Source organism: Homo sapiens, chromosome 19 (assembly GCF_000001405.40).
Source record: "Homo sapiens chromosome 19, GRCh38.p14 Primary Assembly".
Taxonomy (NCBI): domain Eukaryota; kingdom Metazoa; phylum Chordata; class Mammalia; order Primates; family Hominidae; genus Homo; species Homo sapiens.
This window is the reverse complement of record NC_000019.10, coordinates 12,128,003-12,573,663: the sequence shown is the minus strand read 5'-3', so window position 1 is coordinate 12,573,663 and position 445,661 is coordinate 12,128,003. Positions and strand designations below refer to the sequence as shown.

General features: G+C 43.9%; 10 protein-coding genes, 2 long non-coding RNA genes and 11 pseudogenes across 45 annotated transcripts, besides 38 other annotated features; 11 read left to right on the top strand and 12 right to left on the bottom strand.

The window, feature by feature from the left end:
* PGK1P2 (phosphoglycerate kinase 1, pseudogene 2) lies at positions 12,386 to 14,179 on the bottom strand (annotated as a pseudogene).
* LINC02926 (long intergenic non-protein coding RNA 2926) lies at positions 20,020 to 21,938 on the bottom strand. Its single transcript, NR_187485.1, has 2 exons — positions 20,795 to 21,938; positions 20,020 to 20,289 (listed from the first exon to the last, which is right to left on the bottom strand). It is a non-coding gene; the product is annotated as a long intergenic non-protein coding RNA 2926 (long non-coding RNA).
* Positions 20,130 to 20,629: an enhancer, noted in NCBI's record as "H3K4me1 hESC enhancer chr19:12663849-12664348 (GRCh37/hg19 assembly coordinates)". NCBI's record gives its function as "activates a minimal SCP1, AML or CMV promoter by ChIP-STARR-seq in primed H9 embryonic stem cells {active_cell/tissue: H9 hESC(primed)}" and the evidence as "EXISTENCE:reporter gene assay evidence [ECO:0000049][PMID:30033119]".
* Positions 20,630 to 21,131: an enhancer, noted in NCBI's record as "H3K4me1 hESC enhancer chr19:12663347-12663848 (GRCh37/hg19 assembly coordinates)". NCBI's record gives its function as "activates a minimal SCP1, AML or CMV promoter by ChIP-STARR-seq in primed H9 embryonic stem cells {active_cell/tissue: H9 hESC(primed)}" and the evidence as "EXISTENCE:reporter gene assay evidence [ECO:0000049][PMID:30033119]".
* Positions 21,915 to 22,209: an enhancer, noted in NCBI's record as "tiled region #88; HepG2 Activating non-DNase unmatched - State 1:Tss, and K562 Activating DNase unmatched - State 1:Tss". NCBI's record gives its function as "activates a minimal TATA promoter and a strong SV40 promoter by Sharpr-MPRA in HepG2 and K562 cells {active_cell/tissue: HepG2 | K562}" and the evidence as "EXISTENCE:reporter gene assay evidence [ECO:0000049][PMID:27701403]".
* Positions 22,182 to 48,291, top strand: ZNF564 (zinc finger protein 564). Its single transcript, NM_144976.4, has 4 exons — positions 22,182 to 22,334; positions 44,968 to 45,094; positions 45,300 to 45,360; positions 45,748 to 48,291. The coding sequence occupies exons 1-4, from the start codon at positions 22,332 to 22,334 to the stop codon at positions 47,216 to 47,218; spliced, it is 1,662 nt and encodes a 553-aa protein (NP_659413.1). The 5' UTR covers positions 22,182 to 22,331; the 3' UTR covers positions 47,219 to 48,291.
* Positions 22,275 to 22,384: an enhancer, noted in NCBI's record as "active region_14057". NCBI's record gives its function as "activates an Ori minimal core promoter by ATAC-STARR-seq in GM12878 lymphoblastoid cells {active_cell/tissue: GM12878}" and the evidence as "EXISTENCE:reporter gene assay evidence [ECO:0000049][PMID:35858748]".
* Positions 22,615 to 22,694: a silencer, noted in NCBI's record as "silent region_10152". NCBI's record gives its function as "represses an Ori minimal core promoter by ATAC-STARR-seq in GM12878 lymphoblastoid cells {active_cell/tissue: GM12878}" and the evidence as "EXISTENCE:reporter gene assay evidence [ECO:0000049][PMID:35858748]".
* Positions 23,043 to 23,545: an enhancer, noted in NCBI's record as "H3K4me1 hESC enhancer chr19:12660933-12661435 (GRCh37/hg19 assembly coordinates)". NCBI's record gives its function as "activates a minimal SCP1, AML or CMV promoter by ChIP-STARR-seq in naive H9 embryonic stem cells {active_cell/tissue: H9 hESC(naive)}" and the evidence as "EXISTENCE:reporter gene assay evidence [ECO:0000049][PMID:30033119]".
* Positions 51,335 to 51,629: a silencer, noted in NCBI's record as "tiled region #13330; HepG2 Repressive non-DNase unmatched - State 18:Pol2". NCBI's record gives its function as "represses a minimal TATA promoter and a strong SV40 promoter by Sharpr-MPRA in HepG2 cells {active_cell/tissue: HepG2}" and the evidence as "EXISTENCE:reporter gene assay evidence [ECO:0000049][PMID:27701403]".
* On the bottom strand, positions 65,401 to 65,535 carry PPIAP20 (peptidylprolyl isomerase A pseudogene 20; annotated as a pseudogene).
* On the bottom strand, positions 65,634 to 67,415 carry MTATP6P27 (MT-ATP6 pseudogene 27; annotated as a pseudogene).
* On the bottom strand, positions 67,688 to 68,759 carry MTCO2P27 (MT-CO2 pseudogene 27; annotated as a pseudogene).
* Positions 68,774 to 68,999, bottom strand: MTCO1P27 (MT-CO1 pseudogene 27; annotated as a pseudogene).
* On the bottom strand, positions 69,558 to 70,989 carry MTND2P40 (MT-ND2 pseudogene 40; annotated as a pseudogene).
* Positions 77,382 to 78,261: an enhancer, noted in NCBI's record as "H3K27ac hESC enhancer chr19:12606217-12607096 (GRCh37/hg19 assembly coordinates)". NCBI's record gives its function as "activates a minimal SCP1, AML or CMV promoter by ChIP-STARR-seq in naive H9 embryonic stem cells {active_cell/tissue: H9 hESC(naive)}" and the evidence as "EXISTENCE:reporter gene assay evidence [ECO:0000049][PMID:30033119]".
* Positions 78,041 to 78,120: an enhancer, noted in NCBI's record as "active region_14056". NCBI's record gives its function as "activates an Ori minimal core promoter by ATAC-STARR-seq in GM12878 lymphoblastoid cells {active_cell/tissue: GM12878}" and the evidence as "EXISTENCE:reporter gene assay evidence [ECO:0000049][PMID:35858748]".
* Positions 78,262 to 79,142: an enhancer, noted in NCBI's record as "H3K27ac hESC enhancer chr19:12605336-12606216 (GRCh37/hg19 assembly coordinates)". NCBI's record gives its function as "activates a minimal SCP1, AML or CMV promoter by ChIP-STARR-seq in naive H9 embryonic stem cells {active_cell/tissue: H9 hESC(naive)}" and the evidence as "EXISTENCE:reporter gene assay evidence [ECO:0000049][PMID:30033119]".
* Positions 78,311 to 78,360: a silencer, noted in NCBI's record as "silent region_10151". NCBI's record gives its function as "represses an Ori minimal core promoter by ATAC-STARR-seq in GM12878 lymphoblastoid cells {active_cell/tissue: GM12878}" and the evidence as "EXISTENCE:reporter gene assay evidence [ECO:0000049][PMID:35858748]".
* Positions 88,848 to 112,480, top strand: ZNF709 (zinc finger protein 709). The gene is made up of 4 exons (NM_152601.4): positions 88,848 to 89,009; positions 106,814 to 106,940; positions 107,145 to 107,202; positions 107,931 to 112,480. Exons 1-4 carry the CDS (start codon positions 89,007 to 89,009, stop codon positions 109,666 to 109,668), a joined length of 1,926 nt encoding a protein of 641 aa, NP_689814.1. The 5' UTR covers positions 88,848 to 89,006; the 3' UTR covers positions 109,669 to 112,480.
* Positions 132,195 to 132,464: an enhancer, noted in NCBI's record as "active region_14055". NCBI's record gives its function as "activates an Ori minimal core promoter by ATAC-STARR-seq in GM12878 lymphoblastoid cells {active_cell/tissue: GM12878}" and the evidence as "EXISTENCE:reporter gene assay evidence [ECO:0000049][PMID:35858748]".
* ZNF443 (zinc finger protein 443) lies at positions 132,643 to 143,958 on the top strand. Its single transcript, NM_005815.5, has 4 exons — positions 132,643 to 132,752; positions 140,467 to 140,593; positions 141,227 to 141,287; positions 141,684 to 143,958. The coding sequence occupies exons 1-4, from the start codon at positions 132,750 to 132,752 to the stop codon at positions 143,506 to 143,508; spliced, it is 2,016 nt and encodes a 671-aa protein (NP_005806.3). The 5' UTR covers positions 132,643 to 132,749; the 3' UTR covers positions 143,509 to 143,958.
* Positions 132,875 to 132,964: a silencer, noted in NCBI's record as "silent region_10150". NCBI's record gives its function as "represses an Ori minimal core promoter by ATAC-STARR-seq in GM12878 lymphoblastoid cells {active_cell/tissue: GM12878}" and the evidence as "EXISTENCE:reporter gene assay evidence [ECO:0000049][PMID:35858748]".
* A 14,621-nt stretch (positions 143,959 to 158,579) lies between the features above and the next one.
* Positions 158,580 to 183,648, top strand: ZNF799 (zinc finger protein 799). Of its 5 annotated transcripts, NM_001322498.2 has the most exons (5): positions 172,393 to 172,596; positions 175,413 to 175,530; positions 180,241 to 180,367; positions 181,001 to 181,061; positions 181,458 to 183,648. In NM_001322498.2, exons 3-5 carry the CDS (start codon positions 180,334 to 180,336, stop codon positions 183,196 to 183,198), a joined length of 1,836 nt encoding a protein of 611 aa, NP_001309427.1. In that variant the 5' UTR covers positions 172,393 to 172,596; positions 175,413 to 175,530; positions 180,241 to 180,333; the 3' UTR covers positions 183,199 to 183,648. The 5 variants fall into 5 exon arrangements, with proteins under 5 accessions (XP_047295605.1, NP_001309427.1, NP_001074290.1 ...); XM_047439649.1 differs by lacking the exons at positions 172,393 to 172,596; positions 175,413 to 175,530 and adding an exon at positions 158,580 to 159,705; NM_001080821.3 differs by lacking the exon at positions 175,413 to 175,530.
* Positions 172,239 to 172,288: an enhancer, noted in NCBI's record as "active region_14054". NCBI's record gives its function as "activates an Ori minimal core promoter by ATAC-STARR-seq in GM12878 lymphoblastoid cells {active_cell/tissue: GM12878}" and the evidence as "EXISTENCE:reporter gene assay evidence [ECO:0000049][PMID:35858748]".
* Positions 172,619 to 172,778: a silencer, noted in NCBI's record as "silent region_10149". NCBI's record gives its function as "represses an Ori minimal core promoter by ATAC-STARR-seq in GM12878 lymphoblastoid cells {active_cell/tissue: GM12878}" and the evidence as "EXISTENCE:reporter gene assay evidence [ECO:0000049][PMID:35858748]".
* Positions 173,009 to 173,098: an enhancer, noted in NCBI's record as "active region_14053". NCBI's record gives its function as "activates an Ori minimal core promoter by ATAC-STARR-seq in GM12878 lymphoblastoid cells {active_cell/tissue: GM12878}" and the evidence as "EXISTENCE:reporter gene assay evidence [ECO:0000049][PMID:35858748]".
* Positions 182,800 to 183,301: an enhancer, noted in NCBI's record as "NANOG hESC enhancer chr19:12501177-12501678 (GRCh37/hg19 assembly coordinates)". NCBI's record gives its function as "activates a minimal SCP1, AML or CMV promoter by ChIP-STARR-seq in primed H9 embryonic stem cells {active_cell/tissue: H9 hESC(primed)}" and the evidence as "EXISTENCE:reporter gene assay evidence [ECO:0000049][PMID:30033119]".
* On the top strand, positions 199,885 to 227,720 carry ZNF442 (zinc finger protein 442). 6 transcript variants are annotated; one of them, NM_030824.3, is made up of 6 exons: positions 207,981 to 208,131; positions 208,421 to 208,862; positions 209,993 to 210,110; positions 220,550 to 220,676; positions 221,594 to 221,654; positions 222,346 to 227,720. In NM_030824.3, the coding sequence occupies exons 3-6, from the start codon at positions 210,033 to 210,035 to the stop codon at positions 223,961 to 223,963; spliced, it is 1,884 nt and encodes a 627-aa protein (NP_110451.1). In that variant the 5' UTR covers positions 207,981 to 208,131; positions 208,421 to 208,862; positions 209,993 to 210,032; the 3' UTR covers positions 223,964 to 227,720. The 6 variants fall into 6 exon arrangements, 5 of the variants coding, with proteins under 5 accessions (XP_016882806.1, XP_006722971.1, XP_016882805.2 ...); XM_017027317.2 differs by lacking the exons at positions 207,981 to 208,131; positions 208,421 to 208,862; positions 209,993 to 210,110 and adding exons at positions 199,885 to 200,094; positions 200,978 to 201,046; XM_006722908.4 differs by lacking the exons at positions 208,421 to 208,862; positions 209,993 to 210,110 and adding an exon at positions 207,768 to 207,861 and having other exon boundaries at positions 208,025 to 208,131.
* RPS29P23 (ribosomal protein S29 pseudogene 23) lies at positions 199,933 to 200,083 on the bottom strand (annotated as a pseudogene).
* Positions 208,068 to 208,167: an enhancer, noted in NCBI's record as "active region_14052". NCBI's record gives its function as "activates an Ori minimal core promoter by ATAC-STARR-seq in GM12878 lymphoblastoid cells {active_cell/tissue: GM12878}" and the evidence as "EXISTENCE:reporter gene assay evidence [ECO:0000049][PMID:35858748]".
* Positions 208,268 to 208,447: a silencer, noted in NCBI's record as "silent region_10148". NCBI's record gives its function as "represses an Ori minimal core promoter by ATAC-STARR-seq in GM12878 lymphoblastoid cells {active_cell/tissue: GM12878}" and the evidence as "EXISTENCE:reporter gene assay evidence [ECO:0000049][PMID:35858748]".
* On the top strand, positions 226,274 to 256,187 carry ZNF563 (zinc finger protein 563). 7 transcript variants are annotated; one of them, NM_001363608.1, is made up of 5 exons: positions 240,031 to 240,184; positions 250,953 to 251,079; positions 252,332 to 252,392; positions 253,831 to 254,234; positions 254,353 to 256,187. In NM_001363608.1, exons 1-5 carry the CDS (start codon positions 240,182 to 240,184, stop codon positions 254,445 to 254,447), a joined length of 690 nt encoding a protein of 229 aa, NP_001350537.1. In that variant the 5' UTR covers positions 240,031 to 240,181; the 3' UTR covers positions 254,448 to 256,187. The 7 variants fall into 7 exon arrangements, with proteins under 7 accessions (XP_011526002.1, NP_001350537.1, XP_005259807.1 ...); XM_005259750.5 differs by lacking the exon at positions 253,831 to 254,234; NM_145276.3 differs by having other exon boundaries at positions 253,831 to 256,187.
* Positions 239,110 to 239,975: an enhancer, noted in NCBI's record as "H3K27ac-H3K4me1 hESC enhancer chr19:12444503-12445368 (GRCh37/hg19 assembly coordinates)". NCBI's record gives its function as "activates a minimal SCP1, AML or CMV promoter by ChIP-STARR-seq in primed H9 embryonic stem cells {active_cell/tissue: H9 hESC(primed)}" and the evidence as "EXISTENCE:reporter gene assay evidence [ECO:0000049][PMID:30033119]".
* Positions 239,798 to 239,937: a silencer, noted in NCBI's record as "silent region_10147". NCBI's record gives its function as "represses an Ori minimal core promoter by ATAC-STARR-seq in GM12878 lymphoblastoid cells {active_cell/tissue: GM12878}" and the evidence as "EXISTENCE:reporter gene assay evidence [ECO:0000049][PMID:35858748]".
* Positions 240,078 to 240,337: an enhancer, noted in NCBI's record as "active region_14051". NCBI's record gives its function as "activates an Ori minimal core promoter by ATAC-STARR-seq in GM12878 lymphoblastoid cells {active_cell/tissue: GM12878}" and the evidence as "EXISTENCE:reporter gene assay evidence [ECO:0000049][PMID:35858748]".
* Positions 240,568 to 240,677: an enhancer, noted in NCBI's record as "active region_14050". NCBI's record gives its function as "activates an Ori minimal core promoter by ATAC-STARR-seq in GM12878 lymphoblastoid cells {active_cell/tissue: GM12878}" and the evidence as "EXISTENCE:reporter gene assay evidence [ECO:0000049][PMID:35858748]".
* Positions 241,855 to 241,934: an enhancer, noted in NCBI's record as "active region_14049". NCBI's record gives its function as "activates an Ori minimal core promoter by ATAC-STARR-seq in GM12878 lymphoblastoid cells {active_cell/tissue: GM12878}" and the evidence as "EXISTENCE:reporter gene assay evidence [ECO:0000049][PMID:35858748]".
* Positions 278,397 to 278,446: an enhancer, noted in NCBI's record as "active region_14048". NCBI's record gives its function as "activates an Ori minimal core promoter by ATAC-STARR-seq in GM12878 lymphoblastoid cells {active_cell/tissue: GM12878}" and the evidence as "EXISTENCE:reporter gene assay evidence [ECO:0000049][PMID:35858748]".
* ZNF44 (zinc finger protein 44) lies at positions 278,781 to 348,978 on the top strand. Of its 13 annotated transcripts, XR_007066867.1 has the most exons (8): positions 304,355 to 307,389; positions 323,296 to 323,422; positions 323,626 to 323,686; positions 324,986 to 330,957; positions 335,660 to 336,212; positions 338,756 to 338,997; positions 343,149 to 343,204; positions 348,385 to 348,978. XR_007066867.1 is itself a non-coding variant. In XM_047438922.1 (6 exons), coding segments are annotated over exons 1-6 (1,914 nt in total). In that variant the 5' UTR covers positions 278,781 to 278,969; the 3' UTR covers positions 323,298 to 323,423. The 13 variants fall into 13 exon arrangements, 12 of the variants coding, with proteins under 12 accessions (XP_047294878.1, NP_001340478.1, XP_047294880.1 ...); XM_047438922.1 differs by lacking the exons at positions 304,355 to 307,389; positions 323,626 to 323,686; positions 324,986 to 330,957; ... (2 more) ...; positions 343,149 to 343,204; positions 348,385 to 348,978 and adding exons at positions 278,781 to 278,972; positions 280,289 to 280,432; positions 297,582 to 297,708; positions 298,631 to 298,691; positions 299,601 to 301,177 and having other exon boundaries at positions 323,296 to 323,423; NM_001353549.2 differs by lacking the exons at positions 304,355 to 307,389; positions 323,296 to 323,422; positions 323,626 to 323,686; ... (3 more) ...; positions 343,149 to 343,204; positions 348,385 to 348,978 and adding exons at positions 278,781 to 278,972; positions 280,289 to 280,432; positions 282,414 to 282,444; ... (1 more) ...; positions 298,631 to 298,691; positions 299,601 to 301,856.
* Positions 278,997 to 279,226: a silencer, noted in NCBI's record as "silent region_10146". NCBI's record gives its function as "represses an Ori minimal core promoter by ATAC-STARR-seq in GM12878 lymphoblastoid cells {active_cell/tissue: GM12878}" and the evidence as "EXISTENCE:reporter gene assay evidence [ECO:0000049][PMID:35858748]".
* Positions 284,123 to 284,323: a silencer, noted in NCBI's record as "peak3363 fragment used in MPRA reporter construct". NCBI's record gives its function as "represses an SCP1 promoter by STARR-seq MPRAs in K562 erythroleukemia cells {active_cell/tissue: K562}" and the evidence as "EXISTENCE:reporter gene assay evidence [ECO:0000049][PMID:32103011]".
* Positions 284,123 to 284,391: a biological region, named in NCBI's record as "MPRA-validated peak3363 silencer".
* Positions 284,302 to 284,391: an enhancer, noted in NCBI's record as "active region_14047". NCBI's record gives its function as "activates an Ori minimal core promoter by ATAC-STARR-seq in GM12878 lymphoblastoid cells {active_cell/tissue: GM12878}" and the evidence as "EXISTENCE:reporter gene assay evidence [ECO:0000049][PMID:35858748]".
* Positions 288,442 to 289,350, bottom strand: RPS2P53 (ribosomal protein S2 pseudogene 53; annotated as a pseudogene).
* Positions 313,174 to 313,572, bottom strand: RPL28P5 (ribosomal protein L28 pseudogene 5; annotated as a pseudogene).
* Positions 335,017 to 378,649, bottom strand: LOC100289333 (uncharacterized; annotated as a pseudogene). 2 transcript variants are annotated; one of them, NR_171708.1, is made up of 3 exons: positions 378,521 to 378,649; positions 338,840 to 338,951; positions 335,017 to 336,574 (listed from the first exon to the last, which is right to left on the bottom strand). The product of NR_171708.1 is annotated as an uncharacterized LOC100289333, transcript variant 2 (transcript). The 2 variants fall into 2 exon arrangements; NR_104179.1 differs by lacking the exons at positions 335,017 to 336,574; positions 338,840 to 338,951 and adding an exon at positions 366,090 to 366,332.
* Positions 340,870 to 341,699: an enhancer, noted in NCBI's record as "NANOG hESC enhancer chr19:12342780-12343609 (GRCh37/hg19 assembly coordinates)". NCBI's record gives its function as "activates a minimal SCP1, AML or CMV promoter by ChIP-STARR-seq in naive H9 embryonic stem cells {active_cell/tissue: H9 hESC(naive)}" and the evidence as "EXISTENCE:reporter gene assay evidence [ECO:0000049][PMID:30033119]".
* Positions 368,995 to 369,163: a silencer, noted in NCBI's record as "fragment chr19:12315316-12315484 (GRCh37/hg19 assembly coordinates)". NCBI's record gives its function as "represses an EF-1alpha promoter that drives an FKBP-Casp9 reporter gene in an ReSE screen in HepG2 liver carcinoma cells {active_cell/tissue: HepG2}" and the evidence as "EXISTENCE:reporter gene assay evidence [ECO:0000049][PMID:32094911]".
* ZNF136 (zinc finger protein 136) lies at positions 383,793 to 410,568 on the bottom strand. Of its 3 annotated transcripts, NM_001348014.2 has the most exons (5): positions 410,458 to 410,568; positions 404,273 to 404,382; positions 387,753 to 387,879; positions 387,490 to 387,550; positions 383,793 to 387,094 (listed from the first exon to the last, which is right to left on the bottom strand). In NM_001348014.2, the coding sequence occupies exons 3-5, from the start codon at positions 387,784 to 387,786 to the stop codon at positions 385,663 to 385,665; spliced, it is 1,527 nt and encodes a 508-aa protein (NP_001334943.1). In that variant the 5' UTR covers positions 387,787 to 387,879; positions 404,273 to 404,382; positions 410,458 to 410,568; the 3' UTR covers positions 383,793 to 385,662. The 3 variants fall into 3 exon arrangements, with proteins under 3 accessions (NP_001334943.1, NP_003428.1, NP_001334942.1); NM_003437.5 differs by lacking the exon at positions 404,273 to 404,382; NM_001348013.2 differs by lacking the exons at positions 387,753 to 387,879; positions 404,273 to 404,382.
* Positions 410,468 to 410,627: an enhancer, noted in NCBI's record as "active region_14046". NCBI's record gives its function as "activates an Ori minimal core promoter by ATAC-STARR-seq in GM12878 lymphoblastoid cells {active_cell/tissue: GM12878}" and the evidence as "EXISTENCE:reporter gene assay evidence [ECO:0000049][PMID:35858748]".
* Positions 410,638 to 410,727: an enhancer, noted in NCBI's record as "active region_14045". NCBI's record gives its function as "activates an Ori minimal core promoter by ATAC-STARR-seq in GM12878 lymphoblastoid cells {active_cell/tissue: GM12878}" and the evidence as "EXISTENCE:reporter gene assay evidence [ECO:0000049][PMID:35858748]".
* Positions 416,576 to 417,267: an enhancer, noted in NCBI's record as "H3K27ac hESC enhancer chr19:12267212-12267903 (GRCh37/hg19 assembly coordinates)". NCBI's record gives its function as "activates a minimal SCP1, AML or CMV promoter by ChIP-STARR-seq in naive H9 embryonic stem cells {active_cell/tissue: H9 hESC(naive)}" and the evidence as "EXISTENCE:reporter gene assay evidence [ECO:0000049][PMID:30033119]".
* Positions 416,904 to 417,013: an enhancer, noted in NCBI's record as "active region_14044". NCBI's record gives its function as "activates an Ori minimal core promoter by ATAC-STARR-seq in GM12878 lymphoblastoid cells {active_cell/tissue: GM12878}" and the evidence as "EXISTENCE:reporter gene assay evidence [ECO:0000049][PMID:35858748]".
* Positions 416,930 to 428,774, top strand: ZNF625 (zinc finger protein 625). Of its 2 annotated transcripts, none has more exons than NR_037801.2 (4): positions 416,930 to 417,108; positions 425,862 to 425,984; positions 426,209 to 426,269; positions 427,440 to 428,774. NR_037801.2 is itself a non-coding variant. In NM_145233.4 (4 exons), exons 1-4 carry the CDS (start codon positions 417,106 to 417,108, stop codon positions 428,365 to 428,367), a joined length of 1,119 nt encoding a protein of 372 aa, NP_660276.2. In that variant the 5' UTR covers positions 416,930 to 417,105; the 3' UTR covers positions 428,368 to 428,774. The 2 variants fall into 2 exon arrangements, 1 of the variants encoding a protein (NP_660276.2); NM_145233.4 differs by having other exon boundaries at positions 425,862 to 425,988.
* Positions 416,933 to 442,314, top strand: ZNF625-ZNF20 (ZNF625-ZNF20 readthrough (NMD candidate)). The gene is made up of 8 exons (NR_037802.1): positions 416,933 to 417,108; positions 425,862 to 425,988; positions 426,209 to 426,269; positions 430,949 to 431,023; positions 433,339 to 433,484; positions 437,760 to 437,895; positions 438,104 to 438,164; positions 439,679 to 442,314. It is a non-coding gene; the product is annotated as a ZNF625-ZNF20 readthrough (NMD candidate) (long non-coding RNA).
* Positions 417,244 to 417,413: a silencer, noted in NCBI's record as "silent region_10145". NCBI's record gives its function as "represses an Ori minimal core promoter by ATAC-STARR-seq in GM12878 lymphoblastoid cells {active_cell/tissue: GM12878}" and the evidence as "EXISTENCE:reporter gene assay evidence [ECO:0000049][PMID:35858748]".
* On the top strand, positions 430,789 to 431,283 carry RPL17P47 (ribosomal protein L17 pseudogene 47; annotated as a pseudogene).
* Positions 433,314 to 442,314, top strand: ZNF20 (zinc finger protein 20). 2 transcript variants are annotated; one of them, NM_001203250.2, is made up of 4 exons: positions 433,314 to 433,484; positions 437,769 to 437,895; positions 438,104 to 438,164; positions 439,679 to 442,314. In NM_001203250.2, exons 1-4 carry the CDS (start codon positions 433,482 to 433,484, stop codon positions 441,075 to 441,077), a joined length of 1,590 nt encoding a protein of 529 aa, NP_001190179.1. In that variant the 5' UTR covers positions 433,314 to 433,481; the 3' UTR covers positions 441,078 to 442,314. The 2 variants fall into 2 exon arrangements, with proteins under 2 accessions (NP_001190179.1, NP_066966.2); NM_021143.4 differs by having other exon boundaries at positions 437,760 to 437,895.
* Positions 433,528 to 433,737: a silencer, noted in NCBI's record as "silent region_10144". NCBI's record gives its function as "represses an Ori minimal core promoter by ATAC-STARR-seq in GM12878 lymphoblastoid cells {active_cell/tissue: GM12878}" and the evidence as "EXISTENCE:reporter gene assay evidence [ECO:0000049][PMID:35858748]".
* Positions 435,443 to 435,545: a silencer, noted in NCBI's record as "fragment chr19:12248934-12249036 (GRCh37/hg19 assembly coordinates)". NCBI's record gives its function as "represses an EF-1alpha promoter that drives an FKBP-Casp9 reporter gene in an ReSE screen in phorbol 12-myristate 13-acetate-treated (for megakaryocytic differentiation) K562 erythroleukemia cells {active_cell/tissue: K562(+PMA)}" and the evidence as "EXISTENCE:reporter gene assay evidence [ECO:0000049][PMID:32094911]".
* Positions 442,315 to 445,661: the final 3,347 nt, after the last annotated feature.

Here is a 445,661-nt window from a genome sequence, read left to right as displayed (position 1 = left end):
AGGAGTGCTGAGACAGACTCTCACTCTGTCGCCCAGGCTGGAGTGCAGTGGCGCGATCTCAGCTCACTGCAACCTCCACCTCCGGAGTTCAAGCTATTCTCCTGCCTCAGCCTCCCGAGTAACTGGGACTACAGGCACGTGCCACCACACCTGGCTAATTTTTTGTATTTTTAGTAGAGATGGGGTTCCACCATGTTGGTCAGGCTGGTCTCGATCTCCTGACCTTGTGATCCACCAGCCTCGGCCTCCCAAAGTGCTGGGATTACAGGAGTGAGCCACCTCACCTGGCCTGACTTGAGCTCCCAATAGCTTGCAGGTAAGAGTTTTTGGGTTTTTTGTTTTGTTTTGTTTTGTTTTTCTGAGACGGAATCTTGCTCTGTCACCCAGGCTGGAGTGCAATGGTGCAATCTCGGCTCACTGCAACCTCTGCCTCCTGGGTTTAAGCAATTCTCCTGCCTCAGTCTCCCCCGTCCCCGCCCCCGAGTAGCTGGGATTACAGGCACCTGCCACCACGCCCAGCTAATTTTTTGTATTTTTAGTAGAGATGGGGTTTCACCATGTTGGCCAGGCTGGTCTTGGACTCCTGACCTCGGGTGATCTGCCCACATTGGCCTCCCAAAGTGCTGGGATTATAGGGGTAAGCCACCGCACCTGGCCGCAGGTAAGAGTTTTTAAAGGCAGGAGTATTGTAAAGACAGCAGGGGAAACACACACACAGACACACACGGAAAAGGCAGGGGTAAATTTCAGGAAAGCAGAGGCTACAGGCAAGAATCATAAATCAGTACATGGAGGTTACACAGTGGTATAAGCTTAAAAGAATGGAATATCTTGAAGTGGGGCTCATAAGTCACAGGTAGATTCAAAGATCACATTTGCAATTGGTTAAGGAAGAAAGAAGTAAGCTGGGCGCGGTGGCTCACGCCTGTAATCCCAGCACTTTGGGAGGCCGAGGCCGGCGGATCACCTGAGGTCAGGAGTTCGAGACCAACCTGATCAACATGACGAAAACTGGTCTCTACTAAAAATACAAAAATTAGCCGGGCGTGGTGGTGGGTGCCTGTAATCCCAGCTTCTCGGGAGGCTGAAACATGAGAATAGCTTGAACCCGGGAGGCGGAGGTTGCAGTGAGCCAAGATTGCGCCATTGCACTCTAGCCTGGGCAACAGAGCGAGACTCCATCTCAAAAACAAACAAAAAAAAAAGGAAGAGAGAAGTTTTGTTTAAAAATTTAAGCTAGGCTGGGCAAATGGCTCACACCTGTAATCCCAGCTACTTGGGAGACTGAGGCAGGCGAATCGCTTGAACTCGGGAGGTAGAGGTTGCAGTGAGTTGAGATCACGCCATTGCACTCCAGCCTGGGCAACAAGAGTGAATCTCCGTTTCAAAAAAAAAAAAAAAACTTTAAGTTAGGTGCGGTGGCTCATGCCTGTAATGCCAGCACTTTGCGAGGCCTAGGCAAGAGGATCATTTGAGGCCAGGATTTCAAGACCAGCCTAGGCAACATAACAAGACTTCATCTCTGAGAAAAATGAGGTCATAAGATTAAAAAAAAGAAAAATCGGGTTGTCACGCGTGTCCGTGTGAAGAGACCACCAAACAGGCTTTGTGTGAGCAGTAAAGCTGTTTATTTCACCTGGGTGCAGGCAGGCTGAGTCCAGAAAGAGTCAGTGAAGGGAGATAGGGGTGGGGCTGTTTTATAGGATTTGGGTAGGTAGTGGAAAATTACAGTCAAAGGGGGTTGTTTTCTCGCGGGCAGGAGTGGGGGTCATAAGGTGCTCAGTGGAGGAGCTTCTGAGCCAAGAAAAGGAATTTCACAAGGTAATGTCAGTTAAGGCAGGAACCAGCTATTTTCACTTCTTTTGTGATTCTTCACTTGCTTCAGGCCATCTGGATGTATTCGTGCAGGCTTGGGCTCAGAGGCCTGACAGGGGTCAGTAGAAAAATAACTGGTTACAGGGAGTGACTTTCTCTAATCCCCCAAGGAAGAAACAGAACAAAGGTCAAGTTTAGTCTTCACTTCTTCCTTATCTAGGAGTCTGTGCCAGTGAATGGATCTGTTCAGCGGGGGTCCTCAGTGGGGTTCCAAGCCTCTGAAAGACAACTCCGGGATGTATGTTAAGATGTTATCCTGCCGGGCGTGGTGGCTCACGCCTGTAATCCCAGCACTTTGGGAGGCTGAGGCGGGCAGATCACGAGGTCAGGAGATCGAGACCATCCTGGCGAACACGGTGAAACCCCGTCTCTACTAAAAATACAAAAAATTAGCCAGGCGCGGTGGCGGGCGCCTGTAGTCCCAGCTACTCAGGAGGCTGAGGCAGGAGAATGGCGTGAACCCAGGAGGCAGAGCTTGCAGTGAGCCGAGATAGCGCCACTGCACTCTGGCCTGGGTGAAAGAGCAAGACTCCCTTTCAAAAAAAAAAAAGATCTTACCCTTAGTTTATATGGGGAAAGCAAACATATCTGGGCCTCTAACTTCCTGAGCTATTGTTTTAGATCTATTACCTTCTTGTTTAACAAGTTACTTATTTGCTTCTCATGGCTTCACTAGGTGCCTAGAATTTCCTTTAAACTCAGGATTTTTCTTTATTTCCATGCTTGGGGTCCACAGGCCGCTAATAAAAGGTGTCCCTACTGTCTTCATACCATAGCAATCTTCTTCCCGTTTCTTGTCATATAACCCCTAAAATTTTTTGAGTCTTAAAAGTGATAAGTGACATTTTGTATGCTAATGAGTTGACTGATGGCTTGGGCCTGCTGGATAGCCTCAGGATGGGGGGGCAGGTAGCAAAGGAAATAACCATGTGATTATAGGATTGGAACTTTCAGCTCCATTCCTTTGGACCTCCAGAGTGGGGAGATGGACTGAAGGTTAAGTTGATAAACAATGGGCAATAATGTAATCAGTCATGACTACATAATGATGACTCCATTCAACTTGAAAGGCCTGGGTCCGGGAGCTTCTGGGGAGCTGAACGTGTGGAGGTTCCTGAAAGGTGTCACACCTAGAGTCATACATCTCTTCCATCTGGCTGTTCACCTGTATCTTTTGTAATATTCTTTGTAATAAGTGGGTAAACAAAATTGGGCACAGTGGCATGAGCCTGTAGTCCCAGCTACTTGAGAGGCTGAGGTGGGAGGATCGCTTGAGCCCAGGAGTTCAAGACCAGTCTGGGCAACAAGGCAAGACCCCGTCTCAGAAAAAAAAAAGGGGGGTAAATTAAACTAATATGTTTCTCTGAGTTTTCTGAGCTGTTCTAGCAAATCGTACTAGTCAGGGTTCTCTAGAGGGAAAGACTAGTAGGATATCTGTATATATGAAAGGGAGTTTATTAGAATTGACTCACAGAATCACAAGGTAAAGTCCCACGATAGTCTGTAAGTTGAGGAGCAAGGAAGCCAGTGGTGGATCAGTCTAAATCCCAAAACCTCAAAAGTTAGGGAAGCCGACAGTGTAGCCTTCGGTCTGTGGCCAAAGGCCCGAGAGACCCTGGCAAATCACTGGTGTACGTCCAAGAATCCCAAAGCTGAAGAATTTGAAGTCTGATGTTTGAGGGCAGGAAGCATCCAGCACAGGAGAAAGATGAAGACGGGAAGACTCAACAAGTCAGCTCCTTGCATTTTCTTCTGCCTGCTTTATTCTAGCCACGCTGGCAGCTGATTAGATGGTGCCCACCCAAACTGAGGGTGGGTCTGCCTCCCCCAGTCCACTGACTCAAATGTTAATCTCCTTTGGCAACACCCTCACAGACACACCCAGGGACAGTATTTTGCATCCTTCAATCACGTTGACACTCAATATTAAATATCACACTAATTAAACTCAAGGAAGGGGTTTTCGGAACCCCAGTGTTTAAGTTGGTCCAGAAGTTCTAGAGGCCCTGGCTTGTGACTGGCATCTAAGATGAGGGACAGTCTTGTGGAACATTGTCCTTGATCTTTGGGATGTGATGCTATCTCCAGATAGATAGTATTGGAATTGAATAGAATTTGAGGATATCTAGCTGGTGAATCCTCTGCAGAATTGCTTGCTGGGTGTGTATGGAAAAGCCTAACACTCAGAGAAATTGTGTTGATTTGTTTTTCTCTATATTCTCACAACATCCCCAGTTCATAGATTAGACTACTTAATATTGTGAAATTATCCAATTGTAAATCACTACTCAAACTGATGCACAGATTCAATGCAATTCATAACAAATTCAATGGCATTTTTTTGCAAAAATAGAAAAAAGAATCTGAAAATGTATATGAAACTTCCAAGAATCTGAAATATCCAAAACAATCTTGAAAAACAAGAACAAAGCTAGAGGCCTCACAATTCCTATGTTCAAAACATAGTACCAGCCGGTCACAGTGTCTCACGCCTGTAATCCTAGCCCCTCGGGAGGCCGTGGTGGGTGGATCACTTGAAGCCAGGATTTAGAGACCAGCCTGGCCAAGATAGAGAACCCCCATCTCTACCAAAAATACAAAAATTAGCCGGGCATGGTGCTGTACGCCTGTAATCCCAGGTACCTGGGAAGCTGAGGCAGTACAATCGCTTGAACCTGGGAGGCAGAGGTTGCAGTGAGCCGAGATCGGGCCACTGCACTCCAGCCTGGGTGACAGAGTGAGACTGTCTCAAAAAAACCAAGCCAAAACAAAAAACATAGTACTAAGTGTGACCTTCTGGAAGGTCAAAGAATAAAAACCTCTGCTTATTATGAGTGTTTTGAGAAAGTCAGCCAAAGCTTTGGCAGAAAAATATCCAGGAAAGTTCCACCAGAGAGTCCTTCACCACCATGACAGTGCTCCTGCACATTCCTTTTGTTGAACAAGAACAATTTTGTGAGAGTTTTATTGTAAAATCATTAGGCATCCACTGTACCATCCTGATGTGGCTCCTCCTCCCCGCTCCAATTTTTTTTTTTTGAGACGGTGTCTTGCTTGGTCGCCCAGGCTGGAGTGCAGTGGCGTGATCTCGGCTCACTGCAAGCTCCGCCTCCCGGGTTCACGCCATTCTCCTGCCTCAGCCTCCTGAGTAGCTGGGACTACAGGAGCCCGCCACCACCCTCGGCTAATTTTTTTTGTATTTTTAGAAGAGATGTGGTTTCACCATGTTAGCCAGGATGGTCTCGATCTTCTGACCTCATGATCCACCCGCCTGGGCCTCCCAAAGTGCTGGGATTACAGGCGTGAGCCACCGCACCCAGCCTCCCCGCTCCAACTTTTTTTGGGAGGCAGGATCTCACTTTGTTGCCCAGGCTGGAGTGCAGTGGTAGGATCAGGGCTCACTGCAGCCTCAACCTCCCCAGGCTCAGGTGATCCTCCCACCTCAGCCTCCCCAGTAGCTGAGATTACAGGTATGTGCCACCTCACCTCGATAATTTTTTGTATTTTTTTGTGAAGACAGGATTTCAGCATGTTGGCTGGGCTAGTTTCAAATTCCTGGATTTAAGCAATCAGCCTCCCAAAGTGCTGGGATTACATGCTTGAGCCACCAAGCCCAGCTATTTCCTAATCTTAAAAAAATCTTTAAAAGGAACTCATTTTTGTTTGGTTAATAATGTAAAAAAGACTATTGACATGATTAAATTTCCATGACTCAGTTCTTTAAGGATAGACTAAATGGCTGGTCTCATCACTTGGAAAAGTGTCTTGATATTGGCCGGCACAGTAGCTCATGCCTATAATCCCAGCATTTTGGGATCGACGCAGGAGGGTCTCTTGAGTCCAGGAGTTCGAGGCTGCAGTCAGCTGTGATTGCACTACTGCACTCCAGGGTGAGAGAGTGAGACCCTGTCTTTAAAAAATGCAAAAAAAAAAAAAAAAAAAAAAAGCCTCCATAGGAATAGACGTTCAACATTACAAGTCATAAGAGAAATGAAGATCAAAAGCACAAAGAGATAATTCTTCACGTTCGTCAAAATCACAGAAAATAACAAGTGCTGGTGAGGATCCATAGAATTTGGAATGCTTTTCATTGTTAGTGGGAATGTAAAATGGTGTAGCTATTATGGATAACAGGATTTAGGTTCTCTTAAACACCCACATACCCCTAGATAACGCAATTAATATTTGAATATATTTGTGTGTGTTTTTTTTTTCTTTTTTTGAGATGGAGTTTCACTCTTGTTGCCCAGGCTGGAGTGCAATGGCATGATCTCGGTTCACCGCAACCTCTGCCTCCCAGGTTCAAGGGATTCTCCTGCTTCAGCCTCCTGAGTAGCTGGGATTACGGGCATGCGCCACTACACCCAGCTAATTTTATATTTTTAGTAGAGAGAGGTTTTCTCCATGGTGGTCAGGCTGGTCTCGAACTCCCGACCTCAGGTGATCCGCCCTCCTCGGCCTCCCAAAGTGCTGGGATTACAGGCGTGAGCCACCGTGCCCAGCTTGTTTTAATCTCTTTGTAGATATCGCTTCATCCATCTCGATTTTTACGCATGTTAATATAAATTACACAAGGCTGTACACTTCCCTCCTAATTCTCCATTGCTCACATCATCAACAACAGTTCAATACTTTTTTTTTTTTTTTGAGACGGAGTCTCGCTCTGTCGTCCAGGCTGGAGTGCAGTGGTGCAATCTCGGCTCACTGCCAGCTCTGCCTCCCGGGTTCACGCCATTCTCCTGCCTCAGCCTCCTGAGTAGCTGGGACTTTAGGCGCCCACGACCACGCCCGGCTAATTTTTTGTATTTTTTTTTTTAATGGTACATAGTTCTTTTCTATTTTTATTTATTTATTTATTTTATTTTATTTTATTATTATTATGCTTTAAGTTTTAGGGTACATGTGCACAATGTGCAGGGTAGTTACATATGTATACATGTGCCATGCTGGTGTGCTGCACCCATTAACTCGTCATTTAGCATTAAGTATATCTCCTAATGCTATCCCTCCCCCCTCCCCCTACTCCACAACAGTCCCCAGAGTGTGATGTTCCCCTTCCTGTGTCCATGTGTTCTCGTTATTCAATTCCCACTTATGAGTGAGAATATGCAGTGTTTGGTTTTTTGTTCTTGCGATAGTTTACTGAGAATGATGATTTCCAATTTCATCCATGTCCGTACAAAGGACATGAACTCATCATTTTTTATGGCTGCATAGTATTCCATGGTGTATATGTGCCACATTTTCTTAATCTAGTCTATCATTGTTGGACATTTGGGTTGGTTCCAAGTCTTTGCTATTGTGAATAGTGCCGCAATAAACATACGTGTGCATGTGTCTTTATAGCAGCATGATTTATAGTCAATTTTTTGTATTTTTAGTAGAGACAGGGTTTCACTGTGTTAGCCAGGATGGTCTCGATCTCCTGACCTCGTGATCCGCCAGCCTCTATCTCCCAAAGTGGTGGGATTACAGGCGTGAGCCACCGCACCCGGCTTTTTTTTTTTTTTTTTTTTTTTTTAGACAGAATCTCACTCTGTTGCCTAGGCTGGAGTGCCCTGGCAGAATCTCAGCTCACTGCAACCTCCACCTCCCAAGTTCAGGTGATTCTCCTGCCCCAGCCTCCTGGGCAGCCATGATTACAGGCGCCCGCCACCACGCCTGGTTAATTTTTGTATTTTTAATAGAGACAGGGTTTCACCATGTTGCCCAAGCTGCTCTTGAACTCCTGAGCTCAGGCAATCTGCCTACCTCAGCCTCCCAAGGTGCCAGGATTACAGGCATGAGCCACCGCGCCCGGCCTTTTTTTTTTTTTTTTTTTTTGAGAGGGAGTCTTGCTCTATCACCCAGGCTGGAGTGCATTGACATGATCTCAGCTCACTGCAACCTCCACCTTCTGGGTTCAAGTGACTCTCCTGCCTCAGCCTCTCAAATAGTTGGGATTACAGGCATGCACCACAACGCCCGGCTAATTTTCGTGTTTTTAGTAGAGATGGGGTTTCACCACATTGGCCAGGCTGGTCTTGAACTCCTGACTTCAAGTGATCCACACGCTTCGGCCTCCCAGAGTGCTGGGATTATAGGCGGGAGACACTGCGCCTCACCAGGACTGGTATTTTTTTTTTTTTAAAGACAGAGTTTCGCTGGGCACGGTGGCTCACGCCTGTAATCCCAGCACTTTGGGAGTCTGAGGCAGGTGGATCACAAGGTCAAGAGATCGAGACCATCCTGGCCAACATGGTGAAACCCCATCTCTACTAAGAATACAAAAAAGTAGCTAGGCGTGGTGGCACACACCTGTAGTCCCAGCTACTCAGGAGGCTGAGGCAGGAGAATCGCTTGAACCCAGGAGGCGGAGGTTGCAGAGAGCTGAGATCACGCCACTGCACTCCAGCCTGGCAACAGAGCGAGGTTCCTTTAAAAAAAAAAAAAAAAAAGACAGAGTTTTGCTTTGTTGCCCAGGCTGGAGTGTAATGGCTTGATCTCGGCTCACCGCAACCTCTGCCTCCCAGGCTCAAGCGATTCTCCTGCCTCACCCTCCCAAGTAACTGAGATTACAGGCACCGGCCACCACACCTGGCTAACTTTTTTGTATTTTTAGTAGAGATGGGGTTTCATCATGTTGGCCAGGCTGGTCTTGAACTCCTGACCTCAGTTGATCCACCCGCCTTGGCCTCCCAAAGTACTGGGATTACAGGCGTGAGCCACCACGTCCGGCCAAGACTGGTAATTTTAAATGGAAAAGTATATCACAATTTGGTTGAGTGTAGAAGTAGTGTCAGAATGTTTGAGAGAACATACATTACCACTTATTTGTATATTTATATTTTAGATTTGTAACAACTGGTAAGGACTTCTGAAGAGTTTTATTGATGGAGAGATTTTAAAGGATTAAAGAATAAAATATCGCATTTGTAAATGCCATGTAAAATGTTTAAGTTATTTCAGCACTCCCACTGGGTTAAGTGGGAGCCACAAATGGTTCTGAGCAGGCTGGGCGCGATGGCTCATGCCTGTAATCCCGGCACTTTGGGAGGCCGAGGCGGGTGGATCACTTGAGGTCAGGAGTTCGAGACCAGCCCGACCAACGTGGTGAAACCCCGTCTCTATTAAAAATACAAAAACTAGCTGGGCGTGGTGGCTCACATCTGTAATCCCAGCTATTCGGGAGGCTGAGGCAGGAGAGTTACATGAACCTGGGAGGTGGAGGTTGTAGTAAGCCGAGATTGCACCATTGCACTCCAGTCTGGGCGACAGAGCAAGACTCCGTCCCTCAAAAAAAAAAAATGTTCTGAGCAAAGGAAAGACTGATCTGATTTAGGTTTTGCGTAAATATCCTCCAGCTATGGGCTGCGGGGCGTGTGTCGCTGGGTGGGTGGGTTAGGTGGACAAAACTGGATCCTAGTGCCTATGCGCCCCTTTAAAACGAATAAAAAGACGTAGTTCTCAACCAGGGACGTCCTTGGTGATGCTCTGCTGGTCCTGCAGCCTGAGGGCTTTTTCCAGACGCTTTGACCTGTGCACTTCTGCCCCCACGCGGCCAATGCCTGAACTGCAGCAACGTCCTGCAGACCCAGTTTCCTTTTTTGGTACCAGGCATATGCAGGGCGTGGACAGATCCTACAATGGAACCAGCCAGAGACTGCCCTAGAGAAACTCATATGCCGGGATTTGGATGTTTGTAGGATAACATCATGAGCAGCAGCTTTGCAGGACCACACATGTTCCAGGGAGATTCTCAGAGGAGGGATCTTTGGGCAGTGTCTCCAAAGACCAGTAAGAATATTTCAGGAAGACACAACAAGAAAAAATATTCTAGGCAAAGTGAAAACTGACATTGATACCCCGACCCCAACCCCTCTTAACTGCTACTTCCGACCTGGGTCGTGGAGCTACCATTCAAGCCCTATACCCAATACTCATCTTGAACTACTTAACTACTTATTTATGTATTTATTTATTTATTATTATTATTATTATTTTGAGACGGAGTCTCACTCTGTCACCCAGGCTGGAGTGCAGTAGCGCGATCTCGGCTCACTGCAACCTTCACCTCCCGGGTTCATGTGATTCTCCTGCCTCAGCCTCCCTGGCAGCTGTGATTACAGGTACCTGCCACCATGCCTGGATAATTTTTTTTTTCTTTTTCTGAGACAGAGTTTCACTCTTGTTGCCCAGGCTGGAGTGCAGTAGCATGATCTCGGCTCACTGCAACCTCCACTTCCCGGGTTGAAACAATTCTCCTGCCTCAGCCTCCCGAGTAGCTGGGATTACAGACACGCACCACCACGCCTGGCTAATTTTTGTATTTTTAGTAGAGACAAGAGTTTCACCATGTCGGTCAGCCCAGTCTTGAACTCCTGACCTTGTGATCTGCCCGCCTCGGCCTCCCAAAGTGCTGGGATTACAGGCGTGAGCCACTGCACCTGGCCCCACCTGGGTAATTTTTGTATTTTTAGTAGAGACAGGGTTTCACCATGTTGGCCAGGCTGGTCTTGAATTCCTGACCGCAGGTTATCCACCCACCTTGGCCTCCCAAAGTGCTGGGATTACAGGCATGAGCCACCAAGCCTGACCTACTTATTTCTTCTCACTCCCATCATCCCAATTGCCACCACCCAGGTCTAGACACTCACCTGGGTACCTGTCAAAGTGTCCTCCTTGGTCTCCCAAACTTCAATTCCTAGTCATTCACCTCGGCACCAAAGGGACATTTTTCTCTCTCTTCCCTGCTCACACACCTCCCATGGCTCCCTAGTGCTCTCAAGTGCAAGTCCAAGCTCCTCAGCCTGGCACCTGAAGTCTTGAAGACCCAGTTCTGCCTGTCCCACTATATCATTAGCATGACCAACTAGAAAGACATTAATAAAAAGAATAGCACTACCTCTATTTATTGAGTGCCTACCTGGTGCTAAGACATGTGTCTTGCAGTTTCAAGGTGCACTCACAACAACTTTATTATCTTCGTTTTACAGAAGGGGCTATTGAGGTTTAGAGAACTCAAGGGACTTGTTCAAGGTCCCCGCCTAAGTATGAACTCAATTCTTTCCAACTCCAAAGCTCAGGCCTAAACCCAACGCTCTGTCCCCTCCATGACAAACCTCTAGTGGGATGGGTTTAACTTTCTTGCCATTTCTGTCTTTTACTCTACTTGAGCCACTATAACAAAATACAATACGATTACAAAATAACAAAATACAATAACAAAATACGATTCTTGACACCATGAAGTCCAAGGTCAAAATGACAGTAGATTCTGTTCTTGGTGAGGGCTTTCTTCCTGGCTCAAAGATGGCTACTTTCTGGTTGTGTCCTCAAGTTGGGAAGAGGGCATAGGGGTGACAGAGAGAAAGACAGAGAGAAAGAGAGGTCTCTGGTGTTTTTTCATTATTATTATTATTTATTAGTAGTAGTATTATTTGAGACAGAGTCTCACTCTGTCGTCCAGGATGAAGTGCAGTGGTGCGATCTTGGCTCACTGCAACCTCTGCCTCCTGAGGTCAAGTGATTCTCCTGTCTCAGCCTCCGAAGTAGCTGGGATTACAGGTGCCCACCACCATGCCCGGCTAATTTTTGTATCTTTAGTAGAGATGGGGTTTCACCATTTTGGCCAGACTGTCTCGAACTCCTGTTCTCAGGTGATCCGCCCACCTAGGCCTCCCAAAATGCTGGGATTACAGGTGTGAACCACTACACTCAGCCTATTATTATTATTATTGAGACAGGGTCTCGCTTTGTCACGCAGGCTGGAGTGCTGTGGCACAATCATAGCTCACTGCAACCTCAAACTCTTGGGCTCAAAGGATCCTCCTGCCTCAGCTTCCCAAAGTGCTGGGATTACAGGTGTGAGCCACCACGCCCAGCCTGGTGTCTCTTCTTTTTTTTTTTTTGAGACAGAGTCTTACTCTGTGGCCCAGGCTGGAGTGCAGTGGCGCGATCTCGGCTTACTGCAAGCTCCGCCTCCTGGGTTCACGCCACTCTCCTGCCTCAGCCTCCCAAGTAGCTGGGACTACAGGTGCCCGCCACCATGCCCGGCTAATTTTTTGTAGTTTTAGTAGAGATGGGGTTTCACAGTGTTAGCCACAATGGTCTCGATCTCCTGACCTCATGATCCACCCACCTCGGCCTCCCAAAGTGCTGGGATTACAGGCGGGAGCCACCGCGCCCGGCCCTGGTGTCTCTTCTTATAAGGTAACTCATTCCATCATGCGTGCCCCACCCTCAAGACCTCACCAATTATCTCCCAGAGGCCCCATCTGCAAATACCAGCACACTGGAGAGTAGGGATTTATTATATTAATTTATTGGAGGTGGGAGACAGAAACGTTTAGTCCCTTTAAATGGAGTTTAATTCTCTTCCCTTTGAATGTGGAGTGCCAGTTTGTTGTTGTTGTTGTTGTTGTTTCGAGACAGGGTGTCACTCCCAGGTAGTGCAGTGGCAAGATTATGGCTCATTGCAGCCTCAACCTCCCAGGATCAAGCGATCCTCTCACCTCACTTTTTGAATTTTTGCAGTAGAGATGAGCTGAGATTCTGTGTAACCATTTAAGGGTTCCCGGCACTGCATCTCTTGGCCACTAGCTGAATCTTGACATGGAAAGTTTTAGCTAATGCCAAGTGGAGATGCAGAAAATGCTAAGTTGACTTAGGGGCTGTGCACAGGAACTAAAAGGCAGGAAAGTACTAAATATTGCCAAGAGTATCAACCCCAGGATGGACTTTACCTTCTAGGAGCTCTAAACCGGCACCACCCCCAGTGCTCACCTGGCTGACTTTATCCTCCATGTTCCATTCTACACAGCAAGTGGCAGTGTCTCCACCACCTCATCCATGAGGGCTTTGGTTCCCCGGGCAAAAGCTTCCCATTCAAAAACCCCTACAGAAGGCCGGGCGCGGTGGCTCATGCCTGTAATCCCAGCACTTTGGGAGGCCGAGGTGGGCAGATCATGAGGTCAGTAGTTCGAGACCAGCCTGGTCAACATGGTGAAACACCGGTCTCTACTAAAAATACAAAAATTAGCCGGGCGTGGTGGCACGCACCAGTAGTCCCAGCTACTGGGGAGGCTGAGGCAGGAGAATCACTTGAATCAGGGAGGTGGAGGTTGCAGTGAGCCAAGACCGCGCCATTGCACTCCAGCCTGGGTGACAGAGTGAGACTCCATCTCAAAAAACAAACAAACAAAAAACCCCAAAAAACCCCACAGGACCATTCCACACAATCTGCTTAGCCTGAGTGACAGCCCCAGCATACTTCTTGCTGCTTTCAGGGCCACAGTCCAAGCCCAGCCAGCCAGCAGGTATGCCAGAAGCCACAGTGGCTTGGCCAGTCTTGGTATTCTCATCAAACTTGCCAGCAGTGACAAAGTCAACAGGCAAGATAATCTTCACACCATTCTTCTCAGCTTTGGACATTAGGTCTTTGACAGTCTTGGCTCCCTCTTCATCAAACAGAGAAGTGCCAATCTCCATGTTGCTGAGCACCTTAAGGAAGGTACAAGCCATTCCACTACCAATAATCATCTCATTGACTTTGCCCAGCATGTTCTTGATCAGCTGGATCTTGTCTGCAACTTTAGTTCTGCCCAGGATGGCCAGGAAGGGTCGCTCTGGGCTCTCCAAGGCCTCGGCAAAGTAGTTCAGCTCCTTCTTCATCAAAAAACCACCAGCCTTCTGTGGCAGATTGACTTCTGCCATGGAGCTGTGGGCTCTGTGAGCAGTGCCAAAAGCATCATTGACATAGACTTCCCCTAGCTTGGGAAGTGAAGCTTGGAAAGCTTCTAATTTGGCTGGATCAGCATTAGCCTTGTTCCCAGAAGCATCTTTTCCCTTCCCTCTTCCTCCACATGAAAGCGGAGGTTCTCCCGCAGGATGACAGACCCAGCAGCTGGGTTGGTACAGGCTTTCTCCACTTCTGGGCCTACACAGTCCTTCAAGAACAGAACATCCTTGCCCAGCAGAGATTTGAGTTCTACAGCAACTGGCTCTGAGGAGTACTTGTCAGGCATAGGGACACCATCAGGCCAACCTAGGTGGCTTATAAGGACTACTGACTTGGATCCATTGTCCAAGCAGAATTTGATGCTTGGGACAGCAGCCTTAATCCTCCAGTTGTTTGTTACCTGGTTGTTCTTCATAGGAAAATTGAAGTCGACTCTCATAACGACCGGCTTCCCTTTCACGTCCAGCTTGTCCAGCATCAGCTTGTTAGAAAGCGACATTTTGGAAATACAGCTGGGGAGACAGCTTGGTAATTCAGACAGCCAGGGAGCCGGCTACCGACGTGTGCTCGGGAGGTTTGCAGAATCCAGTGGTATACTTTTTTTTTTTGGAGATGGAGTCTCGCTCTCTTGCCCAGGCTGGAGTGCAGTGGTGCGATCTCCGCTCACTGCAAGCTCTGCCTCCTGGGTTCACGCCAGTCTCCTGCCTCAGCCTCCCGAGTAGCTGGAACTACAGGCTCCCGCCACCACACCCGGCAAATTTTTTGTATTTTTAGTAGAGACGGGGTTTCACCATGTTAGCCAGGATGGTCTCCATCTCCTGACCTCCTGATCCACCCACCTCGGCCTCCCAAAGTGCTGGGATTACAGGCGTGAGCCACCGCACCTGGCCAGTGGTGTACTTTTTAACAAAAATTTATTTTGAGGTCATTGCATATTCACATGTAGGAAATTATACAGCCATTTTCTCTCAATGGTAACATGTTGCATAGCTGTAGTACAATGTCCTAATCAGGAAATTTCATCTCACCCACCTCCGTCAACCCAATGAACAAGTACAGAGAGTACACTGTTCACAGAGGTGGTTCAACAATTCTACTTCCAAAGAGTATTTCCCACCAGTTTTTTTTCTTTTTTTATTTTTTGAGACAGAGTCTCACTCTGTCACCTAGGTTGGAGTGCAGTGGCACGATCTCAGCTCACTGCAGTCTCTGCCTCCTGGGTTCAAGCGGTTCTCGTGCCTCAGCCTCCTGAGTAGCTGAGGGATTACAGGCACTCACCACCAAGCCTAGCTACTTTTTGTGTTTTCAGTAGAGACAGGGTTTCGCCATGTTGGCCAGGCTGTTCTGGAACTCCTGACCTCAAATGATTCACCAGCCTCAGCCACCCAAAGTGTTGGGATTACAGGCGTGAGCCACTGTGCCCCATCAGTTGTTTTTTTTTTTTTGTTTTTTTTTTTGAGACACAGTCTCGCTCTGTCACCCAGGCTGGAGTGCAGTGGCGCAGTCTCAGCTCACTGCAAGCTCCGTCTCCCAGGTTCACGCCATTCTCCTGCCTCAGCCTCCCAAGTAGCTGGGACTACAGGCACCCACCACCACGCCTGGCTAATTTTTTGTATTTTTAGTAGAGACAGGGTTTCACCATGTTAGCCAGGATGGTCTCGATCTCCTGACCTCGTGATCCACCTGCCTTGGACTCCCAAAGTGCTGGGATTACAGGCGTGAGCCACCGTGCCTGGCCCCAGCCCCATCAGTTTTTAAAAGTTATTTACAAAAAGTATTATTTGCCGGGCGCAGTGGCTCATGCCTGTAATCCAAGCACTTTGGGAGGCCTAGGTGGGTGGATCATCTGAGGTCAGGAGTTCAAGACCAGCCTAGCCAACATGGTGAAACCCTGTCTCTACTAAAAACACAAAAGGTAGCTGGGCATGGTGGTGCACCCCTGTAATCCCAGCTACTCAGGAGGCTGAGGCAGGAGAATTGCTTGAGCCCAGGAGGCGGAGGTTGCAATGAGCCGATATCGTGCCACTGCACTCCAGCCTGGGTGACAGAGTGAGACTCCGTCTCAACAAAAACAAAAACAAAAAACAGTGTTATGCTACTACTACTTTTAAATACATGAAGCACTTCCAAATATCTAGAAATACTAGATATTTCATCTAACTTGTCCACCATGTACACGCACTGTTAAATAAAATTCCACACATGTAACCGTGGTTATAATCTGAGGTATCTCCTAAATATGACCATTTTGGCCTTGAACCATTCCCTCCTCACTTCCTTCTCTCTGCTTTCAATCCAGTGGACAAGTACACGCATGTGTAATGCTTAGAGATGGTTGAACAAACTCCTATCCAAAAGTCATCCACAGAAGACAAGTTTCCTATGAATTTCAACACAAAGTATACAAAATATGCTAAATTTACTAAGTACTTTATCACACACTGGCAACCTCTTTAACATCCAGCAATTAGATGTTGCAAAATCAGGATGCATTTGCCCATTGTATATGCTATATACAGAGCAAAACAAAATGCACAAAACATACAGAAAAATAGTGTCTGAAAATGTCCAATTATGAACACACTGGCCTATTACCTTTTGCAATTTCTTCCCTCCCACCTCCTCTAAACTATCGAACAACTATACACAGTACTACACTGCTCACAAAGGTGGTTAAACAATTCAATTTCCAAAAGGCAGTGTTTCCTATAAATTTTAACAAAAAGATATTTACAGTGATATTTCACTACCTCTATATTTAATATACGTGGGACACTTCCAAACATCTAGGTAGACTAGACATTTGAAGTAAGGAGTTAATTTTTCCACTATGTAACAGCAGTCTTGAATAAACTGCAAACATGTGACAACAGTTATAATTTGAAAGTCTTCCAAATATGAACATTCTGGCCTAGAACCCTTTCTGTCTCCATCAACCCAGTGGGCAAAAATGCTCAAATTTTCAGAAGACAATATTTCATAGGAATTTTATTTTTTATTTTTATTTATTTATTTATTTATTTTTGAGACGGAGTTTCGTTCTTGTTGCCCAGGCTGGAGTGCAATGACAAATGTAGAGTTCGTAAATGAATATATTTTGCATATTTTGTTTTAAAATTCCTAGGAAAGGCCAGGCGCCTTGGCTTGCACCTGTAATCCCAGCAGTTTGGGAGGCTGAGGCCAGCAGATCACCTGAGGTCAGGAGTTTGAGACCAGCCTGGCAAATGTGGTGAAACCCAATTTCTACAAAAATACAAAAAAATTAGTGGGGCGTGGTGGTGGGTGCCTGTAATCCCAGCTGCCTGGGAGGCTGAGGCAGAAGAATCACTTGAACCCGCGACGTGGAGGTTGCAGTGAGCTGACATCCTGCCATTGCACTCCAGCCTGAGCGACAGAGTGAGACTCTGTCTCAAAACAAACAAACAAACAAAACAAACAAACCCGGGAGCGGTTGCTCACGCCTGTAATCCCAGCACTTTGGGAGGCTGAGGCGGGCGGATCACGAGGTCAGGGGGTCGAGAGTAGCCTGACCAACATAGTGAAACCCCGTCTACTAAAAATATAAAAATTAGCCGGGCGTGGTGGTGTGGCCTGTAGTACCAGCTACTTGGGAGGCTGAGGCAGGAGAATCACTTGAACCCGGGAGGCGGAGGTTGCAGTGAGCTAAGATTGCGCTACTGCACTCCAGCCTGGGCAACAGAGAAAGACTCTGTCTCAAACAAATAAAATTAAATAAATAAAAAAAATTTTAGGTTGAGGGAGAAGTTGAGCAGCTTTTTCCTATTATAGACACAGGCCTTCTTCTTCTTTTTTTTTTGAGCTGGAGTTTCACTCTTGTTGCCCAGGCTAGAGTGCAATGGTGCGAGCTCGGCTCACTGCAAGTGATTCTCCTGCCTCAGCCTCCCGAGAAGCTGGGATTACAGGCGTCCGCCACCACGCCCGACTAATTTTTGTATTTTTAGTAGAGACCGGGTTTCACCATGTTGGTCAGGCTGGTCTTGAACTCCCGACCTCAGGTGATCCATCCGCCTTGGCCTCCCAAAGTGCTGTGATTACAGGCGTGAGCCACCACCGTGCCTGGCCTACACAGGCCTTCTATAGACGGTCAGTAAATCTTCCCAAAGGGTGCTGGGGATTTCCCAGGACCACATGTGCCAGGCCATTTTACCATTTCTCTCTTCCACATGAAGGTCTGGTAGAACGAAGGCGAACAGCCGCATGGCCGCTAATCGTTCCACTCGTAGTCAGGGGACTCGTTCACCTTCCAGGCCGGTTAAGGCTATTCTCCGCTATCGTCAGGGCTAGGTAGGTCTCGCCCCACTGGGACAGAGAGGTCCCCCAGGTCCCGGATCTGCGCGGCTTCCTGGTCTAAAGCAAGGCGGCCGAGCCTGTGTCCCTAGACCGCCTCCAGGGCCCTCTGCACCCTGACGCCCCATCGCGACCGCCCCGCTTCCCGCCCGCCGCTCCCGCAGCCACCTGGAGGCGCTGCGTCTCGGCTGGGGCTTCGTCTGTGCCCGGCACAGCGAGGGCCCCGGTGTCTGCGGGGCAGGGGCCGCGGCCTGTCCCGGGACATCCCCGCCCTCCAGCTCACCTGCCTGCTTGGGACTCGGCAAGCCGGCCGCACTCTGCGTCTCACCGCGCTCTCTGTACCATTTTACATTTCCACCACCAAAGTAGGAGTAGGAGTAGGAGTAGAATCCAGTTTCTCTTATGTCCTCCCCAGCACTGGTATAATCCTTCCTTCCTTCCTTCCTTCCTTTCTTTCTTTCTTCCTTCCTTCTTCTTTCTCTTTCTCTCTCTTTCCTTCCCTCCCTTCTTTCTTTCTCTCTCTCTTTTTTTTTTTTTTTTTGAGATGGAGTCTCACTCTGTCACCCAGGCTGGAGTGCAGTGGCACGATCTTGACTCACTGCAACCTCCACCTCCCAGGTTCAAGTGATTCTCGTGCCTCAGCCTCCCGAGTAGCTGGGAGTACAGGCGCCCGCCACCACGCCCAGCTAATTTTTTGTATTTTTAGTAGAGACGGGATTTCGCCATGTTGGCCAGGCTGGTCTCGAACTCCCGAGCTCAGGCAATCCACCCACCCCGGCCTCCCAAAGTGCTGGGATTACAGGCGTGAGCCACCGCACTGCACCCGGCCCTCCCTCTTTCTCTCTTTCTTTTCTCTCCTCTCCTCTCTCTTTCTTTCTTTTTCTTTCTCTCTCTCTCCCCCTCCCTCCCTCCCTCTCTTTCTTTCTTTCTTTCGACAGGGTCTTGCTCTGTCACCCAGGCTGAAGTGCAGTGGCAAGATCTCGGCTCACTGCAACCTCTGCCTGGTGGGTTCAATGATTCTCCTGCCTCAGCCTCCTGAGTAGCTGGGATTACAGGCATGTACCACCACACCATGTGCTGCCACGCCATGTGACGCCACACCTAAAACAGTTTTAAAGAAAGGAGACAAAAAATTATTAGGCTGGGCACAGTGGCTCTTGCCTGTAATCCCATCACTTTGGGAGGCGGAGGCGGGTGGATCTCTTGATGTCAGGAGCTCAGGACCAGTCTGGCCAATATGGTGAAACCCCATCTCTACTAAAAATACAAAAATTAGCCAGGCTTAGTGGCACACACTTGTAATCCCAGCTACTCAGGAGGCTGGGGCAGGAGAATCGCTTGAACCCTAGGAGTCGGAAGTTGCAGTGAGCAACTTGAGATCTCGCCACTGCACTCCAGCCTGGCGACAGAGCAAGACTCCGTCTCAAAATAATAATAATAATACATAAAAAGAAAAATATTTTTTTCTGAGACGGAGTCTCACTCTGTCGGCCAGGCTGCAGTGCAGTAGTGATCTCGGCTCACTGCAACCTCTGCCTCCTGGGTTCAAGTGATTCTCCTGGCTCAGCCTCCCAAGTAGCTGGGACTACAAGTAGCTGGGACTACAGGCACGCGCCACCACGCCCAGCTAATTTTTGTATTTTTAGTAGAGACGGGGGTTTCACCATGTTGGCCAGGAGGGTCTCGATCTCTTGACCTCATGATCCGCCCACCTCAGCCTCCTGAAGTGCTGGGATTATAGGCATGAGCCACCGCGTCCGGCCTTTTTATTTATTTTTCATAGAGATGGGGTCTCGACATCTTTCCCAGGCTGGTCTTGAATTCCTGGGCTCGAGCAATCCTCCCTCCGCAGCCTCCCAAAGTGCTGGGATTACAGGCGTGAACCACTGCATCCAACCCCTGTCCAGATAATTTTTGGCTTCTGTGTAGCATTCCTTTCCCCAGCGTACAGGACAGGACACTCTTTGGAGTGAGAGTCTTATGACCCACGATCACATTAGAGTTCTGCAGTGGACAGGTGAATGGGGGGCAGGAGAAGGTCAGAGAGAGAGAGTTTCTGTTTACTGTAACAAGGACTATGGGAGTTATGAGTCAGGAAGCATGGATGGAAACCAATGTATAAATCATAATAGCATAGCTGATATCTTTGTTTTCTCAAAGGAATCATTACTTGCCAGTTTTAAAATCCATATAAAGTATTTTAGAATTTTTTGTCTTCCAGCTTATACATAACCACAGAAGGAAAGCAGGAACTCTGCTAGTTTCTTAAAAACAAACAAACAGCAAAGGGGATTGAAGGTCTTTTTTCTTACCTAAGTGGATCAGTGTTGGTGAGAAGCAAGTGAATAAACTGCAGTGGGCAGGAGAGCCTGAGACCAGTCTGGAGCCTGCAAAGAGAGGGAAAGGGTGCTTCTTGGGCAGCCTGCCCGCCCTTGCAGGTGGCCTCCAGCTGCTCAGGAGTGCAGATTCTTTTTTTAATTTTAATTTTATTTTTTACTTTTATTATTTTTTTGAGGCAGAGTCTCACTGTTTTGGCACCCAGGCTGGAGTGCAGTGGCGCAGTCTGGGCTTACTGCAACCTCTGCCTCCCGGGTTCAAGCGGTTCTCCTGCCTCAGCCTCCCGAGTGGCTGGGATTACAGGCACGCGCCACCACGCCCGGCTAATTTTTGTATTTTTACTATAGACGAGGTTTCACCATTTGGCCAGGCTGGTCTCGAACTCCTGACCTCAGGTGATCCGCCCGCCTGGGCCTCTCAAAGTGCTGGCGTGAGCCACCGCGCCTGGCCAGGAATGTGGATTCTGAGAAGCTGCAGAGCTGTGAAAAGCAGGAGACCCATGTGCAGATGTGGTTGGGTTGGGGGTGGAGGGTTCTGTCTTTTCTGAGGTTGTACCTTTGGCGCCTGGGGCCATTTCCTGGACAGTGTTTTGGTTTTAGCATTCATGGGGTCGCTGAGTCAGGCTGTAATTTGTATACATGAAGAAAATCTGTGAGGGTCAGACTCAGTGAAAAACTTGTTTGCATTGTCCCCTGGAGAAAAGGTTTGGGAACATGACAATTTATTTAGGTCACGACTTTACATTGACTCCGGGTGAGAGTTTCCTGCTGGTACAAATGAAGGTTTTGAAGGAAAGAGTGTTTCCACACTGTGAGGAGAGGACTGGAGGGCACCTTGAGCTCCCAAAGTTGAATTCTTAAGTGTCCCTGTCTCATCACCAGGTTCTGATCCACACTGGGGTTCCATTTCAGCAGTTAGAGTCTGGGTCCCAAGCTTGGGATTATTTTATTTTATATTTCATTTCTTCATTTCATTATTTCATTTCATTTCATATTTCATTTTTTAGTCTCGCTCTGTCGCCCAGGCTGGAGTGCAATGGCGCTATCTCGGCTCACTGCAACTTCCCCCTCCCAGGTTCAAGCGATTCTCGTACCTCAGCTTCCCGAGTTGCTGGGATTACAGGCACCTGCCACCACGCCTGGCTAATTTTTGTATTTTTAGTAGAGATGGGGTTTCACCATGTTGGTTAGGCTGGTCTTGAACTCCTGACCTTAAGCAATTTTCTCACCTTGGCCTTCCAAAGTTCTGGGATTACAGGCGTGAGCCACCGCGCCCGGCGCTTGGGAATATTTTTAACGTTATGATTGTGGGTTTTCCTTGTGAACTGCGGGTGAAGCAGGCTGCTTGTCTGAGCTAGTTCAAATGTTTGCTTACTTCTCTTGGTTTCTTTATAGATGATCGCTGTCATAAAAACTCCAGTTTTTCCTATACATTTAATACTTTTATTTCTTTGTCCGTTTTAATTTTCTTGCCTGAAAGAAGCAAGCCCTCCTCCCTCCTGTTACACTGTGGTCTGGCCTGGCCTGGGCGCGCCTCCTACTCCGAGGCCAGGGGATGGCTCCACTGGACGCCGAGTCTGTCATTCCCTGTGCACACTTGTGACTCTGTGTCCGGGAGGAAAAGGCAGGAAGGGCACCCTGAGTGCAGAAACACGCCAGTGTCACCTCTGCAGAGCCTGAAACACTTTCTGCTTAAATGCAAATATCCTCCCCGGCACAGAAGGTTACAGAAGGAGGAAGCCCGGCCCGCGAAGGGCAGTGGCCAAGACCCTGTCAATCTGTCTTTACTCAGCCACATACCGCATTGCTTCTCCTGTCACTCAGTACCAAGGGGGCAGGACTTGAATCATCACCCAATCAGGGGCACTGGGGCGGGAACCTGCAAACCATCCAATCAGGAACTCTGCAAGGGGGACAGGGGCAATGTTCAACAACTCCGCGGGGTCTTCCTGTTTCGTGTCCGCTGCGTTTGGGTTCCGGTCTCCGCTTCTCCAGTGGCCCCGGTGGCTCCACCGCAGCGTCTGGCGCGCTGGGACCTGCACAGGCCGGAGAGAGCCGTAGGCAGGACCCCGGGACACCCTGGAAGCCAGGAAATGGTGCGTGTGCGGGGCCGGGCGCCTGGAGACTGGGGGAGGGGCTTGTGGGAACCGGCCGGAACCGGCTGTGGAAGCACCCTGGCCTCCCTGCAGCGACTCCAGGGTCTGGGACCCGAGTTCCCTGGCGCAGCTCGGCCCTCTGTCCCCTCGGCCGCAGGGTGGGTTGGGCCGTAGCCAGTACCCCAGGCGTCCTGTCCCGTCCCTGCGCGGCGACTGCGGCCTCGGCCTCGGAGCCCTGTCTGGGCAGCTCCGCGCCCGCAGCCCCGCCTCTCTCCAGATTGTTTGTACTGGGACACGGGAGGGTCATAAGGCGGAATCCCGTCTCGGGTGTGCGGTTCGTGCATGGGAAGAGCTGTGGGCTGTGGCCTTCCCAGTACATCGTCTTTTTTTCCGGGGGACTGGTCTTCCTCCGAGTCTTCCAAACGTACTGGAAAAAGAATCTCAAACCTACGACTCCCGTTTTTTTTAGCCTAGCTTTTTCTGGGGCTGGAAATAAATGCCTAAATTTCCGGTTCCTTCCCCGCATTCCCAAAGGTGACCTCCCCTCGCCAAATCAACATTATCAGCTGTTTTTTGTTTGACATTTAAGACACAGTATTTTAGTTGTTTATAGTTTCTTTCACCATACTCTTTTGAAAGGATTTGTTTTCTGTTTGTTGTTTTTTTTTTCTTTTCAGACAGAGTTTCGCTCTGTCGCCCAGGCTGGAGTGCAGTGGGAAGATCTCAGCTCACTGCAACCTTCGCCTTCCGGGTTCAAGCAATTCTCCTGCCTCAGCCTCCTGAGTAACTGGGATTACAGGCATGCGCCGCCACGACCGGCTACTTTTTGTATTTTTGGTAGAAACTGGGTTTCTCCATGTTGGCCAGGTTGGTCTCAAACTCCAGACCTCAGGTGATCCGCTCACCTCCGCCTCCCAAAATGCTGGTATTACAGACGTGAGCCACCGCGCCCGGCCTCTTGTTTGTGTACTTGTAACCTGAGAGGGAAACGGAGAATAAGAACCTGACACTCTACGGTAAAATTTTTTTTTTTTTTTGAGACAGAGTTTCGCTCTTATTGCCCAGGCTGGAGTGCAATGGCGCGATCTCAGCTCACTGCAACCTCCACCTCCTGGGTTCAAGCGATTCTCCTGCCTCAGCCTCCCGTGTAACTGGGATTACAGGCATGCGCCACCATGCCCGGCTAATTTTGTATTTTTAGTAGAGACAGGGTTTCTCCATGTTGGCCAGGCTGGTCTCGAACTCCCGACCTCAGGTGATCCGCCTGCCTCGGCCTCCCAAAGTGCTGGGATTACAGGCGTGAGCCACCGCGCCCGGCCGTGGTAAAAAAATTTTTGTGCTTCCCCTCCTTTTATCTTTCCTAAGCCCCGACGCCTAATCAGAATGTCTTTGGGTGGAGTTTCCCCTTTGGAAACTTTACAAGGTGATGTGGCCCTCTATCTTTTCCTGGTCCTGATTTTCAGAACTGCCTGGGCCTGACCCAGGATACCCACAGCTGCCACTTCTCTTGGAGGATCTAGTGATTATCAACCCCTGGGTCACTCCTCCCAGAGGACAGCTTAAGGTGTAGGGGTGGGGCCTCTCACGGGAGCAGCTGTATGCCCTGAGGTGGGAGGAGTCTCCCGGTATCCCCTTCCTCTGAAAAGTTTACCCTTTGGGACGCTCAGCTTTTCTTCCTCAACCCCAGTTTCCGTTCCTTAGGGACACATTGATGGTTACCCAATCTTAGGCTGTTACTGAGAGGAAAAGACACAAATGATTCCTGACCTCTGGATTGTTTTTAGTCTAGTGAAGGGAGGAAAACTATCTCAAAGGAGAAGGAAAACCTGCCCCATTGAAATGGTGCGAGAACCTGAAAGTTAAAATGCGCTTGGGGCAGAGTGAGCAGGGCACAATTCACTGTCTTCAGGGAGGTTGGTCACTGAGCACTCAGTGAGCCAGGGTGGGGCTGGGAGATGTCCTAGGGGATAGGGTGACCTCACCTGACATTGGAATCAGATAAATGTCTGTATTCCAGGTCAGCATTGCCTCTCCCTGGGTTTGTAAACCCTTGAAAAGGTTTATTTGCTTATTTGATCCTGTTTTTCATTAAATGTAGAATGTATTTTATCAGTAGTGCTTGAAAGACAAGATAAAGTGTTTGCAAAGGGAGGGTCACAAAGGGGAGAAAGAGGCAGAAAGTAGATTTGAGGGAAAACAATTATCTAGTCTTACATTCAATTTGTTAAAAAATCTTATTTGTGTAGTTTCCTCTCCGCAACATGTATGGTAGGTTTCTCAGGTCTATTTTCTTCTTTTGGGTGATTTCAGATCAATCCCAGAACTTAGCCTTGAGAATGCTACTGCGGATAAGAATCTCAGATAAGTAGGGAAATTCAGTCTTCCATTATGGCTACAGAGAAACGAATACATTTCCACATTAATTGGTGAAATACAGAGATTCTCTAAAATATCTTCTCCTTTGCAGGGTAGAGATTTTGTCGTAATGGATAACTGTTCTGTATCCTTTCATCTGGACTTTGGTGATTAATGCTAAATCCTATCAGATGGGACTTTGAAATATTAAATATTAGTGAATTAAATATTAGTAAAGAAGTTGTCATGGAAGTAACAATAATGTGAGGTCTCTATTGTCTGAAAGGGATAGATAAATGTGCTTTTCATGTTTAAGCTATAGAATACAAATGTCTTGCCAGCCGCGATGGCTGACGCCTGTTATCCCAGCACCAAGGCAGGTGGATCACGAGGTCAGGAGATCGCGACCATCCTGGCTAACATGGTGAAACCCCGTCTCTACTAAAAAATACAAAAAATTGGCCGGGCACGGTGGCTCACGCCTTTAATCCCAGCACTTTGGGAGGCCAAGGTGTGCGGATCACAAGGTCAGGAGATGGAAACCATCCTGGCTAACACAGTGAAACCCGGTCTCTACTAAAAATACAAAAATTAGCCGGGTGTGGCGGTGTGTGCCTGTAGTCCCAGCTGCTGGGTGGCTGAGGCAGGAGAATGACGTGAACCCGGGAGGCGGAGGTTGCAGTGAGCCGGGATCGTGCCACTGGACTCCAGCCTGGGCGACAGAGCTAGACTCCGTCTCAAAAAAAAAAAAAAAAAGAATACAAATGTCTTACAGTTTCCTTTCCTCCTATATACATAAATGGTAAGTTTGAGTGATTTTGCTGGATTCTTCAAACACAGGATATTTTCTTACTTAAAAATAAGTGAAACTGGGCGTGGTGGCTCATGCCTGTAATCCCAGCCCTTTGGGAGGCTGAGGTGGGTGGATCACCTGAGGTGAGTTTGAGACCAGCCTGACCAACATGGAGAAACCCTGTTTCTACTAAAAATACAAAATTAGCCGGGCATGGTGGCGCATGCCTGTAATCCCAGCTACTCGGGAGGCTGAGGCAGGAGAATTGCTTGAACCCAGCAGGCGGAAGTTGCGGTGAGCCGAGATCGTGCCACTGCACTCCAGCCTGAGCAACAAGAGTGAAACTCAGTCTCAAAAAAAAAAAAAAAAAGTAAGTGAATATAGTCTTGTCTAAGGAAGCAGAGGTCTGAGGCCAAGTGTGCCTCAGAGTGACTCCCAACTAAGAGCCTGCAAAGGGAGGTCATTGAAGTCCCAGTTGGTTCTTCCTGGGTAGAACTTGGCAGGCATCCCAGCCTTATCACTCCAACCAGGGGAGGGGTCCTTTATACTGAGAGAAGCTACAGACCACTGGGAAGCTGGGGATGCACACATAGGCATAGTTGGGAGGGTGATACCCTGTCTGAGGTTGTAATAGTTAATTGTTCAGATAATAACAGTAAACCATGGGCTCCCATGATTTGAGAGAGTTGTTTCTAGACATCCTCAAATACAAGAAATCCGGAGTTAGGTAAGAAGTGACTTTATGTGAAAGGAGTATAACGAAAAGGTGAAAGCAGTAGATACAAGATCTGCAAGCATCCCAGAGGTTAGGCAGAAAAAGGCTTTTCTGGTGGAAGTGGCGGCTTACATCTATAATCCCAGCACTTTGGGAGGCCGAAACAGGAGGATTGCTTGAGGTCAGGAGTTTGAGACTAACCTGTACACATAGTAAGACCATCTCTCTACAAAATTAAAAAAAATTGTGGTGGTGCACACCTATAGTCCCAGCCGAGGCTGAGGTGGGAGGATCCCTTGAGCCCAGAAGATCAAGGCTCCAGTGAGCAATGATTCTGGCATTGTACTCTAGCCTGGACAACAGAGCAAGACCCTGTCTCCCCTCCTCTTCCCCTAAAAAAGTTTTTCATTCATGGGGAGGAACAAATAAGATTAGGAATAGGTGGGAGGAGAGGGCAGAGTGGAAAGTGCAAAATCGGATCCTAGGTCAGAGAATATTTTTCCTGAGGTTAGTCTGTTTTTAGGATGGTTTATAAAGGAGGGATTGGGTGGGTGCTTCCTTAGGCTGTGGAGGATGGGTCAAAGTTCAGGGCTGAAAGGAGGAGAGAAACTTAACCATTAAGGTTGGATTTAGAGATATTTTGTTTTGACTGATCAGTGAAGACAAAACTGTCCAGCCAATTGTTTATGAAGTAAACAATGGGAATTTGGAGAGTCTGTTTTGTTTTTTCTTTTTTGAGACAGAGTCTTGCTCTGTCACCCAGGCTGGAGTGCAGTGGCGCGATCTTGGCTCACTGCAAGCTCCACCTCCTGGGTTCACGCCATTCTCCTGCCTCAGCCTCCCGAGTAGCCTGGACTACAGGTGCCCACCACCATTCCTGGCTAATTTTTTTTTTGTATTTTTAGTAGAGACGGGGTTTCACCGTGTTAGCCAGGATGATCTTGATTCTTGACCTCGTGATCCGTCCACCTCGGCCTCCCAGAGTGCTGGGATTACAGGCGTGAGCCACTGCACCCAGCCGCCTGTCTGGCTTTCTTATAGGTAAAATAAAGGACGTCTAAATTAGTAATAGGGTTTTTTCCCCCGCAGTATGCTGCTTCTCTGGAACACCAAGGGTGGTGGTGGTGGTGGAGAGTGTTTTAATCATAGCTATTCTGTAGGATTATAGAGCTTGGGTAAAATTCAACATTGTCAGCAATTTGGTTTTGTATCCACAGAGTTGGTTTAGTCAGAGTGTAATTTCTGCAAATGTCTGTGAGGGTCAGACTTAGAGAAAGACACCTTTGGCTTCTTTCTGCTGGAGAAAAGGTTTATGAATTTACGAGTGTATTTGCTTCTGTGGTGTAATAAATATATTTGGTGTTTGTCTGCAGTTCCTGGGACAGGGATCCTAAAACCCTTGGAATTCCCTAAGTGATAGGTGGAGTGTGTTTTGTTATTCACAACAATCCCCTTTCAGACCATACTTGAGTTTTAAGCTAATGAGGTGATTCTGTGGAACCCCTGGATACTTTCAGAGTGGAGACTGGTGACCAGAAAGACCAAACCCATGACTAGAGGGTTGTTGCTTTAAGCTCCATTCCCTACCCCAGGAAAGAGTGGAGGCTGGAGATTGAGTTGTGTAAAAATTTTTGAGCAAAGACATTCAGAGAGTACTTCCAGGTTGATGAGGACATTGATGTGCTGGGAGGGTGGTGCACCCCAAGATGAGGAGCGTTGCCTATATCCACCCCCCTTTCCCTGCCATTTTTCAGCTCTTATTTGCCTGTTCCTGAGTTATACTTAAGTAACATGTTTTGCTAAGTTCTTTGAATAGTTTTAGCAAATTATTGAACCCGAGGAGGAGATTATGGGAGCTCACGATTTGTACACAGTTGTTCAGAAGTGTGGGTGGCCCTGCGGCTTGTGACTGGCATGTGAACTGGCATGTTGTGAGACTGAGCCCTGAACTTGTAGGTCTGTCCTAATTCTGAGTGGTGTCAGAACTGAACTGTTAGACACCTGCTGTTAGAACTGGTCGGTGTTTACACTTCGGGTGTCACAGAAAGGACACCAGAGGTCAGAACCTTAAACTGACTCCAGGTAAACATCTGGTCACTGGTGAGAATCGAGACCGTGAATCACATCATGAGGAGAGGAGAGTAGGGTGCGTGGAGCTCCCAGGATGTTTCCCTCACTCATTTCTTTTTTTTTTTTTTTTTTTTGAGACGGAATTTTGCTCTTGTTGCCCAGGCTGGAGTGCAATGGTGCGATCTTGGCTCACCACAACCTCCGCCTCCTGGGTTCAAGTGATTCTCCTACCTCAGCCTCCTGAGTAGCTGGGATTATAGGCATGCGCCACCACGCCCAGCTAATTTTTTGTATTTTTAGTAGAGACGGGGGGTTTCTCCGTGTTGGCCAGGCTGGTCTCAAACTCCTGACCTCAGGTGATCCACCCGCCTTGGCCTCCCAAAGTGCTGGGATTACAAGCATGAGCCACCACACCCGGCTCCCTCACTCATCTCTTAGGAGTGGGCCACATCTTCACATGAATGGTCCTCAGGCTTGTTTAACCTTCTGAATGTGGGTTTCCTTGTGACTGTGGGTGAAACAGGCTGCTAGGTAATAGATCCCAGAGAGAAAGGATAGTTCTCCTTGTAGGCCAACAGGAAGAGGGTGGCTGTTTCAGACCTGATATACACACCTAACCAGGGAGCAAGACAGAGGAATCTGGGCAGATGCCTTTATTGGAGACTCTGTGGGAGTTCTAGTTGGTGAGTTTAGAGCAACCAGATGGGAATTTCGTGGAGTCACATGGTGACTGAGAGGTGGTCCCTGCAGCCTCTCTGTGCATTCCTTGTGTAGGGTCAGTTGGATGATTTCCAGCAGTTTGTATCTAGCCGTCTCATGCGGAGGTGGTCACAGGGAGGCGGCTGTGTAAGGCAGATAACTGGATTGACCACATGGAGGAAATGGGAGGAGGCGTAGAACTGGAAACTGTATTAAGGGTGACTAAGCCCTGCTTCTGGTATGAGAAAGTTAAAGCCATATTCAAAGTGGCTTCTGAGGTAGCATACAATTTTAAGAATTCACTGCAATAGACAGCTCTACACTGAATTCACAACATTATGTGGAGATGATGGCAGAAGATGGGTTATCACTGCTGCTGGGGTTTAACTGTCCGTCGTTTCTGTCCCTGACTGACCATACCTGCTCTGTCATAGGTTCACATACCCTACATAGATGCCCTGGTTTCAGAATTTCCCATATTTCTTTGGTTTATCTTTCTGCTACTGCCATAGTGTCCTAATTATTTCATAACCCTGATGTATGGTTGAGAAAGTGCTGTACTGTCTTAGTCACCTGGGGATGCTGTAATACATTGCCATAGGCTGGGTGGCTTGAACAGCACACATGTAGTTTTCACAGTTCTGGAGGCTGGGAAGTCCAAGTTCAAGTGCTGGCAGATGTAGTGTCTGGTAAGGGCCTGCTTTGTGGTTTTCAGATCATCATCTCTCATTATATCCTCACAAGGCAGAGGAGAGAGGAAGCAAGCTGTCTCCTGTCATTTCTTCTAAAGGTGCTAATCCCATTTATGAGGGCACCACCCTCATGGTCTCTAACCCCGATTACCTCCCAAAGATGCCACCTCCTAATGCAACGACATTAGGAGTTAGAATTTCAGTATATGAATTTTGGGAGGGACACACAGATTCAGGCTGTAACATTTTCTAACAGTGTACTGTACGAAGTCTTTGCTGTTTTTAGATATTTGAGTCCTATTTCAGTTGTTTTTTTTTTTTTTTTTTTTTTTGAGACGAAGTCTCGCTTTGTTGCCCCGTCTGGAGTGCAGTGACGTGATCTTGGCTCACCACAACCTCCACCTCCCGGGTTCAAGTGATTCTCCTGCCTCAGCCTCCCGAGTAGCTGGGACTACAGGTGTGCCACCATGCCTGGCTAATTTTTTGTATTTTTAGTAGAGACAGGGTTTCACTATGTTGACCAGGCTGGTCTCGAGCTCCTGACCTCAGGATCCACCCACCTTGGCCTCCCAAAGTGCTGGGATTACAGGCATGAGCCACTGCACCCGGCTATTTCAGTTTTTAGAAGTGGTCCCTTCCCTTTCCCCTTCCCCTTCCCCTTCCCCTTCCCCTCCCCTCCCCTTCTCTCTTTTTTTTTTTTTTCTGAGACGAAGTTTCACTCAGTCACCTAGGCTGGAGTGCAGTGGTGTGATATCAGCTCACTGCAACCTCCACCTCCTGGGTTCAAGCCATTCTCCTGCCTCAGCCTCCTGAGTAGCTGGGATTACAGGTGCACCCCACCACGCCTGACTAATTTTTTTGTATTTTTACAAAGACAAGGTTTCACTGTTTTGGCCAGGCTGGTCTTGAACTCCTGACCTTGGGTGATCTGCCCGCCTTGGCCTCCCAAAATGCTGGGATTACAGGCGTGAGCCACCGCGCCCGGCCCCTTCTTTTCTTTTTTGTGGTGGAGTTTCTCTCTTATTGCCCAGGCCAGAGTGCAACGGCATGATCTTGGCTCACTGCAAACTCTGCCTCCGGGATTCAATTGATTCTCCTGCCTCAGCCTCCCAAGTAGCTGGGACTACAGGATGTGCCACCATGCCCTGCTAATTTTGTATTTTTAGTAGTGACAGAGTTTCACTATGTTGGTCAGGCTGGTGTAGAACTCCTGACCTCAGGTGATCCACCCACCTCGGCCTCCCAAAGTGCTGGGATTACAGGCATGAGCTATGGTGCCCGGCCCTTTTTTCTTTTCCTTCCTTTCTTTCCTTTTTTTCCTTTCCTTCCTTCCTTTCCTTTTTTCTTTTCTTTCTTCCTTTCCCTTTCTTTCCTTCCTTTCTTCCTTGAGATGGTCCCCCTATGTCACCAGGCATGATCTGCACTGGCGTGATCATAGCTCACTGCAGCCTACAACTCTTGGGTTCAAGCGATCCTCCTGCCTCAACCTCCTGAGTAGCTGGGACTACAGACACGTGCTATCATGCCCAGCTAATTTTTAATTTTGGTTGAGGTTTCATTATGTTGCCTAGGCTGATCTTGAACTCCTGGCTTCAAGTGATCCTCCTACCTTGGCCTCCCAGAATGCTGGGATTCCATGTGTGTGCCTGGCCTAGAAGTAGTGTTTCTTAAACCTTTTTTTTTTTTTTTTTTTTTTTGAGACAGAGTCTCACTCTGTTACCCAGGCTGGAGTGTAGTGCCGTGATCTTTACTCACTGCAACCTCTGCCTACCCGGTTCAAGCAATTCTTGTGCCTCAGCCTCCCGAGTAGCTGGGACTACAGGCGCCCACCACCATACCCGGCTAATTTTTGTATTTTTAGTAGAGTCGGGGTTTCACTGTGTTGGCCAGGCTGGTCTTGAACACCTTAGCCTCCCAAAGTGCTGGGATTACAGGCGTGAGCCACCATGCCCTGCCAAGAAATAGCATTTCTTTTTTTTTTTTTTTTTTTTGGACAGAGTCTCGCTCTGTCACCCAGGCTGGAGTGCAGTGGCACAATCTTGGCTCACTGCAACCTCTTCTCTCCCGGGTTCAAGCGATTCCTCGGCCTCAGCCTCCTGAGTATCTGGGATTACAGGTGCCTGCCACTACGCCCAGCTAATTTTTTGTATTTTTAGTAGAGACGGGGTTTCACCGTATTAGCCAGGACGGTCTTGATCTCCTGACCATGTGATCCGCCTGCCTCGGCCTCCCAAAGTGCTGGGATTACAGGCGTGAGCCACCATGCCTGGCAGAAATAGCATTTCTTAAGTTTAATAACATACCAAGCAAATCTGGTTGTGAATTTTATGGAATTAAATAAAGCACTGTATTTGGGACAGCTTAAGCATATATCATGGTAATATTCAGCCTCTTTTCTAAGGATCTATGCCATTTCTCCATGTAGTGCTTCCTAATTTGATTTTTTTTTTCTTTTTTTTTTGAGACAGAGTCTCCATCCCCAGGCTGGAGTCTAGTGGCGCGATTTTGGCTCACTGTAACTTCCGCCTCTTGGGTTCAAGCAATTCTCCTGCCTCAGCCTCCCAAGTAGTTGGGATTACAGGTGCGTTCTACCACGCCGAGCTAATTTTTTTGTATTTTTAGTGGAGATGGGCATTTGCCTTGTTGGCCAGGCTGGTCTCGAACTCCTGACCTCAGGTGATCCGCCCATCTCAGCCTCCCAAAGTGATGGGATTACAGGCGTGAGCCACCCTGCCTAGCTATTTTTGTTTTTTGAGGCAGGGTCTTAACCCCATCACCCAGGGTGGAGTGCAGTAGTGCAGTCAATGGCTCACTGCAGCCTAGACTTCCTGGGCTCAGGTGATCCTCCTCCCTCGAGCCTCTTGAGTAGCTGGAACTGCAGGTGCGTGCCACCACACCCAGCTAATTTTTGTGTTTCTTTTTTTTTTTTTTTTTTTTTTGTAGAGACAGGGTTTTGCCACATTCCTGAGGCTGGGGCTATGCTGTCTTTTTTTTTTTTTGAGACAGAGTCTCTGTTGCCCAGGCTGGAGTGCAGTGGTATGATCTCAGCTCACCGCAACCTCCACTCTTGGGTTCAAGCAATTCTCCTACCTCAGCCTCTCGAGTAGCTGGGACTACAGGTGCCTGCCACCAGACCTGGCTGATTTTTTTTTGAGACGGAGTCTTGCTGTGTCACCCAGGCTGGAGTGCAGTGGTGCCATCTCGGCTCACTGCAAGCTCTGCCTCCCGAGTTCACACCATTCTTCTGCCTCAGCCTCCCGAGTAGCTGGGACTACAGGCGCCCGCCACCACGCCCGGCTAATTTTTTGTGTTTTTAGTAGAGACGGGGTTTCATCATGTTAGCCAGGATGGTGGCGATCTCCTGACTTTGTGATCTGCCCGCCTTGGCCTCCCAAAGTGCTGGGATTACAGGCATGAGCTACCACACCCAGCCGGTTTTTGTATTTTTAATAGAGATGGAGTTTCACCATGTTGGCCAGACTGGTCTCGAACTCCTGACCTCAACTGATCTGTCCGCCTCAGCCTCCCAAAGTGTTGGGATCACAGATGTGAGCCACCACACTGGCCCTATGCTCTCTTTTAAATGTTGACTTCAATGGCTTGATGCTCAAAATTCGGAGTACACTGAGACTTATTTGTGTATTGAGTTTTCATTGTGGAAACTTACTAAACATATTGCATATGAGGAAACTACATAAAACAGTTGCACAGTCAACTGAAACATTGTAAAGGGAATGTCAGTCTCATGACAGCCAGGCCACGACTTTGAAGACTTCTCACCACATGCCCCACTTGAAATGATTCCTAGAAGCCAAATCATCCATTCTCTTTCCAGATGGGGCCAGTGTTATAGATTATAAGATAATTTCCTTGCTTTTCTTAACCTGTGTACTCAACCCTATGTCAATATATTTTATTTTAAGCCAGTCAGTTACATATTTCATTTTTGAATGAATCTTACGCAAGTGGCATTATACTGTGTGTACTATGGAATGTCAGGTTTCTTTTTTCTTTTTTTTTTTTTTGAGACGGAGTCTCGTTCTGTTACCCAGGCTGGAGTGCAGTGGCGCGATCTCGGCTCACTGCAAGCTCCGCCTCCCAGATTCACGCCAATCTCCTGCCTCAGCCTCCCGAGTAGCTGGGACTACAGGCGCCCACCACCACACCTGGCTAATTTTTCTTTTTTGTAGTTTTAGTAGAGATGGGGTTTCACCGAGTTAGCCAGGATGGTCTTTATCTCCTGACCTTGTGATCCGCCCACCTCAGCCTCCCAAAGTGCTTGGATTACAGGCGTGAGCCACTGCGCCTGGCCTTTTTCTTTTTCTTTTTTGTCTTTTTGAGAGGAATTGTCGCTCTGTCGCCCAGGCTGGAGTGCAGTGGCACGATCTCGGCTCACTGCTACCTCTGCCTCCTGGGTTCAAGCGATTCTCCTGCCTCAGCCTCCCAAGTAACTGGGACTACAGGTACGTGCCACCTTGCCCTACTCTTTTTTTTTTTTTTTTGTATTTTTATTAGAGATGGGGTTTCACCATGTTAGCCAGGATGGTCTCGAACTCCTGACCTTGTGATCCACCCGCCTCGGCCTCCCAAAGTGCTGGAATTACAGGCGTGAGCCACTGTGCCCAGCCAGCTTTCTTTTTTTACACTAGAATTTTCCATGAAAGGTTAGTTTATTTGCTTTTTTAATTCATAGTTTACAGAAAAATTTGGGAGCTATTACAGAGCCCCTTTTCCCTACCTCCCCTATTTTTTTTTTTTTTTTTTTGAGATGGAGTCTCGTTCTGTCACCGAGGCTGGAGTGTGGTGACAGGAGGCACGATCTCAGCTTACTGCAATGTCTGCCTCCTAGATTCAAGCGATTCTTCTGCCTCAGCCTCCGGAGTAGCTGGGATTACAGGCGCCCACCACCATGTCCAGCTAATTTTTTTTTGAATTTTTTTAGTAGAGACTGGATTGCGCCACATTAGCCAGGCTGGTCTTGAACTCCTGACCTCAGGTGATCCACCTGCCTCGACCTCCCAAAGTGCTAGGATTACAGACGTGAGCCACCACGCCTGGCCTACCTCCCCTATTTTTAACATACTGCGTTAGTGTAGTGTATTAGTTATGATTATAAACCAACATATTACATCTGATAATGATGAAAATTGGCAAACCAATAACATTATTATTAACTAAAGTTGATACTTTTTTTTTTGAGACAGGGTCTTGCTCTGTCGCCCAGACTGGAGTGTAGTGGCGCAATCATAGCTCACTGTAGCATTGACCTCTTGTACTCAAGTATCCTTCTGTGTCAGCCTCCCAAGTAGCTGGGATTACAGGCTTGTGCCACCACACTCGACTAGTTAAAATTTTTTTATTTTTTATTTATTTATTTTTTTTAGACAGAGTCTTGCTGTGTTGCCCAGGCTGGAATGCAATGGCGCAATCTTGGCTCACTGCAACCTCCGCCTCCTGGGTTCAAGCAATTCTCTGCCTCAGCCTCCCAAGTAGCTGGGATTACAGGTGCCCACCACCATGCCTGGCTAATTTTTTTGTATTTTTAGTAGAGATGGGGTTCCATCATCTTGTCCAGGCTAGTGTTTAACTCCTGACCTCGTGATCCACCCACCTTGGCCTCCCAAAGTGCTGGGATTACAGGCGTGAGCCACTGCGCCTGGCCAAATTTTTTTTTTTTTAATAGAGACAGGATTTCACTATGTTGTCCAGGCTGGTCTTAAACTCCTTGGCATTAAGCAGTCCTCCTGTCTTTGCCTCCTAAAGTGTTAGGATTACAGGTGTGAGCCACTGCACCGAGCTAATATTATTTTATATTTTACTTTATTTTGTATTTATATATTAACAGTGTAAATGTATATTCGTATGTTGAATGTGTGTTATACAATCATTTTATATTTTAACTTACTATTATTTTTTATTCTATTTAAAAAAATCTATTGAGACTTAGTTAACTTTTACCACTACTATTCGCCATAGTACCGGATGTTCTAGTCAGAGTAATTAGACAAGAAAAAGAAAAGATATCAGAATTGGACAGGAAGAAGGAAATTTTTTCCTGTTCACAAATTATGTGATTTTACATGTAGAACTTCCAAGAACTTCCCCCACCCCACACACGCACTTAGAAGTAATAAATGAATTAAGCAAATTGGTAGCATACAAATGGAACCTGCAAAAATCTGTTATTTTTATACATTGTCACTGAACAACCCAAAATGGAAATTAAGAAAACATTTTCTTTTCTTTTTTTTCTTTTTTTTTTTTTTTGAGACGGAGTTTCACTCTTGTTGCCCAGGCGGGAGTGCAATGGCGAAATCTCGGCTCACCGCAACCTCCGCCTCCCGGGTTCAAGTGATTCTCCTGCCTCAGCCTCCCCAGTAACTGGGATTACAGGCATGCGCCACCACACCTGGCTAATTTTGTATTTTTAGTAGAGACAGGGTTTCTCCTTTTTGGTCAGGCTGGTCTCGAACTCCCGACCTCAGGTGATCCGCCCCCCTCGACCTCCCAAAGTGCTGGAATTACAGGCGTGAGCCACCACGCCCGGCTTAGAAAACATTGTCTTCCATATACTTTAAATCATCTTTAGCTCACTTATAATACCTGATACAACATAAATTTTAGGTAAAATAGTTGTTATATTGTGTTGTTTAGGGAATAATAAAAAGAAGAAAAAGTCTGTACATGTTCAGTATATACCTAACCATCATAGACCTAATCACATAGTACATGATCAGAGGGTGGTCGAATCTGAGGATACAGAAACTCCAAGTATGGAGGGCTGACTGTAATACATCATTGGATGATAGATAAAGAAAATGTGTAATATCCATCCAGTGGAATATAATTCTACCATAAATACAAAGTGGGGATGCGTGCTACAACATGGATGTGACTTGAGAAACCTATAATGAAGCCAGTCACATACCACATGGCATGATTCTGATTATATGGAAGTCCATAATAGGAAAATCTATAGAGACCGAAAGATTGCTGCTTATCAAGGGCTGGGGACTGGCAGAAGAAGATGGGAGGATAGGAGATTGACAGGTAAAAAGTACATGGGCTTATTTTTGAGGTGATGAAAATTGTGATTATGATTGCACATATATACTAAAAACCATCTGTTAAAAGTATTAGGAGTTTTCAGGTTCATTCCAAATCTATATAATCTGTTACTGTTTTTCTTGTATTTACCAATGAGAATAAGACTTCAGGGCTGGATGTGATGGCTCACTCTATCGGCTTCCCAAAGTGTTGGGATTACAGATGTGAGCCACCTTGCCTGGCCAATACATATCTTATACGAAGTCCACAATACCATGGATACTCATCCATGTCCGAATTCTAGACAGTACTGATGGTAACCAAGGCCCTAATTTAACTTCTCAGAATATACAGTGCTGGGCTCCTAACTTCTCGGAATATACAGTGCAGGGCTCCTAAACAAGGCATTGGCTGAAGACCTCATTCATGACCATAATGGCTTACTAAAATAAGTTCAAATCAGTTGCATGAAATATGATATGGGCCAGGCGTGGTGGCTTACGCCTGCCATGTCAGCACTTTGGGAGGCCAAGGTAGGCAGATTGCTTGAGCCCAAGAGTTTGAGACCAGCCTGGGCAACATGACAAAACCCCGTCTCTACAAAAAATACAAAAATTTCCTGAGCATGGTGACATGTACCTGTAGTCCCAGATCCTTGGGAGGCTGAGGTGGAAGGATCACTTTAGCCTTGGAGGTTGAGGCTGCAGTGAGCTGTGATCATACCACTGCACTCCAATCTGGGTGACAAAATGAGACCCTGTCTCAAAAAAAGAAAAAACATGGTTCAGTGATTAGTTACTTTTCAGTCATGAGTCTCTTCATTTTAACTTTTTGTAACAGATTTTTTTCAGAACAGTTTTAAGTTTACAGAAAAATTGATCATTAAGTACAGAGTTATTTAATGATCACTCTTCTTTACGGTTTGCCCTATTTTTTTTTTTTTTTTTGAGACGGAGTCACGCTCTGTCGCCACTCTGGAATGCAGTCGCACAGTCTCAGCTCAGTGCAACCTGCACCTCCCGGGTTCAAGCAATTCTCCTGCCTCAGCCTCCCAAGTAGCTGGGACTACAGGCACGCACCACTCCGCCCAGCTAATTTTTGTATTTTTAGTAGAGATGGATTTCACCATGTTGGCCAGGATGGTCTCGATCTCTTGACCTCGTGATCTGCCTGTCTGAGCCTCCCAAAGTGCTGGGATTACAGGCGTGAGCCACCGCACCCGGCCAGTTTGCCCTATTTTTTATATATTGTATTACTGTGGTACATTTACTACAGTTGAACCAATATGGATGCATTAATGTTTACATTTTACATTAGAGTTGACTATTGTATATTCACTGGACTTTGACAATGTTTAATGACATGTGTTATTTCTGTTAGGGTAGTTTCACTGCCCTAAAAATCACCTATAGTTTACACATTCATTCATCTGCCCTTTGCATCCTGAAATCCCTTAAAACCAAAGACTTTTTCATGTCCCATAGTTTTGTCTTTTGCAGAATATCTTATAGTTGGTAATACATTGTATATGGCCTTTTTAGATTGGATTCTATCACTTAGTAACATACTTTTCTTTTTTTCTTTTTGAGACGGAGTCTCACTCTGTCACCCAGGCTGGAGTGCAGTGATGTGATCTTGGCTCACTGCAACCTCCGCCCCCTTGGTTCAAGCGATTCTCCTGCCTCAGCCTCCTGAGTAGCTGGGATTACAGGTGTCCGCCACCATGCCCGGCTGATTTTTTTATTTTTAGTAGAGATGAGGTTTCACCGTTTGGTCAGGCTGGTCTCAAACTCCTGACCTCAGGTGATCCTCCCGCCTCTGCCTCCCAAAGTGCTGGGATTACAGGTGTGAGCCACCACACCTGGCCCAGTGACGTACTTTTAAATTTCCTCTATGTCTTATCATGGCTTGATATCTTCTTTTCATCCATATGATTATATTTAATCATATGGATGTACTGCAGATTGTTCATTTGTTTATCAAGAATCTCTTGGTTAACTCTAAATTCTAGAAATTATGAATAAAACTCCCATAAACATCCATGTACAGGTTTTTGTGTGAACATGTTTTCAGCTTATTTTGATAAATACCAAGGAGCATGATTGTTAGGTTATATGTTGAGTATGTTTTGTTTAGTTTTGTTTTGAGACAGAGTTTTGCTCTGTCGTCCAGGCTGGAGTGCAGTGTCAAGATCTCGGCTTACTGCAGCCTCCACCTCCTGGGCTCAGACAATTCTCCTGCTTCAGCCTCTCGAGTAGCTGGGATTACATGCATGTGCCACCATGCCCAGCTAATTTTTGTATTTTTAGTAGAGACAAGGTTTCACCATGTTGGCCAGGCGGGTCTTGAACTCCTGACCTCAGGTGATCCACCCTCCTTGGCCTCCCAAAGTTGTGGGATTACAGGCATGAGCCACTGTGCCTGGCCGAGTATGTTTAGTTTTATAAGAAACTGACCATCTTCCAAAATAGGTGCACTGTTTTCCATTCCCACAAGTAACAAATGAGGGTTCCTATTGCTTCACATCTTTGCCATCATTTGGTGTTCTCAGTGTTTTAAATTTTAGCCATTCTAATAAAGGTTGTGTTAGTCTTTAATTTTTAAATTTGTAATTCCCCAGTGACAAAATATGCATGTTTTCATATGTTTATATGCCATCTATATATTTTATATAATCATGTCTTATGCAGCAAAGACAATTTTATTTCTTCCTTCTAAATCGATATACTTTTTATTTCCTCTGTCTTGTTGCTTATCTAGGACTTTAAGGATGTTGTTGAATAGTAGTGGTGAGAGAAGACATTCTTACCCTGTTTCTGGTCTTGTGTAGAAAGCATCTAGTTTCTCACTGTTAAGTATGATGTTAGCTGCAGGTTCCTCATTGATGTTCTTTCTGAGGAGGAAGTTCTCTATTCCCAGTTTGCCACCGTGAGTGGATGGTAGATTTTGTCAAATGTTCTTTAGTTTTTACTTTTGCCTCCTTTCATTTCTGATCTTAGTAATTTCTTTTTTCTTACCATGACTAGAGGTTTATCAGTTTTATTGGTGTTCTCCAATAACCGACTTCTGTTTTTTTTTTTTAATCTCTATTGATTTCCTGCCATTTCATTGACTTCTCCAATTATTCTGTCTGTCTGTCTGCTTACTTGGGTTTAATTTGCTCTCTTGTTTTTCTGTTTTCCTGAAGTAGACTCTTTTCTTTTTTCTGTTTTTTTTTTTTTTTTTTTTTTTGGAGACAGCAGCCTGCTGTGTCGCCCAGGCTGGAGTGCAGTGGCATGATCTTGGCTCACTGTAACCTCCATCTCCCAGGTTCAAGTGATTCTTGTATCTCAGCCTACTGAGTAGCTGGGATTACAGGCATGCGCCACCACACCCAGCTAATTTTTGTATTTTTAGTAGAGACGAGGTTTTACCATGTTGTCCAGGCTGGTCTCCAATTCCTGGCCTCAAGTAATCTGCCCGCCTTGGCCTCCCAAATTGCTGGGATTATAGGCGTGAGCCACTGCACCCAGCCCGAAGTAGACTCTTAGATGATTCATTATAAACCCTTGTTCTTTCCTGGTGTAGGTGTTCAATGCTGTAAATATTCCTCTATGCACTGCTTTTGCTGCATACCCTAATTTTTGATAAATTTTGTTTTCATTTTCATTTTAGGTCAAAAATTATTTTTGATTTCTCAGACTTCTTTGATCCATGTGCTTATTTAGAATTGTGTTGTTTAATCTCTAAAGATTTGGGGGAGTTGGTAACTATCTCTGTTATTGATTTCTAGATGAATGACTTGTGGTCTGAGCATACTTTGTATGATTTTTTAAAATTTTTCATATTAAGGTGTGTTTTATGCCCCAGTATTTGGTTTATTTTTGTGAATATTCCTGTGAACTTGAGAAGAATTTGTGTTTTGCTATTGTTAGATGAAGTATTCCATGCATTTCAATTAAATCCAGTTGTTTGATGATGCTATTTACTTTACTATGTCCTTTCAGATTTTCTGCCTGTTGGATCTCTTAATTACTGCTGGAGGGGTGCTGCAGTCTCCAACTATACAAGTAGATTAGTGTATTTTTTCTTTGCAGTTCTATCAGTTGTATTTTGCCACATGTATTTTGCAACGCTTGTTATGCAAACACACACTAAGGGTTGTCAGGTTTTCTTGGCATGTTGAGTCCTTTATCATTATGTGATGCTCACTTATATCTCTTTATTTATTTTAAAAATTTAATTTATTTTTTTTAGAGACAGAGTCTCACTGTGTCTCCCAGGCTGGAATGCAGTGGTGTGATCATATAGCTCTTTGCAGCCTTGAACTCCCAGGCTGCAGCAATCTACCTGCCTCAGCTTCTCAAGTAGCTGACTGCAAGTTTGTGATACCCCAACTGGTTAATTAAAAAAAAAATTTTTTTTTTTTTTTTTTTTTTTTTTTTGAGACGGAGTCTCGCTCTGTCGCCCAGGCTGGAGTGCAGTGGCGCGATCTCGGCTCACTGCAAGCTCCGCCTTCCGGGTTCACGCCATTCTCCTGCCTCAGCCTCCCGAGTAGCTGGGACTACAGGCGCCTGCTACCACGCCCGGCTAATTTTTTGTATTTTTAGTAGAGACGGGGTTTCACCGTGTTAGCCAGGATGGTCTCAATCTCCTGACCTCGTGATCCGCCCGCCTTGGCCTCCCAAAGTGCTGGGATTACAGGTGTGAGCCACCGCGCCCGGCCAAAAAAATTTTTTTTTTTAAATTTTTTTTATAGAGATGAAGGTCTCGCTGTTCCCCAGGCTGGAGTGCAGGGTCTATTCACAATAAATTATAGCGCATTATATCCTTGAACTCCTGGTCTCAGGTGATCCTCCATCTCAGCCTCCTAAGTAGCTGGGACCATAGGCATGTGCCACTGCACCTGGCTTATCTCTGTGTTTTTTCCTTTCTCTGAAGTGTACTTTGTGATATTAAGATAGCCATGCCATGTTTCTTTTAATTAATGTTAGCATTTTATATATTTCCCTATCCCTTTACTTTTAATATGTGTGTCTTTGTATTTAAAGTGGTTTCCTTTTAGCCAACATACTATGTTTTTAAAATCCACTATAACAGCATCTGTCTTCTAATTATATTTGGACTATTGACATTCAAAGTGATTATTGATACAGTTGTATTAATATCTACCATATTTTTTACTTTTTTCTATTAGTTGCCCTTGCTTTTGTTTCTTTTTTTGTCTCTGACCTTCCTTCTTGGGCTTTAATTGAGCATTTTACCTGAGGTGTGACATATTTTGTAATCATATGATTTGTTAGTGAGCCTTTGTTCCTGGCCTGGGTTGTGGCCTTCTGTGGTATTGTAAGAAAGATATGTGGTCTTTTTTCCTCAGTGCCTACCATGGTTCTCCTATTTTTTTTTTTATTTTTTTTGGAGACAGAGTCTTGCCACCCAGGCTGGAGTGCAGTGGCACAATCTCGGCTCACTGCACTTTCCACCTCCCAGGTTCAAGTGATTCTCCTGCCTCGGCCTCCCAGGTAGCTGGGGTAACAGGTGCGCGTCAACATGCTTGGCTAATTTTTGTATTTTTAGTAGAGACGAGGTTTCGCCGTGTTTCCCAGGTCAGACTCAAACTCCTAACTCAAATGATCCTGACTCAAGTGAACTCAAGTGATCTGCCTGCCTCAGGCTCCCAAAGTGCTGGGATTACAGACATGAGCCACCATACCTGGCCAGCATTCAGAATTCTTGTTAAAGGTTAGGGAAGCTATCATGTTGTTCTTCAGAAGACTTTGACCATTGTTAGATATTCATTATTCCTGCTACATTTGGAGAAGAACTTTTTGTTGACTCTTCAACAGTTTTTAGGGGATTTATAGAATTTAAAAAATATTTTGTAAGAGGCTATCTTGAGGACATTTCATTCTTTCTCAGAACCCATCTTTCCAGCCAGGTGTGGTGGTTTACACCTGTAATCCCAGCACTTTGGGAGGCTGAGGCAGGAATTTGAGATCAGCTTGAGCAACAAAGTAAGACCCCATCTCTACAAAAAATTTAAAAATTAGCTAGACATGGTGTCTTGCGACTATAGTTCTAGCTACTTGAGAGACTCAGGAGGGAGGATCACATGAGCCCAGGAGATCAAGGCTTCAGTGAGCTGTGATCATGCCACTGCACTCCAGTGTGGATGACGGAGCAAGTTCCCATTTCTAAGAAAACCAAAAGAACCCATCTTTCCCCTTATTTTATTTTGCCTTGACATTACACAATGTAGTATCACATAGTGACTGGTCAGGAATCATTTCCTCTTGAAATTTGAGAAAGAGGATTTTATGTTCTTTTGGAGAAAAGCACTGCTGATCCCTTCGTGTATTTTATAATCATGGTCAAATTCACCATCAAACCATCTGGACTTGAATGAAATCCCTCAGAAATTGCAACTCTTAACCTGTTCCTCAAGGTTAGCAAGTCATAGGGTACCTTGTTATGTATCTGCCAGAAAAAACTCTTCTGGCATTTTGTCTTCTTAGTATGTTTGTGTATGTAAGGTAAAAATAGGTGGGAAACTGCCCTTGACGTTCATGACTGGGGATTTTGCTGGGTGAGGGGGCGCTGCCTAAGTTGCCATACCTTCTTCTTCATGCCTGAGTTCTGTCTTCCCAGTAGCTTCCTAGCCTAGTGAAATGGGACAGAGTCAAAGGAATCAGTGAGTCTATAACAAATGTTATACATGCAGGTTAAAATGACTTCTTTTGCAGAGGAATATTTTCTTTCAACCAACTTGATCTGTCTACGTCTGATGGCCTGGAATCCTTCAGGAAAGTGTGGTCAGCTGGATTTTGTCAGAACGTGGATTTCTACGGGCCTTCTGGCCTCTCATGTTTGATGAAGGGAACAGAAGAAAATGGTTTCACTTCTTCAGTGTATATTTATTTATTCATGGATACCTTTTTCAGTTTTTATCCTGTGTTTCTTTTTTTCTTTCTTTCTTTCTTTTTTTTTTTTTTTTTGAGACAGAGTTTTGCTCTTGTCACCCAGGCTGGAGTGCAGTGGCACAATCTCTACTCACTGCAACGTCCGCCTCCTGGTCTCAAGCGATTCTCCTTCCTCAGCCTCCCAAGTAGCTGGTATTACAGGTGCCCACCACCACGCCCAGTGAATTTTTTGTATTTTTAGTAGAGACAGGGTTTTGCCATGTTGGGCTGGCTGGTCTCAAACTCCTGATCTCAGGTGATCCGCCTGCCTCTGCCTCCCAAAGTGTTGGGATTACAGGCATGAGCCAGTGCGCCTGGCCTACCCTGTGTTTCATGGAATGCTGATTGGTGTGAGATATGAAAGGAAATGGAAGTTTTTCCTGGTAGGAATGATGATCTTAAATTTTTTTTTTTTGAGACTTAGTCTCTCTCTGTCCTCCAGGCTGGAGTGCAATGGCATGATCTCAGCTCACTGCAACCTCCGCTTCCTGGGTTCAAGCTATTCTCCTGCTTCAGCCCCCCGAGTAGCTGGGATTACAGGTGCATGCCACCATGCCCGGCTAATTTTTTTGTATTTTTGGTAGAGACGGGGTTTCACTGTGTTGGTCAGGCTGGTCTCAAACTCCTGACCTTGTGATCCTCTTGCCTCAGCCTCCCAAAGTGCTGGGATTACAGGTGTGAGCCACCAGGCCTGGCCAAAATTTGTTTTCTTTGTATAGCATTTTATTTGTTTCTCCAAGGTGAACTGGATCCTGCCATTAGAGACCAATAAAACTTGTAGTGACTACAGTAAAAATGTAGAGATCAGTTGCATGTTTTCATGGGGTAATTAAATTTATGAGAAAGTGAATGTAGACGGAATTCTGACAACCATATTTATTTATCATAAAATAAATGTTTGGAGACTGCCACATCGTTTTGTCGACTTTTTTGTTTTGTTTTTTGTTTGTTTGTTTGAGATGGGGTCTCTCTCTGTCAGCCAGGCTGAAGTGCAGTGGCGTGATCTTGGTTCACCGTAACCTCTGCCTCCCTTGTTTAAGCGATTCCCCTGCCTCAGCCTCCTGAGTAGCCGGGATTAACAGGCATACGCCACCACGCCCAGCTAATTCATATATCTGTAGTAGAGATGGGGTTTCACCATGTTGACCGGGCTGGCCTCAAGTTCCTGACCTCAGGTGATCTGTATGCCTTGGCCTCCCAAAGTGCTGGGATTACAGGCATGAGCCACCACACCTAGCCATTTGTGAACTTTTATGAATTGGGTTTACATCCCTGTACTGTCATCTCATTCTTCCTCCTGCATTGCATATTTGGGATGTTTTAGGACTCAGTGGCCTCTGAGGATGTGGCTGTGAACTTCACACTTGAGGAGTGGGCTTTGCTGGATCCTTCCCAGAAGAAACTCTACAGAGATGTGATGCGGGAAACCTTTAGAAACCTGGCCTGTGTAGGTAAGGATGACATCATTCCTTCTTTTAGTCAGTTAGAGAAGAAGTATTTCTTGCTTTTTAATGCTTTTTCATGATGTCTAATGTGGAAAAGGGAATACTTGGGTGAATAAATCAGGGTTGTTTGCACCTTATCATGAACTTAGAATCTAGTCATTTTTCTGTAATGTCTATCAGTTCATAAGGATTTTTTCTGACTATATTTTAGGAAAAAAATGGGAAGACCAGAGCATTGAAGATTGGTACAAAAATCAGGGGAGAATTTTAAGGTAATTTGCACTGACAAGATAAAGCAATGTCTCCTTCTTAGTATGTCATGAAATTTTAAAAATAAGTAAACAAACCAGTAAGCCCAGCTTCAGATTTATTTATTCCTACAACTTTTTCACCAGAAAAAGAAAAAGTGGCATAGATGTTCAGTGTTGCAAAATCATTCACTTGGAAATAGTATTAAGAAACTGTATATATGGATATCACTTTTTTGGTGATAGCTACTGTCAAGCTCTCTTGCAGAGCATTCCATCCATTCACTTTCAAACAATTCATACAGGCCTGAAAACTTACCCTTTCCGCGATTATGGTAAAAATGTAAGTCGAATACCTATTAATAAATATAAAGTCACAAACCACTAAATCTTGCTTTCTATTTTTTCCAGAAATCATATGGAAGAGGGACTCAGTGAAAGTAAAGAATATGATCAATGTGGAGAAGCCTTCAGTCAGATTCTCAATCTTAATCTGAACAAGAAAATTCCTACTATAGTAAGACCATGTGAATGTAGTTTGTGTGGGAAAGTCTTCATGCATCATTCATCCCTTAGTAGGCACATCAGATCTCACCTTGGACACAAACCATATGACTATCAGGAATATGGAGAGAAACCATATAAATGTAAGCAGTGTGGGAAAGCCTTCAGTTCTTGTCAATCCTTTCGAAGACATGAAAGAACTCACACTGGTGAGAAACCCTATGCATGTCCGGAATGTGGGAAAGCCTTCATTTCTCTCCCAAGTGTTCGAAGACACATGATTAAGCACACTGGAGATGGACCATATAAATGTCAGGAATGTGGGAAAGCCTTTGATCGCCCAAGTTTATTTCAGATACATGAAAGAACTCACACTGGAGAGAAACCCTATGAATGTCAGGAATGTGCAAAAGCTTTCATTTCTCTTCCAAGTTTTCAAAGACACATGATTAGGCACACTGGAGATGGACCTTATAAATGTCAGGAATGTGGAAAAGCCTTTGACCGCCCCAGTTTATTTCGAATACATGAAAGAACTCATACTGGAGAGAAACCCCATGAATGTAAACAGTGTGGGAAGGCCTTCATTTCTTTCACAAATTTTCAAAGTCATATGATTAGGCACACTGGGGATGGACCTTATAAATGTAAAGTATGTGGGAGAGCCTTTATTTTTCCCAGTTATGTTCGAAAGCATGAAAGAACTCATACTGGGGAGAAACCCTATGAATGTAATAAATGTGGTAAAACCTTCAGTTCTTCCAGTAATGTTCGAACACATGAAAGGACTCACACTGGAGAGAAGCCCTATGAATGTAAGGAATGCGGGAAAGCCTTCATTTCTCTCCCAAGTGTCCGAAGACACATGATAAAGCACACTGGAGATGGACCTTATAAATGTCAGGTATGTGGTAGAGCCTTTGACTGTCCCAGTTCATTTCAAATACACGAAAGAACTCACACTGGAGAGAAACCCTATGAATGTCAGGTATGTGGGAAAGCCTTCATTTCTCTTAAAAGGATTAGAAAACATATGATACTGCACACTGGAGATGGACCTTATAAATGTCAGGTATGTGGTAAAGCCTTTGACTGTCCTAGTTCTGTCCGAACACATGAAAGAACTCATACTGGAGAAAAACCCTATGAATGTAAAGAATGTGGGAAAGCATTCAATTATGCCAGTTCCATTAGAATACATGAAAGAACTCATACCGGAGAAAAACCCTATGAATGTAAGCAATGTGGAAAAACGTTCAGTTATTCCAGTTCCTTTCAAAGACATGAAAGAGCTCATAATGGAGATAAACCTTACGTAAAGAATGTGGGAAAGCTTTCATTTATCACACAACCTTCGAATACCTGTGAAAATGAATAGTGGAGGACAGGTCTACAAGTATCTACATATCTAAAGAATATGGAAAGTCTTCAGTTTGCTTTCTGGGTTTCAGACTTGTTTGGGAGCTCACCCCTTTCTCCTGTTTCTCACTTTTGGAATAGGAATCTCTATCCTGTGCCTGTCTCATATTTTGGAAATACATGACTAGTTTGGTTTTCACCGGTTCGGAGCTGAAGAAGAATTTTGCCTCAGCATGAATTGAGTCTCATCCATATCTGAGTGATGTGATATTGAGATGACACTTTGGAGTTTGAGTTTAAACATTAGGCTTCATGCTGGAATTAACTGAGACTTTTGAGGCCTTTGGGATGAGATGAATATATTTTACATGTGATGACATGGATTTTGGGGGCCAGAGGTGTAATGTTTTGGCTGAGTGTATGCCACCTCAGATTCATATGTTGAAACCTTACCCCCGTGCCCCCCCTCTCCCCCACAATGTGATGGTATTTGGAGGCCCTGTCTCTGGTGGTTTTTAGGATTGGAGGACATCATGAAGATGGAGGCCTTGTAATTGGGATTAGTTTCCTGATAGGAATCCCTAGAGAGCTAGCTTTGCCCTTCACCATGAGAGGGTGCAGTGAGAAGATAGCTATCTTTGAACCGGGAAGCAGGCCCTTACCAGACATGGACTATGCCAGTGCCTTGATATTGGACTTCCCAGCCTCCCAAACCATGAGAAATAAATGTTTGTTGATTAATTAAGCTTTCCAATTTATGGTATTTTGTTTTAGCAACCCAAGCTAAGACACAATCCAATTTTAAAATGGAGGAAAGGACTTGAATAGACATTTCTCCAAAGAAGATACCCAGATGGCCAATAAGCACGTAACAATGCTCGACATCTTTAGTCATTAGGGAAATACAAATCAAACTCAAGACATACATAGCATCTCATTAGGATTAGTAGTATCAAAGATGGAAAACAAGAAATACTGTCAAGGATGTGGAATGTTGGAGAACATTGTGCACTATCACTGGGAATGTACAGTGGTATAAGCCTGCTGAAAACAGTATGGCAGATCCCCAGATTAAAATATAGAAATAACATATGATCAGCATTTCCATTTCTGGGAAAATAAAAAGATTGAAAGCAGGGCCGGGCGTGGTGGATCACGCTTGTAATCCCAGCACTTTGGGAGGCCGAAGCAGGCGGATCACAAGGTCAGGAGATTGAGACCATCCTGGCTAACATGATGAAACCCCGTCTCTACTAAAAAAAAATTAGCCGGGCGTGGTGGCAGGCGCCTGTAGTCCCAACTGCTCGGGAGGCTGAGGCAGGAGAATGGCATGAACCCGGGAGGCAGAGCTTGCAGTGAGCTGAGGTCGCGCCACTGCACTCCAGCCTGGGTGAGAGAGCAAGACTCCGTCTCAAAAAACAAAACAAAACAAAAAAGATTGAAAGCAAAGTCTCAAATAGGTTTTGTACACCTGTGTACATAGCATCATTCACAATAGGTAAACTCTGGAAACTACTCAGGTTTTCATCAACAGATGAATAAACAAAAGGAAGTTTATACATACAAGAGAATATTACTGAGTCTTACAAAGTAAGGAAATTTACAAATATGCTGCAAGATGAACCTTGACGTGCTAAGTGAAATGGGCCATTCATGTAAAGACAATACGGTATGATTCTACTTATATCAGGTATCTAGAGTAGTCATATTGATAGAAAAAGTACAATACCATTTGCCAAAGGTTAGGGAAATTGGGTAATGGATAGTTATTTCATGGGCATAGAGTTTCAATTTTGCAAGATAAAAAGGGTTCCAGAGGTGGATGGTGGTGATGGTTGCACACTAGTATGAATGTTCTTAATGGCACTGAACTGTACACTTAAAATTGATTATGATGGTGAATTTTATGTATGTTTTACACACAAAAAAGGGAGAAAAGACCACAGTACTGCATAGACCTTGTGGGACCTTCAGCATACCAAGACACTCTAGGTCTCTCTTTTTTTTTTTTGAGATAGGGTCTTGCTCTGTCGCCCAAGCTGGAGTGCAGTGGTGAGATCTTGGCTCACTGCACCCTCTGCCTCCCAGATTCAAAGGCTTCTCATGCTTCAGCCTCTTGAGTAGCTGGGATTACAGGTGCGCACCACCACACCCAGCTAATTTTTGTATTTTTAGTAGAAACGGGATTTCGCCATGTTGGCCAGGCTGGTCTTGAACTCCTGATCTCAAGTGATCTGTCCGCCTCGGCCTCCGATAGTGCTGGGGTTACAGGCGTGAGCCACTGCGCCTAGTCTCTAGGTCTCTTTCCTACTTGTTCTCAGCACTGTTTTTTTCGTTTTTCTATCCATGAGGGACCTGTTCCTACACAGTCCATTTGGATTTTAGTAGGCATTTAGATTTGATCCCCAGGATTGACTTCCCTGTCTCCTCCCCCCTTCACTGTAGACCTGGACCTCACTCCCAGACCCAGGGCCTATGATAACCACTTCCCTTTATTGAAGAGGGATACTTTTAATTTCCTCTGCACACTATTCACAGACATGTATATCAAATATATATCTGATAATTTAAGCAAATAGAAATTCTTTGCTCGGAAATCTTTAAGAATATGAGAAGAAATAGCAGCATATAGTGTCCAGAAAAGGTGGGAGAGAACTTCTTAGGTATGGAAAGTTTATGTAATAGGTAATGTGTAACTATTTACCACTAATTCTGTACCTGGGGTAAAGGTGGTGTTCAAGAAATGGAGAGCCAGGCCTGGTGTGGTGGCTTATGTCTGTAATCCCAGCACTTTGGGAGTCCGAGGCAGGCAGATCACTTAAGGCCAGGAGTTCGAGACCAGCCTCGCCAACACAGCGAAACCCTATTTCCACTAAAAACAGAAAAATTAGCTGGGTGTGGTGGTGCACACCTGTAATCCCAGCTACTTGGGAGGCTGAGGCAAGATAATTGCTTGAACCTGGGAGGCAGAGGTTACAGTGAGCTGAGATCACGCCACTGCACTCCAGCCTAGGTGACAGAGCCAGACTCCATCTCAAAAAAAAAAAAAAAAAAAAGCAGTGGATAAATAAGTCACTGCTTGCACAATAAAGAAATAAATGGGCCAGGCACAGTGGCTCATGTCTGTAATCCAGCACTTTGGGAGGGTAAGGCGGATGGATCACGAGGTCAGGAGTTTGAGACCAGCCTGGCCATCATGGTGAAACCCCAACTCTACTAAAAATACGAAAAATTAGCCATGCATGGTGGCTGACGCCTGTAATCCCAGCTACTCAGGAGGCTGAGGCAGGAGAATTGCTTGAACCCAGCAGGCGGAGGTTGCAGTGAGCCAAGATTGCACCACTGCACTCTAGCCTGGGCGACAGAGTGGGACCCCATCGCAAAAAAAAAAAAAAAAACAAAAAACAACTCTGCAAGGAAATGAAGCAAGTGATCCCTCTTGGAGTGGATTTCATGAAGTACCTTTAAATGGCAGAACATCAGGTTTCCATTTCCAAAATTATTTTTCTTCATGCTCTGACTGAAATAGTGACTGGTGTTGGAGAAACGGGTGGAAGATAGCGTAATAAACCAAATTGTTCTTTCTAGTGGGGAAAGCATGAATCACCCAAAACTAATAATCACGGAATTTACTTACATGGTATGGAAGAATAAGCAACCATAGAAGAAATCAGAATAGTTGTCACAGAACTAATTTACAAGCATTAGTGCTGTTTCCCAGGCCAGGTTCTATCTTGTTCTCAAGGAATAGTTACATCTTCAGTGTAAATTATGGGTACCATTGAGAGAAGTTTTACTTTCTACTTTATGAAAATGATGATGATGACAATAATACCGCAACATGAGTACTGCTAATGGAAACACTTTATGCCCAGGCACAGTGGCTCACGCCTGTAATCCCAGTACTTTGGGAGGCCGAGGTGTGCAGATAGCTTGAGGTCAGGAGTTCAAGACCAGCCTGGCCTACGTGGTGAAACCCCGTCTCTTATTAAAAATATAAAAATCAGCCGGGTGTGGTGGTACACGCCTGTAATTCCAGCTACTCGGGAGGCTGAGACAGGAGAATCGCCTGAACCTGGGAAGCGGAGATTGCAGTGAGCTGAGATCATGCCACCGCACTTCAATCTGTGTGACAGAGTGAGACCCTGTCTCAAACAAAACAAAGCAAAACAAAACGCTTCAGACAGAATTACTGTCAAGCACGTCACGATGCACCTTCTGTGGGTTATCTTACTACATTTTACCTGTCTACTGATGCCCCAGCGTGGCCACAGCCTGAACTGCAGCACCTTCCTGCAGATACCCCTTTTTTAGTGAACAAGTAAATGCTGCTTCTAGTCCCCTTGGTACTAGGTCTGTGCAGAGCACAGAGAAAGATGAATCCAGCCAGAGACTGCCCCAGAGTAACTCCCAGAGGTGGAATGAGTGAGATAATGCTGGGATTGAGATGTTTGATGTAATCTCATGTCTGTTTTTGCTTTTGCTGCCCGTGTGTTTGAGTTCTTATCCACAAAGTCCTTGCACAGACAAGGTCATGTAGAATTTTACTGTTTTCCTTTAGTAGTTTTACAGTTTCAAGTCTTACATGTAAGTCCGTAATCCATTTTGAGTGGATTTTTGTATATGGTGAAAGATAGGGGTCCAGTTTCAATGTTCTGCATGTTGATAATCCAGTTTTCCCATCACCATTCATTGAAGAGACTGTCCTTTCTCCAGTCTGTGTTTTTGGCACCTTTGTCAAAAATCGTTGGTAAGTGTGTGAATTTATTTCTGGTTTCTCTATTCTGTTCCACTGGTCTGTCTATGTTTATGCCAGTACGGTGCTTTTTTGGTTACTTTAGATTTGTAGTCTATTGTGAAGTCATACTCAAGATTGCTTTGGCTATTTTTGTGGTTCCATATGAATTTTAGGATAATTTTTTCGATTTCTGTGAAGTATGGCTCTTGTATTTTGATAGGGATCACACTTGAATCTGCAAATTGCTTTGGGTGGTATGGACATTTGAAGAATATTCTAAGCTGGGCATGGTGGCTCACATCTGTATTCCCAGCACTTTGGCAGGCAGAGGCAGAAGGATCACTTGAGCCCAGTAGTTTGAGACTAGCCCAGGAAACAGTGAGACCTCGTCTCTACAACAAATTTTTAAAAAATTAGCTGGGCGTGGTGGTGTGTGCCTGTAGTCCCAGCTGAGGCAGGAAGGTTACTTGAGCCCGGAACATCAAGGCTGCAGTAAGCTGTGATCACAGCACTGCACTCCAACCTGGGGTGACAGAGTGAGACTCTGTCTCAAAACAAAAAAAAAAAAAAGAAAAGAAAAATATTAATTCTTTCAGTCCATGAACACAGAATATCCTCCTATTTATTTGTGTCCTCTTCAATTTATTTCACCGGCATTTTATAGTTTTTATTGTAGAGCTCTTTCACCTCTTTGGTTATATTTATTCCTAAATATTTTATTTTTGTAGCTATCATCTATGGAATTGGTTTCTTGATGCCTTTTTCTAATAGTTTGCTGTTGGCATATAGAAACACTACTGAATTTTTTTTTTTTTTTTTTTTTTTGAGACAGAGTCTCGCTCTCTTGCCCAGGCTAGAGTGCAGTGGCACGATCTCGGCTCACTGCAACCTCTGCCTCCCAAGTTCAAGCGATTCTCCTGCCTCAGCCTCCCGAGTAGCTGGGACTACAGGCATCTGCCACCATGCCTGGCTAATTTTTTTTTTTTTTATATATTTTTAGTAGAGATGGGGTTTCACCATATTGGCCAGGCTGGGGCCACTACTGATTTTTATATGTTGATTTTCATATCCTTCAACTTTGCTGCATTTGTTTTAGTTCTAACAATTTTTTGGTGGTGTCTTTAGGGTTTTCTTTTTTCTTTTTCTTTTTTTTTTTTGAGACAGAGTCTCGCTCTGTTGCCAGGCTGGAGTGCAGTGGCACGATCTTGGCTCACTGCAGCCTCCGCCTGTCAGGTTCAAGCAATTCTCCCGCCTCAGCCTCCTGAGTAGCTGGGATTACAGGCGTCTGCCACCACGCCCAGCTAATTTTTGTATTTTTAGTAGAGACGGGGGTTTCACCATGTTGGTCAGGCTGGTCTTGAACCCCTGACCTTGTGATTCACCCGCCTCAGCCTCCCAAACTGCTGGGATTACAGGCGTGAGCCACCGTGCCCGGCAAGGTTTTCTATATATACAATCTTGTCCGCAAAAATGTAATTTTACTTCTTCTTTTCCAATTTGGTTGGCTTTTCTCCTTCCTTCCCTCCCTTCCTTTGTTGTTCTTTTTTGTCTAATAATTCTGATGAGGGCTTCCAATACAACATTGACTAGAAGTGGTGGGAGTGCTTATCTTATTCCAGATCTTAGAGAAAAAGCATTCCATTTTTTTCCTGTTCAGTATGATGTTTGCCGTAGGTTTGTCATATAAAGCTTTCATTGTGTTGAGATATGTTCCTTCTATACCTAATTTGTTGTGAGTTTTTTTTGTTTTGTTTTGCTTTGTTTTGTTTGAGACGGAGTCTCACTCTGTCGCCAGGCTGGAGTGCAGTGGCACGATCTCAATTCACTGCATCCTCTGCTTCCTGGGTTCAAGTGATCCTCCTGCCTCAGCCTCCCGAGTTGCTGGGACTACAGGCATGTGCCACCACGCCCAGCTAATTTTTTGTATTTTTAGTAGAGATGGGGTTTCACCATGCTGGCCAGGATGGTCTCGATCTCTTGACCTCATGATCCCGCCTCGGCTTCCCACAGTGCTGGGTTTACAGGCATAAGCCACTGCGCCCGGCCCTGTTGTGAGTTTTTATCATGAATATATGGAATGTTATCAAGTCATTTTCTGCATATATTGAAATGATATTTTTTTCTTGTTGATTCTGTTACTGTGATGTATCACGTTTATTGGTTTCCATATGTTGAACTATCCCTACACCCATGGGATACATCCTACTTGGTCAGGGTGAATGGTCTGTTCAATGTGCTGTTGAATTCAGTTTGCATGTATTTTGTTGAGGATTTTTACATCTATGTTAATCAGGGATGTTGGCCTGTACTTTTTAGTTGTGTTTGTTTGGTAGAATTCAGCAGTGAAGCCATCAGGTCCTGGGCTTTTCTTTGATGGGACACTTTTTATTACTGATTTAACCTCATTACTTCTTATTAGTCTGTTCAGATTTTCTATTTCTTCACGACGCAATTTTGATAGGTTGTACGTGCCCAGGAATTTATCTATTTCTTCTAGGTTTTCCAATTCATTGGTGTGTAGTTGTTCATAATAGTCTGTTTTATAATTCTTTCTATTTCTTTAGTATAAGTTGGAATGACCCTGTTTTTTTTGTTGTTTTGTTGTTGTTTTGAGACAGTCTTGTTCTGTCGTCCAGGCTGGAGTGCAGTGGTGCGATCTCCGCTCACTGCAACCTCCCCGTCCCGTGTTCAAGTGATTCTCCTGTCTCAGCTTCCTGAGTAGCTGGGATTACAGGCATGCGCCACCATGCCCAGCTAATTTTTTGTATTTTTAGTAGAGACGGGGTTTTACCATGTTGGCCAGGCTTGTCTTGAACTCCTGACCTCAAGTGATCCTCCTTCCTCAGCCTTCCAAAGTGCTGGGATCATAGGCGTGAGCCACCACACCCAGCCAACTCCTTTTTTTTCTTTTTCTTTTCTTTTCTTTTTTTTTTTTTTGAGATGAAGTCTCGCTCTTGTCTCCCAGGCTGGAGTGCAATGGCACGATCTCAGCTCACTGTCACCTCTGCCTCCCCAGTTGAAGCGATTCTCCTGCCTCAGACTCCCGAGTAGCTGGGATTACAGGTGCCCGCCACCAAGCCCAGCTAATTTTTGTATTTTTAGTAGAGACGGGGTTCACCATGTTGGCCAGGCTGGTCTCGAACTCCTGACCTCAGGTGATCCACCCGCCTGGCCTCCCAAAGTGCTGGGATTATAGGTGTGAGCCACCATGCCCGGCCAACTCCTTTTTTTTCACATCTGAATTTCTTTATTTGAATCTGCTATTTTTATCTAGTGAGTCAGGCTAGAGCTTTGCTGATTTTACCTTTTTAAAAAAACTCTTCATTTTGTTGATCTTTCTTTCTTTTTTTTTTTTTTTTTTGAGACAGAGTCTTGCTTTGTCACCCAGGCGGGAGTGCAGTGGCGCGATCTCGGCTCACTGTAACCTCTGCCTCCCAGGTTGAAGTGACTCTCCTGCCTCAGCCTCCGGAGTAGCTGGGACTACAGGCACCTGCCACTATGCCTGGCTAATTTTTTTTTTATGTATTTTTAGTACAGACGGGATTTCAACGTGTTAGTCAAGATGGTCTCGATCTCCTGACCTCATGATCCGCCTGCCTTGGCCTCCCAAAGTGCTGGGATTACAGGCGTGAGCCACCACGCCTGGCCTTGTGTTGTTTTTTCATCTCTATTTCATTTATTACAGCAAATACTACTACCTCACCAGTGTGGTTGCCCAGATGATTTATGATGTTAATAAGCTATAGCAACTCAAAGATAACTTGTGCTAATCATGAGAATCACTCTGTATCCTGCCAACTATACCAATTGTAATAATTTAGGATCTTTAAAATGGAGAGCACCCTTTCAATGATTACGAGAGACATAAGATGGAAATAAGGATTTTATTACTTACAGGTCCTGGAGGATACACAGTATACACGGAGGCCACACACACAGAGGGACCACATGGAGAGAAAGGGAGAAATGGATGAACCCATGGGTCAGTACCTTTATTAGAGTCCAGGGTGTTACCGAAAGTTTCCCCTAGGGATACAGCCGGGCGAGGTGCCTCACGTATGTAATCCCAGCACTTTGGGAGGCGAAGGCCGGTGGATCACGAGGTCAGGAGATCAAGACCATCCTGGCTAACACGGTGAAACCCCAACTCTGTTAAAAATAGAAAAAATTGGCCGGGCGTGGTGGTACGTGCTTATAGTCCCAGAGACTTGGGAGGCTGAGGCAGGAGAATTGCTTGAAGCTGGGAGGTGGAGGTTGCAGTGAGCCGAGAGCATGCCACTGCACTCCAGTCTGGGCGACAGAGCGAGACGCCGACTCAAAAACAAACAAACCAAAAAAGACACAAAAGTTTCCCCTAGGGAATTTTAATTGATGGGTTTAAAGCAAGCAGGCACAAGTTCAAGGAGATCACAGTGTGACTGAGAGGTGGTTACTGTAGCACACCTACACAGTTCATATGAAGCGTGGGGGTCAGTGAGGCCAGTATGAACGTTATATCTGGCTGTCCTATAACGAGGTGGTCACTGGGTATCAGTTGTCTAAGGCAGATATATGGATTCACTACATTAAGGAACTGGGAGGAGGTGGAGAACTGGAAACAGTGTTAACAGTGAATAAACCCTGCTTCTCCTATGAGAAAGTTAAACTTGTATTTAAAATGGATGTCAAGGCAACATAAAATTATAAGAATTCACTACAAGTTTTGAGAATCAGTGAAATCCAACCATGGTTCACAGGGTTAATCGCTTTCTTAACAACCTATGAAAGTTAAATCAGCCAGGCACAGTGGCTCACGCCTGTAATCCCAGCACTTAGGGAGGCTGAATCAGAAGAACTGCTTGATTTCAGGAGTTTGAGACCAGCCTGGGCAATATAGTGGGACCTCATCTCTACCAAAAATTTAAATATTAGCCAAACATGTTGGTGCACACCTGTAGTCCCAGCTACTCAAGGGGTTGGGGTGGGAGGATTGCTTGAGCCCAGGAGGTGGAGGTTGCAGTGAGCCAAGATTAAGCCACCGCACCCCAGCATGGGTGACAGACTAAGACCCTGTCTCAAAAACAAACAGAAATGGTAAATCATGTAAATAAAAGCAAACAACATGTTATTTTTATATCTATTAATTGCATATAGTCCTCCAGAAAACCGATTTGAGTCATTTTCCAGAAAGGGAGTCAGTGGAGCTCCTTGTAGTGAGGGCACGTTAATATCTGTATACTCTCCCTGGGGTGTGGATGTTTTAGGGTTGTGCTGAGATCTCCAATGTTTACAGCAGGTTGATGGTCAGCTTAAAATATTCTGTGTTGGCTGGGCGCGGTGGTTCATGCCTGTAATCCCAGCACATTGGGAGGCTGAGGCGGGTGGATCATTTGAGGTCAGGAGTTCGAGACCAGCCTGGCCAACATGGTGAAACCCTGTCTCTACTAAAAATGCAAAAAAATTAGCAAGGTTTGGTGAGGCATGCCTGTAATCTCAGCTACTCTGGAGGCTGACCAGGAGAATCGCTTGACGTGGGAGGTGGAGGTTGCAGTGAGCTGAGATCATGCCACTGCACTCCAGCCTGGGTGACTCCATCTCAAAAAAAAAAGTGAGACTCCATCTCAAAAAAATAAATAAAATAAATTTTCTGTGTCCTCAATGATCAGGTGGTGACACAGGTTTGGGGGAACAGAAGCAAATACAATGAATGAGGTTCCTACTCAAGATATCACAGTCTATCCTGGAAGACAAATGCAAATGATTATATCAGAGGATCTGAGAGAATCACAGGTGTATTCAACCTGAGTCCTCTTTGAAAGGGACAGTTATTTATACAATGCTTAATGTTTAGCTACAGAAATAATTGGGTGGGTCAATGGTGGTGGGGTGGGGTTGAGAGAGATTCAGATGGATAAACTGGACATGAACATCCCCAGCCACAGAGCACCTGGTGACAACCATGTACTGTGAAGGTCAGGTGGCCACTGAAACAGAGAAAAAAGGGAAGAGCTCACATTTGATTAGTTCTTTTCATAAGTGTTAATGTGAAAATAATAGTTCGCTAGCATCTTTGTTTTCTAAAAGGAATGCTTATTTGCCAATTTTAAAATATATTTATTTAAATCTTTTTAGAGACAGAGTCTAACTCTGTTGCCCAGGCTGGAGTGCAGTGGCACAATCTTGGCTCGCTGCAGTGCTGACCTCTTAGGCTCAAGTGATCCTCCTGCCTCAGCCTCCTGAGTAGCTGGGACCATGGATGCGCATCACCATGCACTGCTAAGTTTTTAAATTTTTTTCTAGAGGTGAAAATCTATGCTGCCCAAGCTGGTCTTGAATTCCTGGGCTCAAGCGATCCTCCCACTGCAGCCTCCCAAAGTGCTGGGATTACAGGCACAAGCCATTACTTACGCCCACTCCAGTGTTTTAATCCATATAAAATATTTTAAGATTTTCTTCCTCTGATTTGTATGTAAACACAGGAGGAAACGTAGGACTTTGCTGGTTTCTTTCTCATACAGTACGATAGAGAGTCTTTGTCTCATGTAGCTGATCAGTGCTGGTGAGAAGCAGGTGAAGAACCTGCAGTGGGCAGCAGCGCCTGCAGCCAGTGACTCCAACCTGAGGCCAGTCTGGAGCCTGCAAAGGGAGGGAAATGGAGCTCCTCATGTGGCTTTCTGGGCAGCCTGTTGTCTCCGTAGGTGGCCTCTGGTTGCTCAGAACAGCTACAGGAGTGCAGATTCTGAGAAGCAGAGCCCTGGAAAGCAAAAGATTCATGTGAAGACATGCTTGGGGTGTTCTGTCCTTTCTCAGGCTAACTATTTTCTGGGCAATGTGTTTGTTTTGGCATACATAGGGTCATTGTGGTCCAACTGTAATTTGTATATGTGAAGTAAATCTGGCATGGTCAGGCTCAGATAAAGACTCATTTTGGAGAAAGGATTTATGTAGCTGATAGTTTATGTAGGTTAGAATGTTAAACTGACTCCAGGTAAGAGTCTCCTGCAGGTGTAAATGAAGGTCTTGAAGGAGGCAGCTTTTCCACACTGTGTGGAGGGTACATAAGGGCATGTTGAGCTCCCAGAGTTAAATCCTTAGGTTTCCCTACCTCATCAGGAGGGTCTGATCGACCTGGGCATCCATTTCAGTAGTCAAGAGTCTGACTCCCAAGATTAAGAATATGTTAAACCTGAATGCAGGTGTTCCTTGTGAACTGTGGGTGAAGCCTGCTTGCCTGAGCTAGTTCAAATGTTTGCTTTCCTTTTGATTCCTTTATGGAATAATGCTGCCATATAACTATGCATTTAATAATTTTTCCATGCCTTTATTAATTTTATTCCCACGTTGGCATGGTTTTTGTTGTTGTTGTTTTTTTTTCTGGGCTGAAAATGAGTAGACTAAGAGATAAGGTGAGAAAATGGCTTGGCCATGGCACCAACTGCCCCATCCCAAATTCCTGATCTCTGGAGGACATCAGGCCCTCCCTGCTGTTCCAGTGTGGCCTGGTTTGGACTCGGCTTCCTTTTGCTTTGAGGGAAGGAGATGTCTCCATTGGACACTGAGTCTGGAATTCCTTCTGCTCATCTGTGACCTGGAAGAGGGAGAAAGGGCCCACCGAGTACAGGAAGAGGCCAGTAGTAGTAGCTCTGGAAAGCCTGTGGACAATTGTGTTGATGCCTCCAGCGGAGCCTGATTTGGTTGCCTGGAGGAAGCTGGGCCTGCTATTGGCTGCGGTTACAGCCTATCCCTGCAGCCACCTATTAGATGACTTCTGTGACGCAGGGGGTGGAGCCCGAATCTACCCAATCGGGGGCGCTGGGGCGAGCTCTGAACAGTCCAATGGGGTGTGCCGCCAGGATGCCTGGGCAACGGTCAACAGGTCAGCGGGGCAGGTCCTTTCTGCAGAGGACGCCACAGGTGGCGCCGCTGCAGTCCCTGTCTGCTGTGACCAGCTCTGACCAAAGGAGGCGTAGTAAGGAAGCCAGGACACCTGGAACCCGGGATACGGTGCGTGTGCGGGGCTTGGAGTCCCTAGACTTGGAGGAGGGGCTGGTTGGAATCCAGCAGGATCCAGCTGTGGAGGGACCCGGGCCTCCCCGCGGCGACTTCGGGATCTGGGACTTGAGTCCTCCTGGCGCAGCTCGTCCCTCGGTCCCCTCTGCCGCGGGGTGGGTCTGGGCCGGCAGCCGGGACCCCGGGCGTCCTATCGCGTCCGTCCGTGGCGACCGCAGCCCCGCGTTTCTCCAGATTGTGCGGGGTCACGGGAGGGTCATGGGGGGAATCCCGCCTCGGTTGTGGGGTTAGTGTGGGAGGAGCTGTGGTCTGTGGGATCCTCAGTCCCTCATCTTTCCCGGGGATACTGGTTTCTCTACAGGTCTTCTAAATGTATGGGAAGCAGGGTCCCAAAGACACGACCTCGGCCCTCATACAGGGGCTGGGAATAAATTCCTCCCTGCATTTCCAAAGGCCAGCTTTCCTCCAGTTCACAACTTTATCAGGTTTTTGTCCGTCATTCTACATTTCCAACAAACACAGTATTAGAATTGCTTGTTGGTTACAAAGCAATGGATGTGGATGGCTTTTTTTTTTTTTTTTTGAGACGGAGTCTCGCTCTGTCACCAGGCTGGAGTGCAGTGGTGCAATCTCAGCTCACTGCAACCTCCGCCTCCTGGGTTCAAGCGATTCTCCTGCCTCAGCTTCCCAAGAAGCTGGAATTACAGGCGCGCACCACCACGCCCAGCTAATTTTTTGTATTTTTAGTAGAGACTCGGTTTCATCATGTTGGCCGGGTTGGTGTCCATCTCTTCACCTCATGATCTGCCCACCTCGGCCTCACAAAGTGCTGGGATTACAGGCGTGAGCCACCACACCCAGCCAACTTTATCAGCTTTTTGTCCTTCATTCTACATTTCCAACAAACATAGTATTAGAATTGTTTATTCATTTTTCCCTACAAAGCAATGGATGGCTTTTTTTAAGAGATTTGTTTTCTCTTTGTGGACTTTTCCTCTGAGAGGAAAGCAGAGAGTAAGCACCTGGCGCTCTACCGTAAAAATACTTTGTGCCTCTCCTTTCATCTTCCCTAGGCACAGACACCTTATCAGAATGTCTTTGGGTTGAGGTTCCTTTTTGGAAACTTTACGCCGTGATGTGTCCTTAGCCCACCCTCTATCCTTCCCTGGTCTTAGATTTCAGAACTGCCTGGGGCAGACCCAAGATGCCCTCAGCTGCCAAGTCTCTTGCAGGATCTAGTGAATTATGAGCTCCTCGGTTATCTTCTCAGAGATAGGTTTGGGGCCTCTCAGGGGAGCAGCTGGATACCCTCGGCTGGAAAGAGTCTCCTGGTATCCCCCTCAAATAAATAGCCAACCCCTGGGGCACTCAGCTTTTCTTCGCCAACCCCAGTTTCCATTCCTTTGGGGATACTGGGGGTCACCCAATCAGATGCTGGTATTGAGGGGTATTGATTCTTGCCTTCTGGATTCTCTCAGACTACAGAAGGGAGAAAAACTATACCGAAGGACAAGAAAAAACCCACGCAGTCATGGCAGTGCAAGAAAACTGAAAAGCGAAATGCCATTTTGGGTACACGGGGGTGTACAATGCATTGTCTTATCTTGGGATGGTGATCATTGAGCACTTCATTGAGGGTGAGGGGGTGTCCCATGTGACAGGATGACCTGACCTGACACTTGAGTCAGACATTTCTGTGTTCTAAGTCAGCACTACCTCTCCCTGGGTTCGTCACCTTGAAGAGGTTTGTTCAGCCAGCCGCGGTGGCTCACGCCTGTAATCCCAGCACTTTGGGAGGCCGAGGCGGGAGGATCACCTGAAGTCGGGAGTTTGAGACCAGCCTGACCAACATGGAGAAACCCCCATCTCTACTAAAAATAAAAAATTAGCCAGGTGTCCGGTGGCGCATGCCTGTAATCCCAGCTACTTGGGAGGCTGAGGCAGGAGAATCGCTTGAACCCAGGCAGTGGAGGTTGCAGTGAGCCAAGAACGCGCCATTGCATTCCAGCCTGGGCAACAAGAGTGAAACTCCATCTCAAAAAAAAAAAAAAAGAAAGAAAGAATTAATCATTAGCTCACAGTCCCAGAGCTAATAAGTGGCAAATCCAGGATTTGATACCAGAATTTTTTGACTCTGGTAGAGATGGAGTTTCCTTCATGTTGGTCAGGCTGGTCTGGAACTCCCCATCCGCCTCGGCCTCTCAAAGTGCTGGGATTACAGGCGTGAGCCACTGCACCTGGCTGGGAGCTTATTAGTCTTTGTTCCCCAATACTTAGACTGGTACCTGGCACATAGTAGATACCCCAATAAAAGCTTGTCGAATAGAGAAAAAAAATGAGTACCCTTCAGTGGAGAGCAGAGGCCTTAGGCCAGTGACTCCAAGCTAAGGCCAATCTTGAGCCTGTAAGGGGAGGTCACCGAAGGCCCATTTAGTTCTTCCTGGCGAGACTATGCTGCAGGTTTCCTAGGGGATCCATAGGCAGATGCGGTTGGGGGTGGGATCTGTTGCCCCTTCTGTGGTTGTAGTTGTTATTGCCCTGGGGCTGTTTCTAGACACCCTCAAGTAAAATCCAGATTTAGGTAAGTAGTGACCTTATTTGAATGAAGTATTGTAGTGATAGGAGGAAAGCACCAAGTATAATATTTGAAAGCATCTCAAAGGTTAGGTAAAGTTTTCTTTCATAGGGAGGAGCAAGCTAGATTAGTAATAAAGTGAGAGAGAGAGAGGGCAGGATGGAGGGGAGCAAAATCAGATGCTAGATTAGAGAATATTTGATCCTAAGGTCAGCCTGTTCTTAGGAGGGGTCATAAAGGTGGGGTTGGGTGCTTGCTCAGGCTACTGAAGGTGGGTGGAAGTTCAGGGGCCTGGAAGAAAGAAAGAAACTTAACCAAAGTGTGGGTTCACTGGTATTTTGTTTCAACTGATCAGTGAAGATAAAACTGTTCAGCTAATTGTTCATGAGGCAAAGAATGGGAATTTGGAGAGTGTGTGTCTGGCCTTATACATAGGTAGACAGGGACATCATCTAAGTTGTAATGGGAAGGGTGTTATTTTGTAGTAGCCTGCTTCTCTAGATCACAGAAGATGGTGGTAGTGGTGGGGTTTCCGTTACCTACAGAACTAAGGTAAAATTCAACATGGTCAGCAGTTTGGTTTTCCATCCGCAGAGTTGATTTAGTCAGAGTGTAATTTGTGCAAAATGAGAACATCTGTAAGAGTCAGACACCTTTGGGTTCTGTCTGCTAAAGAAAAGGTTTATGAATTTAAGAGTTTATTTGCGGCCGGGCGTGGTGGCTCATGCGTGTAATCCCAGCACTTTGGGAGGCCGAGGCAGGTGGATCACCTGAGGTCAGGAGTTTGAGACTAACCTGGCCAACATGATGAAACCCCATCTCTACTAAAAATACAAAAAATTAGCAGGACATGGTGGCAGGCACCTGTAGTCCCAGCTACTGGGGAGGCTGAGGCAGGAGAATCGCTTGAACCTGGGAGGCGGATGGAGGTTGCTGTGAGCCAAGATTGCACCATTGCAATCCAGCCTGGGCAACAATAGCAAAACTCTGTCTAAAAAAAAAAAAAAAAAAAAAAAGGCCGGGCGTGGTGGCTCACGCCTGTAATCCCAGCACTTTGGGAGGCTGAGGCGGGTGGATCATGAGGTCAGAGGTCAGGAGATCGAGACCATCCTGGCTAACACGGTGAAACCCCGTCTCTACTAAAAATACAAAAAATTAGCCAGGTGTGGTGGCGGGCGCCTGTGGTCGCAGCTACTAGGGAGGCTGAGGTAGGAGAATGGTGTGAACCTGGGAGGTGGAGCTTGCAGTGAGCCGAGATCGTGCCACTGCACTCCAGCCTGGGCAACAGAGCGAGACTCCGTCTCAAAAAAAAAAAAAAAAGAAAAAAGGTGGAAGCTGTAAGGAATGTGCACACTCCTTGTAGGGAGTAAGCAAGAGATTGATCTTTGAGCTAAAGTCTTTTTGGGGGCCTTGCCCCAATCAGGTATATCTCTTGGAGTTCTGAGCCACTCGGGCAGAGCAGCTTCACACTCATTTTCTTTACAGAATATTGCTGCCATATAATTATAGTTTGCTGAAGCATTCAAGAATTTTATTCCATGATTTGAGTGTAAGAGTTTTATTGTCTTGGTTGACAATCTGGTTGGATTGAGTCATAAGGTCTGAAGAAGCAAAGAGAATTCTGGAAATAAAATACTTATGCTTAGTTTAAATAATAATATAGGCCAGGTGCAGTGGCTCACGCCTGTAATCCCAGCACTTTGGGAGGCTGAGGCTGGTGGATCACGAGGTCAGGAGTTTGAGACCAGCCTGGCCAACATAGAGAAACCCCGTCTTTACTAAAAATACAGAAAATTAGCTGGGCGTGGTGGTGGGCGCCTGTAATCCCAGCTACTCGGGAGTCTGAGACATGAGAATCGCTTGAACCTGGGAGGCAGAGGTTGCAGTGAGCCGAGATCGCACCACTGCACTCCAGCCTGGGTGACAGAGCGAGACTCCGTCTCAAAAAAAAAAAAAAAGAAATTATAACATAAACACCCACGGACTCACCACCCAGCTAAATAGGCTGTTGGCAGCACTGGTATGTCACCCTGATCTCACCTCCCTTCTGCACCCAGAGGTGACCATGATGGTGATTTGTTGTTGTTGTTATTCTTTATAGATTTACCATCTATTTACCATAAAGTAGAGTTTTGGCTATTTTGAGTTTTCAGCAAGTTAGTATTACTATTACAATTAATGTTATGCTGAAAGTTTTTTTTTGTGGTTTTTTTGCCTCAGTCTGTTGCACATACATTACTGTCTGAGGCTTCATTCTATTGCTTGTGGACTAATGTTGTTTCAAGTTTATTTTTTGATCCTGGTGACAATGTCATTCTTATTTATGTCTCCAAGTGCTAAATTATAAATTTTTTACATATTGGGAAAAAATTACTGAGTTGTATATTATGGATAAATTCATATTTAGTAGGAAATACTGATGGAGTATATCAATTAACCATTTGACCACTCATGCATGTGTGTTTATTCCTTGCAATTTGCCAATGCTTGGAATTATCTAACTTATTTATTTGTGCTCCTTGAGTGTTAAACACAGTCTCTGTGTAATTATATGTTGCTTTTTACTGGTTACCATTGCTGTTGAACATTTTTCCTATGTGGTCTTTTATCTTCCATGAAATGGTTTTCAGGCATTTTTTATGTTTAATTTGTTTCCATGTTTATCGTATTCTTTCTTTACCTTTTTTTGTTATTTAGTTTTTATTTCATAATCATAAATTTAACTCTGCAATCCAGCTAGGCATGGAAGGGAATAAGGAAAACATGGAACCTAAAGGGAACTGTAGCAAGAGCACAAAGATTCTAGGATACTGCAAGCAAATGGAGTGGAGGGGTTCTTTCCTGAGCTACAGAAGGAATGGTCTGGTGGGTGGTTAAGATAAAACACAAGCCAAACTTATTAGAGTTGTCCACAGTGAGCAATGGTGATCTTTTTGCTGGTCTTGCCATTCTTGGACCCAAAACACTCCACGGCCTCCACAATATTCATGCCTTCTTTCACCTTGCCAAAGACCACATGCTTGCCATCCAACCACTAAGTCTGGGTAGTGGATGTTATTAGTGCTAAGAGAGCCCCTGTTAATGGCCAAGGGCTAGGATTTACTAGATGGTACGCATGGGTTTGCTGGGTCATTAAGTATTGTCTTGTAGATAGAGGCTCACTAGTAGTGTAAAAACATATGCTTGGATTAAAGCTATGACGAATTCAAAAATGGTTAATATAATCAAGATGTAAATCTGACTGAGGCTGTGGGTAGGTTGATTGATGTTAATACTGTGTGGCGCCTCCAATTAAATGAACAAGCAGAGGGCCAGCTGTAATACTGGCTGTTAGTCACACAGCTAAGGCTATTGGTTGAATGAAGAGGCTGGTGGTTTCTATAATTAGTAGTACGGCAATAAGTAAAATAGGTGTTTTCTGTGGTAGAAAATGGGCTAGGGATGCTTTTGTTTTGTGGTGCAAGCCAGTAATTACTGCTCCTGCTCATAGTGGAATAGCCATACCTAAGTTTATTGACAGTTGAGTAGTTGGTGTGAATGAGTGAGGTAAGAGCCCTAGTAAATTTGTTGAAACAAGAAGATCAGTGAAATTAGTATAAGGGAGCAGGTTCGGCTGGGCATGGTGGCTCACACCTGTAATCCCAGCACTCTGGGAGGCTGAGGTGGGCAGATGCCTTGAGGTTGAGGCTGCAGTGAGCCATGGTGATGCAACTGCACTCCAGCCTGGGTGACAGAGCAAGACTCTGTCTCAAAAAAAAAAACAAAAACCGGGGGTGGGGGCCGGGCGCAGTGGCTCACACCTGTAATCCCAGCACTTTGGGAGGCTGAGGCGGGCGGATCACAAGGTCAGGAGTTTGAGACCAGCCTGACCAACATGGTGAAACCCTGTCTTTACTAAAAATATAAAAATTAGCCAGGTGTGGTGGTGCAAACCTGTAATCCCAGGTACTCAGGAGGCTGAAGCAGGAGAACCTCTTGAACCCTGGAGGCAGAGGTTGCGATGAGCCGAGATCATGCCACTGCACTCCAGCCTGAGCGACAGAGCAAGACTCCATCTCAAAAAAACAAAAACAAAAACAACAACAAAAAAACAAGGGGATCAGATTTGTCCTTTGATATTATGTATTATCATAATTTATTTTAGTATAAGTTGAATTATTAATAGTCACTATTGTATAGAAATTAGCCAGTTTTTTTTTTTTTCTTTTTTTTCTTTTTTTTTTTTTTTTGAGATGGAGTCTCGCTCTGTCACCCAGGCTGGAGTGCAGTGGCGCGATCTCGGCTCATTGCAACCTCCACCCCCCAGGTTCAAGCGATTCTCCTGCCTCAGCCTCCCGAGTAGCTGGGATTACAGGCACGCTGTAATTTTTGTATTTTTAGTAGAGATGGGGTTTCACCATCTTGGCCAGGCTGGTCTTGAACTCCTGACCTCATGATCCACCTGCCTCGGCCTCCCAAAGTGCTGGGATTACAGGCGTGAGCCAACGCGTCTGGGCAGAAATTAGCCAGTTGTTAATCAGATGGCTAGGTGATGGAAATATTTGGAAACAGGATAATTAGAATAACTACAGGAAGTCTGGGCGTGGTGACTCATGCCTGTAATCCCAGCACTTTGGGAGGCCAAGGCAGGTGGATCACCTGAAGTCAGGAGTTCTAGTCCAGCCTGGCCAACATGGTGAAATCCCGTCTTTACTAAAAGATACAAAAAATTAGCCGAGTGTAGTGGTGGGTGCCTGTAATCCCAGTTACTCGGGAGGCTGAGGCACCCGAAGGGCAGAGGTTGCAGTAAGTTGAGATCACGACATTGCACTCCAGCCTGGGCAACAAGAGCAAGACTCAGCCTCAAAAAAAAAGAAAAAAAGAATAACTACAGGCAGTTCTACTATTGTTGGGGTAATGAAAGAGATGTTCATTTTATTTCTTAAGGGGTTTCATGTTTCTATATTTCAAAAGCTTTTAGTGTTGAGTTTGTTGGGTAGATGAATTTTGAAATTTTTAATTGAAATGGTGATAGGATTATGGATATGATAGTAATAAATCGTGTGGATGTGTCTAGTTGGGGCACTTCGTTGTGGAAAGATCATAACTCAGTCTTTAACTTAAAAGGTTAGTACTGATTAGCTCTACAGTGATATTATAATATAGATGCTGACCAGTTTCGAAGTGTTTTAGGGGTACTAAACAAGTTCAAGAACAATGGGTATGAAGCTATGATTAGATCCACAGATTTCCGAGCACTGACTGTAGAAAGGCCTGATTGTGTAAATGTCAGGATTGCTTGGTTTAAACATCCTGGCATTGCATCTGTTTAGGCCTAATGATGGTAAGGTTCATGAACGTAGGATGTCTTTCGACGAACTTAATATTTGAATTGATGTTTCTACGGGGAAGGCTACTTGATTGTCAAATTCAAGTAGCTGCAGCTCTCCTGGTTTTAAGTCTGTTGTAGGAAATCTGTAGGAGTCAAAATTTAGGTCTTCATACTTTGTATATTCATAGCTTCAGTATCATCTATATATATACATATATTTTTTCAAGACAGAGTCTCACTCTGTTGCCAAGGCTGGAATGCAGTGGCACGATCTCGGCTCACTGCAAGCTCCGCCTCCCAGGTTCACGCCATTCTCCTGCCTCAGCCTCCCGAGTAGCTGGGACTACAGGCACCCACCACCACGCCTCGCTAATTTTTTGTATATTTAGTAGAGACGGGGTTTCACTGTGTTAGCCAGGATGGTCTCGATCTCCTGATCTCATGATCCACCCGCCTCGGCCTCCCAAAGTGCTGGGATTACAGGCGTGAGCCACCACGCCCGGCCTTTTTGTTGTTGTTGTTGTTGTTGGGACAGACTCTTACTCTGTCGCCCAGGCTAGAGTGCAATGGAACAATCTCGGCTCACTGCAACTTCCGCCTCCTGGGTTCAAGCGATTCTCCTGCCTCAGCCTCCCAAGTAGCTAGAATTACAGGCCCTGCCACTACGCCCGGCTAATTTTTTGTATTTTTAATAGAGATGGGGTTTCACCACGTTGGCCAGGCTGGTCTCGAACTCCCGACCTCAGGTGATCCGCACACCTCGGCCTCCCAAAGTGCTGGGATTACAGGCATGAGCCACCGCGCCTGGCCAGTATCATCTATAGTTTCTATGGTTAGGGAGGGGTTATTAATTTCATGTTGTATACAGAATATATAACGATGGAAGAGCAATTAAAATAAAGATAATAGGTAGAATAGTTCATACTGCCTCTACTTCTTGGGCATCTATAGCAGTAGATCCTACTGACAGGACATAATGGAAATGTATTACAACATAATATGTATCATGTGGAATGATATCTAGCGATAGTATGATTCCAGTTAAACCTCCCACTGTGAATTGGAAAATGAAGCCTAGTGCTCAGAGTATGGCAGCGGATCATTTAATATTGCCTCCAGGTACTGTTGTTAGTCAACTAAAGACCTTACTATCTGCAGGGATGGCAATAATTATGGTGGTAGATGTAGATCTGATCCTCCCGCCTCAGCCTCCTGAGTAGCTGGGACTGTAGGTGTGTGCCACCATGCCTGGCTAATTTTTGTATTTTTTGTAGAGATGGGGTTTTGTCATGTTGGCCAGGCTGGTCACGAACTCCTGACCTCAAGTGATCTGCCCGCCTTGGCCTCCCAAAGTGTTGGGATTACAGGCGTGAGCCACTGTGCCCAGCCTAATTTAACCTAAATTTCTAGTTTATTGTTGAAAGTATTGGTGAGGGCCAGGCATAGTGGCTCATGCCTATAATCTCAGCACTTTGGGAGGCTGAGGCGGGCAGATCACTTGAGGTCGGGAGTTCGAGCTTAGCCCTGCCAACATGGTGAAACCCCATCTCTACTAAAAATACAAAAATTAGCCAGGCATGGTGGCACATGCCTGCAATCCCAGCTACTCGAGAGGCTGAGGAGGGAAGATCACTTGAATCTGGGAGGCAGAGGTTACAGTGAACCGAGGTCACACCCCTGCACTCCAGCCTGGGTAACTGAGCAAGACTTCATCTCAAAAAAGAAAAAAAACAAAAAAGAGAAAGTATTGGTGAGAGTAAGAGTGGTAGGAATAGGGTCCATACAGTAATGAGTGGTGATAAAAAGAGGGCTTGCTTTATAGTTTCTTCTTCTTTTTTTTTTTTTTTTTTTTTTTTTTGTGACAGGGTCTCGCTCTGTTTCCCAGGCTGGAGTGCAGTGGTGTGGCTTCCTGAGTAGCTGGGACTACAGGACCATTCCACCACACTTGGCTAATTTTTTAATTTTTTGTAGAGATGGGGTCTCTGTTGCCCAGACTGGTCTCAAACTCCCGGGCTCAAGCAGTCCTCCTGCTTCAGCGTCCTAAAGTGTTGGGATTAGAGGTGTGAGCCACCACACCTGGCCTTATATTTTCAAATTGTCATTTTATTTTTATGTTATTAGTTGTTGGGAATATCACTAGTGATGTGGAGTAAATTAGGCGTATGTAGAAACATTGATTAAATAGCGCTGTGACAGCTCTATGTGTGGGTATAATAAGGCTATTTTGTTGTTAATTCTTGAATGATAACTCCTTTGGGTATAAATCCTGTAAGGGGGGTTAGTCCCAGTAGGGAAAATTGATAAGAATTGTGGAAGTAGTAGTGGTAACTTATTTCATATATAATGTAGTGATAATGTTATAGTACTTGTACTTAGATTAAATAATATAAATACTGTAATTGTTAGGGTTATGTAAATCCATAGATTTAGGATTGTGATAGAAGGGTTGTAGGCTAAAATTGTGATTATTCAGCCTATAGGAGCAACTGATGAGTAGGCCAAGATATTTCGGAGTTGTGTTTGGTTAAGTCGGCCTCAGCCCTCTTCGGGACAGATAGTGCTGCAATTGCCAGTAGCATATTTAGGTCTATTAAGGGTAGACTTGAAATATGATGGAGACTGGTGCTAGTTTTTGTTATGTAAGGAGGATTATTTATACCTGATGTTAATGAGATCCCTTGTGTTACTTCTGGGATTCAGAAATAGAACGGGGCACAGGGCGCAGTGGTTCACGCCTGTATTCCCAGCACTTTGGGATGCTGAGGCTGGCAGATCACTTGAGGTTAGGAGTTCCAGACCAGCCTGGCCAACATGGTGAAACCCTGTCTCTACTAAAAATACAAAAATTAGCTGGACGTGGTGTCAGGCTCCTGTAATCCCAGCTACTTGGGAGGCAGAGACAGGAGAATCGCTTGAACCCGGAGGCAGAGGTTGCAGTGAGCCAAGATCGCTCCATGCCACTGCACTCCAGCCTGGGCAACAGAGGAAGATTCCATGTCAAAAAGAAAAAAAACGAAGTAGAAGGGGCTATTCCTAATTTTATCACAAGAGCTATGGTAACTGTTAGGAATGCTGCTTGGGTTAGTATTTTTGTGGTTTTCATTGTCCAGAGTACATTATATTGATAATAACAGCTATGATTAGAATTGTAGATGTGGTTGCTTGTGAAAGGAAGTATTGGTTCAATCTAAATACACAGATAGGTCCTGGCCAAGACATGCACTCAGGAGAGCTTTCAGGAGGGATTCAATCCCAAACTCCTGCTCCCAAATGCCAAGGAACTATCCAAACTGCCAACTCAAGTCAGCGGAATGTAGAACCCAGGCCCGGCAGGGCTCACCATGCAACACAGAGCAGCACACTCAGAGCACCAGCTCCTCCAGCCAGCAGCGCTCACCCCACATGCCAGCCACCACCTGGCAGAGCGAGTTAGTAATTCCAACAAGAGAACACAGACTGATAAGGTGATAAAAGTCTAGGCATCCTGTGCACGGCACCAGTTGCCATGGTCACCCCAGAGGTGCAGTTCCAATGTTGACAGCGATGCCAGTGTGGTTATGGTGCACACATGCTGAGAGGGTATGAAAAGGTTTAATTACTAAGATGATTGAGGTCTCTGAGAAAAGCAGGCCAGGCCCCTCAAGCAGGCAAAATGGCTTGAGAGAGTAAGGAAAGGAGCCTGGACTGGGTGTTTACTGTGATTGGGGGTGGGGCAGTAGGAGAGTTCATTTCCCCTCGAGGGGAAAAGCTTCTTAGGTGGGACTCTCCAGCAAGGCCCAAGGAGGGAACGCCTCAGCTTTCTCAGCTTGTCCAGGTATTGTAAACAAAAAATAAAATCCAAAGCACCCTCCTGACTGAACAGACCCCTTCTTGGCCAAGGGAACCCCATAACAACCCTAAACACTGAATTCCCAGGCCAGGCGCAGTGGCTCACACCTGTAATCCCAGCATTTTGGGACTGAGGATGGCTTGAGGCCAGGAGTTTGAGAACAGCCTGGGCAACACAGTGAGACCCCATCTCCACAAAGAAAGTAAAAATTAACTGGGCATGGTGGCATGCACCTGTAGTCCCAGCTACTCAGGAGGCTGAGGTAGGAGGATAGCTTGAGCCCAGGAGTTCAAGGCTGCAATAAGCTATAATATGACTGTGCCACTGCACTCCAGCCTGGTTAACAGAGTGAGACCCTGTCTTGAAAGAACAAAAACAATAAAAACTGAATTCCCAGCCATGGGAAGGGAGGTCGGACACACCCTGTTATAACCCCTCCCTTTTGGAGTTTAGGCACAACTGACCAGCATTAATGTTAAAATAGAGACCATAAAACTAACAAAACTCTTTATGACAATAAGATACCAAATTATAAATAAGACCTAAGGCCATGCTCTCCAAGGGTTAAGTCACAAACTCTAGGTCATTCCGACCCAGTGTATTGGTTAACAGATTTTCTTATCTTTTTTTTTTTTTTTTTGAGACAGGGTCTCTTGCTTTGTCACCCAGGCTGGAGTACAGTGACATAATCACTGCTCACCACAGCTTGGACCTCCCAGGCTCAAGTGATCCATGTAGTGGGGAATATAGGCATATGCTGCCACACCCAGCTAATCGTTTTTACTTTTTTTTTTTTTTTTTTTTTTTGAGATGGAGTCTCACTCTGTCGCCCAGGCTAGAGTGCAGTGGTGCAGTCTTGGCTCACTGCAAGCTCCACCTCCCAGGTTTACGCCATTCTCCTGCCTCAGCCTCCTGCGTAGCTGGGACTACAGGCGCCCGCCACCACGTCCAGCTAATTTTTTGTATTTTTAGTAGAGACGGGGTTTCACCGTGTTAGCCAGGATGGTCTCGATCTCCTGACCTCATGATCCGCCCTCCTCGGCCTCCCAACGTGCTGGGATTACAGGCGTGAGCTGCTGCGCCCGACCTCATTTTTACTTTTTTTTTTAGATGGAGTCTCGTTCTGTCACCCAGGCTGGAGTGCAGTGGCGCAATCTCAGCTTACTGCAACCTCCACCTCCCGGGCTCAAGGGATTCTTCTGCCTCAGCCTCCCAAATAGTTGGGACCACAGGCACACACACCACACCTAGCTAATTTTTGTATTTTTAGTAGAGACAGGGTTTCACCATGTTGGCCAGGATGGTCTTGAACTCCTGGCCTCAAGTAATCCACCTGCCTTGGGCTCCCAGAGTGTTGGGATTACAGGCATAAGCCACTGTCCCCAGCCTAATGCAATCTGTGTGCCACAGCCTCCCAAAGTGCTGGGATTATAGGCTCCTGAGCCCAGCTGTCTTCCTTAAACATTCCTTTTTTTTTTTTGAGACAAAGTTTCGCTCTTATTGCCCAGGCTGGAGTGCGATGGCATGATCTCACCACAACCTCCGCCTCCCAGGTTCAAGTGATTCTCCTGCCTCAGCTTCCCGAGTAGCTGGGATTACAGGCGCCACCACCACGCTTGGCTAATTTTATATTTTTAGTAGAGACAGGGTTTCTCCATGTTGGCCAGGCTGGTCTCGAACTCCTGACCTCAGGTGATCCACCCGCCTCGGCCTCCCATAGTGCTGCGATTACAGGCATAAGCCACCGCGCCCGGCCCAAACATTCATTCTTATCTAATGACTCCAAATGTTTACTCCTTTAGCCAACTGTAAATCAAAGAACCTCTGAGTCTACCTATAACCTGTAAGCCCCCGCTTCAAGATATTCTACCTTTTCAGGCCAAATCAATGCCTACCTTCCATGTACTGATTTATGTCTGCCTGCAACTCCTGTCTTTCTAAAATGCATAAAACCAAACTGTAGCTGGGTGCTGTGGCTCGTGCCTGTAATCCCAGCACTTTGGAAGGCTGAGGCCAGCAGATCACTTGAGGCCAGGAGTTCAAGACCAGCCTGGCCAACAGGGCAAAACCCCATCTCTACTAAAAATACAAAAAATTTAGCCAGGCATGGTGACGCAGGCCTGTAATCCCAGCTACTTAGGAGGCTGAGGCACAACAATTGCTTGAACCTGGGAGGCTGAGGTTGCAGTGAGCTGAGATTGTGCCACTGCACTCCAGCCTGGGCGACAGAGTGAGACCCTGTCTCAAAAATACCAAATAACTGTAACCTGGCTGCCACTGGTGCACTTTCTCAGGACTTCTTGAGACTGCGTTTTCTGGGCCGTGGTCACTCATACTGACTCAGAATAAAGCCTTAAAATATTTGAGAGTTTGGTGATTCCATTGACAGTGGGCAGCTGTTAGAAAGAAGAGGGGGGTTGACACTGAATCTGCCAACAGTCAAATACCAGAAAGGGTGGAGTCCAACTACTCATTACAAGAGCAAACATGGATAAGAAAAACATGCATTTGCAATTGCTTGTTTTTGTTGTTGTTGTTGTGTGAGACGGAGTTTCACTCTTGTTGCCCAGGCTGGAGTGCAATAGCGTAATCTCAGCTTACCACAACCTCAGTCTCCTGGGTTCTAGTGATTCTCCTGCCTCAGCCTCCCGAGTAGCTGGGACTACAGGCGCCCGCCTCCTGAGTAGCTGGGACTACAGGCACCCGCCACCACGCTCAGCTAATTTTGTATTTTTAGTAGAGACAAGGGTTCTCCATGTTGGTCAGGCTGGTCTCGAACTCCAGACCTCAGGTAATCCGCCTGCCTCGGCCTCCCAAAGTGCTGGGAATACAGGTGTGAGCCACCGCGCCTGGCCTGCAATTGCTTGTTTTAATAAAGAAACACTAATAGGATGCACAAGGAATTACCAAAAGTTTTTACGAAGGGCGGGGTGGCTGGAGCAAGAATCCTGGAATGAACCAGGATATGCTTGACAGTGAGTCTTATGTTAGATTTTCCTGTCTCATAGATTTTTTTTTTTAACCTTCACATGTATTATCTCTCTAAAATGAATGGAGGCCTGGTGCAGTGGCTCACACTTGTAATCCCAGCACTTTGGGAGGCCGAGCTAGGAGGATCACTTGAACTCAAGAGTTCAAGACCAGCCCGGGCAACCCTGCCGGTTGGTGAAACCCTGCCTCTACAAAAAATACAAAAATTAGCCAGGCATGGTGGTATGTGCCTGTAGTTCCAGCTACTCAGGAGGCTGAGTTGGGAGGATCACTTGAGCAGGGGAGGCTGAGGCTGCAGTGAGCTATGATCGATCGTGCCACTGTACTCCATCCTGGGTGACAGAGCAAGACCCTGTCTAAAAATATACATTAAAAAGGCCGGGCACGGTGGCTCACGCCTGTAATCCCAGCACTTTGGGAGGCCGAGGCAGGCAGATCACCTGAGGTCAGGAGTTCGAGACCAGCCTGACCAACATGGAGAAACCCCATCTCTACTAAAAATACAAAAAGATTAGCTGGGCATGGTGGCACATGCCTGTAATCCCAGCTACTCGGGAGGCTGAGGCAGGAGAATCACTTGAACCTGGGAGGTGGAGGTTGCTGTGAGCCAAGATTGTGCCATTGCACTCCAGCCTGGGCAACAAGAGTAAAACTCCGTCTCAAAAAAAATAAAAAATAAAAAAATAAAATGAACGAAGATATTTATCTGCACTATATTTTACTATTAAAGTCTTTAAATAATGTAGTTTTTTTTAAATTTTAAGTTGTCTTCATTAAGATTTAATCCTTTATACACTTTTAAAAGTGTAAACTATACGAAATGTAAAATTTCAAATCTTAAGAGAATCTGCATCATAGCATGTCTGTCCACTGTATCTCACACTGAGGGGTATTTTCAGGAAAGAGTAGCATATTATAGATTGGGCGCGGTGGCTCACGCCTGTAATCCCAGCACTTTGGGAGGCCGAGGCGGGCGGATCGCGAGGTCAGGAGATCGAGACCATCCTGGCTAACATGGTGAAACCCCAGCTCTACTAAAAATACAAAAAAATTAGCCAGGCGTGGTGATGGGCACCTGTAGTCCCAGCTACTCGGGAGGCTGAGGCAGGAGAATGGCGTGAACCCGGGAGGTGGAGCTTGCAGTGAGCCGAGATGGCGCCACTGCACTCCAGCCTGGGCAACAGAGCAAGACTCAGTCTCAAAAAAAGAGTAGCATATTATAATACATTAGGGTTTGGATATAACCATTAAATGTAGTAGAATTTTTCAAAGATTACACAAGCTTTGAGGAGTAGTTTTCCTCGTATCAATTAAAACAGGAATCCATTTGCCCTGGGAATAGTAGAGCCTTTGAAGTTTGAAAGTTTTCTAGGGATATGCACACACACAAACTAATGTAAAAATAAAAATGCACCTGAGAAGTTAAACATATCCATCTCACACCATGAGCTTCTTTTGCCTGAAAGGAATAAAAATTCTATTTGGTTCCAGGATTTGCTTCTCTTACATCATATTTCTCAATCAACTTAAATTTTCAAAGACCAACAAACTAAAAATCCTACAGACTCATACAGGGAATAAAATTACAAAATGTTAAAGGAAACTGGAGTTAAAGTGCTGCAATATTCAATAGAAAAAGGAATCCAAAGGAAAGAAACACAAACATTGAATCAGCTCAGATAAGCAGCCTGCTTCTCCGCAATTCAGAAGAAAAACCAACATCCAGAAGGTTAAACACATACCAAAGCTTGGAGTCCACACTCTCTCCCTGTTAGGGTATAGTCCCTAGAGTGGAATAGTCCCTGGTGACAGCAGGGACACCTGAGCAGCCACAGGAATGAACTCCGGGAGCAGAGAATGCCCCTTCCCACTGGTTCTCGTAAGTGACGAAACTGTCAGCTGGATTCAGATGAAGGTTCTGACACAAATGAACTCCCAAAGTCATTAACACCATGTCCAGGAGACAGAACTTGTAACTTTCACAGACTTTTTCAATATGGAAAAATTACACCACGAGTGTACCCTAATGTGAAAGCAAAACTCAAACCTAATGTCTAAAAGTAGACCCAAGGAAACTACAATTACAACCTAGACAATTAAAACCCTCCCGGTTCTCCTAAAACCGCGTGCGGTTCCCAGCATTCCAGTGCTCTGTAGCTTCTCTCTGTATAAAGAGCTCTTTCCTTGGTGGGTGAGAGCAAGTAGGACACTTTTGGGGAAGGCTCCCCAGGAAGACCCATCTGGGCTTTCAATGACCTCCCTTTGCAGGCTCAAGAGTGGTCTTAGCTTGAAGTCACTAGTCTCTGGCTGCTGCTCCCCAGTCATGGGGCTTTCAACCGCTATTGATGTTTATTTTTTTGAGACAGGGTCTCCCTCTGTCACCCAGGCTGTAGCGCAGTGGCGAGATCATAGCTCACCGCAGCCTCGACCTCCAGGGCTTGGGCTTAAGTGAGCCTCCCACCTCAGCCCCCTGAGTAGCTGGGACTACAAGCACAGGCCATCATGCAGCTAATTTTTGTATTTTTAGTAGAGACGAGGGTTTCACCATGTTCGCCAGGCTGGTCTCGAACTCCTGACCTCAAATGATCCACCCACCTCGGCCTCCCAAAGTGCTGGGATTACAGGCGTGAGCCATCACGCCCAGTTGAAAGACGGGAACTTTCAAAGTTGCTTTTCTGGTAAAAGTTAAAGCAGAGGGGACTTTCTTTATCATGTTGGCTAAAACTGGCCTGTTGGGGATTTGACCAGCATCTCTTTCTCTCCTGATAATTTGTAAGGTCAGATAAACAACTTAGTTTCAGCTTGGTAGCGAGGAACGTCCCCGTGGGTAACTCATTTTGGTTTGGTCTGTTGGGTCTAGTGCAGGAGCTCAGTCTAAACCAATGGCTTCCTACAAATTGTATTTAACAGGGCAAATAATAATATTATGAATTGGAGAGGGAAAGCTTCATTTGGAATGAAAGAAGGAATTGGCAAATTTAGGGATTTCCTGTCAGTCCTAGGAAGAGCTAGGCTGGAAAACGGGGTCGTGGATTTGAGATCCTGTTTTCACACGTTTGTAAAATTAAGGGGCAAACCGGTCCCCCTGGGGAAAAAGAAGAGACTGGGGACCCCACGGACCACCGCTCCTCCCACGCACGAACGCCACACTCGAGCCGGGATTCCTTCTCTCCTATGACCCTCCCGTGATCCCCACACAATCTTGGAAGACGCGGGGCTACGGGCATGGAGCTGCCCACACAGGGCTCCGGGACCCGGGCCTCAGTAGCCGCGCGGGGACAGGACAGGACTCCCGGGATCCTGGCTGCCGGCCCAGCTTCACTCTGCGGCGGGAGGAGGCCGAGGGCCGAGCTACGCCAGGGGGACTCGGGTTCACAGACCCAGGAGTGGCCGCGGGCAGGCCCGGTTCCCGCGACAGCCGGTTCCGGCCAGCAGCTCTTCAGGTCTCGGGATTCCAGGCCCCGCACAGTCACCATTTCCGGGCTTCCGCGGTGTCCCCACCCCCTAACTACGACTCCCTCTGCCAGTGCGGGTCCCAGAGCGACAGAGGCTGCGGCAGAGCCACCTAGCGACGTTCGAGGCAGGAGAGACACAAACTGGAAATCGCGCCACCGTATCCACGCGCCTTTGTACAGGGCGGCCCCACCCACCGCTCCGGCGGCGTCTCCAATTGGACAGTTTGTGAGGTTCCACCCCCTGTTGCCTGAGTCACATCTCAGACGGAGGTCAGGTAGCTGAGCGATCCAGCTTCCACTTTTGTCCCTGAAACTGTCCTGCCAGAGACATTTGCATTATACCAGAACTTTATATGCTAGATATAAAGGCCCTCAGACCGGACACTGGCGTTTACCGAAGAAGCTTCTGAACGGGGACATAGGTGTGCGCGCAGGGAATGCCAGACAAGAGTTTCCAGATAAAGCGAACCCCTTGATGACTGACTCTTTGAGGAGTAAATCCACAGCAAAAGGGCCCTGGAGGCAAGGCCATACTGGATCAGGAGAGTCAGATATTCTCCAGAGGACAGTGGCTTGGCATCATGCTGCCAGGACACTCAGAACTGTGACCCCGTAGGTTCACAGAGACCAGGCAATGTTTACATTTTTAATTTTAAGTTTTGTTGTGGGTACATAGTAGGTGTATATATTTATGAGTTACATGAGATATTTTGATGTAAGCATGCAATGCCTAATAATCACATCATGGTAAATGGGGAATCCATCAACTCAAGCATTTATCCTTTGTGTTACAAACAAGCCGATTATACTCTTTTAGTTATTTAAAAATGTGCAACCAAATTATTTTTTACTATAATCACCCTGTTATGCTAGCAAATACTAGGTCTCATTCATTCTATTTTTTGTGGCCATTAACCATCTTCACTTCCCCTTCCCCCAACCCCCGCACTACCCTTTCCAGCCTCTGGTAACCATCCTTCTACTCTCTATCTCCATGAGGTCAATTGTTTTAATTTTTTGCTCCCAAAAATAAGTGAGAACATGTGAAGTTTGTCTTTCTGTGCCTGGCTTATTTCGCTTAACATAATGACCTCTAATTCCATCCAAATTGTTGCAAATGACAGGATCTCATTCTTTTTTATGGCTGAATAGTACTCCATTGTGTATTTGGAACATTTTTTTTTTAATCCATTCATCTGTTGAGGGACAGTTAGGTTGCTTCTAAATCTTGGGGATTGTGAATAATGCTGCAATAAACATAGGAGTGCAGATATCTCTCTTCAATACATGGATTTCCTTTCTTTGGGGTATTTACCTAAAAGTGGGGTTGCTGGATCAAATGGCAGCTCTATTTTTATTTTTTTTGTGTGTGTGGAACCTCCAAACTGTTCTCTATAGTGGTTGTACTAATTTACATTCCCACCAACAGTGTACAAAGGTTCCCTTTTCTCCACATCCTCTCCAGCATTTGTTACTGCCTGACTTTTGGATAAAAGCCATTTTAACAGGGGTGAGATGATATCTCATTGTATAATAGTTTTGATTTGCATTTCTCTGATGATCAGTGATGTTGGCCTTTTCATATAACGGTTTGCCATTTGCATGCCTTCTTTTGAGAAATGTCTTTTCAGATTTTTTGCCTATTTTTAATCCGATTATTAGATTTTTTTTTTTTTTTTTTTTTTTTTTTTTTTTTTTGAGACGGAGTCTCGCTCTGTCGCCCAGGCTGGAGTGCAGTGGTGTGATCTTGGCTCACTGCAAGCTCTGCCTCCTGGGTTCACGCCATTCTCCTGCCTCAGCCTCCTGAGTAGCTGGGACTACAGGCACCCGCCACCACGCCCAGCTAATTTTTTTTTTTTTTGTATTTTTAGAAGAGACGGGGTTTCACCGTGTTAGCCAGGATGGTCTCGATCCCCTGACCTCGTGATCCGCCTGTCTTGGCCTCCCAAAGTGCTTGGGATTACAGGCGTGAGCCACTGCGCCCGGCCTATTAGATTTTTTCTATAGATTTTTTTGGAGCTCCTTATATATTCTGGGGTTTTTTTTTATTTTGTTTTTGTTTCTGTTTTTTTGAGATGGAGTTTTGCTCTTGTTGCCCAGGCTGTAGTGCAATGGTGCGATCTCAGCTCACCGCAACCTCCGCCTCGCGGGTTCAAGCAATTCTCCTGCTTCAGCCTCCCCAGTAGCTGGAATTGCAGGCATGTGCCATCATGCCCCGCTAATTTTGTATTTTTAGTAGAGATGGGGTTTCTCCATGTTGGTCAGGCTGGTCTCAAACTCCTGACCACGTGATCCGCCCGCCTCGGCCTATCAAAGTGCTGGGATTACAGGCGTGAGCCACTGCGCCCGGTCTATATTCTGGTTATTAATTCCTTGTCAGATGGGTAGTCTGCAAATATTTTCTCCCATTCTGTAGCTTGTCTTTTCACTTTGTTGTACAGAAGCTCTTTACTTAATGTGACCCCTTTATCTATTTTTGCTTTGGTTGCCTGTGCTTGTAGGGTATTACTCAAGAAATCTTTGCCCACTCCAATGTTCTGGAGAATTTCCCTATATTTTCTTTTAGTAGTTTCATAGTTTAAGGTCTTAGATTTGAGTCTTTAACTGATTTTGATTTGATTTTTGTATATGGTGAGAGAGAGAGGTCTGTTTCATTATTTTGCATATGGTTATCCAGTTTTCCCAGTCTCTTTATCGAAGAGACTGTCCTTTTCCCAATGTATGTTCTTGGCACCTTTGTCAAAAATGAGTTCACCATAGATGTATGGATTTATCTCTGGCGTCTCTATTCAGTTCCACTGATCTTTGTGTCTGTTTTTATTCCACTACCATGCCATTATGGTTACTGTAGCTCTAAAGTTAGATAATATGATTTATAGTCATATTTAAATAATTTAAAGTCAGGTAATATGATTCCTCCAGTTTTGTACTTTTTGCTTAGGATAGCTTTGGCTATTCTGGGTCTTCTTTGGTTCCATATACATCTTAGGATGTTTTTTTCTATTTGTGTGAAGAGTGTCATTGGTATCTTGATTGGGATTGCATTAAATCTCTAGATTTCTTTGGTTAGTATGGACATTTTAACAATAGTGATTCTAGGCCGGGCGCGGTGACTCGCCTATAATCCCAGCACTTTGGGAGGCCGAAGCGGGCGGATCACGAGGTCAGGAGATCGAGACCATCCTGGCTAACACGGTGAAACCCCGTCTCTACTAAAAATACAAAAAATTAGCCGGGCGAGGTGGCGGGCGCCTGTGGTCCCAGCTACTTGGGAGGCTGAGGCAGGAGAATGGCGTGAACCCCGGGGGGCAGAGCCTGCAGTGAGCCGAGATCGCGCCACTGCACTCCAGCCTGGGCGACAGAGCAAGACTCCGTCTCAAAAAAAAAAAAAAAAAAAAAATAGTGATTCTTCCAATGCATGAACATGAGTATCTTTTCATTTTTTTGTCCTCTTCAATTTCTTGCATCAATGTCTTATAGTTTTCATTGTAGGTATTGTTCACTTCTTTGGGTAAGTTAATTCCTAGGTATTTAATTGTAGCTATTATAAATGGGATTACTTTATTGACTTCTTTTTTAGATTGTTTGCTGTTGGCATATAGAAATGCTACTGATTTTTGTATGTTGATTTTGTATCCTGGAACTTTACTGAATTGGGTTATCATTTCTAATAGTTTTTCGGTGGAGTCTTTTTTTTTTTTTTTTTTTTTGAGACAGAGTCTCACTCTGTCGCCCAGGCTGAAGTGCAGTGGTACGATCTCAGCTCACTGCAACCTCACCTCCTGGGTTCAAGCGATTCTTCTGCCTCAGCCTCCTGAGTAGCTGGGAGTACAGGTGCATGCCACCATGACCAGCTAATTTTTGTATTTTTGGTAGAGACAGGGTTTCACCATATTGGCCAGGCTGGTCTCAAACTCCTGACCTCGTGATCCACCTGCCTCGGCCTCCCAAAGTGCTGGTTGGTGGAGTCTTTAGTTTTTTCCAGATATAGGATTATAATATTTGCAAATTCAACAACACATTAAAAATGTAATGCATCGTGACCAAGTGGGATTTATCCCAGGGGTGCAGGGTTGGTTCAACATATTGATAGTGTTCTATGAAGCACAAAAGCTATTACTTTTATGAGGCCCAAATTATGTGTGTGTGTGTATATATATGTGTGTGTGTGTATTCTATTGCACACACACATCAATTTTTGCTTTTGCTGTCATATGTAAGAATTCTTTTTTCCTTTTGTTTTTTGAATAGAGACGAGGGTCTCACTATGTGGCCCAGGCTGGTCTCAAACTCCTGACCTCAAGTGATCTTCCCACTTTGGCCTCCCAAAGTACTGGGATTACACGCATGAGCCACCACACTTGGCTGCATATGTAAGGATTCTTTTTTATTTTTTGAGATGGAGTCTCACTCTGTCATCCGGGCTAGAGTGAAGTGGCATGATCTCAGTTCACTGCAACCTCCACCCCCCCGGGTTCAAGTGTTTCTCCTGCCTCAGCCTCCTGAGTAGCTGGGATTACAGGCATGCACCACTATGCCAGGCTAATTTTTTGTATTTTTAGTACAGATGGGGTTTCACCACGTTGGCCAGACTGGTCTCAAACTCCTGACCACAGGCTGTCCGGCCCCCTCGGCCTCCCAGAGTGCTGGGAAAACAAGCATGAGACACTGCACCCGGCCTGCATATGTAAGAATTCTTTGCCAGATCCAAGATTATCAATATTTCCCACCTTTTTTTCCTAGGATTATTATAATTTCACCTCTTATGTTTTGGTCTGTGATCTATTTCAGTGAATTACCATATATTGGGTGATGTAGGGGTCCAACTTCATTCTTTTGCATGTGGCTATCCAGTTGTCTCAGCACCAATTTATGAAAACAATAGTCTTTGCATATTCTTGGCAGCATTTTGAAAGTCATTTGAGTATATATATATATATATATACATATATATATATATGTATGTATATATATATATGTATGTATATATATATATGAGTTTATTTCTGGGATTTCAATTCTATTCCATTGATCTCATCTATTTGACATTATAATTTTGCATTTACTGGAGACTGAATGACACAAATTGTAATCAGAAAACCATGGAGTTCTTCCCAGTTTGGAGAAAGGTAACAGTCATCTGCATAGTGCAAACCATCTCAGGTTTTTCCGATGAACAGGGTGATATCTAGCCAAATCCACAGTGATTTCCCAGTTGACAAATCCAAAAGAACTATGGATGTTTAGAGGGCAATTATCCAAGTTAGAATTGCAGCAAGCTACAGACAGAGGGTATTATTTTGATTTTCATCCCAATTTAGTTAAAAATAAGGTATATGTCTGGCGGCGGTGGCTCACGCCTGTAATCCTAGCACTTTGGGAGGCTGAGGCTGGTGATTGCCTGGGCTGAGGAGTTTGAGACCAGCCTGGGCAACATGGTGAAACCCCGTCTCTACTAAAATACAAAAGAAATTAGCTGGATGTGGCGGTGTGCACCTGTAGTCCCAGCTGCTTGGGAGGCTGAGGCAGGAGAATTGCTTGAACCCAGGAGACGGAGGTTGCAGTGAGCCGAGTTTGCCACTGCACTCCAGCCTAGGCGACAGAGCGAGACTCTGTCTCTACCAAAAAAAAAAAAAGTATATTTGACATTTTCAATCTTTAATGCTTTTTTAAACAAGAGAAGTAGCTGGGTAATTTTTGTTTCAATGATCCACAAAGACCCAAAAGCCCATGAAACTGTCCGCAGGTATCATTTCCATATGGTAGACCTCCAGCACACGTTAGGGAAGATGGAAAAAAAAAAAGTTAACAGCTTTGTGTTTTACTAGAGAGCAATTAAAACCTAATTTTTGTCCAACATTTCAATGACATATATGCATCTCACTATATGTCATTGGAAATTAATGTGATATAATCATTAGTATTTCATTTGACTAGCCCCATCCAACCATACGTCCTATCTTATGAATGAAAAATTTGAAGTATAGGGAGCACAAGGTCTTGCCTACATTCCTATAGCCCACAGTGCTAATGGAATCTCTCCGTCTTTTTTTTTTTTAGATGGAATCTCACTCTGTCACCCAGGCTGGAGTGCAGTGGCGTGATCTCGGCTCACTGCAACCTCCGCTTCCCAGGTTCAAGCGGTTCTCCTGCCTCAGCCTCCCGAGTAGCTGAGACTACAGGTGCACACAACTGTGCCCAGTTAATTTTTTTGTATTTTTGGTAGAGACAGGGTTTCACCATGTTGGCCAGGCTGGTCTTAAACTCCTGAATAGAGACGCCAGAGATAAATCCATACATCTATGGTGAACTCATTTTTGACAAAGGTGCCAAGAACATACATTGGGAAAAGGACAGTCTCTTCAATAAAGAGACTGGGAAAACTGGATAACCATATGCAAAATAATGAAACAGACCTCTCTCTCACCATATACAAAAATCAAATCAAAATCAGTTAAAGACTCAAATCTAAGACCTTAAACTATGAAACTACTAAAAGAAAATATAGGGAAATTCTCCAGAACATTGGAGTGGGCAAAGATTTCTTGAGTAATACCCTACAAGCACAGGCAACCAAAGCAAAAATAGATAAAGGGGTCACATTAAGTAAAGAGCTTCTGTACAACAAAGTGAAAAGACAAGCTACAGAATGGGAGAAAATATTTGCAGACTACCCATCTGACAAGGAATTAATAACCAGAATATAGACCGGGCGCAGTGGCTCACGCCTGTAATCCCAGCATTTTGGTAGGCCGAGGCGGGCGGATCACGTGGTCAGGAGTTTGAGACCAGCCTGACCAACATGGAGAAACCCCATCTCTACTAAAAATACAAAATTGCACATGCCTGCAATTCCAGCTACTGGGGAGGCTGAAGCAAAGTGCTGGGATTACAGGCATGAGCCATCGTGCCCAGCCCCGTAATCTCTCAGTTTTGAAGTTCGAATGTGTGCCACCACCTGTACTGGGCACTGTCAAAAATAGAAAACTTGGCAGGGCACTGTGGTTCACACCCGTAATCCTAGCACTTTGAGAGGCTGAAGCGGGCGGATCACCTGAGGTCGGGAGTTTGAGACCAGGTTCACCAACATGGAGAAACCCCGTTTCTACTAAAAATACAAAATTAGCCGGGTGTGATGGTGCATGCTTGTAATCCCAGCTACTCGGGAGGCTGAAGCCGGAGAATTGCTTGAACCCAGGAGGCGGAGGTTGTGGTGAGCTGAGATGGCGCCACTGCACTCCAGCTGGGGCAACAAGAGTGAAATTCTGTCTCAAAAAAAAAAAAAAACAAAAAAACTCAGAACACTGCAGGTACTGTATCAATGTTTACAAATAAGTCGTCAAATTTGAAAACAGGACTAATAAGACTACTTTGTGTTCCATTTATATGACATTCTGAAAAAGGCAAAGGTATAAAATTGTAAAAGAGAATAGTGGTTAAGAGTGGAGGAGTGGGCCGGGCGTGGTGGCTCACGCCTGTAATCCCAGCACTTTGGGAGGCCAAGGGGGGGCGGATCACAAGGTCAGGAGATCGAGACCATCCTGGCTAACACAGTGAAACCCCAGCTCTGCTAAAAATACAAAAAAAATTAGCCGGGTGTGGTGACAGGCGCCTGTAGTCCCAGCTACTCGGGAGGCTGAGGCAGGAGAATGGCGTGAACCTATGATCAGGAGTTCGAGACCAGCCTGGCCAACATGGTGAAACCCGGTCTCTACTAAAAATACAAAAATTAGCTGGAGTGGTGACGGACACCTGTAGTCCCCAGCTACTCAGGAGGCTGAGGCAGGAGAATCGCTTGAACTCAGGAGGTGGAGTTTGCAGTGAGCTGAGATTTCGCCACTGCAGTCCAGCCTGGGTGACAGGGTGAGAGTCTGTTTCAAAAAAGAAGTGAAAATCAATTGGGAAGAGATCTAGGAATTTAATCAAGATATAGTGTAGACTGTAGGCCTACTGTTTTTCAGGAGATAACTGGAGAATAAGATTTTTCGGGCCAGGCGTGGTGGCCCAGGCCTGTAATCCCAGCACTTTGGGAGGCCGAGGTGGGCGGATCACCTGAGGTCAGGAGTTCAAGTCCAGCCTGGCCAACATGGTGAAACCCTGTCTCTATAAAGAATACAAAAAAATTAGCTGGGCATGGTGGCAGGTGCCTGTAATCCCAGCTACTCGGGAAGCTGAGCCAGGAGAATCACTTGTACCTGGGAGGCAGAGGTTGCAGTGAGCCGAGACTGTGCCACTGCACTCCAGCCTAGGCAACAAGAGTGAAACTCCGTCTCAAAAAAAAAAAAAAAAAAAAAAAGATTTTTTGGGGGAGGGAGGGGGATCTGCAGGTGTCATATCAAAATAGAAATTATTTCTTTAAGCTGGGCATGCTAGTGCACACCTGTAGTCCCACTTACTTGGGAGGCTGAAGCAGTCCAGCCTGGGTAACATAACAAGATTACATCTTAAAAAAACAAAAACAGAAAACAGAAAAATGAACAGAGCCTGAGAAATATGCAGGACACTATTTAGTTGACCAATATGTGTGTAATAGAATTTCCCAAAGGAGAGGAGAAGAGTCTGGCAGCTCTTCAAAGATTAAAGATAGAATTACCATGTAACCCATCGATTCCATTCCTAAGTGTATTCCCAAGACAAATGAAATCCTATGTCTACAGAAAAACTTGTACATGGATGTTTATAGCAACCTTATTAATAACAACTAAAAGGTGGATACAAACCAAATGCCTATTAATGGATGAATGGATAAACAAAATGGGCTATATTGGTACAATGAAATATTGTTTTACTGTAAACAACAAATGAAGTATTGATACAAACTTCAATGTAAATGTCCCTTGAAACAGTTATGCTAAGTGAATGAAGTTAATCTCACAAAGAACACATAGTATATGATTCCATTCCAAGTCTACAATGGGAAAGCTATATAGCAACTGAAAGTAAATTAATGGTTGCTTAGGACAGAGGCTTGGAGGAGGAAGATGGGAAGATAGGACAGTGACAGCCAAAGGCTACAGGGGTTTCCTTTTTTTTTCCTTCCTTCCTTCCTTCTTTCCTTCCTTCCCTCCTTCCCTCCTTCCCTCCTTCCCTCCTTCCCTCCTTCCCTCCTTCCTTCCTTCCCTCCCTCCCTTCCTTCCTTCCTTCCTTCTGACAGGGTCTCACTCTGTCACCCAGGCTGGAATGCAGGATCACAGTTGACTGTAGCCTTGACCTCCTGGGTTCAAACAATCCTCGGGCCTCAGCCTCCCCAGTAGCTGGGACTACAGGTGTGCACCACCATGCCCTGCTAATTTTTAAAAAATTTTCTTAGAGATGGGGGAGGGGGGGGCCTCACTATGTTGCCCAGGCTGATCTCAAACTCCTGGGCTCAAGCAGCCCTCCCACCTAAGTTTCCTAAAGTGCTGGAACTACAGGTGTGAGCCATCATGCCCTGCCCATTAGTAGGTTTGATCCAATATCTTAAGTATATTGAGTTTCCTAGTACATGCCAAATTTACATAATCTTTTGTGGTTTTTTAAATAATCTCAGTGAAAATGGAATTAATTGCCTTATCGATATCATAGCCATTTACATTTCAAAATTCTCTAGGGGCTGGGTGCAGTGGCTCATGCCTGTAATCCTAACACTTTGGGAGGCTGAGGCCAGCAGATCACTTGAGCCCAGGAGTTCAAGATCAGCCTGGGTGAGATAGTGAGATGCTGTTTCTACAAAATAAAAATAAAAAGAAAGAAAGAAATTAGTCAAGCATGGTGGCACGTGCCTGAGGTTCCAGCTACTCAGGTGGCTGAGGTGGGAGGATTGCTTGAGCCCAGAAGGTCGAGGCTGCAGGGGGCTCTGATTGCACCACTGCATTCCAGCCTGAGGGACAAAGAAGGGCCCTGTCTCAAAAACAAAAACCACAAACCAAACAAACATAAAGGATCCACAAAAGTTCTCTAGGGACATAGTCAAAAACTGGTCCGAAATAAATATCCTTCCAGTGTTCAGTTTTACTGAACACATCTCATGGCTTTGGGTTTAACTGAATAATTCCTCACTGGGCACGGTGGTTCATGCCTGTAATCCCAACACTTTGGGAAGCCAAGGAGCATCACCTGAGCCCAGGAGTTCGAGACTAGCCTGTGCAACATAGTGAGACCACCCCACCACCGCCATCTCTACCGAAAAAAAAAAAAAAAGGAACTCCTTCTCTCAGACTAGGGCTGTGGGGTCCAAACTTCCCACTAGAGCAAAGTGTGGGGGGAGGGAAGGGATGGGTGACGGCCTAAACCCTGTCAGTTGTCAAAGATTAAAACGTAGTCACTCTTTGTTAGGTATGATGAGGTCACTCTGTCACTCTAAGTGTCTGTATTTGTAAACAAGAGTCAGAAATCCATGAATGGCCTCGCAGCCTTATGCTAAGTCTGGGAGCGTCTGACCCTTCCGTTCTAGTCTGGCATGGCCCGGGCGTCCTTTTTCGCTGTGGACAAAGAGCCTTTTTCTGGAAACTGAGCCTGGAATTTCCTGCGCTGTGCACGCTTGTGTCTCCGCGCTCAGAAGGAGCTGCAGGAAGACACCAGTGCCCGACCCCGGGTACGTTAACAAATTCTGCTTAGACGCAAATATCCGTGGCAGGGGAACAGATTCCTGACCCCGGACGAATGCAGGTTGCTTAGAGACGCGACTTCCCTACTAGCTGTCACTCAGGCAACGAAGGCGGGTCCAAGAGTGCAATGTCCAATCAGGGGCGCCGCCGGGAAGGCGGGCGGAGGGGCGCTGCGCAAACGGCGAGGGCGTGGCTACCAGCCGCTGCGCTCCGCTCTGGGGTCTCCTCACCCCAGAAGGCCCTCAGGTGGAGGAAGGGCCTCAGGTGGAGGTAGGACCTGTGCTGGCCGCGGGAGAGGTAAACAGAACACCAGGACATCCCAGAGTCTGGGAAATGGTAAGTGTGCGGGGCTGGGGGTCTTGAGATGGGAGAGAGGGGCGGGTTGAAACCGGCCGGATCTGGCTGTGGTGGGACCCAGGCCTCCCCGCCGTTGTCTCCCGGGTCTGTGGACCCGAGTCCTCCTGGCGCAGCTCGGCCCTCGGTCTCTTTGGCCGCAGGATGGGGCTGGGCCGGCAGCCGGGACCCCGGACGTCTTGTCAAGTCCCTGCGCGGCGACTGCGGCCCCAGTCCCGGAGCCCTCTCTGGGCAGCTCCGAGCCCGCAGCCTCGCGTCTCCCCAGATTGTGCTGGGGCACGGGAGGGTCATGGAGGGAATCCCGTCTCGGTCGTGGGGTTCGTGCGTGGGAGGAGCAGTGTTGTGTGGGGTCCTCAGTCCCTCTTTTCTTCCCAAGGGAGGACTCGTTTCTCAAGGTTTCCAAGTGTATGGGAAGCCAGATCTCAAACCCACGACCGTGTCCTCCAGCCTGGCTCTTCCCAGAGCTGGGATTAAATCCCTAAATTTCTAGATCTCTTTCAAATGCCAATGTCTTCTCTCCAGTTCACAACGTCGTTATTTCAACCAGACGCAGTATTTTAATTATCCTTTTTGTACAGAGGAATGGATGGTTCTTTTAAAAAGATTTAACGTATGCTTTGGGGTATTTATATGAGAGGAAAACAGAGGAGAAGGACTTGAAGCTACCTCGTGTAAAATGCTTGTGCCTCTCTTGCCAGTATCTCTCCTGGGACCTGACATCCTATGGGAACTCCTTTGGGTTGAGTCTCCTTTTTGGAAACTTTTCTGGGAGATCTGTCCTTTCCAGCGCAGCACTTCCCCTCCCTGGGCTTATCACCTTGAAAAGATTTACTCACTTAATTGATTCTCAAAAAATGTAAAATATACGTAATTAGGAGACCTACAGCCCAGCCAACATGGCGAAACCCCGTCTCTACTAAAAATATAAAAAATTAGCCGGGCGTGGTGGTGCACATCTGTAATCACGGCTACTCAGGAGGCTGAGGCAGGAGAATCACTTGAACCCGGGAGGCAGAGGTTGCAGTTGAGATGAGATTGCGCCACTGCACTACAGCCTCGGCGACAGAGTGAGACTCTGTCTCAAAAAAATAAAAAAATAAAATAAAATAAACCTTTAGAGTGGATGTAAAATATTTCCAAAGAGGCAAGAAAGAGATGGGTTTCAGAAAATAATAAAATATCAAGCTAGGAGCGTTGGCTCACGCCTGTAATCTCAGCACTTTGGGAGGCTGAGTCAGGAGGATCGCTTGAGCTCAGGAGTTCAAGACCAGCCTAGGTGACATAGAGAGACCTCATCTCTACTAGAAAAAAAAAAAAAAAAAAAAAAAATTAGCTGGGCGTAATGGCCTGCACTTGTAGTCCCAGCTACTTGGGAGGCCGAGGCGGGAGGATTGCTTGAGCCTGGGAAGTTGAGGCTGCTTTGAGCCTTGATCATGCCACTGCACTCCAGGCTGAGCAAGGTCTCACACCTTGTCTCAAAAACAGAAAATAATAATAATGAAATATCCCAGTATGATATTGCATTTATTAAAAATTTTTGTTTCTCTTTTTTTCTTCTGAGAATGTATAGCAAGTTCCTCAGGTCTGTTCTTTCCTTTTCGGTGATTTCAAATGGAATTCCATTCTGGGCTCAGGTTATCCACCTGCCTCAGCCTCCCCTTTGATTTCTTCAAACACAGGGTTTGTCTCATGTAAATATCAGTAGTGGTCCAGGTCACTTGACTGGAGAGCAAAGAGGACTCAGGTCAGTGACTCCAAGCTCTAAGACCAACCCTTGGGTCTCCCAAGGGATGTAATCGAAGGCCCAGTTGTTTCTTCCTAGGGAGCCTCCCCTGCAGGTGTCCTACCTGCTCATACCTACTGTGGAAGGAGCCCTTTGTACTGAGAGAAGCTGCTGAGCACTGGAAAGCTGGGGATCTGAATGCACGTTGGGGGATTGGCTGAATCCAGTGATGCCCTTCCTGAGGGCATAATTGTGGTTTCCTTGGGCCTATTTTTAGACATTAGGTTTGAGTTTTGCATCTGTTGTGTAGGTGCACTCAGTGTAATTTTTCTATAGTGAGAAAGTCTGTAAAGGCCAGGAGATCTGTCTCCTGGACACAGGATGAATGAACTGGGGAGTTCATTTGGGTCAGAACCTTAATCTCAGTCCAGTTGAGAGTTTCCTCACTTACAACAATTGAAGGGGCGATTTCCCTGTCACCAGGGGTGAGGGAATGTGTGGAGCTCGCTGAGTTCATTCCTTTGGCTCCTCAGGTGCCCCTGCCCTCTGTCACCAGGGACTGTCTCACTCTAAAGGTTGTTGCCCAACAGCAAGAATGTGGGCCCCAAGCTTGTGTATGTGTTTAGCTTTCTGAGTGTGGGTTTTCCTTCTGAATTGTGGAGAAGCAGTCTGCTAGTCTGAGCTGACTTGAGAGGGAGAGGGAGAGAGAGAGGGAGAGGGAGAGGGAGCGTGTGTGTGTGTGTGTGTGTGTGTGTGTTTGTGTGTGTGTGTGTGTATTTTAGAGGTGGGTTCTCACTTTGTTGGCCAGGCTGGTCTCAAACTGCTGGCCTCAAACAGTCCTCCCACCTTGGCCTCTCAAAGTGCTGGGATTACAGATGTGGCTTGGCTTTCCTTTCCCTTTCCTTTCCTTCTTCCTTTCCTTTCCTTCTTCCTTTCCTTTCCTTCTTCCTTTCCTTCCTCCTTTCTTTCTTTCCCCTTCCTTCCTTCCCTTTTTTTTTTTTTTAAGTCAGTGTCTCACTCTGTCACCCAGACTAGAGTGCAGTGGTGTGATCATAGCTAACTGTAACCTCGAACACCTTTCTTGGCTCAAATGATCCTCCCACCTCAGCTTCCCAAGTACCTAGGACTACAGGTGTGCACTGTCACACCTGAATTTGTAAATTTTTTGTAGATCCTCACTGTGTCCAGGCTGGTGTTTTTTTTTCCCTTTGGATTCCTTTATTTGCTGACTATTACAGCAGCTGAATTCTAGTTTCTGTTAACACTTTTTAATGTTATTCCATATGTGAGTGTGTTAAATTTTGTTTCTTGGGTTTGAAAATGTAAGTCGATTGAAAGGTATGATGCAACTAAGGCAAGAAAATTCTGAAACCAGGCCGGGTGTGGTGGCTCACGCCTGTAATTTCAGCGCTTTGGGAGGCTGAGGCAGAAGGATCACTTGAGGTCAGAAGTTCGAGACCAGCCTGGCCAACTTGGTGAAACCCTGTCGCTACTAAAAATATAAAAATTAACCAGACATGTAATTTTTGGTGGGTGGCTGTAATCCCAGCTACTCGGGAGGCTGAGGCAGGAGAATTGCTTGAACCCCGGGTTGCAGGGGAGGTTGCAGTGAACCGAGATTGTGCACTGCAATCCAGCCTGGGCAACAGAGCAGGACTCCATCTCAAAACAAAAAAAAAGAAAACTCTGGAACCAAACAGAATATTTGTTTCTTTTAGGCAAGAGAACCTCAAGATAAGAGATGAATGTATTTACATTCTCAGGTACATTTTTCATTTTTAGATCGGTTTTTGTATGTGCATGTCATAGAGTACTTGGAAATTTAAAAGAGGCCAGGCATCGTGGCTCATGCCTGTAATCCCAGCACTTTGGGAGGCTGAGGCAGGTGGATTGCTTGAGCCCAGGAGTTTGAGACTAGCGTGGGCAACATGGCGAAACCCTGTCTCTACAAAAAAAAAAAAAAATTAGCCAAGTGTGGTAATTTTAGCTGGGTGTAGTCCCAGCTACTCAGGAGGCTGAGATGGGAGGATCCCTTGAGCCTGGGAGGCAGAGGTGGCAGTGAGCCAAAATTGAGTCAGTGTGCTTCATTCAGCCTGGGCGACAGATTAAAACCCTGTCTCAAGAAACAAAAACAAAAACGAAAAAACCTCAAAGTCCATATGATTCCTATTGCAAATGAATTTCCACTGGAACTGAAAGGAAAATGCAATTGAACTTTTTTTTTTTTTTTTGAGACGGAGTCTTGCTCTGTCGCCCAGGCTAGAGTGCAGTGGCGCGATCTCGGCTCACCGCAAGCTCTGCCTCCCAGGTTCACGCCATTCTCCTGCCTCAGCCTCCTGAGGAGCTGGGACTACAGGCGCTCGCCACCACGCCCGGATAATTTTTTGTATTTTTAGTAGAGACGGGGTTTCACCGTGTTAGCGAGGATGGTCTTGATCTCCTGACCTCATGATCCACCCGCCTCGGCCTCCCAAAGTGCTGGGATTACAGGCGTGAGCCACTGCACCTGGCCTGAACTTCTTTATTTGGTAGAATAACTACTCAAAGCTTATATATATATTTGAAAATCCTAACATACTTAAGATAAAATGCTAATGCATTATAATATGCTACTCCTTCCCAATAGCACCTCCCAGTGTGAGATGGTAGGACACATAATAATGCACCTTGTCATTATAGTTAGAAAGAGATTTGAAAGTTTTTCACTTTTGTAATTGTCAGTGCTTAAAGTATTAAGTTTTTGTTTGTTTTTTTTTTAAAAAACAGGGTCTCGCTCTGTTGTCCTAGTTAGAGTACAGTGGCACAATCATAACTCACTACAGCCCTGAACTCCTTTCACCTCTGCCTCCCAAGTAACTAGAATTACAGACATGAGCCACCATGCCCACCTAATTATATATATATATTCTTTTTTGTAGAGACAGGGTCTCACTCTCTTGACCAGATTGGTCTTGAACTCCTGGCTTCAAGCAATCCTCTCAACTTGGCTTACCAAAATTCCCTAGTATGAGCCACCACACCCAGCTGGATTCAGTCTTTTTTTTTGAGACAGAGTCTCACTCTGTCACCAGGCTGGGGTGCAGTGGCACAATCTCAGCTCACTGCAGTCTCCTACTCCCAGGTTCAAGCAATTCCCCTGCCTCAGCCTCGCGAGTAGCTGGGACTACATGCGTGCACCACCACGCCCGGCTAATTTTTTTGTATTTTAGTAGAGACGAGGTTTCACCATGTTGGCCAGGATGGTCTCGATTTCCTGATCTCGCGATCCACCTGCCTTGGTCTCCCAAAGTGCTAGGATTACAGGCGTGAGCCATCGCACCCGGCCTGGATTAAGTCTTAGGATTGTTTCATACGTAGAAAATTTTAATCAAAATTTAAAAAGCAAAAGTAAGTTGATTAAAAATGAAGATTATTAAGTAGTAAAATATGGCTTATTTAAATTTAGCTGTTTATTTTAAAGAAATCATGCATGTGGAAGTTAGAAAAAAATCCACAATAGTTGAGTCTAACTTGAAAAGACTCACTGCCAGCATATTCTGGTCCAGTCCAGCCAGGGCACTTGCTCTAGCCACCCCCCAAATACTCACTTTTGATAATTTTTTATTTTTTTTGAGATGGGGTCTTGTTCTGTTGCCCAGGCTGGAGTACAATGACATGATGATAGCTCATTGCAGCCTCAACCTCCTGGGCTCAAGTGATCTTCCCACCTCAGCCTCTTCAGTAGCTGGGACTACAGGTGTGTGCTGCCACTCCCAGCTAATTTTTAAATTTTTTGTAGTGATGGAGTCTTACTATGTTGCTCAGGCTAGTCTTGAACTCCTGGGCTCAGGCAATCCTCCTGCCTCAGCCTGTCAAAGCACTGGTGTTATAGGTATAAACCACTGTGCCTGGCCTTTTAATAATTTCTTAAGCATACTGTCAGTGTTTCTTTTTATAAAAATAAGCAATTGCAAATGCATGTTTTTCATACTCATGTTGGTTCTGTAATGAGTAGTTGGACTCTGCATGTTTTGATTTTGGCTGTGCACATCATAAGCGTCACCCTTCTCTCTTCTCCTCGTGCTGCACACCTGGGCAAGCTGAAAAAGTCTGGGAGCAGGAAATTCAAACCACAGAAGCTCCTGCCCTTGAGCAGGTACTCTCTTGTAGCCCCACCCCCAAACTACAATAAAAACCCAGGCCAGGAGGCTTTCTTTGCTCTCTGAAGCTATGTCACACCTGCTTGGGCAGCCTGCCCTGCTTTCCCCAAGACCTCAATGATCACAGTAGTGAGTCTTTTCATACCCTTTGGTGTCTGTTCTCCACGCTGTTATTAGTGTCAACATTGGAACGACACAGGAATTGTTACCATGAGCATGGTGTTCAGACATTGACTGTCACCCCATGGGTCTGTCTTCTCTTGCACTGAATTGCTACCTGCTCTGTTGCCTGATGGCCAGCATGCACTTTCAGCTGCTGCTTTCTGGGAAGCTACTACTTTGAGTTGTGCTACTCTGTGCTGCATGTTGAGCCCTGCCAAGTCTGGGTTCTATGTTTAGCCAACTGGAGTTGGCCGTTTTGATAATTCCTTGGCTTTTTTGAAGAGGAATATGAGATTTGATACTCCTTAAAGTGGTCCTGGGTAGTGTTTCTTGGCCTGGACTTATCTGTGTGTTTTAGAGTGAAGCTGTGACTGCTGCTGACCTGGCATACAAGGTGCTCATGGGAAAGACTACCTGCCAGAGCAGTCATTTTTGAAAAAGAGACAAAAGAGAGGGGGAAAGGCAGCTGTTAGATGGTGGGCCGAGTCCACACTCCTAATAGCACAGGGCTCCCAAGGACCCTTAAGTGTTGCTGCTGTTGCTCTATTGCAGCAAGGATGCTGACCCTCAGGATTATAGGGCACACTCATGTTTCCTCTGCAGCATTGCAAAGGGTTCATTCAAAGCCAGCTTAAGGCCCAGGTGCTTAAACTTTATAAAGCAACCATGAGGGACAGGCCCCTAAGCCTGATAATAGTGATTTGTGGCTCTCTGGAGGGAAAAGAACACCCCTCCCCTGTAGAGAGGATTTTGCTGTCAAAATATATCCAGGGACAAAAACAAAAACAAAACAAACATGTTAGGAAGGAAAGGAACAAAAGAAAAAAATGCTGAAAAAGAGGTCCACAATTTGACCCAATTGGAAATTCCAAATAGACTAAAGGAATTTAGACGGCAAAAAAGATAAAAGAGCCTCTATATCATAGGTTCTGTATTAATTTTAACATCTTATGTAATGTATTAATTAACACACTATAGGATTAGCCAATACAAGGGCTCAAATTATGGTTATACCTGGGAGACCCACTAAAATTTAAGCAAGGTATCCCCTGATAATCTTAAGGGAGTTACTGAATATAAAATAGAAGACAAATAAGTATGTCTCATCTTAGCCATCATAACTGTGCCTAAATTCCCCATGTTCATGGCACCCAGTGTCCTAAAATACGCCAGAATGAACAGGTAAACTCTAAACCAGTGAGTCATAAGTGAAATTTAAATTAAATCTTTGGCACTTACAAACTGGCTTGACAGAATGAGACCCTGTGGAACTTACTCCCCAGTTAAATTAGTTATGATGGCTCAATATAAATTGAACAGGGCCTTGAAGGGTTGAAAAGTATTATGTAAAACTTGTTTAGTGAGGAAGTGATTATTCCCCGTGCTTCTCGTTTTAAAAGTACAGTTTGGCCTTTCTTAAACTTGGAGAGAATGAATGGCAACCCACAATGGATTACCATAACCTTAATGCTGTGGTCCCACCCATTAAGCCCCTATACCAATATCCAACATGGAAATTACTGACACCATCCAGCTGATCTCACAGATTTCACCATCTCACAGGCTAATTATATAACTTTACCTAGTTTCCCAAGGGAACCTCAACAGCCTTGCTGTTGCACAGTCTTTGCAGGCAAAATCTGAACTGCATCCACCTTTCTCTAGAACACAGGTATGATATTACATTAATGACAGCCTTGTCTGAGGACATTGTTTTGGCATTCATTCAGGACACATAAATACTGAAAAAAAAAATAGAGCTTACAAAAAGTCCATTGCCCCATATATAAAATAAGAGACCTTTATGTTTTGGTTAAGTTCCTAAAAACCATTTGGTAAAAGGAGGGCCGCTCCATCCCTGACACTACTATGAAATAGCTATTGTCCCTCTGACTACCCACAGCATCTTCTAGGTTCTTTTGATGTTCTGGAGGCAACATATTCCTTGTTTATAAATTTTACTTAACCACTTTATGCTGTTAATTGCAAATTGGCCCACCTTAAGTGGGTCCCCCTACCGCAAAAGGCTCTAGAGTCTTTTTCATTCTCTTAACACAGAGCTTTCATAGAGAAGGAGCTTTTGCATTTTAATGAAGTCAAACTTACTGATTTATTTTGTATGGATTTTGCTTATATCTAAACATTTGTCACCAAACCCAGGGTCACCTAGATTTTCTTCATTAACTTTTAGTATCCTATAACTTTACTTTTTTTTTTTTTTTTGAGGCAAGTTCTCCCTCTTGCCCAGGCCAGAGTGCAGTAGTGCAATCTTGGCTCACTGCAGCCTCAACCTCCTGGGCTCAAGCACTCCTCCCACTTCAGCCTCCTGAGTAGGTGGGACTACAAGCGTGCACCACCACACCTGGCTAATTTTTGTATTTTTTGTAGAGATGGGGTCCTACTTAGTTGCCCAGGCTGGTCTCAAACTCCTGACTTCAAGCTATCCTCCTGCCATGGCCTCCCAGAGTGCTGGGATTACAGGCATGAGCCACTGCTCCTGGCCTAGATTTTACATTTAGTTCTGTGATCCATTTTGAGCCAGTTTTTGTTTAAGGTGTAACGTCTGTTTCTAGATTTGTGTTTTTTTCATTGTGTTTTGCATGTGGATGTTCAGTTTTTCCAACACTGTTTGTTGAAAAAGGCTATCTTTTTTCATTGAATTGCTGTTGGTCATTTGTTGAAAATCAGATGACTCAGTGAGTCTATACTATACTAATGTGAGTCTGTAAGAAGGCAATTGACTTTTGTATATTAAGATTATATCCTCAACCTCTAGTTTGAGGAGTTTGTTGTGGATTCTTTGAGATTTTCTACTTAGACAATCATGTCACATGCGACAAAGACAGTGATATTTCTTTGTTCCCAATCTATATCTCTTCTCTCCTCTCCTCCCCTCTCCTCTCATTAGTTACACTTTGAGTACAATCTGTTGAGTAGGAGTGGTAAGAGGGGACATCTTTGCCCATTTCCTCATCTTACCAGGAAAGCATCTATTTTCTCACTATTAAATATGATATTAGCTGCAGGTTTCCTATAAATACTGCTTCTCAAAAAGAGGAAAGTCTATCTCCAGTTTCTTATCATAAATGCATGTTGGATTTTGCCCATAGCTTTTTCATTTTTATTTTTCCCACTTACATTTGTGATATTAGTAATTTCTGTTCTCTGTTTTTCAGTTAGCTTAACCATACATTTATCAAATATATTGATCTTTTCAAAGAAACACCTTTGGTTTTGTTTAATTTCTCTTTTTACTATTTCTTCTGTTGTGTGCTTACTTTGGGTTTAATTTGCTCATATTTTCTTGCTTTCCTCATGTAGATGCTTAGATTTTTTTTTTTTTTTTTTTTTTTTTAAGACGGAATCTCACTCTGTTGCCCAGGCTGGAGTACAGTGGTGCGATCTTGGCTCACTGCAACCTCCGCATCCTGGGTTCAAGCGATTCTTCTGCCTCAGCCTCCCAAGTAGCTGGGACTACAGGTGCCCACCACCATGCCCGGCTAATTTTTGTATTTTTAGTAGAAACAGGGTTTTGTCACTTTGGACAGGCTGGTGTCCAACTCCCGACCTCAGGTGATCTGCCTGCCTCAGCCTCCCAAAGTGCTGGGATTACAGGTGTTAGCCACTGTGCCTGGCCAGGATTTACATCTTTTTAATATTCAGTGTCCATTTTACAAGTTATGGTAGCTATAGTCACTTTAAATACTTTCATCTTTTAGCTTTTATACTAGAGTTGAAAGTGATGTTTGTACCACCATTATGTATAAGAATATTCTGGATTTGACTATACTTTTGCCTTTACCCATGAGTTTTATACTTTCATATCTTTTTGTGTTGCTAATTAGCTTAACACTTTGAATGTATTGTCCCACTCTCTTGACATCCAAGGTTTCTGCTAAGACATATATTTATAGTCTTACAGGTGTTGGTGAGGATTTAGAGAAAAGGGAACCTTGGTATACTGTTGGTAGAAGTTTAAATTTAAATTGATACAGGCATTATGGATAATAGCATAGATGTTTATCAGAAAATTAGAAAAGGAATTGCTACATGATCCAGCACTCTGCTTCTCCATATTTATCTAAAGGAATTGAAATCAACATCTTGAAGAGATATGTGCACTCCCATGTTCATTGCATCATTGTTCACAACAGCCAAGATATGTAAACAACCTAAATGTGTGTCAACAGATGAATGTGTGATGTTTACATAAAATAAAATATGATTTAGCCTTTAAAAAAAGGAAATCCTGCCATTGACAACACCATTGATGGACGTAGGGGACATTATGCTCAGTGAAATAAGCCAAACAGAAAGGCACATTCTTTGTAGTCTCACTTATATATGTAATCTAAAATAATCAAACTCATAGAAGCATAGAGTAGAATGGTAATTTGCAGGGGAAGGGGGAAATGGGGAGATGAAGCTGAAGAATACAAAGCTTCAGTTATGCAGATAAATGAGCTTTGAAGATCTACTATATGGCATAGTACCTATAGCTAACAACACAATGATTTTATAGTTAAACATTCCTTTTAAAAATGTTTAAAAATTTGTATTCATTTTTAAGATGGGATCGTGCCCCATTATCCAGGCTGGAGTGCAATGGCACAATCGTGGCTCACTGCAGCCTCAAACTCCTGGGCTCAAGCAATCCTCCTGTCCCAGCCTCTTAAGTACCTGGGACTACAGGCAAATGCCACCACACCCACCTAAGATTTTTACATTTTTTTCTAGAGATGTGATCTCACTATGTTGCCTAGGCTGGTCATGAATTCCTGGCATCAAGTGATCCTCCCACCTTGGCCTCCCAAAGTGCTGGGGTTATAGGTGTGAGCCACTGTGCCTAGTCTTAAAATTTCTAAAATAGATATTATGTTGTATTCTTAACACATAGAGAGACACACAAATAGTAATAATAATGAAGGGGGAAAGAAACTTTTGTGATGAATATGTCTATGTCCTTATGATACTGAGGGCTTCATAGGTGTATACTTATCCCCAAACTCATTGAGTTGTATACATTAAATATGTACAACTTTTTCATGTCAATCATTGCCTCAATAAGTGATTTAAAAATATAAATTTATAGGTGAGCTTTGGTCAGTCATTAATTAGTCTATTGATGTTCTCCTCTGGCTTATCTCCATCCTGCTTCATAGATGGCCACAGTCTTGATTATTTGATTATTCTTTATACCTTTATCTTCCATTTCACTATGTGATGTTCTTTTAGTTGAGCCTTATTTGAACTTTAAATACATGAGTATTAGTGGAATTAACAATGAAAAGGTTTTTGAGTGGTTTTGCCTCTGTGTTTCACATGATAGTGACAGGCTGGGGGAATCCAATTTTATCATCCAATCCATTGATGGTGGTGTTTGGGCTTTTTCCAGTTCATTTTTTGCTCTTGTGAAAAATACTGATCCTATTGTTTTGGTATCTGTGTCTAAGTACAAATACACAATAACTTCTCTGGATGTTGGAGAAAAATCACTGTGCTATAGATTATGGTCAAGTTCAAATATACAGGAAATAGCAATGGAGTGTATCAGTTGATCTTTCTTCCATTCATGCATAACTATTTGTCTATTGGCAGTGGTCATCAATACTTGGGAGTAGCTAATTGACTGATTTTTGTCCTTCTAATATGTAAGAAATTGGATCTATTTGGTATTTCATTTGGCTGTATCAAGGAAGGAGCGAGATGTACCTTTTCCTTTTTTTTTTTGAGACAGAGTCTCACTCTGTCACCCAGGCTGGAGTGCAGTGGCGCGATCGTGGCTCACTGCAACCTCCACCTCCCATGCTCAAGCAATCCTCGTGTCTTGGCTACCTGAGTAGCCAGGATTACAGGCCCGTGCCACCACACCTGGCTAATTTTTGTATTTTTTGTAGAGACAGAGTTTCGCCATGTTGGCCAGGCTGGTCTCAAACTTCTAACCTCAAGTGATCTGCTCGCCTCGACCTTCCAAAGTTCTGGGATTACAGGCGTGAGCCACCGTGCCCAGCCAGACCTTTTTTCATATATATGGTGTGTCATCCTCTCTTAAATATGTTTTCATTATTTTTCCTTTTTTTTTTTTTTTTTTGAGATGGAGTCTCGCTCTGTCGCCGAGGCTGGAGTGCAGTGGCACGATCTGGGCTCGCTGCAACCTCCACCTCCCGGGTTCAAGCAGTTCTCCTGCCTCAGCCTCCCAAGTAGCTGGGATTACAGGTGCCCACCACCATGCCTGGCTAATTTTTGTATTTTTAGTAGAGATGGGGTTTCACCATGTTGGCCAGACTGGTCTTGAACTCCTGACCTTAGGTGATCCACCCGCCTTGGCCTCCCAGAGTGTTGGGATTACAGATGTGAGCCACCGTGCCTGGCCTGTGTTTCCGTTTTTAAATCATGTGTTCACTTTTTATTTATTTGGCTATTTTATTACTTATTTATTGACAGAGTCTTGCCCTGTTACCCAGGCTGGTGTGATAGCTTACTGCAGCCTCTAACTCCTGGGTTCATATGATCCTCCTGCCTCAGCTTCCTGAGTAGCTAGGACTACAAGTGTGAGCCATCATGCCTGACTGTTCATTTATTTTTACTCTGCATACTAGTTCATTTATATTGCATGTATGTCACATATTTTTTTCCTGCTTTGTGATTTGTCTTTTAACTTTCTTGATTTTAGTATGTTTGAACTTTTCAGTCTCATCCTTTATGGCTTACTCTTACATGAGAAAATTCTCCCTACTCTTGCATTTAAAAAAGTTTGCCTGTGACTTTTGAAACAGTTTTAATTATATTATTCACATTTAAATCTACATTAAATTGATTATTGTCTATGGAAAAGAGCTGATGCAATGCTTTTTCCAGTTAGACAACAGTGTGTCCCTTCTGCATATATTGAAGTGTTAGTGATCTCTTCCACTACCCTACAATGGTTGCTCTATCATTAATCAATTTTCCTTATAAATGCCAGTCCATTGAAGACACTTTTCCCCTCCCTTGTTCTATTTAGCTCTCTGTGTGTCATGCTGTTTGGAGTGTTAATAGTTTGAAAATCCTTGATACATACTAGGCAAGTATTTATGTTGCTCTTCAAAAGACTTTACCCATTGTTTGACATTTATTGTTCCTCTTAGGTTTGGAAAAGTAGTTTTTCTTGACTATTTTAGGGATTTGTAGAATTTTATAAGTCTATTTTAAGAATTTTATAAGTCTATTTTAGGGATTTGTAGAATTTTATAAAGATATCATTTGGGAGCAGTGGCATCTTGTTGACACTGAGTTTGTTCTGAGAACATGTACCAACTTCCACCTTAATTTAATTCTGCTTTGACATTACCCAATAACATTTTTAAAATTAGGATTATTAAATATCCTTTATTAGCCTTATTTAGTCATAGTTGGTGTGGAGGAAAGCAGATGCAACCAAGCCTTTAAATGTTCTTTCCTGATGTAATCACATGGAATGGGCTCAATTCCCCAAGCAACAAGTTGTGATATGATATATTGTCTGCTAGGGAAGCTCATTAGAGACCCAGTGCTCACAGTGCTTTTGGGGGGCGGATCAAGTAGGCATCCTCTGCCTGGCATGTGAAAAAGTCCAGACTCTAAGAAGGAAAAAAGGAGTTCAATATATACTCTATTGATTCCATAAACCATTTAGGCACGCTAAGCCACTCTTTTTTTTTTTTTTTTGAGGTGGAGTCTCGCTCTGTTGCCCAGGCTGGAGTGCAGTGGCATGATCTTGGCTCACTGCAAGCTCTGCCTCCCGGGTTCACGCCATTCTCCTGCCTCAGCCTCCCGAGTAGCTGGGACTACAGGCTCCCGACATCACACTCAGCTAATTTTTTGTATCTTCAGTACAGACGGGGTTTCACTGTGTTAGCCAGGATGGTCTCGATCTCCTGACCTTGTGATCCGCCCACCTCAGCCTCCCAAAGTGCTGGGATTACAGCGTGAGCCACTGCACCCAGCCACACACTAAGCCACTCTTTATCACTTAGGTTGGCGGGGTCCCTCCCAAATTCTCACTTCCCAGATATCAGTGAAGGACAACAAATGTTTGGAGACCACAGAATCATATGTGAACTTTTTATGAATTGAATATATACCCTCAGGCATTTAAAGATAAGTAGTCTTAGGTTAACATTTTACTAATGTTAACAGTCTTCTGCACACTAGGTAGTAGGAATTTCTTTGAACAAGTGCCATAGAACCACTGTACAAGGAACAATTAGAACTTACGTGATCAGCTCATTTTACTCCTTTGACCCAACAACAAGAAAGGTGTGGATATTTCTGTTACTTTACCAAATAGGTAAATTCTAGTATCAGGATTGCTGTTTGGGAGCATTTTTTCTGTCCTTTGCATATGGACATCAGTAGGTTAATGATCTTTTTCAAAGGCCAAGATTTAGGGGAATTATGCCACTGAGGGATTCCTATGCTTTGGTGTCGGGATCTCATGCCACCACGTACCTCACGGGAGCCTAAAATGAGAGACGTTGGGAGGATGGCCAGCCTCTAGAGTAGCTGTTTGCGGATCACTTCTTTCTGAAATTGGAGAAAGGGAATTTCATATCCTTTTGGAGGACAGCACTGCTGAACCCTTTGAATTTTGTAATCATGGGCAAATTCAGTATGAAACCATTGTGGACTTGGGTGAACTCCCTTGCAAATTGAAACTGTTAACCTGTTACTCAAATTCGTTAAGTCTCAGGGTACACTGTTAGGTTTCTGAGGGAAAGAGCTGTTCTGGCATCTTATCATCTCCATCCTATGTGTGCTAACAGTGGTCGCAGTCCTGAGGCTCATGAGTGTGGGGATTTTTTGAAGACTTAATTTTATTTTTTTGAGACAGAGTCTTGCTCTGTCACCCAGGCTGGAGTGCAGTGGTGCGATCTCGGCTCACTGCAAGCTCTGCCTCCCAGGTTCACGCCATTCTCCTGCCTCAGCCTCCTGAGTAGCTGGGTCTACAGGCGCCCACCACCACACCCAGCTAATTTTTTTGTATTTTTAGTAGAGACAGGGTTTCACCATGTTAGCCAGGATGGTCTCTATCTCCTGACCTCGTGATCCACCCTTCTCAGCCTCCCAAAGTGCTGGGATTATAGGCGTGAGCAACCGCGCCTGGTGAAGATTTAATTTTTATGATCTAAGTTGCCATGCCTTTTTCCTCCTGCCTGTGCTCTAACATCCCAGTAACCTCCTGCCTCCATCAAATGGGACAGGGAGAAAAAAGAAACACTGGGTCTGTGATAAATATTATACAAACAAGTTAAAATTAATATTTCACTAAAAGAATATTTTCACTCCACCAGTTGGATCTGACTAATTCTAATGGTCTGCAGTACTTCGGTACAACATGGCCAGCAGGATGTTGTTGCAAGTTGCACGGGCCCTCTGGCTTTTCAGTGTAATCATGGGAATAGAAGAAAAAATGTACAGTTCTTCAGTATATACTTATTCATTAAAATCTCGTGGCTGGGTGCGGTGGCTCACACCTGTAATCCCAAGCACTTTGGGAGGCCGAGGTGGGCGGATCACGAGGTCAGGAGATCGAGACCATCCTGGCTAACATAGTGAAACCCCGTCTCTACTAAATATACAAAAAATTAGCCGGGCATAGTGGCGGGCGCCAGTAGTCCTAGCTACTCAGGAGGCTGAGGCAGGAGAATGGCGTGAACCCGGGAGGCAGAGCTTGCAGTGAGCTGAGATCGCGCCACTGCACTCTAGCCTGGGCGTCAGAGCAAGACTCTGTCTCAAAAAAAAAAAATCTCGTACAGATTTGACCCTGTGTTTCATGGGATGCTGAGTGATATAGTACATGATAAAGCAGGAGATAAAAAGTATTTTTCTTACAAGGAATTGTTGGTCTTAAACTGGAAATATTTGCTTCAATCGTATAGCATTTCTTTTTTTTTTTTTTTTTATTGATCATTCTTGGGTGTTTCTCGCAGAGGGGGATTTGGCAGGGTCATAGGACAATAGTGGAGGGAAGGTCAGCAGATAAACAAGTGAACAAAGGTCTCTGGTTTTCCTAGGCAGAGGACCCTGCGGCCTTCCGCAGTGTTTGTGTCCCTGGGTACTTGAGATTAGGGAGTGGTGATGACTCTTAACGAGCATGCTGCCTTCAAGCATCTGTTTACCAAAGCACATCTTGCACCGCCCTTAATCCATTTAACCCTGAGTGGACACAGCACATGTTTCAGAGAGCACAGGGTTGGGGGTAAGGTCATAGATCAACAGGATCCCAAGGCAGAAGAATTTTTCTTAGTACTGAACAAAATGAAAAGTCTCCCATGTCTACTTCTTTCTACACAGACACAGCAACCATCCGATTTCTCAATCTTTTCCCCACCTTTCCCCCTTTTCTATTCCACAAAACCGCCATTGTCATTATGGCCCGTTCTCAATGAGCTATTGGGTACACCTCCCAGACGGGGTGGTGGCCGGGCAGAGGGGCTCCTCACTTCCCAGAAGGGGCGGCCAGGCAGAGGCGCCCCCCACCTCCTGGACTGGGCGGCTGGCCGGGCGGGGGCTGACCCCCCACCTCCCTCCCGGACGGGACGGCTGGCCGGGCGGGGGCTGACCCCCCACCTCCCTCCCGGACGGGGCGGCTGGCCGTGCGGGGGCTGACCCCCACCTCCCTCCCGGACGGGGCGGCTGGCCGTGCGGGGGCTGACCCCCACCTCCCTCCCGGATGGGGTGGCTGCCGGGCGGAGATGCTCCTCACTTCCCAGACAGGGTGGCTGCCAGGAGGAGGGTCTCCTCACTTCTCAGACGGGGTTGCGGCCGGGCAGAGGCACTCCTCACCTCCCAGACGGGGTCGCGGCCGGGCAGAGGCACTCCTCACATCCCAGACGGGGCGGCGGGGCAGAGGCGCTCCCCACCTCTCAGACGATGGGCCGCCGGGCAGAGACGCTCCTCACTTCCTAGATGTGATGGCGGCCGGGAAGAGGCGCTCCTCACTTCCCAGACTGGGCAGCCAGGCAGAGGGGCTCCTCACATCCCAGACGATGGGCGGCCAGGCAGAGACGCTCCTCACTTCCCAGACGGGGTGGCAGCCGGGCAGAGGCTGCAGTCTCGGCACTTTGGGAGGCCAAGGCAGGCAGCTGGGAGGTGGAGGTTGTAGCGAGCCGAGATCACGCCACTGCACTCCAGCCTGGGCACCATTGAGCACTGAGTGAACGAGACTCCGTCTGCAATCACGGCACCTCGGGAGGCCGAGGCTGGCAGATCACTCATGGTTAGGAGCTGGAGACCAGCCTGGCCAACACAGCGAAACCCCGTCTCCACCAAAAAAAATACGAAAACCAGTCAGGCGTGGCGGCGCGCGCGCCTGCAATCGCAGGCACTCGGCAGGCTGAGGCAGGAGAATCAGGCAGGGAGGTTGCAGTGTGCCGAGATGGCAGCAGTACAGTCCAGCTTCGGCTCTGCATCAGAGGGAGACCGTGGAAAGAGAGGGAGAGGGAGACCGTGGGGAGAGGGAGAGGGAGAGTATCGTATAGCATTTCTCTAAGATGCTGTGTATCCTGTCATTGGAGAGCATAAGACTTGAAGTGATCATACTAAAAATGTAGAAATAATTTCCAAGTATTCATGGTGGTGTTAAATTTATGAAGAAGTAAGTGTGGACGAAGATTTGAGTTCTGATGACAAAGTTACAGGATAAATGGAGAAAATTATATATGAACTTTTAATGAACTGAGTTTATATCCCCAGTGCTGTCAGTCTCACCCATCCTCCCCTATACATGTGGGATGTTTCAGGACTCAGTGGTCTTTGAGGATGTGGCTGTGAACTTCACCCAGGAGGAGTGGGCTTTGCTGGGTCCCTCTCAGAAGAAACTCTACAGAGATGTGATGCAAGAAACCTTTGTTAACTTGGCCTCTATAGGTAAGAATGAAATTATTCCCTCACTTAGTCAATTAGAGAACAAGTGTTTCTTGCTCATCAGCAAGGTTCCAAGGTTTAGAATGTTGAAAGGGAATACTTTGGTAAATAAATCAGACAGGATAACAGCTCATCCTAGATTTAGAATCTAATAATTTTTCTGTAATTTCGAATAGGTTTAATGATTTTTCTGGGCCTGCATTTTAGGGGAAAACTGGGAGGAGAAGAACATTGAAGATCACAAAAATCAGGGGAGAAAGCTAAGGTGAGTTGTACTTACAAAAGAAAATACTGTCTTATGAGAGAATCTTAGCATGCCATTAGGTTTAAAAAATGAATAATTGAAACAAATAAGCCCCATTTCATATTTATTTATTTTTTGAAAATTTTTGCCAAGAACGTTTTCTTAAAAATGGTACAGATGTTCAGTATTTGAAAAATATTTCACCTGGAAACAATATTAAGAAACTCTATATTATGAATTTTGGCCAGGCATGGTGGCTCATGCCTGTAATCCTAGCACTTTGGGAGGCCAAGGTGGGCAGATCACCTGAGGTGTGGAGGTTGAGGCCAGCCTGGCCAACATGGCAAAACCCTGCCTCTACTAAAAATGCAAAAATTAGCCAGGTGTGGTGGTGGGTACCTGTAATCCCAGCTACTCATGAAGCTGAGGCAGGAGAACTGCTTGAACCCAGGAGACGGAGGTTGCAGTGAGCCAAGATTGTGCCACTGCACTGCAGCCTGGGCAACAGAGTAAGACTCTGTCTCAAAAAAAAAAAAAAAAAGAAATAAACTCTATGTGATGAATTTTATTGTTTTGATAATAGCTCTGGTCAAGTACTCTTCCTGAGCATTCATGACATACACTTTCCCTGAAAATGGCAAAAGTGTAATTCTACTACCTACTAATGATTGTGAAATAATCAATAATTATAAAATTATTAATTTTAAAAAGCCACTAATTGTGCGTTTTGTTTTGTTTTTTTCTCACAGAAGTCATATGGTAGAGAGGCTCTGTGAAAGGAAAGAAGGTAGTCAGTTTGGAGAAACCATCAGTCAGACTCCAAATCCTAAACCAAACAAGAAAACTTTTACTAGAGTAAAACCATATGAATGTAGTGTGTGTGGAAAGGACTATATGTGTCATTCATCTCTTAATAGGCACATGAGATCTCATACTGAACATAGATCATATGAATATCACAAATATGGAGAGAAATCATATGAATGTAAGGAATGTGGGAAAAGATTCAGCTTTCGAAGTTCATTTCGAATACATGAAAGAACTCACACTGGAGAGAAACCCTATAAATGTAAACAGTGTGGTAAGGCTTTCAGTTGGCCCAGTTCCTTTCAAATACATGAAAGAACTCATACTGGAGAGAAACCTTATGAATGTAAGGAATGTGGGAAGGCCTTCATTTATCACACAACCTTTCGAGGACACATGAGAATGCACACAGGGGAGAAACCCTATAAATGTAAAGAATGCGGGAAAACGTTCAGTCATCCCAGTTCTTTTCGAAATCATGAAAGAACTCACTCTGGAGAGAAACCCTATGAATGTAAACAATGTGGAAAAGCTTTCAGATATTACCAAACTTTTCAAATACATGAAAGGACTCACACTGGGGAAAAACCCTATCAGTGTAAGCAATGTGGTAAAGCTCTTAGTTGTCCCACATCCTTTCGAAGTCATGAAAGGATTCACACTGGAGAAAAACCCTATAAATGTAAAAAATGTGGGAAAGCCTTCAGTTTTCCTAGTTCCTTTAGAAAACATGAAAGAATTCATACAGGAGAGAAACCCTATGATTGTAAGGAATGTGGGAAAGCATTCATTTCTCTTCCAAGCTATCGAAGACATATGATAATGCACACTGGAAATGGACCTTATAAATGCAAGGAATGTGGGAAAGCCTTTGATTGTCCTAGTTCTTTTCAAATCCATGAACGAACTCACACTGGAGAGAAACCCTATGAATGTAAACAGTGTGGTAAAGCCTTCAGTTGTTCCAGTTCCTTTCGAATGCATGAAAGAACTCACACTGGAGAGAAACCCCATGAATGTAAACAATGTGGTAAAGCCTTCAGTTGTTCCAGTTCTGTTCGAATACATGAAAGGACTCACACTGGAGAGAAACCCTATGAATGTAAACAGTGTGGTAAAGCCTTCAGTTGTTCCAGTTCCTTTCGAATGCATGAAAGAATTCACACTGGAGAGAAACCCTATGAATGTAAACAGTGTGGTAAAGCCTTTAGTTTTTCTAGTTCCTTTCGGATGCATGAAAGGACTCACACTGGAGAGAAACCCTATGAATGTAAACAATGTGGTAAAGCCTTCAGTTGTTCCAGTTCCTTTCGAATGCATGAAAGGACTCACACTGGGGAGAAACCCTATGAATGTAAACAGTGTGGTAAGGCGTTTAGTTGTTCCAGTTCCATTCGAATACATGAAAGGACTCACACTGGAGAGAAACCTTATGAGTGTAAACAATGTGGTAAGGCCTTCAGTTGTTCTAGTTCTGTTCGAATGCATGAAAGGACTCACACTGGAGTGAAACCCTATGAATGTAAACAATGTGACAAAGCCTTCAGTTGCTCACGTTCCTTTCGAATCCATGAACGAACTCACACTGGAGAGAAACCCTATGCATGTCAACAATGTGGTAAAGCCTTCAAGTGTTCCCGTTCCTTTCGAATACATGAAAGAGTTCATAGTGGAGAGTAACCCTATGTATATAAGCAATATGGCAAAGTTTTCAGTTGTCCTATTTCCTTTTTTTTTTTTTTTTTTTTTGAGTTGAATTCTCACTCTGTTGCCCTGGCTGGAGTGCAGTAGAGTGATCTCAGCTCACTGCAACCTCTGTCTCCTGGGTTCAAGCGATTCTCCTGCCTCAGCTTCCTGAGTAGCTGGGACAACAGGTGTGAACGACCATGCCCACTTAATTTTTGTATTTTTAGTAGAGATGGGGTTTCGCCATGTTGGCCAGGCTGGTCTCGAACTCCTGACCTCAGACGATCCACCTGCCTTGGCCTCCCAAAGTGTTGGATTACAGGTGTGAGCCACCACACCCGGCCCCCATTTCCTTTTGAAGACATGAAATTATTCATATTTCAGAGAAACCCTATAAGACATGGGAATACCTTCAGTTATTTACATGTGAATATGAGGAAGCATTCATACTGGACAGGAAACCCTGCGAATGTAGGCAGTGTGGGAAAACCTTCAATGGTCATATGACCTTTTAAGGACCATGAGAAGGCATATGAAGTGTAAAGAATTTTCATATGCCCTATAAATGTAAAGAATTTATAACCTTAAAAATGTAAAGAATGTGGAAAACCCTATAAATGTAAAAAATGTAGAAAAACCTTTATTTGTCTTAGTTTACTTGGAAACCATGAACAAACTCACACTGGAAAGCGACTTCTTAAATATAGACATTGTGAGAAAGCCTTCAGTTGGCCCACATACTAATATGTGAGAATGCAGACTGGATAGAAATCCTATAAAAGTGAGATATAGCAATGTTTTCCATTTTAACAAATGCTCATGTGATACTCCCTTATGTGTGAAACTTCAATCTCATGTTGAAACTCCCACTAGGGAGGTACTGTATAAATGTAGATAATATGGGAAAGCCTGATGCAAATTAATTCATGTATATTGTTCTAGAAAATTCACAACATGTCAGAAATGTGATAAAACATATTATCAGTTACTGATTCTTAAAATGGATCTCTGAATTATGGATTTCTATTACTTTCACAAAAGAACACTGAGATGAGATAATTCTGTAAGCTCTTATACAGTTGTACACAAGTTGAATTGATAGTATTTTTTCATTAAATCAGTTTCTGAAATTTTGTCTTTCCATATTGAAGTCTGTTAGATTCATGAGTGAATTGAAGTGTATTTATAATAAGCTAGCAGTTTTGATTTTTATGTATTTTTTAGTTGTGCTGTAATGGGCCATCAAAAAATGACAATTTGGTAATTTTTAGGATTTCCTACTGGCCTTATGTGGCAGGTACTAGATATCATTATATGTATTTCATCTTTCTGACCAAAAGAGGCTTTTTTAGAGGAAGACAGAGTACCCTTTTTTCTATTTTTTATGCTAAAAAATAATCATAATAAATTTTTGAGTCTGCAAAGTTTATCATACAGTATACTCTCTCATTGGAATTATTATTTTCATCTTCTGTTTGCTGTTTGTAATTCCTTCTGGCTGTGATTTGAATAATAGACTTTGTATTAATAAGAGAGATCTGAGATAGAACCATATAACCTATAGCTGGAAATGGCTGTCCTGGATTGTGTTAACATGGGTTATGTTGTGACCTATGTTTTCTATAATCTAACCTTTTATGGCTCCACGGTATAATTCACCAATAGCCTACTTGCAGGAGATATGGAAGGCAGAAGTGAAGAAAGCATTAGTCAGGTTTTATAGCCACCATATGTGGAGACAGATGGATGCATAGGAGCTTCAGGGACACCTGCTTCCACCACATTGTCCTGATCCTTTGCTCTGCCAATTGAGAGTATTCTTAGAACCACCACTAACTGCTTGACTGCCATATTTTCCTTCCTTCCTTCCTTCTTTCTTTCCCTTTCCCTTTCTTTTCTTTCTTTACTTTCTTTTTCCGAGATGGAGTCTTGCTCTGTCGCCCAGGCTGGAGTGCAGTGGTACGATCTTGGCTCACTGCAACCTCTGCCTTCTGGGTTCAAGCAATTGTCCTGCCCCAGCCTCCCAAGTAGCTGGGATTATAGGTGCCCACCACCAAGCCCAGCTAAATTTTTTTTGTATTTTTAGTAGAGACAGGGTTTCATCATTGTTGGCCAGGCTGGTCTCAAACTCCTGACCTCATGATCTGCCCACCTTGGCCTTCCAAAGTGCTGAGATTACAGGCGTGAGCCACTGTGCATGGCCCCAGCTGCCATATTTTCAAAGATGTAGTTTTCCACAAATTGTCTTCAAAAGTTCTACTCAAAGATGCACTGCAGTTTGGATTTTCCTAGAAACTCTAATGTGTCCACCAGGCAACCATTTAGACTCTTAAGGTTGGGAATATTCTCTGATGCTCTGACTCACCTCATCTCTAGGTTGAATTTATCCAAGGTATTATTTATGTAATAAACACCATGTTTTGTTAACAGTACCAGTGACTATGTGTTTCTGATTCCACCGTGACAACTACAGTGGTGCAGTCAAAAAGAACTACATGGGTGTCTGCTTCTCCACTGCACTGTGCAGGGAATGCACTTACCCAGTCCTACAGTGTAAGAATAAGCACCTTCCTAATATCAAGCAGATTGTCGGTGTTTCCTATTACAGTTGAATGTCATCTCTCAGTACATTTTCAATTTTGTTTCATTATATGTGATTAAAAACCATGTGTATGTTTTTGTTGAACAAAAGCTTCTGTAGATGTTTCTTAGAAATATTTTATTAACTTTTCAAATAACTTGTATGCTATCACTTGTCTATTTAATTTTCTGCAAGGATATATTAAAATATTCCATTGCAATTATAGATTTTCAGATTAAGTTTTTTTATTATTATACTTTAATTTCTAGGGTACATGTGCACAACGTGCAGGTTTATTACATAGGTATACACGTGCCATGTTGGTGTGCTGGACCCATTAACTCGTCTTTTACATTAGGTATATCTCCTAATGCTATCCCTCCCCCCTCCCCCCACCCCATAACAGGCCCGTGTGTGATGTTCCCCTTCCTGTGTCCAAGTGTTCTCATTGTTCAATTCCCACCTGTGAGTGAGAACATGTGGTGTTTGGTTTTTTGTCCTTGTGATACTTTGCTGAGAATGGTGGTTTCCAGCTTCATCCATGTCCCTACAAAGGACATGAACTCATCCTTTTTTATGGCCGCATAGTATTCCATGGTGTATATGTGCCACATTTTCTTAATCCAGTGATTTTCAGATTAAGTTTTTAAGTTTATTGAGTTAATCCTCATATATTCTGAGTCAATATTATGTGCATACAAGATCAAGTATTTTCCTTAGGAATTTTTTATTTTTTATTCTTAATATAGTTATGATTTTTTCCCAGAAAATTTCTCATGCATTCATAATACCAAAAACTTAAATCATGGTTGTTTCAGTGCCTTTTTTTCAAAGATCACCAGGATCACACCTGTAGTCAAGAGAAGAGTGTTAAGAATTGTAGGAATAAGAATGATCATAAACCATAAATGACTCTGGGGAGTATCAGTAAGAGGGTGCTCGGCTGGGCGCAGTGGCTCATGCCTGTAATCCCAGTACTTTGGGAGGCCAAGGTGGGCAGATCACAAGGTCAGGAGTTCGAGACCAGCCTGGCCAACATGGTGAAACCCCATCTCTACTAAAAAATATATAAAAAATAGCCGGGCATGGTGGCGTGCACCTGTAATCCCAGCTACTCAAGAGGCTGAGGCAGGAGAATTGCTTGAACCCCAGGAGGTGGAGGTTGCAGTGAGCCGAGATCACGCCACTGTGCTCCAGCCTGGGCGACAGAGCAAGACTCCTTCTCAAAACAACTTCTTTTTGGATTTGGATTTGTTGGGTGACTTGATTGCTAATCACCAAACTGAGACACTCCTGTGTGTGTTGCCTGCTGTGAGGTGAACTTAATTGTGTCACTGGTAATCATAATTCTTATCTAGAGGCAGGAAGAATGAAGTGGAGCTAAACCTAATTCCTAAGAAACCACTCACTTGGATTAGTGAGTAGAGGGCAATTTTGGTCATTTTAATGGCTTCAACTCTGTTCTCTTTTACCATTTTTAGAGACATGGTTATTGTTTTTGTCTTGATCCATCATGATTGCTGAGTAGCTTTGTCTGATGAAGGAAATGTGACATTTTTCTCTTCAACAGGATAAGACTTGGCCTTATCTGAGTGTGAGGTCAGATCCTAGTCCTGTGGAACTGCTCTTAACCTTTCTTATTATCTAAACATGGAAATATTTCTTATGGTGTATTGGACAATGTTTTCCACAAAATATCTCAGTCAAAATATGTAAGTTCACTGAGTCTTTAGCAAACTATATACTTTTTTTTCTCTTTTGTGCACTAGCAGAGTCCTGTAAGTGTAGATAAGTTTTCAGAGACCACAAACCTAGCAAGGTGCAAAGACAGAATCACTGTTCAAATCAAGCCATCTTGCTCTTGATGCTGATTTTTTTAACCTTTCTCATAGGCCTGGCACTGTAGTATCAAAGCATACACAATTCAGCACAAATAATCAAGACATTGTAGGCTATGGATATAGAAACATGAAACAAGTTCTTGCCTTCCTGTTGCTTATAGATTTGGGAAAAGAGAGATGGTTAATAAAAGGTGAGGATTTGGTTTTTAGAAAGCAATTAAGATCTTTGAAGGAAATGAAATAACAACCAACCTGTGAGATTAATAGGGAAGCTATGGTTGTGTTGGATACCTTAGCTTTGGAGGGTAGGGACCTCCAATATTGTCATTGATCATTTATTTCCATTATCTAACATATCTTTTTTTTTTTTTTTTGAGACAGGGTCTTTCTCTGTCATCAGGCTGGAGTGTGATCTTGGCTCACTGCAACCTCCGCCTCCTGGGTTCAAGCCATTCTCCTGCCTCAGCCTCCGGAGTAGCTGGGATTACAGGCGCCCACCATCACGCCCAGCTAATTTTTTTTTTTTTGTATTTTTAGTAGAGACGAGGTTTCACCATGTTGGCCAGGATGGTCTTGATCTTCTGACCTCATGATCCACCCGCCTCGGCCTCCCAAAGTGCTGGGATTACAGGCGTGAACCACCGCGCCTGGCCTTTTTTTTTGTTTAGACGGAGTCTCACTCTGTTGCCAGGCTGGAGTGCAGTGGCGTGATTTTGGCTCACTGCAACCCCCTCCTCCCAGGTTCAAGTGATTCTGCTGCCTCAGCCTCCTGAGTAGGCTACATGTGTGTGCCACCACGCCCAGCTAATTTTTGTATTTTTAGTAGAGACGGGGTTTCACCATGTTGGCCAGGATGGTCTCAATCTCTTGACCTCGTGATCCACCTGCCTCAGCCTTCCAGAGTGCTGGGATTACAGGCATGAGCCACTGAGCCTGGCCTATCTAACATATCTTATTAAAACACTGAGGAACTGCTCAGGTTTGATGTATGCTGGGGAACAATACAGTCCTACATCCCTGGGATGAACAGTAATGATTCCCCATAAACAAAGGTGTAGATATGGTTCATCTTTATTTTTATAATGGATAAAATTTTTGAGACATGTAAAGCATGATCATGAATTTGGACATGAGTATTTAGGATTTGAGATTTCCTATTGATTTGGGCCACAGGTGTTGATGATGTTTACATTTCTGTTTAATGTCATTTTAAAGATTCTTAAGTTGCCTTGGATATTTGACATGATCATTTTGCTGTTGTGCAGACTGAATGACCCAATATGTACCACCCAAAAAATCTATGGATGTTTAGAGGGTAATTTTCAAGGAATAATGGAGGTGAGCTGCAGACAGGGAATCATTTTGCATAATAGCCTAATTTAATGGAAAGGAAGAATATTTGGTGTCATCATATAAGGAAAAATTTAATGCCTTCTTACAAGAGTAGTAGTTTGAATCTTTTTGTTTCAATGCTTCCAGAAAGTCCCCAGATCCCAATTTGGTATTCACATGTTTGGGAAGAGTGGGGGGAAAGTAAAATATTTGTGTCTTACTAAATTTGAGCAAAGGAAATAAAATCTTTGTCCATTTTTTTTCAGTGGTAACTTATGTTAGTACTTAGCACTGTGATTTCATAATTATAAGTATCTCATTTGATTGCTCAACCAATCAGTTCTCCCATCTTACAGATGAAGAAAGTTAAGTACAGGGCACAGGATCCTACCCAAACTCACGTAACTCAGAATCATGGAATCTCTGGATTTTGAAGTCCTAATGTGTGCCACCACCTGTACTGGGCACTGCCAAAAAAAAAAATTTTTTTTTTTTTGAGACTGTCTTGCTCTGTCACCCAGGCTGGAGTGCAGTAGTGCAATCTTGGCTCAACTGCAACCTCCACCTCCTGGGCTCAAGTGATCCTCCCACCTCAGCCTCCCAAGTAACTGGGACCACAGGTGCACACCACCACAGCTGACTTTTTTCTTTTTTCGTAGAGATGGGGTTTTGCCATGTTGCCCAGACTGGTCTCAAACTCCTGAGCTCAAGTGATCCACCTGCTTCAGCCTCCCAAAATACTGGGATTATAGGCGTGAGCCACCATGCCCAGCCAAAAACTTTAAACTTAGAAGAACATTGCAAGGTTTGTATAATTATATCCTTTTAAAATATTCATATTTTAAAACTTATTTTAAAATTTGTTTTGCAATACTTACACACTTTTTCTGCCACATGGGATGGAAGTGAGAACAATTCACTCTTTTTTTTTTTTTTTTTTTTTGAGACGGAGTCTCGTTCTGTCACCCAGGCTGGAGTGCAGTGGCGTGACCTCAGCTCGCTACAAGCTCTGCCTCAGGTTCACTCCGTTCTCCTGCCTCAGCCTCCTGAGTAGCTGGGACTACAGGCACCCACCATCACGCCCGGCTAATTTTTTTGTATTTTTAGTAGAGATGGGGTTTCACTGTGTTAGCCAGGATGGTCTTGATCTCCTGACCTCATGATCCGCCCATCTCGGCCTCCCAAAGTGCTGGGAATACAGGCATGAGCCACTGCACCCGGCCTAACAATTCACTCTTAAGATCAAATGGATGTGGCCCTATAACGAGGTGTGTGGGTGTGTGTGTATGTGTGTGACAGAGAGCCCCAATAATTCAATACATATTAAACTCTTCTATGTAACATGTCCTTTGTAGGTTTCATAGTGAACAAACCTTAGCTAATAGTGTTCCCTTGAAGCTGACATTCTAGGAGGCAAGAAATGAGATACAAGCAAAATCACATGATGTATCAGATGGTGGTTAGTCCTAAAGAGGGAAAGGAAGCTGGGGAACATTGCAGAGGGCCTGGGCTGTTGATGTCTCTGGGGGCATCTGTTGGTGTATCTAGGGCTTTAATCACTGAGGGTTTGTAAGTTTGGAAGTTTGTGTGTCTGTGTCTGGGTTTGTCCACCTGTATGTGCAGTGATCAAGTCTGTGCGATGTTGTATGTCTGTCTGAGGGGCTATGTATGTATGCCCTTTAATATCTGGAGTGCTTTCATTTCATTTTCTTACCTAATTGCCCTGGTAGCACCTTCTTTAACATGTTGAATAGAAGTGATAAAAGCAGACACTCTTGTTCTTGATCTAAGATAAAAAGCGTTCAATCTTTCACCATCAAGTATGATGTTAGCTGTTTCTCATAGCTGCCTTATAGCACATTGAGAAAGTTCCATCCTATTTGTACTCTATTGAGTATTTTCATTGTAAAATGGTATTGGCCTTTGTCATATTCATTACCTGGCCAGGTGTGAGCCACGCCTATAATTCCAACACTTTGGGAGGCTGAGGCAGGAGGATTACTTGAGGCCAGGAGTTTGAGATCAGCCTGGGCAATATAGCAAGACCTCGTCTTTACAGAAAAATTTAAACATAAGCTGAGTGTTGTGGTGCATGCCTGTAGCCCTAGCTACTCAGAAGGCTGAGGTGGGAGGATCACTTGAGCCCAGGAGTTCAAGGCTGCAGTGAGCTATGATTACACCACTGTACTCCAGCCTAGGTGACAGAGCAAGACCCTGTCTAAAAAAAAAAAAAATCATTTTCTGTGCCTTTTGGGATGATCCTATGATAATAGATCCCTTATTCTGTAAATATGGTATATTAATATATATTTATATGCGAAACCAACATTGCTTTTCTGAGCTCAATCCAACTTGGTCATGTTGTATAGGTCTTTTTATATATTGCTGGATTCAATTTGCTGGTATTTTGTCGGGCCTCTGCAGCTATATTCAAAAGAGATATTTCTGGACCATTTTCTACTATGTAGTATAGCATTATCTAGTATAGCCTATAGTGTGTTTACATGTACATTTATAGATATATTTGTGTATATAATATGTAATATATTACATAATGATATATAATTGTATATATAAAACATAACTGGTATATGTTATGTATAACTAAAATATATAATTACTATTATACTATAATGCATAATACAGTTTTATACTATTATAGCATAGTTATATAGTCTTTGTCTCTTGTATAAGGGGTTTCAGATCCTTGCTAACCCACACATTATTCAAAGAAGTGAATCACATCCTCCCAGGGGAACCAAGGGGTACCTCACCCTTTTGATACTACAAAGCCTGTTTCCCACAGCCATGTTTGGGCCCTCTGCTCCCAAATACATTTTCTTTGTGGATCTGCATGACTTATGGTACCCTCCTCATCTGGGCTGTGAATATATATGACTAATAAACTGTTGTCAGTTGCATTTGTCCAGTGATGGATATCATGTGTTAGCCTACCTAAATAGCCCTAGGGCCCTAATTCCTCTCTCACCAATGGGGTGAGTGGGAGGCTATTGAAACATGCACATCCATGATACCCCATGGTCAGGCACTGATGAGCAAAGAAAAGAAGGTACATTTGGTATCAATCCTTTCCAAAGCATGAGAGGATGTAACTCAACTGTTCTTCCAAAGCAAAACAAGTAGCCAGGGGGCTACATTGTTTTCTGTAGTACTGCTGCTTACCAGCATGTCAAAGGGATAATCTTGAGATCACAAGGCCGTTGGTTCCCACCAGGGTCTTAGGCAAAATTACCTTGTTGGATGTGGGTGCTAATCTCAGAAAGATTGAGTGGCAATCCCTGGAGTCAGAGGTGGTCCTATCCAATGTAGGTTGCTGGTGTCCTGAACTTTTCCCCATAATCACACAGATGGTCCATAATACAGGTGATCAGTCAGAGCCAACCAACCTGAAACTCGCAACTTTATATGAATTCTGAGGGATTTTTTACAGAAAGAAAAGGGAAAAGCAATGATTAGGTGGCATGCTCAGGTCCATAAACCTAATAGCAGATAGAAGCAAATTTCTCCCACTTGATAAAGAACCTCTAAAAAGAAGCCAAGCTAAGATCATACTTAATTTTGATATCTAGATGCTTTCCCACTGAGATCAGGAACGAGGTAAGGATGCCTCCTCTCACCACTGCTATTCATCATCATCCTAGATGTCCTCACTAATGGAATAAAACAAGAAATTTTTTCTTCAATTAATTGAAGTTCCTCTAAGGCCTCTTTGGACAGGGAGCATTTACTGTTTAAGTTAGAATCACCTCGTAAGGTAGAAAAGAGGTGAGACATAGCATAAGTAGGAATGCCTAAAGTGGGACAAATCCAATTAATGTCTCCTAATGATTTTTAAAATTATTTAGTCTATAAATTATCTCTTCTAATTTGAACTTTTTGAGGTTTAATAGTACTTTGTTTTACTTTCATTCGTAAATACTGAAAGGGAGTAGAAGTTTGGATTTTATTGGGGGCTATGATTAACCCTGCTGCAGTTACAGCCTTTTCTAACTGTTTGTAGCATAGCATTAATCCTCCCTAGTTTCAGCTGCACATAAAATATCACCCACGTAGTGGATAATATAACATTTTTTGAATTGTTCTCTAACTAGCTTAATAGCTTTTCCAACATAAGTTTGACAAATAGTCGGGCAATTTAACATGCCTTGTGGCAGTACTTTTCAATGGTATCTGTCCGCTGGTTCTTTGTTATTTATAGTGGGAACAGTAAAAGCAATTTTTTCATAATCTCGAGTAGCTAAAGGAATGGTAGAAAAGCAATTTTTTAAATCTATTACTATGAGAGGTCAGTATTTTGGGATCATTGTTGGAGAGGGCAGCCCTGGTTCAGTGAGCCCATGGGCTGAATTATAGCATTAACAGCCCTCAAATCTGTTAACATTCTCCATTTCCCTGATTTTTTCTTAATAACAAACACAGGAGAATTCCAAGGGGAGAAAGTAGGCTCTATGTGTCCCTTTTGTAATTGATCCTGCACTAATTCTTTTAAAGCCTCCGGTTTTTCCTGTTTCAGCGGCCATTGCTCCACCCAAACCGGTTTGGCAGTTAACCAAACAAGCGGAATGGGAGCCGGAGGCTCAGCAATTGCAGCTCCTAAAAATGATACCCTGATCCAGTTCGATCTGTTTGCCTTTTTAGTTCTAAAGGTTCTGGTTGGCCATTTTTATTTTTTTTTTCCTAGTCCCTTCCCTGGGAGATATCCCATTTTTCTCATCATTTGTTTACTGTTATTATTATACTGATCCATAGGAATAGATATTTTAGCACTCCATTGTTGTAATAAGTCTCTACCCCATAGATTGACAGGAATAGGTGTAACAATAGGTTGAATTGTCCCTTCTTGGCCATCCAGCCCTTGGCATGGCAAAATTAAAGAACTTTAAAAAATTCTGAGGCAGCCCCTACTCCAACAATACCAATGGATGCCTTCTGCTTAGGCCAATGCCGGGGCCATTGATTTAAACCAATAATAGAAACATCAGCTCCAGTATCTACTAACCCTTCAAAGTCCTTTCCTTGAATGGTTACTGTACAAATAGGTCTCTTATCAGACACTTGATTAACCCAATATACAGCTTTTCCTGCTGGATTCGTACCACCAAAGCCTCCTATTTTTTTTTTTTCTACTGTGCCTCTTCCCAGTTTTGCATAAGGTAACAGTAACAACTGAGCAATTCTTTCTCCTGGGAAAGCAGACCATGGAATTGAGGAACTAATAACTAACTGAATCTCTCCGGTATAATTAGAATCAATTATTTATGTACAGCGACACCTCTTAAATTTAAATTAGACCTTCCAAGCAATAGACCAACTGTTCCTGAGGGTAAAGGGCTCCTAACTCTCATGGGACGTTCTTTGGTGGCTCCCCAGGAAGTAGGGAAACGGGAATTGTGCTGCAGAGATCTACAGCAGCGCTGCCTGCTGTGGCGGGGGACAATTGTTGTATGTTTGTAAGGGCACTGACTGTGCCGGATATGCCTCAGTTTGTTGAGGGGCCCAAGGTGGGCCCCTATTCCCGTTTCCCGAAAGAGGTTGCCCATCTTTGCTAGATTTAGAATGACACTGATTTGCCCAGTGATTGCCCTTCTTACATTGGGGGCATACACCTGGACTTTTCTGTTGATTGATGGCAATAGTTTTTGCCTTCTGATTTCCTTTTCTACATTCCTCTTTTATGTGTCCAAATTGCCCACAATTAAAACAAGAGCCTGAGAAATGGGGCATATTTTTTCCCACCTTTAGTCAAGCCATAGCTGGACTAAAATTTTCCCCAGTGCCATCACAAGCCTTAATATATTCAGCCAAATGAGTCTTCCCTCTCATAGGTCTAATGAAAGAAGGATATTTTTACCCTGTAACATTTTTTTTCCATGCCTGTAAGCACACAGTGCATAACTGAACAATGGCAACATTTTTCATTACTGCTTGATTGTCTAATCGGCCCCAATTAGGGCCCAACCCCATTAACTGTTCAAAGGAAACAGGCACAGGCAGCTGTGCTTGTGTGTTTTCTCTTGCCTGAGTTTGAGCTTTATCAGCCCACCAAGTTTTAAACTGCAAACACTGAGATGGAGTGAGAACAGATTTTGTTAAAGTATCCCAGTCATATGGTATTAATCTATTATCAAGAGCCACATTTTTTAGTAAAGTTTGTACAAAAGGAGAATTTGGCCTATATTGACTAATGGCTTGCTTGAATTCCTTTAACAACTTAAAAGGAAAGGTGGCCCAACTAGCTATATTCTGTCCTCCTCTCTGGATTATAGTAATGGGAAATTGCCATGCTTCTAGGTCTCCTTCAGTTCTAGCCTTCTGAATAAAATTTTATATCGCATCACCAATTGCTCCAGGTTTTAATGTTGCAGCTACCGGAGCGGTAAGTTTTACAGCTAATTCATCTTCTCACCCATTAGGGGGAGAGGGAGGAGGTGGCCATTCACTTAATTCAGCAGGTGGAACCGAAGGGCTAGTAAAATATACCTTTTTCAGTTTCCATTTCTTTTCTTTAATTTCTTCCGGTTGCTGTTCCTCATATTCAGAATCTGAAGTTAATTTTTTACACTCATCTACCTCTTCCTCATCTGAATCTGCCTTGTCATCTGTTTGAAATGGCTCAAGAACTGCCTTTATCAACTCCCACACTGACCAAACAGAAACTGGAATTTTGGCTCCTTCTTTATATGCGTTTTTAAAATTTCTGCCAATTCTTCCCCATTCATCTAGCTCCATTGTCCTTTGTTCTGGGAACCATGGGCAAAACTGCTCTACTGTATCAAAGAGTGTTAATAAGTTCTGAGTATTAACTTTCACTCCCCCTCTCCATAATAAATGCCTTAAGAAATTTAAATAAGCAGAATATTTACTTTCATTCTGTTCCATTGTTAACCTGGTTCTTCTGAGTGCTCAGCTTACCCACCAAGCTTCTTTCAGTCGTCCTTGGGTGTCCTCTGACAATGTGTCCTCCGCTTCCGCACACTCTAGTGTTCCTTCACCGGAGTGTTCGTAGCCCCACGTTGGGTGCCAGAAATGTTGGGGTGATCAGACCCAACACCAGGCCGTGGGGGCTACAAACTCCAGCGTAGTCAAAGGAATGAGAAAAGACAAGTTAAGAGTGCATAAGGTGGGTCCAGGGGGCCAACGCTGGTATGGATGCTGCGAAGGCCCTGAGCTCTGGGAGCCCACATTATTTATTGGTGATCAAACAAAGAAGCAGGTCTTGAGGACGTAGGGGTAAACAGGTGAGGGTGTGAGGTTAGAAAGGTAGTGGTGCATCAAGCGTATCTGTGATGGTTTAGCATTTTCTTTGATGCATATATAATATGCTCTGCTGCTTGGAGATAATAGAGAACATGTTTACGAACCTGGGAGAGCAACCAACAAGTCTGTGCACATTCCAGAGGCTACGAGGGGTTTTATGCCCTAAGCCCTGGATTCCATCCAAGCCATGAGGGGTTTTATGCCCTGGGCTTAGATTTGTGGTGCGGCAGGGCAGCCTTCCACCCCTTGGCACAGAGTTTGGTGTTCCAAAGGCCACGAGGGGTTTTAGACCCTGGACCCCAGACATCTTCCAAGACTCTTTTATATTATGACAGATAAGCCAGTCCTGCCTCAGCTCTTCTACCAACAAGTAGAAAGCAAAACCAGGCTGAATTCAGCTGATGCCCACCCACAGAGGGAGCATTTAAATCAGCTCTAGTGGCTAGTAAGGTGAGCTGGATCTTCCTGCCCACTCTCTTAAAAAACTTGAGTTTTGGCCGGGTGCGGTGGCTCACACCTGTAATCCCAGCACTTTGGGAGGCCAAGGCAGGCGGATAACCTGAGGTCAGGAGTTCGAGACCAGCCGGACGAACAAGGAGAAACCTCGTCTCTACTAAAAATACAAAATTAGCTGGGTGTGGTGGTGTATGCCTGTAATCCAAGCTACCTGGGAGGCTGAGGCAGGAGAATAGCTTGAACCCAAGAAGTGGAGGTCACGGTGAGCCGAGATTGTGCCATTGCACTCCAGCCTGGGCAACAAGAGTGAAACTCCATCTCAAAATAAGTAAATAAATAAATAAATAAATAGTCAGCTCTAGTCAGGGGGGAATTACCCATCCCAGTGGCTGGAACTTGAGTTCCAGTGAGCCTCACGACTGTGGGCTAAAATGCTCTGGAATCCTAAGTAAACTTGAAGGGCTGTCTAGGCCACAAGGACTGCAACTCTGAGGCAATTCCTAGTACTGAGCTGGGCTCAGAGCCAGTGGACTTGGTGGGCATGTAACCTAGTAAGACAACAGTTAGGGCAGCTAAGGGAGTGCTTGTGCCACCCCTCTCCCAATCCCAGGCAGCACAGCTCACGGCTCCAAAAGAGACCCCTTCCTTCTGCTTGAGGTGAGGAGAGGGAAGAGTAAAGAGAACTTTATCTTGCACTTTGTATACCAGCTCAGCCACAGTAGGATAGGCCACCAGTCATAGTCATTAGGTCCCCTTTGCAGGCCCTAGCTCCTGGATGACATTTCTAAACACATCCTGGGCCAGAAGGAAACCCACTGCCTTGAAGGAAAGGACTCAGTTCTGGAAGGACCCATCACCTGCTGACTGAAGAGTCCTTGGGCCCTGAATAACCAGCAGCAATACCCTGATAGTACACCATAGGCCTTGAGTGAAACTCAGAACATTCTCAGCTGTGGTGGCTATAGGGAGAGACTCCTTCTGCTTGAAAAAAGTTGAGGGAAAAGCAAAAGAGACTTTTGCATGTTCGGTACCAGCTTGTCCACAGTGGGGTAGGCACCAAGTGGGTTGTTGGGATCCCTGATTCCAGGCCTTGGATCTTGGATGGCATTTCTGGACCTTCCCTGAGCCAGAGGGGAGCCCACTGCACTGAAGGGTGAATCCCAGGCCAGGCAGCTTCACCACAAGCTGACTCAAGAGCCTTTGGTCTCTAAGAGAACATTGACAGTAGCCTGGCAGTACTCCCCATGGGCCTTTGGTGGTGGTGGCCATGGGGTGAGGCTTCTCTGCCTGTGGAAAGGGGAGGGAAGAGTGGAAAGGACTGCATCTCATGATTTGAGTGCCAGCTCAGCCACAGTACAATTAGAACACCAGGTAGACTTCTGAGTTTTTTTACTCCAGTCACTGGCTCCTGCATAGCACCTCTTGACCCACACAGGGCCTGGGGGAACCTGCCACCCTGAAGGGAAGGAAACAAGCCTGGCTGGTATTGCCACCCACTGGTTGTAGAGCCTCAGCGCCTTGAGCAAACACAGGTGGTAGCCAGGTAGTGGTTACAGCAGGCCTTGGGTAAGACCCACTGCTGTGCTCACTTCAGGTCTGACCCGGCATAATCTCAGTGATGGTGGCCACCAGGGTGCTTGTGTCACCCCAGCCCCAGCTCCAGGTGGCTCAGAACAGAGCAAGAGAGAGACATGCTGTTTGGAGTAAAGAGAAGAGACCAGGCCAGGCGCAGTGACTCATGCCTGTAATCCCAGCACTTTGGGAGGCCGAGGCAGATGGATCACCTGAGATCAGGAGTTCGAGACCAACCTGACCAACATGGAGAAACCCCATCTCTACTAAAAATACAAAATTATCCGGGTGTGGTGGTGCATGCCTATAATCCCAGCTACTCAGGAGGCTGAGGCAGGAGAATCGCTTGAACTCAAGAGATGGAGATTGCGGTGAGCTGAGATTGTGCCATGGCACTCCAGCCTGGGCAACAAGAGTGAAACTCCATCTAAAAAAAAAAAAGAAAGAAAGAAAGAAAGAAAAGAAAAGAGAGAACAGAACAAGCATCTCTGCCTGGTAATCCAGAGAATTCTTCTGGATCTTATCCAAGATAATCAAGGTGGTACCTCTAAGAGTCTGCAAGAACCACAGTGTTACTGGGCTTGGGATGCCCCTTAATGTAGAGATGCCTTAGATCACAAGACCTAAGTCCTTTCAAATATCTAAAAAACTTTCCCAACAAGGATGAGTACAAACAAGCCCAGATTGAGAAGACTACAATAAATACCTAACTCTTCAATGCTCAGACAGGGATAAATGTCCACAAGCATCAGAACCATCCAGGAAAATGTGACCTCACCAAATGAACTAAATAAGGCACCAGAGACGAATCCTGGAGAAATGGAGATTTGTGACCTTTCAGGCAGAGAATGCAAAGTAGCTGTTTTAGGAAACTCAAAGAAATTTAAGATAACAGAGAGAAGGAATTCAGAATTCCATCAGATAAATGTAATGAAGAGATTGAAATAATTTAAAAGAATCAAGGCCAGGCACAGTCACTCATGCCTTTAATCCCAGCACTTTGGGAGGCCAAGGTGGGTGGATCACCTGAGGTCAGGAGTTCCAGACCAGCCTGGACAACATGGTGAAACCCCATCTCTACTAAAATATAAAAATTAGTCAGGCATGGTGGCACATGTCTGTAATCCCAGCTACTCGGGAGGCTGAGGCATGAGAATTGCTTGAACCTGGGAGGCAGGGTTGTGGTGAGCTGAGATCACGCCACTGCACTCCAGCCTGGGTGACAGAGTGAGACTTCATCTCACAAAAAAAAAAAAAAAAAAAAAAAGAAGAAGAAGAATCAAGCAGAAATCCTGGAGTTCAAAATGCAGTTGACATACTGAAGAATGCATCAGTCTCTTAATAGCAGAATTGATCAAGCAGAAGAAATAATTAGCTTGGGCCAGGCTCAGTGGCTCACACCTGTAATCCCAGCACTTTGGGAGGCCAAGGTGGGCGGATCACGAGATCAGGACATTGAGACCATCCTGGCTAACACGGTGAAACCCCGTCTCTACTAAAAATACAAAAAATTAGCCAGGTGTGGTGGTGGGTGCCTGTAGTCCCAGCTACTCGGGAGGGTGAGGCAGGAGAATGGCATGAACCTGGGGGGCGGAGCTTGCAGTGAGCCGAGATAGCACCATTGCACTCCAGCCTGGGCGACAGAGCAAGACTCCGCCTCAAAAAAAAAAAAAAAAGAAAGAAAGAATTAGCTTGAAGACAGACTACTTGAAAATAGTCAGAGGAGGCAAAAGAAAACAGAATAAAAAACATTGAAGCCCCAGCACTTTGGGAGGCCGAGGCGGGCGGATCACGAGGTCAGGAGATCGAGACCATCCTGGCTAACACGGTGAAACCCCGTCTCTACTAAAAATACAAAAAAAAATTAGCCGGGCGAGGTGGCGGGCGCCTGTAGTCCCAGCTACTCGGGAGGCTGAGGCAGGAGAATGGCGTGAACCCCAGGGGGCGGAGCCTGCAGTGAGCCGAGATTGCGCCACTACACTCCAGCCTGGGCGACAGCGAGACTCCGTCTCAAAAAAAAAAAAAAAAAAAAAAAAAACATTGAAGCATGCCTACAGGATCTAGAACATAGCCTCAAAAGGGCAAATCTAAGAGTCATTGGCTTTAAAGAGGTGGTAGAGAAAGAGATAGGAGTATAAAGTTCATTCAAAGGGATAATAACAGAGAACTTCCCAAACCTAAAGAAAGATATCAATATCCAACCACAAGAAGGTTATAGAACACCAAGCAGATTTAACCCAAAGAAGACTACCTCAAGGCATTTAGTAATCAAACCCTCAAAGGTCAAGGATAAAGAAGGGACTCTAAAAGCAGCAAGAGAAAAGAAACAAATAACAAACAATGGAGCTCCAATACAACTGGCAGAAGACTTTTCAATAGAAACCTTACAAACCAGGAGGGAGCAGCATGACATATTTAAAGTGCTGAAGGAAAAAAACTTTTATCCTTGAATAGCATATTCAGTGAAAATATCCTTCAGACATGAAGGAGAAATAAAGACTTTACCAGACAAACAAAAGTTGAGGGATTTCATCAACACCAGTCCTATTCTACAAGAAATACTAAAGGAACTACATCAATCACAAAAGGATGTACAATAAGGAATCATCTGAAGATACAAAACTCACTGGTATTAGTAAGTACACACACACAAAAATAATATTGTATGCCGGGCTCGGTGGCTGACGCCTGTAATCCTAGCACTTTCGGAGGCTGAGGTAGGTGGATCACCTGAGGTCAGGAGTTTGAGACCAGCCTGGCCAACATGGTGAAACCCGGTCTCTACTAAAAATACAAAAATTAGCCAGGCATGGTGGTGTGTGCCTGTAATCCTAGCTACTAGCGGGGCTGAGGCAGGAGGATCACATGAACCTGGGAGGTGGAGGTTGCAGTGAGCTGAGATCATACCACTGCATTCCAGCCCAGGCAACAGAGTGAGACTCCATCTCAAAAAAAAAAAAAAGCCTGGGCGCGGTGGCTCACGCCTGTAATCCCAGCGCTTTGGGAGGCTGAGGTGGGCGGATCACGAGGTCAGGAGGTCGAGACCATCCTGGCTAACACGGTGAAACCCCATCTCTACTAAAAATACAAAAAATTAGCCGGGCGTGGTGGCGGGCACCTGTGGTCCCAGTTACTCGGGAGGCTGATGTAGGAGAATGGCGTGAACCTGGGAGGCAGAGCTTGCAGTGAGCCGAGATCGCACCACTGCACTCCAGCCTGGGCGACAGAGACTCCATCTCAAAAAAAAAAAAAAGAATATTGTAACACTGTAACTGTGGTGTGTAAATTATTCTTTTTTTTTTTTTTTTCCTGAGACAGAGTCTCGCTCTGTCACCCAGGCTGGAGTGCAGTGGCGCGATCTCGGCTCACTGCAAGTTCCACCTCCTGGGTTCACGCCATTCTCCTGCCTCAGCCTCCCAAGTAGCTGGGACTACAGGCACCTGCCACCATGCCCGGCTAATGTTTTGTATTTTTAGTACAGACAGGGTTTCACCGTGTTAGCCAGGATGGTCTCGATCTCCTGACCTTGTGATCTGCCCGCCTTGGCCTCCCAAAGTGCTGGGATTACAGGCTTGAGCCACCGCGCCTGGCCGTAAATTATTCTTAAGTAGAAAGAATAAATGATGAACAAATCCAAAATAATAACTACAACAACTTTTCAAAACACAGACAGTACAAGCAATATATAAATAGAAACAAAGAAAAGTTAAGAAGCGGGTATGATGTTAAGGCATAGAGTTTTCATTAGATTTCTTTTTGTTTGTTTCTTTGTTTATACAACAGCATTAAGTTGTCATCAGCTTAAAATTATGGGTTATAAGATAGTATTTGCAAACCTCATGGCAACCTCAAGTCAAAAAATGTACAACAGATACACAAAAAATAAAAAGTAAGAAGTTAAATCATACCACAAGAGAAAGTCACCTTCACTAAAAAGAAGACAGGATGGAAGGAAAGAAGGGAGAGAAGATGAAAAAACAACCAGAAAACAAATAACAAAATGGCAGGAGTAAGTTCTCACTTACTAATAATAACACTGAATGTAAATGAATTAAACTATCCAATCAAAAATCATAGAATGGCTAAATGGATTAAAAAAACAAGACCTAATGATCTGTTGCCCACAAGAAACACACTTCACCTATAAAGAAACCCATAGACTGGAAATAAAGGAATGGAAAAACATATTCCATGCCAGTGGAAACCAATAAAGAGCAGGAGTAGCAATACTTAGACAAAATATATTTCGAGACAAAAACTGTAAGAAAAGTCAAAGAAGGTCACTATGCAATTATAAAGAGGTCAATTCAGCAAGACGATGTAACAATTGTGAACATATATGCACCCAACATTGGAGCACTCAGATATAGAAAACATATATTATTAGGTAAAAAGAGAGAGGGCCGGGCATGGTGGCTTATGCCTGTAATCCCAGCACTTTGCGAGGCCAAGGCAGGTGGATCACCTGAGGCCAGGAGTTCAAGACCAGCCTGGCCAACATGGCAAAACCCCGTCTCTACTAAAAATACAAAAAATTAGCCAGGTGTGGTGGTGGGCACCTGTAATCCTAGCTACTTGGGAGACTGAGGCAGGAGAATTGCTTGAACCTTGGAGGTGGAGGCTGCAGTAAGCCAAGATTGCACCACTACACTCCAGCCTAGGCAACAAGAGTGAAACTCTGTCTCAAAAAAAAAAAAAAAAAGAGAGAGAGAGAGATAGACACCAATACACTAATAGCTGGAGATTTTAACACCCCATATTCAGAACTGGACAGATCTTCCAGACAGTAAATCAACAAAGATTATTTCAATATATACTGAAAAATTGGACAAAAGAAAGATTAAATGGGATTTAATCTACACTATAGATCAAATGGACCTAATAGATATTTACAGCACATTTTATCCAACAGCTACAGAATACACATACTTTTCCTGAGCACAGGAATCATTCTCAAGGATAGACCATATGTTAGGTCAAAAAACATGTCTTAAAACGCTCCGAAAAATTGAAATAATATAAATTGTGTCACAGAATAAGTGGAATAAACTAGAAACCAATGACAAGAGGAATTCTGGAAACCATACAAACATATGGAAATTAAACAATACGCTCCTGAATGACGAGTGGGTCAATGAAGAAATTAAGAAGAAAATTGAAAAGTTTCTTCAAACAAATGATAATGAAAATGCAACATACCAAAACCTATGGAATACAGCAAAAGCAGTACTAAGAGGGAAGTTTATAGATATAAGCACCTACATCAAAAAAGAAGAAGACCTTCAGGCTGGGTGCAGTGGCTCCCATCTGTAATCCCAGCACTTTAGGAGGCCAAAGGGAGTGGATCACCTGAGGTTAGGAGTTCGAGACCAGCCTGGCCAACATGGTGAAACCCTGTATCTACTAAAAATACAAAAAATGACATGGTGGTCGGTGCCTGTAATCCCAGCTACTTGGGAGGCTGAGGCAGGAGAACTGCTTGAACCCAGAAGGCAGAGGTGGCAGTGAGCTGAGATTGCGCCATTGCACTCCAGCCTAGGCTGCAAGAGTGAAGTGAAACTCATCTCAAAAAAAAAAAAAGAAGAAGAAGAAAACCTTCAAATAAACAACCTAAGAATGCATCTTAAAGAATTAGAAAAGCAAGAGCAAACCAAACCCAAAATCAGTAGAAGAAAAGAAATAATAAAAATCAGTAGAAATAAATGAATTTGAAATGAAGAAACAATAGAAAAGAACAATGAAACAAAAAGTTGGTTTTTTGAAAAGACAAACAAAATTGACAAACCTTGAGGTAGACTAAGAAAAAACCAGGCCCAAATAAATACAATTAGAGGTGAAAAAGGAGACATTACAGTTGATACTGCAGAAATTCAAAGGATCATTAATGCAACTAAGAACAACTATATGCCAATAAACTGGAAAACCTAGAAGAAACTGATAAATTCCTAGGCAGATAGAACATAGCAACATTGAACCATGAAGAAATAAAAAACCTGAACAGACCAATAACAAATAATGAGATCAAAGCCATAATAAAAAGTCTCCTAGCAAAGAAAACCCCAGAACCCAGTGGCTCCACTGCTGAATTCTACCAACATTTAAAAAAGAACTAATACCAATCTTACTCAAACTATTCCAAAAAACAGAGGAGAAGGCAATACTTCCAAATTTATTTTACAAAGCCAATATTACTTTGACACCAAAACCAGACAAAGACATGTCAGAAAAAGAAAACTATAGGCCAGTGTCACTGATGAATATTGATGCAAAAATCCTCAACTCAATACTAGCAAACTGAATTTAACAATACACCAAAAAGATCATTCATCATGACCAAGTGGGCTTTATCCCTGGGATGCAAGGATGGTTCAATATATGCAAATCAATCAATGTGATGTATCATTTCAACAGAATAAAGGGCAAACACCATATAATCATTTCAATGTGCACTGAAAAAGCTTTTGATAATATTTAACATCCCTTCATGATAAAAACCCTAAAAAAAAGTGGGTAAAGAAGGAGCATACCTTAACATAATAAAAGCTATATATGGCAGACCCACAGCTAGCATGATAATGAATGGGGAAAAACTGAAAGCCCTTCCTGTAAGATCTGGAACACAATAAGAATGCCCACTTTTACCACTGTTGTTCAACACAGTACTTGAAGTCCCAGCTAGAGCAATAAGACAAAAAAAAAAAAAAGAAAAAAAAAGAAATAAAGGGCATCCATATTGGGAAGGAAGAAGTCAAATTATCCTTGTTTGCATATAATATGATCTTATATCTGGAAATACCTAAAGACTCCACCAAAAAAGTATTAGAACTGAGAAATAAATTCAGTAAAGTTGCAGTATACAATATCAACACACAAAAATCAATAACATTTTTATATGCCAACAGTGAACAATCTGAAGCTACTTGAGAGGCTGAGGTGGGAGGATTGCTTGAGCTTAGGAGGTAGAGGTTGCAGTGAGCCATGATGGCCCCACTGCACTCCAGCCTAGGTAACAGAGCAAGACCCCATCTCAAACAACCAAAAATGTGTAGAAGGATGGTTACCAGAGGCTGCGAAAAGTAGTAGCGAGGAGTAGTTATGGGGGAAGTGGGGATGGTTAATAGGTATAAAAAATAGTTACAAAGAATGAATAAGACCTAGTATTTGCTAGCACAACAGAGTGACTATAGTAAAAAATAATTTAATTGTACATTGAAAAATCTTGAAAAATTTCATTGAAAAAGAGCATAATTGGAGCCAGGCGCAGTTGCTCACGCCTCTAATCCCAGAACTTTGGGAGGCCAAGGTAGGCGGATCACGAGGTCACGAGTTTGAGACCAGCCTGGCCAACATGGTGAAACCCAGCCTCTACTGAAAAATACAAAAATTAGCCGGGTGGTGGCGCGTGCCTGTAATCCTAGCTACTCGGGAGGCTGAGGCAGGAGAATTGCTTGAACCCACCCAGGAGGCGAAGGTTGCAGTGAGCCTCGCACCATTGCACTCTAGCCTGGGCGACAGAGCAAGACTCCCTCTCGAGGAAAAAAAAAAAAAAAGATATAATTAGTTTGTCAGTCCGTGTCCAGGAGGAAGAAGCAGGAGGTCCTATTGAGTACGGGCAGGAAATTCCGCTTAAGTGCAAATATAACCCGGGAGGATTCAGATCAAAGAGCAGGGAGGAAGCCCCCCCTGCCAAGGGCTGTGTCAGGAACTTGCTCATCCGGCTCCACTCAGCTGTGCAAGATCGCTTCTTCTGTCAATCAGCCCTCAGGGGGCGGGACCTGACGCCCTATCCAATCAGGGGCGTGGGGCGGGTTCGTGGGAACTGTCAATCAGGCACTGCCCAGAGAAGTGTGTGTGGTTGAAAAAGCCCGCGGCGTCTGCTCCACCCACCTGCGCTCGGCTCTGGGTTCTGTAGCTGAGAGACGACCTGGAAGTTCTGAGGCAGCCTTTGTCTGGCTGGAACACGCATTGGCAGCGGGAGCTGTCGGTAGGACCTGGGACACCGCGGAAGTCGGGAAATGGTGCGTGTGCTGGGCCGGCGTCCCGAGGCGGGGGAGGGGTTAGGTGGAACCGGCCGTAATCGGCTGTGGCTGGACCCGGGCCTCCCCAAGGGCGACTTCGGGATCTACGGACCCGGGTCCCCCTGGCGTAGGTCGGCCCTCGGCCGCAGGGTGGGGCTGGGCATGCAGCCGGGACCCCGGGCGTCCTGTCCCGTTCCTGCGCGGCGACTGCGGCCCCGGCGCCCTCTCTGGGCAGCTCCGAGCCCGCAGCCCCGGGTCTCCCCAGATTGTGCGGCTGTAACCAACACAGGTTCGCGGCCCGACTCACTGCACCGAGACGCCGAGGGCTGCAGCAGAAACGGTTTAACAGGAGGAGAGGGGAGGACACCCCAGATCCGCCTCCCTGAGGGATTTGGGGTCTGGACGGGGGCGGCTGGGTGTAGCGTCCTTGGTTGGTGGGGAAGTGAGGGGTGAATCCTGGGACAGGAGGTGAAGAAACCGCATTCTGCTGAGAGGGCTCCCTCGTGGGGTCTTCAACCTGGTTGGCGCCAGCCTTTCTGCTGGGATTCAGGATCTGAGAACTCCGGCGACTCTTGAGCAGCACTCGGAGATCTTATCCCCAGGCACAATGGGGAAGCCGGCGGTCAGCGTCTGCTGTGACCTGACTCTCAGGGAGGCGGCCCCTTGAGGCAGCGGGGCTGAGGGCACCTGTTTAATATCTAACTGCAATCTCGCCTCCAGCCTGGCTCGCAGTTCCTGTGAACCCGGTGAGGAGGCTGCACGGTGACGACGAGTCACCAGGTGGAATCCAGACTCGTGTGTGGGGTTTGTGTGTGGGAGGAGCTGTGGTTTCCGTGGTCCTCAGTCCTTTCTTCCTTTCCAAGGGCGACCGTTTCCCCTCTGAGTCTTCCAAAGACGTGGGCAGCAGGGTCTCAAATCCACCACTGTGTTCTCTCATCCTGACTCTTCCTAGGGCTGGCAGCAAATCTCTTGGTTTCCAGAGACTTCCCCAGGCTAACCTTCTGTCCTTAATTCACAGCAACAGTATGAACTGTTTGGCCCCAGGCGATATTTCACTAGTTTGTCATCTTGTTTTCAGCTAGCAATGTATGGCTTTTTCTTGAAAGAATTGTTTTGGGTTCCTGAACACGGTGGGTCATTCCTGTAATTCCAGCACCTTGGGAGGCTAAGGCAGAGGTATTGCTTGATCCCAGTAGTTCCAGACCAGCCTGGGCAACATGGCAAGACTTTGTCTCTAGTGTAAATGATAATAATAAAATTAGCTGGGCTTGGTAGCTGGCACCTGTAGTCGCAGCTACTCCTGAGGCTGAGGTGGGATGATGGCTGGAGCCCAGGAGTTTGAAGTTGCAGTGAGCTATGATCGTGCCTCTGCATCCCAGCCTAGGCAACAGAGGCCGACCCTGTCTCAAAAAAAATGGATGTCCACAGCTGCCAAGTCTCTTGGAGGGTCTAGTGAATATCATCCCCTGGGTCACTCCTCCCAGGGGACAGCCTGAGATGGAAGGTGTGGCCCCCTGGGGAGCAACTGGATCCACTGGGATGGGAGGAATCTTCTGGTATATAATTCCTGTAAAAAGCTAACTCCTGGGACACTCACCTTTTCTTCCCAACCCTAGTTTCCATTCCTTGGAGACACATGACTGAACAGCCAATTTCATGGTCATATTCCATAGGAAAAAAAACGGAAATGATTTTTGCCTTCTGGACTCTCTCAGACTTAAAAGGTAGAAAGTTATATCTAAGGACTGGAGAACCTGCCCTTTGAGGTAGTGCAAGATCCTGAAAAGCACACAAGGCAGTGTCTCCTAGGAGGGTGGTGAGTGTCTCCTAGGAGGGTGGCGAACAGAATAGGGTTAAGGGATGTCCCAGGTGATAGGATGACCTGCACTGATTGTTGCATTAGACTTTTCTGTGTTCCAGTCAGCACTGCTGATTCCTGAGTTTGTTAGCTTGAAAAGATATGTTTACTCTTTTCAGCCTAAATTTTTGATTAACCGTGAAATACATCCTATGATTAGAGATTGTTATTTTATACTTTGAAGACAAAGTATACCCAAAGTTGGAAAGAGTCGGACTTCAGAAAATAAATTTTATAAGTAATACTAGAAAGAGTTGGACTTCAGAATATAAATGGTATATGTAATCTTCTATTCCATTTTTTAAAAGCCTTTATTTATTTTTTTTGCCCCAGAGCTTGTGTAGTACGTTTCTCAGGTGTGTTTGTTTTTCGGATGATTTCAGATGGAATTTCAGGACTTAGTAGTATAACTACTACCAAGGGAAAAACCCTCTTCCATTATGGCTGCAAAAAAGGAATACATTTTTACAAGAAAGTGTAATAGGTACATTGAATTAAAAAGATTTAACAAAAGTTCAGTTCTTCTCCTTTTTAAAAGGGTGGAGATTTTGGGACAATGGAGAAATCTGTTCTGTTCCTGTTATATCTGACAGATGAATGCTAAATTCTGTGGGACAGGACTTTCCAACAGCTAAAGAAGTAAAATATAATTATTTTTTACTATATCACTTACTATCATGGAAATAGTAATTAAATGACATTCATTGTCTGGAAGGGATAGGTATTTGGGCTTTTCCTGTTGAGCTATAAAATGTCAGTGCCTTACAATTTCCTTCCCACCCGTAGACATAGACACTGAATTTGAGTGATTTTCCTGGATTCATCAAACATGAGTATTTTGTTTTTAAATATCCATGTAAAGCATAGAAGGGTAAGAGAGTAGCTTTGACTATGGCAGAGAGGCCTGAGGCCAATGCCCCCACCTCCAGCTAAGACCAATTTTTTTTTTTTTTTTTTGAGACAGCATCTCTGTTGTCCAGGCTGGAGTGCAGTGGCACGATCTCAGCTCACTGCAACCTCCGCCTCCTGCGTTCAAGCGATTCTCTTGCCTCAGCCTCCTGAGTAGCTGGGACTACGGGTGCGTGCTACCATGCCTGGCTAATTTTTTTTTTTTTTGTATTTTTAATAGAGACGGGGTTTCACCATATTGGCCAGGCTGGTCTTGAACTCCTGACCTCGGGCAATCCACCAGCTTTGGCCTCCTAAAGTGCTGGGATTACAGGCATGAGCATCATGCCCATCCCCATATGGCTTTTGATTAGGGCTAGAATGGAGTATATTTTTTCATACCTTTATATTTAATGTACCTGTGTCTTTCTACTTAAAATAGTTTTCTTGAGAGAATAAAAAAAATAGTTTTCTTGCACACATTGGTAGGTCTTGTTTTTTTTATTCTACTCTGTCAGTCCTTGTCTTCTTTTATTGGTATATTCATATAATACACATTTAAAGTGGTTATTGATATACTTGGATTCATGTGTACATATATAATTGTTTTATATTTGTTATACTTGTCGGTTTTTTTCAACTTCCTTTCTTTTTCTGTCTCCTTTTATTTTAACTGAGGTGTCTATATGATTGTGTTTTCTTCTAATAGTATAGTAAGTCTACTTGTTTCTTTGTTTCTTTGTTTCTTTTTTTTTTTTGAGACAGGTTCTTGCTCTATCACCTAGGCTAGAGTGCAGTGGAGCAATCATAGTTAACTATAACCTCCAACTCCTGGGCTCAGGAGATCCTCCCTACTTGCTTTCCTGAGTAGCTGGGACTACAGGTGCAGGCCACCACACCTGGCTAATTTTTTTTTTATTTATTTAATTTTTTACACGTTTCGTAGAGACAGTCTCATTGTGTTGCTGAGTGTGGGCTCAAAGTCTTGATCTTAAGCAATCCTCCTGTCTTGCATCTCAAAGTGTTGGCATTACAGGGCTGAGCCACTGTGACAGGCTGTTGTTTCTTAACATTTTATTATTGAATTCCCTAGCATTTGGAGTAAACCATTCACAACAAATGGACCTTCAGTTTTAAGTAACACTGTACTGGCTTTTAGGGTAATGCTCATATAACCCAGTGTTCAGCATTCCTCCCTCCTGCCCAATTTAACATCACCGTCATCCATTTGCCCTATTATAAACTATAACCACCCAATACATTGTTATTATTTTTTGAACAAACCTTTATGATATCCAATAGGAATAAGAAAAGGAAATAATTTTTGTGCCTTCATTGAATTATTTTCTAATGCTCTTCATATATATGCATATGTGTATATTTGTGTGTGTGTGTGTGTGTGTGTGTGTGTGTGTATGATCTGAATTTCTAACCTGTAACATTTTTCTTCTCTCTGATGAACTTCTTTTAACATTATTGGCAAGACAAGTACACCAATCACATGTTCTCTCAATTTCATTCCTTTTTTTCCCCATTAGATTAATTTCAATTCATTTATCATCATTTTAACTGATTTTTTTTTTGGCTGCTCACATCTGTTGAACACTTGTGAAGATGTCTTCATTTTAGTTGTACCTTGCAGCTGCATAAATTCTATATGGCTAAATTTCTACCCCTTTTTTTTTGAGACAGAGGTTCGCTCTTGTTGCCCAGGCTGAAGTGCAGTGGCACGATCTCGGCTCACTGCAACCTCCACATCCTGGGTTCAAGCGATTCTTCTGCCTCAGCCTCCCAAGTAGCTGGGATTACAGGCGTGCACCACCATGCCCAGCTAATTTTGTATGTTTAGTAGAGATAGGGTTTCACCACATTGGCCAGGCTGGTCTCAAACTCCTGGCCTCAGGTGATCCACACACCTTGGCCTCCCAAAGTGCTGGGATTATAGGTGTGAGCCACCACGCCCAGTTAATTTCTACTTTTTAATAGATATTATTTTATCTCTGTATCTATATTCTGGTTTTCTTTTAGTTATTTGTTCATCATTGCCTTTACTTCATTGAACATATTTAAGATAGTTGTTTTAACGTTTTTATTCAGTGAGTGGTGTCTGAGGTTTCTCAGAGATGGCTTATCTCAATTATATTTTTTCCAATTGATGAACCATATTTTCATGTTTTTCTGTATTCTTCATAATTTTGTGTTGAAAAGTAGATATCGGAATGTTATAATGGGGTACTTCTGAAAATTGGATTCTTCTTCTTTCCTCACTGTTTTCTATTTATGTGTGTTGAAGACTGTAATTGTTCATTTGTTTAATAACATTTTCAAAGTATGTTTGCACAGACTGTATTCCTTATTTGTTGTAGAAACTGACATCTCTGTTCTTTAGTGTGTGTTCATCCAGTGTTCTGGCAGAGATTTCCTGAATGCTAGAAGCTAGTAAAAAAGATGAAGCATACAAAAGCCTGACCTCTTCCAGTCTTTGTGGATGGCTCTGTGCCTGGGGCATCCCTTGAACACTTAGCCAGGCTGTTTAATACTCTACTTATGCTTTATGTTCTGCTTACTTAAAGCTACAGATCAGCCAGAAGCGAAAATGAATGTTTTTCTCCGGTGTCTTTTGTGAAAATGTGTTCTTTACTGTGCATGCATGGGGCTTTCTCAATTCCCTAGGATACCTGGGTGCTTTTGAGTACCCTGATATCTGGAGGACATTTTCTCTTCAGCTCTTTTTCTCCGTGACTTAGTTGGTCTACTGTATGTCTTAATCATAGTCTGTTCTTGCAGTTGTCTACAGGCTTTTTGTGTATTTTGCAACATTTTCATGCAGTTCCTGCCAAATTGGACCCTGATCGTGTTATATTGTAGATAAAGTAGAAGAGAGGGCCTTGGCTGGGCACTGTGGCTCACACCTGTAATCCTAGCACTTTGGGAGGCTAAGGCAGGCGGATCATTTGAGGTCAGGAGTTTGAGACCAGCCTGGCCAACAGGGTGAAACCCCGTCTCTAGTAAAAATACAAATTAGCCAAATGTGTTTGAGCATTCCTGTACTCTCAGCTACTTGCGAGGCTGAGGCAGGAGAATTGCTTGAATCTGGAGTCAGAGGTTGTAGTGAGCCAAGGTTGTGCGTCTGCACTCCAGTCTGGGTGATGTGTCTGCACTCCAGTCTCGGTGACAGAGCAAGGCTCTGTCTCAAAAAAAAAAAAAAAAAAAAAGCAGCCTTGTTTCAGACCTTTGGATAGTGCTTATACAGATTGGAAAATGCAAGGCAATAATTTGCAAATAAGGTCTGATCTGCTGTCTCTAGAGTTAGTGTTCAGGGTTCTATACTGGGAACTCGGGCTGCTGTGTTCAAGAGTGTCATTGATGGGGGAGAGATTGGGCCAAGGACAAATAAAAACTCTACGAGACTTTTCTACCAGTTTTCATTTTTCTTCATATATATATATGTATATGTATATATTTGTCTCTGTGTTAATAGTATGGGGAGCCAAATATTATAGTTTCAAAATTCTTTGTTTTTGGAAAGCTGCACTTTCTTGGTGAGAAAGTTTCCAGCATTTTTTAGATACTGTGAGTTCTATTAGACTTGGTAATGTAATTTTTGTTGACTACTAAAAGGTCCGTTTTAGTTATTTAGGAAGTATTATAAATATTCATGAGAGATGACATTGAGTTCTTTCTAAGAATATATGCAGTCTTTCCCCTTCTTTCCTTCTCCTTTTGGCATTACTCAAGAAAATGTTTAAAATTTTTCCATTGAGATGGTGAAATATCTTTTATCAGTCTCTTGTGATACTTCACTACATTTGATCTAAAGGAAACTAGTTGCCAGCTTCCAAATATTCTCTGTAAGTATAATCACATAGGATGGGCTAAATCCCCCAAATAACAAGTTGCAACAAAACATGTGAAATATTATCTACCCAGAAAGCTCATTATAGACCCAATGCCCAGAGTGTTTCTTTGTAGCTGTCTTAGCCTGTTTCTTGTAATTCATAACAGAATTACTGAACCTCGGTAATTTATAAGAAACAGTATTTAATTTTTACATTTCTGGAGGCCGGGAAGTCCAGGGTTAAGGCTGGGAATCTGATGAGAAACCTTCTTGCTGATGGGGACTCTGCAGAGTCTCTAGGTGGCATAGAGTATCACATGGTGAGGGAGCTGAGTGTCTAGCTCAGATCTCTTTCTTTTCTCAGAAGGACATGAGATAGCTCATTTATTCATTCACCCATTATGGATTAATCTATTCATGAGGTCCAGACCCTCAGAACTAAATCACCTCTTAAAGCCCCCACTTTTTTTTTCTTTTTTTTTTTTTTTCTGCCACTTTGGAGATTAACATTCAGTGTGCATTTTGGAGGGGACAACCATTCAAACCTAGCAGTGGCTGATCAGTGCACTCTGTCTGCTGAGTATGTAACAAAATTCCAGACTCTCAGAAGGAAGATGGGAGTTAACGAAATACTATATTTTTTTTGCATGAACAATTTAGGCACACTCCACCCCTGTTATTATGCTCCTGGGGCCCTCCCCTAAATACACTGTCTAGACACCATGAAAAGCCCAACTTTGTGAAAAAGCATTTGTAAGGACACGCAGTCTCAGCACTGCTAATGGTAACTCCCTTTTGCACAATAAGTAGTAGGACTTTATCGTGCCAAGGACTGCAGACCCACTGTGGAAATCGACATTAGGGGTGATCCAGGCTATGTGATTCACTCACTTAGTTCGCCAACAAGTGGCATGTTTCTATCCCACTGTTAATTTACCAAACGTTTAACTGTAGCTTCAGAGTTACTGTGTAGGAGAAAGTGAGTGTAGACAGAGAATAAGAGTGGGTTTACCATGTCATTGAATAAAATGGTTGGAAACCACAGCATCATGTGAAATTTATGAAGTGAGTATAGATTCTCAGTACTGTGATTTTCACCCTTCCTCCTCTGTACATGTGGGATGGATCAGGCCTCAGTGGCTTTAGAGGATGTGGCTGTGAACTTCACCCGAGAAGAGTGGGCTTTGCTGGGTCCTTGTCAGAAGAATCTCTACAAAGATGTGATGCAGGAAACCATCAGGAACCTGGATTGTGTAGGTAAGGATGACATCGCATTTCCACTTATTTAATTGGAGACATTTGTTTCTTGGTCATTCATGCTGTTCAAAGATTTGGAATATGGAAAGGGGATATGGTTGGCCCTGGAAAAAAAAAAACAGGGTTTAGGGGTGCCAGCTCCTGTAGCAGTTGTACATCCTCATATAACTTTTTGTCCACATCTTAGCCTACTATTGATGGGCAGCATTATCAGTCACATAAGCAGTGATTAATACATATATTTTATGTCGTATTATTACATCGTATATTCTCACAGTAAAGTAAGCTAGAAACAGAAAGTGTTAAAAAGATAATCATAAGGAAGAGAAACTATATTTACTGTTCATTAAGTGGAAGTGCATCCTCGGAAAGGTTTTCATCCTCATTGTCTTCACATTGAGTAGGCTGAGTAAGAGGAGGGGCTGGTCTTAGTGTCTTGGGTAGCAGAGACTGAAGAACATTCATATATATATGTATATACAAATGGACTTGTGCAGTTCAAACCTCTGTTTTTCAAGAGTCAGGTGTACTTCAGTGAATGCATTTTGAACGATTGCAGTGTACATCAAAATGTTACTGTTTGTCTATAATTTTGTAAAAATTTGTAATGATTTTTCTGTGTATACCTTTTAGTAATGAAATGGAAAGACCAGAACATTGAAGATCAATATAGATATCCCAGGAAAAATCTAAGGTAATTTACACTCACAAGAGAAAGATATGTCCCTGGAGCCGTTCTGAGAATGACATGAAAATTTAAAAAGAAGCAAAGAAAATGAACAAGGCTAGCTTAAATTTATTTATTCTTAGAAAATTTTCTCCAAAATATATACTTAAATGTTCCATAGCTGTTCAGTGTTCATAAATTAGTTCCCATGACAACAATATTATGAATCCACATATGAATGTGATTGTCTTGAGAACACCTGGGTCGAGTTACCTTGCACAGCATTCCATCCATTCACATTCAAGCAGGACACGAAGCCTGCACTTCGCATGATAGTGTTAAAAATGTACATCCAATACTTATTAATACCTATACAATTATTTATAGACCGACTTTTAGTGATATATTTCCCATTTTTTACAGATGTCGTATGTTAGAGAGATTTGTTGAAAGTAAAGATGGAACTCAATGTGGAGAAACATCTAGCCAGATTCAAGATAGTATTGTGACCAAGAACACTCTTCCTGGAGTAGGTCCTTGTGAAAGCAGTATGAGAGGAGAAAAAGTCATGGGTCATTCATCCCTTAATTGTTACATCAGAGTTGGTGCTGGGCACAAACCACATGAGTATCATGAATGTGGAGAGAAGCCAGATACGCATAAACAACGTGGGAAAGCCTTCAGTTACCACAACTCATTTCAAACACATGAGAGGCTTCACACTGGAAAGAAACCATATGATTGTAAAGAATGTGGGAAGTCCTTCAGTTCTTTGGGAAACCTTCAAAGACACATGGCAGTGCAGCGTGGAGATGGACCTTATAAATGTAAGTTGTGTGGGAAAGCGTTTTTTTGGCCCAGTTTATTACATATGCATGAAAGAACGCACACTGGAGAGAAACCATATGAATGTAAGCAGTGTTCTAAAGCCTTTTCTTTTTACAGTTCCTATCTAAGACATGAAAGAACACATACTGGGGAGAAACCGTATGAATGTAAACAGTGTTCTAAAGCCTTTCCTTTTTACAGTTCCTATCTAAGACATGAAAGAACACATACTGGGGAGAAACCATATAAATGTAAGCAGTGTTCTAAAGCCTTCCCTGATTCCAGTTCTTGTCTAATACATGAAAGAACTCACACTGGAGAGAAACCCTATACATGTAAACAATGTGGGAAAGCCTTCAGTGTTTCCGGTTCCCTTCAAAGACATGAAACCACTCACAGTGCAGAGAAACCCTATGCATGTCAGCAATGTGGGAAAGCGTTTCATCATCTGGGAAGCTTTCAAAGACACATGATAAGGCACACTGGAAATGGACCTCATAAATGTAAGATATGTGGGAAAGGCTTTGATTGTCCTAGTTCACTGCAAAGTCATGAAAGAACTCACACTGGAGAGAAACCCTATGAATGCAAGCAGTGTGGGAAAGCATTATCTCATCGCTCAAGCTTTCGAAGTCATATGATAATGCACACTGGAGATGGACCTCATAAATGCAAGGTATGTGGGAAAGCCTTTGTTTATCCCAGTGTATTTCAAAGACATGAAAGGACTCACACTGCAGAGAAACCCTATAAATGTAAACAATGTGGCAAAGCCTACCGTATTTCCAGTTCCCTTCGAAGGCATGAAACAACTCATACTGGAGAGAAACCCTATAAATGCAAACTTGGGAAAGCCTGTATTGATTTCTGTTCCTTTCAAAATCACAAAACAACTCACACTGGAGAGAAGCCATATGAGTGTAAGGAATGTGGGAAAGCATTCAGTCGTTTCAGATACCTTTCTCGACATAAAAGGACTCACACAGGAGAGAAACCTTATGAGTGTAAAACATGTAGGAAAGCCTTCGGTCATTATGATAACTTAAAGGTACATGAAAGAATTCACTCTGGAGAGAAGCCGTATGAATGTAAGGAATGTGGGAAAGCATTCTCTTGGCTCACTTGCTTTCTACGACATGAAAGAATTCACATGAGAGAGAAATCCTATGAATGTCCACAATGTGGTAAAGCCTTCACTCATTCCCGTTTTCTTCAAGGACATGAAAAAACTCATACTGGAGAGAACCCGTATGAATGTAAGGAATGTGGGAAAGCATTTGCTTCTCTCAGTTCCTTGCATAGACATAAAAAGACTCACTGGAAAAAAACTCACACTGGAGAGAACCCATATGAATGTAAGGAATGTGGGAAAGCATTTGCTTCTCTCAGTTCCTTGCATAGACATAAAAAGACTCACTAGCATTCTCTCTAAATGTATGGAATGTGGGAAAGCATTTATTAATTTTATTTCATTTCAGATACTTGTACGAAACACATTGGAGATAGACCCTGTGAATGTAAGCACTTGGTAAAGCCTTAAGTAGTTTCAGTTTCTTTCCAGTACAGTCATCCCTTGATACCTGCTGGGTATTGGTTCCAGCACTCCGTGAGCCATGTCCAGTCCCTTTTATAAAATGACATGTTTGTATGTAACTTACCCACATCCTCTTGTATAGTCTCAATTATGTCTAGATTACTTAAAATACCTCATGCATTATAAAAGCTATGCAAATAGTTGTTCTATTGTATTGTTTAGGGAATCATGATAAGGAAAAGAGTCTATGTATTTTCAGTATAGATGCAGTAATTGTGAGCCTATCAACATAGTGTAGTCAGCCAGAACATTAAAGTTTCTTTGTTTCAACTCTCACCTATTTCTTCTGTTTAATGTGTTAACACTTACCAAAACCCTGGGTCTTCTCTCTTGATAACCCAAGTATAGTGATTATAACAATGATGATGATTCTGTGGTGCCCAGTGTTTTGATGTGTTGAGATGACTAGATGTATGGCATTGTGGGTAAGTAGTGAGACATCAGGTTAACTTGAATCTTGACAGGCCATCAGGACTATCATCTATGTTGGAAGAACCAACTTGTGATTATAGATGTGGACTCATTTGAGGAGGCTATGTAATACTAATGTTAGGATCTGTTTGGCTTGAGGGCTGAAGATCTGTAACCATTGAATGTTCCATCTTCTTTGCAGATGCTTAGTTATAGGAAGCTAGTTCTTCTTTTCCTTTGCTTCATTAAAAAAAAAATCTTGTGGTGCTTATAGGCATGTTGTTTCTCAGGTGGATTGAAAGCTTTGTTCCACTGTAGGATCTTTGAGGATCGTACCTCTTTTTCACCTTTGCCTACTGAAAAAACCATTGAATGTTCCGTCTTATTTGCAGATGCTTAGCTATAGGAAGCTAGTTCTTCTTTTCCTTTGCTTCATTAAAAAAAAAAATCTTGTGGTGCTTATAGGCATGTTGTTGTTTCTCAGGTAGATTGAAAGCTTTGTTCCATTATAGGATCTTTGAGGATCGTACCTCTTTTTCACCTTTGCCTACTGAAAAACTGTGGCAAACTTTTCAAGTGTCCAAATCAATGGCTCTGTGTCTTCTAAGTTTTCTAGCTCATCATCATCTGTAGTGGATTTCAGCAGACTTTGAAGTTCCTAGCTGGTAAGGGTTTCTCTTTGCTTTTCGGTGTGTTCCTTAACGTCATCCTCAGTCATTTCAGACAGCGTTCCCCACCAACTTTTTTTGCAACATTTCACATATTCTTAATAACTGCATTAATAGTAGGGAAGTCCTTGAAATCATTGACTCCCTTACCCCATGATGGCTTGTAACATGTATTGGCTGTCCTGGGCTTTAGGGCATCTGTAGCCTTCCCAATAAGCACAATTGTATTTGTAATTGTGAAGCTCTTCAATAAAACCACTGTGGTACATTCAAGGTTAGCATCAAGACTCCATGAATTCACCCAAGGATGTAAGTCACTTGAATGCACTTGATGCCTTGATCTAGTGACGCAGCAGTGATGTAGTTTTAGGAGGCAGAAATATCACTTGCATGTTCTTTTAGGCAAAACAGAGATTGGAGAGATGGCCTGGAGTGTTGTCAATTCTGAGGAAGACCTTGAGTGGCAGTCCCTTCTCTTTGAGGTATTCCATCACATCAGGAGTGAAGCATTGCTAGAAGAAAGCCTTCTTATGTTCTTGCCAGGACACAGGCCAGCAAGTTTTGCTTTTGTCCTAAAGAACCTGGTGATTGCTCAGTAGACGAAGCCTCGCTTGTTCTCATGAACTAATGCATGGCCTGACAGCACCAGAAAAAGGTGGTCTTTCCAGGCCTTGAACCCCAGTACCTGCACTCATGTATGAAGGTACCATTGGGCATCTTCTAGAACATGCCTGATTCATGACAATAGAAGATTTACTCTGGAAGGTAGTGTCTTTTTTCTGTTTTATGAGCTCTTCTAGGAATGCTGTTGTTTCCCTGGCATCAGCCGATGCCAATTCTCCTGTGGTCTTCAAGTTCTTGGGCTGCACTGTGTTGCATAGTTAGCCTAGCCAGAACTTACTGGCTTCAAACTCCTTCCTCTTGCTCTCCTCAGCCCCCTCACAGTGATGCTTACAGAGGCTAAGTGTTTTTTGTTTTCTTTTCTTTCTTTCCTTCTTTTTTTTTTTTCTTTTTTTTGAGACGGAGTGTTGCTCTGTCGCCCAGGCTGGAGTACAGTGGCGTGATCTTGGCTCACTGCAACCCCCACCTCCCGGGTTCAAGTGATTCTCCTGCCTCAGCCTTCTGAGTAGCTGGGATTACATGTGCGCGCCACCACACCCAGCTGTCTTTTGAGTAGAGACTGGGTTTCACCATGTTGGTCAGGCTGATCTCGAACTCCTGACCTTGTGATCCACCCGCCTTGGCCTCCCAAAGTGCTGGGATTACAGGAGTGAGCCACTGCGCTTGGCCTGGCTAAGTGTTTTTTCAAGTATGATGTTACCATCAGTAGGGCTGTGGTTCTGTGACGTGTCCTCTAGCCACACACTTAATGCTTATCCTTAGTTTATCATGAACTAGAGGGATCATTTTTGCCACTGTAGGGGCAGCTCTAACACTTTGAGGAACTTCAGCTTCTCTCTGCTTTAGTGTGTGATTTCTTGGTTTGTTCTTACCTTATGACGAACTTTCCAAGGTGATACACCACTTTTCAAAACATCTTAGGTTTGTATTTTCTTATTGAGAGATACCACTTTTTGTCCCCTGCTAGCCTTTTAGGGATAGGTTTGACCACTTGATTCCTTCTTAGGAGCCATTTTTTAACATTTTTTATTTTTTTATATATGACATCTCAAGGGTCTCTGAATGAACAAAACAGTCTTCAAAAGCCAGAACAATGGCCAGATGTGGTGGCTCACATCTGTAATCCCACCGCTTTGGGAGGCTGAGGCAGGTGGATCATGAGGTCAGGAGTTGGAGACTAGCCTGACCAACATGGTGAAATCGCATCTCTACTAAAAATACAAAAATTAGTCGGGCATGGTGGCGCGTACCTGTAATCCCAGCTACTCAGGAGGCTGAGGCAGGGGAATCACTTGAGCCTGAGAGGTGGAGGTTGCAGTGAGCTGAGATCATGCCACTGCACTCCAGCCTGGGCAACAGGGCGAGACTCTGTCTCAAAAAAAAAAAAAAAAAAAGCCAGAACAAAGTTGGTGAACTCACACTTCCTGATTTCAAAACTTATTACAAATCCATACTAATAAAAACTGTTTGGTACTAGCGTAATAACGCAGAAATAGACAATGCAACAAGATAACACAGAAAGTCTAATAAAGTCTAATAATTTACATAAAGTCTAACAATTACTGAAAAGTCTGCTGTGACTATTCAATGGGGGATAGCTTAATGTTTCTGTAGAATGATGCTGTTGGGCAATGCACATCCACATGCAACAGGATGACGTTGTACCCATACCTAACATGTACAGAAGTTAAAATGAACGAAATATGTGAGTGTCCATCTTAGCTGTATAACTGTTAGATGAAAATACATGGCAAAAGCTGTATTACAGTGAATTTGGCAATGATTTCCTAGATTTGGCACCAAAAGCATGACCCACAAGGGAAAGAATAATTTGGATTTTGTGGACCTTTGGCATCAAAAGGCAATATTAACAGAGTAAATGGGTAACCCATAGAATGGGAGAAACCATTTCCAAATTATATATCTGATAAGGGATTAACATGAAGAGTATTTAGAAAATGATAAAAAGCTACTAATCACTTGTTATGGAATAAATGTTTGTAGAAAATTTTATTTATTTTTCCACTTCCCTGATGTGGCAGTATTAGGCAATGGTTTCTTTGAGATATGATAAGGATTAGGTTAGATTATGAGAGTGGATCCTCAAAAATGAAAGTGGAATGTGCATGGTCGCTCATGCCTGTTATGGCAGTACTTTGAATGGCCAAGATGGGAGGATCGCTTGAGGCTTGGATTTTCCCCCTTCCCCTTCCTCTTCCTTTTCCCCTTCCCCTTCTCCTTCCCCTTTCCCTTCCCTTCTCTTCTCTTCTTCCTCCCCTCCCCTCCTCTCCTTTCCCTTCCTTCCTGGAAATGGGGATCTCAATTTGTTGCCCAGGCTGGAGTGCAGTGGCGTGATTATAGCTCATTGCCACCTCCGACTCCTAAGCTCAACAGATCCTCCTGCCTCAGGCCTCCCAAGTAGCTGGGACTTCAGGTGTGTGCCACCATGCCCAACCGAGGCCTGGAGTTCAAGACCAGTCTGGGCAACATGGTGAGACCTCATCCTTACAAAAAAAGAAAAAAGGAAAATTTAGCTAGGCTTGGTGGTATATGCCTGTAGTCATAGCTACCAGGGAGGCTGAGGTCACCAGATCACTTGAGCCCAGGAGTTCAAGGCTGCAGTAAGCTAGGTCATGCTACTGCACTCCAGCCTGGGCTGGAGAGAGAGTGAGACCCTGTTTCTGAAACAAACTAAAATATATGTAAAAAGAGAATTGAGGTTAATGTTATTACACAATGGAGAAAAGTTGATTTCTTCTTATAAAGTGGCAGAGAACTTTGTGTATCGTGGTCCTGTGCTAGTTTTGTGGAAAGTAGAACTAGGAAGTGATGAAATTGGATATTGAGTTGACAACATTTCTAAGAAGTGTTGAAAAAGGCAGCTTGGTTCCTCTTGACTGCATATACTAATGTGAGGAAAGACTTGACTGGAGATGGAATTATTAAGATGGAACTGAAACAAAAAGATTTGGAAAATTCCCAGTCTATCCATATTACCAAGATGAAAAATCATCTTGGGAAGAGAAAACTCTAAGGGTGTGTCCAAGGACCATTTGATAGGAATAGTAGTTTAGAGGACTTACTCAGCCACCCCAGTAGTAAGACAGCCAGTTTGGTTTTTGTTTGTTTGGTTTTTGTTTTGTTTTCCTTTGTTTTTGAGATGGAATCTCATTGTCTCACCCAGGCTGGAGTACAATGGCATGATCTCGTGGCTCACTGCTTTCTCCACCTCCCGGGTTCAAGTGATTCCCCTGCCTCAGCGTCCCGAGTAGCTGGGATTACAGGTGCCCGCCACCACGCCCAGCTAATTTTTGTATGTTTAGTAGAGATGGGATCTTACCATGTTTGTCAGGCTGGTCTCGAACTCCTGACTTCAGGTGATCTGCCTGCTTCGACCTCCCAAACTGCTGGGATTACAGGCATGAGCCACCGCACCTGGCCTGTTTTTCTTTTTTTACGGATTCAGTGATCTGGACGGGCACATACTACCATGCCATTTTAATTTTTTTGTAGAGATGGAGTCTTGCCGTGTTGCTCAAGCTGGTCTTGAACTTCTGGACTCAAGCAATTCTCCCGCCTCGGCGTCACAAAGTGTCGCAATTACAGGCATGAGCCACTGCACCCAGCTGGACCTTTATTTTTTTGAGACGGAATCTCACTCTGTCGCCGAGGCTGGAGTGCAGTGACACGATCTTGGCTCACTGCATCCTCCGCCTCCTGGGTTCAAGTGATTCTTCTGCCTCAGCCTCCTAAGTAGCTGGGACTACAGGTATGCGCCACCACACCTAGCTAATTTTTGTGTTTATAGTAGAGATGGGGTTTTACCATGTTGGCCAGGCTGATCTTGAAATCCTGACCTCAGGTGATCCACCCACCTCAGCCTATCAAAATGCTCAGGTTACAGGCGTGAGCCACCACACCCGGCTGTACCTTTCTCAATGAGCCAATATGCTGATTGCAAACACATTTATTATGACTAAATAAAGTATTTTCCATTCATTTGGAAAGATATTATTTGCTCAATATAAGATTCTTTGTTGATATCCTTGTTCTTTTAGTTCTTTAAGGATGTTACTCCATTGTCTTCCTGTTTGCATTGTTTCTGATAATAAGTATGTAATCAATGTTACATTTGGTTGTCTGTTGTTAAGGTGTCTATTTTCTCTGGTTTCTTTAAAGAATTTTTTATTATACCTGGTTTTCAGCAATTTGATGCTGTGTCTTGGTGTAGATTTGTTGATATATATTGTGCCTGTGGTTTGTTGAGCATTTTGCATCTGTAGGTTCATAATTTTTATCTGTTTTGGAAAATATGCGACAAATGTTTGTTTGTTTTGAGACAGGGTCTCACTCTGTTACCCAGGCTGGAGTGCTGTGGCATGAATATGGCTCAGTGCAGCCTCGTCCTCCAAGGCTCAAGTGATCCTTCCACCTCAGCCTCCTGAGTAGATGGGACCACTGGTGTGAGCTTCCATGCCTGGCTAATTTTTTTTTTTTTTTTGCGACGGAGTCTCACTCTGTTGCCCAGGCTGGAGTGCAGTGGCGGGATCTCGGCTCAATGCAAGCTCTGCCTCCCGGGTTCCCGCCATTCTCCTGCCTCAGCCTCCTGAGTAGCTGGGACTACAGGGGCCTGCCACCAAGCCCAGCTAATTTTTTTGTATTTTTAGTAGAGACAGGGTTTCACCGTGTTAGCCAGGATGGTCTCGATCTCCTGACCTCGTGATACGCCCGCCTCGGCCTCCCAAAGTGCTGGGATTACAGGTGTGAGCCACCGCACCCGGCAATCTGGCTAATTTTTAATTTTTTTTGTAGAGATGGGGTCTCACCATGTTGCCCAGGCTGGTCTCAAACTCCTGTGTAAAACATATTGTTACTGCTAGTTTTGTTATTGTTGTTTTGTTTTGTTTTGTTTTGTTTTTGTTTGAGATGGAGTCTTGCTCTGTTGCCAGGCTGGAGTGCAGTGGCGCAATCTTGTCTCACTGAAACCTCCGCCTCCCAGGTTCAAATGATTCTTCTGCCTCAGCCTCCTGAGTAGCTGGGTCTACAGGCGCGTGCCACCATGCCCAGCTAATTTTTGTATTTTTAGTAGAGACAGGGTTTCACCATGTTGGCCAGGATGGTCTCAATCTCTTGACCTCATGATCTGCCTGTCTCGGCCTTTTAAAGTGCTGGGATTACAGCAAATATTTTCCAAATTAGATGAAAACTATAAACCTAGAGATCCAAAAAGCTCAATAAACCCCTGAGCCATTGTGCTCGGCCTGAAATATTTATGGAAATATTTTTTGTTTGTTCTGTTTTTACTCCTGTCTTTCAAGGAGTCCTTGTACAATTGTCCCATTACACAGCTCACTGAGGTTCTGTTCATTTTTTTGTCTGAGTGCTATATTTTAAATCGGTTATACTCCTAGTTTTTGAGGTTCACTTATCTTTATTTCAGCAATATCTCCTCTGCTGTTTTGTCCATTCAGTGCATTATTATTATTATTATTATCATTATTATTATTTTTTAAGAGACAGGGTCTTACTAGTTGCCCCTGTTGGGCTTGAATTCCTGAGTTCAAGCGATCCTTCCACCTCAGGCTCTGAGTAGCTGGGACTAGAGGCATGTGCCACCACACCAACCTCCATCCAGTGCTTCTAGATATTGTTGTGTTCATATATAGTAGCTTGAATTGTGTCTTTTCTTTTGTTCATAAATTGTCTTGAAGTAACATGTACTAACATAAAATTTCCACTTTAATCATTTTTAAGTGTGTCATTCAGGAGCATTAAATACATTTACAATGTGTTATAGCCATTACAGCTAATTATCTCTAGATTTTCATCGCTCCACACAGAAACTCAGTACCCATTAAAAAACAACTTCCCTTCTCTACACTCAATCCCTGATGACGTCTAGTCTACTCTCTTGCTCTGTGAATTTGACTAAGTGGAGCATCTAGGGCTGGGCGTGGTGGCTCACGCCTGTAATCCCAGCACTTTGGGAGGCTGAGGCAGGTGGATCACAAGGTCAGGAGTTCGAGACCGGCATGGCCAATATGGTGAAACCCCGTCTCTACTGAAAATACAAAACTTAACTGGGTGTGGTGGTGCACGCCTGTAGTCCCAGCTACTCAGGAGGCTGAGGCAGAAGAATCGCTTGAACCATGGAGGCAGAGGTTGCAGTGAGCTGAGATCGCACCACTGCACTCCAGCCTGGGTGACAGTGAGACTCTGTCTCAAAAAAACGAATCAAAAAAATAAATAAGTGGAGCATACAATATTTGTCCTTCTGTGTCTGGCTTATTTCACTTAGCATGTTTTCAGGTTCCCTCCATGTGGTAGCATATGTCAGTAATTCATTGCTTTTTTATGCCTGAATAATATTCTTTTGTTGTTGTTGTTTTCCGAAGACACAGTTTCACTCTGTCACTCAGGCTGGAGAGGAGTGGTGCAATCTCGGCTCACTCAACCTCTGCTTCCCAGGTTCAAGTGGTTCTCATGTCTCAGACTCCCGAGTAGCTGGGATTATAGGCGTCCACCACCATGCCCAGCTAATATTTGTATTTTTAAGTAGAGATGGGGTTTAATATTGGCCAGGCTGGTCTCGAACTCTCAACCTTGAATGATCCAGCTGCCTCAGCCTCCCAATGTGCTGGGATTACAGGCGTGAGCCGCTGTGCCTGACCTATTTTTATTTTTTTATAGACAAGGTCTCAGTCTGTTGCCCAGGCTGCAGTGCACTGGCATGATCAGCCCCTTGCAGCCTTGAAACTCTGGGATCATGTGATGCTCCTGCCTCTGTCTCCTGAGTAACTAGGTCTACTGAGACATATCTCCACATTCAGCTAATTTTTTTTTTTTTTTTTACAGAGACAGGGTCTTGCTATGTTGCCCAGACTGGTCTCGAACCCCTGGACTGAAGTTATCCTCCCACCTTGGCCTCCCAAATGGCTGGGAGTACAGGCCTGAGCCACCACACCTGGAAATACCTTATCTTTTGGTCAAAAGTGATGGCATTTTTTTTAACCTGTTGATGACATGCTCCAAATATACTAGTTAGTTTTTTTTTTTTTTTTTTTTTGATGGAGTCTTACTGTGTCGCCCAGGCTGAAGTGCAGTGGCATGATCTCAGCTCACTGCATCCTCCTACCTCCCGGGTTCAAGCGATTCTCCTGCCTCAGCCTCCCAAGTACCTGGGATTACAGGTGCCCACCACCATGCCTGGCTAACTTTTTCGTATTTTTAGTAGAGACAGGGTTTCACCATGTTGGCGAGACTAGTTTTGAACTCCTGACCTCAAGCGATCTGCCTGCCTCGGCCTCCCGAAGTGCTAGGATTACAGGCATGAGCCACCATGCCCGGCCACTGGTTAGTTCTTACATGTAGCTAGTCATAGCATCATATTGTTCACTTCATTCCCAAGAATATTTACTCAATCCAGGAATGTAAAGTTTAGATATACCAATAGCTACAGTGCAACCAAAACCCAAAAACTACAGAAAAGGAGATAATCCATGTCTACTGTTGGTAGTATTTCAGATTTTTATAAGGGCCAGGGCTAATGCTTCTGGCCATTGAAGTCCAGTGTTTTGACAGCTATTTCTCTAAAGTCCTTTTTATGTTTAGATTTTTATATTCTCTTTGCTCTGATGGTTAAGGATGGTATGTATTTTAATAAGTCTTCCGTAGTTTTTGCAAGAATGTGGTTTATATCAGCTATAAAATTACCTCCTTGGTTGTGCTCGCTTCAGCAGCACATATAAAATTACCTCATTGGTTTTGTTCTGTCCACAAAAGAATACTAAAACCAGGAATAATTTCAATGATTAATTATTTACCACTGATGGCATCATCATGTCTAGCTGTATAGCATTGCGCCCATCCACTAAACATGGAGACAATCACTAAACAATGAGAATTGACTACAGTTGTAGATAAACCATCCATTTGGAGGGCTGGGAGGGTCAGTGTGGGTGTTGGAGGATTCTGTGAAATTTGTGAGCTTCATCCAGAAATTGGGTGGGTTACAAGTAATGCACTGAGAAATAAGTGGGTCAGTAATTTTGTAGATGCCAGGCCAGTCAGTTGTCTTTCGTTTTCTTAACTCTTTCCCATCTGCCTCTATGTCCAACTTGGTGAGAGATTTGTGTAAGGGAAAAGATTGAAGGAAAGTATTAATAGCACAGGGAGTGTGACTGGCCTAATGTATAATCTCTACAATACTATTTTTCCCTTTTGTATCTATAGATCTTCTTAGATTATGGGACATTTACTTGATAATATCAGTCACGGGTAAAGGCAGTTTTGCAAACTGGATTGGGAAAGAACAAGGTACCATTTTTGGCTTCCTATTTAGCAATCTTTTGAGCCCTATCATTCCCTAGAGATATAGTATAAATCTCCGTAGTATGGACTAGACAGTGAACAGTGGCCATTTTAATAGGGAGGCAAATCATCTGTAATAGTTCACCAGTTATGGGCCGGGCGTGGTGGCTCACCTCTGTAATCCCAGCACTTTGGGAGGCCGAGGTGGGCGAATCACGAGGTCAGGAGTTCGAGACCAGCCTGGCCCACGTGGTGAAACCCTGTCTCTACTAAAAATACAAAAATAAATTAGCTGATCATAGTGGTGGGCACCTATAATCCCAGCTACTTGGGAGGCTGACGCAGGAGAATCATTTGAACCCGGGAGGCAGAGGTTGCAGTGAGCCAAGATCACACCACTGCACTCCAGCCCCAGCAACACAGTAAGACTCCATCTCAAAAAAAAAAAAAAAAAAAATAGTAGCCCAGTTATGTGTCTATCGGCAGTGGGTATACCAGAACAAGTTGTGAATCCACAAATTTTTCAAATTGTGCCAGTTGCATAAGGAATTCCAAAAGCATATCTGCAGTCTGTGTCAGTAGAGGCAGTTTTCCTGTTTGTCAGCGTGCAAGATGTAGTAAGAGCTATGAGCTCTAGGCTCATACTGATTTTACAGTGAGTGAAGAGTATGCCTCAAGTGTTTCATGTAGAGAAAATATTGCCTAGGCCAGGCATGATGGCTCATGCCTGTAATCCCAACACTTTGGGATATCAAGGTAGGAGAATCACTTGAGGCCAGGAATTTGAGACCAGCCTGGGCAATAGAGTGAGACCTTGTTGTTATAAAAAGTTAAAAAATTAGCTGAGTGTGGTGGTGCATGCCTGTCATCCCAATTACTCGGAAACCTGAAGTGGGAGGATTGCTTGAGTAGGGGGACAGAGGCTGCGTGAGCCAATATCACACCACTGTACTCCAGCCTGGGCGACAGAGTGAGACACTGTCTCAAAAAACAAAGAAAGAAAATATTGCATAACCCATTATTATGTTTTCCTTAACAATTCATTTACAGGAGCTATCCCAAAATAGAAGTAAGTCTATGTTGTCTAAGAGTATGTCAAGGAGATCTTCTGGAGGCTTTAGGACCATTTCTATCCGTGCATGACAATCATGTGGAATGGGGTGGAGCTCTCCATCATCAGGTCAAGGACTATAGTAGCCAGACCTACTGGAAAAATGTCTGATACACAGATCAGTAAGACAGAACTGAGAGTCCAGAAATCATCCCCTTTGCCATGGTTTGAATGCTTATTTCCCCTGCAAAATTCATAGGTTAGAATTTAATCCCCAGTGAAACAGTTTTGGGAGGCAGGCCTTTGGCCTTTTGGCAAAGCCCTCATGAATAAACTAATGCCACTACAAGGGCTTGATGGATGGGGTTTGCCCTCTCTTGCCCTTCTGTCTTCTGCCCTGTGAGGATGCAAGCATTTCTTCCCTCCAGAAGATCCAAGAGGAAGGCCCTCACCCGATGCTAGTACCTTTATCTTGGAATTCCCAGTATCTAGGACTGTGAAAAATAAATTTCTGTTCTTTTTTTTTTTTGAGACGGAGTTTTGCTCTTGTTGTCCAGGCCGGAGTGTAATGGCGTGATGTTGGCTCACTGCATACTCCACCTCCTGGGTTCAAGTGATTCTCCTGCCTCAGCCTTCTGAGTAGCTGGGATTACAGGTATGCGCCACCATGACCGGCTAATTTTGTATTTTTAATAGAGACGGGGTTTCTCAATGTTGGTCAGGCTGGTCTCGAACTCCTGACCTCAGGTGATCCACCTACCTCAGCCTCCCAAAGTGCTGGGATTACAGGCATGAGTCACTGCACCTGGCCAATTTCTGTTCCTTATAAGTTACCCCATCTATAGTATTTCATTATATCAGCAGAAACAGATAAAGATACCCTTCATTGACCGTTAATAGATTTTCAGCAAATAGGCCAAGATACATGAATGGGGAAAGTCTTTTCAACAGGGTGCTAGGAAAATTGGATATTTATCGGGGGAGCCAGCCCCCAATATTTCAGTGTAGGTTCTTTTCTATTTTCCTTAAGTGTTGGCCAGTCTGAGAAATAAAGAGAAAGAGTACGAAGAGAGGAATTTTACAGCTGGGCCTCCACGGGTGACATCACATATTGGTAGGACCGTGATGACGACCCTGAGCCACAAAACCAGCAAGTTTTTATTAGGGATTTTAAAAGGGGAGGGGATGTGTGAACAGGGAGTAAGTCACAAAGATCACATGCTCCAAAGGGTGATAAAGATCACAAGGCAAAGGCAAAATTAGAATTACTGATGAGGGTCTATGTCCCGCTGTGCACATATTGTCTTGATAAACATCTTAACAGGAAACAGGGTTCAAGAGCAGAGAACCGGTCTGACCAAAATTTACCAGGCTGGAATTTCTCAATCCTAGTAAGCCTGAGGGTACTGTAGGAGACCAGTGTGTATTTCAGTCTTTATCTCAACCACGTAAGACAGACACTCCCAGAGTTGCTGTTTATAGACCACCCCCCAGGAAAGCATTCCTTCCCCAGGGTATTCCTTGCTGGGAAAATAATTCAGTGATATTTCTCCTACTCACACATCCGTTTATAGGCTCCCTGCAAGAAGAAAAATATGGCTCTATTCTGCCCGACCCCACAGGCAGTCAGACCATATGGTTATCTTCCCTTGTTCCTTGAAAATTGCTGTTATTCTGTTCTTTTTTAAGGTGCACTGATTTCATGTTTTATAATCAATTTGTACAATAGTGATCCTGAGGTGATGTACATTCTCAGCTTACGAAGATAACGGGACTAAGAGATTAAAGACAGGCATAAGAAATTATAAAAATATCATTTGGGAACTGATAAATGTCCACGAAATCTTCACAATTTATGTTCAGACATTGCAGTGAAGACAGCCGTAAGAAATTATAAAAGTATTAATTTTGGGAACTGATAAATGTCCATGAAATCTTCATAATTTATGTTCTTCTGTCACGGTTCCAGCCGGTCCCTCCATTTGGTGTCCCTGACTTCCCGCAACAGATATTGACCTGCAGAGAAGAGCAACTGAGACCCTTATAACAGCATGCATTAAAATGAAGTCACACTGAAATGGTGAAAATATAAATATAAGTTTAGTAGCACATTTAGGAAGATATCTCTATGAATGAGAAAGATTTACAGTTGTGGGGAAAGATTTATAGTTTTCTTTTCTTTTTTTTTTTTTTTTTTTGAGATGGAGTCTCGCTCTGTTGCCCAGGCTGGAGTGCAGTGGCGTGATCTCGGCTCACTGCAAGCTCTGCCTCCTGGGTTCATGCCATTCTCCTGCCTCAGCCTCCCAAGTAGTTGGGACTACAGGTGCCCGCCACCATGACCAGCTAATTTTTTGTATTTTTAGTAGAGATGGGGTTTCACCGTGTTAGCCAGGATGGTCTCTATCTCCTGACCTCATGATATGCCCACCTTGGCCTCCCAAAGTGCTGGGATTATAGGCGTGAGCCACTGTGCCCAGCCTACAGTTTTCTTTTTTAAAAGAAAACCAAAAAGAAACACCCTACCTAAAAAAAAACCATCATGCTGTCATAGAGGTAACTGAAGAATGTAATCGCAGTGTTTCCTGTAGTATATTTAAACTGCTACATATAAATTTTGGTATTTTCCATGAGTGACCTTTTCCACTAAAATGTGTTCTCTCAGGGATCACCTCCAGCCATTTACTGTAGACTTCCTAGCTTCTCTTAGGGTTAAAAAAAATTGTTTTTCAGAGGAATCGAGGAGTCACCATTCCTGAGTTTTTCATCATGGTAACGTGAACATTTATTTTTGTACTAGAGCTTTTGTAAGAATCAACACAGTAGGCTGGGCACAGTGGCTCATGCCTGTAATCTCAGCACTTTGGGAGGCCAAGGCAGGCAGATCACTTGAGGTCAGGAGTTCGAGACCAGCCTGGCCAACATGGCAAAACCCCGTCTTTACTAAAAACAAAAAACAATTAGCCGGGAGTGGTGATGCATGCCTGTAATCCCAGCTACCTGGGAGACTGAAGCAGGGGAATCGCTTGAACCTGGGAGGCGGAGGTTGCAGTGAACCGAAATTGCACCACTGCACTCTAGCCTGGGCAACAGAGTGAGACTCTGTCTAAAAACAAACAAAAAACAAAAACAACATAAATCAACTACTTAACTGGTGCAGTTTGTAAAAATATACAAAATCTGTACATAAACCTCTAACAATCATGTAGTTTGACACACTGAACCCTCTTTTTATACCTGTTTTGGAACAAATAAATATGCTAGCAGCAGTTAATGTGAGGAGTGAAGGGTGGAGCATCTTGCAGAGCAGTAGTTTATCCTTCAAGGAGGGAACAAAATCTTGTGATAATAGACTGTGTGTGTGTATGTCATTTTTTAAGACATGAAAATTATTTGTTGATGAGTTATAATCAGACATCATTTATTTCTTATTTGCCAAACATGCCCATTTTCCCTGTCAGGAAAAGCTACAGTTTTTAAAAATAGAAGATTTCATTTAATCTGATGACACCTCATGTTTGGTTCCTTTCTTTTAGCAATGGATTCCACCTTTCAGTTGATGATGCTTTTTCTTTTTTGAGGTGGAGTCTCGCTTTGTCACCAGGCTGGAGTGCAATGGCACAGTCTCAGCTCACTTCAGCCTCCACCTCCTGGATTCCAGCGATTCTCCTGCCTCAGCCTCCCGGGAAGCTGGGATTACAGGCACGTGCCACCACGCCCAGCTAATTTTTATATTTTTAGTAGAGACAGGGTTTCACCATGTTGGCCAGGCTGGTCTCGAACTCCTGACTTCAGCTGATCCGCCCGCCTCAGCCTCCCGTAGTGCTAGGTAGGATTACAGGCATGAGCCACTGCGCCTGGCCTCACAATGCTTTTATGTCTGGTCCTTAAAAACATGGCAAAACTCATGTTTTCAGATTCAAAGTCTAATGTTTCAGGTTTTGATTGGAGCGTTTAATTCGTTAACATTTAAAGTGTTGAAGAAAGGAGTGTTTCCACAGTGTGCAAGCAGGATAGGAGGGCGAGTTGAGTGCCAAAAGTTAAATGCTTCCATGTCCCTGCCTCATCACTAGATTGTTTCAGGAGTCAGAGTTTGGCTCCTAAGCTTGGGAATCTGTTTGACCTCCTGAAAGGGAGTTTGCTTGTGAACTGTGGGTTCAGCAGGCTGCTGCTTTGAGCTAGTTCATGTTTCTTCCTTTCTTCTCTTTTGATTCCTTTATAGAAGACTGTTGCCTTATAATTCCAGTTTTTCCATGCATGTAACAGTTTTATTTCATTGTTGATGTGCTTTTATGAGCTGAAAATGAGTAGATTGAGAGATAAGGTGGGAGAAAGGCTTGGCCATGTCGCCAGCAGCCCCATCTGAAATTCCTGATCCCTGGAGGATATCAGGCCTTCCCTCCTGCTGCAGGGTGGCCTGTGTGGCTTGGGCTCCCCTCCTGCTCTGAGGCTAGGGGATGGCTCCACTGGACAGTGGTCTGGGATTCCCAGCACAGACTTGTGATCTGTCCAGGGGAAGAGGTAGTAAGAGCTCATTGAGTACAGGTGGGAAATTATGCCCACATGCAAATGTCCCCAGGGGCGGGATAAGGTCACAGCACTAGGAACCACTAGGCAAGAAGATCGCTCTGTGAGGGTCTGGGTCTGGAACCTGTTTTTCTGCCTCCACTCAGCACCAAGAGATACCTTCTTCTGTCACTGAGTTCCCCAGGGGGCAGGACATGGTACACTACTCAATCAGGGACGTGGGGTGGGGTCGTGAGAACTGTGAATAAGGGAGCTGCCGCGAGGAGGCTGTGAGGTTCCAAGAGCCCAGGGCATCTTCTCCACTCCTTGCGCTTGGTTCCCAGCTCTGTTGCTAAGAGACGCCCTGAAAGTTCTGTGGCAGCCTCTGGCACACTGGGACCCGCACAGGCCGCAGGAGCCGTAGAGAAGACCCCGGGACACCGTGGAAGCCAGGAAATGGTGCGTGTGCACGGCCTAGGGGTCCGGAGACGGGAGGAGGGGTTGGTTGGAACCAGCTGTTACCAGCTGGGGCAGGACCCAGACTTCCCTACGGGCGACTACCCGGTCTGCGGACCCTTCCCCTGGACAGCAGAGTCTGAAGTCCACCATCCTGTCTAATCCACCGTCCTGTCTCCTCAACCTAACTCTTTATAGGGGTCACAGTAAGTCCCTTGGTTTCCAGAGCCTTCCCCAGGGGGTAACTTTCTCTCCTCAATATTCCCACTACTGGTCGTAGATTATGGATGAATTTAAGTTTTCTAAGAAATTCTAATGGCATGTGTACATTACCTGTCTGACCGTGTACGCATGTGTGTGTTTATTCCTTACAAAGACTTATCTTTTATTTATCTCCATATGAGTATATATTGGTTTTTACTGATTAGCATTGGTGCAGAACATTTTTCCCTTGTGGGCTTTCATTTTCTGAAATTGTGCCTTTCTGAGAGCCTTCTGTTGACCTAAATTAAGGCTATTGAGGTAGAAGTCATTTTATGTAGGTTTACTGGTCAAATTTGAGGATTGACCCAGGAAGACACACCAGCAAATTTGGATGTGTTCCAACCTCCATTACAAATCAGACGCTTTCCTAAGAACCTTTAGGAGAAGGGAGGGGGACTCCTCATTGGTGAATTGTCCTTTTCATTGGAGGGTACAATTCAGAGGTTATAAACATTGGTTACACATGACAACATACAGGCTAAAAGGTTCTACATGGAAGACAATCAGGAAAACTTCATGATTTAGAAACGAATCAGGATCCTTTTTGATGTCAGTAGGTTACATGTTAATGAGAGCATCAGCAGTTTGAAGAACTCACAATATGATTTGAGGGACTCAGGATAAGATTCTTTTTTTTTTTTTTTTTTTTTGGAGACGGAGTCTTGCTCTATGGCCCATGCTGCAGTGCAATGGTGTGATCTCGGCTCACCATAGCCTCCGCTCACCATCACCTCTGCCTCCCGGGTTCAAGCGATTCTCCTGCCTCAGCCTCCCGAGTAGGCAGGCACGCACCACCATGCCTGGCTAATTTTCTATTTTTAGTAGAGATAGGGTTTCTCCATGTTGGTCAGGCTGGTCTCAAACTCCCGGCCTCAGGTGATCTGCCTGCCTTGGCCTCCCAAAGTGCTAGGATTACAGGCGTGAACCACCACCCCCAGCCCAGGATAAGATTGTTTACTCAGGGACAGGATGTGGGCCGTGGATCAGAAGACCTCCCCCAGGTAGATTAATTTGGAAGCCAGCCAAATGTGACCCTTTAGGTTTTTCTTTTTCCTGGTCGGGGCCTAATAATGCCTAAATGTCAGACTAGTGACCAAGTGTTCCTCTTCAAGAACACTTGTTTTTGCTGACATTTCGTGGGTTTTTTTTTTTTCTGACAAATTTTTATTTTATTTCTACCAAGACAGCCGCAGCCAAGACAATCCTACAAAGAGAGCTTTGATCTGGATAGAACTTAGGTTCAGATGTGTTGGTCAGGTGCGACATAGAAAAGGCAACTCAACAAAATACAGGAAATAATAGAAACAGTGCATTTACATAGACATCCTAGACAGAAGAGATTAGCATGCCTTGAAGACCAAGAGTTAGCGGTCTTGAGTTACATGGACACTTGACCAGTATGTGCGGAACAAGAGAGGGAGGGGGACTCATGAGCTGAAGCCTTTATTGGGGCCCAGGGGTTACCCAACCAGGCTTCTCTTGGGGAGTTCTAATTGGTGTGTTTAAAAGGAAGTATGCGCAAGTTCCCCAGAGTCCAGCTTTGACTGAGAGGTGGTCACTGCTACACATGTCTGCAGTCCATGTGGGCTGTGGGGGGTGAGTCAGGCAAGTTGTATTTAGCTGTCCCATAGGGACATGGTGACAGAAAGATGGTTACGTAAGGGAGATATCTGGATCAACCACATTGAGGAAGGAGGAGGAGGTAGAGAACAAGAAAGTGTATCTGAGATTACAAACCCATTTTCTGCTTGGAGAGTGTTCAAAGCAAATTCAAAATGGAAGCTGGGCTGGGCACAGTGGCTCATGCCTGTAATCTTAGCACTTTGGGAGGCTGAGGCTGGCAGATCACTTGAGACCAGGAGTTCGATACCAGCCTGACCAACATGGTAAAACCCTGTATCTACTAAAAATACAAAAATTAGCGGGGTGTGGTGGTGCGCATCTGTAGTCCCAGCTGCTCAGGAGTCTGAGGCAGGAAAATTGCTTGAACCTGGGAGGTGGAGGTTGCAGTGAGCTGAGATCGAGCCACTGCACTCCAGCCTGGACAACAGAGTGAGTGAGAGTCTGCCTCAAAAAAAACAAAAACGAAAAACCAAAATGGAAACTGGGGCAATATCAAGTGAATAAGAATTCACAAAACAGGTAGGTGTATAGTGAGTTGATTATTGTATGTGAAGATGATGAGCAGAAAATTGATTTTTCTCTTGAAGATAACCATTTGTCCCTGTCTTTTGTGTTGAAGTGTCTCCCATTTATATCGTTGCCTGCTAATACCTGCATGTCATAGGTTCTTGTGTCTTAAATTGGTGATCTTGTTTTAGAATTGGCTATTTTCCATTGGTTTCTCTTTTAGTCATTGTGGTTAATACCATACTCTCCTCATTACTATAGACTTCAAAGCCTTGATGTGTGGTCACCTCAAGCTATTATAACAGATTACCACAGGCTGCATACCATAAACAACAAACATTTCTCAAAGATGTAGAGGCTGGGTTTCCAAGTTCAAGCAGATGAAGTCTCTAGTAAGGGCCTGCTTCTTGGTTTGCAGATAGCAGTCTTCCTTTTATATTCTTACATGGCGGAGATATGTCTGTATCATCTGTCTAGTTGCAGTGCAAGGGCAATGTTGGCCTTATAACATGATTTCTCTCTGCTTCTCTTTTTCAGAAGAGATTGTAGAAAATTGGTGTCATTTCTTCCATAAGTGTTTGCCAGAGTTCACCAGTGAAACCATCCTGGTCTGGTTCCTTTTTCTTGGGACATTTGTTATTTAGTGATTCCAATTTTTAAATAGATTATGCCCGTTCGTATTACATGGGTCTAATTTTGTGAGTTTTGGTAGATTTTGTCTTTCAGGGAATTGGCCCATTCATGTAATTAAACAAATCTGTAGACATGCAATTGCTCTGAATAGTCCCTTATGGTCACTTTAATGTGCATAGGAATAGTAGTGATGGCCCCCTTTTTTTTTCTGAGTTGGCTTGGCTGTGGGTTTAGCAATGTTCTTGGTCTTTTTAAAGAACTAGCTCTTGATTTTATTGATGTTTTTAATTGATATCTTGTTTGCAATTTCATTAATATATTCTCATTGTAATTTTCCTCTGAGTGATTTATCTTGGAGTTCTTTCTTTAGTTTCTCAAAATGGAACTTTAGTTTCTCAAAATGGAGCATTGATTTTAGATCTTTATTTTCCAGAGTTTGCATTCAATTCTTTGAATTTCCCTGTAAACACTGCCTTTGCTACATTTCAAACATTTCGCTAAGGCTGGGCATTATGGTTCATGCTTGTAATCCCAACACTTTGGGAGGCCAAGGTGGTAGGATCACTTGAGCCCAGGAATTTGAGACCAGCCTGGGGAATATAGATCTCATCTCTATGAAAAGTGTTTTTGGCTAAGATATATATATATATATATATATATATATATATATATATATATATGCACACAGACATTGATATATACACAGACACATATGTATATATATGTATGTGTATATGTATGTATGTATGTATGTATGTATATATATATATTTGTTTGTTTGTTTTTTGAGACACAGTCTCACTCTGTTGCCCAGGGTGGAGTGCAGTAGCATGATTTCAGCTCACTGCAACTTCCACCTCCCGGGTTTAAGCAATTTTCCTGCCTCAGCTTCCCGAGTATCTAGGACTACAGGTGTGCACCACCATGCCCAGATAATTTTTTGTATTTTTAGTAGAGACAGGGTTTTGCCATGTTGGCCAGGCTGGTCTCCAACTCCTGACCTCAAGTGATTCACCCACCTTGGCCTTCTAAAGTGCTGGGATTATGGGCGTGAGCCACTGTGCCTGGCCCTAAGATATAGTTTTCTCATCAACTTCAGAATATTTAAATTTCTCTTGACAGTTCGGTTTGTCTTTCATGTATTTTGGATGTTTGTTGTTCAAATGTCGACTTTCTGGAAGATTTTCAACTGTGTTTCTGTTACTGGTTTCTAGATTAATTCTAATATGGTTAGATTGCATACTTTACAGAATATCTATTTTAAATTTGTTAAGGTAGGTTTTATGGCTCAGAATATAGTCCATCCTGGTGAATATGTTATGTAGTTTGGAGAAGAATGTGTACTCTGGTGTTGAGTGAAGTATTCTATAAATACATATGAATTAAATCCAGTTGATTAATGATGCTGTTGAGTTCAGCTATGTCCTTAGTGATTTTTCTACTCAATTGATCAATTATTGATAGAGGGGAATTGTTCTCCTTCAACTATAATTATGGATTTGTGTATTTGCCTTGCAGTTTTATAAATTTATGCCGTATGCCAGGAGTTGCCAGCCTCCAGGCTGTGGACCAGTACTGGTCTGTAGCTGGTTAGGAACCGGGTGGCACAGCAGGAGATGAGCGGCAGGCAGTAAGCATTACCGCCTGCACATGCTGTCAAACCAGTGGCGGTATTAGATTCTCATAGGAGCGCGAACCCTGTTGTGAACTGCACATGCAAGGGGATCTAGGTTGTGCGTTCCTTATGAGAATCTAATGCCTGATGATGTGAGGTGGAACAGTTTCATCAGAAACCATTCCCCTACAGCGCAATTCCATGGGAAAATTGTCTTCCACAAAACCAGTCCCTGGCGCCAAAAAGGTTGGGGACTGCTGCCTTATGCATTTTTTTTTTTTCTTGAGGTGGAGTTTCACAATTATTGCCCAGGCTGGAGTGCAATGGCGCGATCTCGGCTCACTGCAACCTCTGCCTCCTGAGTGCAAGTGATTCTCCTGCCTCAGCCTCCCGAGTAGCTGGGATTACAGGTACCTGCCACCACGCCCAGCTAATTTTTTGTATTTTTAGTAGAGATGGGGTTTCACTATGTTGGCCACACTGGTCTTGAACTCCCGACCTCAGGTGATCCACCCACCTCGGCCTTCCATAGTGCTGGGATGACAGGCGTGAGCCACCACACCCAGCCACCTTATGCATTTTGATGCTCTATTTTCTGGACATACATATCAAGGATTATTATGTCTCTAGGATTGAGCACTTTATCATTATGAAATATCTCTATCTCTTGTAATTTTCCTTGATCTACAACCTGATTTATCTGAGTCTAATGTAGCCTGTTCCATATTCCTTTTGATTAGGGCTAAAATGGCATATATTTCTTTATACCATTGTATTTAATGTATCTGTGTCTTTCTATTTAAAATAGTTTTCTTTATACATTCATGGGTCTTGTTTTTTCCTTCTACTCTATCAATCTTTGTTTTATATTGGTATCTATAGATAATACATGTTTAAATGGCAATTGATATAGTTGGATTACTACGTACATATGTAATTGTGTTATGTTTGTCTGTTTTTTCAACTTCTTTTTTTCTGCCTCCTTTCCTTCCAACTGAGCATTTAATATGATTCCATTTTCTTTCTTTCTTCTATTAGTATAGTAAATCTATTACTATGTGAAATGAAATTTTATGAAAATGGAAGTAGAGTAAGTAGACTTATTATACTATACTACTTGTTTCATTTTCTTTTCTTTTCTTTTCTTTTGAGACAGAATCTTTTTTGTTTTTGAGACAGGGTCTCTCATACATGCTGGAGTGCAGTGGCACAATCATAGCTGACTGTGATCTCAAACTCCTGGGCTCAAGATCCCACTGCCTCAGCCTCCCGAGTAGCTGTGACTACAGTTTGTGCCACCATGCCCAAGATATTTTTAAAATTTTTATAGAGACAGGGTTTCACTATGTTGCTGATGCTGGTCTTGAACTTCTGGGCTCAAGTAATCCTCCCACCTTGGCCTCCTAAAGGTCCTGGGATTACACACATGAGCTACCCAACTAGCTATTGTTTCTTAAATTTTACCAGTAAATTCCCTAGAGTTTGAGTATTCCATTCACAATGAATGGACCTTTAGTTTTACAAAGCATCATACTGGCTTCTGGTATAGTGCCTGTATAACAGAGTGTTCCAAATTCCTCCCTCGTATCCCAGATAACATCACTGTCATTCATTGGCCCTATTATAAGCTAAACTACCCAATACATTGTTGATATTATTAGTTTGAACAAACATCTATTACATCAGATAGGAACTAGAAAAGGAAAGAGTTTTCTTGTGCCTTCATTTAATTCTTTTCATATATTTTATGTAGTTTGCATATGTATGTTTGTATGTATTTGTGTATATATGTTTGTGTGTGTGTGACCAGAATTTGTTCTAGTTCTTTTTTTTTCTCTCTCTCTCTCTTTTTTTTTTTAGATAGGGTCTTGCTTTGTTACTCAGGCTGGAGTGCAGTGACAGGAATATAGCTAACTGCAGCCTCCATCTCCTGGGCTGAAGTTAACCTCCTGTCTTAGCCTTCCAAGTAGCCTGTATCACAGATGTGCACCACCATGCCTGGCTAATTTTTTATTTTTTATAGAGATGGAGTTTCACCATGTTGCCCAGGCTGGCCTTGAACTCCTGGGCTCCAGCAATCCTACCATTTGGGTCTTCCAAAGTGCCGGAATTATAGGCATGAGCCACTGAGCCAGCCCAAATTTCTAACTTGTATCCTTTTTCTTCACTCTGATGAACTTCTTTTGACATTACTGGCAAGGCAGGTATACCAGTCACACATTCTCTCATCCTTGTTCCTTTTTTCCTCTCTCAGACTGGGTAATTTTAGTTGTTTTGTCTTCATTTTAGATGTTTTTCTTTAGTTAGTCACAACTGTTGAACACCTGTAGTGATGTTTTCATTTTAGTTGTCGTATCTTGCACCTGCATAAATGCTATATGGCTCAATATCTACTTTTTTAATTTAATTTTATTTTTTTTGAGAAGAAGTCTCGCTTTGTCGCCCAGGCTGGAGTGCAGTGACGCGATCTCCGCTCACTGCAAGCTCCGCCTCCGGGGTTCACGCCATTCTCCTGCCTCAGCCTCCCCAGTAGCTGGGACTACAGGCGCCCGCCACCATGTCCAGCTAATTTTTTGTATTTTTAGTAGAGACGGGGTTTCATCATGCTAGCCAGGATGGTCTCGATCTCCTGACCTCGTGATTCGCCCACTTTGGCCTCCCAAAGTACTGGGATTACAGGCATGAGCCACCGCGCCAGGCCTCTACTTTTTAATTAATATTATTTTATCCCTACATCTGTTTTCTGGTTTTCTTTTAGTTCTTTATTCATCATTGCTTTTACCTTGTTGAACATATTTGAGACGGTTATTTTAAAGTTTTTTGGTTTTTTTTTTTTGAGACGGAGTCTCACTCTGTTGCCCAGGCTGGAGTCCAGTGGCGCGATCTCGGCTCACTGCAAGCTCCGCCTCCCAGGTTCACGCCATTCTCCTGCCTCAGCCTCCCAAGTAGCTGGGACTACAGGCGCCTGCCACCATGCCCGGCTATTTTTTTTTTTTGTATTTTTAGTAGAGATGGGGTTTCACCGTGTTAGCCAGAATGGTCTCGATTTCCTGACCTCGTGATCCGCCTGCCTCGGCTTCCCAAAGTTCTGGGATTACAGGCGTGAGCCACCGCGCCGGGCCTTTTTTTTTTTCTTTTTTTTTTTTTTTTTGAGACAGAGTCCAACTCTGTCACCAGACATTAGTGCAGTGGCGTAATCTTGGCTCACTGCAACCTCCGCTTCCCGGGTTCAAGCGATTCTGCCTCAGCCTCCCGAGTAGCTGGGTATACAGGCGCATGCCACTACACCCAGCTAATTTTTGTATTTTTAGTAGAGATGGGGTTTCACCGTGTTGGCCAGGATGATCTCAATCGCTTGACCTTGTGATCTGCCCCCCTCGGCCTCCCAAAGTGCTGGGATTACAGGTATGAGCCATCGCGCTCGGCTCTAAAGTTTTAATTCAGTAAGTCCAGTGTCAGGTTTCTCAGAGATGAACTATGTCAATTAAACTTTTTCCATCAATGAGCCACATTTTCATGTTTCTCTGTATTCTTCATAATTTTGTTTGTATCAAAACAAAATTATGCTTACTCTTTGCTATTTATGTTTGTTGAAGGCTGTAATTTGTTTAGTAACATTTTCAAACTGTGTTTGCAGAGACTGTAGTCCCTATTCATTGTAGACACTGATGTCTATTCCTCTGTGTTCATTCAGTGTTCTGACAGATTTCTGGAATGTTAGAAGCTAAAAGTAAAGAAGAAGATGAAACAAACAAAAACCTTACCTCTTTCAGTCTTTGTGGATGGCTCTGTACTGGGGCATTCCTTGAAAACACAGTCAGGCTGTTTAAAATCCTACTTTAGCATTTATTTTCTGTTTAATTAAACCTAGGGATCAGCCAGAGCTGAAAATTAGGGTTTTATCATGTGTTTTGTGAAAATGTGTTCTTTCCTGTGCATGCATGGGGCTTTCTCAATTCCCCAGTATACCTGAGTGCTTTTGAGTACCCTAGTTTACTAGAGGAAATTTTCTCTCCAACTTTTTTCCCCCAGGATTTAGATGGTGTATTAGTCAGGGTTCTCTGGAGGGACAGAACTAATAGGATATATATATATATATAAATGGGAGTTTATTAAATATTAACTTAGACAATCACAAGGTCCCACAATAGGCTGTCTGCAAACTGAGGAGCAAGGAGAGCCAGTCCAAGCCCCAAAACTGAAGAACTTGGAGTCTGATGTTCGAGGGCAGGAAGCATCCAGCATGGGAGAAAGATGTAGGCTGGGAGGCTAGGCCAGTCTCTCCTTTTCATGTTTTTCTGCCTGCTTTATATTCGCTGGCAGCTGATTAGATTGTGCCCACCAGATTAATGGTGGATCTGTCTTCCCCAGCCCAGGGACTCAAATGTTAATCTCTTTTGGCAGCACCCTCACAGAGGCACCCAGGATCAATACTTTGTATCCTTCAATCCAATCAAGTTGACACTCAGTATTAACCATCAGAGATGGTATGTCATAATCATAATCCGTTTTACCAGGTGGTTGCAGGCTTTTGATGTATTTTACAACATTTTTAGGCAATTCCTGCCAAATTTGACAGGGACTGAGTTATTGTAGATGATATAGAACAGAGAGCCTTGTTTCAGACCTTTGGAAAGTCCCCATACCAATTCGAAAATACAAAGGTGATAATTGAGTGAGTAGGATTTTATACTGGGATCTCGGGCTGCTGTCTTTAAGACTGGCACTGAGGGCCGGGCATGGTGGCTCACGCCTGTAATCCCAGCAGGCAGGAGAACTGCTTGAACCTGGGAGGTGGAGGAGGCTACAGTAAGCCAAGATTGCAACATTGCGCTCCAGCGTGGGCAACAAGAGTGAAACTCTGTCTCAAAAAAAAATAAAAATAAAAATAAAAGAGAGAGAGACCAATACAATAATAGCTGGAGATTTTAACACCCCGTTTTCAGCACAGGACAGATCTTCCAGACAGTAAATCGACAAAGATTATCTCAATATATACTGAAAAATCAGACAAAAGAAAGATTAAATGGGATTTAATCTACACTATAGATCAAATGGATCTAATAGATATTTACAGAACATTTTATCCAACAGCTACAGAATACACATATTTTTCCCGAGCACATGCATCATTCTCAAGGATAGACCATATGTTAGTTCAAAAAGCATGTCTTAAAACTCTCCAAAAAAATTGAAATAATTTAAATTGTGTCATAGAATACATGGAATAAACTAGAAATCAATGACAAGAGGAATTCTGGAAACCATACAAACATATGGAAATTAAATAATCTGCTTCTGAATGACCAATTGGTCAGTGGAGAAATTAAGAAGGAAATTGTAAAGTTGCTTGAAACAAATGATAATGAAAATGCAACATACCAAAACCTATGGAATACAGCAAAAGCAGTACTAAGAGGGAAGTTTATAGATATAAGCACCTACATCAAAAAAGAAGAAGACCTGCAGGCTGGGTGCGGTGGCTCCCACCTGTAATCCCAGCACTTTGGGAGGCCGAGGTGAGTGGATCACCTGAGCTTAGGAGTTCAAGACCAGCCTGGCCAACATGGTGGAACCCTGTCTACTAAAAATACAAAAAATTAACCAGACATGGTGGTGGGTGCCTGTAATCTCAGCTACCTGGGAGGCTGAGGCAGGAGAATTGCTTGAACCCAGGAGGCAGAGGTGGCAGTGAGCTGAGATTGCGCCATTGCACTCCAGCCTAGGCTGCAAGAGTGAAGTAAAACTCACATCAAAAAAAAAAAGAAGAAGAAGAAGAAGAAGAAAACCTTCAAATAAACAACCTAAGAATGCATTTTAAAGAATTAGAAAAGCAAGAGCAAACCAAACCCAAAATTAGTAGAAAAGAAATAATAAAAATCAGAGTAGAAATAAATGAATTTGAAATGAAGAAACAATAGAAAAGAACAATGAAACAAAAAGTTGGTTTTTTGAAAAGACAAACAAAACTGACAAACCTTGAGGTAGACTAAGAAAAAAACAGAAAGGCCCAAATAAATAAAATTAGAGATGAAAAAGGAGACATTACAGTTGATACTGCAGAAATTCAAAGGATCATTAATGCAACTAAGAACAACTATATGCCAATAAATTGGAAAACCTAGAAGAAATTGATAAATTCCTAGGCAGATAGAACATAGCAACATTGAACCATGAAGAAATAAAAAACCTGAACAGACCAATAACAAATAATGAGATCAAAGCCATAATAAAAAGTCTGCTAGCAAAGAAAACCCCAGAACCCAGTGGCTTCACTGCTGAATTCTACTAACATTTAAAAAAGAACTAATACCAATCCTACTCAAACTATTCCAAAACAGAGGAGAAGGCAATACTTCCAAACTTATTTTACAAAGCCAATATTACTTTGACACCAAAACCAGACAAAGACATGTCAGAAAAAGAAAACTATAGGCCAGTGTCACTGATGAATATTGATGCAAAAATCCTCAACTCAATACTAGCAAACTGAATTTAACAATACACCAAAAAGATCATTCATCATGACCAAGTGGGCTTTATCCCTGGGATGCAAGGATGGTTCAATATATGCAAATCAATCAATGTGATGTATCATTTCAACAGAATAAAGGGCAAACACCATATAATCATTTCAATGTGCACTGAAAAAGCTTTTGATAATATTTAACATCCCTTCATGATAAAAACCCTAAAAAAAAACTGGGTATAGAAGCAGCTACCTTAACATAATAAAAGCCATATATGGCAGACCCACAGCTAGCATGATAATGAATGAGGAAAAACTGAAAGCCTTTCCTGTAAGATCTGGAACACAATAAGAATGCCCACTTTTACCACTGTTGTTCAGCACAGTACTCGAAGTCCCAGCTAGAGCAATAAGTCCAAAAAAAAAAAAAAAAAGAAATAAAGGGCATCTATATTGGGAAGGAAAGGAAGAAGTCAAATTATCCTGGTTTGCATATAATATGATCTTATATCTGGAAATACCTAAAGACTCCACCAAAAAAGTATTAGAACTGAGAAATAAATTCAGTAAAGTTGCAGGATACAATATTAACATACAAAAATCAGTAACATTTTTATATGCCAACAGTGAACAATCTGAAGCTACTTGAGAGGCTGAGGTGGGAGGATTGCTTGAGCTTGGGAGGTAGAGGTTGCAGTGAGCCATGATGGCCCCACTGCACTCCAGCCTAGGCAACAGAGCAAGACCCCATCTCAAACAACCAAAAACGTGTAGAAGGATGGTTACCACAGGCTGGGAAAAGTAGTAGCGAGGAGTAGTTATGGGGGAAGTGGGGATGGTTAATAGGTATAAAAAATAGTTACAAAGAATGAATAAGACCTAGTATTTGCTAGCACAACAGAGTGACTATAGTAAAAAATAATTTAATTGTACATTGAAATATTTTGAAAAATTTCATTGAAAAAGAGTATAATTGGAGCCAGGCGCGATGGCTCACGTCTCTAATCCCAGAACTTTGGGAGGCCAAGGTGGGCGGATCACGAGGTCAGGAGTTCGAGACCAGCCTGGCCAACATGGTGAAACCCGGCCTCTACTAAAACATACAAAAATTAGCCGGGTGTGGTGGCGCGCACCTGTAATCCCAGCTACTCGGGAGGCTGAGGCAGAATTGTTTGAACCCACCTAGGAGGCGGAGGTCGCAGTGAGCCTCGCACCATTGCACTCTAGCCTGAGCCACGGAGCAAGACTCCCTCTCTCTCTCTCTCTCTCTCTCTCTCTCTCGGAAAAAAAAAAAAAAAAAAAAAAAAAAGTATAATTGTTTTGTCAGTCAGTGTACAGGAGGAAGAAGCAGGAGGTCCTATTGAGTACAGGCAGGAAATTCCGCTTAAGTGCAAATATCCCTCGGGAGGATTCAGATCAAAGAGCAGGGAGGAAGCCCGCCCTGCCAAGGGCTGTGTCAGGAACTTGCTCATCTGGCTCCACTCAGCTGTGCAAGATCGCTTCTTCTGTCAATCAGTCCACGAGGGGCGGCACCTGACGCCGTATCCAGTAAGGGCCGTGGGGCGGGTTCGTGGGAACTGTCAATCAGGCGCGCTTCCCAGAGGAGTGTGTGGTTGAAAAAGCCCGCGGCGTCTTCTCCACCCACCTGCGCTGGGCGCTCGGTGCTCGGCTCTGTAGCTAAGAGACGACCTGGAAGTTCCGTGGCAGCCTGTGTCCCGCGGGAACCCGCATTGGCAGCGGGAGCCGTCCGGAGGACCTGGGACACCGCGGAAGTCGGGAAATGGTGCGTGTGCTGGGCCGGCGTCCCGAGGCGGGGGAGGGGCTGGGTGGAACCTGCAGTAATCGGCTGTGGCTGGACCCGGGCCTCCCCAAGGGCTACTCCGGGATCTACGGACCCGGGTTCCCCTGGCGTAGGTCGGCCCTCGGCCGCAGGGTGGGGCTGGGCATGCAGCCGGGACCCCGGGCGTCCTGTCCCGTTCCTGCGCGGCGACTGCGGCCCCGGCGCCCTCTCTGGGCAGCTCCGCGCCCGCAGCCTCGCGTCTCCCGAGATTGTGCGGCTGTAAGCAACACAGGTTCGCGGCCCGACTCACTGCACCGAGACGCTGAGGGCTGCAGCAGAAACAGTTTAATAGCCAGAGAGGGGAGGACACCCCAGATCCGCCTCCCTGAGGGATTTGGGGTCTGGACGGGGGCGGCTGGGTGTAGGGTCGTTGGTTGGTGGGGAAGTGAGGGGTGAATCCTGGGACAGGAGGTGAAGAAACCGCATTCTGCTGAATGGGCTCCCTCGTTGGGACTTCAACCTGATTGGCGCCAGCCTTTGCTGGGATTCAGGATCTGAGAACTCCGGCGACTCTTGAGCAGTTCTCAGAGATCTTATCCCCAGGCACAATGGGGAAGCCGGCGGTCAGCGTCTGCTGTGACCTGACTCTCAGGGAGGCGGCCCCTTGAGGCAGCGGGGCTGAGGGCACCTGGTTAATATCTAACTGCAATCTCGCCTCCAGCCTGGCTCGCAGTTCCTGTGAACCCGGTGAGGAGGCTGCACGGTGACGACGAGTCACCAGGTGGAATCCAGACTCGTGTGTGGGGTTTGTGTGTGGGAGGAGCTGTGGTCTCCGTGGTCCTCAGTCCCTTCTTTCTTTCCAAGGGCGACCGTTTCCCCTCTGAGTCTTCCAAAGATGTGGTTAGCAGGGTCTCAAATCCACCACTGTGTTCTCTCATCCTGACTCCTCCTAGGGCTGGCAGCAAATCTCTTGGTTTCCAGAGACTTCCCCAGGCTAACCTTCTGTCCTTAATTCACAGCAACGGTATGAACTGTTTGGCCCCCAGGCGATATTTCACTAGTTTGTCATCTTGTTTTCAGCTAGCAATGTATGGCTTTTTCTTGAAAGAATTATTTTGGGTTCCTGAACACGGTGGGTCATTCCTGTAATTCCAGCACCTTGGGAGGCTAAGGCAGAGGTATTGCTTAATCTTAGTAGTTCCAGACCAGCCTGGGCAACATGGCAAGACCTTGTCTCTAGTATAAATGATAATAATAAAATTAGCTGGGCTTGGTAGCTGGCACCTGTAGTCGCAGCTACTCCTGAGGCTGAGGTGGGATGATGGCTGGAGCCCAGGAGTTTGAAGTTGCAGTGAGCTATGATCGTGCCTCTGCATCCCAGCCTAGGCAACAGAGGCCGACCCTGTCTCAAAAAAAAAAAAAAAAAAGGGTGTCCACAGCTGCCAAGTCTCTTGGAGGGTCTAGTGAATATCATCCCCTGGGTCACTCCTCCCAGGGGACAGCCTGAGATGGGGGGTGTGGCCCCCTGGGGAGCAACTGGATCCACTGGGATGGGAGGAATCTTCTGGTATATAATTCCTGTAAAAAGCTAACTCCTGGGACACTCACCTTTTCTTCCCAACCCTAGTTTCCATTCCTTGGAGACACATGACTGAACAGCCAATTTCATGGTCATATTCCATAGGAAAAAAAAACAGAAATGATTTTTGCCTTCTGGACTCTCTCAGACTTAAAAGGTAGAAAGTTATATCTAAGGACTGGAGAACCTGCCCGTTGAGGTAGTGCAAGATCCTGAAAAGCACACAAGGCAGTGTCTCCTGGGAGGGTGATGACCAGAATAGGGTTAAGGGATGTCCCAGGTGATAGGATGACCCACCCTGATTGTTGCATTAGACTTTTCTGTGTTCCAGTCAGCACTGCTGATTCCTGAGTTTGTTAGCTTGAAAAGATATGTTTACTCTTTTCAGCCTAAATTTTTGATTAACCTTAAAATACATCCTATGATTAGAGATTGTTATTGTATACTTTGAAGACAAAGTATACCCAAAGTTGGAAAGAGTTGGACTTCAGAAAATAAATTGTATAAGTAATTCTAGAAAGAGTTGGATTTCAGAATATAAATGGTATATGTAATCTTCTATTCCATTTTTTAAAAACCTTTATTTATTTTTTTTGCCCCAGAGCTTGTGTAGTATGTTTCTCAGGTGTGTTTGTTTTTTGGATGATTTCAGATGGAATTTCAGGACTTAGTAGTATAACTACTACCAAGGAAAAAACCCTCTTCCATTATGGCTGCAAAAAAGGAATACATTTTTACAAGAAAGTGTAGTAGGTACATTGAATTAAAAGGATTTAACAAAAGTTCAGTTCTCCTTTTTAAAAGGGTGGAGATTTTGGGACAATGGAGAAATCTGTTCTGTTCCTGTTATATGGGTTTGACAGATGAATGCTAAATTCTGTGGGACAGGACTTTCCAACAGCTAAAGAAGTAAAATATAATTATTTTTAACTGTATCACTTACTATCATGGAAATAGTAATTAAATGACATTCATTGTCTGGAAGGGATAGGTATTTGGGCTTTTCCTGTTGAGGTATAAAATATCAGTGCCTTACAATTTCCTTCCCACCCATAGACATAAACACTGAATTTGAGTGATTTTCCTGGATTCATCAAACATGAGTATTTTGTTTTTAAATATCCATGTAAAGCATAGAAGGGTAAGAGAGTAGCTTTGACTATGGCAGAGAGGCCTGAGGCCAATGCCCCCACCTCCAGCTAAGACCAATTTTTTTTTTTTTTTTTTTTTTTTGAGACAGCGTCTCACTCTGTTGTCCAGGCTGGAGTGCAGTGGCACGATCTCAGCTCACTGCAACCTCCGCCTCCTGCGTTCAAGCGATTCTCCTGCCTCAGCCTCCCGAGTAGCTGGGACTACAGGTGCGTGCCGCCATGCCTGGCTAATTTTTTTTTTCTTTCGTATTTTTAGTGGAGACAGTTTCGCCATATTGGCCAGGCTGGTCTCCAACTCCTGACCTCAGGCAATCCACCAGCTTTGGCCTCCTAAAGTGCTGGGATTATAGGCATGAGCCACCATGCCCAGCCCCATATGGCTTTTGATTAGGGCTAGAATGGAGTATATTTTTTCATACCTTTATATTTAATGTACCTGTGTCTTTCTACTTAAAATAGTTTTCTTGAGAGAATAAAAAAATAGTTTTCTTGCACACATTGGTGGATCTTGTTTTTTTTCTACTGTGTCAGTCCTTGTCTTCTTTTATTGGTATATTCATATAATACACATTTAAAGTGGTTATTGATATACCTGGATTCATATGTACATATATAATTGTTTTACATTTGTTATACTTGTCGGTTTTTTTCAACTTCCTTTTTCTGTCTCCTTTTATTTTAACTGAGGAGTCTATATGATTGTATTTTCTTCTAATAGTATGGTAAGTCTACTTGTTTCTTTGTTTCTTTCTTTCTTTCTTTTTTTTTTTTTTTTTGAGACAGGGTCTTGCTCTATCACCTAGGCTAGAGTGCAGTGGAGCAATCATAGTTAACTATAACCTCCAACTCCTGGGCTCAGGAGATCCTCCCTACTTGCTTTCCTGAGTAGCTGGGACTACAGGTGCAGGCCACCACGCCTGGCTAATTTTTTTTTTTTTTTACACGTTTCCTAGAGACAGAGTCTCATTGTGTTGCCGAGTGTGGACTCAAAGTCTTGATCTTAAGCAGTCCTCCTGTCTTGCATCTCAAAGTGTTGGCATTACAGGGGTGAGCCACTGTGACAGGCTGTTGTTTCTTAACATTTTATTATTGATTTCCCTAGCATTTGGAGTAAACCATTCACAACAAATGGACCTTCAGTTTTAAGTAACACTGTACTGGCTTTTGGGGTAATGCTTATATAACCCAGTGTTCAGCATTCCTCCCTCCCACCCAATTTAACATCACCGTCATCCATTTGCCCTATTATAAACTATAACCACCCAATACATTGTTGATATTATTTTTTGAACAAACCTTTATGATATCCAATAGGAATAAGAAAAGGAAATAATTTTTGTGCCTTCATTGAATTATTTTCTAATGCTCTTCATATATATGCATATGTATATATTTGTGTGTTTGTGTGTGTGTGTGTATGATCTGAGTTTCTAACCTGTATCATTTTTCTTCTCTCTGATGAACTTCTTTTAACATTATTGGCAAGACAAGTACACCAGTAACACATTCTCTCAATTTCATTCCTTTTTTTTTCCCCATTAGATTAATTTCAATTGGTTTATCATCATTTTAACTGATTTTTTTTTTTTGGCTGCTCACATCTTTTGAACACTTGTGATGATGTCTTCATTTTAGTTGTACCCTGCAGCTGCATAAATTCTATATGGCTAAATTTCTACCCCTTTTTTTTTGAGACAGAGGTTCGCTCTTGTTGCCCAGGCTGAAGTGCAGTGGCATGATCTCAGCTCACTGCAACCTCCACGTCCTGGGTTCAAGCGATTCTTCTGCCTCAGCCTCCCAAGTAGCTGGGATTACAGGCGTGCACCACCATGCCCAGCTAATTTTGTATGTTTAGTAGAGATAGGGTTTCACCACATTGGCCAGGCTGGTCTCAAACTCCTGGCCTCAGGTGATCCACACACCTTGGCCTCCCAAAGTGCTGGGATTACAGGCGTGAGCCACCACGCCCAGTTAATTTCTACTTTTTAATAGATATTATTTTATCTCTATATCTGTATTCTGGTTTTCTTTTAGTTATTTGTTCATCATTGCCTTTACTTCATTGAACATATTTAAGATAGTTGTTTTAACGTTTTTATTCAGTGAGTGCAGTGTCTGAGGTTTCTCAGAGATGGCTTATCTCAATTATATTTTTTCCAATTGATGAACCATATTTTCATGTTTTTCTGTATTCTTCATAATTTTGTGTTGAAAAGTAGACATCTCAATGTTATAATGGGGTAATTCTGAAAATTGGATTCTTCTTCTTTCCTCACTGTTTTCTGTTTATGTGTGTTGAAGACTGTAATTGTTCATTTGTTTAATAACATTTTCAAAGTATGTTTGCACAGACTGTATTCCTTATTTGTTGTAGAAACTGACATCTCTGTTCTTTAGTGTGTGTTCATCCAGTGTTCTGGCAGAGATTTCCTGAATGCTAGAAGCTAGTAAAAAAGATAAAGCATACAAAAGCCTGACCTCTTCCAGTCTTTGTGGATGGCTCTGTGCCTGGGGCATCCCTTGAACACTTAGCCAGGCTGTTTAATACTCTACTTATGCTTTATGTTCTGCTTACTTAAAGCTACAGATCAGCCAGAAGTGAAAATGAGGGTTTCTTCTCCGGTGTCTTTTGTGAAAATGTGTTCTTTACTGTGCATGCATGGGGCTTTCTCAATTCCCCAGGATACCTGGGTGCTTTTGAGTACCCTGATATCTGGAGGACATTTTCTCTTCAGCTCTTTTTCTCCATGACTTAGTTGGTCTACTGTATGTCTTAATCATAGTCTGTTCTTCCAGTTGGCTACAGGCTTTTTGTGTATTTTGCAACATTTTCATGCAGTTCCTGCCAAATTGGACCCTGATCGTGTTGTATTGTAGATAAAGTAGAAGAGAGGGCCTTGGCTGGGCACTGTGGCTCACACCTGTAATCCTAGCACTTTGGGAGGCTAAGGCAGGCGGATCATTTGAGGTCAGGAGTTTGAGACCAGCCTGGCCAACAGGGTGAAACCCCGTCTCTAGTAAAAATACAAAAGTTGGCCGGATGTGGTGGAGCATGCCTGTACTCCCAGCTACTCAGGAGGCTGAGGCTGGGTGGAATAACTTGAACCCGGGAGTCAGGTTGTAGTGAGCCAAGGTTGTGTGGCTGCACTCCAGTCTGGGTGACAGAGCAAGACTCCGTCTCAAAAAAAAAAAAAAAAAAAGACAGCTTTGTTTCAGACCTCGGGATAGTCCTTATACAGATTGGAAAATGCAAGGCAATAATTTGCAAATAAGATCTGATATGCTGTCTCTAGAATTAGTGTCCAGGGTTCTATACCGGGAACTCAGGCTGCTGTGTTCAAGACTGGTATTGATAGGGGGAGGGATTGGGCCAAGGACAAATAAAAGCTCCACAAGACTTTTCTACCAGTTTTCATTTTTCTTTATATATATATTTATCTCTCTGTTAATAGTACGGGGTGCCAAATAAAATCCTTTATTTGTTTTTGGAATGCTGCACTTTCTTGGTGAGAAGGCTTTCAGCATTTTTTAGATACTGTGAGTTCTATTAGATTTGGTAATGTAATTTTTGTTGACTACTAAAAGATTTGTTTTAGTTTCTTAGTAAGTATTATAAATATTCATGAGAGATGACACTGAGTTCTTTCTAAGAATATGTGCAGTCTTTCCCCTTCTTTCTTTCCCCTTTGGCGTTACTCAAAATGTTTAAAATTTTTCCTTTGAGGTGGTGTAATATCTTTTCTCAGTCTGTTGTCATACTTCAGTACATTTGATCTAAAGGAAACTAGTTGCCAGCTTCCAAATATTCTCTGTAAGTATAATCACATAGGATGGGCTAAATCCCCCAAATAACAAGTTGCAACAAAACGTGAAATGTTATCTACCCAGAAAGTTCATTATAGACCCAATGCCCAGAGTGTTTCTTTGTAGCTGTCTTAGCCTGTTTCTTGTTATTCATAACAGAATTACTGAACCTCGGTAATTTATAAGAAACAGTATTTAATTTTTACATTTCTGGAGGCTGGGAAGTCCAAGGTTAAGGCTGGGCATCTGGTGAGAACCTTCTTGCTGGTGGGGACTCTGCAGAGTCCCTAGGCGGCATAGAGTATCACATGGTGAGGGAGCTGAGTGTCTAGCTCAGATCTCTTACTCTTCTCAGAAGGACATGAGATAGCTCATTTATTCATTCACCCGTTACGGATTAATCTATTCATGAGGTCCAAACCCTTAGGACTACATCACCTCTTAAACCTCACTTTTTTTTTTTTACTGCCACTTTGGAGATTAACATTCAGTGTGCATTTTGGAGGGGACAACCATTCAAACCTAGCAGTGGCTGATCAGGTGCACTCCCTGTGCTGAGTATGTAACAAAATTCCAAACTCTCAGAAGGAAGATGGGGTTAAGGAAATACTGTATTTTTTTTGCGTAAACAATTTAGGCACACTCCACCCCTATTATTAGTTACGCTCCTGGGGCCCTCCCCTAAATACACTGTCTAGATACCATGAAAAGCCCAACTTTGTGAAAAAGCATTTGTAAGGACACACAGTCTCAGCACTGCTAATGGTAACTCCCTTTTGCACAATAAGTAGTAGGACTTTATCGTGCCAAGGACTGCAGACCCACTGTGGAAATCAACATTAGGGGTGATCCAGGCTATGTGATTCACTCACTCAGTTCGCCAACAAGTGGCATGTTTCTATCCCACTGTTAATTTACCAAACATGTTTAACTGTAGCTTCAGAGTTACTGTGTAGGAGAAAGTGAGTGTAGACAGAGAATAAGAGTGGGTTTACCATGTCATTGAATAAAATGGTTGGAAACCACAGCATCATGTGAAATTTATGAAGTGAGTATAGATTCTCAGTACTGTGATTTTCACCCTTCCTCCTCTGTACATGTGGGATGGATCAGGCCTCAGTGGCTTTAGAGGATGTGGCTGTGAACTTCACCCGAGAAGAGTGGGCTTTGCTGGGTCCTTGTCAGAAGAATCTCTACAAAGATGTGATGCAGGAAACCATCAGGAACCTGGATTGTGTAGGTAAGGATGACATCGCATTTCCACTTATTTAATTGGAGACATTTGTTTCTTGGTCATTCGTGCTGTTCAAAGATTTGGAATATGGAAAGGGGATATGGTTGGCCCTGGAAAAAAAAAAACAGGGTTTAGGGGTGCCAGCTCCTGTAGCAGTTGTACATCCTCATATAACTTTTTGTCCACATCTTAGCCTACTATTGATGGGCAGCATTATCAGTCACATAAGCAGTGATTAATACATATATTTTATGTCGTATTATTACATCGTATATTCTCACAGTAAAGTAAGCTAGAAACAGAAAGTGTTAAAAAGATAATCATAAGGAAGAGAAACTGTATTTACTGTTCATTAAGTGGAAGTGCATCATCAGAAAGGTTTTCATTCTCATTGTCTTCACATTGAGTAGGCTGAGTAAGAGGAGGGGCTGGTCTTAGTGTCTTGGGTAGCAGAGACTGAAGAACATTCATATATATATGTATATACAAATGGACTTGTGCAGTTCAAACCTCTGTTTTTCAAGAGTCAGGTGTACTTCAGTGAATGCATTTTGAACGATTGCAGTGTACATCAAAATGTTACTGTTTGTCTATAATTTTGTAAAAATTTGTAATGATTTTTCTGTGTATACCTTTTAGGAATGAAATGGAAAGACCAGAACATTGAAGATCAATATAGATATCCCAGGAAAAATCTAAGGTAATTTATACTCACAAGAGAAAGATATGTCCCTGGAGCCGTTCTGAGAATGATATGAAAATTTAAAAACAAGCAAAGAAAATGAACAAGCCTAGCTTAAATTTATTTATTCTTAGAAAATTTTCTCCAAAATATATACTTAAATGTTCCATAGCTGTTCAGTGTTCATAAATTAGTTCCCATGACAACAATATTATGAATCCACATATGAATGTGATTGTCTTGAGAACACCTGGGTCGAGTTACCTTGCACAGCATTCCATCCATTCACGTTCAAGCAGGACACGAAGCCTGCACTTTGCATGATAGTGTTAAAAATGTACATCCAATACTTATTAATACCTATACAATTATTTATAGACCGACTTTTAGTGATATATTTCCCATTTTTTACAGATGTCGTATGTTAGAGAGATTTGTTGAAAGTAAAGATGGAACTCAATGTGGAGAAACATCTAGCCAGATTCAAGATAGTATTGTGACCAAGAACACTCTTCCTGGAGTAGGTCCATATGAAAGCCGTATGAGTGGAGAAGTCATCATGGGTCATTCATCCCTTAATTGTTACATCAGAGTTGGTGCTGGGCACAAACCATATGAGTATCATGAATGTGGAGAGAAGCCAGATACGCATAAACAACGTGGGAAAGCCTTCAGTTACCACAACTCACTTCAAACACATGAGAGGCTTCACACTGGAAAGAAACCATATAATTGTAAAGAATGTGGGAAGTCCTTCAGTTCTTTGGGAAACCTTCAAAGACACATGGCAGTGCAGCGTGGAGATGGACCTTATAAATGTAAGTTGTGTGGGAAAGCGTTTTTTTGGCCCAGTTTATTACATATGCATGAGAGAACGCACACTGGAGAGAAACCATATGAATGTAAGCAGTGTTCTAAAGCCTTTTCTTTTTACAGTTCCTATCTAAGACATGAAAGAACACATACTGGGGAGAAACTGTATGAATGTAAACAGTGTTCTAAAGCCTTCCCTGATTACAGTTCTTGTCTAAGACATGAAAGAACTCACACTGGAAAGAAACCCTATACATGTAAACAATGTGGGAAAGCCTTCAGTGCTTCCACTTCCCTTCGAAGACACGAAACAACTCACACTGATGAGAAACCCTATGCATGTCAGCAATGTGGGAAAGCGTTTCATCATCTGGGAAGCTTTCAAAGACACATGGTAATGCACACGAGAGATGGACCTCATAAGTGTAAGATATGTGGAAAAGGCTTTGATTGTCCTAGTTCACTGAAAAGTCATGAAAGAACTCACACTGGAGAGAAACTCTATGAATGCAAGCAGTGTGGGAAAGCGTTATCTCATAGCTCAAGCTTTCGAAGACACATGACAATGCACACTGGAGATGGACCTCACAAATGCAAGATATGTGGGAAAGCCTTTGTTTATCCCAGTGTATTTCAAAGGCATGAAAAGACTCACACTGCAGAGAAACCCTATAAATGTAAACAATGTGGCAAAGCCTACCGTATTTCCAGTTCTCTTCGAAGGCATGAAACAACTCATACTGGAGAGAAACCCTATAAATGCAAATGTGGGAAAGCCTTTATTGATTTCTATTCCTTTCAAAATCACAAAACAACTCATGCTGGAGAGAAGCCATATGAGTGTAAGGAATGTGGGAAAGCATTCAGTTGTTTCCAATACCTTTCTCAACATAGAAGGACTCACACAGGAGAGAAACCTTATGAGTGTAACACATGTAAGAAAGCCTTCAGTCATTTTGGTAACTTAAAAGTACATGAAAGAATTCACTCTGGAGAGAAGCCGTATGAATGTAAGGAATGTGGGAAAGCATTCTCTTGGCTCACTTGCTTTCTACGACATGAAAGAATTCACATGAGAGAGAAACCCTATGAGTGTCAACAATGTGGTAAAGCCTTCACTCATTCCCGTTTTCTTCAAGGACATGAAAAAACTCATACTGGAGAGAACCCGTATGAATGTAAGGAATGTGGGAAAGCATTTGCTTCTCTCAGTTCCTTGCATAGACATAAAAAGACTCACTGGAAAAAAACTCACACTGGAGAGAACCCGTATGGATGTAAGGAATGTGGGAAAGCATTTGCTTCTCTCAGTTCCTTGCATAGACATAAAAAGACTCACTAGCATTCTCTCTAAATGTATGGAATGTGGGAAAGCATTTATTAATTTTATTTCATTTCAGATACTTGTACGAAACACATTGGAGATAGACCCTGTGAATGTAAGCACTTGGTAAAACCTTAAGTAATTTCAGTTTCTTTCCAGTACAGTCATCCCTTGATACCTGCTGGGTATTGGTTCCAGCACTCCGTGAGCCATGTCCAGTCCCTTTTATAAAATGACATATTTGTATGTAACTTACCCACATCCTCTTGTATACTCTCAATTATGTCTAGATTACTTAAAATACCTCATGCATTGTAAAAGCTATGCAAATAGTTGTTCTATTGTATTGTTTAGGGACTCATGATAAGGAAAAGAGTCTATGTATTTTCAGTATAGATGCAGTAATTGTCAGCCTATCAACATAGTATAGTCAGCCAGAACATTAAAGTTTCTTTGTTTCAACTCTCACATATTGCTTTTGTTTAATGTGTTAACACTTACCAAAACCCTGGGTCTTCTCTCTTGATAACCCAAGTATAGTGATTATAACGATGATGATTCTGTGGTGCCCAGTGTTTTGATGTGTTGAGATGACTAGATGTATGGCATTGTGGGTAAGTAGTGAGACATCAGGTTAACTTGAATCTTGACAGGCCATCAGGACTATCATCTATGTTGGAAGAACCAACTTGTGATTATAGATGTGGACTCATTTGAGGAGGCTATGTAATACTAATGTTAGGATCTGTTTGGCTTGAGGGCTGAAGATCTGTAACCATTGAATGTTCCATCTTCTTTGCAGATGCTTAGTTATAGGAAGCTAGTTCTTCTTTTCCTTTGCTTCATTAAAAAAAAAATCTTGCAGTGTTTATAGGCATGTTGTTATTTCTCGGGTGGAGTGAAAGCTTTGTTCCATTGTAGGATCTTTGAGGATCGTACCTCTTTTTCACCTTTGCCTACTGAAAAACTGTGGCAAACTTTTCAAGTGTCCAAATCAATGGCTCTGTGTCCTCTAAGTTTTCTAGCTCATCATCATCTGTAGTGGATTTCAGCAGACTTTGAAGTTCCTAGCTGGTAAGGGTTTCTCTTTGCTTTTCGGTGTGTTCCTTAACGTCATCCTCAGTCGTTTCAGACAGCGTTCTCCATCAACTTTTTTAGCAACATTTTACATATTCTTAATAACTGCATTAATAGTGGGGAAGCCCTTGAAATCATTGACTCCCTTACCCCATGATGGCTTGTAACATGCATTGGCTGTCCTGGGCTTTAGGGCATCTGTAGCCTTCCCAATAAGCACAATTGTATTTGTAATTGTGAAGCTCTTCAATAAAACCACTGTGGTACATTCAAGGTTAGCATCAAGACTCCAAGAAATCAGCCAAGGTCAGGTGGATGTAAGTCACTTGAATGCACTTGATGATGCCTTGATCTAGTGACGCAGCAGTGATGTAGTTTTAGGAGGCAGAAATATCACTTGCATGTTCTTTTAGGCAAAACAAAGAGATTGGAGAGATGGCCTGGAGTGTTGTCAATTCTGAGGAAGACCTTGAGTGGCAGTCCCTTCTCTTTGAGGTATTCCATCACATCAGGAGTGAAGCATTGCTAGAAGAAAGCCTTCTTATGTTCTTGCCAGGACACAGGCCAGCAAGTTTTGCTTTTGTCCTAAAGAACCTGGTGATTGCTCAGTAGATGAAGCCTCGCTTGTTCTCATGAACTAATGCATGGCCTGACAGCACCAGAATAAGGTGGTCTTTCCAGGCCTCGAACCCTAGTTCCTGCACTCATGACGGAAGGTACCATTGGGCATCTTCTAGAACATGCCTGATTCATGACAATAGAAGATTTACTCTGGAAGATAGTCTTTCTTTTTTCTGTTTTATGAGCTCTTCTAGGAATGCTGTTGTTTCCGTGGCTTCAGCCGATGCCAGTTCTCCTGTGGTCTTCAAGTTCTTGGGCTGCACTGTGTTGCATAGTTAGCCTAGCCAGAACTTACTGGCTTCAAACTCCTTCCTCTTGCTCTCCTCAGCCCCCTCACAGTGATGCTCATAGAGGCTAAATGTTTTTTTGTTTGTTTGTTTTCTTTCTTTCTTTTTTTTTTTTTTTTTGAGACGGAGTGTTGCTCTGTCGCCCAGGCTGGAGTACAGTGGCGTGATCTTGGCTCACTGCAACCCCCACCTCCCGGGTTCAAGTGATTCTCCTGCCTCAGCCTTCTGAGTAGCTGGGATTACATGTGCGCGCCACCACACCCAGCTGTCTTTTGAGTAGAGACTGGGTTTCACCATGTTGGTCAGGCTGATCTCGAACTCCTGACCTCGTGATCCACCCGCCTTGGCCTCCCAAAGTGCTGGGATTACAGGAGTGAGCCACTGCGCTTGGCCCGGCTAAGTGTTTTTTCAAGTATGATGTTACCATCAGCAGGGATGTGGTTCTGTGACATGTCCTCTAGCCACATACTTAATGCTTTCTTAGTCTTTATCCTTAGTTTATCATAAACCAGAGGGATCATTTTTGCCACCCTACGGTGGCAAAAGCTCTAACACCTTCAAGAACTTCAGCTTCTCTCAGTTTTAGTGTGTGGTTTCTTGGTTTGTTCTTACTTTATGATGAAATTTTCAAGGTGATACACCACTTTTCAAAACATCTTGGGTTTGTATTTTCTTATTGAGAGATACCACTTTTTAACCACTGCTAGCCTTTTAGGGATAGGTTTGACCACTTGATTCCTTCTTAGGAGCCATTTTTTAACATTTTTTATTTTTTTACATATGACATCTCAAGGGTCTCTGAATGAACAAAACAGTCTTCAAAAGCCAGAACAATGGCCAGATGTGCCTCACTTCTGTAATCCCGCCGCTTTGGGAGGCTGAGGCAGGCGGATCACGAGGTCAGCAGTTGGAGACTAGCCTGACCAACATGGTGAAATTGCATCTCTACTAAAAATACAAAAATTAATCGGGCATGGTGGCGCATACCTGTAATCCCAGCTACTCAGGAGGCTGAGGCAGGGGAATCACTTGAGCCTGAGAGGTGGAGGTTGCAGTGAGCTGAGATCATGCCACTGCACTCCAGCCTGGGCAACAGGGCGAGACTCTGTCTCAAAAAAAAAAAAAAAAAGAAAAAGCCAGAACAAAGTTGGTGAACTCACACTTCCTGATTTCAAAACTTATTACAAATCCATACTAATAAAAACTGTTTGGTACTAGCGTAATAACGCAGAAATAGACAATGCAACAAGATAACACAGAAAGTCTAATAAAGTCTAATAATTTACATAAAGTCTAACAATTTCTGAAAAGTCTGCTGTGACTATTCGATGGGGGATAGCTTAGTGTTTCTGTAGAATGATGCTGTTGGGCAATGCACATCCACATGCAACAGGATGACGTTGTACCCATACCTAACATGTACAGAAGTTAAAATGAATGAAATACGTGAGTGTCCATCTTAGCTGTATAACTGTTAGATGAAAATACATGGCAAAAGCTGTATTACAGTGAATTTGGCAGTGATTTCCTAGATTTGGCACCAAAAGCATGACCCACAAGGGAAAAAAATAATTTGGAGTTTGTGGACCTTTGGCATCAAAATGCAATATTAACAGAGTAAATGAGTAACCCATAGAATGGGAGAAACCATTTCCAAATTATATATCTGATAAGGGATTAACATGAGTATTTAGAAAATGATAAAAAGCTACTAATAAATCACTTATTGTGGAATAAATGTTTATGTCCTTATAAAATTTTATTTATTTTTCCACTTCCCTGATGTGGCAGTATTAGGCAATGGTTTTTTTGAGACATGATAAGGATTAGGTTAGATTATGAGAGTGGATCCTCAAAAATGAAAGTGGAATGTGCATGGTCGCTCATGCCTGTTATGGCAGCACTTTGAATGGCCAAGGTGGGAGGATTGCTTGAGGCTTGGATTTTCCTTCTTCCCCTTCCCCTTCCCCTTCCCCTTCCCCTTCCCCTTTCCCTTCCCCTTTCCCTTCCCCTTCCCCTTTCCCTTCCGTTCTCTTCTCTTCTTCCTCCCCTGCCCTCCTCTCCTTTCCCTTCCTTCCTGGAAATGGGGGTCTCAATTTGTTGCCCAGGCTGGAGTACAGTGGTGTGATTATAGCTCATTGCCATCTCCAACTCCTAGGCTCAACAGATCCTCCTGCCTCAGCCTCCCAAGTAGCTGGGACTTCAGGTGTGTGCCACCATGCCCAACCAAGGCCTGGATTTCAAGACGAGTCTGAGCAACATGGTGAGACCTCATCTATGCAAAAAAAAAAAAAAAAAAAAAAGAAAAAAGGAAAATTTAGCTAGGCTTGGTGGTATATGCCTGTAGTCATAGCTACTAGGGATGCTGAGATCACCAGATTACTTGAGCCCAGGAGTTCGAGGCTGCAGTGAGCTAGGTCATGCCACTGCACTCCAGCCTGGGCTGGAGACAGAGCGAGACCCTGTCTCTGAAACAAAGTAAAATATATGTAAAAAAAGAATTGAGGTTAATGGCTGGGCATGGTGGGTCATGCCTGTAATCCCAGCACTTTGGGAGGCCGAGGCGGGTGGATCACGAGGGCAGGAGATCGAGACCATCCTGGCTAACACAGTGAAACCCCATCTCTACTAAAAATACAAAAAATTAGCCGGGCATGGTGGCGAGTGCCTGTAGTCCCAGCTACTGGGGAGGCTGAGGCAGGAGAATTGCGTGAACCTGGGAGACAGTGCTTGCAGTGAGCCGAGATCGCACCACTGCACTCCCGCCTCGGCGACAGAGTGAGACTCTGTCTCCAAAAAAAAAAAAAAAAAATTATATATATATATATGTGTGTGTGTATATGTGTATATATATGTGTATATATATGTGTATATATATGTGTGTGTATATGTGTATATGTGTGTGTGTGTGTGTGTGTATATATATAGAGAGAGAGAGAGACTGGCACTGAGGTGGGGAGGGATTGGGCCTAGGACAAACAGAAACTCCACAAGGCTTTCCTTCCATTTTCACTTTTATTTTTATTTATCTTTATCTTTCTGTTAATTTTATGGGGTGCTGAATATTATAACTTAAGAATCCTTTATCTGTTTTTATAATGCTGTCATTTAATGAGAAGTTTTAAGCATTTTTAGACATTTTTGACTTAGATTTGGTAATGTCATTTTTGTTGACTACTAAAGGTCTGCTTTAGGGATTTATGGAATATTATACATATTCATAAGAGATGACTTTGAGTTATTTCTAAGAACATGTGCAATCCACCGTTTCTTTCCTTCTCTTTTGACATTACCTAATAATAAGTTTAAGATTTTTCCCTTGGGATTGTGAAGTATATTTTATTAGTCTTTTGTCCTACTTTACTGCATTTGATCTAGTGGAAACCAGTTGCCAGCTTCCAAATATTCTCTTACTGTAATCGCACATAGGCTGGGCCAGATCCCCCTAATCACAAGTTGCAACAAAGAATATGAAATGTAATCTACCAGGGGTGTTCATTAGACTCAGTGCTCAGAGTGTTTCCTCATGACTGTCTTTCTCTTGTTTTTTTTGCTTATAACAGAATAAGTGAACCTGGGCAATTGATAAGAAATCATACTTAGTTTTTACAGTTCTGGAGACTGTGAAGTCTCAGGTCAAGGCTGGGAATCTGGTGAGAACCTTCCTGCTGGTGGGGACTCTACAGAGTCCCTAGGTAGCACAGAGTATCACATAGTGAGGGGATTGAGCCTCTAGCTCAGATCTTTTCTTCCTCTCATGACATGACCACAGTGTTACTCCTGAGATAACCCATTTATTCACTCAGCCATTATGGATTAATCTGTTTATGAAGTCCAAACCCTCAGGACCCAATCACCTCTTAAAGCCCCACCTTTTATTACTTTCACATTGGAGATTAACTTTCAACATGTGTTTTGGAGGGGACAGACATTCAAACCTAGCAGTGGCTGATCAGGTGCACTTCCTCTGCTGAGCATGAAATAGAATTCCAGTTCTCAGAGGAATATAGGAACTAAGCAAATGCCTTATTATTTTGCATAAATAGTTTAGGTACACTCAGTCCCTTTTACTAGCCACATTGGTGGGGACCCTCCCTAAATCCAGTGCCTAGACACCATAAAAGGTCCAACATTGTAAACAAGCATTTGTGAGGATATGTAGTCTCAGGACTGCTAATGTTAACTCTTTTGCACAATAAAGAGTAGGACTTTGTCCTGATAAGAACTGCAGATCCACTGTAGAAATAGCCATGAAGGTCCATGTAATAATACTGACTTCACTTACCAACAGGAGACCCGTCCCAATTCAATTGTTGCCTTAGCAAACATTTAATTGTAGCATCAGAATTGCCATGTGGGAGACAGTGAGTGTAGACAGAAAATGAAAGTGGATTTACCATGTCACGCTTAGAAACCACACACCCTAGCCAGGTGCAGTGGCTCACACCTGTAATCCCAGCACTTTTGGAGGCTGAGGCAGGTGGATCACAAGGTCAGGAGATCGAGACCATCCTGGCTAACATGGTGAAATCCCGTCTCTACTAAAAATACAAAAAATTAGCTGGGCGTGGTGGCAGGCCCTGTAGTCCCAGCTACTCGAGAGGCTGAGGCAGGAGAATGGCGTGAACTCGGGAGGCGGAGCTTGCAGTGAGCCAAGATAGCGCCACTCCACTCCAGCCTGGGCGACAGAGTGAGACTCCACCTAAAAAAAAAAGAAGGAAACCACGCACCCTGGAAATTTAAGAGGTAAGTGTAGATTCTCAGTACTGTCAGTCTCTGCTTCCCTCATCTACATATGTGGGATGTTTCAGGACTCAGTTGCCTTTGAGGATGTGGCTGTGAACTTCACCCAGGAAGAGTGGGCTTTGCTGGGTCCTTGCCAGAAGAATCTCTACGAAGATGTGATGCAGGAAACCATCAGGAACCTGGACTGTGTAGGTAAGGATGATGTCGTATCTCCACTTAGTCAATTAGGGACATTTGCTTCTTGATGTGCAATGCTGTTGAAGATTTGGAATATGGAAAGGGGGTCTGGTTGACCATGGAATAACACAGGGTTTAGGGGTGTCAGCCCCCCAAGCAATTGTACATCCTGATATAACTTTTTTCCACCACAGTTTAACCTAATGTTCACTGGCACCCTTATCGGTCACATAAGCAGTTGATTAATACATACACTGTATGTCATATATGTTATATATTTCTCACAATGACATAAGCTAAAGAAAGAAAATGGCAATATGGGCCAGGCACGGTGGCTCATGCCTATAGCATTTGGGAGGCTGAGGCAGGCGGATCACTTGAGGCCAGGAGTTCAAGACCAGCCCAGCGAACATGGCGAAACCCCATCTCTACTAAAAATACAAAAAAATAAGCTGGGCATGGTGGCACGTGCCTGTAATCTCAGCTACTTGGGAGGCTGAGGCACAATAATTCGTTTAACCTGGTAGGCGGAGTTTGCAGTGAGCCCAGATCGCACCACTGTACTCCAGCCTGGGTGACAGAGCGAGACTCTGTCTCAAAAAAAAAAAAAAAGAAAAGAAAAGAAAAGAAAACAAAATGGTGATACGAAGATCATAAGGAAGAGAAACTGTAGTTACTATTCATTAAGTGGAAGTAGATGTTCATAAAGGTTCTCATCCTTATTGTCTTCACATTGAGTAGGCTGAGTAAGAGAGACTGGTCTTGCTATCTCAGGGATAGCAGAAACTGAAGAAATTTTGCATATAAATGGACTTGAGCAATTCAAAACTGTTTACAAGAGTCCACTGTAGTTTGGTGAATGAATCCTGCATGATTGCACTATATATAATATCTTACAGTTTTTCTATAATTTTGTAAAAATTTTTTCTGGGTCTACCCTTTAGGAATGAAATGAGAAGACCAGATCAGGGAAGATCAATACGAAAGTCACAGGATAAATGTAAGGTAATTTGCAATCACAAGAGAAAGATATGCCTCTGGAGTCATTCTTCAAATGATAGGAAATTTTACAAAGAAGCAAAGAAAATGAACAAACCCAGCTTAAATTTATTTATTCTTAGAAAATTTTCTCCAAAAGCATATACTTAATGGTTTCATAGCTATTCAAGTGTTTGCATAATAAGTTCCATGGAAGCAATGTTAAGAATCCCCATATGAATATTATTATTGGGAAAGCACCTGCCATTTAGTTACCTTGCATAGCATTCAGTCCATTCACGTTCAAGCAGGCTTCACATGAAGCCTGTGCTTTGCATGATAATGTTAAAAATGTACATCTAATACCTATTAATACATGTAAAATCATTTATAAACAAACCTTTGGCCAGGCGTGGTGGCTCACACCTGTAATCCCAGCACTTTGGGAGGCTGAGGTGGGCAGATCACGAGGTCAAGAGATTGAGACCAGCCTGGCCAACATGGTGAAACCCTGTTTCTACTAAAAATACAAAAAATAGCTGGGCATGGTGGTGTGTGCCTGTAGTCCCAGCTGCTTGGGAGGCTGAGGCAGGAGAATCGCTTGAACCTGGGAGACAGAGGTTGCAGTGAGCAGAGATGGCATCACTGCACTCCAGCCTGGGCGATAGAGCGAGACTCTGTCTCAAAAAAAAAAAAAGAAAAAGAATCCCCATACGAATATCATCATTGAGAAAGCACTTGGGGTCAAGTTATCTTGCACAACATTCAGTGCATTCACATTTAAGCAGGCGTCACCTGAAGCCTGTGCTTTGCATGATAATGTTAAAAATGTACATCTAGGCTGGGCACAGTGGCTCACACCTGTAATCCCAGCACTCTGGGAGGCCGAGTTGGGCAGATCACCTGAGGTCAGGAGTTCGAGACCAGCCTGACCAACATGGAGAAACTCCGTCTTTACTAAAAATACAAAATTAGCCTGGCGTGGTGGCACATACCTGTAATCCCAGCTACTTGGGAGTCTGAGGCAGGACAATTGCTTGAACCTGGGAGGTGGAGGTTGCGGTGAGCCAAGATCACACCATTGCACTCCAGTCAGGGCAACAAGAGTGAAACTCCATCTCAAAAAAAAAAAAAGTACATCTAATACCTATTAATACATATAAAATCATTTATAAACAAACCTTTAGTAATATACTTCCCATTTTTTACAGATGCGATATGGTAGAGCGCTTCGGTGAAAGTAAAGACAGTAGTCATTGTGGAGAAACATCTAGCCAGATTGGAGATACTGTTGTGAACAAGCACATGCCTCCTGGAGTAGGTCCACGTGAAAACAATGAGTGGAGAAGTCGTCACGGGTCTTTCATCCCTTCATTGCCACATCAGAGTTGATGCTGGGCACAAACCACATGAGTATCAGGAATATGGAGAGAAGCGTAATACACGTAAACAATTTTGGAAAACCTTCAGTTATTGCCACTCGTTTCAAACCCACAAAATTTCTCACACAGGACACAAACCATATGATTGTAAGGAATGTAGGAAGTCCTTCAATTCTTTGGGAAACCTTCAAAGACACATGGCAGTGCAGCATGGAGATGGACCTTATAAATGTAAGTTGTGTGGGAAAGCATTTTTCTGGCCCAGTTTATTTCGTATGCATGAAAGAACTCACTCTGGAGAGAAACTATATGAATGTAAGCAGTGTTCTAAAGCCTTTCATTTTTACAGTTCTTATCTAAGACATGAAAGAACACGTACTGGGGAGAAACTGTATGAATGTAAGCAGTGTTCTAAAGCCTTCCCTGATTACAGTTCTTGTCTAAGACATGAAAAAACTCACACTGGAGAGAAACTCTGTACATGTAAACAATGTGGGAAAGCCTTCAGTGCTTCCACTTCCCTTCAAAGACGTGAAACCACTCACAGTGCAGAGAAACCCCATGAATGTAAGCAATGTGGGAAAGCATTTGATCATCTGGGAAGCTTCCAAAGACACATGATAAGGCACACTAGAGATGGACCTCATAAATGTAAGATATGTGGGAAAGGCTTTGATTGTTCCAGTACACTGCAAAGTCATGAAAGAACTCACACTGGAGAGAAGAAACTCTATGAATGCAAGCAGTGTGGGAAAGCGTTATCTCATAGCTCAAGCTTTCGAAGACACATGACAATGCACACTGGAGATGGACCTCACAAAATGCAAGATATGTGGGAAAGCCTTTGTTTATTTCATTGGATTTCAAAGACATGAAAGGACTCACACTAGGGAGAAAATCTATAAATGTAAATGTGGGAAAGCCTTTAGTGATCTTTATTCCCTTCAAAATCATGAGACAACTCATATGGGAGAGAAGCCATATGAATGTAAATAATGTGGGAAAGCATTTGGTTGTTTCCAGTACCTTTCTCTTCATAAAAAAATCATACAGCAGAAAAACCTTATGAGTGTCAAACATGTAGAAAAGCCTTCAGTCATTTTGGTCACTTAAAGCAACATGAAAGGATTCACACTGGAGAGAAGCCGTATGAATGTAAGGAATGCAGGAAAGCATTCTCTTGGCTCACTTGCCTTCTACAACATGAAAGAATTCACACTCGAGAGAAACCTTATGAAGGTAAACAATGTGGTAAAGCCTTCACTCATTCCCGTTTCCTTCAAGGACATGAAAGAACTCATACCGCAAAGAAGCTATGTGAATGTAAGGAATGTGGAAAAGCATTGAGTTCTCTCAGCTCCTTGCACAGACACAAAAGGACTCATTGGAAAGATACTCTATAAATGTGTGGAATGTGGGAAAGCATTCATTAATTTTATTTTACCTGAGAAAATTAAACAAATCACATTGGAAATAAACTCTATGGCTTGGGCACGGTGGCTCATGCCTGTAATCCCTAACACTTTGGGAGGCCGAGGTGGGCGGATCACGAGGTCAGGAGATCAAGACCATCCTGGCCAACATGGTGAAACCCTGTCTCTACTAAAATACAAAAACTTAGCCAGGCATGGTGGTGCGCACCTGTAGTCCCAGCTACTCTGGAGGCTGAGGCAGGGGAATGGCTCGAACACAGGAGACGGAGATTGCAGTGAGCTGAGATGGCGCCACTGCACTCCAGCCTGGCAACAGAGTGAGACTCCATCTCAAAAAAAATAAAAAAAAAGAAAAAGAAATAAACTCTATGAATGTAAACCATGTGGTGAAGGCTTAAGTGATTTCAGTTTATTTCAAATACAGTTTTCCCCTGACATATGCAGGGGATTAATTCCAGCAGTCCCTGATCATACCTAAATCCACACATGCCAAGTTTCTTTTATAAAATTACATATTTGCATGTTATCTACCCACATCTCCCTGTACACTCTAAGTCATCTCTGGATTAAATACCTCATGCATTGTAAAAACTATGTAAATAGTTGTTTTATTGTATTATTTAGGGAATCATGATAGAAGTCTATACATGTTCTGGACAGACCCAACCATTGCAGGCCTACCTGCATAGTACATGTCACCTATAACATTATAGTTTTTTTTGTTGTTGTTGTTCAACACTGGCAGATTGCTTTTGTTTAATTTTCTTCAAGAGCATGTTAATACCAAAATTCTAATCCTTCTTGCTTGATTACCCAAGTATAATGATTATGATAATGCTGATTGCTGTATGGTGACTAATATTACGTGTAGAGGTGACTAGATGTGTGGCATAATAGATAAGCAGTGAGACATCAGGCTAACTTGAATCTTGACAGGATGTCTGGACAATCATTTGTGTTGGAAGAACCAGGTTCTGATTGCAGATGTTGACACTTGGAGGAGGCTAAATAGTACTAATGTCAGGATCTGTTCAATTTGAGGGCCAAAGATCTGTAAGCATTGAAGGGTCTGTCTTCATATTTGCAGATATTTAGTTAGAAACAGCGTTGTAGAAAGCCGGTTCTTCTTTTCCTTTAAATCATCAAAAAATCCTTGCAGTGTTTGTTGGCATGTTATCCCTCAGGTGAAATGGAGGCTTTCTTCCATGGAAGGATCTGACTTGAGGATGGTAATCTTTAATACTTGCACCTTGCAGAGGCTGTAGATGCCCCAAAAACTGCTGCAAATTTTTCAAGTGTCCACATCTCTGGACAACCTCTTCTACGTGTTCGGCATCATCATCGTCCTTATCTGGAGAGGATTTCAGCATATCTTCGAGTTCCTTGTTAGTAAGGATTTCTGTATGCTCTTCTATGCTTTCCTCAACATTGTCTTCAGTCCAGTCAGAGATAATCTTCCCCACCAACTTGCCTTGTAACATTTGGGATATTCCTGCCTACCGTATCAATACCCGAGAAGACCCTGAAATCGTTGACTCCCACACTCCATAATGGCTTCCAGCATGCTTTGGCTGTCTTGACCTTTAGGACATCTACACCCTCTGTCATATGCACAATGGCATCTGCAGTTGTGAAGCTCTTTCCATAAATCCACTATGGTACAGTCATGGGTAGCATCAGGACAACATGAGTTTGGGCCAGGAGCAGTGGCTTACCCCTGTAATCCCAGTGCTTTGGGAGGCCAAGGCAAGAGAATCTCTTGAGCCCAGGAGTTTGAGACCAGCCTGAGCAACATAGATTCCATCTCTAAAAAAATTAAAAGACAACATGAATCCGCCTACAGGTGAGAAAGGTGAAAGTCACCTTAATCTTCCTGATGCCTTGATTAAGTGGTTGTAGCAGTGATGTAGTTTTAGGAGGCAGGAACATCACCTCCACATTTTTTATCAGCATAAAGAGATGGCCAGGAGCATTGTCAATTATGAGGAGGCTCTTGAGTGGCATTCCCTTTTCTTCAAGGTAGTTTTTCACTTCAGGAATGAAGCATTGGTAGATTCAAGTCTTCTTGTGTTCTTGCTGGCACACAGGCAACAAAGTTTTGCTTTTGTTTTAGAGAATCTAGTGATTGTTTGCTCAGTAGATAAGGCTGGCTTATTCTTGTGACCCGATGCATTGCCACATAGCACCAGAGTAAGGTGATCTTTCCTGGTCTTGAACCCCAGGGATTGCTTGACACTGTTTGTTTGTTTGTTTTTTGAGATGGAGTCTTGCTCTGTCACCCAAGCTGGAGTGCAATGGCACAATCTCGGCTCACTGCAACTTCCGCCTCAGCCTCCCGAGTAGCTGGGATTACAGGCGCCTGCCACCACGTCTGGCTAATTTTTGTATTTTTGTAGAGATGGGGTTTCACCATGTTGGCCAGGCTGGTCTTGAACTCCTGACCTCAGGTATCTACCCGACTTGGCCTCCCAAAGTGCTGAGATTACAGGCGTGAGCCACCGCGCCCTGGTTCACACTCTTTTGGATGAAGGGACTATTGGGCATCATCTTTCAGAACATGCCCAATTCATTATGATGGAGGACTTGCTCTGGAAGGTAGTCTGTTTTTTATGAGTTTCATTAACTCTTTTGGGATTTTTTTTTTTTTTTTTTTGAGACGGAGTGTCGCTCTGTCACCCAGGCTGCATTGCAGTGGCGCGATCTCGGCTCACTGCAACCTCCGCCTCCCAGGTTCACGCCATTCTCCTGCCTCAGCCTCCTGAGTAGCTGGGACTACAGGCGCCCGCCACCATGCCCGGCTAATTTTTTTTTGTATTTTTAGTAGAGACGGGGTTTCACCATGTTAGGCAGGATGGTCTCGATCTCCTGACCTCGTGATCTGCCCGCCTCGGCCTCCCAAAGTGCTGGAATTACCAGCATGAGCCACGGGGCACCGCGCCTTGGGTTTTTTTTTTTTAAAGAGACATGATCTCGCTCTGTTGCCCAGGCTGGAGTGTAGTGGCATGATCATAGCTCACTGCAGCCTCAACTCTTCAGGTCAAGCAGTCCTCCTACCTCAATCTCCTGAGTAGCTAGGACTACAGGTGCATATCACCACACCCAGCTAATTTTAAATTTTTTTGTAGAGATGGAGTCTTGCTGTTACCCAGGCTGGTGTTGAACTCCTGGGCTCAAGAGATCCTCCCACCTTGTCACCACCCAGTGGCAATTCTCCTGTGGTCCTTAAGTTCTCGTGTCTGTAGTGCTTTACCTAGCTGACCCAGCTAGATTTCATGGGCCTGAAACTCCTTCCTCTCGCTCTTCTCAACTGTCTCACTGTGGTGCTTACAGAGGCTAATTTTTTTCATGTATCATTTTACTATCAATAGAGATGTGGTTCTGTGACATGTCCTCTAGCCACACTCTTAATGCTTTCTCATTCCTTATATTCAGTTTATCATGATCCAGAAGGATCATTTTCACCATTATAGGAGCAGCTCTAACACTTCCAGGAACTTCATTTTCTTTCTGTTTTTCTGTTTTTGTGTGCGAATGCTTAGTTTGTTCTTACTGAGCCTACTTTCCAAAGTTAAATGCCCCTTTTCTAAGAATCTAAGATTCTTACTTCTCATTGAATAATAGCACTTTTTACTCTCTGCTGTCCTTTTAGTTATAGTTTTGACCTCTTGATTTATTTCTAGGAACCATTTTTCCCCATTTTTTCATTTTTTACATTTGGCATCTCAAGGGCCTCTGAATAGACAAAACAGTCTTGAAAAACAAGAACTAGGTTAGTAGGCTCTAACTTCTGGATTTCAAAACTTAACTGCAAATCTATGCTAATAAAAAGTTTGGGCCAGGCACGGTGGCTCATGCCTGTAATCCCAGCACTTTGGGAGGCTGAGGTGGGCGGATCGCCTGAGGTCAGGAGTTTGAGACCAGCCTGACCAACATGGTGAAACCCCATCCCTACTAAAAATTCAAAAATTAGCCGGGCGTCGTGGCAGGTGTCTGTAATCCCAGCTACTCGAGAGGCTGAGGCAGGAGAATTGCTTTAACCTGGGAGGCAGAGGTTGCAGTGAGCTGAGATCACACCATTGCACTCCAGCCTGGGCGACAAGAGCAAGACTTCGTCTCAAAAAAAAAAAAAGAAAAAGAAATAAGTGATATAACATGGAAATTTCCAAGTTGGATGAATGCAGGAAATCTTGGGGCCATGATCTTATGGAATGGATGTAGAGTCAATGTTTAACTAAGGAAGGACAGTAAATTCTGATTTCACATAATATGTCTTCGCGATGTAGGGGATGATCTATTTTTTGTTATACTTGTTGTGAGATTTTGTAGTGATTAATCGAATGTTTATCATGTAAATGATAATATCACAATTGGGCAGTTTTCCAGTGATTTATGGATAAATTCCAGTGATGTAAAAAACATATTTATCCACCAGACGCGGTGGCTCACGCCTGTAATCCCAGCACTTTTGGAGGCCGAGGCGGGTGGATCATCAGAGGTCAGGAGTTCGGGACCAGCCTGACCAACATGGTAATACCCCGTCTCTACTAAAAATACAAAAATTAGCTGGGCTTGATGGCGCATGCCTGTAATCCCAGCTACTTGGGAGGCTGAGGCAGGAGAATTGCTTGAACCCAGGAGGCAGAGGTTGCGGTGAGCTGAGATCGCATCATTGCACTCCAGCCTGGGAAAGAAGAGCAAAACTCCATCTCAAAAAAAAACAAAAACAAAAACATATTTATCCTGTATAGCTCTATTATATGTTTGCCTTTCTGGGGTGTTTCGTTTCATGTGTAACAACTCTTAGGGTTGCACATCCAACAGTACTTTCTTATAATTATTGCTTTCCCCTTGGTAGTCATTTAGTTAACTCAGGTTTTTACAGTGTTATTTGTGAATATAAAACATACATTACATTTTTATGTGTTCTAGGCCCAAGAATTCACCAACTAGTTATTATTTTACACAGTTGCTTTGTAAATCCATGAGGAGAAGAAAGGTGAGGAAATATACATTTAGTCTGGATATTATATTCATATAATGATCTTTAATGGTGCTCTCTCTCTTTTCTTGCGGATTTTGCCATCCTTTGGTTTCAGACATAAGGACTTTCTTTCATCTTTCTTGTAGGTCTGGTGTGGTAGGAACAAATCGTCTCAATATGTATGTTTTTATTCTTGAAAAAGACTTTGTTTTGTCTTTCATTTTAAACATGAGCTTTCCTTGATGTAGGATTCTTGGTTAAGGTATGTTTCAGAGCACAGCATGATGAGAAACTGTTGTGTGACAGGCTTCCCACTGAAAAGGAGGATCATAAGCTAACAAAAGGAAACATAGCCAGGCACAGTGGCTCATGCCTGTAATCCCAGCACCTTGGAAGGCCAAAGCAGGATGATGACTTGAGCCCAGGAATTCAAGACCAGCCTGGGCAACATAGTGACACCCCATCTCTAGAAAAAATTTTAAAATTAACTAGGCATGGTGTTTTTAACCTGTAATCCCAACTACCCAGGTAGCTGAGGCGGGAGGATTACTTGAGCCCAGGAGGTCAAGGCTATAGAGTCATGATTGCAACACTTTACTCCAACCTGGGCAACAGAGTGAGACCATGTCTCAAAAAAAAAAATAAATAAATAAAATAGTTCTATTTCATTCCTCTCACTATTACAGTAGTCTATAAAACTTATTGTCAAAAATCAATAAACAATATAAAAACTAGGATGGAAAAAAAATTATTGTGTTTAGAGATGATAGCCATATTTGGTTGGGAAACTAAAGACAAAACATTTAAAAGTATTAGAAAACCATTAAAACTTGGGAAGGAGTGAATTTCCTACTTATGGAGTAAATGTATACTGCATTTACAATAACATGTACTGTATGCTATTGAATTAAAATCACATTTCTTGCAAAAATATATAAATTTCTGAGGAATAGGGCTAATTTCTTTTTTTTTTTTTGAAGGTTTTTAAAAAATGTTTATTTTATATACAAAGAACTATCCTGGTTTTTCATTGGGTAGGTGCTTTGGATAACCCTTTGAAGGAAGGTCATTTAGTCCAACTTAATGAAACCTACATCCTTCGCATACTTACAGAAACACTGGCGGCACATATTGAGACCATATTTCCGGATCAGACCATGCTGGTTTGAACAGATGCGACAAGAGTGAGAACCGGTGTCTCCAGTACAGCTGGTGACCCATCTTGCGCTCAGGTAAAAGCCTTTCTTTCTTTTATTTTTAAAGACAGAGTCTTACTTTGTCACCCAGGCTGGAGTGTAATTGGGGGATCACAGCTCACTGCAACCTCTGCCTCCCGGGCTCAAGCGATCCTCCCACCTCAGCCTCCCAAGTAGCTGGGACTATAGGTGTGCGCCACCATGCCTGGCTAATTTTTTTTTGTTTTTGGTAAAGGCGGGGTTTTGCCATGTTGCCCAGGCTGGTCTCCAACTCCTTAACTCAAGCAATCCACCCACTGTGGCCTCCCAAAGTACTGGGATTACAGGCGTGAGCCACTCACTGCGTCCAGCCTAGGGCTAATTTCATGTGCAGCATCTGTCTATGTTTCCTGATGAAATGATGTAAGTGTCAATTGACGTAAGTGTCACCTCCATGGATATACATATTAATACAACTTTGGTAGATTGACGATTCCTTATCATAACTCACACTGGCTAGATATGCTATAAATGTAATTTAGAAAACTCAGATCCGGCTGGGTGCGGTGGCTGACACCTGTAATCCCAGCACTTTGGGAGGCCAAGGCGGGCAGATCACGATGTCAGGAGATCAAGACCATCCTGGCCAACATGGTGAAACCCTGTCTCTACTAAAAATACAAAAATTAGCTGGGCATGGTGGCATGTGCCTATAGTCCCATCTACTCAGGAGGCTGAGGCAGAAGAATTGCTTGAACCCCAGAGGCAGAGGTAGCAGTGAGTTGAGATCGTGCCACTGCACTCTATCCTGGGCGACAGAGTGAGACTCCATCTCCAAAAAAAGAAAACTCACATCCAAATTCACTCGTGCAAAATGTGCCAGAAAATTTGGAACATCAAAGAATTGTCATAAAAGGTGTAACTCTATTGTCTTTATCAGTGCCTCCTGCTTAAAGTGGATCTGGACTATGGATTCCTACATCTTACTTTCAGAAAAAAACACATCAAGGTGAGAGAATTCTGTAAATAAGTTCTCTTGACACATAAATTCATGAGTTGAATAGGTAGTGTTTTTTGATGAAATCAGTTAATAAAAATTTGTCTTTTATATTCCTCTAGATGATTGCATTGATTGAAGTGTATTTCTTTTTTCTCTTTTTTTTTTTGGAGATGGAGTCTTGCTCTTGTCACCTAGGCTGGAGTGCAGTGGTGCTATCTGGGCTCACTGCAACCTCCACCTCCTAGGTTCAAGCGATTCTCCTGCCTCAGCCTCCCAAGTAGCTGGGATTACAGGCGCCCGCCACCATGTCTGGATAATTTTTTTGTATTTTTAGTAGAGATGGGGTTTCACCATGTTGGCCAGGCTGGTCTCAAACTCCTGACCTCAGGTAATCCGCCCACCTTGGCCTCCCAAAGTGCTGGGATTACAGGTGTGAGCCTCCACCCCCGGCCTCTGCATGTATGTCTTCTTTGGAAAAATGTCTATTCATGTCCTTTGACTATTTTTTAATGGTGGTGTTTGTTTTTCTCTTGTAAATTTCTTTGTTTCTTATAGGTGGTAGATATTAGACCTTTGTCAGATGTATAGTTTGAAGATGTTTTTCCTATTTTGTAGGTTGTCTGTTTACTCTGTTGATAGTTCCTTTTGCTGTACAGAAGCTCTTAAATTTAATTAGATCCCACTTGTCAATGTTTTCTTTTGTTGCAATTGCTTTTGTTGTCTTTGCCATGAAATGTTTGCCTGTTCCTGTGTACAGGATGGTATTGCCTAGGTTTTCTTCCAGGGTGTTTATAGTTTGAGGTTTTACATTTAAGTCTTTATCCATCCTGAGTTGATTTTTGTATATGGTGTAAGGAAGGGGTCCAGCTTCAGTCTTCTGCCTATGGCTAGCCAGTTAAACCATAACCATTTATTGAATAGGAAGTCTTTTCCCCATTGCTTGATTTTGTCAGCTTTGTCCAAGATCAGGTGGTCATAGGTGTGTGGCCTTATTTCTGGACTCCATTCTATTCTGAATTTTTTCCTCATGGTTATATGAGTGTTTATTTTTGTCTGGAAGCTTTTGTAAGAATTTAAATCAACACAGTAATGAACTAGTTAATTGCTGCAATTTGTAAAAATATGCAAAATCTGAACATAAACCCCTGACACCACCTTTGACCCACTGCACCCTGTTTTCACAACTGTCTAGGAAAAAGTAAGTATATAATATTACTCCAAAGGCAGTTAATGTGAAAGGTTGATGAAGCATCTTACAGAAAGATGGTTGATTCTTCAGAGAGAGAACAGTCTTGTGATAATAGATTGTGAGTGTGTGTGTGCATGTGTGTGTAATTTTTAAAGGCATGAATATCATTCATTAGTTATAATCAGACATCTTTTTTTTCTTGTTTTTCAAACTTGCCAATTTGTCTTGTCAGGAAACACTACAATTATCACAAGTTGATTCAGGATTTTGTTTCATTGAATTACACTTGATGTTTGGCTTCTTTCTTTTTAGCCATGGGTTCCAGCTTCCAATTCATGATGCTTTTATATCTGGTACTTTTGTTACTGGGCCAGTCCTGGAAAAATAGCTGAGAAAGCAAAACAGCTGAAATGGCTAATTATTTTCTTTTTCTTTTCTTTCTTTTCTTTCTTTTTTTTTTTTTTTGAGATGGGGTCTCACTCTGTTGCCCAGGCTGGAGTGCAATGGTGCGGTCTTGGCTCACTGCAACCTCCGCCTTCCGGGTTGAAGCGACTCTCCTGCCTCAGCCTCCCGAGTAGCTGGGATTACAGGCGCCCACCACCACACCCAGATAATTTTTGTATTTTTAGTAGAGACGGGGTCTCACCGTGTTGGCCAGGCTGATCTTGAACTCCTGACCTCGTGATTCACCTGCCTCGGCCTGCCAAGGTGCTGGGATTACAGGCGTGAGCCACCATGCCCAGCCGCTAATTATTTTCTGAAAAAGTGGATAACATTTTTTTTTCCTAGTCTGTTTATCTTTAGGTATGCTAGCTTACTAGGACTCCAGATGGCCTGGGAGCTTCAGGACCCTTTGCCAATTATCAGAATAAGATAAGGCCTGCTCAAAACCAGAGTAAACCAGAACCAGTGACCCCTTGTTGCCTTTAGATCAGGGATCCCCAATCCCTGGGCCATGGATCGGTACCAGACTGTGGCCTGTTAGGAGCTAGGCCACACAGCAGAAGGTGAGCAGCGGGCGAGTAAGCAAAGCTTTACCTGTATTTACAGCCACTTCCCATCACTCACATTACTACCTGAGCTCTGCCTTCTGTCATATCAGAGGCAGCATTAGATTCTCATAGGAGCACGAACCCTATTGTGAGCTGCGCACACAAGGGATCCAGGTTGCATGCACCTTATGAGATTCTGGAAGATCTGTCACTGTCTCCCACCACCCCCAGAAGGGACCATCTAGTTGCAGGAAAACAAGCTCAGGGCTCCCACTGATTCTATAGTATGGCGAGCTGTACAATTACATCATTATATATTACAATGTAATAATATTTAAGTGCACAATCAATGTAATGTACTTGAATCACCCCAAAACCATCCCCACTCCAGTACATGGAAAAATTATCTTCTAAGAAACTAGTCCCTGTGCCAAAAAGGTTAGGAACTGCTGGTTTAGATCACTGATACCTTATTGTAAGATGAAAATCCCCACCCACAGAAGAAAGTCACGGCAGCTTTCTCGTCGTGTTTTTTTTTTTTTAGATGGAGTCTAGCTTTGTCGCCAGGCTGGAGTGCAGTGACACGATCTCAGCTCACTGCAACTTCTGCCTCCTGGGTTCAAGTGATTCTCCTGCCTCAGCCTCCTGAGTAGCTGGGATTACAGGCATGCACCACCACGCCCAGCTAATTTTTATTTTATTTTATTGTTTTAGTAGAGACGGGGTTTCACTATGTTACCCAGGATGGTCTCGATCTCCTGACCTCGTGATCCGCCTGCCTCAGCCTCCCAAAGTGCTAGGATTACAGGTGTAAGCCACTGCGCCCGGCCCATTGTTTTGTTTTGAGATGGAGTTTCGCTCTTGTTGCCCAGGCTGGAGTGCTCACTGCAACCCCTGCCTCCTGGGTTCAAGCGATTCTCTTGCCTCAGCCTCCCAAGTAGCTGGGATTATAGGCGTGCACCACCATGCCTGGCTAATTTCGTATTTTTAGTAGAGATGGGGTTTCTCCATGTCGGTCAGGCTGGTTTCAAACTCCCGACCTCAGGTGATCCACCCGCCTCGGCCTCCCAAAGTGCTGGGATTACAGGCGTGAGCCACTGCACCCGGCTGGCCTTTTGAACATGTGTGGTATAAAGAGACATGTTTATGATTTGTGAACATCTGAAGTTCCTTTCTACCCATATTACAAACTTCCCCTTCCCATATCTAGCTGCTTAAAATTACCCAGCTTCCCACAGCTCTAGGAGGAGGAAGTATCTTCGGAGCAAGAGCTGACTCTGACCCCTTCTCCTTCTCTGGCCAGAAAATAAATCCTGCTTGCCTTTTTTTTTTGTTCCATTAGGTATTCTTTCTTTGTGACTCATACAAACTAGAGAAAGAACTCAGTTTACCAGTGACACTTGTATTTCATACAAATATGGGAAATCTTTATATTTTCAAATTCTAATGCCTTGGCTTTTGATTGGAGCATTTAATTCATTAATATTTAAAGTCTTGAAGGAGAGAGCATTTTCACACTGCGCAGAGGACACAGGAGGGCAAGTTGAGCTCCCTCATCCCTAAATCCTTCAGTGCCTCTGCCCCATCACCAGGTGCTGATCCCACTTGTAACTGGCAAAAGGGTCTGGCTGCTCACCGCGTGTGGAAAGAAGTCAAAATAATAATGAGTTGTGATAAGAGGGAACGAGATTTCTTTATTATCTGTCCTAGCAGGGGAAGAGCAGAAAGCAATTCCACTGTTCAATTTGTGGAGAGAACCCAGGGGTTTTTAAAGAAAGGGTTTGGAATGCAGAAGAGGCAAGCGGGGCTAGAGGTACCAGGTGGCGTGACTTGCTCTGGTTGCCCCTCTTGAATTATTGTCCCATTTGGTGAAGGGACTTCTCCGTCGTGGATCCTGCCAGGTTATACATTAGTTGCAGTCAATCTTGTAGTCTGTTGCGGGAACTAAGGGACCCCGAATGGAGGGACCGGCTGAAGCCACGGCAGAAGAACATAAATTGTGACGATTTCATGGACATTTATCAGTTTCCAAAATTAATACTTTTATAATTTCTTACGCCTGTCTTTACTGCAGTCTCTGAACATAAATTGTGAAGATTTCATGGACATTTATTAGTTCCCAAAATTAATACTTTTATAATTTCTTATGCCTGTCTTACTTTAATCTCTTAATCCTGTTATCTTCGTAAGCTAAGGATGTATGTCACCTCAGGACCCCGTGATGATTGCATTAACTGTACAAATTGTTTGTAAAACATTTGTATTTGAATGATATGAAATCAGTGCACCCTGAAAAAGAATAGAATAACAGCGATTTTCTGGGAACAAGGAAAGATAACCATAAGGTCTGACTGCCTGTGGGGTTGGGCAGAATAAAGCCATATTTTTCTTCTTGCAGAGAGCCTATAGACGGACATGTGAGTAGGAGAAATATCACTGAATTCTTTTCCCAGCAAGGAATATTAATAATTGAGACCCTTCCAGGTGTGGTGGCTCATGCCTGTAATCCCAGCACTTTGAGAGGCCGAGGCGGGTGGATCACAATATCAGGAGATCGAGACCATCCTGGCTAACACGGTGAAACCCCTTCTCTACTAAAAATACAAAAAATTAGCCGGGCATGGTGGCACGCGCCTGTAGTCCCAGCTACTTGGGAGGCTTAGGCAGGAGAACAGTGTGAACCCAGGAGGCAGAAGTTGCAGTGAGCCGAGATTGTGCCACTGCACTCCAGCCTGGGGGACAGAGCGTGAGACTCTGTCTCAAAAAAATATATATAATAATAATAATTGAGACCCTGGGGAAGGAATGCATTCCTGGGGGTAGGTCTATAGATGGCTGCTCTGCGAGTATCTGTCTTAATGCAGTTGAGATAAGGACTGAAATACGCCCTGGTCTCCTGCAGTGCCCTCAGGCTTACTAGGATTGGGAAGTTCCAGCCTGGTAAATTCTAGTCAGACTGGTTGTCTGCTCTCGAACCCTGTTTCCTGTTAAGATGTTTATCAAGACAGTGCATGCACAGCAGGACACAGACCCTCATCAGTAATTCTAATTTTGCCTTTGCCTTGTGATCTTTTATTGCCCTTTGAGGCATGTGATCTTTGTGACTTACTCCCTGTTCGTACACCCCCTCCCCTATTAGAATCCCTAATAAAAACTTGCTGGTTTTGCAGCCCAGGTGGGCATCATGGAACCTGCCGATATGTGATGTCACCCCTGGAGGCCCAGCTGTAAAATTCTTCTCTTTGTACTCTTTCTCTTAATTTCTCAGATGGGCCGACACTTAGGGAAAATAGAACCTACGTTGAAATATTGGGGGCTGGTTTCCCCGATAGTAGTCACTCTTCAGCTGGGTGTGGGTTCTGTCTTTGAAGTAATCTTTTGTTGGAAAGAGAATTCCAGAGGTGCCTGGTACCTAACAAGATCCAACCCCTGAAGCTTCTAAGGAAATATATGACCAAATAAGAGAGCATGGTGTGTGCTTAATAAGTATTTAGGTAAATAAATGTGCACAGGCCAGGCGTGGTGGCTCACGCCTGTAATCCTAACACTTTGGGAGGCCGAGGCCGGCGGATTGCCTGAGCTCAGGAGTTCACGACCAGCCTGGGCAACATGGTGAAACCCTGTCTCTACTAAAATACAAAAAAATTAGCTGGGCATGGCAGCGTGCACCTGTAGTCCAGTGTGCTACTCGGGAGGCTGAGGCAGGAGAATTGCTTCAACTTGGGAGGCGGAGGTTGCAGTGAGCCAAGATTGAGCCACTACAGTCTGTCCTGGGTGACAGAGTGAGACTCCGTCTCCAAAAAAATAAAATAAAAATAAATGTGCATAAGGCATGGCAGTGTAGTATGGGAAAGGAAAGGGAGTGGAAGTTCACAGCACATTCTGAGGCTGTATTTTAAGATGAGAGGTAACATCTATGCAGTTTATCTCGAAGTTATTATCTTGAGATCAGGAGGGGAAAGAGGAAAAGGGAAAGAAGAAGAAAAAAAAGGTTTAAAACGTGGTTTGAGACTCAGCTGCTAAGCTGCTGGTTACACACTCTGGGACTCAACTTCAGGAGTCAGAATCTGCCTTCTAAGCTTGAAAATATGTTTAACCTCCTGAAAGGGGGTTTCCTGCTGAACTGTGGCTGAAATTTCTCTGAACTAATTCAGGTTTTTTCTTTTCCCTTCTTTTGATTCCTTTATAGAAGATTACTGCCATATAATTCCAGATTTTCCATGCATTTAACAATTTTATTTCATTGTTGATGTGTTTTTATTTTCTGGTCTGAGAATGAGTAGATTGGGAGATAAGGTGGGAGAAAGGCTTGACCATGGAGCCAGCAGTCTCATCCTAAATTCCTGATCCCTGGAGGACACCAGGCCTTCCCTCCTGCTTCAGTGTGGTTTGTGTGGCCTGGGCCTCCCCTACCGCTCTGAGGCCAGGGGATGGCTCCACTGGGCAGTGAGTCTCGAATTCCCAGCACACACTTGTGGGTCCCCGTCCAGGAAGAAGGAGCAGGAAGAGCCCATTGAGTACAGGCAGGAAATTCCGCTTAAATGCAAATGTCCCCTGGGAGGGGTCAGGTCACAGCGAAGGGAGGAAGCCCACCCTATCAAGGGCTGTGTCTGGAACCGCTTCATCTCGCTCCACTCAGCCGTGTAAGATCCTTCTTCTGTCAATCAGTTCCCTGGGGGGGCGGAATTTGGAGCTCTACCCAATCAGTGTTGGGGGCGAGTTCTTGGGAACTGCCAGTCAGGCGCGCTGCCGGGAGGAGGGTGGAGCTTTCTACACCCCTCTGAGCTCCCGCTCCTGGCTCTGTAGCTGAGAGAAGCCCTGGCAGGTCAGTGGCAGGCACTGTCACGCTGAGTCCTATGCTGGCAGCGGGGAACCTTGGGGAGAACACGGGACACCGCGGAAGCCGGGAAATGGTGAGTGTGCGGGGCCCGGCGTCCTGGGGCAGGGCGAAGGACTGGTTGGAACCGGCCAGAACCGGCTGTGGCGGGACCCGGGCGTCCCCGCGGCGACTGCGGGGTCTGTGGACCCGAGTTCCCCTGGCCCAGCCGGCCTTCAGTCCCCTCGGCCGCGGGGTGGGAGCTGGGGGCTGGGCCGGCAGCCGGGACCCCGGGCGTCCTGTCCCGTTTCTGCGCAGCAACTGCGGCCCCGGCTCCCGCGCCCTCTCTGGGGCAGCTCCATGCCCACAGCTCCGCGTCTTCCCAGATTGTGCGGCTGTAACCGGCACAGGTTCGCGGTCCGAGTCACTGCACCGAGACTCCAAGGCCTGCAGCAGAAACAGTTTAATAGGGGGAGAGGAGAGAAGACCCCAGTTCCGCCTCCATGAGAGGTTTGGGGATGGGGGTGTTTAGGGGTCTGGACAGGGGCGGCTGAAGTGTGGGGTCGCTGGTTGGTGGGGAAGTGACAGGCGAATCCTGGGACGGGAGGTGAAGAAACCGCATTCTCCTGCTGAGTGGGTTCCCTCGTGGGGTTTTCACCCTGCTTGGCGCCAGCCTTTCCGTTGGAATTCAAGATCTGAGAAAGAACTTGGGCAACTCGAGCAGCTCTCCGAGATCTTATCCCCAGGCACAATGCAGAAGCCGGCGGTCAGTGTCTTCTGTGACCTGACTCTCAGGAAGGCGGCCCCCGCGAGGCAGTGGGGCTCAGGGTACCTGGTTAATATCTAACTGCAATCAGAATCCAGATTCTTGCGTGGGGTTTGTGCACGGGAGGAGCTGTGGTCTGCGGGGTCCCCAGTCCCTTCTTTTCTTCCCAGGGTGACTGATTCCTCTTCGAGTTTTTCAGAGATGGGGGTAGCAGGGTCTCAAATCCACTACCCTGTTCCCTCATTCTAACTCCTCCTAGGGGTGGTAGTAACTCCCTTGGTTTCCAGAGCCTTACGCAGGCTAACTTTCCCTCCTCAGTTCACAGCAACATCATGAACTCCTCCCTCCTCCGCCCCACCCGTGCTAAATTTCAGAGTCCCAGTATTTTAATTTTCATTTTGTTTTCAGAGAGCAATGGATGGCTTCTTTTTTTCTTTCTTTCTTTTTTTTTTTTTTGAGATGGAGTTGTGCTCTTGTTGCCCAGGCTGGAGTGCAATGGTGCGATGTCGGCTCACCGCAACCTCCGCCTCCCGGGTTCAAGAAATTCTCCTGTCTCACCCTCCCGAGTAGCTGGAATTACAGGCACCCACCACCACACCCGGCTAATTTTTTGTATTTTTAGTAGCGACGGGGTTTCACCATGTTGGCCAAGCTCATCTCGAACTCATGACCTCAGGTGATCCGCCCGCCTCGGCCTCCCAAAGTGCTGGGATTACAGGCGTGACCACCGCGCCCGGCCGGCTTCTTAAAAGATTTGTGTTCCTGAACATTTCACATGTGAGGAAGCAGAGAATAACCTGACACTGCACTGTAAAAAACAAAAAAACAAACAAAAAAACCTTTGTGTCTCTCCTTTTCTTTCCCCTGGGTACGGATACCTAATCAACATTGAAAGTCCCCTTTAGAAACTTTATGGGGTGATGTGTTCTCAGCCCACTCTCTGCCTTTTCCTGGTTCTGTTTCAGAACTGCCTGGGGTTGACCCAAGATACACACAGCTGCCCTGTCTCTGGGAGGGTCCAGTGAATATCAGTCCCTGGGTCATTTCTCCCAGTGAGCAGCCTGAGGTGTTGGGGTGGGGCCTCACAGAGAACAGCTGGATGCCCTGGGTGGGATGGGAGGAATATTCTGGTATACCATTTCTATAAAAAGCTAACCCTTGGGACAATCACCTTGTTCTTCCCCAACCCCAGTTTCCATTCCTTGGGGACACACGGCTGGTCAGCCAGTTGAATGATTGTATTTGGGGGAGAAGACAGAAGTGATCTCTTCCTTCCTGACTCTCAGACTAATGAAGAGAGAAAACAATATGTAAGCACTGGAGAACCCACTCATTCCAGTTGTGCAAGAACCTCCCATTCAGGTCAGGTGTGCATGAGCCTGAAAAGCACACAGTGAAGTATCTCCTGGGGTGGTGGTGGGTGGTCACTGAGCACTTTACTGAGCAGATGGGGGTGACTAATGTCCCAGGAGATGGGATGACCTGACACCTGAGTTAGACTTGTTTGTGTTCGAGTCAGTGCTGCCCATCCCTGAGGTTGTCACATTGAAAAGAGATACTCACTCTTTTCAGCTTCAACGTTTTATTAACTATAAGATTAGAGATTGATAGAGAAAGTATTTCCATAGAGGCCAGAAATAGTTAGATTTCAGAAAACAGGTCACATATGTAGCCATCTATTCCTTTTTTTTTTTTTTTTTTTTTTGAGACGGAGCTTCGCACTGTTGCCCAGGCTGGAATGCAGTTGTGCGATCTCAGCTTACTGCAACCTCTGCCTTCTGGGTTCAAACGATCCTCCCATCTCAGCCTCCCGAGTAGCTGGGATTACAGGCCTGCACCACCACACCTGGCTAATTTTTTTTTTGTTTTGTTTTTTGTATTTTTAGTAGAGACGGGGTTTCACTATGTTGGCCAGGCTGGTCTTGAACTCCTGACCTCAAGTGATCTGCCTCCTCAGCCTCCAATTTTTTTTTTTTTTCCCAAGGCAGAAGAATTTTTCTTAGTACAGAACAAAATGGAGTCTCCCGTGTCTACTTCTTTCTACACAGACACAACAACAATCTGATTTCTCTTTCCTTTCCCCACACTTCCCCCACTTCCACTCGACAAAACCGCCATCGTCATCATGGCCCACTCTCAATGAGCTGCTGGGTACACCTCCCAGACGGGGTGGCGGCCGGGCAGAGGGGCCCCCCACCTCCCAGACGGGGCGGCCGGGCAGAGGCGCCCCCCACCTCCCGGAGGGGGCGGCTGCCAGGCGGGGGCTGCCCCCCACCTCCCTCCCGGACGGGGTGGCTGGCCGGGCGGGAGCTGTCCCCCACCTCCTGGAGGGGGCGGCTGCCGGGCGGAGACATTCCTCACTTCCCAGACGGGGCGGCTGCTGGGCGGAGGGGCTCCTCACTTCACAGACGGGGCGGCCGGGCAGAGACGCTCCTTACCTCCCAGACGGGGTGGCGGTCGGGCAGAGACACTCCTCAGTTCCCAGACGGGGTCGCCGCTGGGCAGAGGCGCTCCTCACATCCCAGATGGGGCGGCGGGGCAGAGGCGCTCCCCACATCTCAGACGATGGGCAGCTGGGCAGAGATGCTCCTCACTTCCTAGACGGGATGACGGCCAGGAAGAGGTGCTCCTCACTTCCCAGACTGGGCGGCCAGGCAGAGGGGCTCCTCACATCCCAGATGATGGGCAGCCAGGCAGAGATGCTCCTCGCTTCCCAGATGGGGTGGCAGCCAGGCAGAGGCTGCAATCTCGGCACTTTGGGAGGCCAAGGCAGGCGGCTGGGAGGTGGAGGTTGTAGCGAGCCGAGATCACGCCATTGCACTCCAGCCTGGGCAACATTGAGCACTGAGTGAACGAGACTCCGTCTGCAATCCCTGCACCTCGGGAGGCCGAGGCTGGCAGATCACTCGCGGTTAGGAGCTGGAGACCAGCCCGGCCAACACGGTGAAACCCCGTCTCCACCAAAAAAATATGAAAACCAGTCAGGCGTGGTGGCGTGCTCCTGCAATCCCAGGCTCTCCGCAGGCTGAAGCAGGAGAATCCAGCAGGGAGGTTGCAGTGAGCCGAGATGGCGGCACTACAGTCCAGCCTCCGCTCGGCATCAGAGGGAGACCGTGGAGGGAGAGGGAGAGGGAGAGGGAGAGGGAGACCGTGGGGACAGCGAGAGGGGGAGGGGGAGGCAGAGGGGGAGGGGGAGGTCCAATTTTTGTAGAAACAAAAAAACCCTTCATTTACTTTTTTTTTCCCCCAGTCTGTCAAGTAAGTTTCTCTGATTATTCAAATGGAATTTCAGGGCTTAACAGTGACAGTATGACTAAGGAAAAATGTTTGGTCGTACTTTCTTTATGGCTGCAGAAAAAGTGAACACATATTAACAGAAAATGTGGTACTTATTTGATTGAATTATAAAGATTTACCAAAACTTTAGTTTCTTTCCTTTTTAGGGTGGGGAATTTAGGACAGTGGATAACTGTTCTATTCCTATTATGTGTACTTGACAGATTAATGCTAAATGCTGTGGCACAGGACTTTCCAACAGCTAAAGAACTCAAATATTATTAATTTACTAAATGCTTTATTATTATGGAAGTAGTAATTAAATGGTATTTGTTGCCTGAAATGGGTAGATACTTGTGCTTTTCCTATTTAGTTTTATTTATTTTTTATTTTTTTGAGACGGAGTTTCACTCTTGTTGCCCAGGCTGGAGTGCAATGGCACAATCTCGGCTCACTGCAACCTCTGCCTCCCAGTTTCAAACGATTCTCCTGCCTCAGCCTCCCGAGTAGCTGGGATTATAGGCATGCACCACCATGCCCGGCTAATTTTGTATTTTTAGTAGAGATGGGGTTTCTCCATGTTGATCAGGCTGGTCTTGAACTCCCAACCTCAAATGATCCTCCTACCTCAGCCTCCCAAAGTGCTGGGATTACAGGCTTGAGCCACCGCTCCCAGCCTACCTTTATTTTTTATTTTTTTATTTTTTTGAGATGGAATCTTGCTCTGTTGCCTAGACTGGAGTGCAATGGCACAATCTTGGCTTACTGCGAGCATCACCTCTCAGGTTTATGTGATTCTCGTGCCTCAGCCTCCTGATTAGCTGAGATTACAGGCGCCCACCACCACCACGGGCGTGGTGGCCCACACCTGAAGTCGCAGCTACTTGGGAGGCTGAGGCAGGAGAATCACTTGAACCTGGAAAGTGTAGGTTGCAGTGAGCTGAGATCGCGCCACTGCACTCCAGTCTGGGTGACAGAGTGAGACTTCATCTATAAATAAATATATACTAACTAAACTAACTAATAAATAAATAAATGCTAACTAAACCAAGTAACTTTCCATGTAAGGCATGGGAGGAAGTGAGTGGGGTGGAGAGGCCTGAGGCCGGTGACTCCCAGTTGAGGCCAGTCTGGAGCCTGCAAAGGGAGGTTATTGAAGGCCCACTTAAATTGGTTCTTCCTGGGAGCCTCCGGATCACTCCAGCCATGGGAGAAGCCTTTTATACTTAAAGAAGCTACAGAGCATTAGAAAGCTGGGGCAGTTGGGGTGATTCCCTGTTTGAGGTTGTATTTGTTACTGTTGTGGGGCTGTTGCTAGACATTCTCAATTAAAATAAATCTGCATTTAGCTAAGAAGTGACTTCATTCTAAAGGAGTACTGCAAAACGGGAAAGCATCAAGTATAAGATCTGAGGCATCCCAGCTGGGCGCGGTGGCTCACAAGAGTGAAACTCAGTCTCAAAAAAAATAAAATAAAATAAAGATCTGAGGCATCTCTAAGGTTGGGCAGAAAAGTTCTTTTCTTGCTAAGGGAAGAGCAACCAAGATTAGAAGGAAGATGCGAAGGGGAGGGCAGGATGGAGGGTGAGAATCAGATTTTTTTTTTTCTTGAGAGTCTCGAGAGCTCTGTTGCCCATGTTGGAATGCAGTGGCGTGATCTCAGCTCACTGCAACCTCCACCTCCCGGGTTTAAGTGATTCTCCTGCCTCAGCCTCCCGAGTAGCTGAGACTACAGGCGCATGCCACTACGCCCGGCTAATTTTTTGTATTTTTGTAGAGATGAGGTTTCACCATGTTAGCCAGGATGGTCTCGATATCCTGACCTCATGATCTGCCTGCCTCAGCCTCCCAAAGTGCTGGGATTACAGGTGTGAGCAACCACGCCGGGCCGAGAATCAGATTCTAGTTCAGAGAGTGTTTTGCTCTAACCTAAGTCTGTTCTTAAGATGGGTTATGAAGGAGGGGTTTTGTGCTGGCTCAGGCTGAGGATGAGTCAAAGTTCACGGTCCTGGAGCAAGGAGAAAAACTTAAGCAAAGTTTTCTTTAGATGTATTTTGTTCAGTATGATCAGTGAAGACAAAACTGCTCAGCTAATCATAAGATAAAAAATGGGAATTTGGAGGTTCTTTATCTGGCTGAGTTATAGTTTAGAGAAGGGGGGAGGGGCATAATCTATGTAAGCAAAGGGTGCTTTTATTTTGTTTTGTTTTACGGCTGCTTGTCCAGAACACAAAGAACTGGGCTTGGGGAGTTGAGGTGATTTTCTGTCATCTTACTTATTTACTAGAATTACAGGCCTTGGGTAAAATTCAACATTATCAGCAGCCTGGTTTTGCATTCACTCAGTTGGTATAATCAGTACAAATTAAAAAGTCTGTCACAGCTGATTTAGAGAAAGACACCTTTTGATTCTGCCTGATGGAAAAAGGGTTTATGAATCTGAGAGTTTATCTGGGTCTTTGATATAATAAAAAATGTATTTGGATTTGCTGGGTGGGTAATGTCAGCCAAGAGGGGAAGGTTTGCCAATCCCTCCCCTTCCTTTGCTGTGCCTCTCTCTTTTTGGCTATTCTTGAGATATCCTTTATAACAAACTGACAACCTTAAGCAGAGTGACTTGCTGAGTTCTGTGGGTTGGCTTGGCACATTATTGACCCTGTAGAGGGAGTCATTGGTTTTATACACATTTGATTAAAAGGATGGTCTCTGGGGCTTGCCACTGGCATCTGCCTGGTGGCTGATTGGTTGTGACATTCAACCCTCAACTTGTGGGGTCTGTACTAATGTGGGGTGGATACCAGTTTTTGTTGGAGAATTGGTGTTCAGCAAATGCCATACATTTGTTGTCAGAAGTTGTGTGAGGTAAGACACTACAGGTCAGAAGCATAACTGACCTAGAGTTTGTATTTTGTTGCTCATTATAGATTCAGTGTGTATTTATCCAGTAGCATAGTTTTGCCTCTTTTCTGTTTTCAGTTAGTTAATGTTACCATTAATATGCACTCAGTATTATGCTGAGTGTCTCAGATATGCTACTGGGTATCTATCCAAAGGAAAAGAAATCAGTACACCAAAAAGATACCTGCACTTATCTGCATATTGCAGCACTATTCACAAAGCAAAGATAAGGGAATCGACCTAAGTGGAGGATTGGGTAAATAAAACGTGGTGTGTATACTCATTGGGATACTATTCAGCCATGAAAAAGAATGAAATCATGTCCTTTGTGACAGCAAGGATGGATTGGGAGGCAATTATCTTAAGCAAAACAATTCAGACACAGAAAGACAAATACCACATGTACTCACTTAAAAGTGGGTGAGTAGGCTAGGCACGGTGGCTCACGCCTGTAATCCCAGCACTTTGGGAGGCCAAGGCAGGTGGATCATGAGGTCAGGAGTTCAAGACCAGCCTGACCAAGATGGTGAAACCCCGTCTCTACTAAAAATGCAAAAAAATTTAGCCAGGCATGGTGGTGGGTGCCTGTAATCCCAGCTACTTGGGAGGCTGAGGCAGAGAATTGCTTAAACCCAGGAGGCAGAGGATGCAGTGAGCCGAGATCGCGCCATTGCACTCCAGCCTGGGCGACAGAGCGAAACTCCATCTCAAAAAAAAAAAAAAAAAGGTGGGCAAATATACCTCCCACGTGTAAATAATGTGTAAACATGGAAGCAGAGTGTGGAATGATGGTCAGTGGAGACTCTAGGAGGGTGGAGGATGGTGGATGATGGGCAGTTGCTTGGTGGATGCATGTGCTTTGCTGCAGTGATGGATGCACCGAAGGCTCTGACTTCATTCACCACAATGCACTATATCATTGTGGCAACATTAGACCTGTACCCCGTGAATATGTACAAACAACATCAAAATTTAAAAAGGAATGCACATTTCAGGATTATACTCTAGTCCTACTGAATTAGAAATTCTGGGGGTAGGGCCGGGCATGGTGGCTCACACCTGTAATCACAGCACTTTGGGAGGCCAAGGTGGGTAGATCACCTGAAGTCAGGAGTTCGAGACCAGCCTGGCCAACATGGCGAAACCCCGTCTTTACTAAAAATACACAAAATTAGCTGGGCATGGTGATGGGCACCTGTAATCCCAGCTACTTGGGAGGCTGAGGCAGGAGAATGGCTTGAACCCAGGAGGTGGAGGTTGCAGTGAGCCGAGATTGCACCATTGCGCTCCAGCCTGGGCGGCAGAGCGAGACTCTGTCCAAAAAAAAAAAAAAAAAAAAAGAAAGAAAAAGAAATTCTGGGGGTAGGATCCAATAATCTGTGTTAAGTCCTCCAGATGCTTGTAATGCACATAAAGTATGAGAACTGCTTCCCAGGAGCAGCTTGTTAAAATGTAATGCAAAAAAAATAGAACTAAAATGCAAAGAAAATAAACAAATTGGAATAATGAAAAATATTTAATTGACTCCAAAGACATGAAGAGATGAAAGGAGAGGGGAGAAAATACGATGAAAAGGTTTTTGATTTGTTTATTTGCTTCAATCTGTTTGACATACGCTGTTGTCTGAGGCTGTGGGTCACCAAGTCCTCACACATTTCACTGTTCATGGGACTTGAGTTCTTTCAGGTTAACCTTATGATGTTGTTGAAAATATTCTTTTTTTGTCCCTAAGTGCTAACACTTCATGACTTTTTTAACTCATTGGGATACTATTCATTGGGAAAAAATTGTTGTATTGTAGATTATGGATAGTTTAAATTTATGAGGAAATCCTAATAGCAGGTGTAGATCAGCTCTCAGACCATGTATGTGTGTGTGTTTATGCCTTGTAAAGATTTATGTTTTATATATCTCCATTGGTTTTTGCTGATTAGCATTGGTGTTGAGCATTTTTTTCTTTGTGGTCTTTCATCTTCTGTGAAGTAATTTTCTGTCTTTTTTCATGTTTAATTTATTTGGATATTATTGCCTTGCCTTGTTTCTCTCTCTCTCTTTTTTTTTTGAGACGGAGTTTCACTCTTGTTGCCCAGGCTGGAGTGCAATGGAGCGATCTCAGCTCACTGCAACCTCTGCCTCCTGGGTTCAAGCGATTGTCCTGCCTCAGCCTCCTGAATAGCTGGGATTACAGGCACCCGCCACCATGCCCGGCTAATTTTGTATTTTTAGTAGAGACAGGTTTTCGCCATGTTGCTCAGGCTGTTTTTGAACTCCCAACCTCAGGTGATCTGCCCTCCTCAGCCTCCCAAAGTGCTAGAATTACAGGGGTGAGCCACCGCGCCTGGCCTTTCTTTTTGTTTTTAAGCATACTGTACATACTAACCAGTTTTCACATGGAAGGATTGCTAGTATTTCTTTCCAGATGGTGGTTTATCTTTTTATTTCATTCTACAGTTTGATGGACTTTTTTTTGAGATAGAATCTTGCTCCGTGACCCCAGGCTAGAGTTCAGTGGCGCCATCACAGCTCACTGCAGCCCCAAACTCCTGGGCTTAAGGGATCCTCCCACCTCAGCCTCTCAAAATGCTGGAATTAAAGGTGTGAGCCACTATGCCTAATTTTAATATAGTTGAATTTGGAAGACTCCTCATTTGAAATCTACTTTCTTTTCTTTGTTTTGGGAGGTTGAGGGGAGACAGGGTCTCATTCTGTTGCCCAGGCTAGAGTACAGTGATGTCATCCAGGCTCTCTGCAGCCTCTGCTTCCCTGGGTTCAGGTGATCCTCCCACCTCAGCCTCCTAGGTAGCTGGGACTACAGGCATCAGCCTCCCAGGTAGCTGGGACTACAGGCATGTACCCCCACTCCTGGACAAATTTTTGTATTTTTTCTAGTGATCAGGTTTCACCATGTTGCCCAGGCTGGTCTTGAACTGCTGGGCTCAAGAGATCCACTTGCCTTGGCCTCTCAAAGTGCTGGGAATATAGGTGTGAGCCACCGTGCCCGGCCTTTATTTTCTTACTTAAGAAAATCCTCGGCCAGGCACGGTGGCTCATGCCTGTAATCCCAGCACTTTGGGAGGCTGAGGCGGGCAGATCACGAGGTCAGGAGTTCAAGACCAGCCTGACCAACATGGTGAAACCCCATCTCTACTAAAAATACAAAAATTAGCCGGGCGTGTGGTGTGCGCCTGTAATCTCAGCTACTTGGGAGGCTGAGGCAGGAGCATTGCTTGAGCCCAGGAGGCGGAGGTTGTGGTGAGCTGAGATCGTGCCATTGCACTCCAGCCTGGGTAATAAGAGCGAAACTCCGTCTCAAAAAAAAAAAAAAATTCTCATTAAATCTGAAAAAGACCTTGTTACTGTTTAAAATACTAGTTTTGTCTTTCTTTTTTTTTTTTTTTTGAGATGGAGTCTCGCTCTGTCACCCAGGCTGGAGTGCAGTGGCGCGATCTCGGCTCACTGCAAGCTCCGCCTCTTGGGTTCACGCCATTCTCCTGCCTCAGCCTCCCGAGTAGCTGGGACTACAGGTGCCCGCCACCACGCCCGGCTAGTTTTTTGTATTTTTATTAGAGACAGGGTTTCACTGTGTTAGCCAGGATGGTCTCGATCTCCTGACCTCGTGATCTGCCTGCCTCAACCTTCCAAAGTGCTAGGATTACAGGCGTGAGCCACCGCTCCTGGCCTAGTTTTGTCTTTAATACGTATTTTTTTTCTCATTTAATCTTGAGGTCTGTACATATTCATATAACTTTTTGTTCACCACAGCTAACCTTCAGTTGACTGGCAGGCTTATTGGTCACAAAAACAATTGATTAACACATATATTGTCTGTCATACGTATTGCGTACTATATTCTCACAGTAAAGTAAGCTAGAGAAAATAATGTTAATAAGAAAATAATGAAGATAAACTATATTTACTGTGCGTTAAGTTGAAATGAATCATCATAAATGTTTTAGCTGAGTGTGCTGGCACACGCCTGTAATCCCAGCTACTCAGGAGGCTGAGGCAGGAGAATTGCTTGAGCCTGGGAGACAGAGACTGCAGTGAGCCAAGATCGTGCCAGGGCACTCCAGCCTAGGCAACAGAGCAAGGCTCTGTCTCCCCCCTCCAAAAAAAAAAAAAATTCTTTATCTGTTCTTGTAAAGCCGTAACTTTGTTGGTGAGAAAGTTTTTAGCATTTTTATACATTTGTGACTTCTGTTAGTTTTGGGGATATCTTTTTTTGTTGACTACTAAAGTTCTGATTTAGCTATTTAGGGAATATTATCGATATTCATGAGAGGTAACATTGAGTTCTTTCTAAGAACATGTGCAATCTGTCCCCATTATTCTCCTTTGACATTACCTAATAAAAAGTTTAAAATTCTTGCATTGGGATGGTGAAGCATCTTTTATTAGTCTTTTGTCTTGCTTTGCTACATTTGATCTAGAGGAAACCTGTTGCTGGCTTCTAAATGTTCTCTCTTAGTGTAATCACATAGGATGGGCTGAATCCCCAAGTAACATGTTGCAATAAACATTTTGAAAAGTTATTTATGGATGTCATTCATTAGAGACTCAGTGCCCAGAGTGTTTCTTTGTGTCTACCTTAGTGTGTTTTTTGTTGCTTATAACAGAATACCTGAAGCTAGATGATTTAAATGAAACAGTGTATATATTTTGTGGTTCTGGAGGCTGGGAAGTCCAAAGTCAAGGCTGGATATCTGGTGAGAACCTCCTTGCTGGTGGAGACTCTGTCGAGTCCCTGTGTGGCACAGGGCGTCATGTGATGAGGGAGCTGAGTGTCTAGCCCAGGTCTCTTTCTCTTCTCATAGGGACATAAGTCCAACTCTGTCACTACCCATTTATTCTTTAAGCCATTAATCCAAGAATGGATTAATCTTGATTTTCTTGAGATCCAAATCCTCAAGACCCAATAACCTCTTCAAGCGCCATCTTTCATTACTGTCACATTGGGGATTAAGTTTCAGCATGCATTTTGGTGGGGACAAACATTCAAACCTAGCATTGGCTGATCAGCTATGCTCCCACTGCTGAGCATGTAACAAAATTCCAAGCTCCCGAAGAGAAGGTAAGAGTTAAGCAAATACTATACTTTCTCCATAAACAGTTTATGCACACTCAGCACCTGTTATTAGTTATGTTGGTGGAGACCCTCTATAAATCCAGTGCCTAGAGTACACGAAGGATCCAATTTTGTTAACCAGCATTTGTAAATATATACAATCTCAGGACTCCTATTCTTGTACAGTAAGTAGTAGGACTTTGTCACGACAGGAAATACAGACCCACTATAAAGTAGACATTAGGGATGATGCCGGCAATAAAATTCACTCATTTAAGTCATCAAAAAGAGACTTGTTCCTATTTGACTATTATGTGTACAACAACATTCAATTCTAGCATCAGAATTGCTGTGTTGGAGAAAGTGATTGTAGACAGAGAATAAGGGTGGATTTACCATGTCATTGAATCATTGCTTAGAAATAATAGTATGCAAAGTTTATGAAGTGGGTGTAAATTTTTGGTACTATCAGTCTCAGCCTTACTCCTTTGTACATGTGGGGTGTTTCAGGATTCAGTAGCCTTTGAGGATGTGGCGGTGAACTTCACCCAGGAAGAGTGGGCTTTGCTGGGTCCATCACAGAAGAGTCTGTACAGAGATGTGATGTGGGAAACCATTAGGAACCTGGACTGTATAGGTAAAAATGACATTATGTCTTCACTTAGTCAATTAGAGACATTTTTTTCTTGGTCATCAATGCTGTTGAATGATTTGAAATACCGAAAGGGGATATAGTTGACCCTTCAACAACACAGGGTTAAGTGGTGCTGGGTCCCCAACCAGTTGTACATATTCATATAACTTTTTGTTCACTACAACTTAACCTTCAGTTGACTGGCAGGCTTATTGGTCACAAAAACAATCAATTAACACATATGTTGTCTGTCACATATATTGCATACTATATTCTCATAAAAATGTAAGCTAGAGAAAATAAATGTTAAGAAAATCATAAAGAAGATAAACTGTATTTACTGTGCATTAAGTTGAAATGGATCATCATAAAGGTTTTCATCCTCATTGTCTTCTCATTGAGTAGGCTGAGTAAGAGGAGGGATTGGTCTTGGTGTCCCAGGGGTAGCAGAGACTGAAGAAAATTCATATATAAGTGGACTTGTGAGCCAGGTGTGGTGGCTCACGCCTGTAATCCCAGCACTTTGGGAGGCCGAGGCAGGCAGATCACCTGAGGTCTGGAGTTCAAAACCCACCTGAAACCCCGTCTCTACTAAAAATCTAGAAATTAGCTGGGTGTGGTGGTGCACACCTGTAGTCCCAGCTACTTGGGAGGCTGAGGCAGGAGAATGGCTTGAACCCAGGAAGCGGAGGTTGCAGTGAGCCGAGATTGCACCATTGCACTCCAGCCTGGGCAACAGAGCGAGACTCCATCTTAAAAAACATAAAATAAGTGGACTTACGAGGTACAAACCTATGTTGTTCAAGAGTCAGCTACAATTCAGTGAATGAATCATGCATGATTCCATTGTACATAAAATCTTGTAGTGTTTTTAGAATTTTATAATAATCTACAGTGTTTTTTCTGTGTCCACCTTTTAGGAATGAAATGGGAAGACACAAACATTGAAGATCAGCACAGAAATCCCAGGAGGAGCCTAAGGTAATTTGCACTCACAAGAGAAAGACATATATCTGTGGAGCAATTCTTAGGATGACAGGAAATTATACAACTAGGCAAAGAAAATGAACGAGCCCAGTACAAACTTATTTATTCCTATACAATTTTCTCCAGAAACATATACTTAAATGTGATATAACTATTCAGTGTTTGCAAAAATAGTTCCCTTAGAAACAATATTAAGAATTCGGCTGGGCACGGTGGCTCACGCCTGTAATCCCAGCACTTTGGGAGGCCAAGGCGAGCGATCACAAGGTCAAGAGATTGAGACCATCCTGGCCAACATGGTGAAACCCCGTTTCTACTAAAAATACAAAAATTAGCTGGGCGTGGTGGCGCATGTGTGTAGTCCCAGTTACTCGGGCGGCTGAGGCAGGAGAAACACTTGAACCTGGGAGGCGGAGGTTGCAGTGAGCTGAGATCATGCCACTGCACTCCAGCCTGGCGACAGAGCGAGACTCCATCTCAAAAAAAAGAATTTCATGTGTTTATCATTGTCAAGAAAACAGCTGGGGTCGAGTTATCTTGTACAACATTCAGTCCATTCACGTTCAAGCAGTGCATGAAGCCTACACGTTGCATGATGATGTAAAAATGTAAATCCAGTACCTACTAATAAACATAAAGTCATTTATAAATAAACCTTTATTAATATACTTCTCATGTTTTACAGATGTCATATCATAGAGAGATTTAGTGAAAGTCGCCAGCCAGATAGTACTGTGAATGAAAAACCTCCTGGAGTAGATCCATGTAAAAGCAGTGTGTGTGGAGAAATCATGGGTTGTTCATTCCTTAATTGCTATATCACATTTGATGCTGGACACAAACCAGATGAGTGTCAGGAATATGGAGAGAAGCCACATACACATAAACAATGTGGGACAGCCTTCAATTATCACCACTCCTTTCAAACACAGGAAAGACCTCACACTGGAAAGAAACGCTATGATTGTAAGGAATGTGGGAAAACCTTCAGTTCTTCGGGAAACCTTCGAAGACACATAATAGTACAACGTGGAGGTGGACCTTATATATGTAAGTTGTGTGGGAAAGCCTTTTTTTGGCCTAGTTTATTTCGTATGCATGAAAGAACTCACACTGGAGAGAAACCGTATGAATGTAAGCAGTGTTGTAAAGCCTTCCCTATTTACAGTTCCTATCTAAGACATGAAAGAACACACACTGGGGAGAAACCATATGAATGCAAGCACTGTTCCAAAGCCTTCCCTGATTACAGTTCCTATGTAAGACATGAAAGAACTCACACTGGAGAAAAACCCTATAAATGTAAACGATGTGGAAGAGCCTTCAGTGTTTCCAGTTCCCTTCGAATACATGAAAGAACTCACACTGGAGAGAAACCCTATGAATGCAAGCAATGCGGGAAAGCATTTCATCATCTGGGAAGCTTTCAAAGACACATGATAAGGCACACTGGAGATGGACCTCATAAATGTAAGATATGTGGGAAAGGCTTTGATTGTCCTAGTTCACTGCAAAGTCATGAAAGAACTCACACTGGAGAGAAACCCTATGAATGCAAGCAGTGTGGGAAAGCGTTATCTCATCACTCAAGCTTTCGAAGTCATATGATAATGCACACTGGAGATGGACCTCACAAATGCAAGGTATGTGGGAAAGCCTTCATTTATCCCAGTGTATTTCAAGGACATGAAAGGACTCATACTGGTGAGAAACCCTATGAATGTAAAGAATGTGGTAAAGCCTTCCGTATTTCTAGTTCCCTTCGAAGACATGAAACAACTCACACTGGAGAGAAACCCTATAAATGTAAATGTGGGAAAGCCTTTATTGATTTCTATTCCTTTCAAAATCATGAAACAACTCACACTGGAGAGAAGCCATATGAGTGTAAGGAATGTGGGAAAGCATTCAGTTGTTTCACATACCTTTCTCAACATAGAAGGACTCACATGGCTGAAAAACCTTATGAATGTAAAACATGTAAGAAAGCCTTCAGTCATTTTGGTAACTTAAAAGTCCATGAAAGGATTCACACTGGAGAGAAGCCATATGAATGTAAGGAATGCAGGAAAGCATTCTCTTGGCTCACTTGCCTTCTGCGACATGAAAGAATTCACACTGGAAAGAAATCTTATGAATGTCAACAATGTGGTAAAGCCTTCACTCGTTCTCGTTTCCTTCGAGGACATGAAAAAACTCACACTGGAGAGAAGATGCATGAATGTAAGGAATGTGGGAAGGCACTGAGTTCTCTCAGTTCCTTGCATAGACATAAAAGGACTCACTGGAGAGATACTCTATAAATGTGGAAAAGCATTCATTAATTTTATTTCATTTCAGAAACGTGAAAGAAATCACATAGGAGATAAGCCTCATGAATGCAAACACATGGTAAAGCCTTAAGATGTTTCTTTTGAATATGGTTATCCCCTAACCATATGCAGGGGATTGGTTCCAGACCCCCTAAGCATACCTAAATCCACAGATGCTGTGTTCCTTTTATAAAAGGACATTTGCATGTAACCTATCCACATCCTCCTGCATCCCATAAATCATGCCTAGATTACTTAATTTTTCACCAACCCAAAGCTTTTGTAAAAGTAAAAATAAAAAGTAGGTTACTAAAATACCTCATGTGTTGTAAAAGCTATGTAAACAGTCATTTTATTGTATTTTTTTTAGAGAATCGTGATATGAAAATAATCCTGTGCTGTTGAGAACAGACCCAACCATCACAGGCCTGCCTACATAGTACATGTCACCTAGAATGTTACAGTTTCTTTTTTTCTTTTTTTTTTTTTTAAGACAGAGTTTCACTCTTATTGCCCAGGCTGGAGGGCAATGGCACAATCTCAGCTCACTGCATCCTCTGCCTCCCGGGTTCAAGCAATTCTCCTGTCTTAGCCTCCTGAGTAGCTGGGATTACAGATGCATGCCACCACACCCAGCTAATTTTTTTTTTTTTTTTTTTTTTTTTGTATTTTTAGTAGAGACGGGGTTTCATCATATTGGTCAGGCTGGTCTCGAACTCCTGACCTCAGATGATCTGCCTGCCTTGGTCTCCCAAAGTGCTGGGATTACAGGCATGAGCCTGTAATCTACAGTTTCTTTTTTTTCAACAATCATAGATTGCTTTTATTTAATGACCTGGAATCGTGTGTTAACACTTATGAAAATCCTGATCCTTCTTGCTTGATAACCCAAGGATGATGATGATGATCATGATCATGATGATGCTGATTACAGTATGGTGCCTAATATGATTCACTGAGGTGACTAGATGGGTGGCACTGTAGATAAACAGTGAGACATCAGGCTCACTTGAATCTTGACAGGATGTCAGGATGATCATCTGTGTTGGATGAACCAGGTTCTGATTGCAGATGCTGAGTTTGGAAGAGACTAAATAATACTAATGTCAGAATCTGTTCAGCATGAGGGCTGAAGATGTGTACACACTGAAGGATCTGTCTTCATATTTGCAGATATTTAGTTAGAAACATTGTTGTAGGAAGCTGGTTCTTTTTCTTTAAATATCCTTGCAGTGTTTGTTGGCATGTTATCCCTTGGGTGACACAGAGGTTTTGTTCCATTGAAGGATCTTACTTGAGGATGGCAATCTTTATTTTATTTTTATTTTTATTTATTTATTTATCATTTGAGACTGAGTTTCGTTCTTATTGCCCAGTCTGGAGTGCAGTGGCGCGATCTCGACTCACTGCAACCTCCACCTCCCAGATTCAAGCGATTCTCCTGCCTCAGCCTCCAGAGTAGCTGGGATTACAGGCACTCGCCACCATGCCTGGCTAATTTTTATTTTTAGTAGAGATGGGGTTTCACCATGTTGGTCAGGCTGGTCTCGAACTCCTGACCTCAGGTGATCCACCTGCCTCGGCCTCCCAAAGTGCTGAGATTACAGGCATGAGCCACCGTGCCCTGCGAGGATTGTAATCTTTAATACTTTTCACCTTGCAGAGGCTGTAGATGCCCCAAAAACTGCTGCACATGTTTCAAGTGTCACATCTTTGATATTACCTCTTCTAAGTCTTCTGCATCATCATTATCATCATTATCTGCAGAGAATTTCAGTATATCTTCGAGTTCCTTGTTAGTATTTATGCTCTCTTATTTGTGTTGGGATAGAAAGATTAAGGAAAGGAGAGATGAGAAGGTGGCTCAACAGTTGAGACAGTTTTATTGGGAGTAAACCTGAGAAGGGCTTCCAGCGGCAGGGTCAGGTGCAAACTTCTCTTACAGCCTGAGGCTTTTTTAAAGGGCCCAGTGGAGAAGTGTGCTTTGAAACAAAATTCTGTTAGGGAGGGGTTGGGGAAGTCCTGGCTGTTCTGTTACAGTTAGGGCCGTTATTCTCTGTTGAAGTTATGGGCGGGGCTGACATTTTCAGTTTTGGCCAGGTGGCCAAATAGAAACTTAAAGCTTAGGATGGTGGAGTGTTATAAAGATGGCGGTGCTCTTGTCCTGTCAATGTGTTCCTCAATAAAGTCTTCAAGCATGTCATAGATTGTTTTCCCCACCAACCTCCCTTGCAGCATTTGAGATATTCCTGATACTTCATCAATAGTGGAGAAGCTCCTGAAATCATTGACTTCCTCACTCCATAATGGTTTCCAACACCCAATGAAGTAGTAGGAGGAAAACATGGGTTTCTTCTCCTGGAAGCCTCCAGAAGAAGGTATTTCAATATGGGGAGAGTGGTCAGCTGTGTCACAGGTCACTGAGAATTTGAATAAGACAAGGAAAAAGGGTTGACTGTAGATTTTGGCAAGTATTTGGTCACTGGGGGCCTTGATAAGAGCTGTTTCATTGAAGTATTCATGAGAATAACTTGTAGTGAAATATATCTCAAATAGACCTCCACGATGTTGCCTAGAGGGCAGTGTTACCCTTTGAACTACCAACATTAACCACTGGAACTGCTCATCTGGAAGCCTCTTACAGTGCTGGTACAAACTAGAATACACAAAGGAAGGGATCATTTTATACGTGTTACTGTGCTACTTGCTCTATCTACTTAGTGTTCCATACATGTAATTACCTATTCCATCCTATCCCAAAGTACTGAAAATCTCCATTCTACTTTCTCTGTCTGTGAATTTGACTATTCATAGAGAGAGAGATATGTGGAAGTATGCATGTGTCCTTCCATGTCTGGCTTATTTCACTTAGAACGTTTTCAAGGTTTATCCATGTGGTAGCATGTATCAGGAACTCATTGTTTTTGTGTCTGAATAAATTTCCACTGTATGGTTAAAGCATACTTTGTTTATCCATTTTTATGTTGATAAACATGGGTTGTTTCCACAGTAATAATTTGACTGCTATCAATAAGGCTGCTGTGGATGTGGTATGTCTATGTCTGTGTGAGTCCCTGCTTTCAATTCTTTTGGATATATGTATCCCTAGGAGTGTAATTGCTGGTTCACAGAATAATTGGTGTAAACCTTTTTCAGGAACAGGTATATTGCTTTACAAAGTGGCTACAATGTTTTACATTCTCTCCAGCAATGCATAAGGGTTTCTATTTTCCACATTGTCACATATACTGGTTGTCGTATTTTTTTCATAATAGCCAATTAATGGTTCTGTACTGCTTTTTCATTGTGGTTTTGATTTGCATTTCCCTAATGACCAATAATAATGCACATTGGTTTTTGTTTTTGTTGGTTGTTTATATATTTTTTGAACCAGTTTGTTTTAAAATCCTTTGCTCATTAAAATTGAGTCATTTGTGTTTTGTTGTTGAGTTATAGGAATTCTTATTTAAAATTTTTAGTTTTTAATATTTAGAAAATTTCTTTCTTTTTTCAGCTCCCAAGTGCTTGGAAGAGAGTTGTAGGAATTCTTTATACACTGTGGGTATTAAGCCCTTATTTGATATGTGATATGCAGATGTGTTCTCCCTTTCTGTAGGTTTTCTTTTCATCTTGAGATTGTCCTTTGGTGCGCAAAAGTTTTTAATTTCGATGTAGTCCAGTTTATCTTTTATTGGTTGTCTGTGCCTTAAATGTCGTATCCAATAAATCACTGCCAAATTTAACAAAATTTTCCCCTATGTTTTCTGCTAAGTAATTTTTTTTTCTCCCTCTGTCACCCAGGCTGGAGTGCAGAGGCATGATCTTGACTTACTGCAACCTCCACCTCAGGTTCAAGTGATTCTCATGCCTCAGCCTCCCAAGTAGTCAAGTAGCTGGGATTATAGGCACCCACCACCACGCCTGTCTAAATTTTGTATTTTTAGTAGGGACAGAGTTTAACCATGTTGGCCAGGCTGGTCTCCAATTCCTGACCTCAAGTGATCTGCTCGGCCTCCCAAAGTGCTGGGATTACAGCCATGAGCCACTGTACCCAGGCTCTTCTAAGTATTTTATAGTTTTAGCTTTTAAGTATAGGTCTTTGATTAAATATAAGTTACTATTTATACATGATGTAATGTGATGGTTCACTTTTATTATTTGCATGTAGATATCCAGTTTTCCCAACACCATTTTTTGAAAGATTGTCCTTCTACCAAAGAACGGTCTTGGCACTGTTGTCAAAAATCATTTCACCCTGTATATGAGCATTTATTTCTAGGCTGTCTACTCTATTCCATTGGCCTATCTGTTTGTCTTTATGCCAGTACCATACTGTTTTGATCACTGTAGCTTTGTAGTAAGTTTTGAAATAAGGCAGTGTGAATTCTTCAACATTGTTCTTTTTCAAGATTGTTTTGGTATTAGAGATCCCTAGAGATTTGAAGTGAATTTTAGAATAGGCTTTTCTATTTCTGTATAAGAAGCTGTTAGGATTTCTATAGGGATCACATTGATTCTGTAGATTGATTTTGGTAGTATTTTAATCTTAGCAATAGTAAGTCTTGGAATCCATGAACATGGGATATCTTTCCATTCATTTATCTTCCTTAATTTGCTTCAAGAATGTTTTGTAGTTTTCAATGTACACATCACTGATTTCTTGGTTTCATTTATTTTTAAGTGTTTTACTTTTTTTGATGCTTTTATAACTAAAATTATTTTCTTAATTTTCTTTTTGGATTGTTTATTCATTGTTAGTCTATTGTTTATTCATTGTTAGCAGCTGATTTTTGTGTATTGATTTTATATTCTGCAACATTGCTGCATTTGTTTTATAAGCTGTAAAATTTTATTTTTCCCTTGTGGAGTCTTCAGTGTTTTCTCCACATAGAATCATGTAATCTGTAAACACAGATAATTTTACTTCTTTCTCTCCAATTTGGATTCCTTTTATTTCTTTTTCTTACCTTATTTCTGTAGCTATAACTTCCATTAGTATGTTGAATAGAACTGTTGAAAGTGGGCATCCTGTCTTCTTGATATTAGAGGGAAGGCTTTCAGTCTTTCAAATTGACCATGTTACCTACAGGTTTTTCATATGTGACTTTTTTCCTATTAAGGAAGTTTCTTTCCATTCCTGGTTTATCAAATGTATTTTTTAAAAGGAACATAAGGTATTTAATTTTGTCAAATTATTTTTCTGTATCATTTGAGATGATAAATGTGTTTTTTGCCTTTTCTTCGTTAATGTGGTACATTACATTGATTGCTGTATATTGAACCACTTTTGCATTCTGGGAATAAATCCCACTTTTTTTTTTTTTTTTTTGAGACAATGTCTCACTCTGTTGCCCAGGCTGGACTGGAGTGGTGCGGGCTCAGGTGATACTCCTGCCTCAGCCTCCCGGGTAGCTGGGACCATAGGCACATGCCACCACACCCAACTAATTTTTGTATTTTTTGTAGAGACAGGGTTTTGCCATGTTGCTCAGGCTGGTCTCGAATTGCTGGGCTCAAGCACTCTGCCCACCTCATCCTCTGAAAGTGCTGGGATTACAGGCATGAGCCACTGTTCCTGGCCAACAAATTCCATATTTATAATCCTTTAAATATGCTGCTGAAGTACATTTGCCAGTATTTTGTTTAGAATTTATGCTTCAATAGGCTGGGCGCAGTGGCTCAAGCCTGTAATCCCAGCACTTTGGGAGGCCGAGGCGGGCGGATCACGAGGTCAGGAGATCAGGACCATCCTGGCTAACACGGTGAAACCCATCTCTACTAAAAATACAAAAAATTAGCCGGGCGTGGTGGTGGGTGCCTGTAGTCCTAGATACTCGGGAGGCTGAGGCAGAAGAATGGCGTGAACCCGGGAGGCAGAGCTTACGGTGAGCCAAGATCGCGCCACTGTACTCCAGCCTGGGCGACAGAGCGAGACTCCATCTCAAAAAAAAAAAAAAAAAAAAAAAGAATTTATGCTTCAATATTCATAAAAGATATTCTGTAGTCTTTTTCTGTTCTCGTAATGTCTTTTCTTGCCTTTCATCTCAAAGTGAGGCTGGCCTCACAAAATGAATTAGAACTTGTTTCTTCTTCCATTTTGTTTCCACAAACCAACTTTTGGTGTCAATAATATTGTCTGTTGTTTTTATATTCTCTTTTGATTTATCTCTGCTCTACTCTTTATTATTTACTTCTTTGTAGTGCCTTTTAAAAAATATTAAAGACAGGGTCCTGCTATGTTGCTTAGGCTAGAGTGTAGTGGCTATTCACAGGCCTGATTATGGTGCACTACAGCCTAGAATTCCTGGGTTCAAGCAATGCTCCTCCCTCAGCCTCCTGAGCAGCTGGGACTATAGGAATGTACCACCACACCCAGTTTGTCTCCTACCTTTTTAAAGAAGTTTGCGCTTCCTTTTCTAGTTCCTTAAACTGAAGAATTAGAATACTTATTGGAGTTCTTTCTTCATTTTCAATGAATGCTTTTTTTTTTTCCTTTTGAGACAGTCTCGCTCTGTCACCCAGGCTGGAGGGCAGTGACGTGATCTCAGCTCACTGCAACCTCCACCTCCCCGGTTCAAGCGATTCTCCTGCCTCAGCCTCTCAAGTAGCTGGGATTACAGGTGCTTGCCACCACACCTGGATAAGTTTTTGTATTTTTAGTAGAGACAGGGTTTCACCATGTTGGCCAGGCTGGTCTTGAACTCCTGACCTCGTGATCCACCCGCCTCGGCCTCCCAAAGTGCTGGGATTACAGGTGTAACCCACCGCACCCAGGCAATTAATGCATTTAAAGCTATAAAATTTTCTCTTAGCACTGCCATTGCTGCATCTCATAAGTTCTGATGTGTTAGATTTTTGTTTTCAGTGGTCTTAAGGTATTTTCTCTTTTTCTTTTCCTTTTTTTTTTTTTTTAATTTTTGAGACATGATCTCACTCTATCATTCAGGCTGGAGTGTGGTGGCCTAATCAGGGCTCACTGCAGCCTCCAACTCCTGGGCTCAAGTGACCCTCTTGCCACAGCCTCCCAAGTAATTGGGGCTATAGGTGCATGTGCATGTCTGGCTGATTTTTTAATTTTTTTTGTAGCGATAGAGTCTTACTATGTTGCCCAGGCTGGTCTCAAACTCCTGGTCTCAAGCAATCCTCCCATCTTGGCCTCTCAAACTTTTGGGATTACAGGTTTGAGGCACCACCCCCAACCTCTTTTTTTTTTGTTTTTTTTGAGACAGAGTCTCATGGCCTTAAAGTATTTTCTATTGCAATTTCTCATTTGACCCATTGGTTGTTGAAGAATGAATTAATTTACACTTATTTGTGTATTTTTTTCCAATAATTATAGTTTTATTTCACTGTATTTGAAAAATATACATCTGAGGCCAGATATGGTGGCTCATGCCTGTAATCCCAACACTTTGGGACACCCAGGTAGGAGGATTGCTTGAGCCCAGGAGATCAAGACCAGCCTGGGCAACATAGTAAGACCTCATCTCTACAAAATTTGAAAAAATTAGCCAGGTGTGATGGCATGCACTCCAGCCTGTGGTCCCAAATACTTAGGAGGCTGAGGTGGGAGGATTATTTAAGCCTGGGAAATCAAGGCTGCAGTGAACTGTGGTCATGCCACTGTACTCCAACTTAGGTGACAGAGCAAGACCCTGTCTCAAAAAGAAAAAGATACATCTTATTATCTCAGTTTTTAGAATTGTATGAAGACCTTTTGTGTTTTATGTCCTAATTATGGTCTGTCTTAGAGAGCGTTCCATGTGCACTTGACCAGAATGTGTATTCTACTGTCATTGGGTGGAGTATGCTTGTATATGTCATTATGTCTGTCTGTTTTGCTTATTGTGTTGTTGAAGTTATTTCATTTCTTTATTGATCTTCTATCTGATTATTCTATCCATTCTTGAAAATGTAGTGTGAAGTCTCAAACTCTTACTGTGGAACTCTCCATTTCTTCTTCATTTCTGTTAATGTTTAATTTATTTTGGGCCTCTGTTGTTTAGTGCAAGTATGTTAATAATTGTTGTATATTCTGTATGTATTGACTCTTTTATAAATAGTGTTCTTCTTTGTCTCCTTTAACAGTTTTTGGCTTAAATTCTATTTTGTATGATAGTGATGTAGCCCCCCCTGTTCTATTTGGATTACTATTTGCATGGAATATTTTTCTTCATGCCCTCCCTTTCAACCTATTTGTGTCTTGAGATCTAAAATGAGTTTCTAGTAGGCAGAATACAGTTGGATCATATTTTTCACCCATTCTGCTTATCTCTGCCTTTTTATTGGTGAGTTTAATTCATTTTCATATAAAGTAATCAATGATAAGAAAGCCCTTAAGGCTGGGCACAGTGGCTCATGCCTGTAATCCAAGCACTTTGGGAGGCTGAGGCAGGCGGATCATTTGAGGTCAGGAGTTTAAGACCAGCCTGGGCAACATGGCAAAACCGCAGATCTACTAAAAATACAAAAAATTAGCTAGGCCTGGTGGCATGCACCTGTAATCCCAGCTACTCAGGAGGCTGAAGTGGGAGAATCACCTGAACCCAGGAGGTCGAGGCTACGGTGAGCCAAGATTGTGCCACTGCACTGCATCTTGGGCAATGGAAGTGAGACCTTGTCCCAAATAAATAAATAAAAATAATAGGTTTTATAATTGTCCATGTATTTCTTTTTACTAAGATCTTTATTTCCACCTACACCTTCCAGATACCATCCAGTGTTCTTTTCTTTTTTTTTTTCCCAGTGTTCTTTTATTTCAAACTGCAAAATACTCTACATTTCTCACAGAGCACATCTAATAATAATTTTTAAAACTACCTCAGTTTTTTCATGTGGGCAAGTCTTAATTTTTTTCTCACTTTTGAAAAACAGTATTGACAGATATTAGATTCGTAGTTGACTTTTTTTTTTTGGAGATGGAGTCTTACTCTGTCGCCCAGACTGGAGTGCAGTGGTGCAATCTTGGCTCACTGCAACCTCCTCCTCTCAGGTTCCAGTGATTTTCTTGTCTCAGCCTCCTGAGTAGCTGGGACTACAGGCTTGCGCCACCACGCCTGGCTAATTTTTGTATTTTTTTCAGTAGAGACAGGGTTTCACCACGTTGGCCAGGATGGTCTTGAACTCCTGACCTCAAATGATCCGCCCACCTTGTCCTCCCAAAGTGCTGGGATTACAGGCATGAGCCATCATGCCTAGCTGACTGTTTTTGTTTTTATGTTTGACATAGGGTCTCACTATATTGCCCAGGCTGATCTTGAACTCCTAAGCCGAAGTGGTCCTACCTCAGTCTCCTGAGTAGCTGTGACTATATGCCTGGTTACATTTTCTTATCTTTTCTTCTTCTTTTTTTCTTTTTGAGACAGAGTCTCACGCTGTTCCCCAGGCTGGAATGCAGTGGCATGATCTCGGCTCACTGCAACCTCCGCCTCATGGGTTCAAGTGATCCTTCTGCCTCAGCTTCCGGAGTAGCTAGGATTACAGGCATATGCCACCATTCCTGGCTAATTTTTGTATTTTCTGTAGAGACCGGTTTTGCCATGTTGGCCTGGCTGACCTGAAACTCCTTACCTCAAGGTATCTGCCCATGTCGGCCTCCCAAAGTACTGGGATTACAGATGTGAGCCACCGCACCTGGCCACATTTATTTTTCTTTTAGCACTTTGATTAACATCTGCCCACTATTTTCTGGTCTCCAACATTTCTCATGAGAAATCTACTGATCTTATGAAGGATCATTTATATGTGATGAATCACTTCTTTTTTGCTGCTTTCAAGATTATCTTTGTTGTCCTTGGCTTTTGACAGCTTTAGTATAATGTGCATTTATGCGTTTCTCTTTGTATTCATCCTACTTAGAGTTCGTTGAGCTTCTTGGATGTCTACATCCATGGCTTTCACTTAATTTAGAATGTGTTCTTCCATTATTTCTCAAAATATTCTCCCTTCACCTTCTCTCTCTCTCTTCTCCTTCTGAAGCTCCCACAGTGCATATATTGGCCTGCTCAATGCCCTCCTACATGTCTCACCTGACTGCTACACCTAATTCCAACTTATTTCCAGGTCAAGGCTCTGTATAGAGTGGCTATTTTGATAGAAATTAACTAGATGCTGGCCAGGCATGGTGGCTCATGCCTGTAATCCCAGCAATTTGGGAGGCTGAGGCAGGTGGATCACCTGAGGTCAGGAGTTTGAGACCAGCCTGACTAACATGGTAAAACCCCGCCTCTACTAAAAACACAAAAATTAGCCGGGCGTAGTGGCGGGTACTTGTAATCCCAGCTACTCGGGAGGCTGAGGCAGGAGAATCGCTTGAACCCAGGAGGCGGAGGTTGCAGTGAACTGAGATCACGCCATTGTACTCCAGCCTGGGTGACAGAGCGAGACTCCATCTCAAAAAAAAAAAAAAAAAAAAAAAAGAAATCAACTGGATGCATGTCAGACAAGAGCCACAAGGACATCGGCCAGTATAACCACCAAGTTTCCTGTGAGGGACACCTGGTCACTGATTGACATTTAAACATTAGTCCCTTCACCAGAATGAAGTGTCCTGTGGAAAGCACACTGTAAACATCACAACGAGATGTCCTGGAGCCCCATCATGGCAGCACTAGAGTTCATAGCCAAACTCCTGAGAGACCCCACTGCCAAACTGGAGGAAAATACATGTGCATGGCTGCCTGCAACAGAGGTAGTGGGGAGAAGTCCAGCTGGTCCTATGCTGAATGTTGAAATGGCCACAATTAACCACAGTTTACCATCCAAATCATTTTCTGGAATTTTCAAGGCTTCAATAGACTGTAGTGTGTTGTTTTGTTTTGTTTTGTTTTGTTTTGTTTTGAGATGGAGTCTCAGTCTTGTTGCCCAGGCTGGAGTGCAATGGTGTGATCTTGGCTCACCGCGACCTCTGCCTCCCAGGTTCAAGCGATTCTCCTGCCTCAGCCTCCCGAATAGCTGGGATTACAGGCATGTGCCACCATGCATGGCTAATTTTGTATTTTTATAGAGACAGGGTTTCTCCATGTTGGTCAGGTGGGTCTCGAACTCCTGACCTCAGGTGATCCTCCCACTTCGGCCTCCCAAAGTGCTGGGATTACAGGCATGAGCCACTGCGCTTGGCCAACTGTAGTGTTTTAAAATAGCTCCATCAAGCCGGGTGTGGTGCCTCATACCTGCAATCCCAGCTCTTTCCGAGGCAGGTGGATCTCTTGAGTTCAGGAGTCCAAGACCAGCCTGGCCAACATGGCGAAACCCCATCTCTACTAAAAATGCAAAAAATTAACTGGGTGTGGTGGTACACACCTGTAATCCCAGCTACTCAGGAGGCTGAGGCACAAGAATCACTTGAGCCCAGGAGGTGGAGGTTGCAGTGAGCTGAGGTTGTGCCACTGCACTCCAGCCTGGGCGTCAGAGCAAGACTCTGTCTCAAAAAATAAGAATAAATAAAATAGCTCCATCAGACAGATTCTGCCAGTAAAACTGTTGTCTAGGTGGGGAGACAGCTTCTTTATGCTTGGTACCCTGCCATCTACCCTGAATCCTCTGCCCTGAGGGTTTTTTGTTTGTTTGTTTTCTTCCTTTCTTTCTTTTTTAGACAGTGTCTCACTCTGTTGCCAAAGCTGGAGTGCAGCAGTGTGATCATAGCTCACTCCAGTCTTGACCTCCTAGACTCAAGTGATCCTCCTGCCTCAGTCTCCTGAATAGCTAGGACTACAGTTCTATGCCACCATGCTCGGCTAATTTTTATTTATTTATTTATTTATTGGTAGACATGGTGGTTTTACTCTGTTCCCCAGGCTGGTCTTGAACTTCTAGCCTTGGCCTCTCAAAGGGCGGAGTTAACAGGTATGAACCACTGCACCTGGCTTTGCCCTGAGTTTTTACACTAATATATTATTTCATGTCTCACATTAAATGTCACCTTCTCAGGGTTCTTCATACCACCTCAGTGACTCTTACATGTTTTTATTTGTAGAATTTTTTTCCTGGCACTTTTTAGATTCAGGGAAATCCAATTAAGGTTGACAGAATGTTTTGGTTTCTTAACTGTTGAAAAGTTAAATCATATAAATGAAACCAAACTGAATGGTGTTATGTTTACTTTTATCATCTGTATTGCTGTGTATGAAAGTACCCCAGAAAACCGGAAAACCATTTTTAAAAGCCTTTTTCCAGAAAGGAAAATAAAATGGCCAGACAGCGTGGCTCACACCTGTAATCCCAGCAGTTTGGGAGGCCAAGGTGGGTGGATCATCTGAGTCTAAGAGTTTAGACCAGCCTGGCCAACGTGGTGAAACCCTATCTTTACAAAAAAATACAAAAATTAGCCAGGCATGGTGGGACATGCCTGCAGTCCCAGCCTCTCGGGAGGCTGAGGTAGGAGGATCGCTTGAGCCCAGGAGGTTGAGGCTGCAGTGAGCCATGATGGTGCCACTGCATTCCAGTGTAGGTGATGGAGCGAGAGCTCGTCTCAAAAAAAAAGAGAGAAATAAGCTAACTGTTGTGGTAAGGGGTGACATTAATATTATTCACACATCCTTTCTCTGGTGCGGATTTCTCAGGGTTGTGCTGAGACCTCCAGTATTTACAGCAGCTGATAGTCACTTAGAATATTCTGTCTGTGCCCTCACTGAGCAGGTAGTGACACAGGTTAAGAAGAACAGAAGCAAATAAAATGGATGTGTCCTCACCCAAGACATTACTATCTGAGAAGACTGTTTCAAATGAATAAATGAAACTGTGGGCATGAGAACCACAGGTGAATTCAACCTGGGCCAGTTTGCTTAAAAGGAAAATGTATTTGTACAATACTTAGGATTTAGATACAGATATGACTGTTTGGGTCAATGGTGTGGGCTGGGGTTGAGAGGGGGTTTCAGATGGATAAATGGGACATGTCCATCCCCAGGCACAGAGCACATGATGTCAACCCTGAGCTATGAAGGTCAGGGAGTGACTGAAGCCAAGGAGAGAGGAGAGCTCACATTTAATTAGTTGTTTTACACAACAGTTTGCTAAGGTAAAAATAATAGTTTGTTAGCATGTTTGTTTCTCAACAGAATAATTATTTACCAGTTGGTTTTGTTTGCTTGTTTGTTTTTGAGACGGAGTCTCGCTCTGTCGCCCAAGCTGGAGTACAATGGTGCGATCTTAGCTCACCACAACCTCCACCTCCTGGGTTCACGCGATTCTCCTGCCTCAGCCTCCTGAGTAGCTGGGATTACAGGCACGCACCACCATGCCCAGCTAATTTTTAGTATTTTTAGTAGAGACGGGGTTTCACCATGTTGGTCAGGCTGGTCTTGAACTCCTGACGTTGTGATCTGCCCGCCTCAGCCTCCCAAAGTGTTGGAATTGCAGGTGTGAGCCACCGCGCCTGGCCTTGTTTTGTTTTTGAGGAACCAAGATCTCCCCGTGTTGCCCAGACTGGTCTCCAATTCCTGGGCTCAAGCAATCCTCCTGCCCCTGCCTCCTAAAGTGCTGGGATTACAGGCCCAAGGCACCATGCCCAGTCCATTTACCAGTTTCCAAATCCCTATTAAATATCTTATATATATTTTTTCCACTACTTTATATATAGACACAGGAAGAAACCCAAGATTGTCAATTTTTTATTCAAACAGTGGAATTGAGGGTCTTTGTTTCAATTAACTCATCAGTGCTGGTGAGAAGCAAGTGAAGACTCTTACAGAGGCCATGGGGAACATTCCCTTTTGCCCTCTGATGTTTTGCTGAATTAATTGGAGAGAAGGCAGATTAATTGGAGGAAAAGCATACAAATTTTATTTAACGCGTATATCCAGGAAGCTTCAGAATGAAGACCCAGAGATACAAAGGAAATTGTTCATTTTAATGCTTAGGCTTAATGTATGGACAGCCGTGTAGAAATGTGATTAGATTGAAAGAGTATGATCCAATGCTAACAGACTGAGTGGGGAAACCCAACAAGGCCTGTGTGTCTAGATTGTTCTTGGCCTTTCTGAGCATGCATTCCTTCCTTCTCAGTATGAGGCAGGACCCACTCTGAAATGGAGGGTCTTATGACCTACAGCAAGCTTGTCCAACCCATGGCCCAGGAAGGCTTTGGATGCAGCCCAACACAAATTCATGATCTTTCTTAAAACATTAGGAATTTTTGTTTTTGCTATATATTTTTAAGCTCATTAGCTATTGTTAGTGTTAGTGTATTTTATATGTGGCCCAAGACGATTCATCTTCTTCCAATGTGGCCCAGGGAAGCCCCAGGGCCACCCTGACCTGCAGTCAAACAAAGTTGGACAGTTAATTTGCTTATGGCCAGTTTTTACACAGAAAGGACAATGGAAAGTTAGAGTAGTATGTTTTGATTTTATGCCTGGATTTAGGGGAAAAGGGTTCTGGATTCTACGACCCACTTTGGAGAAGAGAGATTCTAGTTTCTAAGGCTAGCCTTGGATAGAAGAGTAGGACTAAGAGTCCCAAGAATGGGACTAAGTTTTTCCTCTGCCCTCTGTGGAGAAAAAACTTTTGCTTCTGAGGCTTCTTCCAAGGTCTTCTTTTTGGGGTATTGTTTTCTGAGCCCCAGCCACCTGGAGTGGGCAGCAGAGTTTGAACCAGTGACTCTACACCGAGCCCATTCTGAAGGCTGCAAAGGGAGAGAAATGGAGCCCCCTTTGGTGCTTCCTCAGCAGCCTGCGCACGCCTCCACGTAGCACGAAGCTGCACATAGAATCAGAATTTACCATTTATGTGTTAGGAAAATCTGGGTAAAGGGTTTATGAATTTGACAGTTTATGTAGGTCAGTACCTTAAAGTAACCTTTTTTTTTTTTTTTTTTTTTTTTTTGAGACCAGGTCTCACTCTGTCACCCAGGCTGGAATGCCGTGGCACGATCTCGGCTCACTGCAACCTCCGCCTCCCAGGTTCAAGTGATTCTCCTGCCTCAGCCTCCCGAGTAGCTGGGATTACAGGTGCCCGCCACCATGCCCAGCTAATTTTTGTATTTTTAGTAGAGATGTGGTTTCACCATGTTGGCCAGGCTGGTCTCCAACTGGTGACCTCAGGTGATTCACCCGCCTCGGCCTCCCAAAGTGCTGGGATTGCAGGCGTGAGCCACCGCCCCGGGCCCTTAAACTAACTTTACATGAAACTTTCCTGTTGGTGAAAATGCACATCTTGACGGTGGGGGCATTTCCACACTCTGCAGAGGGCACAGGGAAGTATGTTGAGCTCCCAGAGTCAAATCCTTCAGTGTCCCAGTCTCATCACCAGGTTTTGGTTCACTCTGGGGTTCCATTTCAACAGTTAAGAGTGGCTGCCAAGTTTGGGCATATGTTTAGCCTCCTGAATGGGACGTTTGCTGAAGTATGAGGGCAGCAGGCTGCTTATCTGCACTAGTTCAAGTTTTTGCTTTTTTTTTCCTGTTGTATTTTTGTTTTGATTCATTCATTCATTTATTGCTGCCGTGTGATTTCAGTTCTTCCACACATTTGATATTTTAATACCGTTCTTGACTTGTTTTTATTTCCTTGGCTGAAAATGAGCAGATTGAGAGGCAAGGTGAGAGAGGAAGGCTTAACCTTGCCGCCAAGAGTCTCATCCTCAAATCCTGATGCCCGGTGGACATCAGGCCACCCTCCTGCTGCAGTGTGGCCTGTGTGGCCTTGGGCTCCCCTCTGCTCTGAGGCCAGGGGAATGGCTCCACTGGACTGTGAGTCTGGGATTCCCTGCAAAACACTTGTGACTCCTTCTCCAGGAGGAAAAGGCAGTAAGGGCCTGCTGAGTACGGGCAGGTAATTCTGCATAAATGCAAATGTTCCCTGGGAGGGATCAGGACAGCACAGGGAGGAAGCCTGCCCTGTCAAGGGCTGTGCCTGGAACTCGTTCATCCCGCTCGACTCAGCACTGTGTGATCGCTTCTTCTGTCACTCAGTGCCCAGGGGGCGGGACCTGGAGCCCTATCCAATCAGAGCTATGGGGCGGGGTCGTGAGAACTGTCAATCAGGCGCACGGCTGGCAGTAGGGTGCCAGGTTCAAAGAGCCCGCGGCGTCTTCACGCCCCTGCGCTCAGCTCTAGACTCAGTCGCTCGCTGAGAGACGCCCTGGAACGTCTGTGTAGCCTCAGTCGCTGAGAGACGCCCTGGAACGTCTGTGGCAGCCTCTGTCACAGTGGGACCCGCACTGGCAGCGGGAGGCAGAGGGAGGACCCTGGAACATCCCGGAAGCCGGGAAATGGTGCGTGTGCAGGGTCAGGCGTCCCAAAAGTGGGAAAGAGCTGGTTGGAACCGTCCAGAACCGGCCGCGGCGAACGTGGGCCTCCCCCGCCGTCAGCTCCGGGGTCTGGGACCCGAGTCCCCCTGGCGCAGCTCGACCCTCGGTCCCCTCAGCCACAGAGTGAGGCTGAGCTGGCAGCCGGGACCCCGGGCGTCCTATCCGGTCCCTGCGCGGCAACTGCGGTCCCGGCCTCGGAGCCCTGTCTGGGCAGCTCCTCGCCCGCAGCCCCCCATCTCCCCAGGATTGGGGGAGGGTCACGGAAGGGTCATGGAGGGAATCCCCACTCGTGTGTGGGGTTCGTGCCTGTGAGGAGCTGTGATCTGTGGGATCCTCAGTCTCTGTTTTCTTCCTAAAGGGGACCGGTGTCCCTCTGAGTCTTCAAAGGTTTGGGAAGGCAGATGTCTAATGCTTATCTTGTCCCCTCACCCTAACTCCTGGGGCTGGCAGTAAATCCCTAGATTTCCAGATTTTGCCCTGCATTTCATAAAGCTGACTTCCTCTCCGTCACAGGGGAACGACTGCTATCTGGGCCGGTAACGCCGGGGTAAAATAATTTTTACTAAGACAGTTGTAGGTAAAGTTATTAGCGAAAGAAGCAAAATCCATCGCAAGGGAGGCCATGGGAAGCCTGCAGGAGAGAAGCAGAGGCTTGTGGGTGATTTTATAGAATGGAACTTGGGCTGATTGATAGTGCCAAGGCAGCAGAGTGCCAAGGCAGCAGGGAGCTTAACTTGCATTCCTCTGTCAGCCCCGGTGTTTGATAAATTGAGGCGTTTGATGGTGAGCAGGAAGTCTGTGAATTAAGTGCGTTATCTGGGCAAGAAGGCCATGTCTTGGGCCATAAAGAAAGTTAGACATGTACAGGAGTTCCAGACCAGCCTGGCCAAGATGGCGAAACCCCTTCTCTACTAAAAATACAAAAATTAGCCAGACGTGGTGTCACATGCCTGTAATCTCAGCTACTCGAGAGGCTGAGGCAGGAGAATCGCTTGAACCCATGAGGCGGAGGTTGCAGTGAACTGAGATCACGTCACTGCACTCCAGTCTGGGCCGGCGACAGAGAGAGACTCCGTCTCAAAAAAAAAAAAAAAAAGAAAAAAGAAAAAAAACAAAGTTAGACCCGTAACTTACCTGCATTCTCTTTTGTTTAAATTCTCTGCACATGAAGATAGGCAGATTTATAGCTTTTTTGTTTTATCTTTCTGCTTTCCCCTGTTCCCTTTAGCCTTTCCCTAATTAAGACTTTAATTTAACAGCCTTTTCCCCTGTTCCCCTTAGCCTTTTCCCTAATTAAGACTCTACACTGTCCTCAGTTCACAGCAACATAATGAACTCTTTGTCCCCCAGGCTGTATTTCAAACAAATACAGTATTTTAACTGTCATTTTTTTCCCCAGGTAGCAATATATGATTCTTTTTTAGAAGATATGATTTTTGTTTGTGAATATTTCATATGTGAGGATGCAGAGAATAACCACCTGTCAGGTGGTTTAACCACTCTGCTGTAAAAACCAACAAGAAAAATGTCTGCGCCTCTTCTCCTTTTATCTTCTCTGGGCACAGGCACCTTATCTGGAAGTGTTTGGGTTGAGGTTCCCCTTTGGAAACCACCAGCTGATGAGTCCTGAGCCCACACTATCTTTTCCTGGTACTGGCTTTGATAACTGCCTGGGACTGGCACCAAGTGGATACAGCAGCCTTGTCTTGGAGGGTAGTGAATATCAGCCCCTGGGCCACTCCTCCCAGAGGACAGCCTGAGATGCAGGGCTGGGGCCTCCCAGGGGAAGAGCTGGATACCCTGTGGTGGGAGGATTCCCCTGGTATCCTCTTGTAAAAAGTTAAGCCCTGGGATACTCAGTTTTCTCACCCCAAGCCCAGTTTTCATTTCTTGGAGACATGGCTGGTCAGCCACTCAGGTGCTGGTATTGAGGGGGTAAAATAGAAATGATTCCCATCCTTTGAATTCTGTTAGACTAGTGAAGCAAGAAAAACTATCCGAAAGGTCAAAGATAACTTACCCCAGTGAGGTGGTGTAAGAGCCTGAAAGTACACAGTGCGGTATCTGGTGGTTGGGGGTAGGGAGTAGTCACTGAGCACTTCAGTGAGCAGCACGGGGGTGGGGGATGTCCCAGGTGACAGGAGGACCTGACCTGACCCTTGAATGAGACTTGTCTGTGTTCCAGTCAGCACTGCCCCTCCCTGAGGTTGTCAACCTTGAAAAGATTTGTTCACTCATTTCTGTTCAGTTTTTTCTTAGCTGTAAAATGCATTCTATCATTAGAGATTGATAGAGAAGATGTTTCTAAAGGGACAAGAAAGAGTTGGATTTCAGAAAACAAATTACATATATCTAGTCCTATATGCCTTTAAAAAATTCTTGTTTACTTTTCTTTTCTGTCGTACTACACAGAGCCTGTGTAGTAAGTTTTCCAGGTCTGTTTTTTTGTTGTTGCTGTTGTTTTGTTTTTAATTGGATCATCTCAATAGAATTTCAGGGCTTAGCAGAGAAAATGCCATCAGGGAAAATAAATTGGAAAAAACTTTCTTCCATGATGACTACAGAAAAATGAATACTGTCTCAAGGCTCTTAAAATACTTTTTCTGGTATGAGAAAGGTAGAGAACCACATTCAAAATGGAAGCTGAGGTAATAGAGTGAATAAAAATTCATGAAAACAGGCAGGTCTGTAATTAGTTGATTATTGTATATGGAGGTGTTAGGCAGAAGATTGGTTATTCTTCTGGAGATAACAATTTGTCCCTGTTCTTTGGGTTGAAGTAGCTGTCATTTGTATCGCTGCCTGGCAATACCTGCTGTGCCATAGTTTCTCATACCTTAAATAGATGCTCTTGTTCCAGAATTTGCTGTCTTCCATTGGACTTTGTACCCATCACTTTGCTAACACCATACTCTCCTGATTACTGTAGACTTCAAAGCCTTGATGTGTGGTAGAGAAAGCGCTTCCCTGTCTTAATTACGTAGGATTGCTATACCAGATTGCCATAAACTACGTGCCTTAAACAACAGTTGTTCATTTCTCAGTAGAGGCTGGGAATCCAAGTTCAAGTAGGTCAGATCTCTGGTAAGGGCCTGCTTCCAGGTTTAAAGATGGCAGTTTTCCCCTTATGTCCTCAGTGGTGGAGATATGTCTGTAATGTCTGTCTATTTTTGGTACTAGGGCAATGTTGGCCTTATAACATCAATTAGAAAGTATTACCTCTGCCCCGGGCGTGGTGGCTCATGCCTGTAATCCTAGCACTTTGGGAGGCCGAGGTGTATGGATCATCTGAGGTCACGAGTTCAAGACCAGCCTGGCCAACATGGGGAAGCCCGTCTCTACTAAGAATACAAAAATTGGCTGGGCTTAGTGACAGGCGCCTGTAATCCCAGCTATTCGGGAGGCTGAGGCAGGAGAATTGCTTGAACCTGGGAGGCAGAGGTTGCAGTGAGCCAAGATGGTGCCATTGCACTCCAGCCTGGGCAACAAGAGCAAAACTCCGTCTCAAAAAAAAAAAAGAAAAGAAAAGAAAAGAAAGTATTACCTACCTACCTACTTCTGTTTTCTGGAAGATATTGTAGAGAATTGGGATCATTTCTTCCATAAGTATTTGCCATAAATCACCAGTGAAATCATCCTGGTCTGTTCCTTTTTCTTGGGATATTTATCATTTATTGATTCAATTTATTCAATAGATATAGACCTATTCATATTACTTGATGTTACTTTTATGAGTTTTGGTAGACTGTGTCTTCTATGAAATTGGTCCATTCCATGTAATTTATCAAATATGTGGGCATTCAGTTGTTCCTAATATTCTTTCATGGCACTCTTAATGTCCATAGGGTTAGTAGTGATGGCCTCTCTTTTTTCTGTGTTAACTATGCTGTCGGCTTATCAGTTTTACAGATCTTTTCAGAGAATCATCTGTTGGTTTGTTGATGTTTTCTTTTCTTTTTTTTTTTTTTTTTGAGATGGAGTCTTGCTCTGTCACCCAGGCTGGAGTGCAGTGGTGTGATCTCAGCTCACTGCAACCTGCGCTTCCCGGGTTCAAGTGATTCTCCTGCCTCAGGCTCCCAAGTAGCTGGGATTAACAGGCATGTGCCACCACACTCAGCTAATTTTTGTATTTTTAGTAGAGACGGGGTTTCACCATGTTGGCCAAGCAGGTCTCGAACTCCTGACCTCGTGATCCGCCTGCCTTGGCCTTCCAAAGTGCTGGGATTACAGGCATGAGCCAACGCGCCCAGCCTGTTGATGTTTTCTATTGATTTCTTGATTGCTATTTCATTAATATCTCTTCCCATTGTTATTTTCCTCTGCTTGATTTACATTAATCTTGCTATTCTCTAGTTTCCTAAGATGGAAAGTTAGAGCACTGATTTTAGAGTTTTACTTTCTAGAGAATGCATTCGATTCTTTAAGTTTCCCTCAAAGCACTGCCTTTTCTGCATTCCAGAGATTTTGCTAAAATATATCCTTTTTCATCAGCACCATAATATTTGCATTTCATGTGACAAGTTTCTTTGACATCTGTGTACTTGAGAAATTTGTGGCTTAAATCTCCACTTTTTTGAGACTTTTCAACTATATTTAAGTTATTGGTTTATAATCTGATTACATATTTTATATAATTTCTTTTATTTATTTATTTATTATTTATTTATTTATTTTGAGATGGAGTTTCACTTTTGTTGCCCAGGCTTAAGTACAGTGGCACAATTTCGGCTCACCGCAACCTCCACCTCCTGGGTTCAAGTGATCTCCTGCCTCAGCCTCCTGAGTAGCTGAGATTACAGGCATGTGCCACCATGCCCGGCTATTTGTATTTTTAGTAGACACGGGGTTTCTCCATGTTGGTCAGGCTGGTCTTGAACTCCCGACCTCAGGTGATCTGCCCTCCTTGGCCTCCCAAAGTGCTGGGATTACAGGCATGAGCCACCGCACCCAGCTCTTTTCTCTTTTTTAAGAGACAGGGTGGTGGTCTGTCACACAGGCTGGTAGTGTGGAGTGCCATGATCATAGTTCAATGCAGCCTCCAACTCCTAGGCTCAAGCAATCTTCTTGCCTCAACTTTCAGATTATCTGGGACTATAGGTGCATGCCACCACTCCTGGCTAATGTTTATACTTTTATAGAGACAAGGTCTCACTATGTTGCTCAGTCTGGCCTCAAGCAATCCTTCCACTTTGGCCTCCCAAAGTGGTGGCACCACAGGTGTGAGCCACCATGCCTGGCCTGGAATTTCTATTTTAAAACATTTGTTCTAGTGTGTGTTATGGCTCAGAATTTTGTGCATCTTGGTGACTATTTCATGTGGGCTTGAGAAGAATATATACCCTGCTAGTGTTGAATGAAGGATTCTGTAAACACGTATCAATGAAATCCAGCTGATTAATAGTGCTATTGATTTCAGCCATATCGTTAGTGATTTTCTGACAAACTGATCTGTGAATTATTGATAGAGATGAGTTGTTTCCCTCCAACTATAATTGTAGATGTGTGTATTTTGCCTTGTGGTTTTTGTAATTTTTTACTTTATGTATTTTGATCCTCTATTTTATGGGCATAAATATTAAGGATTATTATGTCTTCTTGTAGGATTGACTTTCCTTATCATTCTGAACTCACTATCTATGCCTTATAATTTTCCTTAATCTAAAACCCGATTTGTCTGAATGTAATAGAGCTGTTTCATGTTCCTTTTGATTAGGGCTAGAATGGCATATATTTCTCTACTTAATGTATCTCTGTCTTTCTGTTTAAAATGTTTTTTATGTACACATTGCTAGGCTTTGTATTTTTATTCTACTCTGCCAGTCCTTGTCTTTTTTACTGGTAAATATAGATAATACACATTTAATGTAGTAATTGACATAATTGAATTAATATGTATATGTATATTACTGTTTTCTATTTGTTGCACTTGTCTGTTTTTTCAACTACCTCTTTTTTTCTTTTTCTTTTCTTTTTTTTTTTTTTTTGAGATGGAGTGTCACTCTGTCGCCCAGGCTGGAATGCAGTGGCACGATCTTGGCTCACTGCAATCTCCGTCTCCTGGGTTCAAGCGATTCTCCTGCCTCAGCCTCCCGAGTAGCTGGGACTACAGATGCCCGCCACCACACCCAGCTAATTTTTATATTTTTAGTAAAGACGAGGTTTCACCATGTTGGCCAGGCTGGTCTTGAACTCCTGACCTTGTGATCCACCTGCCTCAGCTTCCCAAAGTACTGGGATTACAGGCTTGAGCCACCGCACCCAGCTCAACTACCTCTCTATTTCCGTCTTTGATTTTAGTTGAGCAGAATATGATTTTCTTATCCTATTAGTATAGTACTTGGTTCTTAATTTTTTTAGTGAATTCCATAGGATACATATTATACCATTCACAACTAATGGACCTTCAGTTTCAAAAAACACTATACTGGCTTCAGGGGTAGTGCTGGTATAATAAACTGTTTGAAACTTCTTCCTTTCATTCCATGAATCATCACTGTCATTCATTTGCACAATTGTGACCTATAACACCCAATACATTGTTGATACTATTATTTTGAGCAAACATATCTATTAGATCAAGAAAGTATAAGAAAAGTAAATCATTTTTTATGTCTTCATTTAATGTGATGTGAATTTCTAACTTGTGTCATTTCTCTTTTCTCTAATAAACTTCTTTTAACGTTACTGGCAAGGCAGGTATACCAGTCACACATTTTTTCCATTTCATCCCCTGACCTTTCCCGCTTCTGTGAATGGGTAGATTCAATTGTTTTATCTTGATTTTAGCTGATTTTTTTTTTTTTTGAGACAGAGTCTCAGTCGCCCATACTGGAGTGCAGTGGCACAATCTTGGCTCACTGCAACCTCCACCTCCCAGGTTCAAGCGATTCTCCTGCCTCAGCCTCCTGAGTAACTGGGATTACAGGCATGCACCACCACACCTGGCTAATTTTTGTATTTTTATTAGAGACGAGATTTCACCATGTTGGCCAGGCTGGTCTCGAACTCCCGACCTCAAGTGATCCGCTCCCCTCGGCCTCCCAAAGTGCTGGGATTACAGGCGTGAGCTGCCGCACCTGGCCTCTGATTTTTTTCTTTGGTTGTTCACATCTGTGGAACATCTATAGTGAAGTCTTCCTTTTGATTGTTGTACTTTGCAGCTGCATTAGTTCTATATTGCTCAATTTCTAATTTTTATTGATTTTTTAAATCTATTTTCTGATTTTCTTTTAGTTTTTTCTTCATCATTGCCTCACCTCATTGAACATATTTAAGACAGTTGCTTTAAAGTTTTTATTCATTCAAGAAGTCCAATGTTTGAGGTTTCTTAGAGATGGTTTATCTCAGTTCAGGTTTTTCCATTGATGAGCCATATTTTCATGTTTCTCTCTATTTTTCCTAATTTTGTGTGCATTGAAAAGTAGACATTTGCATCTGGAAATCAGATTCTGTCCCCTTCATTGTTTGCTGTTCTTGTTTGATGAAGGCTGTAACTATTCATTTGTTTAGTAACATTTTCAAAGTGTGTTTGCAGAGACTCTATTCCCTATCTGATGTACACACTGAAGTCTCTGTTCTTTAGCTTGTGTTCATTTGTGTTCTGATAGAGATTTCCTGAATGCTACAAGCTAAAAGTAAGAAGGAAGATGAAACATACAAAAACCTGACCTCTTCCAGTCTTTGTGGATGGCTCTTGTGGAGCAATTCCTTGAACACTTAGCAAGGCTGTTTAAAACTCTGCTGTAGCATTTACTTTCTGTTTTACTAAACCTAGAAACATGCCAGAGCTGAAAATAAGGGTCTCCTCACATCTTCTATGAAAATATGTTCTTTCCTATGAGTGCATGTGGCTCTCTCAGTTCCACAATATAATGGGTGCTTTTGAATACCCTAATTCCTGAAGGAAATTTTCTCTCCAGTTTTTTCCTTTTAGACTTAGGTGGGCTAATGTATGTCTTTTTTTTTTTTTTTTTTGAGATGGAGTCTTGCTCTATTGCCCAGGCTGGAGTGCAGTGGCACAATCTCGACTCACCACAACCTCTGCCTGCCAGGTTCAAGCGATTCTCCTGCTGCAGCTACTCGGTTACAGGCATGCGCCACCAAGCGTGGCTAATTTTTATATTTTTAGTAGAGACGGGGTTTCACTATGTTGGCCAGACTGGTCTCAAACTCCTAACCTCATGATCTGCCCGCCTTGGCCTCCCAAAGTGCTGGGATTACAGGCATGAGCCACCGTGCCTGGCCTTAATGTATGTCTTAATTACAGTCTGCTGTCTCAAGTAGTTGCAGGCTATTTGTGTATTTTGCACCATTTTTCAGCATTTCTTATGTTTGACCCTAACTGGATTCCATTGTAGATGAAATAGAAAAGACAGCCTTATTTCACACCTTCTGATCATCCCCATAATGACTGGAAAATACAAAGGCAATAATTTGTGAATAACATCTGATCTGCTTTCTCTAGAATTAGTGACCAGAGTTCCTCACTGGGATCTCAGGCTGCTGTCTTCAAGACTGGCGCAGAGGTGGGGTGTGATTGGGCCAAGGACAAATAAAAACTCCATAAGGGTTTTCTACCATTTTTTCACTTTTATTTATCTATTTGTTTATCTCTTTATTAATGGTATGGGGTGCTGAATATTATAGTTTCAAAATCCTTTATCTGTTTTTGCAAAGCTGTCACTTTGTTGGTGAGAGGGTTTTTTTTTTTTTTTTTTTTTTTTCTTGAGACGGAGTTTCGCTCTTGTCAACCAGGCTGAAGTGCGATAGCGCAATCTCGGCTCACCGCAACCTCTGCCTCCTGGGTTCAAGCAATTCTCCTGCCTCAGCCTCTTGAGTAGCTGGGACTACAGGCATGCGCCATCACGCCTGGCTAATTTTGTATTTTTAGTAAAGACAGGTTTTCTTCATGTTGGTCAGGCTGGTCTTGAACTCCCGACTTCAGGTGATCCGCCCACCTCAGCCACCCAAAGTGCTGGGATTACAGGTGTGAGCCACCGCACCCGGCCAGTGAGGAGGTTTTTTAGCATTTTTAGACATTTGTGACTTCTATTAGATTTGATAATGTAATTTTATTTATTTTTTTGAGACAGAGTCTCACTGTATCACCCATGCTAGAATGCAGTGGCTCAATAATGGTTCATTACAGTCTTCACATCCTGGGCTCAGGTGATCCTCCCACCTCAGCTTCCCAATTAGCTGGGACTACAGGCACACCACCATGCCCGGCTAATTTTTTTGTATTTTTTTGCAGAGACAGGGTTTCGCCATGTTGCCCAGGCTGGTCTCAAACTCCTGGGCTCAAATGGTCCATCTGCCCTGGCCTCTCAAAGTACTGAGATTACAGGCATGAGCCATGGTACCTAGCTGGTAGTGAAATTTTTGGTTATTTAGGTCTGTTTTAGTTATTTAGGGAATTTTATAAATATTCATAAGAGATAACATTGAGTTCTTTTCTAATATTACATTCTCTCATTGACCTTCTTTCCTTCTCCTTTGACATTACCCAATAAGATGTTCAAAAATTTTCCATTGGGATGGTGAAATATCTTTTATTATTTATTTGTCATGCTTAACTACATTTGGTCTAGAGGAAACCAGTTACCAGCTTCCAGATTTTCTGTTAGTATAATCCCAGAGGATGTGCCGAATCCTCCAACTAATCAGTTGCAAAAAAACATGTGAAATTTTATCTACCAGGGTCTCTCATTAGAGACCCAGTGCCTATAGTGTTTTTTGGTGGCTGGCTTAGTCTGTTTTTTGTTGCTTAAGAATAATCTGAACCTGGATAATTTATAAGGAACAATATTTGTTTTTTACTGTTCTGGAGGCTGGGAAGTCCAAGGTTAAGGCTGGGCATCTGGTGAGAACCTTCTTGCTGGTGGGGACTCTGCAGAGTTCTTAGATGGCATAAAGCATTACATGGCAAGGGCCGGAGTGCCTAACTCGGGTCTCTTCCATCTTATAAGGACACCAGTCCCCTTCCTGAGATAACTTATTTATTCATTAAGCCATTGATCCATGTATACATTAATCTATTCATGAGCTCTGAACCTTCAAGACTCAATCACCTTTTCAATCCCCACCTTTTATTACTCCCACTTTGCGGATTAACTTTCAACATGTGTTTTGGAGGGGACAACCATTCAAACTCAGCAGTGGCTGATCACATACACTCCCTCTGCTGAGTTTGTAAGATTCTAAACTCTCAGAACATAGGAGTTAAGAAAATAATGTACTTTTTGCACAAACAGTTTAGATACAATCGAGCTCTGTTATTAGTTACATTGGTGGGGCACTCCCTAAATCCAGTTCCTAGACACCATAAAAGGTCCAACTTTGAGAATAAGAATTTGTAAGGACATGCAGTCTCAGGACTGCTAATGGTAGCTCTCTTCTGCACAATAGGTAGTAGGACTTTGTCAGTAGGACTTTGACAAGAACTACAACCTACTACAGAAATAGACATTAGGGTGATGCAGGCAATAAGACTCATTTAACTCACCAAGAAGAGACCTGTTCCTATTCAACTGTAACTTTACCAAACATGTTGAATTCTACCATCAAAATGGCTGTGTGAGAGAAAGTGAGTGTAAAGAGAATATGAGAGAGTTTACTACATCATTGAATAAATGCTTGGAAAGCACAGCATCATATGAAGTTTATGAACTGAGTATAGTTTTTTCAGTACTGTCACTCAACCTTTCTCCTCTATCTATGTGGGATGTTTCAGGACGCAGTGGCCTTTGAGGATGTGGCTGTGAACTTCACCCAGGAGGAATGGGCTTTGCTGGGTCCATCACAGAAGAATTTATACAGATATGTGATGCAAGAAACCATCAGGAACCTGGACTGTATAAGTAAGGATGATACCATGTCTTCACTTAATCAATTACAGACATTTGTTTCATGGTCATCAGTGCTGTTCAATGATTTGAAATATGGAAAGGGCATATGATGGACTCTTGAACAACACAGAATTCAGAGGTGACAGCCCTGAAAGAAGTTGTACATCCTCATCTAACTTTTTGTCCACCATAGCTTAAGCCGCCATTGACCAGCAGCCTTACTGGTAACATAAACAGTTGACTGGCTGGGCACGGTGGCTCACACCTGTAATCCCAGCATGTTGGGAGGCCAAGGTGGGCGGATCATGAGGTCAGGAGTTCGAGACCAGCCTGACCAACGTGGTGAAACCCCATCTCTACTAAAAATACAAAAATTAGCCAGGCGTGGTGGCGCATGCCTGTAATCCTAGGTACTCAGGAGGCTAAGGTAGCAGAATCACTTGAGCCCAGGAGGCAGAGGTCGCAGTGAGCCAAGATCACGCCACTGCACTCCAACCTGGGTGACAGAGCGAGAATCTGTCTCAAAAAAATAAAATAAAATAAAATAATAAAAAAAAGTTGATTAATCCATATTAATCCACATATTGTAAGTCATGTATTACATACTATATTCTCACAATAAAGTGAACTAGAGAAAGAAAATATTGATAGGAAAATCATAAAGAAGAGAAACTATATTTACTATTCATTAAGTGTATGATTAAAAGGTCTTTATCCTTATCTTTACATTGAGAAGGCTAAGTAAGAGGAGGGATTGATCTTGGTGTCTTAGGGGTAGCAGAGACTGAAGAAAATTCATATGTAGGTGGAGCTGTGCAGTTCAAACATGTGTTGTTCAAGAATCAACTGTAAGGCCGGGTATGGTGGCTCATGCCTGTAATCCCAGCATTTTGGGAGGCTGAGGTGGGAAGATCACTTGAGGTCAGGAGTTTGAGACCAGCCTGACCAACATGGTGAAACCCCGTCTCCAATAAAAATACAAACATTAGCTGGTTGTGGTGGCACGCATCTGTAGTCCCAGCTACTCGGAAGGCTGAGGCAGGAGAATCGCTTGAACCCAGGAGGCGGAGGTTGCTGTGAGCCGAGATCGTGCCACTGCACTCCAGCCTGGGCAACAGAGTGAGACTCTGCCTCCACCCCCAAACTGTACAGAATTAACTGTAGTTTGATGAACGAATCATGTATGATTGCAGTATACATAAAATCTTACTGTTTTATATAATTTTCTAATAATGTATAGTGATTTTCTGGGTCTCCCTTTTAGGAATGATATGGGAAGAACAGAATACTGAAGATCAGTACAAAAATCCTAGGAGAAATCTAAGGTAATTTGCACTCACAGGAGAAAGTTATGTTTCTGAAGTGATTCTCAGAGTAAAAGGAAATTTTAAAAACAAAGAAAATGAACAAGTCCAGCTTAAATTTATTTTTTAATTTTTTAAATTAACTTTTTTTTTTAGTCAGGGCCTTGCTCTGTTGCCCAGGCTGGAGTGCAGTGGCATGATCTTGGCTCACTGAAGACTCGACCTCCCAGGTTCATGTGACCCTCCCACCAGAGCCTCCTGAGTAGCCAGGACTACACGTGCAAGCCACCACACCTCGTTAATTTTTGTATTTTTTGTAGAGACAGGGTTTTGGCATGTTTCCCAGGCTGGTCTTGAATTCCTGGGCTCAAGCAATCTGCCTGCCTTGGCCTCCCCAAATGCTGGGATTACAGGTGTGAGTCACTGCACCAGCCTAAATTTATTTATTCTTAAAAAATTTCCTCCTAAAACATTTTATAAGAATTTACATATGAGGCTGGACATGGTGGCTCATGCCTGTAATCCCAGCACTTTGGGAGGTTGAGGCAGGCAGATTACTTGAGGTCAGGAGTTTGAGACCAGCCTGGCCAACATAGTGAAACCCTGTCTCTACAAAAGTACAAAAGTTAGCTGGGCATGGGGGTATGCACCTGTAACCCCAGCTGCTTGGGAGGCCAAGGCAGGAGAATTGCATGAACCCAGGAGGCGAAGGTTGCAGTGAGCCGAGATTGCGCCACTGCACTCCAGCCTGGCGACAGAGCAAGACTCCGTCTCAAAAAAAAAATTAGCCAAGTGTGTTGGTGCACACCTATGGTTCCAGCTACTCATGAGGCTGAAGTAGGTAGATCACTTGAGTTCAGGAGGTCAAGGTTGCATGAACCATCGTTCTGCTACTGCACTCCAGCCTGGTGACAAAGCAAGATACTGTTTCAAAAAATAAATTAATTAATTAAAAAGAAAAGGAAAAAAAAAAAACCCAGCTGGTGTTGGGTTGTCTTGCATAGCATTCAGTTCATTCATGTTCAAACAGGGCATGAAGCCTACACTTTGCATGGTAATGATAAAAAGGTATATCTGGCCAGGCGCAGTGACTCACTTCTGTAATCCCAGCACTTTGGGAGGCCAAGGGGGGGTGGATCACGAGGTCAGAAGTTCGAGAACAGCCTGGCCAGCATGGCAAAACCCTGTCTCTACTAGAAATACAAAATTAGCTGGGCGTGGTGGCGTATGCCTCTCTAATCCCGGCTACTTGGGAGGCTGAGGCAGGAGAATCGCTTGAACCCGGGAGGAAGAGATTGCAGTGAGCCGAGATCGTGCCGCTGCACTCTAGCCTGGGTGACAGAGCAAGACTCCATCTCAGGGAAAAAAAAAAAAAAGTACATCCAATACCTATTAATACACATAAATAAATAATCATTTAGAAACAACTATTTAGTAACGTACTACTCATTTTTTACAGATGTCATATGGTAGAGAGATTCAGTGAAAGTAAAGACAGTAGTCAGTGTGGAGAAACATTTAGCCTCATTCGAGATAGTATTGTGAACAACAGCATTTGTCCTGGAGAAGATCCATGTCAAAGCGCTGAGTGTGAAGAAGTCATAATGGGTCATTTATCCCTTAATAGCCACATCAGAGTTGATTCTGGACACAAACCACATGAGTATCAGGAATATGGAGAGAAGCCACATACACATAAACAACGTGGGAAAGCCTTCAGTTACCATCACTCCTTTCAGTCGCGTGGAAGGCCTCACACTGGAAAGAAACGCTATGAGTGTAAGGAATGTGGAAAAACCTTCAGTTCTCGTAGAAACCTTCGAAGACACATGGTAGTGCAAGGTGGAAATAGACCTTATAAATGTAAGTTGTGTGGGAAAGCTTTTTTTTGGCCCAGTTTATTACGTATGCATGAAAGAACTCACACTGGAGAGAAACCGTATGAATGTAAGCAGTGTTCTAAAGCCTTTCCTTTTTACAGTTCCTATCGAAGACATGAGAGAATGCACACTGGGGAGAAACCGTATGAATGTAAGCAGTGTTCTAAAGCCTTGCCTGATTCCAGTTCCTATATAAGACATGAAAGAACTCACACTGGAGAGAAACCATATACATGTAAACAGTGTGGGAAAGCCTTCAGTGTTTCCAGTTCCCTTCGAAGACATGAAACCACTCACAGTGCAGAGAAACCCTATGAGTGTAAGCAATGCGGGAAAACATTTCATCATCTTGGAAGCTTTCAGATACACATGAAAAGGCACACTGGAGATCGACCTCATAAATGTAAGATATGTGGGAAAGGCTTTGATCGTCCCAGTTTAGTTCGATATCATGAACGAATTCACACTGGAGAGAAACCCTATGAATGCAAGCAGTGTGGGAAAACGTTATCTCATAGCTCAAGCTTTCGAAGACACATGATAATGCACACTGGAGGTGGACCTCATAAATGCAAGATATGTGGGAAAGCTTTTGTTTATCCTAGTGTATGTCAAAGACACGAAAAGTCTCACAGTGGAGAGAAACCCTATGAATGCAAGCAGTGTGGGAAAGCGTTATCTCATAGCTCAAGCTTTCGAAGACATATGGTAATGCATACGGGAGATGGGCCGAATAAATGCAAGGTATGTGGGAAAGCCTTTGTTTATCCCAGTGTATGTCAAAGACATGAAAAGACTCACTGGAGAGAAACAATATGAATGTAAACTATTATAAAGCCTTCTATATTTCCAGTTCCCTTTGATATCATGAATAAACTTACACTGGACAGAAACCCTATAAATGTAAATGTGGGAAAGCCTTTCATAATTTTTATTCCTTTCAAAATCATGAAATATCTCACACTGGAGAGATGCTGTATGATATAAGGAATGTGGGAAAGTGATCGATTTTTTTTTAACACCATTGTCAACATAAAACAACTCACAGAGCAGAAAAACTCTGTGAGTGTAAAATATGTAGGGAAGCCTTCAGTCATTTTGGTAACTTAAAAGTACATGAGGCTGGGCACAGTGGCTCACGCCTGTAATCCCAGCACTTAGGGTGGGCAAATTGCTTGACCTCAGGAATTTGAGGCCTGCCTGGGCAAAATGGTGAAACCATGTCTCTACAAAAAATAGAAAAAGTAGCAGGTGTGGTGGTATGCCCCTGTAGTCCCAGCTACTTGGGAGGCTGAGGTGGGAAGATCTCTTGAGCCCAAGGGGTGGGGGTTGCAGTGAGCCAAGATGCACTGCACCCCAGCCTGGGCGACAGAGCCAGACCCTGTCTCAAAAAAAAAAAAAAAGTACATGAAAGGATTCACTCTGGAGAGAAGTCATATGAATGTAAGAAATGTAGAAAAGCATTGAGTTCTCTCAGGTCCTTGCATAGACATAAAAGGACTCACTGGAGAGATACTCTATAAATGTGTGAAATGTAGGGAAGTATTCTTTAATGTTATTTCATTTCAGATAGAAATAATTCTCATTGGAGATAAACCCTATGAATGTAAACACATAGTAAAGCCTTAATTTTAAGCCTCAGTTTCTTTCAAATACAGTTATCCCCTAATATTTGCAGGAGCGTGGTTCTACCACCCCCTGGGCATACATAAATCGACACATGCCAAGTCCTTTTTTAAAAATGACATATTTGGTACAAAATTACCCGGATGTGATGGCACATGCCTGTAATCCCAGCTACTCAGGAGGCTGAGGCAGGATAATCACTTGAATCCGGGAGGCGGAGGTTGCGGTGAGCCAAGATCGCGCCACTGCACTCCAGCCTGGGCAGCAAGAGCAAAACAACCTCTGTCACACACACAAAAAAAAAAAAAAAGGAAAGAAAGAAAAGACATATTTGGGTTAGACACAGTTGCTCACCTCTGTAATCCTAGCACCTTAGGAGCCCAAGACAGGTGGATCACTTGAGCCCAGGAGTTAGAGGCCAGCCTGGGTAATGTGGCAAAACCCTGTCTCTACAGAAGATACACAAATTAGCCAGGTGTGGTGACATGTACCTGTAGTCCCAGCTACTAGGGAAGCTGAGGTGGGAGGATCGCTTGAGCCTGGGAGGTTGAGGTTGCGGTGAGTCAAAATCACATCACTGCATTCTAGCATGGGCAACAGAATGAGACCCTGTCTCAAAAAAATAATAACAATAAAAAATATTTGCATGTAACCTACCCACATCCTCCTGTATACTCTAAATCATCTGTAGATTAGTTAAAATACATCATGCATCATAGAAGCTATGTAAATAGTTGTTATTATATTGTTTAGTGAATCATGATATGAGAAAGACCCTACACATATTCAGTACAGACCCACCCACATAATACATGTCACCTAGAGCATTATAAATCTTTTCTTTCAACACTCATAGATTGCTTTTGTTTAATGACCTGAAAATGTGTTAACATTCACCCAACAAAAGTGTAATGATGATTATTGCAATATCGTGCCTAATGTTGTGATGTGTTGAGTCAGCTAGATGTGTGACACCACAGATAAGCAGTGAGACCTCAGGCTAACTCGAATCTTGACAGGATGTCAACATGATCAACTATATTGGAAGAAACAGATTCTGACTGCAGATACTGAATTTTTGGAGCAGTCTAAATAATACTAATGTCAGAATCTGTTCAATTTGAGGACTGAAGATCTTTAAGCATTGAAGGCTGTCTTCATATTTGCAGATATTTAATTAGAAACATTGTAGGAAGCTAGTTTTTTTTTTTTTAAACTTTGCAACGTTTGTGAGCATGTAATCTCTGGGGTGACATGGAGGCTTTGTTCCATGGAAGAATCTTAATTGAGGATGATAATCTTTAACACTTGCGCCTTGTAGAAGCTGTAGGTGCCCTAAAACTGCTTCCAATTTTTCTTTTTTTTTCTTTTTCTTTTCTTTTTTTTTTTTTTTAAGACAAGATCTCACTCTGTCACCCTACAGTGCATGGCTCACTGCAGCCTCAACTTCCTGGGCTCAAGTGATCTTCCCACCTCAGCCTCCCAAGTAGCTGGGATTATAGGCACACATCACGATGCCTGGCTACTTTTTGTGTTTTTTGTGGAGACAAGGTTTCACCATGTTTCCCAGGCTGGTCTTGAACTCCTGGAATCAAGAGATCTGCCTGCCTTGGCCTCCCAAATTACTAGGATTACAGGGTGAGCCACCACACCCAGCCTTCAGATTTTTCAAGTATCAAAATCTATAGCACTGCTTCTTTTTTTTTTTTTCAGACAGAGTCTCACTCTGTCGCTGAGGCTGAAGTGCAGTGGTGCAATCTCAGCTCACTGCAGCCTCCACCTCCCAGGTTCAAGTGATCCTCCTGCATCAGCCACCTGAGGAGCTGGGATTACAATCTCAGCTCACTGCAACCTCCACCTCCCAAGTTCAAGTGATCCTCCTGCCTCAGCCACCCAAGTAGCTGGGAATACAGGCATGCACCACCATGCCCAGCTAATTTTTGTATTTTTAGTAGAGACAGGGTTTCGCCATGTTTGCCAAGCTGGTTTTGAACTCCCTGTGACTTCAAGTGATCTGCCTGCCTTGGCCTCTCAGAATGCTGGGATTACAGGCATGAGCCACCACTTATGGCACTGCCTCTTTATTTATTTATTGAGACTGAGTCTCACTCTGTCACCCAGGCTGGAGTGCAGTGGCACGATCTCGGCTCACTGCAAACACTGCCTCCTGGGTTCAAGCGATTCTCATGCCTCAGCCTCCCAAGTAGCTGGGATTACAGGTGCCCGCCACCACACCCAGCTAATTTTTGTATTTTTAGTAGAGACGGGGTTTCACCATGTTGGCCAGGCTGGTCTTAAACTCGTGACCTCAGGTGATTCACCCGCTTCGGCCTCCCAAACTGTTGGGATTACAGGCGTGAGCCACCACGCCTGGCGGCACTGCCTCTTCTAAATCTACATCATCATCATCATCATCTATAGAGGATTTCAGCATATCTTCTAGTTCCTTGTTAGTAAAGGTTTCTTCTTTGCTCTTCTGTGTGTTCCTCAACATTGTCTTCACTTGTGTCAGAGATAGCCTTCCCCACCAACTTTCCTTACATTTAAGATATTTCTGACTATCATATCGATAGTGCAGAAGCGCCTGAAATCATTGACTTCCTCACTCCATAATGGCTTCCAACACACTTTGGCTGTCTTGAGCTGTAGGGCATTTACAGCCTCCGCAATAAACACAATCGTTTCTGCAGTTGGGAAGCTCTTCCATAAATCCTGTATGACATGGTGAGGGTTATTATCAAGACAGCATAAATCCTTCCAAAAGTCCAGTGGGTGTAAGACACCTTGAGGCACTTGATGATGCTTTGATCAAGTAGTTGTAGCAGTGATGTAGTTTTAGGAGGCAGGAACATCACTTCCCCATTTTTATCGGCATAACAGAGAGAAGAGAGATGCCAGGAGCGTTGTCAGTTATGAGGAGGGCCTTGAGTGGCAGCCCCTTCTTTTCAAGGTATTCATTCACATCAGGAATGAAGCAGTGGTAGAACCAAGTCCTCGTGTGTTTTTGTCAGGACACGGGCAGGCAAGTTTCGCTTTTGTTTTCAAGGACCCACGGATTGTTTACTTAGTAGAGGAGGCTTTGTTTGATCTTATGACCTGCTGCATTGCCACGTAGCACCAGAGTAAGGCAATCTTTCCAAGTCATGAACCCCAAGGCTTTCTTTGTACTCTTGTGATGAAGGTACAATTGGGCATCCTCTTCCAGAACATGCCTGATTCATTACAATGGAGGATTTGCTCTGGAAGTTAGCCTCTTTTTTTTTTTTTTTTTTAATGAGTTTCATGAGCTTTTCTAGGAATGCTGATGTTTCCTTTGCATCAGCCAAGGCCAATTCTCCCATGTTCTTCAAGTTCTTGAAGCTCTAATGCATTGTGTAGCTAGCTAAGCCAGACCTTGCTGGCCTGAAACTCCTTCCTGTAGATCTTTTTTTTTTTTTTTGAGATGGAGTTTTGCTCTTGTTGCCCAGGCTGGAGTGCAATGGCGCTATCTTGGCTCACCACAATCTCTGCCTCCCAGGTTCAAGTGATTTCTTCTTCCTCAGCCTCCTGAGTAGCTGGGATTACAGGCATGTGCCACCACACCCAGCTAATTTTGTATTTTTAGTAGAGACAGGGTTTCTCCATATTGGTCAGGTTGGTCTCGAACCCCGTGATCCTCCCGCCTTGGCCTCCCAAAGTGCTGGGATTACAGGTGTGAGTCACCGTGCCCAGCCAAGGTAAATTCTATCTTATGTGAATTTTGGCACCATGAGAAAATGGCGGGGGGGGGAAGCCACAGAAGTGGGCCGGGTGCGGTGGCTCACGCCTGTAATCCCAGCACTTCGGGAGGCCGAGGCATGCGGATCACGAGGTCAGGAGATCGAGACCATCCTGGCTAACATGGTGAAACCCGTCTCTACTAAAAGAATACAAAAAATTAGCCGGGCGTGGTGGCAGGTGCATGTAGTCCCAGCTACTAGAGAGGCTGAGGCAGGAGAATGGCGTGAACCCAGGAGGCAGAGCTTGCAGTGAGCCAAGATCCTGCCACTGCACTCCAGCCTGGGCGACAGGGGTGAGACTCCGTCTCAAAAAAAAAAAAAAAAAAGCCACAGAAGTGCAAAGACTCCCTTGGACCATGAACTTACCAAGCAGCGCTGGGCCACATTCCTCCTTGTCTGCAGCACTAAGTTTGTTCATTTTCCTGTGTTCATGGAAGACCTGTTCCTACGCAGTCCCTGTTTCTCTCAGGCAACCTTTAGATTTGATCCCAGGCTTAGGTCAGCTACTGCCACACAGCTTTGTTCCCAATCTGAACCATACTCACTTTGGACCCGTGTGGTATGCTAACACCTTCCTGTTTATTTGAAGGGGTAATATTAATTTCTACTTCACAACATTCATAAACATAATTGAGGCCAGGCAAGGCGGTGGCCCACGCCTGTAATCCCAACACTTTGGGAGGCCAAGCCGGGTGGATCGCTTGAGTTCATGAGTTCAAGACCAGCGTGGGCAACATGGTGAAAGCCTGTCTCTACCAAAACAACAACAACAACAAAAGCCTGGGCGCAGTGGCTCTCGCCTGTAATCCCAGCACTTTGGGAGGCTGAGGCGGGCAGATCACGAGGTCAGGAGTTCGAGACCAGCCTGGCCAACATGGCGAAACCCTGTCTAGTAAAAATCCAAAAATTAGCCAGGTGTGGTGGCAGGTGCCTATAATCCCAGCTACTCAGGAGGCTGAGGCAGGAGAATCCCTTGAACCCGGGAGGCAGAACTTGCAGTGAGCTGAGATCGCGCCACTGCACTCCAGTCTGGGTGACAGAGCGAGACTCTATCTCAAAAAAAAAAAAAAAAAAAAAAGGCCGGGTGTGGTGTCTCACGCCTGTAATCCCAGCACTTTGGGAGGCCGAGGCGGGCAGATCACGAGGTCAGGAGATCGAGACCATCCTGGCCAACACGGTGAAACCCCATCTCCACTAAAAAAAATACAAAAAATTAGCCGGGCATGGTGGTGGGCGCCTGTAGTCCCAGCTACTCAGGAGGCTGAGACGAGAATGGCGTGAACCCGGGAGGCAGAGCTTGCAGTGAGCCGAGATCGTGCCACTGCACTCCAGCCTGGGCGACAGAGTGAGACTCCGTCTCAAAGAAAAAAAAAAGAAAAAGCAGGGCGTGGTGGCGCATGCCTGTGGTCCCAGCTGCTCAGGAGGCTAAGGCATGAGAATCGTTTGAGCCCAGGAGGTGGAGGCTGCAGTGAGCTGAGATTGTTTCACTGCACTCTAGCCTGGGTGAGAGAATGAGACCCTGTTTCAAAAACAAACAAACAAAACAAAACAAACACATAATTGAGCCACTTAAAAGTTTTGTTCCTGACTAATCTTCCAAAATATGAGAAAGTTAAGTAGCACAAACTAAAAATAATAAAGTGGAAAAGATCTCCCTAATAATAGAAAATTGAGAAAATGCAATGCAGAAAAAGAGATGATTAACCTGTAATTCTGTACCTGTGTTAGAGGTTGAAGAAATGGATAGAAAGAGATCATGACATGCACAAGAATTTCCTGATTTTAGTAGTAGAGTCAAGGTTGAAGTGGAAATATATAACATGGAAATTTCCACGTTAGATGAATGAGGGAAATCTTCTCCCCATATGTTATGGAATGAATGTACCTGTGTTAGAGGTTTTACCTGTGTTAGAGGTTTTACCTGTGTTAGAGGTTAGAAGGAATGAATGTAGAGTCAATTTTTTGTTTGTTTGTTTTTGAAACGGAGTTTAACTCTTGTTGCTCAGGCTGGAGTGCAGTGGCGTGATCTCGACTCACTGCAACCTCTGCCTCCCGGGTTCAAGCATTTCTCCTGCCTCAGCCTCCTGAGTAGCTGGGATTACAGGCGCATGCCACCATGCCCAGCTAATTTTTGTATTTTTTTTAGTAGAAACGGGGTTTCACCATGTCGGCTAAGCTGGTCTCAAACTCCTGACCTCAGATGATCCGCCCACCTTGGCCTCCCAAAGTGCTGGGATTACAGGCGTGAGCCACTGCGCCTGGCCCAAGTCAATTTTTAATTAAGGAAGCACAGTAAATTCTGCCTTCACCCAGTATATCTTTCCAATGTAGGATGATTTATTTTTCATTACATTTGTTCTAAGATTTTGTAGTGATTACTCTAGTGTTTGTCATGTAAATGTTAGTTTATCAAAATCAGGCTCAGTTCTCCAGTAATATGTGGTTAAATTTCAGTGATGTACACACATATTTGTCCTCTATAGCTCTATTATGTTTTTGCCTTTCTGGGGTACTTTGTTGCATATGTAACAACTCAGTGTTCCACATTCAACAATATATTCTTATAATTATTACTTTTCCACTGGTAGTCATTTAGTTCAGTTTTTATGGTGTTATTTATAAATATAATACATGTATGTTAAATTTTTCTATGTTGTAGGCCTAACAATCCATTACTACTTATTACTTTACACAATTGACTTGTAAATCCATAACAAGGAGAAAGGTGAAGAAACACATATTCAGTTTGTCTTTTCCACTTATATAGTCTTGCATGGTGCTCTCTGCTTTTTCCTGTGGATTTTGACAGACTCAATAATTTTTTTTTTTTTGAGATGGAGTCTTCCTCTATTGTCCCAGGCTGGAGTGCAGTGGCTCTATCTTGGCCACTGCAACCTCCACCTGCCGGGTTCAAATGATTGTCCTGCCTCAGCCCCCCAAGTAGCTGGGACTACAGGCGTGTGCCACCACACCCAGCTAATTTTTGTATTTTTTTTTTTTTTTGTAGAGACAGGGTTTTGCCATGTTTGCCAGGCTGCTCTCAAACTCCTGACCTCTAGTGATCCACCAGCCTCGGCCTCCCAAAGTGCTGAGATTACAGACGCGAGCCACCGCACCTGGCAACTTTGGTCTTGTAGGGCTGGTGTGCCAGGAAAAATTCTCTCAATGTTCATATTTTTAAGCCTAGGAAAATATTTGTTTTGTCTTTCATTTTGAACATGAACATTGTTGGATTCTGGTTAAGGTGTGTTTTGGAGCAGAGCATGATGAGGGACTGGGTGAGGGGCTTCCCAGTGAAAGGAGGAACAGAACCTAGCAAAAGCAAATATGTCTGTTTCACTCCAATCACTTATTACAATAACCTCTATTACTTAATATCAAAAAAAAAGCAATGATCAATATGTTGAAAGGGATGGAAGAAGCAAGTATGATGTTTGACCATAATAGCATTCATTGCTTGGGAAACTAAAGACAAAACAACTGGAAAACTATTAACACTGTTGGCCAGGTGTGGTGGCTCATGCCTGTCATCCCAGCACTTTGGGAGGCTGAGGTGGATGGATCGCTTGAGCCCAGGAGTTCGAGACCAGCCTGGGCAACATGGCGAAACCTCATCTCTACAAAAAATACAAAAAATTACCCAGGTCTGGTGGTGTGTTCCTGTAGTCCCAGCTACTCAGGAGGCTGAGATGGAAGGATTGCTTGAGCCTGGGAAGTCGATGCTGCAGTGAGCCAAGATTGCACCACTGCACTCTAGCCTGAGTGACAGAGTGAGACCCTGTCTAAAAAAAAAAAAAAAACCCAAAACTATTAACACTGTTAATGGATTCAATTTCCTGCTTAGAGATGAAACATATACGGTATTCACAGTAATATACACTATTGAATTAAAATCATATAACTTTCCAAGGACTAGGACTAATTCCATGTGCAGTATCTATCTGCAGACAACTTTAAGAGTTTCCTAATGGGCCAGGCACAGTGGCTAACGCCTGTAATCTCAGCACTTTGGGAGGCCGAGGTGGGTAGATCACGAGGTCAGGAGTTCGAGACCAGCCTGGCCAACATGGTGAAACCCCGTCTCTACTAAAAATACAAAAATTAGCCGGGCGGAGTAGCGGGTGCCTGTACTCAGGAGGTTACTCGGGAGACTGAGGCAGGAGAATTGCTTGAACTCGGGAGGCGGAGATTGTGGTGAGCCGAGATAGTGCCACTGCACTCTAGCCTGGGTGACAGAGCAACACTCCGTCTCAAAAAAATAAAAAATAAAAAATAAAGAGTTTCCTAATGAAATGACTTAAATGTCACCTCCATGAATGTATATATACAAACTTTGCTGGATTGAAGTTTCTTCATCCCAACCCCTGCTGTCTAGAAATGCTATAAATGTAAGTAATTTAGGAAAATCTGATTAAAATTAAGACATGTATAATGCTCCAGAGAATTTGCAATAGGAAAGAAATGAAAACGTATAACTCTATTCTCTTTCTCTTTACCAGTGCCTCATTCTTAACATGAATCTACACTATGAATCCTACTTCTTACTTTCATACAAAAATTGATGTGAGATATTTTTGCAAGTTTTCTTCACATAAAGGTTCATAAGTCGAATAGTGTTTTCTTAATAGAAGCAGTTAATAAAATTTCTTTCCATTTTGTATTCTCTGGGATTCTTGAGTTGCTTGAAGTATATTTCTTTCTTTTTCTTTTCTTTTTTTTTTGAGACAGAGTCTCACTCTGTTGCCCAGGCTGGAGGGCAGTGGCGTGATCTCGGCTCACTGAAACCTCTGCCTCCCGGGTTCAAGCGATTCTCCTGCCTCAGCCTCCTGAGTAGCTGGGATTACAGGTGCCCGCCACCATGCCCAGCTCATTTTTGTATTTTTAGTAGAGACAAGATTTCACCATGTTGGCCAGGCTGGTCTTAAACTCGTGACCTCGGGTGATCCACCCGCTTCGGCCTCCCAAACTGTTGGGATTACAGGCGTGAGCCACCGTGCCCAGCATTGAAGTGTATTTCTAATAGACACTTAGGTTTAATTGCCTCTTCTTTTATTTTTCTGTTTAGAGATAGGGTCTCATTTTGTCTCACCAGGATAGAGTACAGTGGCATGATCATAGCTCACTGTAACCTCGAACCTGGGCTCAGGGCATCCTCTTGCCTCAGCCTCCCAAGTAACTGGAACTAGAGGCACACCCTGCCACGCCTTGCTAATATATATATACGTGTATATATATATACACACACATACATATATATATACATATATATATACACATACATATATATGTGTATATATATGTGTGTGTGTGTATATATATATATATATATATATATTTTTTTTTTTTTTTTTTTTTAGAGATGGGGGCCTCACTTTGTTGCCCAAGCTGGCCTCTAGCTCCTGGCCTCAAGCGATCCTCCAACCTAAGCCTCTGAAAGTGCTGGGATTGCAAGTGTGAGCCACTGTGCCCAGAAATATGTTTAATTCTTAGATGGTTTTAAAATTGCTGTATAGCTAAAGAGCTTATGAAACATGACATTTTGGTGTTTGTTGTGACTTTACCACTGGCCTCTTGGAGCAAAGAAAACCCTTCTTCTCCATCACTTTCAGCCCATCCCCGAGCAGTATGGGCTGGCTGGCAAGGAGGACCCACATACTTTTGCTGCCTGCTGGTGCACACGCTTCCCTGAATACCAAACTCCCAGACTGAGCACATGGGTGGCCATGTGCAAGCGCTACAGCCTCAGCACATTGCTGAGCACACATGCATCCTCCTGATCAGTTCCCGTGAGTGGCCATTCCTGCACTTCAAGAGCAGTGGGCCAGGACATAGCAGTGCTGGGAAGGCGGCCTCGCCCTCGCCACATCATCTTCTTAAGGATGTCTCACTTGTCTCCTCTCCCAGTTCCAGCCCCAGCCCCAGCCCCTTGCTGCCCCCACCTGAGATGTTCTGTTAATTCAAATACCCTAGTGGTGAGGAATATGCAATACCCTTATGGCTGGGTCAGGTTAAGGGGGAAACTTGTAAGACGCACTTCTGAAATTTCACGGGGAACTATAGATCCTCAAATTCAGCTTCTGGCTCAGCAGATTAGGGACAGAGTGTGAGAGTCCACGTTTCTAACTCGCTCCCACGTGTCATCGTGTTGGTCCATGGAACATAGAGTGCTCAGGTAATAAAAGACGTGGTTAGATAGGCAGTAAAGTTACACTTTTATAGGATAAGTTACGCTTTTAAAGATAGGTTACACTTTTATAGTTTTTTTTTTTTTTTGAGACAGAGTCTTGCTCTGTCGTCCAGGCTGGAGTACAATGGCACGATCTCGGCTCACTGCAACCTCTGCCTCCCGGGTTCAAGTGATTCTCCTGCTTTAGTTTCCCGAGTAGCTGGGACTACAGGTGCCTGCCACCATGCCCAGCTAATTTTTGTATTTTTGGTAGAGACGGGGTTTTACCATATTGGCCAGGCTGGTCTCAAACTCCTGACCTTGTGATCCACCAACCTTGGCCTCCTAAAGTGCTGGGATTATAGGCGTGAGCCATCGCGCCCGGCCGTTTATGGGATTTTGAGCAGAGAAGTGATGTTTGGTTTGTGTTTGAAGAAGCTTACTCCTGCTGGTGGGCAGAGAATAGATGGTAGAGGGGACCTGGGAGACCAGCTTAAAAGCCATAGTTGTAGTTTGAAGAGAGGCTGTGCTGGCGTGGGTTTGGGTAATATTAGTGGATATCGACAGAAGGTTGTGTATTGAGAAGTCTAGTTATGAACCCAAGCTGTGTTTTTGGAGCCGGGTTCCAGGGTGGGGAAAGGCCCCATCAATCCCACTGTTTAGCAGTTCTGGACATAAACAAAGGATCAGTGGTGATCGTCTTCAGCGCAGTAGAGAAGAGTGTGTGGCTCTAAAATATGATGGTGGAGAGGGTTCTCACACTAGTCTGAGAGACTAAGGGAGGCTTCCCCAGTGAGACTAATTCTCAAAGCCTGAAGGTGGCCAGGCGCAGTGGCTTACGCCTGTAATTCCAACACTTTTGGAGGCTGAGGTGGGCTGATCACTTGAGGTCAGGAATTCCAGACTAGACCAACCTGGCCAACATGGTGAAACTCTGCCTCTACTAAAAAACACAAAAATTAGCCAGGTATGGTGGCACATGCTTGTAATCCCAGCTACATGGGAGGCTGAGGCAGGAGAATTGCTTGAATCTGGGAGGCAGAGGTTGCAGTGAGCCGAGATCACGCCACTGGACTCCAGCCTGGGCGACAGAGCAAGACTCGTCTCAAAAAAAACAAAAAAAAATTCCTGAAGGTTGACTAGGAGTTACACAGGCAGGGGCAGCTCCCGTAGGATTTCTGATGGAGTGAAGGAGAGAAGAGAGGCAAGGATGAATCCTATTTTCAGAGCCCCTGGGTGCTTCCCCTCACTCAGAGGACCAAGGCCAGGGGAGATGATTGGAGGGGAAATGAAGGGTTATGTTTTGTAATCACTCATGGCATGTTTGAGTCAAACAAGCGAAGTGTTGACCAGGGTATTGGATCTGGAGCCTGAGAGAAAGATCTAAATGAAATTTGGAAAACATTATCATATGGATGCTATTTGATGCCCTGGGTCCAGCAGAAGCCACCTTGTTTCAGGGTAAGGGGCAAAGTGTAGCAGAAGACAAGTGCTCAGGAGGAGACCAATGGCTGTCCACCTCTGAGGTTAGCAGGAGGAGCAGCCTGCAAGAGACTGGGCAGGCCAGTGACTTAGGAGGAGAATGAATTGGGTGTCCCTTCCTGGAATCCTCCAGGAGAAGGTATTTCAAGATGGGAGAGTGGTCACCTATGTCACAGGCCACAGAGAGTTTGAATGAAACAAAACTGGATTGACGGGCGCAGTGGCTCATGCCTGTAATCCCAGCATTTTGTGAGGCCGAGGCGGGCAGATCACTTGTGGTCAGGAGTTCAAAACCAGCCTGGCCAACATGGTGAAACCCCATCTCTACTAAAATATACAAAAATTAGCCAGGTGTGGTGGCAGGCGACTTAATCCCAGTTACTTGGGAGGCAGAGGCAGGAGAATCATTTGAACCCAGGAGGCAGAGGTTGCAGTGAGCCAAGATCGAGCCATTGCACTCAAACCTGGGGGATAAGAGTGAGACTTCTCTCAAAAAAAAAAAAAAAAAAAAAAAAACAGAAAAAAACCCGGATCAACGGCAGCTTTTGGCAAGCATTTGATCACTTTAGGCTTTGATAAGAGCTGATTCTTTATTCAGGGGAATAACTTGTATTGAAATGTATTTCAGGCTGGGCACGGTGCCTCATACCTGTAGTCCCAGCACTTTGGGAGGCTGAGGCGGGCAGATCGCTTGAGGCCAGGAGTTTGAGACCAGCCTGGCCAACGTGGCAAAACCTCATCTCTTCTAAAAATACAAAAAATTAGCCAGTGTGGTGGCGCATGCCTGTAATCCCAGCTACTCAAGAGGCTGAGGTGGGAGAATCTCTTGAACCCAGGAGGCAGAGGGTGCAATGAGCTGAGATCGCACCACTACACTCCAGCCTGGGCAGCACAGCAAGACTCTGTCTCAAAAAGAAAAAAGAAAAGTCAAGAAGTGTATTTCAAATAGATCTTCAAGATGTTGCCTAGGGCAGGGGTCCCTAACCCCTGGGCAACGGATCAGTAATAGGTCCATGGCCTGTTAGGAACTGGGCCACTCACGTTACTGCCGGAACTCTGCCTCCTGTCACATCAGCAGTAGCATTAGATTCTCATAGGAGCACGAACCCTGTTGTGAACTGTGCATGTGAGGGATTTAGGTTGCACGCCCCTTATGAGAATCTAATGCCTGATGATCTGTCAGTGTCTCCCGTCACCTCCAGATGAGACCATCTAGTTGTAGGAAAACAAGCTCAGGGCTCTCACTGATTCTACATTATGGTGAGTTGTATAATTATTTCATCATATATTACAATGTAATAATAATAGAAATAAAGTGCACAATAGATTTAATGCAGCTGAATCCTCCCAAAACCGCACCCCTCCCCCGCAGTCTGTGGAAAAGTTGTCTTCCATGAAACTGCTCCCTGCTACCAAAAAGGTTGGGGACCACTGTCCTAGGGGGCAGTGATACCCTTGGAGCTGCCAAGTTTAACCACTGGATTTCTTTTCTAGTTTCACAGAGGAATCACCATTACTGACTTTTTTCATCATGGTAATGTGAACGTCTATTTTTGTCTGAAAGTTTTTATATGTATTTAAATCAACACGGTAATTGACGACTTAATTGCTGCAGTTTGTAAAAACATACAAAGTCTGTAAGTGAACCCCTGACACCCACTTAGTTCGACACACTACACCCCCTTCTTTTTCTTTTTTTCTTTTTTTCTTTTTGAGATGGAGTCTTGCTCTGTTGCTCAGGCTTGAGTGCCATGGCGCGATCTCGGCTCACTGCAACCTCCGCCTCCTGGGTTCAAGCGATTCTCCTGCCTCAGCCTCCCGAGTAGCTGGGATTACAGGTATGCACCACTATGCCCGGCAAATTTTTGTATTTTTAGTAGAGATGGGGTTTCTCCATGTTGGCCAGGCTGGTCTTGAACTCCTGACCTCGTGATCCGCCTGCCTTGGCCTCCCAAAGTGCTGGGATTATAGGCATGAGCCACCACACCCGGCCTGAGATGGAGTCTCACTCTGTCGCCAGGCTGGAGTGCAATGGTGCAATCTCGGCTCACTGCAGCCTCTGCCTCCCGGGTTCAAGCAATTCTCCTGCCTTAGCCTCCCTAGTAGCTGGGACTACAGGCATGCGCCACCATGCCCAGGTAATTTTTGTATTTTTAGTAGAGATGGGGTTTCACCATGTCTCGATCTCTTGATCTCGTGATCCACCCACCTTGGCCTCCCAAAGTGCTGGGATTACAGGGGTGAGCCACTGCGCCTGGCCCTACACCCGCCTTTTTTTTTTTTTTGAGATGGAGTCTCGCTCTGTTGCCCAGGCTGGAGTGCAGTGGCGCCATCTCGGCTCACTGCAAGCTCCGCTTCCTGGGTTCATGCCATTCTCCTGCCTCAGCCTCCCGAGTAGCTGGGACTACAGGCGCCCACCACCATGCCCGGCTAATTTTTTGTATTTTTAGAGAGACAGAGTTTCACCATGTTAGCCAGGATGGTCTTGATCTCCTGACCTCGTGATCCGCCCTCCTCGGCCTCCCAAAGTGCTTGGATTACAGGCATGAGCCACCGCGCCCAGCCCGCTACACCCTCTTTTAATGCCTATCTGCAAACAACAAAATATGACATTATTCCAGGAGCAGTTAATGTGAGGAGTGAGGAGTGGAGCATCTTACAGAGCAGTAGTTTATTTTTCAGGGAAGGAACAATGTCCTGTGATCTTAGACTGTGTGTGTTTGTGTGTGTGTGTGTGTGTGTGTGTGTGTGTGTGTGTGTGTGTGTCTGTGTCTGTGTCTGTGTGTAGTTCCCTAAGGAAATAGTATCATTTATTCATTAGTTATACTCAGACATCATTTTTTTTTCTTATTTTCCTAACATGCCCACATGTCGCGGCAGAAAACATTACAGTTTTTACAAGTTGACTAAAGATTTTGTTTCATCTAATGACATCTGATGTTTGGCTCCTTTCTTCTTAGCCGTGGGTTCCAGCTTCCAGTTCATAATGCTTTTATATCTGGTACTTCCACTTTATAAAAATATGGGGAAATCCTCATGTTTTCAAATTAAAAGTCAGATGTCTTATCTTTTGATTGAAGAGTTTAATGCATTAACATTTAAAGTAATTTCTGATAAGGAGGATCTTCCGGCATTCTGCTGTTTGTTTTCTGTATTCCTTATAGCTTTTTTGTCCCTCATTTCCTGTATTACTGTGTTCTTTTGCTTTTAGTTGCTTTTTGTAGTGAAACATTTAAATTTCCTTCTTATTTTGTTTTGTGTATATGCTCTTGCTGTATTGTTTATAATTGCCATGGAGATTACATTTACTATCCTAAAGTTACAACACTCTAAATTGATGCCAATTTAACTTCAATAACATACCAAAATGCTACACCATTATAGGTTCATTCACACCTCTTTTAAGTTGATGTCATAAATTTGCATCCTTCTACTTTGTGTGTCAAAAAAAGGATATTTTTAATGCATTTGTTCCTTTTTTCTTTTTTTGAGATGGAGTCCTGCTCTGTCATCCAGACTGGAGTGCAGTGGTACAATCTCGGCTCACTGCCACCTCTGCCTCCCGGGTTCAAGCAATTCTTCTGCCTCAGCCTCCCAAGTAGCTGGGATTACAGGCGCCTGCCACCACGCCCAGCTAATTTTTGTATTTTTAGTACAGACAGGGTTTCACCATATTGGTCAGGCTGGTCTCGAACTCGTGACCTCAGGTGATCCACCTGCCTCGGTCTCCCAAAGTGCCGGGATTACAGGCGTGAGCTACCATGCCTGGCCATGTCTCTTAAACTATATAAAAAATATGGAGTTCCAAGTCCAACTTAAAATAATATTCACTTTTAGACAAATATATTTTATATACATTAGGCTCTTAAGTTATGTAGAAAACAAAACCTGAAGTTCAAAATTATTGTACAATAATACTAGCTTTTATCATTGTCCATGTATTTGTTTTTACTGAGATTTTTATTTTCACATAAGGCCTCCCAATACTGTCTAGTGTACTTCAATTTCACCCTCCAGGGCACCCTTTGCATTTCATGCAGAACACCTCTAATGATTGAAAAAACAAAACAAAATTTAAAAAAACAACAACAAAAAAAACTACTTCAGTTTTTGTTTATGTGAAAATTTCTTAATTTCTTCCTGTTTTTTTTTTTTTTTTTTTTTTTTCTGAAATGGAGTCTCCCTTTGTCGCCCAGGCTGAAGTACAGTGGCGTAATCTCGGCTCACAGAAACCCCTGCCTCCCGGGTTCAAGCTATTCTCTTGCCTTAGCCCCCTGAGTAGCTGAGAATACAGGTGTGCGCCACCATGCCTGCCTAATTTTTGTATTTTTAGTAGAGATGGGGTTTCACCATGGTGGCCAGGCTGGTTTCAAACTCCTGACCTCAGGTGATCCGCCAGCCTCAGCCTCCCAAAGTGTCGGGATTACAGCTGTGAGCCACCGTGCCCTGCCTCTTCCTCACTTTTGAAAGACACTGTTGCCAGATATTGACTTCTTGGTTGACTGTTTTTGTTTTTGTTTTGAGACCGTTTCTGGCTCTGTTGCCCAGGATGGAGTGCAGTGGCCTGATGATGGCTCCCTGCAGCCTTGACCTTCTGGGTGCAAACATTCTAACCACGTTAGCCTCCTGATCTGTGACTATCATGCCCAGGCTTGTGTTGCTTTGCCTACCTAATTTTTTCATTATTTTGTAGAGAAGTTGTTTTGCTATGTTACCCAGGGTGGTCTCAAACTCCTGGCCTCCAGTGATCCTCCTGTCTCAGCATCTCAAAGTGCTGGGATTACAGGTGTGAGCCACCCTCCCCGGCTGTGCCCTGAGTTTTTACACTAATATACATTTCAGGTCTCACATTAAATGTCACCTTCTCAAGGAGACTTCTTCGTACCACTTCAATTACTCCTACGTCTTTCCATTTGTAGAATTTATTTCTTGCACTTTTCATATTCAGGGAAATCCATTTAAGGTTTATAGACTTTATTGCTTTCTTAACCTAGGAAAAGTTAAATTATATAAATGAAACCAAACTGAGTTTCCTTTACTTCTATCTATATTCTCCTGTATAAAAGTCCTCCAGCTGTTTGGGAGGCTGAGTTGGGAAAAATCACTTGAGCCCAGGAGTTTCAGGTTACGGTAAGGTATGATCACACAACTGCACTCCAGCCTGGGCCACAGAGTGAGACCCCAACTCTTTAAAAATAAAGTCCTCCAATAAACTGTTTTTAGCCATTTTCCAGTAAGAAAAATAAAAAGTTCCATGTTGTAGTAAGGGTGGCATTAACATTCACACATTGTTTCTAGGGTGTGGATTTCTCAGGGTTGTGCTGAGACCTCCAGTATTTTATTTTATTTTATTCATTTTATTTTATTTTATTTTATTTTATTTTATTTTATTTTATTTTATTTTATTTTATTTTATTTTACTTTATTTTATTTTATTTTATTCGGGAGGCTGAGGCAGGAGAATGGTGTGAACCTGGGAGGCGGAGTGTGCAGTGAGCTGAGATCGCGCCACTGCACTCCAGCCTGGGTGACAGAGCGAGACTCCATCTCAAAAAAAAAAAAAAAAGAAACCATCTTCCAGTCTAGGCGTGGTGGTTCATGCCCGTAATCCCAGCACTTTGGGAGGCCGAGGTGGGTGGATCCCTTGAGTCCAGGAGTTTGAGACCAGCCTGACAGCCTGGGTAACGTGGCAAAACCCTGGCTCTACAAAAAATACAAAAAGTAGCTGGGTGTGGTGACAGGCACCTATAGTCCCAGCTACTCAGGAGGCTGAAGTGGGAGGATCACCTGTGCTCCAGAGGTCAAGGCCGCAGTGAGCCAGGATCATACCACTGCACTCCAGCCTAGGTGTGGGAATGAGACCGTGTCTCAAAAAAAAAAAAAAAGAGAAAGAAGAAAAAGAAACCACCATCTTCCAGCGTAAGGCTGTGATATCATGGGTAAGTTCCGCATCCATTTTTATTTTTTTCTGTCCTCCTTAACCTGTCACACTACCTGCTTATTGAAAATATAGACAGATTTTTTTTTTTTTTGAGACAGAGTTTCGCTCTTGTTGCCCAGGCTGGTGTGCAATGGTGCAATGGTGCAATCTTGGCTCACCACAACCTCCGCCTCCCAGGTTCAAGCGATTCTCCTGCCTCAGCCTCCTGAGTAGCTGGGATTACAGGCATGTGCCACCACGACCGGCTAATTTTGTATTTTTAGTAGAGACGAGGTTTCTCCATGTTGGTCAGCCTGGTCTCAAACTCCTAACCTCAGGTGATCCGCCTACCTAGACCTCCCAAAGTGCTAGGATTACAGGCATGAGCCACCGAGTCCAGCCAGACAGAATTTTTTTTTTTCTTTTTTGAGACGGAGTGTTGCTGTGTCGCCCAGGCTGGAATGCAGTGGCATGATCTTGGCTCACTGCAAGCTCCACCTCCCGGGTTCACGCCATTCTCCTGCCTCAGCCTCCCCAGTAGCTGGGACTACAGGCACCCGCCACAATGCCTGGCTAATTTTTTGTATTTTTAGTAGAGACGGGGTTTCATCATGTTAGCCAGGATGGTCTCGATCTCCAGACCTCGCGATCCGTCCGCCTCGGCCTCCCAAAGTGCTGGGATTACAGGCATGAACCACCGCGCCCAGCCAGGTTTAGTTTTCATACGGGTTTTTTGTTTTGTTTTGTTTTTGAGACAGAGTCTCTCTTTATCACCCAGGCTTGTGTGCAGTGGCATGATCTCGGCTCACTGCAACCTCTGCCTCCCAGGTTCAAGCGACTCTCCTGCCTCAGCCTCCTGAGTAGCTGGGACTTCAGGCGTGTGCCACCACGCCCAGCTAATTTTTGTACTTTTAGTAGAGACTGGGTTTCACCACGTTGGCCAGGCTGGTCTGGAGCTCCTGACCTCAGGTGATCCACCCGACTCAGCCTCCCAAAGTGCTGGGATTACAGGCATGAGCCACCACCCCTGGCCTGGTTTTAAAATTGTGCAAGCAAGGATCCTTTGAAAGATGACATTTTGGTATTTGTTGTGACTTTCCACTGACAGTATGGCAGGTACTGAATATCCCTGCCAAACTGAACAGTGTGGCCCATCTCTGTCTCACATGGCCTATAATGTCTTTTGGCCCTCAAGGAAAGCAGAAACATTTCACCTCCATCATATCCCATTCCTCCCCAGCTCAACAAACAGGGCCTCCATTTCCTCACTTCTCTGTGTGCCTATTTTCTCTCATTCCAAGTTGCGAGGATTGGTTGGAGTGCGCATGCTCTGGGGCCTGAGTGTGGTGATCAATGGCCCACAGACACTCCTGGTCAGTTATCATGAGTGGTCGTTCCCATAGTGAGGATCAGCGAGCCAGGCCATACCAGTGTTGGTAAAGTGGCCTCGCTTTCATCCACATTGTCTTCTTTTTTTTCTTTTCTTTTTTTTTTTTTGAGACGGAGTCTCGCTCTGTCACCCAGGCTGGAGTGCAACCTCCACCTCCCAGGTACAAGCGATTCTCCTGCCTCAGCCTCCCTAGTAGCTGGGACTACAGGTGCGCACCACCATGCCCAGCTAATTTTTGTATTTTTAGTAGAGACGGGGTTTCACCATGTTGGCCAGCCTGGTCTCGAACTCCTGACCTTGTGATCCACCCACCTCAGCCTTCCAAAGTGCTGGGATTACAGGTGTGAGCCACCGCGCCCGGCCCACATTGTCTTCTTCGGGATGTCTCGCCAGTCTTTGCTTTCAGTTCCAGCCCCAGCCCCTCACAGCCCACTGGATCTCCCCTACCTCAGATACTCTGTGAATTCAATTATCTCACCGGTGAGGAGTATGAAATACCCTTTGGGCTGAATCACTAATCACTGTCAGATGCACTTCTCAAACTTTCACAGGAAACTACAGACCTTCAAATCCAGCTTCTCATTAAGCAGGTCATGGATAAGACCTGATCCTCTGCATTTCTTTTTTTTTTTTTTTTTGAGACGGAGTCTCGCTCTGTCACCCAGGCTGGAGTGCAGTGGCATGATCTCAGCTCACTGCAAGCTGTGCTTCCTGGGTTCACGCCATTCTCCTGCCTCAGCCTCCCGAGTAGCTGGGACTACAGGCGCCCGCCACCACGCCCGGCTAATTTTTTTGTATTTTTAGTAGAGATGGGGTTTCCCCGTGTTGGCCAGGATGGTCTCAATCTCCTGACCTCGTGATCTGCCCGCCTTGGCCTCCCAAAGTGCTGGGATTACAGGCGTGAGCCACCGCGCCCCACCATGCCCAGCTAATTTTTGTATTTTTAGTAGAGACGGAGTTTCACCATACTGGCCAGGCTGATCTCCAACTCCTGAACTTGTGATCCGCCTGCCTCGGCCTCCCAAAGTGCTAGGTGATAGGATATCTCTCTTTCTCTCTCTCTCTCTCTCTCTCTCTCTCTGTGTGTGTGTGTGTGTGTGTGTGTGTCTTTGTGTGATTTTTGAAGGCAAGAGTATCATTTATTTGTTAGCTATAATCAGATATCATTTCTTTTCCTTATTTTCCAAACATGCCCATTTTTCCTGTCTGGAAACACTACCATTTTTACAAATTGAATAAAGATTTTATTTCATCGAATGACACCTGATGTTTGACTCCTTTCTTTTTTAGCCATTAGTTCCAGCTTCCAGTTCATGGTGGTTTTAGGTTTTCTACTTTTGCTTCATAGAAATATGGGGAAACCCTCATGTTTTCAAATTCATTCCCTAATGTTTCGGCTTCCGATTGGAGCTTTTAAGTCATTAACATTTAAAGTCTTGAAGGAAAGAGTGTTTCTACACTGTGCAGAGGAGGGCAAGTTGAGCTCCCAGAGTTAAATCCTTCAATGTCTCTCCCTCATCATCAGGTGCTGATCCACTCTGGGGCTCCATTTCAGGAGTCAAGAGTCTGGCTCTCAAGCTCGGGAATCTGTTTAACTTCCTGAAAGGGGGTTTCCTGCTTACTTCCCTGAACGAGATATTTTTTCTTTTCTTCTCTTCTGATTCCTTTAATAGAATACATGCTGTCAGGCCAGGTGTGGTGGCTCATGCCTGGAATCCCAGCACTTTGGAAGGCAGAGGCAAGCAAATAAACCTGAGGTAAGGAGTTCAACACCAGCCAGGCCAACATGGTGAAACACTATCTCTACTAAAAAAACAAAAATTAGCTGGGCATGGTGGTGTGCACCTGTAGTCTCAGCTACTCGGGAGGCTGAGGCAGGAGAATCGCTTGAACCTGGGAGTCGGAGGTTGCAGTGGGCCGAGATCGCGCCACTACACTCAAGCCTGGGCAACAGAGTGAGACTCTATCTCAAAAACAACAACAACAAAAACAAAAACAACAAAATAAAACAAAAAAAAAACAACCATGCTGCCCTATAATTCCAGTTTTTTCACACATTTAACAATTTCATTTCATTGTTGATGTGTTTTTATTTTCTGGGATGAAAATGAATAGATCGCAAAAAAATTATATCAGTGAGAAAATTATGGCAGTGGAAGAGATCTGAGCCAACACCCGTTCTGCCCCGCCCCGCCCCCCGCCCCTGCCAACCCTCTGTCTTCTCTTTCCCTTAATCCTGGGCTCTTAGGCACAGCTAACTTTGGAAGATAGCTTAAATGATAATAAGCCTTCCCCAAAACTCAACTGCCTTTGTAAAACGAATGAATGGCCATCAGGCTGAGGGATGAAAGGAATCGGAATGCTGCTAAAGTGTAGACATAGATTGCCAGCTATTTCTGCAGATAACACCACTATTGTAGATTAGCATTTGTAGACGTATTTTCAGTTTTTGTTTGTTTGTTTGTTTTTTTTTTGCATGTCTGACACCACCTGCACCTGCCAACTCTGCTCCTGTGGCCCCAACCAGAAGTGATTCAGCATAACAGGATAGGTTTTTTTTTTTTTTGTCTTTTTTTTGTTTTTTTTTGAGACGGAGTTTCGCTCTTGTTGCCCAGGCTGGAGTGCAAAGGCACGATCTCGGCTTGGCGCGATCTCAGCTCACCGCAACCTCCACCTCCCGGGTTCAAGTGATTCTCCCGCCTTAGCCTCCCAGGTAGCTGGGATTACAGACATGTGCCACCACGCCCAGCTAATTTTGTATTTTTAGTAGAGACGAGCTTTCTCCATGTTGGTCAGGCTGGTCTCAAACTCCCGACCTCAGGTGATCCGCCCGCCTGGGCCTCCCAAAGTTCTGGGATTACAGGTGTGAGCCACCGGGCCCGGCCTCTTTTTTTCTTTTTTAAATATGTAGCAGTACAAGCCGCAGACAAGAACCCCTCAGACACCGAGTTGTGGAAGGAAAGGGCTTTATTCAGCTGGGCTGGGAGCATCGGCGGACTCACGTCTCCAAAAACCGAGCTCCCCGAGTGAGCAATTCTTGTCCCTTTTAAGGGCTTACAACTAGGAGTCCGCGTGAGAGGGTCGTGATTGATGGAGCAAACAGTGGGTACGTGACTGGGGGCTGCATGCACCGGTAACCAGAACTGAACAGAACAGGACAGGGATTTTCACAGTGCTTTTCCATACAATGTCTGGAATCATAGATAACACAGTTAGGTCAGAGGTTGATTTTTAACTACCCAGCCCAGGGCACAAGCCGGGTTATCTGCCTGTGGATTTCATTTCTGCCTTTTAGTTTTTACTTCTTCTTTGGAGGCAGAAATTGGGCATAAGACAATATGAGGGGTGGTCTCCTCCCTTATAGTATAGAGACGGAGTTTCACTCTATGTCCAGGCTGGTCTTGAACTACTGGCCTCAAGCGATCCTCCCACCTAGGCCTCCCAAAGTATTGGGATTACAGCGGTGAGCCACCACGCACTGCCAAGAGGACAGATTCCATCCCCAGTGATTTCATCCCCACCCCAACCAGTCAGTAGCAAGCCTAGCTACCTCCACCCTTTCTCCCAAACTGCCCTTGAAAAACCCCTACCAGAGGACCTTGGATGAGAATAATTTGAGTAGTAACTCCGTCTCTCACGTATCGTAGCTGGCCTAGTGTTTATTAAACTTTTTTTTTAACTGCAATACCGTGGTCTTTATTTGCGTAGCGCGCAGAAAGAACCCATCCAGCGCTTATAGTGGAAGAAAGGCTTGACCTTGCAGGCGACAGCCTCATCCCAAATTCCTGGTCCCTGGAGGACATCAGCACCACCCCCCCACCCACCCACCCCCTGTCCCCCGCTGCTACAGTGTGGCCTGTGTGGCCTCGGCTGCCCTCCTGCTCTGAGGCCAAGGGATGGCTCCACTGGACAGTGAGTCTGGGATTCCTTGCACACAATTGTTCAGGAGGAAGAAGCAAAAAGGGCCCACTGCGTACAGGTAGGAAATTCCGCTTTAAGGCAAACGTTTCCCGGGACGGGTCGGGTCACAACGCAGGGAGGAAGCCCGCCCTGCCAGGGGCCGGGTCTGGAACCTGTTCATCCGGCTGCACTCAGCACTGTGAGATCGCTTCTTCTGTCACTCAGTGCCCAGGAGGCGGGACCTGGAGGGCTACCCAATCAAAGTCGTGGGCGGGTTCCTGAGAATTGTCAATCAGGCGCGAGGCAGAGAGGAGGGTGTGACGTTCCAGGAGCTAGTGGCCTCTTCACCCTGGTGACCTCTGTTCCGTATTCTGTCACTGAGAGACGCCCTGGGACATCTGTGGTGGCTTTTGTCGCGCTGGGACCTACCCTGACTACGGGAGTTGGGAGGACCCGGGACACCGCACAGCCGGGAAATGGTGAGTGTGCGGGGCCCGGCGTCCTGAGGCAGGGCGAAGGGCTGGTCGGAACCAGTCGGAACCGGCTGTGGCGGGACCCGGGCCTCGCCGCAGCGTCTTTGGGGTCTGGGACCTGAGCGCCCCCTGCGCACCTCGGTCCTCGGTCCGTTTGGCCGCAGGGTGGGGCTGGGCCGGCAGCCGGGACCCCGGGCGTCCTGTCCCGTCCCTGAGCTGCGACTGCGGCCCCGGCCCCGGCGCCCCTCTCTGGGCAGCTCCGCGCCCTCAGCCCCGCTTCTCCCCAGATTGTGCGGCGGAACCAGTACAGGTTCGCAGCCCAAGTCACTGCACCCGGACGCCGAGGGCTGCAGCAGAAACGGTTTAATAGGAGAGGACACCCTAGATCCGCCTCCGTGAGAGGTTTGAGGATGGGGTGTTTAGGGGTCTGGACGGGGGTGGTTGGGATGTGGGGTCGCTGGTTGGTGGAGAAGTGAGGGGTGAATCTTGGGACTGGAGGTGAAGAAACCGCATTCTGCTGCTGAGTGGGCTTCCTTGTGGGGTCTTCAGCCTGCTTGGCGCCAGCCTTTCCGCTGGAATTCAAGATCTGAGAAAGAACTTAGACGACTCTTGAGCAACTCTCAGAGATCTTATCCCCAGGCCAATGGGGAAGCCGGCGGTCAGCGTCTGCTGTGACCTGACTCTCAGGGAGGCGGCTTCCTGTGAAGCAGCGGGGCTGAGGGCACCTGGTTAATATCTAACTGCAATCTCGCCTCCAGCCTGGCTCGCAGTTCCTGTGAGCCCGGTGAGGAGGCTGCACGGTGACGGTGGGAGGGTCACTAGGCACAAACCAGACTCGTGTGTGGGGTTTGTGTGTGGGAGGAGCTGTGGTCTCTGTGCTCTTCAGTCCTTTCTTTCCAAGGGCGACCATTTCTCCTCCGAGGCTTTCAAAGATATTGGCATCAGGGTCTTTGAGACCTGTCCCTTCATCCTAACTCCTCTTGGGGCTAACAGTAAATCTTTTGGTTTCCAGAGCCTTCCATATGCTAACTTCACTCCTCAATTCCCAGTAACGTTATGAACCCTTTGTCAGCAAGACGATATTTCAAATAGACACAGAATTTTGTCGTTTGTTTTCAGATAGCAATGTATGGCTCTTTTTAAACAGATTTATTTTGTTTTCCTTAACATTTCACATGTGAGGAAGAAGAGAATAACCACCTGACACTGCTGTAAAAAAAACCAAACCTTTGTGCCTCTTTTATCTCCCCTAGGCACAGATGCCTTCTCAGTATGTCCTTTACAGGGTGATGTGACCTCAGCCCACCCTGTATCTTTTCCAGGCCCTGTGTTATGGAACTTTCTGGGGCTACCCTAAGATGCTGGAAGCTGCCAATCTCATGGAGGGCCTAGTGGATATCGGCCCTTGGGTCACTCTTCCCAGAGGACAGCCTGAGGTGTTGGAGTGGGGCCTCCCAAAGGATCAGGTGGATGCACTGGGGTGGGAGGAATCTTCTGGTATATCATTCCTGTAAAAAGCTAACCCCTGGGCTGGGCGCGGTGGCTCACGCCTGTAATCCCAGCACTTTGGGAAGCCGAGGCGGGCGGATCACCTGAGGTCAGGGGTTCAAGACCACCCTGGCCAACATGGTGAAACCCCATCTCTACTGAAAATACAAAAATTAGCCGGGCATGGTGGCAGGTGCCTGTAATCCCAGCTACATGGGAGGCTGAGGCAGGAGAATCACTTGAACCTGGGAGGTGGAGGTTGCAGTGAGCCGAAATCACAATCATGCCATTGCACTCCAGCCTGGGCGACAAGAGGGAAACTCTGTCTCAAAAAAAAAAAAAAAAAAAAAAAAACCTAACCTCTGGGACATTGACATTTTTTTCCCCAAGCCTAGTTTCCATTCCTTGGTGACGCATGGCTTATCAGAAAATTGGATGGTGTTATTCAGGGGACAAGACAAATGATTTCTGCCTTCTGGACTCTCTCCGACTGTGAAGCTAGAAAACTGTTTCTAAAAACTGAAAAACCCACCCAATGAGGTTTTGCATGAGCCTGAAAAAGACATAAGGCAGTGTCTCCTAGGAATGTGGTTGCTGAGCACTTCAATGAGCACCGTGGGGCTGGCGGATGTGCCAGGTGATAGAACGACCTGACCTGACGGTTGAGTGAGACTTGTCTGTGTTCCAGTCAGTTCTGCCCCACCCTGGGTTAGTTACCCTGAAAAGATTTGTTCAGTTATTTCCAATTTAATTTTTTATTAACTGTAAAGGGCATCCTATCATTAGAGATTATAGAGAAGATAAAGTGTTTCTAAAGAGGCCAGAAAGAGTTGGAATTCAGAAAACAAATTATATATATGTAGTTTTCTATTCCTTTTTTTTATTATTTTTATTTTTTATAAGACAGGGTCTCCCTCTGTTGCCCAGGCTGGAGTGTAGTGGCACCATCATGGCTCACTGCAGCTTAGGCAGCCTAGACTGCCTGGGCTCAGCCTCCGGAGTAGCTGGGAATGCCCACCATGCCCTACTAATTTTTGAGTATTTTGTAGTGATGGGGTTTCCTCATGTTGCCAGGCTGGTCTTGAAGTCCCGGGCTCAAGTGATCCTCCTGCCTTGGCCTCCCAAAGTGCTGGGATTACAGGCATGAGCCACTGGACCCAGGCCCTATTCCATTTTTTAAAAACTTTTTTTCTTTTCTTTTCTTTTTTTTTTTTTTCTGAGATGGAGTTTCACTATATTGCCCAGGCTGGAGTGCAATGGTACTATCTTGGTTCACTGCAACCTCTGCCTCCCAGGTTCAAGCAATTCTCCTTCCTCAGCCTCCCGAATAGCTGGGATTACAGGAACATGCCACCATGCCTGGCTAATTTTGTATTTTTAAGTAGAGACAGGGTTTCACCTTGCTGGCCAGGCTGGTCTTGAACTCCTGACCTCAGGTGATCCTCCCGCCTCGGCCAATGAAAGTTCTGGGATTACAGGTGTGAGCCACTGCACGCAGCCTTTTTCTTTTTTTTTTGAGACATGGTCTCCCTCTATCACCCAGGAGTGCTGTGGTACGATCTCAGCTTACTGCAACCTCTGCCTCCAGGGCTCAAGAGATCCTTCCACCTCAGCATCCCAAGTAGCTGCGACTACAGGCGTGCGCCACCACACCTGGCTAATTTTTGTATTTTTGGTAGAGATGGGGTTTCACCGTGTCGCCCAGGCTGGAGCATTTTTAAAAAACTTTTATTTACTTTTATTACCCCAGAGACCATGTAATAGGTTTCTCAGGTCTTTTATTGGATGATTTCAAATGGAATTTCAGGGCTTAGCAGTGTAAATACTACCAAGGGAAAAATTTGGGAAAACTCTTCCATTTTGGCTGCAGAAAAATGAATATATTTTCACAAGAATGTGTGGTAGGTATTTGGTTGAATTATAAAGCTTTATCAAAACTTTAGTTTCTCTTCTTTTTAGGCTGGAGAACTTGGGACAGTGGATAAGTCTGGTCTGTTCCTGTTATCTGGACTTGGCAGATTAATGCAACATTCTGTGGGACTTTGCAATAGCTAAAGAACTTAAATATCCTTTGTTTACTAAAGGCTTCATTATTATGGAAGTAGTAACTGATGTTTATTATCTGAGATGGATAGATACTTGTGCTTTTCTTGTTGAGCTATAAAATAGAAGTGACTTACAATTTCCTTCCCTCCTGTAAACACTGAATTTGAGTGATTTTGATAGATTCATCACACATGGAGTTTTGTTTGTTTGTTTTATGTTTTAAATCCACGTAAGGCATGAAAGGGTAAGCAAATGGCCTTGACTGGGGTGGAGAGGCTTGAGGCCAGTGACTCCAAGTGGAGGCCAATTTTGAGCCTGCAAAGGGAGGTCATTGTGGGCCCAGTTTAGTTGGTTCTTCCTGGGGAGCCTCCCCTGCAGGTGTCCCAGCCTAATCACTCCAGCAATGGGAGGAGCTTTTTTTAAAATTTATTTTTATTTTTATTTATTTATTTATTTATTTATTTGAGGTAGAGTCTCACTCTGTTGCCCAGGCTGGAGTGAAATGCTGTGATCTCAGCTCACTGCAACCTCTGCCTTCCGGGTTCAAGCGATTCTCCTGCCTCAGCCTCTTCAGTAGCTGGGATTACAGGCGTGTGCCACCATGCCCAGCTAATTTTTGTATTTTTAGTAGCGATGGGGTTTCACCATGTTGGTCAGGCTGGTCTCAACTCCTGACCTTGTGATCCACCGGCCTTGGCCTCCCAAAGTGCTGGGATTACAGGCGTGAACCACTGTGCCTGGCCTGGGAGGAGCCTTTTTTTTTTTTTTGTTTAAGACGGAGTTTCACTCTTGTTGCCCAGGCTGGAGTGCAACTGCAACGGCATGATCTTGGCTCACCACAACCTCTGCCTCCCAGTTTCAAGTGATTCTCCTGCCTCAGCCTCCTGAGTAGCTGGGATTATAGGCATGTGCCACCATGCCCAGCTAATTTTGTATTTTTAGTAGAGATGGGGTTTCTCCATGTTGGTCAGGCTGGTCTTGAACTCCCGACCTCAGGTGATCTGCCCGCCTTGGCCTCCCAAAGTGCTGGGATTACAGGCGTGAGCCACCACGCCCAGCCAAAGAGCCTTTTATACTAAGAGAAGCTACAGAGCACTGGAAATCTGGGGATCCACAGGCAGAGGCAGATGGGGTGATGCCATGTCTGAGGTTGTGTTTGTTATTGTAGGGCTGTCACTAGACAGTCTTCAGGTAAGATAAATCTGGATTTAGCTAAGAAATGAGTTTATTCTAGGCCAGGCACGGTGGCTCACGCCGGTAATCCCACCACTTTGGGAGGTCGAGGCAGGCGGATTGCAAGGTCCGGAGATCGTGACCATCCTGGCTAACATGGTGAAACCCCATCTCTACTGAAAATACAAAAAATTAGCCAGGCATGCTGGCGGGTGCTACTCGGGAGGCTGAGGCAGGAGAATGGTGTGAACTGGGGAGGCGGAGCTTGCAGTGAGCCGAGATCATGCCACTGCACTTCAGCCTGGGCGACAGAACAAGACTCCATCTCAAAAAAAAAAAAAAAAAAAGAATGAGTTTATTCTAAAACAGCGCTACATAAGGGAGAAGAGCACTAAGTATAAGATCTGAAAGCGTCTTAAAGCTTAGGTGGAAAGTTGTTTTCAAGGTGAAGAGCAACCAACATTACAAAGGAAATGAGAGGGAGAGGGCAGGATGGAGGGTGAAAATCAGATTCTAGATCACAGAGTGTTTTACCCTGACTCAAGCCTGTTCATGGGATGAGTCATGAAGGAGGGGTTGTGTTTTGGCTTAGGCTGAGGGTGTGTCAAAAATCAGTGGCCTAGAAGAAAGAGAGAAACTTAAATAGTTTCCTTTCTTTTCTGTTTTTTTGTTTGTTTGTTTTTTTGAGACACAATTTCACTCTTGCTCAGACTAGAGTGCAGTGGGGCCATCACAGCTCACTGCAGCCTTGACCTCCCCAGGCTGAGGGGATTGTCCCATCTCAGCCTTCAGGGTAGCTGAGACTACAGGTATACAACCCCATGCCCAGCTAATATTTTTGTATTTTTTGTAGAGACAGGGTTTCACCATGTTGCCCAGGCTGGTCTTGAACTCCTGGGCTCAAGAGATCCACCCACTTCAGCCTCCCAAAGTGCTGGAATTAGAGACGTGAGCCATCAGGCCTGGCCACAAGTTTCCTTTGGAAGCATTTTGTTCAGAGTAATCAGTAGAGGCAAAACTGTTCAGCTAGTTATTTATAAGACAAAGAATGGGAATTTGGAGGGCCTTGTTACAGGTTAAAAAGGCGGGAGCCAGAATTGATGTCAGTGAAGGATGTTTCTTTGCACTGGGCTACTTGTCCAGAACAGAAAGAACTGGGCATGGTGGTGGGGGTCAGGTGATTTCATATATATATATATATATATATATATATATACATTTTTTTTTTTTTTTGAGACGGAGTCTCACTCTTTGTCCCAGGCTGGAGTACAATGGTGTGATCTTGGCTCACTGCAACCTCCGCCTCCCTCCAACCTCGCCTCCTAGGTTCAAGCTATTCTCCTGCCTCAGCCTCCTGAGTAGCTGGGATTACTGGCGTGTGCAACTATGCCTGGCTAATTTTTCTATTTTTAGTAGAGATGGGGTTTCATCATGTTGGCCAGGCTGGTCTCAAACTTCTGACCTCATTATTTGCCTACCTCAGCCTCCCAAAGTGCTGGGATTATAGGTGTGAGCCACTGTGCCTGGCCTCTTAAATCATGTTTATTACCAGGATTACAGGGCTTTTGTAAAATTGAACTTTATCAGCTGCTTGGTTTTGTATTCAGTGAGTTGGTTTAATTAGAGTGAAATTGCACAAATTAAAATGTCTTGGAGGGCTGACATATGTCTTCCATTTAGGTATTCTTGACATATACTTTATAACAAACTGATAACCTTAAGCAACTTGTTTAACTGAGTTCTTCAACTTGTTGTAGCAAATTATTAAATCTGATAGTAGAGTTGTTGGTTTTATACACATTTGGTTAAAAGGGTGGTCCCTAGGGCTTGCATTTGGCATCTGCAGTAGGGTCCCTGTTGTGGAACTGAGCCCTCAATTTGTGGGGTCTGTGGAAATGTTAAGTGGTGTCAGCATTGAATTATTGAACACCAGTTTTTCTTGGAGAATTGGCTCGTGTTCAGCAAATGCTACATATTTGCTGTCAGAAGTAATGTTAGATAAAATACACCATGGGTCAGAACCATAACTCTGAATTTGTCATTGTTACTCATTATAGGTTCAGTATGTATTCACCCATAAGCATAATTTTGCCTCTTCAGTTTCCAGTTAGTTAATACTACCATTAACATACCATCCATATAATGCTGAAAAGCCATTCCTACTACAGGGTGTCTACCCAAAGGAGTGGAAATCATTACATCAAAAAGTTCCCTGCACTCATGTGTTTATTGCAGACTATTCACAATAGCAAACATACAAAATTAGCCTAAGTGTCCATCAACAGAAGATTGAATAATGAAAATGTGGTATATTCACACAGTGGAATACTATTCAGACATTAAAAATAATGAAATTGTGTCTTTTGCAACAATATGGATGGAATGGGAGGCCATGATCTTAAGTGAAACAACTCAGACACAGAAAGACAAATACTGCCTGTTCTCATTTATAAGTGGTAGTTAAAGAATGTGTACAGGGACAGGCACGGTGTCTCACGCTTGTAATCCCAGCACTTTGGGAGGCTGAGGCAGGTGGATCACGAGGTCAGGAGATCAAGACCATCCTGGCTAATGCGGTGAAACCCCATCTCTACTAAAAATACAAAAAATTAGCCAGGCGTGGTGGCACATGCCTGTAGTCCCAGCTACTCGGGAGGCTGAGGCAGGAGAATCCCTTGAACCCAGGAGGCGGAGGCTGCAGTGGGTGACAGAGCGAGATTCCGTCTCAAGGAAAAAAAAAGAAGAATGTGTATATATGTGGACAGTGAAGACTCATGGGGATGAGGGAGGTTATTTGGTGGATAATGGGGGTTGCTCCAGGGATGGATGCACTGAAAGGCCTGACTTTACAAGGCAATATATCAATGTAGTAAAATTGCACTGGTACTCCATGAATATATATATATAATTTATACATATATGTGTATATATATATATATTATACGTGTGTGTGTGTGTGTATATATATATATAAAAGGAATGCACATTTTAGGGTATTACCCAAGGCTACTGAATTAGTAATTCTTGGAATGGGGCCCAATGATTTTTTTTTTATTTTTTATTTTTGAGACAGAGTCTTACTCTATTGCCCAGGCTGGAGTGCAGTGGTGCAATCTTGGCTCACTGCAACCTCTGCCTCAGCCTCCCGAGTAGCTGGGACTACAGGTGTGCACCACCACGCCTGGCTAATTTTTGTATTTTTAGTAGAGATGGAGTTTCACCATGTTGGCCAGGCTGGTCTCGAACTCCTGACCTCAAGAGATCCACCTGCCTCAGCCTCCCAAAGTGCTGGGATTACAGATGTGAGCCACTGCAACCAGCCCCAATGATCTGTTTTCTTTCTTTCTTTTTTTTGAGACCAAGTCTCGCTCTTTCACCCAGGCTGGAGTGCAGTAGCACAATCTCAGCTCACTGCAACCTACCTCTGCCTCCCAGGTTCAAGCAATTTTCTGCCTCAGCCTCCCGAGCAGCTAGGACTACAGGCACCCGCCACCACGCCCGGCTAATTTTTGTATTTTTAGTAGAGACGGGGTTTCATCATCTTGGCCATGCTGGTCTCGAACTCCTGACTTTGTGATCCACCCACCTCGGTCTCCCAAAGTGCTGGGATTACAGGCATGAGCCACCGCGCCCGGCCTCCAATGGCCTGTTTTTTAACAAGCCCTTCAGATGATTCTCATGCATGAGAACTAGTTCATCAGAGCAACCTGTTAAAATATAATGCAAAAAGATATCACTAAAATGTAAATATAATTAGTAACTAAATTGGAACACTAGAGAATATTGATTTGATTCAGAGACATCAAGAAAGGATGAACGGGGGAAAAACACAAAAATTGTGCTGAAAAGATTTTTGTTTTCTTTATTTGCCTCAATCTGTTTGACACATGCTAAAATCTGAGGCTATGGGTCATGCAGTTTACTCACACATTGCAGTGCTCATAGGACTTGACTTTTTTTTGAGTTTTTTTTGAGATGGAGTCTCGCTCTGTCACCCAGGCTAGAGTGCAGTGGCGTGATCTCGGCTCACTGCAAGCTCTGACCCCCGGGTTCACGCCATTCTCCTGCCTCAGCCTCCTGAGTAGCTGGGACTACAGGCGCCCGCCACCACGCCTGGCTAATTTTTTTGTATTTTTAGTAGAGATGGGGTTTCATTGTGTTCTCCAGGATGGTCTCGATCTCCTGACCTCGTGATCCGCCAGCCTCGGCCTCCCAAAGTGTTAGGATTACAGGCGTGAGCCACCGCGCCTGGCCAGGACTTGACTTTTAAGTTAATTTTTTGATGTTGTTGACAATGTTATTTTTGGTTTTGTCTCTACATGCTAACAGTTCATGAATTTTTCAACACATGGGGGAACATTGCTGGGTTATAGATTATAGACAAACTTCAGTTTACTAGGAAATCATAATAGCATGTGTGGATTAACTGTCTGACCAGGCCGGGTGCTGTGGCTCACGCCTGTTGTCCCAGCACTTTGGGAAGCCTTGGTGGGTGGATCACCTGAGGTCAGGAGTTTGAGATTAGCCTGGCCAACATGGTGAAACACCATTTCTACTAAAAGCACAAAATATCCGGACGTGGTGGCGGGCGCCTGTAATCCCAGCTACTCGGGAGGCTGAGCCAGGAGAATTGCTTGGACCCGGGAGGTGGAGGTTGCAGTGAGCCGAGATCGCGTCTTTGCACTCCAGCCTGGGCAACAAGAGTGAAAATCTGTCTCAAAAAACAAACAAACAAACAATGCATACATGTCTGTTTATACATTTTTTTCAGGCTTAATTTACTTTATTTTTCTTGTATGAAAGCCCTATGTTGTAGCCACAGCTGGAGCCTGGGTCCTCTGCACAGAGACTCTGGTGTGGGTCTTAACGAGGTGGTCAGTGAATTCCTGATAGGGAGACTTGGTGAATACAGTCTCCTTCCAGAGGTCAGGGGTTAGGTAGCTGTAGGTCTTAGAGATGACATCAAAGGTGGCCTTGGCGAAGTTGCCCAGGATGGCAGTGCAGCCCCGGGCTGAGGTGTATCAGTCACTGATACCAGCCATCATGAGCAGCTTCTTGGGCACAGGCGCTGAGACGATGCCAGTGTCCCTGGGTGCGGGGATGAGGCGCACCAGCACAGAGCCGCAGTGGCCTGTCACCTTGCAAGGGACGGTGTGGGGCTTGCCGATCTTGTTCCCCCAGTAGCCTCTGCGCACGAGGACAGTGGAGAGCTTGGCCAGGATGATGGCCCCGCGGATGGCAGTGGCTGCCTCCTTGGAGCACTTAACTCCCAGACGGACATGGCCATTGTAGTCCCCGATGGCAACAAACGCCTTGAACCTGGTGCACTGGCCGGCACGGGTCTGCTTCTGCACTGGTGTAATCAAAACCTCGTCCTTGAGAGAGGCCCCCAGGAACAAGTCAATGATCTCAGATTCCTTGATGGGCAGGGAGAAGAGATAGATCTCCTCCAGGGACTAGATCTTCATGTCCTTGACCAGGCAGCCCAGCTTGGTAACGGGCATCCACTTCTTATCCTCGGCCTTGCCTCTCAGAGCTCCGCGGCCCCGGCCCCGGATGCCACTGCCGAAATCTCCGCGGAAGCCACTGCGGTTCCCCATCCCAGGGTCCCCAGGGCCTCTGGACCCCCGCGCTGCACCTGCGTCATCAGCCATTTGGTGTTTTCTTGGAGAAGAAGCTATACCTTTTAATATTTATCTTTTAGTTATCTCCATGTGATTATGTATTATCTCCATATGATTATATATTGTGTTTTTACTGGATTAGCATTCATGTTGAACATACCGCCTTTGTGGGCTTTCATCTGTGAAATAATTCTCAGTCATTTAATTCATTTGCATAGTAAATGCAAATGTTTGCTTTGTTTCTCTCTTTTTGTTTTAGGCATACTTTATACACGAATCCTTTTTTACATGGAGGGATTGGTAATATTTCCTTTCAGATGGTGGTTTATCTTTTAAATTTATTCTACTTAGATGAACTCTTCCTAAATTTTTTATTTTTTTAGATAATGTCCAGCTCTGTCACCCAGGCTGGACTGCAGTGGCATAATCAGCTCACTGCAGCCTCAAACTCCTGGGCTCCCAAGTAGCTGGGACTATAGGCATGTGCCACCACACTTGGCTAATTTTTTAATTTTGTGTAGCCAGAGGGTCTGCCATGTTGCCGGGCTGGTTTCAAATTCCTGGCCTCAAGAGTTCCTCTTGCCTTGGCCTCCCACAGTACTGGGATTATAGATGTGAGTCACTATGCCTGCTTCTTCTTAATGTAATTAGAGTTCAATTTACCAGACTTCTCCTTTGGAAGCTACTTTATTTTCTTATATAAGAAGACTCTTGTTAAATAAGAAAAACATTTTTTCTGGCTGGGCGTGGTGGCTTATGCCTGTAATCCCAGCACTTTGGGAGGCCGAGGAGGGCGGATCATGAGGTCAGAAGATCATGACCATCCTGGCTAATACGGTGAAACCCCGTCTCTACTAAAAATACAAAAAAATTAGCCAGGCGTGGTGGTGGATGCCTGTAATCCCAGCTACTCAGGAGGCTGAGGCAGGAGAATGGCATGAACTCGGGAGGCGGAGCTTGCAGTGAGCCAAGATCACGCCACTGCACTCAAGTCTGGGTAGACAGTGCGAGACTCTGTCTCAAAAAGAAAAAAAAATTTCTGTAATTTCTAAAAGTGTGCTGCTTTTGTCTTTCATAGGTGTTGTATATTCTTCTAATTTAATCTTTAGGTCTGTCTCTTGAAACTGGCTATAAACTTTATCTCTGCTCTGGTGTGTCTCCAGGGATTTGGTTGGGGATGGTTACATTGCGCCTTTCATGGGATACTTTTGTTTACCAAAAATAAGGCCATTGAGGCAGATACAATTTGATAAAGTTTTATTGTAAGCCAAATTTGAGGATCAACTTGAGAAGACACACCAACAAATTTGGATGTGTTCCAAAATTGATTACAAGTTGGATGCCTTTATGAGAAAGTTTAGGAGAAGCTGGAGGACTATTCATACCGGAATTGTCATTTTCCTTGAAGGGTACAATATAGACGTTACAATCATTGCCTATAGATGACAGCTGACAGGCTAAAATGTTCTAAGTGGAAGACAATCAGCAAAACATGATTCAGAAATAAATCAGTGTCTTTTTTGATGTTAGTAGATAACGTTAATCATATCAACAGTTTGAAGAACTCACAATAAGATTTGAGGGACTCATGATAAGATCCTTTACTCACAGACAGAATGTAAGCCATTTAATTAGAAGACTTCTCGCCAGGCGTGGTATCTCATGCCTGTAATCCCAGCACTTTGGGAGGCCTAGGTGGGCGGATCACCTCAGGTCAGAAATTCGAGACCAGCCTGACCAACATGGCGAAATCCTGTCTCTACTAAAAAATACAAAAATTAGCCGGGCATGGTAGCGGACACCTATAATCCCAGCTGCTCGAGAGGCTGAGGCAGGAGAATTGTTTGAACCTGGGAGGCGGAGGTTGCAGTGAGCTGAGATCGTGCTATTGCACTCCAGCCTGGGTGACAGAGCAAGACTCCGTCTCAAAAAAAAAAAAAAAAAAGAAGACTTCTCCAAGTGGGTTGATTTGGAAACCTGCCAAATGTGACCTGTAGGTTATCACTTCTTTATCTTGGCAGGGAGCTTAATGCCTATATGTGAGACCAGTGACCTGATTCCTGTAGACTTCAAAGCCTAATGTGTGTAGAGAAAGAGTCTACCTCTCTTAGTCACTTAGGACTGCTATACCAGATTGCCATACACTGCATGCCTTAGACAACAAACATTCATTTCTCAAAGGTGTAGAGGCTGAAAGTCCAATATCAAGCAGATGAGGCCTCTGGTAAGGGCCTGCTACCTGGTTTGAAGATGGCAGTCTAACCCTTATGTCCTCACATGGTGGAGATATGTCTGTAATGTCTGTCTAGTTTTGGTGTTAGGGCAATGTTGGCCTTATAAAATGGAATAGAAGGTGTTTCCTCTGCTTCTGTTTTCTGGAAGAGATTGTAGAGAATTGGTATCATTTCTTCCATAAACGCTTGCCAGAATTCAGCAGTGAAATCGTTCTGACCTGTTGCTTATTTTTTCTGGGACATTTATTATTTATTAATATCTTCAGTAGATACAGGCCTATTCATATTACTTAGGTCTCTTTTTGTGAGTTTTGGTAGATAGTGTCTTTCAAGGAATTGGTCCATTCTGTGTAATTTTATCAAATATGTGGGCACTTAGTTGTTCCTAATAGTTTTTTATGGTCATTTTACTGTCCATGGGAGTAGTAGTGATGGCTCCTCTTTTTTCTGAGTTAACTTGGCTATGGGCTTATGAATTTTAATGATGTTTCCAAAGAACCATCTGTTGGTTTGTTGATGTTTTCTACTGATTTCTTCATTGCTATTTCATTAATATCTCTTCTCATCGTTACTTTCCTCTGTTTGATTTACATTAATCTTGTCATTTTTCTCTAGTTTCCTAAAATGGAAGGTTAGGGTGTTGATTTTAAACCTTTACTTTCTAGGAAATGCATTTAATTCTTTAAATTTCCCTCAAAGCACTGCCTTTACTCCATTCCAAAGATTTTGCTAAGATATATCACTTTTCATCAACATTGCAATATTTACATTTTGCTTGACAATTCTCCTTGAAGTTTGTGTAGTTGAGAAGTTTGTGGCTTCAATCTCCACTTTGTTGAGGTTTTTCAACTATGCTTCTGTTACTAATTTTTACATTAATTCTAATATGATTTGATCGCATACTTTAAAAAATTTGTTCAAGTGTGTTTTATGGCTGAGAATATTGTTCATCTTGGTGAATATTTCATGTAGGCTTGAGAAGAATATGTATGCTGTTGTTGAATGAATGATTCTATAAATATGTTTCAATTAAATCCAGTTGATTGATAGTGCTGTTGAGTTCAGCTATATCATTAGTGATTTTCTGCAGAACTGATCTGTCAATTATTGATAGAGGTGAGTTGTTTTCCCTCAACTATAATCCTAGATTTGTGTATTTTGCCTTGTGGTTTTATATGTTTTTGCATTATGTATTTTGATGCTCTGTTTTATGGGCATAGATGTTAAGGATTATTATGTCGTGTAGGATTGACTTCTTGATCATTATGAAATCTCTCTATCCCTTGTAATTTTTAAAAAATCTAAAACCTGATTTGTCTGAATGTAATATAGGTCTTCCAAATTTCTTTTGATCAGGGCTAGAATGGCATGTATTTCTTCATACTTGTGTATTTAATGTATCTGTGTCTTTCTGTTTAAAATACTTTTTAAAAATATAGTTTGGGGCCTTGTTTTTTATTTCACTCTGCCAGTCCCTTTCTTTTTTACTGGTGAATATAGATAATACACATTTAAGTGGCAGTTGGCATAATTGGATTCAGATAAACATGTATATTATTGTTTTCTATTTGTTGTTCTTCTCTGTGTTTTTTAACTTCTCTTTTCTGCCCTTTTTCCTTTTAGCTGAGCATTCTATATGATTTTATTTTCTATATTATATATCTATATAGTCTACTTTTTCTTAGATTCTATTAGTGAGTTCCCCAGAGTTTGTAGTATAGCATTCACAACTAATGGGCCTTCAATTTCAAATAGTACTATACTGGCTTCAGGAATAGTGCTGGTATAATAGACAGTTCCGAAGTGTGATAGACTGTTCTTCCTCCCATCACATATAACATTACTTTCATTCATTAGTTCAACTGGGAGCTATAAACTACTGAATACATTGTTGATATTATTATTTTTTCTTTTGAGACAGAATCTCACTCTGTTTCCCAGGCTGGAGTGCAATGGCATGATCTCGGCTCACTGCAACCTCTGCCTCCTGGGTTCAAGCAATTGTCCTGCCTCAGCCTCCCTAGTAGCTGGGATTACAGCTGTGCACCACCACGCCCAGCTAATTTGATATTATTATTTTGAATAAACCTATATCTATTAGATCAGATAGGTATAAGAAGAGTAAAGAATTTTTTGTGCCTTCATTTAATTGTTTCCTAACACTCTTCATATATATGTGTGTGTATACACACACACACACACACACACACAATCTGAATTTCTAACCCATATCATTTTTTTCTTTCTGATGAACTTCTTTTTTTTTTTAACTCAGACCAGGTAATTTCAATTGTTTTACCTTCATTTTAGTTTTTTTTTTCCACTGGTTGCTCACATCTGTTGAATACCTTTAGTGATGTTTTCATTTAAGTTGTTGTATCTTGCAGCTGCAGAAATTCTATATGGCTCAATTTTTAACATATTTTGGTATTATTTTATCCCTACATCAATTTTCTGGTTTTCTCTTAGTTCTTTGTTTATTATTGTCTTTACTAAGTTAAATATATTTAAGACAGTTGCTTTACTGTTTTTATTCAGTAAATCCAGTGTCTGAGGTTTCTCAGATTTATCTCAAATTGTTTCCATTAATGAGTCGTATTTTCATGTTTCTCTGTTTTATTTATTTCTCTGGGGTTTTTTTGGGGGTGGGGGTATTGAAAAGGAGACATTTGAATGTTATAACTGGGTAACTCTGGAAATCAGATTTTTGCCCCTTAATTGTTTGGTATTCTTGCTTGAAGGCTGAAATTATTCATTTCTTTTTCTTTTTTTTAAATAGAGACAGAATCTCACTATGTTGCCCAGGCTGGTCTCAAACTCCTGGCCTCAAGTGGTCCTCCTCCCTCAGCCTCCCAAAGTTCTGGTATTACAGGCTTCAGCCACTGCACCTGGCCTATTCATTTGTTTAGTAACATTTCCAAATTAGTTTGCAGAGACTGTATTTCCTACTGGGTATAAACACTGAAGTCTCTGTTCTTTAGCTTGTGATCATGCAGTGTTCTGACAGAGATTTCCTGACTTTAGCTTGTGTTCATCCAGCGTTCTGACAGAGATTTCCTGAATGTTAGAAGCTAAAAGTAAAAAAGAAGATGAAACAAACAAAAACCTGACCTCTTCCAGTCTTCATGGATGGCTCTCTGCTGGGGCATTCTTTGAGCACTTAGCCACAGTATTTACTACTGTAGCCTTCTCTTTCTGTTTAAATCTGGATGTTAGCCAGAGCTGAAAAACAGAATCCCCACCCATCTTTTATAAAAATATATTGTTTCCTGTGCCTGCGTGGGGCTTTCTCCATTCCCCAGTATATCTGGGTGCTTTCAAATATGCTTATTTGTAAAGAAAAATTATACCCTAGCCTTTTCTCCTGGGACTTAGATGGTCTAATATATGTCTTTTTTTTTTTTCCTTGAAATAGTGTCACTCTTTCACTCAGACTTGAGTGCAGTGGCACAATCGTGGTTCACTGCAGCCTCAACCTCCTAGGCTCAAGCAATTCTCCTACTTTCCTGAGTAGCTGGGACTACAGGCATGCGCCACCATACCCACCTAATTTTGTTTATTTTTTGTAGAGATGAGGTCTCCCCACATTGCCCAGGCTGGTCTTGAACTCCTTGCCTTTAAGCAATCTGACCCCCTTGGTGCCGAGACCAGCTCAGTCGTGGAGAGCCTAACCCAGCGGCACTAGAGGAATTAAAGACACACACACACAGAAATTTAGAGTGTGGAGTGGGAAATCAGGGGGCTGACAGCCTTCAGAGCTGAGAGCCACAAACAGAGTTTTACCCACATATTTATTGACAGTAAGCCAGTGATAAGCGTTGTTTCTATAGATTATAGACTAACTAAAAGCCTTCCTTACGGGAAACAAAGGGAAGGGCTCTGGCTAGTTATCTGCAGCAGGAACTTGTCCTTAAGGCACAGATGGCCCATGCTATTGTTTGTGGTTCAGGAACGCCTTAAGCAGTTTTCCACCCTGGGTGGGCCAGGTGTTCCTTGCCCTCATTCCGGTAAACCAACAACCTTCAGCATGTGCGTCATAGCCATCACGAGCATGTCACAGTGCTGCAGAGATTTTGTTTATGGCTAGATTTGGGGGCCTGTTCCCAACACCTTGGCCTCCCAAAGTACTGGGATTACAGGTGTGAGCCACCACACCTGGCCTTCTAATGTATGTCTTAGTCATCTTGTGTTGTCCTAGGTGGTTGCACACTTTTTGTGTATTTTACAACATTTTAAAGTAGTTCCTGCCCAGTTTGACTCTGATTGGATTCTGTTGTAGATGAAATAGAAAAGAGAGCCTTGTTTCAGACCTTCGGTTAGTCCCCAGACTGATTCAAAAATACAAAGGCAATAATGTGGAAACAAAATGTGATCTGTACACTCTGTGGTGATCAGAGTTCTACACTGGGAACTCTGCTGTCTTCAGGACTGGCAATGAGATGGGCAGAGATGGGGCCAAAGAAAAAACAATACAAGGCTTTTCTATCATTTTTCACTTTCCTGTTTATGTATCTTTTTCTCTCTGTTAATAGTATGGGATGTGAAAAATTACAGTTTTAAATCTTCTGTTTGTTTTTGTAAAGCTGTCTACTTTCTTGATGAGAAGGTTTTTTTTAAGCATCTTTAGACATTTATGACTTCTATAAAAATTGGTTTATGTAATGTTATTGATTATTAAATGTCTGCTGTTGAGATTTATGGAATATAATTGATATTCATGAAAGCTGACACTGAATTCTGTCTAAGAACATTTGCAGTCTGTCCTCTTCTTTTCTTTCTCCTTCGACATTACCCAGTAGAAAGTTACAATTTTTTCTATTTAGTTGGTAAAATCTCTTTTATTAGTCTTTTGTCATACTTAACTACATTTGATCTACAGGGAACCAGTCACCAGCTTCCAAATATTCTCTCTGTGTAATCACGTAGGATAGGCTAAATCCCCCAAGTAAGACATTGAAAAAACAACAACAACAAAAATATGAAATATCATCTACCAGAGTTGCACATTAGGGACCCTGTGCCTAGAGTGTTTCTTTGTGTATGTCTTAGTCTATAAGACTGTTTTTTTGTTACTTACAACAGGATACCAGAACTGGGGTAATCTATAAGAAATGATATTTATTTTTTGCAGTTCTGAAAGCTGGGAAGATCAAGTAAGGTCAAAGTGGGCATCTGGTGGGAATCTTCTTGCTGATGGGGACTCTGTAGAGTCCCTGGGTGGTACAGGGCATTACATGATGAGGGGGCTGAGTGTCTAGCTGAAGTATCTTCCTCTTCTCATAAGGACACCAGAACCTCATCTGTGATAACCAGTTTATTTATTAAGCCATTCATACATGAGTGGATTAATCCATCCATGTGTTCCAAACCCTCAAGACCCACTCACCTCTTAAACCACTACCTTTGATTACTTCCACATTGGAGATTCAGTTTCAGCCTGCATTTTGGAGGGGAAGACATTCAAACCTAGCAGTGGCTGATTGGGTACACTTCCTCTGCTGAGGATGTAATACAATTCCAAACTCTCAGAGGGAAGTTAGGAGTTAAGCAAATACCATAATTTTTACACAAATAGTTTAGGCACACTCCACCCCCTTTATTAGTTATGCTTACGGGGCCCTCCCCTAAATACATTGTCTAGACACCACGAAAGGTTCAACATTGTGAACAAGCAGTTGTAAGGATATGCCGTCTCAGGACTGCTAATTGTAACTCTCTTTTGCACAGTAGGTGGTAGGACTTTGTCATGACAAGGACTACAGACCCACTGTAGAAACAGACATTAGGAGTAATCCAGGCAATAAGATTCACTTGCATAATTCACCAATAAGAGATATGTTCCTACTCAACTGTTATTTTAGCAAGCCCAATTCCAGCATCAGAATTCCAGCATCAGACAGTGAGTGCAGACACAGAATAAGAGTGGATTTACCACGTCATTGAATAAATGCTTGGAAACCACAGCATCATGGGAAGTTTATGAAGGTGAGTATAGGTTCTCAGTACTGTGAGTTTCAACCTTCCTTTTCTGGACATATGGGATGTTTCAGGACTCAGTGGCCTTTGAGGATGTGGCTGTGAACTTCACCCATGAGGAGTGGGCTTTGCTGGGTCCATCACAGAAGAATCTCTACAGAGATGTGATGCGAGAAACCATTAGGAACCTGAACTGTATAGGTATGGATGACATCATGTCTTCATTTGGTCAATTAGAGACATTTGTTTTGTGGTCATCAATGCTGTTCAGTGATTTGAAATATGGAAAAGGGATACAGTTCATTCCTGAACAACACAGGGTGAAGTGCCAGGCCCCAACCTGTTGTATGTCCTCATATAATCTTTTGTCTGCCACAGCTTAACCTACTTTTGACCAGCAGCCTTATCAGTCATATAAACAAGTGACGAGCACATATATGTCATATGTATTGCATACTGTATTCTCAGAATAAAGTAAGTTAGAGAAAGTAAATTTTTTTTCTTTTTTTTTGAGATGGAGTCTTGCTCTGTCGCCCAGGCTGGAGTGCAGTGGCTCCATCTTGGCTCACTACAAGCTCCGCCTCCCGGGTTCACACCATTCTTGCCTCAGCCTCCTGAGTAGCTGGGACTACAGGCGCCCGCCACCATGCCCAGCTAATTTTTTGTATTTTTAGTAGAGACAGGGTTTCAACATGTTAGCCAGGATGGTCTCGATCTCCTGACCTTGTGATCTGCCCACCTCGGCCTCCCAAAGTGCTGGGATTACAGGCATGAGCCACTATGCCCGGCCTAGAGAAAGTAAATATTAATAAGAAAATCTTAAGGAAGAAAAACTATATTTACTCTGCATTAAGTTGAAATGGATCATCATGAAGGTTTTCATCCTCATCTTCACATTGAGTAGGCTAACTAAGAAGAGGGGTTGATATTGCTGTCTCAGGGGTAGCAGAGACTGAAGAACATTTATATATAAATGGACTTGTGCAGTTCAAACCTGTGTTGTTCAGGAGTCAACTATAGTTCAATGAATGAATCATACATGATTGTAGTGTACATAAAATCTTAACAATTTTTGTATCATTTTGTAATAATTTATAGTGAATTTTCTGGATCTCTCTTTTAGGAATGAAATGGGAAAACCAGAACATTGATGATCAGCACCAAAATCTCAGGAGAAATCCAAGGTAATTTGTACTTATAAGAGACAGGTGATGTCCTTGCAGTGTTTCTGAGAATGACAAGAACTTTTAAAAAGAAGCAAAGATTATGAACAAGCCCAGCTTAAATTTATTTATTCTTAGAAAAATTTCTCTATAAAAATATATTATTAAATGTGACATAAATATATTATTAAATGTGACATAGCTATTCAGTGTTTGCAAAGTAGTTCCCATGGAAACAATATTAAGATTTCCCATATGAGGCTGGGTGTGGTAGCTCATGCCCGCAATCCCAGCACTTTGGGAGGCTGAGACAGGAGGATCACTTGAGCCTGGGAGTTTGAGGCTGCAGTGATCTGTGATGGCACTGGTGCACTCTAACCTAAGTGACAGAGCAAGACCCTGTCTTAAAAAAAAAAAAAAGGCCAGGCGCAGTGGCTTATGCCTGTAATCCCAGCACTTTGGGAGGCCGAGGTGGGTGGATCCACGAGGTCAGGAGATCGAGACCAACCTGGCCAACATGGTGAAACCCCATCTCTACTAAAAATACACAAAAATTAGCTGGGTGTGGTGGTGCATGCCTGTAGTCCCAGCTACTTGGGAGGCTGAGGCAGGAGAATCACTTGAACCTGGGAGGCGGAGGTTGCAGCAAGCCGAGACAGCACCAGCTGCACTCCAGCCTGATGACAGAGGGAGACTCCATCTCAAAAAAAAAAAAAAAAAAAAAAAAGAATTAAGAATCCCCATGTGCATATCATTGTCTTGAAAATAGCTGGGATTGAGTTATCTTGCACAACATTCAGTCCATTCACATTGAAGCAGGACATGAAGCTTATAGCTTGCCTGATAATGTTAAAAATGTAAATCTAATACCTGTTGATAAATATAAATTCAATAATAAACCTTTAGTAATGTACTTTTCATTTTTTACAGGTGTGATGTGGTAGAGAGATTTGGTAAAAGTAAAGATGGTAGTCAGTGTGGAGAAACCTTAAGCCAGATTCGAAATAGTATTGTAAACAAGAACACTCCCGCCAGAGTAGATGCATGTGGAAGCAGTGTGAATGGAGAAGTCATAATGGGTCATTCATCCCTGAATTGCTACATCAGAGTTGATACTGGACACAAACACCGGGAGTGTCATGAATATGCAGAGAAGTCATATACACATAAGCAGTGTGGGAAAGGCTTAAGTTATCGCCACTCCTTTCAAACATGTGAAAGGCCTCACACTGGAAAGAAACCCTATGATTGTAAGGAATGTGGAAAAACCTTCAGTTCTCCTGGAAACCTTCGAAGACATATGGTAGTAAAAGGTGGAGATGGACCTTATAAATGTGAATTGTGTGGGAAAGCCTTTTTTTGGCCCAGTTTATTACGTATGCATGAAAGAACTCACACTGGAGAGAAACCATATGAATGTAAGCAGTGTTCTAAAGCCTTCCCTGTTTACAGTTCCTATCTAAGACATGAAAAAATACACACTGGGGAGAAACCGTATGAATGTAAGCAGTGTTCTAAAGCCTTCCCTGATTACAGTTCATATCTAAGACATGAAAGAACTCACACTGGAGAGAAACCCTACAAATGTAAACAATGTGGGAAAGCCTTCAGTGTTTCCGGTTCCCTTCGAGTACATGAAAGAATTCACACTGGAGAGAAACCCTATACATGTAAACAGTGTGGGAAAGCGTTTTGTCATCTTGGAAGCTTTCAAAGACACATGATAATGCACAGTGGAGATGGACCTCATAAATGTAAGATATGTGGGAAAGGCTTTGATTTTCCTGGTTCAGCACGAATTCATGAAGGAACTCACACTCTAGAGAAACCCTATGAATGTAAGCAATGTGGGAAATTGTTATCTCATCGCTCAAGCTTTCGAAGACACATGATGGCACACACTGGAGATGGCCCTCATAAATGCACAGTATGTGGGAAAGCCTTTGATTCTCCTAGTGTATTTCAAAGACATGAAAGGACTCACACTGGAGAGAAACCCTATGAATGCAAGCAATGTGGGAAAGCCTTCCGTACTTCCAGTTCCCTTCGAAAACATGAAACAACACACACTGGAGAGCAACCCTATAAATGTAAATGTGGAAAAGCTTTTAGTGATTTATTTTCCTTTCAAAGTCATGAAACAACACACAGTGAAGAGGAGCCTTATGAATGTAAGGAGTGTGGGAAAGCATTTAGTTCTTTTAAATACTTTTGTCGCCATGAAAGGACTCACAGTGAAGAAAAATCTTATGAGTGTCAAATTTGTGGCAAAGCCTTCAGTCGTTTCAGTTACTTAAAAACTCATGAAAGGACTCACACGGCAGAGAAGCCATATGAATGTAAGCAATGCAGGAAAGCATTCTTTTGGCCCTCTTTCCTTCTAAGACATGAAAGGACTCACACTGGAGAAAGACCCTATGAATGTAAACACTGTGGTAAAGCCTTCAGTCGTTCCAGTTTCTGTCGAGAACATGAAAGAACTCACACTGGAGAGAAGCCCTATGAATGTAAGGAATGTGGGAAAGCCTTCAGTTCTCTCAGTTCCTTTAATAGACATAAAAGGACACACTGGAAGGATATTCTATAAGTGTATGGAATGTGGGAAAGCATTCATTGGTTTTATCACATTCAGATACTTGAAAGAAATAAATCCTGTGAATGTAAACGTGGTAAAGCCTTAAGAAGTTTCCAGGCTGGGCGCAGCGGCTCACACCTGTAATCCCAGCACTTTGAGAGGCCGAGGAGGGCAGATCACGAGGCCAGGAGATCGAGACCAGCCTGGCTAACATGGGAAACCCTGTCTCTACTAAAAATACGGAAAAAAAAAAAAATAGCCAGGCATAGTTGCTCACACCTGTAGTCCTAGCTACTCAGGAGGCTGAGGCAGGAGAATCCCTTGAACCCGGGAGGTGGAGGTTGCAGTGAGCCGAGATTGCACTACTGCACTCCAGCTTGGGTGCTAGAGCGAGACTCCATCTCAAAAAAAAAAAAAAAAGTTTCCATTTCTTTCAAATAGAGTTGCTGCCTGCTATATGCAAGAAGATTGGTTCCAGTACACCCTGAGTATACCTAAATCCACAGATGCCAGCTCTTTTATAAAATGGAATATTCGCATGTACCTACCCACATTCTCCTGTATACTCTATAAATGTCTAGATTAATTAAAATATCTCATGCATTGTAAAAGCTGTGTACATAGTTGTATTGTTTAGGGAATCATAAGAAAAAAAATCTATATGTGTTCAGTACAGACCCAACCATTGCAGGCCTATCTACATCGTATATATCACCTATAATGTTACAGTTTCTTGTTTCAATACTCAGATTACTTTTGTCTAATGACCTGAAAGAATGTGTTAACACCAACCACAATTCTGGTTCTTCTCTCTTGATAACCCAAGTATTACGATGGTTATGACAATGATGATTGCTGTATGGTGCCTAATGTGATGTGTAGAGGTGACTAGATGTGTGGCATCATAGATAAACAGTGAGACCTCAGGCTAACTTGAATCTTGACAGGACATCAAGACCTTCATCTATGTTGGAAGACCCAGGTTCTGATTGAAGATGTTGACTCTTTGCAGGAGGCTAATACTAATGTCAGCATCTGTTCAGCTTGAGGGCTGAAGATGTTTGTGTTGAAGGGTATGTCTTCATATTTGCAGATATTTAGTTAGAAGCATTGTTTTAGGAAGCTAGTTCTTTTTCTTTGAATCCCTAAAAAAACCTTAGTGTTCATTAGCATATTTTCCCTTATATGACACAGAAGCTTTTTTCAATCAAAGGATGTTAGCTGAGGTTGATTATCTTTAACACTTGCAACTTGCAGAGGCTATAGATGCCCCAAGATCTGCTGCAAATTTTTCGCGTGTCCAAATCAATGGCACTGCTCCTCTTCTTAATCTTCTGCATCATCAGCAGCATCATCATCATCATCATCATCATCATCATCACTTGTAGAGGATTTCAGTATATCTTCAGTTTCCTTTCCACCAACTTTCTTTGCAACATTTAAGATATTCCTGACTGCTGTATCAGTCTTGGGGAAACCCCTGAAATCACTTACTCCCTCACTCCAATGGCTTCCAATATGCTTTGGGTGTCCTGGGCTTTAGGGCATCTACAGCCTCTGCAGTAAGCACAGTTGCATCTGCAATTGTGAAGCTCTTCCATAAGTACACTGTGGTACAGTCAGGGTTAGAATCAAGGCAACATAAATTGTATAAATATTGAGGTGGGGCTGGGCACACTTGTTCACACCTGTAATCCTAGCACTTTAGGAGGCTGAGGCAGATGGATCAACTTGAGGTCAAAAGTTTGATACCAGCCTGGTCAACATGGTGAAACCCCATCTCTACTAAAAATACAAAAATTAGCTGGGCCTGGTGTCATGCGCATGTAGTCCCAGCTACTTGGAAGGCTGAGGCAGGAGAATCACTTGAACCCAGGAGGCAGAGGTTGCAGTGAGCCAAGATCCTACCACTGCACTCCAGTCTGGGTGACAGAGTGAGACTCGGTCTCAAGAAGAAAAAAAAAAAGTTGAAATGGGTGTAAATTGCCTTAATCTGCTTGATGATCCTTGACCAAGTGGCTGTGGCAGCGATAACAGTGTTAGAAGGCAAGAACATCACTTACACTTTTTCATCAGCATAACAGAAAAATTAAATTTTTGTTTTGTATTGAACATGAGCTTTGCTGGATATACGATTCTTGGTTAAGCTATGTTTCATAGCAGAGCATGATGAGAGTGTGTGTGAGGCTTCCCACTGAAAGGAGGAATGGAACCTAAGAAAGAGCAAATGTATCTATTTTACCCTAGTTATTTATCATTACAGTAGTCAACTAATGTCACACAACAATGATCAATATGAAGAATGGGATGGAAGAAGCAAATAATGTGGTTGGAGATTATAGCATTGTCTTCTTAGGAGACTGAAGACAAAACAACTGGAAATCTATTAAAACTGTGAAGGAGTCAATTTGCTGCTTATGGAGTGAGCATATCCTGTATTCATGATAGCATATACTATTGACTTAAAATAATATTTCTTGCAAATATATATAAATTTCTGAGGATGGTACTAATGCCATATGCAACATCTATTTGTGGACAAGTATGAGTGTTTTCTGATGAGATGACCTAAGTATCACCTCCATGGATATATATATATACAACTTTGGTGGATTGAAGTCTCCTCATCCCAGTGCTCATTGGGGAGAAATCCCATAATGTAAGTAATTTGGGAAAATCCAATCCAAATTAACTCATGTATAGTGCTCCAGAAAATTTGCATCATCAAAGAAATGTTATAACATTTATAACTATTGGCCAGGTGTGGTGACACAACATCTGTAATTCCAGCACTTTGGGAGGCTGAGGTGGGAGGATCGCTTGAGGCCAGGAGTTCAAGACCAGCCTGGGGAACATAGTGAGACTCCATCTCTTATTTTATTTTATTTTATTTTTTGAGATGGAGTTTCACTCTTGTTGCCCAGGCTGGAGTGCAATGGTGCTATCTCGGCTCACTGCAACCTCTGCCTCCTGGGTTCAAGTGATTCTCCTGCCTCAGCCTCCCGAGTAGCTGGGATTACAGGCACCCGCCGCCATGCCTGGCTAATTTTGTATTTTTAGTAGAGACAGGGTTTCACCGTGTTAGCCAGGATGGTCTCAATCTCCTGACCTTGTGATCCATCTGCCTTGGCCTCCCAAAGTGCTGGGATTACAGGCGTGAGCCACTGTGCCCGGCCTTCTTTTTTAGAATGTGTAAACTAGACACAATTTTTCTCATGTCATGCACATAAAAGCAGTATTTTCCAGCAGTGGTCGCTCACTCTCCTTGCTGGGCAGACAGTCAGTGTATCCAGGGTGCAGTGATTTTGGAGTATCCAGGTGTGGATGAACTATTTACTTGTGGTTGGAGTGCTTCCCAGATTCTCATAGCCAGGGGCCCAGGCATGGTGGCTCAAGCCTGTAATCCCAACACTTTGGGAGGCTAAGGCAGGAGGATCACTTGAGTCTAGGAATTTGAGACTAGTCTCAGCAACATAGGGAGACCATGTGTCTACAGATAATTTTAAAAATTAGTTGGGGTAGTGGTGCACGCCTGTAGTCTCAGCTATTCGGGAAGCTGAGGTGGAAGGATTGCTTGAGCTTGGCAGGGTGAGATTGGAGTGAGCCATGATTGTGCCATTGCACGCCAGCCTAGGCAACAGAGCAAGACCCTGTCTCAGAAAAAAAAAAAAAAAAAAATTAGCCAGGCATGCTGACATGTGCTTGTAGTCCCAGTTACTGGGTGGGAGGATAACTTGAACCCAGGAGTTTGAGGCTGTGGTGAGCTATGATCATGCCTCTGTACTCCAGCCTGGGTGACAGAGTGAGACCCTGTCTCAAAATAAATAACAGTGTAAGTTAAATAATAATAAAGAGATTTTCTCCTGGCTCTGAAACCATTTCTGGACCTGCAAGGCAATCATGTGGAATGAAATGGGGCCATCCATCAACAGGGCAGGTAGTAGATTAGCCAGATTTACTAGTATAATGTTAGACATAGACCAGTAGAACAGAATAGAGAGACCAGAAATAATCTTCATTTATGGTCTGTTGATTTTCTACAAATGCCCCAAGATAATGGGGAAAGCGTTTTCAACATGGTGCTGGGACAACTGGATATTAACCTGCAGAAAGATGAACTGAGACCTTTATCTCATATCATATGTGAAAATTAACACTAAAATGATGAAAAGCAAAAATACAAAGTTAGCATCAGATGTAGGAGAGTATCTTTGTGACTGGGGTGGGGAAGGAGCTTGTGTGTGTGTGTGTGTGTGTGTGTGTGTGTGTGTGTCTGTGTGTGTGTGTAAGAACACCAAAGGCCCATGTAATCCCAGCACTTTGGGAGGCCGAGGCAGGCGGATCACCTGAGGTTAGGAGTTTGAGACTAGCCTGGCCAACATGGTGAAACCCTGTCTCTGTTAAAAATACAAAAATTAGCCAGGTGTGGTCACGCTCGCCTGTAATCCCAGCTTCTTGGGAGGCTGAGACAGGAGAATCGCTTGAACCTGGGAGGCAGAGTTTGCAGTGAACCGAGATCACACCACTGTACTCCAGCCTGGTTGACAGAGCAAGACTCTGTCTCAAAAATTAAAAAAAAAAAAAAGACAATCTGTCAAGGTGAGACTTAGAGACTAAGTCTCATTTGGGTTGTCTCCTAGAAGAAGGGTTTATAAAGTTGACAGTTTAGGGCAGAACCTTAAACTGACTCCAGGTGAGAGTTTCTTGCTTTTGAAAATAAAGATCTTGAAGGGAAGATTGTTCCCACATGAGGTGGGAACAGGAGGACATGTTGAGCTCCCAGAGTTAAATCCTTAGGTTTCTCTGCCTCATCACCAGGGACTGATAGACTCTTGGGCCCCTTTCAACAGAGTCTGACTCCCCAGCTTGGGAATATGTTTGTCACTTGGCGTTTTCCTTGTAAATGGTAGTGCAGTGTAGACTGCTTAAATGAACCAATTCAGATGTTTCCTTTTCTTCCGTTTTTATTCCTTTATAGAATATTGCTGTCATATAACTCCCCTTTTTCCCATATATTAAATAACTGTATTCCCTTGTTGGTGTGTTTTAATTTTTTGGCTGAAAATGAGTAGGCAGGCCGGGCACGGTGGCTCACTCCTGTAATCCCAGCACTTTGCAAGGCCAAGGCAGGTGGATCATTTGAGGTCAGGAGTTCGAGACCAGCCTGACCAACAAGGTGAAACTCCGTCTCTACTAAAATACAAAAATTAGCCTGGTGTGGTGGTGGGTGCCTGTAATCTCAGCTACTCAGGAGGCTGAGGCAGGAGAATTGCTTGAACCCGTGAGGCAGAGGTTGCAGTGACCCGAGATCATGCCACGCCACTGCACTCCAGCCTGGGCGACAGAGCAAGACTCTGTCTCAAAAAAAAAAAAAAGAAAAAAGAAAAAATGAGTAGACTGAGGGATAAGGTGTGAGGAAGCCTTCGCCATGCCACCAACAGCCTTTCTTTCCAAATTCCTGACCCCTGGAGGACATCAAGCCCTCTCCCATGTTCCAGTGTGACCTGGTCTAGGCACCCCTCCTGCTCTGAGGCACGAGGATCGTTCCTTTGGCCACTGAGAATGCAATTCCCTTTTGTCCAAGAGGAAGAAGAAAGAAAGTCCCATTAGTACAGGGAGACGCCAGTGCCAGCTCTGGAAAGCCAGGAGCAAGTTCTTAAATTCCAATGTCCTCTGGCGAGGGCATGTCCTGCTGGTTTCTTATTTAAACAATAGGTTTGAGGATCTTGGACTCATTTAACTTATTGATAGGGGAAAATGGATCAGGGAGGATGCCCAAGCTGGCAAGGGCAATGGTCAAGAATCTGTCATTCTGGCCCCTCTCAGGCGCTTGCCTTACCTCTCCTCTCTGCACTGTGTCCCCCACCCCAGGGGGAGGGGCCTAGGGCACTATCCAATTAGGGGTTCTGAGGGCGGGGCCGTGCCAACAGTCCAATCAGGCGTGCTGTAGGGCAGCAGGCGGGGCGACGCGCTAAAGCCCGTGGGTTTGGGTTTTTTTTCCCTCTCGCCTTGGCGCCCTCGGGTCGCTCTCGGCTTCTCTGAAAGTGCTGAGGGTGTGTCAGCTCAGGGTGTGTCGCGATTTGCCCTGCTGTGGCCAGGAGAGCCATCAGGAGGATGCTGGGACACCCTGGAGTCCAGGAAATGGTGAGTGTGCCGGGCTGGGGTCCCGACACGCGGGAGGAGGGGCTGGCTGGGACCGGCTGTGGCGGGACCCGGGCCTCCCTGCGGGCGACTCCGGGGTCTGGGGCTCTAGTCCCCATGGCACAGCTCGGCCCTCGGTCCCCTTGGCCGCAGGGTGGCCCTGGTCCGGCCGGCAGTCGGGACCCCGGGCGTCCTGTCCTGTCCCTGCGTGGTGACTTCGCCCCCAGCCCCAGAGCCCTCTCTGGGCAGCTCCGCGCCCGCAGGCCCGCGTCTCCCCCAGATTGTGCGGGGACCATGGGAGGGTCATGGGGAGAATTCCCGCCTTGGGTGCAACTTTAGCGAAACGACGTGCACCAGGTTCTAGAATGTTCCTTACATCGTTGATAAGGAAACAAATAGGTTTTGTTATACCATAAAGTCGCAGTTTCTAAGACCCTCTCGACGACTTTTAGGGAAAACTTACTGTGTTTTAATAATCTATTTTCCACAGAGCAAAGGATTAGTCTTTTAGATTTAATTTTGTTGTTGTTCGTGGATATTTTACGAGAGAGGAAAGCAGAGATAGCAGCTTGGAAGTTAGTTGTATGAAATGGTTGTGCCTCACCTCCCAGTATCTTTCCTTGGCACAGACATCTTACGTGTTGAGGATCCTCTTTGGAAATTTTTCTGGGTGATCTGTCCTTGAGCATAGTTGCGGATCAGCACTGAGCCTCCCCGGCTTTATCACCTTGAAAACGTCGACTCGATTGTGTGTTAGTATTTAGGTAAATGTAAGGTGTGTTCAATCACTAGAGCGTGAAGGATGGTACAAAATATTTCCAAAAAGGCCAAGAAAGGTGAATTTCTGGAAAAAAGAAATCCAGTATTACATCCTGCTTTTTTTGTTTGTTTGTTTGAGACAGTGTCTCCCTCTCGCTGAGGCTTGAATGCACTGGGGGGATCAAGGCTTACTGCAGCTTCGACCTCCCCATCTCAACCGATCTTCCCACTTCAGCCTCCCGAGTAGCTGGGACCACCACACCCAGCTAATTTTTTGTAGAGAGCGTGCCTCTTTATGTTGCCCAGGCTGGTCTCGAACTCCTGAGCTCAAGTGATCCTCCCAAAATGTTGGGATTACGGGCATGAGCCACTGTGCCTAGCCTAAATATTATTTTAACCCCTTTTTCTTCTAAGTTTCTGAGGCTCGTTTTTTTCTTTTGGTTGATTTCAAGAGGAATTCCAGGGCTTAGACTTACAATTCCTAGGTGTGTTAAAATATGATTGTTTAGAAAACCACTTCTGGCTGGGCACAGTGACTCATGCCTGTAACCCCAGCATTTTGGGAGGCCAAGGCAGGTGGATCTCCTGAGCTCAGGAGCTCCAGACCAGCCTGGGCAACATGGCGAAACCCTGTCTCTAACAAAAAATACAAAAAATTAGTCAGGCATAGTGGTGCGTGCCTGTGGTCCCACCTATTTTGGAGGCTGAGGTGGGAGGATCGCTTGAGCCTGCAAGGTGGAGGTTGCAGTGAGCCAAGATTGTGCCACTGCACTCCAACCTGGGTGACAGAGTGAGACCCCCTCTAAAAAAAAATTGTTTATAATAATTAACTATTGATTACATTATTAGTTTGACTAATGATTATAGTTTATCATGATTAATGATTAATAGTTTGACTAGTGATTAAATAATCATTTATAATTAACTTCATTTTCCAAAAGGAATAGATATTTGTGGGTTTTGTTTTGAAACTAGATAATGTTTTACAGTTTGCTTCCATGCTTTATACATAAATACTTGGTTTGAGTGATTTTGCTGAATTCTTGAAACACTGGGTTTTTCTCATTTAAAATATCAAAAGTGTTCTAAAGCCGCATGACTAGTGAGCGGAGGCCTGAGGCAGTGACTAGAAGGTAAGGCCACCTTTGACTCTGCCAAGGGAAGTAATTAAGACCCAGGTGGTTCTCCTTAGGGTGCTTCCCCTGCAGGTGTCCTACGTACTCACGCTTATCAAGGAGAGCAGGTGTCCTACATACTCACACCTATCAAGGAAAGACCCCTTTGGTACTGACAGAAACTGAGCATTGGAAAACTGGGGATCCACATGTACGTGGTGGGGAGGGGAACAGCGTGATACTTCTGGGGTTGTAATTGTAGTTTCCTTGGGCCTGTTTTTAGACAGTGGATTTGAGGGGTAGTTGTTGTTTCGTTTGATACAGGGTCTTACTCTGTCACCCAGGCTGGGGTGCAGTGGCACAGTCTTGGCTCACTGCAGCCTCCTGGGCTCAAGTGATCCTCCCACCTCAGCCTCCCAAGTAGCTAGGACTACAGGCACATGCTATCATGCTTGGCTAATTTTTTTTTTTTTTTTTTTGAGACGGAGTCTCGCTCTATCGCCCAGGCTGGAGTGCAGTGGTGCCATCTCGGCTCACTGGAAGCTCTGCCTCCTGGGTTTACGCCATTCTCCTTCCTCAGCCTCCCAAGTAGCTGGGACTACAGGCGCCTGCCACCATGTCCAGCTAATTTTTTGTATTTTTAGTAGAGACGGGGTTTCACCATGTTAGCCAGGATGGTCTCGATCTCCTGACCTCGTGATCCGCCCGCCTCGGCCTCCCAAAGTGCTGGGATTACAGGCGTGAGCCACTGCACCCAGCGCTAATTTTTTTGTTTTTTTGTTTTTTGTTTTTTGTAGAGACAGGGTTTTGATACATTGCCCAAGCTGGTCTCAAACTTGTAGCCTCAGGGACTCCCATCTTGGCCTGCCAGGTGCTGGGATCACAGGCATGAGCCACCACTCCCAGCCTTCTGTTTTGCATCCCCAGTGTTGCTGCATTCAGAGTGTAATATTTACATGTTGAGAAAGTCTGTGAAGTTAGGACTTTTGTCTCCTGGATCTAAGATTGATGAATTTGAAGCCAGGCATGGTGGCTCATGCCTGTAATCCCAGCACTTTGGGAGGCTGAGGCGGGCGGATCACCTGAGGTCGGGACTTCGAGACCACCCTGACCAACATGGAGAAACCCCGTCTCTACTAAAAATACAAAATTAGTTGGGTGTGGTGCCACATGCCTGTAATCCCAGCTGCTCAGGAGGCTGAGGCAGGAGAATTGCTTGAACCCATGAGATGGAGGTTGCGGTGAGCGGGAGATTGCGCCATTGCACTCCAGCCTGGGCAACAAGAGTGAAACTCCGTCTCCGGAAAAAAAAAAAAAAAGATTGATGAATTTGAGAGTTCATTTGGGTCAGAACCTTAAACTGAATCTGGGACTGAACTACTCTAGGTGTTACACCTTAATGGTGAGAGTCTGAACCCCCAGCTTGTTAGGGTGTTTGACCTTCTGTGTGTGGATTTTACAATTCTGAATTGTGGGGAAGCAGGCTGCTAAGCTGATTAGAATATTTGTGTTTCTTTCCTTTGGTTTCCTTTTTCTGTTTATTGTGGTGCTTCAACTGTAGTTTCCCTTAGCATTTTGTAATTTATACATGTGAGTGTGTAGGATTTTCGTTTCTTTGGCTTTGAAAATGAAAGTTGATAAATATGATGTAAGGCAAGACAATTCTGGAACCAAGCAGAATTGTGTTCCTTTTGTGCAAAAGAATCTTAAGATGCAAGATGAGTGCATTGAAGTTCTCGGGTACATTTTTCATTTTTAAGTCAGTTTTGTATGTGCATATGCCCTAGAGGATGTGACATTTAAAAGGCTCTACTCTTTAAGAAAAATGAATTTTGGGCCGGGTGCAGTGGCTCAGGCCTGTAATCCCAACACTTTGGGAGGTCGAGGCGGGCAGATCATGAGGTCAGGAGATCAAAACCATCCTGGCTAACACAGTGAAACCCTGTCTCTACTAAAAATACAAAAATTAGCCTGGTGTGGTGGTGTGCGCCTGTAATCTCAGCTACTCGGGAGGCTGAGGCAGGAGAATTGCTTGAACCTGGGAGACGGAGGTTGCAGTGAGCTGAGGTCACACCATTGCACTCCAGCCTGGGCATCAAAGTGAGACTCCACCAAAAAAAGAGAAAAAAGAAAAAGAAAAATGAATTTTTATTTTAATTGATAAGATGAAAATTCAATTGAGTTCCTATTTTAATGATACGATGGAAACTACTCAAAACTTATGTAATCTTTGAGACTTTTTTACATTTAGAGTTAGGTTTAAATCCATCATGCTTTAAATAGGCTACTCATTCCTGAAAGCACTGCCCTCTGGGATACAGTAGAAAGATAAAATATGATGCAATTTGTCATTTAGTTAGAGATTTTTTTCTTAATTTACACTTTTATACCCATTATTTAAAGGATGAAATCTTACAATGGTTTCCTATGTTTAAAAAAAGTTAAAAGTCAATAAATTTTAGAAACAAGTTAATTAAAAATAATGGCTAATAGTAAAGTATGGTTTATATAATTTTTTTCAATCATTTAAAATACACACAAAGGTTTAAAAAAATCTAAAAGAAAGTGTGGGTTGAGAAAACTTACTGCTAGAATATCCTGGTTTACCCTAGTGCTCTTGCTCCAGCCACCCCCAGATAACCAGTTTTGATAATAACTTGTGCATCTGTTAGTGTTTCTTTATATAAAAACAAGCAATTGTAAATGCGTATTTTTCCTATTCACTATTGTTGAACACATTGTCTTTTTTGTTGTTGTTGTTATTGTTAGAGACAGAGGACATGGTCTTGCTCTGTCATCCAGGCTGGAGTGCAGTAGTGCAATCATAGCTCTCTGTAACCTTGAACTGAGCTCAAGTGATTCTCCCATCTCAGCCTCCTGAGTAGCTAGGACTACAGTCACATGCCAGCACACCCAGCTACTTCATTTTTTATATAGAGATGGGGTCTGGCTATGTTGCTCAGGCTGGTCTTGAACTCCTGGGCTCAAGCGATCCTCCACTTTGGCCTTCCAAAGCATTGGGATTGCAAGCGTGAGCCACCAGAGCCACTATGCCTGGCCCTGTTCAACATTGTTCTTGTAATTAGTGGTTGGACTCTACATTTTTAATGTTTCACAATTGACCACTTCATCCTCTTCCCTTAATGCCCTACTTCTGGACAAGCTGAGAAGGCCTGGGCATCCTTCCTCTGTCATGGGCAGGAGACTCAAACCACATAACCAGCTGCCCATGCAGAGGAACTTGCGCCCAGCCCCACTTCCAACCACAGTAAACACCCTGGGCAAGTTCCCTTCCTTGCTTTTTTAAGCCATTTCCCACCTGCTTGAGAGGCCTGCCCTGTTCTCCCTAGAGACGTCAGTCATGGGAGTAATAAGCCTTTTCATACCCTCTCAGTGTGTGTGAGACCCACTGTCATCAGTGTCATCATTGCAGCCTCGCCCTTCTAGGTGACTAGCAGTTGGTGCTGTGAACAAGATGTCTAGATATTGACCACCACTCATGGGTCTATCTTCTCTTGTTCTGAATTGCTGACCTGCTCTATGGCCCATTTAGAGTTTGAGCTGCTGCTTACTGGGAGCACATGCTTTGTGCTGTGCTGCTCTGTGTTTCTTCCATTGTTGAGCCCTACCAAGTCTGGTTCTAGGTTCAGCTGACTTTAGTTGACAGTTTTTGATAATTCCTTGGAATTGGGGAGCTGGAGTATGGGAGTAGGGCCTTCCTTAAAGTGGTCCTGGGTTTACATCCTGGGCAAGGACCTACCTGTGTTTTTGTTTTGTTTTTTTGTTTTTGTTTTTGTTTTTTGCGGGCATGAGGGGCTGGTGGTGAGAAAGCCAGCTGACTCTTTATTGCTTTGGGGGCAGGGGGCTCAGGAGCTCTTGGTGGCGCGGGTCCGCTTCCGCTTCACCATCACAGGCTTCTGGCTGCACAGGATGGCGCTGACCCTGCGGATGGCTGCCATGCGCAGGTCGGGGCGGTACTTGTTCTTGAGGATCATGTGTCTGATGCTGCTGAGCGTGACGCCAGCATTCTTGTTGATGGTGGTCCGCGCGTAGGAGGTGGCAGGCTTCGGCTGGCCGGATCTCTGCTTCGTGACCACCACCACACCTTTGTCCTCGGCTGCCGGCTCCACGCCCACAGTCTTGTGGTGAATCAGCCCGTTGTAGCGGAAGGAGCTGGGGCCTTCAAGTTACTGGGCTTGGTGCTGTAGGTCGGCATAGTCCTCTTGATCAGAAACTGGAGCAGTTCTGCACGACCATCCATTGCAGATGCGCGGACATGGTGGCGGCTCCTCTCGCAGTGGCGGCCTGAGACCTGTGTATTTATAGTGAAGTTGTGACTGATGCCTGGGTTGCCCCAAATGTAAAGAGTGGGAGTGGAGGGGGGACTGTATACACTGTCAGAGGTTGGTCATTATGTGGCTGCCCCTGGAAGAGCAGTCCTTCAAAAAGAGGACAGGGAGGGAAGGTGGGGAACAGCAGCCATTAGATGATGGACTGAGTCCACACTCTTTAACAGCAGAAGCTTTCCCAAGACCCTAAAGTGCTATTGCTGCTGCTTCATGCGCCTCTCCCACAACAGAGAGCTTGACCTTTGGGTTTAGTGGGGGATAACACCCATGGCATAGTTGTGGCATAACAAAGAAGTTAGTTCAAACCTGACTTAAACCTGGGGTTCTTAAACCTTCTAGAGCAACCATTGCCGTAGGGGAGGTGCTTCACCCTGATGACAGTGATGACACCCTGATGACACAGGCTCTCTGGTGGGGAAAAAAAATATTAGTACCAGGTTAGAGAGGACACACCCTCCCCCAGAGTACATCCAGTAACCAAAAAACAAAGCAGGGAAGGGAAGGAACAAAATAAAAAAACACTGATGAAACAGAAGTCCACAGTTTGACCCAGTTGGAAATGTATTAAAGGAATTTGCATAACAAAAATCATAAAAAGGGCACTCCTTGGGTTTTTGGCCTCTATAATGTAGGTTCTGAATTTTAACATCTGTATCAGTTGATAAACCTTCATGGGATTAATACTAGGGCTCATGTTATAGTTATACCTGGGTATCCCATCAAATTTAATGAAGGTATCCTGATAATCATAGAGGAATTAGTGAATATAAAATAAATAGAGCAGAAATCCCTGTGCCTCTCCTTAGCCATCATAACTATTGTGTTGGCTAAGTCATTCTTGGTTGTATTATAGAACAAATTGTCTTAAAATATCACATAGGGCCAGGTGCGGTGGCTCATGCCTGTAATCCCAGCACTTTGGGAGGCCAAGGTAGGTGGATTGCTGGAGCCCATGAGTTCAAGACGAGCCTGGGCAACATGGTGGGACCCTGTGTCTACAAAAAATACAAAAATTAGCCGGGTGTAGTGGCACGCACCTGTAGTCCTGGCTGCTTGGGAGGCTGAGGTGGGAGGGTAGCTTGCGCCTGGGAGGTTGAGGCTGCAGTGAGCTGTGACTGTGCCACTGCACTCCAGCCTGGGTGACAGGGTGAGACAACAGCCCTTAAAAAATCCCACAGTGACCAAGGAAGCTCTGAACCAGTGAGTTATTTATTTATTTATTTATTGAGACAGAGTCTCGCTCTGTCACCTAGGCTGGAGTGCATGGCGGGATCTCAGCTCACTGCAGCCTCCGCCTCTCAGGTTTAAGCAATTTTCCTGCCTCAGCCTCCTGAGTAGTTGGGATTGCAGGCACTTGCCACCACGCCCATCTAATTCTTGTGTTTTTCGTAGAGACGAGGTTTTGCCATGTTGGCTAGGCTGGTCTCAAACTCCTGGCCGCAAGTGATTCACCTGCTGTGGCCTCCCAGTGTGCTGGAATTACAGGCATGAGCCACTGCACCTGGCCATAAATTCAAATTAGGTATTTGGCAGTTACAAATTAGATTGACAAAATGGGACCCCATGAAACTTACTCCCCAATTAAATTAGTTAATATGACTCAATGTAAATTGATGGGCCTTGAAGGATTGACAGCTATTATACAAAACCATTAATGGTTGTATGGTTGTAGTGAAGGGGCAGTTATCCCCAGTGCTTTTTTTTTTTTTTTTTTTTTTTTTTTGAGACAAGATCTCACTCTGTTGCCCACGCTGGAATCCAGTGATGCAATCACAGCTCACTGCAGCCTCCAACATCTGGGCTGAAGCATCCTCCTGCATCAGCTTCCTGAGAAGCTGAGACCACAGGTGCGCCACCATGCTCAGCTAATTTTTTTTTTTTTTTTTTTTTTTTTGTAGAGATGAGATCTCACTATGTTGTCCAGGCTGGTCTTGAACTCCTGGGCTCAAGCAGTCCTCCTACCTCAGCCTCCCAAAGTGCTGGGATTACGGACATGAGCCACTGCACTTGGCCGAGTATTTCTCCTTTTAACAGCCTAATTTGGCCTGGCCTGTTTTTTTTGTTTGTTTTTGTTTTTTTGTTTTGAGATAGAGTTTCGCTCTATCGCCCAGGCTAGAGTGCAGTGGCGCAATCTTGGCTCACTGTAATCTCCACCAGCCGGGTTCAAGTGATTCTTCTGCCTTGGCCTCCCGAGTAGCTGGGATTACAGGCGTGCACCACAATGCCCAGTTGAATTTTTTTTTTTTTTTTTTTTTTGAGACAGAGTTTTGCTGTTGCCGGGGCTGGAGTGCAGTGGCGCGATCTCGGCTCACTGCAGCCTCCATCATCCGGTTTCAAATGATTCTCCTGCCTCAGCCTCCCAGGTAGCTGGGATTACAGGCACCTGCCACCACGCCCGGTTAATTTTTATATTTTTAATTTTTATATTTTTAGTAGAGACGGAGTTTCACCATGTTGGCCAGGCTGCTCTCAAACTCCTGACCTCGTGATCCACCTGCCCCGGCCTCCCAAAATGCTGGGATTACAGGCACGAGCCACCACGCCTGGCCAATTTTTGTATTTTTTTAAGTAAAGACGGGGTTTCACCATGTTGGCCAGGCTGGTCTCGAACTCCTGACCTCAGGTGATCTACCCTCCTCAACCTCCCAAAGTGCTGGGATTATAGGTGTGAGCCACCGCACCCAGCCTAATTTGGCTTGTTCTTAAATCTGGGTGCCTCAAAGTGGACTGTTGCAATTTACTGCTGTAATCCCAACCTATTGAGCCCCTACACCCAATATCCAACATTATGGAGATTACTGATTCCATCCAATGAACAAGTGGTAGATATTCTGTAGTCACAGATTTGTATAGGTTTTGTTCAGTCTCTATTTCAACAGACTTAGCTGCAGTTTACCTTCACCTTTGAAGGGATGTGGTCCACCTTTATCTGGTTTCTATTCAGGGAACCTCAGTAGCCTTGATATTGCAGTCTTTGCTGGCAAGATCTAAATTTTATCTACCTTTCTTCAGGAGCACAGGCATGGCATTATGTTAGAGTCATTGCTGGCCAGGAGCAGTGGCTCATGCCTGTAATCCCACACCTGTGGGAGGCTGAGGTGGGAAGATCACTCGAGGTCAGGAATTTGAGACCAGCCTGGCCAACATGGCAAAAACCTGTCCCTACTTTAAAAAATGCAAAAATTTGCCCGGTGTGATGGTGAGCGCCTGTAATCCCAGCTACTTGGGAGGCTGAGGCACAAGAATCACTTGAACCTGGGAGGCAGAGGTTGGTTGCAGTGAGCCAAGATTGTACCACTGCACTCCAGCCTGGGTGACAGAGCAAGACTCCGTCTCAAAAAAAAAAAAAAAAAAAAAGAGTAATTGCTCTCTGGGGACAGTCATTTGACATTCATTCAAGACATACAAATATTGAAAGAAAAGAGCTTACAAAAAGTGGAAGGGCTATTGCCCCATCTAGAATGTAAGAGGCACTGACACCTTGGCTAAATTCCTGAAAATTATGTGGTAAGCAGAGGACCGCATCCTCTCTGACATAGTGAAGAAATAGCGTGTTTTTGTTTTTGTATTTTGAGACAGGATCTCTCTGTCACCCAGGCTGGAGTGCAGTGGATCTCGGCTCACTGCAATCTCCGCCTCCCAGGTTCCAGCAATTCCCCTGCCTCAGCCTCCTGAGTAGCTGGGATTACAGGCATACACCACCATGCCTGGCTAATTTTTTTGTAGTTTTAGTAGAGATGAGGTTTCACCATGTTGGCCAGGCTAAGAAATAGCTATTGACTTTCTCACCATCATAATATCTTTCAGATTCTTTTGTTCTTTGTTCTGCTGGAGGCAACATAATCCTTGTGCGCAAATTTTAATTAAATCCAGTTATGCTGTGACTTGCGGGTTGGCCCACCTTGAATGGGTATTTTTACCACAGAGGCTTCTAGACTATTCAAATTGCCATGCAATTAATGCCCTCTGACTCCTTTACTATGTAGGCTGTTTTTTTTTTTTTTTTTTTTTTTTTTTGAGACAGAGTTTCGCTCTTGTTGCCCAGGCTGGAGTGCAATGGTGTGATCTCGGCTCACTGCAACCTCCGCCTCCCCAGGTTCAAGCAATTCTCCTGCCTCAGCCTCCCTAGTAGCTGGGATTACAGGCACGTGTCACCACGCCTGGCTAATTTTGTATTTTTAGTAGAGACGGGGTTTCTCCATGTTGAGGTTGGTCTTGAACTCCTGACCTCAGGTGATCCGCCCACCTTGGACTCCCGAAGTGCTGGCATTACAGGAATGAGCCACCGTGCCCGGCCAGACTACGTAGGCTTTAGCACCCCCTTCTTGTGGCCCTGCAGGTAGCCAGATGGTCATAAGTTGTCCACAGGCTTCTGATGCAACCCCACACTATGTGCCAGTCCCATGTTGAATAGAAATGCTGTGTGAGAGGACTCCCTTGCCTTGTTCTTCATCTTACTGGGAAAGCATCTTGTTTTTCACTATTAAGTATGATGTTAGCTGTAAGTTTCTTGTAGATGTTCTTTCTTAAGCAGTAGTTTCTCTCTATTGCTAGTTTGCTGTCATAAATGGAAGTTGTACTTAGCCAAATGCTTTCTCATTTTCATTTTCCTTTTCATTTGTGATATTAGTAATTTCTGTCCTCTTTGTTTTCCTCAGTTAGCTTGACTAGATTTTTTAATCAATTTTATTCATCTTTTCAAAGAGCTGGCTTTTGGTTTTGATTTTTTTTTTATTTCTTGCAGTTTCACTATTTGAAAAAATTTCTTTTCTTTTGCTTACTATGGTTTTAATTTGCTTTTTCTAATTTCCTAAAGCACATGCTTAGATAATTGATTATATATTTTTCTTCCTTTCTAGTGTATATGTTCAGTAGCATACTTGTCCTCTATGTATATACTTTTGCTGTGTCCCACAAAGGGGTGTGTGTGTGTGTGTGTGTGTGTGTGTGTGTGTGTGTGTGTTTTGAGACGGAGTCTCACTCTGTCACCCAGGCTGGAGTGCAGTGGCACGATCTTGGTTCACCACAACCTCTGCCTCCCAGGTTCAAGTGATTCCCGTGCCTCAGCCTCCCAAGTAGCTGGGATTACAGGCATGTGCCACCATGCCTGGCTAATTTTTTTGTATTTTTAGTAAAGATGGGGTTTTGCCAGGTTGCCCCAGGCTGGTCTCGAACTCTTGACCTCAAGTGATCCATCCACCTCAGCCTCCCAAAGTGCTGGGATTATAGGCGTGAGCCACCACGCCTAGCCCCTACAAAGTTTAATAAGCTGTATTTTCATTCATTTATTTTTTATTTTATTATTATTATTATTATTTTTGAGATGGAGTCTCGCTCTGTCGCCCAGGCTGGAGTGCAGTGGTGCGATTGCGGCTCACTGCAACCTCCACTTCCCTGGTTCAAGCAATTCCCCCGCCTCAGCCTCCCAAGTAGCTGAGATTACAGGTGCATGCCACCATTCTTGTCTGATTTTTTTGTATTTTTAGTAGAGACAGGGTTTCACCAGGTTGGCCAGAGTAGTCTCGAACTCCTGACCTCAGGCAGTCGGCCCACCTTGGCCTCCAAAGTGCTGGGATTGCACGTGTGAGCCACCAGGCCCAGCCTTTCATTCATTTAGGTAAAAATAGTTCTATGAGATTTTGAGGGCTGCTTTTTAACACAAAAGGAAAAAATCTTTAAAAAGGAAAAAACTAGTTTTTAAGTGCCCTTAAAACTACTACTTTCATCCGTGGGTCGTTTAGAGGTGTGTGGTTTAATCTGCAAGTATTTTGAGGTTTTTCAACTGTTTTTTTGTTATTGATTTTTATATTGTCATTGTAGTCTGCAAGCATATTTTATATAATTTTTCTTTCAAGTTTGTTAAAGTGTTTTTTTTTTTTAATCTGCTGTGATCTTCTGGATTAGGTTTGTTTTATGTCCCACAATGTAGTCTATCTTATCTTGGTGACTGTTCCATGTGAACTTGAGAAGTATGTGTATACTGCTGTAGTTGGATGAAGGATTCCATGTATTTCAGTGGAATCTATTGTTTGGTGCTATTCAGTTCACCTGTGTCCTTCTTATTTTTTCCTTTTTCGAGACAGAGTCTCGCTGTGTCACCCAGGCTGGAGTGCAGTGGTGCGATCTGGGCCCACTGTAACCCCTGCCTCCCGGGTTCAAGCGATTCTCCTGCATCAGCCTCCCGAGTAGCTGGGATTACAGGCACCTGCCACCACGCCTGGCTAATTTTTGTATTTTAAGTAGAGATGGGTTTTGCTAGTTGGCCATGCTGGTCTCAAACTCCTGGCTTCAAGCGATCCCCCTACCTCAGCATCCCCAAAGTGCTGGGATTATAGGCGTGAGCCACTGTACTCGGCCTGTCCTTCCTGTTTTTTTTTCTGCCTACTGGATCTCTTAATTACTGGTAGGAGGGTGTTGAAATCTCAACCATAGTCATGGATTCATGTATCTCTCCTTGTAGTCCTATCACATTTTGCCTTGTGCATTTTGCAGTTCTTTTGTTATGCACATGTACGCTAAAGATTATACATAGATTCTCTACGTCTTCTTAGAGAATCAACTCCTTGGGCGGGTACAGTGGCTCACGCCTGTAATACCAGCACTTTGGGAGGCCAAGGCAGGTGGATCACCTGAAGTCAGGAGTTTGAGACCAGCCTGGCCAACATGACAAAACCCTCTCTCTACTAAAAATACAAAAATTAGCCAGGTGTGGTGGCATGTGCCTGTAATCCCAGCTACTCAGGAGGCTGAGACAGGAGAATCACTTGAACCCAAGAGTCGAAGGTTGCAGTGAGCTGAGACCACACCTCTGCACTCCAGCCTGGGCAACAGAGCACAATTCTGTCTCAAAAAAAAAAAAAAAAAAAAGCCAGGTGCAGTGGCTTACGCCTGTAATCCCAGCACTTCGGGCGGCTGAGGCGGGCACATCACCTAAGGTCAGGAGTTCGAGACTAGCTGGCCAACGTAAACCAAAACCCTGTCTCTACTAAAAAATAAAAAATTAGCTGGGTGTGGTGGCACACGCCCATAGTCCCAGCTACTTGGGAAGCTGAGGCAGGAGAATCGCTTAAACCCTGGAGGCGGAGGTTGCAGTGAGCCAAGATTGTGCCAGTGCATTCTAGCCTGGGAGACAGAGTGAGACTCTGTCTCTCAAAAAAAAAAAAAAAAAAAAAAAAAGTTTCTTGTAGGCAACATATAATTAGGTAGTTTACTTGTAGATTACATACTTTTTAATTTTCTTTGTGACTTCAGTGTTTGACTCTTTACCTTACCTGATTTCATTTTTTCCCTCTCTTAACATATTGATTATACTTTTTTTTTTTACACTATTTTAATGGTTGCCCTTGAGTTTTCAGTATACAGCTATCCCAAGCCCTCTTTCTAGCAATCTTAGGCCACTTCACTGGTTGCCCAAGTAACTCATAATAGAGTATTCCCAATTCCTCCCTCATAACAATGCTGTTACTCATTTCACTTATCCATAAACTGTACTTATATGTTGTAGCTATTATTACTTTGAACAACCTGTTATCTGTCACATTAATCAAGGATGAGAAAATGATTATATTTTGCTTCCACTTATGCCTTTTCTATTGCAGTACCTTTCTTTGTTATTTACTTTCTTTCTGGTGAATTTAACATTTCTTGCAAAGCAGGTGTACTGGTGACAGATTCCCTCAATTTTTGTCTCAGAAAGTACTACGGACTCATTTGAAGGATAATTTTGCTTGATACAGATTTTTTCTTTCAGAACTTTAAATATTTCACTCTACTTTCTCGTATGGTTTCTGAAAAGAAGTTCAATTCAACTCTTATCCCTCTTCTCTAGAGTGGCTGGGGAATCACTTCCTTCTTAAATTGGAGAAAGGGCATTTTATGTTCTTTTGGAGGAAACCTCTGCTGAGAACCTTTTATACATTTTATAATCATGTGAAAATTCATCATATCATTGTGGACTTTAATGCACTTTATTGTAAATTGCAAATCTGTTTTTTTTTTTTTTTGAGATGGAGTTTCACTCTTATTGCCCAGGCTGGAGTGCAATGGTGCGATCTAGGCTCACGGCAACCTCTGTCTCCCAGGTTCAAGCAATTATCCTGCCTCAGCCTCCCTAGTAGCTGGGATTACAGGCATGTGCTACCACACCCAGCTAATTTTGTATTATTAGTAGAGACAGGGTTTCTCCATGTTGGTCAGGCTGGTCTCAAACTCCCGACCTCAGGTGATCTGCCTGCCTCGGCCCCCCAAAGTGCTGGGATTACAGGCGTGAGCCAACGCGCCTGGCCTGTAAACTGCAAATCTTAACCTGTTCCTCAAGGTCAGCAAGTCCCAAGGTTAACTGGAATGGTTCTGCTGGAAAGAGCTCTTTTGGCATTTTACCATCTCAGGATGGCAAATATTTGCTAAAAATTGGTAGGAAGTATCCCTGAGGCTCAGAAGTGTAGAGATTTTATCTAAAGTTGTCATGCTTTATTCCTCATGCCTGAGCTCTAACTTCCCAGTAACTTAATAGCTCCATGAAATGGGACAGAAAGAAATAAGTCTCTGATAAATATTAACACAAATAGTGAAAATGAACACTTCTCTGGGGTGGAGAGAAGTGGTGCTATCTCAGCTCACTGCAACCTCTGCCTCCCAGGCTCAAGCTATTCTCGTGCCTCAGCCCCCTGAGTAGCTGGGATTAGAGATGCGCACCACTACACCCAGCTAATTTTTTTTTTTTTTTGAGACAGAGTCTCGCTCCGTTGCCCAGGCTGGAGTGCAATGTGCGATCTTGGCTCACTGTACCCTCCACCTCCCAGATTCAAGTGATTCTCCTGCCTCAGCCTCCTAAGTAGCTGGAATTATAGGCATGCACCACCACACCCAGCTAATTTTGTATTTTTAGTAGAGATGGGGTTTCACCATTTTAGCCAGGCTGGTCTGGAACCCCCGACCTCAGGTGATCCACCCTCCTCGGTCTCCCAAAGTGCTGGGATTACAGGTGTGAGCCACCAAGACAGGGTTTCACCATGTTGCCCAGGCTGGTCTCGAACTCTTGAGCTCAGATAATCTGCCCGCCTCGGCCTCCCAAAGTGCTAGGATTACACGTGTGAGCCATTGTGCCCAGCCAACTTCTCCAAAAGAAATATTTTGATTGAATTGGCTGGATCTGACTACCTCGAATATCCTAGAGTACCTCAGGACAATATGGTCAGGTAAATATTGTTACAAGTTTGATTTCCACGTGCCTCTTGTTCTCATGCTTAGTGATGGGAATAGTAGAAAAAGCTTCTAGTTCTTCAGTGTGCTTTTATTCATCCACGTATTATCCATGTTTGACCCTGTGTCTCATGGAATGTTGAGTGATGTGATGTATAAGAAGAAGATGAGTTTTTCTCACAAAGAATTGATGGTCTTAAAATGGAATTTTTTTGTACAGCATTTCTCTCACTTTTCCAGAGTGCTCTGGATCCTGCCATTGGAAAGCAATATGATTGTGATCACAGTGAAAGTGTAGAAATAATTTTCGTGTGTTCATAAACTACTGAGGGAGTGTGGCCAAAGAGTTAGAGTTCTGACAACAAATTCATAGAATAAATCTCTGGAGATCACAGAATCATCGTGAACATCTTATGACTCGAGTATAGATGTCCAGTGCTGTCAGTCTCACCCATTCTCCTTTACACACATTTGGAATGTTTTAGGACTCAGTGACCTTTGAAGATGTGGCTGTGAACTTCACCCAGGAGGAATGGACTTTGCTGGATCCTTCACAGAAAAAACTCTACAGAGACGTGATGTGGGAAACCTTCAGGAACCTGGCCACTATAGGTAAAAATGAAATCATTCCATCATGTTGTTGAATGAATTAGAGAATACCTTTTTCTTGGATATCAATGCTATTCCAAGATGTGGAATGTGAAAAGGCAAAATTCTTTTGTAAATCAGGCATGGTCACATATGGACCTAGAATCTAATAATTTTTCTGTAATTTCTAATAATTTATGATAATTTTTTCTGGGTCTGCATTTCAGGAACAAAACAAAAAGAATGGAACATTGAAGAGCAGTACAAAAACCAGGGGAGAAATCTCAGGTGAGTCACACTCAGAAAAGAAAGCAGTATTCTAGGAGAAAAATCTTAGTATGTCATTAAATTTGATAATTAAAGAAACAAAACAAGCTGAGCCTCAAATGTATCTGTTCTTAGAAAATATTAACCCAGCTAGCGCAGTGGCTCATGCCTGTAATCCCAGCACTTTGGGAAGCTGAGGCAGCCGGATCACCTGAGGTCGGGAGTTCAAGACCAGCCTGACCAACATGGAGAAACCCCATCTCTACTAAAAATACAAAATTAGCCGGGCATGGTGGCACATGCCTGTAATCCCAGCTACTTCGGAGGCTGAGGCAGGAGAATCGCTTTAACCCGGGAGGCGGAGGCTGCAGTAAGCCGAGATTGTGCCATTGCACTGTAGCCTGGGCAACAAGAGTGAAGCTCCATCTCGGGAAAAATAAATAAATAAAAATAACCCAAAGTGCTTTCTTTTCTTTTTTTTTTTTTTTTTTCTGAGACGGAGTCTTGCTCTGTCGCCCAAGCTGGAGTGCAGTGGCGTGATCTCGGCTCACTGCAAGCTCTGCCTCTTGGGTTCACACCATTCTCCTGCCTCAGCCTCCCGAGTAGCTGGGACTACAGGCGCCCACCACCACGCCCGGCTAATTTTTTGTATTTTTAGTAGAGACGGGGTTTCACTGTGTTTAGCCAGGATGGTCTCGATCTCCTGACCTTGTGATCCGCCCGCCTCGGCCTCCCAAAGTGCTGGGATTACAGGTGTGAGCCACCACGCCTGGCCCCAAAGTGCTTTCTTAAATATGGCATAGATGTTCATGGTCCAGGCGCGGTGGCTCCCGCCTATAATCCCAGCACTTTGGGAAGCCGAGGTGGGTGGATTGTGAGGTCAGGAGTTCAAGACCAGCCTCGGCAACATAGTGAAAAAGTAGCCGGGCGCAATGGCAGGTGCCTGTAATCCCTGCTACTCAGGAGGCTGAGGCAGGAGAATCAGTTGAACCCGGGTGGCAGAGGTTGCAGTGAGCCAAGATCGCACCACTGCACTCCAGCCTGGGCGACAGAGTGTAGCCTGGGTGACAGAGTGAGACTCCGTCTCAAAAAAAAAAAAAAAGAGAAACCCATATATGAAAATCACTGTTTTCATAACAGTTATGTTTGAGCCCTCTTGCAGGGCCATAGCATTCAGTACATTCACCTCACAAGCAATTTAGACAGGACAAAAAAATCTGTACTTTCCCTGAAAGTGGAAAAAATAGTTATTCTAGTATCAGTTAATAAAGAGAAAATCTTTAAAAAATGAACTATTAATGTGCTACTCATTTTTTACAGAAATCATATGGTAGAGAGACTCTGTGAAAGTAAAGAAGGTAGTCATGGCGGAGAAGGTTTCAGCCAGATTGCAAATCTCAGTCTGAACAAGAAAACTCCTTCTGGAGGAAAGCTTTGGGAAAGCAGTGTATGTGGAAAAGTCTTGAGCCATCATTCATCCCTTAACAGGCACATTAGATCTTACACCAGACACAAACTGTATAAGTGTCAGGAATATGGAGAGAAGCCATATAAATGTAAGAAATGTGGGAAACCCTTCAGTTATCTGCAGTCTTTTAAAAAACATAAAAGAACACACAGTGCAGGGATAGTCTACAAATGTAAGGCCTGTGGGAAAGCCTTCAGTTGTCAACGTTCTTTCCAAATACATGGAAGGACTCACACTGGAGATAAACCCTTTAAGTGTAAAGAATGTGGAAAAGCATTCCGATACCACCAATCTGCTCAAAAACATGAAAAGGCTCATACTGGAGAGAAACCCTACAAATGTAAGGAATGTGGGAAACCCTTCATTTACCGCCATTCTGCTCGAGCACATGAAAGGAATCACACTGTACAGAAACGCTATGAATGTAAACAATGTGGAAAAACCTACATATCTTCTGTAGGTTTTCAAGCACATGAAAGAACTCACACTGGAGAAAAACCCTATGAATGTAAAAAATGTGGGAAAGTGTTCGTATATCACAACTCTGCTCAAAGACATGAAAAGACTCATACTGGAGAGAAACCCTACAAATGCAAGGAATGTGGGAAAGCCTTCAGTTACCACTGTACTGCTCAAAAACATGAGAGGAATCACACTGCACAGAAACACTATGAATGTAAACTGTGTGGGAAAACTTACTTGTCTCCTTTAGGTTTTCAAGCACATGAAAGTACTCACACTGGAGATAAACCCTTTGAGTGTAAAAAATGTGGAAAAGCATTTAGATACTACTACTCAGCTCAAAGACATGAAAGGACTCATACTGGAGAGAAACCCTACAAATGTAAGGAATGTGGGAAAGCCTTTTATTGTTGCAGTTCTGCCCGAAGACATGAAAGGATGCACACTGCAAAGAAACAGTATGAATGTAAAAAATGTGGGAAAACATACATTACTCTTGCAGGTTTCCAGATACATGAAAGAACCCACACTGGAGAGAAACCTTATGAATGTAAACAGTGTGGTAAAGCCTTCAGTAGTTCCAGTTATATTCATATACATGAACGAATTCATACTGGAGAGAAACCCTATGAATGTAAAGAATGTGGAAAACCCTTCAGTTTCCTTACAGGCTTTCGAGTGCACATGAGAATGCACACTGGAGAGAAACCTTATAAATGTAAGGATTGTGGCAACGCCTTCATTTGGCGTGCATCCTTACAATACCATGTGAAGAAAGTGCACGCTGAATAGAAACTATAAATGTAAATATCGAAAGTTTTTCAATTTTAACGATTTTCAAAGTTGATATGAAAGTTCATACTGGAGGGTAGTTGCATGAATGTAAGTAATACAGGAAAGCCTGATATAACTTAATTCAGGTAGAATGCTCTAGAAAATTCATGCCATGAAAAAATATTATAAATGTATTTATCAGTGCCACATCCCTTTTTGATTCTTCCTAGTTTTTAATATATTTTTATTTTAAAATATTTTTATATATGTATATATATACGTATATATTTGTAGAGACAGGCAACATTATCTTGCCCAGGCTGGTCGCCAACTCCCCTGACCTCAAGTAATCCTCCCACCTCAGCCCAGCAAAGTGCTGGGATTATAGGTATGAGCCACCACACTGGGCCAGTTTTTTTGTTTTATTTTTTTTTTTGAGATGGGTCTTGCCATGTTGCCCAGGCTGGCCGCGGACTTCTAGGCTCATGAGATCCTCCCACCTCAGCTTCCTGAGCAGCTGGGACTACAGATGTGTGCTGCGTTGCCTGGCTTAGTGCCACATTCTTAAAGTGGATCTCTGCACTCTGGGTTCCTACTTATTTTCATAAATGAACATTGAGGTGAGATTATTCTGTAAATACTCTTTAAGAAATAGTGCAGAAGTATAATTGGTAGTGTTTTTTCCTTAAGTCAGTTAATAAAATTTTTAAATAAAATTCCTTAAGTCAGTTAATAAAATGTTTTAATAGTTCTGGGCCATTGAAAAATGACAGTTTGGTACTGGGAGTTTTCTACTGGCATCCTGTGGCAGGTATTGGCTTTCCCTTATCCATTATATATATATTCCACCTTCCTCAGGAGAAAACCTTTCTTCTTTTTGGTTAGAAGAGCCTTATTTTATTTCCCTTGCTAATGAATAGTGGGCCAAGGTTATACAATATAGTCTTATATACATTATTTCCATATTTTGCTCTTTTTCTTTCTGGCCAAGATATGGATGATAGACTTTGAATTAAGAAGTAAGATCTGTGATAGGACAACACAATCTAGGTTGGAGGTGTGCCTCTTAGATTGTGCTATGTGATTATGGGTAACGTGAACTAAATTTTCTAGAATCTATTCCCTTTTGGATTCCATGCTGGAATTCAGCAGTAGCCTGACATGAAAGTTGGAAGGCAGAACTGAAGAAGGCATTAGTCAGGTTTTGGACCCATCTGCGTGGAGACAGACAGATGCATAGGGACAAATGAGGGCTTGCAGGAAAATCCAAACTGCAAATTATATCTTTGATGTGAAGATGGTGGAGACATCTGTGGAACTCTACCTGTCTGAGAAAACAGAAGTAGACAGTGGTGTTTTAAAGAAACTCTTGATTGTCAGGACAAAGTATCAGGAAAACAGGCAGGAGGCCGGTGTCCACGCAGTCCCCTTGCAGCCTTCTTAAGTTCTGCCTCCCAGCTTTCATGTCATTAGGCTATTGGTGAATTCTAACATGGAAAAAAAAAAGATTCTAGAAAATTTAGTTAACAACATTACCCACATCAACATAATCCACCAGGCAACTAATTAAAACTGTCATGGTTGAGGATATTTTCTGTTGTTCTGACTCCCCTCATCTCTAGATTATATTCAAACAAGATCTAATTTGCATAGTAAACACTTCATTCTGTTAATACTGGTAATAACTGTGTTCCTGATTTCCCTGTGACAGCTACAGTGATACAGTCACATAGAACAACATGGGGGCTTGTTCCTCTGTTGCATTGTGCAGTAACTGCTCTGACACAGTCTATGTGAAAACAAATGTCTTAGGTCAGGCAGATCGTGAGAATTTCCAATTATAGCCAAATGTGATCATGTGCACATTCTCAATTATGTTTGTACATGATAAAAACAATGCATTTTTATCAAACAACTTCTGCAGGTATTTCTTAGAAATATTTTATTAACTCTTTTAAAACAACTTGTATACTAACAACTATTGTATTAATATTTTCCATTACCTGAGAATATATATTAAAATATCCCATTGCAATTATGCATTTTCAGGTCAACTTTGTAATTTTGTCAGGTTATTCATTATACATTCTAAATAATGAGTCAGTATTACCATTTGCATATAAGTCCAAGTACTTTTTTTCTTTAAAAAATGTTAAAGAAAATGTAAAGGAAAAAATTTTTTAAAATTCTTACATGGTCACAATTTTTCTCATGAATCTAATTTCTCATTTAGAATACCACAGGAACAAAGCATGCTTTTGTCTGTGCCATCTTGCCAGAGACCACTAGAATCACACCTATAGTCAAAGAGTGGCATGTAAAGAGTTGTAATAAGGATGAACACAAAGCATCAATGACGGAGGGTTATCCATAAGAGGGTGCTCAAGAGGACTTCTTATAGGATTTGTGTTTCTTTTAGGTGATTTCATTGCCATTCAACAAAGTGAGGTGTTTGTATTGGATGCTGTTAGGTGAACTCAATTCCATCCTTGGAAAATTCTAATAGTTCTTATCTAGGAGGCAGAAAGAATAGAGTGGCACTAACACTAATTCATAAGAAGCACAAGTCATATTAGGAGATTTCTGGTCATTTTTAAAGTTTGGAGTCTGTTTTCTTTTAGGTTATCGGAGACATGGTTACAGAATTTCATTTTGATCCATTATGGTCACCTGGTAGCTTTGTCTGATGGAGGTTTGTTACAGTTTTCAACAGGGTAAGACTTCGCCTTGTGGTGAGTTGGGGAGCAGCTGTCATTGGGAACAGCTTTTGCTTTTCTCATTATTTAAACACTGAAGTATTTCCTGTGGTATAATGGACACTGTTATCTATAAAGTACCTCAGTTAAATTGTTGACCAAAATTAAGTCTGTTGAGGCAGAATAATTTGATAAAGGCTAATCAAAGCCAAATGTGAGGATTGGCCTGGGACGCACCAACAAGTTGTATATGTTTCAAAGTCTATTACAAGTTGGAACACTCATAAGTTTAGGAGGCCAGGTGCCGTGGCTTATGCCTATAATTCCACGTACTTGGGAGGAGTGCCTGAGGCTAGGAATCTGGGACCAACCTGGGCGACATAGGGAGACTTCATGTCTAAAATAAATAAATAAATAAATTATTAGCTGGGCATAGTGGTGCCCAATTGTAGTCCCAGTACTCAGAAGTGTGAGTCAGGAAGATCGTTTGAATCCAGGAGTTCGACACCAACCTGGGTAACATAATGAGACCCCTCTCATCTCAAAAAACTAACAAATTAAGAAAAATAGACTGGTTTCTGCAAGGGGTAAAAACAATAAGAAAAAATAAATTTAAAAACCCTGAGTGGACATTTTTTTCAAAGAAGACATACAAATGGCCGGAAAGCAAATGAAAAGGGACTTAATATCACTAATCATTAGAGAAATTCAAATCAAAACCACAATTACATGTTACCTCATACATGCAAGGATGGGTACTATCAAGAGAGATTAGTGTTAGAGTACAGAGAAAAAGGAAGCTTTGTATACTGTTGGTGGGAATGTACATTGGTACAGCCATTGTGAAAAACAATATGGAGGTTCTGCAAAAAAAAACAAAAACTACCATGTGATCCAACAGTCTCACTCCTGGGTATATGCATATATGACCAAAGGCAGTGATCAGTATTTCAAAGAGATATCTGCCACTCGCATATGTTCATTACAGCATTATTCACAATAGTCAACATATGGAAACAAACTTAGCATCCATTAATGGATGAATAAAGAAAGTGTGATGTATATTTAAACAGAATATTACTCAGCCGTAAAAAGGAAATCCTGACATTTGTCACATGAATAAACCTGGTGGACACTATAAAATAAGGCAGACATAGGCAAATACTTCATGATCCCACTTAATTGTGGAATATTAAAAACTTAAACTCCGAGGCAGAGGGAGGAACGGTGGTTACTAGAGTCCAGAAGGTAGGGAAAATGGAGAAATGTTGGTCAAAGGTTAAAAACCAAGTTGTAAGGTGAACACGTTCTGGAGATTTAATGTACAGCATGGGTGGTCATCAATGTGTTAATTTGACTGTGGTAACCATTACAGAATGTATATATATACATCAAAACATAACTGTACATCATGAACATATACAATCTTTGTGAAGTATTTTAAAATAAAAAAGGAATGTTTACTGAATCTACGCCTGTTGGATCTTTGTATTACTGAGAAGTGTTGAAGTCTTCAGTTAACTGTGAATTTTTCTGTGTCACCTTGCAGTTCTGTGTGTTCTTGCATGACGTATTTTGGCAATTTGTTAAGTGCATGTATTTAAAATTATGTCATTTCTATTGCTGGGTCTTAATTTCTTCCTGAAATATCTGATCTGGTTATTCAATCCAGTGCATATTTTATACCAGGCATTGTTGTTTTCCTTTCTAGTAGCTCAAATTGTGTCTTTAGTTTTTAATTTTTTTTCTTTCAGACAGGGTCTCCCTGTCACCCAGGCTGGAGTTCAGTAGTGTTCTCTTGGCTCACTGAAACTGCTGCCTCCCAAGCAAATGATCCTCCCACCTCAGCCTCCTGAATAGCTGGGACTACAGGTGCACACTACCATGCCCAGGTAATTTTTTAAATCATATTTTTTTTTTTTTTTTTTTTTGGAGAGACAAGGTCTTACTATATAGGTCTTACTATATTGCCCAGACAGGTTTCCTGGGCTCAAGGGATCTTCCTGCCTTGGCCTCTCGAAGTGCTGGGATTACAGGTGTGAGCCGTGTGCCAATGTGCCTGGCCAGTTTTTAATTTTTTTTTTTTTTTGAGCCGGAGTCTCGCTCTGTCACCCAGGCTGGAGTGCAGTAGTGCAATCTCGGCTCACTGCAAGCTCCGCCTCCCAGGTTCACGCTATTCTCCTGCCTCAGCCTCCCGAGTAGCTAGGACTACAGGTGCCCACCACCACGCCCGGCTAATTTTTTGTATTTTTAGTAGAGACAGGGTTTCACTGTGTTAGCCAGGATGGTCCTTGAACTCCTGACCTCATGTGATCTGCCCACCTCGGCCTCCCAAAGTGCTGGGATTACAGGCGTGAGCCACCGCACCCGGCCTTTAATTTTTTTTAAGGTCAAATATAGTAACATAGAATTTACCATTGTAAGTATGCCATTCAGTAGCATTAAATACATTAACAGTGCTTTAGAACCATCACAGCTAGCTAGCTAGTTCCAGAATTTTTTCATTAGTCCAAAAAAAAATTGGTACCCATTAAACAACCATTCCCTATTCCTCCCATCCCCATCCCTTGGTAATCTCTATTTTCCTTTCTTGCTCTATGAATTTGCTGATTCTAGGTGCGTCATGTAAGTAGAAGCATGCAGTATTTGTCCTTATGTGTCTGGCTTATTTCACTTAGCATAATGTTTTCAAGGTTCATCCACATGTTAGCATGTACCAGTAATTCAGTTTTTGTGCCTGAATAATATTCCCAAGTGTGGTATATTGGATACACCACACTTTGTTTATCCATCCATATGTTGAGCACTTGGGTTGTTTCCACAAAACTCTTTTGACTACTCTGAATACTGCTCTAAAATCAGTGCGTATGTGTCTGAGTCCCTGCTTTCCATGGTTGATTGATTGCAACGGAGTCTCGCTCTGTTGCCCAGGCTGGAGTGCAGTGGTGCGATCTTGGCTCACTGAAACCTCCACCTCCCAGGTTCAAGTGTTTCTCCTGTCTCAGCCTCCTGAGTGGCTGTGATTACAGGTGTCTGCCACTATGCCCAGCTAACTTTTTGTATTTTTAGTAGAGACAGGGTTTCACCATGTTGGCCAGGAAGGCTGGTCTTGGACTCCTGACCTCTGGTGATCCACCCACTTTGGCCTCCCAGAGTACTGGGATTACAAGTGTGAGCCACCGTGCCTGGCCTCTATTCTTTTAGATACATACCTAGGAGTGGAATTGCTGGGTCACAGGGTTTTCTATGTTCATGTATAGCCATACTGTTTTTCACAGTGGCTGTGTGTAAAATTCTCCCCAGCAATACACAAGGACTGCAGTTTCTATGCATGCTCACCAACCCTGGTTATATTCTACTTTTTGTTTTAAATGGCAGCCATTCCAACAGTTGTGAACTGTCACTGGTGTTTTGATTTACATTTCCCTAATCACCAGTGGTAATGAGCATTATTCCATGTGGTTGTTGGCCATTTATATATCTTTGTACAAATGTTTTCAAGTCCCTCACTCATTTTTGAATGGGCTCATTGGTTTGTTTTGTTGAGTTGTAGGAGTTCCTATGTATTTTGGGTATTAATCTCTTCCAAGATACGTGATTTGCAAATATGTTCTCATTCTGTATGTTGTCTTTTGGTGCACAAAAGTTTTAAATTTTCATGTAGTTCAGTTTATCTTTTGTTTGCCTGTGCTTTAGATTTCATATCCAAGAAATGATTGTTAAATCCAATGTCATGAAAATTTCTCCTATATCTTCTTCTAAGTCTTCTATGGTTTTGGCTTTTAAGTTTAGATCTTTGACTCAAAATTAATTTTTGTATATAAGGTAAGGGTCCAACTTTATTCTTTAGAATGTAGATACCCAGTTTTCCCAACAACATATGTTTAAAGACCATCCTTTCTCCATTGAATGATCATGGCACTGTTGTCAAAAAATCATTTGACCACATATGCAAGCATTTTCTTTCTAGGATCTGTGTTCTGTATGTCTGTCCCTACACAGTACCATGTGGTTTCGATGATGGTAGTTTTATAGCCAGTTTGAAATCAGGAAGCGTGAGTCTTTGAACTTTTTTTCAAGATTGTTTTGGTATTAGGGGAGATTCCAAATGAACGTTAGGGTTGATTTTTTCTAGTTTTTTTTTTTTTTTTTTTGAGATAGAATCTCACTCTGTCTCCCAGGCTGGAGTGTAGTGGCACAATCTCAGTGCACTGCACCCTCCATCTCCTGGGTTCAAGTAATTCTCCTGCCTCAGCCTCCTGAGTAGCTGGAATTACAGGCACGAGCCACCACACCCGGCTAATTTTTTGTATTTTTAGTAGAGACGGGGTTTCACCGTGTTGGCCATGCTGGTCTTGAACTCTTGACCTCAAGTGATCTGCCTGCCTCAGCCTCCCAAAGTGCTGGGATTACAGGTGTGAGCCATTGTGCCCGGCCTAAAAAGAAGGCCATAAGGATTTTGATAGGGGTTGCATTGTATCTGTAGATTAATTTGGGTAGTATGCTCATCCTAACAATAGGAAGTCTTACAATCCATGAACATGGGATTACTTGCGATTTATTTGTCTGTTCTTTAATTTGTTTCAGCAATCTTTTGTAGTGTTCAGTGTACAAGATACAGGCCTCTTGGCTGAATTTTTACTGTTTTTGGTGCTTTTGTAAATGGAATTGTTTCATTAATTTTCTTTCAGACCGTTTATTGTTACTATATAAAAACGCAACTTGGGGCTGGGCACGGTAGCTCACACCTGTAATCCCAGCACTTTGGGAAGCCAAGGCGGGTGGAGCACGAGGTCAGGAGTTCCAAGACCAGCTTGGCCAACATAGTGAAACCCCATCTCTACTAAAAATACAAAAATTAGCTGCGTGTGGTGGCATGCGCCTGTAGTCTCAGCTACTCAGGAGGCTGAGGCAGGAGAATCGCTTGAACAGGGAGGTGGAGGTTGCAGTGAGTGACACCACGCCACTGCACTCCAGCCTGGATGACAGAGTTAGACTCTATCTCAAAAAAAAAAAAAAAAAAAAAAAAATGCAACTTGGGCTGGGCTTGCTCGGTGGCTCACACCTATAAGCCCAGCATTTTGGGAGGCTGAGGCAGGAGGATCACTTGAGGGCAGGACTTCGAGACCAGCCTCAGCAACATAGTGAGACCCCCATCTTGTTTAAAAAAAAAAAAAAAAAAAAAGGCCAGGTGCAGTCGCTCACTCCCGTAATCCCAGCACTTTGGGAGGCCAAGGCAGGCAGACCACCTGAGGTCAGGAGTTCAAGACGAGCCTGGTCAACATGGTGAAACCCCGTCTATACTAAAAATACAAAAATTAGCTGGGCATGGTGGTGTGCACCTATAGTCACAGCTGCTCGGGGAGGCTGAGGCAGGAGAACTGCTTGAACCCGGGAGGTGGGGGCTGCAGTGAGCCGAGATCACGCCACTGCACTCCAGCCTGGGCAACAGAGCTAGACTCCCTCTAAAAAAATCTGTTTAGTTCAGGTTTAGAGAAAGACTTGTTTGGGTTGTCTTCTGGAGAATGGGTTTATGATTTTGACAGTTTATTTAGATCAGAACCTTAAGCTGATTCCAGGTGAGAGTTTCCTGCTGGTGAAAATTAAGGTCCTGAAGGAGGGAGCATTTCCACACTGAGGGGACAGGAACTCACAGACTGATCCCCTCTGGGGCTGCGTTACAGCAGTCAGAACCTGGCTCTTAAGGTTGGGAACGTGATTCATTTTCTGAATGCGGCTTTTCCTTGTGAAGGAGGATGCTTATCTGAGCTAGTTAAAATGTTTGCTGTTCTTCCCATTTTTTGAAATGAAGTCTTACTCTGCTGCCCAGGCTGGAGTGCAGTGGCACGATCTCGGCTCACTGCAACCTCCGCCTCCCGAGTTCAAGTGATTGTCCTGCCTCGACCTCCTGAGTAGCTGGGATTACAGGCACGTGCCACCATGCCCAGCTATTTTTTTTTTTTTTTTTTTTTTTGAGACAGTCTCTCTCTGTTGCCAGGCTGGAGTGCAGTGGTGTGATCTTGGCTCACTGCAACCTCTGTCTCCCGGGTTCAGGCAATTCTACTGCCTCAACCTCCCGAGCTGCTCTGACTACAGGCACGTGCCACCACGCCCAGCTGATTTTTTTGGTATTTTTAGTAGAGACAGGGTTTCACCATGTTGGCCAGGATAGTCTTGATCTCTTGACCTTGTGGTCCGCCCGCCTTGGCCTCCCAAAGTGCTAGGATTACAGGCGTGAGCTACCGCGCCTGGCCTAGTTTTTGTATTTTTAGTAGAGAATGGGGTTTCACCATGTTGGCCAGAGCGGTCTCAAACTCCTGACCTCAGGTGATCCTCCTACCTTGGCCTCCCAAAGTGCTGGGATTATAGGGTGAGCCATCGCGCCCGGCCCCTTTTGATTTCTTTACAGAATATTGCTGTAGTATAACTTTTTTCCATGCACTTAATTTTTGTTCCCTTGTTGGCATATTTCATTTTCTTCCCTGAAAATGGGTAGACTGAGATAAGGTATGAGGAAGCCTTGGCCATGCCACCAGCCGCTTATCCCAAATTCCTGATCCCTGGAAGACATCTGGGCTCTCCCTCCTGTTCCAGCCCAGTAGCTTCCAGCAAAGGTACTGGCTCAATTGGACACGGAGTGTGGAACTGCCTGCTCACACTTGTGAACCCCCGTCCAGAAGGAAGAAACAGAAAGGGCCCAGTGAGTATAGGAAGATGCCAGGGCCCACTGTGGAAAGCCTGGAGCCAAGTTTTTCTTAAATGCAAATGTCCCCAGTGTGGGGTCACGTCCAAGCTCCAGAAGGAAGCCTGGCCTGGGCGGGGGGGTGGGAGGGCTGTTGCTAGAACCTGTCAATCCTGCTCCACACTTCCGAGTTTTCCGTGGCTTCTCCTGAAACCCGGGCCTAGGGGGTGGGGCTTGATTCCTATCCTAGGGGTACTGGGCGGGGTCGTGTAAATTATCCAATCAGGCGCTCCGCCAGGAGGGTGGGGCCAAGCTCCGCAAGTCTAAGGGGCTCCTGTTCCCCTAACCCACTGAATTCAGCCTTCCAGAGGCCGAGGTGGCTCCACCACAGCTTCTGTCCGGTGGTGACCAGCACTGATCTCCGGAGCCAAGGGAGGACCCGGGACACCTGGGAGCCGGGAAATGGTGAGTGTGCAAGGCCGGGTGGGAGGAGGGGCTGGTTGGGACCTGCTGTGGTGGGACCCGGGCCTGTCAGCAGCGATTCCGGGGTCTGCGGACCCGAGTCTCCCTGGCGCAGCTCGTCCCTGGGTCCCCTCGGCCACAGGGTGGGGCTGGGCCAGCAGCCGGGACCCCGGGCATCCTGAGCCGTCCCTGCGCAGCAACTGCAGCCTCAGTCCGGAGCCCTCTCGGCAGCGCAGTGCCCGCGGCCCCGCGTCTCCCCAGATTGTGTGGGGGCCACGGGAGGATCATGGCGAGGATCCAGACTCATGTGTGGGGTTCTCCTGGGAGGAGCTGCGGTCTGTGGGGTTCCCAATCCTGCCTTTCACCTGTAAAAATTAAAATGCAGCACCGTTAAATATTTAACTATTTAGCCAAGAGCAATTCATGAATAACCCAACCATGGCTTGTTCTTTGGGGTCCCGTCAGGGGGGCTTGAAGGAAAGGCTTTTATAAGGTGTATGAGGAAGCAAGCCAAGTTAAATCTTTGGTTATAAGTCGCCTTATTTGGTCTGTCAACCAAAGGTTAAAAAAACAGGCGTTTTATTCTAAGTCAAGTTTAAGGACAATAGCCTGGGAATGCAGACCCAGCACAAACAATGTGTCCTGGAGTGGGCTACGTGAAGTGTTATACCTTGTGTTACACAGAAAATGGGAGAGGTGGGCAGTGACCTTATAAGATAAAGCAAGTATGTGGTGAAAGTATATGAAAGGTTAACCAGTACACAGGCATCGCAGGGTTTAGACAGGGATGATTGAATCTGTCCTACCTTCGCTTCATCTGATAGGCAAGGTTGTCATCAGTACAGGTCAGTGAAATATTTAACTTGCAGGCTGAGAGTTCAGTTTTATTTCATGGGCCTGGTTTCTATTACCTGTATGTCCAACCTGCAGCCATCTTAGGCCACTTTTTAACAAATTTCTTTCAGTTCTTCCTATTTCTGACAGGTCTATCCAGGTGGAAATGTTCTGGTTATGTAGTCGGAGGCTAAACTTCATTTTCCTCTAAATTGGTAATTTACAAGCTACATTTGTGTCCGATTTTGGTGTCCTTGGGAAGCAACTCAGGGCACTATAGCCATTCCAGTCTGATTGCCTCTTATTTCTTTTAACACTCCCCAGGGGTACCGATTTTCTCGTGTATTTGTTTGCCCTTGCATTTTCCAAAAGTGTGGGACGCAGGTCTCAAATCCACAATTCTGTTTGCCGAACTTAACCCTTCTAGGGTTTGTATGAATTCCTAAATTTCCAATTCCTTCCCCACATTCCCAAGTGCCAACTTTGCTTCATCGATTCAAAATATTATCAACTATTTGTCCTTTATTGTACATTTCAAACAGATGCAGTACTTTATCATTTTTTTCACAGAGCGATAGCTCTTTTTAAAATATTTTTCTGTTTGTGAACATTTCACATGAGGAAAACAGAGTAAGTGCATGAAACTCGGGTGCACTTACTCTTTTGTGCCTCTCCTCCTTTTATCTTCCCTAGGCACAGACACCTTACCAGAATGTCTTTGGATTGAGGTTCCCTTTTGGAAATTTTATAGGGTGATCTGTCCCTGTTCCTGGGTTTTAGAACTTCCTGGGGTTGACCCAGGATACTCACAGTTGCCAGGTATCTTGGAGGATCTAGTGAATATCAGCCTCTGGTTCACTCCCAGAGGACAACCTCTGCCTGCTGGGCTCAAGCAATCTTTTCAGCCTCTCAAAGTGCTGGGATTACAGGCATGAGCCACCGCACCTGGCAATTTCTGAATTTTGAATCAGCCTTGTACACCTGTAATGATTCCCACTTGACTGTGGTGTATAATTCTTTTTATACATTTTTAGATTCAATTTGTGAATATTTGTTGAGAACTTTTAGGATCTATGATCATGAGAGTTACTGGTCTATAGTTTTCCACCTTTGTAATGTATCTATCTAGTTTTGGCAGTAGGATTCTGTTGGCCTCCTAGCATGTATTAGGAAGTGTTTACTCTTGTATTTTATAGAAAGATTGTAGTGAACTGGTGTCGGTTTTTTTGTTTTGTTTTGTTTTTTTCGAGACGAGACGGAGTCTCGCTCTTTCGCCCAGGTCGGACTGCAGTGGCGCGATCTCGGCTCACTGCAAGCTCCGCCTCCCAGGTTCACGCCATTCTCCTGCCTCAGCCTCCCGAGTAGCTGGGACTACAGGCGCCTGCTACCACGCCCGGCTAATTTTTTGTATTTTTAGTAGAGATGGGGTTTCACCCTGTTAGCCAGGATGTCTCCTGACCTTGTGATCCGCCCGCCTCTGCCCCCCAAAGTGTTGGGATTACAGGCATGAGCCACCACGCCCGGCCCCAACCAATCTTTTGTACCCTGTGTAAATCAGACACTGCCTCCTCAAGCTCATCTATAAAACTGCATTTCACTGTGGGAACAGCAACCCACTTCTCTGAGACCCTTCTCTCTGCAGCAGAGAGAGCTCATGTCTTTCTTTCGCCTATTAAACTTCTGCTCAGAACCTCTGTTTGTCCATGTCCTAGTTTTCCATGGCTCCGAGACAATGACACCGCTTCAGTGTGAACTCTCATGAATTGAGTCTAGATCCCCAGTGCTGTCCGTCTCACCTGTCCTCCTCTACACATATCTGGGATATGTCACGGCTTGGTGGTCTTTGAAGATGTGACTCTGAACTTCATCCAGAAGGAGTAGGCTTTGCTGGATTTTTCCGTGAAGAATCTGTAGAGATGTGATGAGGGAAGCCATCAGCACCTGGCTTCTATAGGTGAGGATACTATTTTTTTCCTTTAGTCAATTAGAGAACAAGTGCTTTTTGGCCATCAGTGCTGTTCCAAAATTTGGAATGTGGAAAGGAGGTATTTTGATGAATTGATCAAGCATGGCTGCAGTGCACAATGAACCTACAATCCAGTAATTTTTCCATGCTTTCTAAATGATAATGATTTTTCTCGGTCTACATTTTAGGAAACAAATGGCACAACCAGAACATTAAAGATCAATAGAAAAAGCCTGGGAGAAATCTAAGGTGATTTGCCCTCACAAGAGGAAAATCCCTTGAGGGGATCTTTGCATGTTATCAATTTTTAAAACAAAATTTTCAACACAAATAATATACTTACTGTAACATAGATGTTGAAGTATTTATAACATACTTCACAGGGAAACAGAACTAAGAAACTTCATACATGGATGTTATTATTTTTATAATAGCTATGGGGGAGCCTTGTTGCAGAGTAATCAGTGCATTTACTTTCAAACAATTCATACATGGCAGAAAACCTGCACTTTCTGTGATACTGGTAGCAATGTACGTTCAAAACCTATTAATGAACCACTAATAATGGGCTTGTCATTTTTTTTTTTTTTTTTAAGACAGAGTCTCACTCTGTCCCCCAGGCTGGAGTGCAGCAGCGCGATCTCAGCTCACTGCAACCTCCGCCTCTTGGGTTCAAGCGATTCTCCTGCCTCAACCTCCTGCGTAGCTGGGATTACAGGTGCCCGCCACCATGCCCGGCTAATTTTTGTATTTTTAGTAGAGACAGGGTTTTATCATGTTGGTCAGGCTGGTCTCGAACTCCTGACCTCATGATCCACCTGCCTCGGTCTCCCAAAGTGCTGGGATTACAGGTGTGAGCCACTGCGCCCAGCCAGGCTTGTCATTTTTTACAGTAGTCATTACATTAGAAAGATTGTGAAAGTAGGGTAGTTGGTGTGGAGAAACCTTCAGCTAGATTCCAAATTTCAATGTGTTTAAGTCATGCTCTTCTTTGGTTCTGTGAACATATTTATAATGTACACTTTGAAGTATTTTTCGATTAAATTTGCTATCTGTTCTCACAGGCAGTTTCTATTGTCAGGTTTTTTTTTTTTTTTTTTTTTTGATGTATGGGTTGTACTTGTTGCAAATTGGACATTTTTGATAACATACTGAACCTTCTCAAGTATGTTCAATTTCTCCGGGCCTTGTTATTGTTATTTGCTTTGTTTTGTTTAGAGACCGATTGGACTATTTTGGTGAAGTCTATTTCTGTAAGAGTTAAAGAGGAAAGAAACACAGCTTGATGGTTAAAGACAGGTTTATTTTAGAAACAATCTGAAGGGCTTCTGGCCTATTTTGGTCAGGAGCACTTTTTCTTACAGACTAAGAGTATATATTGGTTTTAGGGTGAGGGGGCTTATTACAAGCTTGGAATGTCTCTGGGCAGAGGGGAGGTTATTTTGGGGCAGACATCTTTCTGGCCGGAGGGGGGTTTCTCAGGGCTGGCATCTTCCCAGCCAGAGTGAGGGTTATCTTGGTGCATGTCTCTGGTCAGGGAGGAGTCTGGAATGTTTTTGGTCAGAGATATTATTTGTGGTTTATGGTCATGCTGACCTTAGCCATTAGGCTGATGCCCTTTGGATTTAGAGTTTTTGATTAAGGTGAATTTTAAAATGAGGTGCTTGTCCACGATGGCGATGCTCTTGCTCTGTCAATTTCTTCTTCATAACTTTAAGTCTCTGATATTGCTCTTGAGGGGAGGGGAAGTGGCTCAGCTTTGTTTCTGCCTGCAGTCATCCTGGCATGACAATGGTACTGTGGGAATCTCTTCCTCTCTTGGACAGCCCTCAGATGTTAAACTGCACTGATTGCTGGCTGATGGTGTGGGGAAAAGCAAGAGAGATCAGATTGTTGCTGTGTCTGTGTAGAAAGAAGTAGACATAGGAGACTCCATTTTGTTCTGTACTAAGAAAAATTCTTCTGCCTTGAGATTCTGTTAATCTATAACGTTAGTCCCAACCCCCTGCTCTCTGGAACATGTGCTGTGTCAACTCAGGGTTAAATGGATTAAGGGGGGTGCAAGATGTGCTTTGTTAAACAGATGCTTGAAGGCAGCATGCTCGTTAAGAGTCATCACCACTCCCTAATCTCAAGTACCCAGGGACACAAACACTGCGGAAGGCCGCAGGGACCTCTGCCTAGGAAAGCCAGGTATTGTCCAAGGTTTCTCCCCATGTGATAGTCTGAAATATGGCCTCGTGGGAAGGGAAAGACCTGACTGTCCCCCAGCCCGACACCCGTAAAGGGTCTGTGCTGAGGAGGATTAGTAAAAGAGGAAGGCATGCCTCTTGCAGTTGAGACAAGAGGAAGGCATCTGTCTCCTGCCTGTCCCTGGGCAATGGAATGTCTCGGTATAAAACCCGATTGTACGTTCTAGCTACTGAGATAGGGAAAAACCGCCTTAAGGCTGGAGGTGGGACATGCGGGCAGCAATACTGCTTTGTAAAGCATTGAGATGTTTATGTGTATGCATATCTAAAAGCACAGCACTTGATTCTTTACTATGATGCAAAGACCTTTGTTCACGTATTTGTCTGCTGACCCTCTCCCCACTATTGTCTTGTGACGCTGACACATCCCCCTCTTGGAGAAACACCCACAAATGATCAATAAATACTAAGGGAACTCAGAGGCTGGCGGGATCCTCCATATGCTGAACTCTGGTTCCCTGGGTCTCCCTATTTCTTTCTCTATACTTTGTGTCTTTTTCTTTTCCAAGTCTCTTGTTCCACCTAACGAGAAACACCCACAGGTGTGGAGGGGCAACCCACCCCTTCAGATAGCTCTATTGTTCTCAAAAAAGTCCAGGGACAAATTTGCCCTGTAAATCCAAATATGTTTTCTCTCCTTTCTAACAATACTATCTGAGATCAGCGTTTAATAGTTGTTTGTTTAGATGCTTAATGGACTCCTCCTAACAGTGTTTTTTTCCTGGTTTTGTCCACAAATTAGCTGGCCTACAGTGCAGGCAGTATCTTCATTAAATCCACAAATCTCCTGTGAATTGTCTTTCACCTCCATTTCCCCATTTCCACTGCATCAAGGATGGAGTGCCCTTTGACTTAAATGTCTCATGATCTGTTGCAATTGAAGTTAATTCTTAGGCAAGAGGTTAGGAGCTATGTGTTTCACAGCTTGCTTCTCTTCCACCTCAAGGCAAAATCTGACAGGGCTCTGAAGCTTGGGTAGGAGCGTTGGCAAGCTGCTTTCTGAGTAATCCTCTCTCTTTAGGAACTGAGTGTTCAGTGGCGGGGAGGGACAGCAGCCTGATGTCCTCTTGGCCTGTGTCCTGGCATGGATCCACCACCTCTACGAGCTGAGGCAAAGTTGATCAGTGTCCTAGTAGTCTGAGTGCACCATACTCACAAACCATGTCCCCACTTTTCAAACATACCCACACAGGACATAACCTCAGTAATGGGTAGGTGGAGGTAAGATGAGAAAAGCTGAAGTTCTGCCCTTCCTGGAAAAAAGCCTTTGACTAGAGGCTGGGTGACCGAGTAGAAGCATCACCATCGTGGACAAGCACCTCATTTTAAAAGTCACCTTAATCAAAAACTGCCTAAATCCAAAGGGCATCAGCCTAATGGCTAAGTCAGCATGATCATAAACCACAAATAACATCTCCAACCAGAAACATTCCAACTCCTCCCAGACCAGAGACATGCTAGCCCCAAGATAATCCACCTCTGCCCAGAGACATTCCAACGCCCCCATAAACTTCTCCCCTACACAGAAACATTCCAAGCTTGTAATAAGCCCCCTCACCCTAAAACCAATATACACTCTTAGTCTGTAAGAGAAAGCACTTCTGACAGAAATCAGCCAGAAGCCCCTCTCAGGTTTTTTCTAAAATAAACCTGTCTTTGACTGTCAAGCTGCATTTCGTGTTTCTTTCCTCTAACTCTTACATTTGGTGCCGAAACCCAGGATGGGTGCTGGGGGCAGAGGCTCTCCTGCAACCCAGGAAGCAGTGGGCAACAGCAGCTTGTCCTGAGTTAATTCCTGGATCCTGGAGGTCTCTGGCCACCACTCGTTGTCTTTTTATTCAGTTCACTTTTCTCTAATCCTCCCTTTTCTCTCTCTCCCTTGTGCAGCTGCAGCCCAAGAGGCCAACTGGAACGTTAACATCAGACACTAATCCAGCTGACTGGTAAGATCTGCCCTCCCCTGGCTTTCTCATGGTATCTGGAAAAAGTCAGGTCTGCCATCTCGGTCCTCAGAGGACCAGTGGGACTAAGCTAGAGGAAATCTTGGGGATGCCCAGTTTCTTCTCAGCTTGACCATCCTCTTTAGAAAGAGAACTCCAGGTCTCTGTCTTTTGTCTGGGGACGCCTAGAACAAAAACAGACACCCTCGGCTTCTTCTTGCCAGTCCACATGGGTGCCAAACAATCCCACATTCCCACACCCTCTCCACTGTGCTGTCTCCTTCACAACCTCGCCAAACTTGGCTTAAGCATGTAGTCTTTTATTGTAACATGGCCTGGCCCCAATACACATTAGATAATGACAGCTGATGGCCCAAAAATGGCACCTTTAGCTTGCAAATTCTCAGGAACCTTAACAACTTTATAACCAAGAACAGCAAATGGCAAGAGGTTCTCTATATTCAGGCTTTCTGCTTCTACTTTAAATCCCAACGCTCCCTGTGTCAAGTTTGCACCTCTCATAAAATCTTTCTTCCTAAATCTTTCTTCCTGGCTGAGCGTGGTGGCTCACGTCTATAATCCCAGCACTTTGGGAGGCTGAGGCGGGCTGATCACGATGTCAGGAGATCGAGACCATCCTGGCTAACACGGTGAAACTCCATCTCTACTAAAAATACAAAAAATTAGCCGGGTGTGCTGGCGGGCACCTGTAGTCCCAGTACTTGGGAGGCTGAGGCAGAAGAATGGCGTGAACCTGGGAGGCAGAGCTTGCAGTGAGCAGAGATCACGCCACTACACTCCAGCCTGGGTGACAGAGCAAGACAAAGTCTCAAAAAAAAAAAAAATATCTTTCTTCCTAATGAAAACCCTCTCCAGGTCTTTCCCTCCTCCAAGCTATGAGTATATTCAAAAGGCTTCTCTTCATAGATCTTGTTTTCCTGGAAAAGGTTTTTTCCCAGTTAACTGAATTACTTTTTTCCACTCTGTCTTGCCACTCTTGGTGCATGTATAAAATCCTAAAACGGTTTCTGGTGGCCTGGGATCCCTTGGGAAAACAGAAAAGGCACCACAAATCCCATTTTGGGAAAAATCTGTTTTCCTTATGGAACCCCTGGAATTAAAGGTGAATAAGTACCTCTCAAAATCTTTGTCTTCCAGCTCTACTTGTTTATTAGGCCCTGGAAACTGTTTTCCTAGCCCTGTTCTTAAAGGGCACCACCCAAAGGCCAATAAGCCAATTGGGAAATTAGGAGAAAAAAAATATTGTAACTACTGAATCTTCTTCTGGTTGTCTGTGTGGTTATATATGTGTTATGTGTGCAATGTCTATTAAAGGAACTCTAATTATAATTGGCAAAAAAAATAAGTGCTTAAATCAAATATTTTTAAGGGAAAAGTAAAAGCTGTGGGATCTTTCAGTTCACATGACTTTAATCTTTAAAACTTACTGGTACAGTAAAGTTAGAACTGTCTTAAGAGTTACCAGCATATGTTTTTGTTTGCATTTATTAATCAAGCAATTTCATTCTTATCTCTGCCAAATACTATAAGGTATCAAAACAAACAAAACTATGACTCAGCCCAAACAAAATAATCTTTGTATAATTTTTTAATAAGTGAAACATTAATATTGGTTTAATGAAAATAGCTACATCCTAAGCCATTTAATATCCTAACTTCTAATCTTATGGACTTAGGCAGTCTAGTCCACAGGCATGAAGGAAGTTTGTTTTGGGAAAGGACTGGTATCTTTTATATTAAAAGATAATTTATATTTAAAAATTTTATATGGTAAATTTTTGTACTAAAGTAAATTAACTGGTTGTTTAAAGAGAGAGATGTTTACAACAAGTCAGAAAGTTGAGGCATGTCAGACTGTGAAAGGCATGAAAAATTTTATAAATGGAATTTATGCAAGAAATGTACAATTTAAAAGTGATTAGGCCTCCTGACTGCTTTATAAAATGCCCCTATAACTCTTACCTGTACAACTTGCCTGCTTTGCAGCTAGGTAAAACCTAGGACACACGGAATTAAATGCTGGACTAAGCCAGACCTTATCTGCACAGAAGTCTAGGTCCTAGGCTCTACACCTAGTACATAATTAAAATCCCAAACTTACCAAGGTTTTCAACAAAAGTAAACTTTACTGAAAGTTAATTATGTGGAAAGTGTGTAAGGAAAGTAAAATACACTTTTGGTAAAAAGATTATAAGGAGGCATGAGAATGTGGATTTTTACCTACATTAAAAAGTTAAACAATTGTTTTGAAGGTTTAAAAAAGTTAAGTTAAACAATTGTTTTGAAGGTTTAAGCACGTTTTGGCAGGTTAATTGTAAAGGAAATTCTGTGTAAACATATTGGCTAAAGTTGAAGGGGTAGCATCTAGTTTTTCTGTAAATTGAGCATTAAAATAAAAACACAACGGGTTTCTCTTAAGCACTAACCTGCTTTTTAACAAAAATTATAAAGGGTTAAAAAGGGTCTATAAAAATCTTACCTTATGGTCAAACATTAAAATTGAGTAAATGCATCTACAAGGTTTTATTAAAAATGGAGTTTAATATTCATAGCACACTACTATAATGGTAAAATTTGGCATATTTGGTATAAAATCATACAGGAAGCATTGTCAAATACAAAATGGTGTTTGGCTTTCTTTGGGCTATATTTGTATAAGTATGTTATTGGTATGTGTTTCAAAGTTATGGGAGACTCCTATAATTCTGACATATCTTAGTGTACCTTATAAGTAATAATTATAATTGTTATGTTAAAATTATTGTGTGCCACAAAGGTAACAGATATCCTTGTCAATTGCGTCTTTAAGTATGGCTATTCTAAAACTTTTTTTCTGAGACGGATTTTCACTTTTGTTGCCCAGGCTGGAGTGCAATGGCACGATCTTGGCTCACTGCAACCTCTGCCTCCTGGGTTCAAGCAATTCTCTTGCCTCAGCCTCCAGAGTAGCTGGGATTACATACAGGTGCACACCACCACACCTGGCTAATTTTTGTATTTTTAGTAGAGACGAAGTTTCACCATGTTGGTGAGGCTGGTCTGAAACTCCTGACCTCAAGGTGATCTGCCTGCCTTGGCCTCCCAAACTGCTGGGATTACAGGCATCAGCCACCACGCCCGGCCTATCCTAAAACTTTCTGTCATCCATAAACAATTGTTGTCTTGTTTTGGTCCTCTTTAAAAAGGTGGTTTTATAATCAGCTATAAAGGTCTAACAGGTGCCCTTGAATGCAAGTTTCTGAAAATTGTGATATCACAATAGAGGAAAAACGTTCAGAACTCTTAAAAAGCTAAAATGTTAATATGAATCAGGACAGGAATTAACTGCATGAACTAAACTGCAGGAGACTGGAGTGATCTTTTTTGTTTGTTTGTTTTTAAGACAGAGTCTTGCTCTGTAGCCCAAGCTGGAATGCAGTGGCATGATCTCGGCTCACTGCAGCCTCCTCCTACATTCAAGCGATTCTCCTGTGTCAGCTTCCCAAGTAGCTGGGATTACAGGCGTTCGCCACCACACCCGGCTAATTTTTGTATTTTCAGTAGAGATGTGGTTTCCCCATGTTACCCAGCTGGTCTTTAACTCCTGACCTCAGGTAATCCACCCACCTTGGCCTCCCAAAGTGCTGGGATTACAGATGGGACCCACCACGCCCAGCCTGGAGTGATCTTTTTAACGTATTGCTTAAAATATTGCTAATTCTTTGTTTTGCTTTTCAAAGTCCAAGAATCTTTTCTTTTGAATTATTGACAGCTTTTAACAATTTAGTATGCTTCCATGAACAAAATTTGGAGCATTCTTGTTTCTCTCTACCTGATTTTCTCCAGAATTTGGAAACTATCTGTATGTATTCTTAAGTTAGGGTAATATAGTTATTTGCATAAGTGCAACAAGAATCTGTTTTCTTTTGTAACAGGACACAATTGGGAAAACTGGTTATTTTACCAAGGCTTTAACTGGAATGGTGTGCCTTCCTTTAAGGAATCAAATTTGACTTATGGAGCCAATAAAGCCCTTGGAAAGCTGGCCTCAGATTTCATGTACAGTCCCTGTACAGGGTTTCCGATCTGTGGTAAGTAAAGAATGTCACTTTCTGACAGGCCAGGAGTCCCAAGTTATCTTAGAACCTCAAGAAGAGAGGATTTCTCCCAACTCATAGGTATTCAGTGGTACAAATCTATGGCTGGCCTTGCCTTTAAAAAGGTCTTATCTCACATTCCTTCTACAAAACAAAGTTCCATCAAAGCCAATTTAAAGGACCTAAGTAACAAATAATTATTCTTGCTCCACTGTATGCAAATAACTAAGCCAAGTATAATAAAGAAAATCAGTCCTACTGGTATGATTTGTCTTTTAATGAAAATGGTAAACTTGAGAGAGAAAATTATGTTTCAAAAACGATAGCACACATGTTGTTAAATCCTGGTGTTGCCTAATGTTTTTCAATTCTTACTATTTTCTGTTTAAATTAAATTCTAATTTTTCTGGCTACAAGTTTCCAAAATAGCTGTGCTTTCTGAAAGCCCTATAAACTGAAAACTTGATGTTTCAGCAGGCGCTGCCTCTAAGCCCCCGACTCTCACCGGAGGAAATAAATAGGAAACCTTAAGCTAAAATAAGTAACCAAGAGAGAATTACTCATCCTATTCAGTCTCACCCCTACCTCATCAAATACTTTTATCGTTCCTACCTCTCCTTTTAAGCCAAATATTAAAACTTTTTAATGGAAATTATTTACTACGCCACCCGTGTGGGAATTGCTTTACTCACTCTACTATTTGCAGTAGGACTATATACTGTAGCACCCTCAGGGTAAAATATCAGACACAGAATCTCAATTACCATAGCATTTCGCTTAATTATTATCCTCATAGCGGGAATAATGGTTACTAACAGAAAATAACACATGGGCCTTTCCAAACCAGCACCTCTGCCTCTTATTAGGAAAGGAATGTTGTTTCTATATCAGCCAATCAGACCTAGTAAAAAGCGCTATTAAAAAAAACAAGCTAAAAAGCTAAGGAGTACCAAAACAAACAAACAGATTCTTGGTTTGGGAACAAAATCATAGATAGCATGGGTCATCCCATTCCTGGGCCCTCTCCTAATAATATACCTAATTATGGGACTAATGTTCTTACCCTGCCTAATTAACCTTTTTCAGAGATTTTTTAAACTGACAGGATCATGGCCATTTCACAGACAACTACCCAAAAATATCTACAGACGGCACTGCTCCTACCAACCCGATACCAGAGAACTCTCTGTCCCCTCGTCAGCAGGAAGTAGCCAGAAAGAACATGCCGCCCCTCGTCCTTTTTATAACTATGAGGTCTGGATTGACAGAGCAGAAGCATCACCATTGTGGATAAGCGCCTCATTTTAAAATTCACCTTAATCAAAAACTGCCTAAATCCAAAGGGCATCAGCCTAATGGCTAAGGTCAGCATGATCACAAACCACAAATAACATCTCCAACCAAAAACATTCCAGACACCTCCCACAGAGAAATGCTAGCCTCGGGATAACCCCTCTCCTGCCGGAAAGATGTCACCCCCAAGATAACCACCCCTCCGCCCAGAACATTCCAACCCTGCCACAAACTTCTCCCCCACACAGAAACATTCCAAGCTTGTAATAAGCTCCCTCACCCTAAAACCAACGTACATTCTTAGTCTGCAAGGAAAAGTGCTCCTGACTGACCAGCCAGAATCCTCTCTCAGGTCTTTTCTATAATAAACCTGTCTTTGACTGTCAAGCAGTGTTCGGTGTTTCTTTCCTCTTTTTTTTAATTTAATTTTTTTTTAAGACGGAGTCTTGCTCTGTTGCCCAAGCTGGAGTGCAGTGGCGTGATCTCAGCTCACTGCAAGCTCCACCTCCTGGGTTCAAGTGATTCGCCTGTCTCAGCCTTCTGAGTAGCTGGGATTACAGGCGCAGGCTGCCATGCCTGGCTAATTTTTTGTGTTTTAGTAGAAACGGTATCACCATGTTGCCCAGGCCGGCCTCGATCTCCTGAGCTCAGGCAGTCTGCCTGCCTTGGCCTCCCAAAGTGCTAGGATTACAGGTGTGAGCCACTGCGCCCAGCCTCTTTCCTCTTTAACTCTAACTCTTACACTAGAAAGAGAGAACCTTGTATCCTTGGCTACACAGTCTAGAGTGGAGTGTTCACCTCACTGGGGTGAGGATGTGGGGTACAGGATCAGGGAACAGTAAGGGTTTAAATACCACAAACTCACATTTCTCACAGAATTTTCACAGATTCTCTTGAATAGGTTTCCTCACTGGCTGTTTGCCTTTAGGATGACTTCAGGGGCTTTAAATGGTTGTTTTAAAGTAACTGTCATAAGTGTCTCTGGGGAGTGGGTTAGTGAAGCTCCTCATACTGTTACGCCATCCTAATGCCTTAAGATTCTGCCCAGATCAAAAAATGCCCTATATGTGATGGCAGTGCAACCTGTAATATCACTTGTAATTTAAGAACCAAATGTTTAAAATTATTTTTTTCATTTCTTTTTTTTGAGACATGTCTCGCTCTATTGCCCAAGCTGGAGTGCAGTGGCACAATCTCAGCTCACTGCAACCTCTGCCTCCCAAGCTCTAAGCCATCCTCCCACCTCAGCCTCCTAAGTAGCTGGGACTACAGGCACATGCCACCACACCTGGCTAATTTTAAAAATTTTTATAGAGATGGGGTTTTGCTATGTTGCCCTGGCTGGTCTCGAACTTCTGAGCTCAAGTGATAAAAAAATTTTTTTGTTAACGTTTATTTTTTAAAGATTCCTGGGATGGAATACACAAACCCACATCTCACAAACATCAGGAATCATATCACAAAAAAAATACATTTCAATTTACCTTCTTAATAATTTCAACTTTTAGATTCAGGGGGTACATATGCAGGTCTGTCACATGGGCACACTGTGACACTGAGGTTTGGGCTATGGGTGAGCCTGTCATCCTGGCAGTGAGCACAGCACCCAACAGGCATTCCCTCAGCCCTCACTCTCCACCATCCCTCCCCCTTCCAGCAGTCCCCAGCGTCCATTGCTCCCATCTTTATGTGCATAACAACTTTTTATGGTTTACAAAAACATACTGCTCACTTCATAAAACTTCTTTAGAGGACCATAAAACACAAAGAACTAGTTACCTGTTAAAAATTAGTCATTTGATTTATGAACTATTAAAATATACTTAATGCAAATTTTCTTAATCATTGTTTATAGTCAATGTTAAGATTCAAAAATTCAGCCTGAGGCTGGGCACAGTGACTCACATCTGTTTGGGAGGGTGAGGCCAAAGGATCACCTGAGGCCACTTCAAGACCAACCTGGGAAACATGGCAAGACCTTGTCTCTACAAAAAAAAAAAAAAAACAAAAAACCCTGTGTGTACACACACACACCCACCCACCCAAAACCCAGCCTGAGATTTAGAAGCAGTCTACCTGAAGGCTCACTCTTAGCATGTCCTCTAGCATTCGTGTCTAGTGGCCTCAGGTTCCCAAAGATAACAATTTTATTACTTTCTTGTCCGGCATTTACATAAAAAGCAATTTAAATTACATATTTTTCTTTCCTCACTATAAAAGGCAACATGGTTTACACACTTTGCTTTTTTGTTCATTTGAAAATAAATCCTGCAGCTTTTTCATATTCATTGGTGCCTTCCCTAATTTTTATAAAGGTTCACAAGATGATAGAAGTTGAGCCAGTTGTGTGGCTCACATGCCTGTAGTCCCAGTTCCTTGGGAGGCTGAGGTGGGAGGATCACTTGAACCCAGGACTTCAAGGCTGCAGTGAACTATGTGCCACTATACTTCCAGCGTGGGCAACAGAGTGAGACCCTGTCTCCCCCCAAAAAATGTTTTAATAAATATATTTTTTTAAAAGATGGAAGTTTATATAGTCAGTTCTCTATTAAACACTGAATATGTTCCCATTCTTTTGCTAGTCATTTCTTGCTGTAATCAAGATGAATAGCAATAGGTACAATCTAAAAGACTTAGAAATCTGTACTGAACTAAGGCAGTGAAATGAGAACTGGGAAGGTAGTTAGAAAACATGGCAAAATAAATATTTGAAAGTTATTTTTCAAACTTAAAGAATTATTTTTTTGGTAGAGATGGAGGTCTCACTATGTTGCCCAGACTGGTCTTGAACTCCTGGCCTCAAATGATCCTCCTGCCTTGGCCTCCCAAAGTGCTGGGATTACAGGCGTGAGCCACCACACTCAGCTGAATTATATTTTTATAGTGAAATATAGCATACTTCTTATAGAATGCGTAGAATGTTTTATGTTTAATCATAACTGTAAACTTCCGTAGACTGGGCACTCAGAATGAACAGACCCTGGGCATGTCACAGCTCCCAGTGCTGCTCCACCTTGACTTTGTTTCCCTCTTGTCCCCAGAGGTGACCACTGCCCTTAATTTTGTGGATATTCTTTATGGCTATGCCATTATTTTATCACCAAGCAGTGTTTTGCTTAAGTTTGCCTCTTTAGCACTTTCTGTGGAAGGAAATCATGGATGGGCGTCTCCTTGGTTTTTGTCCCAGTTGTTTCACACATGCTGGTGTCTGAGGCTTGGGCTACCCAATTTGCTCATCCATTCCAGTATCTATAGGATTCATGTTGCTTCAATTTTGTGTTTTGTTCTTATGGAAAATGCTGCTCTAATCATACTTTAAGTCCCCATGTGCCTGTGCACAGTAAATTCTCTATACATTAGAGAAAACTTGCTGGGTTGTAGATTCTGAGCAACTTTAAGATTGCCACCAAGTCCCAATGGAGTACATGAATTGACCGTCCCACCACTCTTGCATGTATATTTAGATAATTCTAGTGTTGCCAGTCGTGGAATAATGTATTTTTGCCTATCTAGTTTGTAGTTTGTGTGAAATGGGATCACTTTGTGATTTTTTTTTTTTTTTTTTTGAGACAGCGTCTTGCTCTGTTACCCAGGCTGGAGTGCAGTGGCGCAATCTCGGCTCACTGCAACCTCTGCCATTTGAATTACCACAGAAATGAATGTTCCTTTGTTTGCATCTTTGGAAGCATTTGGTGTTATATTTTGGAATTTAGCCATTCTGAGGTGTGTAGTGATACATATTCACCAAATGTTATAGGAATAATGAATAAAAACAGTTTTGCTTTCTGAAAAACAAGATGAGACCTTCCCTAACATACCTCAAATATTTTAAACTATAGAAAGGGACAGAGCAAGATGGCGGAATAGAAAGCTCCCCTGATCATCCTCCTGCAAGGACACCAAATTAACAACTATCACACAGAAAAAACACCTTCATGAGAACCAAAAATCAGGTAAGCACTTATAGTACCTGGTTTTAACTTCATATCGCTGAAAGAGGCAATGAAGCGATTTAAAAAACAGTCCTGAATCACCAACAGCACCCCTCTCCCACCCCCAGCAACAGCAGCATCATGCAGAGAGCAAGTCTAGGTGCTGTGGGAGGGAGAACACAGCAATTGTGAGGCACTGAACTCAGTGCTGTCCTGTTAGAGCAGAAAGGAAAATCAGACCAAATTCAGCTGATACCTGCCCACGGAGGGGCACTTAACCAGCCTTAGCCAGGGAGGAACTGCTGATCCCAGTGGTCTGAACTTAAGCACCTGCAAACCGCATTGCTGAGGGCTGCAGCACTCTCTCTCTCCAAGTAAAGTTGAAAGGCAGTCTAGCCCATGAGGACTGCAACTCTTAGGTGAGTCCTAGTGCTGAATTAGGCCCAGAGTCAGTGAACCGACAGGGGGCAGGGAGGGGTGGTGACATATGGGATCACCCCTCCTTTAACCCCAGGCTGCACAGCTGTCAGCTAAAAAAGAGACCCCTTCTACTTGAGGGAGGAGACAGTATTGGGGGGACTGTATCTTACATCTCGGATACCAGCCCAGCCACAGTAGGACAGGGCACTGGTCAGAATCAGGAGGCCCCTGTTCCAGGGCCTAGCTCGCGGACATTTCTAGACACACCTTGGGCCAGAAGGGAACCTACCGCCTTGAAGGGAAGGACCCAGTCCTGCCAGCAATCACCTGTTAACTGAAGAGCCCTTGGACCCTGAATAACCAGTAACGATACCCAGGCACTACATGAAGGGCCTTTGGTGAGCCTCTGAGACTTGCTGGCTTCAGGTGAGACTCAGCACATAACCAGTTGTGGTGGCTACAGAGGAAAACTCCTTCTGCTTGAGAAAAGCAGAGGGAAAAGTAAGGGGACCTTGTCTTGCACCTTAGGCACCAGCATGGCCACAGAGGGGCAGAGCACCAAGCAGGTTCTTGGGGCCCCTGATTCTAGAACTTGATTCTTCGATAGCATTTCTGGACCTGTCCTGGGCTAGAGGGGAGCCCACTGCCCTGAAGAGGCAGCATTCATGACAAGCTGACTTAAGAGACCTTTAGCCCTAAGGGAACATGAGCAGTAGCAGTACTCTGACAGAACTCCTTGTGGCTTGGGGCGGTGGCTATGGGGTGAGGTTCCTCTGCCTTTCGAGGGAAGGACTTGTGTAGTTTGAGTGCCAGCTCAGCCAAGCCACAATACAACAGGACACAAGGCAGACTTCTAAGGTTTTTTTCACTCTAATCCCTGACTACTGGACAGCACTTCTGGACTCACCTGGGGCTTAGGGGACCTCGTCACCCTGAAAGGAAGGACACAGGCCTGGCTGGTTTTGCCATCTGCTGATTGTAGACCCCAGGGGCCTTCAGTGAACACAGGCAGTAGCCAGGGAGTGGTTACAGCAGGCCTTGGGCAAGACGCAGCGCTGGCTTCAGGTCTGACCCAGTGCAGTCACAGTGGTGGTGGCCACAGGGATGCTGGTGTCATTCCACCCTCAGCCTTGGGTGGCTTAGAACAGAGAGAGAAAGAAACTATGTTTGGGAGATCATAAGGAAAGAGACCAAGAGTCTCTGCCTGGTAATCCAGAGAATTCTCCCAGATTTTGTCCAAGACCATCAAGGCAGCACCTCTATGAGTATGCAAGAACCACAGCATACTGGGTTTGGGGTGCCCCCTAAAGCAGATATAACTTAGATATCTAGAAAGCGTTCCCTAAGAAGGACAGCTACAAATAAGCCCAGACAGTGAAGACCAAAATAAATACCTAACCCTTCAATGCCAAGACACCAAAGAACATCTACTACCATTAACACCATCCAGGAAAACATAACCTCACCAAATGAACTAAATAAGGCACCAGGGGACCAATCCTGGAGAAACAGATATGTGATCTTTCAGACAGAATTCAAAATAGCTGTGTTGAAGAAACTTAAAGAAATTCAAGGGAACACAGAAAAGGAATTCAGAATTCTATTAGATAAATTTAACATAGAAATTGAAATAATTAAAAATTGAGCAGAAATTCTGGAGCTGAAAAATGCAACTGGCTTACTAAAGAATGTATCAGACTCCTTTAGTAGCAGAATTGATCAAACAAGAAAGAATTAGCTTGAAGACAGGCTATTTGGAAATATACAGTCAGGAGACAAGAAAAATGAGTAAGAAACAAGCACATCTACAGGATCTAGAAGATAGCCTCAAAAGGGCAAATCTAAGATTTAATTAAAGAGGAAGTAGAAAAAAGGTTGTAGAAAGTTTATTCAAAGTGATATCAGAGAACTTCCCAAACTAGAGATATGTATCAGTATCCAAGTACAAAAAGGTTATAAACCACCAAGCAGATTTAACTCAAAGAAGACTACCTCAAGGCATTTCATAATCAAACTCCCAAAGTTCAGGGATAAAGAAAGGATCCTAAAAAGCAACAAGAGAAAAGAAACAATAACATACAATGGAGCTCCAATACATCTGGCAGCAGACTTTTCAGTGGAAACCTTACAGGCCACCAGAGAGTGGCAATACATATTTAAAGCGCTGAAGGAAAAAACTTTTACCCTAGAAGAGTATATCTGGTGAAAATATCCTTCAAGCATGAAGAAGAAATAAAGACTTTCCCAGATAAAAGCTGAGGGATTTCATCAATACCAGACCAGTCCTACAAGAAATGCTAAAGGAAGCACTTCAATCAGAAAGAAAAGGACATTAATGAGCAATAAATAATCGCCTGAAGGTTCAAAACTCACTAGTAATAGTAAACAGGAAAATACAGAATATTGTAACATTGTAACTGTGCTATGTAAACTACTTTTTTTTTTTTTTTTAGACAGAGTCTCGCTCTGTTGCCAGGATGGAGTGCAGTGGCACGATCTCAGCTCACTGCAACCTCCAACTCCCTGGTTTAAGTGATTCTCCTGCCTCAGCCTCCTGAGTAGCTGGGATTACAGGCACACACCACCATGCCCAGAAAATTTTTGTATGTTTAGTAGAGATGGGGTTTCACCATGTTGCCCAGGATGGTATCGATCTCCTGACTTCATGATCCACCCACCTCGGCCTCCCAAAGTGCTGGGATTACAGGCATGACCACCGTACCCAGCCCATAAACTACTCCTGTCCTAAGTAGAAAGACTTAAACAGTGAACAACTCAAAAATAATAAACATAATTTTTCAAGACATAGTACAATTAGATATAAATAGAAACAACTAAAAGTTAAAAGGGGGTGAACCAAGTTGTAGAGTTTTTATTTTCTTTTTGCTTGTTTATGCAAATGGTGTTATCAGTTCAAAACAATGAGTTAAAATATAGTATTTACAAGCTTCATGGTAACCTTAAACCGAAAAAACAATGGATACACAAAAAATAAAAAGACACTGAATCTTATCACCAGAGAAAATCACCTCCACTAGAGGAAGACAGGAAGAAAGGAAAAGAGGAAGAGAAGACCACTAAACAACCAGAAAACAAATAACAAAATGGCAGGAGTAAGTCCTTATTTATCAATAACAATAATATAAATGGACTAAACTCTGCAATCCAAAGACACAAACTGGCTGAATGGATGAAAAACCAAAACCCATTGATCTGCTGCCTACAAGAAATACACTTCACCTATAAAGACACACACAGACTGAAAATAAAGGGATGGAAAAAGATATTCCATGCTAATGGAAACCAAAAAAGAGCAGTAGTTGCCATACTTATATCAGACAAAATAGATTTCAAGACAAAAACTGTTAAGAAGAAACAAAGAAGGTCACTATATAATAATAAAGGGGTCAGTTCAGCAAGAGGATATAACAGTTGTAAATATATATGCACCCAACACTGGAGCACACAGATATAAAAAGGAAAGATTATTAGAGCTAAAGAGAGAGGCCCTGATACAATAAGAGCTGGATACTTCAACACCCCACTTTCAGACTTAGATCTTCCAGACAGAAAATCAATGAAGAAACATCAGACTTAATCTGCACTATAGATCAAATGGATCTAATAGATATTTACAGAACATTTCATCCAAAAGCTGCAGAATATACCTTCTTTTCCTCAGCACATGGATCATTCTCAAGGATAGGCCATATATAGTTCACAAAATGAGTTTTAAAACATTCAAAAAGGCCACGCACAGTGGTTCACATCTGTAATCCCAGCACTTCGGGAGGCCAAGGTGGGCAGATCACGAGGTCAACAGATTGAGACCATCCTGGCCAACATGGTGCAACCCTGTCTCTACTAAAAATACAAAAATTAGCTAGGTGTGGTGGCATGCACCGGTAGTCCCAGCTACTTGGGAGGTTGAGGCAGAAAAATCACTTGAACCCGGAAGGCGGAGTTTGCAGTGAGCCGAGATTGCGCCACTGCACTCCAGCCTGGTGACAGAGCGAGACTCTGTCTAAAAATAAATAAATAAATAAAAATTTAAAAATTTAAAAAAATACTGAAATAATATCAAGCATCTTCTCTGACCACAATGGAATAAAACTAGAAATAAATAATGAGGAATTTTGGAAACTATACAGATACATGGAAATTAAACAATATGCTACTGAATGACCAGTGGGTCAATGAAGAAATTAAGAAAATGGGACAACTTCTTGAAACAAATGATAATGGCAACACAACATGCCAAAACCTATGGGATACAGCAAAAGCAGTACTCAGAGGGAAGTTTATAGCTACTACATGCCTACATCAAAAAAGAGGAAGAGGCCAGGCGCGGTGGCTCACACCTGTAACCCCAGCACTTTGGGAGGCCGAGGCGGGTGGATCACGAGGTCAGGAGATCGAGACCATCCTGGCTAAAACGGTGAAACCCCGTCTCTACTAAAAATACAAAAAATTACCTGGGCGTGGTGGCGGGTGCCTGTAGTCCTAGCTACTCGGGAGGCTGAGGCAGGAGAATGGCATGAACCCGGGAGGCGGAGCTTGCAGTGAGCCGAGATCCTGCCACTGCACTCCAGCCTGGTGACAGAGTGAGACTCCATCTCAAAAAAAAAAAAAAAAAAAAAAAAAAGAGGAAGAACTTGAAACAATCTAACAATGCATCTTGAAGATCTAGAAAACAAAAGCAAACCAAACCCAAAATTGGTAGAAGAAAAGAAATAATAAAGATTAGAGCAGAAGTAAATGAAAATACAAAAGACCATTTTTTTTTTTTTTGAGACGGACTCTTGCTCTGTAGCCCAGGCTGGAGTGCAGTGGTGCGATCTCAGCTCACTGCAATCTCCGCCTCCCAGGTCCCAGTTCAAGCAATTCTCCTGCCTCAGTCTCCCTAGTAGCTGGGATTACAGGAACACGCCACCACACCCAGCTAATTTTTGTATTTTCAGTACAGCCAGGGTTTCACCATGTTAGCCAGGCTAGTCTTGAACTCCTCACCTCGTGATCTGCCCACCTCAGCCTCCTAAAGTGCTGGGATTGCAGGCATGAGCTACTGCGCCTGGCCAAAACATCAATTTTTTAAGTTAAACAAAATTGACAAACATTTAGCCAGACTAAATAAGAAAAAAAGAGGATCCAGATAAATTAGAAATGAAAAAGAAGACAAACGATATTACAAAAATTCAAAGCAGTAGTGGCTACTATGAGTAACTATATGCCAATAAATTGGAAAAAATAGAAAAAATGTAAAAAATTCCTAGATACATACAACCTACTGAGATTGAATCAGGAAGAAATCCAAAACCTGAACAGACCAATAACAAGTAACAAGATTGAAGCCATAATAAAAAGTCTCCCGGTAAAGAAAAACTCAGAACCCAACGGCTTCACTGCTGAATTCTACCAAACATTTAAAGAACTAATACCAATCCTACTCAAACTATTCCAAAAAACAGAGTAGGGAATACTTCCAAACTCAATCTGCAAGGCCACTATTACCTTGATAACAAAACCAAAGGCACATCAAAAAAAACAAAACTATAGGCCAATATCACTGATGAATATTGATGTAAAAATCCTCAACAAAATACCAACCAAATTCAACAACACATCAGAAAGAGCATTCATCATGACCAAGTGGGATTTATCTCTGGGATGCAAGGATCAACCTATGTAGATGAACCAGTGTGATACATTGCATGACCTGAATGATGGATAAAAACCATACGATCATTTCAACTGATCCTGAAAAAGCATTTGATAAAATTCAACATCCCTTCATAATAAAAACCCTCAAAAAAGTGGGTATAGAAGGAACATACCTCAACATAATCACAACCATATATGACAGACCCATAGCTAGTATCATACTGAATGGGGGAAAACTGAAAGCGTTTTCTCGAAAGATCTGGAACACAAAAAGGATGCCCACTGTCACACTGTCATTGAACATGGTACCAGAAGTCCCAGCTAGAGCAATCGGACAAGAGGAAAATACAAAGGGCATCCAAATTGGAAAGGAAGAAGTCAAATTATCTGTTTGCTGATTATATGACATTATATTTGGAAAAACCTAAAGAATTCACAAGAAAACAATTAGAACGAATAAACAAATTCAGTAAAGTTGCAAGATACAAAATCAACATACAAAACTAGTAGCATTTCTATGTCAACAGTGAACAATGTGAAAAAGAAATAAGAAATTAATCCCATTTACAACAGCCACATGTAAAATTAAATTTTACCAAGAAACCAACTTAACCAAAGAAGCGAAAGATCTCTATAATAAAAACTATAAAACACTGAGGAAAGAAATTGAAGAGGACACCAAAAAATGGAAAGATATTCCATGTTCATGGATTACACGAATCAATAGTGTTAAAATGTCCACACTACCTAAAGCAATCTACAGATTCAATGCAATCCCTCTCAAAATACCAAGGACATTCTTCACAGAAATAGAAAAAAAAAACCCTAAAATTTATATGGCACCATAAAAGACACAGAATAGCCAAAACTATCCTAAACCAAAAGAACAAAACTGGAAGAATCACATTACCTGACTTCAAATTACACTACAGAGCTATAGTAACCACAACAGCATGGTACTGGCATGAAAGGAGACACATAGACCAATGGAACAGAAGAGAACCCAACAATAAATCAATACACCCACAGTGAACTCATTTTTGACAAAGGTGCCAAGAACATACACTGGGGAAAGGCAGTCTCTTCAACAAATGGTGCTGGGAAAACTGGATATCCATGTACAGAAGAATGAAGCTAGATCCCTACCTCTCACCATATACAAAAATTGAAATGGATTAAAGACTTAGATATAAGACCTCAAACTATAAAACTACTACAAGAAAACACTGGGCAAAATCTCCAGGACACTGGTCTACGCAAAGATTTATTGGGCATACCCCACAAGCACAGGCAACCAAAGCAAAAATGGACAAATGGTATCACATCAAGTTACAAAAGTTTCTGCATAGCAAAAGATACAATCAATAAAGTGAACATACAACCCACCGAGTGGGAGAAAATATTTATTTGCAAACTACCTCTCTGACAAGGGGTTAATAACCACAATATATACAGAGCCCAAACAACTCTATAGGAAGAAAATCTAATAATCTGGTCAAAAAATAGGCAAAGGATTTGAATAGACATTTCTCAAAAGAAGACATACAAATGGCAAACAGGCATATGAAAAGCAACATAGCAAGACCCTGTGTCTACAAAATATACAAAAATCAGCCAGGTGTGGTGGCATGCACCTGTAGTCCCAGCTACTTGGGAAGCTGAGGTGGGAGGATTGCTTGAGCCCAGGAGTTTGGAGACTACAGTGAGTTATGATCATGCCACTGCACTCCAGCCTGGGCAACAGAGCAAGACTACATCTGTATTTTTTAAAAACTTCTAAACCATGATCAAGTGAGATTTATCTCCAGAATGCAAACAGTGCATCCTATGAAAATCGGTCAATATAATATACCACATTAGCCGAATGACGGAAAAATCACAGTAATCTCAATTGATACACAAAAGGCATCTGACAAAATTCAAGACCCGTTGATGATAAACAACAAACTAGGAATGGGAGGAAACTAGGTCAATGTAATAGGCCATATATGAAGAATCTACAAGACTATCATACTTAATGGTGAAATATAAACATGGTGATCTTTTCCCCTAAGATCAGAAACAAGATAGGATAACTGCTTTCACCACTTCCATTCAATATAGTACTGGAAGAGCTAGTCAGAGTAATTAGGTAAGAAAAAGAAAAGGCATCCAGTTGGGCGCAGTGGTTCACGCCTGTAATCCTAGCACTTTAGGAGGCTGAGGCGGGTGGATCACCTGAGGCCAGGAGTTCAAGATCAGCCTGTCCAACATGATGAAAACCCGTCTCTACTAAAATACAAAAATTACCTGGGCATGATGGCGGGTGCCTGTAATCCCAGGTACTCGGGAGGCTGAGACGGGAGAATTGCTTGAACCCGGGAGACGGTGGTTGCAGTGAGCCAAGACTGCACCACTGCACTCCAGCCTGGGTGGCTCAGTGAGACTCTGTCTCAGAAAAAAAAAAAAAAGAAAAACAAAAGGCATCCAAATGGGCAAGGAAGAAATAAAATTATGTTGGCAGATGACATAATCCTATGTGTAGAAAATCCTAAAGATTACATACACATATATGTACACAAAAACTGAACTCATAAATGAATTCAGCAAAGTTGCAGGGTACAAAATTAACATTTAAAATTACATTTTTTTTTTGAGACGGAGTCTCGCTCTGTTGCCCAGGCTGGAGTGCAATGGTGCGATCTTGGCTCACTGCAACCTCCACCTCCCAGGTTCAAGCGATTCTCCTGCCTCAGCCTCCTGAGTAGCTGGGATTATAGCTGCCCACCACCAGGCCCGGATAATTTTTATATTTTTTAGTACAGACGGGGTTTCACCATGTTGGTCAGGCTGGTCTCAAACCCCTGACCTCATGATCCACCCGCCTCAGCCTCCCAAAGTGCTGGAATTACAGGTGTGAGCTACTGCACCCAGCCTAAAATTACATTTCAATACACTAACAGTTAATAATCTGAAAAGGAAATTAAGAAAACAATTACATTAGTAATAACATCAAAAAGAATAAAACAGGCCAAGCACAGTGGCTCACACCTGCAAAATCAGCACTTTGGAAGGCCCAAGGTGGGAGGATCACTTGAACCCAGAAGTTCAAGACAAGCCTGAGCAACAAAGTGAGACCTCATACTACAAAAAAAAAAAAAAAAAAAATTGGCTGGACGTGCTGGCCTGTGCCTGTACTCCCAGCTACTGGGAGGCTGAGATGGGAGGACCACTTAAGCCCAGGAGGTTGAGACTGCAGTGAGCCATGATTTCACCACTGCACTACAGTGCAGTGACAGAATGAGACCCTGTCTCAAAACAAAAACAAAAACAAAAAAACAGCTAGCTATAGTGACACAGACATGCAGTCCTAGCTACTGAAGATCCTAAGATGGGAGAACAGCTTGAGCCCAGGAGTTTGAGACTAACCTGGACAACGCAGCAAAACGCCATGACAAAAAATTAACCAAAAAAGCAAAAGACTTGTATACTGAAAACTATAAAACGTTACTGAAAGAAATTAAAGCTATAAATAAATGGAAAGACATTCTGTGTTCATAATTTAAAAGACTTAATTTTGTTAAGGTGTCAATATATTACTGCAAATGCTCTACAAATTCAAAGCAATCATTATCAAAAGGCCCATGACATTTTTTTCTGGAAACAGAAACACTCATCCTAAAATTCACAGGGAATCTCAAAGGACCCCAAATAGCCAAAACAATCTTGAAAAAGAACAACAGGCTGGACATGGTGACTCACGCCTGTAATCCCTGGACTTTGGGAAGCCAAGGTGGGTGGATCACCTGAGGTCAGGAGTTCGAGACCAGCCTGGCCAACATGATGAAACCTCGTCTCTACTAAAAACACAAAAAATTAGTTGGGTGTGGTGGCATATGCCTGTAATCCCAGCTACTCAGGAGGCTGAGGCAGGAGAATCGATTGAACCTGGGAGGCGGAGGTTGCAGTGACCCGAGATCACACCACTGCACTCCAGCCTGTGCAACAAGAGCAAAACTCCGTCTCAAAAAAAAAAAGAAAAACAACAACAAAGCTGGAAGCCTCACTCTTCCTAGTTTCAAAACTTACTCTAAGTTTTGGCTGGGCACGGAGGCTCATGCCTGTAATCCTAGCACTTTGGGAGGCTGAGGCAGGCAGATCACCTGAGGTCGGGAGTTCGAGACCAGCCTTACCAACAAGGAGAAACCCCATCTCTACTAAAAATACAAAAAAATAAGCCGGGCATGGTGGCCCATGCTTGTAATCCCAGCTACTCGGGAGGCTGAGGCAGGAAAATCGCTTGAACCAGGGAGGCGGAGGTTGCAGTGAGCCGAGATCGAGCCATTGCACACACACAAAATTAGCTGGGTGTGGTGGCACATGCCTGTAATCCCAGCTACTCAGGAGGCTAAGGCAGGAGAATAGATTGAACTTGGGAGGCAGAGGTTGCAGTGACCCGAGATCACACCACTGCAGTCCAGGCTGTGTAACAAGAGCAAAACTCTGTCTCAAAAAAAAAAAAAAAAAAAAAAGAAAAGAAAAGAAAAAGAGAACAACAAAGCTGGAAGCCTCACTCTTCCTAGTTTCAAAACTTACTCTAAGTTTCAGTAATCAAAATAGTGTGGTGTTGACATGACATAAAGGCAGATATATAGAGCAATGGAGGCCGGGTGTGGTGGCTCACGCCTGTAATCCCATCACTTTGGGAGGCCAAGGTGGGCAGATCATTAGGTCAGGAGTTCAAGACCAGCCTGGCCAACATAGTGAAACCCCGTCTCTATTAAAACTGCAAAAAAATTAGCCGGGCGTGGTGGCGGGCACCTGTAATCTCAGGCTGAGGCAAGGAGAATCGCTTGAACCTGGGAGGCGGAGGTTGCAGTGAGCCAAGATCGCGCCACTGCGCTCCAGCCTGGGTGACAGTGCGAGACTCCGTCTCAAGAAAGAAAGACAAAAAAAAAAAAACAGAGCAAAGGAATAGAATAGAGACTTCAGAGAGATACCCTTAATTTAAATCAGACTTAAGCCCACAGTCCTGAAACCCTCTAAAGCAACCACTGCCATGAGGGAGGCCCATAACCATGATGACACTGACTTGAGGCTCTCTAGAGAATGAAGGATATAAATATAAGTAGGGTACACAGAACACCCCTCTCCCTCACCCTGCAATCACCAAAAGAAAAAAGAAAAAAATTGAGACAAAGGTCCATAATTTGATCAAATTAGAAATCCAAAGTTTATTAAAATAACAGCAAAAAAATAAATGGGTGCTGACTGGGTTTCACACCTCTACAAAACAGGCTCCGAATTAACTTCAACATCCGTTGAAATGCATCAGTTGGCAAATTTCCATGTCCTTAATCAATACTGGGGCTTAAATTACAGTTTTACCTTAAGATACCATTGAATTTAAACATGGCACCCCCTCCCCCAGTATAACCTTATAGCAAATTCCTGAATAACAAACAGGTATGCCTCAACTTGCCTTTATTGGATTTCTTTCTAGTGAGAATTTTCACATGACTTTGACAGTATTTGTTAAAACTGAAAAACTTCCTGTATTTCTCACATTTGTAAGCTTTATATCTAGCACATTCTTATTGCATGTTTTTGTAAGGAGGTGGGCAAGTTGAAAACTCCCACTTTACTTACATTCAAGAAGTTTTCTGCCAGGGTGTATTTTTTCATGGCTTCTAAATGAACTGGGATGACTGAAGGCTTTTCCACATTCTTTACACTTTATAGGGCTTCTCTCCAGTGTGCATTCTCATGTGTCCTTGAAAAGTTGTACAATAAATGAAAGCTTTGCCACACTGCTTGCATACATAGGGTTTCTCTCCAGTGTGGGTTCTTTCATGTATTCAAAAGGAATTGTGCCAAATGAAGGCTTTACCACATCGTTTACATACGTGGGGTTTCTCTCCACTATGACTTCTTTCATGTATTCTAAAGGAACTGGAACAACTGAAGGCTTTACCACATTGTTTACATTCATACGGTTTCTCTCCAGTGTGAGTCCTTTCATGGATTTGAAATGAATTAAGACAATTGAATGCTTTCCCACATTCGTTACATTTATAAGGTGCATCTCCAGTATGCATTATCATGTGCATTTGAAAGCTTGCAAGAGAAAGGAAGGCTTTCTCACATTGTTCACATTTATAAGGTTTCTCTCCAGTGTGAATATTCATGTGTCCTTTTAACGTAGTTCGATAAATGAAGGCTTTCCCACATTCGTTACATTCACAGGGTTTCTCTCCAGTGTGAGTTCTTTCATGTACTCGAAAGGAACCAAGCCAACTGAAGGCTTTACCACATTGTTTACATTCATATGGTTTTTCTCTAGTGTGAATTCGTTCAGGTACTTGAAATGAACTAGGACAACTGAATGCTTTTCCACACTCCTCGCATTTATAAGGTCCATCTCCACTGTGCATTATCATGTGTCTTTGAAAGCTTGCAAGGTAAATAAAGGCTTTTCCACATTCCTTACATTCATAGGGTTTCTCTCTAGTGTGAGTTCTTTCATGTATTTGGAAACCTGTAAGAGTACTGAAGGTTTTTCCACATTTTTTACATTCATAGGGCTTTTCTCCAGTGTGAGTCCTTTCATGTCTAAGAACAGATTGACGATAACTGAAGGGTTTCCCACATTGTTTACATTTATAGGGTTTCTCTTCACTGTGATTTCTTTCATGTTTTTTAAATGACTGGAAATAACTGAAGGCCTTCCCACATTCCTTACATCTATACGGCTTTTCTCCATAATCTTGACACTCATATGGTTTGTGTCCAGTGTGAGATCTGATGTGCCTATTAAGGGATGAATGACAAATGAAGACTTTTCCACACACACTGCATTCACATGGATTTACTCCAGGAGGAGTTTTCATACTCAGATTAAAATTTAGATCTGGCTGAAGTTTTCTTCACTTTGATTAGCTAATCCATCTATTTTCACACACAGTCTGTCTACAATACATGACTTTTGTAAGAAATGATAATGATTTCTTTAGTAAAGATTTTATATTTATTAATAGGTAAAGGAATTACATTTTTTACCATTTTCAGAAATTAAAACTTCAGTCCTGCCTGAATTGTTTGAAGATGAATAGACTGAATGTTCTGGAAGAGGGCTCAACCACAGGTAATATCAAAACAGTAATATTCATAAATGGAGTTTCTTAATATTGCTATCAAATGAACTACTTTTCAAACACTGAATATCTATGTCATATTTAAGTAAACACTTTGGGTAAAAATTTTCCAAGAATAAGCCACATTTGAAGGTGGGCTTATTTGTTTTCTTTGCTTGTTTTTAAAACTTCATGACACACTAAGTCTCTCTCATGGAACTCTTATTAGTGCCACTCACCTTAGACTTCTTTCTTGGTTTTTGGACTGATCTTCAATGTTATGCTCTTCACATTTTTTCCCTATGATGCAGACCCAGAAAAATCATTGGAAATCATTATTAATTATAGAAAAACTATTAGATTCTAGATCTAATTAGCTGTCACCATGCTTGGTTTATTTACTGAAGTATTCCCTTTCCACATGCCAGGTCTTGAAATATCGTTGATGGGCAACTTGTTCTCTAAGTGAAGGAATGTTGTCGTCATCACCTACTGAAGCCAGGTTCCTATAGGTTTCCAGCATCACATCTCTGTAGAGTTTTTTCTGCCAAGGATCCAGCAAAGCCCACTCCTCCTGGGTGAAGTTCACTGCCACATCCTCAAAGGCCACTGAGTCCTAAAACATCCCACATATGTGTAGAGGAAAATGGGTGAGACTGACAGGGCTGGGGATCTATAATCAATTTGTAAGATAATCACATGACTCTGTGATCCCAAAATATTTATTTTATTACTATGTCATCAGAAGACATTCTCTGCCCACAGCCACTCATAAATTCACCAGCATCATGGAGACATGGAAATTATTTCTACATTTTTGCTGTGATCACTTCACATCTTACTGCTAATGACAGGGTAGAAGGCACCTTGGTGAAATGACAGAAATGGTACACTAAAGAAGCAATAAGATGCTTCAGCACCTTGTGAGAAAAACTCTTTTCTCTCTTCTCATATTACCTACCATATCACATAACAGTCTATGAAGCAAACAGTTGAATCTAGACAAGATTTTAATGAATAAAAACAGTGACTACTCAGGAGGCTGAGGCAGAGAATCACTAGAGCCACGAGTTTGAGAGCAGCCTGGGCAACACAGTAAGACCCTGTCACAAAACAAACAAAAAAACAAAAACAAAGCAAAAAAAAAAACAAAAACAAAACACACACAATGAAAAACTGGAAGCACCCAAGTCCTCTCCTACAATGCACCTGCAGACCTTGTCATCACAAAGTCCTACTACCTAGTGTGCAGACAGAAGTTCATATAACACTCCTAAGACTGCTTACCTTTAGAAATGCCAGCTTGCACTATTCACAATAGCACAGACATGGAATCAACCTAAATGCCCATCAATGACAGATTGGACAAAGAAAATGTGGTACACATACACCATGGAATACTATGCAACTATAAAAAAAGAATGAGATCATGTCTTTTGCAGGAACATGAATGGAGCTGGAGGCTATTATCCTTAGCAAACTAATGCAGGAACAGAAAACCAAATACTGCACGTTCTCACTTATAAGAGGGAGCTAAATGATGAGAACTGATGAACACAAAGAAGGAAACAACACACAATGGGGTCTACTTGACAGTGGAAGGTGGGAGGAGGGAGAGGAGCAGAAAACATAACTATTGGATACTGGGCTTAGTATCTGGGTGATGAAATAATCTGTACAACAAACCCCCATGACACAAGTTCACCAATGTAACAAACCTTCACATGTACCCCCAAACCTAAAATAAAAGTTATTTTTAAAAAAAAAAAAAAAGAAGAAAAAAAGAAATGCCCACTTGTCAGCCTGGGCAACATGGCAAAATTCTGTCTCTACAAAATATATAAAAGTGAGTTGGGCATGGTGGTGCGTGCTTGTAGTCCCAGCTACTTGGGAGGCTGAGACGGTAGGATTGCTTGAGCCCAGGAGGTCAAGGCTGCAGCGAGCCATGATTGCTCCACTGCACTCCAGCCTGGGCGACAGAGCGAGACACTCTCTCAAACAAACAAACAAACAAACAAAAAGACTACTCTGGGCAACATAGTGAGATTCTGTCTCTACAAAATATAAAAATAAATAAAGAAGTTTAGGCCGGGTGCGGTGGCTCATGCCTGTAATCCCAGCACTTTGGGAGGCCGAGGCCGGTGGATCACGAGGCCAGGGGTTTGAGACCAGCCTGACCAACCTGGTGAAACCCTGTCTCTACTAAAAATACAAAAATTAGCTGAACGTGGTGGCGGGTGCCTGTAATCCCAGCTACTCAGGAGGCTGAGGTAGGAGAATTGCCTGAACCCGGGAGGCGAAAGTTGCAGTGAGCCGAGATTGCACCACTGCACTGCAGCCTGGGCAACAGAGCAAGACTCCGTCTCAAAAAAAAAAAAAAAGTTTAATTTAAAAGACCATTTAAATTCATGACTCATTGGTTCAGACCTTCTCTCACTATGGAATATTTTAGGGCAATAAGTGCTATGACAATGAGGAACTGAGAATTTAGGCATGAAAAAAACTATTCTGTTGGTTAAAGTGAGCAATATCTAATTTGTGCTCCACTTTATATTCAGTAACTTATAAGATTATCAGGGGTATCTTGCTTAAATTTAGTGGGATACCCAGGTATAACTATAATTTGAGTCCTAGTATTGATTAATCCCATAAAGGGTTATCAACTAATGCATTAGAGCAGATGTCAAAATTAATTCAGAATCTATCTTGTACAGGCCCCAAGGCCAAGCAGACGTAACATTTTTGTTTTGTAAATTCTTATAGCCAGGCATAGTGGCTCATGCCTGTAATCCCAGCACTCTGGGAGGCTGAGGTGGGCAGATCACAAGGTCAAGAGATCGAGACCAGCCTGACCAACATGGAGAAACCCCGTCTCTACTAAAAATACAAAATTAGCCAGGCGAGGGGGTGCACGCCTGTAGTCCCAGCTACTCGGGAGGCTGAGGCAGGAGAATCGCTTTAACCTGGGAGGCGGAGGTTGCAGTGAACCGAGATCGCATCATTGCACTCCAGCCTGGGAGACAGAGCAAGACTCCATCTCAAAATGAAAGAGATATGAAAGAGAGAAAAGAGAGAGAGAGAAGAGAAAAGAAAGAAAAGGAGAAAGAAACAAAGAAAAGAACCACCACAATCACTAATGCCATCCATCCTCCTTTACACCATCACACCTACCTCGTCCTAACCCTTGCATATGAATCCCTCTCTCTACACCCCACTTCTTAATACCCCATTTCTGAATATAAATATAGGAGTATTATTTATTCTAGCCACATCAAGTTTAGCCAGCTACCACCCCCCCTTTTTTTTTTGGAGACGGAGTCTTGCTGTGTCGTCCACGCTGGCGTGCAGTGGCACGACCTCGGCTCATTGCAACCTCTGCCTCCCGCATCTACCCTATTTTATCATCAGGATGAGCATCCAATTCAAAATATGCACTAATTGGCACAATCCGAGCGGTAGCCCAGACAATCCCACAGAAGTTGACTTAGCCATTATTCTCCTAACAGTTTTCTTGATAAGCGGGTCACTTTATCAACTCTTATCATCACACAAGAATTTGGATAATTAATTCTACCAACATGACCCCTGGCCATAGTAGGATTCATTTCAATGCTAGCAGAAACTAACTGAGCCCCATTTGACTTAACACAAAACAAATCAGAACTAGTCTTGGCCTTCAATGTCTACTATCCCTATTTTTCATAGCAGAATACACTATTATAATAAATGCCCTAACTGCTACTATTGTCCTAGGAACATTACCTATCTTCACGCTAGAAATATACACATGGTCAGGCATGGTGGCTCTCACCTGTAATCCCAGCACTTTGGGAGACCGAGGTGGGCAGATCACTTGAGGCCAGGAGTTCAAGACCAGCCTGGCCAAAATGGAGAAACCTCATCACTACTAAAAATATAAAAATTAGCCAGGCGTAGTGGCATGCACTTGTAGTTCCAGCTATCCGAGAGGCTGAGGCAGGAAAATCGCTTGAACCCAGGAGGCTCCGAGGTTGCAGTGAGCTGAGATTGCACCACTGTACTCCAGCCTGGGCAACAGAGCGAGACTCCATCTCAAAACAAAAACAAAAAACAACAACAAAAGGAAATATACACAATTTTGTTATTAAAATGCTTCTATTAACAATTTTATTCTTATGAATTCAGGTATCATACTCCCAATTTTGGTATGATCAACTAATGCATCTTCTGTGAAAAAACTGTTTACCTCATATATGAGCCCTATGCATATGACCTATCTCAATGCCCAGGCTGGGCAGTGGCTCACGTCTGTAATCTCAGCACCCTGGGAAGCCAAGCTGGGCATATCACTTGAGGTCAGGAGTTCGAGACCAGCCTGGCCAACATGGTGAAACCCCATCTCTACTAAACATACAAAAATTAGCCAGGGATGGTGGCCTGCGCCTGTAATCCCAGCTACTCGGGAGGCTGAGGCAGAAGAATTGCTTGAACCCTGGAGGCGGAGGCTGCAGTGAGCTAAGATGGTGCCACTGCACTCCAGCTAGATAGACAGAGCGAGACTCTGTCTCAAAAAAAAAAAAAAAAAAATCGGCCAGGTGCAGTGGCTCACACCCATAATCCCAGCACTTTGAGAGGAGACGGGTGAATCACCTGAGGTCAGGAGTTCGAGACTAGCCTGGCCAACATGGTGAAACCCCGTCTCTACTAATAATACAAAAAAATTAGCTAGGCGTGGTGGCACACGCCTATAATCTCAGCTACTTGGGAGGATGAGGCAGGAGAATCGCTTGAACCCGGGAGGCAGAGGTTGCAGTGAGCCGAGATGGTGCCATTGCACTCCAGCCTGGGCAACAAGCGAAACTCCGTCTCAAAAAATAAATAAATAAATAAATAATAAAAAAATAAAAATAAATAAAAAATAAAGCAATGCCCATCCTAATATTTAGCATCCCACCACAAACATAAAAAATATGTATGATAAGTTACTTTAATAGAGTAAATCAGTAAACCACAGAGGTTTAAACCCTCTTATTACTAGCATTGTTTAAAAAAAAAAAAAAGAGAGACATGGGGTCACACTAGGTTCCCCAGGCTAAGAGTTTAAGAGGTCAAGAGATCCCTCCCTCCCTTCCTTCCATGTTTTTATTTTTCTTTCTTTCTTTTTGGTCAGTGGATATACTTCAAGGAAAAGGGGTACTTTCTCTAATGGGACAGTTACAATTTTTTTTCCTCCAGAGAGGCTCAGTTCAGTGTCATCAGAGTTAGGGGCCTCCTCCATGGCAATAGTTCCTTCATAGGGTTTAAGGATCTCTAGCCTATGTCAGGTTTAAACTAACCCCTTTGTTATGCCACTGGGGAATCATGGATATTGTCCCGTCTATGCCCCAGGGTCAGGATATTTGTTGTGATAAAGGTACCTGAAGCAGCAGCAGCAGCAGCAGAGGTCCTTAAGGTCCTGGTGAGCCCTTTGCCTTTTGGGGTGTGGACTCAGTGCGCCACCTGATGGCTGCCTTTCCTCCCTTTCTCTCTCCTCTTTAAATGACTACTGTTTCAGGAGCACCTCTTGTACAGGGTGTATATAGTCCACCCTCCCGCTGCACCCTGGCACCCTGCACACCGGGCCAACCCAGCATCAGGCACAGCTTCACTCTAAACACACAGATAGATCCAGCATCAATTGAAGGAGGGGTCCAATAGCATAGTCCTACTCTTAAATGCCAAAGAATTATTTTTAAAAAGGCAGACTCAGTCAGTTGAATATAGAACCCATACTTGGTAGGGCTCAACATGCAACACAGAGCAGCACACTCGAAGCACCAGCTTTCTAGCCAGCAGTAGCTCACTGGACATGTTGGCCATCAGGCAGGACAGTGGGTTAGCAAGTCAGAGCAAGAGAAGATCTACAAAAATAACTCGGGCGTGGTGATGCACACCTGTAATCCCAGCTACTCAGGAGGCTGAGGCAGGAGAATTGCTTGAACCTGGGAGGCAGAGGTTGCAGTGAGCTGAGATCACACCACTGCACTCCAGCCTGGGTGACAGAGCAAGACTCTGTCTCAAAAAATAATAATAACAATAATAATTAAAAAAATAAAGGCCAGGTGCGGTGGCTCATGCCTGTAATCCCAGCACTTTGGGAGGCCAAGGCAGACAGATCACGAGGTCAGGAAATTGAGACCATCTTGGCTAACATAGCGAAACCTCGTCTCTACTAAAAATACAAAAAATTAGCTGGACGTGGTGGCACATGCCTGTAGTCCCAGCTACTCAGGAAGCTGAGGCAGGAGAATCGCTTGAACCCGGGAGGCAGAGGTTGCAGTGAGCGGAGGTCGTACCACTGCACTCCAGCCTGGGCAACAGAGCGAGACTCCATCTCAAAAAATAATAATAAAGAGATGAAGGACCCACAAGTGGTGATCAGTGTCTGGACAACATGCTCACGGCACCAATCATTGTGGTCACCTTCAGAGACATAGTTCTGACAAAACTGATGATGGTCTGGCACTCACAGAGGGGGTATTAAAAGGCTTATTGCTCACATTGTTGAGATCTTGGGAAGAGCAGGACAGACCCATCAAGCATAACTGAAATGGCCTGAGAGAGCAAAGAAAGGAGCCTGGCCTGGTTGTTTACTGTGGTTGGGGTAGAGTTGGGCACAAGATCCCCTGTATGGGCATGTAGTTACATGGTTTAAATCTCTTGCCTATGACAGAGAAGGGAGCCCTTAGACTCATCAGCTTGTCCAGGTGTGGTCACAAGGGAAAAAGGGAACGCTGAGTCTTAGGTTGTTAGCAAACATTAAATACGGATTCCGGGCCAGGTGTGGTGATTCGCGCTTGTAATCCCAGCAACTTGGGAGGCCACGGTGGGAAGATCATTTGAGGTCAGGGGTTTGAGACCAGCCTGGCCAACATGGTGAAACGCTGTCTTTACTAAAAATACAAAAATTAGCTGGGTGTGGTGGCACACGGCTGTAATCCCAGCTACTGGGGAGGCTGAGGCAGGAGAGTCACTTGAACTGGGAGGTTGCAGTGAGCCGAGATTGTGCCACTACACTCCAGCCTGGGCGACAGAGTGAGACTCTGTCTCAATAAATAAATAAATAAAATAAAATGCATTATGGATTTGGGCCTAATTTAAATATAGCAGGAGTTTCAAAGATTATATAAACTTTAGTAGTTTTCCTCACATCAATTAAAACAAGAATTCAACTGTGTTTTCCTCTTACCAACGGAATCAGGAAGTCATTTGTCTTAGCAACTGTATACCCTTTTAAATTTCAAAGTTCTTTATGGACAATCACATACAAAAACTGATCTAAAAATGAAAAAAGTACCTGAGAACTTAAACATACTCATCTCGTATCTTGAGGTTCTCTGGCCTCAAGAAACAAACATTTTGTTTAGTTCCAGAATTTTCTTGCTTACTCCCACCATATCTAACAACCTTCATTTTCAAAGTGAAAGAAACTAAAATCTTACACACTGACACAGGCAATAAAATTATAAAATAAGGGAAACCAGAGTTGAAGGGCCACAATGCTCAACAGATAAAATAATCCAAAGGAAACATAAATATTCTAATTAGCTCAGATAAGCAGGCTGCTTCCCCACAATTCACAAGGAAAACCCACATTCAAGAGGTTAAACACCTTAACATGCTTGAGGTCCATGCTCTCCCTCTGACATGTAACTTCTAGAGTGGAATAGTCCCTGGTGATGAAGGGAAGAGACACTTGAGTAGCCACAGGAATGAACTCTGGGAGCTCCGTACACCCTAACTGGCCCCTGGCAGTGTGAAAATACTTCCTCTCCCAGGCTTCAATTCTTGGGCAGAAGAAACTCTCAGCTGGATTTACTTTAAGGTTCTGGCCCAAAAATAACCTCCGAAATTCATTAACCCTGTGTCCTGGAGACAGCACTCCTGAACTTCACATGCTTTCTCAGTATGTAAGAATTATACTCTGAATGTGGCAACATTGTGAATGCAAAACAAACCTCATGTCTAAAAAACACGCCCAAGAAAACCACAATTACAACCTCAGAAAGCAACCCCTCCACCCAAAACATGTGCATGTGGATCCCCAGCTTTCCAGTGCTCTGTGGCTTCTCTTGGTATAAAGGGCTTAATGGTATGAACAGGGAGGCTCCCCAAGAAGAACCAACAGGGCCTTTAATTACTGCTCTTGGCAGGCTCAAGGGTGGCCTTAGCTTGGGCAGTGATGTTACTTTGGACCACCACTGATATTGTATTTTTATTTTATTGTAAAGACAGGATTTTGCCATGTTGCCCAAGCTGATTTTGAACTCTTGGACTCAAGCAATCCTCCTGCCTCATGAGCCACCCAAAGTTCTGGGATTAGACATGAGCCAACACAGCCAGCCTAAACAGATACTTTAACTGAGACAAACCCAATGTTTGAAGAATTCTGCAAAATCTCTCAAATCAAGTATTGATGTGTAAAGTGTTAAGAAAATTGTAAGGCACCTTAGCAAACCAGCCCTAGTCCCTGAAATCCACAAATGTCTATTGTTTGCAGAAAATGAAATGTCAGTTATTGGGCCGGGTATGGTGGCTCATGCCTGTAATCCCAGCACTTTGGGAGGCTGAGGCAGGCGGATCATGAGGTCAAGAGATGGAGACCATCCCGGCAAACATGGTGAAACCCCGACTCTACTAAAAATACAAAAATTAGCCAGGAATAGTGGTGGCGCCTGTAGTCCCAGCTACTCAGGAGGCTGAGGCAGGAGAATCACTTGAACCCGGGAGGCAGAAGTTGCAGTGAGCCAAGATTGCACCACTGCACTCCAGCCTGGTGACAGAGCAAGATTCCGTCTCAAAAAAAAAAAAAAAAAAAAAAGAAATTTCAGTTATTATTTCTATGGCAATAAATGTTCTCATAATCATATTTGGATACTTCTAGGTGTTGTATGGCTATGCTCTGAAATTCCATTTGAAATCACCACACAAAAAAGAACAGACCTCAGAAACTTACTACACAACCTAAGGCGAAGAAAAAAAGAAAAAAATGTTCACCAATTTCAGTGTAATACTGAAGTGTTTTATTTTTTATGAAATTCACCTCTTTCTTGCCTCTTTAAAATTTTTTATACTTTTGATGACATAATCTTAATATTTGTAAAAACCTAAAGACTCTACAGGAAAACTGTAAGAATAAACGAGTTCAGTAAAGTTGCAGGATACAAAATCAACAAAAATCAGTAGCATTTCTATATGCCAACAGTGAACAATGTGAAAAATACATTTAAAAAGTAACCCCATTTATAATAGCCACACATAAAATTAAATACCTAGGAATTAACCAAAGAAGTGAGAGCTCTTTATAATGAAAACTATAAAACACTGATAAAGGAAATTGAAGAGGATACCAAAAAAATGGAAAAACATTCCATGTTTATGGATTGTAAGAATCAATATTGTTAAAATGTCCATTTACCCAAAGCAATCTGCAGATTCAATGCAATCCCCATCAAAATACCAAGGATATTCTTCACAGAAATACAAAAAACAATCCTAAAATTGATATGGAACCCCAAAAGACACAGAATAGCCAAAGCTATCCTAAGCAAAAAGAACAAAACTGGAAGAATCACATTACCAGACTTCAAATTATATTACAGAGCTATAGTAACCAAAACAGCATGGTACTGGCATAAAGACATACACATAGAGCAACAGAACAGAAGGGAGAACCCAGAAACAAATCCACACAACTAGAGTGAACTCATTTTCAACAAAGGTGTGAAGAATACACACTGGGGAAAAGACAGTTTCTTCAATAAATGGTACTGGGAACTGGATATCCATATGCAAAAGAATGAAACTAGATCTTTATCTCTTGCCAAATACAAAAACCAGATCAAAATGGATTAAAGACTTAAATTGAAGACCTCAAATCAGGAAACTGCTACAAGAAAACATTGTGGAAAATCTCCAGGACGCTGGTCCAGGCAAAAATTTCTTGAGCAATACCCAACAAGCACAGGCAAGCAAAGCAAAAATGGACAAATGGGATCACATCAAATTAAAAAGCTTCCGCACAGCAAAGGATACAATCAACAAAGTGGACACAACGCAAAGAATGGGAGAAAATATTTGCAAACTACCCATCTGTCAAGGGATTAATATAACCAGAATATATAAGGAGCTCAAACGCTACAGGAAAAAAAGTCTAATAATCCAATCAAAAAATGCACGAAAGATTTGAATAGACAGTTCTCAAAACAAGACATACGAATGGCGAACAGGCATATAAAAAGGTGTTTATATGAAAAAGTGATCATCAGAGAAATGCAAATCAAAACTACAATGAGGCCGGGCACGGTGGCGCACGCCTGTAATCCCAGCACTTTGGGAGGCCAAGACGGGCAGATCACGAGGTCAGCAGATTGAGACCATCCTGGCTAACACGGTGAAACCCCGTCTCTACTAAAAATACAAAAAAAAAAAAAAAAAAAAAAAAATACAATGAGATATCATCTCACTCCAGTTAAAATGGCTTAAGTCAAAAAGGCAGGCAATAACAAAAGCTGGAGAGGACGTGGAGAAAAGGAAACCTTTGTATACTGTTGATGGGAATGTAAATTAGTACAACCACTATGGAGAACGGTTTGGAGGTTCCTCAAAAAACTAAAAATTGAGCTACCATATGCCATGCAGCAATCCCACTGCTGGGAATATACCCAAAAGAAAGGAAATCAGTGTATCGAAGGGATGGCTGCACTCCAGTATCTGTAGCAGCACTGTTTCAATAGCTAAGATTTGGAAGCAATGTAAGTGTCCCTCAACAGATGAATGGATTTTTAAAATGTGGTACAACTTTGGGAGGCCGAGGCAGGTGATCACCTGAGATCAGGGGTTCGAGACCAGCCTGGCCAATATGGCGAAATCCCGTCTCTACTAAAAATACAAAAATTAGCCCCGTGTGGAGGCACATGCCTGTAATCCCAGTGACTCGAGAGGCTGAGGCACAAGAATCGCCTGAACCCTGTAGGCGGAGGTTGCAGTGAGCCAAAATCACACCAGTGCACAGAGTGAGACTCTGCCGGGAAAAAAAAAAAAAAAGTGGTACATATAAACAATGGAGTACTATTCAGTCATAAAAAAAAAAGAATGAAATCCAGTCATTTGTAACATGGATGGAATTGGAGATCATTATGTTAAGTGAAATCAGCCAAGCACAGAAAGATAAACATCACATCTTCTCACTTATTTGTGGGATCTATTATAAAAATCAAACAAGCCGGCCACGGTGGCTCACGCCTGTAATCCCAAAACTTTGGGAGGCCAAGGCAGGTGGATCACGAGGTCAGGAGATCGAGACCATCCTGGCTAACACGGTGAAACCCCGTCTCTACTAAAAGTACAAAAAAAAGTTAGCCGGGCATGGTGGCGGGTGCCTGTAGTCCCAGCTACTCAGGAGGCTGAGGCAGGAGAATGGCTTGAACGCGGGAGGCGGAGCTTGCAGTGAGCCGAGATCGCGCCACTGGACTCCAGCCTGGGTGACAGAGAGAGACTCCATCTCCAAAAAAAAAAAAAAAGAAAGAAAATCAAACAACTGAACTCATGGACTTAGAGAGTAGGGTGGTTATTAGAAGCTGGGAAAGGTAGTGGGAGCCTGAGAGAAAGGAGAGGACAATTAATGGGTGGAAAAAAAAACCACACAGAACTGTACATTTTAAAATAACTTATAGAGTGTAACTGGATTGTTTGCAACTCAGATGCTTGAGGGGATATCCCTTTCTTCACGATGTGCTTATTTCACGTTGCATGCCTGCATCAAAACATCTCGTGTACTCCATAAATATATACACCTACTATGTACCCACAAAAATTAGAAATAAAAAATTATAATACTTTTAGTAGCTATTGATTATATACCTTTCAGATACATGAAGAAAATGACACACAAGTGAGTGGTCAAATCTTTTCAAGAATACAAAGTCAAGGACGGGCAGTGCCGACCTGAAACTGCTAAAAAAGACAGGTCACCCAGGGAAGTTTCCAAAGAGGAGCCCCAACCCAAGAGTTCCTGCAGTGTGTCTGTGCTCAGGAGAGATACTGGAAGGAGAGTCATAAGGATTTATGTAACAATTCCAGGTGGGTATTCTTTGCCTTCCTCCCATGTAAAATATCCGCAAACAAAAAATAAATCCGTTAAAACGAGTCATCCCTGGTTCTTCGGAAAAATGAGAAACACGGCGTCCGTGTGAAATGCACCAGAGGCCAAACAATTGACAATGACGCTGTGAACTGGAGAGGGGGCGTTAGACTTTGGGAATGCGGGAAGGGATCCGCAAACTTAGGAATTTACTGCCAGCCCCAGGAAGAGATAGTCTGGAGACAGGATTATGGATTTGACACCCTGCTTTCCATACATTTGGAAACCTCAAGGGAAGATGGGTGACCTTTATGGAGAAAGGAGGGACTGAGGATCACACAGAACACTGCTCCTCCCACGCACGAACCCCACACACGAGTCGGAATCCTCCCCATGACCCTCCCGGGGCTCCCGTGCAATCTGGGGAGACACGAGGCTGCGGCGTGCAGCTGCCCAGAGAGGGCGCCGAGGCTGAGGCCGGGGCCGCAGGCGTCGCGCAGGAACGGGACAGGATGCCCGGGGTCCCGGATGCCAGCCCAGCCCCACTCTGCGGCCGAGGGCACTGAGGGCCCAGCTGCGCCAGAGGGACCCGGGTCCCAGACCCCAGAGTCGCCGAGGGGAGCCCCGGGTCCCGCCACAGCCGGTTCCGGCCGGTTCCAACCTGTCCCTCCTCAGGTCTCGGGACACCGGCCCCGCACACTCACCATTTTCCGGCTTCCAGGTGTCTGGCCGTCCTCCCTCATCTCCTGTATGCAGCATTGGTCACAACGCGCGTAGCGGGAGATATTACTACGGTCAGGTGATAGTCGAGGTGCCCAGCAACCGCGCTGCGTAACGACGTACGACGCCCACCTCTTTTATGCCGCATTGCCCCACCCACCTTCCACGTGGCGCCTCTGATTGGACAGTTCACGAAGCCCCGCCCTCTTCACATGGAGTGACAGAGCTGCGAAAGGTCATGTCGCCGGGGAAACCCTGCTTCAGTCCGGGGGGAAACCAGTCCCAGCGAGGGGCAGTTGAGTAGAAGCCGAACTTGTTCCCAGCCTCTCGATGGACTCTGGCATCCTGTCGCAGCTGTTTCTGAACGCGGGGACAAAAGTGTGCGCGGCGAATTCCAGCCTCAGTTGCCAGATGTAGTGACCCTTTAAGGAACAAATCCACAGCAAGAGGGTCACCCAGGCAAGTCCAGATTGGAACAAGAGGGTCTGACTCCTCCGGGGGCCAGGGACTTGGCCTGAGTCTAGAGGGCACTCGTGGAACTGTGAGCTCCGTTCACAAACACAGACACTTTAAAAGTGACTTCGCCGTGTGTAATGAGTCTAGCTCCATTCTGACATTGACGGCTAACGGCATTGAGACCTCCACCCATTCCTTCCCCAATCCCCACACATTTACTTTAAATAAAGAATCCCTTGGCCTCCAGAGCCTTTTACACACAATCTCTTTGAACCCCACATCCCTAGCATGGATGCAAGGACGCTTATCAGACTAACCACAGCTGTGAGATATGTTCAATTAAACTCTGAAGTGTACATTTCACACTACAGGAAAATTTATTTTAAATAGGTTACAGATTGTGTTCGCAGAGAACTTTGAAATGTAAACGACTATGATATACCTAAGGTAATTGAATCCCTATTTTCACTGATACAAAAATGAACAATAAAAAGTGATGTAAATTAAGGTATATCTGGAAACTCTTAGTATGCTTAACAGATTAATCAAAAATCTGAAGTCATATTTATTTGAAAAGCTATATCAGAATAAAACACACTACACAATGCATCCCTTTTAAGTGTACAATTCAGTAAAGTATATTCAAAGATGCAAACAGATAATCACCACAGTCAATTATAGAACATTTTCTTTTTTTTTTTTTTTTGAGATGGAGTCTCACTCTGTTGCCCAGGCTGGAGTGCAGAATGCAATGGCGCGATCTCGGGTCACTACAGCCTCCGATTCTGGTGTTCAAGCGATTCTTCTGCCTCAGCCTCCAGAGTAGCTGGGATTATAGGCGCGCGCCACTGTGCTTGGCTGATTTTTGTATTTCTAGTGGAGACGGGGTTTCACCATGTTGGCCAGGCTGGTCTTGAACTCCTGACCTCAAGTGATCCACCTGCCTCAGTCTCCCAAACTGCTGGGATTACAGGCATGAGCCACGGCACCTGGCCTAGAACATTTTCTTTTTTTCTTGTTTGAGACGGAATCTCGCTCTGTCGCCCAGGCTGGAGTGCAGTGGCGCCATCTCGGCTCACTGCAAGCTCCGCCTCCCGGGTTCACACCACTCTCCTGCCTCAGCTTCCCGAGTAGCTGGGACTACAGGGCCTGCCACCACGCCCAGCTAATTTTTTGTATTTTTTAGTAGAGACGGGTTTCACCGTGTTAGCCAGGATGGTCTCGATCTCCTGACCTCGTGATCCGCCCGCCTCAGCCTCCCAAAGTGCTAGGATTACAGGCATGAGCCACCGCGCCAGGCCTAGAACATTTTCATTACCTCAAAAAAGAAACTCCTGGCAGGGCACGGTGGCTCATGCCTGTAATCCCAGCATTTTGGAAGGCCAAGGCAGGAGGATAGCTTGAGCCCAAAAGTTCATGACCAGCCCTGACAAAAGAGCAAAACCCCATCTCTAAAAGAAAAAGAAAAATTAATTGGGCATGGTGGTGCACACCTGTGTTCTCAGCTACTCAGGAGGCTGAGATGGGAGGATTTCTTGAATCCAGAAGTTTGAGAGTGCAGTGAGCCTTGACAGCCTGGGCTACAGAGCAAAACCCCATCTCTTAAAAAAGAAAAATTTAAAAAACAAACAAAAAAGCAAAGCGGCTGCTCTATTTTCCATTCTCACCAGCAGTGTATGAGGGTTCCAAGTTCTCCATATCCTTGACATGTGTTATTATCTCACTTTTTCATTCTACCCATCCTAGTGGGTTTGAAGTGGTATTTCCTTGCCTTTTTGTTTAGCATTTACTTAATGATGTCCAGCATCTTTTCAGGTCCCCTTGCTCAGTTGTTTATCTTCCTTAGAAAAATGTATATTCAGCTGGGTGCTGTGGCTCACACCTGTAATCCCAGCACTTTGGAAGGCCGAGGTGGGCCGATCACTTCAGCCTAGGAGTTTGAGACCAGCGTGGCCAACATGGCAAAACCCGTCTCGACTCAAAATACAAAAATTAGCCAGGTGTCGTGGCACATACCTGTAATCCAAGCTACTCCAGAGCAAGACCATGTCCCCTCCGCCTCCAGAAAAAAAGCTGTAAAACAGGCTCTGGCAGATCATTCAGGAAGTATTCTGAAAGGTTTTTGTCTTTTTGTTTTCTGGGTTTTTTTTGAGACGAAGTCTGGCACTGTCGCTGGAGGCTGCGGCAGGAGAATCACTTATACCAGAGAAGTGGAGGTTGCAGTGAGCCAAGATCGCATCACTGAACTCCAGCCTGGGCAACAGAGCAAGACTCTGTCTCACAAAAGAAAAAAAAAAAAGAATTACTAGGGCCGGGCGCGGTTGCTCATGCCTGTAATCCCAGCACTTTGGGAGGCCGAGGCCAGTGGATCACGAGGTCAGGAGATCGAGACCATCCTGGCTAACACGGTGAAACCCCGTCTACTAAAAATACAAAAAATTAGCCGGGCGTAGTGGTGGGTGCCTGTAGTCCCTGCTACTCGGGAGGCTGAGGCAGGAGAATGGCGTGAACCCGGGAGGCGGAGCTTGCAGTGAGCTGAGATTGCGCCACTGCACTCCAGCCTGGGTGACAGAGCAAGACTCCGTCTCAAAAATAAAAAGAATTACCAAGGGTAGAATTAAGTTCACCTCTTCACTATATCAAATACAGAGAAATTTTTTGCTTCCTTAAATAGGAATCAAGCAACCAAAAAGCAGCATAAGTTCTGCAATAAATTCTTTTAAATACCCTCTTATTGATACACCTTACAGTCATTACTGGTTTGTGGTGGTATTTATTATTTTTTTATTTTTTGAGAGAGTCTCACTCTGTTGCCCAGGCTGGAGTGCAGTGGCGTGCTTGGCTCACTGCAACCTCCACTCCCAAGTAGCTGGGATTACAGATGTGCACCACCACACCAGGCTAATTTTTGTATTTTTAGTAGAGACAGGGTGTTGCTATGTTGTCCAGGCTGGTCTCCAATTCCTGGCCTCAAGTGATCTGCCCGCATTGGCCTCCCAAAATGCTGGGATTACAGGGTGAGCCACCGCGCCCGGCCTGTGGTAGTATTTATTACCACAATTTATTACACCCTGCTTGACAACAGGGACGTCCCTGATAGTCCTTGGAAAGAAATCACTCACAACATGATTTGACTTTTGGTATTATGCATATGAAAAACTACTATCATCATAAAAGTTGTAATCAAATAAGCATGAAAACTAAAATTTATGAGGAAAAAAAGGCCTGAAGTTGTAAGCTCACAGTAATATTGACTCACAATGTTGGACAAATAGCTTAATTATAAAGTTTATCGGATCCATGATTGGAATGGGATATTTTAATATATATTCTCAATAAATACAAAACTCACCAGACAGTATGCAAGTTGCTTGCATACTGTTAATATTTCTAAGAAATGTGTAGAGAACTTTTGTTTGAGGAGGACATGTATATTGTTTGTAATCATATGTACTCAAACATAATTCAAAATAAACTGAGGGACTGCATTCAGCTATGAGTAACAGGAAACACCCACAATGTTTCTATAATGAATAAGGTGCTTATTCTCACATGAAAGAACGGGGTGAGACCCATCTCTGCATAATGCAGCAGAGGAACAAGCTCCATGTAGGGTTTTTCGTTTTGTTTTTGGATAGTGCCATTGTAGCTCTCAACCTGCATCAGTAACACTCACTGTCCCTATGGACAAAAATGTTTATGTACAAACTGGACCGTACAGGAACCAAGTCAGATCATCAGACTATTCCCAACAATGACAATATGAACTGATTACTTGGCAGATATATTAGGGCCTTCAGGAATATCCAAATGGCAGCTGAATCTTTGATATGAAGCTTTTAAAAACATCTATGGAAATCCATAACTTTGAGAACATGGAGGTGAAGTAGCTAGTGGTGGATTAGAGGATACTCTTTTTTTTTTTTTTTTTTTTTTTTTTGAGACAGGGTCTTACTCTGTACTCTGTCACCCAGGCTGGAGTGCAGTGGCATGATCTTGGCTCACTGCAACCTTCACCTCCCTGGCTCAAGCGATTCTCCTGCCTCAGCTGGGACTATAAGCACGCGACACCACACCCAGCTAATTTTTGTATTTTTAGTAGAGATGGGGTTTCACCATGTTGACCACGCTGGTCTCGAACTCCTCACCTCAGGTGATCCGACCGCCTTGGCCTCCCAAAGTGCTAGAATTACAGGTGTGAGCCAGCACACCCGGCTGAGGATACTCTTGATTGGCAGGGCAAAGAATCAGGAAAATGGGCTAGATGACCATGTCCAAACAGCCCATATGCATCTGTCTCTCCGTATGATGCCTCCAAAATCTGACTAATGCGTTCTTCACTTCTGCATTCTAAACTTCCAGGAATTTAGGCTATTGATGCAGTCTACAGGTAACCATGAAAGAAAGAAATTCTGGGCCAGGCACAGTGGCTTATGCCTGTAATCCTAGTGCTTTAAGAGGCTGAGGCTAGAGGGTGACTTGAGGCCAGGAGTTTGAGACCAGTCTGGGCAACATAGCAAGACACCATCTCTACAAAAAAAAAAAAAGATGAAAAACCAAAAATAAAAAGATTAGCTGGGCTTGGTGGCACATACCTATAGTTCCAGCCATTTGGGAGGCTGAGGTCGGAAGGCCACCTGAGCTCCAGAGTTTGAGGTTACAGTGAGCCACAGTCGTGCCACTGCACTCCAGCCTGAGTGACAGAGTGAGACCCTATTTCAGAAAGAAAGAAAGAAATGAAGTCTGAAAAGTTTAGTTCCCATTACCCAGATTGACATGACACAATCCATGAAAGGCATCTCCCATTTTAGATTTTATTATTCTATCATAGCTGTCTCCTTATCCCAAAATCAATTATACAAAGAGCAGCCAGAATAAATAACAAGGAGTAAAGAACAACAGGTTAAAATAATAATTCACGAGACTACAGTCTGTGATAAACTTTACATACTTAGAATTAACAACAACTCTTTAATAGGAAGCAAAATAAAATTATTTGAGCCAAGAAAAAAAAAATGGGCTAGGTGTGATGGCTCACACGTGTAATCCCAGACTTTAGGAGGCTGAGGTGGGTGGATCACTTGAGGTCAGGAGTTCTACCAGCCTGGCCAACATGGTGAAACCCCATCTCTACTAGAAATACAAAAAATTAGCCAGGTGTGGTGGCACATGCCTGTAGTCCCAGCTTCCTAGGAGGCTAAGGTGGGAGAATCACTTGAACCCAGAAGGCAGAGGTTGCAATGAGCCGAGATCATGCCACTGTACTCCAGCTTGGGCAACAGAGCACAGAGCGAGACCCTGTCTCAAAAAGAAAAAAGAAGAAAGAAAAAAGAAAAAAGGAAAAAAAAGGAGCTGTTCCAATAAATATGATGGAATGTATATAATGTGGAAAGGGAATCAAGAACCTGCTAAATGAAGCAAGTAGGTTCATACCAACATTTATTAAGACTTATTTTTCAGTGGTCCTCAATCACAGAACAATTAAGCAACCATATACAATTTAACATACCTGAATATGAGAAACACATTTAAATTCATTGTTGGATTAAACACATTTCAAAATGGAAAGACAAATATTTTATTTACTGACCTAAAACAACACTACCTATGAAATTCATGCACTATTGCTTTCAGATTACTTACAGGATTATATCAATTTAACATTTCTTTGTGAGATTAAGCATTTGAAATCCATAGTCAGAGAACTATTTTAAATATGAGCCACTAATTAACAAAATATACATATAGCTTCTACATTTCCATCAGGTTATGTATTTTCTAGAGACTACATGACCCGCTATGCATGAGGCTTTTTGAAGTACTTACATTTATAGGATTTTGCTGTATTAGAAGTTTTCAAATGACTTTTTTTTTTTTTCTGAGATGAGGTCTTGCTATGTTTTGCACACTGGTCTCAAACTCCTGACCTCAAGTGATCCTCCTGCCTCAGCCTCCCAAAGTGCTGGGATTACAGGTGTGAGCCACCACACCCAGCCAGAGCCAAAACATCTGTTCAAATTCAATACCTCAACTAGTGAGGCCCTGCTGGGATTGAAATCCAGCATCTCCTGTTTGCCAGACAAGTACTTTAACCCACAAAGCCACAGAGCCAGAGCCCTCAAATGACTTTAAAAGTATAATGGAAAACCTTCCTTGTAGTTTTCACATTTATAGTGTTTTGATCCAGGGTACATTCTTACATGTTGTTGAAAGCATGTGGGCTGGCTAAAAACGTGTGGACATTGCTTATATTCAAGAGCTTTCTCTTTTGTGTGTTCTTTCATGGCTTCAAGTGGAACTAAAATGACTAAAGGCTCTCCCACACTCTTTACATTTACCAAGGTTCTCTCCACTACACATTCATGTGTGACAGGGTTGTGTGATGACAAAACCTTTCCTACACCCTTTACCCAGGGTTTCTCTCAAATATGGGTTCCTTTCCAAAAAGCATTTGTTTGGTTTTCTCCATGATGAGTTCTTTCATGTATTTGAAAGGAACTAAAATGATTGAAAGCTTTCCCATGTTACTTACATGTATATGGCTTCTCTCTAGAATTCTTTCATGTATTAAAAAAGGCACTGACAGAATTTCATGCTTTCCCACGTTACTTACATTCATAGGGCTTCTCTTCAGTGAGTATTTTAATGTATCTGACATGAACCCAGAGCATTAAAGGCTTTCCCACATGCATTTATAAGGTGGTCCATCTTCAGCATGTGTTAACATGTGTCTCTGAAAGCTGGCACGGCAAGAATAGGCTTTCCCACATTCCTTGCAATGATAGGGTTTCTGTCCAGTGTGAGTCCTTTCATGTAGTCGAAAGGAACTAGAAGATCTAAAGGCTTTACCACATCGCTTACATTCAAAGGGTTTCTCACCAGTGTGAATCATTTCATGTGTTCGAAAGGAGTTGAGATAACTGAAGGCTTTCCCACATTGCTTACACTCATAGGGTTTCTCTCCAGTATGAGTTCTTTCATGTATTCGAATTGATGTTGAAGAAACGAAAGCTTTACCACAATGTTTACATACATAAGGTTTCTCTCCAGTGTGAGTTCTTTCATGTATTCGAAATGGACTCAGAGAATGAAAGGGTTTCCCACATACCTTACATTTATAAGGTCCTTCTCCAGTATGTTTTATCATGTGTCTTCGCATACTTGGGATACAACTGAATGCTTCCCCACATTCCTTACATTCATAAGGTTTTTCTCCAGTGTGAGTCCTTTCATGTATTTGAAAGGTACTGGCAGATCTAAAGGCTTTACCACATTGTTTACATACGAAGGGTTTCTCACCAGTGTGAATTCTTTCATGTAGTCGAAGGGAGGGGAGATAACTGAAGGCCTTCCCACACTGCTTGCATTCATAAGGTTTCTCTCCAGTATGGGTTCTTTCATGTATTCGTAAGGTTGGGGAACAACTGAAGGCTTTACCACATTGCTTACATTTAAAGGGTTTTTCTCCAGTGTGAATTCTTTCATGCACTTGAAATGAACTCAGAGAATGAAAGGGTTTCCCACATACCTTACATTTATAAGGTCCATCTCCAGTGTGCTTTATCATGTGTCTTCGAACACTTGTGATACAAGTGAAGGCTTTTCCACATTCCTGACATTCATAGGGTTTCTCTCCAGTGTGACTTCTTTCATGTGTTCGAAATCTACTGGGATAATCAAAAGCTTTCCCACACACCTTACATTTATATGGTGTATATCCACTGTGTGTGATGATGTGTCTTCTAATTCTTTTGAGAGAAAAGAAGGTTTTTCCACATTCCTTACAATCATAGAGTTTCTCTCCAGTGTGAATTATCTCATGTGTTCGAAAGGAGTGGTGAGAACTGAAGGGTTTCCAACACTGGTTACGTGTATCTGGCTTCTCTCCATATTCCTGATATTCCTTTGGTTCATGTCCACTGTGATCTTTGATGTGTCTATTAAGGGATGACTGACCCATGCTGACTTCTCCATATACAATGCTTTCACAGAGTTTCACTCCAGGGATTTTCTTGCTCAGATTCTGATTTGCAAACTGGCTAAAAATTCCTCCACGCTGACTACCATCCTTAGTTTGATAGAGTCTTTCTAACATATGACTTCTGTAAAAAATGAGACGGACATTACTAAGGATTTGTTAATCATTTTATATTAATAGCTATTAAACTTGCATTTTCAATATTATCAGGTAAAGCGTAGACTCGATGCCAAGTCTGATTTGTTTGAGCATGAATGAATTCAATGCTCTGCAATGGGCTTGACCGCAACTATCACTCAAACAGTGATATTCTTAAATAGTTTCTTAATTCTGTTGACAAATGAACATTTTTATAAAAACTGAACATCTGTTTACACTGAAGAATATGTATTTGGGGAAAATATTCAAAAAATAAATCAATTTGAAGCTTGGCTTATCAGTTATGTTTGCCTGTTTTTAAAATTTCATGACATGCTAAGGTACTTTCAAGTGAATTTGCTTTCTCTGAGTACAAATTACCTTAGATTTCTCCCTCGGTGTTTGTAGTGATCTTTAATGTTCTGGTCCTTCCATTTTTTCCCTAAAACAGAGACCCAGAAAAATTCTGAATTAGTGCAAAATTATAGAAAAATTATTAGATTCTAGGTTCATGATACCCTGTGACTATGCCTGTTTTAGCCCCCCAAGTACTCTCCCTCCATGATGCAAACCATGGAACAGCATCACTGCACAAGAAGCACTTCTTCTTTAATTGCTAAGTGATGGAAGTATACAATCCTTACCTATAGAGGCCAGATTCCTCATGGTTTCCCACATCACATCTCTGTAGAGATTCTTCTGGGAAGGATCTAGCAAAGCCCACTCCTCCTGGGTGAAGTTCACATCTACATCCTCAAAAGCCACCGAGTCCTGAAACATCCCACATATGTGGAGAGGAGAATGGGTGAGACAGACAGGGCTGGGGAGCTGTACTCAATTCATAAGAAGTTCACATGTTTCAGGGGTCTGCAAACATTTACTCCACTGTTTGGTCATCATACTCACTTCCTTCCACACAGCAACTCTCATACTAGAATGGAACTATCGGGTAGAACAATAGCAGTGTCTGATCATCTTTCTTGGTGGTGGTTGCAAGGAGTAATACGTGCTGCCTGAGTCCCAGCTAATGTCTGCTCATACAGTGGACCTGTAGAACCTGTCATAACGAAGTCCTACCACCTACTATGCAAAAGAGTTTATATTAGCAGTCCTGAGACTGCTTACCCTTAAAAAAAGGCTCCTCACTCCTCACAACATTCATCTGAGGTAGGAGACCAACAGGACTTGTATTCTGATCACAACCCTACTGGCCAAAACAAGATCTGGCACAGGTAGGATAAAGTAAAGAAAGGGGCCAAAACCAGCAGACGACAAGAACAGCGATCTCTAGATGCTCTCACTGCTCATTAGCATAAAACACTCCCACCAATGCTATGACAGCTTACAAATGCCATGGCAATGACCTGAAAGTTATCATTCCTTCCTTAGAAAGTTTTAAATAACCCACCACTTAATTTGCATATAATTGAAAGTGGGTATAAATATAGTTGCCAAGAGACCATATGTTGCTGACTCTGGGTGTACTGCCTATGAGTTAGCACTGATCCACAAAGACCAGTACTGTTAAATAAAACACTGTTATCTAACACCACTGGCCTGCCCTTGAATTCTTCCCTGGGCAAAGCTGGAAACCATCCTGGGATAAGCCCCAATTTTAGGGCGCACCTGTCCTGCATCACATCCATTCCTGGTATCTGGGAAACGGATTTGGGGAAGGAGCCCAATGACCTATGTAAGAGTAGCTCGGTGCCTAAACTCTTTATGGAAAAAATATGAAAATTTCTGGCGTCCCACCTTCTGAGAGTTTGGGAATTTGTTACACGCGCAACACATAGTGCCCACCTGATGAGCCCCCAGAAACACTCCAGGAAGCATTTCGCATGTGTTCTCACAATTGGTTACTGGGAAAATTAAGCCCATCTTCTGTTATTATACTAAGAGAGAATACTTGCAAGCTTGTACCTATCCTGCAGATCAAATATAATTAAGTACTAAATGAGACTAATGAAGGATTTTTTACCTTTTTTTTTTTTTTTTTAGACGGAGTCTGGCTCTCTGTTGCCCAGGCTGGAGCGGCGTGATCTCGGCTCACTGCAAGCTCCGCTTCCCGGGTTCATGCCATTCTCCTGCCTCAGCCTCCTGAGTAGCTGGGACTACAGGCACCTGCCACCACGCCTGACTAATTTTTTGTATTTTTTAGTACAGACAGGGTTTCACCATGTTAGCCAGGATGGTCTCAATCTCCTGACCTCGTGATCTGCCCACCTCGGCCTCCCAAAGTGCTGGGATTACAGGCGTGAGCCACCACACCCAGCCCTCTTTTTTTTTTTGGATGGAGTCTTGCTCTGTCGCCCAGGCTGGAGTGCAGTGGCAGGGTCTTGGGTCACTGCAACCTCTGCCTCCCAGGCTCAAGGGATTATCCCGCCTCAACCTCCCGAGGAGGTGGGAGTACAGGCACGTGCCACCACACCCAGCTAATTTTTGTATGTTTAATAGAGATGGGGTTTCACCATGTTGGCCAGGCTGGACCCAAACTCCTGACCGCAAGTATCTGCCAGCCTTGGCCTCCCGAAGTGCTGGGATTACAGGCGTGAGCCACCACACCCAGCTTGATGAATCTTCACTAAATTGGTGAAAATAAATTGGTGAATTCACCAATTTATCTACCTACTTTCTCATCAAAATGTATCAGTGGCCGGGTGAACTGGCTCACACCTGTAATTCCATCACATTGGGAGGTTGAGGCAGAAGGATTGTTTGAGCCCAGGAATTCAACATCAGTTTAGGCAACACAGTGAGAACCTCCATCTCTACAGAAAAATTTAAAAATTAGCCAGCAGTGGTGGTGCACGCCTGTAGTCCCAGCTACTCAGGAGGCTGAGGTGAGAGGACTGCTTGAGACCAGGAGTATGAGAATGCAGCAAGCTATGATGGGTGCCAATGCACTCCAACCTGGGCAAAAGAGGAAGACCCTGTCTCAAGATAAACATAGATAGATAGATAGATAGATAGATAGATAGATAGATAGATAGATAGATAGATAGATTCAGTTATGTGAAGCCATAATGAAGAGTGATTCTCCCTATTTCTCTGAGCTTTTTCTCCCTGTAGCCTTCTCAAGGCTACACTCTAGGATTCTATTTGAAATCACAAAAAAGGAGCTGGGAGTGGTGGCTCACGCCTAAAATCCCAGCACTTCGGGAGGCCAAGGTAGGAGGATCACTTGAGCTCAGGAGATTGAGACCAGCCTGGGCAACATGGTGAAACCCTATCTCTACAAAAAATTAGCCAGTCGTGTAGCCTGCACCTATGGTTCTAGCTGCTCAGGAGGCTGAGGTGGGAGGATTGCTTGAACCGGGGAGGTGGAGGTTGCAGTGAGACGTGATTGTGCCACTGAACTCCAGCCTGGAGCCAGACTGTGTCTCAAACAAACAAACCAAAAAAAAACAAAACAACAACAACAACAACAAAATCACAAAAAAGAACAGACCTGAGAAACTTACTGCATATATGTTCTGGGGGGAAAAATTAAATACAAATTTTTAACAAATATAAGGGTAGATATTTATTTTTCTGAGATACACCTCTCATCTCTTTGGAAATATTTTAGCCTATCTTTCAAGCTTTAATGGTAAAATACATTTTACATGATGAAGTAAGTAAACAAATCTTCTTAAGGTGACAAAATCAGGGAAGGCCACTCTAACCTGGAACACAGAGAAATCTGACTTAACTGCCCAGTCAGGTCATCCTATCACATGGGACATCCCCCCAACCCCCATCCTGTCACTAAAGTGCTGCTCACCGACCCTTCCCAGAGACAGTGGACTGTGCCCCCACCCCCATGCCTAAGTGCATTTTGCTTTTCAAGTTCTTGCATAACCTGGCAGAGGTGGGTTTTCCTTGTCTTTTGGGATCATTTTTCTCCCTTCAAGTACTCTGAGAGAATCCAGAGGGCAAGAATCATTTTCTGTCTTTCCCCTCAATACTGCCATCCAATTAGCTGACCACTAACATGTCTCCAAAGAATGAAAACTGGGGCTAGAGAAAAACAAGCTGAGTGTCCCAAGAGGTGAGCTTTTCAGAGGAAGAGTAAACCATGTCACTGCTTCTAGGTCCAAGGCATCCAGGGGCTCCCCTGAGGGGCCACATGAGCTGATACTCACTAGACCCTCCAAGAGACATGGAAGCTATGGGCTTCTTGGGGCAGCCCCAGTCAGTTCTGAACCCCAGGACCAGGAAAAGAGAGGACAGGCTGAGGGCAATCAACCCTGCAAAGTTTCCAAAGGGGAACCTCAATGCAAAGGCATTCTGATAAGGGTTTGCACTTAGAGAAGATAAAAGAGAGACACAAAGCTTTTTCACAATGGAGTTTCAGGTGGTTATTCTCTGCTTACCTCTCAGGCGAAAAGGTCACAAACATAAAAGAAATCTTTATAAAACTGTCATCCACTGCCTTCTGCAAAAATGATAAACTTAAAATATGACATCTTTCTCTAATGGAGAAGGAAGGACAAATAGTCAGCTGGGCATGGTGACTCACACCTGTAATTCCAGCACTTTGGGAGGCCAAGGTGGGTAGATCACTTGAGGTCAGGAGTTCGAGACCAGCCTGGCCAACACGGTGAGACCCCATCTCTACTAAAAAACACAAAAAAATGGCCGGGCGCGGTGGCTCACACCTGTAATCCCAGTACTTTGGGAGGCAGAGACAGGCGGATTGCGAGGTCAGGAGATCGAAACCATCCTGGCTAATATGGTGAAACCCTGTCTCTACTAAAAATACAAAGAAATTAGCCGGGCGTAGTGGTGGGTGCCTGTAGTCCCAGCTACTCGGGAGGCTGAAGCAGGAGAATGGTGTGAACCCGGGAGGCGGAGCTTGCAGTGAGCCAAGATCACACCACTGCCCTCCAGCCTGGGCGACTCAGTGAGGCTCTGTCCCCCCCCAAAAAAAATTAGCTGGGCGTGGTGGCAGGTGCCTGTAATCCCACCTACTCAGGAGGCTGAGGCAGGAAAATCGCTTGAATCCAGGAGGCGGACATTGCAGTGAGTGGAGATTGCGCCACTGCATTCCAGCCTCGGCGACAGAATGAGACTCCACCAAAAAAAAAAAAACAAAAACAAATGCAAAAACAAAACAAAACAAAAAAACCAAATAGTTGATAACACTGTGCATCCGAGAACAGAAGCTGGTGTTGGGGACTGCAGAAATTATACCTACAATTTAGCAGTTTGCTGCCAGATCAAGGAGAGTTAGGCCGGGGGTGGATTTGATACCCTGCTTCCCACACATTTGAGCAACTCAGATGAAACAGAATCGGATGCTGATGGCGAGGAGGCCTGGGCCCCTCCAGCCATGTCGGACCCCAGGCCCCTGCACACTTGCCATTTCCCACACTCGCCATTTCCCATCTTCGGGGTCTCCTGGGTCCTCCCTCCGGCTACCACGGCCAGCACAGAGCACAGAGCCAGGGCAGTGGAGCCAGGAGCCAGAAGAAAGGTAATGCAGCCAGCTCAAGAAAAGAAAATTCACCACAAGATCGTACAGGGTGGGGTGAGGTTGGGGGCAGACAGGGCTCTGAGGCGCGCCTGATTGGACAATAAGTAGGATGCCATCCTGGCACCCCTAACTGGATATAACTTCAGGCTCCGCCCCTGTGGCTTAAGGGGCAGAACACTTAAGATGTTTCAACAGGGATCCAACGTGGTTCTAGCACACACCGTATGCAGTGGTGTGCCTTCCTCCAGGTTCCAGATACCCATGTCCAAAGTCAGCATCACATATTACATGCATTAAAATTTTTAACCAATGCAAAAATGACAATAAGCCATACCTATATCTTTACGGGGAATCATTATTGTTAACCTCAAAAAGGCAGGACTGTCTATATTGCTATGCACTATCTACATCCACACTTAAGCAGTTCCTGAAATGGTGCTGAAGATGTATAAGAGGTGGAAATATAAATGACCGATGGTGACATTTCTTCACTCACTGATGTTGCCACCCTCCACAGAGAACATATACACACACCCTCAGCTTCCGTATTATCTCACACCATCATTTACTTTCCTTCAAAGTGCTTATTTCCTTCTTATAAACCAGTCTTACCATTTTTTCAACCCCTCTCCTTTCTCACAAAAATATAAGCACCAGGATTTCAAGAATTTATTCACTTTGTGTTCCCATATCAGAGCCTTCAGTGCCTGCATCATTTGTGCTTAATTCTGGATGTTCTGAGTCTACAGTTCTGGCATATGAGGCATATTGAAAAATTAGCATCAAGAGCATATTATCTGAGCAAGAGAGGCTTGATTAGAATAGTGATCATGTCTCTGTCCCTTGCTAGGTTTATATTCTGACAACTTTCCTAGAGGCATTAGCCTAATTTGACTAATAAGGGAGACTTTTAAAAATTATCAGTAGTTGGCCGGGGGCGGTGGCTCACGCCTGTAATCCCAGCACTTTGGGAGACCGAGGCAGGCAGATCACGAGGTCAGGAGATCAAGACCATCCTGGCTAACATGGTGAAACCCCGTCTCTACTAAAATTACAAAAAAATTAGCCGGGTGTGGTGGCGGGCACCTGTAGTCCCAGCTACTCGGGAGGCTGAGGCAGGAGAATGGTGTGAACCCGGGAGGTGGAGCTTGCAGTGAGCCGAGACTGCGCCACTGCACTCCAGCCCGGGCAACAGAGCCAGACTCTGTCTCAAAAAAAAAAAATTATCAATAGTTAGAATTTATATATTTCAACTGAGGTATCTTATGGGAAGCCATGTCTAATTCATCATAAGAAATATTTCAGTGTTTAGGTAATAAACTTAGCGCCACTCCATCTTTTTTACTTCTGGGTAAGAACTATCATAATAACCAAGGCCAGAAATAACCTTGCTTCTTCATAGTATACAATCCAGAGAAGCTTCTTGCTTTGAATAGCAATCAATACACCTGAAGCAAGCACACGTCCTAGAAGAAATTCTTTTGGGCTGGGTGTGGTGGCTCACGCCTGTAATCCCAGCACTTTGGGAGGCCGAGGCTGGCAGACCACCTGAGGTCAGGAGATCGAGACCACCCTGGCCAACATGGAGGAACCCCGTCTCTATAAAAAATACAAAAATTAACCAGGCATGGTGACCTGTGCCTGTAATCCCAGCTACTCAGGAGGGTGAGGCAGGAGAATAGCTTGAACCTGGAAGGCAGAGGTTGCAGTAAGCCCAGACTGTGCCACTTGCACTCCAGCCTGGCCGACAGAGTGAGACTCCATCTCAAAAAAAAAAGAAAAAAAAAAAAAGAAATTCTTTTGAGCGCTCTCCTATTGATACACCACACAGTCACGTATGGTTTACTATCATATTTATGATGACTTTTTTTTATACCTTCTTTGACAGGAGCTATGGTCCTGATAATCTTTGGAAAAAGGTTAAAAGCTTGATTTAACTTTTGGTATCATAAGTGAATGAGAAATAATTCTTGTGATAAAAACTGTGACTACATGAGCATGAAAATGAAAATTTATGTGAAAAAAACACACCTAAAATTGTATGCACAGAATATTGATTCACAATTTTTCTTTTTTTTTTTTCTTTCTTTCTTTTTTTTCTTTTGTGAGACAGAGTCTCATTCTGCTGCCCAGGCTGGAGTGCAGTGGCATGATCTCGGCTCACTGCAAGCTCCGCCTCCCAGGTTCATGCCATTCTCCTGCCTCAGCCTCCCGAGTAGCAGGGACTATGGGTGCCCGCCACCACGCCCGGCTAATTTTTGCATTTTTAGTAGAGACAGGGTTACACCGTGTTAGCCAGGATGGTCTCGATCTCCTGACCTCATGATCCACCCACCTCAGCCTCCCAAAGTACTGGGATTACAGGCGTGAGCCACCCCTCCCCGCCTGATTCACAATATTTAACAAATAACGCCACAAAATTATAAAGTTTATTATAAAGTTGATCTGATCCATGATTGCAATGGAATTTTTTATATAACTTAGCAGCAAATGAAAAAGACATTAACATTTGTTAGCATACATGCTGTTCGAAACCAGTTAGTAAACTATTTCTAAGAAACATGTCCAAAAATGTTGCTTGAGGAAATAATACATACTATGTTTGATCACATACAATCAAACCTAACTCAGGGATTCAGCTGTGAATAATAGGAAAGACCCACAATCTTCCTGATATGAGGAAGGTGCTTAATCTCACAAAAGAGTTCTGGGTGAAACCAGACACTGCAGAAAGAGTACATAAACAAGTTCCCATGTAGCTGTTTTTGACAGCACCATTGTGGATGTGGATGTCAAACTAAAAAGCTTTTTAGCACAGCAAAGGAAACAATTAACAGAGTGGAAAGGCAGGCAACACACGGAGTGGGAGAAAATACTTGCAAACCATATATCTGATAAGGTGTTAAAATCCAAAATATATAAAGAATTCAAACAGCTCAATAGCAAGAAAACAATCCAATTTAAAACTTTTATTATTTATTTATTTTTGAGATTGAGTCTCACTCTGACACCCACATTGGAGTGCAGTGGCACAATCTTGGCTCACTGCAACCTCTGCCTCCCAGGCTCAAGCCATCCTCCCACCTCAGCTGGGAGTAGCTGGGACCACAGGTACATGCCACAATGCTCAGCTAATTTTTTGTATATTTGGTAGAGATGAGGTTTTGCCATGTTGCCTAGGCTGGTCTCAGACTCCCGAGATCTGGCAATCCACCTGCCTCAGACTCCCAAAGTGCTGAGATTATAGGCATGAGCCACTGGGCCTGGCCTCCAATTTTTCAAATGGGCAAAGGATCTAAACAGACATTTCTGAAAAGAGCAAATATAAATGACAAAGACATTCATGAAAAAATGTTTAACATCTCAAATCATTAGGGAAATGCAAACTAAAACCTCAATGAGACATCACACCTGCGAGAATGACTGTTACCAAAAAGATTTTTCAAAAGTCTGGGTGCGGTGGTTCATGCCTGTAATCCCAGCATTTTGGGAGGCCAAGACAGGTGGATCACGAGGTCAGGAGTTCACGAGCAGCCTAGCCAACATAGTGAAACCCCATCTCCACTAAAAACACAAAAATTAGCTGGGCATGGTGGCATGTGCCTGTAATCCCAGCTACTCAGGAGGCTGAGGCAGGAGAATTGCTTGAACTGGGACCCGGGAGGTAGAGGTTGTAGTGAGCCGAGATCGCGCCACTGCACTTCAGCCTGGGCTACAGAGCGAGACTCCGTCTCAAAACAAAAACAAACAAACAAAAACTTCTATACTTAAGTGGGACGTAGCCCAGAAAAGCAACACTGTTTTCACATTTGAAAATCACAATATTAATAGAATCAGTATCAAAAACATTTGACAAGGGTCAATATCCTTTCAATACCTCTTCCACCATGAAGACATTCAGTAAACTGGAAATGGAAGGGAACTTCCTTAACCTGAAATAAGGTATCCATGAAAACCCCACTATAACATCATACTGATGGTGACACTGAATGTTTCCCCCTAAGATCAAATACAAGACAAGGATGTCTGTTTTTGACACAGCTATTTAACATGCTAAAAGATGCTACCAGGGCAATCAGGCAAGAAAATGAAATAAAAGCATTCCAGATTTTAAAGGGCATACAAACACAGCCTCTGTCTCCCCATCAGACATACAAAATCACTCACACTTTGTCACTGCACATATAGGTGGCCATACCCAGGTAGACACACAAACCCTCAGAGATAACACCTCAGAGACATAAACAGGTGCTTGCAGAGACAAACACAGCCCAGGCCTCTCCACTCCTCCCCAGCTTTCTCTCTCTCCTTAGGACTAAGCACCATCTGACACACTGCATATTCTACTTATATCTTGTTTCTTGTCTCCCACCCTGCTTCAGGCAGATAGGGTTATTTGTTCAGCTCTGTTTAACGCAGCACCCACTAGGAGATCTGTTACAAAAAAGGAGATTAATACTCATGGAAAGGCTGGGCGCAGTGGCTCACGTCTGTAATCCCAGCACTTTGGGAGGCTGAAGCAGATGGATCACCTGAGGTCAGGAGTTTGAGACCAGCCTGGCCAACATGGTGAAAACCCATCTCTACTAAAAATACAAAAATTAGCTGGGTGTGGTGGCAAGCGCCTGTAATCCCAGCTATACGGGAGGCTGAAGCAGGAGAATCGCTTGAATCAAGGAGGCAGAGGTTGCAGTGAGCCGAGATCCCGCCACTGCAGTCCCACCTGGGCAACAAGAGCGAAACTCCATCTCAAAAAAAAAAAAGTACTCATTGAATCAGGAGATCATACACACACAGGGGTTTTACACAAACCTCATCATAGGCCCACATTCACTTGATTTTCAGAGTGAATTCTTTACAACCCATCCCATGTGGCACAGGGGTGTCTCTTAACCTCCAGACCAAAGGTAGGTTTATCCAAATGAGCTGAAAATTTAGGTCCAGGCAAACAATTGTACACAGATGTTTATAGCAGCGTTATTCATAATTTTCAAAATTTGGAAGCAACTGAGATGCCTTACAGTAGACAAATGGATACATAACAGCTACCTCCAGACAATGGAGGTACTAAAAATAAATGAGCTAAAAGGTAGTGGAAGAACCTTAAATGCGTATTACTTTTTAAAAAAAATTTCATGATCACATGCCCGCAAATGCTTATTACTAAGTGGAAGAAACAACTTTGAAAAGACTACATACTGTATGATTCAAACTATGTAACACTGCAGAAAAGACATAATCATAGAACAGTACAAAAATCAGTGGCTGCCAGAAGTCAGGGGGAGAGGGATAAATAGGTGGATGAGAGGGTTTTTAGGACAATCAAACTACTCTGTATTACACCATAACAGAAATGTCACTGTATAGTTGTCAAAACTCACAGAATGTACAACTGCAAGAATAAATTCTAATGTAGGCTAGACTTTGGATGACAATAATGTCTCAAAATAGGTTCAATTGTAACAAATGTACAACTTTGGTGCAGAATGTTGATAGCTGGACGGGTTGTGACTGAGTGGGAATAGGGGGCATAAGGGAACTCTGTACTATGTGTGCAATTTTGCTGTGAACCTAAAACTACTCTAAAAAGTAAAGTATAAGGCCGGGTGTGGTGGCTCACACCTGTAATCCCAGCACTTTGGGAGGCTGAGGCAGGCAGATCACCTGAGGTCAGGAGTTTGAGACGAGCCTGGCCAACATGGCAAAACCCTGTCTCTACTAAAAATACAAAAATTAGCCAGGTGTGATGATGCAGGCCTGTAATCCCAGCTACTCAGGAAGCTGAGGCAGGAGAATCGTTTCAGCCCAGGAGGTGGAGGTTGCGGTGAGCCAAGATAGCATCACTGCACTCCAGCCTGGGTGACAAAGCAAGACTCTGTCCCCCCCAAAAAAAAAAAATCGAAAGAAAACAGAATCTTTCTCTCTGCCCTTCAACTGACCTCCTTTCACTTGCTCTTTTTTCTCTGCAAGGCAGACCATAGAAACCAAAAATACACTCTAATCTACTCTGCCTTTCTGTCTTGGAGCTAGTCAATATGGCGAAACACTGTCTCTATTAAAAATACAAAAAATTAGCTGGGCGTGGTGGCACACGCCTGTAGTCCCAGCTACTCGGGAGGCTGAGGCAGGAGAACAGCTTGAACCGGGAGGCAGAGGGTGCAGTGAGCTGAGATCACACCATTGTACTCCAGCCTGGGCAACAGAGCAAGATTCCGTCTCAAAAAAAAAAAAAAAAAAGAAAGCCATCCTGACTAACATGGTGAAACCCTGTCTCTAGTAAAAATACAAAAAATTAGCTGGGTGTGTTGGTGGGCGCCTGTGGTCCCAGCTACTCGGGAGGCTCAGGCAGGAGAATGGCGTGGACCTGGGAGGCAGAGCTTGCAGTGAGCCGAGATGGTGCCACTGCACTCCAGCCTGGGCAACAGAGCGAGACTCCGTCTCAAAAAAAAAAAGAAAGAAAGAAATTAATGCTTGTTGTTTCAGGCATCCAGTCTGTGGTTATTTATTACAGCAGGCAAAAATGACTAAGATAGGGAGGTTCTTTCTCTAACATACATCGAGGATTTGAAATCTGTAGTAATCAGGAGAGTATGGTATTACCAGAGAGACAGACAGACCAATGAAAAATAGCAAAATCTGAAACAAGAGCATCTATTTAAGGCCCAAGAACCTGTGACAGAGCAGGCACTGTCAGGCAGGGATAGAGATTACAGATACTTCGACACAGGGACAGGGACAAATGGTTATCTACAAGAGAATATTCAACCCTCTGCATATCATCTAAGTGAAAAAAACACACCTTGCTATTCCCCTCACACCACAACTATCAACACAAAAGGCTTCTGTGACCAACTGTGTGGGGATTTCTCCACATCAAAAAGCAAGTAATTGGCCAAATGTGGTGGCTCACGCCTGTAATCTCAGCACTTTGGGAGGCCGAGGCGGGCAGATCACCTGAGGCCAGGAGATTGAGACCAGCCTGACCAACATGGAGAAACCCCATCTCTACTAAAAATAAAAAAGTAGCCAGGTGTGGTAGTGCATGCCTGTAATCCCAGCTACTGGGGAGGCTGAGGCAGGAGAATCACCTGAACCCGAGAGGCAGAGGTTGCAGTGAGCCGAGATCATGCCATTGCACTCCAGCCTGGGCAACAACAGTGAAACTCTGTCTCAAAAAGAAAAAAAAAAGGCAAGTAATCAATTGTGCAGCATATAGCTGCTGGGTGCCTGCCAAACCGATTCGATTATGAAGCTATCTACCTGGGGACAGCAGCAGATGCCACAAGTTGAGGGCTCAGTCCTACGAGACTGACCCCACACATCCGACAGCAGTGGCAAGACCAGGCCTCTGGAACTTCTGACCAACAGGCTTCAAATTGAGGGTCCCATAACACCCTTTTTTGGCTCAATTAACTCGCCAACACAGCTCACAAAATTCGGGAAAACACGTTTACAAGTTTATTATAAAGGCTATTTTAAAGGCTACAAATAAACAGCCAGGTGGAGAAGCATAGGGCAAAGTCTACAAGGGTCCCAAGCACAGGAGCTTCCATTCCGGTAGAGTTACAGTATGACTCGCTCCTGGCATGAGGATGAGTTCTTGATCACCTTCCTATTATAATACAAGACTCCCTGAGTTCAGCTGTCCAGAAGCTCCCCATACCCTATCCTCTTGGGCCTTTTATACAGACATCATTCAATAGGAATGATAAAAGCATGGCGTTTTATACAGACGTCATTCAATAGGAATGATAAAAGTATGGAACACCCCGTAGAACTGCAATTGGACAAAAAGAGTATGGACTAATACTAATAGATTGAGTGGGAAAACCAATAAGGCCTGTCTGCTGACTCTTCTTAGCCTCTGTGCTTCCTTCTTCTAAACACACCAACTAAAACCTCCTGAAGAGAAATTGGGTTAGGTAACACCTTGGACCCCAATAAAGGATTTGGCCCACAATTCCCTCTCTTTCCCTTGCTCCCCACTGACAGGCTGAGGGTATGTGTCACAAATAGTTCCACCTACCTGCTGGCCTACAAGACATGCTACTCTCCTCTCTCCGGGAATTTTTTTGTTTTTTTTTGAGATGGAGTCTGGCTCTGTCGCCAGGCTGGAGTGCAGTGACGCAATCTCGGCTCACTGCAACCTCCGACTCCCTGGTTAAAGTGATTCTCTGGCCTCAGCCTCCCGAGTAGCAGGGATTACAGGCACGCACCATCACACCCAGCTCATTTTTGTATTTTTAGTAGAGACAGGGTTTCGCCATGTTGGCCAGGATGGTCTCGATCTCCTGACCTCGTGATCCGCCTGCCTCAGCCTCCCACAGTACTGGGATTACAGGCGTGAGCCACCACAGCCGGCCTCTGGGATTTATAAGTAATAAACTCCTTCTGTTATTTCCTGTGTTTGTTGAATTGTCTCCTCCGAGTCTCACCTAATTGCCTAACTGACACACCTGACTACTATTTGAACCTAACTACTATCATAATCGGGGCTCTCTTGGTAGGAACAGAGTGGTAGTGTTTATTAGCCACTAATAGATACCGGATTAGTGGCTACTCTAGTCTAGGATTAAACTGACAATGGTCAGACAAGATCTACAAGGTGCCTGCTTGTACAGAGCAAGTATAAACAAGTGTGCTGTGAGAGGGACACCTGGTCATGGGTATAACATCTAGGCATCAGGCCCTCCAACAGAATGAAGAAATATCCCTTGAAAGGCACATTTTAAATATCCTCCAAGAAATCCCCCAGAGCCACACCAGGACAGGGATAAAGTTTTAGCCAGTCTCCAGCTATAAACAAGATCAAATCAGAAAAACACAAACCTCTTAAAAACAAAAGCAGCCAGGCACAGTGGCTCACGTCTGTAATCCCAGCATGTTGGGAGGCCAAGGCAAGTAGATCACTTGAGGTCAGGAACCCTGTCTCTACTAAAACTACAAAAATTAGCCGGGCATGGTGGCTCACACCTGCGATCCCAGCTACTCGGAAGGCTGAAGCACTGGAAACACCTGACGCCAGGAGGCGAAGGCTGCAATGAGCCAACATCATGCCACTGCACTCCAGCCTGGGTGGCAGAGCGAGACTCTGTCTCCAAAAAAAAAAAAAAAAAGAGAGAGAGAGAAAATAAAAAATTTTAAAATTTTAAAAAGTAGCAAACTTTCATAAGTTACAATTTTTTTTCCAACTTGACAGTAGGGAGAGTGTTCTTTATTTAACCTGGGAGCACAGATTCAAGTTGCCCTAAATATACACTCTCTAGAATGTTCTCTTACAAGAAAATTAAGTAGGCCTGAAAGGAAGAGCCAAAGTCAACTCAATTAAAATCAAGAAGAGTACCCTTCCCCACCCTTGATGATGGTGCATGCAGAAGGCGGCCAAAAAAGCCAACAAACAAAAAAATTTAAGAGTCCATCAAAATGTAGAATGGAGTGAAAAGATAAATCACTCCCTGGAACAAAATATTAGCAATCCCTATAAATGAAAAAGAATTAGCCTACAGAGTAAGTTAAAAAAAGAAAAAAGGGAAGAAATGAAGCAATAAATATACAAATGACTTTAATGTGACAAGATGACTGAAAACTATTTTACAGAAGATGAAAGGCCACACAGAAAAAATGCTCAATCCTAGTGTAAAAAGCAACATGTAATCACACAGAGAAAAATAAAGAGAACTACTTATAAGGAGTAAATACACATGCATACATGGTCAGATGGTTAATCCATATATTCCATTGGCATTCCCAAGTCAATCTATCTATAAGCTACATCCCAGGGATTTTTTTTTCCAATGTATAAAAAACTTACAAAGCAGCCAGGTGCGGTGGCACACACCTGTAATCCCAGCACTTTGGGAGGCCGAGGCAGGCAGATCACGAGGTCAAGAGATCAAGACCATCCTGGCCAACATGGTGAAACCCCATCTCTACTAAAAATAAAAAAAATTAGCTGGGTGGGGCCTGGCGCAGTGGCTCATGCCTGTAATCCCAGCACTTTGGGAGGCCAAGGTAAGCAGATCACCTGAGGTCAGGAGTTCAAGACCAGCCTGACCAACATGGAGAAACCCTGTCTCTATTAAAAAAACAAAATTAGCCGGGCGTGGTGGTGCATGCCTATAATCCCAGCTACTCTGGAGGCTGAGGCAGGAGAATCACTTGAACCTGGGAAGCAGAGGTTGCAGTGAGCTGAGATTTTGCCATTGCACTCCAGACTGGGCAACAAGAGTGAAACTCCGTCTCAAAAAAAAAAAAAAAATTAGCTGGGTGTGGTGGCATGTGACTGTAATCCCAGCTACTTGGGAGGCTGAGGCAAGAGAATCACTTGAACCCAGGAGGCAGAGGTTGCAGTGAGCTGAGATCGCGCCACTGCACTCCAGCCTGGCCTGGCGACAGAGCGAGACTCCGTCTCGAAAAAAAAAAAAAAATTTATGAAGCATGGCTGGGCACAGTGGCTCATGCCTATAATCCCAGTGCTGAGCCCAAGGGTTTGAGTGCTGGGCAACATGGCAAGACCCCATCTCTATAAAAAAATACAACCATTAATCAGGCATGTGGCACACGCCTGTAGTCCCAGCTACTTGGGAGGGTGAGATGGAAGGATTGCTTGAGCCTGGGAGGCCAAGGTTGCAGTGAGCTGTGATTGCACCACTGCACTTCAGTCTGGGCAACAGAAGAAGACCTGCCTCAAAAAAAAAAAAAGAAGTTTATGAAGCATTAGCACTTGGAGACAAAAACAACAATTACATTGGCAACAGATAAAATACTAACAACTCAAATCAAGCAGTGGAATGGTTAGTAACCTGGGTGACCCACAGCCTCAGACAGCAGCATGTGTGCAACGGACTGAGGCAAAGAAACCACAAAAGGCCGGGCGCGGTGGCTCACGCCTGTAATCCCAGCACTTTGGGAGGCCAAGGTGGGTGAATCACAAGGTCAGGAGATTGAGACCACCCTGGCTAACACAGCGAAACCCCGTCTCTACTAAAAATACAAAAAAATGGCCGGGCGTGGTGGCTCACGCCTGTAATCCCAGCACTTTGGGAGGCCAAGGTGGGCAGATCACGAGGTCAGGAGATCGAGACCACCCTGGCTAACACAGTGAAACCCCGTCTCTACTAAAAATACAAAAAATTAGCCGGACGTGGTGGCAGGCGCCTGTAGTCCCAGCTACTTGGGAGGCTGAGGCAGGAGAATGGCGTCAACCCGGGAGGCAGAGCTTGCAGTGAGCCGAGATTACGCCACTGCACTCCAGCCTGGGGGACAGAGAGAGACTCTGTCTCAAAAAAAATAAAAATAAAAATAAAAATACAAAAAAATTAGCCGGGTGTGGTGGCGGGCGCCTGTAAGTCCCAGCTACTCGGTAGGCTGAGGCAGGAGAATCGCATGAACCCGGGAGGCTGGGCTTGCAGTGAGCCAAGATCGCTCCATTGCACTCTAGCCTGGGCAACAGAGCGAGAGTCCGTCTCAAAAAAAAAAAAAAAAATTCAGAATCAGTACTGTGGTCACCTCTGGGTACAGAGAAGGAGGATGAAATTAGGGAGACATGCCAGAAATGCCCAAGGCTTATTTGTTTACCTTTACCCACATTCAAAAGTTTACTACACTCTCACTGTGGAGATGTAGCTCAGAGTGGCTTCTCCTAGGCAATGAGTGAGGAATATTTGAGTAATTAGAAAATATAATCCGCAGAGCACTACTCACCCTACTGTCCCCTTCTCAGTGTGGAAATGCTCCCTCCTCCAGGGTCTTAATTCTCACCAGCAACCACTCACCAAGTCGATGTAAGGTTCTGACCTGTGATGTCATTTTTTCTGACAACAAATATGTGGAGACTGCTCAGTATCAACTAACTTTCCAACACCAGCTGGGGATCCAGTAATTCAATTCTGACATCACCTGGCATTAGCCCAGACCCCACAAGTCCAGGGCCCACCCCAGGACACAGCCCCCACTGCAGATGCCAGTCCCGGCCCTGATGTGCTGGGAGGGTGGTACAGCAGGGAGGAGTGGAGGCACCCTTAATTCTAACCAACTGCATAGAAATCCAACAAACGCTCCTCAATTTCAATAATTTGCTAGTACTACTAACAGAACTCAGAAAAACACAAGTTTGCCAGTTTGTTTTAAAGAATGACCCCTATAATCCCAGCACTTTGGGAGGCCAAGGCAGGTGGATCACCTGAGGTCAGGAGTTCGAGACCAGCGTGGCCAACATGGTAAAACCCCATCTCTACTATAAATACAAAAAAATTAGCCGGGCCTGGTGGCAGGCACTTGTGATTCTAGCTACTTGGGCGGCTGAGGCAGGAGAATCGCTTGAACCCGGGAGGTGGAGGTTGCAGGAAGCCGAGATCCTGCCATTGCATTCCAGCCTGGGCAACAAGAGTGAAACTCCATCTCAAAAAAAAAAAGGATGACCCAAGAACAGCCAAATGGAAAAGATATATATGACCAGGGAAGTGGGGGTCCCCTGGAAGGCCCCAGCCCTCTACTTCAACTGTCCTCTGGGAGGAGTCACACAAGGGCCAATATTCACTAGACCCTCCAGGGAAGGGAGTATAGGACCCCCTTCCCTACAGGACTTGAGTACCACCCTCCTAGAACATCACTGCGTTCACCAACCAGGAAGCTCTCCGAATGTCTTCATTCCAGAATTTTTACATTAACAGAACTCAATATCCAGCCTCTCCCCCTTTACTGTGATCAAAAACGGGGCTTGTCGGGGGCGTGGTGGCTCATGCCTGTAATCCCAGCACTTTGGGAGGCTGAGGTAGGCAGATCACCTGAGGTCAGGAATTGGAGACCAGCCTGGCTAATATGGTGAAACCCCGTTTCTACTAAAAATATAAAAAATTAGCCAGGCGTGGTGGTGTGCGCCTATAATCCCAGCTACTTGGGAGGCTGAGGCAGGAGAATCGCTTGAACCCAGGAGGCAGAGATCAGAGTGAGCCGGGATCGCGCCACTGCACTCCAGCTTGGGCAATGAGAGCGAAGCTCCGTCTCACAAAAAAAAAAAAAAAAAAAAAAAAAAAAAAGAAAAAGAAAAGAAAAAAAAATGGGCATTTGTAGTCAGTATCTGGCTTTATTTTTTAAAAAAAGGCCGTGAAGTAATGGAAAAGGTATCTTTGCATGAGTCTGCGTCTGCAAAACAGAAAGAACTGAGTGGTTAACAAGGCAGTGATTTCTATGACCATATCTATTTAACTGGATTATAGGGCTTGAGTAAAACTCAACATTATTAGCAGTTTGGCTTTGCTTTCACAGAATTAGTTTAATTGTAGAATAAACTGTACAAATTGGGAAAGTCTCTGAGGGGCAGACTTAGATGCTTTTGCCTTTTGTACAAAGGTTTTAGGTAGAGACGGGGTGTGGTGGCAGGCACCTGTATTTTTTTTAGTAGAGATGGGGTTTCTCCATGTTGGTCAGGCTGGTCTTGAACTCCTGACCTCAGGTGATCCGCCTGTCTTGGCCTCCCAAAGTGCTGGGATTTCAGGCGTGAGCCACCGCACCCGGTCTTATCTTTTCTTTTTTTTGAGACAAAGTCTGGCAATGTTGCCTAGGCTGGTCTCAAACTGCTGAGCTCAAGCTATCCTCTGGCCTCAGCCTCCCAAAGTGATGGGCTTACAAGCGTGAGCCATGGCATCAGGTCTACAAATGCCCATTCTTTGCTTCATAAAACATTAGCTGAACAGTTTTGTCTTCACTGATCAGTGGGAACAAAACATTTGTTAACCAAACATTCCTTAAATTTGTGTCTCTGACACAGACCATCAAAGATTTGGCTTCATGACTCTTCAATGTACTAGAATGAGATTCTGCTTCTTAGGTGAAAAGCCACAGAACCTACACATATCATGTAGATAATTACTCCAAAATATAGAGAACTACAGATGCAAGCCCTTGACTTGTAAATTTCCTCCAGGCCCTTAACTTTGACCCACTCTCAGCCTGAACAAATAGGCAACACTTCCTAAGAACAGAATAACCTCAGAATAAAACATGTTCTGATCTAGGTCTGATTTTGCACCCTCCATCCTGCCTTCTTCCTCCTCATCTTCTTTCTAATCTGTTTGCCCCTTCCTATGAAAGAAAACACTTTTCTGCCTAAACTTTCAGATCTTTGCAGATCTTATATTTGATTGGTGCCTTCCTTTATGCAGTACTCCTTTGGATTGGCCTCAGTTTGGAGTCGCTGGCCTCAGGCCTCTGCACCCCAGTCAAGGCTACCCACTTCCCTTTACATACCTCATGTGGATATTTAAAGAAAATACCCATGTTTAATGACTCATGTTTGATGAATCCAGCAAAATCAATCTTAATGTTTATGGGAGGGAAGAAAATTAAGGCACATTTACATCATAGCTGAACAGAAAAAGCACAAGAATCTACTATTTTCAGACAAAGATGTCACTTAACTACTATTTCTATGATAACAAATCATTTAGTAAACAAAAATCCTATTAGAGGATTCCTAGTTGTTGCCAGGTCCTGTTCCCTAAGATTTAGAATCTGCTAAGTTCCAATAACAGGAAACAGAACAGTTATTCACCGTCACAAATTCTCCACCTTGCAAGAGAAATTGATGTTTTGGTGAATCTTTGTAATTCCCCAATTTATCTACTAACTTTCTTGGGAAACTATATTCATTTTTCTGAAGCCATAATAGGAGAGTTGGTTCTCCCCACCCCCATTTCTTTTCCCTGATAATATTCTCAAGGTTAAGCCCTGGAATTCCATTTCAAGTCACCCAACAGAACACAGATCTGACAAACATACTACACATATACTACACATGATCTGGGAAAGAATAAAAGAAAATAAGAATTTGTTGTTAAGCAGTTTAAATTTTTTTTCTTTTTTTTTTTGAGACGGAGTCTTGCTCTGTCACCCAGGCTGGAGCACAATAGCATGATCTCAACTCACTGCAACTTCCACTTCCTGGGTTCAAGTGATTCTCCTGCCTCAGCCTCCTGAGTACCTGGGATTATAGGCGCCCACCACCACACCTGGCTAATTTTTGTATTTTTAGCAGAGACGAGTTTTCACCAGGTTGGCCAGGCTGGTCTCAGACTCCTGACCTCAGGTGATCCACCTGCTTCAGCCTCCCAAAGTGCTGGGATTACAGGCGTGAGCCACCGCACCCAGCCAGCAGTTTAAATTTTATTGACCTTCCAGTTTCTTTTAAAAAGTTTAAGGTCACACCGCTAAGTCTGACGTGCTACATACAGATGGTGCAGAATATGAGTATGAAGAGATACACATTGGTCCATGTCCCAAAAGATTACAGAATCATCTCCATAAATACACAAAAGAATTATTGTGAAGACACAAGGGCACTGTCCAGGTTTTCTAAGACACTTTTCTAAGTGACTTGAGGCATAAAATCCACACCACTGTGAACACACACATTGTAGACTTTGTGTCTCTGACACAGACCATCAAAGATTTGGCATCATGACTCTCAAATGTACTGGAATGAGATTCTGCTTCTTAGGTAAAAAGCCACAGCACCTACACATATCATGCAGATAATTACTCCAAAATATGGAGAAATACAGATACAAGCCGTTGAAAATAAGAATTTTTAAAATGTGGAATATAAGACTAATCTCTTTCCCCCTGAAATCTACCTCTTGGGAAATACATTATCTTCTCTATGAAGCTCTACTGATAAAATGCACTTTCAACTAAATGAAATACTCAAGCTGAACTTGTTGTTAAGGCAAGAATCCCAGGGAGAAGCAGTGCTGACCTGGAATACAGACATTCGTCTGACTCCAGTGTCAGCAGAGGTCATCTTATCTATCAGTTGGAACATCCCTCTACCCCCATAGTGCTCACTGAAATGCTCAGTGACCACCCGCCCAAGAGACACTGCATTACGCGACACTGTGTACCCAAAGTGCATTTTGTTTTTCAGGTTATTCCACCACCTCGCTGAGATAGTTTTTCTCCCTTCACAAGGCTGAGAGAATACAAAGGACAGGAATCATTTCCGTCTTTTCCCTTGTCGACCTAAAAAGTAGAGGCTGAAACACAAAATATGACCCAAAGTGTCTGAAAAAGGGGGACAGGATGTGGGCTGATACAAAGTTGTTTGTCAGGAATTCTCACTGATTTACAGAAGTAACATTGATAAGCGCGTGGCTATGCACTGTTAAGCTATAGGGTGTGGGTTCCAGGGTCCCGTGTTGCATTAGTAAGTTGATTATACCTACTTGTGGCAATAGCAGTTTCAAAAGATGAATTCATAGCTTCAGGGAGTTAGAAGGTGATTGCTGTATCACTTGAATGTCTCTATGTGCCCGTTCATTTAAAAGGACCCACATTTATCAGACGAAAATTATTTTTTTGAGGCCGGGTACAGTTACGCCTGTAATCCCAGCACTCTGGGAGGCCAAGGCAGGCGGATCGCGAGGTCAGGAGATCAAGACCATCCTGGCTAACAAGGTGAAACTCCGTCTCTACTAAAAACACAAAAAATTAGCCGGGCGTGGTGGCATGCGCCTGTAGTCCCAGGTACTGGGGAGGCTGAGGCAGGAGAATCGCTTGAATCCGGGAGGCAGAGGTTGCAGTGAGCCGACATCACGCCACTGCACTCCAGCTTGGGCGACAGAGAGACTCCGTCTCAAAAAAAAAAAAAAAAAAAAAAAGTTATCTGGGAGTGGTGGCGCAAAACTGTGGTCCCAACTACAGGGGAGGCTGAGGCAGGAGAATCGCTTGAACCCAGAAGATGGAGGTTGCAGTGAGCCGAGATCACGTCACTGCACTCCAGCCTAGGCGACAGAGCGAGACTCTTTCAAAACACACAAAAAATTTTCTTTTCTCAATCCTCAATACCAGCATCTGATTGGCTGACCACCAGTGTGTCTCCAAAGGATGGAAACTGGGGTTGGGGGAGGAAAAGCTGAGTGCCCCCAGAGGTTGGCTATTTAGAAGCAGGGTATGCTAGATTTATCCTAGTCCCAGGGCATTCTCCCAGCCTTCTATTTCAACTGTCCTCTAGGAAGACTCACCCAAGACCCAATATTCACTAGATCCTCCAAGAGACTTGGCAGCTGTGGGCAGCTTGAGTCAGCCCCAGACAGTTTTGAAACCCAGAACCAGGAAAAAATAAATAGGAGGGGGCGCTGAAGGCATATCACCCTGTAAAGATTCCAAAGGGGAACCTCAACTCAAAGACATTCTGATGAGGTATCTGTGCATAGAGGAGACAAAAGGACAAGCACAAAGGTTTCTTACAGCGGAGTGTCAAGGCTATGAACAGAAAACAAACCTTGATGAAAGAGTAATCCATTGCTTTGTTGAAAAATAAACAATGAAAGCACAATATCTGAAATGTAGAATATAGGAGAAACGGTTGCTAATGTCGTGAATGGAAGGGGAGAGGTTGGCGTTTGGAAAAGCGAAAAGAGAACAGGAAATTTGGGGATTTACTGCAAGCCCTGGAAACAGCAGGCTGGGGGACAGAGTGAGGATTTGGGACCCTGCATCCCATACACTTAGAAAACTCAGGGAAAAACGGGTGTCCTCTGTGGAGAGAAAAGGAACTGGGAACCTCATACACCACAGCTCCTTCCACGCACAAGTCAGGATTTCCCCCACCCCATGACCCTCGCGTGGGCCCCGCACAATCTGAAGAGACTTGGGTCTTCGGGGCCGGGGCCGCAATCGCGGCACAGGGCGGGACGAGGACGCCCGGGGTCCCGGCTGCCGGCCCAGCCCCACCCTGAGGCCGAGGGTACCAAGGGCTGAGCTGCGCCAGAGGGACTCGGTACGCAGACCCAGAGTCGCCCACGGGAAGGCCCGGGCCGCGCCACAGCCAGTTCCGGTCGTCCAACCAGCCCCTCCTCCCTGTCTCGGGACGCAGGGCCCGACACACTCACCATTTCCTGACTCCCGGGTGTCCCAGCTTCCTCCCTCCGGATCCCAAGGCAGGTACAGGAAACCGCGCCACAGAGACTCCAGGCGAGCCACTCTGGGCCTCTGGGACTAGCGAAGCGAAACCAAGTACGGCAGACGCGAGAAATGAAAATCCCGCGAGAAGGTTGAACGTCTGCAGCTGCGTCCCCGACGGCGCGCCTGATTGGACCGATCGCAGAGCTCCTCCCCGGTGCCCCTGATTGGGTACAGCTTCGGGCTCTGCCCCCTGCATCTTGACAGATGTGAATGACAGGAGATGTGAAGCATAGATGAGTGAAGCGGGAATGAGGGGTCTTGGCCCCAGCCCTCAAACGCAGGGTGGACTTCTTCCCCTCGTCCCCTTCACTGTACTTGGTCTGCGGGGGATGGGGAGATGGGAGATACTTGCATTTTAGCAGAACTTAATCCGGGTTTACCAAAGGAGATACTTCCTGTACTCAGTGGGTCATTTCTTCATCTACCTCTTGCATGAGGAGTCACAGGTGTGCGCAGGGAGTTCCAGGCAGGACTGGAACAGAAGAAAGGGCGTGATATTCCCAGGGATCGGAAATTTGGGATGAGGATATGGGAAGCGTGCCCAAGGCTTTCTCATACCATACCTCTTTATCTCTCTCTATTTTTTACTTTATTTACTTATTTATTACTTTATTTACTTATTTATTACTTTATTTATTTATTTGAGACAGGGTCTAGCTCTGCCACCCAGGTTAGAGTGCAATGGCATGATCATAGCTCACTGCAGCCTCCATCTCCTGGGTTCAAGCGAACCTTCCGCTTCAGTCCCCTGAGTAGTAGAGACTACAGGTACATGCCACCAAGCCCGGCAAATTCTTTAATTTTTTGTAGAGACGGGATTTCGTTTGTTGTCCAGGCTGGTCTTGAACTCCTAGCCTCAAGTGAACCTCCCACTTTCGCCTCCCAAATCAATCTACTCATTTTCACCCAAGAAAATAAAAAACTGCCAACAAGTGAATAAAATTATTAAATACATGGAAAAACAAGTTCTATTTCCGTAATCTGTAAAGAAATCAAAAGGGAAGTAAAGCGAAAATTTGAACTAGCTCAGATAAGCAGGGCACTTCAGAACATTTAAAAAGGAAAAGATGAATTCAGAAGGTAGAACATATTCCCAAGCTTAAGAGTCAGTGACTGCTGAAGTGGAGCCACAGAGTACATTAGACCCTGATGATGAGGCAGGAAACCTAAGGATTTAACTCTGGGAGCTCAACATGCCCTCCTGTCACAGCATCACAATGTGGGAACGCTCCCTCCTTCAATACCTTAATAATTTACACCAGCAGAAAACTCTCACCTGTGGTCAATTTAGGCCCCTTGAAATTCCAACCTCTCTAGCTCATAAACCATTTCTCTGGAACGCTACCTAAATGAGTCTCTAAATATGATCTTTACATATTTTCTTCATATATACAAATTACAGCCTGACTGCAGCAACTCTATACATAGAAAAATCAAGGCCGGGCACAGTGGTTCATGCCTGTAATCCCCAACACTTTGAGAGGCCGAGGCGGGCGGATCACTTGAGGTCAGGAGTTCAAAACCAGCCTGGCCAAGATGGCGAAACCCCGTCTCTACTAAAATTACAAAAATTAGCCGGGCGCCTATAATCCCAGCTTCTGGGGAGGCTGAGGCACAAGAATCGCTTGAACCCGGGAGGTAGAGGTTCCAGTGAGCCGAGATCGCGCCACTGCACTCCAGCCTGGGTGACAGAGCAAGACTCCGTCTCAAAAAACAAAAAGTTTTCCGGAAAACTACCTTGGGAAACTAGAGGTACAACCTCAGAAAGGAGAGAAACCCGCACGTGCATTTGCCTGTGAAGTTCCTGCTTTCCAGGGCTCTGCAGCTTCTCAGAATCCACACTCCTGGAGCTGGAGCTGGAGCTGTTCGGAGCAGCTGGAGACTACCTACAGGGGAAGGCAGGCTGCCCAGGAAGCAATCGGGGGAGCTCCCTTTCCCTCCCTTTGCAGGCTCCAGATTAGTCTCAGTGTGGATCACCGGCCTCAGGCTATGCTGCCCCCTGCAAGTTTTCCACCTGCTTTTCACCCACATTGTTCAGTTCCACGAGGCAAACACCCTCAATCCCAGTGTTCGAAAGAGAATCCAGCAGAGTCCCTGCTTTCCTCCTGTGTTTACCGTAAAGTAGAAGAGAAAAATTTCAAGACAGTTTTAAGTGGATTTTAAAACTGGCAAATAATTATTCCTTTGATAAAATGAAGAAGCCAGCAAACTATTATTTCGACATTAACAAACTGTTATATAAAACCACTAATGAAGGTCGGGCGCGGTGGCTCACGCCTGTAATCTCAGCACTTTGGGAGGGCGAGGCGGGCGGATCACCTAAGGTTAGGAGTTCGAGACCAGCCTGACCAACATGGAGAAACCTCGTCTCTAAAAGTACAAAATTAGCCAGGCGTGGTGGCGCGTGCCTGTAATCCCAGCTACTCAGGAGGCTGAGGCAGGAGAATCGCTTGAACCTGGGAGGCGGAAGTTGCCGTGAGCTGAGATCACACCATTGCACTCCAGCCTGGGCAACAAGAGCAACACGGTGAAACTCTGTCTCTACTAAAATACAAAAAATTAGCTGGGCGTGGCAGTGTGCGCCTGTAGTCCCAGCTACTCGGGAGGCTGAGACAGGAGAATTGCTTGAACCCCAGAGGCAGAGGTTGCAGTGAGTTGAGATCGCGCCACTGCACTCCAGCCTGGGCGACAGAGCGAGACTCCGTCTCCAAAAAAAAAAAAAAAAACTAATGAAATATGGACTCTCTTCTGCTTCAGCAGCTCCCTGACCTTCACAGTTGATGGTTGTCACCAGGTGCTCTGTGTCAGGAGATGTACATGTGCAGTTTAGCCATTGAAAATTCTCTCTTAAATCGGGCGCGGTGGCTGCGCTAGGGGGACTCCAGTCCACCGGTCCCGAAGTCGCCCCGGACAGGCCTGGGTCCCGTCACAGCAGGTTCCTGTCCAGCACCTTGCTCCACAGTCTCGGGACATCCCCCCAGCACTCACCATTTCCTGGCTTCTGAGGTGTCTATGGTTCTCCTTATGTCTTTCGTGTTCATTGCAAGTCACAGCTGGAAAGAAGCTGCAGCGAAGCCACCTCTGGTGCTTCTCAGAGCAGCATAGACCTGACACCCACTGTGGGCGGGTGAAAGGAACGCCTCGCAGTTTTATGGAGCTTCGCGGCCTCCTCCCAGAGCCGCGCCTGATTGGACAATTTGCACAGCCACACCCCCCCGCCCCTCCTGATTGGACAGTGCCACGGGCCCCGCCTTCTGGGAGGCGGAGTGAGAGGAGAATTTAACACCTGGCTGAGTGGAGCTTGAATGAAAGGTTCTAGGCCCGACATGTGGCTCACACCTATACAATCCCAGGACTCGGGGAGGGCTGGAAAGGAGAACTGCTTGAGGCCAGGAGTTCAAGACCAGCTTGAGCAACGTAGTGAGACCTCATCTCTAAAAAAAAAAGAAAAAAAAAAAAAATTAGCCCAGCCTGGTGGCCCTGCAACTATAGTCCCAGCTACTTAGCAGGCTGAGTAAAGAGGATTGCTTGAACCTTGAAGGTAGAGGCTGCAGTTAGCTATGATCAGCGCACTGCACTCCAGCCTAGGTGACAGAGTAACACCCTGTCTCGAAAAAAAAAAAAAAGAAAAGAAAAGAAAAGAAAAATATAGATTCTAGCCACAGCCGGATTTCCTCCTTGCACTGCAGCCTGGCCCCCACCCTGGGGATACTGGTATTTCAGAATATGTTTCAGGCTTTCCAGAGCTGACACTGTTGTCTTCCTGTACTCAGTGGGCCCTTCTTTCAGGGGAGGTGGGGGTGGGGGGAGGGGGTTTGAGGTGGGGAGGTTGTCTGCCTTGAGGTCTAGTCAGGCCAACACTGGAAGAGGAGAGAGGCCTGATGTCGTCAGAGATTATAAATTTGGGATGAGGGATAGCCAAAGATTTTTCATACTTTATCTCTCAGTCTACTCATTTTCACTCAAGAAAACAACAAGCCAACAACAGAATAAAACTAAGTGCATGGAAAAGCTGGAATTATATGGCAGCTATATATATACACATATATATACATATATGTGTATATATATACTTATATATGTGTTTGTATATATACACATATATGTGTATATATACAAACACATATATAAGTGTGTGTGTGTATATATATATATATATATATATATATATATATATATATATGTTTTTTTTTTTTTGAAACGGAGTCTCGCTCTGTCGCCCAGCTGGAGTTCAGTGGCACAATCTCAGTTCACTGCAACCTCCATCTCCCGGGTTCAAGCGATTCTCCTGCCTCGGCCTCCTGAGTAGCTGGGATTACAGGCGTGTGCCACCACGCCCGGCTAATTTTTGTATTTTTAGTAGAGACGGGGTTTCACCATGTTGGTCAGGCTGGTCTCGAACTCCTGACTTCGTGATCCGCCCGCCTCGGCCTCCCAAAGTGCTGGGATTACAGGCGTGAGCCACCGCGCCCAGCCGGCAGCAATATTTTATAAAGGAATCAAAAGAAAAGTAAAGCAAACATTTGAAGTAGTTCAGATAAGCAGCCTGCTTCATGCACAGTTCACAAGGAAAACCCTCTGTCAGAAGGTAAATGATATTTCCAAGCTTGGAAGCCAAACTGTGACTGCTGAAATGGAGCCCCCCAGGGCGGGTCAGTCCCAGATGATGAGGCAGAGAAAATTAAGGATTTATCTGGGAGTTTGAAATGCCCTTCTGTCCCCTCCTCAGTTTAGAAATTATTCTCTCCTTTAAGACCTTCATTTTCACCAACAGGAAGCTCTCGACTTGAGTCAGTTTAAGCTAAATTTACTGTTAAATTCATAAACCCGCAGGGCGCGGTGGCTCACGCCTGTAATCCCAGCACTTTGGGAAGCCGAGGCGGACGGATCACGAGGTCAGGAGATCGAGACAATCCTGGCTAACACGGTGAAACCCCGTCTCTACTAAAAATACAAAAAATTAGCCGGGCGTGGTGGCAGGCGCCTGTAGTCCCAGCTACTTGGGAGGTTGAGGCAGGAGAATGGCATGAACCCGGGCGGGAGGCGGAGCTTGCAGTGAGCCGAGATTGCGCCACTGCACTCCAGCCCGGACGACAGAGCGAGACTCCGTCTCAAAAAAAATGATAATAAATACAATAAAATAAAATAATAAATAAAAATTCATAAACCCTTTCTCCAGGAGGCATCCCAAATGGGTCTTGCTCTAATTCTGACCTTCACAGATTTTCTTTTTCTTTTTCTTTCTTTTTTTTTTTTGAGACAGTCTAGCCCTGTCGCCCAGGCTGGAGTGCAGTGGCGCAATCTCGGCTCACTGCAAGCTCCGCCTCCCGGGTTCACGCCATTCTCCTGCCTCAGCCTCCCGAGTAGCTGGGACTATAGGCGCCCGCCACCGCACCCGACTAATTTTTTGTATTTTTAGTAGAGACGGGGCTTCTCCGTGTTAGCCAGGATGGTCTTGATTTCCTGACCTCGTGATCCGCCCGCGTCGGCCTCCCAAAGTGCTGGGATTATAGGCGTGAGCCACCGCTCCCGGCCGTAAAGATTTTTAAATAATAAAAACAGGGGTCTAGGGTGGGGGGATGTGGGAGGGATAACATTAGGAGATATACCTAATGTAAATGACGAGTTAATGGGTACAGCACACCAACATGGCGCATGTATACATATGTAACAAACCTGCACATTGTGCGCATGTACCCTAGAACTTAAAGTTTAATAAATAAAAATTAAAAAAAAAAAACAACAAAACAGGGGTATTCTTGTGTTGACCAAGTTGGTCTTTAACTCTTTACTTTAAGGGATCCTCCAGTCTTGGCCTCCCAAAGTGCTAGGATTACAGGCGTGAACCACCGCACCCTGCCTGTGTTCAGGTCACAATCTCTTCTAGCTTGGATAAAGGGAAAGAAATAAAGGGGGAGAGGGCATGGTTTCATCAATGGAGATTCTCTGCAGATGCAAATTCCCCCCCTCCAAAGACAGCTTTGCCAGTCCACTTTTTTTTGCGGCCGAGCCACAGCCATTTCAAAATCTGTCAAATAAATATATTTTGGCGTAAAATATTTTAATTTCCTTCACCTCCACTGGACTCTGAGTCTGGAATTTCCTGTGCAAGACAAAGGAGCAGGGACAGCCCATTGAGTGAGGAAGACAACGGTACCCCCTCTAGCAATTCGGAGCAAATTTGGCTGAAATGCAAATACCCAAAGAGCAAGACGCAGGGAGGGAGCTCGCTTAGATAATCTGTGGTTGGAACAGGTCATTTCGGTTCTGCCGGGCCTTGTTACCCAGGGCTTCCGCTGTCACTCAGGACCGATGGGACGGGGACTGGAGCCTCATCCAATCAGGGGCGCTGGGGCGGGGTCCTGCCAACTGTCCATCCGGGGAAGGGGAGGCCGCATTCCCGCTTTCCTGACTCCCAGGCGTCTTGCACCAAAGGGAGGTCGGGATCTCGGTTTTCCGGCCCCGAGAGGGACCAGGTGCCTCCGCCATAGCTTCTGTCGCTCCATCGCCCGCACTGTGACTGGACTGTTAGAGGGATCCGTGGAGAGGAGGCCAGGACACCTGGAAGCCGGGAAATGGTGAGTGTGCGGGGCCGGGGGTCCCGAGACGGGGGAGGGGCCGGGAGGAACCGGCTCGAACCGGCTCTAGCAGGACCCAGGCCTTCCTGCAGCGACTTCGGGTCTGCAGAGCGGAGTCCCCCTGGCGTAGCTCGGCCCTCGGTCCCTTCGGCCGCAGGGTGGGGTTGGGCCGGCAGCCGGGACCCCAGGCGTCCTGTCCCGTCTCTGCGCTGCGACTGCGACCCCGGCCCTGGCCCCGGCCCCGGAGCCCTCTCTGGGGAGCTCCGCGCCCGTAGTCCCGCGTCTCCCCAGATTGTGCGGAGACCACGGGAGGGTCATGGAGGCAATCCTGCCTCGGGTGTGTGGTTCGTGTGGGAGGAGCGGTGGGCTGCGGGGTCCCCAGTCCCCCCTTTTTTCCTGAAAAACTAAATTGAAGGCCAGGCGCAGTGGGTCACGCCTGGCAGGTTGAGGCGGGGGGATTGCTTCAGCCCAGAAATTCGAGACCAGCCTAGGCAACATACCGAGACCCTAGTTTCTATTAAAAATAAATTTTTAAAAAATGAGCCGGGCGTGGTGCCGCCCACCTGTAATCCCAGCTACTGGGGGGCTGAGGTGGGAGGATCGCTTGAGGGAGGAGATTGGGACTGCAGTGAGCCGAGATCGCGCCACTGCACTCCAGCCTGGGCGACTGAGCGAGACCCTGTCTCAAACAAAACAAAACAAAAACAACAGCAACAAACTAAACTGAGTCCTCTTAAAAATTAAAGAGTTTTGCTTCTCAGAATAGGAGTTTGAAAAAAATGAATGAGAAATGTTTCCTGAATGAGAAACACCCAGTCATGGCTTGCAGTTTGATAACGGAAAGAGCAAAACTCTGCAAAATAACTTGAACTATGTTCTACGCCGAATATGAGAGAACGTGACCAAGGGAAACAACCGCATGTAGCCTCGAGTAAGTGGTCCCCAGGAGGTTCGATGGCAGTTTGGTTTTATTCATTTCAGCGAGACAGGAATTGCAGGGAAAAGATCAATCAAGGCATGGAAGGCTGACAGGGCAGGACACGTAGAAGCGGGGCTTAGAAGGCACAGGTGGTTGAGGGATTCTGTAGTTGGCAGTTGGCTGAGAGTGTGAAGTTGTGTCTAAAATTTGAAAGGGGTAGGAAGGAATGTTTAAGTGAAGGGAGTCTGTTACCTGCCACGTGATTCCATCCCCACCAAAAAACAGATATGTTTCACTAGATTTTATGAATTCTAAGGCGTGACTTTACCCTTGCCTTGCATGGCCTTAGGTCTTGTTTGCAATTTAGTATTTATTGGTACAAAGGGTTTCTTTGCAGGTTTTTTTTTTTTTTTGAGATGGAGCCTCACTCTCGCCCAGGCTGGAGTGCAGTGGCGCAATCTCGGCTTACGGCAACCTCCGCCTCCTAGGTTCAAGCAATTCTCCTGCCTCAGCCTCCCAAGTAGCTGGAATTACAGGTGCACGCCACCATACCCGGCTAATTTCTGTATTTTTAGTAGAGATGGGGTTTCACCATGTTGGCCAAGCTGGTCTCAAACTCCTGACCTCAAATAATCCGCCTGCCTCCGCCTCCCTCCGCCTCCCAAAGTGCTAGGATTACAGGACTGAGCCACTGTGCCCGGCCTCTTTGCAGGTCTTATGTCTATTTTAATATGAATGTGGGTCAGTTGCTGTGTCTAAACTCCAGAAGGGAGTATGGAGTGTCTGATCTCCCTTACTAATGTAACTGGGAACTTTCAGGTTTTTGGGGGGCCTCCCCTTGGTAAAGAGCCACTCAGTTGACTTGATTGGGGTGGGATGGGGAGCTTAGGTTTTTATTTTTAGTTTACAGGTTGAAGGATAGGCTTTTATATGGTGCATTAGAATAAAAATCAAAAAATACTTTATTGGTTACAGTGATGTAGTCGCCTTGTTTGGATTTTTCTACCTTAAATGATTGAAATGATCAGATTCCTATTATAAGGAGATTATTTAAGTGAAAATCTGAGAATTGCCATTCAAGAAAATACAGACTCTAGGGAAATGGGCTTAGAACTCCGGAGCTAAAAGTTAAACTCTTGACCTAGTGCAGTGTCCCACACCTGTAATCCCAGCTTTGTGAGGCTGAGGCAGGATGATTGCTTGAGACCAGGAGTTGGAGACCAGCCTTGGTAATACAAGACCCATGTCTAGAAAAGAAAAATAGAAAAATTAGACAGGTGTGGTTGCACCCACCTGTAGTTCCTGATACAAGGGACACTGAGGCAGGAGGATCACTGGACCCCAGGAGTTTGATGCTGCAGTGAGCCATTATCAAATTTGACATTCCAGCTTAAGACACTGTGATGGCCATGAAGTCTTTGTGTGAGAAAGGTAAGAGGAAAGTTAATCTATAATGAAGATCAAGAGAAAAGAGGCCCTTCCTGGCTCTGTTCAGGCATTTTCAATATTTTACAAAAGAATATAGGTAAGGGCTGGGCGGGGTGGCTCACGCCTATAATCCCAGCACTTTGGGAGGCTGAGGCGGGTGGATCACAAGGTCAGGAGATTGAGACCATCCTGGCTAACATGGTAAAACCCCGTCTCTACTAAAAATACAAAAAATTAGCCGGACATGGCGGCAGGTGCCTGTAGTCCCAGCTACTCGGGAGGCTGAGGCAGGAGAATGGCGTGAACCCGGGAGGGAGAGCTTGCAGTGAGCTGAGATCACCCCACTGCACTCCAGCCTGGGGGACAGAGCAAGACTCCGTCTCAAAAAAAAAAAAAAAAAAAAGAAATATAAAACTAACATAAGTCTTTTGCCTTTTTGTATTTCTGCCTCAGTTTGTACACCGGTATGGGCAGTGACAGTCTATATGCCTGCCAGAATCACTGCATGTATTTTTTTTTTTTTTTGACACAGAGACTCCCTCTGTCACCCAGGCTGGAGTGCACTGGCACAATCTCAGCTCACTGCGACCTCCCCCTCCCAGGTTCAAGCGATTCTCCTGCCTCAGCCTCCCAAGTAGCTGGAATTACAGACCTGCGCCACCATACCCGGCAATTTTTGTATTTTTAGTAGAGACAGGGTTTTGTTATGTTGGCCAGGCTAGTCTTGAACTCCTGACCTCAGGTGATCCACCCGCCTTGGCTTCCCAAAATGCCGGATTACAGGCATGAACTACTGCACCCAGCCGTGCATGTGTCTTTACTATAAATCTGGAGGGCTTTTCTTTTTTTTTTTTTTTTTGAGATGGAGTCTCACTCTGTCGCCCAGGCTAGAGTGCAGTGGCGCATTCTAGGCTCACTGCAACTTCTCCCCCGAAGTTCAAGTGATTTTTCTGCCTCAGCCTTCCAAGTAGCTGGGATTACAGGCTCCTGCCACCGCACCTGGCTAATTTTTGTATTTTTAGTAGAGACGGGTTTCATCATCTTGGCCAGGTTGGTCTTGAACTCCTGACCTCGTGATCCACCCACCTCGGCCTCCCAAAGTGCTAGGATTACAGGCGTGAGCCACCGCGTCCCGCCTAGGCTTTTGTTTTCTGACCTGGTTGGCCTAGTAGCATCTCCTTTCTCAAGCTGAGTAGAAGGCATGAGAGCAGACATCCTTGTCTGTGTCTCATCTTTGGGAGAAAGCAGTTAGTCCTTCACCATCACGAATGAGGGTAGTTTTGCATTTTTTATATATACCTTATAGTAAGTTAAGGAAGTTACTTTGTATTATTAGTTTATTGAGTTGTTGTTGTTTTTTTTTTTAAGATGGAGTCTCGCTCCGTCATCCAGGCTGGGATGTGCAATGGCATGATCTCGGCCCACTGCAACCTCTGCCTCCTGGGTTCAAGCGATTCTCCTACCTCAGCCTCCTGGGTAGCTGGGATTACAGGCGCATGCTACCACGCCCAGCTAATTTTTTGTATTTTTAGTAGAGACGAGGTTTTACCGTGCTGGCCAGGCTTGTCTCGAGCTCTTGACCTTGTGATCCTCCCGCCTTGGCATCCCAAAGTGGTGGGATTACAGGTGTGAGCCACTGCACCCGGCCGAGTGTTTTTATCATGAAGAAATGTTGAGGTTTGTCATATGCTTTTTCTGCATCTATTATGATGTTCTTGTGTTGTTTGCTGTTGATCCTATACTATTATGGTGTATTGCATGAATGGATTTTCAGAGGTGAGAGCAGCATTGCTTTCCTGAATTGAATGCCACTTCATCACGGGTATGATATTGTTATAGGATTCTCTTTTCCAATATATTGGTGAGGTGTTTTCTTTTGAAATTTAAAGGAGATATTCATGTACAGTATTTTAATAGAATCTAGCATTATCTAGTACAGGATATAGTGTGTGTGTATATATATACACATATACATGTACATATGTTGCATTTATATACAGTATATGGTTTAGTTATGGTAGGTAATTGGTAAATATTACATGTAACGTGTATATGATATATAAGTGCCACATATAAACGGTATTAGCCTATATGGCATTATACTGTTATAGTGTAAATTTATATACTTTTATCCTCCATAGTATAGTGAGTTTCATTTCCTTATTAGCCTGCAGAATACACCAGTCTCATTCTCCTCTGGGAACAAAGGAGAACCTCACCCTCTTGTTGCTACAGAATGTGCCACCCAAAAATATTCATGATCTTAGGTTTAGGAAGAAGAGGCTATAATATGACAAGAGAAACACTAGGAACAGAGAAAAAGTATGTAATTTTGACTACATTAAAATTTAAGCTTTTCTGTTTTGAAAGACACAATGAAGAAATACAGGAGTATGGTCAAGGTTAGTGGTTCACATCTGGAATCCCAGAACTTGGAAGGCTGAGGTAAGGGGATCTCTTGAGCCTAGGAGTTTAAGACCAACCTGGGAAGCATAGTGAGACCATGTCTCTACAAAAAATAAAAAAAACTGGCCAGGCGCGGTGGCTCACATCTATAATCCCAGCACTTTGGGCGGCCGAGGCGGGCGGATCACGAGGTCAGGAGACCGAGACCATCTTGGCTAACACGGTGAAACCCCGTCTCTACTAAAAATACAAAAAATTAGCCGGGCGTGGTGGCGGGGCCTGTAGTCCCAGCTACTCGGGAGGCTGAGGCAGGAGAAAGGCGTTAACCCAGGAGGCAGAGCTTGCAGTGAGCCGAGATCGTGCCACTGCACTCCAGCCTGGGCGACAGAGCGAGACTCCGTCTCAAAAAAAAAAAAAAAAAAAAATTACCCAGGTGTGGTGGCATGCTCCAGTGAGCCCAGGTACTCAGAAGGCTGTGGTGGGAGGATTGCTTGACCCCAGAGGTTGAGTCTGCAGTGAGCTGTGATTGCACTACTGCACTCCAGCCTGGATGACAGAGTGAGACTCTGTCTCAGACAAAAGAAAAAAAAAAAAAAAAGAAATACAAGAGTATAGCTGATCTTAGCAGCTGAGCAGATTCAAGCCTGGTTACTGCATGGTTTATAGAATGCATGAGAATACTGCTTGCTATAGGCTTAAAAAAAAAAAGAAGAAATAAATTGCAAAGAGTATTCACCAAATGGAAGAAAAACTTGAAAATTCTACACCTGGTCCTCACATATATCCATCTCAGTTGGAACCTCAGTCTCCTTTATGACACAAGGTAAGGGCTGAATTGGCAAACAGGACTCCCAGGCATTGTGTCCCATCACTGCAGGAGGCGAGCTCCACCGTAGAACACTGTCTGGGTAATGGTGTATCCACAGTCCCCCATCTCACCCAGTTTATGGAGTGACAACAAGGAGTGGTCATGAGGAGAGAAGTCTGACCCAGAGTTCTGGATATGTGAGTGGGAGATACTCTCAGGACACCCTCCTTCCTTCCCACAGGGAGAGAGCATATTATCCCCTATGCATTCCAGACTTGTGAAGCAGGGTTTCAAGTCTAAGTCCCTGTCCCTTGTAAAAAAAGATTGTACTGAAATCGTGTTAAAAATGTCAAAGAAGGCTTTATTCAGGACAGTTGTGATGTGGGTCATGAGAACTGTAATATGGGAGAGAGATTGACCTCAACCTTGCATGCAGCAACAACAGTATTGAACCTATAGTTCAAGGGTAAATTGAGGGAGAGGATGGAACTTGGTGAGGTATCAAGGGTTACAGAAGAGAAAGCTGATGAGTTATGAATAGGGGTAACAGAACTTCATTGGGTATCACGTTTGGAGGGGCCAGGGTGGGGTTTCTCTGAACTCCCTTAGAAGGATCTTTGCTATAACTGGGTTTTGTAGGACAAGGTCAAAGCCTTGTCAAAGAGGGAGTCCTTGAGACCCCCACAGCTACCTTTTCATGGGGACAACAACAAATCCTTACATTTCTGATTCCCTTCCCACATTCCAAAGCACCCATCTCCCCTCTCTAATCGACATCTTCATCAGTGTGTCCACCATGATGTATTTGAAAGAGCTGTAGTATTTTGTTTTTCATTTTTCCACAGAGCCATGAATGGCTGCATTGGAAACTTTTCTATTTTGTTTATGAATACTTTTCATGAGAGGAAAGCACTCAATAACCACCGGAAACTTTGTTGTGTAAAATACTTAGGTCGGGCCGGGCGTGGTGGCTCACACCTGTAATCCCAGCACTTTGGGAGGTCACAGTGAGCAAATCACCTGATGTCAGCAGTTCAAGACTAGCCTGACCAACATGGAGAAACCCTGTCTCTACTGAAAATACAAAATTAGCCCGCAGTGTTGGTGCATGCCTGTAATCCCATCTACTCGGGAGGCTGAGGCAGGAGAATTGCTTGAAGCTGGGAGGCAGAGGTTGCAGTGAGCCAAGAGCGCGCCATTGCACTCCAGCCTGGGCAACAAGAGCGAAACTCCGTCTGAAAAAAAAAAAAATACTTCTGCCGAATGATTCCTGATGTTGAACCCTTTTTCACGTGCTTACTTGTCACTTGTATGTATCTTTGAGAAACGTCACTGAAATACTTTGCCCACCTTTTAATCAATTAGGTTTTTACTTGGTATTTTATTAATTTTAATAATTATAAAGTAAAAAACTTAAATTTTACCAGCTTATGCAATTTTAACTGTACAGTTGATTTAGTTAGACAACTCTACATAACTTTAATCATACTGTATTTTTCTTTTGGTGACTACCTTGGCTGTTAGCATAGTATCCTAAATTTTCATGCTTGTTGTAACAACGGACAGGTTGTTATTTTAAAAGATTAAATAATATTCCATTGCATATATATATATATACCTATCACATTTTTGTTATTCATTCAGCAATCAATGAATGGACAGGTGGATTGATGCAGCTCTTGGCTACTGATTTTTTTTTTTTTTTTTTTTTGAGACTGAGTCTTGCTCTGTCGCCAGGCTGGAGTGCAGTGGTGAGATCTCAGCTCACTGCAACCTCCGACTCCCTTGTTCAAGTGATTCTCCTGCCTCAGCCTCCTGAGTAGCTGGGATTACAGGCATACGCCACCGCCACCACACCAGCTAATTTTTGTATTTTTAGAAGAGACGGGGTTTCACTATGTTGGCCAGAATGGTCTTGATCTCCTGACCTCGTGATCCACCTGCCTTGGCCTCCCAAAGTTGGCTATTGTTAACAGTGGTTTTCAAATGTGTCTTCAAGATCTGGATTTCAATTTTTTTTTAATTGAAAATAAGTAGACACAAAAGTAGATTGCTGAAAGATATGTTAATTTTGGCCAGGCGCAGTGGCTCATGCCTGTAATCCCAACACTTTGGGAGGCCGAGACAGGTGGATCACAAGGTCAGGAGTTCAAAACCAGCCTGGCCAAGACGGTGAAACCCTGTCTCTACTAAAAAAAATACAAAAATTAGCCAGGCATGGTGGCGGGCGCCTGTAATCCCAGCTACTTGGGAGGCTGAGGCAGAAAATTGCTTGAACCTGGGAGGCTGAGGTTGCAGTGAGCCAAGATTGTGCCACTGCACTCCAGCCTGTGTGACAGAGTGAGACTCTATCTCAAAAAAAAAAAAAAAATGGTAGTTATATTATTTTTTTCAGGCACCGTCATACTATTCCATAGGGGCTGAGCCATTTACCATCCTTTGGACAGAGCACATGGGGTTCATTTTCTCTCTTGATGGTGTTCTCTTACACCATTTCACACAAAAGTTTTTACATTTGATAAATATTTGCCTTTTTGTTGAGACTGGACACCCTGGAGTTTTTGCCTCTCCAATCTTGTTGCCATTCAACCTCCAGCAATTCATCAGTTATAATTCAGGCTTTTCTACCCAAGCACAGTTTCCAAGAAAGGTTTCTGCTCTTGATTTTTTGTTTTAGTTAGTTATGACTCTTATCAGTCAGATTGGTAGGGCCTCAGCCAGGCTTGGTGGCTCATGCCTGTAATCCCAGCACTTTGGGAGGCCAAGGCTGGTGGATCACTTGTGGTCAGGAGTTGGAGACCAGTCTGGCCAACATGGTAAAACCCCATCTCTACTAAAAATACAAAAATTAGTTGTGCGTGGTGGCAGGCGCCTATAATCTCAGCTACTTGGGAGGCTGAAGCATGAGAATCATTTGAACCTGGGAGGCGGAGGTTGCAGTGAGCCAAGATCATGCCACTGCACTCCCACTTGGGTGACAGAATGAGATTCTGTCTCAAAAAATAATAATAATTAAAAAAAAAGAATTTCTTTATGGAAGAGTGAGTGTTGACAGAGTAAAAAGTCTGATGACCAGATCATGGAATAAATGTTTGGAGTCCATAGCACCATGGAAACTTTGTAGGAATAGAGTATAGGAACCCAGTGCTGTCAGTCTCACCCATGTTTCTTTACACATGTGGGATGTTTCAGGATTCAGTGGTCTTTGAGGATGTAGATGTGAACTTCACCCAGGAGGAGTGGGCTTTGCTGGATCCTTCCCAGAAGAATCTCTACAGAGATGTGATGCAGGAAACCTTCAGGAACCTGGCTTCTGTAGGTAAGGGTAACAATATTACTTTCCTCAGTGAATTAGAGAACAAGTGTTTCTAGCTTGTCAGTAGTGTTGAGTGATTTGGAGTGTGGACAGGGAATAGTGAGGACAGGGAATAGGAATGTGAATAAATGCTGCAAGGCTGCAGTGTACCATGAACTTAGAATCTAGTACTTTTTTCATAATTTTGCTAATTCAGGACTATTTTTCTGGTTCTGTATTTTAGGAAAAAAATGGAAAGATCAGAAAATTGAAGATGAGTACAAAAATCCCAGGAGAAACCTAAGGTAATTCGCATTCACAAGAGAAAGTGATGTCTCTCTAGACAATCATAGAATGGAAGAAAATGTTAAAAAGAAGCAAACAAGAAATAAGCCAAGTTCCACTGTATTTATTCTTACAAAATTTTCTCTAGGGCCGGCTGTGGTGGCTCACGCCTGTAATCCCAGCACTTTGGGAGGCTGAGGCAGGCGGATCACGAGGTCAGGAGATCGAAACCATCCTGGCTAACATGGTGAAACCCTGTCTCTACTAAAAATCCAAAAAAATTAGCCGGGCGTGATGGCGGGCACCTGTAGTCCCAGCTACTTGGGAGGCTGAGGCAGGAGAATGGCATGAACCCGGGAGGCAGAGATTGCAGTGAGCCGAGATCATGCCACTGCACTCCATCCTGGGCGACTGAGCGAGACTCCGTCTCAAAAAAAAAAAAAATCTCTAAAAACATATATTTAAGTGTGACATAGGCTGAACATCCTGGCTTAAGCCTATAATCCAGCCCTTTGGGAGGTTCAGGTCAGAGATTGCTTGAGCTGAAGAGTTTGAGGCTACACTCGGCCATGATAGCACCATTACACTCTAGCCTGGGTTAAAGGGCAAGACCCTGACTCAGAAGCAATAAAATTGACAAAGACAGTTAGTACTTGTAAAATAGTTTACCTGAAAATAGTGTTGGCCGGGCGCCCAGGTGTATGCCTGTAATCCTAATGCTTTAAGAGGCTGAGGTGGGCAGATTGCTTGAGTCTAGGAGTTTGAGACCAGCCAGGGAAATGTGACAAAACCCCATCTCTAGCAAATATACAAAAATTAGCCAGGCACGATGGTATGCTTGTAGCCTCAGGTAATCAGGAGGCTGAAGTGGCAGGACGGCTTCAGATCGGGAGATGGAGGTTGCAGTGAGCTGAGATCTCACCACCGCACTCCAGCCTGGATGACAGAGTGAGACCCTATCTCAAAAAATGTTTAAAAAGTACTAAGAAGCCCTATATCAATATTATCTTTCTTGATAACAGGTATAGCTGGGCCATCTTGTAGAGCATGTGTGGTCTGTTCATGTTCAGACAGGGCAGAAAGCCTACACATTGCTGTACAGTGTTAGAAATACAAGTGCAATGACTTGTTAATGAATATCAAATCAGTGATAAAGGAACCCATTATGATATACTTCTCATTGTTCACAGAGGTCTTATGGGAGAGAGACTCTTAGAAAGTAAGAAAGATCATCAGCATGGAGAAATTTTGACCCAGGTTCCAGATGACATGCTGAAGAAGAAAACTCCCCGAGTAAAATCATGTGGAGAAGTCAGCGTGGGTCATGCATCCCTTAATAGGCACCACAGAGCTGACACTGGACACAAGCCATATGAGTATCAGGAATATGGACAGAAGCCATATAAATGTACATACTGTAAGAAAGCCTTCAGTGATCTCCCCTACTTTCGAACACATGAATGGGCTCACACTGGGGGGAAACCTTATGATTGTGAGGAATGTGGAAAAAGCTTTATTTCCCGTTCAAGCATTCGAAGACACAGGATAATGCACAGTGGAGATGGACCCTACAAATGTAACTTTTGTGGGAAAGCCTTGATGTGTCTCAGTTTGTATCTTATCCACAAACGAACTCACACTGGAGAGAAACCATATGAATGTAAACAGTGTGGTAAAGCCTTTAGTCATTCTGGTAGCCTTCGAATACATGAAAGAACTCACACTGGAGAGAAGCCTTATGAATGCAGTGAGTGTGGGAAAGCATTCCATAGTTCCACATGCCTCCATGCACATAAAATAACTCACACTGGGGAGAAGCCGTATGAATGTAAACAGTGTGGGAAAGCCTTTGTTTCTTTCAATTCCGTTCGATATCATGAAAGAACTCACACTGGAGAGAAGCCCTATGAATGTAAGCAATGTGGGAAAGCCTTCAGATCTGCCTCGCACCTTCGAACACATGGAAGGACTCACACTGGAGAGAAACCCTATGAATGTAAACAATGTGGTAAAGCCTTTGGATGTGCCTCGAGCGTTAAAATCCATGAAAGGACTCACACTGGAGAAAAACCCTGTAGCTCCAACACTTCGAAAGGCCAAGGCGAGAAGATTGCTTAATTCACATAAGATTCCTAGAAGCCACCGAATCCAATCATGGTAAAAATGTGTTTCCCTCAAATCATGGGAACCATCGCAAAATTATTCTGAAGCTTCTGCAGTCACTGTCATTTGACAGCATTCAGAAATAAATGCCAGTAGCCCAGGAGCAAAAATTTTTGGGAGTAGTTTAGCTGGGGCCTCACTCAGATACCTAGGACACAGAGTTGGAAATAACTCTTAAGAGAGACACACCTCCAGTAAGACCTTAAGACAGTTCTGTCATAAAAAAAATACGAGGTTTGGCCGGGTGCAGTGGCTCATGCCTATAATCCCAGCACTTTGGGAGGCCGAGGCAGGCGGACCACGAGGTCAGTAGTTCGAGACCAGCCTGGTCAATATGGTGAAACCCCATCTCTACTAAAAAATACAAAAATTAGCCAGGTGTGGTGGCGCCTGTAGTCCCAGCTACTCAGGAGGCTGAGGCAGGAGAATTGCTTGAATACAGGAGGTGGAGGTTGCAGTGAGCTAAGATTGCGCCACTGCACTCCAGCCTGGGTGACAGAGTGAGACTCCGTCTCAAAATAATAATAATAATAATAAGGTTAGCCCAGCAAAGTGGCAGGTATATATATACAGGAAGGTCAGAAAAATCTTTTCCCTCCTATTGAAAGCCCAATACCTAAGTGGCAAGCCCTCATTTTAAGAAACTCACTAAAGGGATAACGGAAGTGCCATTGTCAGACTCACTGCCTCAGAAAGCTTTATCAAAACAAAAGGCTAAAGTTCCTATTCAAAAATATCCTATAATAAATGGCTGGCTATCGGGTACACTACGTATTTTATGCCATTCGTTCTCACGAGTTTTCTTTTTTTTTTTTTTTGAGACAGAGTCGGGCTCTGTCTCCCAGGCTGGAGTGCAGTTGCACATTCTCAGCCCACTGCAACCTCTGCCTCCTGGGTTCAAGCGATTCTTCTGCCTCAGTCTCCCGAGTAGCTGGCTTTACAGGCATGAGCCACCATGCCCAGCCTCTAAACTCTTTTTTTTTTTTTTTTTTTTTTTTTTTTTTTTTTTTGAGACAGAGTCTCACTCTGTTGCCCAGGCTGGAGTGTGTTGGTGTGAGCTCGGCTCAGTGCAACTTCCACCTCCTGGCTTCCCGGGTAGCTGGGATTACGGGCACCCACCACCACGCTAGGCTAATTTTTTATATTTTTAGTAGAGACAGGATTTCACCATGTTGGTCAGACTGGTCTTAAACTCCTGACCTCAAGTGACCCACACCAGTGTCTCCCAAAGTGCTGGGATTACAGGTGTGAGCCACTGCACCCGGCCTTCTAATCTTTTTCCAGCCTTCAAATTTTTTTTTTTTTTTTTTTTGATACAGAGTCTTGCTCCAGGTTGGAGTGCAGTGGTGTGCTGTCGGCTCACTGCAGCCTCCAACTCCCAGGTTCAAGCGATTCTCCTTTCTCAGCCTCCTGAGTAGCTGGGACTATAGGCGTGTGCCCCCACACCCAGCTAATTTTTGTATTTTTAGTAGAGACAGGGTTTCACCATGTTGACCAGGCTGGTCTCGAACTTCTGACCTCAGGTGATCCACCTGCCTTGGCCTCCCAAAGTGCTGGGATTACAGGCGTTAGCCACTGCGCCCGGCCATTTTTGTATTTTTAGTAGAGACGGGTTTCTCCATGTTGGCCAAGCTGGTCTTGAACTCCTGACCTCAAGTGACCCACCTGCCTCAGCCTCCCAAAATGCTGGGCTTACAGGTGTGAGCTACTGCGCCAGGCCTAATATCTTTTTTTTTTTTTGAGACAGAGTCTTGTTCTGTGGCCAGGCTGGAGTGCAGTGGTGCAATCTTGGCTCACTGCAACCTCCGCCTCCCAGGTTCAAGAGATTCTCCTGCCTCAGCCTCCTGAGTAGCTGGGACTACAGGCATGCGCCACCACGCCCAGCTAATTTTTGTATTTTTAGTAGAGATGGGGTTTCACCATGTTGGCCAGGATGGTCTCAATCTCTTGACCTCATGATCTGCCACCTTGGGCTCCCAAAGTGCTGGGATTATAGGCACCACGCCTGGCCCTAATCTCTTCTCAAAGTACTTTTTTCTTTAATGAATGTCTTAAATAAAAACTTTTTTCTAACCACAAACTTTTTTTTAAATTATTTTATTATGTAATTTTTTTTTAGAGAGTTGGTCTTGCTGTTTGGACCCGGCTGGAGTGCAGTGATATTCACAAGTGTGATCTTAGTGCATGAGAGCTTCATATTCCTGGGCTCACAATCCTTCTACCTCAGCCTGCCAAGTAGCTGTCACTACAGGTACCAGCTGCTGTGCCTGGCTTCCACCTTTTTTTTTTTTTTTTCTTTAATCAGTTCCTTTTAAAGACCAAAGAAAACCTGTCCTCTTGTGTGGCCTGAGTTGATCTATGAACATTATTCACTATGACCCAGAAAATCCCACGAAGTCGTGCATGTTAGAAGGATGAAACCCTCATGTTCACTGTAAACTGTGAAGGTGCTCAGGCCATCACAGGTATGCCTATATGAAAAGCCACCAAGTATCTGAAATATTTTCTTTTACAGAAATTATGTGTACCATTTCAGTCTTAGAAAGTGGAGTTGGTCGCTGTACGCAAGACAGACATTGGGGCTGGACTCACCATCAGTGGCCCCGAAAAGGTACTGAAATTTGCTTACAAGTGCAGAGTTATGCTGAACTTAAGGGTATAGATGTAGATTCCCTGGTTATTGAGCACATCCAGGGAAAAGGCACCCATAATGTACCACCTGACTTACAGAACTCATGGGCAGATGAACCCATCCACAAACTCCCCTGCCACATCCAGATGATGCTTAGTGAAAAGAAACACCTTGTTCCAAAAGCAGAAAAGGAGGATGCACGGAAGAAAAAGATACCCCAGAAGAAACATAAACTTAAGAGACAAACAAATTCAGCCAAAAGAAAATGCAAATAAAAGTTCAAAACAAAACAAAACAAAAAAACCTCTAAAATTCATAAAACACAAAATGACAAACTCTATTAAATATGCCCCTATGATATCTCTTAGATAAAAGTTGGCCGTAATAGAGAAAATGAAGATAGGTGTTGGTGACTGGCAGATTCTGGGTCTACGATGAATCAGAGAAGGATGGTTTTCACTTTGTTTTACATTTTTTTAATGCTTGATGTTGACTTGGTAGAAAGATGATAATAAAGAGATTCTTCTGTCTATGTGTTTCTTTTAGATTACTCATGTGGACTGAAGAAAAAAAATTAAATTTGTTAAAGAAAGTGAGTTTGATTTAGGATTGTGACTGAGGACAATAGCCTGGAAGCAGTTCTGACAGATGGCTGCTATGTAATATTTTGGTTCACAGTTTATAAGAGACATGTGGGCCCTGTGCTCTATCTTGTTTTTTCTTCAAAGCATAATTCTGGAGAGCTGGAGAGTCCCAGAGTCAGGAATGTTATAAAGTCAGGCTGGAAACCAGAAATAAGTAACATGACTAAACATTTGTGTGTTTTTTTGTTTTGTTTTGAGACAGAGTCTCGCTCTATTGCCCAGGCTGTAGTGCAGTGGTGCAATCTCGGCTCTCTGCAACCTCAGCCTCTTTGATACAAACGATTCTTCTGCCTCAGTCTCCCGAGTAGCTGGGATTACAGGTGGGCTCTACCACACCCGGCTAATTTTTGTATTTTTAGTAGAGACGGGATTTCACCATGTTGGTCACGCTGGTCTCCAACTCCTGATCTCAGGTGATCCAGCCACCTCGCCCTCCCAAAGTGCTGGGATTACAGGCTTGAGCCACAGCGCCCAGCCACTACTGCCTCACTTTCATGCAGTTAAATAATCTTGGACACTTCCTCCTCGACTTTATACATACACACTGGAGGAGAGCTTTGCTCGTGTGTTATTCTCGCAGTGGGATTGAGGATGTTTGTCTCATGGAAACTGATGAATGATGTGAGAAGCAGGTGAATAACCTGCAGGGGGCAGCAGAGACCGACGCCAGGGACGGGACGCTGAGGCTAGTATGGATCCTGCCAAGGAGTGAAGTGGAGTTCTGGGTGCTTCCTGGGCAGCCGCCCTCCCCTGCAGGTGGCTTGCAGCTGCTCAGAGCAGATCCAGAAAGAGTGTGGGTTCTGACATGCTGCAGCGCCCTGGAAAGCAGGAGACCCACGTGCAGGTGCACTTCAGGAGTTCTGTCCTTTCTGCGGCTGTACATCTGGAATCTGGGGCGGTTTTCGGGAGCAGTGTTTTGGGTTTGACATGCATAGAGTCCCTGGGGTCAGACTGTAATTTGCATATCTGAAGAAAATCCGTAAAGATCAAGTTCAGGGAAATAACTGTTTGGGACCTCTCCTGGAGAAGGGGCTTATGCAGTTGACAGTTTATTTAGGTCAGAAGCTTAAAATCACCAAGTGAGAGTTTTCTGCCGATGAAGATGAAGGTCTGGAAGGAGGGAGAGTTTCCACACTGTGAGGTGGGGTGAGATGTGTGAAAGCCTTGGCCATGTCTCATCCCTAATTCCGGGCCCCTGAAGGACAACTGCCTCTCCTTCTTGGTGCAGTCGTGCCTGGCCTGATCTGGGCTCCCCTTCCTGCTCTGAGGTCAGCACATCGCTCCATTGGACACTCAGTCTGGAATTCCCTGCACACACTTACAACCCTGTGCAGGACGAAGAAGCACTGACAGCCCATTGAATGAGGAAGAAGATAGTGCCCTGTGTAAAAATCAGGAGCAAATTTGGCTGAAAAGAAAATATCCAATGACCAGGGCTCAGGGAAGGAGTTGTCCCTTAGAGAGAAGCTGTGGCTAGAACCGATCAGTCCGGCTTTGCAGGGCTCGTTACCCAGGGCTTCTGCCGTCACTCAGTTCTGAGGGGGCGGGGCCTTGTACCTTGTCCAATCAGAAGCGCCGGGGCGGAGCCCGGCCAACGGTCCGTCCGGAAGGAGGAGGCCCATTCCAGCTTCTACTTTTGTTGCTATGCAGGTTGTTGTCGGGATACCAGATTTCCTACTCCGAGAGGCCCCGGGTCCCTCTGCCACAACTTCTGTCGCTCTGCCGCCTGCACCGTGACCCGCACTATTCACGGGAGCCCTAGAGAGGACACCGGGACACCCAGAAGCCGGGAAATGGTGAGTGTATGGGGCCGGAGTCCCCAGACGGGGGAGGGGCTGGGTGGAACCGGCCGGAAGCGGCTGTGGTGGGATCTGGGCCTCCTCGCCGCGCCTCCTGGATCTGGGACCCGAATCCCTCTGTCTCAGCTCGTCCCTGCGTCCCCTCGGCCGCAGGGTGCGGCTGGGCCGGCAGCCGGGACCCCGGGCGTCCTCCTGTTCTGTTCCTGCGCGGGCGACTGTGGGCCCCGACCCTGGAGCCCTCTCTGGGCAGCTCCGCGCCTGCAGCCCCGCGTCTCTTCAGATTTTGCGGGGACCACGGGAGGGTCATGGGGGAATCCTGCGGATTTTTTTTTCTGTTAAAGAGTTTGGGCCGGGCGCGGTGGACCATGCTTGTAATCCCAGCACTTTGGGAGGCCGAGGCTTGCGGATCACGAAGTCAGGAGATCGAGACCATCCAGGCTAACACAGTGAAACCCCGTCTCTACTAAAAATACAAAAAATTAGCCGGGCATGGTGGCATGCGCCTGTAGTCCCCGCTACTCAGGAGGCTGAAGCAGGAGAATCGCATGACCCCAGGAGACGAAGGTTGCAGTGAGCCGAGATCACGCCACTGCACTCCAACCTAGGGGACAGAGCGAGATTCCATCTCAAAAAAAAAAAAAAATTTAAAGAGTTTGAGCAAACAGCGATTCATGAGTGAGAAACGCCCAGTCATGATTTGTGGTTTTGGTACCAGAAAGTTTTAAGAAGAATTGCATTTTGTTAACGGTGGAGGGGGTCCAGGTTCTTGGCGTCTTGAACAAAGAATTGGACAAAACGCACAAAGCAAGGAAGGAATGAAGGGATTTAACACTCCACAGTGTGCAAGCGGGGCTGAGCACAGGGGCTCAAAGGCCCCGTTACAGAATTTTTGGGAGTTTAAATACCCCCTGGAGGATTCCATTGGTTACTTGGGGTATACTCTATGTAAAAGGAGAGGATGAAGTAAGGTTATAAAATCATTTACTTGGCTTACGCCCTATGGAGTAGGTATTTCCTTTCATAGCTGAAGTTTGAATAGGCCTTATGTTCCCTGCGTCCAGACCCTATTTTCCTGCCTCAATTTGAGTTTGATTTTGGTGTCCTTAGGTAGTTTCTTATAGCACTAAACACACTTCAGTCTAATTGCTGCTGCTTTAAATTTTTTCACACTGTCTATAGGGACTGGCTTCCTCCTGCATTTTCCTAATGTATGGGTCTCAAATCCTCCACCCTGCTACCCCGCCCTAACTCTTCAGCAGTTTGCAGTAACATCTTAAATTTTCAATTACTTTTCCGCATCTCCAAACATTAACTCCCCTTCTCCAACTCACAGTATTATCAACTTTCTTTTTTTTTTGAGACGGAGTTTCGCTCTTGTTGCCCAGGCTGGAATGCAATGGCATGATCTTGGCTCATTGCAACCTCTGCCTCCCGGGTTCAAGTGATTCTCCTGCCTCAGCCTCCTGTATCAACTTTCTTTATTGTAGAGTATATTTCTTCATCCTTTCTTTCACATAGATGCAGTATTTTAGTGGTTTATCATCTTTTCACAAGGTCATGGATAACTTTTTTTAAAATATTTGTGTTCTGTTTCTGAACATTTCACATAGAATAGAGAATAACCACTTGATACTCCAGTGAAAAACCTCTGTTCCTCTCCTCTTATCTTCGTAAGGCACAGACACCATCTCAGAATGTCTTTGGGTTGTTTCCTTTTTTTTTTTTTTTTTTGAGAGAAAGTCTCTCTTTGTAACCCAGGCTGAATTGAAGTGGCGTGGTCTTGGCTCACTGCAACCTCCGCCTCCCAGGTTCAGGTGATTCTCCTGCCCTCAGTCTCCCGAGTAGCTGGGTTTACAGGTATGCGCCACCATACCCCATGTATTTTAAGTAGAGATGGGGTTTCACCATGTTGGTCAGGCTGGTCTCGAACTCCTGAGCTCAAATGATCTGCCTGCCTCAGCCTCCCAAAGTGCTGGAATTTTACAGGCGTGAGCCACCGTGCCTGGCCTGTTTCCTTTTTGAAAACTTTACAGGGTGATGTGTCTTCAGGAGTCCCAATCTATCTTTTCCTGGTCCTGGGTTTCAGAACCGCCTGGGGCTGAACCAAAATGCCCACAGCTCCCATCTCTCCTGGCCTACTGAATATCAGCCCCTGTGTCAGTCCTCCCAGAGGATAGCCTGAGGCAGGGTGTGGGATCTCCCAAAGGAGCAACTGAATTTCCCAAATGGGAGGAGACTCCTGGTACACTCTTCATCTAGATAGCCAACCCCTTGGGATGCTCAGTTTTTCTCCCCCAGTCCCAGCTTCCATTATTTGGAGACACATAGCTGGTCAGCCAGTTGGATGTTGCTATTAAGGGAAAGGTGTAGGTGAAGTGAGCCACAGCAGAGTCATCTCAACAAAGCCATAAAGCCATGACATAACAGTGCATTATCACATCCCAGACAGATGAGGGCAGCACACCTTGCAGGGCAACACAGAGTGGGGGGAACATCCAGGATGCACATTCAACCAGCAGGTGGGGAGAAAGACAGACAGGGACTTTTGGGCCAGAGTTTTTCTTGGGGTCCAGGGCAATGCCCAAGGAGGTTTCTCTTAGGGAGTTGTTTCTGATAGATTTGGAGCAAGCAGGTGCTAGTTCTGTGAAGTCAGGCTGTGATTAACAGGTGGTCTGTGCCATCCACGTGGGTATAAGGGTCAGTGGGGCAAGTCAAGTTGGTCTGTCTAGCTTTTCCACAGTGAGGTCGTCACCAGGAGGCAGCTGTGTAAGTCACATATGTGGGTTGAGCACATGCAGGAACTGGGAGGAGGTGGATAACTGGAAACTGTTGAGGTCAAGTGCAGCTTTCTTCTTCTTCTTTTTTTTTTTTTTTTCTGAGACAGTCTCTTTCTGTCGCCCAGGCTGGAGTGAAGTGGCGCTCTCTCAGCTCACTGCAACCGCCGCTTCCCGAGTTCAAGCGATTCTCCTGCCTCAGCCTCCCGAGTAGCTGGGATTACAGGCACGCACACACCCGGCTAATTTTTGTGTTTTTTAGTAGAGAGGGAGTTTCACCATGTTGGCCAGACTGGTCTTGAACTCCTCACCTGAAGTGATTGGCCTGCCTTGGCCTCCCAAAGTGCTGGGATTACAGGCATGAGCCACTACACACGGCTTGAGTACGGGTTTCTTCTGTTATAAGAAAGTGAAACCCATAATGAAAATGCATGGTAAGGTAACATAAGAAGTCACGGTAACAGGCAACTCTAGAATTAATTCATATGGAGATGATGGGCTTCAAAGATTGTTTGTTCTCCTGTAGGTAACCATCTGTCCCTGTTCCTTCTGGTAAGTGAGGACCACTTGCATAATTGGCTGGTGATACCTGCTTTGTCGTGGTTTCACTATTTTCAGAATCTGCTGTTTTCCATTAGTCTATCTTTCCATCTGTTAATACCATTTTCTCTTGATTAGTATAGATTTTATTTATTTTATTTTATTTTATTTTTTCGAGACGGAGTTTCACTCTTGTTGCCCAGGCTGGAGTGCAATGGTGCAATCTCAGCTCACCGCAATCTCTGCCTCCCGGGTTCAAGTGATTCTCCTGCCTCAGCCTCCCAAGTAGCTGGGATTACAGGCATGTGCCAACATGCCCAGCTAATTGTGTATTTTTTTTTTTAATAGAGACAGGGTTTCTCCATGTTGGTCAGGCTGGTTTCGAACTCCCGACCTCAGGTGATCCGCCCACCTTGGCCTCCCAAAGTGCTGGGATTATAGGCATGAGCCACTGCGCCTGGCCTATTTATTTTATTATTATTTTTTTGAGATGGAGTATTGCTTTGTCGCCCAGGCCGGAGTGCAGTGACGCGATCTCGGCCCACTGTAACCTCTACCTCCTGGGTTCAAGTAATTCTCCTACCTCAGCCTCCCGAGTAGCTGGGACTACAGGCACCCACCACCACGCCTGGCTGATTTTTATATTTTTAGTAGGGACGGGTTTCTCCATGTTGGCCAGGCTGGTCTCAAACTCCTGACCTCAAGTGATCTGCCTGCCTCAGCCTCCCAAAGTGCTGGGATTACAGGCGTGAGCCACCGCGACTGGCCAAAGACCCTCTCTCTTAACAAAAAAAGGGTTGGTTTGTGGGAGGACGTGAGTATAGACAGAAAGTAAGAGGTGTGATGACCAAGTCATGGGATAAATGTTTGGAGTCCACAGTATCATGAGAACTTCTTAGGAATAAAGTATAGGCCTCCAGGGCTGTTAGTCTTACCTGTCCTCTTTTATATATGTGAGATGTTTCAGGATTCAGTGGCCTTTGAGGATGTGGCTGTCAGCTTCACCCAGGAGGAGTGGGCTTTGCTGGATCCTTCCCAGAAGAATCTCTACAGGGATGTGATGCAGGAAACCTTCAAGAACCTGACCTCTGTAGGTAAGAATGACAATATTACTTCCCAGTGAATTAGAGAACAAATGCTTCTAGCTCATCAATGCTGTTCATTGATTTGGAACATGGACAAAAAATACTTTGATGAATAAATCAGGCATGGCTACCATGTACCATGAATACAGAATCTAATGATTTTTAAATAAATTCATACTAATTCTGGATCTGTGTTTTCTCCGGGTCTGTGTTTTAGGAAAAACATGGAAAGTTCAGAACATTGAAGATGAGTACAAAAATCCCAGGAGAAATCTAAGGTAATTTTCTCTCGCAAGACAAGGCAATGCCTCTAGAAAATCTTAAAATGTGAGAAAATAGGCCGGGTACAGTGGCTCACGCCTGTAATCCCAGCACTTTGGGAGGTCGAGGTGGGTGAATCCCAAGGTCAGGAGTTCGAGACCAGCCCGGCCAATATGGTGAAACCCTGTCTCTACTAAAAATACAAAAAAATTAGCTGGGCGTGGTGGCACATGCCTGTAGTCCCAGCTACTTGGGAGGCTGAGGCAGGAGAATTGCTTGAATCTGGGAGGCAGAGCTTGCAGTGAGCCGAGATCGCACCACTGCACTCCAGCCTGGGTGACAGAGCGAGACTCCGTCTCAAAAAAAAAAAAAAAGTGAGAAAATGTTAAAAAGAAGCAAAAGAAATAAGCCCAGTATCAAATTTATGTATTCATAGAAAGTTTTCCTAAAAACATATGTTTAAATGTAACATACGCTGGGCTGGGCACTGTTGCGCATACCCCCAAATGCCAGTCCTTTGGGGCTTTCAGACCAAAGGATTGCTGGAGGCCAGGAGTTTGAGGCTGCAGTGAGCCATGTTGGTACCACTACACTCCAATTTGGACAACAGGGTGAGTTGAGACCCCAACTCAAAAAAAAAGACGCACATGTTTAGTATTTGTAAAATAGTTTACTTGAAAATAGGATTACAAAGCCCCATAGAAATACTAATTTTAAAAAAATATATATACCCAGACCATCTTGTAGAGCATATAGTCCATTAATATTCAAATGATTCAGACAGAGCAGAAAGCTGACACTTTGCCGGGCAGTGTTAACAATGCAAGTGCAATAGTTGTTAATGATATAAATCATGTTTTTTTCTTCTTTTTTGAGACAAGAGTCTCGCTGTGTCACCCAGGCGGGAGTGGAGTGGTGTGGTTTTAGCTCACTGCAACTGCCACTGCTTGGGTTCGAGGTATTCTCGTGCCTTAGCATCCCAAGTAGTTGGGATTACAAGCGCACGCCGTCACACCTAGCCAATTTTTGTATTTTTAGTAGAGACAGGGTTTCGCCATGTTGGCCAGGCTGATCTCAAACTCCTGGCCTCAAGCCATCTGCCCGCCTCAACCTCCCATGGTGCTGGGATTACAGGCGTGACCCACCATACCCAGCCAATATAGATCACTTTTTTATTTTTTTATTTTTTTTTGAGACAGAGTTTCGCCCTTGTCACCCAGGCTAGAGCACAATGGCGCAATCTCAGCTCACTGCAACCTCTGCCTCTGGGGTTCAGGCGATTCTCCCAACTCAGGCTCCCGAGTAGCTGGGATTACAGGCACCTGCCACCACGCCCAGCTAATTTTTGCATTTTTAGTAGAGACGGGGTTTCACCATGTTGGCCAGGATGGTCTCAAACTCCTGACCTCAGGTGATCTGCCCACCTCAGCCTCCCAAAGTGCTGGGATTACAGGAGTGAGCCACTGTGCCCGGCCCTATAAGTCACTTTTAATCAAACCGTTAATAATGTGCTTCTCATTTTTCACTGAAGTCTTATGAGAGAGAAACTCTGTGAAAGTAAAGAAAGTCATCACTGTGGAGAAAGCTTCAACCAGATTGCAGATGACATGCTGAACAGGAAAACTCTTCCTGGAATAACACCATGTGAAAGCAGTGTGTGTGGAGAAGTTGGCACGGGTCATTCATCTCTTAATACGCATATCAGAGCTGACACTGGACACAAGTCATCTGAGTATCAGGAATATGGAGAGAATCCATATAGAAATAAGGAATGTAAGAAAGCCTTCAGTTATCTTGACTCCTTTCAATCACATGATAAAGCTTGCACTAAAGAGAAACCCTATGATGGTAAAGAATGTACAGAAACCTTCATTTCCCATTCATGCATTCAAAGACACAGGGTAATGCACAGTGGAGATGGACCTTATAAATGTAAGTTTTGTGGGAAAGCCTTCTATTTTCTCAATTTATGTCTTATCCATGAACGAATTCACACTGGTGTGAAACCATATAAGTGTAAACAATGTGGTAAGGCCTTTACTCGTTCCACTACCCTTCCAGTACATGAAAGAACTCACACAGGAGTGAATGCCGATGAATGTAAAGAATGTGGGAATGCATTCAGTTTTCCTAGTGAAATTCGTAGACATAAAAGGTCTCACACTGGAGAAAAACCCTATGAGTGTAAGCAATGTGGGAAAGTCTTCATTTCTTTCAGTTCCATTCAGTATCATAAGATGACTCACACTGGAGAGAAACCCTATGAATGTAAGCAGTGTGGGAAAGCCTTTAGATGTGGCTCACACCTTCAAAAGCATGGAAGGACTCACACTGGAGAGAAACCCTATGAATGTAGGCAATGTGGTAAAGCCTTCAGATGTACCTCGGACCTTCAAAGGCATGAAAAGACACACACTGAGGATAAACCCTATGGATGTAAGCAGTGTGGGAAAGGCTTTAGATGTGCTTCACAACTTCAAATTCATGAAAGGACGCACAGTGGAGAGAAACCCCATGAATGTAAGGAATGTGGAAAAGTATTCAAGTATTTTTCTTCCTTGCGTATACATGAAAGGACGCACACTGGAGAGAAGCCCCATGAATGTAAGCAATGTGGAAAAGCATTCAGGTATTTCTCTTCCTTGCATATACATGAAAGGACACACACTGGAGATAAGCCATATGAGTGTAAGGTATGTGGCAAAGCCTTCACTTGTTCCAGTTCCATTCGATATCATGAAAGGACTCACACTGGAGAGAAACCCTATGAATGTAAGCACTGTGGTAAGGCCTTTATTTCCAATTACATTCGATATCATGAAAGGACTCACACTGGAGAGAAACCCTATCAATGCAAGCAATGTGGCAAAGCCTTTATTCGTGCCAGTTCATGTCGAGAACATGAAAGAACTCATACCATTAATAGATGAGAAATCCTTTTAGTGGAAGCAACGGGAGAAGCTTTCTGTTGTCCCACTTCCTTTGAAACACAAGAAAAGAGAGTGGTGAAAGAACCTCTGGATAACTGCTTTTTGAATTGAGAAGAGAGACTTGCGATAGGACAATAAAATCTAGAAGAACTTGGATGGTTTCGTAATACAATTCACCTATAGCCAATCTTGCATGAGATTTCAAAGGCACAGAAAAGGAAGGCATCAGTCACATATTAGAGGCCCCACACAGGGAGAGAGGTGTGTGGCTACCCGCTTCCAGCCCATTTTCCTGATTCTTTGGCTTGTTAATCGAGAATATCCCCCAAATCACTTGTCTCTGTTCCTCAGAGTTGTAGGTCTCCAGATATGTCCCCAGTGCTCCACATTAAAGATACATGCCCACTTTGCTGTTTCTTCAGAAATGTTAAAATGTTTACCAGAGAACTAATAAATGTTGTTATGGCTGGAAATACTCACTGATGCCCAACTCTTCTATAGATTGAGTTGGTTTAAGAGGTCTACTTTGTATTGCAAGCATTGTTGTTTCTACGGATTAGCGAGCCTGTTCTTGATTAAACCAACTAGATGGGAGCTTGTTCCTCTGCTGCATTGTGCAGTGATTGGTCTCACCAAGGGCTTTTATGTGAGAAGAGCCACCTTGCTCTTATCAGGAAATTTCAAGCATTTGCTGTTATTCACAACTGAATGTAATGTCTCACTTCGTTTTTAACTTTGTATGAGTATACCTGACTAAAAACACTAATGCGGTTTCTTGGCAACAAATACTTCTGTTCATGTATTTTAGAAATAAGCTTATTAACTGTTTATAACAACTGCATACTAACAATTATTATTTTTTAATGAAGAAGCTACATTACAACCTCCCATTAACATCATGTATTAGATCAAGTTGATAATGTTACCATGTTATCCGGTGGTCACTGTGAGTCAGTGTTGCCATGTGGATGTCAGGCATATTTTTCCTCATGTAGATTTTACTTTTCATGCTTATATTCTTAGTTTTTATCTGGATCATGAATTTTCATCTATTCTAAATACCAAAGGTGATCTCATGTTCTTATGAGTGACTTCTGACCAAAGACCACCAGTGGCATAAGTGTCGTCAAAGAGGGTGTAATAATATACTGTGGTAATGAATATGACCAAAAGCCATAGATGACTGTGAGATGTGTGAGATATTAAAAGATAGTCACATTTCGTGAGAAGAGAAAAATTTGGGGTATGTTTGCAATTTAAAGTGTTTTCTTCTGTCACATTTCAAGACATGGTTAAAGAATGAGGTTTTTTTTTATTTTAATTTTTTTTTTTTTGAGACGGAGTCTTGCTCTGTCGCCCAGGCTGGAGTGCAGTGACTCGATCTCGGCTCATTGCAAGCTCCGCTTCCTGGTTCACGCCATTCTCCTGCCTCAACCTCCCAAGTAACTGGGACTACAGGTGCCCGCCACCGCGCCTGGCTAATTTTTTGTATTTTTAGTAGAGACAGGGTTTCACCATGGTCTCGATCTCCTGACTTCGTGATCCACCCGCCTCGGCCTCCCAAAGTGCTGGGATTACAGGCATGAGCCACTGTGCCCTGCCAAGAATTAGTTATTTTTGTATTGATCCATCATGGTCACTGAAGAGCATCATCTCACATTGCAGGTGTATGACATGTGCCTGTTCAGGGGCAAAAGACTCGGCCTTCTGGCGAGGGGAGGCCAGCCATCAGACTTCTGGACCAGTTTTTACCATACTATTCTCTAAACCCTGATATATTCCCTACAATTTATGGACATTGTTAACCATAACATACCTCAGTTAAAATCTATAAATTCACTTCTTATCAAGGTATATACTATGATTTTATTTATTTATTTTTTGTAGAGATGGAGTCTCCCTGTTTCCCAGGCTGGTCATTGACTGCTGGATCATGTGATTCTTCTGTCTCCATCTCCCCAAGTTCTGGGATTACAGACATGAGCCACCACAATTGGCTACTACTTTTTTAAAAAAATCACCTTGAGTCCTATGGGGCCAATATGTTTTTGAAAACTGAATTTCCTGCCCAGTAAAGAACAAAGTCAGCATCACTATTCCAATCAAGTCTTTCTTTCTCTGGTAACATGCTGTTGATGCAAACTTGTCAGGAACCCTCTTATGCTAATATTATGAAGCTAATGACATCGTGGAAAAGTCATGCATGGAACAATCCGATCATTTCCTTTAAGGTGTCATGGGTGCTTCTCTTCACAAAAGCTTATTTCAGTCTCCCTAGAGTAAAAATCCCAGTCCCAGCAGACATAGAAGCAATCACTGACTGACCAAACCTTAACTATGTGTGATGACATATGGAAAATACCTTGATTTGTGAGATATGAATTTTTTTTTTTTGGAGACAGAGTCTGGAGGACAGTGGTGCAATCTTGGCTCACCGCAACCTCTGCCTCCTGGGGTCAAGTGATTCTCCTGCCTCAGCCTCCCAAGTAGCTGGAATTACAGGCACCTGCCACCATGCCTGGCTATTTTTTTGTATTTTTAGTAGACAGGGTTTCACCATGTTGGCCAGGCTGGTCTCAAACTCCTGACCTCATGTGATCCACCTGCCTCGGCCTCCCAAAGTGCCAGGATTACAGGTGTGAGCCACCATGCCTGGCCAAAAATTCCTTTTTTTTTTTTTGAGATGGAGTCTTGCTCTGTTGCCCAGGCTGGAGGGCAGTGGCGCGATCTCGGCTCACTGCAAGCCTCCGCCTCCCTGGTTCACGCCATTCTCCTGCCTCAGCTTCCCGAGTAGCTGGGACTACAGGTGCCCGCCACCACGCCTGGCTATTTTTTTGTATTTTTTTTTTTAGTAGAGACAGGGTTTCACCATGTTAGCCAGGATGGTCTCGATCTCCTGGCCTCGTGATCCGCCCACCTCGGCCTCCCAAAGTGCTGGGATTATAAGTGTGAGCCACCACGCCTGGCCCAAAAATTCTTATTTTGACTATTCATGTCTTATTTTTGCACTTTTTCACAAAGCAAGGTCAAAAAGCAAAGGAAAAATCCTTTAAGATCAATGTACTTAGGTTGAAAATGTGTTTTTTCTCAGGAAAAACTTGTAATTTATATAATTACAATCCTCAGTTTATTTGCAGCATCACCAAATTTTCTTACATATTTCAAATGTGAACTTAAGATATATATTTTTCTCATTATTTACATTTTGCTTCCTACCTATGGCTTTTTTTTTTTTTTTTTTGAGACAGAGTGTCGCTCTGTTGCCTAGGCTGAATTGCAGTGGCACGATCTCAGCTCACTGCAACCTCTGCTTCCCAGGTTCAAGCAAGTCTCGTCACAACCTCCCAAGTAGCTGGCACTACAGGCGAACACCACCATGCCCAGTTAATTTTTGTGTTTTTTGTAGAATTGGAGTTTCACCATGTTGGCCAGACTGGTCTCTAAACTCCTGGCCTCAAGCGATCCATCTGCCTCGGCCTCCCAAAGTGCTGGGATTATAGGCATGAGCCAACATGCCTGGCTCCTCTAGACCTTTTAAATCTTTTACTCATGATATTGGTCAGCCCACGGTCAAAATAATTCATAAAAGGTATATACAAAAATTCAACACCACAATGAAAGTTAAATTCATTTGTTTAGAACCACTCAAGCAACTCAGGTGTACACAGATAGACCTGTGGCAACTGGTGAACAATTAAATGGCACAGAAGTGGCTGGGTGCAGTGGCTCATGCCTGTAATCCCGGCACTTTGGGAGGCCGAGGCGGGCGGATCATGAAGTCAGGAGATTGAGACCATTCTGGCCAACATGGTGAAACCTGTCTCTACTAAAATACAAAAAATTAGCCGGGCGTGGTGGCGGGCTCCTATAGTCCCAGCTACTCAGGAGGCTGAGGCAGAGGAATCCCTTGAACCCGGGAGGCAGAGACTGCAGTGAGCTGAGATCGTGCCACTGCACTTCAGCCTGGCAAAAGAGCAAGACTCTGTCTCAAAATAAATAAATGGCACGGAAGTTGCAATAATGACCTCTGCTGTGCAGTACTCTCTTGGCAGAGATACACAAGAACTCCAATAAGGCCCTCATATGATATGCAGAACTGCCTCAAACATCATGTGACCATAGAACTTTGCCAAGGACAGTCTTTTTGTACATCTCTGCACCTGGCTTACCCAAAGATTGGACTGGGCGCATTTCTCAAGCCATTGTCTACTGAACGTTCTTTGTAGCGTGTGGGGCAATGACGATTGCCTAGGTGTAATTTCCTAATCGCTGGGGTAGGTCTGGTTTCTGAGGGCCCAGCAGAGGAACTCAGTTCACAAAAATGGCTTCCTGTAGTTTCTGCTTGATACTTCCTATTCTGCCATCTTCCCAGAATCCTCTTTCCTGACTTCATATACTAACACGTCATTTCAGATCTCACTACAGATGTCACCACCTCAAGACACTGTCTTCTTTTCCGCCCCCCTTACCCCAACTTGAAACTCAAGGTCACACTCTCTCACCCATTACTCCTATTTCATTTAGTGTGTAGAATTTTTTCAACACACTTGTCAGAATCTGGAACATAACGTTCACAGGGTTGAT

What these genes read in the sequence shown, in the direction of transcription:
- ZNF564 (NM_144976.4), top strand. An exon ending in TAGAAACCTGGCCTGTGTAG is followed by an intron (nt 45,095 to 45,299) that starts GTAAGGATGACA and finishes ACTATATTTTAG; the next exon opens with GAAAAAAATGGGAAGACCAG. An exon ending in AATCAGGGGAGAATTTTAAG is followed by an intron (nt 45,361 to 45,747) that starts GTAATTTGCACT and finishes TATTTTTTCCAG; the next exon opens with AAATCATATGGAAGAGGGAC.
- ZNF709 (NM_152601.4), top strand. An exon ending in TGTTAACTTGGCCTCTATAG is followed by an intron (nt 106,941 to 107,144) that starts GTAAGAATGAAA and finishes CCTGCATTTTAG; the next exon opens with GGGAAAACTGGGAGGAGAAG. An exon ending in AATCAGGGGAGAAAGCTAAG is followed by an intron (nt 107,203 to 107,930) that starts GTGAGTTGTACT and finishes TTTTTCTCACAG; the next exon opens with AAGTCATATGGTAGAGAGGC.
- ZNF443 (NM_005815.5), top strand. An exon ending in CAGGAACCTGGATTGTGTAG is followed by an intron (nt 140,594 to 141,226) that starts GTAAGGATGACA and finishes TATACCTTTTAG; the next exon opens with TAATGAAATGGAAAGACCAG. An exon ending in TATCCCAGGAAAAATCTAAG is followed by an intron (nt 141,288 to 141,683) that starts GTAATTTACACT and finishes CATTTTTTACAG; the next exon opens with ATGTCGTATGTTAGAGAGAT.
- ZNF799 (XM_047439649.1), top strand. An exon ending in CAGGAACCTGGATTGTGTAG is followed by an intron (nt 180,368 to 181,000) that starts GTAAGGATGACA and finishes TATACCTTTTAG; the next exon opens with GAATGAAATGGAAAGACCAG. An exon ending in TATCCCAGGAAAAATCTAAG is followed by an intron (nt 181,062 to 181,457) that starts GTAATTTATACT and finishes CATTTTTTACAG; the next exon opens with ATGTCGTATGTTAGAGAGAT.
- ZNF442 (NM_030824.3), top strand. Translation starts at nt 210,033, where the DNA reads ATGATTGTATTTGGGGGAGAAGACAGAAGTGATCTCTTCCTTCCTGAC. An exon ending in TAGGAACCTGGACTGTATAG is followed by an intron (nt 220,677 to 221,593) that starts GTAAAAATGACA and finishes TCCACCTTTTAG; the next exon opens with GAATGAAATGGGAAGACACA. An exon ending in AATCCCAGGAGGAGCCTAAG is followed by an intron (nt 221,655 to 222,345) that starts GTAATTTGCACT and finishes CATGTTTTACAG; the next exon opens with ATGTCATATCATAGAGAGAT.
- ZNF563 (NM_145276.3), top strand. An exon ending in CAGGAACCTGGACTGTATAA is followed by an intron (nt 251,080 to 252,331) that starts GTAAGGATGATA and finishes TCTCCCTTTTAG; the next exon opens with GAATGATATGGGAAGAACAG. An exon ending in AATCCTAGGAGAAATCTAAG is followed by an intron (nt 252,393 to 253,830) that starts GTAATTTGCACT and finishes CATTTTTTACAG; the next exon opens with ATGTCATATGGTAGAGAGAT.
- ZNF44 (NM_001164276.2), top strand. An exon ending in GGGGCCTCCCAAAGGATCAG is followed by an intron (nt 280,433 to 297,581) that starts GTGGATGCACTG and finishes GGGATGTTTCAG; the next exon opens with GACTCAGTGGCCTTTGAGGA. An exon ending in TAGGAACCTGAACTGTATAG is followed by an intron (nt 297,709 to 298,630) that starts GTATGGATGACA and finishes TCTCTCTTTTAG; the next exon opens with GAATGAAATGGGAAAACCAG.
- ZNF136 (NM_003437.5), bottom strand. An exon ending in GAGGAATCTGGCCTCTATAG is followed by an intron (nt 387,551 to 387,752) that starts GTAAGGATTGTA and finishes TCTCTGTTTTAG; the next exon opens with GGAAAAAATGGAAGGACCAG. An exon ending in CACCGAGGGAGAAATCTAAG is followed by an intron (nt 387,095 to 387,489) that starts GTAATTTGTACT and finishes CATTTTTTACAG; the next exon opens with AAGTCATATGTTAGAAAGAC.
- ZNF625 (NM_145233.4), top strand. An exon ending in CAGGAACCTGGCTTCTGTAG is followed by an intron (nt 425,989 to 426,208) that starts GTAAGGGTAACA and finishes TCTGTATTTTAG; the next exon opens with GAAAAAAATGGAAAGATCAG. An exon ending in AATCCCAGGAGAAACCTAAG is followed by an intron (nt 426,270 to 427,439) that starts GTAATTCGCATT and finishes CATTGTTCACAG; the next exon opens with AGGTCTTATGGGAGAGAGAC.
- ZNF20 (NM_021143.4), top strand. An exon ending in CAAGAACCTGACCTCTGTAG is followed by an intron (nt 437,896 to 438,103) that starts GTAAGAATGACA and finishes TCTGTGTTTTAG; the next exon opens with GAAAAACATGGAAAGTTCAG. An exon ending in AATCCCAGGAGAAATCTAAG is followed by an intron (nt 438,165 to 439,678) that starts GTAATTTTCTCT and finishes TTTTCACTGAAG; the next exon opens with TCTTATGAGAGAGAAACTCT.